The sequence below is a fragment of the Pipra filicauda genome, unplaced genomic scaffold, assembly GCF_003945595.2.
Source record: "Pipra filicauda isolate LSUMZ 115617 unplaced genomic scaffold, ASM394559v2 scaffold12_size5214236_pilon, whole genome shotgun sequence".
Classification (NCBI taxonomy): Eukaryota; Metazoa; Chordata; class Aves; order Passeriformes; family Pipridae; genus Pipra; species Pipra filicauda.
The window spans coordinates 1,228,718-1,720,182 of record NW_024103763.1 but is presented as its reverse complement, the minus strand read 5'-3'; the positions used below and the strand labels follow the sequence as shown (position 1 = coordinate 1,720,182).

The following is a 491,465-nucleotide window of genomic DNA, read 5'->3' as shown; positions in this document are numbered from 1 at the left end:
ATTTCTAACAATATTCATGAAAACACATTTTATTGAAGAGAAAAACTTTAACATATAACTGTTACTGGGGGCACACACACAAAACAACTCTTTCTTTTCTAACAGAAAGATACTTATTTAAGTGATATATATTTATACCTTGTGCATTAATTCATTTTTACATGGTGGAATTTCTTTAGATTTAATTACTGCAAATCCATATAGGTCTCTGTGTGTATGTACTTTTATATATATATACAAAAAATATAAATTCTTTTATATGCTTAAAGTTTATTTTATCAGTATAGAAATGTTAGTAAGATAAACTTTTTTTACAAGGAGTTGTCAAATATTGTTGGATAAAGAATTGATTGGATGGTCACATGCAGAGGGTAGTGATCAACGGCTCAGAGTCCTGATGGAAATCACTGAAAAGTGATGTCCCTCAGGGGTCCATATTTGGACCAGTGTTATTTAATAGCTTAATTAATGACATAGACAAAGGGATCAAATGCACCTGCAGCAAGTTTGCAGATGACACCAAACTGAGTGGTGTGGTTGCCACACTTGAAGGATGGGATGTCATCCAGAGGGACCTGGACAAACTCAAGAAGTGGGCCCATGGAGATCTCGTGAAGTTTAACAAGACCAAGTGCAAGGTGCTGCACCTGGATTGGGGCAACCCCCATTATCAATACAAGAGGATGAACAGATCAGAAGCAACCCTGTCGAGAAGGACTTGGTGCTGCTGGTGGGTGAGAGGCTGGACATGACCTGGCCATGTGCATTTGCAGCCCAGAAAGCCAGTTGTATCCTGGGCTGCATCCAAAGCAGTGTTGCCAGCAGGTTGAGGGAGGGGATTCTGTCCCTCTATTCTACTCTGGTGAGATCCCACCTGGAGAACTACATCCAGCTCTGGAGTCCCCAGCACAGGAAGGACATCGACCTGTCGGAGCAAGTCCAGAGGAGGCCACCAATATGACTGGAGGGCTGGAGCACCTCTGCTATGAGGAAAGGCTGAGGGAATAGGGATTGTTCAGCCTGGAGAAGAGAAAGGCTTGGGGTGACCTATTTGCAGCTTTCCAGTCCCTGAAGGGAGCCTACAAGAAGGATAGAGACATACTATTTACAATGACATTTAGTGACAGGAGAAGGGGGAATAGTCTCAAACTGAAAGAAAGCAATTTTGGATTAGATATTAGGAGGAAGTTCTTTGCTGTGGGGGTGGTAAGACACTGAAACAGGAAGTCCACAGAAGTTGTGGATGCTGCATCCCTGGAAATGTTCAAGGTCATGTTGGATGGGGCTCTGAGCAACCTGGTCTAGTGGAAGGTAGTGGGTTGGAATTAGATGAACTTTAAGGCCTTTTACAACACAAACCATTCTATGATTTTATGATTGTCCATCAGTCAAGGTGGAGGAAGGTTTACTGAAGCTAAGTAACTGAAGCAAATGGGATTATTTTCTTATGTTTCTTTAGAAAGAAGTGGGACATAATGGAAACATAATTTATGGAAAAAGACAGGATTTTGAACTACCTTCTAGTGCGAAAGAAGCAGACATTCCTAAACTCAAGGCTCTATTGACCCGTTTTGGAAACAAAATATTATGGTTTGGAACCAGAACATTCTTTTATCAATTTTCCCAGAAAAAGTCAAAGTTTTCTTAAGAGGAAAAGCATTTTTGTTTCCTTCATGCTAGCTCTGTTCCTGAGTTCCATGGATTACAATTTATCATTTGAATTGCCACTTTTTCTAGAGGTATTTTTCACATAAATTGTGATGGCAGTATTTTCATAGACCTTTTCCTCAAACAAGCAAGTATTGGTCTTCAGCAAAGGGATACTCTTTGCCTGGTAATGGGAAAGTTCTTTAGCAAATTGAGTGCTGTATTGACTTCATTTCTGTGCTCATATGAGCACTGACACAACTTGATGTTGATTGCTTTGGATCAACAGCACAAAGTTCAGGGTCGACATCCTGGCCCCATTAAAGGTAGTACCAATACGGTCGTTGTCCTCAGAAAAGTCAGGACATCAACTCAAACACTTATCTAAATTTGCTAAATTATTGGACTATGCAAAGACGGTTTCACAACAGTTGACTTTAAATTTTCTAATTTTATCTCTCAAATCAGAGATGCATTTGCAAGAACTCTTCTTTCATGGTTATTTTCCAGTGAGGCACATTCTGTCTTTTGTTGTTTATGGGGTTGTTTTTCTGTATTGATAGTGATTTCTTCTAAATGTCTGACATTTCTTACCTTAAATGTCACTCTTCCTGCTCCTTGCTAGGCTTAGGTCTTTCATGTTTAATACCAAGGATTTTTGAACTGTGGTATGTGTATTCCCAACAGCAAAGTAATCACTGCAAACTCTTTCATCCTTGCTAGGATATCTCCTGTAGGAGGCAGGGGGCAGGTTCTGGGCTGGGGGGATATAGGAAGCTGAAGGGTTTGAGGGAAATGCACTAGAAGAGAAGAAGAAAGCATATGACCAGATTTTGTACCCTGATTTTAGCAGTTGAGATGGCAGCTACACACTGCCAGGAAAGTCAGAAGTCCCTGCTGCTGACTGGCACATTCATTGGTAGTATCCTAGTTTGGGGAATCCTTGCTGTTGACTCAGGTTTTCAGTGCCTTGGGCTTAGGTCTTGCATATGTCCACACAAGGATCCTGGTCTGCCTCACCTGCCTGCTTTTTACCTCAAACCAAACAGCTGATTATGCAATTTACAGTTCACTTTGAAGTAAGATACTTTCATATCATTTGCCAAGCAAAGCGGAAGGTAATTAAACGTGATAAAACTTTTATCACCAAGGACAGCCAAGACATTAGTGATGGTTTGTGAGGGCTCTTCCCATTTTCTCTCTTTTATTGGACTACTTGGCTATGCTTTGTTTTCCTGTTGTGCCTCCTGGGTCTATGCTAGCAGTGCCTTGCTGTGTTGCACTCAGGTTCACTTATTATATCTATGCAAAAGGATCCTTCATCATACATATATTTTTTCTAGAGCTTTTAAATTGTTACTTTTTTCAATTGCCAGTAATATTGTGAAATGCTTCTTCCTGTTAGCTCAGTAATCTTCTATTTCAGTGACCAGGAGGGGAAGGATCACCTATGAACAAAACATTTTTATCTGTGTAAATTTGAAGAGATATTTTTCTACTGTGTAGACATAAAGAAACAACCTCCACTCCTGCCCCATGTCCCCTTCTTCAGGTCCTAGAAATATGGAAACATTCTATTCTATTCTAGTTTAGTCTAGTCTATTCCTTCTTTTTCTGCATTAATCCTGAAATGCAAAACCACCACGTTATACACTGTGAGTATTTCTGCTGATCCTATTGTGAAGGAATTAGCTTTACACGAGTAGCTCTCTGAAAAGGCAGCTGTGCTATTCACCCATGTAAACTGCTTAGGTACATAAACAATGTCCAAGCTGGGTCTGGATGCTGAAGGACCAAAAAATTCAGGTGCATTATAAAGCTCTGCCTCATGCCCTGTGCAGAGGGACTTCACCATTCTTTAGGTTGAAATGCTATTATGACTCTAATTGGTTGAATTATTTATAAAATAATCAGATAGGTTTGCGTATAAGTTTTTATTGTTATATGCATTGTTATGTCAACTTTTCATTGAGTATTATACGGAGAATTATACAAAGTTAAAAGGCCTTTTCTGTTTAATTCTTTTGAATCTGGATTTTTATTTGATAGTCAGCCTATTGTACATTTTAATTTTTCTTTTTGCATACTGTATTGATTGACCATTTTAAAGACAATTGTGTTAGCCAATAAAAGCTGAAGTGATGAAGAATTTTCCTATGCTCGCAGTATGGCAAGAGCTGTTTGGCTTGGCACTGTCCAACTCTACAATGTTACTTCTGTAATATATAGTCTTAATGAAATGTAATAAAGAGCATAATGATGTGGCCCCAGGTTCTCCAGGCTACTATTACTGCTTGACAGGCTGAGAAGGACCTCCTCTCTTAGAGAGTTGCATAGTCATCCTCAGCCAGTGTTTATTAAGCTCCACTTGCCCTCATTACCCTGCTGGAGGCAATTAAAATGAACATACGATGAGCTGCTGCGGACAGGACTGCATGCTGAAAAAATTGCAGAAGGCCAGAAAGCCTTCCCCAAGTCCATGCCTGTCTCAACCCGTTCTTTGCTTTTCAGTTGCTATTAAGCATTTTCTGGAAGAGTTTTTGATAGGATAGCCCTTGTGCCATGCCTGAGTTTGAACTTCAGCTCAGCGCACCGTGTACTTCATGAACCTGACCGGGCACTTGTCAAGGGCTGTTTGGGCACAGGGATTGGGCCAAGGCCTTATACATGACCAACTTGGCTTTTCTGGGCTAAGTGCCCCATTTCTTGAGCTCTGTCCAGTTTCCTGACACTACTTGGGTGGCCATAAGCAGTGGTACTGGCCCACTTCAAGACAGCATACAGCCTATGAGCATCAAGGAACATTTGTGCCTGGTGGGCACAGTGGCTGATGCTGGCCTTGCTGCATCTCTTGAATGATGCTCAGTGGTGACACAGCCTCTCTACCCAGCTCTTGGGTTTGGGGTGGCAGGGAGATTTTTTCTTCAAAAGCCTGCATCAGTTCTGTCACCTACTGTACCATGCAGCCTTACAACATTTCAATGGGCAAAACCAAAGGTTTCTGTGGAGGAGGATGAATGAACAAAGCAAAGGTTTGGGTCGGAGAATGAAACCAGCCTCAGCACAAGGAAAATGTCTTGCTTAACTCTCATGGGTTTATCAGCATCTTGGAAAGATACTTTAACAATGTCTATAGCTCGCCCTGAGGAATTCAGAGTTTAACTGCTGCAGCAAAAGCCTGCTTCACTAATCAGACAATTTAATCCCATTTAAAGTGTAATATATATTAATAAAAAAGAAAAGAAATTAAAGATACCCATGGGATTCCTCAGCACTGCATTATATTTTATTAAATATAACATCAAAGTTGGAAGTTACTGAGAATCAAGATAATGTGTTACGCTAAATTGTGATCAAAGAAAGAGATATAATGATATAATTTTAATCATCCATAAGCACCAAAGCTGAAACAGCTCTCTGTACCAGGTTAAACACATACACAGATGCATACAGTAACTGCAAACTTAAATGCACATTTTTCAAAATGTCTCTGAAAGTTTTATCACATCCATATTTACTGTCCAAACTGGTGAAAAAGTGACCTGCTTAACAAAGCTTGGGGAAAGCCTTCAAAAGGAATTTAAAACATTTTCTACCACAAAGTTTATTTAACATACCAGCGCTGCTGTAAATAATGATTGGTTTGGTTGTTTTATACGGATGATGCATAGTCCTCTTCTGAAATGTGAGCAGCAGATATTTCATTATAGGAATCTGAAAAAACCATGATGACACATCCTCTTCAACACTAGGAAAGTATTTGGGTAAAACTAGGAAAAAAAATTATGTTCTCAAATACAACAAAACACGAGCATATGCCATGATATGCAACAAGAACTAAAAAGTTCTTATAGAAAAGGCAGTTGCCAAACTAGGCTAGGGGAATGGTTTACAGACTTGACAGATAATTTCTGCTGGGAGGAAAGCCTGAGGGCAGGAGACCTGTTTGCCTTCGTAACTTGTTGGGGAGTGTGTCTGTGTTATAGCTCAGTCCTTTAGTGGGGCTCAGCGCTGTGCATCCTCAGAGGTCACCCAATGAGCCATGGGGCTTGAGGGGCTATTTACTTTCTCTTGGGCACTCAGGAAGGTTGTGTCTGCAATTCTGCCACTGATTTCTAGTTTTGTGCATCTTTTTTGTTCTTTTCACCAAAGCACACATATCATATGAATCAACTAATCTCCATACCATGGCATTTTAACTGACAAAAGTGGTGCTTTTATAGGTCCATGCTGCAAAACAATGCAGTGCTGCTGCATCACAAAAACACCTGTGTCTTTTGTGGAATAGGGCTGCTCTTTATCAGACAACACATATGCTTTCATGTCATTCTGCTAGAACGGGGCATCAGTGGTTTGCACCAGAGAGAAGAGAGTAAAATATGGAGTGACCTCTGAACAGAATGATAAATAGAAATTAGAAACTCTTTAGTGTTGTAAATCAGTAAAAGATTTTATAAAGCATTAGTACAAGTACTGCTATAAAAGATTTAATGTGTATATATATATATGTATACACACACATATATATGTGTATATATATGGGCACAGCACGGGAAGTCCATGCTATGTGCGTGTATGTAAAAATATCAGAAATATGAATTATTTTTAAACAAATAGAGTTTCAGGGTAAAATTCTGACCTCAGTGAGTTCATTGAGTGATAAATATCTGTGGGGCCAGCATTTTACTCCATCTGGATAACTGCACATAGAGTTTATTGACTTATAACTACTTGGAACACATATTTTCTTCTAGATAGAAAAAAATTTGTAGCCTCTGATATTTTCAAAATCTGCCCTGTTCTCAGTCATTTGCATAGGACTGACTCTGTTTGCTCTTGTTTAGCAGATATTGCATTTTCATATTTTTAAACATTTTAAGGGTTGCTTTATCACCGTTTCAGAATTGCAGAGCTGCTTTTTCAACTTGACTTCTCCAGATACGGTTCTATTAATCATTAAAGTAAACTCAGTGTGTCCTACTGAACTGAGTGTGGGCTTATTTATGACACTGAAGTGTTTTTGTTTGTTTTTGTCTCCATGATGAGACAGAAGAGTTTTGTGTTACTGGAGTTGGTGCCTGTGACAGGGACGGTGCTGCTGGGATGTGGGGTGGCTGGGGAGGAGATGGGTGGTTTACCACAAGCACATAAAGCTGCTTGCCAAGAAGACAGTGTGTGCTTGCCCTGTGCACCTTGCACTACATCCAAGACATTAAAATGGTACCACTTAGCAAAACAAAGAAATCTTCTGTCCCAACCAAGAAATTAAAGTTAATTTCTCAGGAAAATCAAGAAGGTGGGAAAACTCAAGCCATCCTGATGACTGAGGCCAGTAATGAAAGCACCTGCATCTTGCTTGTGCAAACTCGAGCAGCGTTATAGCTGTGGGCATCTGCAGAACTGCCTCTCCCTGCGAGTGTGTCTTTCCCTTTGTTTTGAGATGATTCTCAAAAAAAAATCTCAAAAAAGCATCTCAGCTGGATGGGCTGAGTGAGGAACAAAACCCCTCACTATGGGGAGTGCAGCACAGTAGGAGTGCTTGGTAGGAAACAGGGCACCCCCATGCTGCCCAGAGAGGAATCATAGAATCACTTAGGCTGGAAAAGATGGTTAATCTAATGCTGCCAAGTCCACCACTAAACCGTGTTTCTAAATGCTATCTCTACGTGTCTTTTAAATACCTTCGGTGATGGTGACTCAACTACTTTCCTGAGGAATCAGCAGCAGCTCCAGCGCCACTTCTCACTTTATCAATGGGTACAATGCTTCCTCCTCACTGTGTCAGGTATAACCCCATTTGTTAAACCTTCTGCTTCCTTAGGAAGCCTGCCTGTGCAAAAACTAATGAAATGGGGAAGAGGAAGGGGCTCGGCCCAGAAAGGTTTGCTTAAGCAGCTGGGCACACCTTGGCTTGCGTGAGCACTGACACAGGCAATGGCACGAGGACTGGTGTGCCACCTCCCCATCTGCCAGGGTTCATGCATTCCCTCTCCCTCTCTGTGCATGTATGTAAAATGCATATGTGCAGCACAAATGTGTGCAATGCCTGTGTGCGGTGTGTGTACACACAGTGTGCACGTGCAGTGCATGTGCACGGTGTGCTCTGCCCACCAGCTTCTCCTCATCACTTCTCCCTCACAAATCACAGCCAGGCAGCAGTGGGAAGCAAGCAGCATGGTCCATTCCCAAGCCACCCCAAACGGGCTAATTCCCTGGAAGGCACAGCTTGCAGCAGCAGCAGCACTACCTCAACCCAGCCTCAGAGAGGGGAAAGGTGTCAGGTCATGTTAGAGACAATATAAAAACATTTCTCCTCCCAGCCTGGGTTGAAATAAAGTGTCATGGTCTGACCTCAGCTTAATAATTACTATTTCAGGTCTTCGATGTAGGATAGAAGGGCAAAATATGGAACCTTTCTTTAGTGAACACTTTCATTCTTTCAGCTGGGTTTTCCTTTGTTCTGCCTCAGTTCAGTGACAGCCAGCAGCTCAGACCTGCTGGCACAGTAGTCCTTGCACAAACATGTGTTGAGACAATCACTGTGTCTGTATTCAGCCTGCTTATTCAGCTTTGTTTTAATAAATCCAGTAATAGACTTTCAGAGGCAATGAAGGGGAAAGAATAATTTGGAAACAAAGCTGTTGAAAAGAATACAATGCACACGCAGTAGAGAAGAGCGTGATTTTGGAGGTCTGTGCAGCTGTTTTATTTCTTTAGAGAATTTTGATCAACCTCATTACACGGGGAAGCAAAGGGATTTTAAAACCAGTGTTGTGCTAATCAGTCAGTAGAGAAAACAAAGAGACATTTTCCCTTTCTCCTATCCCTCACTTTTGTTTTCTCTCTTTCATGTGATTTTACAAGTGAAAGTGCTAGATTACCTAATTTTAATTAAAAAACTATTCATGCTGGGGTTTTGCTAGAGAAGCAATTTCAGTCTTTGTCCACTATATCATTTAATCAAAGATATCCTAAATGCTTTCAAGATTGCCATGGCTGCACCAATCCGATTGCCATCAGTGTAATGGCTTTCCCAGTGGATTGGAAAAAACCTGTAATTGGACATGAGCCCATCCTTTCAAGTGGGATTAGGAGCTCTGCTGCAGTCATCCCCTAAATTTCAGGGTCTGATGTTTTTGTCTTGCTCCTTGTGTATTTACTGCCACAAAGCAAACCTCCAGTGCCTTCTTTTGAGTTGAGCTATACAGGCACAGCCAGGAGAAGGAGCGTGGAGCTGCACTGCTGTGAGAGGTCACTTCTCTGTGTTATAGGGAGCAATTGGTGTCTGGTTAAACCTGGGGCTGACCCTACACCATTCCTTAAAAAAGAGAAGTGTATGTGTGTGGTGGGAATTTGCTACCTGTCACTTCTAAGGGCTTTTAAATGGATTTATCCAACATCCTGCTCCTACCTACACACTCTTCCCAATGGCATGCAAATCAGGAACCTTAATCAAAGCATGAGGACCATTTTCCCTGCCTCAGGAGCCACCTTCTGCAGATCCCGCCTGGAGGCCTGGGGCTTTGCTCCTCTCCTGTCCTCCAGCCCTGCATCGTGCATCACCACACCAGCACCGCCTACTCACACAGCACTTCCGGCAGACCATCCACAAGCAGTGAAAACCTGGCCTCCCTGTAGTGCACCAGAGGAGTGAGGAGCCTTCAGGAACACTCCTGTGAGCAACGGATCACAGAAACCTTGAGAGATCACAGAATCACAGAATCAGCCAGGTTGGAAAAGACCTCCAAGATCATCAAGTCCAACCCTTGATCTAACACCACCGTGGTTACTAGACCATGGCACTAAGTGCTACATCCAGTTTCCCCTCCAGGGATGGTGAATCCACCACCTCCCCAGGCAGCCCATTCCAATGTCTGATTACTCTCTCTGTAAAAATTTTTTCCTAATATTAAAAAAAAAAATTAAACTGGTAAGAACAGATACTACACTTGATCTTAGCTAAAAGGCTGAGAAGTGATGTGGCACTTTATGTGCTGCCTTGCTCTCTGCCTGCTTTTATAGATAAAAAAAGTATTTGGTGCCTTCTGTCCGGAATTCAGAGCTGCCCCTGTACACACCATTTTTACTCTGCTCTGTGATAGATGGAGAACTCTAGTTCAAAATTTAGTTTTGTCTTTCTGTCAATAATAATGGTTCCCTAACTATTTTTCCAGCCCTCCCATAGCATCAAAACTTTTCAGAGCCTAACTTGTAGTGGACTGGTGTAAAGTTATTCAAGTGTTTACATTGCCAAAAGCAATGGAAGTCCCAAAGAGGAATGTTTAACTTGGCTGGGAGAAGACCTGCATTGCATGGAGATCACAGGCACGGTGTTCACCTTCTGCCAATCCCTGTACCACGTCCAGGTCATGGGCAGAGGATATGGCAGTACCAAAGTACCTAACTCCTGACAAGCTGGCGGGACAGAGGAGTGCAAGAGGGATGTTTTAGCTGGAGAGAGATGATTTCACACAGGAAGATATGGGCTTAAAAAATGGCTGATCTGGATTTGATGCCTGCTGTGAAAAACTTTCATTTTAAGGTATTTCTAGATTGGTTTGTTGGATTAGTGTTATATTAGGTGGCAGCTCAGGAAACAAGGACATATCAGGTGGAATTGAACGTGACAGGTCCTTCTCTTAAGGTGATTGAGTGAAATGTCCTTGGTGTCAAGAGTACAGTGGGGGAGGCTGCAAATGAAAAAACAGAAACACTGAATGTCTCCTCATCAAAGTTAAATTTCTCAGGAGTTCAGAGGGCACATGAAGAGTGCCCAAGATGTGCTTGGTTTTGATGCTGCAGAGGGTGGATATCACCAACAAATACAACTCCTTATAAGCAACCTTTAATCCTGGAAAGATTTTACTTTGAAATATGTGATTTTAAAAATAATTTTCAGATAATTATGGCAGGAATTGGCTAACTATGTTATGTAGTACAGGAACTGAAAGAGCCCTGCTCTCTCTGTCAAGATGACACCTATGATTATAGGTGTGGTAAAACAGAGAAGTGAAACTGTGATAGAAATCCTGAGTGTTTAAAAGCAAGAGTTTAAAAGCTCTCACAAGCTGCACAAAAGGAGACAGGTACTGGGTGGAATTTGAGTCAAAATATGCAGCATGAATACATCTAAGAAGAGCTAAAGTGACCCTCTCATGAAAGCCTTTTCATTTTCCAGGCAAACCTTCTAGGCCTTGACTTAAGTGACTAGACACTCATTAAACAGGAGGGCATCAGCCAAAATACCATATGAAATGAGAAACAGAAGGCTGATTCTCAAGCTGATACGGGAAAAGGCTGCAGGAGCCAAAAAAAACACGTATGGGGAAAGAAATCAAGATGCTAACAGTTATATCATCCCAGAAGAGCATTTCATAGGGGCAATGTACAACAGTGCAAGAGGTGATGTGTAAATGAACTATTTCAAAGCAACGTACTATTTGCCATTTTAAGTTGGAATACAACTGGAAACCTGCTGCTTCAGATCCCTGCCATGGAAAGAGAAGTATGCCTGAAGGCAGGGACTAAAGGAGGAGTCAGGCTGGCTCTGGGCATTAATATACCAAGCAGCAGATGTTAATGTGTAACTAAGTGCGGGCTTTGTTTTAGTGGAAAATGAAGCGAAACTGGGACTCCTTCCTTACGGGTCACTGAAAAAAAGTTCAAAACAAAAAGAGATAAAACATTTGCCATCAAAGACAAGAGGAGATAATTTTGGCAAATAGCTGATATGATTTCTAGTCTTAGCTCTGCAGTGACAACCTCAGGCTGGAAAGTCACTTGAAAAAAAAGACAAGAGACCAGTCCTCTTTTTATAGTCACTGTTTTCTCTTCCTGCTATTTTCACACCTAATGTATTTAATGAAAAAATGTCACAAATTTCTCGTAGCAAAGACAGTGAATGTGTTGAACCCTCTATGAACTACAGTGTAGTTCACATGAAATAAGAAGGTTAATGCCTGGCAGCAAACTAAAATCTTTGAAGGAAAGATTGAGAACTCGTATTGTCTTCTCCTAGGGTTTTTATATTTATATATATAATATATAAGTATATATTATATTATATATATATGTTGAAAACATTTTAGTCTTTCATTGTGAAGACTGTAACCCTTTTTTGCCAAAATTTTGTTTGCACCAAGATTCTCCTAGGAAGTCCTTAGAAAGCAAGGATTTGAAGGACACAGTGCTTTGTCCCTCGAGTGTGTGCTAAACCGTGGATTTTTGATTTTTTTCTTTTCTTTTTTTTCCTCTTCTTTTTTTTTTCAGAGCTGTCTTTCATCTTTCCAAACAATGATGTGTCATACTTGACAGAAGTGGTAGCACTCCCAATCATCTGAATTCATTCTAGGCAGCTTAATTAATAAAGTGCTTATCTTGTGCCCCATGGGAAAAAAAAAAACAGTTTTCCAAGAGAAAATAGATATAATGTGCTGACAGAATACTAAAATACAATTGGTAATTAATGTGCATTGGGAATTAAAAATATAGAGCAAGAGTCAGAGTTTGGGAAAAGATTTGAGTTACACAGCAACAAAAGAGAACAATGAATTTTCTTTCTCTAATGTCTCTTATAAGATGAATTTTCTATGAGCTGTTTTCTTTCAGGATTTGAAATCTTCCATGGAGGGTTGACATCTGGAAATTGTCCCTTTCCATCTGGTTGCTGCTTCCAAGTCTTGAAAGATTTAGATGCATTTGGCTGGTTCCCTTGTGTGAATGGCTCCAGTGAGTTCTTCCTTAGAGTTTTTCTTCCTACCAGTGGGATGAATTTAACTAATTTACTGTAATATAAGAAAACATAGAGATACCAGAAGAGCAGCTGGAGTTTAAATTAGCAAGGGATGTGAAGGACAAGAAGAAGGGCTTCTATAACAGAATTTAAAAAGGAAAGCTAAAGAAATTGTGAGCATGCTGTTAAATGCAGTAGAGATTGAGGGGCAAAGGATGTGGGAAAGGCAGAGGGAGTTAGTGCCTTTTTGCCTTTTATGCTGCTGAAGACTTGCCTTCAGACCTCTCATGCTCTTGAACCTGATTGCAGAGTTTGTGAGTGCAGCAGCACCCAAAGGAGAGGAAGATGGAGTAAGGGAGTACTCGAACAAGTTGGACATATACAAGCCAGATGGAGCAGATGGGATGTCTCTAGGAGCAGCAGACAAGTGGGCCAATGTCACCATGTGGCTGCTCTATAGCAGCTTTGGAAGGACATGACAAAGTTTATGGAGCAAGTCCTCTTAGAGGTCCCATCCAGGTGCTGGAATGTCAAAAAGGTGACTGCAAACAACCAGCGTGGAGTTACCAGCAGCATATTGTGCCTGATGGAACTGATTGCCTTCTGTGACAAGATTGATGACACAATGAGGAGAGAGCAGTGGATGTTGAATATTTTGACATTGGCAAAGCATTTGGTGTGGTTTTCCATAGCCAGTTTCCATATCCTTATAGCCAAATTGGTGAGACATGTTTGGTTAAGTAGACAATAAGGAATGAAGTGAACGGATAATTGCCTGGACTATGGGTCTTAAAGAATTTTAATCAGTAGCACAATGTTGGTGGTCACTAGTGATGGTCTTCAGGGATTGATAATTGGAACACAACTGAAGTTAATCTTTAGCATTGTCACTTGAAGAGCAATGATTTTTAAAGTTACTTTGAGTAAGTAGTTTGTGTGACTATTTATTGTGAACTGACTGTAGTCAGTGGCTTGCTTACCAAAGCTTTATCTCAGATGTTTGCCTATCCAGTGTGACACCCAGCCTGTGCTCAGTAACCTAAATGTATGGTGCTGATTCTCTTCTTTGGTGGAAGGCTCTGATTTGTACTACAAAACACATTTTTTAATTGCAGAATAAAATTAATTCTGGGAATTAATTCTGGGAATTAATTTTCATTATAACAAGTAATATTCCAACATATTATTAGTTTTTATCTAGGAAATGGCTGGCAGCATCATGTCACAGGATAGTTTTTCCTAGTTGTGACTTGCAAATTTGTTTTTTTTGAGGGAGGGTGCTAATGCACTCTGGCCATTACCACATACCTCACAATTGGAAAGGACATAACTACCTGACTTCAGGATTTTCATTATTAAAATTGCTATTCTTAGCATTTTGAAAGGACTGTGTCAAATGGAATCCTAGAATCCTTCTCCACATACCCATTTTTATCATCAAGCTCACAATACTGTTTCTGTCTCTGCTGACATATATTGATCCTAAGTTTTCACGACAGAGATAATGGCTTTGCTAATGGCGCAGTAAGTATCACAATTTACATCAGCTATAAATCATCAAGCATCTCAAGAGCATATAATCTACCAGGAATGAGGTGAGTCATAAATTGTGTCCCTGTTACATTTGTGCCAGTCCAGCAAACCTATATCACTTATCTCTCCCCAGCCTCCACATTTCAAAGTGCTACAGGGAAGAAAAAAAAAGACAACAGATAGCTCTAGAAATTGATTTCCAGACATGTAACAACACATCTAAGAAAGGTCAGCTAGTAAACTCCTTTGTGGGGTTGTTGGCAAAATAAAGTAAAATTGACACAAACTGAAAAAAAAGTATGACAGCAAATTTGTCTATCTACCCCCTGGCTTTCAAATACACCTGAGGCCTTATCATTTAGGAGCAAAGAGATAAAGCTCAGAGAGCACCACACACATGGACAATGCATTAAACTGGACTTTTTGTCCTTCATCATGAGAAGGTGGTTTTGTCTTCAGAAGTGGTGTGGCACTTTCCCAGCCTGCTGTGGAGTAGTTCTTCATGGGCAACCAAGGAGTTAATTTAAAATATGTTCTCTCTGCTCCCTGCCAGAAAGATGAGCCTTCCTGGCCAGAGCAGAGGGCAGAATGACCTGCTGCTGCAAGGGACAAAACTGCAGCCTCAATTTTACATAACTGCTTTAAAAAATTTAAGCTGTCACGCTTCAAGACACAAGGACTTGACTGAATGTAGGGAGCAACCCTTGGCCAGTTTTCCACTAATCTCTGTCCTGACTGCCTTCCTTTTTGTCTGTGTCTGACATTGACAAATGCAGTGGTTGTAAAAGCCTTCAGTAAAAGGAAAAGATTGAGGTAGGGAAGCAAATTAACACAAAGTTTAGCCTCAAGCTGTTCTCTGCTAGATGTTTTCCTGGCATTCTTTCTGCTGGGGCAGTGCTGCCTGGGGACTCAGGACTCTCTGTGATGTGCTCTGCCATGTGGGCTTTTAAATTAGTTGATGTTTGGTCAGACTCTCCATTTTTCTCTACCATGAGCACTGGTGGTTGTGAACAGTGCACTTGTCAGGGTTTCAGTTCAGACTTTCCAAACCCGTGCCTAAACTGTGTAGTGTGTAGACCATATCTCATCAGTCCCACTGGGCTCTTGTATGTTTTAGCTTGGGGTGAAACAGATGGGTCTCCTGGATGGCTTATTAGGTTTGTAAAAATGAATTGCACTCTTTTTATGGGTTTATTTAGGGTCTTGGTGGAATTAGCAATGCAAGTCTAGTTTTGCTGATCGTAGAATGGTTTGGGTTGGAAGGGACCTTAAAGATCATCCAGTTCCAACCCCCCTCCCCAGGGATGCTACCCACTAGATCAGGTTGCCCGGAGCAACAAGAAGTGAGTCTACACAACAAGCAGTTGCAGTGTTGCCTTTTAGTATAGCTTGAATGGCAACCTAGGTCCATGCAGAGTATTTTTAAATGCTGTGATATCACACTTAGGCAAGGAAAACCCAACAGGTCACCACACTCATGCTAAAGAAAGGTTTTCAGCTAATTGTGGAGGATGCTAATTTCAATTAGCAGGCTATATTATGCAAACAGCTAGCACTAACCTTGACATGAACTGAACTAAGATATTTTGAGAGGTAGGTGTTCAGAAATAGCAGTTGCATCCCTTGATAATTGCAAGTATCTCATATTATTTAGAAATATTTCAAATGGAAGTTGGTGCTGTTAGCACAGACTGTGCATATGCTAAAATTTGCACATAATAACACTGAGTTAAATGAAATTGTTGAATAATGAAACATTTGGCTAATTTTCTGCGCTGTTGTTTGCTGAAGCCTAGCAAATCCATGAGAACCCCAAGTCACCCTGATTTTCTCAAAGTCATTGTAAGATCCTTTACTGTTCTGAGCAGAGAGGTGCAAGCTAGTGTATGGAATTTTCTTATTTTATGCAATGCAGAAAGTTAAGCAAAAATATTTTTCTGAAGACAACAGTAAGCACAAACCCTACTAAGTTCCCTTCACATTGGACCTGTGCAGTTGTTTCTCTGCTGTTGAAGACATTTCATAGGAGCTTTTTTTTTTTTTTTTTTAACTTATACTGTCCCTATATAAAGCCTGCTGTCAAGCACAGGTTTCTTGGAAACAGAACAATTACTGACAGAATTTTCTGCCCTGCTCTATGTGTTCCATTTTAGAGTAATAACTCATTTTCTTTGTAAGTGCATAATATATGAACTTTCATATTTGAATAGTCCCTCAAACTGTAAAATAAAGTACACTTTGAAATGTTTTATTCTTAAATAATACTATAATTAATATATGTTTCATGACAGAGTTTCTCAAGATTTTTTTCATTCCTTTGCCTAAGGAGTACTCAATCAAGTTCAGATGTTCTGGGTCTGGAACACGAGAACTACTCTAAGTCCATGAAGCAGTGTGCTTACAGTGCAATGGGAGAATTGTAACTCTATAGAAAGCCAGAGAACTGGTCTCTCCACAAAATGTTTTTCACCTATGAAACATTGTACAGAATTTTCTTCTTTCTTTTAAACGTCTGAGCATTTGGAAACAACTAAAGCTTTTTTTTTATTTTTATTTTTCTTCAGTAAGATTGGTTTAGGTGGAGGCTATATTTCAAGAAAATATTTTCAAAAAGAAAATACAAGAAGTTTTCATAGTAGTTGCCTCCTCTTTTTGTTTCATCTTCAAAGTCAAATAGTTTGCTTTGGGCCCTTATCCACACACTGCTGAGATAAATAATAGATGCTGTACTATTTGTTAAATGCTATTTTTAAGTTCTTTCTATTTCAGCAAATCCTGCCCTTTTCTAATAATAAGAAATCTCTATGGTTGGTATCTAAAAATATTTTTCAGCTTAAGAAAAATGATCTTCACTTTCCTTCATTCATTTGTTTTTGGCAAAAGTTTATGGGTGCATTTCAGCTAAAAAGAAATTAATACCAGGATTGGGATTCCCTTGGTATCACTGCAGAGAGTGGTGGGTGGGAGGAGGAAAGAAAAGAAAGAAGTGATTGCCTCTCTATTTATAGAGTATTATCTGCACAGATGTCTGTCAATGACATAGATGCTACTTCAGAAATTACTTCAACAGCTGCATTCCAGGCAGAGGAGACAATTAACAAATGGATTTGGGTTGCAGAAACATTTAGTTTGGTGACAGATGTTTGGATACAATCTTACTTTTTATTTATGGAATAAATGCTCTTAATCTGATTCCCTCTTATTATTTGCCAGAAGAACATAAGTAATTATCTTTTAGGTGAACGTGTTTATATCACAATCTAAGAGTCAAAAATTTATTATTTTACTAGGAGAAAAGAGATGCCTTTGAAGTACTATTTGACTAACCACAGACCTTGTCTCTGGGCAAAGGACAAGTACAATGTTTGATGAGGAAAGATACAAAATCTGAGACACAGGGGTTACTTTCCACAAAGAGGACAGACCTTCTCAGGGAGTGCTTTTGGAGAGCGGGTTGGTCCACCCCTTACAAATGTCCCTTAGAGGGATGTATACTCCATTTTTCATGTTTCCAACCCAAAGTAAATTTCTTTCTGGAAATTCACTGGTAGGTTAACGAGTCCTAGATTGTTATATAAACATTTGCCTAGAAAATAATTCTTTACATAATAATAAACCACTGGATTTCCAAGGGGAACCTGGGACAAATTCAATATCCAGGATTATGCCCAGAGTCAGATTAGGTAACCTATTGGTGCCTTCTAGTCTTAAAATCTACACATACTTAACAATTCCCTGGGTAACTTTCAGATTCTAATAATGAGTGTCACCATATACTGTTTAAATCAAGTTGTTTAGAAATACTCTGGATAAAGGTTTACATTGCTTGGTAGTTCCCTCTCATTCTATCATTGCATTACTTATTTTTGCAGTTATTCACTTGAAATATTTTTCCTTTTATTGACCAGCTCTGCTTAATATTCTATGTGGTTGTTACAGATCAACTGGCATTAACACAGGGGTGGGGTGAAGGAGACAAGGCAAGGGGAACTGGAAAGGCATTTCAGGGAGTGTGGGGAGCAAGGCAAGTGCAATGGGAAGGAACTGGCTGCTGTGATTTGAAGCATGTGGCATGTGTTAGCATGGAGAAAAATACATGCAGAGAGCTAATGGAGCTGGTGTAGTCTCTCAGAGGAGTTAATTTGAGTATGCTGGATATTTTAACTACCTTTTTTAAAGCCTGAAATAATTTGGTTCTAATTTCTGAGCAGGGACTTGCAGCCCACACAGCAGTAAGTCTTGATAATTATTAATTATATGTTTTTCCTCTGTTGTCTATGACCTTGTTTGTAAAAGCTGTGTAGTAAGGCTAGAATATTAAGAGGTTTATGGGCTCTGGCATACCACCTAGCTGGAAAAGAAGAAAATATTTAAAGAGCAAATAGATAATATGAAGTATAACCTTGAATTTGCACCCTTTCAGAAGGCACTGAAATCTGGAGTGCACTCATCCAGCACACATGATCACTGAAAGAGCAAGTAGGTAATTTTCTGGTTTAGCTACAATTAAAATTTACACACACTCCCATCTTACAGCCTAATCTAAAATGGCAGCAGTCGGCAGAGGTACATGGCAAACTGCCCATGGAGGGAATTCTAGCTTGAAAATCTGCCTTAGCTTTATCCTAGCAGAGACCCAGATACCACTGCTTTGGCTCAAGCATTAGAGTGTATTACAGAAGGAAAGACTAAAATACAATGGGGAACCCAAATTAAATCTGATGAGGAGAAGCTTTGGTATAAAGGTTTTATTTCTACTTCATCTCCATTACCTTGTAAGGAGCTGCATTACCCTCCTATTACAAGATCACTGTGTTCCTCTCCAAATGTACATATTAGTCTAACAATCCAGCCTTCTGTCAATGTGAACACTTTGGTTTTTATGTTGTACTTACTCAGAGAAATGCTGCTATCTGATCTTTCTCCAAGAAAGACTTCCTCCCAAAATAATTTTTTCCCATTAGAAATAATGAAGCAACTTGACTAGCAATAGGAGAAAATTGTCATGGAAATACTGAAAGCAGTTTGCTTCCCAAAGTTACAAGGAAAAGTACCACTGGACCTGGATTTCAAGATGCTGAAAAGATACATATTGCTTTTGACTGGTCTGAAAAATCAATTGGCCTTCAATCCTTGACATATGCAGAAGAAAACATTTCTTTATTAGCTCTGTCTTGCTTTTCTTCCACAGGTTTGGAACATGATGTCATTCTCTGCAGGGTAGCTCATACAGTAAGTGAATTATTGCACTGTTGTTGGGAAGAGGCCCCGAAGAAGTTCAGGCACTATAAAATCAGTGTCTGCCCACACTTTACTTTTAACATTATTGCACAACACGAGCACAGAATAGCTCAAATTAAGTTAGAAATCTCAAACCTTTTTTCTCCTGCCCTTTTGACTAACAATGTAATGTGCTTCTCAGCTCTTTAAGTTGCAGAAAGTGGTCTCACTAGAGTAGCAAACTTCTGTGATAAAGATTTATGTACAATTATGACTAGTAAGAGAGGAAAAAGAAAAGCAATTTCATGAAAGCAGAGATGTCTGTTGCAAAAGGCAGATTGGCCGAGAAAGTTAGGAGAAGAATAGGACACCCTTTCTTGTCTGAATAATATTTAAACACATCTCTGCTTGCAGTGTGATAACTTCTGTAAAGAGGTCACAGCTGACTCTCAGAGTTGCTTGAAAAATGGAAGAAATTACGAATTCTGCTGTCATCTTGTTTTGTCTTTGTTGTCTCCATATTTGCTTCATTTCTAACTTGTGCCTTTTTGGTGAATCCATAGATGTATTCTCTCTGAGATGACGATCTGCCTTTCTGTGTGACTGGGCTCTCTAGCTGCCAGTGAATATGGAAGCAATACATAACAAGACAACAGTGCTTTGGCTCCTCCTGGTGAGGACTAGAAACTGAAAACAGTTAGCAGGACCCCTGATATTCAGATTAAGGGCTGCCAAAAATTTCTGTCTGGGAAAGACTTGGAATAGATTGCACCTGGGATATTAATTCTATTTCACAAATAAAGTAGCTAGCTAGTGTGATAAAATAAAGGTTGAATAAAAATAGGAAGAGGAGAGAGACCGTTACTGTGCCCACCTGCTGCCAGTCAACTGTGAGGCATCAACACTAGATACAGCTCCTGCAGCTTGTGAGTACATTGAAGGCAAAAGCAGAAGCACAGGTGGAAAATCTGGCACCAAGGAAAAGCAACAGAGTCTTGAAACTAACTTTAGTGTCACCAGTGGTTTGGCCCTTAGTCCTCAGGGGAACAACAATTATCAGTGGAGTCTGCCTGGATGGGCTTGAGAGAGCTGGAAGTCTCAGGGGGAGCCATTTTCCTGGCAGAAAACTCAGTCTGCAACAAAAAATCAGGTCTCATTTTGTATATTTCTGGGTCAGTTCCAATGGGGACTGCAATGCAGTTCCTGTACCCTTTATGGAGGTTTATAGGAACATAAACCACCTGAGGCATCAGGTCTGCTCTTTCACCGCCTTATTCTTAAGGCCAGCCCACATTCCTTTTCTTGATAACTGTTCATGTCTCAAGTGATTCAAATTTTCTTGTCTTCCTCTCAATTTACTTAGATCATAATTTAGAAGCCCAGGTGTGACTTAGGAAAAAAAATTAATGCACTATTACTTTATTTGTACTCCCTGCACCCACTGTTATACTTCCAGTTAAATATTCTTATAAAATCCATAAGTGCTAGAAAAGTTAGCACAGGGTTACGTAAAGAAAGCAGCTGGCCTAGAGGAAGATTTATCCTGCTATAGTTTGTTATCATAGGGATTGTGCTCCACTAAATTGAGCATACAGTGAGAGAACTGTCCACATCAATGAATGAAAATTCCTCAGCAAAGGGAAAACACCATGGAACAAATCCAACATATAACAAGCTCTTTACACAGTGAGCACTTCTGACTGTAGTCACCCTGACTCAGATGTATTTTGAACACTGCCCCAGGTTATTACATTTCCAGTGCACATTAGGGATATTACTGATGCTTTAAATCTTGAACTTTTTATGACAATATTGTACAGAATCACATACCTGTCACTTCACAGTATAGGAGCATACAGAGTTAATGATGACAAGATCTTTTCCTAATGTTCTCTTCAGGTCATAAAACTTCAGTGATTTTTTTTTTTTACTAAAATTAACGTGTTTCTTATTTTGTAGTATTAGAGTGCCTATAACTACAGCTGCCCATAGCAGCCACCCGTGGCAGAAGAATAAGGGTTATTCACCTTTAATGTGTGATTCAGCCATGAGAAATTGGGTGTCTGTTAACAGAGTTGATGTCAATGAAAATCTACTTTTAAAATAAGCCATTTACATCAGTGAAGAAAGATGGCAGTGTAGTGAGAACATATTGTCTGGCACAACCAGACCCTATTAGGTCTGGCTATAGCCTTACTATGGTATTACGAGCAGGACAGCTAATCGCTCAGTGCTTCTGTTCCTCAGCTGTATAATAAAGGTGATAATTCTTTGCCAGGCTATTCCTTTTTTCTTGTCTCTTCAAGGCATAGTCTGCACTGTGTAGGACCATCTTACAGTGTATTATTTTTATAGCAGTAGTACCTTCAAACGTGAAATGTAGGCTAAAGCATCTGGTTTTGTTGTTATCACTATAATAAAATAAAGCCTATTTTAGATTTAACAGGGGCTTCAACATAGAATACAACTGCTAAGTGATCCATCTATTTAGAATTACTTTTGGATTAATATATATCAGGTTTTAAATAACTCCAATTTTTGAATGATCTGCGATGGCATTTTGCTAACGAAGGGTAAAATCTTCAAGTTTTACCTTTCTAAGGTTGCTTGCCTGTCTAGAATGTTTTAACATATTGTTCCTGCTGCATTAATTTTGGATATGCAAAGCGTGGAGGGTGCTGTTTTTTTCTTTGCCAAAAAGAAAAATTTCTAAGCATAGAAAGGAAATATAATGTTCAAAGCTATTGCCTTGAATTACACAGCAGCACTTAGAATCACTCATGTTTATCAGCCTTTGCCACCTTACTGTAACTGGGATTGTGAAGGGGATTTTTCCTCCACTAATGGTTAACAGTGGGACATGCTGGATGAAGGGAAGCTGTTCTGCAGTGTTAAAACATCCAAACAGGAAGTAAGGCAGAAAGTGGAGATGCATGAAAGTGTAAACTGAAGGCAATTAAGAGGGGGCAGCATTGCAGCCTGTCCCACTGCAGGCAGCAGCAGGCAGAAAATGGTGAGAGGCATTGGCAGGAAGGTGCATGGAAGTGCAGTAGTCCCGAGTGGGATATTGCTGTTACCACAGCAAGGGGACTGTGCAGGGCAGAGAGCTTATGGAAACACCTTAACCTGCTTATGTTACACAGGTAACATGTTTTGGAAGTGCCATATTGCCTGCAAGGTTTCAGAGCCTTTTGGACATATTCACAACCAGCTCTACTGTGTGTTTTCCTTGGCTGCTTTCCTTCCACACTTTCCTACTCCATTGCTCAGTGGGATACACTGAGAGATTTGTGCCACAGGAAAGGGTAGCCCGGTTGTATTTTCTGTTGGCTTATTGTATTAAAGTCCTCTATGGTCTGTGCTTCCCTGGATCAGGTAGACTCATATGGCACATCTTGCCAAAAGCAGTGGAGGAGACAGGAGAAGCTTTCACACCTGGAGGGGCCCTGGAGACATACATGAACATAGACAGGGCCTATGTGTTTCTTTCAGACAGAGGGATGGGTAGGATAGATATTCAGTTCCCAACTTTATTAATTAGCTTTTATTAAGCCAGAAATGGGGTTTAGCTTTGTAGATCTTTTTACTTCGGCCTGGCTGTTCGTGTATTAACTTGGAAGGTTCAATAAATTCCAATCTATGCTTGTAAGGTTTGAAGCACCACACTGTCCTCCACCTTAACCTTTTTTCTTGCAACTAATAAATGAAGACCTTTCTGTTCTCCACAGGACCACAAGCATAATTTTTTTAGGTAGCATATTGCTTCTTTTCCTTTCCTCCTCCTGCAGTTTCTTTGTAAAAGACAAGATGCCTTTGCAGTGAGCCACAGGGAGGCATATTTTCTTCCTAGATGCAGTTTTAACCTGCATGATCCAAGGTACAAATGCCATGTTTTGTATAATCGCAGGGAAGTGGCTGTAACGAATGATCAATACCAAGAGTTGAACCATCTCCCCATTTGCAAATTATCAATAAAAGGCCTTGGGTTTAATGATTTGTCTCTCATTCCAAAATAATCGGTCAGGGAAGAGACTGTAAATTAATCACAGCGGATTCACCAAGAAGGCATGGATGCTAATGCCTGGAAATGTTACAGACAAGGCGAGGGGAGTCAGTCAGCCTTCGGGAGGATCCAGTGAACAACCTTGGCAGGGTGCTACCAGGAGCTAGCCACTGGGGAAATGCCAGTTGGGTGAGTTTTAAATCCTGATTGTGAGGCAGTCTGTGGGGGGCAGTGGCAAGGCCTCACCACATGTTCAGTGACTGAGAACCTGCAAGTGCTTTCTGGAAGAGAGTAGAGCAGAGAAGAGCATCCCCGTTCTCCTGGTACTTGTCTGAGGACTTAATTACCACATTGCCATCAGACTACCTTTTACATGTGCCTTCAGACCTAATTACTCTGGATTTCCTTGCTGCATGGGGTTTGATAAGCCTGGTACATTAGGAAATCCCTCACATGGGATTTGCACTCTCCTAAAGAAACATTTTGTCTTTCCCTGGAAAATTCATGATCCAGCAGAGTATCTAAAATATATTCTTCTGCCTCCTCTTACTTTAAATGCAAGCAGAAGAGTGCCAGTGCACTTTACCACAAACACAGAAGTGTCCACTTGGTTAGATTTGCTCTAAAAATGCCTTACAGATCAATACTTACAGTGAACTCTGGTGGGAAGCCATCTTCTGCCTGCCTGTCCATCAGGGTTAGCCTCTCTTCGGATTCATTCAAGCCTCATAGAAATACCTAGGAATACTGCAAATCTTTATGTATATGACTGTTCACCAAAATGGTAGCTTTCCTTTTTGGGTCTGGCTCTTCCTCACCATATAGTAGTTTTAAGGTTCATGATAGTTCTTGGGCTTGGAAACACCCAAGAGTTTTATTTTGGGGGTTTGTGATATCCTGCCTGGCATGAGGCAGCCGTGGGCTGACTGCTAGTACCATGTTTCACAGCCTCAGCTGAGAGTGGGCACTTGGAACTGCTGGGGACTGCAAGGGCTGTGTAGCAGCAGTGAGATTTTTGGTGCAGAAACATTTCACAATGATAAGGATTGTCATTTCTGTGCAAGTTTCCTTTGAGCATTTCTTTAGCATTCCCCCAGGTTTTAAAAGGTTTTAAGGTTATTCATGTGACAAAGATCAAGCTGCTGGTACCCTATCTTTGCTGAATATAGCTGTGCAGTCCTGCAGATAAATACCTGACTCCTCCAGCCGCGTAGGTTATCCCTCCATGTCTAATCTGTCACAAAAGATTTGTGTTTGAAAGCAAAAGAACCGTTTTCTTATTTTATTTTTTATTACTGTAAATCTGTCAAAGGGAAGCAGCTGGAGCAGAGCTCTACACCCAGAGGGAAGAGAAGAAAAAATATTGTTGTGATGGGAAACTCAGCTAAATCGTTTAAATTAAGAATTACTGACACTGTGGCTGCTGGAGGTGCAAATAGAACACCTAACTGCTTGAAACAAGAGTCTGGGAAAAGTCAGAGAAGTTGAGCAAAAAAGAAGTTGTGGATAACACTGCCTCTCCTCTGCCACTTGCTAACCTAAGATTTTCCTCATCAAAATACCACAGGATATTGTATGGTAACAAAACAGCTCATTTACTGTTGAACCATAGGGCTGGAGTTTGAAGAAGCTGTGGACAGAATATATCAGAGAAGGAAGTCAAGGCTCAAGTTTCACATTGTGTCATTCAATGCTTCTGTGTGTGGCCTCACAGCTACGAAACCTCCCTCAGCCTCACGCAACAGCAACATCTGTTTCAGCAGCAAGCAAGAACTACCTCGGTTGTCCAAGGACACCAAGGTGTCCATGGAGTATGTCCATGTCAGGCTGCAGAGGTATTCCGAACCAGTGCATGAGCCAGACCTGATGTCTTTCCTGACATCAGATGTCAAGGGGCATGTCCATCTACCTTTTAACTCACAAGATGAAATCAAATGATGGTGTGAAGTACCACCAAGATTAATTCAGAGATGAGCGTGAAAGCAAAAGCACTGAACATCTCACAGCAAAGTTCACACTGGAGGCAGAGCAAAGCCAGGACCATGGTGTCTCTCCCCACGGGTGCAGAGAAGGGTCAGGCACTGCGGCTGCTGGCTGCGTGGGGAAGCCAAAGAGCTGGTGGCAGCGGGGTGCTGGGATGACTGAGCTGCTGAGGTAGGTACCTTTAGTTCACACCAGGACCTTCCTCAGCTGCCTTGAGGTACATATTTCCCAGTTGCTCCAACAGGTATCTCCTGGGGAGCCCTTCTCAGGGCTGCTTCATGCAATGGCTGAAACACCTGGGTGCCTGCTGTGTCAGTGGTCAGTATAGTTTTGCTTCTGGGTTATAGTGAGCTACATGAAAGCAAAACAGTGAACCTGGTAAATGACATCAGCCAGATGTTTTCAGAAATTAGTCTCCAGCTCCAGACACTGAGAAAGAGGGAGGGCAAAGGGGTGTCCCCAAGCCACATCTGAACTACGCAGGAGGGCGAGGTGGCTTTGGGATATGGTGGGGCACACACACAGAGCCACTGTTCCTGCTGCCAGGAGAAGCAGCTGTGCCAGGGAAGCATGAGGGGTCTTGTTGCAGCAACAGGAGCTGTCCAACAGAAAGAGGAGACCTTAGCTTAGCTCCTCTCACTGCCCTAGGAAATGCAAATGCTGGAGTGACTTCCATCTATTCCCCAAGCAATTTCTTTCTAGTAACAGATGTTACATCAATTCAGGACTTTTACTCCTGTTGAGAGCTGCTTTACTGCATAAGCAGGCTCCTGGAAGACCATCAAACTGTTCCTAAAGAAAGACATGAAAGTCTGGACAAATTGGTGAAGATCGTGGTGCAAAATGGTGTTGCACTTCACTGCAGAAGGCTCTTTCCCTCCTGAGCAAAGACCAATGTACTGAGCTATGAGACTCGACTGCAGCACTTTCCATCAAAGTTAAATTCACAATTTGAAGTTAGACATTCACCTTCCCTAAGTAATTAAATAAAGACATCAGTAAGGACTTCAGCAGAGATAGCACCTTACCTGGAAATATAAAAAGGTGGATGTAAAATTCTTGTGTGTGAAAAGGCAATATTGATTGCAGGCTGGATGTGAGGGAGCACACAGGCAGTATGACTGAACAATTGTGTACATGCCTCACTATTTATGATAATTAAAGTTTGAAGGTCAAAGTCTGGCTTAGATGTAATTTGCTGCATTGATCTCAAAGCTCTTTCCATAAAGAGTATTTATATGTCACAGAAAACTTTCCCTCACTCGTGCACGTGCCACCTGGTTGATAGTGGGAGCTCTGTACATTTGTCCTGAGTGAACATGACCCACCTTTGAACCCCCATTCCAAGCATGCCAGCTATGTTGAACTAGGAAATGTGAGATTATTACAAACCCCCAAATGAGTGAGCACTAATTACTCAAATGCAATAAACTATTTTTTATGAACAGAACACAAGACATTAAACATTTCAATAATGACAGCTTCACATTTCTTTGAAGTCATTATTGCCCTGCACTATGAATACACTTAGATTTCAGTTTCCCCTCCAGTGGTCACAAAACCAAATCTAATATGTCTTTTTTTTTTTTTTTTTGTCCTCCTATAAATATGTGTGTGGTACCTCCAAGGCACACATTTCATTTTTATTAGCTGGGCAGTGTGAGTCATGCTATTAATCGGTAGCAGTAGCAACACATCACCAGACTGTCCTTTGCTGCATAGCCTATATTTAGAAAGAGAATGAGACTGCTGCTGGGTTATATAATGATGCAGCTATTTATAGATCTCCATTATACCTAGAGAGCACTGTCCTGCCATCTGAACTGAGAGCAGCCAGGCTGACAGAGGTGTGATTATAGATTTGGCATGTTCCCTACCTTTCCCCCAGACACATTTGCAATTTTGTTTACATGCCATTATTTCTGTTTACTTCACCTGTGTTGTGAAGTACATGTGAAATCCTGTGTTCAGCAAAAAAAACCTCTAACATTTTAGAACCTGTTATTGCATGTGGAAAGGTAAAACAGACAGTCACAATGACAAAAAAAACCCCTATATTTTCATTTACCTTCCTTTCTAGTTGCATGAACTTAGCCAAATGGAGCTGCCTTAAAAATACACCCATATTTCTAGTAGCACTGCACTAAAATTCTCAGATTCTGAGCTTTTTCCACTTTTTCTTTTCTTTTTTTTTTTTTTATTTTTTAATACTGATTTTTGGTGGCTACCGGTAGAAAAAGCAATGAAAAACAGATGACTTATTGTTGGGGCTGAACAAACATACGGATGGGGGAGGCAAGCATTTGTGTTGGAGGTAGAAATGTGGTTTCTGCTGTACCTAGCATGTCTCACAACAAAATACTGGTTCAGTCCTCCACAGCAGTTGGTTCAGATGAAATACATTTTCAGACAAGTAGTTGCAAAGCAGATATTAACAGTTTAAGGTGAGCTACACAAAAGAGTTCAGGGCACAGTCTCCATGCTTGCACACCTGAGGCATTTCAGACCTTGGATGTTCATTTGTAAATTGTCTAAATCTGTAATTTTACTTGTAGAATAGTAAATAGACCAGATTCCTGCCCTGGCCTCTTGGTGCCCACAGCATCTCAAAGAGAAGGCTCAGCTCTGGCTGGAACTGCTGAAGCAATGCAGTCAGCTCACACTGAAGCACAGAGTCATCCCACAGTAGTGTGCTGGCTGTGGGAAAGCAAAATGTTTTGCAGCTGGTACAAAACTGGGAGGAGTGTCTGGTGCACCAGAGGGTCATGCTGAAATCCAGAGGGACCTCAACAGGTGGGAGAAATGGGCTGTCAGGAACCTCATGAAGTTTAACCAGGGAAAGTGTCGAGTCCTGCCTCTGGGGAGGAACAACCAGTACACGCCAGGGGCCATCTGGCTCAGAAGCATCTTTGCAGAGAAGGATGAGGGGGTCCTGGTGGATGCCAGGTTTGTCAGGAGCCAGCAATTTGCCCTACCTGCAAAAAATGCCAACAGCACCATGGGCTGCAATAGGCAGTGTCACCTGCAGGCCCAGGAAAGTGACTCTGCCCTGGTGAGACACATTTGGACTGATGGGGGTTGAACTTGACCATCTCTGGAAGCATCCTCACACCTCAGTCTGCCTGAAGGACTGGGAAGGCTGTTCCTCAACTGCAGAATCACTACCTTGATCTTTAAGGTCCCTTCCAACACAAGCCTTTCTATGGTTTTATACCTGTCCAGGAGGACAGCGTTAGCATGGAGCAGTGAATGCCAGGCACTGTTTGCTGGAGGAATCCACGTCATCAGAGTGGATCCTCTATGGATCCTCTATGCAGGGAACAAACAGGGTAAGGTTTACAATCCCAATGGATCTGTGGGACTTAAAGTGTCAAGAGCAGAGCTACCAAAGGCAGTCTGGTTTTCAGTTGCTGTCAAATGCCTGCCTCCAAGAGGGATACAACACATACTCTGGAGTTGTGCAGCTTCTCTATTAGTAAAGCAGGCAGATGCTTGTCCTGCTGTGTAATAACTCAGCAGTTAAAGCTCTCCATCAGGCTGCAGGAGATTTGGATTTGTCCCTTTCTCTGCTCCTAGGAATTTATAGCCTTGGGGCACAAGTAAGGGCTGCTCAGAGCCCTGCTGGTTGAAGCCCAATGGCACATAAATACTCAGGAGAGACCTGCGACAAGCTGTTGCAGTGGCTAAAAGTAATCAGCTCCTAGATGGAGAAGTTGAATGTGTTTTCTCCAGCTCCCTGATTTTCCATGCATTTGTTTCTCTCCCAGCCCGTGGAGGTTCACGCGCCAGAGTGGAACACAGGGAACCCCTGTGCAGTAAGTCCAGGTGTGTTTGTGCTGTTGAGTGTAACTGTGCTTGGCAGGGTATGAAGTCCAGCTGCTGCTGTTTAGCTGCTGTGTGCAGGCTGGGTTATGCGGTGCCAGGAGTCGTGACGAGGCAGGCAGTGAATACACCGAGGTCTGTGTCTGGCAGCAAGTGTGCTGATGTCTAATAAGATAAGAACATTTCTCTGTCTCCTTTTCTCTTTTTGGTCTCATCAGGGTGTTAAATGTGTCTCTTTTAACTCTATTCAGAGACCTAGTGTTCACAGAGCTGGCAAAAGTAGGATACTCTTAAAAGCTCTGTAAAAGTTGCTTGAAATTAGCTACTGACTGAACAGTTTTCAGGCAAATATGGACACAGGCACACTCAATGAAATCACATAAACATCAAGAAATCAGAATTAAAAATAATTCCTTTTAGTATCAAAACAGTTTATCTATGTACCTATAGTACTAGTTACCTAGTACAATAGTATTATGACTTAGTACCTATGCCTAGCAGTTGTGTTTTGCTAGATTTGTAACAGCCTGTGTCACCACAGGCCACTGTTTAGAGCAAGCACAATAGTTCCAGCTTATATCATCATGTGCTATTTAAAGTGCTTAAAATACTAACCATCAGATATCAGGCTCTTCATTGCAATTATAAGCAACTTGTTTCTTCAAATTGAGATAGGTACTGATACAAAAACTAATGAAATGGCACACATTTTGTTCCTGGCCAGGGTTGCATTTCTCTCAGGCCCCAGGATTTATTAAATTCTCTCCTCCCTTTTTGCTCGTACCTGCAATGCATGCATAAGTACCACAAGAGAATTACAATAATAAGAGGGGCACCGTCAATCTGATGGCCATTAAAATATGGTCACTGACCAAATCCCTTAATAGACTGAGTTACTGCTGTTGGCTTTAAACACACTTTGGAGAGGATTAACTGCAAAGCATGTTAAACCAAGGGCATATCTCTCATACTCAGCTGCCACAAATGGGATGTAAGTTTTGCATACAGAAGAAAGGAGAAGGATTTTGACAGCTGGAGATGCTTATCTTTCCTTACCACAGGGAAGGCTGGACAAGATGCTGCCTGCCACCTATCCAGGCTGACATTATCTACACATCAGCGAAGGTGCTGAATGTCAGTCTGTGATAACTGGGGAGCACTTGCTTCCATATGCAGAGGAGCTTGCCACTGCACAACAGCAGCAGATAATGGTTTTTGAAGCGGGGTAGGGGAAGTAAGGCACAAAGCATGCATTCAGAATACACATCATCCTCACAAATTATTTTGATGACTGTTCATTAAAACATGCAACAATATTAAAAATGCCTATGTTAGCTAGAAATCATCATCCATCATATTTTATTAATCCATTGATATTTAACTTACTCTAAGCCTCTTGTTAATATATGGAATTTGATTTACTGTGGCAGGTATTGAATAGTAAAAATAATACCTTTTCTCGTGCAATGACAATAGGTCAAAATGTTGTGGAAGACAAGAACTGTTGGTGAAACGTAACAGCTTTTTAATGTCCTGGAAGCAATTCAGGCCAACCTGATCTGACTGGAGGTGGCACAAGCCCTAGCTGTCAAGCCACTCTCGGTGGGTGCCATTTTGTCAACCCTTAATGCATCTTTGTGGTCCAGAATGCCTCTCTGTTTGGAGAGTAAGCTTTTCCAGATCCTACAGAGAGGTTCTCAGAATATAATAATTTAAAAACTATAATAACCTGTCAGGACATTATTTTGGTGTAATATTACTCCATGAACCATGTTTGCATGTTGTGCTGTATCTTAACAGTGGTGTCCTCCTGTGGTCTAAGGGCAGTGCTCATGCTCCTTGGCTGGGGAATCCCTTCACTAGCAAATAATATGTCTTCTCTATCCTGGTAGTCTCTTGAAACAAGGATGCTTATGTAGGAAAGAGTTCTCAGTTTTATTTCCTCACTGTGTAACTGTGAATGTCAGACTCAAGAGATCAGGCTTCAGTGAGGCCACGTAAGGAGTAATCTCCAAAACTTCTCTTTCTGCTGCAGCATAATGAAACTGGGGATAGTAATGACACAGGGTAAGGGCAGTTAAGTGGAAACCAAGCTTTCCAGCCCTGTGACTTAACTGTAAGTCAGTCACCTGGGGAGAAAAATAGCCAGACGTCACTTCCAGTTACAGGGACTGATGGTGTGTTTTTGCAGCTACTACTAACTATCCCCCTCCTCTGCCAAACAAACACAAAAAAACCCACCCCAAGCCCCACAATCCAGGGTGAGAAGTCAGATCATTTTTCCTGTGGGAGTTGTCACCACATACTGTAGAGGCCTTTCTGTGCCAGGATTGTTCCATTCATGACTGACTGTGCACAGCAATCACTTCGAAGAGTAAAAGCCCTTTTACCAGCCTCACTAAACATTTAAGGAGACTGGACCTCATTCAACTGTGTACCTCCCTTCTGCAGAGGACAATCACTCTGTTCCCATGTGAACGGAGGCATGTACACTCCAGAGGTGAGTAGGAATTCGGGTGTGTTACTATGTTTAAAGTGAAATTCATAGAATCATTTAGGTTGGAAAAGACCTCTAAGATCATTGAGTCCAACCATTAACCCAGCACTGCCAAGTCCACCACTAAACCATGTCTCTAAACACAACATTTACACATTTTCTGAACACTTCCAAGGACAGTGATTCCACCACATTGCTGGGCAGCCTGTTCCCGTGATTGACCACCCTTTCAGTGAAAAATTTTTCCTAATTTCAATACAACCATATTGTCAATGCAGTTAATTGACCCAGGAGATCTACTGACCAGGCCAAATGTTGGTATCTGTTGTAGGTGAATCCCCTTGACCCTGCTGACTGGACTGAGGAGGGTCAAAGTTCATGTACTCAAATGCAGCAAATAATTACTAGATTATTCTAGTGTTATGTTCTGTCTCCCTCCAGGAGGCTGAGGTCTTTCCTAAGCTCCACATCACATCAGTTAGCCCTGTGTGGGTGTCTTGGTTGTTCTTGAGTGTCTCAAGTGGCACCAGGACATGATGCTGGGGAGCTGAACCAGAACCTGACTTCCCACTATTTATAAGCAGGGTCTGGGCATGTTGTTCACACCTTGACACTTCACATACCATGCTTAGCTTTAGATATCACATCCTGCCAGCAAGATCTCACTGCTAACACTTCCCACTGGCAAACTCTTGGAAACTTCCCTCTTAGACTAGGTTTTTGGCTCCTGGGGTCCTCAGCTTGCTGACGTGGCACCTAGACCCTAGAAGTTTCTGAACTCCAGGTTTTAGCTTTGGCTCCCAGAGTTATGGAGTTACAGCAGAAAAAGGGAAAAAACAAGCTTCTACTCTTCATGAGAGCAGGGCTTGAAATGTGGGGCAGGCAGAAATGAATGGGGCAGTGCACAAGGTGTGGCAGCGAAGTCTCATTGCTTTACTAAGCAGACCTCTTGGCAGACCTGCTTTTCTTTAATCACTGTTGAGTGTATGCTCACTGAAATGTCTACAGATGATCCTTCAAATGTATAAGCAATTTTTTTTGTTTAATAGACACAGCTAGTAAAGTAGTGATTGCTCATTCTTGCTTAAATGCTGACAGGAGCTTGAATAGTTGGGAATAGCTGGTATAAAGGGTTTGAGGTCAGGATCCTTGGAGATTTTAAAATAGTTCACCAAGCTTTAAACTAGTTTTAGTATGCTGTCTCCTCCTTCCCCTAATTAGTGGGCTTTTTATTTCAGGATCCTGCTGTGCATAAAAGTTGAGCCTTACCTAAAGAAAAATAAAACTGCCCTTTAGCAGATACACTGCTTTTCAAAGCAAATTGGTTTCACTATATTTGGAAGCCCATATGTGCTGAAAAAAATCCTTTGACTGAAAAGAGTTACTCGAAGCCCATGAAATAAATGTACAGTAAATGTTCATGAGCTCAAACCAGGGAGCTGTTCAGTTGAACTGCAGGAGACATAACACAACTGTAGAACATTGTTTTCTCCTTTCCTTCACTTTTCACTCATTACTATGTAAAGCAGCTGTTATCTAATGGTAGAAACAAGTTGCCCAGCTATATCCCTTCTGAGGTATTTATAAAACTGATACAATGCAAATTAAGCAAATTCTGAGGCTTCTCTCAGCTTTTCAGGTAACTAGTTTTAAAGAGTCCTGTTATGCTGCAGAGCTGATTCATAAGTAGCATGTCCTTTTGTGGCACCTGGTTTGGGACACTCCTTGGGTGCATACCTATGCCTCACATTTTTCTTGAATCTTAGGACACCCAGGAGAGCACAAGGACAACCCTGGGCTACTGAGCTTCAGAGAACTGCCAGAGAGCTGGACCCTGATACCACTGATGAGCTCTTGGATCCCTCAATGCAAAAGCATTTCCCAGAGCTGTAGCTGTGTGGGTGTCTGTTCTTGACGTCTCAGGGATTAGAAGATGGGCAAAGGCTGAGTTACTCTGGGAGTAGGAGAGCTCCCTGAGAGCTGCCTGAATTGTCATGCATTGTGCATCACAGCCTGGGGAGAAACTGCCCTCCCCTCTCAGATACAGAAGGAGATGGAGAGCTTTTTATTTGGAAGACAGAGAAATGAGGGAGTGTGACTTCTCAAGGGAGATTTAATGATAAAATCTTTATAAGGCAGATCAGGGCTGCTCCTTTGCAGAGAGAAGGAGCTAGCTTGTGAGCCACACCATATGATGAGAAGGCAACATACCATCTTTCGCCCACATTTTTTCTCCTGCCTTCAGCAGCATTCTAGTACTTCTGTACAGTGCTCATTGACTGAGAAAGTGAGACACAACACCTTCCTCCCTGGCTTTTGGGATAATTTATTGCTGATACCAGGGAAAACTCCCTGCCCTTGCAAGTCCCTATGCCTCTGAATTATTGCCTCAGGTGCTGAGACAAGTTCTCCTCCCTTGCAGTCCAAAGAGGACTTTCTTACCAGCAAGCTACAGCTGAAGCTGTTCAGATTTCCTTTCTCAGTTTATCTGCAGCTGGTTAGGGACAAATATGGGTGAGCTGACAGCTCTGAGTAGCTCTTGGGAGAATGAAATCTGAACAAGCTGCAGGGGAGCAGTAATATTTCGTCTTTGCAGGACTGCAGTAGGCAGAGTAAATAAGAATACTGCCCTAGAGGTGTAAGTTAAACCTGGGGTAGCTGGGGAGGTTTAGCTGTCATGACCATCTGCCTTGCCTCTCTCCTGGAAGCTGCCTCCAGCTGAATGATTCATGAACCACCTCAATTTACAGTTTGGCATAGTCACAGGAATTAAAATGAATGTGCACTGGCTTTGATACATTAAGCTGTAAGTGCAGCATTGCAGGGACAGATACACATCCCAGTCAGGGAGTGCCTGATACAAGCAGAGGTACTTGCCTCTCCAAGAAGTAAGATGGGTCCTGAAAAGAAGAAACCTGTCAGCCTTCCTAGTGCCATCCATGCCAAATATGCACCAATAACTTTACCACCCACAAGCCATTTTTCCTGTGTCAAAGTGTAGCAGAAACCATGTTGTGACCAATTCTCAAGACAGTGTCCATAAACTGTTAAAAGAAAATCTCAGTTCAGGTGGTGAAGTCACTGTCCTTGGAGGTATTTAAGAAGAGATTGGATGTGCCACTTACTGCCATGGTCTAGTTGACAGGGTGGTGTCGGGTCATGGGTTGGACTCGATGATCTCAGAGGTCTTTTCCAACCTGGTTGATTCTGTGATTCTGTGGCCTTTCTCTAAGATTGAGTACGTTCATATTAACCCTGCACTTGAGTGCAAAACAGAAGAGGAATAAAACTACTCATCTGTATCCATTTACTGCATTTGTTCATTTTTTAAGGATATTCTTCCAGTTCTCCAAATATAATGTTTTCTCAAAAAGAAATGGGATTGTGGGAAATATTTTTAGATCATTTGATTCAAGTCTTGTTTCCTCAGCAAGACTTGAATATTTTTTCTGTTCCTTTCTGAAATGTTTTAAGATCCTGAGTTGCAAATGTATCCAAATATAATAACTCTAAAAGCTAGTTTTCACTAACTCAGCCTGTTTTGCATGTCTCTGGTTTCATACAAGACAGTGTCATGGCCTGTAATCATGATTACTGAGAGGAATGAACAACTATCCTCATAACTTCCCTGTTATCTGAGATGATCTTGGGATAAATTTTGGCTTTTCCTGACCTAAAGATCTGTACAACAGAATCAGGGATGGCATGAATGAGCTAAGTGTATCTATTCAAAATCTACACTGGGTTTGATCTGCCAGGTATGCCTTGGGATACCTTCATTGCTAAATGAATTCAGTTTGTTCCTTTCTCGTGTATCTAGTGAGTGACCTCAAAACTTCAAAAGGCATTGTGGGGGGGCAGCCTGTGGGATATCCTGGGACTTGGAAATGGCAACCTGTAGGGTTTCCTGGGATTTGGAGATAAACTAGACATTCTCTAACTACAGTGAACTGAAGAGAGGACAAAAGAGGACTTAAGAACTCTGAAAAAAACCCAAAAGTAATAAAAGCTTTCTTTGACAAGTTACGAAGATAAAATCAAACAAATATTAAAAAACAAAGAAAGTATTTCAAGTACATTGCATTTATATCCAGGTGTTGTGAATGATTGAGGGACAGGTTCACATCCCATTGCCCTGTTTTCCTTCCTCCTTCTCCTTCCCTCATTCCCACCTCTCCCTGCTCCCCAGACATACATACTGTGCCCTCTGCAAGCCAAGTGTGAAATAGCTGCCTTCATTCATGTGTGACCTGCATCAGCCCTCCAGGAATGTGAAGGGGAGGGAGTTTTTCCTTCTGATGGTTGAATGCACAGGGTCATAGGCAAGAGCCATAAAGACAGCTATATTGTCTCATCTTGTGTGTGAGACCCTCAAGTTCCCTCATACAAGTACTCAGAATTCCTCCATCAGGGCCTCTGAGTTGCATGGATCTACTGTGCTCTAGAGAGAGATGCATAATTTTACAGTGATGGTAAATACTTCAAGGCTGGGGGACCTGGAGCAGAAATTCCCCTGGGGATTACTGACAGCTAGCACTTTGCCTTCTGCAGCTCATATTCTCCCATATCTTGTTCAGGATAAAGTAGAAAAGAACAAACCCACATCTCCTCAGTATAAAATAACAGTCTCTGTTTAGTGCCATGTGCATGTCTGAACCATCTAAAATGCGCCACCTATTTTATTCTTTTCTATGCTTCTGGCGTACAATTGCTGTGATTGCAAGGGGAGAGTTATTTCTCGCTTAGGAGTGATTTTTCTGAAAAGAAAGTGGTGGTAGCTCTCCTGTTACCTAATGCTGCTCCCTGGAATGCGAGCTTTGCTCATATAAGCCAAATCTTGCAGTGACAGGGAGCTGAAGCAGTCCAACACCACATGTATGAAACTGAAAAATAAATGGAAATTGCCACTTTGCTTTTATCAGCTTGCAGACAGCTGGATCTTTTTTGCCTCGGATAGCAGAAGAACCCCACCTCTCTTCTCCCACAATAGATCTGGAGGCTAAGAATAGACAGGGTAAGTTCCTCTGATAGGCTTTAATGGTGTCTCTTGAGAAAGAACGGGCAATCACTGGTCCATCAAGTTAAGAATCTGAGGAGAGAAAGAGCCCAGGAAGCATAGGATGAGCATATCGACTAACTGCCTTGTTCATCATTTGTTTAGGTGCCATCTGTTGCTGGAGAGGTTTTGCTTTTCTCTCTCATGCTTGATCGCATCAGCTTGCTAGTTCCTTCCTCCTCTTCCTCGAAAAAGGAAAGAACAATTAAGTTTAAAGCCATGCTTATCAGGGAGGCAGGGTTGGATTAGTTTACAAAAATAAAATTTCACAGTGCCCTGGAGACAGACACTGGAAAAAGGGGGCACTTCAACAGTAGCGTTTGTGTAGTGCTCTGAGCATTTGGAGTGTGTTACTTCAACCTCAGTGATCAGCACAAGCCTCCTGCAACAGAGCTTGGAGACTACTGCCACCCCCATCTGGGGTTTGCTGACAGGGATGTTACAGCTAGTTTAAATAAGAAGACTAGTAATGGTTCATTCAGCTGTGGACCACCTAGCTGACAGGAGTTCCACAACTGGATGAAAAATGTGGAAAAATTTTTATTGTTAAAAATAATAGCTGATGCTAATTTTCATAGACTGATTATGAGCTTATGGAGCACTTTCACACCTGTGCTGTCAAGAGCAGTGTGTAAAGACCAGCTTGTGGCTCTTGTGAAATAGCAGAGGCTACTTTGTCTTCTTTTTCACCTGCATAGTGGTAAAAACATTTTTGAATAATAAATGAAATTATAGCTTGAGTCCACAAGAGCAAGGTGAGAATGGTCAGTAGTATGCTTTTCCATAGGAATGTTGCCTAGGAAACATCATCCTGTGGTAGCTGTATGTTAGTAAGGACAGATTAACTTTGTGAGGAAACATGACAAGAAAAAGCTTCTAACAGGAAGGGGGTGCAGGGAGACAAAGCCCCATCCTCCAGCCTGTCCTTGCTCTCCATCTCATGGACTATGAGATGGACCTACTTACACCATGGTGGGGACACAGTGACTGAGAATCTGAGGATGACACTGGCCCTGCTCCAAAACACCTCAATACTTATAGAAATAATCCTTAAAGAAACACTTTTCTGAGACAGACATCATTAAAGAATGAGAGGTGATAGTATCAGATAGCAATGAAGATCTTGTCGATACCAAGAAAGGAAGGGGACAAGAGTATAAAATCTTTCGGGGAAACAGGGCAGCTCTCAGGAGGGAGGGAAGCAAACCCCACTCTTCCAAAGGTACAAGAGCTGTAATTAAAAGCATACAGAAAACAAAGCACAGCAGCTTGGAAACATGCCGAAGATGAGGTGATATTATCAGTAAAGAAGGAGATAAGCCACCTTTTGTTCTTTTACAAAAGCTGTCAGAAAGCTACCAGGTGAATAAGGAAATAATTTTCAATATGAGAAAACTTAAAAAAAATTAGTTTCTACAAAACCCCAGGGCAAACTTGAACTAGTGAATGAAAGACTTCAATACAAGCTGAAAATAACTAGATGTCAAAGGTAGCTAAAATCTAGTGGCATACATAATGCCAGGTACAATATTGATTTCTTGGAAAGACAGAGTCAAGGACAGGTGACTTATAATTTCAGAATAAATATGTTTTTCCATCCAGCACTGCAATCACTGTAGCATCTCTGCATCTCCCATAAGTGCAAATAAAATAATTCTATAAAGCCCATTTCTCTTTGCTGCTCCTTTTTTTTCTGTATGTTATAGTTGTACATACATGTAATAGAAAATGAAAGACTGAGGTGCTGTTTAGAAAAACAGGGTCAGAAGTGAAGTTTTTAAATCCCAGAACCTGTTTTGTTTGTTTGTTTGTTTTGTTGTTGTTGTTGTTGTTGTTCAATCGTTTGCTGTAAATCCCAAAGACTTGGACATCGTCTAGCACTATGTCTGTATTTCGCAGTCATACCAAACAGTCTCTGCTGGTTGAGACTTTCACTGGAATTTTGCTTTGTGCCTTGCCAAGGAAGACATTATCAAGCAGCTAAAGCCACGCCAAAAGAAACACTCTCAAAATCTCCTAGAAATTTGAAAATAGATACAGAAGAGGCAACCTACTCTCTACCTTTTCTCCTGGGAGGATTTCATGTCTTTCATGATCGATTTGTCTAACCTACCCTTTACAGTCCTCCAGTGGTGGAACAGTTGGCTGTCCTTTCCATCCAGGAAACATTGCCTTATGTTTACCCTGAATTTCTCTTGCTGCTGTTTAATCTCACTGCTGCTTTTCCTAGCCCTATTAGGGATGGGGGGGAAATTTTTTTTGTTTTGCTTCTATATCTTGATCATATAGCCAAAAATAATTATCATCTATGTTTTCAGCCTTCTCTTTCTTGAAAAAAAATAACCATCTCATGTACAGTATCCAGTGCTCAGTGAATTCTCCCAAGAGATCCCACAGGTTTACTGATGCATGCTGGATATCAGTCACAATAACTCCAGCCAAGTTCTTCCCAGAGATTATGTTCCCAGCTACATGGGTTTGTTTATCTATTTTCTCCTGAGTCTGATCCTGTTTTTTCCCTGAAGGAGGGCAAAGATCTTTGATTGCAGCTAGTAGTCACTGGAAGTGTTTTAGTCCAAGGTGCAGTGTTGGGGTTATGCTCCTTGGGATCTCTGGGCTGGTATTAGAGACAAAATCTAGCCAGAGCTTTCTCTGCACTAAACAAGGTCCTCTTCCAAGGTCACTGATTGCTCCTCTCAAATGGTATCATTCACCTTGAATACAAATGCAAGTGACAGCATGATCTCATGAACTTGTCCTATAATTGCTCCTGTTAGTCCAAGATTCTCGACCTCTTGGATTTCAGAGGATGCTTGGATTTTTTTAAAAACTATTTTTGCCATCATTATAATTTCACACTGTGGTCCTGGTTATTTTAGGCAGTCAGAGATGATCTTCAGGCCGTGGACTCACTTAGCAATGAATGCAGTAGATGTTCTGAGAAAGTGAAGTTTCTAGAGGAGATTTTTTAAAGTGATTCTACTTTCCTACTTACACAACTTGCCCCTGAGCTCATCATGGGAAGCAGGGATCCAGCACCTGTTTAAGGCTAAAATGAAGACAGAACCTACAATATGAATAGTTCTTGTTATCCATATTGGCAGATATGTCCCCTTGCGGAGAACTCCCTTTCACTCCAGACTCGGTCCTTGCAATAAAGACCTGACTGTATATGTAAATTTCTGGATTATCTGGAAGGTTCTGAAAACACCACAGGAACAAATGGACTCTACTACATATGTGGACAAATGTCATGGGCATCAGTGCAGAGTCCTTTGTGCTTGTGAAGGTCATTTAACTTCCAGGAATTACTATCCAAATGCAGTGACAGTGGAAATTCCCTTTCTAGGAAAGAATGTAAAAAATGATCCCTCAAAGAGCTCCATGCAGGTTTTTTACTGGTATAAACCAGTACAAAGCACTCTAGCAACCATGTTATTGAGAGTGGTAATGAGGTTTCTTTTCTGTTTCATTCTGTAACTTTACCCAAGGTGTCACAGCACCTGACAGAAGTACAACCTTTTATCAGGCCATGTCTCCTTTCCTATAATATCTCTGACAGGCTAAGGCTGTCTGCAGCACTTTGACGAGCTCTTTTTGGCAGAATGTTCATCACCTGGCTCTCTCAATTGCAGAAGTTTCTCCATGTATTGCCTTGCATCTAGTGATGTTTCTAGTTGTACAAATTGGTACACCCTGTTTAATCTATCATTGCTGCTGAAGTGCTATCTTCATAGGTACTCCATTTGTTCACTTTTTATGTAAAACAAATGGATCATCCCAAATATCATTCATATATTCACTTTCCCAACACATGCAGGGTGTGCAGATTGGCTGAAAAATGTTCTTCTGACACCACCTTGCTATTTTTTCCCAAAGAAGAGTTACATATTACATGACTCATAGACACATGTCTAGTAACACCTCTGGAACAGGGAAAAAGGAACTGTTCCCTTGTTGCAAACCAAAAAGACCTTTCATGGGCTGCAGACTAACACATACTTCAGTGATGTGAGAATGGACATGCTGGTTAAGAAAAAAATGCCATTCAGCTCTTTTTGAATATATGCAAGAAAAGATTGGAAGAAATGAGAAATATACTGTGAGGATTTTACATGATGTATTTTCTCAGCTTTCAGGAACCTCTAATTTAGGGAAAATAGAAAGAAATAGTGAAGGTTCAGACGACAGTAATAAGGGTTGAACTGGAGGAGGGCCCACAAACCGAAAGTAACATGGTGCAGATCATTTGTAATGAAGACATAGGCTACATTCAGCCTTTGGGAAGATAGGTTTTCACACTTTTAATAGACAGTGAAATCGTATCTGAATAAAACATGGGAAATGTTAGCAGCTGAAAGGCAAAATACTTTGACTATTAAAGTCTCCTTTGACTGGTTACTACAGACCTGACAGAGGGAGAGGAGCTGCAGATTACTGGTAGCAAAGTTTCTTGAGAGGGCTGAGCTTTGTTGGGTTTGGTGCATAAGAACAGCTGTAATGAGCAGAACATCTGTCATCCTGTGCATATGAAGGAAAGGGGGAGAAAGAGAAAGGGAGAAAGTGTGGTTAGCAGTTGGCATGAATCAGCATGACTCTACTGGTTTTGATAGGTCTCTGGTGGAGCCCTCCCAAGTCACTCGTGTATAAGAAGAAGAGTTAATGACTGAGATTGTATAAAGACATAGAAGACCTTTATATGGATAATTGTACAGACTGATAGTTATAACTGTTATTTTCTGACAAAGAAGGAAGCCATGCATCTGTCAGTTTGTCCAGAGGGGTTACCATCAACTATATATGGAGTCTGACTTTAGGATGTGGAGGATATTGGGTTCAGTGGAGCTCTGCCAAGAGTATTAAATGGCAAACAAACAGAAGCAGCTATAAACTGAGACTGGAGATTTTGTTCAGAATAGAGTGAATGATCCAAGCTGCTTTTCTACAGTAGAAATCTCGATAGGCTTGCTTCTGAAATTCTCAGTACTTTGTGACCTGAGGGTGTTGAAACGTAACAACTGAAAGTGATGGGGCAGTTTATCATCTGAATTTGTCTGAATATGAGGAAAAGTTTCAAACCAGGGTAAAAATCATTGATTCACAGGAATGTGTGTTGAATTAACTGTTTTATTCTGCTTTTAATAGACAAAAGTGCCATTTATTGATTACAAAGGAGCATATCATCCTATTACTCCTTGACATTCCATAACTCCAGGACACTCAACCATTTCTGCATTAACAAGAACATATTGAAGAAATATTCCAAAACAAGACTTTTTGGATTATTTCCCAAAAGCTCCAAATATAATCATAATGTTCTTCAAATTATCATAAGAATTGATTTCCCCTTTAATTTTAAATGGGCACACTATGACAGTAAAACATTTTAACTTTACTTGTTCGATAGCAATATTTTTATAGAAAACTCTCTAATTATCTTGTGTGTTTTCCATTTGCTGCTTAATGATGATAAATTACATATAATTCAGGACAAAATTAACATCACTGGAGAATTATGCTGAAGAAACCACTCTTTTAAATTTGAACTTTACTAGTTTCTCCTCAATGAGTTGAAACATATTTCTGTCTGACATACTGGGTCATATCTCAGGTAAAGTCACATGCATTGAGTTTCAGGAAGGAAAATGCTAACAGCTTTAATGTTCCTATAGTCAATTTGACAGAGGCAAATAACTGAATTTTTATGGGAAAAGGTTGGATTTGGAGCAAATGTTTGTTTCTGAGTGATAATAAAGGAAAGACTGATGTGATGATCATACTTGATAGTGTTTAGGGAAAATGATGATGCATCTGTCTCTTTGATGGATTCCTATTCTAGCCAAAGCTGGCAATACAGAATCCTGGGAATACTATTGCAATTTTTTTTCCCCCCAAAATTCTTCAATTCTTCATTGTGAGACTGATATAACAAAATTACCCAGGCATGCATGGGAGTACATACGTGTTTATATGAAAGAGCGATTTTGGATTTAAAAAAAGGCAAATTACTGACAGACTATAAATCCATTAAAATGAAATGTTAGACCCTTTGCCTGTAAGATGGCTAAAAATTACTCAACCAACTATCTTGAGGTGCACCTTGAAGCCAGAATTTTTTGGGTCACATGGAGGGGACCATGTTCTACTGTGCTCTGATGTGTCAGACCAAAAAGCCAATGAATTCAGAAATTATCACAGTCACTCTAGGCCATTCATATTGATTTAAAATCTGAAATATTTTAATATTTCCTTTCAGATTTAAGCTGGTTGTGGGTTATGGAAGATGGAGATATTAGAATTTTTGAAATATTTTCAGACAAGCAAATCACTGTATGTTTTGATTAAAACTGTTCTCAGGGAAACCATTAATATTGCTAATCACATTGCTACTTTTTGATTTCAGAATTAATAGTTGCTGGAGATGAATGGGAAAAATCACACCTCAGGTCTTTTGCTCCAGGCTTTTCAAGATGTCTTTCATAACCACAAAAGTTATCACCTACTTCCATGAGCCATAGCAGTAATAAGGTCTGTGTTCCTTTGCATTTGCAGTCAAATGCTCTAATATTGAACAGGGTATGAGAGCAGAGCAAGGCTTTGCATGTCTGGGACATTGGAGCCCTCCAAGCATACCTCTCTACTTTGGCTCCTCTGCTACCTGGTCAGTGGGTGGTGCATGCTGTAGCCTTTTCATCCACGGGGTCATTTAGAGCTTCCCTCTCTCTGAGCCAGCCCCTGATTTTCAGTAAATTGGTAAAAACACATCATTTTTTTATATGATTGTCCTTATGTTAAATTTGGATACTGTCCCAAGCGTAAAATCTGTTAGAATCAAGTAAATAGATATTTAATGTACTTAAATGCACACAAGAAACTTCTCTCAGCAAGCAGGGTAGATAACAGACCATCTCTTCATGTAGCATCGGGATGTGCATACACCATTTTCTTCCAACTGAGAGTTAGGGCTGTATCTCTTCCCTATCAAAGGCTTTGACAGTAGATGATAAACCCATCAGTGCTAGACAGAGGCAGTCCTGCCTTGGGGACAGTGGAGTGCAGGCCAGCTTTGTAACCTTCGATAACACCTTTCTGAGCCTGTGGTGCTTTTTCGAGTTTTGCTTGGGATTCAGGGTTGTAAAACTCCTTCTGCCTTGGCACCTGCTGTTTAGTTCCTGTGTCTTGTCATTTCAGCTTGCTACTAATCTTTCCTTCCCTCCCCCCCTCTTTCTCTAAAACCTACGGAACCGAATCAGCTAATTGGGAAAGAACTGACTACTGTGCTGACTCATACCCATCAACAGCTCTCTTAACAAACTTGTGAATGAATGGAGGATGAGAATTACTGCTGATGGTCCACAAGGAGCAAAATAACTCTACTTGATATTCAGATTCACAGCTAAACAGAAGTGGCAGTGCGGACAAAACAAGATACTTCCATTTGCAAATTGACTCGATGCAGAGTACTCAAAAAAAGAATGCCATTTTAAAGGTACTTCTTAGGCACTAGCAGAATTTAAGCAAAAAATCTGCACACGCCTCACTGCAAAATGCTCTCATAAGCTAAAAGGGCACCACCGGATCAGTGTAAATATCCATTACTTGAGCTTTCTCCACCTATTCAGTCACAGTGAAAAGGAGGTGAAAATGACCCGGTGTCTTTCCCTCTACATGTGAAGTGAAATTTCCTCACTTTTAGACCCCTGTTCCCAAAGGAGAAATGAAGTAATGTGATATTCAGAGCACCAACACTTAACATTTAAGCCTCGTTGAATTCACAGCTGCTGCACTAGGTATCCGGTCTTACACACACCAGGCAACAGGGCTAAGCAGCACTGTGCATGTTCACAGCAGCTGGCAGGTTGTGGGGAACACTGCCTTTCTTGGTTAGCAGAAAAGACTGAAGAACAGAGTTTTCTATGTTTTTTCCCTCAGGGCTGGGTTTAGACTCACTTCAGGTCAACCAGAAAGTACCTGTTAGTCTCTGGGAGGCTGAATATTTTTATCTTCTTGCTCATGGTTTTCTTTTTTAAAGACTGAGGTGGTGGAAGTCCTTTCTAGCAGTGACTGGAGACCACCCTGAGCAGCGCTGAGATGCTCAGTGTTCAGCCCCATTGCTGGCTAAACACGCCTCCTGGATGGGAGAAGGAGAGGAAGCAAAGAGAGAGAAAATAACTCTACTGTCAGTAATTTAATGCCTGCCTGCCATTAGTGTGTTCTCAGAGCAGTGAGGACTTCTCTCACAGGGAGATTTTGGCAAGCATGCCTATTTTGTATTTATGGGTGCAATGTCAGGTTATGTCAGGGACCAGCTCAGTGTTTTTAGGACTTAATTAGATGTGTATATGCTGTGTAATTTAGGATCGGGGGGAATTTCTTAAGTAGCAAAATGTCAAATATAGAGATTAAAAAGTTCCTGAAAAGGATATTGTTTATTTCTTAACTTTGTTATTGTTAAATATATTGACTATGTCTGTCTTCTATTTTTTTTTATTAACTATTGTTCCAGGTGAATTAGTATAGCAGAAGAGTCCCATATTTGCATGTTTTCAGATAGGTTTAGATGTCATATGGAAAGTTACATTATTCCTATTAACTTAAAGGAAATGTAAAAACGAGAAACTCATCCTCACATGTGAGATGCTGTTAATTAGATCAGATATAATCTAATGCCTAATGAGATCCTTTGGACTTTGAACATAGCTTCTGTTTTATTCAGAGCTTTAGACACTTACTTCAGTGTACTAAATACAGATGATTACTGTGATGATATAGGACTAACAGTGTCCCTGTAACACCATCAATTCCAGAAGATGGTCTGGATTGCACCACACCATTATCATTTCCCCATTAAAAAAAAGAAACCCAAGTGCTGAAGAGTGTCATGAACAGATCTGTGACTGGTTGCAATCTGAATTTATGCTATTTTTTAAATAGGGAATTTTGTAATGAGAAATCAAGTGACAGAAGTTTTCAACATACCTCCCTTTCTTCTTTGGGGTTTTATCTAACATTTTTAATCACATTTGTGGGCTATATTAAGCAATAATTCATTACGGACTAGATCCAAAGACCATTTAGGTCAATGAAGGCAATCCCATGTAATTCAGCTACCATTCACTGCAAAGGGCTTTGGAACAGCCCCAACAACTATAAAGTCTATGCTGGAAAAGACATCCCCAGACTGTATAGCAGCTCTGTATAAGTGGGACCAGCAAATTAATACTGGAAATTTCAGTTTCTTTTCTCCGCTTTGATTAAGACTGTCATGTAAATTTTCCCATCTGTACTTTATTAGATATGTTAAGATGAGCAGCTGTGATCCCCAGGGTTGACTCTGGGGTATCATAATAACCACATTCAATGGTCTACTAAGTGGCAAAAGGAGTCAGTCCTTCTTTACTCCTTTCAGACTGCACTTGGAAAGCTGGCATGGCTATAGAAATTATTTTTTCCCCATTAAATAAGCGACATACATTCACAGAGACCATTAAAATGGTGCTATTGTGGATGTTTACAAGATGCAATATGATGCAGAGCTCCTTAAGGTCCTCCACAGGAATTTACAAGAAATAACAACAAAAAAAAAAGAAATATGAATGTTACCCATGTCTCCCTTCAGTGTGCATTCAGGTTCTTCACAATAAGAGCTAAATTTACAGAAAGGCTTCCCTATGATTTCTGCTTCTGCACACACAGCTTTTTCACTCTGAGTTTTATATAAAGGATGGATTCTAAATGCACAAATCTAGCTGTACTCCATTTTTATAAGGCATGTAAGAGTTTATGTCTACATAAATTATTAATACAAACCTTTGTGAAAAATCTTTACTGTCAACTGCATTGCACATACAAGTAAAAATCACATTTTGAATCCAAGAGTCCCTTAAAGAGTCAACTTTTAAAAATGGTTTCTTTTCCATTAATTTAAAATTGGTTCTTTTTCATTAACTTTAAGAGCTGGATTTTAATATCCAGCAACTGGATATTAAAAAAAAAAATCTGTAGAGTTAAATATCAAAAAAACTTTCATCCTGCCCTTTTTATCCCCAGCTTTCTAGCAGATAGTGGATTAGGTTTGTCTTGAAAACATCCTTTCTTCATTTCATTTCCTACTTACTGTAATCTTTCAAATTCTCTAAATGAAGTAGCACCATTTCCCAAAGGCTGAGGTAGGATGTTTAGGGCCAGATCATCCTGTCATTTCCACACAGTCTTGCACAGAGATTGGTGAGGCAGCAATGGGCAGCAGGGAAACTCTACCAGTCCAGAAAAGCACAGGTACGTTTTCTGCTTCAGTGATGAAGAATGATTCTTGGAAGCAACAAAAAGCTGATTTGAAAAAAAACAAACCAACAAATTCTCAACATACCATCTTGTATAGAACATTTCATCAACAAACCCTTTCTCTTTATCCTACTGAAGAAAACATTAATAATGTAAATTTCCATTTACATTAGGGAGAAATCAACATTTAAATACTGCGATTAAATTATTTCGTATATCATGTTTGTCAACCAAAAATTTGAAATCAGCCTGGTTCATTCCTCAGACTATTGATTGAGAAAAAAAGCCCCAAAAAATCCTGTAAAAATTACCATTATTGATCTAGATTCTGCTTTTTATAACCTCTGTAAAAATAAGCTAATTAAAGAAATAATTTTTATTTTAAAGAAACCATTAGTATTGAAATATGTTAAATCACAAGAATGTAGTTTAATTTTATTTGCCTTTTTAATTTTACATTTTTTTCCAGGCAGCATGGATATGCCAGAGATTTAACAGGAAAAGGGAAAAATGTTATTGTGAAAGATGTGATCCAGAACATTACTAACCCACGTACGATGGCCAATGCCTTAGTAATGTTTGGTTGAGGCAATGAGGAGACTTAATGGACAAAAAGCAGGATTGTTATAGGATAGCTGGCTAATTTTCTCACAATCTTAATTTTTATTACCCTGTCAATTATGTTGTAAGCAAAAAGCTTAAATAATCATGCTAATTGCATTGATTAGTGATTGCTACAGCACCTCCCAGGAATGATCAGATCTGTCCTAGGGTACTCACCACCTTTTTACAGCCAGCTCTGCTCATGAGAAGGTGTTTTACAGCACTGAAATGTTACTGGTCAGAACAGAGCTCTGCTGCCCTACTATCAATGACTTCCCCTATTCTACTGGGAGGCCTATGTGTGCTACATTTGCACCTAAGGCCAACCCTAGAGGTAAGTTTTGAAGGAATCAGGGATGGATTTAAAGCCACCGTCAGGCTCACACTGGAGGTTACATTTGCTTCCTGATTCATCCTTGAGTCTACAAAAATTGGATTCTATGTACAAAGATGTGGATTATACGCATTAAGGCCAGGGAGCGCCAGGTGATTTGAAATGCACCATTACATCCTGGATGAAGACACAGGATGAGCTCAGCTGACTGTAGGTGATCTCCCTGCCTTCAGGCTGCCAGTGGCTAACCTTTCCCTGTGGGGCACAGTAAAGCAATTGGTGACACTTTTTCTGAGTTCACCTGTCAGCCACAACAGCATCTCATGGCACAATTTATGCACTATGTAGGGTAGATTTAAAAAAAAAAACCATCATGATGGTACCTCTGGTACTAAACCTGAAGGCTATGAGGCATTTGAAGCCAGTCTAATGGCTGAGTCCACACTCATATCACATTTTCTTATTATGGTCTTTTTTGCATGAGTTATTCACTTGATTTGGAGGTGAATTAAGGTGATGCCTCTGAGCTGTGGGCCATATGAGGTAGTGTTTCACCACACACTCACACATGGTTTGTGCAAATCTCATCAGGATTCCTGAAGGGAAAGTGACTTCCTCCATCAGCTACAAAGGATTTAGAGGCTGGCTTCTCTAAATGCATAAAGGCTAGGTTTACTCAGCTCTTCTTTTTGTCCTTTCATTAAATAGCAAAAAAACCAAAACAAAGCAATAAATATTTAAATCAGTTCAAATGTCCAACAAGTAAAAATGAAAAGGCTAGCCTAGGCTGAAAATAAGCCCTCCGCTTTTTCCTCACCATATTGCACACTAGTCCTTGTTGAACTGCTTTTTTTGATAATTCCACATCTTTTATTCTTCACCACCTTCTCTACTGTATTCCCCTTCATCTGCACATCATGCCTAATTTATCATTGGCTGCATATGCATTCATCCAGCAAGAAGTCAAGCCCTCATTCTGCTCCTTGGGACAGAAAGGTTTATCTTTCTTTGGATAGGAGGTTCATGCACACGTTTTTTCTCCAAAGAATAAATAGACAACTGAACCTTTAAAAGAGTGGTGCATTTTAGAGAACAACTCATGACTAATTTGGGCTTTAAATTTTGAGGGGCTTCTCCTTTCATTGTAGTGGATCTAAACAGAGTTCATTTATGAGCCTTGATAGAAGAAATTGTCACCTGCTCTGTGGCTGTAAAGCCCAGAACAACCATTTAAATATCACTATAAGAGACCAGTTGGTTTCAGAGGAGAAAGGAACTGAGCTGAATAGCAAGCTGCAAAGACCAGATTATGGTCAAGCAGTAGAGGGCTCAGAGGGGCAAATGATATTTTTCATGCCTCTGTGCATGTTGATTGATGAGCTGTGTGGTACAAAAGAGGTGTTTTCCCTGTTTTAGTTTGTTCTTGGCAAGACAGTCTATGCAGGTCTTCATGTGCTTTTGCAACATAAATTTAAAAAAAATTTAAAATATTTTTTTTTGTTTATTGCAGAACTTTGGGGGTAGTTTTACATAGTATTGCTAAGCACTATAAATTTGACTGCAAACCTAACATTTTGGACTGCTTCCTACTTCAGTGCTAAAGGAAAGTGAAGTACTTAAGAAGTTTATATAAAAATATTACGCTTAGAAATCTATGCCCTTATGTGCTGGTTTAAAGATAAACCAGCAGGGGAAATGAACTCAACTCAAAAGAGAGATTATAAGTCAGAATAACAATTTAATAAAATAATACAGTAAGTATGATTATACAGACAAACAATTGGTTTTAACCCACAAAACCCAAATGTATAACCCAGTACCCTGGGGCATGAACAGAGTGGTGTTCTTTGGGCCCCCTGAGTCCAAAGGAAAAGTAGAGGGGAAAAACCTGTTGGTGAGAGTGCTGTTGCAGTCTGGTCAAGAGTGGTGATTGCAGTCTGGTCGAGAGTGGTGGTCTCAGTCTGGTTGAGAGTGGTTTGCAGTTTGGTTGAAACTGCAAAACTGCAGAGTGGTCTGCAGTTTGGTTGAAAGCGGTGATCTGCAGTCTTCCTCTGGATCCCATGAGTGGTTAAAGACTCCAAGATTATATATTCTCCAGTTCAGGCAGGAATGCCCAGCACTTCCCTCAGGGCGGGGAGCTCCACAAAGGGTGTGAGGACAAAAGCAACATCCTATCTCACAGGCCTCTCAACACCTAGTTTATAGCCTGAGGAGTCAGGCTCTATGGGCAGAGGGTGTAAATGGTTCATTGACAACAGTTTCTGGGAAATGGCATGGAAGGCTATAGAATACACAGTTTGGGGTTACACCCATCCAGTGATGAACTGGTCCCAGCTGTTCTAACTAGGACACCTTAGAAGAACTTCTTCAGTACTGGCAGAGGTTGTTTATTTCCTTCTAGGTATATACAGCCATGGATTCCCCCTGGAGACCTGGTACTAACTGAAGATAGCTCCTTTCTTGAACAAAACCCAGCAGCAAAGAGAAGATACTGATAGTTAGAGATTTAACCTAAGAAAATGAACTTTTGTCTCTCAGTGTAACATACAGAATTCAGTCTTAACTCCAAGGGCAATAGGCAGTCACTACGGATACTGCCCAAGCCGTAAACCCAGCTTTCTGAAACTCTTCAGACTGAACTGCAGATGTGCATGAAGGAGTCCATGATATCCAGCTGGAGTCATTATAGAGTAACTCTGCTTGCACTCACAAATTTCAGAAAAAAAAATTAAAAAATTATGCATGTAAGCAAAATCTGTGTTAGAGCCTGAGTACATCCCACATAATATCGTGTTACTCCACAGCAATTCAGCAGTTCTGAATGTACTTATGCAGCATCAGAAGTCTCACGAAGTCCTCCTATTACCTAAAATTACATTTTCTGTAATCTATCATGAAAGGAGAGACTTCCTCCAAATTATCTTCACTTTTGATAAAACACTTTGCAGCTTTCAGAAAGGTGCAGAATAATAGAAAGTTCACAGTCAGTTCAAAATCAGAGACCATTAATAAATACCTTTCCTGAGACTGATTTCCCAGAACAGCTAAGAGAGTGACTACTCCTCCTGGATTTTCATACACAAGGAAACTTTCATGGAGAAAAGGATTGTCAAATAATTGAAGAAGGAATGGATATGGGCAGATTAAATTTTAACTATGCATGTACAAGTTTGAAGCGATATCAATATGGGTCCTGGACATGGCTCATCCTAACGTAGGGATCCAGAAGCCAAGTTGACTTTTTTCTGAAGAGTGCAGTTTAATTTTTTTTTCCAGCTAAGTGTCACTGACTAATTAAAATATATTGGCACAATTCTTGCAGGTTATTGTTCCATGGGGCTGTACTTCTTAGATGGGAATTTGTAAGCAGGTCATGACTAAAAGTAATACAAATGCATTCAGCTATTCAAATATTCAAAATATATCATGCTATATTTATTGGAAACAAAGTCTGACAAGATTATGTGTATACTAGGAACTGATAATGAAACATTGCATTGCATTGGCAATGGCAATGTCAGCAACAGAGAAATTACAAACCTTAAATATTTATATAGTAAAATGAAATGCAGCCATTAATGCTTCCAAGAAGCATGCACTGCAGTGCTATAGATAGACATGAAGAATAGAGTTTTGGAATATCTCTAACAGGACAATTTATCATTTTTGTGGAATAGCTCCACATCTGTGGAAACCCAGTCTTAAAGAAATGAGAAAAAGAGTTGCAAAGGTCTGAACACGAAAAATGGATGTTCCTAAGGCTTAAACACACAATGGAAAATTAATATCATAAGTAACCCATTTTTCTGGATTGCTGATTTATTTATATTGATTTAAAAACAGTAAGTACACATATTTCTTTAAAATGCTTTGGAAGCCAGTGGTACTTATGGTCTGTCAGAAGATCATATACTTATTTTCTTTTTGTTACTTTAATTCTTTGAAAAACTACCACCTCAGTGGTTATTATTTTTTATTTGAGAAGACTAGGAATAAACAGAACAGCCTGTAAACATAGAATCAATGGTGCTTAATCTCAGTCTTTTTTTATTGTTGTTGCTGGAAGAAATCCTGAAGTCCTGTGTAGAGCATGAAGAGGAACCCTGCGAGGATACAGGATCTGGGCCCATAATACCATTTCCTTCATCAGCCTCACGGAGCAAAGCTTTCTGGTGCAGTCCCAACTTCATCAACTACTATAAACACAAGGATTACAGGAGGGCTGGGATTTCTGTTTATTTATTCCCAAAATGGGATTAAGATTAAACTATGGTGATTTCTGACCAGTGACAAGAAAAACCTGCCGTATTGCAACACAAAAGTTAGTAATTTCAAGTCTTGGAAAGCTATGCATATTGATTTGGATTGTTTTCAGTCATCTTGTTTGAGCTGCTGGTGTAAAATTATAGCATTTTTTAGAGACAAGAAGGACTAAGGATATGGTGTGGAGCACTGTGCTACTGTTTCTGCTCTCTGCATTTATTTTTTGGTTGTTGTCGTTTAGTGTAAACTCACGAACCAGCTGAAAGGTGAACTAGGAAAGGGTCTCCTCCCTTCTAAGTGAGGCTGTCAGTGATGGCCACAGTGTACATCAGACCAATTACCAACTGCGGCTGCCTTCCTCTTCTCTTGTCCTGCACGGGCTGGTACCAGGAGAGCATCCAGATGAGACCTAACCCAGCAAAATGAAGCAGTGCTCAGTCTGAGGCCAGAATAGATCCCCAAACATCCTACCACACAACCAGGTGAACTGCAGCACCAACTCAGACAAGGATGGAATTGAGTACCGCTGTGATACTCTCAGGTTACATCATCTTAAATTGCTGGGGAAGCACAAGCTTGGTGGTCATACAGCTATGACAGAGCCTTTAGTGATTGTTGCCTCCTTAGCTCAGCTTCAGCAGAAGCATCCATGTGGTAGCCAGGATGAATATCCGAGTCTAATTATTTGGTATGAACAATGTACGCAAAATGCTATTTTTTTCCCATTAGTGTATCTCTTTGACTCTGAAAAATCAATGACAAAGGAAGAGGATGTATTGCGCAAATTTTTTTGTGTCACTTATTTTCCTTGTCATGCGTTTGACAAAATGTATCTTTCGTATTGCATTTCATCAGGACAGACATCAGACCCTTTCTAAAGGCCATGGAAGAATGAATCCAGCATGCTGCAAACAGGCAACACACCCACACTTGTGTTACATGGTCCTGAGGCTGTCCACTCGCTGGGAACCCATGATGGCAGAAGGGGAGGACATGGTTTCATCTGTTGATTCTGAGACAAGCATGTTCTATGCTTAAAACCACAGTCGTGGTTTCTGCACTCTGACCTACTAGAAAATGGATTGATACCCTGCTGTATGTCTCACACGACACCAAATAGCTGCAGGGACCTATGTGTATGCAGTGATTCTCAGGTCTTCAAAGTTTAGCCAAGCCTACCACGTTATTTAAAAGCAAAGGGACTCGTATTGAGCTTCACAACCTCTGAGTAGAATTTAGCCTGTCATTAAATCCCTGTCCTTTTTTCAACTATAAGCTTCCAGACTTGAAAAAACCCCAGATTTTTTTCCTTATGCAGGTACAGAAATGCTATTGCTAAGCTTAGTGCCTGTGCCATCACATACAAAGAAACATGAGCTCAGGTTAGTACAACTTTAGAGTGCCTAAATTGCATATTTTGCTTCTTAATTTACAAATAATCTGGCATCTTTGTGGATGATGGCCATTTACAACTCCGAGTGTGGATGCTCCATACGAGATGAAATATTTGTTCTGCATTTCTTCCTCAAAGTTGCTTAAAAAAAACGAAATAGTATTAGAAATACACTTCTAGAAATTTTGGCTGATTCCAAATTTTAGGCTTAACCATCCCTTAGCTTTCACATTTGAACCCAACTATCAGATATTTTTTAGCCTGAATGTGTCTTTACTGTTTGCTCTTCTACAATCCAAGCAATCCACTTGATTAAAATAAGCAGAGAAATCCAGGGAATTCAGATGAGTTTACATTCAGAAAACACCACAGGACTCAAACCAAAAAGTTGCAGTAATGATTTCCTTTGCACAAAAGGTCATAAGTCTTGTCCTCTAACTTTAGTAAATAGGAAGGCCCAAGCAATAAAGAAAAATATACTTGCATAATGCATATTCTTCATGTGTAAAAGACTATCTGTGGGAAATACTGTGGTAGAACTAGTCATGAATACTTTAATGCCTTTTGGGAATTTGCGGTCAAATGTCTGTTCCATTTTAGGAAAAATCCTTCTTGGTTGAATGTGCCTCAGTAGGTTTGCCTGATCCTGGACTGGGACTTCCTTTTTGCCTTTAAAGTGAAATATCAAATTACAATTTGCAAGTAAATTAGCAGTCTATAGTGATATCAATATATCATCTGATACATACAAGCATTTGTAGAGCTCAAGGAAACAGCTCTCTGCATTCTCAAATGTCTCAGTATTTCAAATACTAACAAGAGTGTCAGCAACAGCATTTTAACCCTACTTCCCAATGGGCAGTGGCAGGAGGAAATGGAAGGATATTTCACATCCCGTATTTCACATCACAGCAAAATCCAATACAAGCAATGGAGTATTCATGCATATTTCAAGACTCGCCATAACTCTGTAGAGGGTTTAGTTTATTAAGTAATTGCAAGAAAAATTACAATATTTCATATCAGATATTGTTTTTCTCCAGAATTTTTCTATGTTTTATTGTTGTTGTTGCTGTTGTGAGTTTTTGTTTGGTTTATTTTGAGTAGGGACACACACACAAACACACCTTTGTTCAAAACGGGACAGAACATTTTCAAAGGAAAAAAAAATTAGGATAACTATAATCTTAAACTCTAGATAATATTTAATCTAATAGCTATTTCAAAATAGCACTGTGTATATGCATGTACAAAAGCAAATGATATATGCTTATACTTTGATGATTAAAATTAATAGATTAATAACATGTTCATCAATCAGAGAAACAACATAGTAATCAACAACATAGTAATCAATATAAAGGAATAAGGATAGTTTTATAGGTCATTTTATTATACAGTGTCATAACTTTGACAGGCATAATGAATGTTAGTTAATTTTACCACCCAATGCCATGGATGAACACTCAAAAAAGAAAAAAGGCAAAGAATTGAAAATTTGAGATGAATTCTCATTACCCTCATGATAGTTTATAAATATATAAGATACACTATCTTATGACACACTTCTGACATTTCTCTTACTGTTACAGAGCTGAGCTCTCACTCACTCTCTTTAGTTTTATAAGGATTAAGAGTATCCCCACTACCTGATGTTGGTAGCTTTATTGTGGTGTTACAATATTTGCAGCATCTGATATCTGTAATTTAATGTTGTACAGAGGGCAATAATTCCCTGTTCTGCTGAGCTTGTTTGGCAAAACATGATGCTTTAACCCAATTTTGATGCAATTAGAGGAGAGGAAGAAAACACAGATACAGCAATGCATGTCTAAGGAGCTGAACAGACCTGCATGGCAATGACACTGAACCACTTCCTTGCCATAATGTGTACTTGTGTTTTCATCTGGGAGTGATTTCATTCCATACAAACATTTTCTAAACCCTTTCTTACTAGGATGGTTGGCTAAGTTTGCTTCCAGGATATGATTGTAACAACACTCCACAAACACAAAAATCCCCCAGTCTAGATCTTAAGTGACTGTGGAACGTTTTAAAATGCCTTAGACATTTTGAGCTAAATTTGTAATGGCATTTATGGAGCTCTGTGATGGCTCCTAGTCAAACTATTTGACTGTGATCTTCTTGGGTTCACATTTCAGCTCCTATTGCTTCTCCTTCCAACACATACCTTTGCTTTCCCTAAGTAGCACCTGACAGGGGTGGTTTTCCCAGTCCTCATTCCCACCAAAATTTAACAAAGCTGACAGTGAGCAGTAAACATTACATAACATCAGATTTCAAGTCCATTATGAGCACAAGCTTTCTAACTGAGCCTAAGAGGTTTTCAGGGACATTGCCTGTGCATCTCTTGGAGATTTCCCATTCTGTCCCCGTTGGGCAGAGGCAGAGTCATTTGTGCCACAGTGAAACAAACCACACTCATGTACACTAGTTTTCTGTGGGTTTGGGTTTGTTTGGTTGGTTTGGGTTTTTTGTTGTTTTGGGTTTTGTTTGTTTCATTTGGGTTTTTGTTTGGTTTTGGTTGGCGTTTTTTTTTTTTCCCATTTGACACCCATAAGGAAAATATTCCCTTTATCTCCTTCTTTTTGGGACCTGGAGGAAGACAAGCATTCTTTTTTGTACAACACCTATCAGCAGTAGCAAGCCATGTGTCACAAGGAACCATGTTGGAATAGCGTGGTATTTTTTAAGTGTAGTATTAGATAGTATTAGAGGTACATGTTGCCTCAATTTTTTTTAATAATGTGAGGTTTCAAAGTAAACTGATGAATTCTATGTGGCTTGCTATAAATCCATGCCTCATCCTCCCTTGAGTATTATCTCTTAACTTTCTTCTGTGCTGCCTAGCATAAAAGCATCTTTGGTGTTGAACAAATGTAAGCAAATTTTTCTCTTAGTTGTTTTGTAAAGAACGGGGTAGAGATAGATAAAATATTAGCAGCCCAGATCATGCTATGAATGATACATTTCAAACATCTTACCAGATCAATCACCTCTCTTGTATACTTTGGACACACAAGACAACACAAAGAGTCTCTCAACTTAACTTCTTGGCATATTTCCATTTGTTTTCTTAAAATCTGTACCTGAAACTCATTAAAATTCAATAAGGGTCACTTCTTTCTGCTAGATAATGTTATTCCTCTTCTTTCTGACACTAGTAGTCTGTGAAGAAAGCTTTTAAAGATTCATCTAAAACCAAATATTAATCGAATCTTTCAGCATTAGAACCTTTATTTTGCTTCTGTTAAAGGGACTTAGGTAACTTTTGTTCTTTCTCCTTGAAACCTCAGCATAACATTCACTAGTACTTCCTTATGATTCATATAATTCAGAAATTGGTTATGATATGTTGTACTGTGTCAGTTAAAATAACCTCTCCCTACTGAAGAAGCAGGAGTCCCAGTGCAGAAAGAAATCTGCAGTTTTGCAGGTAAGATCTTTTATGAGATAATACTTTAATTTATAGAGTTTACATGTTCATTACAGTTGTTGGTTAATGAATCGTCTGGAAACTGGACTACATTTGCTTGAATCAATACCATTGTTGCAAATATCCACCTACTAATTCAGCCAGTAATTTTTAGTGGATGCAATGTTCATGACTGATTGCTTTGCATGCCAAGGCCAGTTATCTGTGTTAAATGCAGTGGTTTCCTTCTTATGAGCAAAAGATCGAAATGTTTTAAACAGAGCAGTAAAGAATAATGAACTTTAGGCATCAGATTTGGATCAATACCTCCAGTTTGGTAAAGCAGACAACTGAGACATACTAGCTCCTGACAGCAGTACAGATGCTTATGATTAATCAATATTTTAAACTTCGTTAGTCACAGAGAGCTGGGGTTCTATTCATAAGGATATGTGCACATTAATTCTTTCATAATTTACCATATATGATAGGTTTAAACCATAAAGTCATGGTAAAGGAACAAACTACTTTTTCACAGTATGTCTGTCTTGTTCAATGGATTAAAATAGACTGTGTTCACTTATTGACAGTTATTCAGCATTTTGCTTTCCCTTTATTGCTCAGCGTATATTTCAAACCATACTTATTGCACACAATACAGTCTCATTTCCAAGACAGACTTACTCAAGTCCTCACAGCACTTCTATGGCTTTGATACCTAGTTTTGCAGCCCTATAGATGTGTCCATAGGCCTTTAACTCTTTAGGGGAGATTTTCATCTATGTGGACCCAAAATAAAAAGACATTCAAATCATCCTGTAGAATTGACTTCTCCTTGTAATTATTCCCCAATCTGTTAATGTTTGTGCCATCTGAAAGCAGTACCAGCAATGACTCATATTTTCTTCCGTGTCATAGATGAGAATATTAAACTGCAGCAAGCTAAAAGTAGATCTTTGGGTGATTTGACTGTTGACAGTCCTTTTGGGTGGTGACTTTTTTTTCAGTTAGTCTTGTAATTTAAGAGGTATCATTCAGTCAGTATAACTATCCATTTACAAAAGGTTACATTTTATTTCATATCATGCTATTATTTTAAGCAAACACTATTAGATCAAATTATAAACTACAATTTTCATTGAGATTCTGGTCAAAGTGATGACATAAGTAGGATTGAAAAAAACTCAAAAGAAAATTTAAAGTGTAAAAGGTGCAAAAATCAAGTTCAAAACCTATTGAAGTTTTTTTTTTTCTCCAACCCCGCACAAAAGTTATTTTCTAGAGCTATTTTCCCAGAAAAGTGGAAATCAAAAAAAGCTAAAATCAAGGATTTATGATCAATTTTGAGAAATTTTATGAAAAAAACCCCAGAATATCCATGAAAAAATAAGCAATTTTGCCACAAAAGGTCTAACAAGAAATGGTAATTGGTCTACTCAATTATGCATTAACAGACTCGTTCAACAAAGTAATTTGCAAGTGTCCTCTGAGTATTATTGGCTGCTAAGGCTCATCTACTCTATCAAGAACTGCCTCAGATAAAGGAAAAAAGATTTTCAATCTCCTAAGCTATTCTGAGATGCCACTTGCTTAGTTTTTTTTGACAGGAGTTTACACAGTACGCCTTGAGCGATATCTGTCTGAAACCTTCAGATTCAAGGTCAACATCGATTGAATCTCAACTCTGGGTTGCTTAAGATCCCCAAGGGTGTGGTGCCTGACCTCAGCCCTGAGAAGGAGTGGAAAGTCTTCACCATTTTACAGACAGACAGAGTCTGTCTGCCTGCTCCTGAGACTTCAGCTCTTATCCGTACCTTCCTCTTTCCCAAGGTTTATGTACCTGCTATATCCTACTGGCACTTTTACTGCTTCAGTGGCATCGCCAGCTGTAACGGGAACACAGCAACAATGATGATATCCTTCTCAATCTGATTTGTAGGGACTAAATCCAATTCTATTTAATTTGAAGATTTTATCTGAGCTTTTACTTGCTATCCAGAGACTCAAGGAGCTGAAAATGGTTTACCATTAATTATGAATATCTGTGAGAAACAGAAATCCAATGACAAATTGTGCTGCCAAACCCCCTTGATGCCTAGTACACATTGGTCATGCTTATTTTGTTCTCACAGAGTGGTTTGTCTGTCATACTGCTATCAGCTTCTTTTATGATCACTTTTGAGCTTATATTATTTTTGATTAGTTCATGTTTTAGATCATTAGTTCAACAAATAACCTGTAGCCCAGTGACAGATAATCTGTGTTGAGTGAGCATCATTCAACCAAATCCTGACAATTCCCCCTAATATAGTTTTTAATACTAATTTTAAACACTTTCAAGAATAAGTTAAATGAACATGAAAATTGTTCTCGGTTTCATATTTTGTATATCCATCATCTATTAGACACCCACTCTGAGCTCCATCACACTAATCAATCATTTTGTGCAAGTTATTATATTTGCATTACATAAAGAGATAAACACACTTTCATTTTTCAAGTGCTATTGTACCTGTTATTCTTTCTTGTATGCGCAGCCAATGACCATAGCAATAAGTTAATACCAATTTCTGTTTAAAAAATGACCTTTGAATGCCATTAATTTATTGATTTTTAAGTTACCATACAGTTCAGTGTTGCACAAACAGATTTTAAATCACCTACGGACCTATGCTTCTCCTGTAAAATCCTCCAATTTTCTGGGAAAAAATTGGATTTGGGGCACGTAAGTCTTAACAGAAAGACATTGTTTGGGTATTGCTCAAAAGTGCTAATGCAAAGAACCATGTCCTCCGTCAGCACAGATGGCCTATGGAGGAAAATCAGCTAATTATAACCCTGGAGAAATGGTTATCTTACTACAGAAGTTAAAAAAAATCCTAGCAGGTATGTAGAGACTTATAATTTTATGCTCTATAGTTTTTTCTCAAAACCGAGAGGAAAGAACAAAACATTGAGGTAGGGGGAAATATTCAAAGGCTGCCTTCCACTAAGGTCCATGCCCTGATTATAAATTCATAGAACAATTTAGAATAGAAAACACCTATAAGATCATTGGGTACCACCATTAACCTAACAACGCCAAGTCCACCACTAAACCCTGTCCCCAAGTGCCACATCACCACATCCTCTAAATGGTGTCTCTAAATGCCAAATCACCACATCCTTCCCACTTTCCTGGGAAGCCTGATGGTTGACAACCCTTTAGGTGAAAACATTTTTCCTAATATTCAATGTGAGGCCCCCCCCAGCACAAAGTGAGACCGTTTCCTCTTGTTCTATCACTTGTAACTTGGAAGAAGAGACCAACACCGACCTCACTACAACCTCCTTTCATGTAGTTGCATAGAATGAGAAGTTCACCCCTGAGCCTCCTTTTCTCCCAGATCCTTCAGCTGCTTCTCATAAGACTTGTGCTGCAGACCCTTCACCTGCTCTGTTGCCCTTCCCTGGACACGCTCCAGCACCTCAAAGTCTGTCTTGTCATGAGGGGTCCAAAACTGAACACAGGATTTGAGGTGTGGCCTAACTGGTGCCAAGTACAGGGGAGCAATCACTGCCCTGGTCCTGCTGGCCACACTATTTCTGATACAGACCAGGATGTCATCGGCCTTCTTAGCCACCTGGGCACAAGCTGGCTCATGTTCATCCAGCTGTTGATCAGCACTCCCAGGTCCTTTTCCTTTGGGCACCTTTACATCCACTCTTCCCCAGGCCTGGGGCATTGTCTGGGGTTGTTATGACCCAAGTGCAGGACCTGGCACTTGACCTTGTTGAATCTTATACAGTTGGCCTCAGCCATCAATTCAGCCAGTTCAGATCCTTGTCTAATCTGTACATACAGGTACCGTTTCTCTGGAATAGTGTTGTTTTTCCCATTTGAATTGCTCTGTGGAGATGGACGGAGGGGCCAGGGTTGAAGAGAGAATGCCATCTTCAAGTTACACAGAGAGCATCAGTGTCTACACAGAATATATATATATATATACACCCCCAAACAAAACATACAGAATAGATATATTAGATGCATGAATGTATGTTCCCACTCCCTGTGCTAGATGCTAGCTAGGACTGTGACCACTTTGAAAGGGCAATCAAAAATCAAAGGCAGAGACAGGCCAATAACTTCAGCTTACTAGGGATGCTCATGCAGCAAGGTACAGCAGAGAGGAGGCATGAGAGCTACTAGTTCTCAGTCACTTACTCTCTTTCTTTAGTTCTCAATTACTTACTTTCTCTCTTCTTACTGTCTTTCATATGAGACATGGTTATCTATTTTGACTGTGTGGGCAGGTTTAGGGTGTGCTTGCAAATTAGCTAAGGGCACACTTAGCATGTGTTAGTAGGACTCCATGAACAAATCTAGTATTGAAACTTCATTCACTCAACTGTTCAATGAGCCCTCAGTTCATGTCAAGATATTGGTGGTAAAGATGCAACTGACAGTAAGAGATCACTACTTTTCCATGCTTGCTATCATGGTAGGCCATTTCCAGAGCTGTGCCATAGTCCAGAGGATAAAATAATGGTTTGCAGGTCTAAGGTTGAGGTAATGTAGCACATAAATGCCCCACAGATCTCAGACACCACTTTGAGACCACCATGCCCAACAGACATGCACCGGAGCAGAGGGTCTTGATGATCTCAGAGATCTTTTCCAACCTAAATGATTCTATCCTCACAGCTGTATAGTTGCCACACTGTGATGAATAGTTTGGTGAAATAGCCTTGTTTTAAACACTAGAGAGAAGTTTCTGTATACCAAACTGTAGGCCCCCTTCCACTGACCATAAACAATTCAAACGGATGGGTGGATGGCTGGATAGAGAGCAAGTGATTCAATTCAAAGTGTGGTATGACACTTACATATATTAAAATGGGATGAATGGGGACAGTGAAATACTCTGGTGCTATTACTAGTCAGCTCGCACCTTTCGGAAAAGAAGAAAAATTCTCAGAGGCAAAGCAAAACCTCACAAAATTGAAAAAAGATATTTTGAGTTCATGACAGTCATTGTCTCCACACAATTTTATTTCATTTTCTTTCACATCTTCCTAATGCTGTTCGCTCATGCAAGTTAACACTGTAATTTCAAGAAAGTGGCATAATACGGAATTGAAGATTTTGAAAGTTTCATCTTAAGAACAGTATACTCACTGAACTTTGCCTAATTTGAAAGCTTGGCTTCTTAACAGCAGTTATTTCTCAGTCTTTCCTGAAAATGTATGAATTGTGCATAATTAGTGGATTCGTTTACATTTTGCTTGAATAATCTTTTTTCTTAAATTCCTGTACAGTGAATTTACTGGCTTTTTAGTGCTAAAAGACCAAATATCTGCCTTTCTTCCCAATTTCTTTTCATTGTTTTTAACAATCACTGACAGTGGAAGACAAACCATTAGAGATGGTAAATCACCCTGTGAAGCATGTTTAGTTTAAGATGTATTTCTCTTGCAAGAAGAAGGAAGACACAGAGAAAAATATCTTCTGAGAGACCCTTGAAGAAGGAAACAAAAAATTCGGTTGTAAATCATCAAAGGCAAGTACATTTTTTTGAAAACGCCATGGGAGAAGTAATATGTACATGCAAAAATTTCTTGTTGAACCCCAAGCTCAACAGCATTCTCTGCTTCTGCTCAAAAAGATGACAAGGGCACGCCACAGATTCACACATCGTTACAAAGTGGATGTGCTCAGGCAAAACACTTTCTTTTTCAGAGTGGAGGAAATCTGTTGTGTGTGTCAGATATTGAATGCTCAAGGGATACCAGTCATGATATCCATTATTATCAGCCAATAAATCCTCTTGTTACTCCTCAGGGAATTTCAGCAAAAGGATGGATGGAGAACTATTTCTGACAGAGGGAATGCCTCAATGAAATGAATAAATGCTTGAATTACCAACCTCCTGGCCATTGCACCATATGGGAGAAAATAGTTGTCTAATTTAGCCATATGTTACATAAATTAAGTCAATGATCACAGGTTAAATATCAAATTATATATATATATATATATATGTAATATTTAGCAACACTCAGACTAAGACAAACTGGTAAAAAATAAATAGTCATAATGTCCAAGTATATGAAACAAAATGACTACATTTATATTTAGGCATCTAATGATAGAACTTTTGCAGAAATGGCGTAATGTGTTCTGCTCCCACTGCCAGAATCTGGCTGGAGAGCAGAGCACAGAGCAAATTCAACATATTATATCAACTAGAAATGTATTAGGTAATCTCTCAAACTGTTTTCTGCCTTGTGCTTTAATTCGATACCTAAACATCCCTGTCCATATTGAATATTTTCAAAGTTTCTATTGCATGTCAAGAAATTCAGCTTTTCCTTGAGAAGTCAAGGGCAGCGATAGTTTCTGCTTTAAAAAAAAAGAGACAAGTGATGCTTGGCGAATGCTAGGAACAAGACCCTTTCCAAAGAAAAACGAACTGATAACCTAGCAAGTATGACTCTTTATTTTGCAGAAAACACTAAAGCAACTTTTCTTTTTTATCAGGTCCTGATACAAGAGCTGCAAAATGCTGCACATCTGATCTTGCTTTAAGTCACATGTAGATTTAAAAATTACTTCATAATATTTTATGTTACCAAGTAGCATACAGTAAGGTAACTCAAATCCGTATCTTCAAACTGATTCTGATCTCACACTGACTTTGTATCAGTAGAGCATGGCTGGTATCAATTGTATTACTTTGCTGATTTATACTGATACCAATTCAATCAGGAAGACTCATGATAAGTAGATTGTGAATGATTGGATATCATGTGCTCTCCCTCTTGCTTTTGGCTAGAGGTACTAAATCAATTTTCTAAAGTGCCATATATCTTTATAACTGTGGATTTTTGTCTCCATTAGCTCCAATTATTCTTGTTTCCCTGCCTGTCATTTTTCATGAATGCTTCACAAACATTATTGCAGTGGCAAAATATCATTGCCCTTTCTTGACTTCAAAATTAGTGTAAATGTTTGTGGCATTGTTAGATGGTAATACTGGGATGAAATCTTAATGTTAACATAGGCAGGGAGATATTGCACCAGGCAGGTAATCGCAGGCTGAAGTTAGAGTTCAGAACATGTCTGAACAGAGCATGTCCAGAACACTTAGGGAAGTGTTTTCTCATCCCTGGGCCCATCAAAATTGAAAGCTGTTGGGAGGTTTACTGGATTCATGGACAAGAAATAAATTAATAAAAATACCAAGAGTTACTTGTTGTCTTCATATTTGACTGAAAAAAAAGTGACAGAAAGTAGGCCAAGGTGAAGAATAAGAGTCTTTGGATAAAATTATCGAAGAGACATACTTGCTGGCTGTCACTCAAGCAGAAGTGGTCTAGTCAGGCACATGGCACTGATACTGAGACCATGGCTTTGTGCTGAGCAGCAGAGCCAGGAGAGACTTGTTTGACCCCGGGGCAGTTGTTCAGTAGTGTTTAGCTGGTCTGGTTACTCCTGAAAGCTGCAGTGAGTGGTAACTCTCATGTGGGCCAGGAGCTACTGCTAGACAGACACCCATACTCTCAGGTGTAAGACAGACATTCTGGTTTGTTTGGAGAAAGCAGAATGGTGAGGCTAAACTGGCAGGAGAGCTAAATTTCTGCTGTTTGAAGACTCTAAAATTCATAAACTATGCAACAGAAATAAAACCAAATACTACATAGAAGTGCTTAAAAAATAGGGAGGAAAAACCACTTTACACTTATGACATTGAAGCAGACAGGGATCCCATTCTCTAATAAGGTGTTCACATCTATGAGCTGACCTTGAACTCAGTGCACCCCCTCACAAAAACACCCATTGACTTCAGTTCCCCATCTGGGTTGTAGCAATGAATAATTCCCCCTCTTTTCCTTGGTGCCATGTGCCAGCCAAAGGAGCATAAAGAGAATAAATACATGAACGTTCAGGTGTACAAAAGAGAATAGAAATTTTATTATCATAGAAGCAGCCATAGCTTCACAAAAGCATAGCAGCAAAAGTCCTCTGATGAATCCCTGAGAGTCTGCTGCCAAATTCTTGTGTATGTTCAATAGTTGCAGCAGGATTTCTAGACTCATACCAAGTGAGATCATCTGGCACAGGTACCATTTCTGCCCATGCCTGTTTAATGATGATACCCAGGCCCTTCAGCCTGTTATGCTTAAATATTTGTGTCTCATCACTACAAAGAGGAACAAGCACAAACAAATGAAAGATTCATGCAGGAACCCTGAACAGCTGCAGGGTATTGTCCCTGGTATAAATGACATTTCTGGTGATTCCACTTGCAGCAGTTTTTATTTTTGATATAAAGGATATACCTGACACCCAGAATCTATTTTAACAGAGGGAGGAGCATTATCACCATGTTTCCCTCAGGGGCATCACTTTATCACCACACAGAAAACAATGTTTCTTGTGTCAGGTCTGAGGCCATTGTATGAAATGCTTGGAGCAACAGAATTTGAGATATGAAAAAGGCTCCCCCAAGTGCAAGGAGCCTGCATGATGAATTGCAGAGATGGGGGGTGTTGGTTAAATCTACAATGTCTGGCAGACCTGCCTATGCCTGGTCAGCCCCTCGGGCCTACTACTCAGTGGGCTCTGCACAACCCATTGCCTTAACACGTGGGATGAGCAGATCTCTGCTGTGGGACAGGTATGCACCTGTCTCATACAGACCTGGCCAAGACCTTTGTGGGCATAACAAATTATAAGCCAAAACTTTTTTTTGGTAACATTGCCTCTGCAGATTTCCCATTCTAATGGAGATGGTGAGACTTGCTGCAGTTGGATAAAACCTCAGAAAATAGACCTCAGAGCTGCAGTTCCCTCAAGATCCATGTAACATAGCAGACTCTGGGAATATGTCCCCTTTCTCCACACGAAAGGAGCTAGTTAATACAGCTCCTGGCATTTGTCAGAATTTACGAGGGTGGTGTTTTCTTTTGCAGTTGAACCAAAACTGTACCTGTAATTTACTTATCTGTCTCAGAATGGGTCTTGATAGGCAGGAAAGAAGAAAGGCCTCTAGGTAGTTCAGATGGACAGCAATAAGGAAAGGATAATTCTAATAAACATCTTCTTTTGGTAAACAAGATATCATTTCCAGCTCTTTTGTAATTCAGAAAACCCCCATATTGGAGACTTTGAGCTCAGGTAAGTATCTTGCACTTACACATTTTCAGTATACAGATAAAGCACTTCAGCTGAAAAACAGGGCATTTGAGAAATCAGAAATGCAACAGAAATGCCAGAGGGTTTAATGTCAGACTCTTTAATGTCTCTGCAAAAGCAGGAAAAGAACTACTACCTAATTTCTATACTATTTGTTTTAATTCAAACACAAATAAAACCCATTGATTTGTGGTTCAGGTAGTCCACTTGTTCTTCCTTAAAGCAGCCACTTTAGTTAACAGATTTATAAAAAAGTCTAATCATTACAACTTTCTGAAACCTTGCAGCTTTTGATTTAGTAGTAATCTTAGCTGTGCAATAGGAAGTATATTCTATCTGTAGTTAATGACCTTAGGTTCCTGTTGTGATAAAAAACTACAGAAAAAATTCAATGCCACCCATTCACCCCTAATATTTACACAAATCGCCTTTGCCTAGAAAGGAAATGCTCTTTTATTTTGTTTTGTGCCTCTCTAACTTCTTCAGGAAATGAGGAGTACTGCCTTTTCTGGCAGCACCAATTAAATAAGCAGGTTTGTGGAAAATTACACAGCATCCTACATTTTTAATCCATTTGCATGAAACTATAGTCCTGTGGTGATCCCCAGCATGGGTCTGCTGTTTTGTAAGAGCAGAAAGTGGCAGAGCTGATCTGCTAGAGGCACTATATATGATAATTGCATACAGGTTAAGTGTTTTGCAAATTAGCAGTGCTTCATCATCCACTTTCTCTTTACTGCCTGTTCAGGTTGGCATACAGAGTGTGCTGAAGGTGACTTGTCTAATCTGCAGCAGCTGGAACATCCTGTCATCCCCACAAAATCATTTTCTCTCATTTTCAAATGAAGCTTATGGAGATGGCTATTCTGTCAGAAGTGACACACGGCACCATGGATTTTGTCAAGGAGCAACTTAATTTCTGCTGATGTGTTTCTTATGTAATAAGATGCCAAGGAAGTCATGTTTCCTGCCTGTCAGCAGTCAGTGCATAGCAATGAGTGGTCCTCTTTTTCACCCATGGAAAACAGAGCATGCAGGTGCAAGGACAAAATAGCAAGTTGTTATTCTGTCCCTCCCTGCCTCCTGTTTGGCTATGGATTCATGCAAGAATTTAAGTCTTTCGAGTGCTACCTCTGCCCCGAATGGCAGGGGTAATTGTAAGTGGATCCTAAATTCATGATGGCATTTAGGCATGAGGCTTCATGTAGGTGCCACAGACATTCCACTTTCCTCAAGGCTCCTCAATTGCTTTACCTTCAGGTAGCTAAAACTCTTGGTGCCATTTGTACTCCCAGTAACAACCTCTATTTCTCTGTATTTCTGATGTCGAGGTGGGTAGACCATGGGAGACCTGACCACACAGGGAGGTTCAGGCACCAAAATCAGGTTTAAAGCCCAAAAGCATTTCACGAGTGTTTCTCTGCATCTCCTGGGCCCAGACCCAGGCGTGGTGGCCATCCTCTGAATGAGCTCAGCCTAGCAAGAGAGGAGGGCATGGGAAAAACATGTCAGTACTTTGCACAGACTGACCCATCCTTTGAGGTGGAGCTAAGGATGAATTATCTTCCCAGTCAGCTGTGGATTGGGCCCAGAGAACTTGTGGATGCCTCATCCTTGGAATTGTTAAAGGGATGGAAGGGGCTTGGAGCAACCTGGTCTAGTGGAAGATGTCCCTTACCACGGCAGGAGGCTTGAAACTAGATGGTCTTTAAGGTTCCAACCCAAACCATTCTATGATATATGATCTCTGTGGAGAGCATCCAGCTACGAGGCCAATGTGTTCCTACAGAAGCAGCTAAATGCATCAGTGCAGGGCTACACATCCATCCCAACAAACACAATCACTTGGCATACTCAAGTTTCCCAGTGACCAGACTTATTTTTGTAAATTTATCTTACTCTTAGTAGATGCCTGCATGACAATTTCCTGGGAAATTCATTCATTGCTTGCTGGATGAAGTGTTTCTTCTTTTTTTTGTTTTTTTTTTTTTCCATTTCAAAATTAAAATAGCAAGTCTCTTTATACATGCTCAAAATTGAATACCAAAAGAATACAGAGTGTATAGGACTGAAAAATATTGGGCACATTCTAAGTATGCCATCACTAAACTGCAGGATAAAGGATCCTGATCAAGGAAGTGCTGCTTGTTGATGTCAGGAGGATATCCATCCACCAGCTCTGTACCCTGGTTTCTGTAATTGAAACATGGTCACCTGAGCCAAAGGGAAGTTCCAGCATGAGCAGGCCCTAGGCTGGACAAGCAAAACCTAGTATATGGCACTGTTTACTTCTGCCCTACAAATCAGATATCATCTAGAGAGTGTCTTCTTTTCCAATAGGTGATTTACTAGTTCTTTGCACTTCTAATATCTGGATATAATTTTATACTTTTCCTAATTTACTTTTTTTCTTTTAGAGTGAAAAAATGAAAGGACAATTGCCCAAGAATACCTAAGAAAACCTAGCATTAATTCCTAAAATAGAAATTAACAGCCAAGTGTTTGAGTTTTATTGATTACAGGTGAGGTATTTTAGAGTACTTTAATTTTAATTTTGCTCCTATTTATCTGGATACTATAACTAGAAATTTCAAAAGTCTTTGGCACTTCTACTTGAGGTCAAAATTTCAAAATCATGCAGTGTCAGGTTACAGGAAAGTGCAGATGATCCACTTCCCCACGGGTTACTAAGTGATCAAACAGCTGTCAGAACACTTGTTTCTTACAGCACTAGCTCTGTGATATTGAATAATTTGCATTTTTAGCTAATTGGTTGCTCCCCCTGGAAAGGAGTCATAGCAGAGATTTTGAAGGATGTTTCCTGTTGGTATGCTCTTTTTGCTAGTATTGCAACTTTCCAGCTCTGTTATACCTGTCTCCACCCCCAGGTCTTTTGTCCTTGCAGAATTATGTGAAGGTCAAGTAATAGTGAAGATACAGAGAGAAATTCAGGCTCTTATTCAAAGCAATTGATAAGTACAAACCTAAAGATGTAGACTCCAGGGGCTCCTAATGCTCAATGGCTTCAGAAAAATGAATGGCTTTCTTCTTCTACTTTTCCATGGTCTGGTAAGAATGATGTGCCCTCAATGAGCTGGAAAAGGTAATACACAAACACAGGCATTATAGGTTTGTCTGTCAAACCTTTTCCTTCTTCCTTCTGGGGAGCAACACTGACTTAGCAGAGGAAATTCTGTGCTAAAGAAGATCCCCTCCACCAGGTTGATTTTTGGCTATCCACAAGAAGGTATAGCCCACGTGGCAGGCTGGTGCTGATCAGCTGCACTTAAGTGAGTGCAGATTCATCTAATTTGGGTGCTATTAACAGGCACATATTTGCAACGAGAGCCCCGACTGCTGGGGCTGCCGAAAAAGCAGTGCACAACCTGTACCCAGCTGACAGATGCCAAGTTAGCACTGATGGTTGCACTGCACTGTATAACACATCTGCACAAATTCTTGCCCTTGGAGTGATCACTGATGAATAGACTTCAGACACAGTGATAGACTGACTCAAAGAATATTGCTGTCTCTGCTGGATTTGTTCTGTCATTGAAGGCAGAGGGATTGTATTTTTTTTCTCTGTGCTGTTAGTGCAGCACCTTTAATTAGAACAAAAAAAAAAAAAAATTTTGAGATACAAAATGAAAAGGGGAAAAAAAAAAGGTAATCTCTATTCCAGTAATGGGATCTCAGTTCTCTCTATAAGATTTGAGTCAGTCACTTTCTCTTAGAGGAACCCTGTATTCTTAGTTCCTTTTCCCTCCCCCCCCCCTTTTTTTTCTGTAAAGGTAGATTTTTGAATATGAGGCACATTATTTTAAAGTTTCCTCAGAAGACACAGGTTAATTCTACAATAGTTTCAGCTGATGTTTGGCAGCTCCCTTGTCTTTCCTCTTGCTGGCTTTGAGTCACCATTTCTTGCAGCTACTGTAACTGTTTACTGCTTTTAGTACAGCAGGATCCCACTCCCTTTTTCATCCTTCCACTTGCATTGTCATATATAGAAATCTGTGTGTAGACTGGAAATCTGAAATCTGTATGTCAATTGGCAGCAGTAACTATGACTTTCTTAAAATAAGGCTGTAATAACAAGCTGAGCTTGTTGCAAGAGCTACACCTCCTCATGATTCCACTGGATGCCCTTTTGGGTAACCAACTTAGCCTCTGCCCCAGTGTTGTGTTATGGTTACTTCCTCCACCCCTATGGACCCTATGGACTGGCTTCACCAACCACTCAATAGTTCTCTTCTAGGTGAAAAAAGAATTTGGCAATTGACTCTAAGGATTGTTGCCCTGTGCCCACAGGTGATGTTAAGTAGAGTCTGGCAGGTCTTTGGGGGGTGGCCTGCCTGGCTTTTGTCTGCCCTCTACATTATGTATGATGTTGTGTTGCGACGGGGTGTCCACAGGTACCATAGGCTGCAAAAGACTGGATAAAGAAATGGATTTTGCAGGAATGGACTTATAAACTGGCAATATGTTGGACTGAAACTATGTCATCCTTCCTCTGGGAGTGGTCGACTGCTTTACTCCCTGACTTACAGGGAGCAGTCTCCTTTCTCTTCACCCTCCACCAGAGGGTCCTCATTGCTGCTGGGTGGCAGAGTCATGCTCCAATTGGGAAGGTCCTGGACAGGAATCCAATGTCACCATGTTGCGGTGAGGGGACAGGAAGAATCCTGGGGCTGCTGGAATGTCCAAAGACCTGAGGGAAGAATGTGGATGGGCTCTTCTTGGAGAGCTCTATTCACGCCAGTAGACACTGGCCATGCAATTGCAAGATCCATGGACTACTGTATGACTTGCTTTGACTGTAAATAAACTATATTTGGGAAGGAGGCCCATGTGAAGGGGGCCCATGTAAAAACGATTGCACACAGGATGTAGAAAGGGAATCATATAGTCATCATTTCAACTTGCCAACATTCATCTAACCTGGAAAAGGACCCTGTCTGTAAACCAGATGTGTTCAATATCAAATAACTAGGATACTAAAAGTGACAGAGCTGCAACAAAAACTTAGTTGAGATACTCGAATAGACCTACAGAGGTGAGCAAAATCTTATTTATCTCACCAGCCTTCTCTGGGGCTTTATGTGAATCACTCACTGAAAGACCATTTGGGCTGAGGAGGTCTGGTTTGGGTACAGAACAGCACTTTGAGGTGACTCTCCTGACTTCTGAAATCCACCTCCATCCTTCCACAGGTCTCCACACCACAGCTGTGCTGAGAATTATCTCTGTGCACTGGTAGGAAAATCCATACAGTGGCCCTTTAATCTGACATTTTCCTGGACCTTTAGAGAGTACTTCAGTGAGATAATGCAAGATGTGTGTTCTCTCTAGGTGTCTGAGGTAATAGAAAGAGATTATGTTAAGTGCTTAGTAAGAGGCATTTTCCATTTGCAACATTCAACTTTATTTAGCTGTAATGCATGAAAAAATTGACCCACATGGGTCTTAATCTAGCAATTTAATTGTATCTCTGAAGTGTCAATGTGATGAGCATCATGTATTTTGGCACTGTTGACATTTCTTTTAAGCAGATGACAGTTTGAAAGGATGGTAGAATGTCCTTTTATCGCTGCAATAGATAAATATGTTACTGAGTGATGGAAACAGCTTTACACACTAGCAAGTGACAGAAAAGAAAGTTGTGGGAGAAAAGGCACGACAAATTTAAATAAACAATGAAGCACAAAACATACAACTGTTTTTCAAGCCTCTCTGATGAATTCATAATAATTGGTGAATAATTGGTGCAGTTGACCAAAAATTGTCAGTGAGAAAATTACAAGACTCTTAAAGCTTCCACAGAAACGTCTTTAAAACAGTAGATCTTGGATGTGTACAGTGGCGAAGCTGAAGGGAGAGAAGGACCTTTGGTATAGCACAAGAGTGGCTCTGACAGCGCAGACCCTGATGTTCCAAATCATGTCCCCTCCCACACCAATTTTTTAATAAAGCGTTTTGTTTGTTGGCCTGAGTGCCTCAGGCAACCAAGTATAGTGCTTTTTGAGAGAGCAAAACCTAGGAATTTTCTAGAAAAAGACTTTTTTTCATGGCCAGAAAAATATTTTCCAAAAGTGGGCTGTGGTAGAAGCAAACAGGAAAGAAAGGGTGAGGAAAAGCTCTGGATGAGGATCACCAGGACTGTAGAAAACATGAAACCTGTGATTTTAAGGGGCTTCGGTTGCTGTGGGAAATTGCCAAAGGAACATTTTTCTGAAAATCTTTAAGATTTTCAGCAACATATTGTGACATTGACAATATGTTTTCTCATGCCCCCAAATTATCTGAATAGCTAGCACCTAGTGAGAAATGCAGTTGAGACTGTAAAGCGTGGAAGACACAGGCAGCTATTGAGTCACCTGAAATCAGGCAGCTGAATTTCCATATTTATCAATCTAGACAAGCAAAATACTCTGTCAGCTCAGGAAGATCTTTGGACTGAGAATCCATTGTAACCTTTCATATCTCAGGTTCTGTAATTGGTGATTGTTTCCTCATTGTCTACTTTCAAGGTGTGAAAAATAGAGTTTGAATGCACATAATGCTAATTCAATCACATGCAAGCACCTGTCTAGCACATATGTATGTTAGCTTAACACTGGCTATCAACCTGCTGTCAGATGACTTGGCAGAGTGAGAAAATCCATTACCAATGGAGCAATAGGTTTCCAAAAAGCATTAAAATGGGACCCTAGAAACAGTAAATGTGAAAAAACTACTGTCTGCATCTGAGAGCTTTTGTGGTTTTTTATAGGAAATTTGATGGAGGAAGTGATAAATCTAAGGACACAATTATTGCAAATGTAGAATCATTTCCTCACCCATTTTACAAATATTTTTTCCCCCTACCCCCTACAAAAGAAAGCTGCTAATACTTCCTTTGGAGAGAGAAAGAGGAATGCAAACAGCATTAATCTATCAGATATGTAATGGGAGGGGATCTTTCTCCTCTCTTGCCACAAATAATGAATCATAGAAGTTTTATGGAACCTAATTATGTCACTGAGGAAACACTGAGATGATGATATGAATGTTTTCTTCAATCTAACATGATTTTTGTGAAACCATAATTTTATTTGAAAAGTACTGCAGAACTCAACTCTGGTCTATTTTTAAAATTATAGATTAAACAGAAAATTTGTAATTAAATATTATTCTGGTTGCTTTGCCATAAAAAGACAAAAGGCCAAATGTCAATTTGAAATGAAACTCATATGGAAGCTGAGCAAACAATAACGGGATGTATCACTAAGCAAATTATAGCAGTGTGAGATATCCTGATTATCTTTGATTTATTGTTGTTAAACCACTAGGCAAATACAACTCTCAGTCATACTGTGTTTCACAAAAACACTTTTGGAGAACTTGAGGCAATAAAAGCATGGAGGTTTATGCTCAGTATGTATCCATGAAGACTTAATGGCTGTTTAATAGAGATTTGAAGTAGCTGCAAAAAGGGCCTCAGCATTGTGATACTCAGACACTTGCAAAGCCTTAAACTTACTGTACTACAGACCGGGAGTGGGTGATGCTGTGCCAGCCTATATAAGTTTGTGCTTCCTACCTGCTAAGTGCTCAGAGTTAAGAAGCTTCTCATGACAACTACAAGACCCAGCTTACCAAGCGAGGAGATACTTAAACCAGTCCAAAGAGAAAACTGAGAGGAGGGTACTGCTGGAAATTTTGAGACCGACTTTCAAACGTGGGCATTGTCTTCAGAACCATCTCAAGCTAACATGTGCAGACAGGCTCAGGACCACCACTGCACCACAGGCTGGAGATACTCCTGACTCTGCTCAGCTGGGACTGAACGCAAGAAATTGTCTCTTTCACGCAGTTCCTAATCATGTAAGAACAGACCTGCTCTGTTTTCTTGATCCTCTGCAGCATAGCTTCCATCCTTAACTTTTTCACCTTAGGAGGAAGGAGTGGTCCTTTCTTTTCACCATCAGAGCATTTCTGTAGCAGTAGCAAATTAGATACCGCAAGCGTAGGTTTCAATTCTTTTCAGAGCCAGGATAAATAAGATTTTTTTTTAACACCTGCTTTCTAAGACAATGCACTTGCAGCAAACCTATCACACAAAAAAGTATATCCACTGCCTCTGCCTCCTCTCCTTCTTCTTCCTCTGAGTGAACGGAAGGCTACCAGTGCTGTTTAGGTGTTATCTGAGTATGCCAAGTAAGTAAGGCTCTTCAGGAGGCTGTGGTGGTGGCATCTGCCAAATAGGTAGGTGGGCTTTGTGTTCAGTGCACCTAAGATGGTGATGTTTGTCAGCATATGCAATAGTAAAATTACAGTTAAGTGAGCTTGCTATGGAAAATTAGGAGACTGCCCTCTCTTAAATGCCTTAAAGAGTGAGTAGGGTTTTCTTGGATCATGTTATTGGATTAAGGTGTGTTGCCTCTAAGTCACACTTGATGTGACAACAGTTATTTTAGATCTCACCCTAAAAGTTTTGCTGTAGCAGGGAGAAGACCTGTACTGGAGAGAACCTGAAGCTGCTGAGGTCTAAATCTTATTCCGAACTGGAACAAAATCCCTTTGTAAGTTACTGGACCTTCTTTTTATGTTAGGAGTTAAAACATAGGCAAAAAACATAGGGACATACACCTTTGTGTGGAGTTTAGGAGCAATACTGGAAAAGACTTAAAGTTTATGTTGAAACAAAGTCCTGTGCAGTTACGGATTTTAATTTTTTTTTTGTCCTGCTCTCTTTTTAATTTTTTTTTTTTTTGTGGTCTGTTAAAAACCTTAAAATGGAGGTACAAATCTCTGAACAGTATATTTAAGTCTATTCATGACATATGCAATTCTCTTTGTTTCCTTCCAGAGATATATAGTGCTCACTCTCCCAGGGCTCCATAGAACACCAGTTCCAATCCTTTCAAAGAACTCCCTGCAGCCTTCCTCCCCAATTTTTCCAGATTCTGTTAGCCAGAGGCACTTTTTTTTCCTGCATGCCTCTTGTTTTCATGACAGATATATTCAGATACATTTTTCATTTTCTCTTACACAGAGGTACAGTTTGAGACCCTAAGGGCTTCCAAGAAAAATGCAAAAATAGCATGAGAAGGAAGTTTCCAGACAGTTTTACTTCTATCTGGGTAGAAACAGCAAGGTTTTTAGCTCATTAGTCTACCTTTTCAAAGTCTTCATTTTTTTGGAAGTGTTTTTGAGACAGAATCTGGACTTTCAAATTAGTTTTTCATTCCTGTCTTTGAAAAAATCCTGTCCATCGGTGGATCCAAGTGAAAGTGGTGGGGTGGGAGGGGTGGTGGCGGGGGGGGTGGGGGGTGTGTGGGTGTGAAAAACAACAAGACTTTTGAAGCTTTGATGTAATTAATGCTTGTTCCACTGCCTGCTGGTAGAGCAGAGACCTGGACTTTTCTCATGGTCTCAGCACCTCCCCACTATTTGTGGGCATTGCTGTGACTGCCTCCATTCCTCCTCAGCTCCTCTCCAGCTTCCCTGCTCTTAGGGACAGGGTTCCCCTTTAACACCTCTCTAACAGATACTGCATTGTCCAGTTGAATCCCTACTTACTGTTTCATCTGGCATCTTTTCTACAGATCCTTAAAAAAAAATAACCTCAGTCTTTGTCTCCCTGGGTCTCCTATCCTTATCTGTGTTGAACACCTTCCCAGGGCACCTTCCCAGATTACAGAGACCTTTCAGGCTTGAATTAATCCTTTCCTCTGTCTGCGTTTGCAGTTGTACACTTTCCTCACAGGGTACCTTGGGAAGCTTTTCTTTTCTGCCTTGATGTAGTGCAGACAGATGCAATGTCTAAAGAGGAAGGAGATCTGTGTGGAAGTGCCATTAATTTAAATATGTTTTTAAGCATGGATCGGAGCATTTAATGATGGTAAATCATAAGTGACAGAAAGAGCAGGAACCATCAGTCAAACAAACTGAAAAAGCTAAAGGAAGTATTTTGTCAAATCATACATATCTGCCTTTCTCCTTAAGCCCTTCCTTCCTACGTAGAACAGATAGCCCGATCTCAAAAAGAAACCTCAAAAATAAAGTGAATTACTAGAGCTGTGAAGACAAATCCCCTTCTTTACAAATGTCTATAGAGCTGAGGGTCAGAAAGGGTGAGGCAGGAGGAGCTGTGGGGGCAGCACGGCAGCATGATAACAAATGAGGTGGTGCTTGCTGGGTGCCAAAATGATTCCCCTTGTCAGTGTTTCCCAGAGACTGGGAGGTAGATGTACCACAAACAGATCTTTTCTGGGGACAGAGAATGAAACAGAAACGAAAGCATTGGAGATACCTGAACATCAGACAAAAAAATGTGTGTCTGGGGGAGTCAAACAGAAATTCCTTCTGTGCTGAATTTCCTTCAACTTAAACTCTGACAGAGGCTGTGGTAACGGCATGATGTCTCTATGTCTTGCCAACACGGAGATAACGTGCAAGGGTTTGTGCTCTCAGTTAAACACAGGATGCTTTTCACTCTCATAATACTATTGCAGTTAGTACTACTGCTACTAAAATATAAAACAGGTCCATCCCAGTCTGATGATCACCAGATGAATTTTAAACCAGATCAGTCTCCTGCATATAAAAGGTAATAAAACCACTCAATAATGATGTGGGATAACTTCCCCTACTATCTGCTGCTGAGAAAAATGCAAATGTGATCACTGCTTTGAATTCAAACCCAGAAAACTGCTAAAATGCCAAAAAGAAATGGGCCTTTGCATGATGACTGAAAGTTTTAGTCCTTCATCCAAGTAATGAGTCTGGCAGTATTAGTGTAATGTGCTTCATAACCTTTGAAAAATAAACATTTCTAGTTTAGATACAATCTAAATGAGCTTGGAAATTGAAATAATTCTTCTTTGGTTTCAAATTAGATGGATTGGCCACGTCTGAGCATTACTGCTGCTTAATTTAAGATGACATATTGGCCTGGCATATTCATTTTTAATGTGGGAAGCTGTGTTTATAAATAAGACCTTTCATCTCAGGGATAGCAGTTTCAATTTTTTGGAAACTAGTAGAGATCTATTTAAATGGTGTCTTGCACACTGCTCAGGCTGGGTACCCTGAGAACATGTAAATTTGTCTTACTTACGATAAATGGACCCAGGAATAATAATACTTCCAGTTTTTGCCTCCTGTAGCTCATCATGCCATGAAGCATTCAAGATAAAGTATTTCTTGAATGCTTTGACAGAACTGAGGAAGGTGTGCATTTGATTGACATCTTTCAAAATATTTCTGGCCTGACATTTTCATCTCATATCCTCTAAAGGAGGTATGCATCATACGGACAACATCCAGGGAAATTTCTCCTCATCAGTTACAAAAACAAAAGCTATCCTGAACAGTGCTACAGGAAATGTATCCTGGAGGTATTTCTAGCCTCATCTCTTCCAGTTTTCTGATAGTTTCTATAAAACTGCTGCTACTTTGGCCACCAGGAACTGAAGCAAAGGAGTAGGTAGGCTCTATTTGCCGTCCTTGAGAGGTAAGCTCAAGGTAAGCATGTGATAGCTTGAGCCCAGTACAAATACAGCAACCAGGGCCACTTTCATTCCAAAAGTTATCCTACATTTTACACACTAATGTAGAAGTTGGAGCACTAACTGAGAAAACAAAGTACCTTGATCTCAAACCCTCCCCAGGCTAAGAGTATTTCCCAGAGAATGCTCTGCATCACCAAGATGTGCACCACAAGCTGTGGTGAGCAACTTTTGTTTGATCAAATAGTAGTTGAATCTGATGGAAAGAGACAGTCCTAGGCCCACGTGCTCCTGAACAAGGCTACTTACTGCTAGGACACAGCTGTATGGGGTGTGCCTCAGCAGCAAAAAGCCTGGTTGTGCTACAGGCTGGAAGGCATGGAAGACTTTGCTCATGAAGCAAAAGTGAACTCACATATTTTGGGAGACTCACAGACCTCAGTAACATACCAACAGTCAGCACCAACATCAGAAGCAAACAAATCACTCGTTCCTGTGTTCCTCAAATACCACCCCTCTGCTTGAAACAGGTGCAGTCTTGGTTGACCAACAAATCAAAAGTACATTCAAAAACCACCATTGAAATGTATATTCCTTAGGAGAGTAGGGTAGAAAGTAATCTTAGGCAGGTAGAATCCAGTTATTCTTTTAGTTTGATAAGCCCTTTCCTAGGAGTTGCTCAGAAGAGATAAGCAGGAATGGTATCCAACTCACAGTTGCAACGAAGCCATTCCTGCACACTGAACATTTTCAGCATTTGCTGGTGAGAGTTCTGCTATTTTGGGAGCCCCCTTCTAAAAGGAAGTAGCCCAATTATTCAATATGCTGGAAATGCAACTGAGAGGGAGCACATGGGATGGAAGAGCTGGGCTGTAAAACAGAAGACAACTAATCAGAGGATATAATTTTATCATGTCTACTGGAGCCCATGGCCATTGGAGCATGCTGAAGGGCTGCTTTAGATTTGGAGTGAGCACCTTGAAAATCTGAGAATCAGCAGGTAGCTCTGTGACTGGGAAAAGCTGACTGGCAGCTTTGAAGTACATTGTCTTCTAAGGCTGGGGAAAGCCTGTTGCAAAGAGACCGTGTCCAGGGTTATTCTTGCTTTAGTGAGGAGGGGAAGTCCCATTTTAATTCTGTGCTTATATTAGGCCCTTGCAAATAAAACATTGAAACTGCAGCTCCACTGGAAAGTAGCTGCAAAGTTGCTCTGGATTTTAGACAGCTGCTTTCAGCAGTCTCCCTAAGAAGACCATACAAAGCTCAGCTAAAGCCAAACTGCCATGAAACACAGTGAAACATCCAATAAAGACTTCTCTTTCTGTAATGTGCAGGCAGTAGCAATGAGATACTAGTCCAAGGGACTCTATATCAAGTTAGGGCTGTGCTGGGAAACAAAATTGCTGCTGTCAGTTATTTGCAGTTAAAGCACAAATACAGCAGGGGGAAATACCAAATCCTTTTATAGTGCCCTAATGACCATGAGTCAAGAGCATTATTCATGTTTGGGGAAAAACCACAGTGTGTATCTAGGCAGGTAAAGCACCATTGCTGCCACCAGTCACCAGTGTTTTCACCTGCTGACCTGCCTGCCTCTGGGGGGGCCTGAAAGCAAAGCTCAGGGGATAAGGGTCTTCACAACTGTGAGCAGCACTGAGCTGTTCTGTAGCTCTGTACTGGGCTGGCGCCTCTGCACGTTGGCTGTACCTGTATCCAGCCACCCTCCTCTCCTGCCTCCTTCCTTGGTGGCACCACTGTGCCCCTGCTGACAGGTAGAGTGTGAAGGGAAGGAAGCCTACGGGTGAGCTCACCTTCGAGTCTTGATTGATAGATGACGGGGTCCTTGGCAGGCACTCTTATGGAAATATTTGTACACATAAAACTGAAAATGGCATGGAAATCTCTAACAATGTGCCTAAGACCAATACTTTCAGAGTCCTGTGCATTGTAAGATCATACTATTGACAAGAAAGTATTGTAAGCCTTTAAAAGGAGTTAAACAAGCTTTTTCACCAAGATACAGAAATTTGCCCTTCTTTCAATGACTGACTTATTACAACCTCATCTATTTTACTGTCAGTAGCTGCAAGTGATCCAGCAAAAAACAGAAGATGGATGTAAAAAACTAGACCAAATAATTTTATATTATTTTTAATTTCCACAAACAGGAACTGAATTAATTAGACTGTTAGATTCTGCTTGTAGCACCTAAACAATCTCATAATCTAGTAGCTGGAGAGCTACTAAAATGTACTTCATTCACTAAACTTGTGAATGAAGTAATTTTCACAGAAAATTTCATTTTCCCATACATTCAAAAACTATATAATTATCAGGATTTCTTCTCAAAAAATGTTTGAAAGACTGTTGATACATTTAGAAGTGTCTATTCTTCTATTCTTCAATGGGTGTTTTTTTTCCTTTCTATTATGGATTAGGATTCTTTTCGACCTTCTAAATTTTAAATTTTTATGTCTATAGATCATATTAATTTGAATATAATAATTTAGAACTCCTTTGACATCTGTTGTCATTTCATTTATGAGCTGCATTCATGGTGTACAGAAAGCAAGTCTGTGGCAATTTTCTTTTAATTTTTTTCAGTATACTAAAATGCAGAATTATTGGAATTTACCAGACTTGGACTGGGGATAAGAATCCCTTCAGGCTTGAATTTCAGATTGCTTTCCTAATAATGTTATATCCATAAAGCAGAGTTTAATTATTATACTCAATGAGATATTCAGAAGATTTTCACTTTTATGGAGCTGCTAAAACTGTAGTTACAGTTAATTAATACTACAATAATTAACCAGTCTTTATGTCTGGGTCAGATTTCTCTTGCATAAATGTAGTCCTGTAAAATCCATACCTGAACTCTGTGTAGCTACTTGGGTTGTCTGCATAGCTGCTAGGAGAGAAGGTGAATGATCTGTCCTCAAGAAGACCCTGAAGCTAGTTCCTGCCTTATGGATGTCCATCTCCCTGGCTAGGCAGTGAGCACAACTCCCTGGTTTAGCCCAGGTGCCTCACTTTTAGGTAGCTGAAGTTAGGTAAAAAAAGTTATACCTCCATTTCTTGGGATTAATGGAGCTTTTTTTTTTTTTTTAGGAACCAGAGTGTTCTTTTTATTTTGGTCATTTCTATTCATGTTAAACCTTATGAGAATTATACACAAGTAAACCACCAGAAGGGAGCATCAATCCCACGACACAAATTTAATTAACGACATTTTGAAGTAAATAATACAATTCTGATTTATACGTCTTAGATTTCCTTGCCTGGTGCCTGTCTTCCTTGTGGAAGACTGCTTCAAGATATTGCTTTTTCAGTTCATATACCCATAAATATAGGAATATACATACTAGTAGTGGAATATACAGTTCCACTAGTAGTGGAATATAGGAATATACATACTAGTAGGGTTACCATTCCTATGAATAATATGTTCCATTTAAACTCTTCATGGAGAAAGGATATCCTAAACTGCTGCTAAATCTTTTTTCAAGGTTCATGTCATGCAGTTAGAGAAGTGTATTTGGAGAGATTTATGAATGACATGCATTCCCAATACGTGTGGTATATCACTGGATTGGATTCTTAGTTTATTTATTTTTATTAGAAGTCATATCTCAGTAATGTTAAAATCCAAATTTTTGATCCTCAAACAGTGATATCTTAAAAGTACCTAACACTTCTTGGAACTGGGTCCCTTGAGACTACAGTATAGTGATACACCAAAGAAAGAGTCAAGATCGAAAAACTTGTCCAAGTTTTGTTGTGGTTATATCAGGTTATATACAAAAAGTTAATTTAATCATAAGTATTTCAAATGGTTATTTTGAATATATGTTTCAGAGAGGTATTTTGAATGTAGGATCCCATGAGGCCTGTAGCAGTAAGACCATTAAGTATCTGTGTATAATATGTGAAAAGATTAAAGGGTAAGATGAAAAGAATAAAAATATGGCTGTGTTTGATGCTCATGCAGTCTGCCAAATATTGCAAACCGAAACTGAGGATTGATCTGAAATGTAATGTTTGAAGAGTATCAAGGATTACAGAGCCCTGTGAGCGGTGGTAAGGGCACCTGGACCGCAGACAGCTGTTTCATCTGTCCTCCCAAAGGTCAAATGGAAGGGGTTTGAAAGGCACAGTCAAATCTGGCAAAACAGCAAATGGTTACGGGACTGATGCCACAGCCAGGGGTTTGGCTACTTGGATAATGGGACTTGCTTTGAGAAGCCTGGTCTACAGAGGGCTGATGGGGCCCCCCCTGTCAGAGAAGGGAAAGAGCATCTTCAGTCACAGGTTTGCTGAGCTGGAGAAGAGGCTTTAAACTACAGTTTAAAGGTGAGACAGAATCTTGGTTCATCCCACTTCTACTAGTTCGATGCCAGGGCCAGCAAGAAATGATGAGAGCCTGGACAGGGTTTACAGAACTGCAGGAGCACCTGAAGAGCAGTAGCAAGGAATTCCAGCCATTCCAGCCCTTAAGTCAACTTCACTGAGAATCATAGAAGCATAAAATCACTAAGGTTGGAAAAGAGCTCCAAGTTCATTGGGTCCAGCCTTTGATTAAACACCACCATGTTAATAAAACCATACCACTAAGTGCTATGACTAAGTTTCTTGAACATTTTCACGGATGGTGATTCCACTACTTCCCTGGGCAGCCCATTCTGATTATTAACCACCTTTTCAGGGAAGACATTCTTCCTGATGTCCAATCTGAATTTCCCCTGCTGCAGCTTGAGGTGATTTCCTCTTGTCCTCTCACTAGTAGTCCGAGAGAAGAGGCTGACCCCTACCTGGCCACAACCTCCTCTGAGGTAGTTGTAGAGAGTGATAAGGTCTCCCCTGAGACTCCTTTTTTTTCCAGGCTAAACCCCAGCTCCCTCAGCTGCTCCTCATATGACTTGCTCTCTAGACCCTTCACCAGCTTCATTGCCCCCTTTAAGGGCCCATCTTAAATGTCTCTGGAAACGTGCAAAGCATGGGGGATAAACAAGAAGAATTACAGTTGTGTGCACACCTGCAAGACTGTGATCTTATCAGCATCACAGAGACATGGTGGGATGGCTCCTGCGACAGGAGTGTTGGAATGCAAGGATACAGGCATTTTAGGAAGGACAAGCAGGGAGACCGGGGTAATAAAAAATGTTAGGGAATATTTTTTACTTCAAATAAGCACCTACTTTTCCAGCTGCAGACATATCATTCAGTTCCTAAATTCTGTTCTGTAAAAGAATCATTGTACCTTATCTTTAAATACAGCTCTCTTCAGAGGATATAGCCTGGAAAAAATATGCCTTATTCGTGAAATTGTTGCTATAGTCTAATCAATTAAGATCTTAATGTCTAGCCTTTTTAGCTAGTTTTGACAGAGAAAAAAACATTTAGAATTCAGATTGTGTTTTTAGTAACTGTAGCATCGACTGTGAAATGAAAATCAGGGGTTTTGCCTTTTCTTTTTTAATAATTCAAGGGTTCTTTTTTTATGAATGAAAGAAATTGCAGTCCTAAAAAAGTCAAAGCATGTAATCAGAACTTGTAAAATATTCCATTCTGTTTTATGACATCTCAACTCCAATCAAATAAATGCAACCAGAGAGAACTGGAGACTTGATGGACTATTTAAAGAAAAAGCTGTCAGTTTGATTACAGGCAAGTGAACAGACACATTTCTAAATGTAAGCTGCATTTAATTTTATTATGCAAGCAGCTTTAATAACAAGCCACAAATAAATTATGCAAACTGAAATACTAGGTGCAATTGCATACAGATTTTTGATACTGAGTGGGGGCTGCAGGTCATAGCTGTTTTCAATTTAAGTTTTCTAAATTTATTAGGAAGCAAAAGGTAATTAAAAATGAGTGAGCATCAGAGGAAAAAAAACCCATATTACATTGTTTCAAACAAAAGTGGTAGAGATTTCAAGTAGGTTGGTAACAACAGATTCTTACAGTACTGCAAAGAAATACCCTCATGGTTCTTCTATTCAAAAATTTGCAGTATTTTTCTACCTTTTTGCTCTGGTTTCATTTCCCATGCGTAAATAATTTTGAAGTTCAAAATGACTCATGAAGTGCGGTGGATGTTTGACACTAAGCTTGTGCAGATCTTTTGGAGGTCCACCCACAGAAGGAAGCAAGACATGTACCATTTCTTAGAGTCATAGAACCATTTAGGACTGAAAAGACCTCTCAGACCACTAAGTCCAACCATAAACTCAGCACTGCCAAGTCCACCACTAAGCCCTGTCCCTAAATGCACATCTACATGTCTTTTAAATACCTCCAGGGATAGTGATTCCACCACAACCCTAGGCAGCCTGTTCCAGTGCTTGACAACCCCTTTGGTGAAGAAATTTTTCCTGATATCCAATCTATATCTCCTCTGGAGCAACTTGAGGCCATTTCCTATAATTCTCTCTGGTTAGGAGGAATCATCCTTTTACTCACCTTTCTGCCCAGAGGAGATAGTTCAAACCAGACTCAGCTGAGAAGCTCAGAAAATGCTGGTGTAACCCAAAAGTGGACTTTGCAGCACTGGCAACAGTTTTGTATTGCTGTGTGTTGAGGGGAGGTCAGGCTTGAGCTAGGTTCTCCCACACCTCATGGGACCCTGGCTGGACAAGCTCAAGAGCCCATCTCTCCCTGCTTATTTCTTCCTCCTCACCCATCCAGCAACACAGTTATAGACCTGGAGGTGCTCCAGTACTGTACAACTGAGAGAAATGGAGAATTACAGCATCTGATGCATGTCAGACAAAACCCAGGAGGGGTCACTGCCATGGGGGAGATGGGCAGGGATGGCTGCTACAGGACAAAATACGATTCTGAGCGAGAGAGCAGCATGGCTCCCTTTCTGAGCACTTATTTTTAATGCAGAGAAAGAGGAAAAAAATGTTGGAGCATTTGCAGGTTTCACCCAGGGAGCCTGTGGTAAAACAACGAGCCCAAGCAGTAGATGGTACATTCTCACAGCAAAGATGTCTCACAGCAATTCTGTTGCAGGCTTTGTTTTGTTGGCTTTGTTGTGCTGGCTTAAAGAAAAAAAACAAAATTTTTCGTCGCTGGAGGGGAAGCTGGCAAAGCCCAGAGATCAGCGATCACAATCCGATTACATTTAGTGTAGAAAAACAGAGAATAATCTGCCTGACAATCTTATTTTTCTGGCTTCTCAGAGGACTCTTCAGAAACTTATATTAGGTGATTAAAAAGCCATGGATGTACAGTTGAAAACACATAATGTTTTGCTAAAAGCTCCTTTTAGTTCAGTAGCAAAATGAAGATAAGTTGAGCAGAAAATGTTGCAAAGAGGAAGTGGAGGAGTAGACAGCAGTCAGTGTAAAGCCAGTGTAAAATCTGGAGCACAGAAAGTCAAAAGGGAAGAACTTTGGAAAAGATACAATTGAGTGGCAGTGTGAATGGTATTAGGGAATTAAAACAACTATATTAGGAGAAAAAGAAATCTGAGTGATACTAAATATACCTGTCATGAGGAAGAATAGTGACAGCACAGCTAGTAATGAAGGAAAATAGTACAGTTTTCAATAATAATTTTTTGTCTGGAAGGAAGCAGAATAGCTCACTTACTCATGAAGACAGAAGAAGATGTGCTTATTATTCAAAAGGTGCTAAAAAAAAGATGTGATTTTCATCTGCCACCTATTTTTAAAGTTAGCTGTCCTGAGTAAATATCAGCATAAAAGAGCTAGGCAAGGAGATCTGTGACTGATGTACACACCTTCAGTACTAACTCATAGTGCTTAATAAAATTCCACACAGTAAGTGTTCAGACCTGACCATCAGCCTGTTGTGGGAAATTGTAGAGTACAGTTATTCTGACTTCAACCCCAGGCAAATGTAAAAATTAATTAATAATGATCACAGCAATGAAAGTCAGTCAACACAATTTGACTGCAACAAGACTTGTCAAAACAAACCTGATCTCATTCTCCAGTGAGGTTACTTCCCGTCTGATTGCTGCACTATATATACAAAACAGAGGTAAGGGATGTATATTTATTTTTTATCACTACACACACACACACAGACACACACATGCCAGTTGAGAAATTGGCACTTTACAATATCAATAACCTTACACTGAACTGTTTTAAGATCTCAAAGGGCAATCCATGAGGACATCTCTTAAGTGGTTTTCACCAAAATTACTGCTAAGTGATACTCTTCATCATTTCTATTTGTGTTCTAGAAACAAATACAAAATCATTCCTAATACAATTTGGCTTAAGCCTACATACAGGAATTAATCTAATGATGTCTACAGCAATGAGGGCAGAGCACCAACAGAGAATGCGCTCAATAGACCGTAAGTTGAGTCCAAATCACTAAAACAGAGCCAAAAGAAAAGCTGTATGTGTAGGAACATGGGATGCAGGCCATACAAAGAGATTAAGACCCTCTCTTCCAGCACATGGAACTTTTAAAAAAATTTCAGTATCTTAAATGAGAAACTCAATATTACTCCAGAAGGTAACAGTTCTGGCCTGCGTTTTAAAGGAAACTAAAATTATTTGAGACCACATAAATTATTGAAATTATTGAAAATTATTAAATTAAATCAAATAAATTTTAGTTAAAAATTATTAAAATTTCTCACAGTGAAAAACTAAGGAATCTCTGTATCTTGTCAAAGAGAGGAGTGAGAAATGACATGAGAAATGATTGAGAAATTGCCTTGCTGAGGAAAAGATGCAAAGGGACTTAACTTTAGCAAAGATCAGGACATAGAGAATGGTTGAATATCGAGGCCAGCCACAGCCATCTGAGAAATAAAGCACAAACTTCTTCTAAACATGACAAACCTTGACCACAGGAGCAAGACATTAGAGTAATAAATTTGATAACTACAAGTCAGGATAAATTGGCTCTCTGGAACCTGTGCTTCAGTTAACCAGGAGTAACTGGTCTCCAGACAGGGATAATGGGGCCAATTTTAAGCCTTTGTGTGCAGACAGTCAGCCTGCTTGTTCAAAGGTTCCCCTCTAATCTTAAAGATTAAAACCTGGCAAGACAAAAGATAAAAGATAAGTGTCAGAAGAAAAAATGCTGAAAGTAAGTATTAGGGGATGTTTAAAGCGTGAGAGATGTTTAAAGAGTATAGAGAAGATAGTAAGAATCACTCCACCTCAGGTAAATACCAGTATAATTTTGATTTTGCAAAGATCTTAAGCATGGTTTTGACTTTATGTGGGTGTTTAAGTCTTCAATGTTTCAATAGAAATTAAGCATCTGTTTAGCTCAATCAAAGTTTTCCCTAAATATCTAAGCCTGTGAAATTTCCCTTTTGAATATTAAAGTGCATCTTCTGCCCAATTTATCATTTGTCACTGATTATCATTGATTTCCACTGCCTTTAAGTAAAGGGGAACTGGACTGAATCACATGTTTACAGTAATCTAAAAATCTCTGTAGCAAGAAAATCATTAAAACAGAGGTTTGTCTGAGCAGTCAAATAAGACTAATATAATGGCAAGGGATCAGACTTGGAAAGGAGGTTTTGTGAACTTGAATCTCTGTAGCATGAAAGATCATGAGAAAACCTGAAAAATCATACTTATTTTCCTGCTGGTTCAATATGCCCCACAGTATATTTGATGTGCATTGTGGTAGACCCAGAGATATTGTCTTTCTGTCTAAATCAGGCACATTGGTCTTTGATAAAATCATTCCTCCATCCTCATCCTTGGTTTCTATATATTGAAACTCATCCTTAGTGAGATATAACAGTTAATGGCAATGGAGAGCACTGGCTTACATTTGTTCCAGCTCTGCTCTTTTCTTGCAGACACACATGGCAAAAATTTCAAACGTTTCTCACTGTGGCCTCCAGAGGTCATCAAGACCTTTACCTTAGAGTCCAATGTGTGGAGAGCAAGGGTGGCTGGAAAAATCCTACTGCTGGCCTCAGTGAATCATCGGTCTTGTTATGGACCAGGATGAAAAGTGAGAAGATATATTCCAAAATTATACTATGTGAAAAAGAAAGATAAAAAGGTAAAAAAGAAGAGGAGGAAGAGAAGGAAAAGGATGAAGAGGAAGAAGAGGAGAAGGAGGAGGAGAAGGAGAAGAAGGAAGAGGACGAGGAGGAGGAAAAAGAGGAAGAGGAGGAGGGGAGGAAGAAGAAGAGGAAGAAGAAGAGAAAAGAAGAAGAAGAAGAAGGTAAAAGAAGAAGAGGGTGGGGGGAGAAAGAGAAAAGGAAAGAGAAGAAACTTGAATTAATTACAGTCTTTTAAATCTGTGATAAAGATTTTATTTCCAAAGTGTCTCCCAAATGTGGGGGGGGAGTGCTCATCTGTTGCCTGGTACAACATAGAGTAGTCTTTGACCACGTGGGAATCAAAGAGAGATCTCAAGCAGCCAGACAGAAAAGTTCAGATGTTTTGTAGAGCATTATTTCACCCATTTAGAGACAAAATGCCAGGCTGTACTAGTCAGATGATTTCTCTGCCCCAGTGCTCAGTGATGGAGGAGATGTGAGTGCACCTGGACCAGCAGAACCACGTGGGTGGCCACATAGCTCCTGCCACTCCTCCCTGTCCAAGCTGACACGGGAAGCTGGGTTGTGCTGGAGAGGCTGGGGGATGCTGGGACGCTCTAGCCCTTCTCCTGCAGTGGGGAGGACCGATTTTGGCAATGGGCTCAATAAAGTCCTTAACAGTTCTGTTTGTGAAGTTAATATGTGTGTAAAGTACCAATTTGCCTCTGAGATAGCCTCAATCTCTTTGGAAATTTGGCAGAATATACTCAGAAAGTACATTATGTTTATTCTTAATTAAGAAATTCCAAGAAAGTATTTAACCTGTGATCTCAAAATGAGATGTAAAGGTACTTAAAGGAAATGGAAATCTAGTCTGAATCTGCAGAGAAATAAGTAAAGCTTTTATGTAAAAGGATTCAGTAAAATGTATCCTTACGGTATGGAAATCTTTGAGGGACTATACAATGGCAAATGAAATCTAGGCTATTAGGCCACATATAAATGCAATATCTTTGTCTCAGTGTTCCTCACAATGTCTTTCATAGTTTTACTGCTTAAATTCTTTCTATATAATCCCTAGCTATCATTCACAAACTGCCTCACTCTTCAATCCTACTAATAATGTCATTCCAAAAGCATCACTAGTCCATGTTTCCTCTTCATCCAAACATGTTTCTCAGCATAACAAAATCAAAGGAATGCTGAAAAAAGCCCCCAAATGTGTGATATGATAATATATAGCAAGGTTGATTGCTGGAACTGGAGAGAGATTTGCAAAAAACTAAAGTGTCCTGGAGAAAGTACTTCCATTTTTTTAAAAGTTTTCAGCACTTCTACCATCCTATGGTTTCTACAGGTTAATAAGATGCCTAAGATATTTTAACAGGTTTTGAAAAATAATGGGCATGATTTCTAGAGTAACAGTATCTATTAAGGGGTTGCAGGATGTAAAATAGAGTGATATTACCTTGAGATGATTACATATCTCTTTTTCAATGTATTTGTCAGCTTCAATTTTTCATTTCATTTCAAATTTCTGCCATTTAATTATCGGGGATTCTGTCACAGAATGGAGAAAACTCCAGGTTTATGCTAGCCATTGGATTCCTTGTGCACAAGAGGTAAAAGTCGGGGCTGTTTAGATGGAAAGAAATCTCCATAACCTAGAGAAACAAGGAGTGTCTTATACTTCGATCATGGTGCATTTATTCTTGTCAAATCTACGAGAATACATTAGCATATCTTCAATTTAGATGACAGCTTTTTTTGGTTGATTTTACAGACAACTTAGTCTGTTCTCAAACTCAGAAGTGCTTTAAATGTCTTGTTTTGAGGTCTTGCGACCCACCTTTACATGGTTTAGTGGAAGACTTGACAGTGTTGGATTAGTAGATGGGCTTGCTGGTCTTAAAAGTCTTTTCCAACCTAAATGATTCTATTGTTTTTTGATTAGCAATATCAATAAGCAAATCCTGGCTAGTTATGCTTTGTTTGGCTTGTGTGATATTCAACAACACAAAGAAAAGTGAGAATATACACATGTTCTCGCTATAAAACCACAATATATGTTTTAGCTTGTTCCTTTCCTATTTTTCAGGCTTTGGCATATTTTACTTGTTTTCTCTTTAAAAAAAATGATGTGATTAACTACTTCCAGATCAGTGACTCAGAGTACTTACTCCTCTTTGGAAAAGCATAAAACAGAGATGGGAAAAAGCCTAGCAGGCTTGCAGTTCACCTTATTATCCACTTCAAGCACAGTAATGGCACTAAACCTGCATGTCCTGGGCAGCAGGGCACAGCAGCAGCCAGGGAAACCCACTGAAATATTTGAGAAGTGGAATTTGATTTTGTAGCATGTCAGTGATATGGTGGCATTCTCTCCTATAAATCAGCAACTAAATCAAAATTAATCACTCCAGGTATAGATGCAGCAATGATGCAATTTTTTAAAGTACTGTGTCTACCCAGTATGTGTTATCTGACACAAAACTGAAATTTCTCATTCGCGTGTTGTTAAGCTTTTGTGATTGGCCTGGGTGTTTGGTAGCCACAAAAGATGAAAACTATACCTCACCTTCTGCAGAGTTAATGCATATGGAATATATAATCACTTTAATAACATGAAATTTCGAGACCTATGGTATTCATTTATGCTGAAAGATGTGGTTCCACCAGAATTCAGATGAGTCACTTTCTTGGGGAAACACAAAGAAAATTTCTTTGTCTGAAGTTTTTTCTTCACATTCAGTTTAATCTGTGATATGTGTAATGTGTAATAAGCTGCCTTTCGTGTTCTACATCATGTTTACTGTACCTGCTTATTGGCTTTAGGAGATAAGCCAAAGCAGCTATCTGACTGCCTATCTTATTATGTCATCCCTAAAACACTCTTGTACAGCACACTCTTGTTCCTGAGAACTTCTGTAATGTTCAAGTTGTTGCAATTTATTCATTGAATATAATCTCTCAATGACTTAAGAAGGTGACCTGCACATAAAGCTTTGTGGAGTTCTATTGTTAAGAGTCTGTATTTTTCAAAAATACTTACAAATAAAAAAGTAACTGACACTGTTAAAGGAGGAACTATACATAAATGACATCCCTCTGGAACTGATAGATAAAATTTTAAAAATCCTGCGGAATTCTGCATTTCTCCATTTAAAATCTTTGTATTTTTTTTGGAGATCATAGTGACAAGCAAGAAAATACATGCACATTAGAACTGGAAAGGTGTATTTCATGAACAATAAACTCCATCAGCACAACTTACCACCGTATCCTGGGTTGATAGTTTAAGAACTCAGTAAAATACTCTGACAGGTTAAATAAGTGGTAATGGCATCATTATAGCTTTGATGGTCCAAGAATGCAAGTGAGGATAATGTGCAGGGAGCAGCACATGCATTATCACACCTGTTGGAAAAAGCAGTTTAATTTCTCACCTCAGAGGAATATTCTCCCTGGGCAGAAGTCCCTTTTCACCAGTAATGTGGGGGCCACAAGTGCTCTGCAAAGAGCACTCACAGAAGCACCTGAGGACCTGGCTCTGCACCCCTGACTTTTTGGTGACTTGTGATTGAGGGCTGGCTTGTGGAGGCTGTGCCAGCCCGTGGCAGCTGACAATTCCTAAGTTATTGCTGCTTATTTTCATTGTGGCATCCAGAAGGACGGTGCTGGTATAAGAGGAGAGAGTCGTGATTAATGGCTTTATGTTGAAGTCGATGAGTGAAACCAGACTTTCAGTCCTCACGATCAGGAGGTCACCTATATGCTCCAGGAATCCAGCAGTTACTAATTAATTGAACAATATAATTAAGTTAAACTTAGAACAAATGTTCTCCACCCCACTTAGTTGAAGGATTTGTGCTTCTATCTCAGACTGAAAGGAGATCATCTGTGTTAGAAAGCCTGACCAATACCACTTCTGTTTACAAAGCTTTTTAACCTGTTTTATAGCTATATTAAAATAATTCTGTTATGTTTGTGAATTTGGCTTTTTTTCTAGCACCAGTGTTTCTTCCTGACAATTTTTGCACTCACAGAATTACATACTCCAAAACACAGAGAAAATAACCAAATAAAAAGAGTTGGTTTAAACTACATCAAAGAAGTATGTAGCTAAGACCTCTTTAGGCAAAACATTGATAAAATCAATTCAGCAAGTGCAAAACAGTAACTCCATCACTGTGATCAAATGAATACAATATTGGGAAATAAGAACTCATTGCTTGGAAAAAGTCACTTTTAAAAGAAGAAAATTCATTGTGTGTGTGTGTAAATGAATTATGCCTGTCTTTTAAGGTGGTTACAGAGTCTTTAGCTTTAGAAGGGGTAATTAAAGTTAATCTGTAACCAAAAACTGAAAATGCACTTTTGGATGGAAAGATAAAACATTCATCTCCAATGTACAATATATTGAACTGGATAACAGCATTTGCTTCAAAGCTCAAGGACACCTCAGCATCTATAATTAGAAGGGCTCTCAAAGGGCACAGACAGATTCTTTCAATTGAGACAGGTGACACATTTTAAAACAGCCCCAACATGAAAGTCTGACTTCTTTTTAACCTTTTAAGGAAAGAAGTGAAAGACAAGTACAGTCAGCTCTGCTTTTGACTTTACCATCTCAAAGCAGATCTATATCAGTAAAAAGTCAAATGGTGCAGCCAATTGCTGTATTTGGCTTTTAAGCCGTAATTTTGAAGTTTAATGCTGACTGAAGGAGGTTTCCAACCTTAATTTATTGAGGTGTCTGAGCTTTTATAATGTTTCTGGAATTATTTCCTCTCCATTCTTGAGTGTGCCAATAAAGATTCCCTCTTTTTTTCCCCCCCTCAAGCTGAGATATAACCCCCTCATATCATAAAACTACAACAGAGGCTAATCCTGACATTGGAAGAGGCATCTCACAAAAAGAAACACCTATTTATTCAGAGGAGTGCCCAAAAGAGGCTTTGTCTCCCTTCTAAATATTAAAAGGTGAGTGATGGACATCAAGGTTTGAATGCTGTGCATAACAAGCAGTATTGAGATGTCATATATTTTTCTCCTTTCTTTAAGTAGTTTAAGCTTCTCCTGCATCTGGATAATTGAGATTCCCAAGCCAATACCTCCCTGTATGATTGAGATACTGGAAGCATCTGTGAGTTTGTAACGGGAACTGCATCTTCACACAATACAGTGAAATAGCATGGCTTCAAAAGTTCATTATTTTGATTATTGAAGTATTGTCCCAGTACTATCTGCAGTACAGCTAATACGGTACAAGAAATAAATTCATCAGCTCTAAAGGGCATATTAACAGGTTAATCTGAACCAAGTTCCTTCAAAAACACCGAGTGAAATCCTACCTCACTTTCTGGAGGCAAACTGCTTTTAAAGCACAGAATAGATAGAGGTGTTCTAATTTTAAACTGTTGCTATGCTTTTATTAATTAAATTGATGCTATGAACTTAATATAATGTAATAATTTCTGTTGACTTTGTATATTAGTCCTGTTTGAAGCTTGTACTTTGTGCTGCAGCATACTGATGGGACACAGGCAGCTTTGGCTACCATCCAGGAGAGTGCAATCTTCAAAAAATGTTTTTCTTAGTATGAATTAACATGAAATAGATTCTGCCTAGAATGGCAGAGACTCTGAAGTGGCAGTGTTGTACCTCCAATGGTCTGAGACTGTGTATAAAGCAAGACTCCCGGGGAAAAAGGAAAACCAGTCCTTGGGCAAAGGAGGCAGGCTTTTGGCACAACAGCCCTTCTTTTGGGAACACTGGATCCTCTTCAAGTCTGAAATAGAAGCCACAACCCAGCTGCTATTTAAAGGTTGAGTGCAATTGCTCTGAATTTAGTTTAATTCCATCAATCAATTAGACAAATCTGAAAGGAAATGCAATTGGTATCTGGGGAACAGAGCAAAATTTTAGCAAGGAAAGAAGTGATAAGGTCATTTTCTCCCATGGGACAGAGAAAGAGAGAGACCTGTGGAACATGCAGATACATATTGAAATAAATTAAATTCTAGCAATTATCAGAGCATGCTAATATTAAACTGTATCAAATAGAAATAATTTGAATTACCATATGATTAGCGAACAAACTATTATTTGTGTAATGCAAGAAGCTCGTAAAAAAATCATTTAAGGGAGATATTAAATACTGAAGACATGATTAAGGTAATTGTGAACTATTTTTTTTTTCCAGAAAGATTTAGAAACTCTGCACAATGGACACAACATGTGGATTCCCACACTCGAGGCTTCAAGTGGTGTCCCCCAGGGCTCAGTGTTGGGGCCAGTTCTGTTTAATATCTTTATCAACAATCTGGACAAGGGAATTGAATGCACCCTCAGTCAGTTTGCAGATGACACCAAATTCAGTGGACTGTTATCTGCTGGAGGGTAGGAAGACTCTGCAGAAGGATATGGACAGACTGGATCGATGGGCCAAGGCCAGCTGTATAAGATTCAACAAGGTCAAGTGCCAGGCCCTGCACTTGGGTCACAACAACCCCAGGTGATGCTCCAGGCTTGGGGAAGAATGGATGGAAAGGTGCTCAAAGGAAAAGGCCCTGGGGGTGCTCGTCAGCATCGGCGGAACATGAGGCAGCTTGTGCCCAGGTGGCCAAGAAGGCCAATGTCATACTGGCCTGTATCAGAAATAGTGTGGCCAGCAGGACCAGGGCAGAGACTGTGTCTCTGTACTTGGCACTGGTGAGGCTGCACCTTGAAACCTGTGTTCAGTTTTTGGCCCCTCACTACAAGAAAGTGAGGTGCTGGAGTGAGTGCAGAGAAGAGCAATGGAACTGGTGAAGGGTCTGGAGCACAAGTCTTATGAGGAGCTAAACAACTGGTGTTGTTAAGCCTGGAGAAAAGGAGGCTCAGGGGAAACCTTATCACTCTCTACAACTACCTGAAAGGAGGGTGCAGAGAGGTGGGGATCAGTCTCTTCTCCCAAGTAACAATTGACAGGATGAGAGCAAATGATCTCACTTTGCTTTGAAGATTTAGATTGGATATTAGAAAAAAATTCTTCACCTAAAGGGTTGTCAACCATTGGAACAGGCTGCTCAGGGAATTGGTTCAATCACCATCCCTGAAAGTATTTAAAAGGTGTGTTTACATGGCAAGGGGACAAGGTTTAGTGGTGGGCTTGGGGTTTAAGGTTGGACTTGATGATCTTAGAGTTCTTTTCCAAACTCAGTGATCCTATGATTCTAGAGGGGTTGCTAAATCTCTCTGTTCTTTTCCAACCAGTTGCAGATACAGTGTCCAAGATATTAAAAATAATTTTTTTTCACCTACCTCCATGCTATAAGGGCAACATATAGTTATCCCTATCAGCCAGAAATCCAACTGGATTTCAACTACATCAGTACAAATGTCTGCCCAGTGTTAGGATGATGCAAAGAGGTGCTGATTGGGGTTTGCTTTCTGCAGCTTGGTGCCAGACAGTGAGAAGAAAGCCCTCACACTCAGTCAAATCCCCCTAGACCCAGGGGATCTCATGTGGCACTTACAGCCATGCTCAAAGTTGCAAATGATGTTCAAAGTCTGCAGGTGAGATGCAGAAAGCATGGTCCCTCTGAAGACCCTAAAATAATCTCTGACAGGTCCTGTGACTCTCACAGAGTGGACATGCGTTGGTAACACACTATACAGCTGGAGAAAAATTTGTCAGACTTCAGCTTACACCAGCTTAAGGTACTTTTTGAACACAGACCTCCCGAATTAAGTTGAGATTCATCACAACAGCAATATAAAGGCTGGATCTCTTTACAAATAATTTTGAAATTATTTTACAGTAATGACAGGGGTAGAAAAAAGGTAAGAGTATGAAATCAGGTTATTTGTTGAAGAAAGCAAAAGTAAGGTAGTGATAAAATCACTGTTCAGTTTTGCACGCAGGTCTTTTTTTCTCTCACAGACAAGAAAATTCTTTAGAGTAGAAAATTATAATGAGAAAATGAAAAACACACTAGGCCACCTTTAAAAGTCAGTTTTAATTGCAGAAATATCATCTTTAATTGTAGAAATAGCCTGAATTCTGAGGACAAGTAGTATGATCTATCTTTTGCTCAAAGTAATTAGTTAAATTCAAAAAGAGAGGCACATGTGAATTAGTCATTAGACTCTCTAAGAACATTCCTTGTCTCTGCTGCAAAGGAACAAAGGATTTTTATGGAAGTGAAATAACACTAAGTTCCAAGATGTCACATGAAGAGAACTCTAACAGTGGGGATGACTCCTGGTCCAACAAGACAAACTGGCCAGGGTCATTACAGGTGTGGTGGACAAACTCCTAGACAGGAGAAATTGTTCATGCCTCGCCAGTGATTTACACAACTATTTGTTAGCAGACTCTGAATTCTGAATGAGAGGGGTTTTTTTCTTCATGCTGGAAAGGTTATAAACAACTCCAGCACAAGCACAACCTTGACAAATTTATTCTGAAAGGTAGTGGGCTTAACAGGGTAACAGTGGCATCAGGTCATATCGCTAACCATGTCAGAGTTGACTTTCTGTAGCCTCTTCCATTATCCATCTGTCAAAAAAGTAGGAGCCCTCAGTTGCTCAAGAGACAAATACAAAGCTGTTAACTTCACCAGCGATGGCAACAAGAACTTTTTCTGGACCCTTCCTGAGCACTTTCTACCTTACTTTGCCTCAACACTGTGTTAGGAAAGAGCCAAGACACAGAGGAACATGCTTGTTATAAGACGGTTAGAGAAGCCTTAAAAACTGGACTTGAGTGAGTCTTTTCAGACACTGATCATTTAGCCAGACCTTGTCCCACCATAGCTATGTTAAAAGGTCAGAGAAAAAGGAATAACAATGCCTCCACCATCATCATTCTGGGACCTCATTCAAGGAATGGTCCATGGGCAGGAACAGAGGCCAGGAGGCTCTGACCTCCAACCTCTGTGCCATCCAGGCAGGCTCTGTGTCAGGAGCAGAGGTCAATCAAAACCAACTTCTTGCTAATGAGGAGAGTCTTGCCAGGAATTTCAGCAGCAGCTTTCAGATGAACAAGTCTGAATCTCAATGACTTCCACAGCTAGTGAGTCACTCCAAGCGATGAGCATCCTGGTGTGAAGAGCTGTGGCACCAACCCCAGGAAACGAGTGACTGCCTGGGGGACTGAGCTCTTAGTTTGTATTTGTGCAGCAGCTGAAATCACTGTGCTAGGGATAACCATGCCAAGTCAGTTGACTTGTTAAAGCAATTTTCTGCTACTAACACTCTCGAGTGGTCATGGGAACCCAGTGCCACCGTGTGGCACGTGCCAGGAAGTCACACTGGTGACTCCCCTAGATATGGGGAGGGCAGACGGAGATCCCTGCTGCTCTGCCACTGTATATGGGGGAGGAAGGGAAGGTCTCCCTGGACTCTCTCCTCTTCTCCTGCCAGCCCCCTTTACCCAACTAAATGTGAATTTCCAGTGGCAGCTGTCCATTTGGTCCTGCCAATGTGCACCCCTATCCTCACCAGACCCTGTAGATCCTGATGTGGTCTCCAGAGAGATAGACGTGTTACCGTGTGTTCTCCTGGCAGAGGGTAATGAAGTGTTTCTCTACAGGTAGCACAGCATGAATTTTAGCCTTTTGCTAGTCTTTAGCACATTGCCCAAGAGAAGCAGAAACCACTAACATGTTACTTATTCTTCCTAAATTTGCTCTTGGAAAACAGCTGAGGAATTATGGTTGAAATATTTCAAAAAACCCTTCCTTAGGCAGAGGCACGCATAGCAAATTTCAGCTTGAGCAGTTCTGTGTAGCGATAAAGCAATGAAAATAGAGCTAATGGCAAATATTAAGCAGCCTTAGCCACAGGCAGTTTTACTAGCTCCAGCAGGAATGCGTGGTGTTTTTCCCATAAATACTGCATTCAAGTGCTGTCTCTCTCACTCTGCTTCTGTTCAGCTAGCAGCAAAACCCAAAGCAAACTTTTCTGTATGCACAACCCTAACTGAAAACAAAGTAAATTAAATGAACTCTAAGTAGTGCCAATAATAGCTACTGGTTATTTTGCAGTAAAAATACCAATATTTTATCAGTTTTTAATAACTGGTTTTTCCTGCTGTTTACAATGACAAGAAACTTCTTCCAGTAACAACACAGTTATTCTCATGAAATTATTCAGCGAGTCTCTCAAATGAGCAATATATAAAAAACATCCTAAACAAAATTACTGAAATGTAACTGTGCTGCAAAGAAACAGAGATAAAGGAGGGTTTATTTCAGTTTCCACTTGGTGACTTTGCCTTAATCTCACTCCTGGTGAAACTCTTTTGCAAGAGAATCCATTCAATAATTTTCACTGTCACTGACAAATGGAAAGGAAGACACAGCGCTAGGTAGTATGAAACAATTTCAGGGTTATATATCATATGCATTTACCCTCTTTTATGTTCATAATTTGGAAAAATAATCTGTAACTTTTTTTAGTCTCTTCATTACCTGAAATAAATATTTAAACCAGTTGCACAACTGCTCTGCATCTCTGGATGCAAGTATCCTGAGTTTGCAAATAGACTTTTCAGGCAAATTATGATCATATAATAAGTTTATTTAGAATAGCTCTATTCAAAGATTTTTGGAAAAGCTAAAGTTTTACATAAGAAAATGTAAGTTTGGTTCTTCAGCTGGCCTATACTGTCGCTCTGGTGTCTGGATTAGTGGTACTTTTCACATGTCCTTACCTTTTAAGAGATTTGTGAACTAAACAAGAGTCAACATGCAACCATCCAGGAACAAAATTCCTAGGTTTCATTTGCAGAGAAAGTGAAGAAAGCATTGCTGTTGTTGAGCCTTCACTGGTGCTCTCCCTTTGCAAAAGACCAGAAGGGCTTATAGCACAGGAGACACTTTCAGTATGTAGCCTGGATAGGGAAGGAGTCTTTTTTCTTCAGATTGTAAAATATTAGAATCACCACCCTAGGGGTTATTCAAATCTGACTCTTTCTTTAACACTGTAGTTAAGAGTTTCTTCGGTTGCTGCTAAATAGAAATACTGAGAAAAAAATAATCAAGAGTGTTGAAAGGCTTTGTGTTGACAGAGTATTTCCCAAGTTGAAAAAAAACAAACAGTTTATTGAATATTCCTCAAACATTAGTTAAATGTCAGTTCAACCCCAAACTGTCTTTCTCCTTCATGGTACCCTGCCCTATTCAGAAGCCAAATGATCTTATTGTTTCTCCTGGTGAGTCCACATCACACAAGAGAATGGAGGCTTATGCAACTCCCATGTGGTAACATGGTGACGGAAAAACAGCTTTTTATGCCAAAATCATTCTTACAGAACTTGCCCATCCAATTCTAATTAGAAGTTGGAAAATTTTAATGAAAGAAAATCATGAATATTTTAGAGACAATAGTCCACTGGTAAAGTATTTCAGTTCAGCTCTTCTGCTTCTCTTTTTTTGCCTACCCTCCAGCTTTTGCCAGTGCCTCTCATAGGGGACTCAGAGGTGCACAAATTGTAGTCTCTCCTCTAAGCATTGGCTCTGATTTCCTCTCAGCCAGCTGTGGTCAAAAGACTTGCTGGGGAGAAAAGCTTCTTGCAGAACAGTATTTGTGAGGTCTTGCCAGAACAGCTAGGTTTGTCCCTCACCACTCCATAGTCACTGGAATGGATTTTTAACAAATCATTGCTGCAGGAATAATCCGAAATGGTAGCTTACATCTAGAGTAATACAAGGTATTTTCATTTTAGTGACAATGCCCCTAATTTTATCAGTCATTTACATGGTAAATACTATGCAGTATGGCTAGATTTTGCAGTCATGATCAAATGTTGTTTGCACAGGTGATATTAATATGTAAGGCTGAAACTAAGTACACAGGCCTGTTGGACATCTCAAAGCACAGGTAGCAGCCAGGGAGATTTATTAACTTGGCTCAATATGGTAGGTACCTAACTTCCATAGATATTACAAAAGTTAGGTACGTAGGATGCTTAGCTGTTTTGATATACACTCATCAATGTGTACCTGCATTGGCAGGTCTCTAGACAGCTTTAAAACCTACTCCATTAAACCATAAATCTCCTTACAACCACTTGAACTTTGTTTGTGCTAGGACTACCTCCTGAAGGATATGTAGGCATCTGTCTGCTCCCTCACCCCTTGAAAGCCATGTGGAATTATATACATCTCATTCTGTAGCCTTGAGAGTCTGGGCTCTTGCACATGAATCAGATCAGAAATTGGAGCCTCTTTATTAAACTATTTCTGAATTTTTTTCAGTTAAAGAAAGCAGTCTACAAAAACTACTCTGGAATTCCGACATACCAGGAGCAAATTAGCTCAAATGCACAGAAATATATAGTTACAATTAAAAGTTAAAGAAGAAAGAAGATTGTATTAAACACCAAAGTGATCATAAGCAGTAACAGTTGCTTTAGGTTCTTTAATCACATTTTCCCATTGTAGTTTCCATATGTTAATTTAAAATGAGTGTGTATTTTCTCCACTTGTGTTTTTTTTAGCTGTAATAGTTGCCATGGTTATCACAAAGACAAATTTAAATTTAAGGAATGCACAAAATTGATTTTTAGTGGTTCATTCTGGAATATACCTGTGGATGACAGATCTGGTTAATGAAACCTCTCCGCTCAGTCATATTTATTTCACGGGTTTGTTCACCCAGATGGTTAAGACTCTAATGGTTAGGGTACATTCATAAGAGATGGAAACCTGCATCTGGCCCTTAAACTGCCTACATGTTTTACACCAAAGAATCATTGTCGGTTGCAAACAAACAAAAAAATAGGAGCTATAATCCTGGGAACAGACCTAGGACTTTCTCCTCCTTGGCTAGTACTTGTACCAGGCAGTTCCTGACAGAGGAGAGAATTTATTACTTCTGCCTTCTTCAGCTGCACCTAATGTCCACTCAGTAGCCTAAAGTTTGAAGATGAGAGAGTTATACATCCAGCTGGGGGGAAATCAGGCACTTGACTCAAGTTCCTAAAATATAGGCAGCCAGGATTTTTCTCCACTGGCTTCCAAAAAGCGCCCTGCTATCCCTCTGCTGAAACCTGAGAAACTGAACATTTGCTTTAGGAGAACTTCTTTACAAGACACTCATAATTAAGGTGCAGATTTACCAACCCCTTATCTCAGATTTGCCCTTAGCTGGTGGTCCTGGCTGCCCCTGTGCAGACCCTGCCAGCAGTGCTTTCCTCTCCTTCTCCTCCCCTGTCTGCCTCCAGCTCTGCCTCATTGCCATCCACACCTGCATTCTCGGGCAGCCTGGACAGCAGTGGGACTCCAGAGGTCTTATGTTGCCATGGGGAAACAAGCCAACTCAAATCATCCCCACCATGGGTATTCCCTGTTAGACTTCTTGCAGCTCTCCAAACTCATCCCTGATTGCTGTCTCTGCTTTTATTTTTTGTTAACAAAAACCATTAAACTGGGAACACTGAAATCCCCACTGAGCCTTTTCCTTTCCCAGAACTGCCATATACAGCCTGGTGCAGCTGTAATGAGAGTTTCAGAAACACAAAATCAAGCCAATGTAGTAAATTCCCATTGGAAATGATCACCGGCATCTATAAAGTTAAACATTATCCTCTGTCTAATATGAAATCCCTTGGCAGAAATGATGTAAACTTGTCTTCACTAAATGTATTAGCAGAAATGGGGGATAATTCTTGCTAATAAATACACTGTAAATACTCCGTATTCTTCCTGCACCTGAAAAGAACAAAGGAAATAGAGAGGTAAAGGAAAAAAGGAAAAGAAAAGAAAAAAAAAAGTGTTTTTCTGTTTTATTCAGGTTTTTGGTTTGTTTTTTTTTTACTCTCTCAAGACAAAGTAGAGACTGTACAACTGCAAAATCATTTTCCATGCACCTTGATGGAGGTGGCAAAAAATGAACTCCAACTTTTAGACCCATCTAAGGGTTCATGCAGGCAAGACCTTCAAGATGTGTGGGTTCAGTGGTTACCCTCATGGTTTTTATGTGATTGTGGCCAAGTCACTTAACTCCGTGTTTCAGTCTCACTTGTGCTCTGGAAGTGATAACTAAAGCCAATTTGGTTTTGCAACTGTGTTTATTTTTGCAAAACCTGAAGATTGCTCAATACTTATTATTTCCCTGTTTATTTTGTTTTTTGAGAAGATAGAGATAAGGGAGAATTTTCCACTGGGAAAAAATCCAACATACAGCCTCAGACCAAGATGACATTAACCAATCTGCTAGTAAAGCTTTGACTCAAATTATGGGAACAATAGGCCCTCAGGACTTCCATGAGTCCTGTTTCCCCAGGAGACAACACCTCTGCAGGCACAGCGTGTGGGCCACAGTGGGCAGTCTGAGGAGTCGTGTGATTCACAGCAGTGGCCCAAGAACAGGCAGAGGCTCCAGGGAACTGAGGCAAACAAACAGGGATTCATGTGAACATTTTCATTGTGGGTGTAAAGATGAAACTTTCTCAATTCAGCTAATTGAGAAAGGGTCTTTAGAACTGAGGGTCTTTAGAATTTTCCAGCCCAATCAAAAAGCAACATGGAAATATCTAATTTCCAAGAAAAAAAAAGACATTTTTTTTTCTTTTTCTCCTAATTTTCTCTCATATCATGTTTCTTCTCTCCTTGTCGTACATCAGCAAAACTAGGCTTTCTAAGGAATGTGCTAATCCTGCACGTTATAGCATAGCAATGCTTTCCTCTTGGCTGGAGCTTAGAGAAGTGATGCCAAAATAAAAGAAAAAAAATAAAGAAAAATTAAATTAGCCAAGTATTGAGCTTATCGCAAAAGGGAGAATGAGAGACATAAAACTTAAGAAAATCCAGGTGTATGGAACAGGCAAATACTGCCTTAATTGAGACCAAGAAACATTCTAATTGTTACAAAATGCTAATAAGCAAAACCACTGGTTCCTTAAATGAACATTTTACTAAATCACAGGCATTTAATTTCCTCTCATGCATTTCAATAGCATGCATTGCCTGAAAATAAAGCACCAAAAGAAATGCAAAGATTCTGTTTATCAAAAAAAGATTTGTTGAGACAATTAGAGTTTTTACAAAATGATATTTTAAAATATTATCCATCAGTTAAGCACAGAGAAAGTACATAATTTGGCACTAATTTGTCTCTAGTTCAAAATAGAAGGCACATTTCAGTAAAATGTCTTGAGTAACCTTAGCAAGGGAATGTAAAGGAACTCCTTGTATGACTAAGAGGACAGAAAAGCTTGTCACTTTAGAAAGTCCAGGGATGCAATATCCATATATTGCTAATCAGAGCAACTTCATAAGTGCACTTTTTAAAGAACTGCAACTGATTAACTGATAATTAACCAGTGGAATTGATTTTTATTTCAGCCCATCAGCCCACACATTGGTAGGACCTGAGGACAGATAATTTGTCTGCGATCTGGAAAAGCAGAATTGTGGAACAGAATTAAGACATTTTGCCTAGAATTACTCTGGAAGGTTTAGGTTAGTTATCTATGTTTGGTATGACCTTCATGAAATAGAAACCTTTTTGCTTCATTTTATTCCTCTGACTGGGCAATTGGAATATCCCTGGTCTTTCTGCTAAAACGTCAGAATGGCCCTTGAAGCAAACTCAATTCCAAGTCTGCCTACAGATTTTCTCAGGACAAATCATTCTCACTGAAGGACAACCTCATTTCTTACCTTTCTTTTCTACTGAAAAAGATGAGTGAGTAACCCTCCCCCATTTAGCCTTGGGAGCTATTCAGGAACTGCAGTGACAGACATCACCATTTCATTGAGGCTCAGCATTAAGTATTCAGACTTTTCAATGGTTCAGTACAGGCGTGTGAGTTGGCATTCACTGTTTGCTAACCAGTCTTCCATGTCCTCTGTCCACAAAACCTTAGCAACAGAACTGGCCCTGCTTTATTCAGAAAATTGAGTTATTAATGTATGGGGAAATGTATGCCCTGAGAATATTGGTACAGACAACATGGACACTGACAGCTTAAAGGGACAAGCTTTTGAGAAATTAAGTCTGTATTTAGGCTGAGACTGCAGATTCACAGAACTGAATGGCCAAAACCTCAAATAACTTCAAAAAAAGCATATTTTTCATTTCAGTGGTCAAATTCAGTGCTTCAATGAATTTAGAAAATTCATTGAAGATACATGAACCATTACACACACATTATTCCCTACAAGTTGAAGTTCAGCTCTTTATCTTTTTACAAACCTAATGCAAGTAACAATTTTAGTGAAGCTACACCAACAAATGGAAAACAAAACAGTGAGAGTAGGTCCTTTGCTTTAGCATAAAATGAGTGATAAATAAAGCCTTACAAACTGTTTAAGCCAACCCAATAAAAGTGTTGCTGTGCAGAAGACTGGTAAAAGTCTAGCATAAGCTTAGGAAAGATAAACATGAAACAGTACAGACATCTCAACTGTGCAAGGTTTATAGCAGTGTAACGCATATTTCATCAATATAAAAATATATTTAATCAAATCTACAGAAAACTGTTTTATGAAGGAATGTTGTATTGTGTTCTGACTCTACTCTTCCACTGAGTATTTTGCTTCCACAGGTCACTTCCACACACGAGAAACAATTGCTTTTTTTCAACCTTTACCCAAATTCTTTCCCATCCATGATAATATAAAAAAATTTAACTTCCCTCTTTTAGATTTTACAGAAGGTTTTTTGCATCTTCTGAATAGAGATTGATCTGATCAATGATGGCAGGCTGCTTCAAGGATACTGGCACATGTGTGACACCCACAGAGACCACCCCCATTTCCTGGGAAGGCTGGTGTAGTTTCCTCAGTCATCTTCATTTTCACTTTACCATTTCCCCATGCTTTCTCACAAATGTAGGTATCTCAAGTACCTTGCTAGAGGAAAAATCTTACAGATCTAGATTTATCTTAATTTTCTATAAACAGTCATTCTCACCAGCTGTGTTTGCTGCTCTGCTGGACTATGCCATCTCACAGCAGGCCCCGAAGTGCTTCAGCTCCATGAGAAGGAGTTTAGTCATGCATAGGATCTGGGGATGAAATACTTACCAAAATCTCTCCTACTCCTTCACAACAACAACAACAAAAACCAAACTAAACCAACTCACAAGAAAAAAAACACAGTACCTGAGCATCTGCTTGCACACCCCTATCAGCTATTTCAGGGCAGCGTCATTCACCAAAGGTAAGCCCAGATCCATCAGGCAAATTTGGCTGCCCAAACATTTCTCTTCACGATTCTGAGTATTTTATGCACTCTTTCTTTTAATATTGACCTTGGTGATTTGACTTCTGTTCACTGTAAGTTCAAAACTGCTCCTTGGTTCTGGTAGGGAATTGCTTTTTCACAGCAGCACCCTGAGGCACACCAAAGTAACAAGGAAATTCAACCAGGCATGCTCCTCTTTGCACTCCTTGCTTGCCAACAGGAGTCAACAAAGTGCTGCTACCAGGAGGCCAGCTGAGATGAACTACCTATAGTAGCAATGCCCAAATTTAGGGTAGTGCTGATGTTTTTCTGTATGTCCTTGAGCACACAGAGGACACATTTGTCCCATTCCTGGAAGTGTTCCAGGCCAGGTTGGATGAGGCTTTGAGCAACCCGGTCTAGTAGAAGATGTCTTTACCCATGGCAGAGAAGCTGGAACAACAGAGTCTTTAAGGTTCCTTCCACCCCAGACCAGTCTATGGTTCTATGTTTATTTGAAGGCTGTAGGTCCATCTGACATTCTCAGAGCATCATGGTTGCTCTTCTTTCCATGGATGACCCATTCCACCAAGAAGCCCACACTTTCAAAGCATCAAGGTAGTAGGCCCATGTACTAGGCAAAGCAGTAATAATTCTGATGAGCCTGACAGACAGTGACATGAACCTGCCTGGTGAATCCATTTGATGCCTGGTCCACAAAGATACACCAAGTGAGAATTTTTCTGAGAGATTAATTTCACAGAAAGAATATACACTGTGCATTTTTTTTGCCAACAAGTGATGAAAATTAAATCACGGAAATTTTCTTAATTCTCATTCTGCCTACAAAAAACACTCAAAACTAAACAGACAACAAAAAAAAAAACAGGAAAAAAAATTAAGGAAAGTAAAGTTCTCATGCAAATAATTTAGTAAATACAAAAGATTAGTTTTGTGCTTAGCAAACACCCAAACATTAAGGAGTAGATGTATCTTACATACTGAACGGGAATCCTATCTTGTTTAGGATCCAAAGAGGACCTTGAAACTGTGCACTGATGCTGAAAGGATGAAAGAATCTGAGAATAACATGAACATATACAAAGTGGGAAATGAGATTTATGTGTGAAAGTCAAAGCCAGCATCTTGCCCTTTCAAGCAAATTGCATTTGCAGGAAAAAATACATCCCACTACTTAGTTCACACAGAATTCAATAGGTTTCTACACATATACATGTGGACCTGTTTACATAAACTCCAGTGAGGAACACGAACATGAAATAATAAGAATAATAGATTTCTATTCTTAGTATTGAATGAAGGAAATCAGTGCAGTGAAATTTCTTTTTCAAATACAACAAACACCATTCCAAACTCATCATGAATTTTTCTGCCCAAGGCTGAGTGGGGAAACACAACATCTATTTTCATTCCATGTACAATTCTTAAAAACAACATTGTAACTGAATGATTCAGAAATATTGAGTCTTGGAGCAGTTATTTTTCCCATTGCTTCAGAATAATGTTTCAAAATCCCAACAGAAAGCCCCCATAAAAATGCAGGGATCCAACTGTATATAGCATCAGTAAAAGTCTATGGTCTATCAATCTCCATGCTCTCCAACTGAAGCTTTCTGGGTTTATTTGCCCTAGAAGTTGTCTCTACTTCCAGCCCTCCAGTGCAGGCATGTCAATAGGCAGGCTCCCCTCCTCTGGCACAAGGTTCCTAGGAAGCATTAAAGGAGAAGGCATCAGGAAGCTACTTCTGCTGCTTCCCCAGCCTCTGCTTAGCCTACCAACCCCATGCAAGCAGCCATTCAAGCTTCTTGCTGTTCCTCTGGTTCCTCCTGTCTCTCCTGCTAGCATGTGTCACAAAGATGTATGCCATGGAACTGCCACTTGGCAACTTCCAACTCTCATCATCGGGCTCTCACAAAGATCCTCACACTTTACCTCTTGTTAAAGGCCAGCTAGTACTTAAAAGAACCCCAGTAGATTGCTTCTTTCAACAGCTTTTGAAGGTGTCTGACTTTCTTACTGGTTTTCTTCCCCCTTCTCTCTTTATTAACTTCACCTTCTAATTAGGTCCCATGAAGATACATCTTCTCATTTAACTTAAAAGGTTCATTGACCCTCTGGCGTACTGTTATAACCCGTAACCTGTGAGTACAGTAATTAGGACATTATAAAACACTGAGCTGATCTGTACGCTTCACATTCAGAGGAAGAGACGTGTGCTGCGTTGCAAAGAGAGCTGGCTGAAGCAAGAGAAGCCCAAAGTGAAGCAAAAAATAATATTTTAAAAGAGAAAGTGGGGATTATTCATGGGAAGAAGAGATCGATTGGAGCAACAAACTTCAAGGAGAGATGCTAAGGGCAGATGCTCAATGTGCTTCAAGAAAGCTCCAGGAGCAGTAAGCAATAAAAGACAAGCAAAAGGCAGGAGAAGGAAGGGCAGCAATCACTCTCTGACTTTTGTAACACATTCCTACTGCAGCAGACTAGCTGTAACAGAGTACATGATAAGAAACTAGTTGAGAGTCAGCTTTTATCACATGCTGCTCCTAGTGTGACCCGTGACACAAAGATGGACCCAAACTGTCTTCACTACATTCATACAGTCATGTAACTCCACAAGGATATTCATGCAAATTCAATAGGTCAACTTAATCATCAAGGAAATAATAGCACCTTTCCTAAAATGTTTTTCTTGTGAAGACAACTGGTTCATTTTATTCTTATTTACTATTACATTGTTTTTCAGCCGATAAAAAAAGAATGTGTCAAAATGTCTGACAACACCGACCACCAAGAGACAGATGAAACTGCAGATACAAGCCAGTGTTATACATCACTGTGAGTATGAAGCAGGATTTCAAGCACTTTTTTCAGACATCCCTGAAAGTAATGGTTTATGAACCACATCCTTGGCTTTTTAATCAACACAGATATACTGCCTTCAACAGGAGTACACTGCTAAATATACGTGTGCTGATGTACAATATGATACACTAAAACAAGTATATCATGCTTAGATCTATGTCAAAGTAAAAAATGCATTAAGTGTGTACATGGAACTGTATTTGTACCAATGGAGAATGTAGCTCATTAAATTGCTAGATTTAATGACAAGATTGTTAACAGTACAGAGATATCTGCAAAATCCTTTGGATCATCCTGGATTATCTCTTCAGCTTTTCCTCTTACATAATTTTTAATTTCCTTGTCAGTTAATCCTGTTATGGAGGAGGTTTTGAACAAACACTTTAATTTTTGCATGTTCTAAGGGGTATATGATGCAAATTGATTTCCATGATATCCCTTTTCTATTGTGACCCTTCACCATTTAAGCTCTGCAATAATATTATATAATGGAGCCCACACATCACCCTTCTCTCTTTTATAACACAGTCACATCACAGCATGTACTTTTACGAGCACCTCAGAAAAATGCCTTGCTGGTTCTAAAACCCACACACAATTCTTTTTCCTTCTATTTTTTTTCCCCACAGAAATTCTGATTTGCTTCGTCAACATCAGTTATTTATCCCTGTAGCAGCCTGAAAAAACAGGCAATGTTAGTCTCTCTTGTAAATCCTGAATAAGTGATGTTAACGATTACAGTTTACAAAACCGTTGCTGCCGGAGACACCTCAAAGTTCATCAATGAAATAAAGTGCGCCTTAAAGTCTAGTGCTACTCCTATTAATCAAAGCTTTTCCACTCTATAGAAGCAGGCATGCTTTGAGAGCATGTGTGTCTGGGGAACTCAGCTTGCTGTAATTCCATAAACATTCGTCTTCCCTGCAGAATCAAGAGGCTGAAGGGAATCAATCAGGTATGATACAATCTGCAGCAAAAATGCTGAGATCCAGTCCAGTGACTTAGGGGCACACCTTCTACCTCGCCTGTAGGGTGTTTGTGAAGCTGGTCCTTTAATACAAAGACCCTCATTTCATGTTTGGCCAGTAGAAAGAGAAAAGACTGTGGTGATGCACAAACTTTAATACAAGTTCAAAAACCTTTCTTCTTTTTTTTTTTAATTCTCCATTATATTAGAATATATAACAACACTACATCCACAATGCACCTAATGGTTTTACAGGAAGGAGTTTCTGGAAGAAACAGCTATTCCAGTTTTTCTTTGACCATATTCTTTCTCTCAAATATCATGTTTATCAACCATGCTTTGTTTTCACATGTGGTAGAAAGCTTTTTCTATAGATGGCGCTCACGAGATCCAGGTAAGCGTGCAATGATAATTTTGGTATTTGCTTGTTTAAAACAGAGTTCATGTCAATGATAAACAAACCTCAAAAGACATATTCCAGGCAAAGGGAATGTTTGTGTGGATTCCAATACTCCATCTCTCTCCAACAGCCTGCTACCCAGTCTTTTCACAATCAGCATAAGAACTCACATATGTTTCCATTTTGTTTCCATATTTTCCCTTTTGTAAACCAAAGAGGTCCATAAGAGATTATGCAATGAAAGACATTTTCTCTGCTCATCCGATCCCCAAACATGATAAAATATCACAAATAATTGTAACTATAAGAGCCAACTCTCACCTAAGCTATCAGAAAAGATTGGGAAGCACCTGCAAAGGACTAAGGGCATTTGGAAGCATGTCAGAGGGATTAAATAAGGAACAAAAACTGCGTGGTCTTTGAAGGAGGTAGCACAGAGGAGAAAATAACGAAGAGAATAAGACAGCATAAATAATATTTCAGAGCTGGAAGTGTCATAATCAGGTCAAAAGGAAAAAAAAGATGGCTTTGGCGATCTGTGTGCTTATAGCTTGAAGGGAGATCAGAGAGCGAGTGTTATCATAGACAAGGAAGGATGTAAAGGGGTCTGGAGGAGGAGATTTAAAGTTGTTACTGTCTGAGTTTCCTCACTGTAGAGTTCAGAGCTTTGGTGTTCTAGCCTTATTGAGACCATCATCATAATAATATAAGCACCAATCATAACCATTTCTGCTCCTCCTTTTTTTCAATCTCACATTTCACAGTTTAAAAATTCATCATGGTGGATGAATAGACTGGCTATATTTATAATATTGAGTTGTTGGTCCATTTACACACAGGTGCAACAAAAAAAGCTACCCTTGAGTTTCTATTCTCCATTAACCTTGCCAGCAAATGAAATCCGTGCCAGTTTAGGAAAACATCACATTTTTTTCTGGCTGCCGGTAGAGAAGGAGGAGAGGAACAGGTAGCAACAACCTTGTCTCTCTTTTGGTTTGGGGTTTATGCCAGCTGCATTATTTGTATTTAGGCTTTGTTTTCTGGCATTTTCCCTTTAAGCATATATCTCTATTAACGCAAACACATTATGAGAAGACTACAAGGTTAGATTTACAAAGTCAGCTACTCAAATGCACTGGAACACCAAAATTTGGGTTGTCTTCAAAAATAAGTATCGGGAGGCATAGAACTGAAGCACCATCTTACAGAGCCACCTTGGTTTATAATCTCCGTAGTTAAAAGTAATCAAAGTCTATATCCTGTATGAACCAGCTACTACCAGAGACAAGAAATGTGGTTGGATAGTGAGCTTTGCAAGCATTTTCCAGCAGCAAAGAAACTTTGTCTTCTGCTCCTCTGGGTGTGGGGTGTTCAGTATCCGCAGGTTTCAGCCATTCTCCCTCTCATTGCTTTCCACTCATTTTCTCTTCTTTCCTGTACACTTACCCTGGCACCTCACCCCTCTCTGCTCTGCTTCAATACCCAGCCTGCTCTGGTTTGTGTTTTCACTGGTATACAACCCCACTAGGGTACTGCTACTTCACCTCCTGGGTCTCCCACTGTTTCTCCCATCCTGGTATTCCCATCCTGGTATGTGCCATTTCTTTTTTGCTTTCTGATCACTAAGACTTGCACACAAAATTCCCTCTGGGCCACAAAGGAAGCACCAGTCTCTGGGAGCTCCCCATTCCTGATCTACATTTCTGACCCTGTCTCCATTCTTCCCTACCTTGTTCCTGGCAAAGATGGACATTCTTTTGACACTACGCTTTCAGGGCAAACAAAATATTTTTTCCTTAATTTTATTCTTACAGCTCTCTTACTTCAGCTGAAATAGAGAAAAAGTCTTGAAAGGAAAAGGCTGCTTTTAGAGTCTTGAACTGTCCTTGCACTGATAGCCTGCCTAGGAGACACAATCCAGTACTGTGTTGTTCAGATAATTTTGATAATGTTTAAGTTAGATTATCAGAAAAAAAAAAATAATGGGAGCATACTAATTTAAATTCAGTCTGTAAATGCTCTTGAGTGAGTTCTTTCAAAGTCTCCTTGGTCAACAGTAAACCATGTTTATGAACTTTGATCACAAATGAATTTCATGACAGGTGATTTTTTTTTTTTTTTTAAAAAAGGAAACATGAGCGTCTGTTTGTTCAGCATGTCTACAGTCCCACTTCTGGGAGCCAACATAGTCATACTAATATATCACTGTCACTGTTTGAAAAACAGCCCCAAATTTATGGCAGGTGCCAAACCCTAAAATAAACATATAACAAACAGTTCTGGGAGCAGTAGAAACAGCAAAGCTTGATTTATTACAGATGAATTATGGCTGAATTGCTAACAAACTAAGCTCTGACCAACACTTTTGCCTTGGTTGAAACAGTCAAAACATCTATTTCACCTGTGGTCTGCCTAGTGCAATTGGGGGTGTGCTCATGTAAGTCTATCCCTTACTGGTCCCTTTATTTTACCTAGCCACTTATCATCTTCAAACCCACTGGAAAATGGTGTATCTAAGTCCTCTAAAATTCAGCAAACCAGCTCAAAAGTCATGGGAGGAATTATCCATAGATCTGTATTCTCTACACACAAAGAATAGTGGGAACAATAAATCTTAAACCTATGCAGTAAACTAGATATTTTTCCATAATTTTCCAAGCATTGGCATAACTTTCCTTTCTTAAATATGTCTATAATATCCATTGATTCTGTAGATCATACCTGAGCTATTTTTTGGTCATAGAAATATAAAATTCAAATTGTAATATGAGGGATCTGCAATACCTTAGTGAGAAATAACTGTTTATAGAGGAATGTGTCAAAGCCAGCCTTTGATGTCACTGACTGCTGTTACATGTTTATGCAGCAAAGGCACACACATTCTGCTGTGGGGTACCTGTATTGGAAGCCTTTGGGTCAAACAACTGAAAGTCTTTCAACTTGGTTTTCACTTTGTTTCTTAAATGTCTTAGTGAGAACATCCAATATAAAAAATTTAATGTGATTTCTCCAGACTGCAGGAGGTATATGAAAACTGATGGCACATTCCCACGAGTACAGTTTACACTACAGGGAACAAACGATTCCAAAAGTCAAAGACAGTGAAGACGAAGACCTCCTAATGTGAGGGACCAGAGGTGAAAATTAGTGGGGAAATAAGCAAGGGGAAAAATAAAGAACTGATAAATCAGATAGAATAACACCAAATCTCTGAATAATCTACAGTAATTTCCACACCCTCCAAAAATGCAAACAGTTCTTTGAATTAATGTGGTCATGTAGAATACATATTGCTACTCCATCAGCCCATGTGAACATAGATTTCAGGAAGAGTATGTTCTTTCAGGGCACTCACTGATAACTGTTTGAATACCTGTTCTGTTTATCCCATCCTATCCTATCCTATCCTATCCTATCCTATCCTATCCTATCCTATCCTATCCTATCCTATTCTTCTTACATCATACTTGTCATGGCATGTTGTCAAAATCTTTCAGCTGAATGTTACATAACATGACTCAAAACTGTTACATACAGTAATCACAAATTTGCAGCAATTATTTTATTCTCTGGAGAATGTTTTCCTGAAAATAATAAAAAAAATAAATTCATATTACACTGACTAATTTATATTTATTAAAAAATTATGATAGTTTCACAAAATGCAAAGTGAATCCTTGTGTTCCCGAAACTACAATTCAGTGAGACAGAAAGTAGCTCTCAGAGTTGGGGCTGGTCTCCAGAGATAACATCCCCACAGCCATCGCTATGGCCAGAAAATCCCAGCTAGTAGTTTTGGTGATTTTTGTAGATCAGACACCAAAAACTAATTTTGAACCTTTCAATTGCCTCTATGAAACTAACCACCACGTCTTATTTGAGTGTCCATTTTCTTCTTGATTTCAAGAGGAAGTTCTGGGTGGAAACTGGACATCTAAAAGTGTCTATGGCTCTGACCTCTACTGACTGTAGGTTATAGATTGGAATTGTGTTCTTTTTGTGAAAGGTATCTGAAAGCTGTCCCTCCAGAACCAAAATGGCATTGTGTGATTTCCCTCTGAAGTGACTGCCAGGGAGAAATGCCATCCATTTAAACTTCAATATTTGCTGTTGTTTCAGAGTTTCACAGCTGCGCAGTTCCTGACCCAAGTGCAGGACCTGCAAGTCCTAATGACGCATAGCCCAAAGTGATGTGACCTTTTTGACTAGACCTCAGGGTCCCAGTATAACAAAAATGACAAAAAAAGATAGCTATGAAACTAAATAAAGAGCTCAAAGTTAAAATTTCTCTTTTAAGATCAATGAAAAGGTTTTATTTGAAGAAGTTATTGCCCATTTCTGTGAATAATGAGGCTGCTGCCAGAAACCTAAGAGATATGTCCCCCCAGGCCATGGTATAGAACTAAAACCAAGTGAAAGAGACTACAACATATTAATTAGTCAGTGGACTTCCAGCTTCTCATTAACAGTCTCCACTGAAGTTTCAGTAATTCCTAAGCATTCCATAATAAAATAGAACCCACTTCAGGCATCGAAGCAACAACAGATTAATTCAGTGAACTTCTGACCCTAGTGTGAGGATTGAGTTCTAATCCAAAATCTAAGGAGGACTAAGGAGGAAAATTCCATAAACACACAAAGGTCAAGACAAAACCAACCAACCAACCAACCAAAAAACAAGGTAAGGTAAATTTTTATCATAGGTTGTTGCAAAAACTACAGGAGTTGGATTGCCTGATGCCATTAAGAGATTTTTCAAAGGAATATGACAACTACCATCTACAAATTAGTCTTTTCAGCTGACCTTCCCTGAAACATTTGTTTTGTTTTCTTTCCTCTTTTTCTTCCTTTTGACTTAATACATATAAAATAAAGGGTTTAGTTAGTGAAGAACCAAATACTTTAAATTTGCTGAGACATTCTGAAGACTCCATGTCTCTGGTCAGATGCCAGAAGCCTTGGGTTTCAATTACTTTGCATCATGTGGTGGACAAAGATTTCAATTGTGTTATGTCAAGGCTGAAGTGTGAACATATTAGACATATTACCACTCTTTAGACATAAGAAGATCTACAAGTCGAGAAGCAGAGAGGCAGAGGAGGAAGTAAAACGGAGGAGACATGCATCAGAGTGCCTGACCACTCTCTGCCCAAATTCTCCAACTTTAGTCTGAAGTTCTCTCCCTCAAAACAGGTCTCTCCCATGTGGATCTTCAGGAACTTTGCCAGAATTAAACTCTCTGAGTACTCCACTGCTGTCAGATGTCACTGAGTCACCGGAGGCCGCAAAGTTACTAAGGATGGGCAGGACACATGTGCATATGAACCACTGTGGCATAAATCTTTTCCTTCAGAAAACCAGGCTAGGACCAAATCCTTTGACGTGTGTTTTCTATGTCATACTGCCGCTTAGTCATGAGGAAGTGATGCAGGACAAGGAGTTCTCTTTGGGAGCCACATAAATACAGTTTTCTAAGAAATTTTACAGTACATTCAACTACTGCACATTTTTCTAAAAAGTCCCATTTCTTTGAAAGAATCAGAAAAATACTTTTCCCAAGAGTTCTGCTTTTCATCTTCAGCATGGTGTTAAAAGTTCATGAGGATAAAAAAAGACAGCAAAAGGCAAAGCAAAGCAGTAAGTCTGTGCTGCTTATTTTAATAAGCAATGCTACTGTTCCAGTATCCATCTGGCTAAACAGTCCCCTATTTTGAATTTTAGCATCACAAGTTTCCAAGAAAAAAAAGGTAATTCTAAAAACTTTAACATTAAAGGAGAAAAAGTCTACACACTATGAGACCCAGTAAGAATGCAATATTCTGGTAACTTTGAATTAGATTTGCCATAAATTAGAGGGTTATAGAAAAATGTATTTCAGGAAAGGCTGAGTTTCTCCTTAACAAAAGATACATCCATTTTTTTTTTTGCTAAATTAAGTCAGGATAATCCTATAAGGGCTCTTCATCAGTATTCTGCTGATAAAATGCTATTTATGCAAGCAGTGAAGAGCTAAGGAAATAACAAAGGTCTCAAAGAAATATAAAGAAAAACCCAGTGACTGTACTAGAGTTGTTCTCTCACCTGCACAATGCAAGTTTGCACATTACTTTTCTGTATCTCATCCTCAGTGCCAGGGATTTATTCAGTGCATGGAAGTATGAAGACAAACAATGGTTTTTTTCACCTCTACAGAAAGCAGCTCCACAACTGCAATGAGCAGATATCCTGCACGATGCAATGACAGTGAGGGAGGACTGAGTTTTAAGTTTAATTCTCCTGTGCCAAACAAAGAAGTCGCAAAACTTTCTACAGAAGGCGAAGAATTTCTCGGTATGGGAGAAACAGCAGTTTATATCAGTTTATACTCAGTATCTATTCTTATTTTTGCCCATATTTTAAAAGATTTTGTTAATGATCCTACTTTAAGTCTGAAAAAAAAATCAAGTTAGGAATAGAACAGTATAGAGATATCTAATAGATCATCTGGGGTGTCTACCTACAATTGAACATACTTCCATTATTGTGCAATATACTTCAAAGAGACAGTGTCTTACACAATAATCAATGTCTGAATTTGCAGAGGAAAAGGAAGAAATTATGCTTGATTAATAAATGTTCTTGATTGAGCCATTTACCAGAACAGGACATAGAAAGGGAAAAAGATCTTAGTATTCTGTTAACAAGTTCACAAAAATGCAGTGAGGATAACATCTGTGAGCCATATAAAGTAGGAGGCAGAGAAATAACAAATGAGACAGATGCAGTCAGACATGGCAAGACTCACCGGCAGGATAAATTATTCCATCTAACCATCTCTATCTCAGGGACTCACAGATCTCCCATGGTCTTTAACTTTTTTTTAAGTGGTTTGGAATCTTCCATTTTTATTGTGTGTTGCAGCACTGTGAACATACTATAACTCATATTGAGGATAATTTGATTAGGATTTTTTTTTTGTTAAGTTTGTTTTGTGTAAAATGAAACCCACAGGGATATTAGATGCATTAATGTAAACGATTACCAGTATTTTTTTACCAGTTGAATGCAATTTTGTCAATTTGGTAAAGATGAGTAAGACTACAATAAAAAGAAAGCACAATTTTCAGACACAACTGTTAACTCCTGGAGCTCTCCCACCTTCCTCAATACAGATGATGAACTACAAGCACATGTGGTTCATTGGTTGCTACCTGGTAATCCCATTGCACAAATTTACCTTACACCAGCTTTGGGATGAGAGACAATAAAATGCACAAGCAAATATTTCCATAGATTTGGCATTCCTTTGATGAGAAATGTTTAGAAGTTCAAGATAATTCAACATTGTAAACACAAAGAAGAATATGTAGTTAAATTTGGACCACTGATAGACTAGGTTTACCTGTATTCAGAACAGTAATTTATAGGTATTTTATATTAAGAACAGGTAATCCACATTTTTTTAGTTATCTCTTTCTCAGTGAAATCTCTGTGAAAAACCAGAAGACTCCTTCCACAGTGACTTTGAACCATAAGTATGCTGACCTTTAAAAATCAACAACACTTTGTGGTTTTGTTCTTATCTTTCCTCTCACTGACAACTATGACAAAATTGTTGGCAGACTTTCAATATCTCAGACCATGGACTTTTAGTGAGTCACCAACTGTTCAGATACCTTGTTATTCACAGCCCAGTTTCTTCCTCAAGCCTCGAGGGACCACTGGTGTGGGAAGTGCAAGATGTTAGTTGTGATTCTGGATCTGGCACCTTTATAGTAAAGCTATCCTGCCTTGAGCCCTAAGGCAAGAGCAGCTGTATATCAAAGTGGCATTGAGTTTCGCAGTTGCCGTAGTGGGTATTTGACATATAAAATGCCTATGCTGCTTTGGGGTCCCAAAATCAGGAAGGCTTTGAAGTCACAGAGAATATTATTATATTGGTTTCACCCAAAGAGCACAGGTTATTTGGAACAGAGCAACTCCCTACCTTGAAAACTTTTGTTTTTTAGAGATAAATGCTGCTCCACCTCCACCTCAGTGATTCTCAGTGTTTTTGTTATATTCTTGTAACATCAGAGATATTGGTGAATTCTGCTGTAGCAAATATGCCAACCCAAATCCATAAGCCTAGTGCTAGTTGAATTTACCTGTTGAAATCAGAGAAAAACAATTAAACTTAACTCCTTTTACTTGAGATAGGAGGTTCAGAAGGGGTCAACAAAAAAGAGACAAACATTTTGTGTTGCAATCCTCATGATGAAGCCGCATCCTTTCCCTGAGCTGTGGCAATGCTGCTGCAGGAGTCCTACAGGTAGAAGCATAAGGAACAGATCAAGTAAAGATTGCAGCAAAACAGTGCAGGGCTGCAGGATCCCGTGAGGTGCTGGACTGTATGAATTGGGGATGAGGGAATGAGACAGGCTTAGCAGGCTAAGTGTCTGATGAGTGAGGGGAAGAAGAAGGGAATATGGAGATTTGTTAGGTGATATGTTATTCAAGTAGTCACAGTTATGCCTCTGGTTTGGTTAGAGAAAAGAGGTGTCAAAATGAGATATTTTTTCACTATCAGCAAGGAACCAGGTCTTGAGGCAATATAAATCAGCATGTAGCTGCTGACCATGGTGACCTCATACAGGTTCATGCACATTCTAGACCTCTGTTGCTAGTATGATATCCCACTTCTGCTCCGGTTGTGCCATTTTGTTACAATGAACTTTCTTTGTTCAAGAAAGCTTCTTTGGCTTCCTATGCAGATCTAGTAATCTGGTTGGTTTGATTTGGTTTGGTTTTTTCCCCTCAATTATCAAATCAAGACGAGCAGCAGGTGCTTTTGTACAGCTGACTAAAAAGGCTCCTCATGTTTTTGCTTTTGACATGTATAAGCAAATGTAACCAGTTATCACCATTGAGAGGGACTACAGAGGGCATTCACTAGCAAAAAAGCAAGCAAAACACTTACTGAAAATCTACTCTTGTGATTTTTTTATTTCATATTTGTGTCCATACAGTATTTGAAGTAAATTTCATCTTGTGATATTTAATATAGCCATCCCTAGCTCAATCACATATAGTTAGCTTAGTAAAAGAAGAAACACTGACTTACTAAAGAAATACGCTGCTGTTTCTGATTCACGTGATTTGCGGGGGGGGTCTGAACTCAGAGCTCGGGAGGTGCTTCTTTGGTGGTGTGGGTCTCACCCACCCTTTGTGAACTGAAGTTTCAATACATCACCATTGCTGGCAAAGTCTCTGACCAGCTATTGTATCAATGGTAGCTGGTGATCAATCACAACCCTAGGGCAGTGTGGGAGAAAGAATGGATAGAAAAGCTTCAACTTAGCTGTCTTGAATTGACATAACTGCAGTTACCATTCTTTCAAGATTACTAGGCACATTTTTTTTTTTAAGTGTCTCATCTGAGGCTCTTTGCATTGTTTCTTTAACAAATTTGAGAATATGTATGTTTCTAGTAATCTATTAAGACTTTTTCATCTTTCATTTTATGATCTCACATTGCCTTTCTTTTGACAAAACATCTCTTCTGTTAAGGCACTTCTCTGTGATATTTGGATAGAACAGACTTTGAAACAAATTAGGCCTTGATTAGTCCCTGCCTGGTTCTCTTCCTCTTTCTGCCTTTCCTTAAACTTTTCCTGAAATTTCAGTGAAAGCACAGATTTCAACATAAAACTTAATTCTTGAGATTAGAGCATGCAGTGAGGCTCACTACTTTTTATCTGAAATGGGGTAGACAGCAGGTAGCATTTAGTGCATTGCCTTTTTCTTGAAATTACTGTCTTTATTTTTTTCTGCTCTTGTTCTGTACCTTTGCCATATCTGTATTGGAAAGCACATTAGAAAAGAGGAAAAAGGAGAATAAAATGGATTTTCTGCTTCTCTGAGGTAATTTCTTTCCCCCATTGGTTTCTGTGAAATGATCAAAGCCATTTACTGAAATAGCAGGAAAAGGTTTAAAATAGGTTTGTCCCCTGTTTTGCTGCTGCTCTGCCTGAGCCTCTTTTTCCCTTTACCATTTACAGTATTGGTAGCTTCATTAAGCAGGGGCTACAACAACCAAACCTGCCCTGATTCTCCAAGGAGTGTCCTCTCTCCCTGTCTTCCACTACCTATTTTGCTACTGCTGCACATTCAAACCAGGCCCTTTTCCAGCTAGTTTGACCTGGTCAAACAAGTAAGAGCAGCCCTAATCTGATGGTATATCCTGGTGGGAGGAATCCCTCCTGGGTGAATACACCCTCGCCTCGCATAGAGCCTCCCCAGGCATGTCTTGCTCACCCCTTACAGCTGCTGGAACATGGATAAAGGCCAGGATTAGGGAGACAACTGTGGTTCCTAATGCCTTGCCCATTTGTAGCTGGTTCTTGGTCATCTGTTGGACCTATGGGTCATGCACCTTAGCCAAAACTGGTCCCCATGTCAGTCAAATTTAAGCAGAAGAAACAGATAGTCCAGGTTTTGGAGTGTGTGCACCTTGCTCTTTGCTCCCCTCAATCATTTTTGTCTCACCACCCAGGGACTAAAAGTTTTGCTACTGCTAACAGCAGCATCATACTTACTTCATGGAGTTGTAAAATGTCTGGTTTTTCTGTGTAGGAAAATATGGATTTGAATGCACTCCCAAAACACTGAAGGGAAGGATGCAAAGATAAGTCAGCTCAACATAGAAACCATGAGAACAATCATTCTCAGCCAGTGAAGGAAGCTGACAAAGCATTCATCAGTAGTCTCTAGAAGTTCAGAAAATCAGTAGCAAAGTATGCTCTGCCACCACAACATGTACCTGTCCAGTGGATTTTCACGAAACCAAAGCCATGCTGAAAATAGAAGGATCTCCCAGCATCTTGTTTTGCACCAAGGAGGTACCCGTTCCTTTGGGATCTGAAGAAGAAATGCATAACTAGCTTATTGTATGAATAATAGAAGTACTGTAAGAAGTGATATCAATAATAGATACTGCGACAACACTTCTGATGCTAATAGATGCACTGGAAGAGGTAATAGCAATCTCACCTTCCTGCTGATGCTGGCAATGCTATCACAGTCCTGGATGAGCCCTTTCATGGATCATGGCACAGTGCACACATCCCAACAGCGGCCAGGTTCATTGTTGTTGTGGTCTGTACAGCTTTTTTAGGATTTTCGTAGAAGTAAACAATTCTATTGATGATTTCTGCTGCCAGGTAAAGAAATACTCATGTAAGCATTCTGCTCCATCTCAAGATAAGACAAGATACACAGATGGTGCTGTCCACATGTACTGCATGGGGCCCCCACTGAGGCATCTCTGTTACAGCTTATCAGTTGAGTTGGTCCAGCAGTCACCAAGTGGGCATTGAGTGGTACACTCCTACACGTCTCTGCTGGAACAAGCTAAGGAGAGTCATGGGATGGGCTCAGGTTATTTGTCAGTTACTCATGCTAATATATGGGTTTCTACAACCAAGGTCTGTGGTCATTCTCTGCCTAGATTTGGTTAGAAATCAGGATATCCTATTTACCAGGTCTTCTGCAGGGGCCCACTACACAGATCCAGTGAATCACAGGAAATCTGCTCTATCCTAAAAACCCACTGCCCCTGTGCACAGCAAAGAAAATATCATATTCTGTTAAAATCAGTTAGTTACCAGAATTTTTTTAGCTGAGACAAAAAAAGGACTGGAAAGAAAGCTACAATCTACAATCTCGGTACATTTAAATGTTTCTTTGATTTTGTAAACAAGGTTGAATTGACAGGTAAAATAGCAATGTCCATTCTGTGTGCCTTTGAAAACAGCTGTCAAGGAAGATTAAAACCAACATTATTTCCAGTCTAAAAATAAGCTCTGAAAAGCACTGTACTGCATGTATCTCTCAGTCATGCTTTGTTCCTTTTGCACTGCTCTGGCACAAATGGGCTCTCAAACCAGCTGATAACACTGATCACCTTGGAGGGAGAGATAAAAGGAGTCTCTTCCTGAGAAGACTGAGAACTCTTCTACCTACTAGATCTTGTCTGTCTGTTTTAGTTTTAGTTAAATGGGAAAGTTTTGGAGAACTTTTTCATACCATCACATGGTTCAGAGCGTGGGGGACCCCCCTCCCAGCAACTGAGCTGAGCCAGGGAGGGGCTGTTCCCAGCATCTCGGGACCTGCCGGAAAGGGAGTGGGGTTCCTGAAGTGAAGCATCACAAGAACTCAGGAAACAGGATAAAATCCCCAGTGCTTCCAGAACTTTTACTGCCTTTTTCCTGGGTGTCATTGCCAAGGGAAAGAACCACTGCAGTCCCCATGCTGGACACTTCAAAGAGCTCCCCTGGGTTATCCCGGTCCTACCATTGTCTCTTCACATGGTCTGCTACATCAGAACACACACAATGGTTCCCTTTTTCTAGTCACCTAGGACTTTACCTGACTGCCATGGAGAGTGGCTTGGCAACTACATCAGTCAATTCCCTCAGGACTCTGGGATGCATCTCGTCAGGTCCTATAGACTTATGTACAGGTTCCTCAGGTGGTCATGAACCTGACCTTTACTTACAGTGGGAGGGACTTTGCTCCCCCAGTCTCTGTCCTGCTGTCCATCCACTTATGGTGTGGGAAGGTAGGTTGCTATTGAAGACAGAGGCAAAAAAGTTGTTGAGTGTCTCAGCCTTCTTCTCATCCATTGTTAGCAGTTTACTAGTACTGTTTAACAGGGGGCTACACCTTCTTTGATCTTTCTTTTCTGATTAACATACCTGTAGAAGCCCTTCCTGCTACTCTTTGGGTCTTGCCAAGTTCAGTTTCAGCTTTGCCTCGGCCTTCTTCACCCCATCCCTACAGAACTGAACTTCACCTCTATACTCTTCCCAGGTCATCTGTCCTTGTTTCCACTGCCTGTGCATTTGCTTCTTTCCCTTTAGTTTGACCAGCAATTCCCTACTCAGCCATGCTGGTCTCTTGTCTTTCTTGCCTGACTTCTTGCTCTCATGGATTGTTAATTTTATTGCTATTTTCATAACTTTTTTGCGTAGGAAAAAAAATGCTATGAATTAAACATTATTTTACTCCAGAGACCACTACCAATTCCACCTACAAATGTCAGTACTCTCCACATTTGCATCTTCTGAAAGACTTTCTGAGCAGTGCTGGGTATTTGCAATATTTTATGGCCACTTACAAGACCATCAGCTACCAGATTCTTGTGGACACTACGGGTCGAAAGAGAAGTAAAACCTAAAACTCACTGAAGCTCAGGACTGCTGTACTGGTATAGCTGTGCTCACCCTTGAAACACACTCTGGTCAGACCCCTAGAGAGCAGCCTTGGTAGGGCTGACTCTGGACTGGGCAATGGAGGAGACTCCTGCTTCACTTTAGTCATCTGGACAAGCACTACAGCTTTCTTCCTGCATGGGCTTGGCAACAGCAGTACCATTCCTTTTCACACTCCCAGAAGGTCAATGTTAGTCTATTCAGACCTTCTCAGAGCTATTTTAATTTTACTTGTGACATTTCTACTGAGGCCACATTTGGACAACAGTTGCAGAGAGCAGTGAGTCAGTAATTCTGCAGTGGTGGCTGTCCCTCAGTGCTGGTACAAACCCTTCTGCACCACACTACTCAGAACATGTGGAAATTGTGTGCAGTCTTCCAGGAAGCTTTTAATTTGCTATTCACTTCCAGCAGCAGGAAAGGTTTTCTCAGATTTCCATTTTAAACACTGATTCAAATGAAGTCTGAAGATTATTGTTTTCTTATGCAAAATGAATGAATAATTAATTGTCATGGGATTTCTCTGTGTAGTTCCCATCCCTGAGGAATCTGAGCAACTGATGGAGTTCTTCAGATTGAAAATAATTCATAAACACAGGAAATGCAGCCTCTGCATGAATATTCATGATTATTCCACATCATATTCTGCCAATAATCCCACTGTTGCTACACATCCAAAGCTCATAAGTTATGGCACGTGATGATACATTTCAAATAATGTTCAAGATATTTGTAATTTCAATGGAATAGCTGGCAATGATACACACCCAATATGTATTATGGTAGCTGTAAGAGAGTCATTAGGATGGGATGCAAATATTTGAAATGAACAGTGTACAAAATTTGGCAAGTGCTAATAGAACGAGCTGAATAAAAAAAAAAGAAAAAGAAAAAAAAAGATGTGCACTGTTCCCACAATGGAACCGTCTGAAACTATTCAGACCCTGAATGTGTTGTTCAGGAAACACAGCAGTGTTACCACCCATGTATTGCAACCCAGCCTCTCTCCACAGCATTCTCACTGGTACTGCCTATATAGGTGTCCCAACAGCATGCTTGTTCATCTGCCCTATCAGTTTATAATGGGTACCTTGGGATAGACCCAGACTAAACCCAAGAAAAATAAAGACAGGATTAGTTTACAGTTATCTATGATCTCTCCACCCCCGCTTTTCTTTGCTGCAGCCTCCTCATTATTTTTTAGCACAGACTCCTGTACAAAAACCATCAGTATGGAAAGAGCTTGTTTAAATATGGAAAGTATTTTTGTGGCTTGTTGGTATCCTTGCTCTAATGTTAAAGGACAACCCCTTCTTATATGGAAAGTGCATAGTCATATTGTGTTTATTCCAGAACCTAAAGAATATATGTATTGATAACACCTACGTAGAAGTACAAATTTGTTTCAGTGGCTTTTGCAAGATGAATGAACTCAAATTCCCAGAACATCTTGGGTGTTTCATCCAAGCTGTAGATGCTATAAAGCAAATTGTAGGAAAGCCTTCAAAAAGGCTGGAAGTTGCTCTCAATGAAGACTCAAATATTTGACAAATTTTCTCAGCAATCAGTTCCCTGATGACGTAAAACCGATCTGGAAATCTTACAAGTGCTGTCATTGCAAAGTCAGCAATGCAAGCCTGTGATGCCACAAAGCCAGCTCATGATATTTTGAGGGCTGCACCTCACAGTAGAAAATGAAGACGGATATATATAAAAAAAGCATCTTTAGAATTGAACAGAAATAAAATTTGTCCATCTATTACAGAAACAGTGGACCAACAAAGCAGAGAGATCCAAGAAATGTCTCACCTGAAGGGAAAAACCTTCCATTTTCATTCACAGTTTTGTAGATACCAGAGAAATCAGGGAAGAAACTTTGTAGAAGTCTCAGAGATATGAAAAACTCCTAACAACTTTTTTCACAGTCACAAACATAATCAGTGAGAAGACAATAATTCACAAATTCTGATATTCCTGATGAACATGCTGAACCTGCTGGAATTTACTCAGCTCTGACTTTCAGAACACTGCCTTTTGACTTTGAGATTAAAGCTTGGATAGGTCATCAAGTAACCCAGACTGGTTCATCTGTTTTCCTCTACTCTCTTTCTTAACATATTTCTTGAAAGACTTTAAATGTACAGACTGTGAGGAATCAAAATACCAGGTACCACTACATACGTCTGTAAAAATATCTCAGTGAATCTTTTGGAAAAAAGGAAATGGATCCTGGCTGAATTTCTTACAAAGCAGAATTGCAAAATGTCCTATAGGAATTTCTCTCTGCTCAAGAGCCTGGTGTTCCAACTGCTGTTTTGGGGAGCCTAGGCGAGCTTAATCTGGGGACTAGGTCACCATCTTAAGTGGTTCCCTCCCTAAGGCAGGTATCCTAAATGCAGCTATTATTCTCTTGCGGAGATTATGCTTTTTGTGAACAGGAACTTGTTTTATATAGTTCACTTAAGCCTGGGAGGAGAAGCCTCACTGGTTTTGTGATCATTTCCAGAAGCAGTGTCCCTGAAGATGGCACATTTGGAGACGACATTATTTCATATTGCTGCACAGCAGCAATTGGCACTCCAGTCTATCAAAGATACTACTTGAGCAACATAAAATATTAGCCAACACCCACAAGGAGAAACAGATTTGTTTTCTATCCCAAAATATACCTCTGCAGAGTACCTGTTGTATTGCACTTAATCTAATTTACTGTAGGAGACATGAACCCCCTCGCTGCAATCAAGCTATTTTTTAAAAGAGATTGGTGATTCAGCTGAGTGGTGACTAAACCACTGACAAATTTTCCCTGTCAGCTCATGTGTATAAAAAGATGCTTTGCTGGAATGTATCATCTGCAGATACCACTATTTTGCTGGAATGAATGGGGGTTTGCCAGTCAAATTATATTACTTTATTTCTTATTTAAAATTATATGCATCTGAAGCTTTTAGCACATTTCAAGGACACATCAGGTCATACAATTGAACTGAATTGGGTTTGCATGGCCAGGTTTTGGTTGCAGTGGGGCTACAAGGGTGGCTTCTGTAAGCAGTTGCTAGAAGCTTTCCCCAAGTCTGACAGAGCCACGTCCAGGCTGCTACAAGATGGACCCACTGCAGGAGTGAGAATATGTGAGAGAAACAGCCCTGCAGACACCAAGGTCAGTGCAGAGGGAGGGGGAGGAGGTGCTCCAGGCGCTGGTGCAGAGATTCCCCTGCAGCTCATAGTGAAGGCCATGGTGAGGAAGGCTGGGCCCCTGCAGCCCATGGAGGTCCATGGTGGACCTGCAGCCCCTGGAAGGGACTTATGCTGGAGTAGGTGAATGCCCAAAGAGGCTGTGACCCTGAGGGAAGCCCAAAGAACTCATGCTGGAGGAGTTAATAGAGGACTGTCTTCCATGGAACCTACACTGGAGCAGGGGAAGAGTGAGGAGTCCTCCCCCTGAAGAGGAGAAGTGGCTGAGACAACGAGCAATGAACTGACCAAAGCCTACATTTCCATCCCCTTGAGGCACTGGATGGGAGGAAGGTAGAGAAAATCAGGACTGAAGTCTGGGAAGAGGGGAGGAGTGGGGGAAGGTGTTTCTAAGATTTTGTTTTAGTTCTCATTATTCTACTCTGATTTGATTGGCAATAAATTAAACTTATTTCCCCAAGGTGAGTCTGTTTTGCCCGTGATGGTAACTGGTTAGTGAGCTCTCCCTGTCCTTTTCTCAACCCATGAGCCTTTCACTATATTTTCTCTCCCCTGTTCAGCTGAGGAGGGGACTCACAGAGTGGCTTTGGTGGACACCTGATGTCCAGCCAGTGTCAACCCACTACATGAGGCACAAGAGAGAATGTAAAACAGGTATTGTACATGATCATTGGCAGAAACTGATGGTTTAATTTACTTTAACTGAATGTATCTTCTGAAAGAACAAACAGAGATACAATCCCATGAACAGAAAAGCAGAATCATCCCCCATTCTGAATGTTAGCCTGCAACTCAAAAGATGCAGGTTAAGTTGTTTGCTCTCTGCAAGCTGCTGCCTTTGGCAAGTACAGGACTATGTCTACAGACTAGAGATGACTCTGACACCTTCTACAGCTGTTCCTGCCTGCAAGCTGCCAGTTAATATAGCAGAATAAGGAGGGGAGAAGGTGAATTCTTAATTTACATCGGCAGACGGAAAGAAATTAAATCAGTGAAGTAAGCTAAACTGGAAATGAAGTTGAGGAACAACTATTACAGTCTCTTGAGTAGAGCACTTAATTACTCTATAGCTCCTTTGGAAACTGCCTTATAGGGAATATAGAAGACGCTCCTGCTCATGACATTTATCAGGATGTGAGTTTGGTAATATTATAATCCTGGCAGCTCACTAGTGGGTTTACTTGGTCCTGAAAAACTGATTTCCTGGTAAATTACTTTTTAAAATCTATCTGTAGTTCTGTCTAGTTTCTCTGATGATTTACAGGACTAGATATCCTATTTTCTTGCCATGGTGAGAACAAGTCTTAGAACAGACTAGCATTCGTCCTTCTCTTCACCTTGATTTTAAAATCGCCCAGTTTATGTCAGTGAAACTTGTTACACATTTAATTAGCTGTTTTGGTTGATGCAGAGTTAAAGACAGTTCAGTAAACTGTCTATTATTTCTATCCTCATAAGTCAATAATGAAAATTATGTCGCTCAGCAGACAGCATATGCAAATAAATGTTTATATGATAGACTGCAGTTGAATTCACTGGCATTTAATAGGTGTTTAATTGCTTTGGAGTGCTACTAAAAAAAGCAATATTATTAGGACTTTTTTCTTGCAAATGGGTTTTGGAAGCATACGGTCAGTGCTGTAGTCTTATAATTAAAACTAAATAGGTTAGAAATTACAAGGTGGAAGGAAATAAAAGCTCAGCAGCAAGTATATGTATGGCTAAACACAGATTAGTGCGTTGTGCAGGGTGCTTGTGGGTATGTCTAAATGTTGTGCTCAAGTACTGTGCCTGCTAGGAATTACCATTAAGACTTAGGAGGAACTGTGGTTGTCTAAGGAGGCCTCAGGGAAATGAATTCTTAGCTGGGGCTGGCACAAATATAAATTAACCAATTAAGGCACCTGTATCAATATAAGCATTCTGACTCATTGTTTAATGGGATAATTGGAATTCTGTAGAGGAAATAAAGTTGATTACAAGGATCAAACAGAGGGAAAGCTCTCTAAGCATTTGTCTCTTGCTTGTGACAAGCTGTAGCTTAGGGGCCAGTGAATCTGTTATGAGGCTGCTGACATGGAACAAATAGCAGTATGGAGGTTGAAAGATCATTGTTTTTTAATACAACAAAATTGTGTACATGCTTACTATGAAGAAATAGAGCTCTGCTTGTTTAAGAAGAAACATGAAGTCTATATTACAACTTTTTGTATGTATCTGAATTCCCAGAATGTCTTGGTTTTACCCAATGAATTATTCTTGATATAATGCAATTCAGCAGATGATTTTTCCTATCACTTTACATGCATCTATAGAGTAGTTTGCAATACAGCCACAATCCTAGGTGTCTACTCCTTGGCTTTGATGGGTGGATTTGTCCATCAAAGCGTATGAAGAACAGCTGGTGGAAGAGAAAAAGTCAAAGAGATGAGAGGTTAGTTGGGTTCTTCAGTCCAAGGAAATACGATGTGGCTGATTTACTCTCTATAAACATAAGACAAACTGATCTCCAGAGAGGGAAGAACAGAAGGGAAATTCACCATATTCTCAGGAAGCAATCTTTCACAAAAGGTCAGCAGGCCTTTCACCAGAGCATGTTTGAAGAAGAAAATGAAATGGCACCTGTGGCTTCTTGTGTCCAAATGTATGCTTTCCTTTGAAGGATTCAAAATATTTTTGGCCAACAGAAACTGAGGCCTACTTAGCTTCTCTTTCATGTTTCTGAAGAGTAAGACACTTATTTGGGAGAAAAGAAGAAAATCAAGTAAAATAAAATATCTGGCATTATCTTTTCTTTACGCGTCAGATGAAAGGTTTGGGTGCATGGGACGTGCCATTGTTTATTGGGGATATCCACAGAGAAACAATAAAGCACACCTAACTCTTTCTTCATTTTTATTCTTTTTTTTTCTTTTCCTTAAATCTGACAGCCACCCATTGGAGATGGAGTTAAACTGAAACTATTTCCTACAAAATTGGAAGGTATAGTACCCATTTTTAAATATGGTTATATGGTATCCAGAGTCCAAATACAGTTGAACTTGATGATCTTTAAGGTTTTTTCCAACCTACATGATTCTATGAATTTTGTACATGCTCTCTTGGGAAATACTGACTGAGCTCACAGAGGTGATTAGACCTAGTCCTCAAAAAAGGAGAGTCCTCAAAAAAGACTCAGGCTCAAGCCTGGGCCCCTTCTTATCTCTCACTTTGCATAGGATAGATTGTACCACTGCTTGATCTAGCCTGTCGAAAACCTGGACATCTACCCTGCCTGCTTGCCTTAAATCCAACTCTGCACTCAGGACAATTTGTCATTCAACAATTTCACTGTACTTGGTCAGCATGTTTTTCTGTAGAGGGCCACTGTGATGCAATGGGTTTCACCCTAAAATCTCTACTAAATTATTTGCTCTCTGTGCTCAGGAGGCATGTGGAATGAAAGAGTGTACACTCACTTTAACCCTCTCTAGTGTGGTGTTCTGTAAAACAAAGGGAAAAACTGTGATCCTTTGAAGTTTTTATCTATAATGGAGTAATTATTATTTATAATACAGCATTCCACATACCTGGAAATAGAGTAGAGTAGAGCACAGCAGAAACACTCCCCTGGAAAACATACTGGGAAATATACTGGATTTTCTGTGTTTTCCAGTATATTTCCCTGTATTTACATTGCATTGTTTACTTTTTAATTCCAGTCCTTACTCTTTGCAAGGCAGGGATCTCTAAAGGACTCCAGCTGTAATGAAGTGTATCTTTCAGGATGTATATCTTCCATGTGGTACAGTATGAGAATCCTATAGTTCAGTTTTGGAGCTTTAGTAGCAGCTGGGAACCATGAAATTGAATAACTTGCTTTAGGCTACAGGAATTTGCAAAGCAAAACTCTTCCATTTGAGGATTGTAAAAGAATTTTCTTTCAACTAGAAATGTCCAAAATTTCTGTTGTTCCAGCTTAATGGAATGTAGTATTTCAAAATTTTGCCTAATTTTACACCAAAACCAAAGATGAAAAGGGATGAAAATTCTCAATTTCATCATGACTGACACTGCCTAGAACATACAGCACACCATAGTGCTATTGAAATCAACAACAAAATAAATGAGTACTCTGTAAGCTCCAGAACACATAATGAAATGAAACATAATGAAACACAGAATACATTAAATTTACTATTATTTCCTGTAATGAGAATCTGTCCATCTTATCAAACTTCTGTGATAAACTTTGCCCCTTCTGGACCCGATGAGTTTTGCAAATTGCACAAACAAAACTAGCAATTCTTACCCAGAATTACAAACAGAGAAGTAAGGTGCATGCTGATGGAAAACAAGAACATGCAGAAATTCTTTAAATGAAACCGCATAGAATGTGCATCAGGATCCTTCCATAGAAGAAAATCAGAAGAACAATCACACTAAGAGAAAGAGATGATGAAAAAATATGCACTTTCTGTAGGCACATGATGAAGTTATTGTCTCAGCAGATACTGGATTCTGCTTTGAAATCTGTTTTATTGACCTGAAGCTTATGCAAGCAGGATGACTCCAGGGTAATTGACAAGAGAGAAAGAAGTGACATGTTGTTGTATGTGCTCTGACCTGTTTTCTCACCAAAAAACCCTCCGATACATGTATGTCTTATAATTAAATATTATATAAAATTCTTGTTGAATACAACTATTGTGGTCTTCAGATATGCCTGTTCTGGAACAGCTCTCAAAAAAAAAAAAATACATCACAATAAAATAATGTATTCTGCTCCTGGCATTTCATATAGTGTAAGGTAAAGTATACTTTATGTTGCCACTTGCAGCAACAAAGCCAACAACAGCAGCATGTGATTAGGACTCTGAAATCTCCTCTTTATCTGAGATTGCTTTCTGAAATCAAATTCAGGTAGAGAGAAAAGGAGGAACAAACAAGTTTGTTGCAGCTCTGCAATAGCAAATAATCAAGAGAACTACTTGAGGAACATTAAGTGAAGCACCAGATTCTTCAAATATTATGATAATTGAAACACAGGCGTTGAATATCTAATTATGTGCAAATCTCTCTCCTTAGCCTGAGATGAACTGCAATGGAGGGGGGAAAAAAGAGCCAGTTTGTGAACTAGAGGACAAATCTATCTCAGCCTAAAATTTTTCAACAGCTGTGTTGAACAGGCAGTGTGTTCAAAAGCATGACAAATGACACTGCTATTCATAGAGCAGGTGTAACCACAGTCTAAGTTTTTACCAATATTGCCCCATGCACCAAAAGATGTTGTGCACTCAGCTGTAGAGCACTATGGTGTGCTCAAGTGGAAGTTACAGCTAATACAGTAAAAATTATCCAACAGTTATGTACAACTAACCTTTATGGTTTGTTGTAAAAAAAATAACATTGAGACTTTTAGCACCTCTCTTTGCACTTGGACCACATTTTGTAAAATGAGAAACATTTAATCTCTGGCTCTAAGAAAGCAATATTTTGTTTTGACATCAGGTGTGGGAAGCAGATTCATCCGAATGCTCCACGTCAATCCTTGATTTGCATAGCTACAGAGAAAGGGTACAGCTTCAGCTCATCTATATCCTCATACTGTCTTTTTAAATATGTTTTAAGAAGGGCATAGATTCACTGGCCAATCAGTTGAATAATACTGTATGCATAAAAATCTGTGGATAACTCTGTTCTGTCTTCTTCATATAGCTTCATGGAGGATCTTGGCTTCAGGCCAAACAACTGCAAAAGCAAAGCTTTTTCCCCTCAGCGTTTTAGCAAAGTGCACATAATACATCTTTAAGTAAATTAGTGTTATAACAGGTTTCCACTGATCTATCTTGAGAAGTTAAATGAGAACCAAAAATAGATCCTGTTTTCAATTTCCCCTGAGCAGCAAAGTGATTTGAAATCCTCCCTTGCCATAGGAAACAAACAGATAAAAAACAAGTTTGGCAATGATTCAGTAAATATGTGTGCTTATTCAGTATTTAAATTCAGGAGCCAAGGAACTCTATTAGAGAAGAACAATCAACATATCCAATGGTAAAAAGCAAGACTGACTCTCCAAGAAAACCCCTTCCTCTGTAGGCAGATGCTCTGTGACATTTGCAAAGGAAAACTCAACTCGGAGTATGCAGTGGTTGTGAAAGATACCTCTGTGGAGAGGTGCAGAACACCTAAACAGCCATGTATCATAATTATACCTATGTTTTAAGGGACTGGCAAAGTATAGGTGAAGATATGAACAGATACTACTTACGGGAACAAATAGTACAGTACAGGCTAAACAATAGATTGTAACCTCAACCTGAATTATGAAAAAGGGGGAATCCCCCACTTGGAAAATTCCTGTGGAGTGGTATAGTCATTGAATCAGTAATAAATCCCAAGCATTTCAAAGCAGAAGAGCCCTTACCTTTAGGTCTGGTAGGATCATATGCAGTTTCTCAAGTAACTACTACTGGAGTTGTCTGAGATAAGTAATGGTATTTTTCAAAAATGAAAACCTTTGAAGGTTTAGTACTTCCTTAAAACCTTTATGTAATAAAGGTTGTCCCTGACAAGGAAATCTGAAGTGTTGAATGAGAAAACAAAAAGAAAAAAACAGTAACTAAGCATTTAGCTTACTTCAGAAAGAATAAAAACATACCGTATGATTTCACAGAAATAGTTGAGATCAAATCTCTGAAAGAAGATTGCACATACTTGACTAGTACAAACCAGACCGTCTCTAATTTTGCTAAGAACACATGCATGTTAAATTATATTTCTTAATGTCTGTTAGTAGGATTGGCATCAAATAACTGAAATTAATCACTTTTTGTATCATTGTTGCTAATGTGATGTTCTCCTGTTTGGTTTTCAGCAGATCACATCTATAAAACTCATCACTAGTGACAGTGGCAGTGTAAGAAGGTAGTCTGGTTATCATGACATCAAGCTTATGAAGATTAGCTTAAAGGATCCCTTCCTCTCCAACTCTGTAGTACAAAAGGAAGGCGGAGAATAAGGTAAATATTTATAACATTTTATATAAGAACTATTTGAGTTTGTTCAAGTGTTTATTTCGCCATACTCTTTTGTGGAGTTTTCCAAAAGCACTATATGCCTTTGCTAACCTGTTGTCTATCTCTCCGTCGATCTTACCATCTGAGGAGATGAGGCTACCAAGGTAATCAAACTGTTGGACTGATTTGAGCTCTGATTGGCCAATGGTGACGTGGGGATGATGGGGGACTTCCAGAGGTGCAGGTTGATGGAGGACCTCTGTCTTCTTTAAGCTGACTTCCAGCCCAAAGAGCTCAGCAGCATCTGCAAAGCAGGATGTTAAACGCTGCAGGGCAGCTTCTGTGTGGGCAACAAGGGCGGGGTCATCAGCATAAAGCAGCTCCCGGACAAGATGGTTTAAGGTCTTGGTGTGGGCCTTCAGTCGCCTTAGGTTGAATAGACTTCCATCAGTACGGTATCGAATGTAGATACCTGCTCTATGGTGAACTTGCCACTGGCTGCCGCAAGAGAGAAGCCCCGAAGAAAAGATACAAGGACTCCCTGAAACAACATCTCAGCCTTGGCCATATTGATCACCATAACTGGTCTACTCTGGCCTCAAATCGGGAGGCCTGGAGACACACCATCTATAACGCAGCTGTCTCCTTTGAGAACACACGCAGGATCACCCTCGAGGAAAAAAGGCAACGCAGAAAGAACCGTGTATTGCAGAATACACCATCTAAGGAGTCTTTCTGCTGTGCCTTTTGCAATCGGATTTGTCTGTCACGTATTGGCCTCATAAGCCACCAGCGTGCCTGCAGCAAATGTGGATAGAGCCTTCCCAAATCTTCGTTCGCGAAGCCTAGCCATGATGATTTGAGTTTGTTCTGCTTATGTGGAATCACATCTGAATAAAATGAAAGGAGAGAAAGGGAAAGTGTTTCCTGGTCCTTAGAAAAATAGCAAATGAGTTGTTAATTGGCAAGTGTTTAAAGGGCTGGTTCTAATCAGGGTAAATGGGCTTGTTTTTCCAACACTGGGTCTCACATCAAAACAACAAGAAACAATTAAAAAATCTCTGCTGAAGAAAGCAAGAGGAAGTGGGTTGTCACCAGCTGTTCAAAGACAAGATCCTGCAACAAATGTGTAGCAGCAGATGCCGTGTGAAGCACGGGGAATGTAAATGCATATGAGTCATCACATAAGCTTAGGGGGGACAAGCTGCAGGCCAGAAGCCCGGGGGTAAAGATTTTAATGATTTTAACCATTACTCCACCTGCTTCGTACTTTGTTCAAGTACACAGTATATTTTTTTTGGATGAGGATGTCTTTAAGCTCTGTTAAAGAGCCTCAAGCAGAAGGGAAGTATCTTACAGAAATATTATGCTTTGGGCTTATGACGTCAAAAAATGAGCATTATTGTCTGTCCAAAAGGGACAGGAGTTTAAACCATTTCCCCCTTTTCCCTCCCCTTTAAGGTTCATGATAATAATAAAAATTGTTAAATGGATAATTTTTATAGTTTGCAGCATTTCACTGATTTGTTTTTCCACTACAGCTTCATAAGAAGCTCAACTGGCATGCTGGGAAAGAATAGAAAATTGGCATAGTGGCAAAAATGGAAGAACTACCAGCTGTGTTTCACAGAGATAATCCTGAGGATCCCATCTCAGGTTGGTTGCCCCTGGGCAGTGGGATAAGCCCTTGCAACAGGAAGTATAATGAAATTTGAACTGAAGGTGACAGTAGGATACTCTCCAGGAGTTTACAGTAGAATCCTTTTTCTCTAAAAGAAATAGCAAGAAAGAGATAGAGGGAGGAGTCTCAGACTCAGCTCCTGCCTTGGCAGTCCCAGCTCTATGTCTTCAGGCACTCTCTTACTCTAATCATTATAAAAACCACACTGATTTACACAATTCCATAATCTTATAAGAAAATAGGTCACTGGGGATTATCAAATTATCATCCATTTAATTTCAAAATTCTCTTCTTGTTTTTCCCCAGGAACACCAAACTCTCCAGTGGAAATGAAAAAAAGGCATTAGAAAAAGACTTTGGATGGAGGTGGATCTACATTTTGAACCCATTTTTATATTTCATGCTGCCATGTTCTACTGTGATAGATCCTGAGAATTCCCTCCTGCCAGTTGCCCTCAAGGCAGCCCTCCCCACTTTCTCCACTGAATTCATACTGCTTAACACATCACAAATAAGGAGAGGCTTTTGTGTATTAAAGGAGAACTTCAGGGCTGACTGGAACCAGTGATTTTGTTTTGTGAAAATATGATGACCTGTTGACATTACAGTCTTTCCTGGTTTAAAGAAAACAAAAAACAACAACAAAAAAGAGAAAAGGGCTCTCACTAGCCAGTGGTATAGACATTTGGAGATTCACCTATGCCAGAAGGGACACTGCATGAGTACCAATCCAATGGGAAAACGATTACAGTCTGAGTTGTGCTGGGTTATGATTTTCAGGCTCCGTCAGGGCAATGCCATGAAGCTGGTGGCAGCAGGGTTCCTTTTGAACTTCTGCCACATAGATCTATCAGTGGTCGGGGAGGCATATAAGATTATATTTTCCCTTGGGATAATTTATCTGCAAAGCTACTCTTTAAGAAAGAAAAAAATCCAAACACATTTGTACCTGATCTTAGGAAGGAGGCTTGAGGACAGGATTTTGCTGCATCTCATCACAGAGCACAGGCAGGCACCCAGCATTAGCAAGTCCTTCTTCTGTACCTGGAAAAATGAAGTAGGAAAGGAATGAAATGAGTTCCTACTGCCCTTCATCCCTTACTTGTCTGACGTAGTTGAAAGAAACTGCTAGTGGCATTATACACAATCCGAGCCAGATTTTTCACCAGGCTCATGATGTGATCCCTTTTCTAATTGTATTTCCCATGGCCAGTGGTCAGGGTCCAACCATGGGAAGGGATGGGACAGCATGGGGGAGCCTGACAGCACCCACTCTTTTTCCTTACACCTGTAAGGTGACCAAACCTATAGTTTCGGTGATGAAAGCAGACCACAAAGCAGTTATTGTATTTCCAAGGGAGGGAAATCCAGCCTGACTTGGTTTTGTCATAAGTTATTAGATTTTATATTGTGCTTATGTACTTCTCCTAATCAAATTAGCATGTTGGCTCAAAATCAGCCTAGCAGAAAAACTCTCATTTTCTACTCATTCTGCTTCATTTATCACCTGGAATTACCAAAGTTTTGAGACTTTCTTTTCTCTCTGACTAGGCCCAGTTCTGCTTAGCTTATAAAATTTGAAACATTCATAGCCCAAGGTTGCAAGAGCAATGAATATTTATAATCCCATCTTCCCAGCACACTCAGAGGTGTCTCACAGTGTGACTTCACATTAGAAATGTCCCACCTGTGGGGATCACTCAGAAAAACACAGATTACAAGTCTGTACAACATAGAACAAGGTCAATACTCAAATTATGGGAATTATCACCTTAAAAAAGGTTGCATATCTGATGATGCACTGCACCAACACTGATTTATAGGTGCTGTACTAGTGACTCTCCCCTGTGAAGACAGAATTTCAGCTACTAAATTACAACATTATTCCCTGGTTCTTGTTCTGAGCCTTCTCATGAATCAGCTGCAAACTATGTAATATGCTCCTCTCTCCATTTACAAAGGCACACCCTATCTCCAACAGCAAGAAACATAAAAAAGGGTTTCTTACCTAGCTCCAGAGCACAGGGAAATAATATAATTTAAAGAACATAGTGACTAATGACAAAACACAGGCAGGACTCCAGTGATGAGAGCTCCTTAGAAAATACCACAAGTGAAACTGTGTGACGCTGCAGGTATCTTCTTATAATTCACTGCAAATATTTGTCTTTTTTAGGCTGAGGCCACATTTAAAAAAACAACCCCCATCCCATTCACCTCCAAAAATGCAATTAAAGCTTAACATTAATTCAGATTATTTTCCTATTCAAGACAGAGCTATGAGGATTACTGTCAGTTTTAACACTTGTCAGGAAAATATAGTTTCCTCCACTTTGCAGACAGGCAATTAACGTTCAGCAGCAACGAAATTAGAAACTATCTAGAGGCCATTTTAGGCCAAGAAAGTTTTGCCATTGATTTTAATGCATCAAGATATAATGTATCCTCCAGTATCCTGCCCTTTCCTATTTTCCCCAAACTTAGGGTGAACCATTAAATTGAAGCTTGCCCTGTAAATCCCATAAGCTATTAATGTAGTTCCCTTAGCTGGAAGATAGATTAATGACCTGAGACTTCTGTAGAATATTTGCTACTTCAGTGCAAATTAATATCATATTTTATTCTCATTTTATACTCACATCCAGTACTTCCTTCTGCAAAGGATACCAGAAGGAGCTGGTTATTTGAATGCCAAGATTCTAAATCTTATCTTCAAATTTTTAATCAAACTGTTTAACATGAGTCTTAAATTTCTGCATTTCCATTTTTCATACTTCTCTCACCTCATTTTTTATGTTAAGAACAAAGAAAAAATTAAAAACTCAGATATGTTTAGGAGGATTTAGTTTAAAAAACTAATAAAGTTTTTTAAATGCCTTATGTTTTTCAGAACTCTGTTCTCCTCCACACTCTACAGCTTGGGCTTGGACTAAATACAAATATCTTCCAGTTCACCCAGGTCTGAGTTCTCAGTTTTCAAATAGATAGTTTTAAATTTTCTAGGTATCATGTGCTATCCTGCAAATAATGTTTTTGTCCACAGTCTCCTATATTTTTTGTATTTTTAATTAAAATATCAATTCTTCTTCCACTGCATAAAAGAACATCGTTTACTAAACACATTTCTCTGATATTGGATTCAATTTCTGGAGAAAGCAAAATCATGAAAACATGAAAATGGCTTGAGACACATGTTTAGTTCTAGAAAACTCTGGTCAGGCCTCCTTTCTGTAGGAATTAAAAGTTATGGCAAGGTCTCCGGTTCCTCAGGTAAGCACTGCAGACTTTTAGAGGAAATAGAGAAAGGGGTAGTGGGGGAAAAGGCAAAGTTGTTTTCTCTCACTATTCTTTCTTGCCAGCACTTCAAAAAAGTTTGGTCTTTATTTGTAAAACTAGGTTGAAATTTCAAACTTGCAGCAAAATTTTTCTTTCCTTCTATGCTTCAAACCCTCAATAATAGTAATAATAATAATAATAACTGTAAAAGTGTTTTGAAGATCACAGAACACAAACAGCAGTTTGGAATGAAACTGGTCTATATTTGCTATTATTAAAATTTATGAAGAAAACACAGCCACTTCCTTATGATCTGTTTTGGCACCAGCATTAGGTATCAAATCACAGGCACATCACAAGATAAATTTAACACAGACTTGCAACCACATTCACTCACACTTGATGAAGCTACTTTGTAAGCTTCATTAATTTTTATTTGGGATTGTTCTGGTCAAAACACTTTTGGGGAGCACATTTCAGACACCCCCCTCTCTCTTGATTAGAAATATCCTTTATATCCAGTCTGAGCACATTTAGAATTGATTATTTCATTTGTAAGGAACAATGTTACCGTACAAGGAACATTTTCCTACAAGGAACATCTCATCCAACTGCCTTACCATTTCAGGGCTGACCAAATGTTAAAGCATGTTATTAAGGGCAGTGTCTAAATGCCTCCTAAATGATCACAGGCTTGGGGCATCCACCACCTCTCCAGGAAGCCTGTTCCAGTGTTTGACCACCCTCTTGGTAAAGTAATGCTTCCTAATGTCCAGTTACAGATGAAGAATGACTAAATTTCACAGATGGTTAAGAGGGAATGATGTAAGGATGGCCAAGATGGGAGATTCAGATTGGATATTAGGTAAACTTTCTTCACTGATAGGTTTATCAAGCATTGGGACAAGCGGCCCAGAGAAGGTATTACCCTGGAGGTATTTCAAATATTTAAAATTGTAGATGTGGCACTTAGGGACATGGGTTAATGATCGACTTGGCAGTGTTAAGGTAACAGTTGGACTTGATGACCTTAAAGGTCATTTTCAACCTAAATGATTCTATGATTCTATGAAATCTCACAGATAATGGAGCAGAGAACTAAGGACATTTTGAAGAGTAAAACTTGCTGGGTGACTGCTAAATGATTGGCTAGGTAACCCCCCCAGAAACACCAAGTTTGGATACAGAGGTAGCAAAAGCGAGACTTGTGAGGGAAAAGTAGTCAGAGTGGAAAGTTATTTGAGAGTAGACAGTGGGGGATAAAGAGAGGTCATCATGTTAAACCCGAGAACAGGCATGGGAAATTGAAGGGAGGGGAACAAAAGGGGACAGCTGAGTTGCTGGTCAGTATGCTTGAGCTCTGCACATGATCACCACAATCCAGTCTATCTTCTTATTCAATTCAACTCTTATTTTCTGTGTAAGGTGTCAGCTTTGCCTAACATGGGAATTATTGCACAGACCCTTTGTCTGAGAAATAGCTACAGTCAGGTGTCTGCTGTTGGATGATACATTGCCCACAGCTTCTGCATTCTGTCATCCTTCTTTGCTTCATTTTTTCCTTTGAAGTTAGAAAAAAAGAGATAAAAGATTACAGAAGCAAGAGAGGTAGCAATGTAGGGAATATGAAAAATTTCAGAATGACAAGCTCTCCTTGTTCTGGTTTCAGCTGGGATAATTTTATTCCTAGTAGCTGGTACAGTGTTGTGTTTTGAATTCAGTATAATAATATTGGTAGTACACTGACGTTTTGGTTGTTGCTAAGTAGTGTTTACCTTAAGGACTTCTCATGCTCTGCCAGGGAAGAGCTTCACAAAAGCTGGAAGGGAACATAGCTGGGACATCTGATCCAAACTGGCCAAAGGGGTATTCCATACCATAGAACAACATGCCCAGTCCATGAACGGGAGGAGTTACCCAGAAAGGGACTGGCTGCAGTGCAGGGATGGGCTGGGTACCAGTCAGTGGGTGGTGAGCAATTGTGTATCACTTTTTTCTCTAGGCTTTTCTGTCTCTCTTTCCCTCTTCTTTTTTATTCTTATTATATTTTACTTCATTTCTTATGTCAACCCATAAGTTTTACTTTCCCCCCACTAATTCTCATCCCCATCCCACTTGAGGTAGGGTGAGAAGTGAGTGAACAGCTTCCTGGTACTTAGTTGCCAGCTGGGCTTGAACCACGACATCCCCATAAATTCCTATCCAGACACTGCTATTTATTGTTATTCATTCATTGGTGCCCAAGTTGCTAAGCCTTTTGGCAGGGAAAATCAGAGCATACTTGACTTCATTCTGTGTAGCCAGAATGCTTCATGTACCCAAAATAATTAGTTTAATGCCAGCTGAAGTATCACTGCACTGCAGCACTGCCATACACTGTCTCAGCAAGGAAGATAGAGAGCAAAACAACTACACCTCTACTCAAAGCTTCCTCTTCTTTTGTCCTAGAGGTAACACTACAAGCATCACTGACAAAAAGAAATAAAAAGAAATAAATTGGCAGTAGTATTGCCTCTGAGATCCTAGTAACTGTAACTGTAATAATCCAAATAAATTAGATAATTTGAAGACCCAATAGAAGCTTTCAAAAAAAAAAAAACCACTGAGACTCAAGATATCCTATCTACAATACTGACAAGGGGGAAAAAACGGAAACTCACTAAACACAAATCCTGAGGAAAAAATACAATCCCTAAGTTTCAACCTTGATTTACTAATTGAAACATCATGTTCCCTAACATTACATGTGGCATGCTGTGGCATGACTTCTCTGATGTGCCAAACTCACGGACAACTCCCTGGTTTAGATGCTATTAGCGTGCTGACACTCTGTCTGTCTTAATTCTGCCATTTCCAAGTAGAAATAAAGGCACAGCTATAAAACACAGTGTAGATACCCACGCATTGCACTTGTCTTTCCAATGGAGCCTTCCCAAATGATCAGTTTACAAAGGCCAACAGCATTTGGCTGGTATCCTTCTCTTGAAATCCAAACTGTTTGAGAAGATAAATTATTGTTACTACATGCATAACACCTGTCATATTTTACCCACTGAAATGTGATATAAAATATATTTGCAGTGACTGTCAGGAAGGAAGAATTGGTGTTGGCTTCCACTAGTGACAAGTCCCCTCCCCCAGCCTTTTGCTTGAGTTGTGCAAAGCCCTCATGAAGATTTATCCACACCTTTGAAGCCAGACTTGAGGAAAACCTCGACCTGGGCTCTCGCGTACTTCTACAAATTCTTTCAACTTTAACCTGTGAAGTAGATGCTCTCTTTAGACTGTTAGCAATTAGCTCAGTGTGAGAGGATGACAAGGAGGAGAGACTGGGCTCTTGTTCAGTAATGATACTGCTGCTCTCAGTCTGTCAACCAGCCAGGGACAAACAGTTTGTTGTGCAAATGTTATCATTTTACTGAGCAGATCCCCAGTGTCACACTACAGCTGGCAAACAGCAGAAACAGAAGTAGCTCCATTAAAAGCATGTGCTGCACACCAGCCTTCGATGGGACACACTTCCCATGTTCATCATCTTCACTTTGGCTTCCCCACATTCCCCTTGACGCCACAACTTTAAGAATATCAAGTTCAAAGGTTTTCGTTTAGCATTCACACAGTGAGAAATCTGTCTTTTCCAAAATGTTACAATTAAGATTGATTCAGAGACATAATGGAAGGGGACCACAGCTGAGAAAAGGTAGAAAATGAAGTTAATTAAAGTGCTGTCCAGCTGGAACTTGAAAATTCTTCAATCAAGGAAATATATCATACCCTATCTCTTCTTATGTACATTGAAAAATAGCAACTGCTGCAGATTTAATTAAAACTTAGTTTTTAGTTAACACTCTTTCCTTGATTCAATATTATTCAGTCAAGATACAAAGTTATGACCCTCATCATGAAAGAGAATGTATTCCTACATTGTGATAACCTATGTGATTTTTTGCTGGTTTTGATTTTAGGCAGTTTCTTATAATACCTGGGGAAAGCAGGAGAACATAAATGTTACTAGCTCAGCTGGTTTAACTTGGCCTTTTCATTTGATTCAAAGGTGTAGATTTTTGGTTGCTATATTTTGCTCAAGAGATTTTAGTGGTTTCTTGACTACAGATTTCAAGTTAAAATGTCATATTTAGAGACAGATACTCAGAGATTGCACAAAACTCTTTCTCCATCAAAGCCCATAATCCAGGGTCCTTCAGCAGTGAGGAACTATGCTGCAGCTAAAGGAGCCCACGTAGAAGCACCAGTGTACTTCATCATAACCTCTGTGTGGTTTTCTCATCACCTAAGAATCCAAATCCCAGCTCACCAAATACACCTGAATAGAATTTTTAAAAAAATTCAAACACAGTTCTTTTTCCAGCTACAAGCACAACAACTCAGAGGACTTTTGGCATCAAGAGCAGTAACATTTATACCAGCATCCTTCAGGTGCAATGCCACATTACGAATAAAGCATGAATTCGAAACCACTGCAGGAGTGGATATTTCAACCTGCAGTTGCTCTGTCAGCACCAGAGTGCCCTAAGCTGGTCCCATGCTCCAGTGGCATAGGTCCAAGTCTGGTGAGCTTTGCACATTTGCATACAGTGTCCACACCAACAGGGCACTGCTGTCTTCAAAGGCCTTTCGGAGAGCTTGGATCAAGACAGGATGGCACATGGCCCAGGCTAATAAGATGCTCCAGACATTAGCTGATCTTGTTCTGGTATATGGGATAAATGAAAGAAAAACTTGTATCCAGTAGTTATCTGGGTTCCCACTGGGTGGTTGTGTAAGAACCATGTTTTCAATGTGTAATCTGTAACCTGGGCAACCTAGATCTTTTCAAAGGGGACAGGATTGGAAAATAAGGTCTCCATTATCTACAGCCTGAGATAACCATCACAAAATAGCATAGGCTTAGGCAGGGAAACATATCTGGTAGGAAGGAGACAAGGAGGCTGCAGAAGGGTTAGAGTTAGGCAGTTGTGGAAAGGAAAATGCTCTCTGATGCCTACACACCTGCTACCTGCCCCACTGCTCACTTACAGGGTCTGATTCATTTCAAATATTTATTGTAACTTGACCAAAGGGTTCAATAAATTAAAACGTATTTAGAAAAAGTAGAAATAAGAATAAAATAATTCTAAAAGAGGTTTCCTTCTGTCTGCAGTAATATATAGAAATGAAGAAAGATAACAGAGAGCTGCTGCTCCCTGTGGCTTTCTGTCCCACTCCCCACTCAGCACTTACAATTTTATGTCACATCAAAGATTCATAGAATATGGATTTAGATGCAAGAAAATGCTACCTAGATTTTATATTCTTCATATTAATAGTTTTTAGTATTTGTGGTTTTTCATTGTTTCATATCTTTTGCAAAAGGGAAGGAGAAAACCTCACAGTATTTCCCCTAATAAAAACCTTTCTTTTGATGTTTTCTGTCCTATGGACAAATTCATATAATGAAAGAATATGCAACACAAATTAATCCCCCAGTTTAACTTAAAATGTGGTGGATAAATCCACAGAAAGCCTTAAACAGTATTTATACACTGCAAGTTTTAGAAATGTGTTTCTGTGTGGCGAGGATAAATCAGAAAAAGATATAAAAGACTCAGTACAACTTTTAATGTTTTTGAAAAAATAAAATAAAAAAAGTCAAACACATCACATGTGGGAACTGAAATTAACAAATTAGTATTTCTGAAATCAATTTTTCGCATTCATAGTAGTAGCACAGGAAAACTAAATCCAAGGCAATGCGAGAGAGAGACATATTTACGTAACTCCTTCTAGAGCAGAGAGCAGCACTGACAAATACACATGGCATAAGAGAAAAGAAAATGTTATGACACCCATTCAGCAACCCCAGGAAGATCCACCCAGAAAAATGCTTCTCCCTTCAAATTGTCAACTGCAGTCTTTGAATTTTCAGTAGTCTTATTTCACGTTAGTCTGTTTAAATCAACAAAAATCAACTCAATGTCTGTTTTAGAGACACCAGACACACACTCTTATCTATGATGGTGAACTCCCCCAAGGCCTCACAGACCAGGCTGCAGAAAGCAGAGCTCCAGCAGCGGCACAGCATCTCCATCGAGGGCATGTACAGAACAGAGTTAATGCATCTACGACAACTCAGAAGAGTGGAGATTTAAATTAAGTGCCACCACATAAATGGTAGCCTGAACAATTTGTTCCACAACACACACACTCACCGCTCACACTCGTGCGAGTCTGAGTGCACACCACAAACATTTGCTGAGTGCCCAGACAAGCACCTGCAGTGGTATTAGCTGAGTAAATTTACAGCGAGTTCGCACAAGCCACAACGGAGCCTTGAACATCGGCCTAGAGAAGGCCAAAAAAGACACCAGCTTAATCTCATGGACTCAATTCCCATCTTTAAGGTAACCCAGTGGGTCAGGCACATCCACACAAGAAAATGCTTCAAAAAAAAAGAACAAGAAACCGAAAGGTGAGAAGATGTCTGTGCGTAATACCACACAAGTCAGTGCGTTAGGATAATGGCAAGCTCACGCTCTGCTTGCTTCAGTTTCCAATTCCCCATTGAATGCAGTAGTTAGAAAGGACAGATGATACCATATGGGAAAAATAGGTAAATTAAAAAGACAAAATGAGGAAAGTAAGAAGGAGAAGGGAGGCAATCAAGAGTAGGTGAAACAAATTTTGCGAATTCACTGACCTTGTATATTCTGTTGGATTTTTGAAAGATAATTTAGAAATACTCATCATTGGCCACATGCCTGGATGAGTCAAAAAGAAGACACATGGGCACTCAACAGACAAGGAGATTTAACATATTGCCATTGTTCTCTGGAATGTATTTCAGAAAATGAATGTTCCAGAATAAAATTTTTTCCTTTGTTCCAAGTATTACAGAAAGTATTTAGCTTAAACCAGCCTGCTAATGTATTTTCATTATAACCCTGTACCTTTGACAGTAACGATAGAAGCCAGAAATCCATGAAATAAACAATATAGGGAAAACTAGGTCATCAGTCATACTATGGAATGAAAAACATAATCAGAGCTACTTTTAATAAATGCTCACCCAGCATTTCTGCAGTTCTGTGTTTCTTATACAGAAGATCTGACTTTGCTAAGTATTCTATGTTGAATTTTTATTTCAAAAAGCAGTTATAAATTAAGCAGTCTATTGTGCTTAGAGTAAGGTTAGGATCACTGTACTATATGTCAAGTCATTCCTTCAGACTCTGCGCTAAAAATACAACTTTGTGAAAAATCCCTGCTACTGCTAACAACCCTGTGAAGTTCTTTGAAGTGCAGTGTGGCTGTCAAATATGTCAGTTGCTGAGGGAGCCTCTCATGGTGCTGAAGAATGAAATATTTGATTTGTGAGTCAGGAAAAGCAGAATAGAGACGTGCTGACACAGAACTGAGCAGGTTCAATAGTCCATTCACCAGTTCTTGAGTTGGATACGCAAATGTCAGATGCCAGAGGTAGATCAAAGCACCCCAGGTTGACCGTGAGCTCTGTGTGGCACATTCGAGCCATTAGAGAGTCTATCCATGCACTGTCCTGCAGCCACATTAAAGTCTTTGCAGAACAGAGACCAAAATGCAGAAGGAGGCATTAAGGGAGAAGCACAGTGAGACAGGTATTTGGAAAGACAACCTGAAGCAAATCAAATCAATTAGAGTGACCTCTGGCTTGAGGCACCCTGGAAGCCCTTGGGTTGAACACACCATCTCTGACACACCCAGCCACGTGTTCTGCTGTGGTTCTGCTGTTTGAGGATGACGTCTCACGGCCTCTACCTCACAGATATATTTTTTATAGGGTAAAAGAACATCCTGACAAATGCTGGTTCTCAAGACCACTTCCTAGTGTTATGCATTATATGCAACAACATCTGAAACCCTTTGATTATGACTCTCTTATGTTAGCCACTACCCAACATACTGTGAAACCCCCACTCCAAACCCCAAAATACTAACATCACTCACACAGCTTTGATTTTGCTAAGTATTTTTTTTCAATATATTAGAAAAAACCAAAAAGTTCATGAAGAACATTTAGTCTTTCTCCTTTTCCAATTATAACTATGCCTCCTAAGCAGGGTCTGCAAAATAAAATTATGTCAGAGGACTTTGAGTTTGCTTCTTCTTTTGCAACATAATGCAACACATTTTTAGTTTCTTCACCTCTAAAAGCATAAAAGAAGCTGCTGTCACTCTGCTGACAAAAACAGATTTCTCTTCTTATTCACATTCTCAAGATACTTCTAGTTTTTGTCAAGTTGAATCTGAGCTAGTTTAGAGATTGTTAATGTTTTAATGTAATGGTTTAGACCTTAAAAAGCTGACATATTTATTTAAAGGAAGTAAAAGAGAACAGTTTTACTACTATTTCTATTATCTGAATAATAGAAGTATTGCTACATGTTTTTATTCTCCAGGGTTCAAATCTCACTCAAACAGCTTCATTTATTTTTAATTTTTATATTTATATATAAATTTGAAGCCTTCTTACCAAATTCCTCCCAGCTCCTGATAGGAAGCAGCCATAAGTGAAGATTGGCATGTGCTATACTACCACTCAAAATCACCTTGACATGTTATGGCACCTGATGTACATGTGTTTGGCACACTTTTTTTGGTATTGTCACAAGAGACTGCTACCCTGGTGAGAAGCTCTGTGGTAGAAGAGATCATCACGTTTGCCAAAGGTAAAAGATGAAGCACTGAACTCCACGAAATTGTAAATCCTACCACAGTTAATCTGACAATGCATGCCAAACATGTGCCAAGACACAAAGCCATGTGATTAAAGGAGAAAGTATCAATCTTCTTTTAATGTTGCCTGGATTTTATATCACAGCCCTAATGTTGTTTAAACCAAATATTAATATCTGCGTCTCTTAGAACGCTTCCATCAACGCTGCCTCCGCACAATCCTAAACATCCACTGGTCAGACTATGTGACCAACACATCTGTTCTAGAGCAAGCAGCAGTCACAAGTATTGAGGCCATGTTGATGAGAACGCAGCTGCGATGGGCAGGGCACGTCTCCCAGATGAAGGACCACCGCCTCCCTAAGATCTTGCTTTACGGTGAACTTGCCACTGGTTGCCGCAAGAGAGGAGCCCCGAAGAAAAGATACAAGGACTCCCTGAAACAACATCTCAGCCTTGGCCATATTGATCACCATAACTGGTCTACTCTGGCCTCCAATCGGGAGGCCTGGAGACACACCATCTATAACGCAGCTGTCTCCTTCGAGAACACACGCAGGATCACTCTCGAGGAAAAAAGGCAACGCAGAAAGAATCGTGCCTTGCAGAATTTACCACCTAAGGAGTCTTTCTGCTGTGCCTTTTGCAATCCGATATGTCTGTCACGTATTGGCCTCATAAGCCACCAGCGTGCCTGTAGCAAATGTGGATAGAGCCTTCCCAAATCTTCGTTCGCGAAGCCCAGCCATGATGATGATGATGATGATGAATATTTGGCTATGAAAAGGGTGATTTTGCTTTATTTAAAAGCAGACATACAGCCAAGGACAGTCGAGGGAAATTACTGGCCTGTAGGGTTAGGCAGGAAGAGCATTGGTCACACCCTCAGTGATGCTTGGATATCTGTGAAAGACAAAAGAAATACTTAGAGGTTTTAGAAAGAAGAATCTTTGTATCACTTTGCAGATTAAATTTATAATCTTGTAATGAATTCCACAGATCTTTCAATTCTTACAAACAATTACTTTGAAAGAATCTGTTAGAAATAACGAAAATATGATTAAGTGCAAATAAGAAAAGTATGCCAACCTCAGGCTGAGGTGGTTGGCAAGCCATAAAAACATTTTTACATGCTTAAACTAGCAGAAGAGTGGAATAATTGATTGGAAATTTTCAGAGGAAATAAACTTTCATTGGAAAATATCATTTTGTGCCCAGGGGTTTTCACTCAGAAAGTTCATTTGGCGTTCAAGCACTTCACTAAAGACAATTCACGTCCAGGAGCAGGAGTACCACATTTGTGTCCTGTGCAAGTTAGAAGTCTTGTCAGCTCATTAACTTGAGCTCTGTATCACCTAAAAGCAGCTACTTGGCCCTCTGATCTGAGCAAGCCTTCCCAGACCCATGTGGCACAGCCTAGTGTTCCCAATCAGGGCATGCTTCCCTCCCCCCAGGTTGCCTCCACCTCAGTTGGATCTGCCTCAAAAAAAACCAAATAGAGCCTCACTGCTGAGTCTTTTAAAGGAATCTCACATTCCCATGTACTACAGATAGTAAGACACCTCTACTGGAGTTCATTTGGAGCATTTCCTCAAACAGGAATCTTACTGCTGCTTCAGCCCTGTTGCAATTCATCAATGTCGATTTTTTTTTTTTAAACTGGTATCCATTGTATTTATTTGTTGATTTTTTCAATATTTACACAGGACATAATGACCCACTAATAGTTCATTAAGTGGTTCATTTATCTTGTTACAAACCAAACCAAGAAATCTCTAGGAAGCGTGGCCAGCAGGTCAAGGGAGGTAATTCTCCCCCTTACTCCAATTCCCATGAGACTCCACCTGGAGTACTGTATCCAGCTCTTGGATCCCCAACATAAGGATGCAGATCCATTGGAATGAGTCCAGAGTAGGATCACAAAGATGATTAGAGGGCTGGAGGACCTCTCCTATGAAGACAGGTTGAGATGGTTGGGATTGTTCATCCTGAAGAAGGCTCCATGAGACCTTACAGCAGCCTTCCAGTACATAAAGGAACCTACAGGAAAGGTGGAGAGGAACTTTTCATAAGGACAAGTAGTGATAGGATAAGGGGGAATAGCTTTAAGATGAAAGAGGGTAGCTTTAGGTTAGATATTTAGAAGAAATTCTTTACAGTGGTGGATGCCCCATCCCTGGAAGTGTTCACAGCCAAGTTGGACCAGGCAACCTGGTCTACTGGAAGGTGTCCCCTGCCCACTGTAAAAGGGTTGGAACTAAATGATCTTTCAGGTCCCCTCCAACCCAAACCATTTTATGATTCTATGATCTCCAAACTGTTTTAAAGAGCTGATAGCCAGAGATTTACCAACTGCAAATCAGTATGCAGAATCAGTGTTTTCAAAATTCCTCCATTCCATATATATCCAAAAGATATTTTTTAAAACCACAAGAGGGATCTAGCCACTCTACCCAGAGCCTGCAGGGCAGGTGGCTATTTGGAGCACAGGTCCTGAACCGCCTCTGTACTAGATTGTCCCTGTGGTTCCCATTTGCCTGGTCCCTCTTCTTCCCACCCTCATTTCATAGCTGGAACACCCACGTCTCAGTCCTCTTAAGGGATACTGAATCATGTTTCAATACAAAAATATAATATTAACAGCAAGACTCTTGAAACCTTCTGAGAGGGAAACAAAAGAAGGTTGTTCATACCATTACACCTCTCTGTACTATCACACAGTTAACCTAAGTCCTTTTTTCTTTGCTTCTTCATCAGCCACCAGGTTATCTTGTATCAGCCTATGGCTAAGCAGGGAGAGTAACTACTCCTGGATATATTCTAACTAACCCCACTGGAATCAGTCAGATTTTTCCAGCTTTACCCAGATGTTACAGAAAAGGACTATGCAGAGTGTTGGTGCAAGGCAATGCAGACATTTTAAGATCATAGTAATAGATATCTCCTGTACTTCAGAGTAATCATGTTCTCATATTGCTGCAGGGAATAAGTACATTTTACTTTGACCAAAGTGGTGATAAGATTTTTTAGGGAAAAGCTGGAGATTATTAAAATGCTCTGAGATGAACTACTGCATTTATTTTATGAAGTTTTTTAACTGGTTTGAAAAGTTGAACATGATAAAATAGCTTCACAACACCATATTGAAATGGAAAAAGAAAATCTATTACCCTTTCCAGATTCCCCTTTATCCAATAATTATTTTTTTTGAATTCAGCAGAAGTTAAAAAGGAATTTCAGGATTTTTTTCTAGAAAAAAATGGATTTGTTTCAGGAAATTAAAACATTTGCTCTAATTTCAAAGTTGTTTAGAAAGGAAATTTCATACCTCCATTTCTTAATGATCAAAACATATATAACAATAGTAGTCACTCCTCTGTTAGTTGTTTGAGAAAAAAAATCAAAAAGAAGTCATATTAATATTTGATCTTTTAAAATTCTTAGATCAGGTATTTAAAACTATATGTCTGTGACATCTAGGTGCCACAGACATTTACATTTTACCCTGTATAAAGCAGAAATTCTTACCTAGACCAAATAAAGAATTGTTTCTGAGTGCACCAGGTAACACTGACTCCATACCACATCCAACCCCAGTTTATTTTTGAACATCCTGGGGGACACTGGGAGGCCAGCAGCAAACTGCAGAGTGGCAGGAGATGGGTGCCTTTGCTATTACTTCATCCCATATGCTTAGAGTGACACTTTTTTAAGAGTTGGAATTAACAAGACTTGGCATCAGAATATTGTTTTTTCTTCCTCTTCTTGCCCAAAATGATCTGCACTCTGGTCTTATATGCACAAACTTATGTTCTCATGCTGTGGAGTCAGTTTGTGGAATCCAGGGAACATTCACCCTAGCTTAAGGAAGAAAAGAAGAGTGAAGAGCTCAGTTTTGTCATTCTCTGTCACACTGGTGTATACTTTATTCTGTAAGTGCTTCAACTGGGGCCAACAAATCTCTCTCTGCATGCACAGAGTAGAGCACTAATCAGGTTAAATAAGGTTGGCAGATTCAGGTCACACCATAGGTAAATATATCCATTATTATTCAGAAATAAAAAAGTAGATACCAGAAAATAGATAAGAGATATTTGACAAAATTTTGGATGAAGAGACAAGCCTTGTGGACCATTAAGAGCTAGCAAAGGCTACTGGTCCCACTAGCTCCATGGCTAGAAGCTCTTCATCACATCTCTCCTCTCACTGGGAGCGCTGAGACGACCAGAAAAAACTGCCAGAAAATCACTACCTGAGGAAGTACCACCTACATTGATTTCTTTGATTTAGAAATTATTCCTGTGTTCTAGTCAGCCAGATAATTGTTTTACAAAAAGAATTACTAGTATCAGAACTTCAGCAGCTCTGAAATGTCCCTCGGCAAGCAAACAACTAACTCTTCCACCCACTCCAAACGCCCCCACTTGTGAATTGCAATTAGCATTGCAAATGTCTTTCCCTTTTCGGAACTATTGATTGTGCTGTTAAATAGCAGCAGAGAGTTAAAATGCTTGGAAATCTGCTTTAGCTTCCATTCTCTGTTATCCATCTACCTACCTATTTATCTATCAATCATCTATCTATCCATCACAAAAAATTTTCTAATTCTATACAGCTACTAACATTACACAACCTTCTAGTTATGGGCAATAGGCATTATACAATATTATTCCCACTCACCTTTCAAAAGTTTTATTTAATACAGTCTAAACATTCTTTCCAATATTTACGGGAAATATTCCAGTTGTACATCCCCCCTGAGCATACTCCATGTCAAAATTTCTTGCCTAGTTAAAAAGCCAGTATTTGGCCAGCTCATCTTCTATGAGTCTCTTTGGGTTTTGCACTGAATACCTTGCCTTACTTGAACCTGTTTATATAGATATCTGTGGATATGATGGTTAAAAGGAGGCAGAAATAGTGAGATATTAGATATATAGTTGCTCTTACATGCAGATGTTGCTCGTAAGGGTGGACAGAGGCCTGTATTATGATTGACAGGAGTTCCAAAAAATTTCAGTGGTTGGCAGTGAGCGAAACGCCACATTGGTACAAGTATTCTTAACAAGTCCAGTGCAACCCCAGTATAAACCCAGCAATTCACCCTACACTGCAAGACAACCACAAACATCCTATACATAACCCTATGTAGGCCTAGTGGCAGAGCTGAGAGATGAAGAAAAAGACTAAGAAGCATTAGGGACTCTGAGGAAGAGACTGACTGCACTATACCCTGCCTTAGACAAACACGCTCACCATCCACTTCACAAGAAACAATGGATCCCCTACCTCTTCACCATCAGGCAGAAGGAAGGCACCTTAGAGAAGGAGGGAAGTGGAAATGGTTTTCTGCTCAGAGTTGCAGGCGAGTCCCTCCTGACTTACTTCACCTCCCCAGCTACCCTTATACAACAGGTATGAGGCCCTGGAATCCGAGGACCAGGGAAATGAGAGTGCGGATAAAGGTCATTCCAGGTTGGAGGGGTAGCCTAGGGCAGGGCAGCCTACTCCCCACTTCATGACCTCCTCAATTAAGAAAAAAAGAAGGTAAACCAGTAAATACCTAAAAAAATACCATAAAAAAAATAGAAGGTGACTCCCTTTTGAGATGAATGGAGGGGCCGATATGCTGACCAGACCCAACCCATGAGGGGTGTGTTGTCTCCCCCAGGTAAGGGACATCAACCAGAAACTTTCCAGCATGGTATGGCCCACTGATTATTCACACTACTTGTTTCCCAGGTGGGTACCAAAAAGAAGGCTGTGAAAAATCAAGAGGGACCTCAGGGCCTTAGGACAACTAGTCAAAACGTCTGGAGCTGAGTAAAGATTTCCTCAAGAATCTCTGACCTAGGAGATGAGGGTAAAGGGATGTTGGAAGGAAGATTTCTCCTAGTCAAGGAGGTTTGTGTTAGAGAACACCTAGGCAAACTTGACATGCACAAGTCCATGAGTGCTGATGGGACACATCCACGAGTACTGAGGGAGCTGTGGACACCATAGTGAGGCCACTCGGGATCATCTTTGAAAGGATGTGGGGATCAGAAGAGGTGCCTGAGGACTGGAAGAAAGCAAATGCCACCCCAGTCTTCAAAAAGGGCAAAAAGGAGGATCCAGGGAACTATTGACCAGTCAGTCTCATCTCCATCCCTGGAAAGGTGATACAGCACCTTATTCTGGAGGCCATCTCTATCTACATGGGTGACAAGAAGTGGATCAGTAGTCTGTATGGATTCACTAAAGGTAAATCATGCTTCACCAACTGATTGTCCTCTACAATGAAACAACTACCTGGACGCATGAGAGGAGAGCAGTGGATGTTGTCTACCTCAATTTCATCAGGGCTTTCAACACTCTCTCACAACATCCTAACAAGCAAACTCAGGAAGTGTGGAATGGATGAATGGACAGTGAGGTGGATTGAGAATGGTAGATCCCAGAGGGTCATAATCAATGGCATAGGGTCTAGTTGGAGGCCTGTCACTAGTGGTGTCCCCCAAGATTCAATAAAGGGCCCAATATTGTTTAACTTATTCATCAATGACTTGGATGAAAAGGCAGATGCCTCCTCAACAATTTTACTGGTGACACAAAGCTGAGAGGAGTGGCCAATATCCCAGAGGGCTGTGCAGCCCTTCAGAAGGACCTCGAGAGGTTGGACAGATGGGCAGAGAGGAATTATTTGAAATTCAACAAGGGCAAATGCAGAGTGCTGCACCTGCGGAAGAATAACCCCAGGCACCAGTACAGGCTGGGAACTGATCTGCTGGAAAGCAGAATTCTCTGTGCAGAAGGACCTGGGGTCCTGGGGGACAACAAGCTGTCCATGAGCCAGCAATGCCCTTGTGCACCAGAAGGCCAAAGGTATCCTGGGCTGCATTAGGAAGAGTAGTGTCAGTAGGCCAAGGGAGATGATCCTGCCCCTCTGCTAAGCTCTAGCAAGGCTGCATTTGGAGTGCTGTCCAGTTCTGGGCTCCTCAGTACAAGAGGAGCTCCTGGAGTGGGTCCAGTGGGAGGTGATCAAAGATGCTTAAGGGACTGAAACATCTCTCTTAGGAGAAAAGGCTGAGGCAGCTGGGCCTGTTCAGCCTTGAGAAGAGGGGACCTCATCAATGTCTATAAGTACCTGAATGGAGGGTGCCAAGAGGACGGAGACAGGCTCATCTCGGTGGTGCCGAGCAATAGTACAAACCACAGTGGGCAGAAACAGATACACAGGAAGTTCCACCTGAATATGAGGAAGAACTTCTTTACTGTGTGGGTGCCCGAGCACTGGAACAGACTGCCCAGAGGGGGTGTGGAGTCTCCCTCACTGGAGATATCCAAGAACCATCTGGATGCAATCCTGTGCCATGTGCTCTGGATGGCCCTGCTTGAGCACGGAGGTTGGACCAGACGACCTTCCAAACTTACTCATTCTGTGATTCTGTGAAATTGCTGTGGCACCACAAAAAGATTCACAATGTCCGTGTCCAGGAAGGGGATAGTCAGAAAGAATGAAAATCAAACAACTTCTGACACAGGTGGATGATCAAGGTATGGAAAATCAACACATCGGAAGAGCTCTGTCTATCCCAGTCACAGACAAGCTCAAACAAGACTTCATTTGCAATTGCACAAACAACAAAGTGTGCTACAATAAGCTTCTCTAAATTGATTAGCCAGAAGGAGGGGAAAGCAGACCTTCCTAGCAAGTTGCTTTGAAGATTCATTTGCATGCAGAGGCATGCTTGCACTGCGCAGGTATCATAGGAATAAGGTGATCCAGAGCAGGGGCATCTGCTCTACTCCAAAGGACTCCACCTCCGGAGAGCCCACAAAGCTAATCTTCAGCTGCAGCCACCAAGGCAGTTTTCCTGAAGTACTCAGCTACAGTTTGAGGAACAGATCAGTTTTTGACACAAGTTTGCCATTCTTAATTTGATGCTTTCATAGCAGCAGCTCCATCTCCGTAATCAAGAGCTTTTCTCTTTGCCTTCCTAATTTGATTTTAAGCCTGTCTAGCCACAGTATTTTGACAAATTTAGAGTACATCAGCGTTAGGGATGTAACAAATTCAACTGATATTGCAGACAAGCCACGTGCAAACTGAGACAAGTCTGGGAATCCATGGGGTCATGGCAAAGTGCTAGGTACAAAGGGAAAAGTTTCATGGGGAGGGATTTTTCAGTGGTTTCTGACACAAGCTTCAAGCTGAGAGAATCTGTTGCTTCGAGAAAGTCTCACATCATCACACATGTCCCTTCTAATAAAAACATCAGGTAACCCTGCGTTCCAGACATAAAGTACTCAGATAGTTTGCTTATTGATTGCACAATGGTAAATTCTTCATTAAAGCTGGTTTCTAGCTGTATCTCAGAAACTGAATGTTCATTTAAGTGAAAAGTGACCCTGAAACCATTGCTGCTGAGAAGTCTGACCTTATGTGGGAAAGTCTGTGCAACTTGTCAGACAGATTGCAATAATGTATCTGAGAGGTGAAAGATAAAAGCCCAAGCACAGTTGGCTTGACAAAAAGTGTTCTCACAGGAATATATTGCTCCATCAACACTGCCATTGATAGAAATGTACCAGCTTTAGTCATGGTTTCTAAGATTCAGGGGTGTCTGGGGAGTAGAGAAAAATTCTCTCTTGAAAATGAGAATTTAAATTATTTCCTGGACTGGGCTGGACCAATTGACCCAGGTCAGAAGAGTGTAATCCCCCAAGAAAAATGCCATGCACGCAGGTGGTCTATTTGAGGAGATGGGGAGCTTGAACTTGTGGCTTCTGCATGCCAACAAACTTTTTAAAGTAATTAGCTCAAGACCATTAGTTTCCTACTTGGTTAGCTATTCCTTCCTTCTTATATCTGCAAATCAGAGGGTAAATTTTCCTGTAATAGGAAACTCAGCTACAATATTACATCCTAAGGAGAGTAGTCTCAGTGTTTGTTTTTCTCTTGAGACCTGATGAGATAGAATCTATTTGCTTCAATCTTTATGAGTTCAGCAACTCAATAACCTTTTTATATGAACTCAGGACCATTCACCAGGCAGGTGGTTCCACACTCACAGCTCTAATCCATAACTTTGCATTGGAACTACATTTGACTGCTCTAGTTCCAGCACGTCTAGGTGAGCTACATGTCTCAGAATTCATTCAAGGTAATTTCCAGCTAGTGATAATTTTTATCACTCTGCTTTTACACGGATTTATAGAAACTGATGAAAGATTGGGTAAGGGGAAATCTGTTAGCATTAAATGGTTTTGTTTTTTTTTTATAGCAAGCTAGTTACATTAAGTAAGAAAAACTTTAAACTACCACTGTCATTGAAGAGCAAGCTGTATTAGATTTGCTTATTTAAAAAAAGAACAGCTGAAATGTATTTGTATTTCCTTAAATGTTGCATACATGCAAATATTCTTAATGCTCAGTGAGCAGGCAGTTCAGCATCCTATAAAACCTCAGCAGCATCCGAATGGTAATACCACAGAAAAAGGAATTACAGACACAGAATAATATGCTTGGACTGAAATCACCATTTGCCTTTACAATTACATAGTTTATTACAGGTGATTTTTCAGGCAATCAGTAAATTAGATCAGGATGTTCCGAGTTTCTTTTTCAGCAATCTGCAAAATATTAAAAGCAATGAAATAATAAATCCAGGCATTTATACTGAAGTGCCTATGGGGAAAGTTGCCACTTTTCAGACTTACTTAAGGACTTCATAGCCAAATCCCAAAGTATGGGATTGTGACACAAAATGAATCCTTTTCGTGCAGCTGTGTTTATTTTCATACAGAGTATGAAAAGTTTGTGCTTTAGTTCAGATCATGAACGTGTTTTTGAAGGTGGATCTTGCACTTGTTGCCACTTAGCATGCTTTGATTCATATGATGGAAAGGCCTCAGAGGATTCTTTTACAATTAACCATACTCTTTTCAAATTAAATCGAAATGGAAGACAGGATTGAGGAACGTGTTTACTGTCCTCCAGCTGCTACAACTATTTTGTCCTTTGGACCAGAACAGAGCTGCTTTGAAGTAAAACTCACCTGAAATGGGAAAAAATTGCCCTCATTGAGTCCTCAGCACCAGCTGGATCTCTTCCTACAGCGCTGAACTTCTTGCACATGTAAGTATAGCCTTCAGAGACCTACAGTAAGCACCAAAAATTCCTTTCTACTCTTCACAAGGAAACAAAATTGCAGTCACAGTGAACTGTGGGTTTCCTGGACAAGGGCTTTTGAGCCTCTGTTGTACGAGTGAGATCATAAACTATCTAATACTAAACCATAAACAGAGAAGTTTAACCTGATCTTTCCCAAGTAACAATTAACATAAAATTATCCTACAAAAACAACAATGACATTTCAAATCAGGCTGGGGTACGTCAGTAGAACAACATTGCTTATGTCCCATACTATTGACTGGCTTACATGAAAACCCCCAGGAATTGATATCTCCCTTTTGTATTTATTTTAGACTGTAAGGTCACTGGCTTAGGGACCACAATATTATGATATGAGAAGAATGGAAATCCCCATCTTGTTTATGACTTGTATTTGCTGCTGTTTATCAGTTCAGCAACATCACCTCTCTGTGTATTTATTTCATGAAAGCTAAGCATGCTGGTCCAATTAGGGATTTCCATCTCTACTTAAGTTATGCACTGTTACTGAAATGCCTCACAAGGACAGTCAGTCTTAGTAACAGATAACGGCATTACTTCAGTGTCAAGTGTATAGAGTTGTTAAAATATTTTAAATTTAAATTTTAAATCAAACCATAAAAGTTCAACTGCATATTTTAAGTCAAGTATAAGCTCTGCTTCTGTGACCTTAGACTTATCTATATCATTTAGTGATTTTACTTATTTTGTTTGAGGATGATAAATAATAGGAGTTACAGCTAGTTTTCATGCAGTGCATGATTAGTGCTCCCAAGGACAGAGTTCAAGTGAATGTCACCCCTTAACCCCATATTCCCTCAGGGAAGTTAGTTGCTAATGCAGCTTCAAACAAGTGCGAGCAGTAAGTAGCATATACAAATTGAATAGTTATGTAATTATGCAAATGACACTTGCATGAAATATGTCATCTATATGAGAAAAATATCACTAAGCCTTGTGGAAAAGGGTTTCCTGCCTTTACAGAAACTAAATTTGGATGCCTAATCAAACACCAAAGCAGATATTATCTGATTCTTTTTATAATCTAAGAGGGGAATAATTGCACCTGTCTCTGACAAGGAACAATATAATTTTCAAAGTGATGGGTGGAATTGAGTAATGTGAGGGATTGGGAAATCCATGAACTGGATGGGAAAGTCTTTGATTCTGAGTGGAAACAGAATGAGATCCTGGCACATTAGGGTCAGCACTCTTCTACCAGCCGGGACTTTGAGGACATGTCACATAGACCATATTCGAGCCCTTGGCCATGCATAGTAGATCCACTTTTATACCTTGCCAACGGAAGGAGTTTCACTCCGTCTCCTGGATTTGATACAAGGATAACACCAATCCTGAGTTTCCTGTGTTCCCATTGCCTACATTTTTATAAGGCTCTGTGAGTGTGTTACTCAATCTTGATGTTGCAAATGTACAGTTCACTTTACTTTTATTGTGTCAGGCCATTCGTACTGGCATAGCCTTTAAGAGGATGCCACTGCAGTGCTCTAGCAAAGTCCACCACAGCAATACAATCCTCCAGGGTATCTGTAAACCAGCAGGGTGCACTCCATTTTAATGCAAGGGCCAGCCTGGAAGCTGGTAATGCAAGAACCTCTGTGTAAGAGGCATCTTTCACTGGTCAGCAGCATAGGATTAACTCTGGCAAGATGTAGGAAAGTGAGAATCAAATGGTAAAATGGTGTGCCAGAACACGGAAGGTCCTCCAGGACTTCTTAAGAACAGCAAAGCTGAGGCAGGACTTCTGCCTGCCTGTCATTTTATTTAAACCATAGCTGTTTCCTGACGACACAAGACCAATTTGCAATGCTTTGGAGATTCAGTGTATATTTGCTTTGCTTGCTTTCTGTGTATTTGGAGAATACAAACAAGTGTAGAAAAGAGACAAAATTTTCGGAGGAAATCTTGTTCCCAAGGCAGAGAGCAAGCAACAGGAATAGAAAAGCCTTTACTTGATAAAGGACAGGGCGGTATTACAGAGCCACGAACAAAGCAGCACTTTGTAAACTGAACCAAACAGAGCCTAATGAGCCAGTCAGGTGTATAAACATGTAGAGATCAGAAACCTGCTTACACAGAAGCAATGATGGTATTAGAAAACTTTTCAGAGGATGCATTATTGCTGAAAGGTAGGTACAGAGTTCAATCCAGACTGGGACAACTGACTGCACTCTTGGTTTTCCAGTGAAGAACCCTGCTGGTGGTAAAGCAGGAGTTTTGTTCAAGCCTAGAGGTGCAGATACAGGGAGCAGAAATTGTTGCTTATGAGAGGTGGGTGGAATTGCAAAAGACCATTAGGACTGGTGGGGAGTTAAAGCTGAAATAAGTAGCTGTGGGGCAGCTGAATGACCATCAACCATGAGGAGAATTGGTCATGCTCATCTTACAGAGAAGACTCATATACTAAGGAATGACTTATTTTTTTTGAAAGAGGGCAAAATGTTCACACATTTAACAGAAGATCCCAAGATCTACATCATCTACAGCAAGAGTGGAAAGATTAGACCACTTTAACACTTTACTACAAGAGAATGTGATATATTCTGTGTAAAGAAACTTCATGATGAATACTTGATATCTTTTGAAAGATGCAGTGCCAAAACCACTAGAACTTCTAGAGAAATGAGAGGTTCATGAAAATATCTGTTAAACTTGCTAATTCTGCTGAGTGGATAAACTGTAAGGAGCACCTTATTTACACAGAGAAAATATGAGAGGTGGAAAGCCAGCTTTCAGTAGCAGAGGGGGAAAACAGACATCTCAGTGGCGGGCTAGAAAAAAGGCAAGGTAAAATGTGCCTGCTGAGGTCAGGATTTAGGACTCATTCACAGAGCACAAGAAGAAACTAAACTATAAAGATCTGTGCAGCTAAACTCCAAAACTCAACACCTTTTGCTATTCTGAAGCTGCAACTTTCACAACAGATGCTGCAAATCCTGCCAATTTTTGTGGTGGGTTTGTGAGGTGGGCAGATGTGCCCATTATAAAATGCTTGTACACAGCATTTCAGTGCAGCTTAGTTATGACCAGTATGTCTATTCCCATGTTTCAATTCGCACTTATTTCCTTCTTTGGAGTGGATGGAGCACAAACACAGAGACACAGCAATTAAACTGTTATTCACAAAGGCTGGAATTGAAGCATATCTTTCCAAGAGGGGCATCTATGCCTGCATTCACATTATAGCTAGATCCTTCAATGTTCCTTATTCAGTGATTTTACAGCTGCCTCAGGGCTTATTTAATAGCCAAAATGCTCTTTAGATCCCTTTGAGCAACCTGTTCTGTGGAGAAATTTCCTCTGTCCTACAGTAAAACAAATCTCCACAGGACAGTCATATTAAGCACCCTTGCATGGTAAGCTCAAACTGAGAGGGTTGGACAGGGCTTTGAGCACCCTTGTCTAGTGGAGGTTAAACCTGACCACAGCAGGGGAAGTTGGACTAGATGATCTTTAAGATCTCTTCCAAGCCAAACCACTCACGATTCTGTGAAGAGATACAGGTCTTCAAATGCAGCACTTTGTAAACTGAACCAAACAGAGCCTAATGAGCCAGTCAGGTGTATAAACATGTAGAGATCAGAAACCTGCTTACACAGAAGCAATGATGGTATTAGAAAACTTTTCAGAGGATGCATTATTGCTGAAAGGTAGGTACAGAGATTGTCTGAAAGCCACACACTCGCATAGTAGTTAGAGCTGCAAGTCATTTTGAACGTTGGAGCTGAGCACATTGGTTTCCCATCAAGCAAATATGGTAATCTAGTCTCCTGGCCAGCCCTGCCTCATGTCCTGTCAGCCCTGGCCACACCTGAGGAGACTTGCCTAGTCTTGCTGTTGCCAGATGAAATTTATCCCTGTGTAGGAAACCCGCACAAATCATCAACTTGGTTTCTCAAGCTATAATTAGGTATTTCATTCCCCTTGCACTGCTTTTGAGTGAATTTTGCCTTTGTTACTAGATAGGTATAATCTTTCCCATATGTAACAGGTTTTCATTAATCCTTTTTACCACAGTGTCCTTTAAAATCACAGGCCCCAGCATATCTCCAGTTAACACCTGGTGACAATAGTTTTAAAATCTGCTTCTGCCATGCTAGAGTTGGTTGGCTAAAGAGGAGAAAGATATTGGCATTATAGCATAATAAAGGTGGTAGGTCAGGTCCAAGGTGAATAAGGACAGCATCCTTCAGGCTAGGCAGGAAAGGGAACAACAGCTGCGGCTACGTGGTCAAACGACCTGAACAATGCCCTGTTTTGCAAGCTATCAATGGTGGGCTGAGAGGGGCATCAGGTGATGCTAAAACCAGTCTGGCTCTTCAACCCCAAATCAGCATACTGGTAGTGAGGCAAAGATTTGGCAGATAAGCTGCTAAGCTGACCTGGAGACATGCAACTGATAATCAATCACTTTATGCTATAAAAGTCCAGTCCACTGTCATACGATCAGGTTCTCCTAAAGTACTCTTCTTGGAATGTGTGGAGATTCTCTGTTGAAGTGGGGATACCCATTCAAGGATACTTCTTGAGGTTAAGTGAAAGAGATCTGCCCACAAGCATTGGTATGGTGAGTTACATAAAATCTCTACTTCATAATTATTTCTTATTTTACTAGCTTTATTATAATTGCTTTACTGTAGTTGCTTTAATATAGTGTACTATACTATACACTACTAGTAGTTTCTTTTACATTGTGTAGTAAATAACTCTGATTAAGATCCTTTATCTGATCATTTGTCATAATAAAGAATTCATTTCATATAAATATACCTGGTTTGCCACCTATAAATCTGCAGCACAAAGTTGTACTTAAAACTGTGGACATAGTCTGAGGCTAAGATTGGATCCAGCTGCACCCAGGCTCCTCTCTGAGAAGGAGTTTAGGAAGCAAAGGGGTCCTTCCTGCAGCTTGTGACTCAGTGGGAGGGCTTCTCTAATAAACTGTGTCTAAAGTCCCACTCCCACTCATGACAAAGACACACAGGCACAGGGAAACTGAGGAGAAGATGGAGAATAAGTGATGGGAAGACATGGAGAAAAGCTGGATGATCCTGAAGTTTGTAAAACCATATATATTTCTTGAGGCTTAGCAGCATTTAGCCAGAAGCAGGAGCTCATTTTATTTAAAAAGGCGTTATCTTGGCATTACAGAAATAGACTGGTCTCTGATTGGCATTACATTAATCAGCCTCACTACCACCATTATAAGAAAACTCATCTCTATAGCTGTATAGATAATGGCTACAGATATATAGAATATGGGTCCAGCAGAGCGTGATCAGGGACTACTGAAACAGCTAATTTTCTGAGAGCAGTAGAACTATATCTGTATTTATTCATCCTACTTAGCTCTGTGCCCTGCTCCTCAGAAAAGTGGCCTTTGCCATATCCCGACATGACAGGTATATTGCAAGATCTGCTTGTTGGTGACACAGTGTTGCACATAACACCAGGTGCAGAACAAGAGATGATATCGGGCAGTTGCTTAGTTATCTTTGCTTGCTCAAAGTCTGTAAAGTAACAATGAGGAAGCTAATTAATTGGAGCAAATTAGTGCAGGTATCCGAACAAAGAAAAAAAAAAGGCACAAAATGAAACACAATGACTTTGGATGCGACCATATACTTTTCTACCTAGTCTTGATAATTCATATTGAGTTACACATTTGACAGCATGGGAGGAATTCAGTTTGGTGTGAAGGCATTTACATTTAGGCATTCACATGCAAATGCCTAAACTCTATTTTTAGTAAGTGAATGCTAAGGAGCTCCTTAGGAAGAGCTCATTTGGATGCCTTCCTGGTATTCAGATGTCTAAACATAGACACCTCATGTTGTTTGGGTGCTGTGGAGCCCCCAGCCCAGCTCCTTGCTCACGCTCCGGGGACGGTCCTGGACCCCTCTGGTACTGGCCAGTCTTGGGCAGACATCTGGGGGACCTACAGGCACCTCATAGGGCCCTGAGAACTATCTGTGGGCAGCTGATAACTGTCCTTAATGGCCTTTCTGAAATTATTTTGACTATCTTGTGTTCAAGAAATGATTGGATGTGGCACTTGGTGCCATGGTCTAGTTGGCAAGGTGATGTTCTGTCAAAGGTTGGACTTGATGATCTCAGAGGTCTTTTTCAACCTAATTGATTCTGTGATTCTGTGATCTAAAATAATTTTCTGTATCTGTTTCCATGAACACATGAATTGTTTCCATGATTTGTGCTTAAATGTGCATACAAATAATGCTTTTGAAGGTAGATGGTCTCTGTCAGCTGAAGTCCCAGTTATGTAGATAAGGTCATTTACAGTATCTTTATGACATCCATGAACATTTTCTTTGTTCCACAAAAAATTCCAAAAACAAAGTCCAAAGAAATCTGACTTGGCACACTTTTATTTTTTTATTTCTGAGTGCATATGTTTATAAATAAGCTTTCCGCATGTATCTCCATTAAGGTTTTAGTTCAGATCAGGAACACATTTCTGAAGCCAAATCTCCCAGTTTTTCCCAAATACCATGCCTTGCTTTTGCTCTTGATCTATGCTCATGAAAGTGTATGTTTCAGAATGAGTAGACTGAGACTGTAGACATGATGAGAGATTAAAAATTCAGCATTTGGAGAAACATTTAACTGTTGTTTTTCAAAAGCTATGGTGAAACAAGGAACTAAGAAAGTAGTAAGCAGGAAGACCTTCCACAGTAACAAGAATCTTCAGAACAAAATACAGGTTTAGCTAAGTGTTACTGTACAGGGAATTAGCAGCATGGACAATAGAGAATAAAGCAAACATCCAGACAAATATACTGTAGAAATCATGAAATATTAATGAATAAATAATGCATATCACTTGGTAGATTTTTGGCAGAATTATGAAATACATGGTTGATGGAATAGGATGTAAGCACAAAACTTTGATTATAATATGGCATTTGAAACATTTTAAGATGCTCTTACATCCATTGGTTTGGACATACTCAGGGTACCATAGTTCATCTACCTGTAATATCACACTGAGACAGCTGAGATGGTATTTCCACTACCCTGTCCTTTGACACTTGATTTCACATTTGGGAAAATGAGGGGGCGTGTGTTAGTTTTACCAAGAATAACAGTATTTTTCCTTGGGAATGGGACAACAACCTCTTATTTTAAAAACTGACTAAAGAGGTCTCACTTTCAAAGCTGCAGAACCCACTGTTTAAGCATCACGGAAGGTCAACAAGTGCTAGAAAGAATTATTAATTAATTTCAGTTCCAAATGAGGAGCATAGCAGGGAAACATTTTGAGAAACCACGTAGCCTGTCTTCTTGACTAAGTTTCTGGAGAGAGACTTGGGAAATTGAAAAAGAGCAGCAGATTGAGCCAAAATCTGTTGTTTGTTATGTGGGGATCGTTATGTGACTTGACCTCAAAAAATCCAGACAATAATCAATTTTGTAGTTCATGGGAGGAGCCCACAGAGGAGAAACACAAATACCTAAGGTAATGCACTAAGAAGCCTCATGATACTGTCTAGAAACACTGAAGGATAGACATATTGGAAAAATGCAGAAGAGCGCATCTGATGAATCATACACTGCAGCACAGATATTCTGTGGGAGAAAGGAAAGACAGCAATGCTGAAAAAGATCTAAGGAGTACACACAGCAAGAAGGATCAGAACTGGGATTGTGGTATTCAGTAACAACAAAAAATAAACCCAAACTAACAGCCAGTGCAATCTGCAGATCTTTTTTAGGTGCCCCACAGTGTGCAGTCTGTGATACAGAGGAGCAGGGAGGCTGCAGGGCCCCACTTGGATTAATCAAGTCAACCTGGGAGATGGCCAAGGGTTGGATGGCACTTTCTGACTGTATATTCTTGAAAACACACTCCAAACACCCCCATCTAGCTACCTTCATGCCAGGATGAATTGGAAGGAGTTCAGACAAAAGCAAGACAAATGACAAAAAGCTGGAGGGAATGACTTCAAAGGAAAGATTAAATGAGCTAAAATATGCATAGCATGGCTAAGGAACCACTGTAGGTCAGGAGACCGGTAATACAGTAACTACTAGCCATTCCTAGGTAGAGGTGGAAATGAAGAGGTCTATCATTGACAGTAGATAGGGAGGAGGAAGAATTTGTCATATTATTAATAATTTTTTCCTTCAATTTCTTCTTGGTACATGGTAGCTTTACCATGTCATCATAGACTGCCAGCAGCAGGAAAGACACAACCACTGAGAAAAAGCCCTCTCCCTTAGTAGTGCACTCTGGATTCTGTTTTATAATTCATTTGATTGCCTCCTCTCCTTTCTTACTGCTCTAGGCCACGCTCATCATTACACAGGGCTAAGGAACCAGTTCTCTCTGAAACCAAGAACATTTCAACAAGGCATGTTCAAAATAATTTATGAACATTTCCACTACTGCTACCAAATTGCTCCTTCCTCTATGCCTTATTATTGCAGGACCAAACAGCCATGAAATACCTCAGGCTCATATAACTTCAATGAAATATTAAATAATGTCACAATTTTTGAGCATGAGAATTCCTCCTCCCATCTGTTTTTTTGTTGTCGTTATTTTTGGTTTTCTTTGTTTGGGTTTTTTTTGTTCAGGGCACATGCAGAGCATCTGAAAACAGACATCTCCCAGTCTAACCTCTCAGAAGGAATACGCCTTATCCTGGCATCCACCTTGTTTAGATAGATCATAGCTAGTCAGGAAGGGCAGAGATTCCAACCGTGCCTGTGAGCAGCATAGAATTCGTGCCTAGGACAGTTCTTATTATATTATTCTCCCCTACTTCAAATGCTAATTTTTCAACAACCACCTTTGTCCTGCTTTCCTTCTGTTAGATTCTTCATTCATTACTAATGATGGTAAGCTTTTCCCAATAAGCATTTTTTTCTTGTAAATCTTTTGAGGGTATCACTCCTGCTTTACGTTTTCTTCCTTCTCATCCTTTACTCGCTGGTGTCGTTTATACCACTCATTTCATGTTAACATCAGAAGGTCAGTACCTAGACTGTCTATAATCATACAAGTGAATGTTTAGGACTGAGGAAACTTTTCTTGGATCATGGAAGCCTGATATTCTTTCAGGCAGTACCACTAACCCCTACTGACATTAAAGAGAAAGAGTAATTTTGCTATCAAGTCTTTTAAAAGTGTGAGTTAAGAGCATCTCATCCTTTACATTCAGCAGCCATTCCACCAAGAACTGGAAGAAATGAAAGAAATATCACTGAATTACAGCTGTGCAAAGCTTGCATACTGGAATTTACTTTGTCTGCTCTATGCTCCACTCTTTATATCATGGAATAGCTCCCGACTCTACCATTTGCTTTCTTTTTCAGGTCATAAACTCATTTCCATTCATAATGCAAAAAAGGAGTAACACAAACCAGGATGTGAAAAACTACATTTTAAACCAAAATAAGCCTGTGGAACTTATGACAGGTTGAAAATGTTTAAACCGAACAGCTTTCACTGGAGTTAACAGCTTGAGTGGTATGAGAAAAAATTCATGGGAATCTATGGATTTTGATGAATTTCCCTGTATAAAATTGGTTTTGAGTAAGCTCTTGTGAGAGTGGAATGTTGTATTTTGGCAGAATAAAGAACCTCTGTGTGATATGTACTTCTATGCAACAACATATATAATATAAACAAAATTATATTTCACATTGTGATATTTTATATTGTCAAAAATGGGAATTTCTGGGGGGGGTTATTGTATTTAGAAGTGAAAATAGACAGAATTCCTTTTCTTTTGTAGGATCTGCTAAAGCTTTTTTTTTTTTTTCCATTCTAGTTGCTTTCTTGGTAAGCAAGCAATCAAATTTTAAAAGGATAATCTTTTCCCAAACTTTGGCTATAGTTAACAATGCTACTTACAGACAGCAGTTTGAAAAGTTACAGTATAATTGATGCAGCATGAAGTGAATCAAGAGGGCAAAGCTGATTTGCAGATATTACCATAATCCACTCCTCATATTCCAGAGAAGTTCACATTTTTTCCCAGCATGCAACTTTCTTACAGAAAAATACTTCTACCTTCATAGCACAGTCCTTCCTTGGATGCACAAATGACAGCTTTTACATCCTGAAAGACGCTCCGTAGTCTTCCCTGCTGTCATACACTGGGCATCTGGAGGAGAAAAAGACAAATGCCCAAGTTTTGGGGTTTTTTTGCACAGAAAGCAGTCAGCCAAGAGCAGCCTCCTCATGCAGCTGTTTCTACGTACATACAGAGCCAAAGGAATGAATAAACCTTTTAGCTTCCTAATCACATGTAAACACGCTCAAATCAGTTCTGCATTAGATTACCGATTCTCATTTATTTTACTGCCTGGAAACATTTGAGAGTGGCTCAGAGTAGATTTTTTTTTTAAAGTTTATTTAATTGTTTGAATAAACAACATAAAAAGAAAAGAGCAAATGAGTTTGTTCTCTGAGGGGATAAATGCACTACTAGCTTTCCAGTGGGGCACTTTGTTTTCTCTCTGCAGCACATACACTTGCGCAATTACAAAATTGCAGAATAAAGCCAAAGGCTTAAAAACCACCTTATCTGGGCTCACAATTAGGCTTTCAGGTGCCCTTTATTAACACACTTGTTTTCCAAATCTGGCCATGCACTTGTGAGATGTGAACCAGTTTTGAAAAACCCCATTTGCCTGTGCACCACCCAGATGTAAGTCATCACATCTGTGATATCTCACACTCAAAACCAACACTGCAAGAGTTTATTCTTCTGGTTCAAATAGCCTCTGCCTTCAACATGGGCACTGGTGTGTGAAGAAGAAGGGACAGAGGGATATGAAAAAGAAGTCAAAGCAGAAAAATACTTAATCAGAGTGTGGCGGGGTTCCTCCCTCAGTATCTCTGCCAGATTCCTACCTGAAGATTACACATCCAGTCAGAAAGCTCGGCACCACTTCCTCATATCTCCAGTTGTACTCACATGGCATGTAGGTACTGCAGTCATATTTGGCTATTTACCAGCTAGACACATCAGAGGAGATCCTTTAGGATCTCCTTCCTGACAGCTGTTTTTCAGAAATAGAACCAATGTTAATAATAGAAACAAGTAGATGCAGCAGTTGCTCAGCACATCGGAAATGAGGCCACTTGCATTTAAGAGCTTATAAATGGATTTAGTTTCTAATTTCAGTACCTACTTTTGGGGGAAAAAGTCTAATTCATGATACGGTTTTAATTTTTAACCTCTGTGTAGATGTGCAGATCTTTAATTTTCGGTTCTGTGTATATACTCTATAATCTCTCTCTATATAAATCAGTCAAATGTCTTCCTGTATATAAATTTAGTATTCCCTGATCAACGTACATGAAAGACCTACCCCACATGCCAGTGCAGCCTCCTACATTTCCCTGTTCTTTTATTCAACAGTGTTGGGTTTTTACTTTTTTTATGCAGTCATACTCCTTTGACAGTACATAACTGTCATGGTTCTGTCTCACAGGTTTCTATACAGCAGAGACCAGCTTTAAAACTGTTTTGACAGGTTAAAAGCTGGGATTTTTCCAGGGACAGGATGGAGAGAAGCAGGAATGTGAGAAGTGAAAAAGAATATTCCTTGACACCTCCTAATCTCCTCAGCGCAGATGGCACTGTCGTTTTCAAGTAGCTTCTGCGCACAACAGCCACTGAAAGAGTGAAAGTTGGAATGCTGAAAATAGTCTTCCTGGGAGATAAATGCATATCTGCATGTACATCTATCCAATATGCACAACTGCGAACGCATGAGCAGACAAATGAGCAAAGTTTACCTTCCCTCTTCTTCCTCCCCCTGTCCATTCACTAAAATTAATTGTTCCCCAAGATGCTGTAGGCCACATTGTTAATTATTGTCTCTCTCTTTTGCACCTGAGGCATCACACTGGTTTAGGAAACAGCCTGCAAACAGATGGAGAGCTGCTGGAGATGAATCTGCAGGTATGTGAAAAAAAATGGATACAGACTTTATGATACTGCAGGCTCAGATGGTCTATTAATTTTCAATAATATTCTGGAAAGGAAGGAAGTCTTTACATGTTTTTAGGCTTAATTTGTTTTCAAAAAAGGAGTTACAAGAGCCAATTACTTTTATGATTTCATCACAATCATTTATGCTCAAGGCATATTTATGGGAAAATATTCCAATCATCCCTGCACCAGCTTTGTTGTTTCTTAGATAACCCTACCCACCGGCAGCCAGCTGTACGTGCACTACGCCTGACGGTACCAAAGCTGGGTGTCTTGCAGACCAGACACAAATGCCAGCTTGAACTGGATGCTGCATGCAGCCTCTTGCCTGCTGCTTTAATGCCACTGGCTCATCCCCAACATCTACCCCTGCAATCTACTTCTGCCATCATATTGTCACAGAAAGCCACAGCAGCCTGAGGGAAAGCCATCCCTTATGTACCCAGTCTGCCTCTATCCCACTTGCATGAAGCAATGTCGTGATGCAATCCCAACAAAAATGTCCCACTCTTTGATACAGCCTGGAAATTAACAAAAAGTCACTGCAGTTGTTGACACCAACTAGTTTTTCATCTTCAGAGGCTGAGGATCAAAGGTAGTACAGCCATAACAACGAGGCAGATATGTCTCTAATGGTGCTCAAAGCTGTCCTGTCCTACAGAGGAGGGCTCTGCAAAAACAAAGCACAGTTATCCAGACCTACCTAGTATGCCCCATGCCAGCTTCAAAAGAGGTAAAAGGGTTTGCCTTTCATAAGTACTTCAATGTGATCATTTTCTGTGTAAATGTACCCAAGAGACATATCTGAAAACCATAAGCTCTTCTAATAGAGCCATCTTACCCTCTTCTAAGGGAAAACTATTGCTTCACATAAGGAACAGTTGCAATTTCTAAATGGGGAAAAAAGCCTTTCAGACTTGGCTGGAAGTTCAGCTCTGCACATTAGCCAAATTACTTTAGAAAGGCAATGGAAAAGTTATTAATAGATTTATCAGATGACTATCCAAAGGAATCCAGATATTTTAGCCAAGAAGCAAGAAAAAGTGAGTTAATTATACCATGACCAGATTCCTTATCCATACAGGAGTGAGGAGCAGAAGGTGATATTTACAATACAATGGCACCCTTTCTTTTCTAGTGTTGGTATTGTGCATATTTTGTGGAGCAGAGTCTACTTGGTAAAGATTGGTACACAAGTTGTCATGTTATACACTATTTGTCATGCTGTTATATGAGTGTGTAAAGGAACTCTGGAACTTAAGCACAGTGTAATTTCCTCCAGTACCCAAATTCTGCATTTTGAATCCAGCAGAGATTTTCATACTGCTATCACTTTATTAAATGCTTGATACAGAAACAACTAAATGCATAATGCATTGTATATGCTACCATACATTTAGCTTAGATTACTGAATCTACTGTCTGTCACTCTTTTAAAAAGCTCATCAAATATAATAATTATGATACAAGAGTCAGCCTGTATCATTATCACCTGCACAGGTTAACAAACAGTATATTGTCGCATGACCTTGGGATTCCTAGTCAAGGATTTGAAATGAAGGATTCTTAATTTGCCTTTCCTCCTGTTCTGCAGATGGTGCAGAATGTGAAAATTTAAAGCCAATGGGGTTGGATACTTCTCCAGCTCTCTCTCTCTCTCTCTCTCACTACAATTGACTCTGCAGAAGCAGCATCAAGGCCTCAGGCACTCCATCTGCCCCATGGGTAGGAGGTGGAGATAAAGGTGGTTCATGGTGAACCAGCTTCCCCCTCGGTGCTGCAGAGGAGGAGGTGGGTAACTGGCCAGTAGTGGTGCTTAGCCAGAGCACTGCAGTGCTGCAAATAATATTAACATTTGATCCAAAAAGGGCGATCTATTTCAACAGTATTTTAGATTATTTTCTTTCTGCACTGAATCATTATTTTGGACAACAGTTCTTTGGAGAAATGCAACTGTCCTTAGTGAATTGTTTTTCCCAGTTGTCACTGTCATTGTACCAAAAATTTAGGGGGATTTATTTGACCTGTAGCAGAGGTGTAAGACTAAGACTTTAGCTCTTCTCCATTCCAACAGGAGTATTTCCTTTGGTAGAAGCAGTTCATTGGTAGGGGCTATTGACTACGGACAAGCAAAAAAGAAAGATGCCAGTGTTTGGATACCTATCAGATACTTTAAGGTTTATAGGCTGGGTTCAGAGCAAACTTGTCCAATGATGATGATATATCACAAACTGCTCCCTGGCTGTCATAGGCCCTAAGATGTTTTTTCCATTTCTGCTTTTTATGAGGGAAAGTGAGAGGAGCTCTATGAAATCAATTCACACTCTCAAAATGGTGCTTTAGTCATGGGTCACACAATTAGCCACATCTGCAAAGCAGTATATTTGCTGATTCCCAAATTCTCACCTCTAAGAACTTAGGCTAAACTTTAGTTTAAACACTTCGGTACATGGAAAAGGCATTGCCATTGCACACTGAAATGCCAGGTATTGCAATGAACATATGAGAAAAGGAAGGGTTTTTTCTCTGGAGACAAAAAGGTTGCAGGTGAAAGTTTTGGTCTGTTCTGTACTTCCTGTCTCACTCATATCCCCCCTTTCTATTCCAAGATCTTTCTATCCTTAAGAGGCACATGATATGTCTAGTGAGAAATACATTTCAGTCAGACTTTAATTTGTTAACTTTTAACTGACACTTGGTAGAAAAACCTTTTACATTCCCACAAAATAAGATTTTGCCTCTAGCATCAATTATCATTCATCTAGCTATTGAAGAAGCTGACAGATCTATATTCTCCTTGCTCTTCTTTTTCATGCATCTTGAAAGATATTTGCCTTTGTTTCACCTAGTGGCACCTCAACAATCTCCTCACTTCTCAAATATATTTGCTAACAAACCTTTCAGAATCATCGCCTTACTATTAAAAATCCATCAATGGCACCCATACAAGTGACCTGATTTAAAATTGTCTTACTGAGCTAGACAACCTCCCATAAGCTCCTTTTCAAACCTTAGTATTATGTTGCTAAGTAAGGTGACAATCTACCCAAGGACTACTTCTGTATGTATGGAAGGCCTGGTACAGTTACATGGATCATATAGGATAACCTTTTATACAAGCCTGCCAATGATTCCTGTGACCTTACTGACCTTGCTGTCCAGAGAATGATCAGCCCAATGCAAAAAGGATAAAATAGAAAGCAAAAACAAAATGAAAAAAAAAACCAAGTTCTCTGTCATAGGAATTAGCAAAGCAATCTTTTGAGGAGATGATGTCAGCACAGGCATCCGCTCCTAGGAGGGGGAAAGAACAAAGTGAATGGCAGAGGGCAGTGAAATATTTCAACAGAGAGGGAAGACTTGCTCTAAACTGGTCAAAACCCAAAACTGGTGCAGCTTTAGCAATGGCACTTTATTAACAGAGGAGAGAAATCCAACCCAACGGCAACTAGGAAAGGACCTAAAGGTACGTAAAGCCTTCGCTGAATGTATGCACCATGAGTAAAAATGTAAGGAAAAGAAGAAAATTTGCACTGATCTGTCATACGTTCTCTCATAAAAACTGAACTTTTCACAAATCAGCACAGCCTACATAGCTAAACTACTTACAATACTTGCATGTAGTGCCTGCACCTGTCAAGAAGAGTGATTATTAATTTTCTGTGCATAGGTCATGTAAAAAGTCACGTAGTTTCTCTGTGATTTAGTTTCCCATCTGTAAAGCTGCCACCTCTGCTTCATTAAAGGCAAAGAGGCAATAAATTGACAAGGAAGAATATAAATAAAGAAGAAGGACAAAGCAGATTTAATGGCAACATAAGGCTCAGGTCCAGATTAAAAAAAAAAGCATATATAACAGTGGAGTAGTTACCTGATGTATTTTATAACAAAAATATAAGCCTCTTCCAGAACAAATTGGAAATAGGAATGGGACAATTCAAAATATTAGTATGAAATTAATCTGCTCTCTTTGCTGTAGGCATTCACAGGCTCTGCTTCCCTGTTACCTCTCATCTAGCAAGACTCTTCCCCCTTCTTTACTCTTCCTAATTGTCAAGGTTTAAAGGACACTGAAGAGCACAGGATGGGTTCATTAGAATTGCAAAGTTATCACTGCTTACCATTTGCAGCAGGGTACCATTTATCTCTGTTGCCACACCATACTGTGTAGTGGCACCAAAAACCAGATGCAGCAATCCAGAGCTAGGGAATGCTAATCATCCTACATCAGACCCAAAACCATGCGAGATTCAAGGTTAACTGTGGTTGAGAACATCTGTTCATGGCAGTAAATGACTCCCAAAGGCAGTCTGGAGTGGGCTTTATGTTTTTGACATGGCCAGCCTCTTTCTGTTCGCCTAGAAGACCTGGGTCAAATTCTTGGCCATTTATTTTGATCCCTTGCAACTACATAACCACCTCTTCTGTCCCCTTCCTTCAGTGAAGGGCACAACCACCTCTCTACAGACTCTTTGAATGCCACCAGGATGCCACCCACAGTGAATAATGAACAGGACCATGACTTTCTCCACTTAGCTGCAGCAAAGTAACAATATAAATTACAACTCCTGTGCAGACCTCAGCACAGCAGTCTATGCATAAATACCGTCTCATAGCGTAGCTAAAGGAATCTGTCCAGTCAGTTGCACACACTTTCCTTAAAGTCATGTTCAGACTGATATTTCAGTTTAGTCTACCTGCGAAATTTCTAACTTTCCCTGAAGTTTACTTTAAAAGTGTTTCTATTTTACTGTCTTTCATATTAAATACCACACATTATGTCCTGTCCTATAGCAAAAAGTAAGCAGAACTGGAAAAGGTACTCAGTCAGCGCTCCACTGTGGTGCCAAAGCACAACTAAAGAAGTAACTATGAGGTTGCCAGATCAGAGACTGAGCATTAAGTTACTTTGCATTTGGTCTAAGTCTGTAGTCCTGCTCATATTGAAGTCAACAGCAAGCCTGCAGTTAATTGCAACAAAAGTAGGATGTATTTTAGGGAGCAACCATAAAGAGGTAGGCAGGATTATCTAATGACATATATGTATTTTACTAAATGTGTTACTTGTCAAGCTAATTAGTTACCCTGTAAATGAAAAGGTCAACCCTGCATAATATTTGCATCTCATATTTCTGAGTCAAATTTCCTGTGCATGGTAAGTGGAAAGAAATAAATTCTACTGAAGTTGCGAATGGCTGATAGGAACACTTTGGCAGGCAGAGAAAAATTAGAAAAAAGTTGTTCAAGGCTGATCTGAAGCTAAGAACATGGAACACGTCCATCAGGAAGACACCGATCCCATGGCCACCAGCTCCACATGGTACAATTTGTTTCGAATAGCTCTGCAGCCAAGCAATACACTGAAACTGTCAGTCACACTTTTTTCGCTGCTTCTGCTGCTCTTTACTAATCCACATATGCAAGGTGAGGAGAGACAAGGCTCTTGAAATCACTCCACTGCACCAAGACGGTACTTTTGACCCCAAACTGCCATTCTGTAAGATTTACCTGACATCCCGCACTATTGTGTGCACACTTCAGCTGTGTGCATATTTCCACCCATTTCCACAGCTGGAGGCCAAATCCATCACAGTACAACTATTCTACAATTGCAGCTCACTAATTTTTCAGCTCTCAGAGCCTTGCACCTTTACAGCAGCCCTTTTCCAACACCCTTGTTATTTACATATATCTGATGTATGCAAGCTTGACACAAAAACAAATGCTTGAAAGGTATTGGCAAAGCTATTAGAAAGAGGTTAAAGAAGAAGAAGAAGCAGCAGCTTTCTTGGGAAATATCAAACAGAAACAAACAGAACATTTCAGGGCAATCAGCAAATTAACAAGGAACTTCAAAATTTTTTTCTTTTTCGATGAAACAGCCAGCTTTGTGTTTCAGTCTGTAAACACCCTATGCCAGAAGAGGATCTTCAGAGACTCTTTGTCCTTGCTAAAGGGCTTTACTTAATGGGGTGTTACATGGAAAAGCATATCTGTCTTTCAGGAAAATGTGCCCTGCGGGCTCACTGAAACAGTGGCAATATCTAGAGGAAAAGAAAACCAGGATATGAAATACGTCCTCGCTAATGTAAGTTTAAATATATATTAAGTCACTCTGCCAGGACTGAAAACTCTGGCGTTATAAATTTCCCAACAACCTGTGTTCACTAAGTAGGTGTCAGGGGACCCCACTCCCCTTCAGTGAGGAGCCACATCTTCCAGGCAGCGAATTCCGCTGTCAAAGGCTTGAGTCTTGCTTGCAGAAGTTGCCCAAGCCAGCTCTGAACTCACTCTCCACTGCAGGGCAGCCACAGCATCACGGGGCCTGGAGTCCATCACCCTGCCCGTGGGCTGACCCTCTGCAGCAGCTCAACAGTGACCAATACATGAGCTGGGAATTTAAAGCCCTTACAGCTGTGTCGCAAAGGGTTGCATCATGCTTCAAATGACAGATGATTTGAAAGACCTGAATTATGTCAGACTATTTCCTTTGTAAGCCAGGATAAGAATTTTGCACCCCACTTAGTTGGCCTATATAAAAGAGAGCACACTGATTGCCTAAGATACAACATAAAGAAAGTTTAGCTGTTAGCTTGTATTTCAAAACCCTTTATTCCCCATATGTTTGAACTAAAGCTTTAAATTCAAATGTACTTAAAGTTGCATTCTCTTTTTCTGGTGCATGTACAAGCCTAGGGCCATGTAGTCCTAGGAATCAGCTAGTCCCTTATAAAGGAAGTGAACACATGCTCAGATATAGGCCTTAGAGAAGACCCCTCCTATATGTTTCATGAGGCAGCATTTTCCTGAATCCAAATAGCAACCCTCTACTCATGGTACATCTAAGAACTGCTTCCTTCTAGCACTGAGTTACCCATCTTACCTGTCAGAAGGGATAATTACTTCTCTGTGTTACGTCAACTCAATTATCTAGACAGAAAAAAACAAAATTTCCTGATTTTACTCATAACACTTGCACAAGAGAGATTCAGGAGGTAGCAGTAAGATTTTAAATCTCTCCCTTTCCCCTTTTGATTTTGACTTGGTTCAAGAGTATCTGTCTTGTATGTAACTGTTGAAATCTACAAGAACTATCAAAAACCCCACAGTATGTACAACTAATCTGAAATTAATCTGGAATTAACCTGAAAAGGTTTCAGTGTTTGGAAGGAATACGTTCTGTGTCAGTTTTAGCATTTTATGAGCAATATGGAAATTCTAAGTGTTTAGCTCAAGGGCCCAAGTACCTTCAAACACAAATTCCCTTTGAAGCCAGTAACTAACAGTTCATCTTGTACTTCTACTGGGAGGAAGACTGCTCAGCTCTGTGCTGTGCTATTTTCACCACATCATTCCCAGCTGCTCTATTCTTGTATTGCTTTTTGTCCTGCACTTTAACATACAACTTGATGTAGAAAATCTGAAGAGTGGTGCAGACTTCTTCTTAAAATAAATGCTCCCTTAATCAAAATTGGATGACTAACAGGCATAAAATTATGGATCTAATACCACATATAATCATTTATCTCATTGCAAAGAGGCATACATCATTTGCATTGTTTTCCAGTAGTGTTTTAAACCCACTTTACCATAATCTAAATGAGCATGCACAACACAGACAAATGGAGATTCTAGCCCATCTTATGCATTTGCCTGGAGAGCACGATGGTTTGTTATGGAAGCTTTTAAAAATTGTGTTCCTATAAATAAACACGTTAAAATCTAAAGACAGTGCAGTGGGCAAGCACACTGCCTGAGCAGTTTTAATTGTGAGATATGTTTTCCACAAAGAAGGGATTTTTTTAAATATTTTTTTTCTGGACAGGAATTTTAATAAAGTATATTTGAAACTTATATGAGCTATGGAAATAAGTTTGTTGAAGTGAATTTCACCTGTGGATAAAACAGCTCAGCATGTGGGTATTGCCAACCACATTTACAGCTCAAACTAGATTTTATTTTCTTCTGCCCACTCCTCATTATCTGGGATGTACTTAACAGTCCAAGCCAGAGACTCAGTTTTAAACAACTTATAAAAACTTATAAAAATGGCAACCACCAAAGTATGTATTTCTTTCCTTGAAATTACTTCTGTAAGAAGCTTTCACTTATCCATCTGCAGCATCCTTCCTATTCCCAAAACCACCAAAGCTGTGAAGTTCAATAATGTATAGTCCTTCGGGGAGAGCGAGTATGGCTTCATGCGACAATATCCACAAGAGTTGATTTCTCTCTCCCATGTACAACTTTACATCTTTTTCTGACCTTGCAGATCTGTGAGAAACTGGCACTTAAAACTGACATTTTTATGAGAGACAAGCTGGTCTTATACCTAATTTTAGAGAGCTTTGTGTCTTTTTCCCTCTTCATAAGGATAACTCACTCGGCACAGCTGATCTTAATGTAAAGAAGTATGAAGCTTTTTAGGAAGAAAGAAATGCATGCTAAAGTACATGGTAAAATTCTCTTCTGTATTCTTAAAATCATTTATCTGTGACATATGTGGCATGAAGATGAAAATATGATATGGTCTAAAGGCTTTATTGTTATTTCTGTACTGCACTGCTTACTGCTCAATTCACCATTTGTACAACATGCTTCTCTGATTCTGCCCACAACCCAAAGATACCATCCAAAAATCAAAGGAGCAGTACAAACTTGACACTGATTAACCTCAAAAATAAACTATAGCTATATTAAAGAACTGTGAAGTTCTATCTGGAGATTACTTGCTCAAAGAATGGGAACATTACAGAGATGCTAGGAGGATGAATTGAAGATGTCCCTGCTCATTGCACAGGGGTTGGTCTAGATGACCTTTAAAGGTCCCTTCCAACCCAAATTATTCTATGAATCTATGATCCTATGAATGATCCTCAACAAAATAAGACAGATAGATGGACAGTCTGCACAGCACATTGAAACCTTAGGAGTTCAGCAGAGCATCATTCATTTTTTCCATCAATCTGTCTTGTATGGATTAAGCACTTAAGAGAATAACTGTATTATATATTGTATATGGTATAAGTATCTTTATATGTGGAAATTAAGTATGTTATATATTTATCTCAGTAAGCATTGCACAGATAGTTTATTACATGTATGTCCAGCTCTTATTACTGATTGACATTCAGTGTTCTGCTGCTGGGGGTGGGTTTAATTGCATTCTTCTACTATTTTTAACTTTACTCCTGCTTTCCTACCAGCATCATATTAAAATCATTATTTTATCTTTACACAGATGTCTTTTTCCATTAATTCTTTTTTTTTTCTTTTGCAAAATCAGCTCTCTTACTAGTAACTGCCCTCCTGTATACCAGAGTGGTGTTCAGCTTTGACCACTAGTTCTGTCTCATTTGTTTCATCTCTTCTTATAAGGTATATTCCTCTAGCTTACATGCTTCACTTTTTCTCCCCTAAATTCATTTAAAATTCTTTCCAGCGGCCCTCCATGTTTATCTCAGCCTAGCTTTTCAGAGTAATCAATTTTGTCCATGTCTATATATGACATAGTTTCAAGAGGCTCTTATATCTAGCCAAAACGAGTCCTTTAGTTTGCTTTTCTCTGGCTATTCAGGACTGTCCACATGGAAATATTGCTCATTCATCAAGTTTCATTGCCTGGTCAAGAGTGATTGTTCTTTCTGTATTAGATATTCCATTGAATTCTCTCCAACTTTTCCCCAAAAATACAGAAACACCCCTTTCTGTCTTTTGATGTTTCCCTAGCTGTTAACAAGATGTGAAAAAAAAGATATTCTAAAGGCTTTTCTTACTTCACCTTAATGATTTCTCTAGAATTTGTGAATGTTATTCATCTAGATCAGGTGCCTTGTCGAAATTTAATGGTTTCATATACCTAACTGTGTGCTCTAGCAAAATCATAAAGCCTTTAGTACCTTCTGTGGGAAAATATATTCCCATCTTCCAGATGTGACCTTCAGCTTTTTTTCAGAAATGCCTATACTATGGAAGAGAAAACACAATGAGTTCTCTGACATACATTCTTTACGAACAGTAGCTCTTATTCATGTTGCTTTATGACCTTACAAGCTAGATTTGACAGATAACTCTACATATTCTATGCTTTTAAAACCATTTCTTTTTACCATATTAATGTCATTAATTAGCATTATTATTACAACATTAAAGTCTAAATTTTGCTTATCGTCAATTTATCATCAATATCTTCATCCTTCCTTGCAGCTACAAGAGCTCTCCCTTTTTCGTGTGATGCATTTTCTTCCTCCATAAGTAATTTTATTGAACTTGAAGTAAACTCTGGGTTCTCTTGTCCAACCAATCTAGCTTACACTTGACATTCACATCCTTTTCACATACGTAAGTGTGTACTTTCATAGCTTTTACCTTCTGCAACAGACCATTGTACAGAACAGAACCATCTGCAGCCATTCATAATAACACAGAGAGAAAGGGGGAAATTCTAAATTTGCTTCACACTACCAGACTTGTGCATGTGATGTTGGGAGTTATAAGATGGAGGCAAAAGTTAGCAGCGCTGCCAGCGGTGCAGAGCAGGGGAGAAAGAGGATGCATAACATACATGCCCTGCTCAGCCTGTTCATTCATGTAGTGCGCTGACAACTGTGACACTCTGTACTGCACAGTGCCAATGTACATATGCATGATACTGCACACATGAGAAAACTTGTACATTTCAGGTTTTTTCCACACTGCTCAGGTATGAAGCGCCTGTCTGGTGCTGTCTCCGATGTAGGCCTGTTGATAGGTCCTGTGTTATTAGTTTTATATCATTTCGCTAAATGTTCCCTGACAAATGTTTTGTGGATATGCAGAAAAAGAGAATCTGGTGTATATACAAATCTGTGTGGTGTACGGGGGTTGGAGAAACTAATCTCACTACCAACAATTGAAATCATCAAAACACACAAGGAGACTGGTTATTGTGAAAGTCCTGAAACAACACATCGCAGCACAAGGCAAGCATTTGACTAGTTTAACTAAAATACATAAATATACACTTTTATATATGCTAGATAACTATCTTTGCATGGCTTTCTCCACAATTAGATCATTACCTGAGCAGTAGCAAGTCCTTGTTTAAGACTGCTGCAATGCAAGATTGTTCTTTACAAGTACTGCCATTCAGTGACTCTACGTCCGTTTGCACCGATCCCACTTGCACCCCCATCAGTTCATGCTATCACCCTCCTTGAGTGACTTTTACTGCTATTGTGCCTTTCATCTGCAGATCACTTCCCTTTCATATGCTGTCATCATGTTTTTCCTTAGAAGAATATTTCACTTTATTGCTTCTATAGTTCAAGCTTGCAGCTCTCCCAACCTGCTTTGTGTGCTGGTGTTGGTTGAGGTAGAGTTAATTTTCAGCACGGGGGCTAGTATGGGACTATGTTTTGGATTTGTGTTGAACACAGGGTTGATAACATTGACATGTTCTTGTTATTGCTGAGCAGGGCTTACACAGAGGCAAGGCACTTTCTGCTTTTCATGCTGGCGCACTGGTGTATGGAAAGTGGGAAGGAGACACAGAAAGGACAAGCTACCCAAACTGACCAAAGGAATATTCCATATCATATGACATCATGCTCAGTATATAAAGCTGGGGAGAGGAAGGAGGAAGGGGGGGACATTTGGAGTGATGGTGTTTGTCTTCCCAAGTTACTGTTATGCTTCATGGGGCCTTGCTCTCCTGGAGGTGGCTGAACTCCTGCCTGCCCAAGGGAAGCAGAGAATTAATTCCCTGTCTTGCTTTTCTTGTATATGTGGCTTTTGCTTTCCCTATTTAACTGTCTTTATCTCAAACCCATAAGTTTTCTCACTTTTACCCTCATGATTCTCTGCCTGATCCAGCTGGTGGGTGAGTGAGAAAGTGGCTTTGTGGTGCTTGGTTGCTGGATGGGGTTTAAACCCTGACACTTTGTCTAACTGGCTCTTAAAACCTTTCTCACAATGAAGTAACTACTTAAATTATTTTGATCAGTTCTTAAAATTTTCCAGAGCAAATGCATAATGCATAGGTTTGCATTATAATTTGCTTAGGAGTTTCATTTAGGTCATTTTGGAGCATTTTTGCATTCATTGGGACAGGGCTAAAGAAGCAAGATTGGCTCTATGGGAACACTGACTGGGGAAACTGTTTCCAAAGAATCCCATGTATCAGTCTCTGACTAAGTAATAGAATATAACTAAATTGCCCGTGAAGTACAGACTAGAGCCTTCCAAACCCATGGAAGTAATCTAACTGCTATACTGCAAAATCAGGGTTACACTTACCCCTACTCCCTAGCTCATTGAATCTTTAAATCTTTTATACAATCTGCCATATCTTCCGGGGCAGAGTTTGAAAGTACTTGTCCTCCTCAGCAGCCTGTGTGCTGGGGAACTTTCCAGGTCAGACTGTGCTTGTACTAGCAGAAAAAAGGACTGAAACGAGATGTCCTCTTGAAAAAGAGCTGAGGAGGAGGTGAGAGGAATCACCACCTACTTCTCTGGTTCCCTTTTAAAAGAAAAGATTGATTCTTCTATGTGTTTTTCTGTGAAGAAGAGGATTAAGTTCCTACTTTCATGACTGTAAATCATGCGTGGAGAGAAACGCATGAAGAGAAACGCAGTTAAGCACTTAAGCCTCCGAGAGGGTGAGGATTTAAACCATGAGTAAGTCCTCAGGGCTTTGCTATTGCTACCTTAGTTGGCTCACTGCTGAGGGTTGGGCATAACACTATGAATCATACATTCTTTCCTTGCCATCGTATAGGAAATTCATGACTCTAACTCAAGGCTACAGATTCTGCCATGAGTCTCCAAATATTATGTAGTATCAGAGTCCTTGTTTGACCAAAACTTAAATGTCTATAACTTATCAATAACTTTATTACTTCTTTTACACATATAACACTCTATGTTTCTCATCATTTGGGCATGATACCTTTCAGCACCTGGAACAGACTATGATATCCATGCAAGTATATGCATATCAGCACTATCAGGAGACATACTGATGTATTGGATTTAATTCTTTAATGTACCAACGGGCAGCAAACTCAATAGGTGTTGACACCACTGATGTGTGCCTTCCCTTCCACTCCTGTGCCTTACCATCCCATATATGACATGTCACTGTTTATGCCTCAGCCTATTCTGGGTTTTCATGGCCTTGCTATAGCTCTGAATTTCTCTTCTTCTCATCCACTGCTCCCCTCACTGCAGCCAGTCTAGTGCTCCTTGTGTGACCCCACTGATGTAGCAGGAGGCAGGCGAAAGGAGCAGGGCAGAGTTGGCGGATGCACGGGAATAGTCGGAGTTGTCGGTCCTGCAAGAAGAGCCCATCGTACAGGGTCTGTATTTCAGAAGGAGTGGAAGGAAGAGGAAAGTTTTGAGGTTCCTGACATCCTTATGCTGCAACTTGCAACATGATTTTCAGGTCCCCTTCTTCTCTCCCTAGTCAGATGCACCATCAGCTCCATGGTCAGCAAGACAGAGTGAGATGTTAAATCCCCCCCTTCCACAGCCCCTCAAAACCTCAGAGAAGCTTTATCCCAAAGCCAAACAGAGGGTTTGGGATATCAGGGTCAGCTGGGGTGATTTCCTCATGCACTGAGGGAGTCAGTCATACTGTGGGCCAGAAACTGGTCCTGAACCACCTATGATGAAACCACCTAGATCTAAACTTTGACAACCTGTGCTAATAAAGGTACTGAGTGATCATGACCATCTTCTGTTAACTTTCGTTCACATTTCACTCATTAAAAAGCGAAATTTCAGCTCCTGAAGCAGGCATTCTAAGTGAAACTGTGACCCAAAAAGATCATATAAATGGGATTTTTCTCTGTCATCTCTTTATGCTTTTGATTATTCTTGACATTGTATAATGTTAAGTTATAAATAGAAAGCATTTTGAAAATGTCATAATATCCTGAGTCTAGTAAGAGAATACCAGAGCTGGAAAATATGCTTAAGAAATCAAGATTACATAGCAAACTTAAGATGAAGAATTAAACTAGGCTTTGCTGCAATGGAACTTAACTGTTACAAAAAATGTGAACTGTGAGCTCAAGCTGGAAGCTACAACTGAAATGTAAACATTTCTTACTGAAAGCAAGATGCCACATTAATAACAGCAACCACAAAAGCTGAAGACTTGTGGCATTACTGAATAGAGTAGTGATGCTTTTCACCCTTTCAAGTGGATCTAATTCAGATGATGTCCTCCAGCTAACCCAAATGTTCAAAGTCCTTGTACTTGATCCTCCAGCAAAACATGAATTTGTTTTGGAATATTCTAGCCAAATTGATTTCTTTTTCTCTTGCCTTTCTACCTCACATATAAATTATTTTCATCTGTTTTTCAAGTTTTCTGTGTCTTAGCTCTGCACAGGTAAAAGGACTGGTATTGCTGAATACACAAGTTTTCCTAATTCTCATAAATTATATAAGAATATTTACTACAAATCAAAACAAATTCTTTCTTTCCTGCTTGGACCTAAAGCAAAGAACAATTTCGGCTTTAATTTGTACAGAAAACTTTGCTAACTATATCAACAGCCACAAACTCACCCCACACTATGTGGAGCAGTGTTTGGCCTCTAGAATGTGCCTGAGAGTATTTCACAGGCTCAGCACCCCTCTGCATCACCCCTCCTGGAGGCCTTGGAGGCAGCAACCACTGACCCCTCTGGAGGCTGAGGATGGCCAAGAAGAGTTGCAAACCTTGCTCAAATTGTTTTTTACTAGTAATGAAGCATAACTGAAGCTATAATAATAAAACCATGCCAATAAGATGATATCTGCTGGTGTAACTCTGGTGAAAATTTCAATGAGTGAACTGCAAGATCAATAAAAATTAGAGCCTAGACATAGTAAATAAAATGGTTTGGAAGTATGTCAGAAATGAACACATGAAGCAGAAAAAAAAATACATCTAACTAAGTCAATTTCTGTGGACCTTTGCCCAAACTGACATTTCTTCCATGATACCATCCCATTCAAACAGTCCCTGGTTTAGACAAATAAGGTAGCCAATGAAGACCCAATGAAAAAATCTCTTTTCTCTCTAGAATCTTAGCTTCTTGTTTAACAATGAAGTGAAGCTAAGACTTTGGGTAATCAAAGGTGACTGGTCAGAAAGGAAAACACTAACCAACAGTTGGGATCAACGTAATGTGACTGCCCCACTGTGGAATCAACATCCACAGTAATAAGCAAGGTAATGGGGGTCTTAAAAACTCTACAGCTAAGAACACAGGTGTTGCAGTTTTTTCACCAGATCCAATAATTGCATGATGGAAACAAAACACTCTTTGAAGAGTGACCTGTCTACTTTAAAGCTGTCTTCTAAGATAGGTCGTTTTTCTTCCGAATGTGGCTGATCTGTCCCACATGCACACAAATTCTCCTCATTTCTGCTTTGCCATGGTGTAAAAATGGAAAATTGACACTCCCTTTGATCAAGAAAATTACAATCAATATTATTTTAATCCAGCTCTTATACATAGCATTGATTCTTTTATTTTGTCTCAATGAATAAAAAATATGAACGGAGACTGAGCTCAGTGCTGAGTTTCTGAAAAAGATGCTGCATGTTCCTTTTCACTTTTAAGCTGTGAATTATGGACCACCTAATTGCCTGGCAGCCAACTGAAGGTCTTAAATTATAAACAGTGAATTATCTTCTTGCTTTTGTTATACATATAAAGAAAAAAGTAGACAGCTTTTGGAGATAATAAATAACATAATCAGTAAGAAGTCTATATAAATTGACATTCATATTTCTTTTTTTTTTCTTCTGTCAGCTTTTAAATTAACGTTTCCTAGACTTGATTGCATTAATTCAATTTTAGAAAAGATTGTTGGATTTGCCTCCATACATATGTACAAAATATTACATTAACACTAACTGCAGTCATCAGAAGTTATGCGAAAGTTGTGTGTACCTACCTACAGAGAAGGTGAATTCCAACAACCCCTAAATCCTTAAATGCATATAAAAAATGTAAAATATTAAAAAAATTTTTAAAAAAATTTACTAAATTTTTAGAAAAAAAAAAATAAATGTCCTGTCATGATACGTATTTCTGCACCCAGTGACATTCCTCTTTTGAAGAGTCTTAGCATCTGTAACAAGTAATATTTATAACGAGTAAAAAGTAGGTCTTGAGAAAATCAAGCTGACATTTAGAGAGCTACATTTGGTGCAACTCAAATTTACTGCAGCTGCAGTATAAATAATCTGAGCACTGCCAAAGATGAGCTACTTATGTCTGTATACACACAGAACAATTTAAATTTCTCCACATTTAATTTCAAATAAAGGACAGTTTTACGGCTGATCAGTGCAGTACCCATGATTTCAAGCGTGACAAAGCCATGAAATCTGAAGGAGCTTCCATCACAAATAGCCTAAGAACACACTAATTTCTCCAAAACTACTCCACAGCCCTCTCTACTGAATGAGGCATAATGTGAGAATTTGGTATAATTCCTCCTTAATTATATTGAAAGCCGTTTGCAGATAAAAGTTTTAGAAAGTTAGAGATTCAATGCTCTCTACAGCGACTTATATTTTTGATAGTGCCAGATAGAGGGGGCTGGGGGAATACAGGCAAAGATATGACTGGAATGTTAGGACCAATTATTGCTACAGAAAATATCTCTGTGCTAACTTTTCTCCAGGTACTGAACAGCAAGGTACCTGTATTGAACACAATAGAAAAGATGGGGCACAAGAGCCCACAGATGCTCAGCTCCTCCGTGGGTTTGGAAGGGTTATGGCCAGCACTGTGACCATACCAGGGATGGTATGGGAGTTATTCTGGCTCAATGTGACATGGGGAGGAGGAAAATGAGACATTTAGGACTCTGTTGGGTCCTAAATAGCTATTACAAGTTAGGGCATAAAGGGTGCTGATTCTTTTAAAAATGGCATTGTGTACATCCGTGCTTGCCTTATCCACATTTCAGTTTTGTCTCACAAACAGTATGAGCTGTGGTAAACTGGTGGAAATGAAAACAGAGAACTCTGGTGACAATCCTTTATCAAGATGTGGTTTCTTATCATAAAAATGAAGTTCCTATTTCCAAGCTTTAAAATTATATCATTCAGATGGTATTTTCAGGTGTCTTTGTCCCTCTTCCATTTTTTTTTTTTGCACAATTTCTAAACTCTTAGAGTTCCCCTATCACTTTAATCACATATGAATAACATCCAGATTGCTGTAATGTATTGGGTTTCCTTGTCAATTATTTTGAATATTTAAAGAAATACTGGGTATGCTTGAAAGTGTTCCAGAACTTTTTTAAAAAATAGGCATGTGTTAATGTTTAATAGCATTTTTCCTGAAATCTGTAATTTTTAATTAATTAACTCCCCTTGAAATCTTTGAGTCATTTCATGAAGGAATAGACAGTCTATCTTAGATTTAGGAGACTAACCATGCAATCAAAGAACAATTTAATCCATACTCAGTGTGATCTCTACAGAAAGAGTCAGAATTTAAAGTATTCACTGCAACCTTTTCATGAACATTTTTACTTCTCAAGATAAATGACTCACTCACCCATCATTGGTTTTGCAGGAATGTCAGCATCTAAAACCAAGCCACTCCAAACCTTGTAAATTTATAGTTGAAGCTACAATTAAGAGTAATGTTTGACAGATTTAGGGAAAAATATGAAGTTATATTACACAAATGCCCTTAACCTTGTCCTGCAGAGATGATATTTAATAACTACATTTAAATATCTTATCCTATTAGGATCAATTGGATTTTTTAAAAAATGTGTTTCTTCTTTTCGACATCCTACAGAGAAGAGATACAGCTGCTGAAGTACCGTGCCTATACATTCCTTCTGCTGGCTCAGAACAACAGCTGCACATACCTGTGGGCATAATTTGGCAGCTAGGACATTAACCAATATATCTGTCAGTCAGGAAGACATATAAATGACTTAAGTTGCATCTGTAATTGAATGTGCCTAAAAAGTGGGAGCTAAAAACACCACAGAAAGCAATTTAAAAATCTGTTCCTTCTGGCAGGTCTGACATGACTCTGATCTCTTGTGTCATATGACAGTACTGTCACCGGCGCAATTGTTCTGAACTTGAAGGGGCTGTTCTTGTCTGACACCATTGGGGAAGTCAGGATCAGGCCCAGAGATGCTCAGATCACCAGATGGATTCCACAGGTGTGATGGTTTGGCCTGTCTCATTCCCAACAGCATTTGGGGCACCCACACCCAATGGCAGTGTCCTTGGAAAATGAGCTTCACTCGTCAGATTTTTCAAGTGCAACAAAGCAGCTGACACCAAGGCATGGCTGAGCTCCCATGGCCTGTCCCCTAGTTTTATGATTTCTCACAGTGAAGCCAAGGCATGAGGAGGAAATGTAATGCAGCTCCACTGTTCTGAGCACTGCCTGAACTGGAAGAAGGAGGGTATCACAGTCAACATAAACTTATTGTCACAAATGCAGTCTGTGTGAACTCACAGGGAACACTCTGTGATTCCTTGCTGGATATCAGCTGAGGATGGTTATGTGCCTATAGTGCAGGAAGCAGAACATCATCTCTTCCATCTGGAAATGAAGAAGAGTAATCAAGGGTCTGAACACGGTCTGTGGCCTCAGGGCTGATCCTGTACTGGGCTGGTCCATCAGATTTGCTCCTCTTCTAAGAGGGCTGCAGCTCCCAACATTAGTCTTGTTCAGAAGAACATGGAATGAAATACGAACAGTGGAGAGAGACCTTTTGTGTGCTTTGCTTGTTTGTTTGTCTGTTTATGGGATAGCTATCCTCTTATTCTGTTTATACACATTTGAAAAAAATAGAGAATCACAGAATAGTTTGTGTTGGAAGGGACCTGGTTTGAATTGCCTAGAGCTCTGTAACATCTTGAAACAATGCATTCAACTGCTACAACTTGAGCCAAAGGGAGACAAAAAAAGACAGATGCTATACAATGCTCATTCTATTTAAGACAGAGACTGCCAGATATACAGATGACTGAAGCAAAGGCTCCTGAGTTGCTCTGCCTTTCTGGCCTCAGAAAATGTCAAACTGGCTGATTTCTGCTGCATTATGCTAAGTAACATAATTAAAGGAGCCCTCTTCTGTCATATTGTAAATGTGTTAATATCTTCTCTGTTATTCAGTGTAAGATACATGTATCTCTGAGGCACAGGAGTATTTTAAAGGTGGGATAATTTTTAATATTGGGGGTAGAAAACTACTTGCTTAAGGTAGAAAACTGCATCTGCATCACAGTCACAGCTGCTTACTGACTTCCTTGTGCACATTGGCTACATGTAGCTAGGGTAGAAGAGGAACTTCTACACTCCTAACACTAGCAATACACTGTCCAAATAAGCACATCTTTTAATGCAGCACAGTTGGGCACATGTCAGCTCATCTTCTACATCCTTATCAGTCATTCCTAACCAACTTTCTCATCACAACTACTTCTTCATATCAGTTCTGGTTGCTGAAACATTATGGCCCACAGGCAAACAAATTTTTTAGCTCATAATTTCATGCATTTCTAATTTATTGTCTCACTTTAAATCTCCATTAAAATGAAAATAGAAGAGGGGAAAAAAACAAACCCTTTGCATGCTTATTCACCAAGCAACTTTCTTAGGTTCTTAGAGGTCTAATTATGATATGAAAACATGATTTCCAACTTTGCAGATGATACTAAATTGGAAGAGAATAAAAACAAATGAGGAATAATTAGGTAGTGCAGCCAGATATAAAAGAATTTAGATCATTTTATATTTCAGGAATAATAGATGGCAAATGCAGGGCTGTGCAAATAAATTGAGAATAATTAGCCTCACAGTGTGGCATAAAAAGTGCGACCCTTTTTAGAAAGACAAGAGGCTACAACATGCTGAGTGAAATAAATTCTGAACTCAGTATGCAAAATTCACGTCTAAGATTCCCTCACTTATGTGACTTGCTCATGGTCTCAGCGGTACTCCCCTAGAAATAAAATAGCACTCAGTGTCAGCAAGAAAATCACCACCTGGCCTCTGGGAAAGGAAATGCTATATGGTACAGTCTAAGAACAATTTCTTCCACAGTTATTACACAGGACTGTATTGCCCAAATATTGGACCACAGGCTGCATTCAGTCTGCAGGACACCTCTGCTCAAACCAATGTCTTTCTTCAGGGGCAAAAAGAAAAAGAGTGGGGAGAGTATACCAAGGACTCATTTTGCTTGCTCCGCTCGAATGCTCCTGCAGAAGTCACCTGACTCTGACTACAGCAGAAATGGACTGCTTGTTTGGAAAGAGTTCTAGGCTTATCAGGAACAGTCATTTTTTATATCCTTACATTCTTACATTCCTTAATGTATTCAGGCCTGAAGTTAGAAAGAGGCTTCCAACAGTTGAGCCAGGAGGTTCCAAGAGAACTGTCAGTGGGAACAAAGGTGGGAAGATACCTTGCTGGTTTTAGAATGTTGCTTCTTGAACCATGACAGATTAGACACTGAGATAGCAAGGACGGCAAGGGACATCACCCTAAGAGATCACCGTGGTTTCCTGAGCTGCTGCAAATGGCTTTCTGCTCTATATACTGCTGCCTATTTCTCTGCTCTTGACTGAAACACAGCCTGTCAAAAATGCACTCCCTCTTCTGCATATATCAGCACATCAATTTTCAGCTATGTCATACTGGAGGTTCTTCTGTATCAACCCAAGAAAAAATAGCCCTTTTTTTTTTCCTTGAAGAGATGAAGATTTGTTCAGGAAACTGATTTTTCATTTTATTGAGAGTTGTCTATTCATTTGGAGTGTAGGAGAAGAAGGAAAATGGACAAACACATGAGGGAATTATGGTTACTGCCGGTGAGTCAGTACTGCAAGAGATTAGACTACAGAATATTTTCACTGAAAACAGAATTAAATAGACCTCTCTAGAATAATGAGGTCTAAAATCCATCATTAGTCCGTGGAATTTGAAAAGTATTAAGCTGATCTGTTTGCTCATCTAGAGCTGTTTTTATGGGGGTGAAGATTTACCTGCACAGGTCTTCTTATGGTAAAATTTTAGCTTGTTTAACAACAGCAAAATAGGACAAAAGCTTCCTTGTTATGGCATTTGTACGTTTCTTTCTAGCTATGTTTTCTGTGGAATAGGTCTGAATTATTAGCCATCTTTCAAAGTATGCAAATTAAGGGATTTTCAAATCTTTCAAATGCAATGAAATGCATTTCAGCATTGAATGCCTGCGTAATTTATGGCAGGGTGCACACAATTTCTGTGTAAGGCTATACCTAATACGGGTGGCTCATTTCACATTTGAAATTCAATTCTGCCAGCTAACTAATTGATTCGTTTTCATAAACACTCTAAAATTGTAATAAGAACAATGCCTTGCTGTAAGATATTGTTTTGGGGCCGTACCAAAAATAACTATGAATATTTACTTTCAACAAAAGCCAGTGAGACCAACAGCAAATAATGAAAACATAGTGATTTATAATTTCTTTTTATAATCCCTATTGTTACATGAGACTCAGCAAAATTTTAAATCCTTTAAACCATCTCCTTAAAATACCCATTCTGTTATTCAATCTCAGTTTTCTGTTCAATGCCTCCTTCTCCTCCTCCCTCCTAACAGCCATCCCTGTGATGGGATTCCTTTGGTTCTGTCTCAGGATGTGAGGCACTAAACGAGCTGCAAACACAAGCTTTGATAGCCACCGTGTCCGTGATCCTTTACCAGAAGAGTTGAATTAGGATGCTTTTAGGGAAGGTGGGACATAGTTTGATTCCAGAAAGAAAGACAAATCATTCCAAAAACCTTGAACATATATTCTGAAGTCACTCTAGAGCAAAGATCTGGTTTAAAATATACAAGCTAAGACTGTGGCAGTGTGCTTGGGAAGTGCTGCTGAGGACTGCAGCAGTTCAGTTCCGCAAGTTTTGTTAGGTCAAGTGCAGCTGCTTAATCCGTTGTATCCCCAATCTCAGACAAAATTTCCTGGGAGCAAATATCCCTCCAGTGATCAAGTTATCTGACACAGAGAATATAGGAAAGTACGTTCCACAGGAAAATGCAGCTGAACAAATTCCAGGATGCATGACAGTGTTACAACCCTGTGGATGACAAGAAACCCCTCAGCAAAAGTGCCAGAGCCTTTCCACCTATCCTTCCCCATCCTTCCTTTCTTCATTCCCACACACGGACTGTGGTGAAAAAAAGGACCAGATCTATTATGAGAGAAGAAACTATATTAAGGGACAAATATAGCTGAGAGTTAGGGTGCTCTCAATAGGGGATTGACAGGTAAGTACTAGAGCATGACTTTCAGAATAAAGTTGACGGATCCAGGACAAAACAATTTTTAGAGCTCATATACTGACAGCAGTGTGCAAAGCATTTATTTCCAGAAACTGGAGCCCAGTTCATGAGTAAAAGGATGCACATGCCTTTGGCACATGTTTACATTTCAGAATAGCAACAGGAAGCATGGGCTTAGCATTAAGTATGGAGGTGATTCAGTAGTCCAGTGCAACTCTTGCATGGTCAGGCTTGGAGAGTGGCAGCTGGACTGGTGACGGTGATAGTTCTACCAGCTGGTCTAGACTTCTGGGAGCACAGCCCAGCCTTGCAACATCATCCTTCTCCCCAGCTGCAATACAGCAGCTCTCCCTACTGCTTGATCATTAGTCTGTGGCACTGACACTTGGCATTTGGGGAAACAGTCAAGATGGGCCTCAGGTAGGTTTAGGATCAAAGATATTAATTTATAAATAACATCAGTATTAGATTAGCATGTTTTTAAATGTATCAGAGGTAACCTAAAAGCTGTGACTATCATTGAGGTCTCTACGTCCCAGAGGTCTTCAGCACAGGAGACGAGCACACCTCATCCTCAAATCCATCAGCCTCCCACTCGTAGCTCTGTGCTATTGCCTTGAGCTTCTTTAGCCCCAGACAGGGCAGGAACAGGCAGCAGAGCCAGATCTGACCTCCAAGAGGGGTCTGCCATAGCCACAAGGAGAGCCCACCACAGGAAATCTCCCTTCAAATCCATCATATCTGCATAAAAAGAGCCCTGACTTTGCCTTAGGAACCCTGTCACTAGAAATCACAGCTATTGGAAGTTGCTCCACACATGCCAGGAAGCAAACACCCTGTGAACGTGCAGTGCACCCACTATGTAGCTCCCAGTGGGGCTGTGCCCCTCTGGCCACTGCTACCACTAAACACTTAGACTGCAGCAGCAGCCAGAGGCCAACAGCCCAGGGTCCTGCACTTGGCACCAGGGACCGGCAGCCTTGGCCCAGCATCAGCTGCCTCTCCAGCCAAATCCGGTCGTGCCCTCCTCCACAGCTCGGCTGTGCTCTTGCCCGTCTTTTTCTGCAGAAGATATGCAAAATTTGACCTTTTTTTTTTTTCTCCATGGGGTTTTGTTGGCCCAAGAATTAATCCTGACATTTAATTCAAGTATAATTTTGCAAGTGATAGATACATAAGTCCTTAATTTATTTCTTATTCTTGTTGTTGAGAAAAGCATCTGTGTATAAACAAAAATAAAAACTATTAAAAAGGTAAAAACAGCCTGACTTGCTCTGCAGAGTTTTCAATCCTACAGTATTTGGCAAAAATAGAATGAAGTACTTGCACCTTCAAAGAGCATTTAGCCAAGCACTTCATCAAAGGTTAAAGTGCAGAAATATGAAATAGCTGAAAAGTTGGCTCACTGGGCTGCAAATTGGCCAAGGAGAGGAAGTGAATTTGAAGAGGAAAAGAATTTATAAGCGGCTGCAATAGAGATCAGGAGATCTTCAGCCTCTCAATAGCATCAAAAGTTTCTGCTGTCTATTCCTGATAGTAAATTCTGGCTAATAGTAAGGAAAGAACAATACAATCAGAAACAGAAAAATGTAAAATATTCATGCAGTGCAGTACTGAAAAATAACACATCTGAAAGACAAAAACAGCCAAGAAAGGGATCGCTATCTAATGGAAAATTGTTGCAGAATTACAAAGAAAACACTTCTGTTTAAGAAAAAAAAGTCTATACCCAATTTAACTTAAAGTGCAGTTCCCAGGGTTAGGCTGGCCTTCCAGTTGTTGCCTCTCTGCCAATGCCCTAGTAAAGTCTGAAGTGAAGCATAATATTCCAAAGTACTTTCTCACTTCTTTAAGAAAGAAAAGAAAAACTAACAAAAGAAACCTTGTAATCTAAGTTCTTACATCGTGTTTGCTTTGCATGTGCCTTTCAAATACTCCCTATGGGCCTGTGCCTCTAACCAGACACTCTTTGCAATTTTATCATTCAGAGTTCCTGAGGAGCAAAAGCATGAATGCACGTATAAATGTAATAAACGTCCTATATCCTCGCACAGGATGCTTGTTCTTTCCTTGTAAAGGAATTTCTGCAGCTCTTTTTGTCTTTCTGAATTTCAAAACTTAGAGAAAAACATGTTAAAGAACAGTCTCTTTCAGGTGTGCAACTTTTCCACACTCTGATCTTGAACAAACTTGGCTAGGAACGCAGAAAAGCACTGAGCTGCCAAGTAGGAACTGACATATGAGGTTTCATGTTGGTATTGAACTTGTGGACTCAGAGAAATTATGGGTTGCTAAAACTTCAGTGTGACCACTGAGGACGTGACCAAAGGATGCAGAGAACCTCACAGAGAAGACATCTGATGATACCAGGCTAAGGACAATATTAAACAGCAGAGAAAATCTATACTGCTTCCTCAGAAGAAAAATGCCATCCTGTGTTCCTAAATGGTAAAATATGCAAATGGCACCACTGAGTCAACAAGTACTGTAGTGGCTAAATCTTTGCACAGAATCTGATGAATTTCTTCATTGCTAAAGGAATCTAATAAAAAACTCATGAAATTTCTTTCTGGGAATGGGTTTTAATAATGCAGGTTACAAAGGGGCAGTGTTGTTTTCAAAAGATTCTGTCATTCCCTGTTCTTTGCAGTCAAGTCATAGCTATTTTATCCCATAAAATATGATTTGTGTAAGAACAATGGCAAACTTTTTTGAAATCTATGCTGCAGTGCTTGTATTAAATGTCTAGGTATGAAAACAAAAAAGGAAGACAGAAAATATCATTTGCTAAAGACAGTAACTTTTTAACAAAATATACAATGGTATAATAACCATAAAGAACATCTGCACAATAAACGTTCAAAATTAAAGGCTTTTGATTGCTCTTGGTTCTGAAAATCATGTTTATCTGAGTAAACATAACTCTCTGAAAACCAGACTATCCTTCAGCAAGCACTATTTTCCTGTCAATCAACACTTTGCATAGCCATGCGATTGCAGTTTGGCCAGAGTTCTCTGGATACTTCATTACCAGTGGCTTCCACTTGCCCCAGTGTCACTCTGTTTTAAAAACCACACACTATCAGAATTAGTAGTTTTTATAACTGAAGGTATTGATGAGAAAAAATCAGTGGGGAGAAAGAATGCATCCACAGATCTCTTCACAAAGAGCACCATCACAGGATATAAGAGAGAGACAAAGCAAAAGCTGAAGATAAATATTTTTGTTTCAGTTTGTACATTCATTTTCCAGGCATCAGTCTAAGAACATTCATGCTAAAAGTAGTGGGAAATAGGCTGGAGTGACTTAATCTTAATAGATGGAGTTTTGTAAGGATGAACTTTAGCAAAATCTTTGATACCTCTATGCCTTAGAATCTTAAAATGAGGGGTTTCAATTTGCCTAGCTATGGTAAATTCCCAAACAACTAAAACTTGCATTCCATTGAACTGTGGATTCTGGTGGAAATGTGCAAGATGTTTTCAATAAAGCATGTGAAATGGGGGATTCATAATTGTACCAAGAGTGTGGAGGTGTGGAACCACAGGGTCTGCTGCAATGATTTGAATGGCAGCACCAGGTTCCCAATGTGTAAAACAGGAACAGTTTTGGTAAGTAGCAATGAAAACAAAAGCTATTACCTGTCTTTTAGTTCAGAGCTTCCCACATAGGACCGCTCTTTCAAAGGCAGTTTTCTTAATCCTTTCTCAAAGCTAGGTTTACACTTTTCCAGTGAAGGGCTTAAAATTTACTTTTATTAGATTCTTGGTCATCTTCATTCATTGCACTGACTGATATTTGACTTCCTAATATTACAAGTCAACTCCAAAAGCAGAGAAGAGAGAGAGTGGGTTTGATGTCAGTTTTTTTTTGTCCAGAACTAGATTCCTGCTTTCCACTGAAAGTCTTGAATCCTTTATTAAAAGCAAGACTTACATAAAAATGAAGATGTAAATTTCAAGTGGATATGTAAAACTGAAAAGCAGGAAACTGTGAAAACAAACATAAGGCAATACATTTATTTTTGATGTGTCATAACATCTCCCATAATGTCATGGCTGGATACTCCCTACTGAAATATCCAGGCTTATAAAAGTGGTTTCAATGGACCAGGCCTTTAATTACTATGAATGGAAGACACATTCACCTACTGGACTAAACAGAATCCCCTTTCTCTTCTATTTTCAGACCTTCCAAATACTGCAATTTTTAACTAGACCTCCAAAAACCAGTGTTCTTTGTCAAGCTGCACATTCCTATCTCTGGTTCTCATCCCATATCTCCTTCCATTGTTAATTTCTTTTTCACCAAGGCACTAATAGTCTCAATGGCAATTTGGTGCAATCACTTATAAATTGCTTCCCATTACAGAAAAATAACATAAAGCTGAATAAAGTCTTTCATGCATCTATGAAAAACTATGAAAATATAAATAAAAGAAGTAGTAGATTGAACGTTATGAGCAGAAAAAACAGACAAGAAACTTTCAATACACTTGAGGCACATGGGTAACCACATAGTCAGGAGGTACTAGTCCAGAAAAGACTGCAGCTATGGGCAAAATCTCTCCCTCTTTTCAAATGTTGACATATACATAAAAAAAACCCAAAAAACATTTTTATATTGAATCTACTCGACATAGCATGACAAATAAAATTAACCTACAATGCTAAGCAAATAAAGTCAGTGCATGCTGATCTGAACACAGACTTTCTTTTCTACTGGAAAACACCAGATTTGTTTTCATTATGAGAGGGACAAAGGGAAAAGCTGAATTTTATTTGTAAGGAAATTTAATAAAACAAAAATAATTGGATAAATATGTTCCACTTCAAAAAATGAATATTTTTGTTCAGATTTTAATTTATGTTCAGGATACAGGTTGCGAAAGTAAGAAGAATTTTAAGTGAGAAATTACAGCATTTCATTATGTATAAGACTGAAAATGAGATTTTCATCATTTTTCCTTAATTAGTTTTTATCAAAAGTGACATTTTACACAAAATTTTACTATTTATAAATACAAATGATTTTTTGAAATGATAAACTTTTCTTTCAGAAACCTCTCCATTTTTTACTTTCACAACTGACAAAATAATGCACCTGTGTTATCAGTCCATACTACAACTTTTGAATGGTTGAGAATTTCATCAGAACCAAATCAAACCAAAATCAACTTCAATGAAAAACAACTTATCAGAGCTGACAGCCTGTTAAAAGTAGATACTAGAGACAAGCCAGAAATTAAGTGCAAACTGTGTGTCCTGTACACTGTATGCCTTGAAAACCCAGTAACCAGATAACATTACAGAATGAAGAGCATTAAATGTCAAGGACATCAGATACAGAAAGAGGTAGGCAATGAATGCACTTAAGAAGTCAACAAGAAGTGGAAGCACTGAAGGAACATTCACACAAATATGCTATAAGGTGAACAAAAATGATGCTCTTAGAGGGTGTTGCAGCAATACATTATGGGATGGAAAAAGTAAGAGTATGCACCAAGACTTTAAGTGTAGTCATCACAAACCAGGCAAAATAGGAAGAAAAAGCAGTCGAGATATTTTATATCTTGCAGGCAGGTCTTTATTCAGAAATCAATTTAAGGAACTAAAAATCTGCAGAGTCCTTAGGTATGCTAAGTTTTGTATCAACCAGCAAAAAGAGTGGAAAAAAATCCCTTTTAGCAAGGGATTATAACAAGAAATGGCTCAAAAAATAGAGACCAGGCACTTAGCCTTTATTCATACATGTAGAATTAGTCCAAATGCTAAGTCCAAAAAATATGAGCAATGAAGCTGATTAATCTCAAAATTAGAATATTTATTATTTGCTGTTTTGTGCACACTTACACCCCCCCATATTAAAAATCACAATCCAGTGAAATGAAGGAAATAGTTGCACTGCAGACTGTCATAAAATGTTGCTTGGAGAAATGAAAGCTGAAAAACAGTATGTTTTTTAGTATCACGATAAAGGAGATCACAGGTGAGGAAGCTGAGAAGAATGGACTGGGGAGTTCTGCAGGAGCAGAGGGGGCAAAGGATTTGCTATGAGCAAGTTTTTCTTTACCGGCTGTGGGACAAACCCTGACAACCTCACTGCTTTGGAGGATAGATAAAAAACATGCTTCATGCCTACTGGTTAGTAGGATGCCTCCTTTAGGAGGCAAAAAATGTTAACCTGCCAGCCAAATTTTCCCAAGCCAAGTTCCAGCACAAGAAAACATAACTGGAGGCACTCAGCCCCAGAGCCCTGGAGCACTCAGGCAAAGAAACACTCTTACCTCAGGTTTTAATTTTTACTTGATTTATATCAGAAATAATATATAATAGCTCCCCTATTCACCTATGTGTCCTGTAATGCTCACACGCACAGAGTACGCAGATTATGAGATAGACTAATGTCTCTCTCCACTGAAATTACTGTAACAGCAAAGCCGTTTTGCAAATGACAGCGTAAGTATCAGCTCAGATAATTCTGGAAAATTAATGCCCCGAATTAAATGCAGGCTCAGAGCTGAGGGAATACATTTTATTATTTAGTCTTTTTACTCTTACTTTATATACATTGTTTATTACTCTGTCACTATTATACATATATTGTCCGATGTGCAAGACTTCCTGCACTATGAGGAGTAATAATTGCTTTGTTTTTCCCACCCTCCCCATTCTTCAGCACAAGGCTATTGCAATAATTTAGCAGGCTTTAAAAGCAAAAAGGCTTTGGATCTCAGAATCCAAAACATGAGTGCTGAGAGCTACTAAACAGTGAAAGGTGAACAGCTTGCAGGGTGAGGTGGAGATCAGAGGCATGCACTCAGTCTCTCCTAACCTGGAGAAGGGGATGGGAAAGCCAAACACACCTCTAAGGCAGCAATTCATTCACCTTATATGCCCTAAACTTGCTCTGCAGAGGTGCCACTCTCTCCACACTGATAGATGGAGGCCAAATCATTAGCATGGACTAAAGCACCTGATATTTTGAAGGTTCAGAATACATTAAAGAGATTCTACGCAAAAGACTATCTGACTCTGCAGGGCAGGGACAAGGAAGAAAAGCTTCACAGGACATTACCAGAAGAATAATAAGGGTGAAATAACAAGGTGTCTGTAACAGTAACACAAGTTTGCTGGTTGTTTGTTTTTCGATTTGTTGATATATTTCTATTTTTGAGACCTAGAGAACTGCCTCATCCAATTTACTACTAATAACAAAAAATTTTTTTAAACTTAGAGTCTGTATATGCCTCTCATTGTATCAGGCTGTTCAATTATCAAACAGAAAGGGCAAATTCTCTCCTTGGCCATATCCTTGGAGGTTCCTTAGTCCACAGGGCGTTAAACACAGGCTCTATCCATTAAGAGGAAAACATCCTTAATACATTAAACACACTCCAAGAATCCTCTAAAGGGTTGAATCTAAACCAAAATTCAGGAGGGTAATAGTATGGAGTATGAGAGTATACCTCAAAGATGCTCTGAACTACAGTACATTTTGGTCTGTGTCATACAATGCAAAAAAAGAACATTCATTCTTTCTTCATATACTACTTACTATACTCAGCTGTTCCATGATATCAATTTTAATTTTTTATCTGTTTTCTGAGCCATTTGATCTTTTCTATGCTTCAAGGCTGTGGTAGCTGCTTTTGATACTTTATGTTTGAGTTATCATAAGGTTTTAGTTGTCATACTAATTGTGGTAATTCATGTTGTCTTGTGTTATCTTTCTACTGAATTCAGACTCCAGGTCAATCTTATAATGAGCTCTGTTGTTGCATTCACCTGGTGGCAGAACATCAAAAAATACTTTGCAGAAACTCAAGTTCTCAATCTGCAAAAGCCCTCATGATCATGGACTACTCAGTGGATAACAGATTTGCTGAATGATGACGCTTAATTTTTTTGAGTTGCAATCAATGGCTCGATGTCCAAGTGGGGAATGGTGACAAGTGGTGTTCCTCAGTACTGGGATCAGCACTGTTCAACCTCTTTGTTGGTGACTTAGTCTGTGGGATTGAATGCGATCTTGGTAAGTGTGCCAACAGTCCCAAGCTGTGTGGTGTGGTCATATGCTGTAGGGAAGGGATGCCATCCAGAGGGACCCTGACAGGCTTTAGAGGTGGACCCATGTGAACCTCATGAAGTTCAGTGAGGCCAAGTGCAAGGTCCTGTATGTGGGTGACGACAATCCCAAGCACAAACACAGGCTGGGCAGAGAATGGACTGAGAGCAGCCCTGAGGAGAAGGACTTGTTGGTGGATGGAAGCTGGATATGAGGTGGTAATGTGCTCTCACAGCCCAGAAGAACAACCATGTCCTGGGCTGCATCAAAAGCAGCACAGCCAGCAGGTCAAGGGCAGGAATTCTGCCCCTCTACTCTCGTGAGACCCCACCTGCAGTGTTGTGTCCAGTTCTGGGGCCCCCAGCATAAGAAGAATGTGGACCTTCTGGAGTGAATCTAGAGGAAGGTGAAGAAGGTGATCAGAAGACAGGCTGAGGGAGTTTAACCTGTGCAGCCTGGAGAAGAAAAGACTCCAGAGCAGCCTTCCAGTACCTAAAGGGGCCACAAGAAAGCTGAAGAATTAACAAAGACATGCAGCAATAGGACAGGAGAGAATGGCTTCAAACTGAAAGAGGGCAGGTTAAGTGAGACATTAGAAAAAAATTGTTCACTGTGAGCATAGTGAGGCACTGAAACAGGTTGCCCAGAGAACCTGCGGATGTCTCATCCCTGGAAATGTTCAAGGCCAGGTTGGGTGGGGCCCTGAGCAACCCTGTCTAGGGGAAGGTATCATGGTAGGGGGTTGGAACCATTCTATGATTTGAAGATTTGAGGATCCTATTCAGGGCTTGTCAATCATTAGGTCAAAGTTAGAGTTAGGAAACAGATTTTGCTGGTTTAGGAATCTGTAAGTGTGTCAGTTCCTTCTGGCTGAACTGCCACATAGGAAACATACAACATTATAGTCAAAAGGAATTATAAGGACAAAATTAAAAGCAAATGAAGAAAAGACAGAGGGTAGTTACAAGATACTTAGCTGCTAAAACTACTGGAAAGCAAAACTGCATCTTACCTTAAACAATAATTTCCATTTTTTTCTTATCTCTTTCCCTTTATTAGAATTTTCCTTGCATGCAATTACATTATTGCTTTAGTTAGGATCAAAAGTGAATCTTCTCTCTCCACTTTGGTTCAAAAAGGTCAGCAAGTGAATTAGATTCCTAGTGGGGTTACTTACTGATCAGTAATAATGAGGCCTTCTACATTCAACATTTTCTTGATAACCCAAGCATAACAGAGGTCATGCTTTGTTAGATGACAAAAGGATGTGCAGGGCTGCAAATACTGGGAGACATTAAATGCAAGATGTTCTTGACAAACTGGAGAAATGGTCTGGAAAAATGTAATTCATTAAGTGTAAATTCTAGCTCTAGAACAGTGTATACAAATACAACATGGAAAACAACTAACTATGGCAGAAGCCATGCTGGAAAAGATCTGGAGGATGCAAACAGAAAATGGCTCAGCATTGAGCTACTGCTATGGAAATGAATGTTCCTTATATTGGGAGCTTATATTCCTTATACAAACAGGAATATAATCTCTAATAGGTACAAAATAATCCTCTTTTCTACTTTCTTCACCAGCCCTGGAGTCTCAGCAGGTCTGATGTGTCAGATGTTGGGTATCACCTTTCAAGAAAGATGTAGACAATCAAAAGAGAACCCAGAGGAGAATGCTGAACAAAGTGAAAGGGATTTGATCTCTGGGAAAAAAAATATTGAAACTATTGGAATTGTTTTATCTGGGGAAGAATGCTTGCAAGGCACAAAAAAAAAAAAAAAAAAAAAAAAAAAAAAAAAAAAAAAAAAAAAAAAAAAGAAAAAAACATGCTGTCTATGAATCAGGAGAAATACTGAAAGTTTAGATTGAGAAAAGGGCTTTGAGAAGCTTTTGGTATTGGTTAAGCCAGTAGAATAAATTTTTCTGGAGGATGCAAAAACCTCATCAGCACAGTTTTAAGCACTATTTGACTGAACCATTTGATTGAAACCATCAGAAATGTCATAGGTAGAGGGATCTTGGCTTGAAGCAAAGAATCCCCAGTCCAGATGGCAGACACAACTCAACTGAATACCCTGCAGACTGCCTGTTAACATCTCATATTTTTGCTCAGCAGATGAAAAAGAGATATACTAGGATTTAATACTTTGCAAATTCTACAAGATACACATAGGCTTGGTTAGTTCAAAATCTCCACAAGGCATCAGACTTACTGTGTATGCACAGGCAATCTTAGATGGAAGAGAGACTTTCTGTATAGTATGTGTGATCATCAGACAGCCCTGGTTGCACTACTGCTCAGACACATTGCTGCACTAACATCACGCCACATTTTGCTGCTAATGAGAGAGAGAGCAATGTTCTGCTGACCTCTGTCCTTTATTTGATGACCCTGCAGTATCCCTGCCACCTGATTTTCATCTTGCTTTTGAGGGATGGTCAATTAGATCATTGCTCTTTTCCTCTTTGTCACTGTTTCACCTGAACCCACTCTCTACTTCACTTTTCTTTTGTTTTTCTATCCCATGCACCTCCTCCATTTCTTCTATTTGTAGCATTTTTTCAGAGCCATGTCTCCTTTTTTTTCAACACAGTCTGCATCTCTCTAAAATGCATACATGGGCTATTAGCTTCTCTTCAGCTCTTGCAGCGGGGGTTTCTTCTGTCCCTGAGGCCTTGTCAGAGATCATCACTTTAAATGCCAAACATGGAAGGGGTTCACAATCAACACGGACATGCCAACAACTCTGACTATCTCGCTTGCAAAAACAATCCAGCACCACATCAGTCAGCCCACTTCGTTTTCTGTCGTCTGACTGTTGTAGGTTATGAGCAACAGAAGTGACAGGGATAAACCAAAAGCATATCAAACCTGCTATAATTCAGTACTGTTGGAAGAGGTGAGACTGGGTTCTTTGACTGCTAGTGGCTTATGAAAGAGCAATCCTTAAATATTATTGTATTTGAAAGACAACACTTAATTCTGTATAATATATACTATTAGCTATTGATACACTTGCTTTGTTTAGGGAAATCTGAATAATAAAACAGATTGCTGTTTCCAGCAAAACACTTCAAGCTGGATTTAATAGTGCTGAAATGCTAATTGTGAATTGTATTTCACATCATACTCTGCAGACTAATTTAAAAAGAGGAAAACATATTATGTTAAATACCACAATGCATGCACTCTGAGTCATCTAAGCATATGATGAACTGGAACAATACCAGCAACACAACATAAAGTGACTGAATTTAAGCTAGAGGGAGTACAATACCTTTTGACCAGGCCTAGTATATGCTGAGAATATATACAGCTGCACATACACCAATAGGTTTCTGGCAAAGAAAACAGTGTGAACACTTTTTCTCTCTTCGTTTCCCAGTGCAACCATTCAAATACATTTGCAGAAAGTTACTAAGAAGTAAAATAAGTAGTCTTGTTTGTATGAAGAACAGGCAGCTGCAACATCAGTTCCCCATGCTCCTCTGTGACACTGACCATACTCATATTACACAGATGCTTGCTTTTAGCATCCTAATGAGAACTTTCAAGAATTCAATTACTATTAAATTAGCTTTACTGAATGTTATCAGAGTGCTTCTGAGGGTTTTGTATTATCCTATCAGCACAGGAAGGAAGGAATACCACACTGTCAATCCAATTATTTTTTCATGTACTTTTTACAAACAGGGGAAGGGTCAAGCATATGATTAGTCTTTCTCGGGGGAAAAAGAAGTAGGGAGCTGATATCTGGGAATTCAGTACCAGTTCCTTGGAACTTGAAGAAAGCCATTTTTTGTCAAAGCTTCTCAGAGCTTTCGGTAACCACCAGCTTTTAGTAGTCACTGCAGCATTTCCAGAGACACTGGCTACCTCTGAAACGGCTACCAAGTGGACAGGATAGTGCTCATTATCCACAACACAGTGGAATTCAAACAGGTCAATTTAGCGTCTGCCTCATATAACTGCAGATCTTCTCTGAGGTGTAAGAAGTTCTGGAAAAGCCCACCTGGCTTCCTCCAGTTGGGTTCTGAAGCCCTCCCAGAAGCCCTATGACTATGACTGTATGACTCTGAGATACCTGGGTGTGGAGATGTGTGGTTGCTCACAGGGATACCTCTGCTTTCAGAAGAAAGGTCAGAACACTGGTCCTCAGTTCTTTCATCTAATAACTTTTTATGTTTTCCCCAATACCTTTCAGCATTATCCAAAGCAATATTACAAAGGGTAATGCACTTCAGTTATAGTTCCATGGTAACATTACGTGAATGCTAGATATTTGTAAACAGGCATTACTTGCACAGATTTCCCTTTTCTAGCTTTCCTCCTTCATATCCCTGGCCACACATATTTTCCTTTAAAATATGCCCTAGAAAGCTTTTTGGTACTTTACTCTCTTGATTTCCATTCTGGTAGTTGTGTTTCCACAAGTCTTTTCTGAGGATCAAGCATTAACTGGCCTCCATCGGTTCAAAATTGTATTCTGTTTCTGAGATATGTAACAGCCCTGTTAAGAACTGAGACAGAAAGTAGACTAGGGATTTTATATAGAAATCCTCAGATGCCCCACTGTGCCCATCATTCATCAATAGCTTAGTCAACTGCCCTACTATTAGAAATAGGTGATGCCAGCAGGGATCAAAGCACAAGAGATTCTGAGTGCATGTTAACTGAATTAAATTGTAACTGTATTAAACTTCCATGAATTCACAGGTTGATTTTAGCTCGTTTAGCAACTAAACTTCTACTCGGTGGATATAAAAATACACATATACAAATATACACCTACAAAAAGAAGGAATCAATACTCTCAATACATTGCAAATTTAAAAGACTCAAACACAATTAAAACCTGCTTAGCTTAGGAGTAACGCAGAAGAATATAATTATTTCTCCCGGTGCTTAGATTACCTTCTCTGTTAAAACCTTTCCTTCTGGAAAACCTTAGCTGTTTAGAGAGCATAAAACAGTAAATAAATATGTGCTGATAGTAATTTAGTTATTCATATTACTGGAAAAATGGTTGTATTTAATGCTTCGGCATACAGAGTGCCATACGGTTGCCTTTTCTTATTTATTGAACCAGTCCAGGGAAGAGTTACCACCCAAACATGCCAGATCTCTAGGTATGTGTACACTTAGCTAACTCATATTGTGACGGCAAGTTGGTATAATCCTGTGCCACACAGCAATAGGGGACCTCAGTGACACTGTAAGGTGACAAAACACAACACTGTGCTCGTGAAACACCAGCACTGCATGTTTCATGCAGAAGGTAGCATCCAGAAAGTGCTTACCTTCTTTCAGAGTCAGTCACTTTTGAGCTGGGCAGGTACCATCCCTGGGGGGACAGCAGCAGATGTGCTCCCACCTCCAAACCTCCAGTGTATCCTGCTCATTGCACTCCAAGAAAGATATTTCCATGAGCCACCAGCTGTGGAGCTTCTGCTGATGGAGTGCAACACATAAGAAAGGCCCAAGCAGCTTGTAAAAGTAGGGCAAGGTTTTCCATTCAGTGTTACACAGAGGTGGGAGGGAGTGAACATGCCTCCAGCCCAACTGGCCTTACACCTCCCCAAGGGGAGAGCATCTCCCTCTTGCACCCATGTCCTTGCTGCCCACCTGCCTCCTGGACAAGCACAGAGAAGATTCCTGTGAACAAGTGATTCAGATTGTAATTTTTTATTTCAAGTGAACCAAGTGGTGTTGACTAGTATGGACCATGCAACAGCAGGCTTTGTAATGCTGGAAAAGTAATCTGCTTCAGCTGAACCACTGCAGAGAAGTCTCCTCACTGCCAGTAAACTGGAGAATTAGATAGACACCATGTTTTCAAAGCTGTGCAAAACCAGGACAACTTCCCAGATACTTTCCTTCATACTTCCTGTACATTCATTCTTATACCTTGCAGCATGAGGTTTTAGACTAAACTTTGAAGGCTTTTTCAAAGTCAGCCCTATGACTTTTTTCCTGTGTTTATTTTTAGCCAGCTGAGCTTCCATTGACTTTGATTTTAACACAGTAAACTTGACTTAGAAAAGCTTTTGGGGGATCTTGATATATGTCTGAGAACTGGGGCTTCTAGCTTTCCCTCCTCCTCTGCTCCTCCAGGATAACTGGCAGCACCACCACACAGCTACTTTACCTCTTGTCACCCCACAGCAATAATCAATACAAACTAAAAAAGGCAAACACTGTAGCTACTATTTGAGAAAGAAACTGCAAAGACACCCATGGTCTATGGTCTGTGGAGATGACTCATTCCACAGCACAATCTAATTCCAAAACAATTACAGCAAAATCAAAATCCTCACACAAAGGAGAGACAAAGCACTAAGTCTGGACCTCTGTTGAGCACATACCTCTGTAAAGATGACATGACTGCAGAGATCACACTGCCAGTTAACTATAAAGCACAACTGTCCATTTGCTTTAAACTCCTCCATGGAAAATTAAAGGTAAAGAAAAAAGAAAACAGGGCAGCATGGTTCAAATGTGAGTGCTGGTGCACAAAATTTGCTACAGCAGTTTAATTCAAAAAGAGAATTAGCACTCTTTTCCTCCACTGCAATTTAAAATAAATTACTCACTGACCAAAACTAATAGATTACCATATTAATTGGTAACTTTTGTGATCATTATACAGTAAGAGAAAACCACAGTTTCTCTAAATATGTTAATTACTCAGATAATTATCCAAAACAATTATATAACACAATTATCCAAACAATTACTTAGGAGGAATATTATCTCCAGATGCATCACAAGTTATTCTACGAAGTACTCAATATTTATCATTTTAGCTGTATTGGCTATGATTGATCAAATGAGTCACACATTGTTCTACCAATTCTCCATTGGGAGCAAATACTTCTAGAGCAAATATCCACTAATTCTAACTTCAGGTGGTGTAAATATCACACACATGAGCTCACACTTTACATTCATACTCTGTGGTAGAAAAAGTCAGAACTAACCAAAAGCTAATCCAGTCAAAATGCCACTTGCCTATGTATTGCACTTCCTCTACTTGCTCTCGAAGCAACATTTTCTGCCTCTAAAGAGCAAACTAGACCAATTTCTGTGAAACATTTATATGAACAGTCAGACTCCTTCTCTTGGTCTGAAACTAGTCACTAACTTGGTAGCAAAACTATTTTAAAAAATCACAGTTTTCTATGTTACTGCAGAAAATTAAGTGGTAACTATCATGATCTAGTACAGTATCGCAAATTGTCAATCAATCATGCAAAAAATCCTTAAGCTCTTACTTCAGATCTGACTTGATGGGGTTCTTGTTTTGAACTTCAATTATATTATCACCTTTTCTTGAGGTTCATTCCATTTTCTTGGAATGAACCTAAGAATTCAAAGCACAACCACAGCCAAAGCAGGCAAATTTTGCCTGTGTTTGTGGGCAAAAAGAAGGGAAATGATAAACCAGGCTTCAGCTTCTATTAACACTGAGAAAAAAATTTAACAGATTAGCTGTTCTATAATTGAAGTTTCGGGACATGCTACAAAAGCCCTAAGAAAGCATATGTCCTGAATCACTAAGTTCTTGAGCAAGTTCATCACCAACTCATTAGCATTTCTGTATCATTGCATTTCTAACATTTTTTGGGGACGTTTCAATGGTCATTATGCCCAGGCTAACTGAGGTCCAGTATGGTCTCTGAATTACCTTAAGCAGCAAGGTTTAAAAAGCCCATGAAGGACATCTCATTTTACTGTTTTAAAACATTGCATATTAAGATATTCCAGTTTGATCATTACAAAGACTTGTCAAGGCTTACCCTAATAGCACATTCTTCAAAACATTCTTGGGCCTTATTTTCAGATGTTTTTCTCCTAGTTGGACAGATTTGACAGGCAACTAAGCCCCAGGGCTAGGCATGAGTTTCACTTCTTAACAATATTGTATCTACAAAGAACAGCATACAAAAAGACAAGTTGCTCCATGCTCTGCAGCTTCTATTGACTTTAAAAAGCAAACTCCTACTTCTTCCTCTGCTTTCACAGAAGAATTTAATTGGTGCCAAAGTGAAAGATCCCAGCATGACCTGTCTCCACTCTAAGCCACTCCAGCTGTGATTGTGAGAAAATTTGTACATTCAGACACTGCTGCAAGAGAGACCTTCCTAATAAGCTGAGGTTTTGCGCTGATGGAGAAAAAAAGAAGTGCTTGGATGGAAACAGAAAGCTGAGACTCAGCTTACCCCACCCTTAGAGGCAAAGAAAGATTTAAAGACCTCAATAAGCACCAAAGGAAAACAGAATAAGCACTCGACTGTTTACTCCACACAGAAGATGTAGTACAGGTAATAGCACTAACAACTTGCATAGGGTAAGTATTAACCTATAGTTTATTAACTTATGTTATATAGGCATTAGGATTGCAGTTCCTATACATTTTTTCCAGCTTTCTGACCAGAATCTCACTAGGGTACAGCTCCTTTGCAGTCACTAGGCATTTGACTGCATCCTGGGCAAATCTGAGTTAGCTTTAAACTACCTGTTGCTGCTTTTAATGAAAAGCGAGTCACTCAGCCTCAGCATATGTTCACTACCCACCAGTGTGAGGTGGGCACACTTTATCATAGAATCATTAAATGGTTTGGGTTGAAAGGAACCTTAAAGATAACCTACTTCCAACCTGGCAGGGACAGCTTTCACTAGACCAGATTGCTCAGGACCCAATCCAACCTGACCTTGAACACTGGAAGGATGGGGCATCCACCGTGGGAAACCATCTGGGCAAATCCATCTCTGGGCAATGCATTCCAGTGCCTCACCACCCTCACAGTAAAGGATTTGTTCTTAATATCTCATCTAAACCTACCCTCTCTCAGTTTAAAACCACTTCCCCTTGTCCCTAGAGCCTTCTCTACTCCAGACTGAACAACCCCAACACTCTCAACCTTTATGAACTGCAGTGCTGCTGGATGGGCATTCCTAGTTTTCAAACACTGGTCTCCTTCTGTTGCAATCCACAGCCTCCATCCACTGTCACAAAGTGGACGGTCTAATTCAAATGTACTATACATGCCCATCAGTGACATGACAATACCCACAGCCACCAGTTGTGTGGCAAGCTGTTTGTCTTTCTGATTTTGACTCTACAAAGCTTAAGCCTTGCACATTAAAAGAAGCTAATCACAAAAAAATTTAAGTGGTAGCTTCTCTGAGTGTGTCGAGCTAGATACTAGGAAAAGAGGTTGACTATTTTTCAGTACTGTCAGTGGAGAACCACAGCATGCAGGTAAAGAGCAAGAGCCAAGAAATTATTGGAAAGATAATGCCAGTCCTTTAAAACAGTACTTCAGATGGAGCTAAACTAAACATGAACACAGGCTAAACAGTCTGTGTCCCAATAGTCTTCTAAGGAAAAATTGAAGCCTACTGAAAACAGTCTTGTGCTAGAAGAATTTTGCCAACCTTGGATACTTCTCTATTTATCTTTAGAGTATCACAGACACATAAAATTATGTCACATGCACATCTGGACAGAGTAATGATTTCATCCAATTAAACGTATTATTTTAAAGGCAGGATAAGAATGGCCAAACAGAAATACATAGGTAATAGAAACGCCTTTAAAATTCTATGTCTTCATAATTGAAACATAAAACCACATGGTTTCCCATAACTTCAGCTTGAAACAATTGAGAATCACCTCTGCATGCTCAGGAGTGCTTTTTGCAATCAGTGAAACTAGAAAGGACAAAGTCAGAGGTGAAAGGCAGATCTGGCACAAGGGTATTATTCTCTTCTTTCTTGTGCAACGAAATTCCTCCTTATTCTGATTTTGTCACACTCACTCCTTTCCATCTCAAGTCATAAGCAGAGTACCTCAAAAAGCTCCTCTTCCAGTAATGATACTGCAAGGGTGAATAAATCAAAATTTTGACTTGCTAAGTTTCAGCTTGTCACACGGGGAAGTAGTTCATTACTAAGAACGAAACAAGGTCTTATCGACCTGCTATGCCATAAGAGAAGGCAAGGTAAAATAATCTGCAGGATGAGTGCAGGACAATATTACTCAAATACAAATAATGGACACAAGATTTAATGCCCTTTGGGACACCATTATGGCTGAAATTTGTGAACCAATGAAGCATTAATTTGCCACTGACTGCAGTGGGACTATGATTTAACTGTTTTTGTGTTCTCCCAAAGTGTGGAGGACTCAATTTTTGAAACTTCATATACGAATTTGGAATGAGTAAGACAAAGAAACTAGTCATAAATCTGAAAATGTAAACAGTAATTACAAAATGAACATTTTCTTTAACAGGATTTTTGAACAGAGAAATAGCCATGTAGACTAAAGTCAATCAGACTATTCTTTGGTAAGTCTAAAATATTATGCAGAGAAGCATTCATTTCAATGACATTTTAAAGGGGGTCCATGCCAATTCCAAAAGGAAAACAAGGAAGAGAAAAAGGAATCAAAACACTTCCTTTCTCAATTTGAAAACTGACATTTTGAGTCAAACATTTTCACATAACAGAATTATAAGGCTGTGACTTTGTGCCAGTATGGAACAAAAATAGATATATAACCTTCAAAAAATCATCATGAAATCAATCTCGTTCCTTTGACCTGATCTCTAATTGTCTGGAATTATAGCATATAGCTGAAGAAGCTGCCAAGAAATGTCGACAATTCAAAGACATTATGAAAGTAAGCAAAAGATCAGGTAATTTTTTTAAACATAACTTCACTGATTTTGTAAAAACCTTGGCTTGATGCCCATTTTAAATTGTTTTTTTTCCTCCATATGATTCCTTCTTGCTACTAGATGTTTGTGAATCACTAGTGATGCCAGATTCAACTTCCTTACTTTCAATTAGCAAAAAGAAAAAAAGAGTTACTGACCATACCATCAAAATACGAGAATATTTTCAGTTCTTATCTACTATTCTGTAGGTGTGAAGAGAGTTGTAACTGCTGTTGGACAGGCTTTAACTGGAAGCTCATTTTTGCTTTCAAAAATATGTATTAATGGCAGGATGGGCACAGAGGAGGCAAATCCCTTTCTTCCTGGCAGACTGAATGTGTGATGTTGGCAGGTAGGAAATCGACGTTTCTTTGGTCTGGAAACCAATAACGTGAAACTTATGATGGGCCTGAGTTTTTCTCAGTGGCTCTACACAACCAAACCTCAGCTTAGGGATTCCTGGAGTTCATTTTCAGAGCCACATCATTACTCTGCACTGCTGTGCTACCCCTGCCTGGATGTCAACAAATCTGATGGAGGTAACATCTGGCTCCACTTGGAAAGGTGAGGTGGAAACAAGCTAATTAGGCAGCCTGTCACTAGAGGGCAATGCAACACTACAGCTGTCCCATTCCCGCCACCCCCGTCCTCCTGCAGCCTGTCTAGCCCGTGTTTTCTGTGAGCTTCATGGTCCCTGGGGTGCTCTGGGTGCGCTGGGCACAGCCTGTGATAGGGAACAGCAGCACTGACCTTCGGACATGGTCACATCGTGTGCAAACCAGGTACAGCTCTACTTTGAGGTGTAAATGAGAACAACCTCATTCTCAGTCTAGAGCAAGACCCTGCTTAAGCATAATCCATTTGATTAAACCGAGGGATGTGGGATTTTGCAAAACACATGTAATGCTCGGTGTGTAACTGGCAAACGGTTAACTAGGTCAGGGACACCTGTGTGTAACTGGGCCTCCTGGCAAGGTGATACTGCAGAACAATAGGCAGTAGAAGAGAGGCAAGAGCTCGAGGAGAAATTGAGTCTTAATAGAAGCAAGCAAGAATTCCATTTAAGACCAAAAATCATAGCAGTTGTTAGGCATCTAAAACTGCATATAGTCACAATCAGTTTTGTCCAGAGAGAGGGAGAGCAAACAACCAAGTTTTGCATGGGCAGAGTCCAGAGGATATGTCAAATCTTGAACTTGGTGCTGCTGTAGAATACGTTTGGTGCCACTATGTCATGTTACAGGAGTTTGGTCTAAGACTCTCAGTATTTAAAGAAGATGCTTATTTTCACAGAAATTGAAAAATTTCTCTTTTTAATGCAAATTAAAATCCTCTACCCAGTTATAAATAAAAAATTAACAACTTTATCTAGGTCAGGGCAGTGAAGCTACATTAAAGTTTTATCCTCATTCACTAAATTTTAATTTTAATGTGGCACATCTGACAACTCTTGCGGGACTACTTAGAATCCATTGACATCCTTCTGTCACTGGTATCAAAGCCTCATCTTTGAGACTCTTGTTTCCAGATACCTAGCTGTCACTGGATTATTTTGTCTCTGCAGTGATGTCACAAGTGACCACTGTGTAGACATGCGCATGCATGTCCCCCATTTGTCAGCTAAAGCTCACACACCACAGAAATAAACGCCTTTAGCTACAGAAACACAGGTTTCCATGTAATCACTCAAAGGTGAAGCAATACTCACTTTTTTAACTCTTTCAGCCTTTTTAGAGTTACTGGAACTGCTTGCCTATAAATTAAAACTCCCAAACAACACTACAGTTTAATTTGCAAACAATGTTTTATTCAAGGAATGATTATGAGAAGAAAAACCATTTTGCATATATCTGCCATCACTTTTTTTACGACTATTTATGGCAGAAATGTTTATGCAATTTTTGATAGAACTGTCTGTGGATCTGGAAAGCATCTAATCCTGGGGTAGAAACAGTACCAGACAATTTATCTAGTCAATCAGTCCATAATTACAGAAGAAATTTAGCATTCGAGCTACTGTGGCCTTTAGTGCTTGAGCAATTACCAGGCTTAAATACAAGCCTCTTACTGAATAATAGTTATGACACATTCATGGAATGTCAAAGTATGCTCACAGATCATTCACTGGCAAAAACTCACTCTCAACATTCAAAAATACAAATGGTGAAATGCATATCTGTAAGGTAGGTGCAAATGGATTCACATCAACTTGTCAGAAATTATTTTAACCCAGAAAAAAATCAAAGTATTTCTCCTGTTAGTATTCCCAAGAAGCAGCCAAGATTTGTCCTCAGACCTCAGATCTCCTGCTAGCATGGCTGTAACTCAATAAAAGAAATACCCTGTCAGTCTGGGCAGCTGGCTAATCCTGGACTTCTACAGAGAAGGGAAATATGTAGGAGAGTGAGAGCCATTCATAATACATGCAAAATTACAACAAATGGCAGAATTACAAAGAGATATTCTTTTCACTTGCAGTTGTGTTTCACAGCATGTACCCACTGCTACTGTCTTGCCTACAGATTTGCCCTGACACACTCAGGGGACCAAAAAACTCTCCTAATGTTTCACAAGACCCCAGCTGGAAGATGTTGCACTAGGTCTGATCAAGCCTGCGCAATGGATTTTTAGGTGAGATGCAGTATGCGCAGAACTGAACCCACCCTTTAATCCTGAGGTTCATCTGCCAGGGCCGAGCGAGCTTGGACAGTGGCAGTGAGGTCCTCAGGACGTAGGTTTGTTTAGAGTGACCTTCTCTTAGATGGATGGCCTTACAGGGCTAAACGAGCTCCATCTGCCCAGGTTTGGGATTAGAGTTGTCCTTCTCCTAGGATGACTGCCAGAAGGCTAACGAGCTCATCCTGCCCAAGCATGTATTGTATCTGACCCTAAGGTTTTGACCTGTCTGGGACGGGCAACCCTACTGAAGGCATGTACCATCACCAGCATAGCTCGCGACCGCATAGGATTACACAGGCTACGCTCCTACTATTAAAACTAGGTCTGAACTCACCAAAGTATTACATCACCCTGAATTTCCCATCAAGGTCCAGAAACTTTTTGCTACTGGAGAGCTTTTAAATCTACATCTTCCTTCTGTGATTTTGCACATAGATCAACTTTCAGGCACCAAAGGCCTGTAACAAACATTGGGCTGGGACGAAGAAAAGGAAGGATAAAACACAACCAGTTAATATAGGTTATACCTGATTAACATAAGCTGGCAGTGGTCTCACTGCATCCTTGACTTTCAAACCAGCAGGTACTCTATTCTGTCCCAACCTGTTCACTATGCACCAATCTCTTAACCTGAATTTACAAAAAATGTTAAAAGCTTTGCCTGGTCACACAGTCACTTGAAGCTTCCTGCACTGTTTCCTCACTTCTCTCCTTCAGAATCATTACCTAGCATGGGGAAATTACATTTCACATACTTTCTTCTGTAAGGATTAAAAATGTAAAGATAAAACGCCAAGAGTTCCAAGAAATGTTTCTGCCAGTTAGAAGTAGTTGCCTGGTTCTACCTAAAATAAACAGGTGGGAAGATAAAATAATGCACCTCACAGCAATAGGGCACAGGGTAATTTTTCTTAAGAGAAAAATGTAATTTTATTTACATGTGCTTGCTATTGATAATTGGCTTTCTAGTTCAAAGTTTAGGTGCTACTTCTGAACCCAGCTACTACTAAGTCCAGAGTACTTGTTCTTCTTGACATGTTAGGATTACATTTATTGAATTTCAACTTTTTTTTTTAATTGAATGCTGATGCATAATCTTACCATTTATTAGCCTTATTTCTCTTTCTTGTTGCAGATGCTTAAGTGTCCCAAGTACCTTTCCTCCTTAAAAATAAAGCTCCTGCTTGTTTGCTTTTTCATTTCCTTAGCCAGACTTCAGATTGCATTTTCCTGAACACCACTGCTATTTATCCAGGGGAAGGACTAAAGGACAGATTCCTTCTGACATTCTCAGTATGCTGCTGTGAAGACTTCTGGCTTCAAGGACCCATAATAATGGAAGATGAAAGCTTTTTACCAGTTCACCTTCTTGAGAAAAATACCAACACACAAAGTTCAAAATAGGTTCAAAATTCATATTCCCCTCCTCAGGAATGAAAGCAATGAAAGCAAAGTAAATCTATCAGAACCACTGAACACATACACATTTACATATAGCAAAGAACAAAATTACTTCTTTTCCAAAGGAGAAAAAAAAAAGTAAATAAAAGACCTTTTTATAGAGTCTAATTTCAGGGATATTTCAGGATCCATTCTCCATTATTTGTGTTTGGAATAATATCTTCAGGCACACAAATCAGCCAATTCTGTAACTTGGCTTCATTTAATTACTTCCTACGTAATTCAAGATGGAAGCAAATTCTTTTCTCTTTATTTACACCTTATAGCAGAGCTAAATTGCTCCCTCCCTCTTTACACCTGCAGTCAGTCATACTATTACATTTTCATAGGTAGAGTAGAAAACTTTTTCTACACTTGCTCTTGCACCAGGGTGTTTGATTTTAAATAAAGTTATTTAGGTAGACAGCTACCTCAGGCACAGCACATGTTTGCGTGGCTACAGGACTTCAGAGGTTGTTCACACACCCATGCCTTGAGTTCTCTGCCATCTAGAAAGCCCCCTATACAACGACAGAAACCCAAATCATAAGCTGGTTCCTCAGACATCTTACTCTTGATCTGTCATGGGAATGCCACCCTCACTCAAAAGGCAGCAAGGCAAAATCTGGGTTTAATAAATGTATCTTCAGTTCCTCATTGAGCAGCTGCTGAAGTTGCTCAGTACACAGGTTCATCTTTGCAAGTGGGGGCTACATGGCAGCAGGGTGGCTTTTAAACCTCCTGATGGTAGCAAACTGGGAAATGTTTTTCAAGCATGGCCATTCCTGCAGCTATGGGCAGAGGGGAATTCCAAAGTAGTACTTCAGTAGTACTCCTTGTGGGCCACAAGGAGTGCACTGAGCATCAGTACCAGAGTAGTCCCTGAAGCCATGAAACCATTCAAAGCACACAGAACAGATCAGGCACTTTGTTACACTGACCCACATTCACCACCCAGCCCTGCCTATTCAAATATGATGCTTATACTCCCCTAAGTTCCTGTATCATTTGATGCTTGCCACTGGTTAGCATTCTAGTATCTCTAATACCAAGGATATTTCCTAATTACAAACGCATAAGGACCTCAGATGTTACAGCAAGGTGCACTTTGATAAATGTTGACCAATATAAGCAAAAAAAATATGGAAAAAAATATATGAGGAAAAATGTCACTACTTTCTTTTAGACACCAGATATGTCACTTTGCATCAGGGAAAATCCCTCACTGAGTTTGTAATTGCCTAGTAGAGGAGAATTCAAAAAGGAACTCAAATTGTTTAAAACTTTGCTGATTTGTCATATTATTAACAGTTTTCCAACTTTAAAAAGACCCTAAATACTACATAGTAGACCTAAAAGCAAAAATAAAATGAAAAGACTCCCCAAACTCCCTCATCTTCACATTAAGATGGATTTTTGCAATGAATGAGTAACCTCTTTCACTTTTAATTTAGGTCTACCCATCAACATGGCTGTTATTATTCACAGCAGCAAAGCCCTTGCCACACTACAGCAGAAATAATAGCTGCATCTCTGGGTCCTTTTTCCCCAAGAATTCGCAGTGTTATTTAAATAAGTCTAGTATGCCATAGGTACAGCAGACAAGGCTGCTATTAATGAAGGGCTATTTTTATTTCTGTCCCAACCTTATATAACATGACTGGAGGTTGCTTGTGGAAGAAAGGATCATTAATAGCATGCCATCTCTCCCCTGCACATAAGGACTCATGACACCCTTGGACATTTTCAGTATTCATGTTGACATCTATATTCTACCAAGAAGCACTAAGTCATTTACTAAACAGCACAGGCAAGACAGTATCCTTGATGTTTCCATAATACATGATGCAGTGTTTTCCCGAGAAAAGAAAAGCAAAGCAGGAAATAGATCTATTGCCAAGTAAGTCACGAACTGCGGGAAAGCCATCGGCTTCTTCATCTGTACCTGTCCAAGACCGAGCACAGTGAGATGGTGCTGCCTGGCTTGTGACTGGGACTCTGATCCTGCTGCCACACAGCTAATGCTGATTGAGATACACCATTGAGTCTTCTCTTCTGCATGGCAGGGAAGTGAATTACAGCATTGAGTAAAGCCTTTTCTGACCTAATTCCACAGTTCAGTCTTTCAAAGGGACATTGGTGAGACGCCCAGACCACGTGCTGTTACAATAAGAGCTGGGTGTTCATGTCCCTGAGGCCCACCTGACTGTTCCCTTCTTCAGAATCCAGATACGGTTCCTCTGCAAAACAAAGTTGTTTCCTACCTGAAACAAAGCTGTGTGCGTGCTTTTCAGGTTACTTTTTGGAAAACATGCAGAAGAAAACAAATGCAAATATTTGCAGTCATATTATTCACACCCACACATAGAACAGTATAGAAAAATTAATTACAAGTAATACAAGTGGATAAGTTACTATATTGTACTTAAAATCTTCACCTTTGTTGTAGACAGCCTCTAAGTGTATTTGACTTCTTTAGCTGAACCTCTGTAGCATATTCAGTATTTCTATGAAACAGATTATTTGAGATGTATCAATAATGCAAAAATTAACATACAGTCTACCTTTCAAGACAGCTGACAGACAGCTGTAATGGAAGATGTAGGTAGAGTAATCTCATTTTAATTCAGGTCTGCTGAAAACCAAACAGGAAATAAAGGAATTAGCTGGAAAAGGACCTTGATGTGAAGAACCTCTGTTTAACCACCTGGAAAATAACTGTCTGTATGGTTTCAGGCATATTATTGGCTTATTTTTTCCAGATCTGTGGGGTTTGCCTTAAAGCCACTATTTAGAGCTGTTGCATTCAGAGGTAAGTGATCATTAAATCAGAGAAGTGGGGAAATGTTACATAACTCAGGGAAAAGAAATTTACAGCAGGCTCTTACGCACCAACCAGAAGCAATTTTGGAACTAGTGAGGACGTGCAAGGAAAGGCTGAAAAACTAATAAGACCTAGATGGATAGGTTTTATTGGTACAGATGTTTTACCTTTTCACTATTTCTAGAGAGATACCTAATAGACCAGGTCCTGAAAAAAGGGCTGTCTTGAAGCATGTAATGAGCACTGCCAGGAGGCAAGAAGTTTCTTCTAGGACTTGTTTCCCAACGGTGGAGCAGATGTGCCTAAACCTTAAAGCTGCAACCCACTGAACCAGTGCAGGAGAGGCTCTGCCCCTGGAGTGCACTGTAGAGGTTAAAGAAATGAAATACATCACCTAACAGGGCTCTGAAGCTTTTTGCTCACAGCTTGCTAAGAGATAACCTTGCTGAGAAGGGGAAAGCCCCGTAGACTGCCATTCATATTGTATGTGCAGGTATTCTTCATGGCCAAAATGAAGAACCCATTTTGAAAACTTACCAACCTCAAAATAATGCTCAAAATAATAGACACAAACCTAAATTCTGCTGCACTTAAAACTGTACTGCTTTGCCAATAGAATTTTGAACTTTGTGAACTTTTTTTTACTGACCCAATTAGGTATTAGAAAAAATTTCAGCCTGCAGTGCTGTGAAGATGGGATCCCCTTTGAGCAATAATCTGTTCTAAAATAAAAATACATGCCCAAAAATCCATAATGTTAAAAGGAATCCAAATCTATAATTCTTTTTAAAATCAAGAATGTGTTTTTGAAATTGTGACACTTAGATTTAGGGCTTAAAAATAAAATACTCATTCAACAAAAAGTAAGTTTCTGACACAGCTGTGATATAATAACTGACTTTTATTCAGAGTAACCACAGGTGATTTTTTTGTCTGGGAATGTCTTATTTCTAGCAATATAATTATGTTATGCATCACTTACATGCATGTGTAACAGTTCCCAAACTCTGATCATTTTACTCATTTCTACCACAATGCACAGATAAGTCATTAGCTACTCATTTCTCTGATTAAAGTAGGTAGTAAGAAAAGAGGTGTGAGTGGTATGTTGCTAATGAAAAAATGTGGGTGCCAAGAATGAATTGCAATAATTGCAATATTTTATATTAATCAGATGAGATAAAGAAATTACTGACATGCTTTCCCAGTATGCTCACTTAGTCACCATACTGATAGCTAAGCTGTTCAAGACTTATGTATGAGAGACTTAATACAGCTAATAATAAATTATAATGAAGTCTGAACAAGGATATTTGAAAATGACTGTGTCCACATGACATTTCTTACCGCAGGAGGAAAGGCTGAGTCAGCAGGAGGTTAGAGAGCTATATAATGAAATGAAAATAAGCTTTTCAACCCAAGGAACATGAGAGAGATGGACTTTTAACTCCCAGTGAAAGCCAGCAAGCAGAGCACATAACCCACCTGGCCCTATACAAAGTCATACAGTAAAAAAATGCAAGTCCTCTCCCAGTACCATGCCTGGACTGGAACTGTGTGCAGAAAACATATTTATTGCAGTTTTGCACATCATTATCTCCAGGGCTTCATGCCTCTGCTGCAGGGTAGGATAGTTAGCTTTCCTACTAAAAATGGCAGGATAGGGCTGGAAGCTGAAGCAGAAGAGATTGTGTTTAAGGAAACTTCACTGGGTCTTACACTTCAGAGGTGTAAAATGATGCAGCAGTCTATCCTGTTGAGAAATACTTTTTTCCAAGTGTCTGAATACAACTCTTCAGGCAACTAATACTCTACCTCAGCCTGAAAATCCCAGCTTCGCTGGTATTTTAGCTGGGGTCAGGAGTGTGCTTTTGAAGAGAATCTTCTGAGCACCCCTTCACTTCATTTTGCTGTTACGGCAAGGCAATCTCAGAGCACACACACTGTGTTCATTTGGGATGAAACTAAGCTGGGGTGCACTGAATGTGCTCCATCTGCTCATGGGCAGCAGGATGGAAGTGTTTCTTTACGAAGATGTTAGTGTGGATGTTGGGTCTCCTGCATTCTCTTCTCACCTCTGCAGGATCATCCCCACCTGCTATTACAGGCACACAACAGTGTGCACCATACATACACTACTGCTGCCAACATTGGCATCCCAAACAGTAACTTAGGAAAACAAAATTTTGAGGTAGGAATTTCTTCAACTGAAATGAACATTTGAACAAATGCATATGTGCATATGTGCAAAATTTCAAATATTACCCCTCTGTACAACTTTATAGCTATGTAATAGGGATGAGGAATATGAAAGTAATTATGGGACGTGTAGACAGACTAAAAAAAGTGTATTGTACTTCTAAAATGCTTCTCATCATTACTGCAAGTACTAGTCCCTGCATACTAAGTATATAATTCTTGTCATATTTTTTGTAGAATCATAACAGAGTTTAGAATTTCAGGAGGGATGTGGGTTGAAGGTGAATTAGTTTCATATGCCCTCATATATTTTCATATTTTCATTTTTTCCCACACAGAAGAGACAAAAGGACAGGCAGTTTTGAACAAAAAACCTTTTAGTGTTAAAATTAAAAATTCTTTCCTAAAATTAAGTATTTTCTTTGGAACAGCATTTTAGTCTTTCTTAAGAGAAGGTTGGAATAATGATTAATAAATAAAAGTATTTATGTATTAAATTTAAATAATTAAATATTGGAGCACTGTATAAATGTCTTTCCTTTGTTGTTGTTGTTGTTGTTGCTGTTATTACTTGATTTTCCTTTTCAGTGACAAACTTGATACTTGTGACAAGTTTGATACTTGGAACCAACAAAGAGGTATACACTTGTTAAATAATGATGATTTGTAATCCAGCTGTGATACCTAATTACAATGCATTTTTCATGGTACCATCACAGATTACCATGGCTGATTCTTGGTCAGTCACGATTGCTTAATTAGTAGGAACTTAACTATTATACTTTTTGACTTTTCATGAATTGAATAGAGTATGCACTTCAGATCTTATGATCAAACATATTCCCTGCCCTAAGAATAGCATTAAAGCTGTTATATTGATCAAATCACAAGCAGGCATCTATTTGCAATGCTCCATAAATGTAAAAATGAAAGCAATATTCACAAACCCAATGTGTTACAGAGAACGACAAACTGACTTACTCCTTGAAAAGCAAAACACAATGTATCTGAGAAAATTCAACATAAAAAGCTTCATTCTTGAATAATTTTAAGAGTAATTTTAGATACTTGTGTAGGTGTGGGGGAAAAGCCCTCAATCCTTTAAAGTCTGCCTTTTGTTCAAGCCATCATTTCAAGAGATGATGTTATGCAACTAGAAAGAAAAAAGCAAAAGAGCCTAAACCCAAGTGATTCAACACAGTTATAGTAATGGAATTTCACACAGTCTGCACAACGTTCTGTCTTAGAAAGCTTTAAAAATATTTAGGCATATAGTTTAGTAGATCATTGAGATTCCTGTTCATATTAGATGAAAATATCGATATAAATATTTCTTTCCAAACACCTTTAGACTAAATTATTTACAAGTAAGTCTCAATGCATATGCCTATATGACATTGTCTTAAATACCAAGTCCTAAAATACAGGAATCTTGAACAGATGTTCTTTCTACCTGCTTTAGATTAACTGCAGCCCTTTGTGTCATACAGTGGGCACTATATCAAAGAAAATTTCCATCTGCATCTAAGAAAGAGTCTGAGCTGGTACCTGACAGGAAGGATACTCTCTACAAAAGAGGAATAATACAGTAAAGGTAAGCCAACTTTTTTTCCACAAACGTTAAAGACAGAGGCGGCTTCTGAGGGAGAAAAGACTATTTACTTTCAGTACTGCTTGCACTCCTTAGCCCTCTGCTTAGGACTGCCAAAAAACTTACACATACTGTGTCACATCAATAGGACTTTGCGAAACAATGTCTTATTTCTGAGAACAGTCATTAGCAGATACTGGGTAGGAATGGAAGGACAGAGAAGGCACACAATCGCCTCCTTCTCTTATGCCCTCCTCACTTCTGGGAGTCTAGGGGCCACCAAACTAGGAGGTTACATCCACATCATCGTGCTTTATAGGTTGTCAGCCACCTTCTTCCCATAAATCTCTTGGAGTTTTTTAACCCGGTTATATTTTGTGCACTGACAAACTCAGGCTTCAGTTTATGGATGAATACTTGGTGTGGTTTAAAAAGGTTTCAATGGGTATCCCCTAGCTCGAGGAATGTGAGAAGCAGTTAAGGGAGAAAGGGAGAAAGGGAGAAGAGGGAGGAGGGGATTGAAGGAGATCAAATCTCTGTCTCAATGGGCTTCAAATCACAGAGGCTTTCTGATTATGTTGGAAAACTTGTCCACTCTTATCTGTGTGTACTTACCTGGATACCAACATCTGTATCATTTAAAGTCTGTGTAAAACAAGACTGCGTAAATTGTTTGCCCTGGCTCCCAGTTGGAGCCTCTATTGCAACAGATCATCCCTAAAACAAGACCTTTATCTTTCAGGACTGCATGACTTTGCAAATCTGTAAAATAGGTATGGCAAGAAAAGAAAAATCCACAACTAAACTAGAGATCATTGGGAAAAGACACTCCACTGGGAGCCTGGGACTACTCACTAAACATGGCAAACAGGCTACAAGCTATGGATTTATTTCAGTGGAGCCTGCATAACCTGATGTCAGCAGCTGAGTGGAAGATTCAATGTCTTCTCATGTACCAAGCTAGAAATCTTCACAGGGACATCTAAGTACACCACAGATACTCGTATCAACCCCTAAGAAGGTGGTCTCTTAGGACTGCAGAACCTTAACAATGAGAAAAATAAAGCTTTTGAATTTTGTTATTTTTCTGTAAATCTGGCTGGGGAAGTTCAGTGCCTGTCTTTTTGTCCTGCTCCTCTGAATAACAGTAGCTCAGCAGAGAAGACAGAAACAACAGAGTGTTTGGTTGGTCACATTAGTTCACATTCTAAAGAAATACTAAAGGCATTTTCTTCCAGCAGTTTATGCACTGACAGGCCACTCCAGCGGCTGGCACATCTCTGCTGAAGTCCAGAGTGCCACCTCAAAAGAATCTTTCACTGTTAAGGGTACAAGAGATCCAAGGTTCAGAATTAAAGATTAAAATACTTTAGGTAATGACAACAACGTACATGTTTAAGCTTATGTTCCAAATGCAACAGGCTAATTATTTATTTCTGAAGTTTTAAGGTCAGATTTTTTTTTGCCAGGGATACTAGGAGTTGTGGGAAGATGCTCAAGTATTTTAATGTTATTTGCTCACCACCTCTATTCACCTGTGAGGTGCTACACCATATTTAGCAACTCCTGTCACCACCACAACAACATTTGTCATTGGCTTGCCATTTTCACCTATTCCTGAATACCCTGCAGCTGCTTCTCTGAAAGAGTGAGTCATCCAAAACTGTTAAATCTGAAAGCCAGTCTTAGTTTGACTCTCAGCAAAATCAACACTGTGACGAACCATCCACACTTCTGTGGAGGAGTTCAAGGAACTTGCAGTTAGACCCTAAAGGGCTGTGGGGAGGCAAAGATTCTGACATCTGCACACTTTGCATGGCGTGGTAGTTCAGTAACTCCACTGTAATCTCCTGGGGGCTAAGCGGGAAAGCCAGTCGGCACCACATCATGAGCTGCAATTCCTATCCCTTAAAATAGGCTTGAGGGGCAAGAAGAATCTCATCTCCCCACACACTAGCAAACTTGATGTGATCAGCACTCAAGCTATGCAGATGTCCCTATTCTGTATCCAGACATGCATTATTATTTACATTATACCAAAATCAAAACAAAATTTAAGACCAAATCTCACCAAACTAGGACAAAAAACAAAGTAGGTATGAATCCTACATACTTAAAATACTGCTGGACATAAATTGCTCACATTTGGGATCCTCTTAAACTCTAACAGAAAAAAAAATTGATATTTGACTGCAGAAATTCTTTCAAACAGCAATAGCAAATAAACAGTAGCAATGCATTAGTTATACACATATGAGAATGAAATAGCAAAGTTATATGCTGACATTTCCTCAATCATTTGCTGAAAATGATGCATTTTTAAAATTATCAGTGCTTATCACCTACTGCTTCCTGTTCAGTGGCTTCACCTACAATGATGTTCTCAGAGGCTGTTTGAATTTTGCATGGGGAGGTCCCATGAGGTAATTTTATTTGGTTGCAAACTTTTCTCTCCTGTTGAAAACATGATTTGCATAGCAGATATTATTTTGAGCAGTAAATGTCAATGTTCTATTATTACTTTACATATTTCAGGTTTATAACTGAACTACTGAGTGACATTAGACTATTTTGTATGTTTCCAGCTATTTCAATTCTTTGCTTCATAAACTTCTGAAAATAATAAAATCTTGTTTTGGTGGAGCAGCTTCTAAACATGACCACAAGGTAAAATACCAAAAGCAAACATTCAGGCTATTTGTGTAAGCAGTAGGAGAGTGATCACAAAGTAGAACCAAGAAGCCTCAGTTTATCAATCAGTGGCAACCCCTTTTTTTTTTTTAATATATTTAAAAAAAGATAAATAGAATGTACATTTCAGGCTACCCACTGGACACAACACCTTTCTTCCTTTCTTTCTTTCTCCCTTACACAGATTTCATCCCTTTCTCTCCTATGAGATTTTTGTTGCAGAATTGGGAAATATAATTCACCAAAGTCTTGAACATCTAGAATTGTTAAATTTGGGAAGCTGAGTGTTGATTCCATTACTTGGAGGCAAGACTGAAAGTTTCATTTTTATTGAATTTTCTTATCTATAGCGCTGTGGTTCTTAAGAGCTTGGAAAAGCTGTGCATTATCATTTATGCAGAGGCTGGTCTCTGCAGAATCTGAATTATTCAAGGTGATTTCAAGGCATGTGCACACACAGATTCTCACGCCCAAAGGAGGAAATAATGTAAGTGACCAAACAAGGACCTTAAACATACCAATGAAATGACGCTTCAGAGAAAATGTGAACTTTAATGTACATGTTTTATCAAGCAGTTCTTTCTAAAGCCAGAGCAACATTAAATCAGAAATCTAGTGTTTAAAATAATAATTCTGTATCAGGCATGAAGATGGTCCTACTTGAATGATGAAAAAACAATAATTTGGAGTTAAAGTATTAGAAAAAAATGTCAAAACTCATCACACTAACCATTCTGAATAGGGAATGAATGACCAATTATTGTTTCAAAGCAAGCAGTTCCTGTAAGTTTTACAAGAATATTGAATTATTTAAGTCACCAATTGTTGGCATACCTTTCACAATATATCATCAACTAAAATAAATGATCAGCTGCAGCATCCCTTTCACACGTTTTTACATCATGGACAAAACATTTCATGTTTATGTCTCCCACTGACGTAAAATAGGCAGGATTTACCTCTTGCCAAGCATACAGCTCGGTCAACACCTCTCCTCTGACACCTAGAAAATGTGCATTTCCCATTCTCACTACCTCAGGTCACACTGTGAGAAGTTGTAAATCACATCACAAACATCACTGATCATGAGGATCATAAACTGTAGTAACACAAAAGTTGAAAATACACTTTCTGCTGATACTGGGGCTGACTGTAGCATTTTCTTAACCTGAGAAACCTCATGCACTCTCAAGTTATCTGATGCTACACACACAGCAGCCCTAAAGACCCACTGTCATTGATCACCTCTGTGCAAGGCTGTGGGTGCTCACTTTCTAAGGGCACTCCTCCTGGAAGCATCTATGACCAGGTGTATGTGCTGCACTGCAGTGCTGTGTGGCCACATTCAGGCTACCTTGGAAGCTGAAATTGGCCTTGCACAGGGCCCCTCTCAGGTTAATTTATTCTGCTAATATTGCACTGCTCAGCAACTCCATTTCAATCCAGTTACCGCTAAGCACTGTCCAGTTGTGCCATCTCTCCGTGAAGACACAAACTGTGACAAACCCAACACAACCACAGAAACATCTTACTAGGGAAATGCAGTGCACAGCAAATATCATGTCACAGACTACTAAGAAAACCCACGAAGGAGGGTAAGTCCCTGTTTTGGCATTTCTCAGTGGCTGGATCTCCAGAAATGCAAGGCAGAGCCTGACAGAAAGAGAGCAAAATCTCTGGAATCTCTACTGACCACCCAAGAAAAAGAGAAGTCCTGCCTTGGAGATGTCCTGGAGGTTGGATTTGTTCAAGCAAAATAATGATAAACTGATACTGAGATCCCTGGAAAACATAGCAGTTTAAAGGGAGAAACAAAAGGCTGAAACCAAAACCCAGCGGAGGTGAATAGGTATGAGAGAAAAAGCAGCCACTGGACATATGGAGGAAAAGCACTCACATTAATTTCTATATTGCTTGCATTTGCACTGGAAAACCACTCCCAATATTTTGAAGAAAGACTGCATGGGCACAGTCCAGGCCCAGCAGCTGGAGCCTGGCAGGTCAGGAGCACCACAAGCTTTCTGAGCCCACATCAGCTGGAAAAGCTGCACAACATTCCTTCCCCTTGTTCAGAGACATTCCTCACCATCTCTCCCCTAAGCTTCCCAAGTATTGGAGGATGATCTTTAGGTGGTAGGGAGAGAGGCTTTGCCTTTTGTTGTTGTTGTTGTTGCTCTCGTTTTAATTTTTTAAGCAAGCCCTTGGCCAATCTTCGAGTTCATCTCACTAGAAGAATTTACACAAGCAGACCCAGGGTATTTACCTGTGTTTCTTTTAGAAAGATTACAAAGATGATAATGAGGAGAGACCAAGGGCCTTCTTAGTCTACAGAAGAGAAGACCAAGAGAGGATTTCATTAATCCATATAAATATCTGAAAAGCAGGTGCCATGACCAAAAGGACAGGCAAGTCCTTGCCATGGGCAAGGACGCCTTCCACTAGATGAAGTTGCTCAAAGCCTTATCCAGCCTGGACTTAAGCACTTCCAGTGATGGGTCTCTCTAAGTAGTGCCTGGCACATATTCAGTTCTGACTCTTGCTTGGTCTCTTCAGGACTGCAAAGTTTACTTTTTAACTCAGCTTCCTAGTGAGGGGTGAAGATGTTGGAATTGCTGCAGACTTATGTTCTCCTACAAAATATTAAAATGCCCACCTTAGTAAATAGTATGATGCAACAACAGTGGATCTACAGAGACAAACAGATTGGCTCCACCACAAGACAGAAAATTATCCAACTGTATAGATCATGAATAAACTACTGAGTTTGGACTTTCACAGAAGGAGCAAGAAGAAAATGGACAGGAAAATCGAAGAGTCCTTGATGTCTCAAGGAACTCTAATGCATTCATTTTTTCAGCAAGACTCCTACTGGGTCTTGAACATATCCTCTATCCTCAACTCCTTTGTAATGGTGTTTGCAAGCATGAAATCTAATATAAGTAATGGTGTCAAGTAAAAGCAGTGTCTCCTTATGCAGTAAGGTAGTTTACATGCAGCTCCACAGGGAAGATATTCTCCCATTGCTCAATGAAATTTTTATTCTGGTGTTAAAAGTTCAAGTAATCTAGCCAACTTTTAAAAACAGCTGAATTCCCTTCAATTCACTCTCCCTCCTAACCTTCTAGTAACTAACATGTTTTCCTTTAAACCCTGATGGAATTTCAGAGCATTCAGAGTTGGGGGTTTTTCCCTAAAATAAGTGAAACTGTAAAGCTGTGGGCACATTTTGTCAGATAGGTGTGTCATCTTGTGATTCTGCCAGACACCAGAGCTGTGGAATAATGTAGATCAATACCACTGCAGAAATCAGAAGCAAAGGAGGACAGCACTTTTTCAGTTTGGTTTGGTTTATACCCAGTTATTTTATGCTAAAGCTACTGAACTAGAAAAGAAGCAAGTGGCTATTTTAAGAACCTTTTCCAATTGCTAAAGATCTGGCTGAATTTTACAAAACCAAAAAATTTTTCCAGAGATAAGCAACTTTTTACATACTTTCCCTGAACTAGGACATGGCAGTGCACCTTCATAATCTTTCACAGACCTCTCTCCTTCTGAGGTTCCCAGGAAGGTTCCCAGGCACAGTTTCATAACAATGTGCAGCTGTTAATTAATGTGGGATTGCCTTTATCCCAGAAGGTTATCAGGAATTTCCTAACAAGATAAACTCAAGGCGAAGCAGCACAAAAAAGGAAGTCAGATTAACTGAGGATATCAAGAAACAAATCTGCTGACTGAGACTGCTCGTGCTGCAACAAACTTACTTTGTTTTCTGCAGAAACATAAAATTACCATAATTCAGACAGAAAATCTGTGTTGACAATCTACCTTATTTTTCCTCAATATAACCTACTGCATATTATCATTTTTGACTCAAAATTACCTGAACCAGGTAATTGAGGATGCCCCAAATGCAGGCATCATCATAAATACATTTATCAGAGAAGACAGAAGATTAGAATTTGAGATAGTTCCAGCAATGTTAGTTTTCCCTCAAATAATCAGAGTAAATTTTTCATCCACTCCCACTTTTCCTATAGAGAAACAGGTTATAAAATGTAAGAACTTTTTCCCCAATTTTCACGCACATTAAGTAAAAGCCAATGTTCCCCATTCAAAATTCTGCAAAGCAGTGCACAAACTCCAAAGACTTTACAGTCTAATCGAAAAGACACAGCAGCATATTTTCAGAGGAGTACCTCAAAAGGATGTTAAGAACTAACCAGAACTCAAGGCTTTTCAAAGTCCTTGACCGAAAGAGATAGTTTGTATATTTTATACAGATATGAAAAGGAAAGGAGTTCTAGTGTAAGAAGAGAGTCTGCTGAGAGGAATGGACAGGTTGTTTTCAGCAGGCTTGAATATGAACAAACTCACAGGCAAGCTTTGAACTTTACCTTGCAATTGGTGCTGATATACGAGTGACTGTGTGCAAGAAAGAAAGATGATGCACCCATCCCTGAGGCATGCACTTCAAACCTGACTGAGAGAAATTCTCCCCTTGGTACAATCATTTCTACTCCAATGAAACTCCAGCATAACGAGCATTTTATATGCAGTGCAGAGGGACCAGAATACTAATTTCTAAATGGAAAATGATAAACATCTTCCTCTATTTAGGCTCGTGGCTATGAAAGGAAGGCAGGCATGGATGGAACTCCAAATAGAAATGCCTCTGCGGAGATGAAGGCATTCAATATCCAGTAAAGACGCAAGTTCTTCACAACAAATAAATTCCAAACAACAATTTTTTCTCATATCAGAATATTCATTCATAGAAAGATGTATTAAAAGTCATCACATTTGATTTTTCTTTTGGATATTTCAAAAGTTATTATATCCCAAAAGGTAGAACATATTTGAATAATAAACTCCTTAATATAACAAGATGATTATGTATAAATATTTGCCTACCACAACAGTGTGCTTGAACTATTGCATTTTTAAACTTATATTAGCTTTCACATATGTCAAACTGGAAGTGAGATTAATATAAGCAAAACTCTCATTAACTTCCCTTCCTGCATTGGGAAAATGAGCCATGAACAAATTTCAGAAAGTATGAGGGTTAATTTGGATAAGCAGCCAAAGTGTTGGTGTTTGCCTGACTTATCTCTTGAGTCTAAACCATAAGTCTCATAAGCCTGAAACTTTACTTAATTTAGTAAGGTTTTCCTGATTTCTTAGCTTGAACAGAAATGAATGAGAGCTCATGACATCCTCATGTAGGGAATGTACAGGTCTTGTAAGTCTGGATTTTTTGTCTAAGGTGTTTTTATCAGCAGAAGTCACTTTTCTACCTTGGCAGTGTTCAGGACAGAAAATCACATTTTCAGTGAGCCTTTTTCATTTTTTGGAATGGTGGTATCATGAATGATATCTCTTTTGTCTGCATATTTTGAAAGATACAATCAAGAGATAGACAAGGAAGATGAATTTTTAACCTCCTCTTTTGAATGTTATGTAACAGTTCCATAGTCTCAAAAAGTTGATCTTGCACTCTTCAGGTTATTGACAGATATAAGTTTCTCTTCCTTCTTTCAACCAACATAGGCATGTTATCCATGCGAGATATTGCTGATTTTAGCATGAGTATGCCATCCTTGCCATCATCTAGTTTGGGGGGTCGCAAGAGGGTTGAGCGAGCCACAGCAGGAGCCAATCCCTTCAGTCTGGGGAGGGAAATCATGACTTTTAGCTCTGATCCTGAGAGAAGGAAGAAGGAAGACCCTCCTTTTGAGACGTGCTAGAAGGAGGGATGATGGCAACAGCAGGGAGCAAAATGATGAATGCAAAATTCACAAGAGACAGGATGGCAGCAGAGCTGCAGCACACTGGGTGCAAGGGACAATACATATTTCAGGAGCTGGTTGTAGTTTCAGACTGTGAAAACAGACTCATCTGAACCACCCTCAGTGCTGCAGCAAAAATGGCAACTTATCTCCATGTTTGTTCCCAGAGACATTCAAGACTGTTTCAATTACAATATGTGAGTATGATACTTGCAGACAGTGGACAGTTCTCAACTGAAATACACTAATAAAGTTACCACCGACAATTTAAAGACATCCAAGTTTTATCAGCTGCAATAAAAAGAAATCTGTCCAGCTAAGTCTGTAAGGTTATGTTAGTGCTAAAATAGATTGAAAATTTACAGACTATTAAAGAAAACAGCATTGTTTCCAAGATATTGCTTTTTCCTCAGAAGGAGCTCTTCACCATACAGCCATATCTACTGGCAAAGGACAACCGGGAAGCAGTTACTTCTCATTGATTTACCTGAACTTTATATAAATAACAGTTTCTCACTGAAAGAGCTTTGCATCTGTCATTCACTTCTACACTGGTAGCACTCTGTACCCTCATCTCTGTTCTAGGCTCAGTAACTTTTCTGAAGATGATGCAAAATGTATTTGACAGAAATCATTACTTTTATTCAAAGCCAATAGCAGTCAATCCACTTCATGCACATAAATGCGGGGATTGCTAGCGCATAAGTGACAGAGCAAATAAAATTATCCTATAAAATTCAGTCTTAAATGGATGGTAATTACTTAAGATGTCCCAAGGCACTTTCTGGGCAATAAGCAAAATATGAAAATATCCTTGCTTCTTAAGGCATATATTTAAATTCCAGTATCTTGTCTTCAAACAAATAAACTAACCAACCAACCAGAGAGCAAGTTAGCTGAAAGGCAAATACAAATTCCTCTGCTTTCCTATCAGGATGACAGTTTTAAATAAAGAAGGTTTGTCTTTTTTTGAGAGGAATTTAGTGTTTTCCTACCAGGTTATACATATAAGTTTGCACATGAATGAACACTTTTCATCTTCACGATGAATTATGCAGAAAGCAAAGACAGATTGTGCATATGTCTTTCCTTAAAAAAATTTTATATTTCCATGAATTAGTTCATGGCTTAAGCCATTTCTTTCAGATGCCTTTAATTAGACAGTCCTGTTGTCTCTTCATTCCTTTTGCAAATTAGGCTGTCACTAGGTCATGCCTCGCTGTTCAGTTATTTTTAACCTTCTCATTACACCTGGAAATGTTTGCAGTTAAAGTGCTGCCATCTGGAGTTGTTAATGGCATGCCGGTGGAAGTGTAATCACTGCATTACTTTGTCCTGCACTTCCCCAGGGCACAGAAAAATGTGATACACATTTCATTTATGTTAGTTTGGGCTTACAGCTGCTCATCATCAAACGTGATAATATACACAATTTGGTGCTCTCCTTCAATATCTCATCATCAAAAATTACGTTTGACATATCAACAGTTCTTACCACCACCAAAATACACCTGTAGACACTGAAAATACCTTTAGGTGAAACCTGTTGTTTAATTTTTCTAGGAATTACAAATCTAGGAGCCTTTGAAATCAAGATGCAATTATATTCGTCTTAGTAGGAGGTTCCTGTCTAGTTTGTATTGCCACTGATTTGGAGATCGCAATTTATCTCTGCTTTTCACTCACTTTAATCTGCAGAAAGGAGATTTTATCTGCATTATCTAATTTGTCTCTGCTATGTGATAGCTGAGAATGATGTATTATTGTCTTAGCTATAGCAATTTATAAACCAAGACCCTAAATTCTGCCTTCCAGCCACAGACTGTTTAGGCTTTGGAAAGGACATTGTCTCGTCAGTGCTTTGCTGTTTGTGTATAATTTGGTGTTGTTGTTTTGTTGGTTTTTTTTTTTTTAACTAGAGCATTTTACCAGGGAACAATCAAAATCATGCTCATAATTAAAACAAATGGAGTCTTTTTACCATATAAACAAGTTATTATGACTCAAAGGAGACTTGGGCTTCTAACTGGAAAAAAAAAGAATTCTGAATTAAAGAAGAGGAAACAAGAAGAGCGTCAACAGGCATGTAACTGCATAATACATAGAAGAAGAAACAACACATGCAGCATGTAACCTTTTGTACAGAAGACCTATACTTTAAGGTTCTGAGCAACATTATCAGTCACAGCTCTCATCATTGCTCAGATGTATTCTGTCTAAGCTTCTCACTCTGGAAAAAAACAAATCTCGATTTTCATACAGAGGCTTTATTTAATCCCACAGACTGTACCCCTAGCTTGCACTCCATTATCACAAGCTCTCTTCTTGGTCACTAAGATGCCAGTCATCTCAAGATGCTAGTCAAGCCACAGACAAGACTCACTCACTCCTATGGGGGTCTGGAGTGACTCTTCTTTCCTGACAGACACTTGCAAAGAGCCCACAGACCACAGGATTTGCTTGAGTGCAACTAAATATCAGGTATGGGGAAAGATGATGTTTTACAGAACAGAAGGAGTCTTCTCATCCCAGATGGGGAGCAGGAGGTTTTCTGAGTCACAGCACTCATACAGATCCTCCTAATCCTCTCCCACATTAGTGCTGCCCAAGGAGGGGGCACTCTCCAGCCCTCCTGGCACAATAGTATCCCCTGATGAGTCTGGAGCCTCCCTTTCAATGCCACAGAGGCATCCAGCTCTCACTTAGGAGGCAATGACATCCATAGATTTATGCATCCTCTTTTTCTCCCCCTCACAGAAGGTATATTCATTTGAAAAGCACTGTGGTGTAAAGGTAGCAGTGAAGAGAAATCCCAATGCTTCAGTCTCAGGGCAAAACATAGAAAACTAGGCTGAAAGTAGACAGTTTTGAAAAGCAGCATATGTTGTTATGCAGCCAAGATGGAAAATTTTGACTCCTGCCTTTTATACTAAATATACACGTTTGACAAACAACAATTTGAGAATTCTGCTTCATACATAACCAATATATTTGAGTCACACCTTCTTCCAAAAATTCAGACCTCACATAAAACTCTAAATATCAACCAATACGAGGAACTGACTGTGGACATGTGTGGATGAAGGGGTATGTAGATTTTTCTAGATACTATGTTGATGCAGTTGCAAATTTCTGTATTGTACTACAGTAAAAAGCCTATAATTTGTCACAGTAACACAAAAAGAATTTGAAAGCTGTCTTTGCAGTGTTTTTCCTAAATGAATTTCTATCATCTCTCAAATCCACCCTGTTAAAAAGCATGTTGATAGCTCAAAAGGAGTACCCCTGAGCTATATTTTCCATATTTGCCCAAATACTTAAGGTTTTGTTTCTAGCTCTGTGCTCCTTACATAATTTTTTTGTTTGATTTTTCCAATCACATCCTATATACAAGCAAAAGGAGAAAACACTTGATGAAAAAATTACTTTTTCAGATCAGAGATTGCTTCATTCAGATTAGTGGGAGGAAAAAGGCTACTCTGAAGATCTGATTGGCCATTGAGATGAAGGTGTTGGAAATGCAAGTGAAAATGCAAGTGTTAATTTCAATATTCTGCCAGAACATAAGCAAGGGAACTGACATTTATATTAGAGGATCTTACATCAGGAGAATGCTGGACGTGTGAAGGGAGGCTCTATATTTGGTTCGGTATTTACATACCCTAGTTTAAAAAAAAAAAATACAGAAGAGAAATTTGGAAGCTGTTCCTGTTACTAGAGTAGCAAGTTCTAAAATAATGGAAAGAAACATCTCTGGCTGATTTTTTTTTTTCCACATTTGCAAAACACACACCTGTAGGTCTACTATCTTTGGACAGCAGCTGCTGTGCTTTGCACTCCAGGTTTAGCCAAAAGAAAAGGAATGAAATGCTTCTTTCTGGGGAAAAAAGCAGGTACAGCATCTTAACAGGATACAGCTGTGTAAGAAGGTTGTGTTATAAGACTGGTAACAAACTTTGGTTTTACAAGTTCAAGATCATAGAATCATAGAATCAGTCGGGTTGGAAGGGACCTCCGAGATCATCAAGTCCAACCCTTGATCCAACACTGCCATGGTTACCAGACCATGGCACTAAGTGCCACATCCAGTCTCATCTTAAAAACCTTCAGGGACGGAGAATCCACCACTTCCCTGGGCAGCCCATTCCAGTGCCTGATTACCCTCTCTGTAAAGAATTTCTTCCTAATATCCAACCTAAACCTCCCCTGGCAGAGCTTAAGCCCATGCCCTCTTGTCTTACTGATAGTTGCCTGGGAAAAGAGACCAATGCCCACCTGGCTACAACCTCCTTTCTGGCAGTTGCAGAGAATGATGAGGTCTCCTCTGAGCCTCCTCTTCTCCAGGATGAACAACCCCAGCTCCCTCAGCCTCTCCTCATAGGACTTGTGCTTGAATATGAAAAAAAAAACTTGTAGTTTGTTTTTACTGTATTCTGAGGTTTTTATTCTTGAAGGAGGGGAACATATAGATTCCCTTCTGGGCACAATTTTGGACCAGCTCTAAAATTTGTCTTAAGTGAATCATCAGCGGGAATTATTCTCCACTGTGATCATATTGTTCACATGATCATGTGGGCAGTGTGACCACTACGGTTTTATTCAAGTTACTTAAATAGATTTATTTTTTTTTAATCCAAGTGCAAGAAGGCAGTGTAATATTCTGATTTCCTTACTTCAAAAACAGGGAAAAGTTTCTATAAGCTGGGTGGAAATAACGACCTTGTGAGAACTATTTACTAATATAAGAAGCCATCTGAGGATAGAATATTCACAATAATTGGGAATTTAATTAGATATCTGGAAGTGCTTAAGCAACTAATTTAAAAAATAATAATAAAAAAAAGGCTAAATCAACTGGGGTGACCTCTTCAATGAAATGAGAAAAGTGGTAACAATCTTTTCTTTAATATCTATTCAAAACTACAGTCTTTAAGTATCATTTCACTTTAAAAGAATGTTTTGACAGAGAAAAGGATTTCCTTTTGGGTTAATTTACAACAAGATTTCAACTATGGTTGAATTCTAAAGAAACTAAAGGAATGTCTCAGAAAGTAGACTGCATAAAAGAAAAAGCTAAAATAGTCAAAAATACTTTTTAAGCTTTCTTAAAAAAAAAAAAAAAGACTAATACATCTCAGGGTATTGGGTGCAAGTACCCAGGCACTGTCAGGAGCAGCCTCCCTGAGGAGTGTCCAGGGCTTCACCATGCCAGACACAGAGGGTTCCAGCTGGGAATGAGGGAATGAATTTGAGCCTGGAAAATTTTGTAGGTTTTTTTCTCCAAATCTGGTCTAATTGTCAATAAATCAAACTAATTTTCCTCAAGTCAAGTCTGTTTTGGCTGTGATGGTGACTGGCAAGCAATCTCCCTTTCTTAATATCCACCCATGAGCTTTTCCATCTGATTTCCTGCCCCTGTCCTGTTGAGCCGAGGGAGTCAGTGGCTGGGTGGGCATCCAGCTACTGGCCAAGGCATTAAAACCCACCACACTCCAAGTACAGGAACCAAAAAAAATCCTATTGCTGCCACCTCCCATCTTCCATCCTATCACACCACAGGTATGTCTTATCCTGCTAATGCAGGTCAAGGCAACAGCAAGCAGCATAAGCCATTCCTACGGGTGGACACCTCCAAGATAAGCAAATTCCACTTTATTATCAAGAAGCAGCTCCTTTTTACTTCTGCACCATGAGTACAACTGATAAGATGAATTTTTTAACACAGAGATCAGTGCAGCAGGAGGTTATGAGTCAATGCTGTTTTAACAAAGTTAGTGGGATACAGAAAAAAATCATTATTGTAATACAATATAAGCAGCTTTTTCTACAAATAACTATAATTTGAAATTCTGTAAAGCACTAAATAGGGAACAGGAAGTCTTCTACTTGCAAGTATGTGAACTATTCTTAGTAAATTTACAAAAGTGTACAGTTTAATTTGTGTCTGAGATACGTGTACATGCTACTACTATGTAGTAGTAAATTAAAAATAAAAGTACTTCAAAAACCTTTGCAACCTCCAATCCTTTTGAGTTACTTTACATACCTTGGGGGAGCCCTAAGCTTTAATAGAAAGCACATCCAAACTGATTGAAACATAAGCAGAAACTGTACAAGGTTAGTAAGGCAAGGTGGAAGGTAGATGGGGGGAAAAATGTATTTTCTTAAAGAAAGCTTCTGTTTATATCTAGATTATTTTATCCCAGTCCTTTCACTCTTCTTCACCTGAAACCATGTTTTTATTTCTCTTTTTCAGGTTGTTTAATCCATTTTCCTCTTGAAACAATTTCTATTTATTACTGATGTGTACAGTTCACTACAGTCTTCCCTTATTGGAACACGAATGCTTCACTTCAGTGGCCTGTCTACAAGTTGCCAAGTCTACTTGTCAACTTCATGGTATGTGACCTCACGCTTTTGAAGCAACTAGTCTTAAACCACTAAGAGGCATCAATCTATAGCATTCCTTCAGTATATTTCATCCCACTGTGAAATGCCCTCTTAGCCTCAATTTATCTATGCTGTCTAATATACTACAGCCCGTAGCTAGGTCCGTCTAATCTGTCTTCATAACTCATATCCTCACAGTCCTAAGCACTCATACAGTTCTTCATTGCAGCCTCTTCAATCTTGACAGCAGGTTTTTCAATATGGGAAAGAAATTGCTCACAGCATTTAGAAGCTGGGTAAAACTCAAATTACATGATTATAGATTTTATCATAAACCAGAGATTCACCGGAAATAGTTTGAATGACTCCTCTTTTTCCACATTGTTACAAAATTTAATAGAGATAAAACTATTAGAGTTCAGTTGATAGTATCTTTCAAACATTAAAGGAAAGTAAGGAATTTAAAATTACCACAAATGACAATTTCTTCATACAAACCATCAACTTTTCAAGTGGATTTTACTCTACGTGGTATAAACTTCAGCATTTGCTCCAAAAAGACTTGCAAAATATACACATATTCAGTGCAGCACAAAACTCTTAGAAAATGGATTAATTTACATTTCCAAGGACAGTAATGTCAGTTTTCCCCCATAATTATAACCATTGCAGTATTTCATACAAGTGCATACTTAAGAACAGAGCCAGAAAAGTTCAAGGATCGAACAGCACTGAAAGTTACACTTTGCATCTGAAAAGGCAGCAAAGCATTGAACTGGTATTGAAATGACATTCACCATGTGGGGGGAACTAGTGAGGCAGAATCCCAGATCCAGGCTGTGATTACTCTAAAGGAATCCAATACACTTGCTTTGAAGTCCTTAAAAGAAACACCTGTTCCACCTGATTCATCTTGGAATATTTCTGGAGACTGGGAAGTCTGAGTTGTGGGTAAGGTAAAGTTATTTTATCTTGTGTTCTTCAACAAGTAGCTCACTTGCATTGAGAGAGAATGACAATAAAACCAGATCCCTTCATCCTCCCATCACCAAATAAATGCTTCTACTCAAGTGGAAGAAAGCTCCAGCACCATCCCCCTGTGATACCTATTTCCAGCATCACTTTCAGCCATTTTTGCACATACCATTATTATACACACGCATACACACACACAAAGATGCACAATCACTATTCGAAGATTCATGTTCAAGAAAATAATGCAGAATGCTGAAGTAAATCAGAAGACCCAAGCCTGCATTTTATAGGTCACAAAGTTGTCATGCTCCTTGGGCACTTTGGGCCCTGTTACACTGAGACAGAAAAAAGACTAGCAATTACTGCAAAATGCAGTAAATGCAAAGTAAGTTCATAAAAGTGTATAATTAAATTAAAATATTTTTAATATTTCATCATATTTCATTACTACTGTAGTTAATCTTTTATAGAAACTCACAGAAGAATGTGATCTGAACTGATTCCTTGACTAGATTCTCAACAAAGATGAAAACATAACCAGAAAGAGATTAGTTAATGGAGGAAAATCACAAATGGAAAGAAATGAAGCAAGCAAGATTTTGAACCTTGGTTAAATGCACAAAACTGATGTTCCCTGAGGCACCACTGGACAGCCCAATATATCACAGAAATCTTACATCTATTTCACACAGTAGGCTATTATTCCTACAGAACAGAATGCTGTCTTGTCTGTGCTTCTCAGCCCTGTGGATGTTAGTTTCAGTGACAATGAAATTGCATGTAATCTCTTCTGATTACACCAAAATTGCTAGGATTTGCGAAGACCATATTTGAACTCATACATCCAAAAAGTAAATCAAGCTTATAATTTAGGCACCATAGCTTTTGTAGATCTGACATCAGACCGTTCTGACTGAAAAGTTTTCGTCTGACTGAAAGGCTTAAGAAGGCTATTTTCAGATCTATTAATAAAAGATGGTTCCCAAAGAACCATGGTATTTTTGTGGAGGAAGAAAATCAGTTCTGCCTGCACAGATAGGAATGTTCCCCCTTTATCTGCAAATGTGACATTTTATACTATACATTTTAAAATAAAGATTGTTCAGCAATGTCAATTCTACAGCCATGATGTGTTGCATGAATGTAACTAAGCAAGGGACCCTATGCATTCAGTCACAGCTTCGCTGAACTACAGCACCACAGCACAGCCATAATTACCAAACAGTTCAGAAAGAGGCCTAATAGAGATCTACCATAATCATGGAAAGGGAAGTAGATACTGAAGAGATTAGAGTGACAAATCTACTCCTTGTATTATTAACATACTGCAATTTTTCAATGCTGAATTGTCACCCAAGAAAATGGAAAACTGCCTTACTTCCTTTCTGCATAGAGTCTGCTTAAAGGTGATTCAGTTTCCAGACCTGAATGGCTGAACAATCCAAACAATCTCTTGGGGTTTGGCTTTTTTTTCATTAAATATAATTTAATAAAGCATTAATGTAATTAATTTTCCTGGGATAAATAAAATCAAATAGCAATCAGAATACCTTTCATTCTCTCTTCTCTGATCCACAGTGTCAAATGCAATGAGAGTGACTTTTGTTTCCAATATTACTACAGCACAACAGCAGTTCCTTTGCCTGATTTTACACAGGTTTTAAACACCTTGTTAGGCAGCTTTCTTTAAACAAAAATTCAGCCTTGCAGTGATAGGAGGAGAAGGGGTTTTTAGAATTCACATAGAAATAAAAATTCTCATGGAAGACAAGGAGATTTGTATTCCTAGCTCCCCATGAGAGCGTTGAATTTATGTCTTCTCATCATCAGAACACCCTTTTAAATTCCTACCCTTTAACCAAAAGGTGAGGTCAGTGGCTGTAAGTAAAAACAACTAATATCCATTTAGAGAGAATCAAACAAACAGAGCCAGAAATCAATTTGCAGAATCTTGGCTGACAGCAAAATAACTGTACATCTCTCTCGAGGTTTCCAGTTTAAACATTATGTCAATGTATCACACAGAAAGTCGTGCAATAGCTGACTTCACTGGTCCCCCTGTCGTCCCCAGAGCACTAGGGACCAAACCCCACAAACAATAACATGGTTGTCTTCACATTCAAAAGGCCTCACATGTTAGTCTATACTCATTGCAGTCTATCCTCTACCCAGAGGAGAGGAACAGTTCCCTTCCTTCCTCTCTGGCCATGAAATGGGCTTTAGCTGAGGGCTGAACTGTGGTTGTAGGAGTAGGGGAGATGAGGGACATGCACTTGGGCTCTGTCTCTCTGTTTCCCACAATACTCATTTAGAGGGAAGTGAGGGCTAGAGGGGAAGCAAGGCATGAGAGTCAGGTATTGTCACAGATTTGAGTCACTCCTCAGCTCAGCAAGACAGCAGAGCTGTAGTTTGGAAAAGTATTTCCCTTATGTTTGCTCTCCTGTACTTCCCCATTCGGAGAAGGAAGTTCAGTCCAATCCTTTCTGGCTATGGAGAATTTTGCTTTATCAGAGTGGATTTGTTATTTCAGTCACATCAATGACCTTTAAAAGAGAAGGACTCCATTCTCTAATATCTTCTGCACCATCCTTTTCATTGCCATGCTCAAACTTGAAGCCCTAAATTTTCTACATAATCAATACACCTATTAGCAAGATCTTAATCACTGGACAAGGCTAAGGTCTGGACCTAGGTTTCACCCTAAAACTATAACAGCAGCAGAAGAAAGTCTCCTGATACCAATGCTCCACTTATATTCCATGGCCTGGATCATCTTTTTATCCTAGGATAACATAGATTTAGTGCTCTACGTCACAAAAGAAAGAAGCAAAGAAATGAACGAAACAATTCTACTAGCTTCTTAACCTTCAGTGCAATTTAAGCATAGACTATTTTGCAAGTTACTGTATGGTCTGTTTGATCTTTAACATATAAACCTTAAAACCTTACATATTGTTATTTTAAATTCTTTATTCTTTCAGACTTTTTTGCTGTCTTTTTTTCTGCCATCCCTTTTCGCCATTCCAACATAATCCCTTAAACAGTCTTGCAAGTTTTATTTCTGATTCTTACTGTGTATTTGTGTTATCCACAACCAAGACCCACAAATGTATTTCCCATGGAAATCAATGGGCAAAGCCATGTAAATCCCTTCACGACTGTGTCCTCCAAGGCTTAGAGGCTCCACCTGCAAACTGGGTTCTAAACACACTTATTAAGTGACAGTCTTGTCCCCAGAGCTTACCATTATCATCCGATTAGTTAAAACAGCAGGAGGATAAAGTAGGGTTTATTCCCACTATCAGATGAGAATACAGACGTCGTTTCATTGCCTAAGGTCCTAAAAGATTCTCCTAGCATGACAGTTTCAAGCTGAAACAGGGGTTATTCCTGGAAGCTCTTACCACTTCTTTGGCTCCTCTTTACTGGCTTTCTTTGCACAGAAGACTTTGTAAGTGCCACTATTCCACAGCTGGACAAAGAGATTCAATGGGAAGGAGCTGAGATCCAGAAAGTTCTTTATTAGGCATAATGAGTACTGTGTCTACTACGACCTACAACTTCCATTTCTTTGTAAGCCAGGCTGAGAAAAGATGTGTCACCTGGTCAGTATTGTGGCAGTAGAAATACCTGGAATATAGTTACATATAACAACACTTTTATCAACATAAAATATCTTTGCTCTGAGAGAAGGATATATTATACTTGTAGTTTTTATACAAGTATAATATATATATTATATATATATATAATATATATATTATACAGTGTAGTTTTGCCACTGAATCTGAATGGGGAGCATTGCAGTTACAGTATATTAGTATTCTTACAGTAGTGTAGGCATGAGAAACAATTCTGGAAGCATTAATTACTTCTAAACAATCAGCTAGGAGTCACACTTCTTCAGCACACAAGCAAACTCCCAATGAACAGCACAACCAGCATATTTACATAAGGATTACTTCCTCCCAGAAGATGTAAAATGTGTTTTTGACCAGACAAGAGTGTTATTGTTCAGAAGTGTGCACAGAATCTTATTAACCTGGCTGAGAAGATAAAAGGAAAAGCAATACCACAGTTAGTGAATTTTAATAGAAAGTCTATATATACTTATTCTTGTTAAAATGAAGGGAAAGGGAGAGATTTTTTTTCCCACAACGAGTGAAAAAACAATTAGAGGAGTCATTCCAAAACAAAACACAATTTTATCAAGTGAGTGTCACATTTTTGGCTGTTGATAGGTCTTTACTTCCTTTCTGATTTTGCCCTATATGCAATGAATGAACTTATGACTGATTCAAATGAGACAACAAACACCAGAAACCTCACCACTGCACCATCATTTTGTCCTTCTTTCTCCTCTCTTTTCTCTGCTCTTCCTTAAACAGTATTTGTCTGATCTTGGTTGAACAAGACTACTGAAGGTAAGAGAAGTCAAAGCCCGCATACATTGACACGGCTCAGTCTAAGAGTATATACTGAAAACAAAGAGGGAAAACAGTTTTTATTACTAAGAGATATCATTAAAAAAAAAAAAAAGTCACACAGGGACCTCAGTATCAGTGGATTATTTGGGAAGAGAGGACAAGAAACACCATCTTTCAGGTCATACTTGTAAGAAAAGAAGATCCTGTTCTCCACTCATCAATAAGATATGGCTCCAAAACACACTGCATATTGCTTCATTTTCAGTCTCAGTTCATATTTTATCAGTTTCTGTTAATGTCGTCATTATGTTTTTAAGATGAGACTGGATGTGGCTCCTGCTTTCTGGTGAACTTGCCACCGGCTGCTGCAAGAGAGGAGCCCCGAAGTAAAGATACAAGGACTCCCTGAAACAACATCTCAGCCTTGGCCATATTGACCACCTTAACTGGTCTACTCTGGCCTCCAATCAGGAGACCTGGAGACACACCATCTATAACGCTGCTGATGCTTTTGAGAAAGCACGCAGGATCACCCTTGAGGAGAAAAGGCAACACAGAAAGAATCGTGCCTCGCAGAATATACCACCTAAGGAGTCTTTCTGCTGTGCCTTTTGCAACCGGACATTCCTGTCTCATATTGGCCTTTTTAGCCACCAACGTGCTTGCAACAAACATGGGTAGAGCCCTTCCCAAATCTTCGTTCGCGAAGCCCAGCCACGATGATGGATGTGGCACTTACTGCCATGGTCTAGTAACCATGGCGGTGTTGGATCGAGGGTTGGACTTGATCTCGCAGGTCTTTTCCAACCCAGCTGATTCTGTGATTCTGTGATTCACTTTAGTCCTTTTGCATTTATCTGTAGTTCAATGTGTAGTGCTGACGCAAACCTCTCACCTTCTTCTGCCCCTTCAGATTGCACTCAGGTCCTTTTGTTCTTATTATGCCAATCTTTAAGAGCTCACAGCACAGCTCATTCATAGATACTTCTACAACCTTCTAGGCAACTCTTTTCCTATGAAATACATACACAAACTGACTGAACACGGGAATAATCATGGCAGCATGTTCCCCAGTTTCTCTGATTCATTAGTGCAGATAATCATCTTATTTTACTTCCATTAAAAAACAAATATCACCTATAAGCAACTGATTTCAAAAGCCAAAAAAATAATAGATTTGAGTTCACTTACAGAGAAAAGTATGTACCTGTAACACAACAGTTAATCAAATGAGGATTTACAGTAATTTAAGTGATGTTTTACAGCAGAAATTTCATTTGCAGTTGGTATAATTCTTAATCAGTTCTCAGAAACACAAACTTCATCCCACCCTTCTGAATCTTCAGGTTGATGAGCTCCAACCTGAAATAAGTAGAACTTGTTGATCAGAAAAAGACAGCCTAACAATAGAAAATCCTGGCCTTGAAAACTATTCATGCCTTGCCAGGACGTGCTACATCCTCTGTATTTAAAACAAACATTACATCAAGTTGCTAAAGCAGTTAGAGAGTAGAAGTGTTTCAATTGTAGTGAAAGGTCAGGCATGCCAAGGTGACCAATACCAAAAACGTCACTCTCAAAAAGGGGTTCAAGCACTTCTCAGGTTTATTTTTTATTTAACAAGAGTATTAAATGAAGTTTCCTGGAGAGCAAACAAAAGTTTCAAGCCTTGAGAACTAAATCAAGAGGCTTCCTGTTTATAACTAGAGCTCTGGAACTGAAGCAAGCACTCTTAGATCTGCAGTGCACTGGCTGTGCTATAGTTTCAAGGCAGAGCAGGTTTTGAACCTGCTAGCAGAAAGGAGGGTTGGACAGGGGGGCTGGTGATCTATTTCTGGGAGATCATAAAAAAATGCCACCTGTGTGGCTGTATTACTCCTGCTCTGCTGTCACATAACAATCATGAAATAATTAAATGAACAACATGTGCCAAACAGATTAAATCAGGACTTCCTGTTTTCTTATAATGAAGTGATCATTTGTTACTTCTTGTCACAAACAGAAAGAAAATGCAAAAAGGTAACACCACATTAGATGCCTTCTCTCAAAATCTCTTGAGGAGACACATAGAGAGAAAACTGTCATGTGAAGTAGGTGAGACCTAAACCAAGAGAGGCCCTTGGAGAGGGGTATATAACCACCCACCAATGATGCTGAGTGTTTCTTCAGAGATGAAAAATGAAAAGCCACCCACTTTTTCCTTAGCTCCATGATTACCAGGAGCAACCTTATAATACAAAGCAGTGACAGAAAATGACAACTGAGAAAAGAATGAACAAGGACAACTACAGCTCTATTGAGGCCTGAGACTGCAGGATAGGAGAGATCGTTGTTGCAGTCTCTGCTAGGAAATGGCCTTTCATGACCAGGCACTTTTCTCAGCAAGGTGCAAATAGCCTTCAAACATAAAAAAGGAACAGCTTTTTGGGAAACCTGAGTTTTCATCAGAGTCAGGAGATATTAATATCAGCAAGCAGCAAAAAAAAGATGGAACTGCAAACCTTCTCCTTGAGCAGGGGTGAAGAGATGGTCTAGGAACCCCCTCAGGAGCACCCTGGGACCACTATCAAAGCAACTTCCCAGAGAGAAGGGAATATGCTGGGTAATGTACCCCAAATCATCACTGGGAAGTAGCAGCTAGGTAATCCTCCCTACAGTTACAACACACGCTAATGTCCGTAGGGACACAGTGTCAGGTCTGGCTCGCGGTCGTGAGGAAATTCAATGTCATTCTGCAGCTGTAATCTGCTGATGTGTGTGTCAAAGGATTCATGGCATCTGCAACATCCATTCTTCTCAGCTAGTCTTTTGGCTAAAGAACACAGAGAACAAGGCCAAAGGACAATTTATGAACTACACAGATATACCTGCAAACAAAGGAGACTGATGTCTTGTGCAGTCTGGTGACTGCTACATTGTAAAATTTCCTTTTATACTACACTCCAATGGTAGCAAAGGCTCTGAGTGTTTTTCTGTTGATATTTCTTATTTGCTTGTTTTGGGGGATGGTAAATTGCAATTTCATAGATCAGTAAGAAGTCATTTTGCTGTGTATCACTACATTTAAAGGTCTGTACAAAAATGAAACCGACAACAACAACCACAAAAAAGAAATATGCTACTTAAGGATACCTTCTTAAAGTAATGAAATTGAGAAGCTACTGCAGTTACCAGTTGACAGATGTGCAGCTCTGAAGAATAGTTAATTAATGCAGTCAAATAGCAGTAGCTTCTGTTCCTTATTATATCTAGTTGTGGACAACACTTCTAGGAATATCTCATTTCCTTTGTCATCCTAGCTGAAGGGGGAAAATGAGCTCTGATTTAAGATCCTATTTCCCAACAGCTACTTCACAAGCTAGCTACTATACTTAATCAACAATGAGGCTATAAATACGCACACCTTGTTATTTCAATGTTTCACTTGATGAAACATGAGAGGCCACTAGTGGACAGCTGGAATAAGAATGAAGGATTACTGCAGCAGCTCCTAGATGACCTGATATAATGCAAACTTGATGATAGAGGCAAAACTGGGGGGAGGGCAATATTTCACTCTGCCAGGTTTCAGTGACATAGACCACATCAGGGCCATTATCCATGATGGAAATGTAGATATGTTGCAAGTTATTAGGAAAAGACAGGTTGTTTAATAAGGAAACAAAAGAAAAGATAGATTGAAACAGCAGGATCCACCGCTTCCGACTAGGTGGACTATCCTAGGAAAGAATAGCTGACAGACTTTCTTATGAAAGATGTAGCACCACTTTTCCTCAGTCAGGTGTGATGTATTCCAACCTGAAGGGACCTTTTGCACCTGAAATATTAATGAGAGGCATCTGAAAACAAAGATGGCACCTGGCTGCACATAAATGAAAATATTATGATAAATATGCCACCTATAGGTAAGGTATATAGAGAAGGATATATATCGAGGAGGAGGGAGCATATACAGGGAGGAGGTTACAAAAGTATTCACAGGTAACAACCCATTTTCTACAGGAAATGAAGATGGATTGAACTAAAGATAATGTCCAGATCATCTGCAACATGTTATGGCATCAACACTCAGCATTGTTGCTATAGCAAAAGAAAGGGTGAAAACAAAACAAAAAGAGACAAAAAGATCAGTGAAAATTATCTGCTTCCTCCCACATATGCCTTTATTACAGAATTTTGCTTCCAAATGTGGCTGCCCCTCTGTATATATTCATATGAATTGAGTAGACAGGGTTTCAAGGGACAGAGCAAATAACGAGGCTCTATGAAAACAACTTGCAGAGCCTTAAATGTCTGGAATTCTTTCAATAAAAAATGTCAACTGCTTAGAAAGCTCCACCTTTAACAGGGAAACGTCAGCTTCAATGAAGTGTTTTCTCCCCAAATAATACATGTTTCTTGTGAGCCTAAAGGAAGAGAGAAAAAGACTTCACAGGAGCCAGTTGTGCAGGGACGTGATTCAGAATAGGGACAGGAACACAGATCTCTCCAAACACTCCCAAATGTGCTAACCAGTGAGCTTCTGGCAGTTCACTTCTGATCCGTGCTGGGAAGAAAATACATTCTGAACTATTCCAAAAATTTAGGCTATTTCAAATAACAGGAGTGCTATCATCTAGCAAATCCTAATCTCCAGTCCCAGAGATACAGCAAAAGGACCAAAGCTGTTCCAAAATCCACTGTTGGCTGTGTAGCATCACATCATATATTTGCAATACTTGCATGGACATTCTCTAGAAAATCAGCAGTAATCCCTCTGGAAATTAATACTTTTCTCTTTGTACCACAAAACAGCACAAAACATTTTAATCCCTTTTCAGAGTATGAAAATCTTTCCCTGTTGGGATTTAAAAGAGAAATTAATCCCAAAATAGTGATTCCAGTACGATTCACAACCCTCCCATAAACTCCTCAGCACTATTTCAGGAGTAATTGACAATGCGGCTACATTGTTGGTGATATAAAAAGGACCCAACTGCAGTATTTCTTCAGTGTCTTATGACTTAAGTGCAGCAGGTATTTGCTGAAGCAAATAAAACTATCCAGTAAATCCTCTGTAACATCCTGGGGTGGGGAAAAGAGATAATATTTTCAAATGGCTGCTACTGTAGAGCTCTTTTCATGACCCACCTGGGAAAAAAGGCCATAGCTAAACTGGATAAGACGACTTCACTTAGTTTCCCTGCAATAAAGATGAAATCATCACTGGGCAGCAACACACTGAATTTTAAGCTTAGTGAGTGGAAAGGATATTTTGAGGGGCATACATCTTTTTCCTTTCATGTTGATCAATAAGTGAAGCACTCCATCATCAGAGTTCATGATCATAAATGTAAAGTGATTTAAACTCCAGAACTCACAAGAAGTCACAGGAAATTTTGCTTCCTTACAATTACATTTTTAATAAGTTGGCAGTGTGGCAGAGCCTCAATGCTGAATTGCAAACATCAGATTTAAAAATTCCTGCCTGTGCAGCACAGCAGCATGATGCAAAGAGGCTGGGCAGGGGCTGCTATGCAGTGCTCTGGTATCTGGGCCAATACCAAGTTCATCTGCAAATTTTTGCGTCTTTTAAGAATAATGAATATTTAAAAGCTCCACCGCCCCCCCCAATGGGAAAGAAGACAGAGATCTGATGTTCTGATCTGACTGCATATATAGACAGTCTTGAATAACACCATGGCAGTTGTGGCCAACTGCACTGATATTACCAGTCACTGAATTAGCAGATAATGTTCTCATTACCAGAAGATGCATAACACTGCATGGGTACTCCAATTGAGCATAAGGCTAAAACACTGGCTTTAATGGGATCAGGATATTCTTTAATAATTATTTTTTTCAACTTAGATCCAAAGAGTCCTGCCAATATGTGTTGTAGTGAACCTGTCCTTAACACATTCAATATAAAAAACCTTCATATTTGTTGCGCTTCTTTTGATGTCTAAAACAGAAGCAAAAAAGGGTCCCTTTATCCAAGCTTGGCCATGCCTAATCCAGTTTTGTTTGCATCCTGCTGAGACAATCCCACACCTTTGCAGACAGGATGCAGTTAACTATTAGCATCTGCCAGAGTGAATCAGCAGGATCTATACAAGTTCTCACTGCAGATGTCCATGCGCTGCAAATTAAGGAAGGCAAGAGAAAAATGCCTGGTTATATCCCTGATTTAGACAAAGCCTAAGTTCCTAAAAATAAACTGGGCTGGTTTTTTCAGAGGAAAAAAAAACCAACAAACCAAGAACCAAACAAAAACCCAAACAAAACAAACAAATAAAACTAAACAACAGAGTAATTAGCATATGCCAGAGATTGCAAAAGTATATTACTTCCTTCCAGTAAATCACAGGGACACCAGCAAAGCCCAGTAACAACAAACATTTCAAAACTGTTAGGTTATATGGTTACTTTTTCCTCTCAAGTACACAATTAGCATTATTAATAATTTAATTAAATGTCTGTTATACATAAAGGAATTGATTTTTAGTTAGGAATAAACATCTTTTCTACAAAGCCTTTGGAAGGCTGGGGTTTTCATTTTGTTGGCTTGTGATGTGTTTTTCCAGTGAAATTTTTATAAGCACAGAACTAGAGATGACTCAGAACTTTTATTAAGAGAATTGGGATAAATATTTGCGATAAGACAGAAGGGATAAGTTTATTGCAGAGTCCCACTGTTTTATAAAAAAATGCTAAAGCTGGAGCTTGTTGAACTCTGGACATTGTATTAGCAGGCAGAGGCTGGGAATACTAATCACAGAAAACTCACAGTAAATCTAAGAAATAAACAACAGGGTCAGAGACTGAAAATTTCTGGCAGATAAGCTTTGTGCCAGAAATGTTTTAAAGATGGTAAAAAATACTGCAAAACTGCCATGAAATAATGGAAGAGGGCATCACTTTCTTCCCTGAGAAATCTGTTCTCATTTGGGCATGAATCATCACATACTTGAATGTGAGACCCTCTTCTCCTGAGCTGTAAATTACTCAAGTACAGTATCACTCACGCAAAGCACGTGGGTACAACCAGCAGCAACAGCTGCCAACAAGTCCTTCATGGAATTGCTTCCTATCCTGTTCATACAGCAAAAGGTGCCAACAAGCTGAAACTACATACACCCTTAATCGGTAAAATGAGAAGCTGTTGCACATACATGAGCTTTTCTCCATTATTTACATTTGAAAGAGTATCCTCATCACCTTGTTGGAAAACCATAGCAGAACACAAAGAGGCAAGGAACTAACATGAAGGTTTTAGTGCATGCAAGCAGTTTGAAAGTAGAAATGTGACATCAATTTCACTTACAGTGAAAACCATGGCAATTAAATCACTTTGGTGAACACAATTATTAAAATTATCTGCACATTGACTACATTGAAAATAAATGAGAAGAGTTTAGACTTGTAATCAACAGAGAAAAGGTAAGGATATAACTGTATTAGCTTTAAATTATTGTTGTTGTTGGACAGATGAGATATGTATGAGATACATGAAAAAATTATTTGCATAATTCCCAAAAAAGAATATTAATGTATCATAAATCAAGAAGAGTGTACGACTTTTTACATAATTTCAAGGTAATGGGCAGGAAAATAGGAACTGTAGGCGTTCCTCTTACAGACTTGGGGGGAAAAAAACAAACAAAGTCAGGATGAGAACTGTTGGATGATTTCATAATTAAAGCTGGAGTCCTGAAGTCTTTACTGTGAAAATGCATGATTTTTTTAAAGGACTGATAAGTTATTGTTCTCACTGTTAGAGACTTGCACTTCAGTCTGCAATTCCCAAGCTTCAGCTTCCAGCTGACCGTTCCCAGTGTATCTCCTTGTCATGGTTTAACCCCAGCCAGCAGCCAAGCACCACACAGCTACTCACTCACTTCTCTACCGGCAGGATCGGGGAAAAAATTGGAAGGGTAAAAGCTGGAAAACTCATGGGTTCATATAAAGACAGTTTAATAGGAAAAGCAAAAGCCACACACACAAGCAAAGAAAAACAAGGAATTCATTCACTGCTACCCATGGCGAGGCAGGTGTTCAGCCAGCTCCAGGAGAGCAGGGCCCCATCAAGCATAACAGTGACTTGGGAAGACAAACACCATCACTCCAAACGTGTCCCATCCCCTTCCTCCTTCTTATCCCCACTTTATATACTGAGCATGATGTCATATGGAATGGAGTATCCCTTCGGTCAGTTGGAGTCACCTGTCCTTTCTGTGTCTCCTCCCAACCTCCCGTGCACCCCCAGTCTCCTCACCAGCGTGGTCATATGAAAAGCAGAAAAGGTTCTGTGTAAGCTCTGCTCAGCAATAACAAAAATAACAAAAACATCAACCTTATGTTCAGCACAAATTCAAAACACAGCCCCATACCAGCCACTGGGAAAAAAATTAACTCTACCCCAGCCAAAACCAGCACACTCCTAAATTCATCAGACTTTTGCTGTGAGACAGTATCTTGCTACAGAGGCACTATGTCACTTTTAAATGTCCTCTGCAGTGAACTAATTTTTTTTTTTTTGCTCTCTTGCAAGAAATACTATGACAAAGTGTCAGAAAAGAGCCTTGTAGTTGTCTTCTGAACCTCTCCCAGCTAGTCAACATATTTGTACGTAAGTATGTGGACAACACAATTGCACTGAGTATTCTGGTAGTACTTTCATTAATGCCAAAGCACCAAAACAGTAATAGCATGGCTATGTTTTCATTCAATATACAGCCCACTGAAATTTGCTAATACCTCACTTGTCATTTCTGGCACCGGCCTGTAATGGGAGCTCAGTTCAAGTTCACAGTCACTCACCTCCTGGGACCCTGAGCGATTGCCCCATATCTGCCCAGCCATGCAGGCAAGCAAGTGCTGCTCACTGGTGGTTGCCCCCCTGCTCTGGCTGTGGCACTCATATCATTTTGGGAAGACCATCTTCTCCCATGATAACCCCGGTACTTCTAAATAGCTCTTCTGTCTTCGCTTAACGGTTTACACAGAATCACAGAATATGCCGAGTTGGAAGGGACCCACAAGGATCATCGAGTCCAATTCTTAGCCCTGCACAGGACCATCCCCACTTCATTAACTTCTTGTTCTCTGAAACTCTGTCAGCAATTACTTTGTTCAACACTAGTAAAACTAAAAAAAAAATTTGTAGACAAGAATATGGGCTTCCTCACCCTACCTTCTCCATCTCCCACCCTTGCTAAGGACAAGCATAGCCATTTCAAACACAGCATCTGAACTTGCTTGTTGAAACATCTTAATTATTACATTTTAATTAACTTAATATATGATATAAATATATGTTATATTGATTTCATTTGGCAGTAATTATTTTTCTAATCATAATGTTAGAATGAAGGGATTACAGCTTACATTGATTATTATCATTCTTTTCATGATTTGTTAAGGACTGATAAAACACGAGCCAATTTAAAGCTACCTAGCACAGCCTGTCAATTTATAAACATACAGACACAACATTAGCTTTTATTGTGTCCCCCATATCTTCTGTAACACCCCCAGAGATGCTGAACTCAAGTACTTTGGAGAACTCCTCAGCCAGTTGTTTCAGCGCTACTGGCTGCATTGCAACATTGCAGTGTTCAACTGGAGCAGCGGCTGCTTACCAACAATGGGGCTCACACACACACTGCCACATTGCCACTTGCTCTTCCCTCTGGGTACTGACATTTGAATGTGTGCACTTGCTGACTAGGTGAAGGAATGAGAGAATGATACAATACTTCTATTCTTGTGAAGGAAACAAAAAGTAACGCATTTCAAATTTTTCCAGTGGAACTCAATTCCCAAAATTCAAATCAGTAAACATTGTCTTTCCTTCCTTGAAAATACTTGAAGAGCAGTGAGTAGCTTTGAAAAGAAAAAAAAGAAGAAAGCTAAAAAAAAAACCAACCCAAAACCAAACAAAAAAAAAAAAAAAAAAAAAAAAAAAAAAAAAAAAAAAAAAAAAAAAACCAAAAAAAAACCACAACAAAGAAACCCAAACCCAAGACAACAGCACAAGAGGAGAGAGCAAGTAGCACAGGAGGAGACAGGTTGGTAACAAACAGCAGCTGTGCAGGCCCCTGGGAAATCCCCGTGATTGAATCACGGCTGTTGACCTCCCAGCCGGGGCTGAAGCACGCGGCAAGGCAGGGCATCCTCTGGGAAACAGAAGCCTTTGCTGTGCTGGCAGCCTCAAACCTTTCTGATTGCTCTCTGTTAGTCCTCTCCAGCAGCTCTGTACAGTTCCGTATTTCATCCTCACAGAGGAATGTGACACTTGTCTAAAAACTTTCCAAGGATGACAACATGCACATGCTCACTCCTATGAGTACAAAATTCACACTGAAGAGTAAATGCAGTAAATATGCCTTCTCTGATTTTGGGATTATGGAACCCAGCCAAGAACTGGCATTCCCATCAGCAGTGATGAAGGATACAAATTTTACAGTATGAGCAGGACATGAGGTGAGTGGAAGTCAAATAAATTACAATATTCACCAGCAAAAGTCAAAGAACCAGAAGTCTAGTAAGAAGCAAGCAAATAAATGACCAGAGTATCTTTCTTGAATCAATAGAAACTTAGGCTCTCAGCATGTTGTTACAGAGTACCATTTTAAGGACCTTGACTGATTACTATCTCTCTGACTGAGAGAGAATAGTAATGCCTGAGAAGGTTTTTAGAAGGTTTCAAAATACCCTAAACAAAAAATATAGAGATAATACTCCAAATCTAAAGCCTAAAACTGAATCATAATAGACAGGTGTTACAAAGTACCCATCACTGTGATCTAGATGTATATCTTTTCTAAAATTCATGTCAAAGTAATACATGCATAGACAGAGAGAGCTAACCATAGCTTTTAATGTGCAAACTGAAACACATAGCCTCTTTTGCCTCAAGGATGTTGCTAGTCTACGATGTTCTAGAGCAGAAACCAGCAGCCTATGCAGTACAGGTATTGCACACTTTCATCTCATTGTTACCTTGAAAATGACAGGACCATGCAGCTTCAATACTCAGAATATTATCAGACCTTTAGCCAGATTAAAGCAGGGTACTACATTTGCTAAACCTCAAGGTAGCATGAAAATAGCTATCCATACCCAAAACGTTTAGATGCTGGTACAGTCTCTCAGTCAGGTGAGAGTTATTACTGATCACCCCATTTCTTCCACGGTCCAGGGACCAAAATGTGTTCCTTGTGTACCCAGGGTTTTGAATCACTTTCAAAATCACATGGCAAACGAGTGTTCTTAGCTGAGGGGCCAGTCCCAATTCCTACCAAGTAATGACCCGGGCTGCTGTGGCAACACAAGAGAAAGAGAGCTCTCTCTCTCGAGTCCAGAGGAGGGTCACCAAGATGATGAAAAGGATGGTGCACCTCTCCTGTGAGGAAAGGATGAGGGAACTGGGTTTGTTCAGCCTGGAAAAGTGAAGGCTTCAGGGTGACCTACCTATGGCCTTCCAGTACCTGAAGGGAGCCTACAAGAAAGATGAAGAGGGACTTTTTACAAGAGCAGGACAAAGGGGAATGGCAATATTGCAAGAAGGTGACAGAGAAGGTGGAAACATAAATCTGCACTCAAAACCAGCAGGGATAGGGGGGATTCCACTTAGTTATTCTAACTTGTGGGTGACTGCATCTGCAAATGAAAGAGATGATGAAAAGTCTAGTGATTCTCAGTGAAGGTACCATTATAAGAGAGGAATAACAGAAAAACAGTCTTATCTGTCCTTTGTATTCCCCAAAATCATCCTTATAGCTTTCATGCTCGGCAAAGGTGTTTCCTTCTCTTTACTCCCAACACCTAAACACTGGACTGAATCAACTTTCAGCTATATATAGACTACTGCATGTATGATTAATCTAGATTTGAACCTGCAATTATCAGCATTAGAGCTTGTTTTGAGTAGTGTGGAGGTTTTTCTCACAAAATGTTCCCTTTGCATCTTCCAAGCTAGCTCTCAATATTTAAAACACATTTCTCTCTTCTCTGAACATATTACTTTTAAAAACAAACAAACAAACAAGCAATCAAGAGCTATAAAAACAGTTTGGAAAAACTACAGTAGTTTTCACTTTTTTCTTCCAATAAATACTCCCGACGATATTGATTAATACTGAATAGTTAATAGCACATCATTTTGAAAGCTATTGTGGAAATTACTGAGCATAGGGAAAACCTGAAAACTTGAGCATCCCACTGTTTCTGATTGCAGATGTTATTGGTTGCTGTTGTCTCATGGGGAGGACTTCAAAAACAACCTATAGTTGCATGTATTTCTCTGACTATTCAGAGAAACCCTTGAGTAGATTATCCACTGTATTAAACTAAAGTGGATATTGTCTCCAGAATATTCATATGGAGCTTCCCTGTTGTATGGATGTTACTATGTTAAAACCTTTGTGAATTAATTTCATGGTAAAATACAAAAACAGGAGGAAAAGGGTATGATTTATCTATCTGGAAGGTATCTATATGCAGACAGACAGGTAGTTTTAGCAGACTATATTTTTCCTTTGAATCCATAAGTCAGATACCAGGCCCAGTATCCTGCTTCCTTTTAAAAAACACAACAGATTATCAAGGGTGTAGTGCATATTCAAGGGCTCTGCAGAAGTGCATTCAGTGTAATATCGCTGGACCAGGGAGGAAACCAGGAGGGAAGCATAAGCAAGCAAAACCCAGTCTTCCTCCTAAAGCTTTATGCAATTCAGCACAAAGTCTTTGCTGTGATTTTCTTTCAGTTCCATGTACAGTGCAGTGAAAAGGAGTTATCCCCTTGTGTGGGAAACCATGCAAGAGGAAGTAATCTTGTTCATACTCTATTTTCATATTTCCATGTTTACTATGGCAATTCATTGTGTTTTGTAAGCCTACCACCATCTGATGAATTTTTATTGTATTTAAGCTTCATGATAAGTATAGCACCTAGCATACCTAATTATTACAGCCTGTGATCATCACCATAGGAAGCTACATTCCAAAATTCTTCAGGGTAGACAACTCACCCAGTCTCGGGTCCTTCCTCATTAGAACACAATTAGTATGATAAATGGGGATGGTTATTTGGTTACAGGCAATAATAGCACTGCTTGCTCATCACAAAATGGGGAGAAATAATTAAATATTACAAGAAATGGTTTAATAATTGATAATATTACCTCAGTCACCTGCAAATAAAGCAGAAGTCCATCCAGGTGTTCATTACCAGCTGCAGTTCAAAGCCAATATGGCCTTAACCTCAAAATAGCTACCTGAATTAATGTAGTAGGCAGAAGGATGAAATCGTGCTTGTCCTTGGCAGGAGTGCTGCAAGGTGCTTGAGCCTCAGTATGTACAGTCAAGCTGAAGCTGGAGTTGGTAATCATTCTGGCTAAAGCAGCTGCAGCCTGAGGTGCTGTGAGTGCATCCTCAGTGGCTCCCTAATTCTTACGTACCATCCTTGCTAGTACCTCCCTGCCCACAGAGTGACCTAAACAGCACCTGAGGATCCAATTTTTTAATATACGTTGAATTAAGGAAGACTATTCTGAGACGCGTGGTCAGTACTAGGTTAAATGAAAAAGGATTCACTTTTCTGTCAACTTAATTACAAATACAGCATTATGTAATCTCATTTAATTGTGCCCTTCACCTCTTTAACATCCTCAGCCTTCTGTCTCAAGCCATCTCTCCTCAGGAAACACCTCCTGCTGACTGAAACTGCCTTCTGATAATTAAGCTCAGTATCCTTTTTTCTCCCAGGGGTACACAAGACCATGTCAGTGTCATAGAAATCAAATGCAACAGGGCTCAGCAGCACCTCAAGAGGGTCACCTAATTCGCCTCTTTGTCCCAAAGGCAGGATCAACTTCTTCTAAATTGTTCTTGACAGAAGTTCATTTAATCTGCTCTTAAATCCTCCAGCGACTCCATGGACTCCCTCAGCAATCCAGTCTGTGATCAGCCTCCTTTATCATTAGAAAACTTCTCCAAATGCTCCGGCTACATTTCCTCGACTGTAATTTAGCCCATCATTTCTTATACCAGTCTGCTGAAGGTAAACCTGCATCAAGTCAGAGAATTTTACTTGACTTAATTTACTGCCAACCCACACAAACCTACAATCACTGGTTCACAGTGAGGGGAAAAAAAAAACAAAAACCCAAAACAAAACAGAAATCACTGTGCAAAAACCTACTTAACTCCTGTCCTTCCCTTTCCTGCTCTCAAGTACCCTTATTTTTGCCTTTTTTTTTTAATCTCAGTGCACTAAAATTCCTCCAGTGAGGCATGACTGTATGGGAGGCTGAAGTAGTGTAATTCATTCTAGCACCCTATGGTCAATGACTTCCTGCCATCCTGCTCTTCAGTTTCTCTTTCCCACAGTGGGTTGCCCATGAGTCCTGGTCCCTCAGGGGTGTCCCTGTGCCATCATGGGTCAACCATAGCCACAGTACCTCTGTTGTGTCCTTTCCCCTAGCATGTTCAAGCATGCAGGTTTGTTGATTTCTCCAAACAAACTGTTGTCCATGGGTAGACATGACATTCCCTCTGTAGACAGGCAATTTTGGGAGGAGAGGTTGGCAACAGTGCAATGCAACATAGTCAGCTTCCCCTCAGGCTGAGGGCCCTCACCTCTAGGCTTTTAAGACGGTTGCACTGGAGCTGGTGGTCAACACCTGCAAAACAGATCCTTGCCTCCCTCAGTGTTTTTGGCCTCTTTGTCTTTCTCCCCTCTGTTTCCAGTGCTGCTCCTTAGAACAAGTAAGTGGTGCTGGTCTTGGGCTGCATAGGCAGGGTGTGACCTGCCCAGGTATCTCTGGAGGTAGCTACATACAGCTCATCTCCATCTCTGTCAGAGCCCTAAACTGCTCAGGTGCTCAGAACTGCTCTTCTTACCAGCCCTGTTACTTTTAAAATCAGGCTTTCTCCTTTCATATTTCGGTTTCACTGCTCCACTGCTGAAAGGTACTTACACATGCGCTTAAATACTTTCCTTTGCTTAATCAAAGGCTGTGTACTTGTGTGCAAACACACTAATTGCAGGCAAAATGGCTCTTATGTAAGCCACTACCCGATGTTTTTCATGGAGTTGGAAATGCACAACAAAGACCTCTGCGCCCGTTAAACATTTTAGGAAAAGCTTTTAACTTTGGGTGAGGAAATGTGTCATGGGGAATTTGAGTGCATTATCATCAATATCATCAAAAGAGAAGAATAATTTATTCCTGACAGTTGTCTTTTACAGCATGTCATTAGAATGATCCCTTTATAGCACCCATTCATATACATGACATCTTAAGTCATACCCATCCATCTTCCTCAGCAGATAAAAGACTATCATGCTTCTAATATCTCATTTTTTCATTTGAAAGCCTGAGTCAAAAATCATTTCACAAGCCTTAACAAGTCCAGCCTACCAATTTCCTGGAATCTTCAGGCACTTTCTAGGGCCATCTCTTCTTCCTTCCTTTCTGCCCCCATCCCACTTCCCACCTCCCATCCTTGTTAAAAAAATAAGTACTAGAATGCAAGACACTTCCTGAATGAAGGACTAAGTGAAACAGACCATTGTTACCAACCCAGATCACTGATAATCACATGATTTTGTCATCAAGAAGCCTGTCTGACCAGATGGAATACACACCTCATCTGTTTGGTTTTCAAAGCCACCCCCACCCCACCCACCCCCTGGCAAAATAATCTCTGAGTTAGAGAAAACTACCAGCACATATGAGGACAGCTGTCCCTCTGAGATGTTCAGAACAGAAAACAAACCAGCCATGATCTGGTGACCAGCCTAGTAGAGGCTCTTTGCTCTGGTGCTATATAAAATTCTCATAATAGTTGATATCTGATCTCAAGTTCTCCTCGGTCCTATCTTAGATCACTACAGTTCATTTTCTGCTCATAACTCTCACTAGAGATAAATATCTCTCACCAGAGAGATAAATATGCACATCCCACATTGTGCTTTCCTCACTTTAAACAGTCAGGGAAACCAAGGGTACTTCCACACATATTTACGTCTTTATAACCTGGCACCATCTTCCTGCCGCTGACCAGCTTGTTCTAAATTCAACTCCTTTTGCATTTTTGTGGCAATTCTCAGTAAATAGATGTGCTTCCTCTCATTTGCAAGTAAGTATTTTTTCATACTTGGGTTCTTGACACAACTCTCACTGGCCCATCAACTTTACACCTGCCTTCTTCAAGAACTGTAACAGTGAGACTTGCCATTCCATACACTGCATTTAGATAGTTAAGGTCCAATCAGGGCAACTGAAAATAATTGGTGTGGTATTAAATCAGACTTGCAGGATGTGTTCTCTTCATATGAAGACTATTTCACAGAGTAACTGTGTTCAGTCTATGGAAAAAACTCCATGTACTGATAAACAAAGTGCTTCTTTACATACCGTAAGGCTTAGTAGCCCAGTCTGATGTTAATTGTTTGCTTTGCTGGCACTGGATGTCAGCATGCTGTCACCAAAGGAACACATCATTATGAGAGGGCTTTTAGTACAAAGATTACTTATCAATGGAAGACAAAAAAAAGTAAGACAACCCATTCAAGATCTTGTAATATAATTAGCACAGTGTAATAGATAAGAGCTTTAACGCAGAAATAACCTCTTGATGGTGGAGGGAAACATTAACATTTTTCTCTTCTGCTGCAGTATTAAAGAACTGAACCTTATTCTTCATGCAGCTGAAGGAATGTCTTCATAGCCAAGTCAGTACCACTCAGACAAGAGACAAAAAATAAAACCTGTACACTTCAGTAAAGGCAAACCATCAGACTGGTAGCTTGTTCAGTGACGGATAATGAAATGCACATTTATTTCTCGCTACCTCCTGCTCCAACAGGAAAACAGCAGTGCAAGCCACAATCCCCTCAGTCAGAACATACAATATCTCCAATAAAACAAATATCTCCAGAACTCACCTCACTGTGTCTAGCACACGGCATTGAATCTGAACTTTCAGTCATTCCAAAAGCAATCCTCTCCCTGAATTCACAGGGAAGCCTTCTCCCTGTATTTTGTGCATACACAAGTCAGATTTTATAGTAGGCTATCATATATATTTCAAGTCCATGATTTAGTGGTGAGTTGGATTTTAAATATTTAAGATTAGGAAGAACTCTTTGGAGTTGCATGGTATGGGGGAGTTTTTCTCCTTGCTTTTAATGTTCACACATAATAGTGTTGCACAGTTGGGTATGTCCATTTTTCATGCTGGATACATGTAAGGGAGTGAGGTTGATAAATAAATAGAACCAGGAGGTACAGCATTCTGGATAACTGGAAGTTACCCAACACATGTGATAATTATGGATTTTTATCAAAAAACACAGTGAAAGATTGAGAGCTCAACCCAAGCAGGGACATTTTCACTTTTTACTTACATCAGTAGCAAGTAAATCCATCTGTTAGACCAAATCTTTGTCCAAGTGATGCACTGAGTACAATTTGCTGCTAAAGCTGCACTATCTCTGAAAAGGTGAAAATAGTGTTCTTTGAGTAATCAAAGACCCTGGGTCATCATATATATATATAATATATATATATATGTTTTAATTCTAATATGTGCTAAGAAGATAGAAGACCAGTAATTTAAACAACCACCACCACCCCAAAAAAAAACCCAAACAAATCCCTGCCAAATGCACAAGGAAACTACCCAAATTAGGGAAGGTTCAAAAGTTTATGAAGATGATGATGAAAGGACACTGAGTTCATGATGAAGTAGGACAGGAACAACCACAGAAGTGCTCCCCAAATTAAAGACCACGCCTCTAACTCCGCCTCAACTCCGCCTGTTATGAATATTAAAAGTATATGTTGCAATGTAATGAATATTCATAATATCTGATGCAATTGCTTGGCAAAAAGTGTATAAAAAGATCAATTGTAAGTTTCTCGATGGAGCAGTTTGTCCAGGGCGACCTGGTTGCTCCCCGGCCGTAAAAATAAATACCTCCTGCTTATAGACTGAAAATTCTGTCTCTGAGCAGTTTCTCCGCGCCTTCTTTGGGGCACAAATTGGCATCACTGTGATAAAACCTTCCAAATGCAGTTTTGAAAAGTCACTGACAGACCAGCCACTAATGGAAGCCAGCAAGAAAAACCCAAGGAATGCCTGAGCAAGCCAGAAGTAATGTTTTTCTTTGATCTTTGCAATGTTTTTCAAAGGACAGGGTCTCTAATTTTCCTCCTCTACTTTTCAGACTTGAAAACAGCAGTATCAATGAGCTGCCCTCAGAGGATGCAAATTCTGGTATTTGTCAGCCTCACACACAGGGATTTGGAGGGAAGTGCTTCCATAATTGCATCCTATCTGGATATGCTATGATGCTCTCTGGTTCTACTATTTCAGGAAGCAGCATGAGTGAGCTGTCCGTGAGGAAAAGGAAGCTGGTGACAAAGCTGGCAAAGGCAACAGTATTAACGCAAGAACTCAGTCTTACCATACTGTGTGACGTGAGATCCCCGAACAGGCAAATCCATAATCAAAGAGTCATTGAATAGTTTGAGGCAGAATCATCTAGTCCAACTCCCCTGCAACTAGATCAGGTTTTTCACAGCCCCATACAACCTGATCTTGAATATTGCCATGGATGGAGCATCTCTGGGTAACCTGTTTTAGTGTTTCCAACTCTCATTTTAAAAAAACTTCTTCCTTATGTCTAATCTAAATCGACTCTTCTTCAGTTTAAAACCATTGCCCCTTGTCCCCACATAAAGAGTTTCTCTCCTTCTTTTTTTATAAGCTCCCTTCAGGTACGGGGAGGCTGCTATAACATCTCCCCAGACCCTCCAGACCAGGCTGAACAATCCCAAATAAGTAATAAGCCATCAGGCCTGAGGTCAAGAAATCAGTCCACAAGTCAGGGCTAGGATCTAGTGTGGGTACCGGCACAAGCAACAAGCTGCAACACCTACTGCAGTGTCCCAAGCAGGAACCAATGTCATTGCCAAGCAGCTGTGGGAAGCCTCTGACATGAGAAGTCTTCTTCCAGCCTTCGCTCAAAAAGCCGCATGACAGAAAAGGCTTCTCAAATTCCTCTTTCGGACCAAAGACATGGCCTTGAGTGCAGAGGGTCGAACTTCTGGAAGGGTTGTAGAATCATGCTCCAGGCTCTGACATTGCCATCCCAGAGGAAAGGGAGGCTTTCCCTGCTGTCTGGATTGTTCCATACATTGGAGTTGCTTCTGTGGAAAATGCTTTACAGGCTGGATGACTGACATGACTTCCTTGTTTAAGTCTCTCCTCTCTGACTTGGCCCTCTATTTACTCTTTAAAAAAGCTATTGAGTGAATTCCAATTTAGATTATTTGAAATAACAAGATTTTAAAAGCAGTCCAAATACAGGAAATCATTGTTGGAAGGCCATAGCTGATCCACCAATTTCATCTTTAAAATGGATTTATATTCCATCCTCTCAAAACTCCTATCACAAAAATGCCTCAATCTACAAGAGCTGACACCAGGTCAACAGTATAACGTCGTCTTAACCATCATGTTGATGGTACAAGTATGTTTTCAATGACAGTTTAGCCAATGAAAAATTCCCCTGTTCAAGTGTTGCTATAATTCAAAACCTAACTGAAAGTTACACAAATACCTCAATACCTCTCATCACTTAGAATAAGACTTTGTGAGTAAAGTGTATGTAATTTCAAGACAAAATATGTGCATCAAATCTAACTAAAGGGACTCATACAGGCAATACAAACTCAAAATGACTACTCTTAGGATTAAATATTGTATGCAGGAATCAGCAATTTTAACCTCATTAATTGTAATCTCAGTTCACTCAGTTACTTAAATAATTTGCCCAATCACTATTCCTTAATTACTAGCGCAGCTTTAATAAAAAAGGTGTAAAAGTGTGGAGATACCATAAGTAAAAAGTTGCTACAGAATATTTACTAGGTTCTCCTCCAGTAATTTAAATTCATTCTGCCTGAAAATGGAACTTGGAAGAACACCGACTATTAAAACTATGGTCCTTCCAAATTTGTCTGTTGCTTTGGAAGAATTTAAGATGCAATCTGTGAAAATGTAAAGAGATGTAACAAACTCTAGATCCAATATAGGGAGGTCAGCTTAATGATTTTTTTTGTTGGCAGCCTTGCATACAAGTTTAAGAGGTATGGAAATGAGCTCTGGATCAGTGTTCCACTTCGATTAATGTGAGTGGTATGGTGGTGGTGTTCACAACAATCATTTAAGAAAGCAGTACACAAATAAGTGAACTGTCTTGAACTTGACATCCATTGATGAGAACTGAAGATGAGGAAAATGTTATCTTGGACAGCAACACGAACATTTACAAGTTCTCTGGGTAAGGATCATTGTTAAACTACCACCTTAGTAATTAGTTCATTGTGAACGGAAAAACAAAGGGATAGAGGAAAAAGTCCCAGGACATCTCTTGGAAAATTAGCAGGAAATGGAAGGGGAGAAGGAAGGAAAAAGGACTTATCTGAAGGTCATGCTGAAGAAGCAATCAATCACAGAGAGAAGCAAAGTATCACAGTCACAGTTGAAAGCAGCACAGGAGTCAGGCAGATCCTTTCTTTCCCCATAGTGCTGAAGGAAACTGCCTTCTCAAGAAATCAGAAATCAAATGCTGACTTTGAGTTTAGGTGCATAAGGTGGCTTTGGGAATGTTTTTGGTAGAGTTGACTGGGACACAGAAGTCGCTTCAGTTTTAGTGCAAAAACAAAATTCGCATGAGTTGGTTCATTATAATTCTTTCATATGTTGCTTTTCCCCCTGCTTTCTACAGCTGTGTTAATGCATGATAGTAAGAAAACCGTCCCCACTAGAACTACAATAATACATACCATACAATAATAGAATACAAATGAGCCACAAAATAATGAACTTGTAAAATCTACAGAGGCAAGAAGTCCATTTTTTTAATTTGCTGAGAAATAGATTACAGAAGCATTTAACCAATTATCTATGGATTCTGCCCTTTTCTCAGCATATCTGGAAGCACAGGCTCTTCCCTGACACCTCGTGAGAGAAGCTGCCAAGCATGATTCTGACTCCACTGCTGCAGCTACGCCCACTCCTGTACTCTGGCAGCATCAGGGAGCAGCAGTCTCCTTCTTCTTCTTCCTGTGAATGTGTGTGAATGTCCATCAGTCCTAGGACTGAGCCATCTCAGACATGCTGCTGCCAGTGGCTAAACTAGCCTCCATCACCCTGAAATCTGGAGGGAACACAATGAATTCCTCCTTAAGGCAGTCCACCTCTGTGGATTGCCCCAGTTGTGGGGTCTTCTCTTAACATTATCCACTTAAGAAGCTGTCATTGTTGTTTCACACCAGATATGTGCCCATGGATGTAATTTTTAAAAACTACCTTCCTTTCTAGAGATGGAAAGTTATCTGTTTCTTTGTCTTTCTCTCTTGGGGTTTGGATCCTTAGTGATGTTCCCATAGAGGAGCTCTGTTCATCTCCGTGTAAGTGCCAGTCTGGATTGATTTCCTTTCCTCAGCAAATTCCAGTCACTCCCACTAGAATCATTTCCAAATCTTCCTGGGATCTCTCTCTGGCAGTTGACTGCAGTCCAGGTCCTTCTGGAACCTGATATCTCATTGAGGACATTTTATTAAGCGTAGGTTTGGGACTAAGTTGTGACAAAAGGGGAAATCATTTTACTTTCTGCTTTCACCCTTAACAACGTGCTGTATATACAGATTTCTGTCTCTAAACCAGCTCCTGAAATGTTTTAGTGCTCCTTCTCACTTAGCAGTGATATAAAATAGCAGCAGCTCAGCTCAGTGTTTTAGCAGTATTTTTATTACTTCCAGTGTCTGATCCAGATATTCTAAAGTTAGTTTGTGGATCTCAACATTCTGTCTCTGCCTGCCTTTATGCTACAGGCTTCTTAGTTCCTGCTGCGTTTGTACAGTCCCTGGCCAAAGATCCCCCCTCACCCACCGCAACTGTTCTTAGACACACCAGTGACGTCTGCAATAAAACTAAATGTGGGGTTTTTCCTGTGTCACACAGAGGGTTGTCAGGCTTAGAAATGTTTATTATACTGTCCTAGGAGAGAAATTTAATACGTCTAGCTGCTCCTGAGTTTTGCAGGGTCATTTTCTCAATCCAGGGAGGCATATGCACAACACAGCAACTCAAATAGACGCAGCAACCAGTGCTCCAAATTTTGGCTTCACTTCATCTCATTACAAAAAGCAGCTCATGTCCTGCTGTGGAGGAGGTGCAGGATTATGCAGGAGGTCAGACTCCATCATTCTGCTGATCCCTACTGTCCTTTACTGTCTAAAAATAAATTTTCAAAGCCCTTCTTAGGTCTAATGGAGGCTTCATAAGAAATCCTTGAACCCGGATCCATTGCTGGATTCATGCAAAGAGCTGAATGGACCCATTTGCAAGTCCAGGCTCTGATCCAGCAGAGAGATATATTATTATTCACTTTACTAGCAGTTTTTAAAATTGTAAATGTTGATGCTTGATTCTGTACTTCCTGCAATTTCTTTTAAGTAACTTTCACAAAGGACAGTTGACTAATATTCAGTACTCAGCTTTGTACAGGAGCTGGTGGTCACAAAAAGTGCAAAGTAATATTCCATCAAATTTCCTTGTCCTTCTGCTCTTCAGTGGGTTATTGGCTGTTGCTCTTGAACGTTCGATTTACAGCAACAGCACAGGTGATATTACCAGTTTCTTCTTATATCCTCAAGCTAATAATTCTTTATACAATTGGAAGCTAATATAAGAAGACTGAAAATAGTGAAAAAAAAAGTTTTGGGAAACATCTAATTCCTGAGATGACAGAGGTTGGATCAATTTTTTTTTTCCTAACCAAAAATCACATTATTTTCATAGCTATGTTCACATTATTTTCATAGCATCTGCTGAACATTCTTATGGCAATTTCCACTTTAAGAATAACCATGATTTTTGGAAATCTGTCCTGTATTAAAATTTTTGGGCCTGGTAATATCTGATATCTGAGCAATACAATATTACATAAAATTCTTGGATTTTAATAACATTTCTGGATATGGATCAGTTAATAAACTTTGTTTCACCAACCACCTAATAGATATCCAGCTATGACTGCTTAATGAGTGTTTCCCTGAAACAAAACTTGTAACATTCCAGACTACCAGACTGAAGGAAAAAATAATTCTCTGAAAGAAAAATCCCCTGTTGCAGATTCAGCTCTACATAGCTGAAGTTCTCTTTATTTCCATCGGCAGCATTTTCACCTTTGGAAATCTTCTCATATAGCATTGTGGTAGCCTTTTACGCTCACAGTGATTATTTACTGAACAATCTGCAAAAAATGGTTGCTGGAAGTGGAAGGCCAACTGTTTCCACACAGTCCAACTTCCATAAGTGCTGTGTCCTTCTGGAGGTTGAGCAGGGAGAGGTAGGCACGCAGCCTTTCCCAGGGGCAGGCTTGAAATGTTTGAACGTTATGTTAGGACTAAAAGCTGCACACTTTGAACTTTTGTTATGCCAAGACAAGTGGGCCCAACTGCAAATGTTAAGCCCTGTCCCTGCTCTAGGGTGCAAAGTACAGAGCTTCACCTTGCAAAGAAAGCTGTACAGTCCATGACAGGCAGCTGCCACTTGCTGGCCTCAGTTGCAGGTGTCAGGTGCATGAGGTCACCAACCAGGTATCACCTATGCATTGGCTGGAAGGCGTGCAACATGCCCTGGAGAAGACTGTGACACCGTGGGCTGCACACTTTCATCTTTCTTTTTATAGGAAGGGAAGAACGGAGATTGGGAACAAGCCCCAGTGCTTGAGCTTACATTACAAACCTGACAGAGGGAGATGCCAGCCCTAATATGAATCCAAGCTGGACGAGCACAGGCTTGTTTTGTAGTCCTGTTGTACAGTCCCAAGCTCAACCAATAAATCATCTTCCTTTTTCCCATCTTAACACTTTTATAGCCCCTGCTATAGATGCTGCCTCATAATATTATCACAAAAAAAAAAATATTTGTGATAACAGTGGAGTTCAATCAGCAGTTAAACTCCACCCCAGTGAGTGCAACTCTGGGGTGGAGCTGATGATGAACAGTGCATGACTGACTGCGGAGGGGCAGCCACAGCTACAGTAACGAAACGATGGGGACTGTGGTTCCTATGATAAACAACAAGGGTGTCCTTGCTGCTTCCACCAAAGCATTGTATAACAGCACTACTGATCAACTGCATGTAGGTGCCATAGCAGTTGCCAATCTGCTAATTTATTGGGGTTTATCAAGCACATAGCAGCAGTGGCTGTGGAAGAATTATTAGCAAGTGTGAAAATGGATTTTGTTTCGTAATTGTCAGGACAGTGTAATACATTGTTAATGGGACAGTGGCAGACAGCCCCACTGTTTTGCCAAAATGAGAAATTAGAACAGTTCAGCCAAGCCAGTTGTGTACATTTCTCTGGAGTTCATGAACTGGCTTTTGACAGAAAAACACACAGACAGGAAAAGGGGGAAAAAAACCCCAAAGACATACACAAAGCTGAAGCTAAGACATCCTAGTTAGAGATTGGATTTATTTTTATGGCATAAGTGAAAAGATACCAAAAATGACCTTTTCAATAAGCAGATACCTTTCAATCTTGTCAGTTCAACATGAGTGTGGGTATTGCAGCTGCTGGACTGAACTACAAAATGTCACAAACATCAACTACAGGTGAACCCTCATGGGTATATACACTTGGGTTGCAGTATCATTTTTGCAAAAGAAAAAAAACAGAACAGAGCTTCCTATACCAGCTGAGGCAGGAGGGCAGCACAGGAGAACATCTGGTCCAAGGAGGGAGATTTCACAACCCCTCTGGGCAACTTGATCAGCCTTTGAGTAAATCTTTAAGTGGAACTTCCTATATTTCAAACTGTGCCCATTACCTCTTGTCCTGTCACTGGCGCTAGAGTCTGGCTCTGTCATCTCTATTCTGGTCCATCTCAACCCAGTCAGTATTTATGCAAATAAATAAGAAACAAATAAATATACATATAAATAAGATCCCCTGACTCTTCTCTTCCTCAGGTTGCACAGTCCCAACTTTCTCCATCTCTCCTCATATAACAAAGGTTCCAGTCCCTTAACGTTCTTATAACCTTTCACTGGACTTGCTCCAGTCCATTCATGTCTCTCTTGTGCTGGGGAGCCCAGTACTGGACCCAGAACTCCAGATATGTCTCACCAGTGCTGAGTGGACAGGGAAGGTTCATCTCCCTCAGTTTGGTGACACCCTGCCTGTGACCAGCACATGGGCACAACCCATCAGGTCCCGTGTGCCAAAAGAGAACACAAAACTTGTAATAGAATCATAGAATAATTTAGGTAGAAAAAGACCTCTAAAATCATTGAGTCCAACTGTTAACTTTGCACTGCCAAGTCCACCACTAAACCCTGTCCCTAAGTGACACATTTACACATCTTTTAAATACCTCCAGGGATGGGGACTCCAACACTTCTCTGGGAAGCTTACCTGAATGTCTGACAAACTCTTCTGTGAAGAAATCTTTTCTCATATCAAATCTAAACCTCCCTTGGTACAACTTGAAGTCGTTTCCTCTTGTCCTGCTGCTTTTTACTTGGCAGAAGAGACCAACACTTCCTCCCTACAACCTTTCAGGTAGATTTAGAGAGCAATAAGGTCTTCCCTGAGCCTCCTTTTCTTCAGGCTAAACAACCTCAGCTCTCTCAGCCGCTCTTCACAGGATTTGTGCTCCAGACCTTTCACCAGATCTGTTGCCCTTCTCTGGTCATGTTTCAGCACCTCAATGTTCTTGTAGGGAGGGGCCCAACACTGAACACAGGATTCACTGCCCTAGTCCTGCTGCCCACACTATTTCTGACACAAGCCAGGATGCCACTGTCCTTCTTGGCCACCTGGGTACACGCTGGCTCATGTTCAGCTGGTGTTGACCAACACCCCAAGGTCCTTTCCTGCTGAGCAGCTCTTGAGCCACTCTACCCCCAGCCTGTTGCACTGCTTGGGTATGTTGTGACCCAAGTGCAGGACGCAGCACTTCACCTTGTTGAACGTAATACAACTGATCCATCCTGTCCACATCCCTCTGCAGAGCCTTCCTACCCTCCAGCAGATCAACACTCCTGCTCAACTTTGGGTCATCAGCAAACTGATTGAGGGTGCACTCAGCACCTCCATATCATCAATAAAGATGTTAAACAGGACTTGCCCCAAGGCTGAGCCCTAGGGAACACCACTTGTGACTGGATGCGAGCTGGATGTAACTCCATTCTCCTTCACTCTCTGGGTCCAGCCATTCAGCCAGTTTTTCAGCCAGAGTAGACTCATCCAAGCCATGAACAGTCAGTTTCTCCAGGAGAATGTTATGAGAAATGTATTAAACTGCATGCAGACAATATCCACAGCCTTTCCCTCATCCACTAAGAGGGTCACCCTGTCATAGGAGAAGATCAGGTTGGTCAAGCAGGACATACCTTTCCTAAACCCATACTGACTGGGCCTGATCCTCCAGTTGCCCTGTATGTGCCATGTGATAGCACTTAAGATGAGCTGCTCCATGACCTTCCCTGCACAGAGCTCAGGATGACAGGCTCATAGTTCCCCAAATTCTCCTCACAGCCCTACATGTAGATGGGGGTCACGTTTGCTGACATCCAGTCAACTGGGATCTCTCCAGTTAGCCAGGACTGCTGGTAAACGGTGGAAGGTGGCTTGATGAGCACTTCCACCAGCTCCCTCAGTACCCTTGGGACCCATTCACATCCAATCCCATAGACTTGTGTGAGTCTAAGTTGTGTAGGAGGTCCCTGTCTTCCAGCTCAGGGTGCTGGGCACCTGTAAAGCAACTGGTCTTACTGACAAATACTGAGGCAAAGAAGGCACTAAGTATCCTAGTTTTTTCCTCATCCTTTGTCACTATGCTTCCCCCCCCATCCAGTAAAGGATGGAGATTCTCCTTAGCCCTCCTTTTGTTGATAATGTATTTATAAAAACATTTTAATTCTCATTCCTTGGTTAAAACCTGATTAAGTTCAGGAAGGCATTTAGTAGGAAAAATTGTTCGTAAATGGGAATCAACACATGAAAACCCAGACTGAAGGAGAAACTTTCTACTAGGCTGCATAAGGTTTTCTTAAGTTCAGGATGAGGTTTATTTCATCACTTTTGGTCACTACTCACCACAACAATATTCATGTACAAAAACACAGTGTGTAGGAGAGGAAGGAAGTTTTTGCTCCTTAATGTCCAGCATTTGTAGAAGTTGGAAACTACTCACCCATCCATCTAGGAGTGTGAAGGCAGCATCAGAAAGCTGGCTGGGGGAGGAGAACTTTTCCAAATATTCTGGAACATTATGCTGAGGGATTTCTTTTATTCCTGTACCTAATCTACCTAATATTTTGTCATTTTCAGATAACACTAGCAAACTATTCAGATGGAAGCCATGTGTGGAAGCCATTCTCTAGCCCTTCTCACTGTGCAGAGACTATAGCTGTTAAATGTTCATTTTTTTTTTTTGCGTGTTTAAGAGACAATCGATTTATAAAACAATTTCACAAGTCTATTTAGTTTATCTTTACAAGTCTTTTTAGTTTAGCTTTGGGATCGAAACACTTCAAGCACTTCAAAGAAGTATCACACGGCTTTCTGAAGCCTTCTACAGAAATCAGAATAAAAGGGCTATTGTAGAAGCAGCATTACTAAACACACAAGGAAGACGTGATTCTTTGAGACTGGGACAATTCAACATCTTCTGTAAACAAGTATTTACTTCTTCCTGATTCACCACTACCTGAGGTATTTCTCTAAGCAGCAGCAAAGTGTCAAAGGCAAGACAAATTTTAACAGCTCAGCACATGAATATCAGACTTACTCTAAGAGACAACTAACTGAAGCTTTCAGAAGCAAGATGAGACAGGCAGGTTTGCTCAGGGATTGAATGCTACAAGCAACTCAGTGGAGCTGGCTGCAGATGTGCCCTGTGCACACACACATGGGAGAGAAGCAAGGAAAGCCCATAAAAATGGATCTGACAAAAACTTAATCAGTGTGATCTCAAGCATAATATGAGAGAAACTTTTACACATTTAGTGCAGGCTGGAAAGAGGTGTGGAACTAGGACCAAAACTAGACTCCTACTCTGTTCAGAGAAATGGGACTTTGTAGGTGTTTGAAATAACAGATTTGTAGTGGAGAAAAAGCAGACTCCGTATCAATCCCTTTTCCTAATGAAACAGCTGTAAGACCCTGAATAATGATTAAACCCTCAGGTCAAAGGTCCACCTATCTGGACAGGAGAGAAATTGAGATGCTATTCTTGCTGAGACAAAGTGGAAGGAAGATATTCATTGAACTTAATCAAAAAGTTAACTAAAAGTATTTAAACAAAACCTGGCAAAAGAGCTAGAGGCTTTACTGGAGGAGTCTGGGAAACCTGAGAGTATCTCCAAAGGGCTCAACACCCACAGCTGCAATTTCTGCTGGGGAAAAACATCTGAGGTAAGGTTGAAACCTGGTCTCTGAATTGCTTTTGGTGGTTTTAGGAGGTTTGATGTATCTGCTATTTATAAGAAAGAAAACTGAGTAAACACTTACATTTTATGGACAATCTCAGTAACTATAAAAAAGCCAAGAAAAACATTTCTAAATATCCATTTTAAGTATCAAATAGGTGCCCACAAAAAAAAAAAAGGAGTTCAACTATTGATTTACGCAACAAATTTTTGTTCTGTTGACAAAATCCTTGTTGTTTTGCACAAAATGACCCTCAGAGGCTATGACCTAGTTTCATTTTTCTTTGGAAGCCTCCCAATGCCTCAGATTTATTGGGTGATGGATAGCTGAGAGGGTGTTTGGCCCAAGAGATCTTACATCTCCTCAGCATGGAGGAGCCATGGTTTTGGTGCACTAGGAGCTGTAATCACTACTGCAAGATGGAGTTTGGCTGTAGGCAGAGATAAACAAAGGCAGACCAGCACTCCAGGTGTGTCCTGACTGGGCTGTCCTGTTCCTCCCAGCCTGCATAAGAGAGCTGTCCTTTCTTCCCCCCAGTTCTCTTTTATTGTCAGCAGGGTCCAGATTTAAAAGAATCAGAGCAACACGAACAGCGCGTATGTAGTCTCTTCAGAACCAAAAGATAATCTTTATAAATAAGACAGAAACAGAACTGAATTCCCAGGATAATCAGGCAAGAACTCTGTGTCATAAATCAGGCAAAGATCTGCCCAGCAGTGTAAACCACTTGCCAGCAGAATTATCTGCAACATTCAAGTTTCTGGCTGCAATTTTAACTAATGAATCCACCGTAATTAACTCATTAGCAGTTGTTCCAATGACTTTAGCACTGTAAGCCTCTGAGGCTCCAAAAAGCTAGCAATTTTAGAGGCTGTAAATTTTGCTAAAATGTGGGAGATATTTGCACAAGGCTTTCCTCAATAAACAGAAATGTGTTCAACCATCTTCCACTTCTTTGTGACAACCCCTCCTGGCAGAACACATCCTACGGTGCATTTCTGTGGCTACTCAGACTACATAAGAAGGCCAGCAATAAACACACTTCCTTTTATGCTTAACAGTCAGGTCTTTCTTTACTTTTGGGGCTGAAACAAAACCTCCTACAGCTACAGCTCCATTAGGGACTATAGCAGCTGGCAGTACTGACTTTGTGCAGCAAAGAACAATAGATGTATAACACACAAAGGTCATTCTGTGACAGAGTGGGACCTGCTCTAACAAGTTATGAATATGTAATAAAAAATGGAGTTTGACAGGTGTTTTCTGTTCTCCAGGCTGTAGTCCTGCATGATGTGGAAAACTCTTCTCTTAACTTGGTCTTGCAAAAGCTACTGAAACCCACCACTGCACCACACCAAGCCCCATATCAGTCGATGCTGCTCCTTGACCAGGAGTGCATGACCCAAAGGCTTCCCTACAAAGGGTTGCAGGCAGGAGCACCTTATCCAAGTTCACAATGCACTACTTCATGCAATGAGTCAGGACAGGCCACTGTGTGGCCCACTATAAAGCACCCATTGCACCCTCACTTAGATCTCACCCAAATTCTCTGTATGTGCCATGTCCCAGACCAGAATGCTGGCTAGACAACACTAATCCCAATGCATTGGTGGGACCAGAGGGTCTCTCCATCCTAGGCAGCCCTCAACATTCCCTGTCCCTTTTCATCAGGGGATAACCTTCCAGTAAAAACATATTGTGGGAAATGAGGGAGAAAAGCCACTCCACATCAGGACAGCTATGCTTTCCGTACTTATCTGTTCAGAAAACATTCTTGCCAGTATGCCCCGAGGACAACACATGAAACTCTTAGCTCTCACTAGGCTGCGTTCCCTGAAGATCCCCATTCCATGGAGGGTGCTCTGTTCCAAGCCTTTCTAGTGCACACGTGTGTTAAACATACCACCAACCCTGATGACTCTGCTTCTACTGGTTGTCCCACAGTCCTCAGCATGGAGAAGCAGGGAGTCACAGAGACACTGTGCCATGTTTTCCTATTGGATTGGTTCTGACCTGTAAAACAGAGCTAGAAAAGCCTAGCCTTCCCTCACTTCATATGCCTAGTACAGTCCTTTATACTTTAAGGCAGATGATCTGGACAGACTTGTTGCTTTGAGAATAACAACACATGTTTCATCACTTAAGTTGTTTCTTGTATCAGATGCTCAATGCAGAATAATCTGCATTTTATTTTTAAATATTGAGAGAAACAGAATACATTTTATGAATTATCTGTCATCATCATCTAGTTTGGCAGACAACACATGTAGCTGGGTCACAGTTTCAAGAGTTTCATCACAGTTTGGTACTAGTTAAGTATTTTCTAATGAAAGCTAGGGATTTGTAGACACTGACAACACACCAGACATCAGAACTGCAGGGGGTAGAAAAGCACAAAGTCAAATCATTCTAAAAGACTTCAGTGAAGACCATGAGAACTTTCAGCCCAGTCAATGCCAGCCCAAGTCTAGGTACAGATAAAAACAAGTACCCTGGGATGTTGCTCTATTTCTTTTAAATCTGGACCCTGCTGACATTACAAGAGAACCAGGAGAAGAAAGGACAGCCCAGTCAGGATGCACCTGGAGTGCTGGTCTGCCTTTGTTTAGCTCTGCCTACAGCCAAACTCCAGCTTGCAGTAGTGATTACAGCTCCTAATGCACCAAAAACATGGCCCCTTAATGCTGAGGAGATGTTAGATCTGTTGAGCCAAACACCCTTCCAGACAGTGTCCAGGACAGCAGGCAGCTCAGCCGCTGTGCAAGTGCACTTGGAAGAGGCACCAAATCTTCCATGATCTCCTGGCAGAGCAGCAGCTCTATGTTGGCTGGTTTGAGCCCTTCAGGAAGATAACCTTTCACCACTCATGGTGTTGGCACTATCCGACTGTTTGCATCATGGGGGACAGGACAGATGACCCCATAACAAAGTCAAAATCAGCAGTGACAAGCAAGACAGGACCTCACTGCGGCTCAGTCATTTCCTCACCAGACAGGTGAAGATATGGTTCCTGAAGCAGTGATCTCGAACCTCTGGTGTAGCTCACAGCTGAGGTGGCTGTCCCCACATCTTCAGCTAATTTTCAATGCAAATCTGGTCTCATCTTGCATGTTTGATGAACAATCTTTACTACTGCTACTGATGTCCTCTTCAGCACATATGGACTATGCATTTGCCATTTGCCACTGGTACAACCTAGTCTTTCGTGGTCTGCTGCATTCCAGTTTTTGGAGGAAGAAAAGGCTAAATTTGAAGCTTAATTATTTAAAATAAATTAGTTTCCTCACTTAAGAGTTAGAGATGTGATTTAACAAGTTGAGAGCTGACATTTAAAAGTGTAGTGGTGAGTCAGACTGTGCCAAAAGGGTGCAGTTGAGAAAAGAGTGAAAAGTGAATGTAAACTCTCTGGAGCTTTAATCTTGATTGCAATATTACTGACAAAACTCAGCCCAGAACTGACCCAGATTCATCTTGCCTAACTTTTTAAACATAGATGTGACATCCCATTTAGAAACTGTTGTCCTACACACCATCTGTAGTTTATGGAGAAAAATCAAGACCTCTGGGGGAAATCAGCCCAATCTGAATCTCAGATCTTTCAACAGCCTGATAGCAATATTCTTTTACCTTTTAAAAGAAGTCTCCTGACTACATCACCCCTTGCATCTGTGAGCTGTAGGAGTCAGGCTGTTCACAAAAATCTGCTTTAGGCACCAAAACAACTAGAACTTACCCTCTTTACTTAACTTTTATAGCTTGCTGTCTTGCCTGCTCTGTTACTCTCCTATAATGACCACTGAGGATTCCTGTGGCTTATGAGCATCCCAACAGGTGCCATTCTGCACACACAGAAGCTATCACTCACATCCATGGTGCTGCGTTAAAGCACAGAGTTTATACAGTTCTCTGGGACATACTTCCAGTTGGTTTTGAGCACCCACAGGTACAGGACTCCAAATGAAGCCTCAGGACCCTTGTTTAACAGCTTTGTGGTTCCTTCCATGGCCACCAGGGACGCTGCTGTGCTGTCCAAGACCCACACACCTCTTTTGGAAAGCTGCCCCAGCCTATACTGGCATTTGGGGTTATCCTGCCCCAGGTGCTGGACTTTGCCATTTTGGCCAGCCTGCCAGGGTGCCTCTGAGCAGTAGTCTGTCCTTCAGCCTATCAACCACTCCTCCAGCCTGGTGTCATACAGGGCTCTGATTCCTTTATCATCCTCCAATACAAACCTGCCAGGCATTTCAAAAGGTAAAAAAGTCCCACCTTTGCTTCTTTTTTTCTCTTTCTGATACCAGAGGGATAATTACGAACTGAAATAAGAAACTATGTGTGACAGAGACAGATTACCAGGAGACTGCACTAATGAAGCTCAGAAAAAGGAACTGAATAGGAAAACTTTCACTGTTCTTGTGTTTTAAGTGCACGCAGACAATGCAAGATTCCTATTTGCCTTTAAGGTACATAAATTTTTACTGGCTTTATTTGCTGGAAACAAAGCGTAATGTTCAGTATCGCAGCACAATGATAGGGGTCTGCAAGTTGTATAGTCACTGAATAGATCAATAAAATAAAAATGCAGTTTAAAATCAACCAAATATAAAATAACTTCTCTGAAGGCAAAGAACCAGAACAGTCTACAAGGTTGATGGACTGTTGAAGAAAAAGATGCAAGAGTTCTTTCAGTTCTCCAATTCTTCAAGCATTGGTATTTAAAAATATACACTGTACTATGCTTAGCCTGGAAATCAAGAGAGACCATAGCACTAATATAACAAAATAAACAAATAAATTTATTCTACTAGCAAAAAGCTGTGCTCATTCTGCAATCTTTTCAACAAGAAAAAAATATAATTTCCTGTAGTGAACTCAAGGTTAAGAGGGATTAAAGTGATAACATTCAAAAGAAGTGCATTTGCTTATATCATCTAAAATAGGTGAGGATTAATGAGACAGAAGAAAATATCAAGATGACTCGGTATCAAGATGACCAAGCTATGGAAGATTTTAAGATGCTCTTTCATGCTGAAGAGCCATGCTAAACTAGCACTTTCCAGTTCCATGTATCTCTCTTTTCCCTAATTTCTCCCCAAGATTCTCCATGTTTATAAGTAGTTACTGTTTCAAAATGACCTGACTTGCAAAGCAGCTTATTTTGTAAAAGGCGTACTGTCTAGTTCCGGCATCCCAACAGGAAATAAGGATTCTGAAATCACAGTTTGTATTTAGAGATCAGAAAACATTAGCTGTCTCCATCCTATAAACCCACTTCCCAGTTAGGGAAAACTGGGACCCTGAGAAGATATTTTTATTTCTGACTTTTCCTCAGAAAAGACAATAGGCTGATCATTAAAGCATAACCACCTTACACATGAAAAAATCTAATTTCAGGTGCCTCATTGGTATTGATCAAACACACTGTCACAGAGCAGTGTCCTAAGTGGAACAATTCAGCAAAATTAGGAGCATTTTGCAAATGGTCCATGAGCCAGGAACAGCAGGAGCATACCCCCATATTGCACAGATGCCTCAGGAGTTCACGGGGTGAGAAGCACAGCAGGGTTGGGAAGAGGAGACCAGGATCAGGCTCCAGATTCTGAGGGTGTAACTGCACAGGAAGAGATTGGTTTCCTTAGAGTAAAGAGAAGAAGTCTTACAGACACTGGTTGGGAGACACCTCCGGTGCTCACCCAGAGCAGCCTCCCACCCAAAGCACGAGCGCTGCCAGCCCCAGATCAGCTCTGCCATGGCTTTGTCTAGCTCAGTCCTGAACACTCCAACAGGTAAAGAGGGCACCTCCCACCCAGAGACATGGCTTTTCCTCACATCTACTCTGAGCCCTCCAACCTTCAGTGCAGCCATTTATCCCTGAAATATTTTTTGACTATGCCGAGAAGACTTTGGCTCTGTCATCTCTATCCCTGCTCTTTAATTAGTTATATACTACTCTATGCTATACTGTCCTTTAATTTCTTCACTGATTCCCTCAGCCTCTCACTGTAGTTCAGGAGCTTTCAGCTCCTGAGCATCTTGATGACCCCTGGACCCTCTTCGGTATTTACAGGGCTGTTACTGTGAGTGATATCCAAAAAAACCAGGAAACTATATCAGGTCACTTCAAGGTTTTCTCCTTTTCTTTCCCTTCCCTGAACTTCTTTTGCAAAACAAGCATATTGCTACAAATAGCTGCAATGACACAAATTAACCTTATCTTATAAAAATTAACATGACCCAAAAGCTGTTCCATTGATCCATGACAAAATATGGGTTTATCTTCTTTCCTTGAGGTGCCTAACAAAGATAAATAAAGAAACAAAGAAAGACTTAAGCCCAGGCTATTCCTTTTTTTTGCAGCTGATAATTGAAAAAAAGCACCTGAAAAGAGCAATTAATCTCCTTTATCTGAGCTAACTTATCATGAGAGCATCACCTTCTACAGTTGTCTGTTCACTTCAGTGCCTACAAATGGAGGGCAATAGACTTAGGCTCAGACATCAAACTTAGTGTAGATGACTCCCATGTTACTAGCAAAGTTTGCTAATAATATGCAAGCTAAACAGACAAGTTAAGTTCCTCTCCTAAATTCAAACTGGTTTGATAAAGCAAGCAGGAGTGAAAATGCAGCTATGTTTTGATAGAACAATAAGTAGTTACAAATCGAAATGCAAAGATGGCATTAATAGTGCAATTTGCATCACTTTCCAAAGCTGATGTGCAGCCATTACACTTTTTTTAGTATGGTGTAAAATGTACAGTATATGTTTAATTCAAGAGTTTACAGACTCTGGGAAGTTTCACTGCTTTCTTACCACATTGGACAATTTAACTCTATCCTCTTACTTCATTCGTATCCCCTATGAAATTTCTATTTATTATTATAAAAGGAACACATGACATCTCCTAATTTTATTCTTAATTGTACATTGTTATTTGATATGATTTGTCAGTATCACACTCGTGAAATGTACATATGTAAGCCCTTCTCTACCAGAAACCCACTCCAAAGCCTAAGCTCTAGCGTTATTCATACCCCAGCAACATCACAGCAGATATCATTTATCAGCATCACTGTCTTTTTCAAAGCTGACAGCAAGGAGTAAGAACATTGTGAGGGGTCATCACATGTCACAAATGCTTTGGCTGGCAGAGGCAGATCAAAAGGCATTCTGGAAAGGTAAAAGAGGAACCCTAGGAACAGAAATATAGGAAAAGGACCTTAGTTAAGAATTTCTCCACCTCCTCACTCCTGAGTAGAGGCAGTCAGGAAGTGAACTGAAACCTTGCCTTGCCCTGAATCAGCCAGGGAATGCGATAGACTGGACTAGACCAAGACAGGTGGGAACACAGAGAGAGTGGGCCTGGAAGGGAGGAGGAAGAGCAGTATCTTCACTCCATGCAGAAGCAATCCTCACTGAAGACACAGTCACAAGATGCAGTGTCATCTGAAAGCCTTTATGCAAAAGGTCTGATTTCTAGATGAGATGTTTTTCAAAACCTTTCAATTGTGCAGATCAGAGCTGTTACAATGTTAGATGACTGATATTGCCATTCTGTCAAAGAAAAGTAGTTGGAATCAGTGAAAAAAAAATTAAATCTTAACTACTATAGGTTTTTTCTTCTATAAAATGCATCATTTCTTTAAGATGCTACAGCTTTCTATGAAGCTGCTTTTATTTAATTACAGAGTAGAAAATCCGATTGTGCAAAAACAAAATATGTTTCCACTCAACAATAAATTTCTATTTCAGAAACTTGTTGATACAATCAGTGCTTCCATGTCTCTCAAGGGGTTGTGTACTCTTACTGCAATGCATCTTCCAAGATGCATTCCATTTTTTAGCCTCTTGGTAAAGGTAGGGGAACATAGTATAGGAATCCTTCACAGCTCATCTCAGATGTGTGCCCTGCATGCTTTGAACAGGGAAGAGAAGGGAATATACCCCAAATGGGAACACTTACAAAACAAAGCAGACAGTATAGAATTGCAATTCTATGCTTTAACAGGAATGCTCTAGTTCTGCGTAAGCCAAAGTTATTCAAAAAAGAAACATATTTTACCGATGGGACGAGAAATATACATGTGGTCAAGCTTATTCAGCCTCTAATAAAGTCTGAGCAAGAAAGATATTGAAGTGGGGGGGGTAGGGTGAGGGAGAGATGTACATTTAATAACATAGTTTTGGCAAAGACTCATATCCTATAATTTTAGCTATCAACAGAGCATCCTCCAGAGAGAGGTGCAAAGCACAAATTCAAATTTCTTGCACTCTGAGAAGCAAAGATGGACTAGATTCCTAACACAGGGACCTGTATTTGTTGCCTGGAGTTGAAGAGAAGCATTCATTTTCTTCTGTCAAAATTAAATGGGAGATTTATATTTGGCTTACTACAGGTGTTCTGGTATATAATGGTGAAAAAGAAAATCCAGCAGAGAATTGGTAGTAAAACCAAAATACCTCAAACTTAAGCCCTGTGACATACCTTACAGTCATGACCTTCAGCTCCAGCACCCTCTGCTTCTATGTCTCCCTTATCTATGTTTCTATAAAACGAGTCAGCTCACAGAGAGCTAGTTTACCGAGCACATTTTCAGATCAAAAACCTTATTAAAGGAACATAATGTGAGGAAGATAGGTGATTGACAGTGATTGTATTGGAAATGGGAAAGGCTGCATAGCCCTTTTTGAAATGCAGATTTCCCAGGACTGTGAGACATGCAGATCCAGTGCTGCACTGGGTCCATTAAACAGCTTTTTAGGCCAAAGGGGATATCTTCAGAGTCTCACTTCACGGGCCACAACATTTCACTATTTAATTCCTTCATTAAAGCAGTAAGAGCTCATTGTGCTGTATCATATCTAGATTAAAAAGGATTTTCAAGGAAAAGAATAATCTATAAAACTCCAGATAAAGTTATTCCAGCAGTTATTTAGCCTTGCTGTAAAAAGTACTCTTTTTTATAACCTGAAATAATCTGGTTTTAGAGATTGAGTAGCATCCTGCTTTCATTCACTAGATTAAATTGTCATCCTGTATCAAAAAATGTCGCTGTGTAGCAACTCTGAAACCACGATAAAATAACATGCTAACCTTTTCTTTGTCAAAATAAAAAGACTGAGCTTCTTCACTTCTCCTGACAGGCAGCATGTCCAGACCTCTGACTGTGCTGGAAGGATTTCAGAGGTGTTTAAAACATCAGCACCACAACTGGACTCAGACCTCAGCAGTAGTTTCACCAGTACAGAAGTCAAATAATACTTTAACTCCTACAGGATATTTCTTCACCAAACCCTGGTTTCCTTAGTCCCACACTGCACATGGGGTGGTTTCCAGAGTTCCCTGGCTATGTGTGCCACCAGTGAGAGGTGGCAGCTGTGGAAAACAAGAGCCTGAAACACCTGAGTTATAAGTACCATGAGGTACCCTGGTATCTTAGGTGAACATTGTCATATGGAAGACTGCATTGTGGAGTCAGAAATACCTAAGTTAGCTTTTAAAAACCTCACTGTGACAGCACTGAGCTCTATACAGCTAAATTTATCATGTTTCTTGGCAGGCTACAGCATAGACATACTGGGTAAGGTTCATCTGGCCAAGTGTAGACATACGCATCTGAGCCAGACACCCTTGGCTCTTATATGGACATCTTCTCTGAGAGTAGGTGTTTGAAATAGATTACATGAGTCACCCCTTAAAAGAGCCTACTTCTCTCCATGGATCACACAGGGAACCTAGAATAGCTCAGAGACAGGCACCTCCAGGCTGTAGTAAAGTTTGACTAATTGAATCCCACCTATTCTGAGGAGAAAGGACAGACTCTTGAAAAAACATGTCAGAAATTCTCAGAAGTCCTGTTTTTGCCTTTTTCTTCTGCCCCTTTCCATCATGTTTGGTATGAAAACACTGTGAGTTTGAGGAAAAATTGAAGAGTTTGGGCAATTTTTTTCACTCAAAATGAACCTTTCCAAGTACTGTATGAGACTATTAGTACTGCTTCACTTCAAACTTGCATGTATTAAGAACTTCAGATGAATTTGTTTCATTTAAAGAATCTTTAATGGAAAGTTACATTTTTGCAAATAAATTTCCATCTTTTTTAAAACTAGTAGCCTTTTGTTGTTTCAATATTTTAGTAGTTTCTTCCCTTCTATCTGTATAAACTCAGATAGGTGTGGAAAAAGGTGAATTAACACTTCAGTGTTTGCATTGTGACACTAATGTATGTCGGGGTACTGCACCAATTTCACCTTCGTTATTTTGGGGACTTTTCTGTTTCTCATTTGATTTTGGCAAGCAATAACAGTTATGTGCAACGTGTTCCTTAGGAACTACGTACTAGATACTGCGTGAACTCAATAGCTCTTACTGCAGTTGATCTTCATTTCTCTCTAGACATTAATAATGAGTACACATTTTCATTAGTATTTGGGGGAAAAAAAACAAACTTAAAATCACGCAAATCTGGGTAACAAAATACTTCTTTCTGCTTACAACCTGTCTAGTTTCAATACTGATGAGAAGGGCACAGTGGGCAAATGGTGCTCACAACCTGAGATCCCAAGGGGTCCATGCGCCTTCTTCATTTCACTGATTTATATTGTGAGAACAAAGTGATTGGGCAGGTAGAGCCCATGGTGCCTGGAAACAAGGTATTTCAAGATTTAGTTCAAGAGTTTTAAGATTAGGTCCTCTGCTCCAGGTTGCTTCAATTAAAAAAAAAAAAAAAGAAATTAAGTCCTCATTTTTATTTTTTCTTCCTTTTAGATAGCAAAAATTAGTATGCTATATAAAAACATGGTTATTTTAATCCCTTTCCTGTGCTTTTCTCTAGCCCTCCTGTGATGCAATAGTTTGAGAAAATCAAGAAGATGTAGGCACAGAAATGCCATTCATTTGCCAATATCAATTACTCAACGTGCTGCTGATCTTACAAGTTGTGCTAAATGAATGAGTCGAAAGGGACTCACAGATACAATGTTGCTGTTGTCCTCTTTTTGGTTATTCCAATCCATTCACTTTCCATGTGCAAAGCTTTCTCTAATGGCCTACAAAGCATGTACATTTGAAAGAAGTAATATTTTATCCTGTACTACAACATATTTCTCTTTTTCCCTTTTTGATGAAGACAACCAAAGATGCTACTGTTTTAAACGGTGACTGAAAATACAAGAAATTCTCAATATTTCTCTACAGCAAGTTAAATTTCAGTTTTGCCTTTGAACTCGGATGGAACATTATTGGCCAAATTTTCATTAACTTTGGAGTATATTTAATCAGAAGCTTTGGTTTTTTGGTCTTTCCCAGCAGCTTTTTTAAGTTTCAGCAATGGAAAAGGTTAGCATGCAAAAGCTGAAATGTGTAGTATTTCTGAGTACACTAAATGAAATGCATCTTTAACATCTTACCATAAAATTAATTATGCCAGAGAGAAAAGAAACTTGTGTTATACAAGCTCTCTAAGATTTTTCCATGAAAAAAATTCATCTCCCCACAATCAATACACACATGATATGAAATTGCAGTATTACAGAGGTTTTCTCCTCAGAATTTACGACGAATGTAAATTTGAATTCCACACTGCAAGATAATGCTGAATGCGTAAAACATAAATTATGGTAAGGTAGACTTGAAATGGAAGCAACTATGATGTATTTAAGAAACAAGATTCCATAAACAGTGCCACATTATAAGCGTCCAACTTGTGTGATAGAGTGCATTTTTATTTAATAATAGCATGATGCACTATCATCTACAGATTAAAGAGTAAGAATATCATTTTTAGACACAAACCAAACAGATCTAGAAATGAGACATATATCCTCATGTATTTACACAAGTTAAAAAGGACATAAAATCTTACCTAAAGAAACTATTGTTTGACTATGAAGTATCACTCATATCTTTTACTTGTCAAGTTGTCAAACTTTTTATGAGTGATACCCAAGCTTCCTCAGTCATTCTGTGATTCTGTCATTAGTATATAAGCAGGGAGCAATATTTAACTTTTTGACCATACAAATGCACTTGTTGGCTGACATGGTTATTTCTGCTGTGGATAAGTAAAATTCTAATGCCCTGAGCTTTGTTGTAGTACGAGGATTGCGTAACACCTTTTCTTTTTTTAAAGACTCATGCTCTTGCTATGTTAATTATAATGAAAATTACTAATTATAGTAATAGTACTCATTTTTTCGTGCATATATTAACAGCACAAGCATCTCTTGTGTCCTGGTGTACAGCACACTGGAAATTCAGCTTGATTTTTAAGCATCTTACTGCATCACAACACTTCTCTTGCCCCCCGACAGACAACCAGCATTACAGCACAAGTTTGTTTCAGAATCAGCACTAACATGTTGTAGTGGGTTGACCCTGGCTAGATGCCAGGAACCCATTGGAGCCACTCTCTCACTTCCCTTTGCAACTGGACAGAGGAGAGAGAAAAAAAACAGCTAAGGATTCATGAGTTAAGAGCTGGGAGAGGTCAGTTACCGATTACCTTCATGGGCAAAAAAGATTCACAGTGGGGATAGCACTTATATTTATCATTAACAGGATAAGAGCAAAAGAGTGAGAAGTAAAATAATCTTAAAAAAACACCCTCCCCCCACCCCTCCTTCCTTCCATGTTCTCCCTCCTCCCCCCCAGCAGTGCAGGGGGATGAGGAATGGGAGTTATGGTCAGTTGTCATTTCTGCCACTGTTCAGAGAGAGGAGTCGTTCCCCTGCTCCTGTGGGGTCCCTCCCACAGGAGACAGTCCTTGATGGACTTCTCCAGTGTGAGTCCATCCCTTGGGCAGCAGCTTTTCCCAAACTGCTGTCCCATGGGGTGCAGTCCTTCACGGGTGAGCTGTATCAACATGGGTCACCCACAGGGGCCACAAGTCCTACCCAGGGAAAACCTGCTCCAGCGCGGGCTCCCTTCTCCACGGGCTGCAGGTTTCCAGCAGGAACCTGCTCCATCTTGGGCCTCCCACGGGGTCACGGCCTCCTTCGTGCATCCACCTGCTCCAGCATGGGCTCCTCCATGGGCTGCAGGGGCACAGCTGCTCCACCATGGTCTGCACCACGGGTCACAGGGGCCACAGCTCCAGTGCCTGGAGTTCCTCAGCTCCTTCCCCTCCTTCTGCACTGCCCTTGCCGTCTACTTTGTTGTTCCTGTGTCCTCACTCCGCTCTTCCCTGGATGGAATTCTTTCTGTGCAATACCTTTCTGTTCTTAAATATGTTGTCATAGAGGCATTACCATTACTCCTGATCAGCTTGGCCTTGGTCAGTGGCAGGAAGTCCGTCCTGGAGCCGGCTGGCATTGGCTCCTGGAGCCGGCTGGCATTGGCTCCACCAGACAGGGGAAGCTTCTAGCAGCTTCTAACAGAAGCCACCCCTGTAACCCCCTCTGCTACCAAAACCCAGCCACAGAAACTCACTATACTTGTACAATGGTTTTATAGATTACAAAGCTTCTGCATTTTCTCTTCACTTCCATATTTTCTCTCCCCTTGACACTGCTTGACTCCTCAAAGTACTGCCTGACAAGGAGGTAGAACAACAAGCTGCAGAGAGGCATCCTGCTCAGAAACAGCAGCACCCCTCCCAGCATACATGTGCCACAAGCTTCTTCTAGCAATCATTATGGAACGATGGTCATATCATATGACCAGTAGTCATAGACCAAGATTGTTGTGAAAAATCTCATTTGATTTTACATAACAATCTTCTAGCTATTGCGTTCATTCAACAGGCCTAGTCTGGTCTAGGAATGTGCTCTTATGATGCACACAGAAAACATTTTCCAAGTGTGTAAATTCTTTTTCGGTTCAACATACAGAAGTCCAGAAAACATTTCAGGATTTTCCCGCCTTTTTCAGGATTCATTTCTCACCTTGGAAAAATTTTGTGTTTCCATCCTAGAAAAAAAGAAAAAAGTTGAATATTTGCATCTTCTGCAAAGACTTCCTCCACAAGATCAAGTTTGAGAGTTTGTTCTGGTGATACTGAATAGTCTATAGCCCTGTGTACTGTCACACATACTCTGTCCCTCATCAGGCATCGTTCTGCAGCTCAGAGTCTGTGGATAGGGCAGGCAGGCAAGTGGAGAACAGAGTTTGCTACGAATATTGAAAGAAAGACAAACCAGCAGAATAAGGCATCAAGCTGAGCAGAAGAGACCTCACGTAATAGACTCCTCTACCAATCAAAAATGCTTCTTTGTAAAGTCATAGCTTCCCCAAACTACCAACAGCTCTCTAAGTAAAAAATAAACAAGCAAACAAACATAAAAATACCAAACCCCCCTAAAAAGGTAAGGCAAAATATATGCATATAATTCTGAATATTCAGTAGCAGTTTTAAATGGACTGATTAAACCCCCTAAATAATGAATCAATGACTAAGGAAATTCATAAGGATTCACTTCTGTCTCAACAGGCACAAGGCGAAGGAAGGGATGAGGTTCTACTGCAAGAAGCTAAGGCTGACTGTTTAGAGCAGTCCTGCCATTTACTTTGCTCTCAACCACACCTGGAGCACACAGCTGTTGTACACACCAGGTAGAGTGAGCTATGCAGGGTTCTTACTGCTGTAGAGCTGTCGAAGACCTTCACTAAGCTGCAGCATTTGGCATAGCTGTTGCAGCAATCCTGCACAATGCCTGTGTGTTTCTCAAAGCCTTTTTCCAAGTCTCTGTGTGACTTAACTGAGAGCCAATATTCTATTTCCACAATATTTTAAGTTAACGACAAAAAATTCTGGACATATCTTATTACTCTGCTCGTCTTTTCCCCCAGGGCTTCTCTGTTGCTTCTGACAGCTTTCTGATTGCAGCCTCTCCTCGCCCAGCAATGCCTCAAGTTTCATCATCCAAATTACTGTACTTTAAGTCCCCTGCAGTAACTGTGTTTATTTCCAATATCCCGACAGGAAGACCCCCATCAAGATGAGTCATTCTTATTTCCAAGGGTGTTGTGCTGAGGCCACTCAGAGGAAGATGCAGCAACAGCTGCTTTGTATTATCTTAGTGGGGGGAAAAAGCACAAGGCCCTGCTTTCAGCTGAATTTCTTCCCAGCAATAGACTTCTTTTTCCAGAAGTGATGAAAATTACAAACATTTACTCTAACAAAAACCCTGTTGGAAGCACCAAAGTCCTGAAAACCTCTGGCATTGTGCCATGATGTAGGGAAGTGGGAACCGGCTATTTTGAACTTGCTACCGTCTGGACAGAAAGCGATGCTTTGCTGTGAACTGCTGGGCCTCTGAACTGTTCATTCATGCATTATTTTTTGGCAGCCTTCACCATTTCCACAGAATCACTCGCAGCAGCCTCACTAGAGAGCACGTAAACCTGACCCTGCAACTTATCTACTACTACTGATCACAAACAGGCTTTTAACTGCCCCATAGTAGTGATTATTCAGAGCCAGTTTAGGATGGTGCAACTGCCATGAAACTCACACATACAGATTCTTTGAAAATTTAGGGGAATCCTTGTCTTCAAGTCAAAGGAGCACAAGAAAAGCCTTTCACCTTGTTACTGCTGCAGCATAGATAGAGCCAGCTCATGCAGACTCTCAAACAACAGAGCTAGAATTGGGTCAAGATGTAGTAAGAGCCTTGGTTTTAAACTGAAGATGGATTTCCAGCTCTAATTCTGCTATCTTTAAACAAAATCCTTGCATATTATACACAAATAACACAGACTAGTCACTGAACTATAGTATCACTCACTCTTTGGCTTCAGAGAGGTAGATAAAAATAAAGACCTCTGTGTATCACTGTACAAACTCCACATTCCCAAAACTTTGAACATCCATGAAAAATCTGTCAGTATATGCATGCATGCTTAGGTATGATATGATGTAGCTTTCTGGAGCTACTGCAATTTGTCATTGATATACGAAATGAGGAATCGCAACCAGTGCACAGAAAAACACAAGCAACACCATCCAACAAGTAGGGTGAATTTTTGAAGTCCTGCTTAAAACTCTTGTACAGGTGGTTCTATGAACAGTGGGACACCCAAGGTCAGAGAGCACAGGATACAATTTCAGAGACGTGGAGGGGAAACATCTTCTGTTAGAGTCCATCACACATATATAATTTTGAAAGCTGTCATTTTAATTGCAGACATTTGTTCCTCCTAGCTACTTTTCTTTTCCCAATTGGAATGAAAGTAGTGCCTGACAGGCTGTTTGGAAGATTATGAATTTCTTTGTTTTTCGCTCTTAATGTTCTTACTGAATTTATTTATATCTTGGCTGGTTATTAGAACTTGTTCCATATGGTAATCTGGCAATGCCAAACCAAGGATTTAAAATTAAAAAATAGATTATTTCAGCAAGAATATATACTTTTGTGACTTGGAAATTCACTCAAAAGTACTGGGACACAATTTAACCCAGCTTTTCAGGGGAGAAGTGGGGAGGAAAGTAGCCAGAGGGTAAATAGGAGACTACATGAAAGTAGAACTTTTTTTCATGTTGCTGGAAAGTGGCCCAAAAGCTCATTGTGTTGAAGCCTACTTCAACAAGAGAAAAGAAGACAGCTTTTCTGGATTAGAGGGTTTTCCAGTCTTCTGCTTCTGTAGGAAATGCAGCTATGAGCCCCTGGGAGGAGAGTAAAAGGCAAACAGTCCAGGAAGCAAACAACTTGGACCCAAATTAGAAGACAACCTAGATATGTGCCTGTAAAACTGGAACAGAACATACTAATTAATTACATGTTTTGGTTTTTAAGCAGATATAGAGAAAAGGCTGTTCTGCAATGCCAAGGGGACAGTAAGAAACAAGAAATTATGTACATCTAGGCTACCTTGAAAACCATACTTTAATATTCCGAAGGAGGTAGTAATATCACAAGGCAGATTTTTGACCCCTGCTTCAAAGATGTCTGGATTAGAATTGACAAAAAATCTCAGATTCACACTGAATGAGAGGGCTTTGACTAGAAAGGAGAATTTCCTGCTCTGTAACTGGTTTGTAGAGAGTTTGGTTTGCAATCCACCTTCAGCATAAATTTAAAAAGGGGAAACCCACAAACAAAACATAATGAAACAGAAAACAGATTTGCAAGTCCCACATGCTTTTGAACAAATGTGTCACAATTTCCCCAGAGTACTCGGAACAGGATGGCAGCAACACTGTAAAAGTATATTGCACAGACAGCATCAGCAAGGGAAAATTACATTTTTATTATCAATAAAGTAAAAAGTCTGAATTCACAGAAAAAGTACTTTTTCTGGAGACAAATTATTAAAAAACTCATTTAAAGTGAAGACAACGTTCTCTGTTCCTCCAATTCCAACAATGAAGACATATATGTAGAACACAAAAGACTGAGCAGTACAATCTTTGCCAAATTCTGACCAAAATTGTGCTGTATGGTGTCAATATTATCAGAAACAGTAAGGTCAATGCAACATTCAAGTAAGACTGATTTTAGCCATTAGGTTTGCTTTTTTGATTTCATGGTCTTTTGTAAATCCAAGTAAAAATCCACAGAAATCAGGTGTGCTGCTGATTTTGTTTCTGTCTTGGCCACTGTGCAAAATACAGCCAGTACCATCAGCCAAAAAATACAGGTATTAGTATACTGATAAGTAAATCAAACTTTGGTTTTCTTTTCCTGTCCTTACACTTAACGAACAAAGGAGTTTGTTACAAGACACGTCCTAAGAGGACTGCTGACGCATATTGCTCTCAGTTTCAAGACTTCTAAAAGACATTCAGCTATTGTGTTAGGCTGAGTTTTGAACAAAGGCCAAGATTTGTCATCTTTTACAGAAGTCTGTGAGAGCTGGTTGGCTTTTGAAGGCCAGGAAGCAACCAGAACTGCTTCAGGGAAGGGGGCCTGACACACAGAGATGGGACATCATCTGGCTTGACTATTGGGTTGCTGCTATCAATAAGACCCAGCCAAGGGTCCCCAGGTCTTCCAGAGAGGTGGAGATCTGTCCCATCTTTGTCCCACCTCTGGAGGGTCAAATCACCATGTCCCACTCCTTGTCTGCACCTACACAGTGACAGAGCCCTGAAGTGGATATCCTCAGCAGCCAGTCCACCAGGAGCATGTCTATCACTCTCCAGTGAATCGAAGAGATGAGTGCAGGGATGTACAGAATGTTATGCTGTTCTTGGACAGTGAGAAGACCTGCTGTAGGAAATGGCACAATCTCAAGTGGTGGTTTAAAACCAGCTCAATACACCTGAAGAGAAAGCAGACAGTACATCAGTAAACCCACACTGGACATTACCAGTGCTCAGGCAAATTTGATACTCCATATGTGAGGAGAGAAGAAGTCCTCTGCTCTTCCCCTAATCCAGCAAAACCCCTGTGATTTTCATACCATACTAACTCAATCAATAGTTTGTTCTTCAATCCATCTCAACTGTCATTAATGTTACACCAATTACGAGGAAAATCCCTTGCTTGTATGAAAACTTATGTTTCTATTTACAATAGTTTCCACTTTAAGACTGCACTGCAAACCAAAGCACAATGAGTTTAACAATTACAAGTTTGTTTCTTGCAGCAATTGAATGATCCTTTCCTGTTCTAGTCTCTCATGCTGAGGACAAACTGGGAAGTGTTTTAGGCAGGTGAGACCACAAACTCTCAGACTGGATTCCTCTTTTCTCTGCCCTAATCAGTGGGAATGTCAGGGCCAAGGGCTATTGCAGCACAGAAGGGACAGCAAACTAAATTTTAATATTTCCTTTTTTTCCCCCCATGAAGTTTCTTTCTGATACATACTTTCACACGCATGTTTTATAAAAATGTAAAGGTAAAAGACATTGTAATGTCATGACAGGGAATGACCACATTCCCTGTGGTCATCTGTGAAAATTCAATTTTTGTATAAATATATGCTGCATTTTCTAGTTTCTTTCCTGATCCTGCTGAAGTCAGTATCTAGTGCTTGCCACCTCATGTATGCATCAGTTTTCCATTTGCAGATCCTTTTACAGTGAAGGCAATGCTAATAGTGTCCTTATCCCTTCCAATAGAGCGCATTGCAGCAGTAAGAATACTTCAGGCAAAATAGGATTATCATAGCCTACATCCACAGCACAGGGCATGTAAGGTCAAAAGTTTTCCTTGATTATGGATATCCCAGTTGAGATACCACCCACCTCATTTTTTGAGACTACTTAGCATTCTCTCTGCTATTTCGCTGACAGCAAAAATTTTATGCACTGTAGTTATGCCCATAAGCACTCTGTATTTTCTAAAATCAGATCCCAAGAACATGTAGTTTAACAAAAAATTAATGGTAAGCTTGAGTTGATGAGAATGTGGTTAGTGGGTGTACTGACATTATAAGAGAACTCAGAAGCACCAGCAAAGAGATTGCTAAGATTTCCTTAAGGCTGCTCACCTCTCTGCAGAAGGAAACCACTCCTCCCCTCCTCCTCTAGTCCCCTGTATCATTCACACTACCCAGATCTCAAAAAAGATACACTTTGGTGTCAGGACCACCCTTCCAACTAACCATTCCTTGATACAATTCACAAGTAAGCACAGTTTACCTACAGAGTGCTGCGATGATGCTTTGCCGTGCATTGCTGAAGTTGGATTTACATTATTTCCAGTTCACACCACTGGACAGGGAGGTCTCCCTCCAGCAACAGACACAGTGACAGGATAAGGCCTATAGTGTGTATTGTGGACCCTGCTCAAGTGCCTACATGATTCTTCCAAGTACGAGCACAGAGCTTTTTCCCACCAGCTGACAAAGGATGATAAACTGGGAATAGGAGCAGCTCCTTCCAATTCCTCTGCACACAGCCCAGCAAAGCTGTGCCCAAGTATGTTTGTGGGACAGAAGTGCTTTCCTTCCTACCACAGAAAAGCAGGCAGGACCTTTAAACTTCATGGAGGATCAGCGAAGAAAAAGGGAAGAGGCTGAAGTATAATCCACTCCATGAAATGAAAAGTATTCAGGATGAGAGATGTGGGACACAAAACAACCACTGCCCATGGCTGTGTGCTGTCTGGGGAAAAGAACCAATGGGAATTTGTTATATTACCCCATGACTTATCTGAGCCCAGGGAAATACAGAGACCCTTCTGACATGGAGTTCATTACCAGTGAAAATGAATAGCTCCTGCTGTGTCTACAGCACACCCTGGACAGACACAACTCAACTCCGGACATGAGGAAAGCAGACTTCAGGCTGCTCAGGGAATTAATAAGTAAGGTCTCCTGAGAAAATGTTTTTGCAGGTGCTGGGGTCCATCCGTGCTGATCACTTTTCAAATATCACATCCTAAGGGCGCGGGAGCAGACAATTCCCAAATGTTAGAAGTCAAACAGGTGAGGCAGAAAGCCAGTTTGGATGAACAGGAATCTTCTCTTGGAGATAAGGCAAAAAAGGAAGGTGTATGCCTTAAGTGACGTGGGAAGAATTCAGAGATGCTGCTTGTCACTGTAGGAAAAAAATTTGTGCAGTCAAAGCTCAGCTGGAACTGAAGCTGCCAGAAATGGGGGGGACAATAAAAAGAGTTTTTTTCAAACATATTAATGGCAATAGGCAGTATAGAAATATCATTGGCCCATTACAGTATGAGGATGGTCATCTCACAAACAGAGACAGAGACAAGGCAGAGGTGTTTAATGCTTTCTTTGCCTCTGTCCTCAACACAGATGATGGAGCAAGGGGCTCTCAGTGCTCTGAGCTGGAGTACCATGACTGAACGAATGAAGACCATGTCGAATGATGACCCAGTCAATGATGAAATTGTGCAGGATCTCCTGCTCCAGCTGGATCCCTATTAGTCTATGGGGCCTGATGGGATTCATTCCAGAATGCTTAAAGAGTTGTTGATGTCAACAAAAAACCTCTCTTGATTTTTGAGTGGTCTTGCGAATCTGGAGAGGTCCCAGCTGACTGGAAGCTGGCAAACACTGTCCCTATTTTCAAGAAGGGCAAGAAGCCCTTCTGGAACTACAGACTGGAAACTACAGACCTGTCAGTCCCACTTCAGTGCCTGGTAAAGTTATGGAGTAGATTATTTTAGGGAGTATTGAAAAACACCTGAAAGACAATGCTGTCATTGGTCACAGCCAGCACAGCTTCATGAGAGGAAAGTCCTGCTTATCAAACCTGACTTCCTTTCATGACAAGGTAAACCACCTTCTTGCTCAAGGGAAGTCAGTTGATATAATCTTTTTGGATTTCAGTACAGGATCCTTCTGGACAAAATGTCCAGGATACAGCTGGATAAACATATCATGTGGTAGGTGAACAACTGGCTCACAGGTCAAGCACAGAGGGTAAAAGTGAATGGGGTGACATCAGACTGGTGACCTGTCACTAATGGGGTTCCACAGGGCTCCATCTTGGGCCCTGTGCTCTTCAAAATCTTCATAAAGGACTTGGAGGCAGGGCTGGAAGGGATCCTAAGCAAGTTTGCAGATGACTCAAAACTGGGAGGAGCTGCTGACTCCCTCAAAGGCAGGGAAGCCCTGCAGAAAGACCTCGATAAATTAGAGGGCTGGGCAATCACCAACCATATGAAGTTAAACAAGGGAAAGTGCCAGATTCTGCACCTGAGATGGGGCAACCCCCGATGTACATACAGACTGGGGAAGGAGATGCTGGAAAGCAGTGCTGTGGAAAGGGATCTGGGGATCCTGGTGATAGCAAGTTGAGTATGAGTCAGCAGTGCCCTGGCAGCCAGGAGGGTCAACCGTGTCCTGGGGAGCATCAGGCAAAGCATCACCAGCCAGTCGAGGGAGGGGATTGTCCCACTCTGCTCTGCACTGGTGAGGCCTCACCTTGGATATTGTGTGCAGTTTTGGGCATCACAATATAAGATATTAAGCTGTTAGAGAGTTCCAAAGGAGGGTAACAAAGGTTGTGAAGGGCCTTGAGGGGAAGATGATCAAGGAGCAACTGAGGCCACTTGGTCTGTTCTGCCTGGAGAAAAGGAGACTGAGGGGAGACCTCATCACAGTCTACAACTTCCTTGTGAGGGGAAGAGGAGGGGCAGGCACTGATCTCTTCTCTGTGGTGACCAGTGACAGAACCCAAGAAATGGCATGAAGTTGTGTCAGAGGAGGTTTAGGTTGGATATTAGAAAAAGGTTCTTCACCCAGAGGGTGGTTGGGCAGTGAAACAGGCTCCCCAGGGAAGTGGTCACAGCACCAAGCCTGACAGAGTTCAAAAAGTTTTTGGATGATACTCTCATGCACATGGTGTGACTCTTGGGGAGGGTCCTGTGCAGGGTTAGGGGTTGGACTGGATGATCCTTGTGGGTCCCTTCCAACTCAGAGTATTCTGTGATTTTGTGAACTCTGCCTCTCCATGGCCTGCATATGAATAAATTACAAGAAAAATTATAGACTGCTCAGTCTTGTTCACTGCTCACAGGTACTAAAACCTCTCTGCCTGGTTTGGAAAAAGAGGTGCAGTGTAGCACTCCTCTGTGCCTGCCCCACCTCCCCTCACTCCTCTCTGGGAAAAACCTTGCCAGTGAGGCATCCAGCATTCCCAGAAGTCCAGAGGAAACACCAGCCGAAAGCATCTAGATGCCAGTTACAACCTGCTGCCTGATATTTTTGTCATGACTCCTCTGCTCTGGGAGGGCTTAGCCTTCCCACACAGCAGAAACTGGTTGATGAGGGAGGAGGATATAAAGTGGTAAATGAGTGGACAAGATGGGCCACATCAACTGCTCAAATCTGTAGCTTCCATATGCTAACACAGGGAAACAAAAAAAAAAAGAGAAAGCTATCTAGGCAGTATCAGCTTGTAATCTTGATGACAGAGCACTACATTGGATGCTGCACACAATTCCTCCCAAGAAGAGAAATAAAGGTTACAGGAGTAGCAATTCCCTGCTGCCAGACTGCAGAAAAACCTCAAAGTGTATTTCATTATTCATGCAAGGATTTTAAAGACAGTGCCTATAGGCTCTGGCACAGCTAGTATATGCACACACACACAAGCACATGCGGCAGACTCAGCCCTTCTGTGCTGTGGTATCAAAACAATGTCTGCGTAAGCCTAGAAACCCCTTGGATCGTGTCCCACAGGGGACACTCAGACAAACCATAAAAGTGTGTCTGAACATATTCCTGGCTTCCCACAATTTCTGTGCCGCTCAGCATTCTTCTTGAGTCTACCCCAGATCTGCAAGTCCGTACATACATTCTCTGGAGGCATGCAAAACACTCTCTGAGAAAGCATTAAGACACATGATTTTAATGTTCTGAAATTATTACAACTTAAAATGTTGGAGCAAAAAAATTGAAAAGGAGCCACTGTCTGGATAGCCTGTCAGCCATGCAAAGGTCCCAGCAATGGAAGGGAGGTCTCCAATGCAAAATGAAACTCAGTCCTCACTTCATCTTTAACTTCATCCAAAACCTTCACTGCTTGTTGGTCAGTGAAGTTTCAAAAAGCCACTCTGTGAGCCACAGTGGCTGTTTCAGATGCAGATACACATGTGTGGGAGAACACGTTGCAGCACAGGAGGCTCCAATCACACTGATAACAAGTAACAAGTGAAGAAAATACATGGTTACCGTGCACTGCACACTTTTTGGTCAGTCTAGAGAGATCGCGTGAATGATAGATAACTTGCAACCACTGCCTGTGACTCAGATCAATACCAAGAGCCCAGCCAGAGAACAGATAACAGATAATGCTTTGTAGGTGTCCTGGGGCAGGTCTCAAGTCTCCATTTTCTATTCAGCAAGGCTCAACCCAGAGCTCTTCCAGCACTGTTGTCACACTTTCTCTCTCAGCACAGATGAACCTGCTACTCCCCTGATCAGTCCGTACTAGTGTTCTTTACCAAAATATAGACTAACACACCACCACCATCCCCCACTTAACTACTATCAGTGGGAAGAACTGCAAGTATAGATAGTTGCTTTAGGACAAAAAAGAAGAAAGAGGTGTGGGAACTATCAGCTATTTAAAGATTAACTACCTATCTCTCAGGCTGGAAGAATCAGGAGATGAAGCACTTGCCATAACAGCATCAGAACAGTCCCCAGGAAGAAAAGTTGAGTTTCATGCCAAGCCCTGTGTGACTGATCCTTTGCTGTAGATGATCCCACAGGATCCCTGCCATTTCCTATGACGCCTTGGGGCATTCCTGTACTCTGCTTTGCAATGGGAAGTGGCAGCTGCTCCTCCCCAGGACAGCCTGGTGTTGAATCCTCTTAGATGAAACTTCATGTTCTTACAATCAGGCACTGTGTCAAAACAATGTCTTTTGGCTTATTTTGTTGTTTTATTTATAAAATATAAACACCTCATGGGAAAGACAGGCAGGCAAAACACAAATCTACATCCTTTCTCCATTTATTAAGAATAATAAAAAGCAAATAAATGTTTTGCTGGGAAAAGTAAATGTTCCAGCAGTGATCTTATTCTGGCACTGTGTTCGTATGCTAGTTAAGTTTCACAATCCAGTCACAACCCACATGCTGTATCTGTATTTCTCTCTTCTTCCATATTTATGCATAATATATTTAAGATAGGGACAACATGGTCAGAGGAGAAAGCAGAAACTGCTCTTGTAAACACATCAGTAGTCATGGAATTTCCGAACCTAAAGAGAGAGTTCATCATTTCAACGCTGCAAACCAGTACATTCCCCAGTGGCAATATATTTCTAGCATCATTAAAACACTACATGTTCTTTCCACAGTTATTTTCTTCTGCATCTGTACACCTTCTTTTCTGTAGCCATTTCAATTCGAATGGAAATATAGTCAGGAGCCAGCTGTACATTGAGAGGGAAACAATCCTTGAAAACCTTCTGTCACTTTCTGATCTTACTACTGCAATTTTAGGAAAGGAGGTGGCCTGTTTGTTTGCTTTATAACATTCAGGAAAAGACTACAACTATGAGCTACAGCCTGCTAGATTTTCTACAGCATCCCAAGACCAGAAGGAAATTAATACTACAAAGAAATACATATAATATCTTTTTCATTATAGATGGGAAGTGTGCTGAGGAATATTAGCTGGTCAGTAATCAATAACCTGAAGAACTGATTGACTAAGACATTTATTTGAAATTTTCACAGAAGTGCCAGGACTTGTTAGAGAGCACTGCAATGTAGAGTTTTATCAAGTCCGGTGTTAGAGGAACATGCCCCCCCACGTTTGTAATGTATGACCAGAAAGCCTATTCAAGTTGCTGTAATATCTCGTGCTGTTATGAACTGTACTCTAGGTATCTGATAATCACATTGTTTCAAAAGTGGTTACCAGGATTTAACTGTACAGCTAGAGAGGGAAAAATTCTGTTGTGTGTCTTCAGAGAACAGTTACAACAACCTGATGCAAATACGTGTGCATGAGGGGCAAACAAGAGGAGCTCGAAGCTTTAGCCCAGTCCCAGAGATTTTACATCACTGGCATAAGTAAAACTTGGTGGGATGAGTCCTGTCGGTCACAGGATTGACAGACCACTCTGTTGGATGGTCACAGGTTGTTCAGGACGGATAGGCAGGGTAGAAGAGGTGGAGGGGTGGCACTGCATGTAATGGAAGGGTTAGAATGTACAGAGCTCACAGCTGGCAAAGGTACAGTTGAGAGCCTCTGGTTAAGAATCAAGGGGCAAACAAATAATGTGGATGTCATCGTGGGAGTCTGCTATAGACCTCTCAGCCAAGACGATGACGCTGACCAATTATTCTTTGAGGAGCTAAGGGACACTTGCAAATTAACTGCCCTTGTCTTCATGGGGGACTTCAACTCGCCAGAAATTAACTGGGAGCATCACACAGCTGGTACAACCCAGGCCAGAAAATTCCTAAAAAACCTGAATGACAACTTAATGAAACAAGTCCTAAAAGACTGAGGGGAGACCTCATCACAGTTTACAACTTCCTCGTGAGGGGAAGAGGAGGGGCAGGCACTGATCTCTTCTCTGTAGTGACCAGTGACAGGACCCAACGGAATGGCATGAATTTTGTGTCAGGGGAGGTTTAGACTGGATATTAGAAAGAGGTTCTTCACCCAGAGTGTGGTTGGGTATTGGAACACGCTCCCCAGGGTCACAGCACCAAGCCTGACAGAGTTCAAGAAGCATTTGGATTATACTCTCAGGCACATGGTGTGACTCTTGGGGATGGTCCTATGCAGGAGGTGGACTGAGCGATCCTTGTGGGTCCCTTCCAACTCAGCATATTCTGTGATTCTATGATTCTTTCCTTCTCCCTAGAAAACCACCTTCTGTAACGTTCTTTCTTTTTCCTTATCATTTTCCAGTGAAAGACAGCCCTAAAGCCTCTTTTGTTTGTTCCAATAATCGCAGAAACGTTCTTTGCTTGATCTAAGGGCTGCCTTTCTTTGTGAACTGTTCTAATTGAACATCCCACTAAACTAGTCCACCAGTCCTTCTTGAAGCACATACTCCCTGTACACACAATTTCATCACAGCTGTGCAGAGTCTACAGCCTTAGCCCAGCAGCTGAGGGACTCTGGTTGACTTTCTCACCAGAGGCATGTGTTGGCAACATCACTAAATTGTTCACACCATTCATAATATACAAGGTATTAAGGGGTTCTCAGCATAATTTTTCAGTGCAATTTCTTACAGTAACAGCCTGTCTCTTGAAAATGACTATTTACTTTCTGGATAGGAAACAAAACTGCTTGAATCATAAGGAAAAAGAATTTTACTACACCTAAGAAAGTTATATTTGTTTAAATAAGTAACACCAAGTGTGTGAGTTCCTTTGCATGTATACAAGTCTAATATACACACACAGTTTGAAGCTTTAGAAAGTTGAAGAAAATAATGTCATTGCTCCAGAAACTGCAGTAAAGTCCTAAAAAGTACAGAATTTGACTGGGTTTTTTTCTCTCCTGTTTTCAGTCACAGGTGCTATAATACTGATTTTGTCCCTACTTCCAGTTGCTATAGATGGTGGGTGACTAAGATTTAATTCACAACTATTTCTGCTAGCATGTGTTGAAACGATCTGTAAAGGTAAACTGAGTGCACTCATTTAAGTCTCAGACATCAAAGAAACTAAGATTGAACCCTTAAGCATATTGCTTTTCAAAAACTAATTTTAAAGCCAGTCTCATATTTTCGATCATTCTGAGCTGGAGGTAACTCAAATCATTCTCCCTTCATCCAACCTTCAGCCTTGCTCACTGTTCTTCCGATGTGCTGAATGAGAAAGGAGATCAGCCGATCAATTTCTTAAAGTCTGTTGTAAAATGGCTGCATGCATTTCGTAAGATTCATATTTGCTATGGAGGGTGATCAGTACAGATATTATCTGTAGGGAGGACACAACAGAGAGATTAATTTTTGGAAGTAATTCAGCCTGATGGGTAAGGTGTGTATGCAGATACTGTCAGTATATCAAACCATATCCTGCCAAGTAATATAGACAAGGTAGTTTACACACATGAGCAATACTCAGTCCTGACTTGGCTGAAGAAGTGAAGACACTACATCCAAATAATGCTGTAATTCCTGCCTCCAGTCCCACCTTTCTTCAAAGAGATAAGCAAAGTACAGATCAAAGACTGTCTCAGGTCTGAACAGGGTTTTGACCCCTTCCAGCAAAATTGTTGACAGTTTCACTTCGCGAAGATCTCTCTTCAAAATGTGCTCTTCTGCACTGATATAGTCCAGTTCCTGTGCTGCCTATAAACAAGGCAAGTTTGAAAATCTTTTTAAATTTAGAAATCCCACAATAAAAATGTCACTGTAACCTATTTTTTAAGACCTTTTCTTTTTTAATTTAGGATTCTTAGCGCCTTTGCACTGCCATGCATTTCATGCTGTCCCAACAAATAGGTAGTTAAAACGAAGGCAAAGTGTTTAAAAAGAAAAAAAGGGATGTGTGAAAACCACACAACAAAGTAACTACAAATGGGGCACTGCTGTAGAATTCTGTTTTTGAGACACGAGAGCAAGGGAATAAATCAAATAACTCAGACTGTCCAAGGCAATATGACGGAGTGTGGAATTTTTGGCACGTAACAGTCTCATGATGAATGAAAACACAAATAAAAATCAATGGCTGAGTTGTTCAAAGAACAAATTTTCCCTAGCAGTAAAAAGACTTGAATACTGGCTGCCAGCCTAATTTCATTAGGAAATGCATTCCAATTAATGGAAGCTCTGCAAACAAGAGATAATTACTAAGGCAAGACAGAGGAAAGGCCTTACAGCCTTTCAGATTCTCTTTTTTGGTTGCAGCTTGCCCTTCTCTCCATCCAATTCATTTAAGATGCGGTTTATTGGAATTCTGTAAGTGTATTTTCCAACTGCCCCACCATTCCTGCTGCACAGGACTCTCCTTGCCTGCTCCTGTCATTGGCCTCATCCCCCATACACACTACGTACTGTGAGGTTTCCCATGATGGGGAGGGATGTATTTGTTCTCACATCCCCCTGTCTGAATGCCAGTAGCGCCATTATTTCTGTGCTACTTGCTTCATATTCGTTTTGATGCTATGTTTCCCGTGCCAAATTAAATACTGGCACAGACAGGTGCCTGAAATCAAAGTTGTGCCTGCTTATGCTCTGGTGAATTTAGTCTTTTATTTCCATGATTTCATTTCCCAGGAAAACAGCAATTATGTAACCTTGGTAGAAACAGATGCCAACAATATTAAGCTCACAACTGCACTCCTTTCACCCCAAGGGTTTCTTTCAATGGGAGGATGCAAAGTTTCTTAAAACCAAACAAGCAACCCAGACCTTTTGTTTTAACAGGCATGTTTCCTTATTCTATCTGCACGTAGGCAGACGAGGTATTTTGCCTCCCTCACATTGTCCCCTTGAATGCTGTGCACTTACAAAGTGTCTTCGCCACATCTCTCTCACAATCAATACTGGCTTTGACCCGGGGAACATTGGACAGCCCATCATGGAGGTGTGCAAAGCAGTGCCTTCTGCAGAGCCCATCAGCAAGGAGATGTCATCCCTGAAGTCCCCCCACTGCACACCAGAAGCTGCTGCTGCCAGGGACAAGGATGCCTTGCAGGAGCTGCATCCCACTTGGGCTTTTTCACCCTGCAGCTCTGTGCAAAACGTTCAGCTATACCCAACTATACAGCAAATAAATCCCAAGTGACTGCAACTCCATTCTCTTGCTCCCTCTTTGACGTTCAACACAAGAGAAGTGTCCACAGTCCCAGTGACTGCGATTCCAGCTCCCATGGGTCAGCAGGTGGGTCACCACTACCGTGGCACTGGAGAGCTCAGCACTAACAGTCCTATCCAGGGAGGGTGCTGCCAGCACTAGGTTCCCTGCTGTCTCCTGGGCTGCTGCTAGCTAGCTTGGGTATGGAAACATATGGGCCAAGTCTATATAAACCACATGAACAGCAACATAAGCATAGAGGCAACCCTAATGCTTCTGGAGACCTAAATCTCAGTGGGTCACCCACTTCACTGTCTGTTTACATTTAACCTACTTTTTTGAAAAGTCAAGTGACTGTCTGCAGCCAGCACATGGCATTACATACTTACAGTACCTTCACTAACAGGCAAAAAAGAAAGAGTAAGCAGAGAAAAAGCACTGGGTTTCATAGAATCATAGAATTATTATGGTTCAAAAAGAACTTTAAGGTCAAGTCCAACTGTCAACTCAGCAGCACCACAATTTTCACCATTAAACCATGTCCTCAAGTGCCATATCCACATTACTTGAACACTTCCAAGGATGGTGACTCCACCACTTCCCTGGGCTGCATTTTGCAATGTTTTACAACCCTGTCCATGAAAAAGCTATTCCTAATATCTAATCTAAACCTCCCCTGATACAACTTGAAGCCACTTCCTCTCATTCTGTCACCTGTTACCTGGGAGAAGACTCCAACCCCAACCTGGCTACAACCTCCTTTAAGGTAGTTGTAGAGAGCGAGGAGGTCCTCCCTCAGCCTCCTTTTCTGAAAGCGAAACAACCCCAGCTCCCTCAGCTGCTCCTCAGAGGACATGGGCTCCAGCCCCTTCACCAGCTTCATTGCCCTTCTCTGGACTTGCTCCAGCACTTGTGGCAAGGGATAAAGGCCTAATTCACCAGTGCTAATAACTTGAGTGACTGATTAAAAAAAAATCAGACTATATCACAGACAGCAGTAGTACTATGTTAACTATTGTGATGCCACACAATGCCTGTTTCCAGAGGCTGATCAGCTCACTACATGCATTTTAGACATGGCTCTGCAGTTCTAAAGTGTTGGGTCAGACATGTAATGTATCTTTCTCTCCCACCGTGGCGATACGAGATTGTCATTTTAACGGTCTTCCCTGGCATGGCTGCCAAGCTGTTTGTCTGAGCTGCAGTGGTATTTTTGGAGACAAAGACTTGGCCGTGGTGCGGGACAGGTGGCCTGGCAGCAGTGGTAGGAAGCTATCAAACCGCGCAGCGTACATTTCAAAACACAAACCAGAGGGAGAGGAGATAAATCATTTACTGTATTTAACTTAGCATATTGCTACTTTTTGTGACTCATATAGTCTTGCGGAAGACTCCCCAGCCAGGTTAAGCCAACTTTGAAGGAAAGACGATGTAAAGTTTACAGACTGCCAGGCATTTGTGAAGTTAGCATGCACAAATGCTCAGAGGCAGCAGTTGAAACAACAAAATTAAAGATAGGAAGGAATCTGTATCAGCCCATCTCCCTTCACTCTCCCTAGGTTTCAAGGACCTTCCTATGCTTCATCGGTCGAAAATAAACCTCAACCATCCTCTGAAGACCAGCTCAAAGTGGCAATAGCCAGAAAAAAGCATCTGTACCTTGCACTCCACCTGAAGGGTCTGTTTACAGCACTGGTGCTGGTTGACCCAGGCCAAGCAAGCTCCCACCTCCTTCCAGTGGCAGGGTTGGACACCTGCCATCATGTCACCAGGTAGCGTGGCCAGAGTTTGTGTGCGCCCACATTGCAGTCAAGCTACAGGTGGCCCCAGTCAGCAGGCCAGGCACACACAGGAACCACCACCTTCGGCAGGATCAGGAGCGTGGGAAAGCTGAGGCTCAGTGGAAAATATCTCACACAGCACCTCTGAACATTTCTTGCACAGGCCCTGAGCACAGCTACCACAGACACTTGTGCATCCCACACCTTGTCATCCTCTTACTGAAGGTCTCCTCAGCAGCAGACAGCAAAAAGGTTTCTGACCGGACTAAAAATGGGGGCACGGCTGCCCCAGAAAAGGGATCTTTCTGTTTCTGGAATACTTACAGTCTCCAACTCAGCGTGTCAATAGAGATGTACCTGTGGTGTGCAGGGGGCTGTCAGGCACATCTAGCTGGATCGTGCAGGATGTGAGATTTGCAAACGTAGGCACAAGGCACATGGTTTTTGTTCCCACCTCAATTCAGGTAAAAAAATTCCAAAATAAGATCCTTCCTGGGAAGACTGCACTGCATAGCAATTCCTTTGAAGGTAGTTAGCTTTAATCCAGTTACCAAGAGCTACACTAATTTAGTGTTCTTCATTTTAGGTTGGATTCCTTGAAAAACAGGATTGTCAGAACACTGCACTTTTATCCCCATGCTTTTAAACGGGCAGGCTGCCCTCAGCTAAACTCGACAAAGATGCAGGCATCACCAGCCTACTGAAATCCAACAAGCTGGACAGATGCTGCCAGACAAGGGAGGCCCAATTTGGAGTCCCTGTACAAGAAAAAATAATCCCATTAAAACAAGCACAATGTCAGATACTGGAGTGCTCAAGGGGCGGAGAGATTTTATTGCAGCTCAGCAGTGCGTAAAGCTTCAGGCAGACCTCACCGCTAGTTAGTCACAGGGTAATGCAAATACAAGACACAACACTATGAAAACAATCTCATGCAGAACTGCCCCACCTCAGAGAACAATTTATGAAAAAATTAGGATGTCACACAATATTGCATACCCTACAGCACATGAAATTATCTTTACCAGACAAACTTATAGGAAAAGTCATCAGCTATACTTGGCTAGACATTTTCCCTACATCCTTCAATAATCTATATTGTATTCATAAATTTACTGACTGTGCTCTCTCTCCCTGACCCATCACAACCTGGCCCAGAATGGCCACCAGAATAACCTGCTATCATTTCCAGGGTCATCATAACAAGTGTGACCCTGTAATTTCTCATTCTTTTATTGCAAAGATACACTGTTCCCATGCCTAGTTCTCTCTGCCATCTGAGTCAGGAGAATGAATCATCAAAAATGCTATTGTCAAATGCTTTCTATGAATTATGTTCTGCACTGCAGCGGTTTGCTCTGCTCAGAATTCTCTAGTTTATTGGTAATTCTCCTTGTGATTGCTTTTTGAAACAACTGAAACAAAGTCTGATTGTCCCCAAAAGGGGGCAGCCCATTTTAAGGCTTGTTTTTAATGGACATGAAATTGAAAGCACAAGCCAGCTTGTTATAGGCCAATGTCAAACAGTAACATCACCATAGGTGTCCAGAAAATGTTATAAGAATAGGAGATTATATATGGACATTATATAACTCAGCAACATCCAATTAATGGATACCAGTAAGCTCCAGGAGCACACATGTACCAACATACAACACCCACTGCTGTATTTCTCAGTCTAACTTTGTTTCAAGGGCATTTGCCGTCATCGGGTACCTGACGTACAGAAGAGACAGAAGTGTTGCTGATCTTTGGTGTACAGCTTCATCCAATTAATATTCTTTAGCAACTACAGGCAATTTAGAATTCTGTGTGGGTTTTAATCCCTCTGACCCTGACTGGGGTGGGAACTGAAGGTGCTGAATGACCTAACTCAAACAAATCTGTGCCTCCTACAAACCATGCATACATGGGATAGGCATCCCTGCTCATTATTTTGAAGTTGAATAAATAATATAAAAGACAAAAAGATTGTAAAAAATGCAGAATCTAGAAATTAAAACTAGATAGTTCCAGTCTAGAAATAAGGCATATGTTTGGACAATGAGAGTTTATGAAATGAGAAATCCAGTGCAGCAGAAACCAAAGGACATCTATTAATTCTTCTTCAAACCTACTATTCCTTTCTAAAGATTTTAAACTTTTAAGTTTTTTTTAAGGTTGCATGCCTGTTACAGACAATTCATGCCATAAATAGAAAGTTATTCCAGTTCTTTTGAATTTCATTGGGTTTCACCCAGTTAAGTAGTCATTGGATTGCTCTCCAAAAGCTTGTATTAGATCCTCTGTCATTTGCCACTGGCAGATCAAAGCTAGATGACTTTCTAGCAATACAGAGAGTCAGATGCAAGAATCCCTGGATCTCTTTCATGCTCAAAGTCAGACTAGAGAAATACAGCTCCTTCCCTTCTCAGTGTCTATGGAAAGTACTGATCACTACTTTTTCTTACATTTAACCAGCTCCTAAAAATAGGTCTTAATGGAAATGGTATCCTAAGATAATTATTTCTTTAAACAATACCATCTTTAGCTTGTCAGGAAAGAATATGATTTCTCACCAAACTCCACCAATGTTCATTTCTTTATAAAGACACTGAAACAGAGAATTTATTATGAGAAAATAATTATATCAGGCCTTAGGAATGTAAAAATTGGAAAAATTAAAAGTGATAACACTCCCAGTGTAATGACTGTAAGAAGACCAGAAAATGGCATAAAGTATATGTTTTCATGACAAAGACTGTAATGAGAAAAAGTGAAAAACTACTCTGTTCCAGAAGTCTACAGGATCTGATCTTCCATCAATTATCTATTCCAATCATGTAGAAAAGAGTTTCTGTCTACCGAGCGAATCCACTCTGACAGTTAATCCCGTTGTCTTGTAGTTCCCTCTGGAGACTTGGGGATACAAAGTCTTATGTCCCTGTGTAGCACTGCTCAGATATAGTTTAACAATTCCACTCATCAAATCCTTGCCATGCATGTATCTCCTTGAAGAACAGGGACAACGACAACCCCGTCTTATCCACCTATTGATTTCATTCCAAGCTGATGTAGCAGGAGCCCAACTTCCAGATCTGTCTTACTCTTCAGCAGCTGCTTCTACCAACACACTGCCTGCACAGCAGGAGGCTGAACCCACAGCTTTAACTCTTCCTCACACTATCAGCTGCTTAGTGAAATGTTCTAGCTCATGAACATTCGCAAATTAAACATCAAAATGGGATGTCTGTATTACCAAATAATCAGCTTACACCTCTTTTCCTGAAAATTACATACCTTGACTGATACAGAAATTAAAATGCAATAAAAAGGATACAATCTTTCCCACCTTTCCGGTAGCGTTGGACTATGAAATTCCCTTCACTGTTTAAAGTACCTAATTTCTAAAGGCCAGTAAACTCTTCACCACATTTGGATTTTACTTGTAGTCTGGTAAGAGTCGTTTTTTTCTTGCAAAAGTACCTCTTTTGTGATCTCATCTTTTCTTTCACCTGTCTTTTTTCACATAGATATTTTGAGTGTGACAGTGGTTGTAATTTCTTTTCATTTTTTGTAGTTTCTTCTTTGAAATTAGCATTCCAGTTTGTAGAAATGAAAAACACCTCATATACTATTTTCAGCATGTCTATTTACTTATAGTTTGTGCATTTTATTCCTTCCCTACTAGGCATCTTCTTCATTTGGGCTTTCAATTACACAGAATTTCATCTCGGCAGAACTTTTTATTACATGGTGTTCAGATCAAACAGTAAGCCACAAGAGATCTTTATAGACAGAGTACACTGCATTTAATATATGTGGGATATGAAAGATTTTGTATATAAACAGCTTTTTAGCCCTAACTAATAAATTTCCAGAAATGAGGTCTTTTTACATAGTATTCCCTTAAAAATTATACGTATGTAATTTAATAACAAAATAAACTTTAAATTTAAAGCCTTTTCAATGTAACTATTTAGTTTCTCATATCTTATAAAGAAATTTGTCAGACAACATGATTCCAGAACACAGATTCCAGACTACAGTATTCCTTTGTGCAGAATACATCTTCATATACTCACAGAAACACCACTTAAAGAATTTAGGAGACATCAGGAAACATTTTCTACCCACAGGCAATTGCATTTAAAAGAAGTAAAATGTTTTACTGATTTTGATTCAGTTACTTGGAATCACAAAACAGCAGTAGATTTTTGGTTAGTTACAGACAGAAGTGTCTTTGTCATATCAGAGCATGCAGGATTGCTATTTCTTTCCCTCTGCAATTTGTAAGTGGGTAGTAAATTATTTCTTTCCTTCATCAGTCTATCCTCAAATACCACTGTCAACAATCTCACCACTTCGGGTTTTTATATCCTGCTTCTCCAATTCTGTATCTTCTCTTCATATTTTATGAAATAAGGTCTTGGCATCAAGAAAATTCATCCTTTTGTAAGGTTTTCTGCTCTAGGCCATGGAAGACCTTTAGTCCTAGACAACTTCTCCAGGAATTATCTTTTCCTCAGTTAATTATATTCATTTTAATACAACACTGAGCTATAAACATACATATATGAATGCATATACACATAAAGCCATCTGTATTTACACCTCTGTGAGCCACCCCTGAGCTGGCAACATGTGCTTCCCTGAACTAAGAGAATGGGTTGAGGTTAAAGCTACGACAGCCAGAATGTTCTTAGATGTGAATTGGCATCATGAGAAGACACAGTTCAGCCTCTTCAAAAAAACCACACACAATGCACTTTATTTAATACATTTCTTCAGATAAAGCATTTGAGCAGCTGAGGAGCAGCTGGAACTGAAGCTCAAACACGCTGCAGTGTGATTGCCCCAGCTCTCTGACATATTCTACCTGCCACACAAGACTTCATCAGCACAGATACACCGACGGTGGGGCCCACCCATGTCCCATGGCCAGCGCAGCCCTATTGTTTTCCTTCAGCTGTTTACAATCACTCATAAGTCTGTCAAGATTCATGAGTACTTCTCAAATACAATTGTGGGAACAGAAGTTCAACTTCCATGCCATTTTGCTCCATGACAAATACTGCTGATCTTTAAAGCTTGGAAAAAAAAGAATATTTTTATGACCTCATTGCAGTTCTTTAGGGCTGTGACCCTGGTGTTTGTGGAAAGGGCAAAGTATCACATACCGTACATCTTGCTAATCCTTTCAGAGCTTGTGTTTAGGAATCATCCATAAATAGCTACTGGTCATACAAAATACTCATGCACCTAAGGCTGGCTGCTAGACTGCAACCAGAAATCTCCTAATCGGTATCTCTCTCTTGGCATGTATGCCTATGACAATGGTATGTATTCCTTCTCCATCAAGGTGGTCATTCAGCATCTTTCATACAGGTGCTTTAATAATCAAAATGTTCTGAACAGAGATACCAGAGAGGTGAACAGAAGTTCTCTCAGGTGCTTTTGCAGTGTTTGCTGGAAAACAGACACGAACACAGCAGGAGCACTCTCATCTTCTCAGGGAGGAAACCGATAGTCCCGGCTACACACGAGACAGCCACAGCCATGTTTATTTTTTTGGCAAGACAGAGCAACACCAAAAGAGATGAGGGTGGTAATTTGTAGACTGTAACACTAAAAGACCTAGAGAGAGGACTGAGAGAACATTACACTAAGTCCCAGAGGAGACAGAGAGGTCTTTATCAGAGGCACCTTTAATCCAGCTGTAAATCAGGAGGGCACAGCTCAGCACAAACTGGGGAGTGAGGGGCAAAAGAAAGCAACTGGATGTTCTTTTTAAGCTTGCTGGGAAATTGCCAGCTCTTATAAAAAATTGAATTTGTGGCAAAAATTGGGAAGAAAGGATCATTTTAAGGCATAACTTCAAAAAGGAGGAAGAGATAGTTCCACTGATGTTACAAACAGCTCCAACATGTAAGTGTTGCTGCAACTGCTGGAGAATATAGACTGTGCATGTTGTAAGCTGTAAATTGAAGATAGGAATTGAACTTAAACAAAGGGTGGGCTTTCAATGCAGTAACTGGAATGGGGAGGAAAGAAGTATTTTCATGGTCACAGGAAAAAAATGTAAATTTCTTCTTGAGAAAAGCAGGGAGGGTCAAATTTTCTGTTTATGTTCTTATAAATAATAATAAAAAAATCTATTTGAAAAATAATTTATCATCACAGTTTTTAAAAACATTCTTAGTACATTCCTACAGCAAGACCTGAAATTTGGTTATGCATTTGCACTTGGGTACTTATCAAATTTTGTATTTAATGGTGTCATCAGCACGGTCCAGTGGATAAAAGAGCAGTTTGAGACGCACAGATACTATCCCTGGCTCTGTTTCTAGGTGATCCGGGCATGTAATTTCAAAGTCCTCCTCAAAGCAAGGCAGCTCCATTATTTTCAATTTTAGTAGGATGGAAGGATAAATTGTTCCAGCGGGCGAAAGTGATAGAGAAATGGTATGTATAATTACTAACTTTACTAATTTTATATGAAATACCTGGATTCAACTGAATAGCATTTTTCATTACTTTAGCATAAAGGTTAAAAACATGCAGATGAACATTAACTGTTCCAGATACAGAACTTTTTCATGCATTACTTTCGGAGCCCTGTCAATAGTAAATAGCATAAGCAAAGACTGGACAGATACTCAGGGCTGTACTTCAATGTAATGGACTTTCTAAAGATCAAACTTCTAAATTTTTTTGATTCCCGAGAGTGTGGAGCAGAACCTGTTTCTGTACATCTGAGATCTCTTGGGCAGACCATGATGTCTAAGCTGTAATACTGTAGATACTGTAATACTGTAAAACAACTAAAGTTGCTTTTGCTTTCTGTCACACACCATTTCAACATTAAGAAATTCCAGTATAATCTTAACAAATCACAGGTCTGCAGAGAGACATAAAATTCTTTCAAATGGAAGTAATATAAACATAGTCATGTGAAAACTCTACACCAGAGTTTTGGTACAACCTCTGTCAAGAGCAGTGCAAAAATTTCACCTAGCCCAATATAAAAATTTCATCTTAGCCCTTCACTGCGTTTAGCCAATTCAGAAACCTTGCCTGAGCTGAGCACTACATTCAACTGCTCTACTCATAGATCAAAACCAGCTCTATCAAAGAACAGAAGGAACAGGTACATTAAATTCCTGGTCTCTTTGTCCTGGCAAGTTAGGAAGTCTCAAGTAACAAGGTAAGAGAGCAACAGGAGAAAGGAATGCAGGTATCTCTTAAGTTCTGAAGTATACACGTGACTTTCCCTGCTTTCATTCCTGACAGTAAAAACTTTAACATAAAGCCAATTCTTTAATATAAAATCTGAGTAGAGTAAAAGACTACATTAAGTTTCATCCACATTCAGAGGCCTGAACAAAGCTTCAAAGTTCTCTAAACAAATAAATGCATGGAGAGAGCGAGCCATGGTCCTCTTGGAAATGGTCATAAGTTGCACAAAACCCCCTGAATTTAGGATAATATTTCCTTACATGGTAGATGTTCTCTAAGATTTCAGATCTGAAAAACACAAGTCTTCCCATAATCACATCCCTTTTTAACTAGCATTTATTTTTACAAAATGTTGGTACTGTTATTATTATTGTAATGGTAAGTTTATCTCACTTTTCCAAAGTTGCTTTCCAGACAGTGCATTTTGTTATGCCCATGTTGGCTACACTGAACAATGCCTTCCCATACCAAGAACCACAACTGGTACTCAAACAGAGCACACGATACTGGGCCACCTCTCTCTGGTAAATCCAGCAGATAGTGACCTTGGCATTCCATGCTCCCAAGTCCTTTATTGCTATGACATTATCTAACCCCTTTTCTCCTTAAAATCAATACAAAGTACGTGTACAAAATATTTCTCTACCTTTACTCACTACTGCCATTACTCGTGCAAGAACCACAGTAGTTCACTAAAACCTCACTCGTGCTACACTACAGCTTGCACCCACTTTACTAACACTGACAGATCACTCTGCACCAGATAGCTATCCTCTTAAATGCACCACAGTCCTGTGGAAAACTGATATTTCACCATCTAGGTCATCAATAAATTGCTAAATAGTCACTGCTAATAACCTGTTCTTATAGGATCCAACAGAAAGGCACACACTCAGTGAGGATTCCCCATTTACAATCATGTTTCATAGCCTGTCTGCCAGCTTTTAGTCCATTTAAGAAGCATCAAATTGATTTCATTTCGGTCTAGTCTCTTGATCAAAAAAATCATGCCTCACAGAAGTGTATTATATATTACTTCAACACAATGGCATTGATCAAACTGTATTTGTTATCTCTCAAAAAAGAGAATAAAGAAAGGAATAAAGAGTCAGGTTGATAAAATCTATTTTCCAAAAATCATGGCTGACTAGTTTTAAAGAATGATAGGAAGCTTAAATGTAATAGGAGAATTTCTTTCACATTTTCCAGGACCAGAGCCAAATTGATAGGTTTCCAATTATCCAGAAGATTCCTTTTGAAAGCATTGGTGACAAATTCCCAAGTTTGCTATAATTTCTTAGTGTTTCAAAGTATATTGAAAATTTCAAGTTTCATAACCCACAGAACTCTCCAGTGAATTCTGTAAAAACTTCTGGGTATCAGTTGTCAGGTCCAGCTGTTTAAATAAGCCTAATAGTAAGAGTTGACACAGCAGCACAACAGCAGCTCACAGAGCAGCACAGCAAAGGTGGAGGAGGGTGTTACACACTTCATCATCACCATCAGCCCAGGTACAGTCTCGGTACTTTACTGTCCTTTACTGACACGTGAAGAAGAGAAGTAATTCAACTAATACTTTAATTCTAATGGACATTTTTCACCCAACAACAGCCCACTCTTTTGTTCAGACTCGTTTTGTTCTTACTATGCTTATTTAAAATTAAAAAAAAAAAAGAAAAGAATAAGCTATTTCATCCATAATTCTATTTACCACTGAGACTTTTGTGTGCCTTTATCAATTTCCCGAAGTACTTAACTTTTATTTTGTAGAACATTCACACCCCTACCTTCTCACTTGGGGATTTCCATAGCAATAATTTTCTTTGTTGGGTTTTCTTTGTCTTTTTGTTTATCAAGTTTAAAATTCTTGGACAGGAAAAAAAAATGTTTTACCATTTTTTTTTTGTCTTGAAACTTGTTTTCAGCACTATGAAATTGGTCATTTTCATAAAACAGTGAGAATAAGGACTTGAATATATTTATTAGAGGAAAACAGAATAAAATCATGATCACTTATGCCTAATTAGCTCCTCATTAGTGATCTTCACGCCACAGAGAGATGTGCCATAGGAGAGGAAAAGCTGCAGTATTGCTGACTACAGTTACCAGGGCACTCAGTACACAACTACACTGCCAAGGAAAATCCCTACATCCATCCCCCAGAGTTCCATTCTCTGCTGTGGGGGAAAAAAAAAAAAAAAAATCGCCTGTGAGAAGCTGCTCAAAGGCTCATGGCACAGATGGGGGCTTCTTACAGGCCACACCACTCAGCTCCTCAAGCAGTAGCAGCACAGACCAGAGGCACTCCTGGTTCACCCTGCAGCACCCCCACAGGGCGGGTTTCCACAGAACATGTTTATAATGGTCCCCTGTTACACAGAAGAGCAATTCTACCTGCAGCCCCCGGTCCAGGGAAAGTTAAGTACATCCCAACTAAATCTAGGGATAGTCTCTCAGCTCTGGCCAACTGAGATACACACTGGATGGTAACTTGAGTGGCATTTTCAAGACAAGATCTCAAAACATAAATTCAAGATCAGGATCCAAAATTCAATGAATATCATATGCAGACCAAGTGAGGAAAAGAGATTCTTAACCAGTATGTGTAAGACTCTACAGTGGAAGAGCCATATTTATTAGTGGTAGTTTATTATTTATACTATGTCCCAGGACTATTCTTTCTGCTGTGCAAAGATCCAAAAAAGCCTTTTTACTTTACCAAAGAAAAAGATTCATTTGCTAGATGTCAGTGGACTGTGTTTTCTGTTCTTCTGCAATAGCTATTCTCTGAAGGCCTAAACAGATTGTTCTTTAACCATAATGTTGTTAAAGAAATGCCAGGAAGTTTATTCATTGTTTATTAATACTGCAGAGGCCCCAAAGCAGCAAGATAATGTCCAGGTTTCCAAAAAACAGGACTGCCAACCATCCCCTTGGCCAGTTTCCAATTAAAGGAAGAACATGACAGCCAAGCTGCAGCTACAATGACTTCAGAAACTGCTGAAAAAAAAGTAGAATGATCTAAGCCACAGAGCTCTACTCCAATTTTATACAACCCCCCCAAAATAATCCTAAAATGCCACCTGCATTTCATTTGCACCAGCACATGAAGTCCAGACTGGGTCTCTAAGAATATTTCTTCCACAAACGCTTTTTCAGAGTTAAGGTCAGTGCTCTAAAATGAAAAGGCAAAGCCACTAACCAACTGCAGTACAGTTCTTCATCCTACCATATTTTTTTTTCCCTGCAAAATATTGATAATTCTGTCATCTGGGTTCCTCTTATCTTTTTGATAAATGAGGCTACTGCCTTCCTAACTTATTAAGGCATTTAGCCTCTCCTTTACATTTGGAACACATATCTGATATACAAAGTAATTCTGAAACACTTCACCAGAAAACTATCTTGGTGAAGACCAACTGAACTCAGGTTTTTGGTTTCTGAGATCTCCTAAGATTGCTCTCTAACAGAAGATCACTTGCATTTCCTCCTTCAGGGCCAAACATGTTTCCTTTTCAAGGTTAACACTTGCAGATTTTTGTTGATCTCTGGAATGTTATGGGATAAAAAAGGGGGGTTAAAGTGTTACTTTTCCCCTGAAAAGTAGCTCAGTTTCTTCTGGAGGAACATTCTATTATTAAGCAGTCACTTCAGTTTCTATGAAAATGAATGACCATCCGATACACAAAAGTGCACTACTGTACTCCTAAATAGATGGAGGCTCCCAACACAAAGCCCAGGCACAGACTCCAAGGGCATTGCCAGGCTGTTTCTCACCATGGTTTGGAGAGGCAGGGAACAGGGCATAGCACCTTCAACAGGACATATTCCACTATGTGCACTTACAAGCATTCAGGACCACAGCTCTCTGGCTGCTCTTGTCACCAGGCAATGCTTCCTCCCTGCTCACTCCTCTGTATTCCAGAGACGAAAGTAGAGACATTTGAGATGTGATTGTCCCAGTTGTCTCAACATTTCATAAAGGACAGAAAGTCCTTTAATATAAAAGTTGCTTATAAAGGGGCAGCTGCTCAGTATTTCTGTTGGATGAACACGTTAGTCAGTATTTGATATTCAGGTAGCCTTTTTTCTTTTTCACAATATATGCAATGTTAGGAATAATGAGTTCACCATGGCTCCAAGTGCTGCAAACACAAAGTGTTGGGGTTTTACGGAGCATTCTAAAATGTAGAACTGCTTCACTAATGTCATACAATTTAAATCCAAGAATTAGGTATCAGTGTTTCATTTGTAATCTTTTTTCTTCAAAGAAACAAAAATTTACTTTATCAAACTGCAGAATCACAAGCAAAAATCTCGGAGCCTGAAAGGCAGAAGCCACTCACTTTTCATGGTGCTCTGTCCCTCACCATCTCAGCATCAGAACATCTCCATAGAGGTGTCACAAGGGGACCTGAGGTAAAATCCCTAAGATTTATATTATGCAAGAGTTTGGATATCAGGATACTATTATTCTTAAGTCCTCCTACTGAGAACTTTGTTTTCAAACACAATATTCCTGATTCCAAAATTATAACTGTGAAGAAATCTGATGATTTTTGGAGTGCACTTTAACACATATTTCTAAATGTTGTTAAGGTTCATTTAAGGTGGCAACTACCTTTGAATAAATATCCAGTTCTACTGACATCTAAGATGAAACAATTGTTCAGTAAATTTTGTCATTTAGTTCACTGGAATTGGAATTTCACTTCAAGTTTTGGCTTAACAAAACAAGGGATAACATCCTAAAATTGGATCTAGCACTTCTAAAGAGGACAACAATCTGGAGAATTAAGATTAAAAGAAAAGTAGGCAGCAGGTCAAGGGAGGTGATTCTCCCTCTCTACTTCGCTCTCATGAGACCTCACCTCAAGTGCTGCTCTGGGGTCCCCAACATAAGAAGGATGAGGACCTGTTGGAGCAAGTCCAGAGGAGGGCCACCAAGATGATCACAGGACAGGAACAACTCTCCTACGAAGAGAGGCAGAGAGAGATGAGGTTCCAGTACCTAAAGGGGCTACAAGAAAGCTGGAGAGGAACTTTTTACAAGGCCATGTAGTGATAGGACAAGGGGAAATGGCTTTAAGCTCCAAAAGTGAAGGCTAGATATTAGGAAGGAAGTCTTTACTGTGAGGGTGGTCAGGTACTGGAACAGGTTGCCCAGGGAAGCTGTAGATGCCCTGTCTCCAGTAGTGTTCAAGGCCAGGTTGGATGGGGATCTGAAGAAACCTGTTCCAGTGAAAGGTGTCCCTGACTATGGCAAGGGGTCAGAACTGGGTGACCTTTAAAGTCCCTTCCAACCAAAACCATTCTATGGTTCTATGATTTTACCGTATGGTTTATTTATTCCATGATGACAAGGAGACAGCCAGAGCAGTCTTTCCATATTCCTCCTCTAATGCACAGGGATTTTTTTTTTTTTAATTAAAGCAGTAGAAAATAGCAGTCCTAAACAATGCCATATTACTTCATAGTTTTAAACATCATTTCATGTACTATGCATTGTTTCCTCCATTGCACTCTAGGTTGTTATGAAAACAAACTTAAAACATTTGTTGCTGTGCTATGTATAGCCGTGCTCAGAGTCCTTTTCTCTTTTTCATTATTTCTATCTGGAAGCTTTTCTTGCAGCAGTATTGTTTCTCATTTGGAAAAAAAAAATGGCAAGAGAAGATGAAGTATTTAAAAGCCTCACATCTTACAGAGTACCCCAGTTATAAATATGCTACAATCAGCACACTACACGTTTTATGTAGAAAGAACCAGATGATGGTAGAATTCAGTTCGTGCTAAGAAAGCAGGAACAGGGCTTATAAGAATGCTTACATCTGTCCCTAATTTGCTTGCACATAAACCCACAGTAATCTGCTTTATTGCCAAAGTCATATAAAAGAATTGAGCACCAAGCAGCACAGGTAATCTTGAACTGGAGGCCCTCCAGCCTAATTAGACACAAACGCCCAGAAGGCCCGAGACTGAAATATGGCATGTAGATTTTGAAATGTATGAAGAGACAGAACAGTCTCATTAGCAGCCATCCGAGTGGATGCTTAAGCCTCTGAAGTTCCTTGTTTTGACCGAGGGAAGGAGTAAGCCATGTCTATGCCTGAGGCTAAGTACAAGGAAAAGCATCCTGTTACTTCTGGAATGGCCCTGATCTCCCAACCCCCATCGCAGCACATTCCTCCTGGGCTTTGTGCAATTCCTGGCTACTCTCTTCGTAAAGACATGCCCACAGTCAGCAAGCTGATTTAATGTCAATAATGCTAGAAAGCCAAAACATTATAACTCATTGAAAAATAAGACAAAGAAGCAATTCAGTGCAGAGTTTATAGAGGTATTGGTTCATTATTCACTATTTAGTAGATACATTTCTTAAGAAAGTTAGTTATGGAGTTTTGCCAGGAGCCATTAAAAAGTGATAATTTCCCTTATTTCAAACTGCTGAACATTTTTTATTTTTATGGCATCAAACGACTATTGTTGGCTACTTTCTGATTACAGGCTTGTCCCTCTCTGATTACAAGCATGTGTCTACTTTATAGAACAATAGAAAATTATGAGTGAATTAAAGAGATAGGCAGAGGAGAAGACAATGACAATTTTAAGGCAGAGTAGCTGTGGCAGAAAAGGCTATGTATGACACAGAACTGACCTCCATATTGCAGACTTCAGGCACACTCAGGGACCGTCTATTTTTGGAAACATAACAGCTACACTTAACTAACCAGAGGGTGTGATAGAAATGTTTTTATCAAGTTATCTCCCTCTAAGTCATTTGGAGGAACAATGCAAGGCAACATATTATTTCCTTTTTCAATTGAGTTTTTACATTATCAGAAAATATCACACAGGTCACAGAATTATAAACAACTTTTTGTTCTCATAACATTAGGGGAGCTTTGTATTTCTTTTCTTTTTCTGCAAACACAACACAAAGGAGACACAGAGAAGAGTCCAGAGATCTTGTGTGCAATAAAAAATTATGGATAGAGTCTTCTCTTAATTGACATCAAGGTCACTTTGTATTGTTATCTGTGATGCTGTTGTTGTATTAGTGCCTGAAGTCACCAATCAGCCCCATTTTCTTGATAAATTTTATGGGAAGACTATTCGACATTTAACTTCACTAGCAAGCACCACTGAAGCATTACTGTTACAAAACAAATAGGCAAATTTTAAGTGAGGATAATTTTTTTAAGAACTTTTCTTCAAGATTTTTTTAATGCTTCTTGGATTTGTAAAGGATTTGGGCTTTTTTTTTTTTTTAAAGAATATGTACCAGGACATTCATTGTTCTTTTTGCCCTTCCCTATGCTTTAGCTTTGGGATTCAAGGAAAGAAGAAAATAAAGCAGTAGAAAAGGAGGTACTTGGCCACAACATGGCAAGACTTATAGTACTGTCCATCTCTGTCTGATGTCACCCAGCAACGAATATCGGGGGATGCCCCTCTGGTAGGGGACCCGCAACCCGCCAAGGGAACAGAGCTTTGGACCGCGGGCACGTCTGACTACGAGGGCGCACACAGACAGACATGAGCTCACCGCCCACGCAGGAGCCAGCTCTGGTCCAGGAGCCACAAAGCCTCATTAGAGCAAACCCGTGCCCAACCTGATGCGTCCGTGCCCTGCAGAAGAAGCCGGGATTAACCGGCAGGCATCCACTCCTACAGCGCTGGACAGCAGCAGAAAGCCTGGCGGGCGCTACGATGGAGCACATGGACCAGGCACCGCCGCTGCTGTGTTGGTGACCTGCCAACCTTCGCTCAGGACAAATGTAAACAAGGACAAATAAAGAGGGAAGTGGGCAAGCCTTGCCTGGCTGAAGCAGATGAGAGAGGAGATGCCACCTCAGTGGGCCCAGGCCCACGCAAGAGCAAACCAGCTCCGAGGGCACATGCAGGGGCGGGTGTCTGGGGCGCGGTGGGAAGCAGTGGGGATGGGAAAAGTGCCTGGGGCGCGATGGGAAGCAGCGGGGATGGGAGAAGGCACCCAGGCACGAGGAGGCCGTCGGCGAAGCCAAGCGGGATGGCAGAGGCTGGGAGATACCCCAGGTGGGCAGAGCAGGGTGGCCGAGGCGGGGGCCAGTGAGGAGGAAGCTGCGAGCCCCGGCCCCAGGGGAACAGGGCTCACCTCTGGGCTGAGCTGCACCCTCCCCGCGAGCCCTCTAACCACGGGAGGTGATCAGGGAGGAGCCCCTGTGCCTGACCCCGAGGGGTGCCTCAGCTCCCCTCCATCTCCCCGACCCCGCCACCGGCAGGACGCCCTTACCTTCCCGCCGCGGGCGGGGCCGCTCTCGCCCGGACCCCCGGCTGGTCCCGCCGGGGGCCGCAGGGCCGGGCCGGCCCTGCCGCCCCTTTCCCGAGGGGCAGCCCCGGCCCGGCCCGCGAGGCGCTCCCGGGGCCGCCGGCGGCGCGGAGCCGAGCGGGGAAACCCCGGCTCTCCCGGCTCTCCCGGCCGCCGCGGCACCTGTTGCCAGGGAAACCCAGGTGTCTCCTCATCCGCGGCCATCCCCGGCGGAGCGGGAGGAGGCGGGCGAGGGGTGCGCGGGGGCGGCGGCGCTGCCAGCGCGGCGGGGGAGGCGGAAAAATTAACAAGTAGCTTTTTCTGCGGGGGATTGGCGGGGGGAAGGGTGTCTTTGGGCAGGTTTCTCCCAGTTTTGGGCACAACAAACCCCTCTCATCTATGAAGCTGGGGCCTGTTTCAAAAAGAGTAATTGTGATTTGGGCAGGAACTGCCAGTCCCGGCGAGCCCAGAGAGACTGCTGTGTCCTGGCCTTGTTATGCCGGACTCTGGGAAGCAGGTGGAGAAATCATGGGCGGATTTCCTCTGGTTATAAAGGCTTTCTGAGGGGAGAGAGCGATGTCATTGTGTTGACTAGTTCAGCAGCAGTTCTATCCGTAACACGAGGGAAGATCACAGGAGAGATAACACCACTCAAAAATTGTCTCTATTCCCTTTTGCTGCACAACTGTTTTCCTTGGAGTTAACAACTAATCAATTCCAGGAATTTGATGGAGGCTCTGTATTAAAGTAACTGCAGCTCGCCAGGCTTGCCAGCACCCGCTCACCTCGGGGCTGATCCCTGTGTCCTAGTCCTGGCTCTCTTTGACTGAAGTCTTCTCCTTTGCAGCTTTTTTTGCAGCAGAAAGGGTGCATCTCTCCGTTTGGATCCTCGTGGTACTGCTTTATTTCCAAAATCCCATAGGACTCAGCCTGTAAACTAAAATAGTGTCTTATAATGGAAGTAAAAACTGATTTGACAATTTCTGATCATATATTCATTGCTATTAATTTTCTTTTAAACACTTGAAATTAACATTTTTTACCCAAGGAAAAGTTTGAATATTTCCTGTTTCAAAAAGCAAAAATGAGGCATGATTGTATATTTTGAAGGTGTTAATAAGCAAGAAATGTGTATTATTTTATTCAAGTTAATGTACTGAGTCCTGACAGTAATGATTTACAAACCATCATATGCAGCACTTACAACTAAAGCAGTTGGGAAACGTCAGAGCAGATATTCTTCTCCCTCAGAAAGGCCATATCTGCTAAACTGAAAGTCTCCACGGAAATATACCAGTTTCCAAGAGAATGGTCATCAGAAAAACCTCTAAGACCTGGCTCCAACTTTTTTTTAGACAGACAAACCAGTGTAGTCCCTGCATAGGCCACGGTCCTGGCTCTGGTGGCCCAGAATTAGGCATCACAATCTCATATCCTTCTGCCAACAGTACTGGGGAGCACCCAGCAGAGTCTTGGCAATAGTGGTTTCTGCCCCACAAATCTTTTAATCCAATAAAAAATCACCAGACACTGGGCAGCACTCCTTTATCCCAGCAAAATCACATCAGCTTTCAGCATGTGTGCCCTCTCTTCCACATTGCTAGACTGGAGTCTCTTCCGAAATTCCAATCCTATCCCATAAAAAAAACCCTGCTCGTAAGAGAGACTGCTGTCGTTGTCTTGGAAGGGAAGAAATGCAGTAAAATTAGAAGAGATAAGGGTATTTTATCTCCAGATATAATCTGCAGCAGTTGCTATGGTTTTGCACATTCTGAGGTTGTTTTGCCGCATCAGCATTAAAAATTGTCATAAAACATCAAAGGCTGAAGAAGAGGCACCTCAATACATGTGCTGCATACTCGTTCCAGAGTTTCTGTGTCAAGATATGCCACAGATAGTAGTTTTCAGAGCCTATCAGATCTTCAGACCCCCTGCACACTGACCTGCAAGGCAAATTCCTATATCTTTCCCTTGTTTCAGCAGGACTAAAAGCTCTCTTGTGAATGAGAAAGACTCATGCTGTGTGTCACATGTGCACCGATAACTTAGCAGTAATTCCTTTTCCCTCACTTTTTTGCATAATTATTTCACCTTTCTCACATACAGCGTGAGATGAATCTTCAGTTTAATAAGTACCCCCGAGAAAGTGAAGTGTCTTTCGATGAGCTTGGGGGCAGTTACAACCCATCCTCTTCAAGCATTCAAGTTATGAGCTAAAGAAAAGGAGTTTTATATACTGTTGTGGCAATTATCTCTCCGAATATAAGGTTGCCTCTCTTCTCTCACTTATTTCTTCAGGGGCTTTAAAAAAATGCACAGGGGAAAAAAAAAACCTCAGTTTTTTCTTTCAGTTCAGTGAAATTGCAATGGGTGCTGTACATTTGTAGAAATACCTGCCATAGCTTTATTCTGAAGAATACAAAGAACAAGAGGAACTTCGAGGATTTTTCCCTAACACTTTTTGACCATCACTATTGTAAAGTTCATGAAACTTGTGTATGTGAAATGCCAGAGAAATGGTGCATTTTTAAGGTCCCCGTTTGTAACCTTGCATGAACTCTTGGTATAAATCAGGAGTCAAATGAAGATTAAAAGGTGTATGAAATGAATTAATGGTAGTTTTTTAATATGCTAATTTTTTGTGGCTGGTGTTCAGATGACAGGTGACCTTATAAAATCTACCAGTGATAAAGATTTTTACCTGCCCTGTGGCTCACATACAGCAACAGCACCAATTTGAAGTATTTTTAATCAAGGTACTTGCAGAACATCACAAGGTGTAGATATGTTAGTCATTTGTCTCCTGAACTCTTTCGTCTTTCTCATACAAGAAGGATTCAACTTACTGAGTCACAGCAAAGAAACCATGTAGAATTTTATCGAAGGGTTATATGCAAAAACTATGCGCCACCAATGGCACTGATCCAGTAACTAACATATGCTATGGCGACGGTAACACCACATGGGAGTGATGGGCTGGGCTGCGGGGTGAAAGGAAGTGCTAAGCAGAGTACGCGGTAGACGGAGGGAGCTATTCCAGGTTTATCTTCCCAGTGCTATTTTTAAGTTTTATATTAAATTTGATCTCGATACAGCCCTTCTTCCCATAGCTTTGGAAGTCAGTGCAGCACAAGCACACAGAAAATACTTTCCAGTTACAGCATGAACAAGCTGAGCAGGAGGGACTCACTGCAAGATTATCATCCAAATCGCCATCTGCCCAAGGGAAAGGACAGCATGTAGTTGCACTATTCCTGGAGCAAAGAAAGGACCAGGTAGTTACCAAGTACTTCTTGCTCTCTGCAGAAAGTTATTACAGCCCACCTCAGGAGGTTTGCTCCTGCACTAGCTTGTTCATGCTGCCAGTGGCTCTAGCAAAGACAGGCAAATTTCTGCTTGTGTCCCTGCCTCAAAATTTCATTGTTGCAACTCCACCGATTTTGGGGTGGGGAGGTGAGAAACAACAACAAAAAACGTGATCAAAAACGTGGCCCCCTGAAACAGGAGAAAGAGAAGGTAGGATGAGAATATGTTTCCTTCCCCTTGTACACTTTATGACATTGTCTTAACCTGCATCATCTGAAGAAAGAAGTCACAGGCCAACCCTGAGCTGCTTTTATTCCAGAAGTGGTCAGGGCCTAGAAGCTGTTCAGTTTCTTATCATGTTAAGAAGCTGGCCTAGAAGGCATGGACAGCTAATTTATTCCAGTGAAGCCCCTTCCTCTCCAACATGATTGTCACACTACCTAGCTTTCATGAGGGGATAGAGAATGGCTCCTGCAGACCCATGTCAGCAGGATTCCACTTTACCATGGTGCAGAAACTGGGAGTCAACCAGCTACACCAGCAATACTCTCATTCCTTACTGTCAGAGAAGCATGAAGAGCTTGTGGGGAAGCTGAGGGTTGGAGCTGACATTTACAAACTAAGAGCAAGGATAGTTGCAATGTCTACAAGCATGAAACTTTCATTCACAGTTTCCAAATGTTCTGCTTCACAGAAGTCAAAAGCTCCCACTAGTCCCTCAGGAGCTTACCTGGGATCAGAAAATTATTTTATCTAGTGCAGAAGACAGCTGGACATTACCGTGACCAGGTTTGGCAAGTTCCCAGAGGTTGATAGTCCATTTGACAATATTACCATTATGTGGGTTTGCTTCTGTGCTATATGGATGCATAATTTAAGATAGTGAGATGAAACTTACCACACAGCATTCTACTTACTTTATTCCTAGCTGAACAATTACAGTCAGTCAGTCAGACATTTTATATCTGTATATAGCATTTAATCCATATTGCAATAATTCATGTACCATGTTATATTACTGCACTGAGCCTCTGCCAGTTTCAGATCAGTCACCTCTGTCAAGTCCCATAGGATAAAAGGGCCTGTAAGACCTATTCAAAATAATTTTCTACCCTGGATGGCCACACATGATGTAACTTCCATCACCAGCCAGGTGCCAGGGGAAGAGCAACTGATGTGGAAAAAAGTTGGAAATGGTATTCCTGCCTATGTCATACCAGCTGCTGAACTTATGCTCTATTGTTATCTGAATTTGCACTTGCAGTGACTGCCTGGACAGCCTCTTATTTTAATTGCTGTTACTTTCAATGACATTAATCTAGGGGAGGGAACTTAGAGTTAAAGCAGCATATTTTATGTTTATAGAAATGATAATCATGTTCAGAGAGCAGATTAAAAGGGCTCTCATAATGATGGCAGTGAAGGCAGAAGATAGAGCTTTCATTTCCATAAAGCATCAAGCAAACTCTTTTTTACTGCCAACACAATCTGCTGCTGGCTGTAACTATTTATGTTTATTTTTATGTATTTATTATGAGTTTGTCCCCTGCTGTCAAGGAGACAGGCTTCTGCTCCTTACCTTTCAGGAATGCATTAATCCTGGTGATTGGTTAACGTATGGTGAGGGAACAGAGCAAGGCGAATGAATACAAGCTGCAGCAACCTAGTGCAGTGTAAATCCGGGGAACAAACTGAACTAGATAAAAGAGATGGAATACGGGAACCGTTCTTAATCCTGACAATTACAAGCAATGAGAAAGCACAGAACCCAAAATAACACTCCTAGGTAATAGCAGGAGACTTTTTTTTCTCTCCAAGTGGAAATTTAATTAATGCGCAAGAAGTTGGCATTTTGAAGCAACAAAATCCAAGTTGTTGCAGAGTTAATTCTCATTTCTGCTGCTGGCCCCAAAAAAGCAGGTGTCGTCATGGGCTGTTGGCTGCCTCCTCTTGTGCACAGGGGACAGTGATTAGAACAGCATGAAAAGCCCTGTGAAGCCACCAGTGCTGGCACGGGGCAGTCTGCCTAACAGAAAAGCAGTGGGGGGAGCAGTCTCTTGATGGGTGATGTCGCCGTAAATAAGCTTTAGGTTAGCACAGAAAAATTCAGTTAAAACCTTACTTTTTTTTCCCTGATTTTTTGGTTGCCAAATTTCCTGAAACTCCACTGGCTGTATGACGAATCATACCTGTTAACATTTCCCCCCCACACGGTGATGAACCTAAGTAAAGTTACATTCAGAACACCCAATACAAACCCAAAAGCACTGAAGGAAAAGACAAAGGGAATCCTAAATTCTGAAATCTCCTATTCCTGCCTGATCAAACATTTCATCTTCTAAACCCTAAGAATGTCTTAACTTTATAATGATTTTTAATTATGTGATAGTTTAATCCTTGCCTTGCTGGTTCATCACAGGGACATCAGTGATCAAATCAGCTTTTTGGGAAGTGAATGGATCGGGTACAAAAATGAGCTCTAGTAACAGCAATTTAAATGTCTCCCCCGTTCCATACCTCCTCTCCACAGCCTCCATAGCAACCATGGTTTTGAGAATCTTTGCAAAGATTCTCAAAAATTCAGTGTTCAGGGAAAAGTAAACCCCTGAAATCACATTAAAAATTTGAAAAAAGATAACCAGAGAATTCTTGCACAAGGCACAAGAGGGAAACATCACAAAATGTGAACCTCCAAGTTACACATCAATTCCAATTTTACAGTTTTCAATTCCATCAATTCCAGTTTTCAGCATCATTATAGTCTTGTGATGCCTTTAAAAACTAGGAAGGAGGGAGGGCTTTTCCGTGCAGCACCAATGAAACCCATGTCTAATGATAATTTAAAGTAATTTATAACCCATAAAGCACTCACAGCAAGGCCAGTATCACAACATCTACTGATATTTATGAGTTTGCAGGTCCCAGTTCTGTTAATATGAATAATAAGTAGATCATTAATGAGATAAAAGAGTGTTTAGTGTTCATCTTTCATTAAAAATACTAAGCAAGTGATCTGCAACCTACTGACATCTGGAATTACAGTTTGTGTTATCTGCAGATTTTGCTTCGTTTGCACAGAATGGGTCAAATTATAAGTGGTTTATGGTGCTCTTTAACATACAGCTATGGCATAAATAGGCTGAAAAGACAAATGCTAGGCAAGTCAGCAGTTTACCAATTTGACATTCACTGCATTTGCAAGGTTAACACAACTTCTGTCCTGAACAAAAAGAAACCAAGGGCTTCTGCATTCCCACTGAATGCAGAAGGAAAGGAGAAGGGACACTGCTGTCAAAGAACCTGCATTATAGCAGAGAAAAAGCCCAAAGGGTAAATATAAAATTCTCTGCTTTCTGAGGCAACATTTATACAAAATGTATGTATGCATAAATACTTCCTGAACACTGTTTTATTGCCCTTCATTTAAGGAAAAATGTGGTGGTTACAAGAAAGCAAGCTTCAAACTTTTTTTAAAAATACATCATAGTATCAAGGCTAAATTAGCAAATCTGCAAGTGCTCTATAATGTCCTTCTGAACATAAATGTGCCTTATAAGAGGTCTTTTATATAGAAGGCATGACATGAATTAACACAAGAAGCGAGGAACCTGATATGGAATAAGATACTTAAGCCATGCAAAGAGGAGATTTAAAACCAGGTCTATGTATACCAGGTATATAATAACAAATACATCACTAGAGCATCAGGCAAAGCCAACGTGAATTGCTTCCTGTATTTATTTTCTCTCCTTTAAGAAGTGCACCAGCAACACTTTGACTCTATTTTACTAGAATGTCATTTCTGGCATTGTATATGGACCAGTTGCTCTGCTGGCATTTTGTTTTGGATCTCTCTAGATCCACACCTCAGTAGCAGCAGCATTACCCTCATGATATAGTGCTGCAATCCCTACAACTGTGTATCATTAGTGGGAAATCATTTTAATGCTCTTGTAAACAGCATCAGAGAGCCAGGAGACTGTTTGTATTTGTTTTACTGTCACAGACTAAACTGCCTTATTCCAACCCTGTCCATCAAATTAGTGTTGGACCAGGTTCAAAGTACTTTAAACCTGCCAACTCCAGTCTGGCTTGAACTTTAATAGAACCAGGCAACCACTTTCTGGTGCAGACACTGCAAGCATATCTGTTGCAAATACATTTATTGATAAGGTTCCCTTTCTCCATCATACAGAAGACTGCAATCTTCATGTTGGAGGCACAGCACTTTGCTCCAAAGGTTTTATCACAGGTTTTATACTTCACATTGGCAGAACTTTTCATTTTCCCCACATAGAGAAAATGTAGGTGTATAAAATATTGGATAACCTTCTTACATAAAACATCTTGCATTTTTATGTAAGAATACAGACTATATTTAGTCCAAAGTCTTCCCCTCTGAGATAGCTTTTGGTTTTGACCCAAGAAGAAGGAGAAATCTTGGCAGAGTGTTCAAAGAGAGATTTTTTGACCCAGTCACTAGAAGAAATTGTATGATTTTTAGGAACAAGTTATATTTTCTTTCAAAAAGACTAAATATTCTTCCTAGTCCGCCACAGGTAGCTATCGAACACAAAACTGTCAACCAAAACATGGTTGCTGAGAGGGCTTTTCAAGCATTATCTGGGTGGGGGGAACATGAGAACTCTAACCTGGGAACGCAGCCAGGAGGTGGGAAACACCAGCCTAAAGAGCCACCAGGCTGAAGTTTCTTCAGCAAAGCGGGATGGCAGTAGTAGCATCCGTGAAGGTGTGCTGCAGTGAAGGTGTATCCCAATCTATACTTCTAGTTCTTCCTTTATCCACTGCTGCTGGAAATTGAGAAGGAAGCCTCATCTGCCCAGTTGACGGCCAGGTCTATATTAACAATACTTGCCCAAAGGGACTGTAGTCACAGGTAACAGGAAGGCACAGAGGTGATTAATGCATTTTTTTTTCAGTGCTGAAAAAGTGCCTATGGGCAGTTTCCAGAAGCAACACTGGTAACAAGAGATATTCTGAATGACTGCCCACTTGAGCATGTTTCTTTTAGCCTTCACTCTTGATCTTTTTTGTTCACTTGCTGTAAACAGCAAAGTATTCAAAGTTAAGCTCCACTGCTCATGGAAAGCAAGATGTTAGCTTGTCTCTCAGCTGCAATCAAAATTGGAATTGCATGTTTAATAAGTTGGGGTTGCGATGGTTAGTTACAAGAGCTAACAAAAGTATCCCCTAGGATTTGCATAGCAATCCCATACAGGAGGAGCTTCAAAGTACAACTATCAAATATTCACAAGTGCTTGTAACCTTTCACTTGCGTCCAGATGCTCTCCCCTGTACCATGCTGTGCAGGAACTGCCATTAAAATCAGTGTGATTCCCCACAGAAAATGCTACTCGACTTGAGTAAAAGTGACAGAATCAAACCCTTGATTGGGGGGGGATGAGAAAACTCAGTATTAGTTTGAATAATGAATGTATCTGAGAATATCCTAATCTCCTTATGAAGAGAGAGGCAAAATCCAAATACATTATTCATGATGAATTATTCAGTCAGCTGCGTGTGAATTATCCTGGGAATATTTCACTGGCTTTTAAAACTTCTTTCATAGAACAAATAAATCTAGCTTGGGAAAAACATCCCCTTCAGAGGCCAACCCCATTTTCAAAATAGTCTGTTAGCCAAAGATAAATTTAAAACATGTTTTAGCATTCATATCTATTGTAGCATCATCTAGGAACCCAAATAATACATTTGTATCATTGTAGCATCATGTAGGAATCCCAATAATAGCTTCTTATTATCTCAGTGCAGTACAGACAAAGATGTGTATAACGCTGTTAGACTCAGAGTGTCAAGGTATCCCAACACCAGGAGATTTCATAAGCCTAAATCTAAAATTCTGGAAAGAAGGACTAATTGTTGACTAAGCATACAATTATATACACATACCTTCAAGACCATCTCCATGAAATGTAGTGTGTTTTCAATGTCACATCTGCCACATGAAGTTAGACAAATCTTTCCTAGGACTCCTTCAGTAAGCCCTACCACCAAAACCTGAGAAGCTCAAGTGAAGGATGCATCTGTGAATAAACAAGATAGCTGGATTTCACTTTCTAAGCTCTGAAATCCCTTGAGTGCAAGATACTTATTAAAATACTTTTTTTTCAGAGATTTGTACACTTAAACTTATCATGGTGGGAGAGATTTAGTACATGAATGCATAAAGAAACAAGCACACTCCAAAGTTATCAGAGAAGACAGGTATTATCAGATCGGGCCACTTAAGTTTCTCTATTCTTTACATGCCACTTCATCCTGGAGACGTGCCCTGCCCATCGCAGCTGTGTTCTCAGTAACATGGCCTCAATACTTGTGACTGCTGCTTGCTCTAGAACAGATGTATTGGTCACAAAATCTGACCAGTGGATGTTTAGGATTGTATGGAGACAGTGTTGATGGAACCGTTCTAGGAGACGCAGGTGGTGGTGGTGGATGACCCATGATTTGCAACCATACAAGAGAGTAGACAACACTATGGCTCTGTAAACACTGATCTAAGATCCTGCTCTATGGTGAACTTGCCACTGGCTGCTGCAAGAGAGGAGCCCCAAAGAAAAGATACAAGGACTCCCTGAAACAACATCTCAGCCTTGGCCATATTGATCACCATAACTGGTCTACTCTGGCCTCCAATCGGGAGGCCTGGAGACACACCATCTATAACGCAGCTGTCTCCTTCGAGAACACACGCAGGATCACCCTCGAGGAGAAAAGGCAACGCAGAAAGAACCGTGTCTTGCAGAATACACCATCTAAGGAGTCTTTCTGCTGTGCCTTTTGCAATCGGATATGTCTGTCACGTATTGGCCTCATAAGCCACCAGCGTGCCTGTAGCAAATGTGGATAGAGCCTTCCCAAATCTTCGTTCGCGAAGCCCAGCCATGAATGAATGAGTGAATGAAACATGCCACTACTTTCTACTTTGATAGGACAGTATGAAAAAAACATTGTGTCCCTAGCAGAACACAGAAGGGTAACTGCAGGTGTAGCAGCTTCTCCTTCACTTACTCTTATGCAGTGAAAGGCCTATGAGATGGATTAGTGGGAATGTCAGGTGTTTAAAACTCCTGCAGAAAAATACCCAACAGCAAAACCTTAGTCCCACAACACTGTGAGAGAAGGGGCACCAAGTTCAAAAAAGAAAGAAGCTGGAAAAAAATTCTTCTTAGCTTTGTAAGCCAAGACAGAGGAAGGGAAAAGGGAGGATAAGAATTGGCATCACAGATGGAAAATGGAAAACAGCTATGACAGATCTTATCTCAAGCTTCAGTGAGAATCTCTGCTCTGTCTCGGCAGGGGGACCTTTTGAATCACATTTGTGATTCTTACTTCACTTATATGAGGTCTATTTCGCTGTAAATCCTGTGTTCATTCCTAGTTATTTTCTCTCTCTTAATTAAACCTTCATATCAGACTTTTATTAAGAGAGAGGCAAAGCCTATACCTTCCTCATTCTCTCAAGGTTATCTTCTGAAATAGGATTGAATTCTTTTAATGGAGAGAGAGGGTGGAGAGTATTGCTAAACCTATGGGAAAGTTATAATTCCACAGTTATTTCTAAGAATACAAAAGATTGTTGTATCTTGTATCTGGACAATCCAATTAGCTTAATGTCTGGGAATTAGGCAGGCTGCTGATCATGTTGGAGAACTGACCTATTTCAATGGAAAAATGTTGTATTTGCATAGCAGTCTCACTGCAGCTCGGTAGCCAAGTCTTCAGAATCATCCTGAAATTAATCATGGGCCATCACTTCTCCAAGAAGGAATTGTAACTGATTCTTGAAAATCACAGGCTATACGATGCCTGTTCACTGGTGTGCAACACAAAAAACAGTATGGCCGTACTTTCATATGGGTATCCCCAGTGGCTGAGTTCACAGATTTGTTTTCTAAACAAGTAATTAGCTAAACAGAGACTCGGATCCATGAAATATTTACAAAGTTTTTCCATTTCAGAGTTTGCAAAGAAGTCTTGCTGGTTTGAAAATTTTCAATAAATATATATCTCAAAAGCAAATTTCCCTCCCCTTTCTCCCTCTTTTTTCATCTTTGAATAACACAGAGTAACACAGAATGACTGTTATCACAGCTTAGGAACTTGGGGGGGGGGAGGGGGGACAGTACAACTTTTTGTTCTGTAATTGGTTTGCTTAACTAGTTCTCTTTGCATTTCAGAGTGTTTCCAGCTGCAGCAAAGAGCAGAACTGTGCAGAGCTGATTCCCCTCTACCACCCACTGTGATTGCCTTTCTGGCTAGCAACAGTGCCAGGGTTCTGGGCCCCCCAGTGCCCCACATGCCTCAGCCATCAGAACTTCAAGAAGGAGTAACAAACCAAAGTTATTGGCTATTCTGGGACAGCACCATACACAGCATACGGGGTCTCTCACAGAGAACAACTGCTCTCTTCATCCTTTCTTAGATGTAGTTTATGACACTTAAAAAATTAGCATTTACCTCCACATGCTCTCCTGATACTATTTTAACCTGTAACAACAGAGTGGAAATTACAGAGAAGTAAATCATTAGTCGACAAGGATTAGCTTAATGTTCGGTAAAGGAAGAGTCAAAGTTTCAGAGGTGGGAATTTTTGTGTGGCCTTCACATTTTATTTTCCTTGAATTTTCATTCTCAAACTCTGTGTTGATCTCCTTCTAGGCAAGATAATTATTCTACAGAAGACGTCTTTAAATCTCAGAGCTCTGCATGCTTTAAAAGAAAAATAAAGTAAAAAAAAGGGGAGAAAATAAAAAAAAACACACAAGAGATAAAATTAAGAGATGTTTGAAAAACAAGTCCTATAGCAACATGTTGTGCAAAGTATTTGAAATTGTCCAAAAAAACATCCTTTTTTCTAAACTGGAGAGATATGTATTTCACAGATTGACCACTTGGTGAATAAGGAATTGACTGAATGGTCACACTCACATAGTGCAGGCCCGTGACAACTGGTGTTCCTCAGAAGCTGTTACTGGGATCAGCACTGTTTAACATCTTTGTTGGCAACATGGACAGTGGGATTGAGTGCATCCTCGGCAAGTTTTATGACAATGTCAAGGTGTGTGTTATAGCTGACATACTGTAGGAAAGGGATACCATCCAGAGGAACCGTGACAGGCTTTAGAGTTGATCCCATGCAAACTTCATGAAGGTCAACAAGACCAAGTGCAAGGTCCTTCACGTGGGTGGGGACAATCCCAAACACAAGCACAGGCTGGGCAGAGAACGAATTGAGAGCACCCCTGGGGAGAAGCACTTGGGGTTGCTGGTTGATGAGAAGCTGAACAAGACCTGGAAATGTGCTCTTGCAGCCCAGATAGCCAACTGTGTCCTGGGCTGCATCAAAAGCGGTGTGGCCAGCAGGTCACGGGAGGGATTCTCCCCCTCAACTCTACTCTCCAGAGACCCCACCTGGAGTGCTGCATCCAGCTTTGGGGTCACCGACATAAGAAGGACATGGACCAGCTGGAGCGAGTTCAGAGGAGGCCATGAAGATGATCAGAGGGCTGGAGCACCTCTACCATGAGGACAGGCTGAGAGAGCTGGGGCTGTTCATCCTGGAGAAGAGAAGGCTCTGGGGAGACCTTATAGCTGCCTTCCAGTGTGTAAAGAGGGCCTACAAGAAAGCTGGAGAGGAACTTTTTACAAGGATTTTTAGTGACAAGGGGGAATGGCTGAGGAAAGATGAAAGAAGGCAGGTTTATGTTAGATATTAGGAAGAAATTCTTTTGCGAGGATCATGAGACACTGGAACAGGCTGCCCAGAGAAGCTGTGGGATGCCCTATCCCTGGGATTGTTCAAGGCCAGGTTGGATGGGGCTCTGAGCAACCTGGTCTAGGGGAAGATGTCCCTGCCCATGGCAGGGAGATTGGAACTAGGTGATAAGGTCCCTTCCAACCCAAACCATTTTCTGATTCCATGATATTAAGAGGCCTAATCATTCAATCTAAAGGGACTAAAATATGTAACTGCCAGAAATACACAAAGTTAATAAATAAGAATCAATATCACTTTCTTATTGGCAATCTTAAATAGATCTCAAAGAGCTTTGTATAGGAGGTCACTCTCATTAGATGAGGACAAAGACCATTTATTTTCAATGGTATAAAAAATACCATTTAGAAGTTCAATCCAGAAGGTGACATATATCCCCTAAAAGGATTTATAATCTGAAATTTCCTCTACAGCTTGAACACATACATGGACATATATACATTGAGTATATATATAAGCTGGATGAAGAACAGTTAGGCAAGGAAACAAATTGGCTACTGGTTTCATATGAAGCAGCAGAACTATTTCTCTTCCTTGACCATTTTAGCAGTTCTGAACAGAAGGCAGTTTAATTACTTGTGTTTTGTGATGTTAAATATCTTAAGGCGTGGAAGGTGATATTTCCTCCATAATATAGGATACTCTTAACACAGAGTTTTTGCAAGAAGGATATACCAGAGGATTACTGGCTATTTGGATTCCTCATCAGGGCCTGCTAATACAGGATGTTTAAAAGAACTATGAGGAATTAAAAAATAAAGTCCACAAGAAAAAAGTTGGGACTGCAAAATGTGATGTTGCCTGCTAAAAGATTCTCAGACTCTTTCATTCATCCAGTGGAAACTGCTCAGTTCCTGAACCCCCTCGTGCAGCAGTAGGCAATAAAACTCTCACTGGTGGAGAATTACCCCTGCCAGTCAGAGCTTCTTACTTCTGTCAGATGGCCCTATCTCTGCTTTGAACTGTTCACTTGATAGATAATTCAGCAAATCAGCGTGTTACCTTTTCAGTGATTTTATTCACACTCAGTCAGAACTATAGTGCAGGATGAAAACAAACCCTAGGGAAGCCGTCTGATCCAGCCAGGCATGGTCAGCTCCCGTGTTGTTCTTCTGCTGCCAGCCATCATAGTAGAGCTTGATGTGATCAATACCACATCCCACAAAATGCCAGCATTTGTCATCTTAATGAAAAGTGACATAGTTTAGAAATTATGACTTTAAAAGGAAATAGGAAATCTGTACAGCAACTGAATCCATGAATACTGGTCACTGAATACGAAATCATATCACGACCAGTGGGTAACTACCCAGTGCTCACACACTCTGGGTTTGAAGGAAGCGTTAAAATTAGGAGAACAGCATTTATTGAGGTGGGTAGTGGCTGTAATGGGCTTCAGTCCTGACGGTAGCCATGTCCTCTTAGATGTTGTATGACTATCTAGGAAGGTTTGAGATCCTTGTAAGCTTTTGATCATTTTGGAGTTTGTTGTAGGCTGAACTTACTGTCTCTGCCTTTTGTTTTGCTTTTTTCCTCGAGTTCTTTGATTAAACTGAGCCACTTTTGCTCCAGCTGAAGTCAATGGGAGTTTCACCTTTGATTTCATGGAGCTTTGGCCTTCCCAATATAAAGGAATTAGCCTTTTATGATGAGGGTAGTTAGCTGTTAATGGGTATAAAACAAGGGAAAGGCAAAGGTCATGAGTAGGAGGACCTGTATATCCTGTACACAGATTAGATAAAGCAGAACAGAAGGGCAGAACAAGTAGACACTGATAAATGCCAACACTACTAAAGCCATCAGGTAAGGCTAGATGAGAGGTGGGAAAAAGATAGGCTCCAGGATCAAGCGAAAACATTTCAGACCAGCACCATCACAAGAGACAATACACTGCTACCTGTCAAAAGGCTCTGGTAGGGATGGGGTTGCTGCTGCCCCAGCTTGGATCCTCTCTATTTCCTGGGAGGAGAGAGACTGCCTACATCTTTAAATCTATTGCTTTTGTGCCTTGATATCAACAGACCCTATGTGCTTTTAATACTGCCCTACATACAGTATTTCTCACAACCACAAGCAGCTCTGTTTTGAACTATTCACAGGTCCAACCCAGCTGCATAAAACATAAAACTTCAGCAAGGCCTTTGACACTGTCTCTCATAGTATACTCCTGGAAAAGCTGGTAGCCCATGGCTTGGACAAGTGTACCCTCTCCTGGATTAGGAGCTGGCTGGAGGGTCGGGCCCAGAGAGTGCTGGTGAATGGAGCTGCATCCAGCTGGCGGCCGGTCACCAGTGGTGTCCCCAGGGGTCTGTGTTGGGTCCAGTCCTGTTTAATATCTTTATTGATGATTTAGATGAGGGGATTGAGTCCATCATCAGCAAATTTGCTGATGACACGAAACTGGGAGGGAGTGTCGACCTGCTGGAAGGCAGGAGGGCTCTGCAGAGGGATCTGGATAGACTTGAGAGATGGGCTGATTCCAATGGGATGAAGTTCAATAAAGCCAAGTGCCAGGTCCTGCACTTTGGCCACAACAACCCCCTGCAGCGCTACAGGCTGGGGACAGAGTGGCTGGAAAGCAGCCAGGCAGAAAGGGACCTGGGGGTACTAATTGACAGGAAGCTCAACATGAGCCAACAGTGTGCCCAGGTGGCCAAGAAGGCCAATGGGATCTTGTCCTGTATCAAAATAGCGTGGCCAGCAGGAGCAGGGAAGTGATCCTTCCCCTGTACTCTGCGTTGGTGAGGCCACACCTTGAGTATTGTGTTCAGTTCTGGGCCCCTCAGTTCAGAAAGGATATTGAGGTGCTGGAGCGGGTCCAGAGAAGAGCAACAAGGCGGTGAAGGGACTGGAGCATAAGTCCTATGGGGAGAGGCTGAGGGAGCTGGGGTTGTTTAGCCTGGAGAAGAGGAGGCTCAGAGGTGACCTCATCACCGTCTATAACTACCTGAAGGGAAGTTCTAGCCAGGTGGGGGTTGGTCTCTTCTCTCAGGCACTCAGCAATAGGACAAGGGGGCACGGGCTTAAGCTCCGCCAGGGGAAATTTAAGTTGGATATCAGGAGAAAATTCTTTACAGAGAGAGTAATCAGGCATTGGAATGGGCTGCCCAGAGAGGTGGTGGATTCACCATCCCTGGAGATTTTTAAACGCAGATTGGACGTGGCACTGAGTGCCATGATCTAGTAAATGGACTGGATTTGGACCAAGGGTTGGACTCGATGATCTCGGAGGTCTTTTCCAACCCAATCGATTCTATGATTCTATGATTCTATGATACAGTTTCCATCCTAGACATTGTGTTTGCCACTGGGATCCACTCTGTTCATCTGACCATTTTGCAGATGTGTCCAAGAACTGAAAGCAGCTTTGTCACGTTAGCAGCCTGTCTGCATCCCCATTCTCTCACCACAGCACCTGCCACATTTGCTGGGAAGAATGTCCAAAAAGAGAGACATGATATACAGAATGGAAAAGGATTTTTTTATAGATAAACAATGAGTCATTCATATTCCCTCTGAGACAGAAGCAAATCTCAGCAGCAGTGGAAAGGAACATAAATGCCAATGGAGAGGGGTTGGAGGGAACGATAATGTGCATGTTTGAGTCTCCAAACATGACCCTTTGGGGCAGTTACCTGGGTATCAAGGATTTCAGGTCCCAAACTTTAAGCTCATTCTCAGACAAAACTAGGAAATGAGCAAGAACAGTCATAAAAGCTAAAACAGTGCAGCACAGAATGCATTTTGTTTGTAGAAATGAAGCTCAGTTTAATATTATATTGAGACCTATTATTTTCTGATGTTTTCAGATATACTTAGTAAGAATATTATGATACTGTTGAAAATAGATACTCGAGTTCTTGCCTTGCATTTGGACATTTACTGGGGAGTGAAGTCCCTGTTGGGGGGTATTAGTTGTCACAGGTGGATACAAATCAGTGAGGTATAAGACCATTTGTTTGTTTGATAGTCTGTAAAAATGTCAAGTAAATTTATCCTGGTATTTTAATGTTGAGAGATACAAAATGCAGAAGACACAAAGAAAAGGGAGAGGGAGCAGTACAGGAAGAGTTTGAAACAGGGAATATAGAGCCTATCTTCCCATCCTTAAACTGACTCAAGTCAGTGAGGACTAGATATGGGTGGTTTGGTCCAGACACTATCTCTGTTTGGAATACAAAACAAATGTGTGCATGCCTGCAATTTAATCTGTAGCAAATACAAACTACCAAACCACTACTAAGTGGCAGAAGCATTTACTTAGCAGTTTCTCAGACAAATCTTCGCTTTGCATGATGACAGATTCCCTTGTAACAACAGTCTAGAGACTTGCTTGGTTGACTTATTGATTATTGAAAGCAGTGCTTTACTGCTGGCTTCCCCAGAAGACCGTACAACATGTTTGATTTTAACTCTCCCTTGCCATTAGTAAGTGTAAATATTCATTTTCAAAATTTAAGCTTATTAGGCACATATCTACAAAAGAATAATGGTTCGTGTGAGATGAAAGTAACTGGGGATTTTGTCAGATGAGATCCAATAAGAAAATTAATGTTATAAGCTGTTTTTCTCCATCTGCCATCAAGTAAAATGAGCTTAAAATATTGACATAGATTAGCCTGGGACCATTTAGGCAGTATATTCTCCAAGGAACAAGATCCACTTCCAGCAAAGATAAGTATATATGTATATATATGCACATACACACACATATTCTTACATCCATGCAGTTGGATTACTTGCATTATAGGCAGATGTGTAAGCATTTACAGAATCAAGCCTTAAAAGAACCAGGGACCCAGAGTGCTGCTGCCATGCCAGTGGCTAAACTAATGGTTACAAATGTGATTTTTCTCTTGCTCTCTGACTGACAATTATTTTTACAGTGTAAAAGGGAATAAAATCAATTTTGAGCTTTTTTTAATACAGCTGTTGTGTCTGCCTTTTCATGCTAGCAGTGCCTTAGTTATAGGGAGAAAGAGTCTGGACACAGTGCTGCAGAGGTGGGTGGCTGGGGGGCAACAGGACAAGTCAGAGCAGAGACCTCTCCCCATGGCCCCATCCCATTGCTCCAGAGGTGGCAACCAAACCTGGACTGGGGACTGTGATCACAGACATGGGGATGGAACAGTTCCAAGGACAAGCTGGGGGTCAAGATCAGTGAAAGGTGTGGACAGGAGTGGGCAGAGCTGCAGAAAAGTTTGGACAGGGACTGGGGGCAAGGACTGAAGCTGAAATGAAGCTCGTGGAGGCATCCCTGCCCCAACAAAGTTTCCTGCAGCTCTTTCTCACAAAATTCCGCCCCTGAGCTCAGCCAGGGTTACTCCACTGCACCCTGCAGCACCAGCCTTGGGCACACATCTCAATACCCTCTGGGGTTGTGCAATTTATTCAGGACCCTGTCAGAGAAACACAACATTTTATATCTTTTAGAAGGCACTTTTTCTTCAGTGTGTAAAAAGAAAACAACAGTCATCATGAACAATAGCCCATGTTTTTGGTGATCTTGAATTATATTTTTCTTTCTGGTTTTTATGGGTTCTACTTTTTTTCTGAACTGATTTCTGGTGTGCTTTTTGCCTAGGTTTTTTAGAAAAAGCTTTTAAAATCTTCAACTCTTGTATTTCTTTTAACTCCAAAAAGTGAACAGTATTGAATTGCTGCCATAAAATACAAGTCCCCCAAGGAGACAGACATGATTACCATATTAATATTCCATGTAGCAACAAATATATGAAGTGGTAACTCATTGCTCTGGGAAGAAACACACTCTGATGATTAAAGAAACACATCTGGGAGAAGGCTGCTGTTAACACCAGTGTGAGTAACTGGACAGAGGCATGCAACAAATCGCTTAAGAGTGGGACTTGCAAAATTTTTCCGAATGGGTGGAGACCACGAATGTGAAATTAGGCAAACCCCATCCTCCTAGAGTATTCAGTAATAAGGATGACCATAAATGTCCTTCAAATGGTATTTGTATTCACACTAGCTATGAAAAGCATAATGTAATGCCTCAAGCAGAAATAAATTTTTAAACACCTTTCTCCTTGAGAAGAGGCTTCATGAACAACTGTATATCCCACTTCATGAATGATGGAATTTTGTGGAAAGATGTCTTACATTTTGTCCTTCTTGGCTCTTAACCCACAGATTTGCATCTGTTTCTGCCATTCTTGGTACTCCTTTACTCATCCTATATAAGCATCCAGCAATCCCTTATTGCAGCCTTAGAACTATTTATTAACAGGGATTTTGATCCCGCTCTGCCAGGTTGCTGTTGTGCAGCTAATGAAAGTATGTCTGCCCTCTCTCACCCAACAGCAGTATTGCCTAAGCCCACCTTTCCATCCTGGCATCAATCTTTACCACTCCTGTCAGGCTTCTACAACCCACCCTGAGATCAGACAAACCCCAGTGCATCCCCTCTCACACCACACTGTTCTAAACCAAGCCTCCAAACTGCTGACAGTGCCATCTGTAAGCAGTGCACTTGCACACTAGGCACAAAGAAAGCACCACTGAGGCACCTCTTATCTTTCTGAAATTTTCTAATGAGCGTGTTTCAAAAAGCTTTAGATTCAAAAATCCAAGGCGCTAAACACCCTTAGCAGACCTCAATGGAGCGAGGTTTGTGTGTGAAAACCCTCCCTCTCCTATCTCAGTTATTAGTCTAAACATAGCCAGGAATATCTCACATTAGGCATCTAAACTTGGTGCCCACAAAGGGAATTGCTAAACTGAAATCGCTGGAGGCTATTACAATGAAGGAACAATCCTTCTCTCTGTCTATACCTTGACACAAGTATATGAAGTATATATGAAATGTTTTTCAAAATTACTATAAGCCAGCATCTAGGAAGGTTCTGATAAGGCTTGGAGTTCTGTAGTCATGTGCTTTGCAGAAAGAAGGTCTATCTATGTTTTTGCCTGCTACATTTCTAGAGTGACAATTTTAAACTCTGAAAGATTAAAGATGCTTGAAAAGGGCCGCCATCTCCTGACAAAGCAGCATCTGAGCTAACAATACTTACAGTTTTCTTCTAAAGTTGGGAGTGTTATTCTGTTGACTCCAGATCTTCCCACCACTATCGTCACACTAACTAGCAGTTTGCTTTGTTGCAAAGAGGGCGGATCTACCTGTTCCATATGATCATAGTGCCTAGGGAAAGTCACCTAGGCCCAAATTAGTGCAAGATTTGGACTGGATAATAGTGGAAAAACTGTTCTAACAGTAGAGCTCCTAAGTCACTGCAATGGTAATTCAGGAGGCTACAGACACTCTCATACTGGAGATTTTGAAGAACTGGGTAAATATTTGCCAAGAGTTGTGTAAATATATCTGGGAGGGGACAGACTAATGGTGGTTTCTCAAGATTCTGGTTGTCTGTGAATCTCTAAGATAGAATATGTCTTGAAGTATGAGACTGAAACAGAAGAGCAGTTTTCCTTTTTGTCCAATCCCAGAAGAAAAGCAATATTCTTGTGCTGCACAGTACTGCCATAAACTCAGCTGTGAAAGCTGTCATAACAACGTTCATCCAACTGTGCATACAAAATGCACACTCAGTTACCATAACCATTGTATGACTAAATGTGTGTTTACCCACAGCCATTACTCGCCCAGCCTTGCATTTTTCTGCAGGCATTGATTGATAGGTGCAATTACAGTGGCTCCATGCATAATTCAATGCACAAAGACTGGGTTAGGTTCATAATTTTTTTTTCCAAAGAAGCATCAATCTTCTCCTTAGGAAGAGGAAAAACAGGGAAAGACTGGTTAATAAAAATAGCAAGCAAGCTAGCTAGCACCACTAGCCCAAGTGTGTCGTTATAATTCATTCCATTTCAGCTGCAACATTCAAACCATATCATGAGCGTGACACAGCGATGAGCATACTCCTACACCATCTGAAAGTGGATCATACATCAATATACCATACACTACAGTCTACCTGTATTTTGAGTCTCCATTCCTTCATAAAGACTTAACAACTTCACCAAATTCTGTGCAGTTAATCTAGATTTACTTTGGCAGAAATGTAAAGAAATGTACTGCAGAGATGTCTGTTTCACTCAGAAGTCATTTAGGGAGAAGTTCTTAGAGAGAAAGGTTGGGATGAAAACAGCATAGAAATCCAAATATTAAAAGTGCATTGGAAAGAAACAGAGAAACCCATCATAACCAAGCAAGAGATTTTCAGTGATTAATGCCATAACTTGATGGTAGTCATGATTCTACTGCAGATCTTGGGAGTGCATCAGAACAAGAGGCTTGACTCACAAATAAACCTCTTAAAGTGATGTTGTATTCACAGGCAAAGATGCATAGCCTGAATTTGTTCATGCTAAATGCCAGGTAGGTAGTGAGTAAAAAAATAGGCATTTCCTATTTAGCCGTTAAAAACAGTCCTGCTTAGTGCAGATTCACACATCCACTATTAAAACTTGAATTATGACTTTTTCCTTTTTTTTTTTTCATTAGGCATCTGAAATGGCCAGTCATGCCATTTTGTGGAGTCTTGAATGGCTGTTTCACTGTCTTTTCCTTCCCATGATGCTTCTGAAAAAGTTATCTTTCTATCTTTATTTAAACATATGGCTCTTTAGAAAGTGGGGAGCCTACCATGTAACAATTGTTCCTGGATAGTTTTATTGACATTACAGAATCTTAGCTGAAAGTTTTCATCAGTCTCCTCAGATAAAAAGAACGAGCACACAGACAAGACTAAATCACCCTTCCCAGTCCCAGTGGGCTCAGCCCCACACATGAACACCTCATGAGGTTGTTCCTTCCCAAAGAAGCTGCAAGCATCAGGTTACTCTGATGGCAACAGACTGGCAATGCACAGAATGAGGCAGAAGGTTTCTGCTCACATGCTCTGGATTTAGTGTTGAGTTCCTCAATGTGCAGAATCATGTCTTGACCCTTGACAGTGAACAATGATGATCCTACAGAGTGTACTATTGATAATCTCCTTGTTGCTGCAAATGCCAATGGAATCCCTGCTGCTTGTACAGTTTGTCCATGCTCTTGAATTTGTCTTTAAAGGCTGTACTTACAGAAGAGCTTGGCTGAATGGCTTGGGGTCTGTTACGCACGCTCATGACCCCTGCAGAACATCTTCATCAGCAGGCATTACTTTCATCCTTCTTCTAGCTGAACCTGTTGATTGATTATTGGATGAATGCAGACTTGGGAGATGGGTAATGCAATGTGAGGCCTTTGATTCTACATATGAACTGGAAATTTTATTTTTCCCAAAGTAATGAGATTAATTAGGCGAGGCTTACTTCAACAATATGCATGCATTTTCCAGAGTTAGCAAAAATTAAGTTTCTGTGTAAATATGCCAGAATGGGAACTATATATGTGCCCTCCTGAGGCAAACAGTGAGAACATGTGCATGTGTGTGTGTCTAAATTCCTGATGTATTATATTTATCAGCCATGTTACCCATATATTATTGATGTACATCAGAATTCCCAGCCATACTCCAAACGTTTTTCACAGTTGATACTTGTAGAGCTAAATTTTCTTCTCCATAAAGACTTTCTGGAAGGACTCATGGGTTGCCGAGTCTTTAGCACTGTGTTCACCTCTCATTGTCATGTTGTGACATGAACACAAAATGTAATTGCAGATTTTTGTTCTGTCAGCTTTGAAAAGAGAATACAGTTATTTTAAGGCATATTGGGGTTTTTAACATCCAGTGATGACTGCATAACAAATACCTGTCTGAAAGTAATATCCAGTGGCTGTTGTCCATCCATTCATCCTACCCTTTATCCCAGCCAAATTCAAGTATACATTTTTTTACCTCCAGAGGTGAGAAAAGGCAGACCAGATCCCCACAGCAGCTGGCTGAGGGATATTGAGGACTGAGGATGCTAGTGGCAGGAGCCCAGCACACCCACACTAGGTACTTTATCACATCAGGGTTGGAAACTGGAAGCTGCCAACATGATAGTGAAGGGGAAGGTGATTTTGCATATGAACAGTATCAGAGTTACTACACGATTCTCAGGGGCAAATCAAACCCAAGGACCATTCTTTCTTACTGTACATCATGGCATTACAACTCTTGCACAAACATTCATGCACATATACATGCTTGCAAATGCACCCACACACAGCTAATCTCAAGATCCATAATGAATTGCTAGTAGGGGACAAGGAGCAAAAAGAAAAAACTTAGGTATGACTAAAACTGTTTAAACTGAAACTTTCATTAGCATACAGTTCTCCTCATATTTTACATAGCTCTTGAATACTTTGATTCAAAAATTACCCTCATAATTTATTTCATACATCCCCCACAGGCTGAGCCTGGGCCCACCACACAAGGCACTTCCCTGAAGCTTGAAAGCTGTTTAATCTTCTTTTCTGGTCCCTCTGAGATAACTTCTGAATGGACTCTCTAAGCTCCTTATACTAAAAGGTGATCATAGTGAAAGGCCAGAAGTTGCCAAGTTCCCTTCAGAGGCTGGACACGTGCTGGGCTTGACCAGTTATCAGTAAACACAGATAGATGTCAACCTGTTGTACAAAAGGGTCTGTGTATGCTGGAGCGAATATATATATATATATATTAGAAATTTCCTCATGACAATAAGAAATCACTAGGAAATTACCAGGAGGGAGAAAAAGACAAATATTTTTAAATGAGTCTGAATGTTTCCCTTTGTGACTGATTGAAATAAGAGTTATGAGGTCTGGATTCAGCCTTTTATTATGAGACACTGAGGTTCTGCAGTATATTTTTTCCTTTCTTTAATTTAGGTCTGTGCAAAAAATTGGCATGAAATACAAATAAATGACAAAGCACTGAGAATTAGGCCATTTGTCTGTAAAACCAGACATTATCCCCAAAATAGAAAAACACAGGAAAATGCATCAAAATGTGTTAGAGATGACAGGCCATACATTACTCAGGCTGTTAATGCAATTGTAGGTCACTTTTCGGTACCAGTGAGTCATAGAAGCCTAACATTAAATGTAAGAGGCATCATACAGACTAATATTAATTAAAATAACAATTACTGCTGCGTGCAGCATTTGCTGGATACAGTGACAGATAAAATACCAGTGAGGTGTTCACAATAATGAGCAAAGTAAACATTTCTACCTTAGAGAATGTACATATATACGCATATATATATATTGCTAGTAGGAAAGAGCTGTGGAAATATGTAAATCTCCATGAATACGTCATTTTAAACGCTACAATAATATTCCCCATTTTGAAATCTCTCTAAGGAGAGAATTAAAAGCCCCATAGCTGTTGCCTTACACAGACACTATAGGTCTTAAGAGCCAGTGGATTTACCCAGTTCATGTGGGTTTTCTTTCATTATATTTCAACCTAACCTTGTCTGGCTTCACTTACCCCTCAATACCTGTTGTCAGGGCATGGTGAGGCTGGGGTGGGCACCAGCGGGGCAGTGGGGCAGCCTGCAGCGGGACCTCCCCCAGCAGCCCTGTCCCCCACACCCAGAGGTGACCAGCAGAGCCAGGCTGGGGACAGGGCACCTCTGGGACCAAGTCAAGGAGGCAAGGCTGGGATCAGCAGGGGAGGTTCATTGGGTTGAGTGCAGCTGTACCACAGCTCATGGAGGACCTAGCTTGAGGGCTGGAGCTGAAATGTGGCCCCAAAGCCCAGGGATGATTCTTCCCACTGCTCCTTCTAGCCCTATTGCTGCTTTCCCAGCAGCAAGAACCCAGATGGTGGCACAATATCAGAGCAGCCAAACTACTAGAGTCAGAGCATGTGGCAGAGCCTGTCCAAAACACCTAATATTTTTTTCTGGAAGTCTCCAGATCTACAATTTTACTTGGACAATAAAAACCACAGAAGATTGATATCAGGGTGGGTTCCCCAGCTTCAGTCTCAGAGTGCCATTGAAGTCAGACCCACTCTTCTGGCCACTTTCACCTGTAAAATTTTGGGTGTGTTTCTGTGCAGGCCAAAACCTCCAGTCTTAGTGGCATAACTCTGCCACAATGACTGGAAGCCTGTGGGAAAGCTACATAGGTAGGAAATGAAGAGGTGTTGAGTGTGCTGCTTTCATCAGTAAGGATGTGAAATAAGGTATTTCCTAATGAAGGTTTGAGGGCATTTTTATATCACTTGAGTTTTGTGATTAGATCACCATGATGCATGATCACAATGACACGTAGGCAGGGCCGCAGATCAGAGCACAGAGCTGGTGAGGGATACCATGCAGGCCCTGGTGCCACAAGGCATGTCAGGAAGGTCTGTGGAGACACCTAGACTGAGTCAAGAAGGAGCTTGCAAAAAAGCATCACCATCCCATATCTCTCAAAGACAGGCCATCCACTTGACCTATGAAATTTGAAATCAATATAGTAATTGTTTAAGTAATTATGGCACTGTTTGCTGAGGTGGTAGTAATTTCCCATTACAAGATTTCAACTCTGATAGATTAGAGGTACTCTGGTCTATCATGGAGCTGAAAGGGTTGTACCCTTTCTGGATAACATTTGTAGCTAGAAGAGAAAAAGGTCATTCATAATTATTTTTCTGGTATACTGGCTTAGCTACTCATTTGATTTATCACGTGTCCTTTCTGACACAACATGAAACAATAAGAGAGTTAGAATGTCTTTAGAGAAAACAGGCATCCAGCTCACAGAATACATCAGTTTCAGTAACACAGTTCAAATTATTCCAGCTCCTTTCAATATATTTGGGCATTTGTTCACAAGTTAGAGTTGAGTTGCTTGCAAAATAGATAGAAGAAACCTCTTTCCGTGATGTAACCAGATGCCATTTGCAGAGCCTGTGACATATGGTCCTTCAGACGTGGAGATAATCACAGAGGATAATTCTTGAGAGCCCGTTAGGATTCCAGAGTAGCTGTCTCTGCCATGTGGTGCTTGCTGATGTCTAAATATGATAAATTCACTCACTTTATTTTCAAAAACACAGCTGAAAGAGTTTTAAAAGGAGTAGCATGAAAGCAAAAAAGTATCAACCCTAATTACTCAATCAAAGTGAGAAATATATTCCTGATTCCATCCAACTTCAAGGCAAATTAATGAACTAAATAGAAATCTGCAGCTGAAACTCACTGATATGAGAATAATCTAATTTTCCACAATGAATGCAATGAGGATTTCAAGGGAGCTTTTGTTCAATACATGGCTTGGGCAGGCAGTGGATACACTTTGGTCTTTAAACCCTTTCCTCCTCTAAAAATAAAAAAAAAAAGAACCCTTGCATTCAGGGTAAGAAGCAAAAAAGCCCTAAAGTTTATGCTGTTATCACAAAAAGCATTTTAAAAATGGACCTTAACATGGGGTCTGTAAAGTACTGGCTTTTCCAGCTATGCAAAGGGGGTCGAGGCTGGTATTTGATCATATACCTTTCCCAGTTTGGTGTTGGTCCACGAGCGTTGACAAAAATAATTCGCTGGAAGAAAAAAATCAGAGTAGGTGGTTGTGAGCATCTAGAACAGCAGCAGTGCCTACACTGCGCACCTTTACCCTACACAGAAGAGGATCAAACATTAAACCCTTCTCCCAGTTCACCCCTACCACCATGCCTGGGAAAGGTGGGGATGCTCATGCCAAGGACTGGTCCAAAAGAGATTGTGGACAAGAGTACACCAGCATTAGCTTGACACACCATCAGTAGACTTTGCATCTACAGGGACCACGTCATTGGACATGTACAGCCACACTTTGTGCCATGAAACTACTGCTCAGCTGGCCTATGGCACAAACCTTACAGAGTACATCGGATCTCGGGCACTTTGGTATAAAACACATGGAATGACAGCCATAGTCCAAGGCTGAAGGTTCATCTGAAGGCCAGAGGTTGTGCAGTGCAAATGCAACCAGTCTGCTCTGGAGACAACTTGCCTTAAATAGCATGGTGCAAGGCACTTTGTGACCCTTAATCCTGAGTTTGATTCCTTAGCCTGTTAGACATATCCTGTAAATCCCTCCACCAGTCTGAGATATCTAATGAAAAAAGCAGCTTCACAGATCAGGACTGATGGGCGCTAGAAGTTTCTTTGGACAGCAGACTACTCTCAAAACAATCTAAAAAGTATAAAAAGACATGGTTCCATCACTTGAAACACTGAAATGAAGAGTTTAGTGGTTGTCACCACAGTAGCTGAAGGACATAAAAGAAAGTCCTACAGATTTCCCATGAAGTCTGTAGGAACACATAGCACATAGGAAGACGTAGCTGACTTAATATCAGCTGATGAATCTCTATCTCCCATAATATATTGGCTGTTCTATTATTTGGTCTTTCTGGTGACACAAGGAATCCTTCTTGTGGTTTTTTTTTTTCCACTGCACTGGATGAAGTAGCATCTTTTACCATGCAGAAGGTGAAAGTCTTTCTGGCCTTATACACCCATGAAAGCAATATGTGCAAAGTCTCCCATAGGTATTTTTAAACTGATACTGTTTGAAAACTGCTGAGTACCCACCTTACCTGGATAGAGGAGACTAAAATACCCTTGCTGAAACTAGAATGGGGTCAGCTGTTGACAAACAGTCTTACCTCTAGGGCACATTCTATTTGTAGAGTATTCAAACATTCTGTTTGTAGAGTAGCAAGTGGCTACTCTCTTGCTATGGGGTGTCATTGCCCAGCCCAGCTGTGTGGAGAGTGTTCAGGAGACCTCTTCATGTCTTTTAGATCCAGCATATCCCATTCAAACTGAAGAGTCCAAGAAAATTACTTGAGTCTTCAACCTTGTGCAAGTTTGGAGTTGGCTTCCTGCCAAGTCTCCGAAACTCGACAACAGGGTCTCCTTCCCAGAGAGGGAAGGAAAAAAAAAACGAAAAACCAGGCAGCCAAAGTTCTAGCAAAAATATATATATATTATGTATAAAACAGAGATATACAATGAGAATTATATGTATATAAATCTATGACCCCAAATAGCTTCCCGAAGTCAAAGGGAAGAGGGGGGAAGGGAGAAGGGAAAAGAATAAAATAGGGTGAAAAGGGACAAATAATAAAGCAGATCTACACAATCTAAAAACCCAGCAAAGCTGAAGAATTGGCAAGAGCTCACCACTTCCCTTGAAAGAAAGCAGTACGTCTGGACACAGCCCAGCACTCCCCCCTCACGCGTGGCCGATAACAGCAGTTACTGTAGGCCTCAGCTCCAGATAAGCCAGGCCCAGACAGGGACCACCGTTCTCCAACCTCGCCGGAAGAGAAGAGAGCGAACTATCTTATCAATGCCTTATTTATACCCTAGGTTACGTAAAGGAATAGCATGGAATACTTCCTTGGTCACCTTCCTAGTTCCTTCCTGGTTACAAGCTGGTTTCCAGGAAGGCCTAGACTGAAACCATCACAAACCTCTACATTCATTTGAAGCAATGGAATGGGCTGCCCAGGGAGGTGGTGGAGCCACCAGTCAACAACTGGACATGGCACTTAGTGCTATGATCTAGCTGACAAGGTGGAGATCAGTCAAAGGTTGGACTCGATGATCTGGAAGGTCTTTTCCAACCTAAATGGTTCTGTGTTTCTGTATTGTCTGAGAGGACAATCAGTTATTCTGTGTGAACTGTATAAAGCAGGTTCTGGAAACCTGTGCTTCAAGACATCAGTAGGTAAATGAGGAACAAGAGACTGTTTCTGATTCACTTGTAAAGTTTTAACTGCTCCATAGCTCATCTATGACACAAGGCAGCAGCAAATTGGCATTATCAGCCTTGGGAAGGTGAATTTTGTGCATCCCAGAGTAACAGAATATCCTCTGTCTTGAGGAATAAAATAGTATGATCAGTTAACTTTTCATATTTGTCATTTCTTCCATTTTAAAAAATGAAAATGCTTCAATTGCTTTTATTAAACTCATTTAACAACAGAGGAACTAGAATAAAGACACAGGATTTTCATGTTGCAGGCGATGTTTATCGCCTTGGATTTGTTTCCTACAAAAATGACACGGAAAAATAAAATGTGTGAATGGAAGGAACAGAAATTTTGGACACCCATGATTAGGGCATTTTGGAACTCTTGGGTTAAAATTAAGCAATTTTTGGCATTCCAAAGCTAAAGCTTTCCTTTTTTATTCACTGGCCTGAAGTTAAACTTTTTGTTTTGATCTGAGTCAACATTAATCTCTGTGTCCAATCCAGCTACCAAAAAGCCTTTTGGGAGTTTACTCCCCTCATCTTCCTGTCCTCCCAGATGGGCACTCTTCCCCAGGCAAACTGTATTTCCCATGGCCTCTCCACACAGCAGAGGTCTAGGAGCATCCTGTGATGTATTGCACTGACTCAGTCACAAGGAGAAACAGCCCTTGTTTCTCATTTTTCATGGGTACAATTTCATTGAAGTCTTTCTTCCTGTGGCAAATTTCTATTTTGATGAAACACACTGTTTCTCATAGAAAAATATGTGATTTTTTTCCTATAGGCTATTAAACACCCCTCAGAAAACAGATCTGAAGAAAGAATGAATGAAGGTCTATACCACTGAAGGCAGATTTTTCCCCTGTGAAGAAAACAAAAATAATACTTGAATTAATTTGGTAGGTAGTTCTTCTAAAATTATCAAGCATTTATTTCTATATGTTACACTGAAAGACAGAATAATACCATCTGAATTCAATGAATCTGTATGTTTACATAGCACCAATGACTTCTCCAATTTTGTGTGCCATGGCTTGTATTTTTTAGAATCAGTATATATTTATTAAGCTAGCAGTTTAGGAAAAATGTACAGTCTGAATGTCAAACTTTGTAATCAGTTTTGTTGTGCTTTTTGTTTATAGGGGGCAGGTTCAATACAATTCATGTATTTTCCAATGTAGACATATGGGAAGAAAATCACTTCTAATACCCATGGCAAAGTAAATTATTTAAATCTTCACATTCCTCACAAATTCCAGTCCTCTTTTTGCCTAGTAATTACACAGTCATGAATCTCAATTATTGTGAAATACTGTGTTATTGATAACTTGCTGTCCAAAAAGTCAACAATAATATTTAGAGCTTCTCTAAATCTGCTCATTTCCGCTACTCAGTGATAATCTTGATGGATCATAACTGGCCATCTGAGTCAGATGGGGTTGATTTTGTTACCTTTTTGGATGACATCCAATTTGAATGAGAGGAAGAAAAGATAAGAAATTATAGAGAATTACAAATGCCAAGGGTATTTATTTTTGTTTTCAGTTACTCCCTCCGGCCATTCTGGTATGAGAGCAGATCCAGTAATGTGACCTCAGAATCACAGCTGAATGTGTCAGTTCCATACACAAGCATGCCAGGGTATTTCTGCCTTTTGTAAGCTGCCATGCTTAGGCACTGTGTTCAAGGCTGGAAAGTGGAGCTCCTATTTCCCCTCACAGACTGTAGAAAGAAACCCTAGAGACAAAATAGACTTTGGTATCAGTATAGGTATAAGTGTAGGTAGAGGTATAGGTGTAGGTGTAGATGTAGATATAGGTGTAGGAACAGGTTAGGTATATACTCTCCCAGAAAAATAAAATTATTTTAGAAATGGAGATTTCCTTGGTGCCCTCTCAGAGGTATCTGATAAAAAAGAAAGACAAGGAAGACAAGTGTCCTCATTAGCCACAGTGATTCTCCAGCACTGCACTGACAAGGTGGGGGGAATGAGAAGTTTCTTACAGTTTTTGGAGACACAAAGCTGTAAAGCAAAACAGGAAAGAGCTGTTTATACAAAGAAAAAAACGTCCTTTAGGCTCCCCTAACCTGTCAGGGTGGGTAGCTAAAGATTCTGACCACATGGCTACGGGGTCTCCTTGGGACAGAGACCCAGCGAACACATCTTCCTAGCTGGGATGAACTGCTCTGGGGAGCGGGAGCACATAGCAGGGAGCAGCGGGCTGCAGCCAGCGCCAGCACCCTCTCCGCTCCTCGGCACGACGGGGGAGCATCCAAAAGGAGGAAGGAATCTCCTCCCTCCAGCTCTAGCAGCTGAATTCCCTCGCCACCACGCTGGGAGTTGGCGAGGAGGACGGCCTGTCGTTACCGATGTAAATTAAACAGTTACCACCGCAGGGTGACTCTCTGCTCTTTTCCCTGAGCAGACAGCTGCTCCAGAAAACACACGCTCGGGCTGCTCAGGCTGAAAGGAGGAACCGCTGAGATTTTATTTATAGATGCAATAGGCAGGTGTTCTGCACTTAATGTCTGCTCAGTAAGAGCTGGAATTGTCTCTTTGCCCACGACAACTACGTACGTGATTACCTTCTGTGTACATAATGCATTATATATACTCTGTATCTCTCCCTTCCCATTTGGATTCAGTGCATAACCTCCGTACAGCTGCGTTGCCCTCTCTCCTGCAGCAAAACATTTACTGATCTTATCAAGACAGAAAGATAAAGTACCGTAGACTGTGGAAAACTAAACTTTAATGGAGGAGTTCGCGCCAAGGTGTGCCTGGTGTGTTTCTGGATGCGGGAGAGTGTCGTGCAAGGAACATCAGTCCATCATTCAGAAGGAAACGCTCCATCAAGGTTTGGAAAGCCATGTATGAAATATTAATTAATTACCACTAAATCTCACTATACCATTGTGAAACTGGCACAGTGCAGTTTTATGCAGGTTTTTTTCAGAAACTGTTGCCTTTTATTTCAGCTACGTGATCATAGTACACTGCATAATTTATACGTCTTTGAGCCTTTTGTAGGGCATGTTGGTAGAAAAGCTCATCAGTACCACAGAAGCTGGGATCTTGTCAATATTAGCAAGGATTTTTTGGGGTTGGCAAACAAACACAACAAAAGCAGTTTCTGTGCTTGTGCCATCCATGATTTTGGTAACTGCAGGTTTGCTACAATGACTTGTGACAAAGCAGTAAGCAAGCACCACTAAGCTGTCCAAAATCCAAAATGAAACAAAAAGGACACCTTGCTGTTAATTCAGGATGCCTGCCATACCGTGGCACACATGTATTTTGAAAATATATGAAAATGAATTTTAAAATGGTTTCATTTGAGCTGAGGGAGAAGGTAGATCCTTTTGGGATTGCAGTGCTGTGCACCAGTCACCAGCAATGCAGAGCATAGGAGCGCAGGCAACTCCAGACTGCCACTGACAAAACCAGGAAATATTTTTTCCACATTTTTTGGTCAGAATAAATATTCTGACATACCATTTTTACGTTGGAGGAAGGCACGTTCAGGTTGTGGATAATTTCAAAACTCTTCCTCTCTTTGGAAATACCTTTTTTTGCATTTTGGAAAAATATCCGCAAGAAAGAGTGGAGAGTGCTGGGTGGTGGGGGGAGTGTCCTCAGGGGCTACTTAAGATGCCATTAGTGTCAATGAGACCACCTGGTGAGCAGACCTCAGCTGGGATACAACAGGAAGTGTATGCACAAGCAGGTAAGAAATTATGCACAGGTCAGGTACAACAGCATTGCTCCAGACCTGTGGGTGCAAGGGGCATTAATCCCACCAGAGCTGCCTACCTAAAAGCTCAGTGCCTATCCCAAGCTAAGTATCCAGACCCCCTTAACCTGCAGTGCAGAGGTACTTTGCCTCTCCTCCTAGGTTGCTGAGGGAGCCTCAGTGACGAGCTTGGGTGGGACCCCCCAACTTTACACAGCTACAGCTGGGTGAGGGGGATGTGAGGGATGTGCCAGGACTAAGAATAAAGCTCACAACTCTTTGCTTTCCAGCTCTACAATTAAACTGCTAAAACATGTTGACAATATGTCTGAATCTTGTTGGAACATCTATGGCAGAAAAACAGCTCATGCCTGTGCCTGTAATTACTTATAATTAGAACATGTAATTAGGATGTGGACAAACAGCCAGGCTCAAATGCATACAGAGGCCTGCCCCTGCCACAGCAAAATTTTTAGAATGATCAAACAACAATAATCGCATTTTGTAGCTGCTAATTTTCATAGCATGGTAAAGAAACATACACAATAACCAGCTAAACAATTCTGGTCTGTTTACAGCTCTGCCCCTCAAAAGGCAGACTGTAATCAAGATATTTGGAGAAAGCTGATGTGTTCTTTCACTTTCTTGATAAGGTCTATGCAGCATAAAGCATCACCCTGGTCTGCACTGTGCACAGGGCTATGCCACACTGATCCCCCATCCTTTAAATAATGATGGCAACCTGAGTCAACAATGACCTCCAGAGCCATAGCACAGATAGCAAAAGGAGAGCTGGCCCTGGATATCTTGTTGGACATGGGTGCAAAGAGGTGTACTTGATGTGGTTTCCACTGCAGTGGCTGCCCAGGGAAAGCGATGCAGCAGCAGAGGTCAGTGGCAGCCCCGGGGACATGGCAGAGGACAGCCCATCAGTCAACACAGCACTCTCCTTGCCTCTTACTGCCATCCCTTGATATTCCAGGCCCATGTGCTTTCTCCTTGGCACCTATGGGCAGAAAGGTAGCTGTATTTAGGACCAGAGGCAGAGGACAAGCTGGGAAAGAAGATGACTTGGATGACCAAGCCATCTGGGGGACACGCACCAGAGACCATGCTGAGACAGCCCATCCAGGCTCTGATGGAGTGCTCCACCTCACTGCCATCTGTGCTCTGCCCCATCCCCCCAAGCACAGACCATGAATCCAAACACACAGTACTACTGATACCTCTCAGAGAGGGGATTTAAATGGAAGTGAGATGCATTGCCACTTCTGCTCCACCATTTTACTGGCAAGGGAACAATTCTTCAGAAAATGTAAAGTGTCCAAGGAGTATTCATGGCACTGGCACAACATCACCTGTGCCCCACCAAAGGCACGATGCTGGGGGAACAAAACAGAGTATGTGACACAAGAGACAGCACTTTTGTCCTAACCCTCATGGCACAGTTGAAGGGCTGAAAAAAATGGGAAGGGTTTTAAAAAAAAAAGTAGTCACAATAGCCCTGAGGAAGGAATTCAGTGGATATTTCTATCTGGTACATTCATACTCAGTAATATCTCCATTTTCACTTGAAACAGTCACAGAGTATTCTGAGTTGGAAGGGACCCACATGGATCATCAAGTCCAACTCTTAATTAATGCCCCATACAGGGATCAAACCTTGGCATTATTAGCACCATGCTTTAACCAACTGAGCGAATCTCTGGGTCAGCCATAATGAAGCTGCTTCTCTGTTATTGTTGGGTTTTGCTCTCTACAGGTTCCCTACAGAAATGTAGGCAGATACCATGCCTGCTAAACCTACAGGAAAAAGCAAGTGGTGACTAGCAAGTAGAGCCAAAGCCTCAGTCAAAAATTGGCTGGATTTCAGGATTCACTCAAATGGGAAGAGGAGGCACAGGTCTGGAACTTACAGGTTCCTAGAGAATTGGAAATGCATCTGACAAAGCACAGCTTACCTGACAGGCAGCATTCTCCATGATTCTCCATGATTTTCTCCCTGCAGTCTGCATTGAAAGCTTTGCAGGGAGTCTACAGCAATGGGAGAGGAGGAGGCAAATTTTGGCCAGCAACATCCCTTGCTGCGCAGGAGACCCGAGGATGTGCAAATATTTCCAGTCATAAACCTCAACTGCAGCCCAAAATCCAAATATTTGCTCAGAGACACCTATTTCCCCCTGATCTTTACTTTTCAGAAGTATTTTATCAGATGGAGAGTAAAAATTATTTCAAATCCCTGAGGGCACATAGGCACCTTCATGCTGTCAAGAACACAGTGCACGAGTTAATTGTTCTCCAGTTTTCAATGGTGGCAGGCTATTAAATCAGCTTGGAGCTGACTCGGTACGATGCCCTCCAGTTGCAGAGTTGAGGATTTGTTCCTGTTCTCCCTAATTACTTTGGCATAATTAGTTTCTACATTGCAAGTGACTTAGCCTCTCACCTGCCAGCACGGCATTTTGTCAGTGGCTACACCAAAGTTCACCTTACCTACCACACCATCTATTCCCCTAAGTAATTTGGAAAAAGACAGGTTTTGTCTGTGGTGATCATTTAAGCATTGTACATGTCCCTAATTATTTTCCTTACTAATTTAACTAGTAATGAGGTAAAGTAAAATTTCTTTGTAATAAGGGAACTATAACTCTGGAAAAATTCCAGTCCTTCTTTATGGTAGCTGGCTTTAATGATAGTTCATGTACTTTTGCTTACAGATGAACCACTCTTAAATTCTTTCCAAACTCATGGATGAATACCATCTGGTCCTAGTGATTAATTTAATTTTTAAATTGTTCCTCATTCTTGTTACCTGCAAAAAAAGAAGCTCTAGAGCAGGCATTTCCCCCTTGTCCACTGGGATGAAGATAAATACAAGGAATTCATTTAATTTTGCTGCAATTTCCTTATTATCCCCAACTATTCCTTTTCAAAATGACAGACAATTGGATGGAATGCATTTGCTTCTCTCACTGTATAGTGTATGCAGTAAACAATTTCTTTTGCTGTTCCAACAAGCTCTGTGGTTGGCCAGCTATCTTTTGCCTGTGTAAGCAGCAGAGTACTACTGAACAAATAATTTGATTTTTCCCACCAATGATATTGGTACTGCTAGCCTGTTGAAACTGCCCCCCTCCTTCATAGACTCCTGATTCCAAGGTTCTTGGGAAGATTTTCACTTTCTTTCCCATCCCTACTAGTTACAGTCATCTATACAGTGCATGTTCCTTCCCACTGAATTCATACAATCTTAGATTTTACTCTTTCTATCTTTTTCTTCCTTTGCTTGCTTAAGAATATGAATCACTCTTAAAACAAAAAACCAAACCAAAAAAATGTACAGCACCTTACAAGTGTTTTAGCACACCTTTATAGCACACAGTTTTAAAAAATTACGCTTCCAGAGAGTTTGTGCACTGAAAACCCTTTTTGCATCTCTTAACTAAGCCTGTGGGTCCCAGGCCATCACACAGACACAGACAAGACAGAGAGCCCCAGCCCCAGCCAGCAATGTAAATGCAAGTATACACTATTCAGCAACTTTTCAAAAATTAAACACTTAACCAGACTCTTACCCACTTCACGTAGCACAAGATAATCTAATCTATAATAATACTGTGACAAACTGAACCAATAAGTATATCTTCAATCTCTGCACAGCCACATTTGAAGAAATGTCATTGTGGGCACAGTAGGAGCAACGTGTAATAAATGTTTCATTGGCTCCCACAGGTAATATTTTTGCCAAGGCAGCTGGAGAAACTGTGCAAGTTTACTGGCCCACATATTCAAGCTCAGCATCTATTTGGGGAAAACAGATGAGGACTGTATACAAATTTATATCATAAAGTAATAAAAAGCCTTAATCACAGTGACATATTTAGCTCAGACAGTATTAGTCTATTATTGTTGTTATTACTAATAGTAACACTAATATTACAACAGCCAAAGCATGGGAAGTTTCAAAGTTTTATATATAGGAAAAAAAACTCTTGCCTAGAAGCATGATTGGGGGTAAGAATTTACCAGGGATGGGAATCCCTGTCATTGCATTCATTCAGAATTAATTCCAAAGCTTTCTTTTATGACAGACATTTTTCCAAGTGCAGTAGATCAGGATGTGCATACCACTGCGATGAAAGAAGATAGTAAAAGACAGTATATCCTCTTAGAGTCAGCATCTAACTTTAATGTTGGCCTCAGGATGAGTTGAGCTGGCTTTTCTTTGCCCAAAGTACTGAAGATCATTACTTCCAATTACTCCAAAAGTTGAAGCAATCTCCAGAAAGCACAAGACTTCTGAAAAATCAGGCTACTTAATTGCCACCCATTGTTCTCATGCATCTCTTTCACCATCCTCACCTACAAGGGATATTTGATGGAGGGATAAGCATCCATGACACCATCCTGCCATCAGCCTTGTGTTTCCTAAGGTGCCCCCCTTAGAAATGGGATCTCCCTTCAGGAGAGAAGGGATCAGGCTTTTTCCTGGCCCGAGTTAGATCAACTGAACGTGTACTTGTGAATCACTCATTGTCAGTGCCAGTGTAGGAAGGAAAAAGTGCAGATACCAACTCCTCCAGGAGGCCAGCAGCATATGATTTTGTTGATGTCTTTCATCTTCACCAAGAAATGGAAACCAGAGCTGGAGCTGAAACCCTACTGTTTCTGCTGTGGACCTTTCATAGAACCCAGTGCCGTGTTCATTCCCAGAGCATCACACAGTCTGTGAGAGCACACACTGTGAAGATGCTTGAGGAGCCAGAAGACCGTGGAATATTCTCCCACTTGCTCTTCTACATGGATGAAAGACCATATACTCAAAATGATGTTTCAGCCCTTCGTTGTAGACACCTAACTCTAGCATTTATCTTAAAAAATGTATCCATGGATCCCAGTAGCCAAAGAAAGAAAACATGTATTGAACAACATTCACCCTTTCATCTTCAATGCACATATAAATAAGAATGATCTGTAACAAGATTGGACTATTTCTGTTTGTCTTGTTGTTGTATGAAAAATATTAATAAGGTAGGTATTGAGTTATAGTGTTCCCTTTTCCTACATTAGTAATTCTGATTGAAAGCAATATGGACAGCTTATACTGTCCCTGGGCAAATATTAAATAAACAAAAGGCTCAAATACAATAAGCATTAATATTTCATGAAGTTGGGAAGAGCATCAAGAAAGCTTTTCTTGGTCACTTTACCTAGCACTCTCCCTGTGGGATTGAAAAGAGCATTAATGAGAAGCAGAAAGAAATATCTCAAGCAGCAAAAGTACACACCGAGTATGAAAATGAACTCCTTTTTGGATTTCTCTGAGGAGCAGGGCTGTGCAAGAGACAATATTTCAGATGTCTTAGCAGGATATTTTGAAAATTCAGGCAGCCAAGTTCTGTTTTGTTTGTTATTTTATTTACTGTTGCCCACAGAACTTTCCAAAATCCTGCTCCATCAAAATACTTTACAAATGCTGTTTCAGGATGGTGACAGCTACTCAATATGGGATAATTTGGGCCAGTGGATAGCTCTGAAAATTGTGGCAACCCCAAAGCACTGTGAAGTACCCGCAACAGTTTAACCATCACCTGAAGAGGTGCGGGAAGTCCCTTCTGCTTTCACTGTAGGCTGGAAGGGATCCAGCCTCAGGATCCCTGGAAGGAAACACCTCAGGAGTGGGCTGGACCTTCTCAAGCCAGTGGACTTATGGTCACTGGTGCCCATGTAGTTCTGTATTTGAAACCCACAATGGGAAGTGAGGAAACTTTGCCACCAGTGCCAGGGGAAGCACAGACCCAGCTGACTATGCAAGCATGGGTGTTAGGGCTGCAGAGCAAGAGGCTTTGGGATGTGCAACATGGCTGGGGTGCACACGGTCTTAATGTGTGTCACCTCACACAGGATTCGTTTTTCTTGGTCTTAGGCTATTACAGCACCGACATCTTCATCTGAGCTGGTTGTCTAACTCCACAGTCAAGGAGAAATAGGTGCTCCTGGGGCATAATTCATCTCCTCCTCAAATAGGTGTCTGAAATAGAACAGATGAATCATTCTCTAGAAGCACCTCCAGACTTTTCGCTATCTCCACAGTCATAAAGGAGGCCAGACAACCAGATCAGATGTAGACTTCTGCTTTGTGGGCTTATAAAATTAAGTGAGACAAGTGTCACCTTTTGTGACTGAATTGCATTAGGCTTGTATATGATTCAATGCACCAAAGAATACAATCACCTTCATGTAAAATGAAGGACACCATAAACTATAATTTTCATCAGCCTACATTTTATTGAGCTGAGCCACAAATAGTTCCAAGTCTATTTACAAGGAAAATGCCAAATACTCTTCCTGAAAACATCACAGGATAATGTATGATTTCTTGGAGCACTACTTTATGCCTCCTCTGGCATTTGTAGTTTCACAAAGCATGCATTGGTCTCTAATTGCAGTTTCTAATGCCCCAGCTTAGACCTCTACTATTCAGAGTTCATGTGCTCTGTAGCCAGTTTATTTCTTTTTCTTTCTGAAAATCAGTCCTTTAACAGATGTGGAGGGTTTATTCTGGCCATGGCCATTTATGATTATAATAAAATCAGAGTTTTATGGTGACCCTATCTTCTTTAACTATGTGTACTCTCTACACATCTTCCTGACTTCTAGAACACAAAATGTGCTTCATGCTCTAAACAGTAGTTGATGACTACTGCTCTATTCCAGTAGTGTGCCATGCCATAAAAATATCTTCAGTCTGCAGCAGCAATGATATTCTGTAGTGCTCTTTTATTTTAATTCAGTTCAGCATTGCACAGTGATTCTGTTCCAGGAAAAGGAGGAGTTGGCAATCAATATGTTTAGACTATCTGTAGACTTTACCCTGAATTAATTACCAATTAACTCAATGTACTTAGCACACTTGTAAAACCCACAATGGACATGCTACATATTTATTTATGGTTACAGACTTCTGTTTCTTACCCAAAGCTGATCTTCTAATCTTTAAGTAAAAAACCATTTTTTTATAGTTTTGAGGAAATGCAAAATGGTGGCCATAGTAGCCCTTATTAAATGTGTTAAATAGTGTCTGCTAATTGGTTATTAATAATGCAGAGCACTAAAAATCTACAGTAGATGTATCTGCTCTGACTTCTCTGCCAAAATCACTTTTTCATTAATCATCAAACAGCATTGTGATTAGCTCCAGACACTGCTCTTCAACCAAGACCACAGCATGGAATTATAGAGCTCTTGTTCTTGTGCATCAGGGAATTTAAGTGGCAGAGACGAGAAGTTCACAGTGCTCCAGTGGCTGGAGGTACCTGCAGTAAGTCCTATAAACTCCATACACATCCCAGATTTCCTGTATTTTCTGGGGCTTCCTTGAGCACATAAAAACAAAGAGCATTCAAAGACTACTGTGAAGCAAAATGGACAGACTTCCAAAAATAAAATTAAGATGCTCTGACATAACATAGCAATTCACAGAACTTACAGATAATTCAAAAAGTGATTTCAAGAACATGTTTCCCACTTGCTACTCACATATATCAGCATCCAGTGAAGACTTTGTGTTCACCTTTCACCACAGAAACACTTTCAAATGAATTCAATTTCCTCTGCATTTTGTACTAGAAATAGAGTTTCACTTAGAACAGAGTAGCAGGTAAGCTTTAATATACTCATTATGCCGTAACTTGTCCTTTCCTTGATTTTAGTATTTTAAATTCACGGTGTCTTGTAAGAACACCTTACCCAAGGAAAGAAAGAAATTTTAGAGAAAGTATCTGAAAAGAAAATAAATGAGTTTAATTAAATAGCCATTTGCAGGTCTTTGTGGTTTATATTTGAGGAGCTGATTCTTTCCTAAGCAGTAAAAGTGCACGTTGTTACATTAATTTAACTAATAGGCATTAGTTATGACAGCCTGCCTGGTAAAGGTTCTGAGCCAGTGTCGTTTCTATAGATTTATACACTTGGAAACGTGCACTTTAAATGAGAATCTTGCCGGTGTCAAAATTAAATTCAACTGAATTAAATCATGTGCCTGATCACAAAGACCTAAGATTCTTTTCAGAATCAGGTCCAAATTATAATCGTAACTCTAGCCCCACTACTGAAGAAAATTAAAAGGCAGTTCCAACTTCATTAAACTCTACTGAAGTTGCCGACTGTATAAACACAGGCCTCAATCCTTAGCTGAGCAAAGTGGCTGGTACTGGAGCACTTCCAGGACAATTAATGCTGCAGTCACAACCTGAAAAGCTCCCACAGCCATGATGTCCTGTGGAGAATGGCTCCTCCAGGGACCCCTCATCGTGAGGTCAAATGCTCATGAGATGAGCATCCAAGACTAAACTTAGGTCCACCTAGTCCTCACTCCCAGAGGACCTGCTAGTTTGAGACCCAAAAGGATCTAATAGTGAAGTGCTCTTGGGATTTGTCTTTCAATGTTGACACACAGATGCCTTGACGGGTTGGTGTCTACCTCGTCTGAAGTACTATAGTCAATCATAGTCAGTCACGTCTTGCCTCAGAGCACACCAGTCAGAGCAGCTTTCACAGAAAGCAAAGTGGTGGCTCTGCCAGCTTTAATCCAGTAGTCTGGTGGTTTACAGCATTTAAGTGTGGCACAGTCATGGTGAATATACAATGGGAGCTAGGAAGGGCTTTTCCTCAAAGAGGCAACATGCTACTACTAACTCATTGATGGAGTAAGGTTTGGAGAAAGACAGGATCCATCCTGCTGAATTGGACTCCTGTAGGAATTAGGAGCTGAAAAATGGTGTCTCTCAAAGATATTTCCTTTTGTATTTATGTAGCTCCCACTTGTGCTGGCTGAGAGCAGCCCACCTGCTATTTTCATATCCATGCCAAAGCCTCTTACCCTACCTAAACCTATTAGAAGCATCATTGCATGAGCAAGCAAAGGCAACATCTATAAGACAATGTATACTGGGAGCTTTCCCAGCAAGCAGCCTCTCTCAGCTATACCACACAGAATCTCAGACCCTCCTATAGACAAGCAAATGCCCCAAGAACTGTAAACAGAATTGTAGAATCACAGAATCACAGAATCGTCCAGCTTGGAAGAGACCTTCCAGATCATCTAGTCCAACCTGTCCCAATCATAATCAACCCTAAACCATATCCCCTAGTGCCACATCCAGACACCTCTTGAACACTTCCAGAGATGGTGACTCCACCACCTCCCTGGGCAACTTATTCCAATGCTTGACCACTCTTTCAGGGAAAAAAAATTTTACGATATCTAATCTGAACCTCTCCTAGCACAACATAAGACTATTTCCTCTCATCCTTTCACCTGAGACATGGCTGAAGAGATCAACCCCCACCTTGCCACAATCTCCTTTCAGGTAGGTGTAGAGAACAGTGAGGTCCTCCCTGAGTCTCCTTTTCTCCAGACTAAAGAACCCCAGCTCCCTCAGCCACCCCTCACAGGACATGTTTTCCAGACCCTTCATCAGCTTCGTTGCCCTTCTCTGGGCACACTTCAGCACCTCCACATCCTTTTTGAAGTGAGGGGCCCAGAACTGAGCACAGTACTTGAGATGCAGCCTCACCGGTGCTGAGTACAGCAGGACAACCACTGCCCTGGCCCTGCTGGCCAAACTACTTTTGATACAGGCCAGGATGCCATTGGCCTTCTTACACTCCTGGTCACACTGCTGCCTCATATCCAGCTGGCTGTCAACCAACATCCCCAGGTCCCTTTCTGCTGGGCAGCTCTAAAGCCTCCCTTCCCCAAGCCTGGAATGTTGCATGGTGTTGTTGCGATCCAAATGCAGGACCCAGCACTTTATTTAACCTCATGCAGTTCTTCTCAGTCCATCAATCCAATGTCAAGATCCCTCTGCAGACCCCTTCTACCCTCCAATACATCCATACTCCCACCTAACTTGGTGTCACCTGTGAACTTACTGAGGGTGCACTCAATCCCCTCATCCAAATCATTAATAAAGAAGTTAAGCAGAACCAGCCCCAACACTGAGCCCTGGAGAACTCCACTTGTGACTGGCCACCAGCTGGATGTAACTCCATTCCCCACCACTCTTGGGCCCAGCCTTACAGTCAGTTTTTTACTCAGCAAAGAGTACACCTGTCCAAGTCACGATCAGCCAGTTTCTCCAGGAGAATGCTGTAGGAAACAATTTACTAAAGTCTAGATAGAAAATATCCACAGCTTTTCCCTCATCCACCAAGTGGGTCACCTTGTCATAGAAGAGATCAGGTTGGTCATGCAGGAGCTGCCTTTCATAAACCCATGTTGGCTGAGCCTGATCCCCTGGTTGTCCTTCATGTGTGATGGCACTGAGGATGATCTGCTCCTTGAGAATGTCTGGCAGAAGTCATAACACAAACCTACTAGACTCACAAAATCAAAAAGCAAGCACCATTTTGTTATACACATTGCAAATGTAGGCTTAGGCAGGCTCCATATCTGTCAAACTCTTGTCAGTCAGAAATGGGACGATGGTAAGAAAATTTGGGGTGTCATTATTGATCATAATTGACCTCAAGCCTTCAATCAATATGGCATCTGTTAAGTGGGGAATGGAAGGTCCTAAGCACATGAATGCCAAAGTTACACCACATAGCATCAATTCATTTGTGCTTATCTTTGCTGGCCAGACCGAACACAGTCCTGCAGCAACCATGGACTTGTAAGAAATGGTGTCAGAAACTAACATGAGTGAGATGAGGGTTTACACTTGGGTGAAAAGAAATTGTATCACATGCATCTCTGCCTTAAAGATATGTGGCTCGTGTCAGGGTGAGATTTAGGGAATCTCTCGTCATACAGCTGGACCACAGACATCATAGCCAATCTACAAACCTGTCAAGTATCTGTCATTAATAGTGATCAAGGAAACAGCCCTGACCTTCCCCTTTGATGTCACAACACTGAAAAAAAGTGGACACAAACAAAGGAAAATACAATGCAAAAATCCCCAGACATCACTGATCTAGAAGGGCCCCTCTCCTTCCACCCACAAGGGCTGTTGGGACTGGTGGCAGTAGATTTGCTGTGTTGGTGATAGACCACCCTCTACCAACACACAGCTACCCTGGGAGAGGGAACGTGCAGCTATTGCAGATATAATTCTGAGAGATATTCAAAATGTGCCAGAGACCAAACTTTCACCCAGCTTTCTCCAACTTCCCAAACCCTGCATAACTCATCACTCCCAAGGATCATCTCACTGTTTTTTCACTCGTCTTCCTTCCCTGCACAGAAAGCAAAATATCCAACAGATATCTGCTACAATCAGGAGCCAGCTTTGTGCAGCGACCTTTTGTCAGTCAGTCTCAGAAGTCTCCTTGAAGGCTGGTTTATTGGCTGCCTATGAGAAGGCTGAGGTGGAGTGAGTTTTTCCCTCTTCTTTGTATTTTCTTTTAAAGAGTTTTTCTGTCAAAGTGATGCTCAAAGGAATGCCTACTGCTCCATGCAATGTTCTCTATGGGAAGGGGAGAATATTACAGTTTAACATTCTGTAGAAAAATGTCAATTATTTTAACAGAAAAACATCAATTATTTTAACAGGATGCAACTTGTACTACTGTGCTTCCCAAACACATGCAACAAATACATATAGCACACCTTTATTTGGAAATTAAGTCTGATATTCCAGTTTTCCCAGATGTTGAGGGTTTCCTCATCCATTTTAGTGCAACCAAGGCATGTCAAGGTATCCTGTCTCACTTTTAGTTTTTCTGGATAACACTGTTTTCCCTGGCAACACTTCCGCACACATCTGCATTCAAAACAAGATCATCTGTGCCCTTCTTTGGGGAAGGGATGGGGTGGAGGGAATGAGGGGTGATACAATAGCTGTCCTGCCATCACTCAGCAGGGTAACACAAACAAAATCAGCAACCCACTTAATTCTCTGAAAAGAAAAAGCATATTCCTCTGGCAGAGCACCTTATAAGTACTATCCAGCAGGGATCTCTCCCATCTGTGCACACTAAAGGGCCACAGTTTGAATACCAGAAGTATTACAATGGTGATTGAGTGACTTAAAAGCTCTCTACGTGTGTGGTACAAGTCAGGATCAAGCCACAGAAGTACCTGCAGTGACTTGCTAAACTGATATGGGCTTCTTAGGCAACCCTTGACAACAAGCTGCATTGTCCATGGAGGAAGTAGGAGCAGCCACAAAGGGTAGCCACAGGCTTCACACCTTTGCCCAAAAATTCCTTACCTGAGGTAACTCCCACAGCATCCAAAACAGTCTTGTCATTTCCACCAGGACACTCGTAAAAAGGTAAAACCTCTGTTACTCCTGCCAAAAGTAACTGAGCCATCCTTCAAGCTTCCTTGTTCACTAATGAGTGATCATTAATCAGTGGGTATTTTCTAAGCACAGTTTAGGATTTTAATAAATTCCAGATAAATAATTAAAAAGGCCATAATCAAGCAAATGTGTTCCTTGATTTGAGATCACTGCAGCAGGAAGGCTCAGAGCCAGATAAACAGAGTGCTGTAGTTCCCAGCCTTTCCCGTGTTCCTGCACATTTCCCCACTGGTTGCTCATAGGGAGGAAGGCAGACTCACGTTTTCACATCTCTGTTGCCATAGAAGAAATCTGACTTTTTATTGCTCCTCCAGAGGGAGAATGAAAATGAGGGTGGAGGAGTTCCTCATCCACTTTAGGACAGTGCAAGAGATCCCCTTAGAGGAAGGAAGCCACAGGAGGGACATGATTAGATTAAATACACTAAGTACATATATTTTTTGAAACTCAAATAAAACAGTCCCTTCCTTTTCTACCTCAACTTTCAGTTACTTTTTTCTCTCCCGGTTACCTCCTGCCTGCTCCAGCTTGACCCAGAAGTCCCTACTCTTCAAGGAGGGGGCAGTACAGCAAACCCAGTACTAATTTGCTCCCTGTCCTGTCTCTCCCACCATGGCTTACTTTATGGACAAACAGGCTGTAGGCAGAAACGGAGCATAATTTCAATGACCCACTACAAGTGCACAGGGAAAAACCCTAAGAAATGTGCAATCCAACTTGAGACAAAACATAACCATCATGCTGCCAAGCCTAGGAAGGTAATGGCAGTAACATTGCCCAATCACAACAGTTGGCTGCTGCATGGGCTGATGGCATTATAAATGCACACTAGGAAAAAACATCAAGCTGAGATGAAACCATCTGGACCCAGTTAGGCAACAGCAGCTGGCTGGGGAGCGTGGAGGATGGTTTGAAGGGGAATAATGCAATCACGGGTTCCTTTCTGGATGGCAAGTCTCTAAACCACTCTACCCACTCTTCCCAGCAGGAGTCAGTGCCAGTCTATCATACCCAGGGCAAAGTGCAGTTGAAGAAGCAATCTTGTCCTGTGCAAGCTACACCTTGTCTAGGAAATAAGATGATAATGACTGGATCTATCAAATCAATGGGAGAAGGGAAGCACAGGCAAGAGGGTGACAAAAAATGCTGTAGCAGAGGCAGTCACCACTCAGCCAGTGCCCTAGAAACACCGCCGGCATAATGATGGGGCTTCACAGCTTTGAGTACTTACAATCTGCTGGGTCTTTAGTGTTCCCAAAATCTAAAATGAGCTTTCTCCTTGTTGTGGAACTCACTGCCCTCAACATAGTTGAGTGCATACAAGCCTGTCCAGAGAAGAACTGGATTTGTCAGTGTCCACTTCTACTGGAGTTTTGACACAGTATCAGCCAAGTCACTTAAACTGAGTTGCATTCTCCCTTAATAGTGTTTTTTTCACCCCTTGCTGGTGTGACATGATATGCCCTGGCCTGACATATGCAAGTGTCACAGTTGAAACCAGAGGCAGTGATTCACAGAGTAGGTGTTCATAACAGTCATGCATTTGCCACACTGAATTCATGGAGATCTGTGATTTCACAGAATCACAGAATCAGCTAGGTTGGAAAAGACCTCTGAGACCACTGAGTTCAACCTTTGACCTTCCACCTCATCTATTGGACCATGGCACTAAGTGCCACATCCAGTCTCTTCTGCCGCCAGACTCTGACTCTCTCCTTACACTTAAGCCTGTCTGATCATCAGGCCCAGTCTTACTAGGTGTCATGGTCCCACTGAATTTCAACCCTCCTTTCAGCCTTCTATCCCCTGCCCTATCCCATCCCTCCTTTCCCATCTGCCATACCCCCATGCAGCCCAGGCCCTGATGGGAGCCCTCCTCAAACCCCTTTCCCAAATTCTGTGCCCTCCTGAGCCCCACCAAAGCCCCATGCCCACCCAAAGCCTCACTGAAGTCCCTCTCCTTGCCTGGTGAGTCTGTGTCTTCTCTTCCTCAATGGACATTCCCAGTACCTGACACAGCTCAAGCTACAGTTTTTCAGCCTCTGAATGTTGGGGTTCTTTTAACCTTTTCTTTTTGCTGAGTTGCTCAGGGCCTTTTTCCCTTCCCTTTTCTTCCTCCTTCTTCTGCTCCCATTCTCTTTCCCTTTCCCCTTGCTAGCTTTAATTGTCTTCAGACTCAAAACAAAGACAGCTCCTTTTGCGCTCCCTGGACAAAGCACTGGGAGATGCCCCCTGTCCCTGTCATGCCCCGGGATCCTTTCTACACCCTCCTTTAGGGGAGCTGTGGCTTCAAAGCAGCCTTTCATACCAGACTATGTATTCAGTTGCACAAACTTCCTTTGTTTACTGTAAGAAATCTTATCTATCAACTGATGTGCATGTCCATTTACAAATTACTCAGTCCAACACCACAATTAGTTGCAGTAGAAAATGAAGAAAAACTTAAGAAGTGTAAAATTGCATTCCTATTTTTTAAACAAAACTGATTGGTTCACAAAATTTCATGGTCAGCCTGAAAGAGTTTCCTTTAATGCATGTTGCCAAAAGGAAAAGTAAATATATTTTGGGTTAGACCACAAAAACTTCTCCATGTTTTGGGGGTTGGTTACAAAAGCAAAAATGTCATTAGCATTGTTCCAATGAAATGCATCTTTTCAAAGTCATACAAGTTAACATTTGCTTCAGATACGTGGGTGGAGAACTTGTTTTTAAGTATTATCTAGTGTGCAAAAAGCTACATCTACATTTTATTCCATGTAGTAGTTACAATGAAATCAGTCCAAAATATATCACTTGTATAGTATGTCTTTATGTATGACTCTCCCCTTACTATATATCCCATCAAGCCTGCAAAATCTTTGAAATGGATTTTGAAAATGCATAAGTCTCAGAAAAGAACCGCAAAAATTATTCCAGTGCTGGAGATAACACTGTGCCACAAGGCATTTCAAAAATTGCCAGGAAGAAGACTCAGACATCACTGGATTACAGTATCTAAGGACCTCTGGGGGAAGCTTTTCCAGGTGGGAGGGGACTGTTTAATCCACCAGAGAAAAGCATGTCAAGAAACAATGGCTGGAAGCTGAGGCTGATCGGGAATTAGGGACATGGTTTTAATAGTAAAAATATTAACCAGTGGAATAAGTGGTGGGAGATGTTATTGGATTCTAGAGGTCTTAAAATCAAAACTGGATGCTTTTCTGGAGACATGATTTATCAACCACACATTACTGGGATCACTACAGCGGTATCAAGGTGAGATACATAGACCTGTAAATCCCAGTCATTTTAGCAGATTATGTCAAGATCCCTCCTAAATACATAACATTAATGTATTTCTTCTGCCTCAGAATTGAAAACACTGTGGATAGACTTAGTTTCCCAGGACGTGCGTACCTATGTTGAGACATGTCAAGGATTACAAGATATCCCACACTTTATAAAACAAGCCTTGGGATGTCTAATACCTACAGGTGGTCTGAGCAGCAGCTTTACACCTTGAGCAGCAGAACCGTATCCTGATATCATACTGAGAGACAAGTATTTCACTCTCTCTGATCAGGATATCATTGACTGAATTCCTTGTGTAATTTACTGCAGCACCAGAGGTATTCATGGAACAGTTTGATCCAGTAGCACACCAATTATATCAGGTATCTGACTACCTCGTTAGATCTTGGTGGAATCATGGACAAGGTGCAATGGAATTTGCTTTATCCTTTTTATCATTCCATCCATATTTCAGGAAATAGAGATATTCCCTTCCTTAGTAGAGAATAGAAAGAAAAGAAATACTGGGAGGAAAATCCTGGGATTTTTCATCATCATTCATAGTTTTGTAACTCCTTTGCACTCCATCAGGACTGTCAGCTGCACACCTCACCAAACCCATGGATTTGGCACTTCCACATCAACTCTGTCATTAGGTAAGGCCACCCATCCAGCATAACTCCACATCAGCTGGCAGACCCTTTTCCATTTGGCCTTCCAGCCCAAAGTTCAGGGGAAGAGAGCTGGCTGACATCTCTGAAGTGGATACGAGGAGAGAACTCCACCTCCAAGGACTTTCTGCCCCAAACAGCCTCTGTTCTAAGGAGTTAATAAAGGGGTTCGTGAAGTTAAAAAATATTGTTTGTATGTTTTATGCTGCCAGCTCTCCCTGATTGCTCCTGATGTGCAGTTCATAAATATTTACTCTCTTTTTTATTGGACAGATGAGTTACCACGCAAGTTGGTGTTACCATTTTTGTCAGTAATTCTATTTAAGAAAAAAAATGCTCATTGTTTTATTAAAGGATCATTAATTTAGCTGAAAATACGGTTTTCTACATGAGATATTCCCTTCTGTGATTCAGTAACACAGAAATAAACACTCTATAATTGTCCAGAGACAAACTGCCTTCTAGAAATGATCTTCCCCACAACATTTCATTCAGGCAGTCGGTAGTTTAATACTAAACCAATTAAAAGCAATATAGAGCTACATGAATAGGATATTAATTTCCTCACCAGAAGTGGAAATGAGTGGGTGCTTTGATTCCCACAGGGAAGGCAACTCCACCAACCAGCAGCATAATCTACAAAGGCTGCAGCACCAAATGAGGGATTCACTGTGCACAACTGGATCATTATACTGTGTGGATACTAATGCTACTGCCAAAACCTCATCCACTCTGCAGTAGCCCCAGGTTATATGGAGAAAATAAAGCAAGGTGATCTCCTTAAAAAAAAAAAAAAAAAAAAAAAAAAACAAACCAAACCAAAAATCAAACAAAATTAAAACAAACAAACAAAAAACCAAAACACACTTTCCCCTTGTAGGTTATGAGATTGGTATGAATGTGAACATTACTGTGCCAAAATCTCTCTTGCTTAAATTGTCTTTCCAAGTCAATTCTAAGTACAAAAGAAGCGCTTACATTGATCTGATCTGTTCAAACCCTTATTTCCAATTGCAAACAGTAGTGAAAAAGAACATTTCATACACTTTGAGCAACTTTTTTGATTGAGGATTAGCCACAGGAAACAATATTAGTTATCATTCTATGCACTAGGGCAGCATGTGATGCTGTCCATGTAGGGGTAGAAGCAAATTCAGCTGAAGTCAGCTGACAAAGTTCCTGCAGTCTCAAGTGGGACTGGACCATTTATGGATAAAAGCCAGCAGTACAGAAGCCATTTCCTATTTCCCACTTGTACCCCCAGTGTGGTGGTCCAGCCAAGAAGAGAAGTATATAGCAGCCTCATTGGCCCATCAGCCCTCCAGCAAATACACTGCTAAATACACATTGAATCATAGAATCATAGAATCATAGAATAGATTGGGTTGGAAAAGACCTCCAAGATCATCAAGTCCAACCCCTGATCCAACTCCAATTACTATATCATGGCACTAAGGCACTGAGAACTAAACTGACTTTAATTGACATGCAAAACAGATCTATAACAGATAAAGTATGAGGAAAGATACAAAATACAAGGTAAAAAAGTGAAGAAGCAACAATGATAATGGGAAACTTTGCCAGAGTTGTATAATGATAATTGGTTCTTTAAATGTTGCACATCCCAGGCAGCCAAGATTCCTATTTAGAGTTCTATATCAAAATTGAGCAGGACACCCAGAGAGAGGCTTTAATTTATTTTTAAGGTGCAATCAACTAGTCCTCATAGAACAATTTGTCTTATGTCACCAAATAAATAACACTTCAGGGCATTTAAGTTTCTTAAAACCACAGGAACAGCTCTCCCAAGTGTTCCTAGATGTCTGCACATTGCTACACTCATCTTCAGTATGTTCAATGGTTCCCAGTGAGGTTTTATGTAATTTTTATATTAATATTGTATGAAAGATGGTCAACACACATCGTCAACTTCAATATGACAACAATTTATTCTAGCATTAGACATTCCACCCAAGCAAGGTCAGATCAGATCAGGAGTTCAGGAGATTTGTCAAGGAAAAAGGAGAGATAAATACCACCTAGCCAAGGATCCTCAAGCTTCCCCAGCCCCATCATGTCCTGCTTTCCCTCAGAATTCACCACAAAAATCAGTTTTGCCATTGGCAGCAGTACATTACTTTGTTCCTCATGGATTAAACACTAATCTCAACTTTTGCCCTCAAACATCTAGAACTACCTCCCTCCTCCTGGTCAAAGTTCAGCACTTCAGCGTGAAAGGATGGTCAAAATGGCTTTCATTTCATCTGTCAATCTAAAACATCTTTCCTTTGGCTTATGGAAGATTCCTTGTCTTCATAGGTCCACCAATTGTTTCTTTCAATACCCAGAAAAGCAAAAAGGATCTTTATATCCCTCATAAGGCCAGCAAAACAGTTCAACACAAACATACAGTTCAACAATCAAACATACAAACCCATATTTTTTTCTGTCTTCAAATTGTCCAGTAGCATACCACAATATCTGCAGTGTGAGGTAGTCTCAATATCCCCTCTGGAGGATTTTTATCCCTTAGCTGATCAGCAAAATATATCTTGCCAGTTTTGAGCATGTTCAGCTAAAAGCATTTTGGTTTACAGAATAATAAAACTATATGTTTTTGTTCTGTGACTCTGAATGTAATACATGACTTTCCTTGCAAGCCTTGCTGTGGATCTGAAAAAAGAAATCTGTCATCATTTGCAGTATTTGCTATGATTTTCAATTTCCATGAACACTGTTGCCAGCAAACTACTTTACAAAAACATTTGAGTAAACAAGAAAGGGAGTAAGTGTTAGTACAGTCAAAGATTAGTTCCTTAAAATTGTGAATGAATATTCACACTGTTCCCTCATAGTTTCGAGGCTTCTATCAGTTGGAAGTATTATCCCGAAAGCAGCTTGCTGGCTAGAGCTGGATATCATTTCAAACTAGTGCACTTTCACATGGTTATCTTATTAAATCAGCTGGTGGAATCTCACTCGTTGCAATGGGGGTAGGGAAGCAGAGAAAATGCAAAGCAGAAACGAGCATCCATAAATTGTTCGTCTGTAGGGCTTTAACCTAACCCCTTTCCCCAACACACACACACATTTCCTAGCTTCGTTTTCCCTGTAAGTTTCTACTCCATAGAGCAAATCTGGTTCCACCAAAAGCCAACATCTAACCATCTCAGTATAAAGGCCTCTGGAAGTGCCAAGTGCTTTTTATCTCCCTCTTCCATCTTTCAATAGTTCCCGTTGTCACCCGTCTGCCTGCCACTGAAAAAACACCCAGCATCATTTTTCACAACAAATCTGTGAAGAGAGGGTCTTGCTCAACTATCTTACTTAATGAAAAGCTATTAGTTAGATTGCAAGTTGGTAATTGTTCTAGCACTGCAGAAGATGCCATTAAAATAATTTTTACAGAACTCTTTTAATAACTAGCTATTCTTGTAGCACAATTGCTTTTAAATCTCATGAGGCTAATGTGTAATACATGACTGTTCCAGTTCGCAGCTCTCAGCACTCAGAGGACATATATCAGGTTTCAAGTTGTTAATTTGTTATGGTAATCAATACCTTATTCTTTTTAACCACAGAGACAAACTCATTTGCTCTTTTCAGTTTGATACTGGATTATGAATTATTTACATCCATAACTCCTGCAAATGCCACATGACACTTAACAAGCATCAGCTGGGGATTTATAACTTGCCTTTCACTGGATTTTCCACAGAATTTGTCTGAAAGTTGCTTGATGACAGAAGTGGAGCACCATCAGAATTTGATGGTTTGGGACCATTGTTCGCAGATGATCCCATAAGTAATGATATATTAAAAAATATTCGCATTAAAAAAAAAAAAAGAAAATCTGATAATGAATCAGTCAACCATTCCCATTTTACCAGCCAGATCCATGCATGCTACAGTAGCAACAAGCAAGCAGTTGGATCTTAGCAGCTGCATTACATCTATCAACACCTTTGAGTTGTGCAGGAACATAAGTAAATCTGATAAACATGCTCGCTAAATAGATTTGTGTCAGCTATAAAGAGGCTTTTCAGAGTATAATTTCTTGAAGCATTTCCCTGGTGTTATCCTACATTATAAATTACATGTAATCCAAAGTGTAATCCAGAAGGAAAAAAGGATATGGAAATTTTAGCATTCTTTTCCCTGTGGTTGTAACTTAATCTCAATCATCTCTTAGGTCCTCCTTAGGCCACCAGATTGATGCTTTGGATGTTTAAAGAGCACTGTGAAGACAGACATGAAGGTCCATGAATATAGATTTGTTTATAGGTTTGGGGTTTGATGATATTTCAGGTATATTATTTTTAAAATATTTTTAAAGGTTAGAATCGCATTTCTTCCTTCAATTATTTCTGTGGGTTTCTCTGTCATTCATGTGAAGTCTCATTCCATCTTGTGATTCCTCTTGTATATATAGGTTTTAATTGCTTTTTATTTCCTCAGCACCACAGATTTCCCCACCTATTCTTTTAAAATGATAGTTTATTACCAAGTGCCATGGTCACACTCCAGTATTTCTTCGGGCTGACACTAAACTGAAGCAGCTTAGTTTATAGGCCATGTAATTTTGATGAGTCTTAGTTAATTTTGCATGAAGATCAAGATGCCAGGGCAGCAAAAGTCATTCATGGAAAGTGCTTTCTCTGTGGAAGAACACTTGTATGATGAACTTGTTCCTTGATTGAAACTTTTTCTAATTACATTAACCATATTCTCCTTCTAAGCTCCCACCATTACTAAGCTGGTTATTTTGTTTCCTGAAGCCCATGTGCTTTCTGAAGGATCCCATATGAAAATACTATGGCTATATCTAACTCCAGCATATTTCAGCCCAATGTCTTTAACAAGATGATAGATATTGAAACATATGAACCTTTTATTTTGCTAATAGTCCAAAAGAGAGTGCTTTGGCATAAGATCAGTCACTACTTGTCTAATGTAAATGGCCCTCATAAAGCACCGATTCAGCCATTTATTTTAAAAATTCTCATTGCTGTTTTGTTTGTGATAAGTATGTACTCGGAGCATTTCCAGAACAACCTGACATACAGCAAAATATGGAAAGCATTTGCGAGAGTTCAATCAGCCTACACTCAGTACATGAAAAACCTCAGGGGAGCAGACTTTGCCTTATGACTTAAGAGTGAGATCTGCGCTCTGCCAGAGCACAGCAGGAAGAACTTTCTACAATAAGAGCTATATGCCACTGACACTTCAAACACTGAATCCCAGCCTTCAAATCTCAGCTGAAATGTCCCTTACTTCAACCATTAAATTGGGAAAAGGGTGCTTTACAAGTACCAACACATTAATCATATTCAGCATCAAATCACTACACTGAATTATGTCTTAAAGTTATCTGGAAGGTAGGTCTCTCTAAGCAGAATCAATGCAAAAAGTTCCTACCTCACTCTTAGCACTGAACAGAGCTAGCTGGATTTAAAAAATTATGATTCATATATGCATTTGCACACTTAGCCCTTGAGTTCAGTCAGCCACTATTTCAAGGTCTTGCTAAACATCAGTTTTCTCAAATCCAACAGAAATTCAAAGCCCTTTCCAGGGTGCTCCTTCGCTACAATCTCTGCATCAATAGCTATACTTTACTACCAGTTTTATTTTCCACTCTATTTTCATCCAAGCACTTTCCATACTTTCTGCTGCTGCTAGGAAAGAAAGCCAACAGAAGATATGTCTTATATGCCTTCTTGAAGCACTCTCTTGCCTGATGTCTGTAAAACATGTCAACAATTGAGCTCTTGGTGTACTGAGGTCGCTGTATCGTGCTGAGCTACTTTGCCTGCCTGCCTGTTTCCCTGGGCTCCTCAGCATCAGTTGTCTCCCATCTTAGCCTTGTATCGTAAACTCCTTCCTTACAAGTTTGTACAATACTTTCTAGGGTGGGTCTTCGTCTATGACTCAGTGTTAGTAGCAGCATCAGTAACTAAAACTCTTGGGTTTTCACAGGCTTTGCTACAAATTAATATTTAACTAAAAATTGTTACAGACAATTCAGTGTTCAAACAGTGAAACTATGCTTTGGAAGAGAAGCAAACACACTATGCCAATCTTATTCTGAAGGGCAGATCTTCAGATTACATAGAATCACACAGAATAGCATAACACTGGTGTCAGTAGAATTATGACAATTGATACCAAGGACGGATCTGTCAGTCTTCAAGTAAAACTTACACAATGCATAAGGATTTATTGAGCTCAATATGTTGTTAACAGTTGCCACAGGGCTTTCATTTCACAGCTTTTAACCCAGCAACATCTCGGTAATCTCATGCCATAAGGGAAACAAAATGTCATATGACCTAAGCACTGTTCCTAAACAACCTCACAAGTCAAAGTTATTCACCCAACTAATCCCTGAGAAAATGCAGATGCCAAATCTGCTCTGAACAAATTTGAGCAGTACTCACATAAGTTTACCACCCACATGCTGCTTAGTCAAATCTTCTATGCTTTCTTCAGCACTTTCTATCATGGTGTCCAATTTTTTTGAAGATTACTGATGCATGGCTAAATATGGAAAAGACAGTCTAGAAAAAAAAGAACAGTTGTGAGTCCATGTAACAACAGGGAGACAAGCAACAGCCTCTGACTGCAGCAAACAGTCCCGCAGAGAGAGGAGGGTTTCAAACTACATCAACAGAAAGACCAGAAATCTTCTGTCCTTTCTAGGTCCCTTACTGGGAAGCTACCAGCATCCCTAATGAGTCGATGAACTTCTACCCATCACAGGGTGTCATACAGAACCATTCCAAGGTCAGGAAATGTGATAAATACACCTCCCAGAGAGAAAATAGAGAATTTGTCCTTTCCTAATAAATTTCAAGTTAAGAAAGGCAAATAAAAAATTCAGGTGAAAACCCCCACACTTCAGGTTATTTTTTTTTGTGAGGTTTCAAGGAAGCAGTGGACTAATCAAAGAACAGAAATATCCATCCCTAGCAGAGCCACCAGGAACCCAACATGGATTTGTGGTCTATCATATTCAATGTCGCTGAGTGATCCAAATAAATTAGCATTGATTTTTCTATATATTTATCCCTCTCCAAGATGTAATCACTTATTAATAATACCAGAACGGCTACTCTAAGAGATATTTTGTCTTCAAAATATTGAGTTTTTTCTAGTTTTCATATTTGTGTCTTTTTTAATATGTTATTAGGAGAGTCAAGGTTCCAACAGCATGTATGTACTAAAACTGATTTAGTAATTTCTCCTGTAAGGGATTATACCCTAATCAGACAACCTGTCTCTCCACCTTTTCCCAAATCATGGCTTCATTTGCCAATGTGCAGGATTATTCCTGACAGATGAGTAACAGCTGATTTGTACAGAACAGTCTACATGGCACATCAGACCATGTTTCTACTAACTTTCTTTTTTTTTGACCTCTCAGGAACATACTATTTTTTTCAAGAGTCTTCCCTCATACAACACTAATTTATTTTTTTTGATTAGTTATTTTTTGAGGAAAATACTATTGCAGAGATCTTGCAAACTCTCATAAAAGCAAAGAAAAATGCAAAGCTTGTGCATTGACACCAGCTGTCAGCTCAGCATTTAGTGAAAATGTTAAGAGACAGAGCCAAGGATAAATTTGAAAGCATAATCTCATATATATCATGATGAATCATATCTTGAAATGTCTTACCTTAACTAGCCTGGAAGGGTGATTGTAAGTGAGTTGTAAGCGAGATGTCTCTCCCATTTTGGAAAGCAACTACATAGAGTGTGGCAGATTTATGTGCTGGAGGAATCAAAATTTACTAGCAGATCTTAAAGATGGTGTGAATATGTATTAATTAGCAAAGTTATAGTGACATCATTGGTAAATTTCTTTTTACAGAACTAGAGATATAGTAGAGATATAGTACTGTAGGAAGCCATGTAGACATAGGCAAGAAAATCAAATAAAAGCTCTACTGGTGATCAGGATTTCTGGTTGAAGTTCAGAACAATACTTTTACTTCCTAGAAGGTCCAGAGTGAAATGCAAAAGGTAAATTTTTGGCCATAAGTGTCAGTAATGCTAGGATAATGTCACAAAGGTACTAAGATTCAGCATTGTCATAAAGCATAAGACTTCCCTGCAAGCTCCAAAGGTAATCAAGGCATGCATATATATGATTAAACCGCTTTAGATTTGAATAAAGAATATTCCTTAAAATTAACATCACTGGAGAGGGGTACTGGTTCCATGCCCCATGCCTCTTGCATCTGTGTTATACCTAGTATAAAAGGAAAGCAAAGAAAAAAAAGCAATCTAAACTTTTTTCAGAAATCCCCCCAACCCTGTCTGACAAGCCTTATGACAAATGTCACATTATAAACGCACAGCTGCATTGCAATTGAGGAGGGAGTAAGTGTGAAAAATAAGCACTGCAAAGTCTCTCTTAAACAAACACTGCAAAGTCTCACTTAAATACAGAACAGTTTAAGCTAAAAGATCAGAAGGAAAAAAAAAAAAACCAGAGGGTGGAGGAGGGCTACAAGTTTTTGGACATTATTTGCCCCCTCATCTGCATTCAGCAGCAGAGACAACAAACAATTTTTCCAGCAGTGAAGGGGGAAGGGACACAGAGAAGCCCCATCTGAGGAGCAGTTCTGAAACAGGGCTCAGGCTCAGAAACGTCTCTTCAGCTTCCACAAAGAAATCCTGTGTGACAGATGGAGCAATTTGTAGCTGTGAAGTACATCTGAAGTTTGCATTTATTTATTTTTTCATTTTCCTGTACTATAACTTTGTTGCCAGTAAATAATCAAGAACTTAGCCCTTTGCTTTACTAATTTTTCTCTGAACACATGTCTAGAGCTCAAAGTGACTCAGATGATTCTAAAAAAAATGGTGTGATGGAGACAACACACCTAAGCAAAGCAGTCTTCCAGAGAGCTAGGAGCCAAGACAACTTCAGGACTTCCAGGAATTGGTCTGTTCCCAACCACCTTCTTTTTGTGATTTGAGGTTGTGAAATAGTGGAATGGAAGGAGAGATTGCCCTTGAGTGTATTATCCTGACCCCTGTTTGCAAAGTGACAGGTGGTAAAAATGACAAGGCATGCTTTCAAGAAATTCCATATCATCACTGAGTGTTATAACTATCTCTGAGTATTTCTGTGAGTGAGAGGCATCCTGTCCTTGTTATATCTTAGTCCATATGTCGCCTTTTCAAATCTTTTCAACTTTATGTCAACAAGATCATTAACAATTCAGTACCAAGCCTAAGTAATTTCAGGACTGTATTGTTTAGGTAAGAATGAAATGGCCAGCAAGCAATGAGTCTACACATCTCAGGTTAGTGATGCCAGATGCTCCTTTCCTTCAGTCTCCCTTGCTTTGGATAGAACTGCATCTCATGCAGCCTATACTCCCACCTCTGCTTTCTTATTCCATTGTGAGGAGGTGAACAATGCCACAGGATTGGATGGCTCCAGGCCTTCAGCTCTATGCAACAGCAATAAATCAGTATGTTGTGTTCTCCACAGCAATTCAAGAGAATTCATTGTGAAGACTGCACCTTACTTATTAATAATGTATCTATGAAATACTGAGATAGAAAGCCTTGAAATCTACTTGGGTAAGAAAAAAAGCCAACCACACAGGTGATCTAAAGGCAGTAGGAATTCACCAGTTAAACACTGAGCATCTACAACTTTGCTCTCTTCCCTACAAGTTCAGGACAACTGGTTTTTGGACAATCAGGTTCCTAAAGACTTAGTTGCTCCTTTTAGGTGGGAAAATTCAGCTCCTAGGCACAGCAGAACTTTGTTGCACAAGGACAAGTGCTGACTTACGTGGAAACAAAGGTTTCTTTCAGTTTGGTTTGATGTGTGAGTTGGAGCTCCCAGACCTTCAACCCTTGCAGACCTCAACAAAGTAGGCTTCTACTCCAAGGTGTAATTCTGCAATCACGATTTTTCCTTTCCCTAAGCACCAAGTGACAGAATCATAGAATCAAACAGGTTGGAAAAGACCTCCGAGATCATCAAGTCCAACCCTTGATCCAACCCCGCTGTGGTTACCAGACCATGGCACTAAGTGCCACAGCCAGTCTCATCTTAAGAACCTCCAGGGACAGAGAATCCACTACCTCCCTGGGCAGCCCATTCCAATGTCTGATCACTCTCTCTGTAAAAAATTTCTTCCTAATATCCACCCTAAACTTCCCCTGGCAGAGCTTAAGATTGTGCCCTCTTCTCCTACTGCTGGTTGCCTGGGAGAAGAGACTGATGCCCACCTGGCTACAACCTCCTTTCAGGGAGTTGTAGAGAGCAATGACATACATAAAGAATACAAGGGGAAAAAACCTACTGTAATTTAGAAAGTAGAGAGCTCAAACAATCCTCCCTGTGGGGAGAGGGGATAAGAGCAAGAACAAACTTTCAATAACAAGTGTTGGTTCAGTGTTAGTAAACAGAGTACAGTCAACATACTTCTGGTATTACATCCTGACTCCAGGAAATAAGGTAGGGTAGGGTAGGATAATTTCCTGTTGAGAAAGCAGATAATTATGTTCTCTTCTAAAGTTTTAACATGAATCAAAACTTGTGAAAGTCTATTAGAAAGCTCATTCAAGTTCAAAAAATATAGGATGAGTAATTTGTCTCAACTACACATATCTGAAAGATCTTCTTCAGGTTCACAGATAAATCTAAGGTCATGTCCATTTAGGAATATTAATTATACAGCACATCTAACAGCCATATTATAAAACAATTTTCAAAATGGTGAGGATCTTAGTTCAATAATAAAGGTTAAATTTACAGTTTCAGAACTGAAAGACAGCCATGAGGTTTAAATAAGAGTACCAATATAATATTAAGTGTTGTTAATTAGAGAGAAGAATTATTTTTTTAAACTGATTAGCAGTTGTTAAATGAACTGTTAAATTAACTAATAAAAATAAAAACTTAGCATAACTTTGATTTTTTTATTTCAATGCTTTTTTCCATAACTAAAACGATTCTTTCTACTTTGCCTCATCCATCTGTCCCCTGCTGGGAAATGTCATTTAATGTTGCAGACCCCACTGAGTGGCAATAGTGCTACTTGCTGAACAGAGATAATTGAAACAGGGACAGGTATTTCTAAAATTGTTTCCAGGATTCCTTAGAGACAGACATACGAATCTGGTAAATATTATTTAGCTTCCTACAGAAACTTGCTGCAGTAGGAGAGCAGATACAACTGCTGCTGCTTTGTTTCTTGAGTACAACACAATACTTTGATCTGGTTTCTACCGGGTTTGCAGGACTTAGACAAAGGCCAAAGCTTCTCTGGTTTGCACCCTGAAATACACTCAACCACCCGGAGAAGGAAGGCAATTTTATATAAAAGAAATATATATTATTTATTCAGCTGCTTTCTGTATATCTCTCTGTATATCTTTCTGTATATCTCTGGCATAACAATCTCCTGGCCAGCATTTCTGGAAGCAGCAACTCCATGACTGGTGTCTGAAAGACAGTGATTTGGGAGAACACTGACACACAGTCAACAGAGCGGCTGGCTCTGTTGGCATGGCTGGGCTTACCATCCATTTGCCACTGCAAGGGCATCAAAGAGCCTCACCTCACCATGCCAAGTAAACACCAACCGCGTCCTGGTGGGCTACGGTGTGACTTTAGAGTATTTGGGGTGCTTTAGGGTAACTGGCAGGCACACAGTCTTCCCCTGTGGCAAAGGTGGGATGAGCCTCCATGTCCAAAAGAGGTAATTTAGTTCACAAGGGTAAGAGCATGCATACTGCTTACCACACAGGGTCCTGCTCACCTGTCCATGCCACGAAGGTAATGGGAAGTCTATTGAAAAGCAGAGTGCAAACTGGAGAGACATCTACGGAGAGGAGATTTTCTATCACGTGTCTGTTTAGATAGTCACCACTTGTCATTTTCACAATGCTCTGAACGATCAGGAAAAGCAAGTGGAAGAGCCATGGAACTTTCCAGAGCCTGAAGCCCGTGTACACACTGCAGTGTATATAATTCTTCTTGGGAACAGCCAGCATGCCCAGCTGAGGCCACTAGGCCTTTGTGGCAGACCCTCTTGAGCAGGAGACCACTTCTGAGAGACATAGGTGCACCAGGAGGTGCAAACAAACTTTCATCTGCAAAGCCCTAGGTCCATCTCCCTTGTTTATCAGGGACTATATTCCCATTTTGCAGATATACAGCAGCATCCTCAGTCTGTGAGTCATTATAAACTGCAAATGACTTGCAAAGCATGGGCACATATGCACTCCAGCCATGTAGTACAGTAAAGCACAAATAATTTTTAACCAAGTAGATATTGGCTAAAGGGGTGAGAAAGTCTGTACTAGCACACTCAGGGGGCTAGGGAATGGTGCTGCCTGCTTGTCTCGTGACAGCACTGGTGAGAGGTTTGCAGAGAAAGCCCCAGCAGAAAAGATGTTATTTTACACTGCAGGTGGTTTCCAAATGACTAACTCCAACACTGGAAACAGCTTAAGCATGGCAGTACAGAGTTGTGAAGCCTGGTTTGTCCTGTTTCACAGCAACTTCCTGCATAAACAAGCTCTTTCTTTCACACATCTTTTTACTCTTTCCAAATCCCATCGCACTGCAATGCAAAGGAGGCTGAGTTCTGGATATTTATTTTTTACCAAAACTGTTCTCATTTCTCCTTAGGTATTTCCACTGAAAATATCCCAGCCGGGTGTAGTGACAGCATCTGAAATGTGATAAGACATCAGAGACATGAAAGAGATCAGCACTTAGCCTACTTGGAGGGGGTGGAGGAGGTGGTGGTTTATCTCTTCCCTGACATCGTGTTGTCGAGTGAAGTGAGATTTCTGCATCTGGGAGGGTCCTGGCTTTCAGAAGCCAGAACCTGGACTGTTTGAGGCTGGGACACCTCATCAAGGGCTCTGGCTGTGGCTGTGCACCTCTGGGCACCAGCTGAGGCACCTTCAGCCCTCTGAAAGCCGTGGCCACCCCCAGCACCTGGCAGGGAGGCACAGATTGACAATCAGTCCCCAGATTTCCAGCTCCTCTCCTCCTGCCAGGGCCCTGAAAAGCCACCGCTCCTCCCAGGCAAGTGACTTCGTCTGTAATCCTGGTGCAGAGTCAAGCAGCTAGAAGGGCATCAGGGAGGGAAATGTCTTCAGCAGTGGAGATGAATGGATGTTGGATCCTTTACATTTAATGCTGGTCTTGGGAAATGTCGTAGAATTACAGTACTTAACTTATCCAAAGAGGAAACGTATGGCCTTTGGAAAACATGAAGCTACAGAAATGCTTCACTGAATTTCCCTTTGATTTAACCCAAAGCTGACATTACTCTGACTAATTCCACTTCTTCCCCCCCTCTCCCCTTCACACTCTCAAATACAGCTAATTTTAGCAAGAAAGTAATGCTCCTTAGTCTCAGCAAGGCACTGTGAAGTTTTTTTAACAATTATTCCTTTTTCGCACTGTGTCAGTCCTAAAGTCCCACCACCTTGGCAGCCTGAAGTTCACTTACAAACTGTGAGTTAAGTTCACTTAACAGACACAGAAGTCAGGATAAATCTCTTGGCTATAAATAGGATGGCTGCATTTCCACAGTGAATTATTTTGAAATTATTTTCCCATCACGGTAACCACATTTTAAAAGAATCACCTTGCTATCATAGTAGCTTTCGTAATTGTACAGGGCTAGGTAAAAAGCACAGTCATCTGTTTTGTGTGGGCTGGCTGGAAAGGGCCACTCCAATTTTTGCTCAGAATAGATGTGCACTATCTCCACTTATCTGCCCCTTCCTGGGCTGCATCAGTGAAAAGCAAAACTGAAACATGTCCTGAATAAAACCAAACCAAACCAAAAAACCCCCACCAAACTTCAGATTGCAGTTTTTCCTGTTAAAAGATGCATTGTTTTAAAATTCGTATTACTTAAAATATGTTCATTTTTATTTGTGTTCCCATGCAGTATTTTAAAATTACACACTCCAATTACAAATCCTAGTTGAAAGTTTACTATATATTTTCAGCCCCACACAGCTACCCTTGTGATGTTATCCCTAGGCAAAAAGTAAAAATGGTTATAATATTTCTACCATGACATTACAATAAATTGACATATTACTTCACTTATTATGTTGGCAGGTCACAAAATAATGAAAATTATCAAAACACAATACAAGTGAAAGCACAAAATAGAGGGAAAAGTGAAAAAAAAACCAAATAACATATTTCTGGGCTTTGAAATTAAAAATTTAGAAACTTTGTTCCACCTCAAACTTTTTGAAAGGTAACATTTTGAAAAACCTCAATTTTGTTCTAAGGTCAAACCAAAAATTAATTTCAAAATGTGCAAATTTTGAAAGTTGATAACAAGCCGCTTTCCCTGAAAGTAGGAGGTTTTCCTACAACACCAGCATGAACTAAAGTGAGATTCTCAGAGCAGAAGGTTTTATAGACCAATAGGAGAAAGGTAAGTTTTAATCAAGATGACTTCTCCAAGTTAAAGAGAAATTCTGAATCTTTTTGGCAGACTTCAGACACAGATGACAAAGGCGAAGGAATCCATATTCTTTCTCAGTGACATAATTTGCACTTGTCTTGCAAAACTACGCTGAAATTACTTCACGTGTTATGAGAGGCATTGCCCACACAGAGAAGCCAAAAAACTTATTATGTACAGGCAAAAGAATCCCAGAAAGCAGAAATAAAGGGAATAGGCTAGAGATTTCTGTAGTGTCCCTAGAGGAAGTAGATCCAAGGGCATCAAAGAGCATGAAGAACTTTGTGAAATACATTTGAATAATGCCTTTGAAATAGGAAGAATGAGAAGACATGAAAAGTGATACAGGAACTGCTAATTTACATCGCTCTACTCACTGCAATGGTGTGCAGGCAGCACACCATTGCCCCAAAATTTTCAAGCCTTACTGCCTGTCACCCGACTCCGGGAAGGCACCAGAATAACTGGCCATGGTTGTCATGGCTCATGACAGGGAGTGGGAGCTCAGTCACTCCCCAAATTGGGCCAGTTACTTCCAGATTTCCCCTCCTACTCTTCTTCAGCTATAATTGTTTCAGGTCAAGTGGAGTTCCTGTCTTCAGATCTCGTCAAGGAGCACTAGAGAGTCAAAGTTGGCCAATCTGAATGAAAAGAGGAGAAAGTAAAAACATTGGATTCTTCTATTTACCAGCCTTGGTGTCCAGTGAATGCATTCCCTTGAATGAATTACAGTCTTAACCATTTCAATCTTTCATCTTTTGTTTTTGGTGATGAGATTTTCTCAGAACTGTTCCTCCAGACTTGACTTGCAAATTTGAAGAATATATGATGCAACCTGATCAGAGTAAACCTTGCTGAGCTCTAAGGCTCATGGTGAGATTTCACAAGATGACTCTTCCCTCACATATGAAACCATCAGAAAACATCATTTTCTTTTCCTTTTTTTTGTGGTTTTTTTGTTTGTTTTTGTTTGTTTGTTTGTTTGTTTGTTTGTTTTAATAAGCCAATATAGGAAGGCAAAGCAATTCACCAACAGGCCAGATGGGAGTCAGGGCCATGGCAAGTGAAGCAGGAAAGCTGCTTGTTTGAGAAACATTTGCCACCTCCAAATCTTTTCTTATGCTCAGGTATCTGATCAAACCTCACCCCTAAGGAGAGCAACACCCAAATAAAGACTACAGGCATTCCTGCCATCCTTGCTTTTGTTTAGATACCACCACAAAAAAAAAGGTCTCATGCACCTTTGTCATCTGGGCTCAGCTTCATCAGGGACAGGGTGGAAGCAAGAAGTTACCTGTGAAGGAGACACCCTGTGACCCCTGAAAGCCTCGATCCAGGAGGCTTTTCCAGCTCCACTTGTTCTCACCAGCCTTTGGAATTAAGCTGACCTTAGTACAAGGTTAATGATAGAATCGTGCCTGTTTACATACAAGCAAGGGCCAGCCATAATATGATCTGCATGGGTAAGTGGTTTATAGGAAGAAAAAAACCCTCTAAACCACAGAAAACAAGAAACTGAAACCAAGCATGGTATAAAATTGTTTTGGTTTAGATCAAATGACACATACACAGTTTTTGAACCACAGAATTTATGTGCTTTCTTAGTGATTAATATTTAAAAAGATTGTTTGGCACTGGACATTCAGTACATGTCTTGCAAGGACTTGGCACAGAGAAGAGGTAAGTATTCAGAAATGTGCCAAAAACTTGTCAAGGAAAAACTTACGCTCAATACTAATCAAGCTCAACTCTGTGCCAGTCCTCCCACTCATCCTTTCTTAGGAGAGCTAAGTCTTTCAGCATGAACCTGCCCCTGCTGCTTCAGAGACAACCAACACCTTTCACAGTCAGTTGATAAAAATGAAAGTTTGGGAGGCTGAAAACAGAAAAAAAGTACAACGCACTTTCTGCTCTGCAGCAAGGATCACTGCTGGGCGCAGAGTCCTGCCTGTTCTGCTCAGGGGACTTCCAAGAGTAAAAGACTTAATTTGCAAATCTGCGGCACTGAGAGATGAATTTTGGCATGCCCCGCACCCGGCGTGTTTCGGTCCCCAGTGCCATTGCCATGGCAGCTTGACAGCAGCCACCATATTTTTCTGCTATGAACAAATTCACACTAGAGGCTGTAGCAGAGACACCAAACTCATTAGAGATGTCCCTGTCTGGATGAGAGATGCAGTTGTAGAGCAAAGTCATCTCTTCCCTTGGCACCTCTGGCACGCAGCATGCTAAAGGGCTCCCCCAGGATACAGCCCGTGCCCAAGAGCAGTGTGGGGCTGGGACTCATGGGTGGGGTTTGTCTGGCATGCTGAGGTAAAGTGGTGTGCTCAAACTGCATTTTCCTACTCTTTTCAGAGGAAAGCCTCACACAGGACAGCCACAGACACCACCTCCCTACCTGCTTGCAGGGAGGTGAGCACTGGCTGAGCTGACGCACATCCCTCCTCCTGCCCAGCGCTCATGAATGGTGCTCCTCACCTCCAGTAACAGGGAACATTTACTCTTCTCTCCCACCTTCCCTCCCACGGTCTCAGGGTGCAATGCCAATATTAACGAGCACGGCTCATGAAAGCTCTGCAACGCCCAGCATGCTCATGCTGCAGGATGGAGACAGAGAGGTTAATTAGCATGCCGAGGGGGTGGGAAGTCCTTGTTGAAACCACCAGTGCTGTTAGTCCTCCCATCATTAATTTACTCAGCAACGACCTTTTTCTGGGTGACTTGCATCCAGGAGTTAAAACAGGGAGGGCTATTCATACCACCTAATTTTTTGCACCTAAATTGGAAGACGTGTCGCCCAAAGTGCCTAAATTAAGTAAGTGCTTTGAAACATCTCTTGATTAATATCTCTATCTCCAATGACTATAGAGAGATCCCAGAGACACAAGTCTCTGTTTGAATTTAGGTGGTTATAGTTAGATGGTGTGTGCCCCTGTTTCCTGTACAGTTTATGTACCCTACTTTTATAGGCTTAAAAATAGGATGCATCAAAAATCTTCAGAATATCTAAACCAATTTACCCATTTTGCCACTGCATATGCACAGATGGCTTCACTAAGTTCAAGAGCGTGGTCTGAAATATTTTTAAACATATCAAAATGTTTGTTAATATCACTATACATAGACAGGTACATGTGTTTAAACTGCAGGGGCAGGACCACATTTGGCTGGGAATCTGAACCAAATCTACTTTTAAATTTTTGCCATTTAAAAAAATAAATATATTTGACACTACACAGAGATAAGAGCTTTTCCAAAAAAAAAAAAATCCCGAACCCAAAAGAACAAAGCAGCATCGAGTTGCCCCAGAAGATGTAGTCTCCTACCTGCCACAGTTAAATAGTATTCCAGAATTATACACATCACTCTTAATATTATCAAAGATGCTGCATGCGAAGTGAATGCTCAGGAATGCTCGGAAGTTTCTGCTCACTGAAACACAGGAGGAAAGACAGGAACAATTTGCGTCACCCTGGCAAACAACATTAGAAAAAGGCAATTAATCTCCCAGCTTCCAAAGCACATTGCAAACATTACAAGGGAAAATATATATATTGTGAGTGACAGTAGTAATTTTTTTCTTTTTCCCTCTTTTTTTTTTAATCCCTCTTCTTTCTAGCCTACATTTTGAAATGCTAAAAAAATAACACTTACACATCTTTTCTATAGTGTTCATTTCCTGCCAGGGAAAGTTGATCAGCAAACATGATCGCCACAGTGCCAATCATGAGCCCAAAGTCAATTATTTTTCCGAACTGACTGAAGCAGGTCCCTTGTCCCAGTCAGTGGGAGATAACACACAGCTGTACAACCAGTAGGCACCAAAGGGGATGGGGGGGGTTGGGGGAAAGTGGGGTAGGAATAGGCCGGAGAAGCAGCAGCAGCAGAGGCACACGCCCTAACTATTTTCTTTAAAAAATAGCTCCGAAGCAGCTCAGAAACAATAGAAATCTTCTGGCTCTAATTCTGGCTTGAAAAATATTAAGGTTGGGGAAAAAAAGCCCTGAAGGAGCAGCTCATATTTAAATACTGCAGTTGTTCAGGGACATTTGCAGGAAAAGGAAATGTAGCCACTGTTGCTGGCATATCTGATTTTCTCTCTCTCCCATCTTTCAGCAGTGGTTCACACACATCCTCAGAAGTCCTGCACATCAGAGGGACCCATGCTGCTTCTCTTTCCTGAAGTTGGCAGTAGGGAAACACCAATGTACTCCAGAAAACATCTCGGGATCCCTCGATCCCAGAACTGGCAGGGATGAGACCAGATTGCTAAGGTCCGGTGATGCTGTTTTGCTTTGTCTGCCCATTGGATGAAGAAAGCATGGTCAGGCTACTACAAAAAGAAAAAGGAGCACTGGACCTCAGCTTGTAGTGCTGTAGTACTTTGTCCTTCCTTCTGCTCCAGCAAGGAAATTCTGCAGGATGCAACATCATATTGGAAATTGTTCCCTACCCAGAACTAAATAAATAGGCCAGTGGATGGCTGTGAGAAAAACAGTCCTTTCATAGCAGTGGCTACAGGTGTAAGCTGTGACCTCAGAAAAAGCAAAGATGGAGCAATACAGTATTAAAAAACTTTTCATCACATCTTTAATTTCAGTGTAACTTTCAGCCCTATGATCTGAACAATAACTTTTAGCAGTTTTAGATTCTCACTACTTTTTTCCCCCAGAATAAAAATCTTTGCAAATTATTATTGTTGTTACTATTAATCACACTTTTCTACAGTGAGACCTACAGCATCAAGGATTAATGAGCAGGTAGCCAAGCAATAATATAGATAAATTGTATCTACCTATCTCTACTTCAAACACTTACTTCCACACGCTCCGCACTGGAACAAACAGATCAGATAATGCATATTTCTGTGCATCCCTACGGCACTAACCTAAAAACCCATCCTCCATAATACCCACAAAGGAGCAGGACCCTAGGGAATCTACAGTCCAGATAGGCAAGACAGGAACAGGAGAAGGGAAGTGGTAAGGCACATGAGTAGTGGAGTGTGATAGGTGGGGGAAGGGAAGGGCATATCATTTGGGAAAATGGGATGATTTAGGAGAGAACTGAAAACACTGAGAAAACAAAAAGGCACTGACGGGGACAGCATGAAGCAGAGGCAGTAGGAAGACCAATGAAGATAAGTGACACAACTTCTCAGTCAGGGAGAAAGCCAACACTCCACCTGCTGCAGAAGAAGCCCAGTCACAGCTGCAAAACATCCTTTGACTCACCTCCCTTCCCTGGCCCAAGAGCCTCCAGGGCTGTTCCCAACAACTGGGCTTCCAGACACTTTGGTAGTCCCCTCAAATGACTACCAGACATTAGTGGCACTATGCCAGCGAAGTGACACTCCAGAAATGGAACAATATATACCTCCCTAGGGAGCCTTGTCCTTAGCTCCTGGATATTAGGGCCAAAAGAAGCTCTTGGAGCAGCTGTGCTCAGCCCCTTCGTTACAGACACCACTGAGGGTCACCAGTTATCCCTGCACAGATCCAGCCAACCCATCTCTGATTACCATTCAGAGAGCCACTCAGGCTGGCTATGAAGATATCAAGGGACAGCAAATCCATCATTCTCTTCCTTCATTGATTCCTCTAGCTAATCCTCTTTACTGAAAAAAAGAAAAAAAACAATTTGGCTTCACATCTGAGTTCCTTATAATTTTTCACCCTGAGAAATATGAAACTGCACTCCTGAAAGCTAGATGTTCAGGATAGTACTCTGTAAAAAATCTCTCAAAAAGATACATTCTCTTAGACAAGCAGCAAGTGTTTTGAGATCTGACCAACCAGCCACATCTGCATGGGACCATTAATTTGAATTATATGGGCATATTCTTTTGGATCAACTCTTCTGCCAACATTGTGCATCTGTATTATGTACCTCACAGTCAAAAGGAGACAGTGCTGTTTTATCATAGAACTCTGCAGAGGGAGCCAGAACTGCCCAAAGATGTGTCTTCACACTCAAAAAGGCAAGGGATTTCATTGAAGTATTTGCTTTGTAGGAATTTTGGGAGAAAAAGGAAGGGTTTTTTCCCATGTAGAGTCAAAAATGCCATTTACTGCCCAGTTGCCTTGTTTCATGGAATGTCTAGTTAATCTGCCCACCTAGTAGACATACTTAAGCAATAACAACCAGCATGTGAACAGAAAAGGATTCCTTATTTTGCTTTAAAGTATCATAAATCAAATTTTTTCTTATACACAAATTTGTGCAACAAAGCTTGTAAGAGTGTGGGCTAGCAGGAATTTCAAAGAAATAACTGTATTTTAAAAACTCAACCACAACACTTGAACATGACAACAATGAGAAGTTATGCAAAAATGACTACCCTAACAGAGAAAAATATTTTTAAAGTTAACTGTCTAGTAAAGATACCTTAGAGTGCCAAAAGTTAATGGAGTTTTTTAAAAACATTAATGCTTTAATTTTAATTTTTATAATAATAACCATATATTTAATGTTTTGCTAAGACTCTGTGGGTTTTGTGTTTCAATAGCCTTGATATCCCAGCAAGGGTAGTTCACACTTGGTATAAGGAGATAGTAGTTTAGCAAGAGCGTAGGACAGCTATTTTTTTCCATAGTTATCTGATGAATTTTCATCCACTTCCTATCAAAACATTCCTCCCACTGAAACATTTAATTTGCTTAACTTGAACTTTAGAATTCCCTTGCAGCCGTCAGGCTTGGGGTCTTTCTTAATATCACTAACAGTAACAAAAAAAGAATCATTCTATGGCAACACTTTAACCTTTTAGAAGAGTTTCCTTCCCCTCCCAGTACTGAAAGGAGGATTGGAATTAAGTGATCAGCAAAACACCACCATTCCATAAGGGAGATGAGAGACGAGACATGAACTGCAGACCAGAGCGTGCAGAATATATATGGGGCTAGGAAAAATAAGTGCAATGTGTGTGTTTTCCAAATGTATTCCATTGGAGGGAGTTTATAAGAAGAATTAATGATAGTCAGAACACAAATCTTATCTCTAAAGGGCAACAACTCTTTTACAGAGAAGAAGAGATGCTTTCAGCTTAATCGTGGAGTTAAGAAAATAACTATATTTTTGACCAGGCAGAAGACCAAAGATTTGCAAGAATTTGAATTATATTTGACATTATCTTTGACTGTAAATTAAGATGTCTCTAGAAATATTGTTGTGTATTATCTTCCACATAGAAGTGAAAGCGAAATTGGTTTCTCGACACAGAAGGTCCTCTCCACAGCACAATAAATTGTATTAATCCATTAGCAGAAATGTCAAGCTCAACTGATAATTATCAACAGGTTTTGTAAAACCACCAGCCATTCCTCATTAAATTTATGTAAGAGATCTAACTAGCAAAGTCTATTCTGAGGTGTCTGGTGATCTTTCACTTAATGTAACAACATTCTCGCAGCAAAGACTGACTTTGCTGCAAAGTGGACTGTGACTTCCAGGCTCCTTGGTTTAATATCAGGCAGAGCGGGCTCAGGGCCTCCCTGAGCTGCATTACACCATGTCAGGGAAGAAGGATGCGCCACAAGTTACTCCTACTAAGGAAAGTCTAGGAGGGAGATGTGTCTATAAAACAGGCAGAGGGCCATCAAAGCTGGGGCTTGTCCATCACAGGGGAGTAAGTGGTGTTTGGTGTTACCATCCATATGGATGATAACAAGAATAACAGCTTCCCTGGAACACCCACTGGCCCTGTCCACAGCAGCAACATCAAGAGCAGCCCAGCTGACCAGCAGGAAATCCAAAGGGCTTCCTGGCATGCAGAATGGCCAGCTGAAGTCACCAACTTTCTAGCCCTACGGCTGGGTTTGGTAATAAAGCTGGAAAAGAGGAAGATGGGTCAGACTCTTGTCACTCTTGTCTCACTTCTGCCATGGCAGAAGGTCTGCATCTGCAGGATTGGGTTCAAAGCACTCGAGGGAAGTTCCTGGCTCTGTTGAACACAGCAGTGGATTTCCCAACTGTTCCAGCAGTGCTGGTGGTTAGAAAAACAATGGGTTGTACAAAACAACATTGGCTTGCTGGTGAAAGAGGGACGAGCAAGGAGGATTGTTTTGGTTTACTCCAACCCACTCTGCTTTATTCTTAATAGCTAAATTTATGCAAACAACACAGAGAAATATGTAGCAAACAACTCAGTTGAAGGGATATTTTTGAAATGAAATGGCATCAAGATAAAATTTTGCCAGTTCTGTTAAAGGAAAAAAAAATCTGTTCTAATTTTGCACAATCCTAACTGTTAATTTACCATAAAGACTATAGAGATACCCAGATGAATTTTGAGGATTTGTACATCGGGGTGATGCTATTTATGGCACAGTCTGGGTGAACACAAGGAGGGAGATGCATAAAGACTAAATCTGTTCCCCCTGGAAACCAGAGCGGTGCCCTGATGAGGCAGGACTAGGCTGCCTGTTCTGTAGCAGTATGTATAATGGATGAGACTTTCAGGGAGTGGGTGTTCAAGGTGCCAAAAACTGATGCACACAGAACCATTAGTCACTTCTGAAAAGTCTTTGGCAGGATCCCTAACTTTATGGAACCAATCCATAGCTATACAGCTCACAAGTGGGATGCTACAGACTTAATGGTCTGTTCTCAAGCAGATATATGGTTTGTTTTTGTTGAGTTATTGAGTTTGTTGATGGCTTCTTGGAGCAGAATGGGATTGAATGAAAAGGGGAAGGTGATTCACAGAAAAATGGCTTAGTTGACCAAAATACACCTCCTCTGCTCTATGTTGCTGGCTGTCACTATCAGCTCCCACTACAGACAGCTTGGAAAGATATTTTCTTCCTTTCTTTTTACCTCTTGTCTCACAACAGCATGCCTGAGTGTCCTTCTTCACAATGACCAATGCCTGAAAGCATTTTAGAAGCAATAGGGTAGGAACAGAGCATGAGGAATAAGCCTGGTCCTAGTACTGCCAGAACAGTTCAGGGTGAGAATTACTGCAGATACATCACACCAGAAGGGAAGAGGTGGCAGCACCAAGCCTTTAACCAATGTGTTCTCTGTCAGCAGCAGACACTGGTCACCAGGATGAAATGGGTATGAAATGAACAGAGTTTGAAATAGGCATGGCTAACATTTCCTCCTCAAACATTGGCAGTCTATTTACTCTCAAGTCAGCAACTTTCCAGCTGCAATCAATACCACCTCCTTTCTTTTACATGGTTACCTAAAAAGATTAAAAAATGAAGTGTCCGTTGTTTCAAAACAAAATTTAAAAAAAGTGTCCAAACTTAACAGGCAGCACAGAGCAAAGACAAGAACAGCTTCTCAACCACTCAGCATTTTGGCTCCATTAAACAAGACACCCTTCTGGCATTCAGGCCAGAGGAAGTGTGGTAATAACTGTGCCTCAAAAGTGAGACACCTCCATACATCATGGCAGACACCTCACTGAGCCAAGAGGAGACACTGGAGACACACTGATAGGAATATGTACAGCAGAATGGCAAGAACTGCACTGTGGATTTTCCCGCTGTGTGGAGCTAGCAAGAGGGTGCATCAGGTGAGCAGAAAGCTGCCCATGACAGCAGTAAGGTGCCTCACCTGAGCTGACAGCAGTGCCCTGATGCAGGCTGCAGAGCAAGGAGGAGTAAGTACTTTGAAAGACTCAAGCCACATCTGATCCACATACACCACTACTTTCACCATCAGCCTTTTCAGTGTAAACACATTTTCCCTTGAGATGACACTGCAGTGCCTTCATCCACCTCTGAGATGTCCAGCAGCAAACTTCAGTAGCCCACATACTGTGCAGTAGGGTCTCAACCCCATACAACCTCTCTGGCATACACTGATCTTCAAATTGTTTGGTGGATCTGAGCAAAATGGAAAGTTTGACGTTGTAGAGAGCAGAGGCAAAGGCAAGCTGTGAAAATATCCACGAGGAGGGATATAACAGGGAATGGCTTTAAACTGAAAGTTTAGGCTTAGATTAGATATAGCAAGAAATTCTTTATTGTGAGGCTGGAGAGACACTGAAACAGGTTGCCCAGAGAAGCTGTGGATGCCCCATCCCTGGCAGTGTTCGAGGTCTGGTTGGATAGGGGTTTGAGCAACCTGGTCTAGTGGAAAGTGTCCCTGCCCACTGCAGGAGAGTTGGAACTAGATGATCATTAAGGTCCCTTCCAACCCAAGACATTGTACGAGTCTAGGATATCCTAAATCCTTGATTTTTGTTCATCATGGACTTCACAGTGCCATTTAGGAACTTGTTTATCCAGGTACAAACATTTTTTCTACATGAGTAATCCAAAACTAAGTTTAGCAATTCTCTACATGCACCTGAACACATATAGATAAAGCAACTCCATCACAGTACACCAAATGTGCTGTGTTAGCAGTCAACATAAAAATCAATTCAGCCAATCTCTGACAAAAACACCAGCCTGTTCATTTGGTTCCCATTTACCACATGTAAAGGAGATCCAAGGGGATTTTCAGAAAACAGCCATGATACTAAGGTATGATGTTAAAAAACTACAGAAGGGCTCTGGTCAAAGTCCCCACAAGTCCCTCCTCCCTTATCCCAGGGTGAATTCAGCTCTGGGTCCTCTGTCAGTGCAGGCCTGTTAGACTTCACAAACGTTTCTTGATTTGTGCATTTGACAGGCGTGTCACCTCTCTGCAGGGCTTAGATACAATCTCAGGCACTGACAAGGGAATGAAAACCATTTGGCTTAGGTACCAAATTGCCAGTCAGGAGAACAGGATGTTAGTATTTGCCTCTTCCCCAGGCAGCTTTTGACATTTTGCAATTTGCAAGCATTACCAGAGGGCTTTTCACACCTGTCTGGGAACAGAAGTCAGGGCTTCATCATGGCAGGTCGAATCTAACGCTCTCTGTCACAATGACTTTCAGAGTAGAAGTACCCAGCTCTTCTATATAAAGTCAACGCTTCACAGACGGTCTGCTTGGCAAATCAAGAGAAATCAGGCCAATATCTAATGCTCTTTTAAAATTCCTCTGGAATTCACTTGTACGGGAAGTAACAGGTCAACCTGTCTACAGGTTGCTTGTTCCTGGTCTGCAAAATAGGGATAATCCACTTTTAAGCAACAGTTGCTGGAAGGCTGGATACCTCAGCTTAAAAAACCAAATCAAAACAGAAACCTTAAAACCAAATATTAACAAGCAGAGTAAGAACCTCTTACATCACACCACCAAGTCAACCAGCTTAACAATTACAAATCACTGATTTAAATCCCACTGCTATCTAAACAGCATACGTTTAGACCCCTAACATGAAATTAATTTTATCAGCCTAAATCCATGCATCTTGTTCCTATTTTCATCAAGACACTTGGCACTGACCAATACACTGGAAGGACCAAGATGCAAGGAGGGAAGGGATGGATAAGCACTACCTGGCTTACTCAAAGACTGGGGTGCACCAAGGAGCTGAATCTGGGAGCAACTCAGCTGTGTAAAGACATTCAATGAGGCTGACAGCTTTCTACCTAGAGCACACGGGTTTATCACCTGAAGTTCATTAATCTGTGCAAATTACTTGCCAAATGTGAGTTAACTCAGGCATAATTTGCATAATCAGTGACGTGAAACAGGGTAACATAGCACTTGTGTATCTATGACTCCCAGGAATCAAAGTGCATATCAGTGCATAGCCTTGTCCACTACAGAGCCTCACCCAGGAGACAGCTCCAAAATTGCACAGCAGTGCCAGTCAGCAGAGTGAATTTTTTGCATGAGACACGTTTGTGCTCACCACAGATGCCAGGGGAGCCTGCAGCCGTGCCCTCCCCACCTTGGAACTACCAAGCTCAGGTCAAAACAGCAGTAAAAATGTAGCCTGACATGGCCACTCACAGTCCAGGATAAGCATGTGGTGGCTGAAACCTGCATAGCATCTTCCTTCTTCCAAGCCGCTGCTGGAAAGTCCAAGTGAAGAACAGTGTAAATCCATGTACAGTGCCAGCATCCAGACCTGCACAGCCCTATAACATGATTCTAGTTTGCTTTAGTCAAAATGTATTAGATAAAATAATCATTTTTCTCTTTTCAGCTAAATTCACAGTCATCAAACCCTGGGGGAGGCTATCACCCCACCTAAATATCTGACAGTCAAAAACAAAGGTAACTTGCATCTTTTTGTTGATGGTGTCTGTTTGAGGGCATTCAATTACTTCATAAACCAGAGTGTGAAAAGGATTGATGTTCCCATTTTCCCCAATTACTCATAAATCTGTCTGTCTACATCACACACGTTTTTGAAGAACATGTTAAGGATCTTAACAATATTTTTCCGCTGTCCTGAAAACCTTTAAGGTTTCTCCCACACATAAGCAGAGACCACGATGGAGAAAATGTCTGCATGAACCCATTAAAGCCAGCTTTGTGGAAGATGTTTTCTGTTCTGAAATGGAACCAAATCATTATATAAACTGTCCATGAGAAGCTATTCTGGAGGAAAAAAGGAAAACATTCTTCGTTCCCACATAGCAAAGGGAAAAACTATTAGTCTCGATGTCCATGGGATTGCCCAGGTCTAAGCCATTGTTCTGAGGAGTCACAGGCCCTGTTCTCTGGAGCAGGGCTCCTCAGTCCCAAAGGGATCATGCAGGCACCTGGTCCCCATCCCGTGAGGGAGTCATTCTGAAAACACCAAGGATCCAGGAATAGTGTGCAGGGCTACTGCATATGTCCAGCTCACCTTGCTGGAGATAATAACCCAGGAAAGAACCTCAAAAATTACTGGAGCTATGAAAATAAATTAAAAAATAAAGAAAAAAAAAATTTAAAAAGGGAAGAAAAAGAAAAGCATTCCTTACAGTGAAAGGCATCTTTATACGTGCAGTTCATCTAAGAGAAGGGTTAAAAGGTGGCTCGATCACAATTTACAAGGGGCTGCACCAAGACACAGATGGATGTCATGTCTCTTTTTCTCCCAGCTATTAAAGAGACAACACTGGGAAGTCGAAGCTAGACAGATTCAGATTAGAAATGATGTGTGAATTTTTAACTGAGCAGGTAATTAATCATTGAAACAGCTTACTCAGGGATGTGGAGTATTGCAGTCTGCATCACTTGCAGTCTTTAAATAGATGCTGGAATTTTTTAAAAGAAGATATGCCAGGTTCCAAACAAGAGTCGGAGGCCAATGCAGGATTATTGGCCAAGCCCTTTTGCTCTGCCCCTACTTCATGACACAGGTGTACTAACCATAACACGCTATCCAGGCTTAAAAATCTCTGGAGCGTGTTAATACCACCTAACCTTAGATATGCCTAACCTCCCTCTACAGCAGAAGAAGGCAGAGGATAAGGTGCAGAAGGACAGACTTGATTGCTCTGAACAGCCACTTCGCACAGGTAAGGTCATTTGTAACTGAGTTCAACTCCAGAAAACTGAAGATAAGTTCGTAATCAGAAAAATAACAATCCATCCATACATCGCAGCCCTCCTCTCCTGTCCCACTCCCTCCTTGGAGGTGCAGAAAGGCACCAGGGGAAGGAGGCGGTGAGTCAGTGCATAGGCAGCACCTGCTCTCCTTCCAGGCTCATGCTGGCTCACATAGCACTGGAGAGTCACCAAACAAGTCCCACTGAAGCTGCACTCTGCTCCTCACCCAGCTTTGGGGCAGGTTCCCCTCACCAGCTTGGAAGCACATCCATTTCAGTGGTCTCTCACGTATAGTTCAACACATTCCTAGTTGCTTCTGCTGCAGGAGGGAGAAGTTTATTTCATACAAAGACAAGGCTTACCAGGAATATTTGATGGAATAGAAAGAACCAATTGGATGCCAAATAAGCTTAGAAGGAGGGACAGACTACCTCTTTCAGGTACCACTGTGAGAAGAAGCCTCACGTGTCTTCAGTGGCAAGTCTTCCTACAAATCCTTCACATTTTTCAAAGAACTGTAATTCTTTCCACATCTTTACAAATATTTGGCTTTTTCTGTGCTGTTAACAGTTGCTGTTGCCAACAGATGTTCCCGATTTCTGTTTGAAATACAAGAAATGAATTACCATAATTTTGGATGCATTTGGAAAAAAATAAAAACAAACAAAACAAAAATAAACAAACAAACAAAAAACCAAAAACACCCAACATACAAGTCTTCTCCAGAAAAAAAAGACTTGAAAACTTTACCAAGCCAGAAAGCAATTCATAGCCTATGAAATCCGATTTAGCAAGTTACAGCCTGAAGTAAGAGACAGTATTTCTTAGCAGAAACACAAAGCATTTTAGCTATTGAATATGTTATATGTAGTGCTATAACAAAGACCACTGTAATTGGCAGCAGACTGATCACCTCACTTATATGCAAAGATTATAGCAGACTAATTTTTATCATTATATGTGAAGTGTTGAAAAATTAGACGCCTGGAAATTACAAGATGGAAAAAACTACACCTTGTTCTACAGGAGCTAAACCCTAGAAGTATACATGTTCATTTGATTATATAATCCTTCACTGTTTCCTCTACACAGTTTTGGAAAGTTGCATCACAGGTTTATAGGCTATTTGCATCATCAGATTTTCCAAAATATTTATGATTTCAGCTTGGTAGCTACAACATCCATCCTTGCCTTGAACGTTCAGGATTGATGCACCCAGGAAAAACATATATATATACACACATATAAAAGTGTATGTGTGTATAGTCACATATATCTTTTATACACAGGTATATATTTCTAGATATAAATGTTTCCACTAACAATTTGACAGAGATGTGACCTTTCCCATTACTGAATGTTATTATATTTTGACTACTAATGAGCGGCAGAGCTTAGATGCTAACACATGGAATAGGCAAGCATTACTTATGTGTGATGTCTGTTTGTGGATCTTGACATTTCTCTGAAGTCAGTCACTCAAGAAGGCAGCTATGGCCACTTGGAGGACTTAGAAAAATGAAGCCTAACCAAACAAAATCAAATAAATTTGTGATGACTCACTGTCTGACACATCAGTGGTACCCATTGCAAGATCCGCTGGGAAGGAGGACTTGCCCAGAGTTTCATCAACCCCATATAGGAACTGAAATCACAGAGTAATGTTAATTAATATAGGAAGCTAGAGTAGTTTTAGAAGGATACTCAGAAAAATAATTACATATGATGCAACAGTTCCTGACACCTTCCAATCCACTTGGCAGCATGATGCCCAAGGAGCACAGAAACAGCCAACGTTCAACCATGCCCTTTAAACAGTTTGCCTGTAGAGACAACGCATGACTCACAAAGCAGGGTATTCTCAGCTGAGACAGCAGCTTCTGACTCAGCAGCCAGCAGCCAAATGTCTGCTGGTAAAGGTGATGGAAAGGTCAATCTGATAACTTCAAGTGAAGGAGGAACTGGTAATGACTTCCCTACCTTGGGCAGCACATTTTGGGTGGAGAAGCTTCAAGATGTCCTCCTGGTGCTGCAACTAATTGGTGAAGTAGTAGGTGCATTTTGAGCTGATTTACTTGTTCTTGTGACTACACTTTCCAAAAACAAGCTGTTCCCTGGAAGTAGAGAATGAATGACACATGGGGGACTGCTACACTTGCAGAAACTATTCTGCAAGTTCTTAAAGAACAGAAATTAAAGAACAAAACCATTCTTGCTGTTTATGGACTTTAAGCAAAACATGTCCCAGGCTAACATTCATCCATCCCGTCTCAATAAATAATACTTGAAAGTCAAAATATGTCTCAGCATAAAACGAAATTAATGAGTCAGATGTTGAATCAGTCCTTTGGATCCAGCAGGGAGGGGGCCACACTGAGCCCTAGTGCCTGCTGCTGTCCACAGAAGGACAGATACCTTGCAGAGACAGCCAGTAGGGCACAGCAGCAGTTCTCAGAAAAGGTCATGGGGTACCACATACGGCACTGCCAGTCAGAGTGAACAAAAGTTTCACAAGCAAACACAATGGCTGACTATTAAGAAAGGTCCCTCTTTTCCTGCATTGCCTTGTTAGCTAGGAATGATGATAATTGGAAATGAAGATGGTAAAAATGAAACTAAATGCTAAGAAACAGCACTCAAGAACATGCCTTGTGGTTCTGAGTTCCTCTATATTTGATGAGGAGTTCAGAGCATAACAAGAGCACCTCTAAAACAAGCAGCTACAAAAACTTATCATCACTTTACGAGCTGTGCTTATGCTCTGCAATGGCATTTTACTTACCCATTACCTGTAATAGCACCAGAAATAACATGCCAAGAAAATCGTCAGTGTAAATTTGAGAAAAGTATTACATACACGGAGCAAGAAGAAGTACTGCAAGGATGCCATGGATTGTCCAACAGCTAAAGTTTCCTTTCTTTGCCCAGGTTATTGATTTACTAAGAGGTACTATGCTTACTTGACACTAGCAGTGGAGATAGTAAATGTTTCGTTTGCTCCAGTAAAGGCGGAGTGAAAGCCGTCCAGAATGAAAAGGCTCAAGCTTAAGAGGATCCCATCCATCAGCTCAAATCTGCTCCACTTCCTCCAGTCTTTAAATATAGGTCTGTAAACAGCAAACAACTGAATTGGACCATCATGATTATGGAAACAGAGAAGATTCAGAGTTACTGGGATAAGAATTAAAACCAGATAAGTACACTGGGAACACAGAGAGGCTGGTGCATAACCTGTGAGCGTGAAGTTTGGCAGAAAATCAGAGTTCCTCTCCTATGCCTTGAAGATAAAAGAACTCACTGCATTCTCTGGGGATGGTGTGAGGGCATAGTGGGGTTTCTGAAGGTGCAAAGCCTGCCAGAATAGCTGCAGACAGCTGCTTAAAGGGCAGAGAGACAAAGTCAGTGCAATCACAGCCCTGCCGCCTTTTGGACATGGCCACTGCCACCAGCCGTTTCACAAACTGATTGTGCAGCATCTGAGAGAGCACTAACTGGCACAGGCCAAACCAGTCAGGGAGTGTGCTGGTATTTAGGCAGCATGGGCAATCAGGGAGCCAGCACATGTGTTATTCTGCAGCATATTTTCAGCTGATATAGACAGGTTTGCACCATCGCTGAGTTGAGGGATCACATCCCATCTCTGAAACATGGCCTGCCTAGGGAGGAAAATGAGGTATCAGCTCACCCCTCCTCCTAACTCTTCGCATTTGGTTTGTATCTGTCCTCGCAGAATGATACTGCTACTGCTAAGGTTGTTTTCTCTCCTCCAGGTCTCTTTCCATGCTTACCTGCAGAGATCAAGGGTGCTACAGAAAATCAGAGCAGATGCTACAGAGCTATCAGATGGCAGTGATCCCTGGCTGATTGCAATACAGCTTTTTTTGTTCCTTGAGTCATTTCACAGAGATTTAGGAAGAAGGGAGTTCCCTGCAGCATAGGATATGCCATTATGCAGCACAATCAGGCACTGTGATAAAATGCTCTTTTCTCAGCAACAGGGTTCCCATGAAGCTCTGACAAGACACAGAGGTTTGCAGCCTTGTGAGAGACTAACCGAGATCTGGGCTTGGATTCCTCTCAGCCAGGTATCCTGAGCTCTGTGAATAAATGCCTCAGTGCAGACGACAAATGGGCATTTTTCACTACCTCAGTGAGGTGTCTTCCCCTGGTCTGCAGGGAAGAGTCTTCTCCCAGGCATTGAGGAGGTCTGCGATGGAACCTCCCCATCAGGGCAGGGCAGGCACAGAGCTTGAACTGAGGGGCACCCACAACCCACCCTGTTACACATCACACGACCAGAGCAAAAGGGGGAGAGGGGAGGAAACATTTTGCTGCTTAGAGACCTGGTCGACTTCTGAACACTGCAGGGGGTAGGCATGGTTGAAATGAGAAGTCTGACTGCAAGCCTGAACACCCTGGTTTCCACTGTTTTTTCTAGTTCTTAACAGTATTTGATCATACAGACAGTTGTTTCATAGTTTACCCATGCCATTAGTCTGGGCTGTGTAACTTGCAACCATTGGAAGTAATATAACCCACTTGCCCACACAGCAGGATCACTCAAGAAAGCAAAGTGAATTTGATTTTCAAGCAGTTGGTCTGGATGCTGTGGCTGACACTGGCTCTCACTCCCCCTTCCGACACAGGCCACAACAGAGCACTTCTTTCTGCAAAGCAACATCAGCATGTCAAGAAAAATCAAAGAAAGCAAGGGGAAAAAATGCCTCCGGCTCTGTAGGGCTTTTAAAGCATAGCTGCACTTCAGAGCTTGGAAAAAGTACAATGCTGAGGAAAGCCCCAGGAGAGCAGAGGAACTTAAGAGTCACCTTTGGAGAAGTCTCAGGTCTCCCTCTCTCTCTTGACATTTTTGCTGACTTTGGCTAAGGTAGGTCAAGTCACATGTTTTGGTGGCTTTGCTGCAGTTTATCAGCTGTTTCATTGGAATGAGGATCCACCAAGCAGTAGTGCAAACCACACTGCAAGGCATGCTTTGAACCTGTGCCTCATGTATGAGAAATGCAGCAGAAACACAGCACTAGAAATCATAATTTGTATTTTCTTGTTTGCACACTTAAGTGTTTTTTCATGACCAAGCTATAGAAATAAGAAGTTTCTGTCTCATACTGATCTCTTATGTGGCCATTTAGCACTGAATGCCCTTCAGAGACTGGTAACATGGCACTTAGAAGGACTATGCTCTATAGGGCATTAAAAATGTAAATGCCTTCCTGCTGAGCCTAAGTCTTGCAGCTGCAATATTTTAGGATGATGAAATTCTGGCAAACCCAAGTCCGGGTTCTCACTGAAGGACTTGAGACAAACCGCAGAGGTGGGCAGCCTCAGGAGAGGAGATGTGATGCTTTCCAGGCTCTCCAGCTCTGGAGTAATGAGCCAGGTCAGCATTTCAAGCTTCCTGCTATGGACTCAGGTGACCCAGAGCCCAGGAAGTTAACCTGTAACTAGAGTCCCAGACAGCTGTCGGGTGACAGTGATACACCCAACAGGGACGTCGTCTGCTCTGAGCAGCTGGCACCATGACTGAATTTCACTCATTTTAGAAGCACCTGGTTTCTGAAACATAAATTTCTCAGAACTGCTGTAGTACAGGGCGTTTTGAAGCTGTCCCAGTACAGCCTAGTCCCTACCACAACTGTTCTTCAGAAACATGATCCTGAAATCCCAATCTTCACTCAGACTAATTCCATACTCCTCATCCAACAGTTTCCTACTAGAAATCCCAAAAGGACTCCTTCTTGTCAATACAGCTTTCAAAACCCAGGCCCAACTATGCTTCATGAACGTGTCTTTCAGATATAAATAAAGCTTACAGAACTATCTGTCCCCAAATAATTTTTCTTTTTCTCCATATTCTCTCCCATATACTTTCCTGAACTCCATCCCACAAATTTCATCTGTGCTTGAGCTTGGCAAAATTATGCAATATCATTTAATGAAAAGTCAATTCATTTAATGGTTCAACAAGCAAAACACTCAAATCATAGATATTAAAATAAAAAAACACATATTCAAAATTATGTTTATGTTTTACTATGGACATTTGAAAACTGTAATAATGGAATAGAGTATTTAATTTAAACTGAAGGATGTTTGGACTTTGAACTTTTTTTGATTAAGTCCTTTGCTCACCCACACAGACTAAGTGATTACACTTGGCCACAAATCCATTTCAGAGGACATACAAGCCCCTGCAAACGTAGATGGCCACATGCTTCATGTAGTTGACTGCCATCTTACACCACTACACACCTCTGTTTATCATTTTCTGCTCATTTTCCTCCAGTGTATGCCCTCTGAGTTTGCTTTCTCTGACTAACTGAATCTTTTGTTCAGCCCAAAAGTTTACACAATGTCTATTTCACATGAGAAAGGGTGAAAAAATTCTGTTGTTCAATACATCACACCAATAGAAAAAACAATTATTCCCACTCCTCTTCTTCAAATACCTTTCTTTACTCCTTCCCACAGTGAGGCAAACTCAAAGACTCAAAGGAATCCTTCTGTCAATATCTTTGTTGCAGGGAATGAGTATAGGAGGAGAATACTCAATGGCACTAATGCAATAAGGAAGCTACCGTGCAAGCCCTGGGCCACAGAGACAGTACACAGTATTTGTATTACCATTTCAAGAAGATTTTTTAAATCATAGACCTTGAAATCTACTATTTGCAAATGAAATTGTTTTTCACCATCCTGGGAATAGGGGTCAAGAAAAAAGCTAATGACGGCCTTACAAATTGTACACACAAAATAAGCATCCCTTACGTGCGAAGCTGCTCTCAAGAGATCATTTCATTAACAGCTGCAGAGTCTGAATTTTTTTGGTCCTGATATTTGGACAGGAACCCAAACAGCCACTGTGAGTCACACAGACATCTCAGGCTTATTTTTCCTCTGCGAATCCCAGCTGCCCTCAGGGGCTACTCCGCTTATTGTCCCTGATGTTTCCAATCCCATGCTTCACCTTCAAAGGCCAGGTGAACTGGGAGGTCATTCAGTCCTACAGAGTAGTGGCTTCAGATTCAGCCAGCAGAAGGATAAATGGGGTTCTGAGAAGAAACCCCCAGTGCAATTCACTGGGAGTTATGCTCAGCTATGGGGTCCTGGCCCGAAATAGCCTTCACCACTGCTTTGTATAAGCTGTAATGTTTCAGACCCACTGCTCAGGCACGACATGGGTATTTGTGGGTCTGTGTTGACAGCTTGGCAAGACAAGCACTACTGAATGCAGAAACTATGACTGGAGTACCAAGATCAGAGCCTCAGGAAGGCTTAAAACGGCTCTGCTGTGGAAATGGATCACCAACAGCACTCTAAAAAAGATGTTCAGTAGAAGAGAGGCTTTCTCAATTAAAATCAAAACCCACTTGCCCACTGAAACAACTCCTTCACCCCAAACATGCCTTGCTGCTTTAACACCTTCCTCACTGGCCCTACTGGCATCCTTTCTTTCAATTGGAGTTAGCTCTACTAGAGTTAGCTTGCTAACCCTAAAACGTTAAACTATTGTAATGAGGGACTAGAAAAGAGTAATTTTATTATGTCACAAGTGTTAATGGCCCATTTTGTAGAAAAAGGTATACTGCTCCGTGGAGCAGTAAGCTCTGCAGCTTTCTAGTCATTATCAGAACTTGGCTCTTCAGCAAAACAGCAGTGATCCATACACACATCCTCCACATTGGCACAAAAAATTAGGCCAGGGGGCCTTTTGTCCCCCTTTTTCACTCTCCAGTTCCCAGAAGCCCCACAAGCAAAGCATGCAGATACCTGTTTCCTCCTTCAAACCGCTTTAAACCATTCACCTCGACCAAAGCAGGCCTAAATTACCCCTCTGAGAGGGAAGCTATCAAACCTACAATTTTACTACCGTACAGCCCAGTTTGCTGACCTTTTTGGATTATCTCCTCCATGGTTCATTCAAACAATGCAGGGAAAAATTTAGCCAGGAAAAGGCTTTGCATTCACAGCCACATGCCACCCACACAGTGGCAAAGCCTGGGCTCAACGGGTCAGGCTGGGAAGGAGGAACACAGTGGGGATCATCCTGTCATGTACTGCCTTGCCGTGCCCTCTGTCCATCCAGCCACCAGGTGCGCTGATGCACACTCAGGGTGAGCAATGTCACGGACACAAACACCACAACTGACAAAAACTGAGATTTCCTTTCCTCCCCTACAGGCTGGCAGAGGTGAGGAGAGGGTTTTATATCTGGCTACTCAGATTCTGCCAGTCACTGCTTGAATTTATCTCAGGAGTGACCATCCAACAGATGACCAGTGCTGTTTATACCCAAACCAGTAATGTATCAATCTTGAAAACATCCACATTCAAGAACAAACCCCAGTGAAGCATTTATAACTCAACCAGACACTACAAGGTCACTCTTTCCTGAACCTGACATTCAGGAAATTTCACACCAGCTGTCCAGAGGCAGGCCAGTCCCACCACTCTTGGCTTGTCATTGCAGGCAATAACTAACAGGAAATGCACAAAAGAGTAAGAGCTGAAGGAGGAAAAGACAGAGAATGTGGTATGGAGGGGTAAATCTTCCAGGTCATTGCATTAAGAGGTGCCTGTTGCCTTCTCCGTGGGAGTTTTCCCAGTAGAGTCCTGCAGCCTTTGCTAGTGTGGATTATCTCCGGGACTCCCCATCATTTCCTGGAAGACAGAAACAGGCCCACAGGCTGCACCTGTCAGTGCTCAAGCTTCATTACACAGAGTAGGATCCAAACAGGCATCTCAATTAATCACTCTCATGTATTAGTAAGTAATTCATTAATTCAATAAATTGCTGTAGGCCATAGCATAATCAGTCATGTCAGAGATTATAACAAAAATCACAAACCAAAGTGTTAAACATGGGCCCATCCTTGCTGATTCGTCATCTGTAGTAATCACTCACGGCAGAACAGGTATACTTTATATACTTTAAGACAGGTGGCATGAAAAATTTATCATCTTAATTGTGCAGATTTCCTCTGTCAGATCTGCTGATTTAGTAACACAAAATCTAAGATGCAGAAAATTCAGAAGTGGGCCAACTAAGAAAAAATAAACATTTTTGTGATCTGCTCACTGATAGCGAGTAAACGCTCTGCTTGATAAATGGGGACTTAACTGTACAGGAGCATGTAATTCCTCATCCCCTAACCCTCAGGCACAGGGCTGAGAAGGTGCTGTAGAGACCAAGAGAAGCCACAGCCACAGCTGGAGCTCTGAGAGCACACACACTGAGCAAGCTCCTGCTGCAAAGCTGTATCTCCACCATCCTGGTTTCTACTGTCTGTTCCCAAATAGGCCACTGTACCACAAAGGAAATGTCAATCAACAGGTTTCACTCATTTGGCTTATCTACCTAGTAATGATTTTATGGCAAGGAAGAAGCTCTACATCACAGAACTCAAAGAACTGAGCTGGAAGAGACCTCAGACCCCAATGTTGTTAACCACATCTATCTTATCATTAGCAAGTACCCATGTAATTTCTTCTTACAGATCTCAAATAATATAATCCTCAGGCAATGTATCCCAGTCTTTAACTTTTTCCCTGTTTAGAAATGTTTTCTTACCATCTTCCTACAAGCTAAGCTCATTATTTCTCGTTATGTCTATCACGCACTTGGAAAAGAGACTGCTCCCTTGCTTTCTGCAGTAGCCTTTTGTGCCTCTGAAGTTTTCTGCCCTCTTCTCCATCCAGTCTCTCTTCTGTACTCGTGATTCAAACTGATATTTTGGGCTGAATTTCCCTTACCTATGCAAGAAAAAAAACACAGACTCAGATAGAACAAGACTGCCTGTAGATTAATACTTGTGTCATCAAGTTGGTTAAGATAGGCAAAATTAAGTTAAAGCTAGAAGAGAGAGAGCTTTTTAAAAAATTGCCCTAAATACAACATTCCTATTGACAGACAACTTCTACATCTTTTTAAGTCCAGAAGAGAGAGGACAAACTACAATGCAAGGAACAAAATAAGCTGATTTCTCCTCTTTCCGCAAATGAATTAAGCTATAAGATTTATAGTTATAAAAGGACAGAAGAAGTTGCCTTCGTGATCAGAAATTGAAAAAGCTTACTGAAAAATGAAAAGTTCACCTGTTCACATAAAAAAGGGGCTCATTTTTACCATAAAAAATTCCCATTATTTGGCAAGTTGTAATTAACTGAATAGGCTTTTGTTATTGTTGCCCCAACTTGTTGATGGCATCTAGAGGTCATGTTATAAAGCTGCATAGAGGTGTGTTACTGTTTTACTCTGCCTGACTTTAAGAACACATGCATCATCTAGTAGGGACAACACATGATGTACTTATGAACATCTAGTCCATTGCAGTGGGACTCAGACATTACACAGGCTACATTCACAGCATAATTCATAACTGTAGTTTGCATGACCTGTCTATAATCAAATCTGCAGTTCTTCACATATCCAAAGCCGTTACTTTTACATATTAAATAATCAGACCTCTGGTGAGCCAGGTCTCCCATGGTTAGGATTAACATTACCGCTATAACAACAGGCCTTGCTCTTGGAATTGTGCTTGTGTTCTCTGCCTGCTTATACACAAATGCCAAACTTTTCTGGCTGTTCATTATAAGAGGTGCTTTGAGCTGTCAGAAGCAGCATGAGATCACCAAAGGCCTAATCCTGGGGAGAGCTGTGTACTCCTTGTCACTGCACAGAAACCCCAACCGCTGTTGAAAGCATTCAGCAACTGCAGAGTGTCAGCTCTCTGTGAGTCCTCCTCAAAAAGGAAAAGGTCGATAATTATTTTTATGTTGTGTGTTAGGCTGTGGATAAGCTCAGTAGATATTAGATGTTTTCCAGCCCCTGCCTGCTGTACCACCATTTTCTTCCAAGAGCCAGTACAGTAAGAGTAAGCTTCATCACATGAAGCTGTCTAAGAGTCTACTCTATACTCAGTGAGTTTTGTCCCTGTGTAGTCAATGGAGACAGGGGAATGCATTTTGTCCTGAAACAGATGATGGAAATACATGAAACAGCTCCCCAAATGCATAGTTTAGATTACACATCTAGCTTTGCAATGGTTTAGATTTAGCAATAAAAATCACATGAAAGGGAAAAAAATAATTATTTTCCAAGGAAAGACCTGGCTTTATTTGAAATTTGACATTCAATGCTTTGAGCAGGGGTTAAAATAGCTGAGCAGCAGCATGCACCACACAGGTTAGGGTGATTCTAATGTCTAGGATGTAAGGTGGTCACATACTGATGCAGCCCATGAGATGTCACTACTTGGACATGGATATGTCTGGATCATCCTCTTGTTATGGTACAATGTTTCACTGAAGATCAGGAAGCCATGAGCTCCCTGACCTAGGAAAGAAGGTGCATTTCAGGCTCTCTTTGCCTAACACAAGTATGAGTCAGAAATTTTTCTTCACACTTCAAAAACTAAGCAATGCAGGCTTTCTCCTGTGGGGAGCAAGTCAAACCAACCTGTCGCTGAGATGCAACATGCCAGTTTTCTGTCTGTCTCCTGACTTGACCATCAGGTAGGAAGGAAAGCCAACTCCCATCTTTTCCGTCTGTGATATGTCCATGACATGAGTTTCCCTGATACACATGAAAACATTGTAAGGGCAAATTTACTGATAAACTGCTGCCTACCTTTCACATCCTTTGTGACTACTAAGCTCTAGGGTTGTCCCTGTAGTAAAAGTGGAGATCCTCTGGTATTCTCCCTTGTTCTTGCTCCTGCACAGCCAGTGTCATCAGCCACAGCTGACTGTCCAGACACATGGAACCCAGTAAAATACAGAACTATTTCAGACATTCATTCTGGAGTTGGCAGAGCAGAACTATCCTTTTGTGTGATTGTTCTGTTCATCAGAAAAGCTGATGACTCTTCAGTCCCCTGAGAACAACACACAAACATCCCTCTTAAATCACTGCAGTCCAGTTCCAAGCTAGAAAGACTTATCTCCACTCATGCACCATCACAAAGGTCAGAAGACAAGGAGAACAGACCAAGAACAGGACTTATGAAAAGCTGCCCTGGGTATAGTGAGAAGCATGTTTGACTTTCCTTTTCCAAGCCCCAGCGTTTTCTACCACTGGTGTGGTAGAAAACCACAGTGACTTTGCAGTGCCTGTGGGTGCAGACTGCACTGCTGCCACCAGTCCGATAAGCAGAGGCTGCTTGTATTTGCTGTCAAAGTTTTTTTTCTTCTTCTTCGTAATACTGCTTATTTAACATTTTGTCCAGATGATATCTGCCTGACAACTGTACATTGAAAAAGCACAGAATGAACTGCTTTTGCAAAATTCATTATCACTGAAATGGTGACAAATGACTCAGGACTTGCAGGAAATTCTAGTGTCAGGAAAAGCCATTCTACAGTGAGGTTAATGACTTCTAAAAGAAACCTGTAATTTTAAGACTCAGAACTTTTAATAAATAGTATTCAAGAGAAATGCATGCTAAACAGTCTCAGTATAATTATCTACTGGAAACCTTATTGACAATATTTACAGCTACTGAGCATATTAAAAGGTTTCTACAAGTGATTCTAGAGCATCAATTTTATATATATATATATTTTATTATATATATTATAGCTTAAGAAACTAGTAATTCTAAATTCAAATAAGGAAGAACGGTTTGGAAGAAGCAGATAAGTTTCAAACATCAATATTACAATGTAGAGTTTGAAAAAAAGTCTGAATTGGTTTTGGTGTCTTCAGAATGAGCCTCCCTGGATCTAAAGCTATTTGATGTCAATGGGAAGGCTCCTCTAAGTAGTCTTTTGGAGGCTTAGAAACTCTTTACAGCCATCATAATCAAAGCAAAAGTCTGGCCTTTGGACAGAAACAGCTTGGAAGAATATAAAAAAACCACCACATAATAAAAATTGAAAGCAAGATGGTCTTTCCTGAACAGCAGGAATTTCCTTTAACTTGTGTAGCCCTGAATTGGTGAGGAGAGGTGGACTCTGTGGCCAGGAATACATTTTTGGGCATGATGTCTGCGGGCAAGAGCAAGAAGCTTCAGGTACATAAAACTGGGCCACAGGAATCCTTGACTTTGTGGGTGTGTCTGCCTGTATTTTGAGGCGAATATGGGTATTTTGTGGTAACTGAAAATAAAAAAAAAAAAAGAAAAAACAGTAACAGAAAAACATTAAGAGTTGCATGAAATGGTGGAAATTCTCACAAATGGTCCACTGACACAAAACTGATGGATTTTGCCCAGCTCTAGGTAAAAGCTACAGTTGTGTTGCTGAAATACTGGGTTTACAAAAGAGCAAATTTCCCAACCAAACAGATAATTTCCTCTCAAATAAACTTCTTCTAGGTAATTAAAAGGACAGAATACTAAAAAAAAAAAACAACTTTCCTACTGTAATTAGGGTTGCTCAAACTAATGGTCCAAGGAATTCCCAAATACTCAGATGCCCTCTTAATTGCAGCTGAGCAGCTATAATGGTAAAAAGCAGCTCCAGATAACTAAAGGCTGGAGGGTAGACAAGCTGTAAAATTCATTCTTGCTGGAAAACCTGCCAAGGCCAAGCACTGAAGGTGACAGCTGCATTCAGCACCATTTCCCCATCCTGCAATAAAGTTGACAAATTAAGTGACATTTAAAACAAGAAATCTTGCTTGTGGAAAAGTATGCCACACTTTACTCCTGGAATGGAATATTCTGCTAAGACTCAGGAAATGGCTATATCCAGGGACAAAAAGCCCAAATATTTTAAAAGCAAAGGGCTATCTTTTCTGCAAATGTTCCTATTCTCATTAAATATGAAGGATGAAGACCAGTTCTTCCCACAGCACAAACACATTCCCAACTCAAGGTAAATTTAACTAGATGGCTTTAGTAGGATACCTTCTCAATTAGGCATATGTTTAAGCACCTTGAGTAAGCCCATGGCTGATTTTTCAAACAATTTTATCACACAAGTAAACAGCAATAAAAGGAATTTGAGAAATAAATATTCTGAGAAAACTCTCATTAGTTTATAGATTTTGGGTTTAAAATCAGATTGTTTCCCAACATAGGGTGGAAAAGAGGACCTGGTTTTCAAAGGGGCTGAGAAGCAACTCCTTATTGCAACTCTAAAACACCACAGCCCATTCTTGAAAGGCAGCCACATGGATACTGCACTGATTTGAAAATATGGCACTTTCGTGCATACTTTTTTGCTATTACCTTTAGCTGACCAGATGATCTTTCCATAATATTCACATGTTATTATGTTTAAACTATATTCACAAATATGATCTGTGACCATCTTTCAACTAGTAGTTAGTGCTAAAAATTGCACGTCAAGGCAGACAGGTCAAATGTTTCAGGGCTTGCTACTGTACGTTGGGACTCAGTAAATTTTACATGAAACTCCTGTTTCAGCTTATCCTGAGATTTTCATGTCAGTGTGTTTATAGACGGGGCAGTGGGAAGGGGTGTGGTTTAGAGTGGAAGAAACAGCCTGACATGGTGAATCAAGTCCAGTGGATGGTCAGAGGGCCACACCACAGGCATTTGAGGGGAGGCTGGGGGTGCTGGGGCTGTTCAGGCTGGGAAGGGAGGCCTCAGAGGCAATGCACTCATTGCCCACAGCTGATGGTTACAGAGCAGACAGAACCAAGATTTTCTCAGGGGTTGGCAGTGAAACAACAAGAGACAATTGGCTAAAGATAAAGCACTTAGACATATGGAGAACAATTCTCCATGAGAGTGGTCAGACACTGGAACCAGTGCCCAGAAAGTTCAAGGGATCAGCAGCCTTGGAAACGTTCAAAACTCATCTGGACAAGGCCATGGGCAACCTAGTCTTAATTTTTAATTTCACCCTTTTTTAGCAGGGAGGGTGACATCAGACCATCTCCAAAAGTCCCTTGCAGCCTGTATAATTCTATGATTGTATTATCCTCTCTATACAAGGATTTAAATGCACATACATTTTTTGCAAATATTGTCAAAGTGCTTTCTGGTGATATTTGCATATGGATTTTCTAATTTGCATATCCAGAAATTCCTGGGTGTTAAGCAGTATGCAGGTTTTTAAATTTCCTTTTTTCTATTTTAACTGTGTTGTCTGTCATCAAAATGAGAAATAATAGCAGGCAAACTCCATTTTCTCCTATTGAATCTGAGGTACAGAATGGTATTTTCCCTTAAAATATCTTTTCCTCCAAAACCAGTAAGACTGAATATATGTTCTTATATGACTATATTCTAAAATAAAAATGTAAGCAAGCATTATGCTGGACAATTCAAGAAAGTAATTATAAATAAATCTTTCAGATGCAAAAGCTGGACTAAATAAACCCATAAGTCAGTTTCATGGATCTTGACCTAAAAATGCATGAACTTGTTCTGAACAGGGGTACTTTTCTAAGTATCATGGGTTCAGTACCTCTCATTTCTCTTTTTCTCCAGACACACACAAACAAACCATTAAATGTTTTGGATTTAGCCAATATATTTGAATGTAATTTTTTTCTGTTTCCTCTGAATTCTGTCTGAAGTGAGAAGTATTTCTCAGTGGCTCAGACAGTAAACACAATAAAGAGGGAGATTTTTGAAAGCATAAGAAAGTAAGAATAACAGCAGTCCTGTCTCTGACTGATGGTCCAGAGATGCTAGAATTTTGCCTTCAACAGCAGCCAGAACCAGACACCTAAAGTGGAGTGTAGCAAGGAGTCATATAAACTACTTACCCTGGATATTCCAGCCTCCACTGATTTGCAAGTCAGACACTTTCTGAGCCTGAGGTGATTTCCATGTAGTCAGCAACCTGCATAGATTGGTGAGTGCTAATGGCCAGCTTAGTCCATCATTCTTATGTATGAAGTCAGGATTGTTGATTTCCAGTATGTAACATATTTGATTAAATTTTCTTTTTTTCCTACTTTACTGACCAGTCCCTTAGCCATGCAATATTTTTTTGCAGTTCTGCACCATCAGCTCTCATCTCTACTATTCTGAAGGATTTAGTATCATCAGTACAAGTTTGTCAAAAGTTTATATTCACCCACTTTTACAGAACATTATACATAAATGAATTCACAAATATATATTTTCAATTCCACAGGTCTTGGCACAAAGCATTCTGGACCTCTCTCCCCTGAGAGAACTTATTATTTTAACCCCCTGTTACCTATCTTTTAAACAACTATTTGCTTTTGCAAAGGCCTTCCCTCTTATCCTTGGATGCCTAGTTTTGTAAAGAGATCTTGAGGGAATTCAACAAAGGGAGCAACCTATTTAATTCCTAACAAATGGCAGAAACCAAGGAGTTCTGCAAGAGAGGCTCTACACCACAGCTAGTAGCATAGCTGCTTTATCCCCACATTCCCCTGGAATGCTGAGGTAAATACCATGACTCGCTGTTGTTCATTTGGTGTCTTTGTTCTAAAACCAGTCACACACTTTTGGTGACTCAAAAGCGCAAAGCTGAGCTAAGTGCAAAGCATACTATATTCTAAAGCTGTATAAGTGCCTCACTCTTATTTGTAAGAAAGAACAGTTATAAACATGACATCTTTAGATGAGCTACACTCTTTCCATAGACATAAATATTTTCTAAATTAAAGTATCCATTAAAGTAATTCAAGTAGACCTGTTGCTATACACACACTCCATACTTAAACAGTGATGAAGTCCCAGCTATGTAGTCCTGCCCTGGTCTTGAGGCACCCAATTACCTTCAGTCCTACATATTTTTAGGATTATTTAGTCACTGAAATATAATCAAATATCCAAACACAGCAGAAATGCCACTGGTGTGGGTGAACACCAGTGAATTGCATTTCATACAGTACTGTTACCCTCTGTAAGTATTTAACACAAAAGCACATTTAAGAAGGGGGAAAAAAGCTGGGAAAAAAGAATGTTTCCTGCCTTGGGGCAATCTTCTCTCTGAGTTAGCACATTTCAGCTTGCACACAGTAACGCACTATATCATGGTACGATGTTCGTGGACTCACTTTTCTTTAGCAAGAACTCAGCTGCAGACAATGGTTACCAATAGACCACTAGAATCCTGATCTATATTTTTCCACAGTGGGAAAAAATATGAGTTCGTTGTTTCAGAGACTGAAAGTTTTTGTGCAGCAATATGAAAATTTAAGTACATCCATTATATACCCCCATGGATTTAGAGAGAATGCACTTCCTTGCCTCTGGAATAATTACTGGACTCAAAAAATGTCTCTCCCTCTAATCTGTCTTTCTGGCAACAAGGCCAGCCCTTTATCATTGCCCTAATGTTGTCAATTACTTTCAGTTAGTGCCAGATCCTTCTCATTAACGTCAAGAAAACATAAGCTCCTCTTTTTTCCCTGAATTCCCCTTACAGAGGCAAGTTTCGCCTGTAGTGGAGTGTGTGTCCAAATGCAGTCAGTGGGAATTGCTATATGAGGCTGTAAACATGCTGGCTGCCTAATGCTCGTGGTGCTTAAGACCTGAGTGGATGAATAAAAGAAGTTTCATCACTGTATGCCTCTCTTCTAACTCAAAGTAAGGATTAGGAATTGTGACCTTTTTTTCCATTGTAAACTAACAGGCATAATAATCCTATCATCATTTGTGGGTTTGCACTGCTGACTTAGTTGAGCAGTCTATATCTACCTTAGACAATACACCAAAGGAAAAAAAAAACAACCAACCAACCAAACACAAAAAAACCCCCAAGCACTTAGCCAGTGCAGCATGTGTGTCTGTGCAGGGACCTGCCTGTGCCTCCACCCAGCTGTTGCAGTCCTTGCAAATCCACCGTGGCATCCCATCACTTCACCCAAACCCACTCCCTCACCTCACACCACCTCCGGCATCTCCCAGCTGCAAATCCTTCCCACTACTCATCAGCACCAGATTTGGCAGAAGCTTTGCTACATAAATCTGTAACAGAACCCATGTTGTTGGGAGAGGGGGACAGTATATTTATTGCTTTTGCAGGGCAAAGGGGAAACTCAGATTACTAAAGCTCAGTTTTCACTGTTGATCGGGAGGTGGAAAAAATAGGACTAAAAGAAATGGTTTTACAAAGCATTTAAGCTGCCCACCCACAGCATGTACTCAGCATGTGTATTCAGGTCAGCATACTATTTCCTATGAGTCAGGTTCAGCTGTGCCTTAGCTGCATATTTAGTCAGAGTGATCTTAGCTGAAGCCTGTGCCATGAGGAGGCTGGCAGTGTCCAAATTTGTTCTAGTATCCTGGAATTTGCTCCTTTGAGTGTTGTGAGTCATTATAATCCTACAGAATTAAACTGTTTCTGTGTACCATTCCCACTGAGCTAATGAAATGGTTAAAAAACCCATCTGTGGCACAGAATAGCAACACAATTGTTATAGAATTAATAATACAATATTGAGGTGGGAGACACAGCTCAGGTGCACCTACACCAGTATTAAGTAGCTGAGTCTTTTGCTGAGGGAAAAAGCCAAGGCTTCTTTTCATAATGCAGTTCTCTTGCCTACTTCAAGTTCTTATTGCGCTTGTCTCAGCGAGTAGTATGACTGTCAAATGTGGGAAATAGTCACAGAGCTGCTCACAGGAAACCACTCTGCCCTCAGAGGGGTGGTTGCTCACCCATGCTTGCTCTGATGCCATTAGCATCTTTCAACCTCTGGTCACTGTGGGCCATGGTTTGGGTGACATATGGACCCCTCTCCAGTTTCCCCAAGCTGAGTAATTATCAACCATACTGTTATGTCTTCAAGAGAAACAGAAGCTCCAATTCCAAATCCACCCAGTGAAATACCCATCTTCCTCTAACCTAGCTTGTCCTGGTCCCATGAACACTACAGAGTATACTTTGCTGAAAATTAGCTGCTTACATGAGTTCTCTGGATCTTTAAGGCTTGCTCAGACCGTTGAAAACTCAAGCCCAAGGATTGCAGTACTCTCAGTGTTGCAGCAGCATGTTGCATAGTTAAGAGATGCTTTTTTGTCTTACAATTCATAAGTACAACCTGTAATGCCTGTGATGGGTGATGGGTAACATAACCCCAAGGAATGGGGAAGCTCCAAAGTTTCTTACACACTAAGTAGAGAAGGGGAAGAGCCAGGAACAGCAGAGCAGAGGGGAAGACCAAGAAGTTTACAAGACGATTTTTCTTTCCCTGTGACTAGTGAGCTCATTGCTGTCACTGCAGGACTGAGTCCCTCTACCCAGCCTTGACTGCATACACAGAGAGGAGCAGTAGAATGACTCCCCACACCCAGCAACCATTTCACCAGAGGCAGAACAATTTACTGACTTTGTGTTAAATGGGTAGACTCATCACTTGGGATTACAATTAACATTGGAAGGAGATCCAAGAAGTTGTAAAAGTTTAAAGGGAAGCCTGTCATGTAATATTCTCTTCAAGTTAAATTATATCAAAAATCTGGAGCATGTGCTTAATAAGTAAGAGTAGAATTAATCCCCTAGCTGTCAGCACAACTGCTCTGAAATGGTGACTTACATCTAATTACATTTCTTTTTAAAGCCTAGTTGCAATCAGTTAGCTTCTGCCCTGGCTCACACAGAGAGGAACCATGGCTGTGATGTGAGATTACGTATCAGCACTACCAGGGCATTTACACTTGTGTTAAAATAGTTAAAGCTGAATGGAGTCAACACCTCCAAACTCATGGACAGTAGTGCAAAATGATAGCACGCAACCAACATCCACCAGCCCTTTTTTCCTGAGAAAGGGCATAGGAAAGTTTCTGTCTAATGTTCTCCTCTTCCCAGTAGCACTGTTCAGATCCATTTCCTTTTGTTCCTGTCTCCAGCATCTCAGCTGCCACCACTAACTGGCCAGGCGATACCACACCACAGAAATGAAAGCCAGGTGAGAGACTTCACAGCCTTGTTTTGGGATTTTTCAGGGGACCTGAATACCTCCTAATAAGGGAGGTTATGATAGGAGGAGCTACTAGAGAGCATAAGCTCATATGTTTGTAGGGTCTTCTTAATAGTGTTATGTTTCCTAAGACATTATAATAGTGAAGCAATCTAACCGTCTTAGAAAAGCCTTTCTGATTTTTCTTGCCTTTTTCTCCTAGATGAAAGGGATTTATTTTCCTGGCTTAATGTCTATTTCCGTACCGAGGCCTGTGGGATATAAGTGCATGAGTTTTATTAGCTCTGTTTCCTCAAACGCAAGTCAGTAGCAAAGGATCATATCCCACATGCTACTTGCTTGATTTAATATTGCAGTAAAATAAGAGACTTTTAACGCAGGAAATACTTCGTACAGCAAGCTAGTGTAACATTTTAGGCCTACAATTTCAGACTCGTTTGTACCACTTCTCAAAATGAGGATTGTTACTAACGAGGAATTGATAAAAAAAAAAAAAAGGAACCATGTCTGACGAAACAGGAGTGGTTCTGTGCAGGGCCAGGAGTTGGACTCGATGATCCTTGTGGGTCCCTTCTAATTCGGCATATTCTGTGATAATGTGATTCTCTGAATTATAAGTCACAATTGGTCTTTGTATTAAGATGTATCAACTCAGATATGTGTTCATTCCTAGTGTTCTGAAAGCACATCTCATGGCTGACTTGTCCCACTCTGTTCTTCTGCACACTTAGAAATGCATTTTTTCCAATAGGGCCAACTGAGGTCCACAGTAACTTTTCCTAGTGCATGAAATAAAGGTGGTGAGAGCACCCTCTCCTCCCAGGTCACACCAGACTACATTAGACATAAAGCTTATATTCCTATTGAAAAACATATCTCATTACTTTTTTCAAAAATTTTTTTTATTAAACACCCTCTAGATACAACTGATCGGTGCTTTTAATAATGTATTCAGGTTTTCTCCATCAATCATCAATAAAATTGCTCTTTCTTTTTTTTTCATTATTATTGAAAGATTAGCTCCACCATGCAGCACTAATTAGGGAGGAGGATTGATTGAAAAGGCAGCATTTCATTGAACAATCGTTATTTCCCTTTTTTTGCCAGGTTAAGGCAGGCTTCTGACATTATTTTTACATAACCTAGCCTGTAGAGATAGAAGCAACATCCTGCAGAGAGCAGAAACTACTTGCTTAGGAATACATCTATAAACCTGACAAGAATCAGCATCCAGAGACTGCTCCAGCTCCTGTCCGCAGTCTTTAAAGTTTTCAGCTGAAGTATAGTGAAAATGAGTTTCTGCAGTGCTGGATCCTAACCAGAGAGAAAAGTGGGTACTGCGGGTTTTCTGAAGTCAGGAATCTTCAACAAAAAGCAACAACAAAAAAACCCTTCCTTGCTTTTATTTGATAAAAGAGTCTGTAGGAACTGTCTGTGTGAGGAGGGTAAGAAATACGTTATTTTCTCTGGCACTGGGAGTGCAAATGAAAGCTTCCAGCAGGCAGTTTTGCTAATAGGAATTGATTTAATGTTATAAGTGGTCTCTGTGCCATCCTGGGAATGCAAGCTGGGGAGGGCTCGCCCACTACAGCTGAACCTGCGCTTAATCCAAGTGAGGACAAAAAAGGATAAGCTAAAGGTCTCAGACTAGACACAGACACCCAGCACCTCTCCTCTCCCTCAAAAGTGAGAAAGTTGAAATCTGGATATCTGGCCAGAAATCACACAGCAGCAATATCTTTGTAGCAGATGGAAGTAACCCCAGAAGAGACATGTCCACTCCTTGGTATGTGCCATTCTGCCTTTACATTATGGGTTAGAAAGGGGCCCAAAATACAAAATATGGATATCAATTTGGCCTAGACGTACCACTAGCTTGAGAAGATGAAGTTAGACAACATAAATTCCTGGGCAGGATTTGTGTTCGCTTCAAGTTACCTGAACTTGGAGCTGGTTGGGAGGAGGGCTGAGGTATAAAGGAATGATTTCCCTAAGAAATAGCTCCTGACAAACAAAGGTGGCCAGAGGAGTTGCTCCAGCTACAGCATCCAATAGCCTCTTTTTAAGTGGAGGTAGATTGAAGGAGATGAAAAAATAGATCTTTCTGGGAAATTAGGTAAGTTCATAAGGACATCTTGCATTATTTCATAAGGACCAGGGAGCTGAAGGGGTATCCAGCTTAGACCAGTAGCTCCCACAAACTGTGCTCAGTCCCAACAGCATTCTGAAAAATCCCTCACAGGTCTCTTCCCTTGAGTCAGTGGGTCTTTACAAGGAAAGAGAAAAGCCTGGACACTTCTAGTAGCTTTATTTCAGGACTCAGCCCAGGCATGACTGCACTGCAGTTTATTGTTTGTTCAACCACACAGGAGGAAATTCTCTCTCTGTCTCAGACAGAGAGGAGGTAGCTGGGATCCAGGAGAGGACCAGAGATGTTCTAAATACATAGGAAAAGGGTAAAGAGAAAGACCGGCAAGTTTTGTCTGAAAATAGGAGCTAAAAGGAAAAGGTATGCAGTCCCCTGTGTGTGTCCACTGCTAAAGACCACAGAAGCCCAATTTCCGACAGGGTTTTCATAACACTACCACAGTACTTAACTATTAATAGGAATTTCTCTCTGTATTGATGGGAAAATACCACAACACAGATGATTTCATTGATCTTGAGAAAAAGTGTGAAAATTAATTTCATCAGGGTCAAGGAAGAGCAGCTTTTCAAGCCTCTCCTCATTTCTCCACTTCCTAAAAGTAGGTGCCCTCCCTTGGCCTCACCTCCTGTATGAATCTTCTTCCCTTTCAAACCAAACCAAACCAAACCACCCTCATCTTCTGCTGCCTCAGGTCACCAGAGGAGAGCAGAGGAATGGAGGCACATGTTCCCCAGGATGAGCTCTGAGTCTGTCTGTAGATGGTAAGTAGGCCAAGAATGTTTAATTCAATTTTCCACCTTCAGAAGAATTTAAAAACTTGCTGAGATCACAATTTGCCATCATTTGACATTGCTCCCCCTGTCTTCAATGCACCCTGGTTCAGGGCTCCAGTGATTCACAGACTCTGCCATTTCTCTCCAAACCTCAGCATCTTCCCACGAGGCAGCTTCCCAGAGCTGTTTCTTTCTCTTTCTCAAGGAATCCCAGCACATTAGCTCCACCTCTCTGCACGGCTCCTCAAGAAAGTTCTTTTGTATAAAGCATTGGCACTGATAACTGCAAATGAAAGACAAATTCAGCAGATAAATGAGCTGGATATTATTTTATTGTAATTTAAACAATCATTTTTGAAGTGTGTAAGATTATATAGAACCTGTAATCAGAGCCAAGAGATGTCACTGAATAATACATGACATGCTATAAATTAAGGAAAGAATGATTATACGTAATAAAAAGAATAAGAAATTTCTTCTTGCAGGAAGGATAGGAACCACATTATTACTGAGGAGAGAGTGATGAAAATCACCTCCTTATGAATAAAGCAAGGGAAAAAGGAAATGCAAGAGAGAGTGGAAACGACCAAGAAAGGCTTGGCCAGGACTTAGTAAGCAAAGCCAGGGGCTTATAACTCTTCCAAACGCAGCAGTGCAGTGATGCTCGCAAGTAATTTATTCCACAACCAATGTATAAACTATTGATGAATATTTTTTGTTTTTCAAAGGGTTTGGCTTCCTACAACTTCTTGGCTGATAATAAAACTGGCATAATGACGAGCTGAGTCCTATACAGAAGTTGGAGTGTGAGGCAGCAGTAGAGCAACTTCACCTGTGCTAGTGTTACCAACCCTGTGTAAGGGACCCTGGAACAGGGTGCCTCACCAGGCCTGACACTGTGGTCACAGACACCACTGCTCTACCCACAAAGTGATCTCATTCCAAGTCAGCTAATGGGGCAAAAGTGCATTCATTCCATGGCAATTCAGGCCTCCATTATTTTCTATATTGAACAGCTGTATAATAAAAGAAATTGCCCGTGTTCAAGCACCCACAGTGGCTAATCACTGCAGATATGATCGTCAGCCACCCAAGTATGATGATACCTCTAAGGAGGTGAATGTGCCAGCCTGGTAACACCAACACTCAGAAGCTTCTTACTTGTAAGGACAGTCTTTATTAGTGCCTTGTATCCCAAAGGAAAACATGAGAGACTTTACCTTGTACCCTTTAAACCAGACTTAGTCATGGTTGAACAGAAGTTCACATAGTGTTGAACCACTTTTCACGCAGTTTAGAGGAAAAAGAAAAGAAACATAAAGATATGCCATACTGAGGACAGAGCAGCAACCTAACGGTGACTCCTGTCCTGTGGTCTGAGCCTCCTTTGCCTTGCAGAACGAAAAATAAGGTGGTGCCCATACTCCAGCCAGAAATTCTGCCACAAGGGTGAATGGCAGGGTCAGATTTGATAACACAAAGGGGCGTTTTCTGCAAACTTTAGTGACTACCCAGAGAACAACACAGTAGAGAATCAGACATTCATCTGCTGGGCTTCAAAACGTTCTCTGGAAATCAGACAAAATTAAACTCCCACTAAAGTCAAACCATGGTGTCGCCAGAATAGATGTATAGATAAAGATGTACTTTCAGCATAAGAATGAGCAAACTGCAAAAATCACTCTCACAACAGTTTAATTATCTTCTGATACCTATGCATTTCTTATATCTATGTACTGATACTCCTATCCCATAATATGCCAGCCCTTCACTAGTATTTCAGCATAGGTACGACAGCCTTTCAATTGCTTTCTTTCTTTACAGCCAGCAGAAGGAAAAAACCTTATTAGTTTGCAGCTTGGGATGGGAGTAGGAGGCAAAAGGGCTGCAGTGCTCACTGAAGAACAGCTGGGTCAGCAACCTGAGCCTGGCATCAGGCTGGGCTTCTGTCTATTCTGACTGGGTGGAGAAGCAAGTTCCCCAAATCCTAGAATAGAGGATTTTGCAATAAGCAAAATAAGTGTTTGTTGTCTGGGGTTTTGTTGTTTGGGTTTTTTTCAGTGGTGTCAATTCTGAAGAGAGAAATGCCCCATTAATCAGGAAAGAAATTATGTTACCACAGCAATTTAGCATGCAGGACCGATTTCTAAATGGAACAATATGCAGTCTTAACATCATGTCCTGAGTAATATTATGTACAATACATACTTCTCCATATCTCCTTCATTGTAAAATATTAGCTCTTTCAACTTCTACAGCTACAGTCCCTGATGGCTACATATCCATTTTTCCTTCGCTATCTGTTTACAGTGTCCAGCAGGCTGTCTGCAAAGTGCTCTGCTCTCTTCCTCACCCAAAATGCTGGGGTACTTTCCAATAAGCAAAAAAAAAAAAAAATCTACATTAAGACCTGCACCTTGCTCCATACATGCATCACGTCTATAGATTCTGTTGTGCTCTCCCTTGGCACCTCTGTGTTCAGGGTTAGTTTTCCAGCTGCTCTCACTTTCTTTGGTGTAAACTTCAAAGAAGCCATTGCAAAACCCTCCCAGTCTGGGCTGGTGTAAGGAGAGTAATGGACAGTCTTCAGTGGATGAAACATCAGAGTTTATTGTTTATTATTATGGACAGAATTGATAATTATTTGTTTACAGGGTCGTCTAGATAAAAATTTTTCTGACCAAAAATAACCACCTTCATAATTTGATTCTATTTAGAAAATTAAATTCTATGAAGATGATGTCCTAAATCCAAGAGAGAATTTCTAGGAAAAAAAAAGCTTTTTTGCCTAATTCAAGTGAGACTTGCAGTCTTATACCTTACAGTCACAGAAATGCATGAGCTCAGACAAGTACCTTGTGAATTCTGCTTCTCTCCAAGGCAACTGAAATTTTCATTTTAAAGATAAGAAGAAAAGCTGGAAATTGTCTTTTCTGACAAGTCGTATTTACAGATTTTTTTTTTAAATCTACATGCTTTTTCATAGTTGGCTTGCAAGTTAAAAACGTTGATAATACCTTGCTGAGTATTAAATATTAATGCAAATATAATTTATTTAAGCTTTTTTGAAGGACTCAATGTCATATCATGCCTAAAGAGACCCATTAACCACTCCTTGAAATTTTTAATGTTTTGAAATACACATGATCTTGATAACCCTCTCCTGGTTTTCTCCATCTCTACTTGCTAAATGTTTTAATCAAATTCAGTTGGTAAGGACCAGTAAATCAAAGAGGCTACAAACCAAGTTTAATAGGTGAGTTATCTTTCTAAATATTATTCTGCACTTACCTGGTCTCTTTCAGCAGAGATTTCAAAATATTTTATAAAAGCATATTGAGTGATTGATGAATTACACCTAATAACACCCCAGGAGGTAGTACAGTTAGATAAACAGAAACATAGAAAATTTAATTGTCCAAGGTCACATGGCAAATGATTTGTAAAACCAGGCCAAGCACCTAAGGAGTCCTAACTCTGGTTCCTGCAATTTTCTCTATGAAATGTGTCAAGCCTGATTTGCAATTGTCTTCATCTTTGTGTAATTATTTACTGCAGTGCAAGACAAGTGTAAAACAGGAGTAAAATCGATGCCAAATCAAAATAGCACAGGTATATGAAAGGATGAATAAGGGAGAAGGCAGCGCAGAATCCCTAAATTCTTGCCCATCATGACCAACTTGCCTCTCGTTCATTAACTGTCTTGTTTACCTACCAACTTAACTGATAAATTTAATAGTGCTCTGTTGACAAAAGGGTTGGCTAGTTATCATTTTGCTGATATATGACACTGCAGCAAATTAAATCATTAAAAGTGTACTGTAGGTGTCATACGACTTTTTCCTTATAGTTTTTCAGCAATGACATGTAGGTGGAATTAGAATGCAGATTTTTTAGTGTGTTGTATATCAGATGGCTAAAATCTGGGTTTTAAATTCAAAAGAATTCTCTTAAATATAGTATTATATCACATACATACATATCTGAACTCTCATATCTTGTTGCATAGGCTGTACTTGAGACTTGTATCATGCCAGACAATATTAAATCCAACTTAATTTGAACAAATTATAGAAATAGTAAGGTAACATACTAATATACTCACTGAAATACAAAGTTACTAATTTAGCAAACTCCTTCTCATAAAATTATCCCTTCCTGTTACCAGATAGCTAACACTTCAGAAAACACTCATTCTCAGTAGCAACTAACAAACATGTTAAAGTATGGGAGGGGTTAAGAGATAGTCACTAGACCCCTTATATTTTGGATTCATCCTACGTAGAAATTAACTGGAAATTTTATATTGCAAATATTTTTCAGTGCATAATGCATATCCCACATAATAAAATACTGCTGGGGAGGACAATATCTGATGATACTTTTTGTTTTCACTAACAACAAAAACTTTTAACAGTACTCCCATTCAGATGTAAATATTTTATTTTGACACAAAATGCTTATGTTTTGAAGCAGTTTGGCTGGATTTCACTGTAATGGCACGTTTCCCTATTGTGAGCTATAGGTCCGTGTCCGCCTTTGGCTGGATCAGTTTTCTTGAGCAGCCTCGCCTTTCCTGTTAAAAAACAGCCTTCTGCCACCACTTGCAAGACCTACATTTGGCTCCAGTTGGGGTAAATTAGAAAAAATGTAATTCAGAAACTGCATTATATGCCCATTTCATTGTTTCCTTATCAGAATTTACTTTTTTAATTTTTTATAATTCAGCCTTTTTTTCTTGATGGGATAAAAGTTAATGTTAGGAAAAACCCTCTAATTTTCATCCAGGTCTAACACTACATCTCCCAAACATGAAATCAAAAAAAGAAAGACAAATTATTCTTTTTTTTAAAAAAATGGAACTAGCACACAAAACAAAGCCAGCATTTTTAAAATCACAAAACCAGAAAAGACACTACAAGTCACTTTTAAATGAACTACTAGCTCATTTTGCTGAACATGGTATAAAAAAACCTGTTTTAAATCATAAATGGTAAGATACCAGATTAAGTGTTTTGACGATGATCCTTTGACTGAAGTGCTTTTTGTGGTACTGTCCATCCAAAGACCTCACAGCAATTTTCCAGCACTGATGCGCTAACTCCCATGACATTGACAAATACACTGCTGTTCTGTTTAGCACTTATGGGAGCTGAGTCACAGAATATAAAGTGTCTCACAGGAAGCCTTACAAGAAGCCAAAGTTTTCTAGATGTGTTGGTTCTGCAACTCAACAAGCAGGCAATTTCCTCCACCCTGCGGGTGTTCAGTTCAAAATCCCCAGCTATACCCTCAGCAATGTAGGTCGCTCCTTGCCCCCTCTGCAGCCCACATCACCCCTAAATATCCTCAATAAAGTATGCCTGGCCACAATTCTAGAAGGGTCTAGATGGAGGATTTTACGTGCTCTCCTTGAAAGTCACTCTCAGCTGCAGACCTACCCTAAGACACCTGACTTTTTCATCCCTACAGCTGGTGCCTCTTCCCAAGCTCTTGTGTTTTGCTCCACGTTTACATTCAGTTAACTCCCAAAGCACCCCCCTCACCTCACTCCCAATTCCCACACAAGTTGTTTGGAGAGGGGGTGGGAGGGTAATGACAGAGGAGGAGGAAAGTCTATGATTAAATGGACCCAAGATACATTCATGCTACAGCAAGAAATGGTTTTATCCTTGCTTTCCCCACCTCCCTTCCTCTCCTCCCTCACATCTATTTGCCTGCTTATGATCTTTATTTCTCTCACAAAGATTTGATAATACTTTCTCAGGGCAAGAAGAGGGATCATATTTGGCAGGAGTGAGTGGTGCAGTGGCTCGCAGTCCTCTCCCCAGCCACAGGCCATGGTTGCTCCCCCTATGCCCTGCCCAGGATCCTCCCCAGGAAGGGGCTGCACCTTTGCTCCTGTACATCAGGTGTCTTGCATGTTTGGGAGCATATGGAAAAATGCAAAATAAAGAGGAAGCAAGTCCTTCAACTTGGCAAAGACAGGACTGCTATGACAGAACCTTGGAAACCTCAAATGCAGTTTTCAATGTTTAACATTTTAAAATGACATCAGCATTGCACCACAAATATATCACCACAAATATATTTTAATATATCACTGCTTAAATCCATGCATTTTTGTCCCAGGTATTATATTTGCTGTAGAAAATGTACAAAAATTGCCTGCTACTACAGCATTACACATCTGAAATACGTTCCAGGATGTACCTATCTAACATCATAAAATATCAACACGTCAAGCAATTTTCATCTTGCCATCAACCACGTGTGTACATAAGCTAGGGAGTACTTACACCTTGTCTGAGGTAACACTGGTTTGCATAAACCGCCATTAGGCAATAATCACAGTGAATAATAGCCAGAATTCCCAGTACAGCACATTAATCTTAGGGAAGATGAGAGTGACCAGGATTAAAAAAAAAGACACCAAGATCAAAAGATCCTTGCTTATGCTGGCAGCAAAGGCTGGCAGACAAGGAATACGATGAACCCAAAAAGTACAAGCAACTAAACTTGCTGTTGATTCTTGTAAGCAATGTATGGACAGTAAAATCTCATTGGAGGTGTGTTTGGAGCATGTAAGGAAATGGAGAGAGAAAAAGTCTCACAGTAGGTGAATCTTCCTGGATCATGCCTTGTTTTCCACAAAGGCAACTAGAAGTGTTGGAAGTGAACTGCGGAACAGCCCTTCATACCAGAAAAACATACAGCAAAACAATGTTTCTTCCCTCCTTATTGAAAAGTAATATCAAGCCAAAGCACAAACCAGGGTTCTTCCTCAAGGCTTCCTATCAGGGCAGTGGGAGCCCCTCTTCTACTGCTCAGTTCAGCAAAACTGTGCAGGAAAGGGAGGTGATAATCCCCTGGCGACATTTCACTTAGCACTTCTCTGGGAGGCAATAATTCCTGTGTGCCACAGGAACCAGAGTAATGGAAGCAGGCTCTGTCTCAGAGAAGTGTGTTAATGTATTTGCAGCACATAAAGGCCATTATTATGAGCTTAGTCCAAGTTTTTATGAAAGCACTGTAAAGCTCTTATAAGGCCTTTGTGACATTCAGCACTTTCACTTCAGAGCTAGTGTTGTTTGGCAATCTTAAACACTGAGAGACTCCAAACAAAAGGAAATCCAGGCCTGACCCAGGGACCAGATATGCAGGTGGATTTCCACAAACTGAGGGTAAGTAAGCCACATCCTCCATCCCTTCCCTTCAAGGTGAGAACAGCAGTTGCGGCTGTAAATAAGCAAACATAAGCACATAGACACAAAACCAAAAGTAACAAAGGCTCACACTGGAGCTTTTCTAAATGAGGGCTATATGATGAGTTTCTCTTTTCACAACAGAAGGCTGGGAGCATAAAAACTGGAAAACTGACCCCCATCCCTTCCTTTTTTTGGACAACTTATTCCCTCCCCAGACATCCCTTGGCTCATTCACCTTGTAGGCACAGGTTCTCTTCAGCTTCTTTGTACACTTAACATCAGGTTTTCTTTCAAGCTGGTTTCTCTTCACCATCAATAACAGCAGTGTTTACTGCAGCCCACATGCTAACATATTCCTACACAATTTTAAGGGCTGCTGTGGACTGACATGTTTTGTGAAGAGATAGAAAAAATAAGAAAAAGCGAGAAAATGGGTCTAACCAGGGCTGAAAGTGTTGGGATATCAGTATGAAATTGTATCTGTAAATGATGGCCTTTGCTATTTTCAGCTATCGTTTCAGAAACAGCCGTAATGATGGATACCACCTTTGCACCTCAACTCCTTACTGGCAGCTGCACCCCTTGTCCTTGTGGCTTTGCCACTGATGCAGGAGTAGGAGATTCTCCCCAAGCAGACAAGGAAAGCAGAGCAGCTCTGCATGGGACTGTGTCCAGTGATTTAGTTGCAGAGCTGCCACTCATTTTGCTGTGTTGCTGTAGAGAAGCTAATTAGCCCCACTGAGAGTCAAGCTTTATTAGCCTCAGTGCATGTTTGTTAACCTTCTCTTACCATCAGGGACAACATTTGGCCAGCACAGGACAAGGGTCTTTGCACCAGGCACCTGCATATAGACATGCCACGTGTTCTGAGTCTGTCCCTGGCGCAGTGTGCTGCTCCAGTTTCCCCACTGCAGTGGCCAGGTGGGGAAAGTGGGGGCATGATTCACCCTGCTCCCCATTTCTTTCCCACTACTACTTCTCCCACATGCAAGCATGGAAAAGGGCATGCACCAGTTCAGCAGAAACAACATTCTGCCCTATAGCTGCTGCCCACCATAAGAGTAACCATACACACTTCTATTACAACAGTGGCGTTACTCCAAGTTTGGAACTAAGCAGAGGTTTACACTCATTCAACGCTGTCAGCTAGTATTTTGCACCTACATTCCTGTTACTCCAACTGCAGTTTAGACCCAAAGTGCCAGGGTTACTTGCTACTAGCAGGACTGAGGATATCTGGTGATGGACCATGCTTTGAGGCACCTTGCCTCCAACCTGCCTCTCCACACTGGATGCAGAAGACTGCATGCCCATGGCAAGGCACCAAAGGTGCTCAAGTTTACAGAATTCCTCAGGGGCTGCAACCGCTCTGTTGTGGAGCAAGTGTGGAAGGGACTGAACAGCGTGTATGTGCATGGAGATTAGGTTGGATGGTGTCTGTAGGCTTCTGCTTAACCTACAAAGGGGTGAAAGAAAGTAATACCCTTATTCTGAAGAGAAGAAAATAAGGGAGACAGTTTGATCAGGACCACACAGAATTACTGTGCCAGAGGTGGAAATCAAGGCTGCCTCAAGTCCTTGCCTTCCTCTTGTATTACAAGCCCAGCCTTCCTGCTCTAAGCAAAATTTCAGTTATTACTGAGAATATGAATAAAGGTTGTGCATCATCTTTAACAGAAATGGTGTTAGACCACAGCTCAGATGACCCAGGGCATTGGGAATGAGTTCCTTAAGCCTTTTGGCTGCACCCCATGAGCCGATTTCACTTGCAGAGGATTTCTGGAACCTGTTGCCCTTCTGTACTGAAACAGTTATGCAGATGAAGACCTGGCTTTCCACAGCATCTTAAGCCTACAGGTCTGCCCGTGATCTGCCTCCTCCAGCCATCCCTGGGCTCCAACGAGCACATCTCTGCGGTGTCTCTAACAGGCACAAGCTGTCTCTATGGCAATGACAGACAGGAAACGCCTGAGAAAGATGCTGCAGAAAGGACTGTCTGGCACCAGGAGGAGACAGCAGAATGTGCAGAAGACCAGAGGGAAACATTCCCTACAGGCTTAGGAAAGTGATGTGGCCATGGGATGACAATAAGTGACCCACAAGAGGAACAGCAATCAGTGTCAGTTTTCTTCAAGTCAGGTTTTCCTTACCACTAATGTTTTCATTACTTTTTATTTATAAGAGATTAAATTTTAACTACAGAGTACTATAAAAAGTGCTTACTGCACACCACCCGGCTCAATCCTCATCCGGCTCCGGTAAACTATGAAATGTAACCTTTCCAGCTTTCTAGTGCAGAGCTGCACTGCATGTTTTGTACGTTGTTGCAGCGCAGTAAGGTGTGTTACGAAATAACAAGTACTGCATAAGAGTGCTTTCAGGTGCTCTCCGTATTTGTGTCAGGCTTTTCCCTCTTCAGAACTGCAGTTAAAAGGCATTAAATTAGCATAAAAACCACATTTGACTAAAAACATACCTACTATTATAACTGATGATTCAGAACAGGAAAGGAAAGAAAGTAAAACCTTCTAATTCACTCTTCCTTATTTATTGTTTGTTTCCCTTTTAACACTTCATTCAGACAAGAACAATGAAATGGCCTTGTCAGGCTCCGCCTCTGTTTATAGCTACCTTTCAGTTCTCAGATACTAGTGTCTTCTTGCCTCATATACAGGAACAAAGAAAGTACGTTTAAAAATGTACATCATCTAATTTTGTCAGATTTTGATGTGTCACTAGAGAGAATGCAATAAAATTCTCCAAGCTTCTGCTTCTGCTACAGACTGAACTACTGATCATGATCAAGACAATATGATAGGGATTATTAGTCATATTAATTGTTGCAATTTGTATTCACAAATTGGTTTTAATCCTGCATGTACCTATTTGCTTTCAAAATCCAACAAAACCAGAAAGGCCACTTCTATATTTAAATCCCTAACAAGAAGTTATCTACAAAAGCTGCTGCAGTTCACCTCTATAATTTCAGGGGGCAGATTAAGGAACAGTGTAAATTTTTACTTACACCAAATAAAGTAAGAAACAATGCAGCATGTATTTGCAGGCTTATTCACCTGTGCTGTATCCCTATTCCGTGCTCTTTCATAGCCACTTATTCTCTACAAGTGGGTAGAAGTGAGGGAGAACGTGGGAAGGATGAAATACTGGGATAAGAAGTATATAATCCTGAAGTCAATGAGGAAATCAATATATAAGTAATATATTCAAGTTACATATGTGTGTATAAACAAAAGATCAGTACTTATATATAAATCTGCATATGGTATATGGAACTTTTTCTGAAACTACTCCCTGAGAACATATATTGCTGCCCTACTGCTGTGGTTTTCAAAACCCACATCTTTTCTAAAAGGGAAAATGTCTGCACCTAGCAGATTCTAACTTTGTGTGGGTGTGTAACCGACTTGGTTACCAAAGAAACTAGTTCATGTTCTACACCACTTAAAACTAATATTACTATTAGAATAAATAATTTGAAGCAGAGGAAAGGAAGGGAAAAGAAAAAAAAATTACTGCACTGCAGATTTGTAACAACCAATTAATGGCCAGGGAGAGAAATGCCATAGCCTCTGTCACAAAATTTTCAGTCTCCCTACACCGACCAAACAAGCCTTTGCTTTCAATGCAAATATTTCAAACCCAAGCCTACACTGCTGTGTTCACGCACCACTGCACTGCCTACACGACGTGTTTTCTGCATAAGTGAAGGAAAGTTGCAGACATCTTGTACTGCTGCCAAGACACTCTGACACTTGCTCACAGACACTCTGCTGCTCCTGCTGCCGCTGCTGCTGAGGAATCCTCTGACTCCCTACACTCCAGTGCCGTACCTGGGCACTCCCCGGCTGCTTACACATTCCGCCTTGGAACTGGAATTGCCTTTCTTCTTTGCAGCAGCACTCTATACCTGGGAGGTGAACAAAACCCCAAAGAACGGAACGTGACCGTTTCTTTGGGGCAGAAATATTGTATTACTTCACATTCGATACGCTGGTAGGGTAACACCCCTATGCTTTATACAGCCTCACGCCAGCACCGCCAGCTGCTTTTTTCAGAGATTTTGGCCGGTTTTCCCAAAATGTCACAGCAGTCCTATGGGTCCCTGCCCATCCCCGCGGAGCCGCCCCCGCGGGGCGAGGCGGGCACGGCGGGCACCCCCGACCCCCGCCCGGGCAGCGCTGCCCGACACAACAGCGCTGCCCGACCCAACACCGCCGCCCCGCGGCCCCGCTGCCCTCCGCGGGCTCCTCGCCCGCGCCTTCCCTCCTCCCACCGCCCCTTCCTCGCCTTTTCATCTCCCCCTGGAGCGGAGTGCGCGGGAATGCCCGCGATCGGGGGGGAAGGCGGCGGCGGAGGCGGTGGGAGCTCACAGGGGGCCTGAAGGGAGGGGAAAAGGGAAATCGAGGACATAACAGGGAAAAGCAGGAAACTCAGGATCTGATACGGACGTAGGGCACGACTATGCCTCATGCAGCAGCCGGGCAGAAGAGAGGATGTGGCCCTGCCACAGGGCTAGGATTTGGCAGAGAGCAGCCCTAGAGAGCCAGCGAGCCCCGTGGTAGGCTCTTTCCAAGAACTGGAAGCAAGGGGAACACACACCATCGCAGTCAGTGTAAATGGAAGGCGCTGTTTTCCTCACAAGAACTAATCGACTTTTTTTTTTTTCTCCAGGTAATCCTCTGTTTATAGTCTGTGGCTGGTGGCATCCCCAGTGAACGCTGAAAGCAGCAGAGCCTCAGCAATGGCAAATGGGAAGAAATTACAAAGCTTTACCGAGAGACAGGGGAGCTTAGCAGTCACTCTCGACCCCGAACTCCACCTTACTGAAGGTTTCCCTTTTTCATTATCTTTCTTCTCACACTATGAGCTTGATTGTGCCAAAGCCGGGTCATTCTTCATATCCTGCTCCCTTTCCTCTATCAAGCTGCAGACAGTTTCACCTCTGCCCAGGCCATTCCACGCCACCTGGACCTCTGGCTACAGATCAGTGACCCAGGGATTAGTGTCACTTATCTTGATTTTCTCTTTCACTCAGAGGATCTCCTATCAAGAAGACAGATAACTTTCAGAAGCCAAAGCTGAGTTCACCCACCTTACTGCACCTCTTCTCCACTCAAGCCCTTTCCTCCCATACTTTTATCCAGACAAAATTGTGCTTCCCAGCTCTCAAGTATCAGAGTCCTCAGGCAGGCAGACGTAGTAGTGAGAGACAAGAACAAAGTTTGATTTGCAAGAGGGTATACAGCTACATAACTCACGAGTCTTTTCTTTAAATCTTCTTTCCTCTTCATTCCAGTCACAGCTACATTCCAGCACCTACAGCAAATGACAGAGGGTTTGGCCTCCAGGAAACAGACTCATTCCATACACAACTCTGACTCCTTAATTGATCCTGGACAGCTTAAAAGGAATGGCTTAATCTCAAAAAAATCTAATGTGTTACCATGTAAGTGAAATGTATGTTCACACTGAGGCCAAATTAAGGTCGTATCGGCATCTCAAAGTAGGTATTTCTGAACATTTCAGTGCCTGACTCTGCAACATGAACGCTCTTTAATATGTATCTGTATATAAATTCTGGAATGGGGCCGGGGGACAGAGTGGGGCTGTTTTTAAAGCAAATGGCTTCCCATCCCCCACATGAATTCCTGAATGCAGTATCATCTCAGAGGACCCATTGGCAGATCTGAAGTCTTGGTATAGAGACTTTGATCTCACAAGCCAAGAAGGAAACTTTTCAAGGGAGAATAAAACACTTCCTTTACTATGATTGCCACTACTCTTCTCTGGCAACAGGAGAGACACAGAAACACAAAGAGAGGTGATGTGTAATGGTGGTGAAAAACGCAACTCCCTGTTCATTTTCCGATATGTTCCTCGAAACTGGGATTCATTCTCTTTTTGTTATATTTGACCCACTAGTCCCAGTTCCCCTCTGCACCATTATTCTCCATCAGCTTCCTAAGATTTCTGTATCTTCATGGACCTCTGTTCCTCTCCATTCCAGTCAGACTAATTCACCTTCCATGAAATCAGAGGAGGACGCATTAAAAAAAAAAACACAAAAAAAAACCCAAAACAAGAAAACAATCTCTCTGAACTTAGTAGAATTGCCAGGGACCAGAGCAGCCCCTGGCTTCCAAAAAAAGCAATTGCAAAGCCCCAAACAGCATATAGTGTGGTTTAAGGAACCATCTCTCAGGAACCATCTGCTAAGCATGTGCAAATAGTGACTTTTGAGATTATTATGATTTACTGAATTTGGGAAGAATTTTACAGGAACAGCAAGAGGAGGCTCTAAGTACTACGGTGACATCAACATTACAGAATAATGAAATACTGAGTTTTAGGAATAGCATTCATCTTCCATGAACTAAAAATGTATGCTTGCAGCAGCATTGAGGAAAAAAATTACTCTTAATGATTTCCTCAAATGTACAGTAAATTTCACTGAAATATAAAAGTCTTTCCTTGTATGATATTCCCATGCAGTCAAAATAAAGTGTGTGCTTTCAGGTGCTAAGCCAAACTCAATTAGTATTATACACAAACCAGAATATACCCTGAATTCTGATCAGAGGCAAGCTGATGATTCATACTGCCATGGTCTGCACATTTGGATTTGCTAGGAAAGCCAGTGTACAGCTTGATAAGGGGTTTTGATCCAAAAATAGGCACACATGCGATTTTAAACATTTACCTTTGAAAATTAGGTTTTGACACTGTGCTTTAATTGTGTGTCATCTAATGCTGATGGGCACTTACCCAGGTAGAACATCAGCTCCTCAATTAAAATGTAAAGCAACGTGTAACATTTACAGTAATGTAATTCTATATTCATGAGCAGAAACCACTGTTTGGAATGCAGCTTTCATAGAAAGCAAACCCCAAAACCCTATAAAGATTAAGTGTACATCACACAGTAGGTTAATTCCACGCTTCTCTTTTTGTCTCAGGAACATCAGAAACAACCAGAAAATCAAGCCACTCCTATGACAAGCATGTAACAGAAAAAGGAATATGATGGTTTTTCATTTTGAATACACACCTGCCTAATTATCTGATGGTTCTGAACTGAAAATGTTTGCCTTAAGAATAAGTGCCCTCTCTCAAATGCTGTATGCATTTCACCTGCTTGTAAAAGGTACACCTGTGACTTACTGCAGTGGGTTTCTTCCAGCACTGTACATTCTGTGCTTTGTCATGAGAGACTTTTAGTGCTTAAAAACAAAACCAGGCAGACTATTGTCTTACCTCAAACACAGTACTCAAAGAAACCTTCAGCTACTGTCCTGCATATTCTTTACATGGCAACATGGGGTAAGCAAGTAACAGAACATATTTAAGGGCTATTCAAATATGGCTGCGCTACCTTTTTAGTGATCATATGTTAGCATAAGGGATGTACGAATAGCAAATCCCCTGCTTTATAATAATGTGGCTAGGTTTTGTTTGTTTTGCTTCTTAAAGGTCCTAATTGCTCCTCTTCTCTTTTCTCCTGATTATATAGCCAGTCCCTGGCTTCATTCATGGGTATTTACAGCAATGCAGAGGAAAGATATGTTTGTGACAGACAGAAAGGACAGCAGCAGCTCAAGGCATAGGAGCACGGAGGTACATCCAAACTCTTGACAAGCACGTGCCTGGTACAATTTTCTGGTGTATGCTGAGAAAGCACTGGTGCAGGGCTGTGACAACGGCCATCTGGGATCCATTTGTGGGAAGCTGAAAATGGGCTGGTTAAAGAGTAGTTAAAACTCACTTCCCCTTTACTATTCACTATATTACTTGGCTTATGTTGACATCTAATAACAGTTGATAAAACATAACAAAGCATAATATTAATGATCTTACAATAAGGGTTCTCTGGTCTGAATACAACTCTGCATTGGCATATCATACTGTATTTCCTAAATGCTGTTAAATTGCTGATTCCAATCCCTATGAGAGGCAGACAACCTTTATCATCCCAGTTTTAAAGATGGGGAAACTGAGGCAAGGGGAGACTAACAGTGAATTGCCCATGGAAACACAGCAGTTGTAGAACCTGATTCCTGCAGCTTTCAGTCCTTGGTCCATCATTGTGCTGCATCCTGTAAGTGATGCAAAAACCTCTGTGATATTTTCTAAAATCTACTCAATCTGATACCGGTTCATACACACATTCCAAAAGACTGGAGAAAAATTACAATTTCTTTTTTAAATGTCCTTTACTGAAGGTCTCTTACTTTATAGCCAACAACACTGTCAATACGACTCAATATGCAATCTAGATGCAGGTGGAAGAATGTGACAGAGCAGTATGAAGACAACTCTGAGTCAGAGTGTGCTGTCCCAAAGCTGTACATCTGTAATTTATATTCAGATAATTGTCTTTACTAACAGCTTTAGAGACACAAAGCCTAGCCAAAGGCTGTAAAGGGGATGTAAGTCAGAATGTGAGGAAATAAAGCAGGGGAGAAATAGGTGGAACAGCCCTGTCTATACAGCTTGGCAGCTCTACCAGGGACTTCCACCAAACCCACATTTTCTTTTCTTGTAGGTGAGCTCACTAGGAGCTGTTCACTATGCTCAGTAATAAGGCTCTTTGTGTCTGCAAATCACAAGCTGTTTTTCTTATACTTCAACAGTTGTGGATACGTAACCCCTAATCTATCCTTTGGCCATATCCTGGAGTCACAGGAAATAGTGCTGGCTGACAGAGTCCTCAAAGATGCCTAGTCCATTCTTCTACACCAAAGCGGGATTAGCAATATTTACGTCACACCTAGTACATTTATCCAGCTTGCTTTTAAAATCCGCCACTATTGGAAAGCCTGCACCCTTCCCAGGTGACCCGAGTTCTCCACATTACTATTAGGAAGGTGTTACTGTTTAAAAGCTCCTTTATTATCTGACTTAAACATCCCCTGCTTTTATTTAAGCCTATGTAAATACATATAAAATATTGTCCTAGTTAGGACAGCTGAGACCAGTTCATCATGGTATGGGTGTAACCCAAAACTGTGTATTCTATAGCCTTCCATGCCATTTCCCAGAAATTGTTAGCAGTAGAGGCCTGCGAGATAGGAAGATGTTCCTGTCCTCATACCTATGGGTTTCCCTTTCCCCATCCACGACGTGGGGGAGCCCAGCTCTAGTTCCTTCTCCGTCTGATGAACCATTTCCGACGTCTGGTGGGACGGGGAAGGGGGACTCCAGAAACAGGGTTTTTCAGGCCCCGAGCCTGGAGGGGAGAGGTGCCCTCCCCTCCCCCCACCACCCACGTGGCTCCATGGCAGGCACAGAGGCAGCACACCGGGCGTGGAGAGGAGGCAAGAGAGAGTTTATTGTTGGGAAGGGGTTTATAAGGCTTTTAGGAGGGTCAAAGGGGAACCAATCACGAGTTCAGGGTCACACAGAAAAAACCATCAGGTAAAGGGTCAACAGCCAATAGGAAGGGGTTAAACAAAGGACCAATGGGACACCTCGGGACACCTTTCCCAGGACATTGCTGCATGGGAGATAACAGTTGCTGTGGGGGGTGTTGGGAAGAAGAAACACGTGTTTGCAAAGGGACCACAAAGAGCCATTTTAAGACATGTTTAAACAAGTTTCTCATCAGGTATAGTGCTACACATACCCTTTTATGGAATTCCCTGCTCTGAGGGAAGAACTGAGCATCCTCATACCCTTTTATGGAATTCCCCGCTCTGAGGGAAGGACTGAGCATTCCTGCCTGAACTGGAGAATATACAAACTTGGAGTTTTGGAACCTTTTTACCACTCGTGGGATCCAGAGGAAGACTGCAGCTCACTGCTCTCAACCAGCCTGAGACCACCACCCTCAACTGGACTGCAATCACCACTCTTGACCAGACTGCAACAGCAGTCTCACCACCAGGTTTTCCCCTCACTTTTTCCTTTGGACTCAGGGGGCCCAAAGAACACCACTCTGTTCATGCCCCAAGGTGCTGGGTTATATATTTGGGGTTTGTGGGTTAAAACCAATTGTTTGTCTGTATAATTGTACTTATTGTATTATTTTATTAAATTGTTATTCTGATTTATAATCTCTCTTTTGAGTTGAGTTCATTTCCCCTGCTGGTTTACCTTTAAACCAGCACAAATATATATAAATAAGCACATATATATGCCATATGTATGGTGTACATGTGTGTGCATTAACATACACATCTGCATATATATGTGTGCATATGTATGTATTTATTCCTAAATCTGAAATCAGATTCTAACCTATTTCAATAGCTCCATGTGTTTTCTTCTGCTTTCACTTGCAACCTACTTGTTTTGCCTATTTTTGTGTGAAGACACATAAACAAAAGAGAAACATTCACACTATTCTAGGAGTTACCCTCTGACAAAATCCCTGTATCTCCAGGCATATTTACTAAACTCCAAGTTAATGTTTTGTTTTACACTAAAACTTCTTTGCATTAAAGGTAAAGCACTGCTTTAAGAGATAAATAAGTCATACATTTTATACACTTTATAACTGTGATAGTTAAATTGCAAATTCCTATTTTCCTAAAATAATTTATCCACAAATGATACCTCTTTTCTATTTTGGTCCCTTGAATCCTGAATACTATAATAGTTTTTCTAGTAGTATTCTAATATTAGAATATTCAAGGTTATTCTAATAAGAATTCTAATATTGTGTACCAGGGGTAGCATATATATGGCTATGCTTCTTTATTGGCTCATAGACCTTTTTCCCAAAGAATATATTGTTTAAGTCTGTCCTCTTCTTCTTTGGACAAATCCATGTTCTTGACAAAATTTGTACATTTCCTGTGCGTTTTATTAGGAAGCTGTATCATCCAGTTATCCAATACAACTGCATTCAATTAACATCAACCAAACTGGGACACCAAGCAGATTTATTGTGTTGTCCTGTCTGCTTGTTTTGTTTCTTAAAATGTAGTATGAAAGCTGTAAATTGACTCGTCTGATTATATTAGCTGTAACATTTCAGTACATCAGGACCACTCAGACTGCATTTCAAAATAAGAACTTAATCCATCTTTCTGCAAGGAAGGACTTTTTTTTCAGGCCATTACTATTTATGGCAAAGGAAAGACCTTTCCTAAGGCTGACAGAAGCATCACCAGTCACTGTTTTAAAACAAACAGGTGAGAGGCCGTGATTAGTAATCTGGTCAATCACAAATATCAAATGGCATAGCCAAAAAATATAGCCAGAGAGGGATCCAAATGTTTCAGCTTCAAAAGCAAATCTAGATCTAACATAATATGGGAGAACCCAAACAAAAGTGGAACTGTGTTTTCGTGCAGCCTATGCCAATATGCAAGGGAACAGATCCATCCTTCCCCTCTACTGAGTTTTCATACAAGCGGAGAGAAAAAAAAAAAAAAAAGCACAGGCTCCCTGTTACATTCCAGGGGGGGTTTTTTCAATCTGTTCATGTTAATGGTACAGTTGGGGATCTCCGGTTTTTGTGTCATCACTGCCAGCAGCAGGCTAATGGAGCATCTCAGAGACAGACCACAGAGCTGCAGTTCCAGTCACACAGGGCACTTTCCTCTTTTCATTATACTCTGTAAAAGATGTCACACATGCTTTCTCTTAGCAGTCCTCATGAATCAGCAAAGAGCTGCCCAAGAGTGACCACCAGGGCACTTGGGAAAGAATCAGGTGCCAGCTGTCAGAGTATTTCTTGGTGATTTACATTCTTTTTGTATATCTCTGTATCCAGTAGAAGGAACAAGCCAGCAAGGAGCATTTACATATTTGCATTTTACAGGACACACTGCAAAAAAGAGATGTGGTCATGCCGGAGCAGGAGGGAAGATTTCTTTCCTTTTAGCAGATGCAAAAAGATATTCCAGTTCCCATGACTTCTCCCAAGATCTGCATTAGCACGTTCAATTAGAACATGTGTGTCCTGTCACGGGTGGCAGCACGTCAGGGTACTGGGGAGTGCAGAGCCAAGGTGCGCAGCCATAGCTTTTCTCCATCTTTGCCTCTCTCTTCCCTTCCATTTGATGAACACTAGGGGCTTATACACACCAAAGAAAATATTACAACACAATTGATTTTGTCAGTCGCCTGTTTCAGGAGGCAAGAAATCAGCCATCTTGAATTCTGGCAATGAAATCTGCGGATGCAGATTGCAAAATGTGTGGCCATCCCTTGGCAGGGTATTGCTTTATGGTCTGTACATCGGGTTAAGAAGGCAGCTGTTGTTCACACAGCCCCATCCTTCATGACCCAAAGGACTGATGTAGAGAGATGCTTTGTGATGCTGCTTTGTTCCTCTATTTCATTTCTGCTTTCTCTGTTTAAATAATCACCTTAGTTTTCGGGTTCTTAAACTCTGATCATGCTGTTTGTGCCTATGGTGCACCACTCCTTGGTGCCATCCAAAAGAAGGTGGGACTGAGGAAAGAAAAAGAGGAAAGTGAAGTTTCATTGATTAAATATGAACAACTAACTGCAGCGAGACCGGCTTTCAATTTCCCAAGGTTGCTTCTAGAAAGCCCTTTTCAGTACAAGCAAATTGCCATCCTTGTGGGAGAAGTGCAGCACATATGAGTGAAAGGAGTGATACTTTTGTGTAATATTCCTACTGTGATGAGACCCAGGCTGGAAATAAGAAGGAGGCTTCCTTCTGCTTTGCTTTTCTGTTAACTGCAAATGGACAAAAGCTGCAAGTTGTGAGGATCCCTCACCAATCAGCAATGGGAGATTAACTTTATCGTTAACCTTGTCTGTGTCCTCACCAATTTAATTGGCATTGGCCCAGGTCCCAGACCTAGGGCCAAGAAATACAGAGCAGAGCTTGATCGGGTGATCCAATGAGAGCTACTGCTCTCCCTTGCCATCCTGGACTGGCTACATGTCATTTTGATCCCTTGGCACAAAGCACAATGTCTTTGCATGTCACCAGCAAGACTTTCAGCAGGTATAAATGAGCATAACACAGAGAATGTCAATAAAAAAGCTTTTGCAACCCTTTAAAAGTCTAACCATAATTATTAAACTCTCCTTGAAAATTTTTCTTTTAGTTCCCTTAAAAAAAAAAAAAAAGTCTTTGTTACGCATCTCCTCGCTGTGGGTAACCTCATTCTCTCCAGGCTCCAGCTGGAACCTGCATCACACATTGCTCAGTGCCCTGTTGCAAAAAACATTCCCCATTCGCAGCACTAAATCCCCTGCACACACTCCTAAAATATCTTCTCTGGTTCCTCATGCCTAACTAAACAATGCAAAACCCTGATTTTCTGCATACCTCCCACAGCCATCCCAGCTGCTCCTGACACCTTTCTTTTCTCCTAGGCCCTCTTCACTCATCTGAAGTTACTCATCAGGAATCCACTCCTCCATCACTTCTCTGAGCTTTTTCTTTCATTGGACCACTTTGGGGGGTAGGTAGGAGAAGGAGGTTATTTTAAATAAAACCTTGTCAACTTCTTCCTCTCACATTAGTTTTAAAACTTGCCATTGTAACAAGATTTGAGCAAACGCATAGAGATATGCTCATTTCTAGATGCTCAAGTCATCCCAAAGCCGTCTGACCTGGGCTGTGGAGTGCTTAACCCACCAAGGCTTTGTAGGCCCTGGGAATGACAGCACATCATTCGTGCTAATCCATCTGACCTGTTTGTCCTTGAGAGCTCCTGAGCATGGGTCAAGGCAGTCTCTTTGTACAGAGAGTCAACAAATGCTTCACAGCAGACAGGTCTGCTCTTGAGAGCAGACTTAAACCCTATGCAGATGCCATCTTTTAGTCACATCTTTCCCATCTCCCTTTTACACTCTGTCCCCAACATTAGCTACCCTGAGGCATTCGCTTTGAAAGGACATAATCATATTGTTCTCCCCCTCATTATCCCTATTTCCAGCATCTGCACCTCATTGTATGGTCATCTCTTCCCATCATTCTCTTCTTAATTTAGTTTGGAATCTCTCTAGAGCAATGAGACATCATTATCTATTTTGTAAAGCGCCATTCAAGAGCTGTAGCAGAGTAGCACATACACATGATAGAAATCCTACCCTTCCAGTTCCTCCAAAAGACAGGTAGAGCTGGTTAATGCCCAGCACTCACTGCATGGCATGTGCTACAGGCTTTCCCCTACAACAGAGGCAAGAGCTCAGCCATGCTTTGGTCTTCACAAAGTGCTGTGAGAGGCCTCTAGCTATTCTGACAACCACATCACCACAGAATGTATTTTGATGGCAATTTTTGGAGTGACAGAGCAATGATGATCAGTAACAAGGTGATTTCAGTATCTGCAGAGTTAGGAGTATGCAGGTTTCCCCTCTGGTTTGGTAACGTTCACAGGATGCTTGTGGCATTGTAATGTACTCAGGGCAGTTCCAGCACACACAGCATGTGTCAAGCTACCTCACTTCCCACCCCTGTATGTCCATCCCTCCCCCACGGGCAACCCCACAGTCAAAGGCAGGGCGATTCCTTGGGCAAAGGGGAGGCAGAATTTTGCGGAGTAAAAAGCCATGCCTACCTTTGGAAAGATATTTCCATCACAGCCAACAGTGCAGCTTGATGTTGGTTACAACAGGCAATAAAACTGACACTGCTCTGGGAAGACAGAGGAACATTCCACAGAACTGCTGATACATCAGTTTTTTCCTCTATGCATCAGCAAAATGGATATATATATTGTTAATGGTTGGATACAATGATCTCAACTGTCTTTTCCAACCCTAATGAGTCTACGAGTCTTCCTGGTACCACCTATAGTTTACCCAAAGTTAAGGTGCTGAGAACTGAGCTGGATGTCAGGTCCTCAAACTAGTGTTCCTGAGGTACCCTAGAAAACTGCAAATCAGCCACTGAATGGTTACGGAAATAATTAATTAATCTCTCTTCAGTGTTAATGATGATAAAATATGTTTAATGGAGGCCAAAAACAATCAGCACAGATGATACTATCAGCAGCAATGACAAAAGGTCTTCATTTGTTGCTAATGACATAAAGCACTAGGCACATCCCGATGTTCCCCTGATATACAATGATGTGAGTAAGCCTGTGCTCAGATTTGTGTGCAGAAGTGAGCCGTGAGGGGGGAGTGCTGGACTGGGAGACAGAGAGCTAGGCTCTGAGGCCTGACCTAATATTGAATTTCACCCAAACTTAGGTCCAATCCTCTCCCATGTGTGTGCTTCTGCTTCTATTTCCACTTTTGACGTCTTCTTTAAATTATATTTAATTTTCTTTCTTAAACTTACGTAGGACTGATACAAGCAGTGAGGAGCCACCTCTGTGGGAGTGGAACTGAGCAGAGGCATGAGCGTATTACAAACCCCAGCAGCCCTGGCGCACTCTACAGGCAGCTGCACTGACCCCATAGGCAGACCACTCTCAGGAAGGATTCCTAGTCTTGGGCACGAAACCCAGAGGAACCAGGGGATGTTGGGACTTTACCTGCCGTACCTTGGCCGTGCTCAATTAAGCCATTCACTCACCACATTGGAGTGAAACATGGAAAGAGTTTAGCATTCAAGCTGTGTGACCTAGCTGTGAGAAGACAGCAATTATGTCAAGGAGATTTTGTGCATGAAGAGTCCGTGACAAAACGTTAGGTCAGGTCAGACACCACAGAAATGTAAAAGGGAGGATGACTGTCAGCCTTCAATAACCAAAACAGGGAGCCGCTGCCGTTTCATGCAGCAACACGTGCAACAGTTGTCAAACAAAAACTTCCTCTTCTCCGGTTTGTAAAACCACTGGCCTGGGGAGTAACTGGACTACCAACACGAGCACCTTTGGTTTGGGAAGTAGCAGCTTGGGCCAGGCGACAGCGCTAGGAATCAGCGTGCCCAAATATGCCAACAGCCACAGCGCTTCTGCTCGATTCTGCTACTTAAATGCAACTTGCGTTTAAAAACGAGGCCGTACCCCTGGATCGCATCCGGCGGGGACGGGCTGTACCTACACACAGGTGGGCAGCGCCGGGGATGCCGGTTCAGGGTGAGGGGAGCGACAGCGCTCCCCCGGCACGGCGCGGTGCCGGCAGGTGCGGGGCTCCCCGCGCGGGGCAGAACCGGGGCAGTGCCGGGGCGGCTCCGGGGGCGATGCCGGGCGGGCACGGACCGCGATCCGGGCAGGGACAGCCCCGCCGGCGGCACCGGCCTCCCTAATGGGCATGTGCGAGCGCCGCACATGCCCACTCGGGCGCGCGGGCAGTGCCGGGCTGCGCTGGCCCCGCCGCCGCGGCACCTGTGCGGCCGCACCGCGGGGCGCTGCCGTCGGGCACCCCGGGGCGCAGCCCGGCCCCGCCGCCGCGGGAAGTGCCTGGACGTTTGTGGCGGCGGGTCCCCGCGCGAAAGCCCCCCCAAGAAACACACCCAACTCCCCCTGCACGGGGGGCGGTCGTTCCGCGCCCCAGCGCCCTCCCGCCCGTCCGTGCCGCGGCCGGGCTGCGCTACCCCGCGGTCCCGGGGCCGGCGACTGCCGCCGGCGGCGGCGGGCGGGGCCGGGCGGGGCGGGGCGCGCCGCGGCGTCCCGAGCGCGGCCGGCGGGGCGGCCCCGGCGGGAGGCGCCGCGCTGCGCCCGCCGCCCCGTGCGAGGCGCCGCCCGGCGTGGCCCCGCGCCCCTGGGCGGAGGGCGGCGGCGGCAGGGGCGCCGCCGAGGGCTTTCCGCGCCCGCCCCGCCTCGCTTCGCCTGCCGCGGCCGGGGGATTAGTCAGCAGTCTGCGGGCAGCCCCGCTCCCGCGCGAACTCCGCGGCGGGGGCGGGGAGCGGCGCTTGCCCCTTCCCCTTCCCGCGGCGGGGCGGCGGCGGGGCTGCCCCCCTGCCCCCCCCGCGGGCGGTCCGCGCCGCCGCTCCGCGGCGAGGGGCGGCGGGTTGGGAAGTGAGGCATCGAGGGGCTGGGAAACTCCTCTCGGGCACGGCGGCGTTGCGGGAGGACGGGCGCCCGAGCCGCCCCGCGCACGCAGCCGGGCGGGCGCGCACACACCGCACACACACGCACACGCGCGGCGGCGGCCCCCGGCCCCCCGCAGCCGCGGCCGGCGGGGAGGCGGCGCCCGGTGGGGCTGCCCCATGGTCTTGCGGGGGCCGTGGGGGAGCTGCGGGGGCCCCGGCGCGGCGCTCGCCCTCCTGCGCGCCCTCCGCACTAGGATGTTGCGGCAGGTCTTGCACAGGGGGCTGGGGACGTCCTTCTCCCGGCTCGGCCACTTCGTCGCCAGCCACCCGGTGTTCTTCGCCTCGGCGCCTGTGCTTATCTCCATCCTTCTGGGCGCCAGCTTCAGCCGCTACCAGGTGGAGGAGAACGTGGAGCACCTCCTGGCTCCCACGCACAGCCTGGCCAAGATCGAGAGGAACCTGGTGGACAGCCTCTTCCCGGTGAACCGCTCCAAGCACCGGCTCTACTCCGACCTGCAGACGCCGGGGAGGTACGGCCGGGTGATCATCACCTCCTTTCGCAAGGCCAACATGCTGGACCAGCACCACACCGATCTCATCCTCAAGGTAACCGCGGCGGGTCCCCCGGCCATCACCGCCCCGCGTCCCGCCCCGCTCCCCGCACCTGCCCGCCGGCACGGACCCACCCGCGCACGCCGGGCTCTGCCGCCGCTGCCACCGCAGCTCCCCGGTCACCTCCCTGCAACAGTTGGGACGCCAGCCCGGCGCGGGGAGCCGGCATCGCACTCACTGCCAGCGCCGCGGGATCCGCTCTCTTCCCCTTTTTTTTTCCTTTCCTTTCCTGTTTTCCCTGTTTTGCTTTTACTTGCTTTGGGTGAGCGAGAAGGGCAGTCTGCTTGCTTAAGTAATTTTTCTGTGTCTCTATACTCGCGCGGCAGTCGTGCTCCCGAGTTACGGCGTCTCGGGTTTTGATAGACTCAAACTTCAAAAGCAGTTAGGTACCAATCTGCCAGGCTGCCGAGAATGGTTTTGGGGGCTGCTGCTGTGTCTGGGCTGCACTTCTCCACAGAGAGGGGTAGCATAAAACCTTCTTCTTACTGCTCATGAAGGCAAATGACATAACTCAACAGATTATTTTTAGCGGGTAGTGGTTTTTCCCCCTTCATTCCCACCCCACCATCACAGAAAATGCTGGTTTCATAGACGAAGAGAAAATCTAGCCCTGCCGTAGATTGCAGGCATGGTGCAGCCTGTGCTGCCGGTTCAAGTTAGAGCGGGCAGCATCTTTCCCTGTCACTTGAGCAGCACGGAGCGTGCGAGTTACAATCTAACAGGACATCTCACCCGACTATGTGTCATAACATGTCGGAAACCTGGGAGGATAGATGCAAAAACTGTGTGCTGAGAGAGTCAAGTTCACCCAGGAAAAAAGAAAGGAACATTTGGAAATAACCAGAGGTGTGGCTAGTTCTATCCTGCACGTTTTTGCTGTTGCCTTGAGGAAACCCAAGAGACTCAGCATTGCTTTTTTTTTTCTTTTTCTTCTGTTCTGAACGTCAAACTGTCAGCCCATATAAAAGCCAATGTTAATTCTTTTTAATTGCTTCAGGGAGTCTCTCTTCTAAAATGAGAAAACAGATGCAAACACCTATTGTAAAAGACTTCGGTCAGACCTCCCTCTTTACTAAACAAGGAAATAACTGTTACAGTGGATTTATTTATATTTTATTTCGACTGTAGGCACATACAGAACTATAGTACAAAGCCACTCAGTGTTTTATGTTTTCCTTTTGACATATTACCCAACAGTAACGAGCAAACAGATTTAATGTGTCAACTCACTAAGTACAGTAACAAGAATGTTACTGGCCAATGAGAAAACTCCAGAGAGACAATTTTCATTCCTTCATTTTCTTGTACCATGAATTGCAGTCGCATCCAGTATGTGCACATTTACTCAGTCATAGGATAATAATGATAATGGATTTTTTTCTCTGTACTGCCTTCTCTAGGGATCTGTAGTTTTGTCAATAGCACAGTGACACACAAATAAATGGTACTCAGAATCTTTCCGCAAGCAAACTTCTGCATAAGATTTATCACGTCAGCGAAAGAGGTATAACTTAGAAAGTTCTGTCAGTATTTAATACAACCTCATTTTTAATGGACAGAATTGGCCAACAGAATGATTATTTTTCATTTATTGAGATAATGAACTCCATTACCATTTGACTGTTTAGACATTGTCAGGCATATTTGATGCATTATTTCCAACTCTTTACTTATCTAGTTAATTCCAATATGCCTTGTGTAGAATAGATTATATTCTTTGTCCTGATTATTTTTCTGTTTGTGGGCAGAGACACACTCAGGCAGCTGCCTATCCAACCTTGTGGATAGCTCTGTGGGTCAAAGAACAGCAAAACACAAGGGAGGGCTTCTAGCTCCCAATATTGTAACATCTGTTGTGATACAGGGCTAAATCATTTTGTGTTAACAGGGCCCACGAAGAGAAGGAGAAAGGAAAAGGTGGCCATCAAAGTTTTCTTATATTATGCAATTGCATGAATGGGAGAAGGGAGCAAAGGCAGCCCCAGCCCCGGTCCAGAGCCAACCAACTCAAAATACATTGCTTGGAAATAAGTGTCCTGGATGAAACCGTAGGTAACCCCACTCACATTTCTGAAAATTGTGCCTTGTGGGCACAATCAGGACAGAGAACCTAAACGGCACCATTTGCTTATGTTTCTTTTTCTGGAGGACGATCTCCCCAAGGGAGAGGTTTTGTTTTAGAATAACTGTCAGGTTGGATGCTAGCTCCTCCTGCATGGCTGTTGGTGCATCTCCACCCACAAGCAGGAGGATGGGATGGGAGACACAGGAGAACGGTTGCCCCAGGCAGATGCTGGCTGCTCTTGCCGCACCTCTTCTTGGTTTCCTTACCTGCCATATCCCACTTCATCTGCCAAGGAGGGAAGAGAATGAGCCCTGAGCAGCTACAGCTGCCCTAGTCATGTGGCAAGGGAAGGAGACTTCCCCTGATTCAGGCAGAGGAAGAAGTCGGCTTTCATTTTTGTCCCCTTAAGTAAAGAGATACAAAGTTTGGGGGTCTGAGCAGTTGAAATTGAAACATAGCTGGTTAATTATTCTAATATCCTAATCAATTAATTAGTCAATGAAATAAGTTCTGTGGTGACATCTCTAAAACACTCTGGTTAGCTTAGTGCAATTCCTCATGGGCACATTTATCAGAACTGAGAAACTCGCCGTTACTGCAACTGCACAATGCCTTGTTGGCTGGCTGGAAAGAGATTCTGGAAATGGCTCAGCCTCACCACTGTCTCAATCCCAGGTCTCAAGCAGTGCTCCCGGAGTAGGAGCTACCACAGGACTCCCCCCTGACAGCACACATCTGCCAGGGCCACACTGGCTGCTCACATGACAGCGGCGGGTCTTGCTGAACGTACAAGCTACTTCACACAAGGTGTCTACTGCTCGTTAGCAGGGAGGCGTGTGGCTGCCTTATATAATAGTTTTGATTTGGAGATGAGGCCAAGTCCTCTTTTATTTAATATTTTTGTGTAAATCTCTATCCATAGTTCTGATAGCTCTCATAAATGCTTGAACCATTCTAAGCGTACCATCCCAATGTAGCGTTTCCAGCTGGCACAGTCATTTGCAGAAGAGAGGGAGAAATCTAAACATATCCTCAGTCTCTGGTCTTGAATACGTGATCCAATAAAAAGCCTTGGTAGAATCTCAGATATGGAAGAGATGCATCCTGAGACTGATATACTGTGGGAGGACAATAATGAAATTTTACTCGCTGCAGTACCTGCTCTATAGCTGAGCACAGGGAACTGGCCTCTTGTGCTGTCGGTGCGCAGGACCTTTCCTCCTCAAGATTTCACTCTTTTGAGAGAGAGAGAGAGAGATAGGAAGTAAAAACACTGAACTGAAGAAAGTGTGCTTTTACCCCTGTATTTCCAATAACAGCTTGGAGAACCAAAAATAATTGGGATATTTGGTGTGGACAATCATGCAGAAGTTCAGATGATTATGTAAAGTCTGTAGAGATCGACTAAGCCTAGAATCCCACCTAAGAATGGTGTTAAAACAGCCCCCTACCATTTCATAGTGGTATTTCCACTTGCAGCTAGAAACTTTTTAGGTTGAAGTCATACAGACTCACTGGAAATACAGACCTAGACAGATATTTGAACCTCAGAAAATATGGTCTAATTTAGCCAGGATTCGAGAGCCATCCTTTTGAACCTGTTTGTTCCTCTATGCTTACAGTGAGTTAACTACATTATACTACTGAAGACTTTTTAAAAAAAAAATAAGGTTTCCTTTTTTCCCCCAGAAAAATATCTTCTTTTCCACTTACATTACTGTGTTTATAACAATAACACAGTACTAATGTTTTTTTGGCAAAAAGTCCACTTAAGATGTCAAGACATAAAGATGAAAAGGATTGAAATGTGACATGCCTTACTCCTTACTGAAGGCGATCGTGTTTGCAGTTTGCCTCTATGAAAATCTGTAGATAAGAGGTTTTCTTCTTTAAAGAAATCTCTACTAACTACAGTTTTTTAGAAGTGCTTATACATCGCTCTCCTCATATGAACTGGCCGTTAATTGACATAGATAACTGATTAAATATCTATTTGAACATGCAAACAAAGTAAAATTAGGTATTTCCATCTAAAGGCACGTTTATTTAAGAGCTTCAGAACTTCTGATTACTGCAGAACAAAACAGTTTAACTTCAAAATCTTGCAGACCTCATACTTTTTGGGGTTTTATTTCCTCTCTCTGCTCCTTAATTATTCTGTTCCTGTTCATGTGTGCACCAGCACGCTCTGTCTGCGGTCTTCACAGATTTCCTCACTTACTTTGTATGTGTGAGGAAACTCCTGGAGGAAACAACCACCTTTAGAAATAACATGTTTATGTTTTATGTCTGTGGTATTTCCAAATACTTTGCTGTACAGACATGGCATGCTTAAACCATTATTTTCAAAGTCGGTGGAAGTTGATTGTGGTGGTTTAGTGGAACCAAAATCTGGGTCTGTTTTGACCCTGACTAGCACGAGGTACCCTTTATTTTAAAACTTTGACTACTTCTGAATGCCTGGACACAAGCACTCAGCTGTGGATCTGGCAATGGATGTAGTAGGTCTTCACCTTCTCTCAGGCACTAAAAACACTTCCAGGGAAACAGTCTGTAGAACAAATAGTGCATTCTGCTGACAAATATAAAGGATGAAGTCATGTCTTTAGAGCAAGGCTGTGAGATGAGGGGAAGAGTCCTAATACAAGAAAAACAAGGGTGTGAAAGCAGTAGAAGTGCAAGCCTGTTGTCATAGCAGCACAATGCTGCAGGGCTAAAATGTATCTTATGCGAAAACAGATGAGAATTAAGATATGCAGGTAAGATCTGGGCACAGCTGAGGAAGAGGGAAGATAAATAGCATATTGCAAGTGTGCAAGTGTGTACAGAAACCCCCCTGAGCTCCAGATGTCAGCAGCAGGAACTCCTCCGTGTGATTCCTGCAGGCAAGAGGGTTTGGTCTCTCCTGCAGGTGCTGGTCCATGGCTAGAGCAGAAGTCCTAAAGTTGCCTGTGCCTGGGAGGACGGCCACATCCCACTGGTCCCCACTACCCCCATGCCCTGCTCCAGTAGCACCGGCCAGGATAGGGGCCCTCTGCCCTCCCTCCTGCTTCAGTCTGTGCTGTGATGTGCCCTACAACCCTGTGCTGCGGCCAGCCAGGCAGCCTGTGCTAGGAATGCCCCAGCAGTCCATGTTGCCTCACCTTTCCTGCCTTTGGAAGGTCAAACCTCGTCTCCCCTGTGACAAACAGATCACATGGGGGACAGGATTTTTCACTGCATGGCCAGACGTGTGTATGTGATGGGGCATCACCCCTCTGGGAGAGCACAGCAGGTGGGCAGGGCAGGTGTGAGAGGCCAGGAATGTCTGTGCATCACAGCCTTTGAGGCCAGGCCACCAGCACCCCGGGCAGTGCCACAAGGCTCCAGGAGAGCTGCCAGCAATCCCCACTGACACATCTGGGCTTCCCAAAAGCAGTGACAAGGCCTTGCCTTTAAGTTGGAGTTTACAGCAGGAAAACCCCTGCTCTCCTGTTGGAAGAGAGAAGGAGGAGCCAAGTTGTTAATTAATGCGACGAGCTGTGAACTTGCAGATATTGAGGTTTCCCTGCAGCGCAGAAGGGACTATTCCTCAGGCTTCTGCTGGAGGAGCCCTTGGCAAGAGCCTGCACCGTGTCTCCAGCCCTCTGAGAAGTAGTATAAAGGTGGAAGGGTGTTTATGGAGAGATCACAGGTGAATAGAGAAAGCCACTGGTGGTTGAACTGATGCAAGATCAGACATAGGAGCAAAGTTTTATTCTTTTTTTCCCCATCATGAAAAAGCAATCTCACAGCTGCACACCAGGCTATGCAGAGGAGTTTCTGCTGCCCAGGCATCCTGTCCTCCAGCAGCAGTAAGCCCAAAAACCAGAGTGGACTTCTCTCGGTGGAACAAATTCAGGCAGATTTACAAGGGTGATTGTCAGAATTAGGATGGTATTGATTAGAAAAGCTTCTCCACTTCAGATTAGAAAAGAAAAATGATATCTAGCGATTTTCTGTAGCTACCAAGAAGACAGATGGAAATGTAAATGCACGCACATCTGCCACTTTGAGCACTAATAGTTGTCCCTCAGTTGATGACTTGTAGTTTGAACAATTTTTAGATTTTATTTTTATGAAAATTGTTTGGAGAAAGTATAATTCACTGTGTTTTGGACAGCTGAAAAAAATTAGTTACAAAAATAAATACCGTACATAATTAGTATCTTAGCATCTCTTCAGGAAACCTGATTGTAGAACTGATAGAAAAAGAGCCCAGCTACTCATAACCATCCTCACTGCATGCTCTCCAGCTGTGACTTCTAATGTTTATCCTGAGCCATTAGGATCCATTGGCTTCTTCTGTCGGCTGTGTGCACGCTCTTCGTCCCTTGGCTAGACTGGCATGGTCCAGGAGGCCACTGCCCACCAGCCTCCTTTGAATCCCTGCCCTGGACCCATGGTCAGCAGGGCACAGCCCTCATCTGGGGCTCTCTTGCCTTCCCTTCCTGCACCTTCTGATGAAAATGTGCTCCTGAAAGTTTCATTTTGCCCATGTCTGCAGATCCCAGAGTGTTTTCTGTCGTGAATTAAGCTGGAAGCTGTGCAAGTCTTTTCCCCTCTCATAACCTTTTTATGTTTTATCTGAGGCCATCTCTTAACGTGAATAAAAAAAGTACACTGCAAAGATATGACATGCCAGAGATTACTGAGATCATAGAAAAAGTGGAGAAATTTATAGCTATCCATTAAAGGCTTTTTCTTCTCTTCATTTTCCTTGGCACAAGTTACCTGTAAAAATAACTAAAAGAGTAAACCAGCTTCACATAAAAATGAAGCATATATTTAAAATTACTGTCTTCATCCTGCTTTCTAGTTTTTCAGTCTTGAACCCAAAACAGTGATGAGATTTTAAGCAGTAATAGATAATGAGTTCAAAGCCTTCTCAGGCTTTCCTCCATAACCATGAGATCAAACATTCTTTAAATTTCTTTTTTTTAATGAAAGCTGAGATAAAAAAAAATCACAATACTTCAGACTCCAAGAGTCAGAGAAAAAAATAGACTTGGTGAAAATGACAGTAAAAAAATTTAAAGAGTAGCAACACTGATGAGCAAAGCTAATATTTAATTTGAACCATCAGATACCGACTGAAAGACTGAACAGAGTCATATAATAACAGTAACAGCAAAGTAATAGGGCATTGCAAAGATCATACTCCTGTGAGTAAAACATGTTTATGTGCCAGATCATTGGCAGTACAGGAGGACATCCATATATCTAGCTAGTTTTGTCTTTTTGATTATTCATCAACTGTATGTCAAGTAGCAAAGTATAATCGAGTCCTTACAGTGAGTGGTGTCCCCTATAAACATCACATGTTGCTCAGCAGCAAAACCAAATATGTTTTCGAGGTATATATGATAAGCAGGAGGTAGTTGTACACATCCCTAATAATAAAAATGATGGCAGCTTCCAAGACAGTCAGAATGTCTTTTCATGAGCTGGGTGTAGGACCTTGGCAAATATTGAAGGGTCCCGTTGCATGCTGCTGTCACTGTCACCACGGAGTTTCCCTGGGAGCAAAGCTGTGCCACCAGTGAGGTGAGACCCCTGTGGGACACCAGTGGCTATCGCTGGGTCCTTGTCCTTCATCCCCTTTGCCCGCAACTTTGATTGGGGCAGGAGATTATGTAATGTGAGCTTAAAGGATTTCTGGGATTGGATCATTTTGCAGGTGAATCAGCAGTTTCTAACCTCTCCCTGCTGGGATGGGATCTGTTTCCTTCACAGGGAGGCTGCAGACTTTTTTGTTACCTGATTAAATTGACAAAATTCTGGTAATAGCTGCTCACTTTTGAATTAAAGAAAGGATTTCTCAATAAAGCAAGGAGATTACAGGTTTTTCTTACCCCTTCTTGTATCTCCCTGCATCTTTTGCATGGAACTAAGAATAAAAACAAGCTTTTCTTTCTGTCCTGACCATACATCTCCAAGTACAATCCCTTTGCCTTCAGGTTCAGCTTTGATGCCAGTGCTGGAAGTTGTGCAAAGCTCTGTACAGTGGAGAGCTGTCTCACAGAGCCCAGTGCGGGACTTGGCCATCCCAAGGCACCCAAACTGAGCCTACAGAGGGGCTCTGGTTCCTGGCACCTGTCTTCCTGTGCTGGTGGCAGAGGTTGGAGGACCAGCAGACAAAAACAACTTGAAGAATTTTTAGCCGTTGCTCTCTGAGGCCCTGGTGCAAAATGTTTTAGCCCAGGATAAGTGAAAGGATTTTAGCTTTCGCTTCGTGGCATCTTCTATGCCCACAGGCAGAGCCAGCTGGTGGGGCAGTGCGATTTCACCACCTCTCATCTCTCAGCTGTGCCACAGGCTTAAATGTGGCTCGGTGTGGAGGTGAGACCAACACAGCCCTCACCTGGAGGGATTTACCAAAAGGGATTTGTCTCCCAATTGAAGCCATCTTTCCTCGCTTTCTAAAATAAATAGCTGAGTGAGCTTGGGGCTTAAAGTAAACAGAGACCAAGATGTTACCAAGTGCAAATGACTAAAGGCTAGAAGAAGAGAAAACGTTGTTCTAGAAATCTCTGGCATGGTGCGGGACACACGGCACCATTTTCAGAAGAGAGGGGAAGTGCAAGTGATGGTCACTGTTTAAACGACAATGAAAGGAAAAGGTGGAAGTTACTATTTTGTGCCTGAGCACTTTCAGGGACCGTGTGCCACCATGGCAAGGGAACTGTGCAGTTCTCATACTGCAGTGCTCTGGCATCTCAGCAGTAAACTGCTTTTTGGTTCCTTGCACTGCTAGCTAGCTGAAAAAGTTGTGAGTGATGAGCACGCAGTGTATGTCTCCCTTCAAGAAAAAACGTTCATTCAGCTTTTATTATTCCTTTAAATTTCCCTTTCTCCTAATAGGATCAGTAAGGATAAGAAAACAGCTGAATAAATGAGAGTCTCTTAGTCAGTCGTTTGTCCCAGAACTAGTTTGTTCAGAGTATGGTTACTTGCTATTAAAATCCTCTGCACTGAGGAGTGCAATATGCATTATGCATTATCATATTGTCCCCATCACACAACAGCGTTTAGCATGCCCTGTTAACAGACTGAAGTTTCCTGGGGGACCTCCTGGTGTACCATAGGCAAGCCAAATTGCAGACTGTGTAATCCCTTGAATTCGCAGGATGTGTGTACCCTTGTAAGCTTTTGGACCTTCTGTTTTCTGTGGAAGCCAGTCACCCAGGGTTATGAGAGTGGGCTCTGGATGCAAGTGGAAAAATCTATGTGGCCACAGCTGAGTTTCCAGCATGGCAGCAGAAAGGAGAGTGCCGTGGGACTGCAGTTCTCGGCAGGGAAGAGGCAGCAGCCCTGTGGTGCACAGGCAGTCACAGGCAAGTAAAGGGGGAGAAGAGAGAGCCTGCAGCCATGCTGCAGCATGCCCTGCCCTGCCCTGCCCTGCACTGAGGTGGCTGAGGGTTTTTGCTAGGATCTGATCTGAAAAAGCAAAGTGCAGATATAGTGATGTATTTGTCTTGAGGATGAAAGTCTAAGTCAGGCTTCCCAGAGCAGAATCCTTGGTTGTTCTGGGGCAGTTCTCAGTATACTTTGTTGGGATGGAGGGAAAGGCAAGTTTTTCTCCTCTTTGGCTGTTTTCTGCCAATTGGAGACCAAATGTTGTGACCACTGGCAAAGCTCAGGATATATCTCATAGCTGCTCTAAACTGCACAAGTTGGCAGCCAGCTCTGGGGGCTGCTCAGCTGCCAGGGTGTGCCAGGACACAGAGCTGTCTGCCTGCTTTCCTCTCCTCCCTGAAGCCCCATAGCTGGGAGGTTCCATGGGCAGGTTCCCCCCAAGCAGTGCCCGGTCCAGCCCGGCACAGTCTCGCAGAAAGCACAGGCCACTGCTGCAGAACGGGCACTTGAGTCAGAAAGGATCATTGCCAAGAGGAAAGGAGTATGTTAAGTATGACATTTAGCTTCTAGCCTTTCACTAAAGGTGATGTAACAGCTGTGACAGATAAGGTTATTTTATAACCTAAATATTAAAAAGAAAGTGCTTCAGATGTAGAAGGAAACAAATGCAGCAGAGAGACAGAATGGGTAAATAGCAACACACACTGATAAAAGTTGCATGTCAGTTTAGTTTTTTCTGCACTGTGTCACTCCATGGATCCTCTCTGAAGGAGTTGTATTGTGAATTAATAAAGGCAGGAAATTCCTTCTATTCCTCCTCATTGCCCTCAGCTGTGCTTCTTTATATGACGTCTGATTTTATAACTGTTGTCAATGAAAACCATACAGTAGCTCCCATTGTAAAAAAATTAAAATCAGATATCTGTCTTTGACTCAGTAAATCAGGGCATTCTCCTCACGCTGTAATGATGTACATTTGAATTTGTATCCCATAACAGCTCTTTCAAAGTGGAGCTTTGCAACCCCAAGCTCAAAAGATGGGAAGAATTATCCATACAGGTTCATTTCTTTGGCACGTTCCTTCAAATATTCTAATTTGTTTGGGGTTTTTTTTATAAGAAAGTTGTGCAGAAGACCCTAATCTGTTGCACGGACAGTTATTTGTTCTCCCACCACAATGGAAAATTTTGCTCCTCACCATGGGCAGGTATCATTTTCTCACAGTACTGCAAAAAGATTTGTTAGTTTAGTTCATTTCTCAAACTTATCTTCCTAATGTCAGTATTGAACTGTTATTTTTCTGTCAAAAAAATAAAAACTACTCAAATGTGGAAAAATACACCCCCAAGCTGCTAGACAAAAAGGTTGAGAGTATAGGAATGTTGTAATCTTTGCCTCTATGATGTCACATTATCCTGAGGAACAGAGGCAACATAATTCAATTTATACCCATCACAGATTGTGCAATGTAATCACAAAACAATCAGATTGATGGTACCATATAAATGATGGTTTGGGTTTTTTTCTACAAATAGGTCTCAAATACCACACAAAAGTCACTATGACTATTTAGTTTCAACAGATGCAACAGTTTAGCCATGATTATTAGCCATTTTGTCCATTGCCACCAGAGGAGTGTATAAGCTCTACTGCTCTCATGTACGCAATCTTCTATATTTTTTAAACAATGTTTGTCATCAGAAAGGAGCCAATTCCATTAAATATCACCTGTTTCCAGCCTCTTTACTGGGCAGAAGAGTCTCCTCTTTGGATTACAGTGGAAAACAGCACATGCAAGTAGATAAAAAAAAAATCCCTGTAGCCAGGTCTCTTGCTCAAAATCTGAAGGCACGAAATAACTATTTCCCCCTTTAGGGAAAAGAGAGTCCTTCTGATTTGGCTGTTCAGCTCCCTGGAAGAGCTGTGGTCTCCCCACTTTGCAGGTGAAGGAGGGCTTCTCCTTCTCTTTTGCCACCACACATTTGCAATGCACCTCTGCATCAATTCCCCCGGTGTAACAGGGACCAGAGGATAAATCCATGCAGTTCCTCAGAGCAGATCCCGTGATTTGCTTCCCCCAGGGCATCAGATGTGGCATCCAAGTGACCAGCTGTGCAGCCAGGTCCATGGGATCATTGCACCCAGGCAGCACAAGGGGTGTGTGCCCCTCTGCATTGTCCCTGCTCACACCTTGAGAGGTCACATCTCCCACCAAACCATGCACAAAGCAGATGCACAGGAGTGTGCAGGGGGCCCTGACATTTGGGTTGTTGGTTACCCCCTGTGCCACCTAGAAAAGAGTGGAGGGACATCCTTCCTGGATCTCCTTCTCTGGGGCTACCCACCGTGAAGGACATCACAGCCACAGGGAAAGTCTGCTCAGACTTGTGGTGGGTATTCTAGTATTGGCCTCAGCAGCATCCTTATGGAAGGTCTTGGAACTCTCTGCACAGCTGGGGTGGCACAGAAGGAGCTAAGTGGTAATCGTGGTGAGTGAGGCCTTATCATTTTGCAAGAAAAGTTTGCAAAAAACCAGCTTGTACTTTGCTAAGGCTCCAAACATTAGTGAACTCAATATTTTGTTTTTTAAAAACGTTGCTAACCCAGCCTGTTAGGGCTATTCCCTTGCCGTTGTTTAGATTTCTTGTATCTTCTATGTTGACTAAAATGGATTCAGAAAAGGTTGCAAGAGTTTTCTATATTTTTTCAAGAAGAAATGGTGATTTTTCTGTCTTTCTCATGCTCAAAAATAACTGAATGCTTTTGGGGTCAGAGCTCAGGCATGGCAAATTTCAGAAGCATGCAAAACAACTTACAAAGGAGGCTGCAGTAAAAGCTGCTAGACCTAACAATAACCTGTAGACCCTGAGGTTAGGAGACCCTCGCTAATTTACAGAACCTCTCAGAAAGAGAAAGGGAAAACCAGCGTCCATCTCTGTCACTGCTTCCTGCTCTCAGACTTACCGAGGATTTGATGGGGGAAAGAGGGAGGGGAAAAGAGGGCAAGTTAGTTATTGACAGCTATCTTTTTCCTGCTGTGCCAACAGTCTCTATATGTAGGGCATGCAGCTGTAGCCCATGCTTTAAGTGAGTGCTAGTGCCCTGACACTGCCAGGCTGCTGGCGCATCCTGCACAGGTGGCACACCTGGTCATGTTGCCCTTCTGCCTTCTGTACCTCAAGTTCATTTTTGAGAGAATCATTGGGCAATCCTGAGCACAACAGTGTCCCTGGACACGGTTGGTCTGTAGATTTCCCTTTTGTTCTGGCCTAGATCACTTGAAAGTGGAGGTCTGGACCTTTTGAGTTTGCTTATTTAGAGAGGCCACACAGCAGATGCACATGGCACAGATGCAACTCACAATACAGCAAGACAATACAGTTATCAGCAAAGGACATGGGGGAATAATACTTCTGTTTTGATGCATGTTTCCTTTTTTTTGCAATGAGTGTGCTGTTAATACCGCCATCACCAGAACTTTTGTTGTTGTTGTTGCTTAGATCAAATAGGACAGGGACGGCGGCGAGGAGCTGCTGTTGTTCTGGCTGCTGCTGTGTGAGATGAACTGATGAATAACGTGTGTGATTTCTCTTTCCCTTGTAGTTGCACTCTGCAGTGACCAGGATCCAAGTTCAAAGACCTGGTTTCAATTACACGTTTGCCCATATATGTATCCTGAACAATGACAAGACATGCATAGTGGACGACATAGTGCATGTACTGGAGGAATTAAAGGCTGCTCGTTCTTCTAATCGAACTAATTTTGCAATCACTTATCCGATTACTCACTTAAAGGATGGCAGGGAAGTGTATAACGGGCATCAGCTCGGTGGGGTTACTGTGCACAGCAAGGACCGGGTGAAGTCTGCAGAAGCCATTCAGCTCACCTACTACTTGCAGGCAATCAACTCCTTGAATGACATGGTGGCAGAGAAGTGGGAATCCATTTTTTGTGACACTGTTGAACTTTTCCAGAAATCCAACAGGAAAGTCAAAATGTATCCTTTCACTTCTTCTTCGCTGAAGGAGGATTTCCAGAAGACGAGCAGGGTGTCAGAACGCTACCTGATCACAAGCTTGGTCCTTGTGGTCACCTTGGCCATTCTCTGCTGCTCCATGCAGGATTGTGTCCGCAGCAAACCCTGGCTTGGCCTGCTGGGATTGCTGACTGTGACCCTTGCCACCCTGACTGCAGCTGGGATCATCAATCTCACTGGTGGGAAATACAATTCCACCTTCCTTGGAATTCCCTTCGTCATGTTAGGTAACTATCTCCTATCTCCTCTCTCTCTTTTGTGTGTTTGTGCCTACCTGACATTTCCCAGCAAGCAGAGAAGCATCACTGCATGGTTCCCGTTGCCTCATCCCTGCAGCGCTGCCCCATGCCAAATCCACACTGCCTCTGTTCCTAAACTGTTTTTACAGTGTCGGGATGTTAAAATCACGCCAGAGGCTCCGGTATGGCATAGCACCCTGCCGTAGGATGTGAAGCCTGTGCAGTAGCAAGGAACAAGGATATGTGAATGCCATGCTTTGTGCAGAGCGGGAGCACAGCTGCTGTTCTCTGTGGATGTTTGATTCTGGTTTCAGAGGCAGACCTTTGCAGGGGTCCCCGTGCAACACTGACAGTGTCAGCTGTGCTGGCAAACCAGAGGGACTGCCCACATTGGGCCTTTAGAGAGTGCTGGCTCCTTCAGAGAGCAGAGCGGTGCTGTCCTGGCTTCACAGGCACCTGTCTGTGGGAAAAGGGTGGTGGTTGGTTCTGGGTTGCTTTTCTCCGGAAGTCCCTGTGTTGGCTGAGCAAGCGTAGGGAGGGTTTCACAGCCCTGAGGGAGAGAGCTTTGACACCCCTGGTCAGGAACGGGTGTCAGTGCCAGCACATCCCATGACCGAGGGTTATGGAGGGAAGCAGTGTTGGCTACTCCCTGGCTCTTGTGTCAGCAGAGGCATCCTCACCACCCTGGCTTTGGTATTACCTTCACTCACTGTGGAGTACGGAGTGGTTTCAGTTTGTTTTGTTTTCTTCAAGGGTAGGAAAAGGAGGAGAGAAGGGTGATCTTGCTCCCGACTTGAAGTCAGTGCCCTCTCCTGTTGGGACCAGGGCATTTGTGGGGATGCTGCATATTGCACCCAAACAGGCAGGACTTCACGGGAGACAAAATGAGAGCTCTGGAGAGTTCACAGCCTCTTTGTTTGTGTTTGGTTCATAACCAGTGTGAAAAGCTCTGTGCGCTGTAGGTGTTTAATATGTCCTTGTTCATGCCATTATTCATTTGTGGAGAATAATGCATGCATTGATTTCATCACAGCTTCCCCAGCTGAAAATCAGTGCTCAGTAATACTTCAGATTTCAAGTGTGAGAGTGTCTCCACTGACTTAGTTACGTTGTGTAGTGATATGACACAGTTATTTTTATATCCAGCACCAGGTTCCTATGCCGTGGAGGTATTGTAGTACTGTTGCACCGTGGTATTGTTGCACTTTAATTAAAGACTATGCTTCAGTGCATCACACTACCAGTTAATGTAGAGAATATATTCAGTGACAGAGAGAATTCAGCTACATTACATGAACTCTCATTTTCAGATGACATCCATGAAAGTTAAGTTATATTGCAATCTAGAGAAAATGCAGCATGAGAAAATCAGAGTCAAAAGAAGGGTATTTCTCTGACATGAGTCTTTGGTTTCTTATGCCTGTGCATGTATTATAAAATTCAGTTCTTCAAACCAAGCAGTGTATCTTACGTGTAACATTAGATGGGAGGGGATTTCCAGATATGTTACAAGAGTAGCAGAAAAGCAGTCTAAAGTCCAGCCATATGAAATGAAAGTACATGGGGAAAATTACTCAAAAATATGAAATATTACCTTTGTTTAGGGATCAAAGCATCTGCTCACTGGGACAGCTTTTCAGATCTTTAATTTACTAACAATGACGGTGCTGAGACTTGAAATCCTCAGAGACTTATAGATAACTGTGAAAAGTTTCTCATTTCTATTTTAGTACTCCTTTAAGTGCTGAGCTGTATAGCCAGCTCTGCTTTTCTTTTCCTTTTTTTTTTTCTCTTTTTTTTTTTTTTGGTCTTGCTTCGTTGAAGTATTCCACTCTTAAAAGGGCATCTCAGCTCTCACTGTGAAACAAGTCAAGATAGAGCAGCCAAGTTCAGGTGAATCTTGTTTGCTTCCCCAGCTGCATAAAATCTCCCAAGGGATGGGAATATCAACAGGTGAACAGAAGGCACTGAAGGCATTTTGGAGTTTTTAATGAGAACTGTTTTAAACTGGCAGATAGCTAGAAAGGCGGGGTTGCCTTCTTTTTGTTGCTGCAGTACAGCAGAAAGATTCGTCATGCGTTTCAAAATGTATTTCATACCTATATGTTGTTTCGCTTATAAAAGATATTTTAACTCAAGGTAACTGAAGGCTAGAGACACTAACCACACTCCATTATAGCCTGCTCAACTGCTTCCATTTAGTTTCAGTGACCATCAGATTAGATCATAGATTAACTGACCTTTAGAAAGCTAAAGGATTTCTGGCTAACGATGTAGCCCTCTATCTATTACTCATAATCTCAGGGCTAAAAACAAAAATTAGATAGAAAAAATGATTACACTGGACACATTTCAGGCAAGGCCCCTTTACTGGCATACATCATTAATGAAGTTTTCCCAGTTTATAGCAGCTGAGGATTTTTAACTTTTCATCAGCATTGCGGAGGTGGAGGGACACTCTCCAGACACCATCTGCCCTCTGACACAGGACAAGATTACATCTTTCATAACAGATACTTTTCTCCATGCACTTTGTCTTCTCCTGTGACTGCTTCCTCCTGTGTTTCACTGCACTACCGCTACAGCATTTGCATCATGTCTAACCTGAATTCCCCTTTTGCAACTCAGCTGTCCTCCTTATTTATCCACTGCGTCTGGAGAATAATTTCTTTTCTTTTTCTTTGCAAATTTGGGACCACTCTCACTTGCCCAGTCCTCTTCCATTTCATCCCAGGTTTCCTCAGACTGTGCTAACCAGACTTCCAGCAATCTTCTTGCTTTTGGCCATTCCACATCTTCCATGTGGAGTGTGGGGCCTAAATCTAGGCACAGGATTCAGGCTGAGGCTTTCAGCAGCAAGTAGAGTAGGAGGATGATTTTGCACATCTTGCATGTGGCACCGCTGTTCATACATCGCCATATGACGTTCATTTTTTTTCTCAGCAGTATGAAATGGTTGGCATTTGGTTGGTGGCACATGGTAATTCACAGATCCTTCATGTCATTTTCTACCCTGTTTTCACAGTCATTTATTCCAAACAACATGTAGAAGTTTGCCCTTGTCCTTGCTGAATTATAGCTTGTTTATCTCACACCGTTTCTCCTCCTCACCGAGTTTATCTGGAGACTATCATTGCCCTTCCAAGATGTATTAACTGAAGTTGGTCAGCAATGTTTTGCAATTATCGACTTTTTCATATTTTCAGTAATTACTTTCTGAATAGTTCGTCCAGTCACAAGCCCATTCTAATAATATAGGCATTATGTCTGCAAAAACGTCCAGTCAAGGTGCTTTCCTTCATCCTGTTTTCTGTGACATCCCTTCTACATCAGCCATTTCCAAGAACAAAAAAGCTGTAGTGAAAGGTACCAGCCTCTGTAGATGTTGAATTCTTAACTTTTGCATCAACAGGACAATTTAAAATTATTGAATAGCCATGACTTACCAAATTGCAGTCTTAAGCTCAGGCTGTGTAAGTGTAGTCAGGAATATGTTTTGCCTACCCTGCCTGTTAAATATGACATAACAGTTTACACACTTCATGCTTTGGTTTTAATCACCTTCATGGTAGTTTATTCTAATTTACTTTACTTTTTAATTAAGGCAGGTAACCCAGCTCACAAAAGGTGTCTCTACATAGTCTGAGTATGTCACTACTGTGATGATTTTTATGTTGTGGCAGGTTTCTTTGTCCCCCTCACTGGTTGCTAACTGAGTGGAAAAAATTAGAAGCCAGGAAAGATGTTGCCAGAGACCTCCTTCCCCAGTAGGCACCAAAAGAGTAAAGGTCCCCTTTGGTGACTGGAGGTTGAGCTGTGAGAGCCAGGCAGGAGGCAATACCTGGGACTGACCTGAGCCCCCACCAAGGGGCTGTGCCGGGAGCGAGGTAGCAGAGGAGGGCAGGCTGGCTGCAGCCACTGTTTTCTCTGGGGATATTTTGTCAAGTCAAACTAGGAACTGTTAGTCCTCAGCTCTGGATTTATACAGGTATTTCTAACATGAAAGTGAAGCCTAAAACCTGGAAAATTGGCAGGCTCCCACCATTTTTCTGGACTTACTTTGAATTAGTATATGCCTCCGTGGTTTTTTAAAACTACCATCTACATTTATCAGTGTGTAAACAAGTAATTTAAGGACAAGTTTACTCACATGTCTAGTTCATGAATAGGAATACTTTGTTGACCTAGGGCTATTCATTTTTGACCCTATGGACCAAAAAAATAAATTCTACAACTTGGTTGAATTTAAAATAGCAGATTATTAATGTCAGCTGAAAAACAGAATTAAAATTCTGATTTCCTGTTGCCTGCTTCATTAAAAACTACAGATGTTTGGTCTGGCACAGATGCTAACATATTCATCATAAGTTTCCCTTACGCATTAAACACTGTTTAATAACTGCCAGTTTTTTAAAAATACCAGTTTCCTGAAAAAAAACCACAGTGTTACCAAACAAACCATTGAACAACAAGCAGCACTGTCTGAACAAGTTTTTGGCGTGACTTTTTTTTTCCCTGGAGGTGGAGTGGAACATAGGCACTCAAAAGAAAATTGCAGCATAGCCTTTTGCACTGAAGAGAAAACTAGCAATGTGTTTCCTATTCCTTCAGAAACAAATACAGCTTATTCAGGGAGAAGTGGCTCTCTTCAGCTGCCAAGTTCGTGAAAAGCATCGGCTCTCTGAAATCGCAGTGGAATGCCAGGCGCTGCCTGATATGGGCAGGGACACAGGGCCAGCTCCATGAGCTTATATTTAGCCTCCGATGCTGGCAGGGGAAAACCAGGTAGAAGTTATGAGAGTGGCTTGAGCTTGTAGCATGCTGTAAAAGGAAATGATAGCCAGCCCTGTGTGAAACTCAGCAAAACTTCTTGCCACCTCCTTGCGTCCTCCCATCACGTCCCACCCTGGCAGCATGCCCTCTCTGGGAAGAGAGGAAGCGAAGGCAGTCAACAGAGAGGTCCAGGGAGGGATGACTGGGAAGGAGCAGGTGGAAATGTCAGGCAGGACCCAGGCAGGGTCCTCCTGAGGTTCAGTCACAGGTAGAGGAACGTCAAGGGGGAGAAGGAGACTGTTACAGGGCTGTTGTCAGGAGGAAGCACAGGAGCAGGTGAGGTGCAGAACACTTTGTGAAGTACCTGGAGGTACCAGCGCTCCTAGTAGCACTTCACAGATGCAGAGAAGTTCTGATAGTTTCTGAGAAACACAAATTTATTGGACGCACACCTGCTACGTGGCTTGCCTGGGGGAGAGCAGTGCTGGTGGAGGAGTGAGCTGGGATACCTGTACAGGGGCTTTACGGATGCAAAAAGTTGGAGTAGCGGTGATGGGATGTGAGGTCAGAGACAGCTGGGAAAGAAGGTCAGAAGGAAAAATTTAGGAAGCAGAAAAAGAGGGGAGGTCAGTGTGTTTGATGATGGAGTGAAAAGCACAGGAGGGCAAGTGAGAGGATTGCTGAAGGTTAGAGACCATGAAAGGAACAGGCAGTTAAACCAAGCAGGCAGCTAACAACTGGCACAAAAACCCTGAGAGGAGGAGGGTGCTCAGGCCAGCACACGCCAACACAGGCGACCCATTGGAGCTGCACTTCAGTGCCAGCAAGGCACATGTCTTGGATTCTTCTTTAGTTTTCTGGAAGAACATGCTGGTAGGGAATTGCAACATAATGCCAAATATATACACTGAAAAGCATTCATTATCCTCCCTATCAAGCATCCAAATGTTTGCTATATTCAGTAAAGCTGAAGAGTCAACATTGGTTACATACAGTTAGTCTCAAAGAGAGAAAACTAGCCCCTCCCCAGGTCTCCCCAGTGCCCTTCAGTCCACACACAGAGGTAGCACACATCCCCGAGTGTTTGACTTTGAATAGTATTTTTCCTGCTGTCGGTTAATAAAAATGTGAAGCTTACTGAGTCTCCCTGTTTTTTTATTCCCTAAGCTAAGCTTTCTCACTCTTCCTCTCCAACTGCCCCTCTGCTGTCTTTTCATGCTGGGAAGAAGGACATCCTCCCTCAGCTGGTTCCCTCAGCTTGCTGCCCCCATGTCCCTTTCTCCCATCTCATCCATCTCTTTTGCAATCTCTGGCAGCCTCCTCTAGCAGGTCTCACCCATCTCCAGGCCACAGCATCTCCTTCCTGATGCCAGCACAACTCTCAGCATCTTTTGGTCTCCTTAAGCTTCCTTCATCTTTTCTCCTGTGTTCTCCTCTCAGTGGGTCCCCTCTGCCATCTTGTTTTGATTTCCTTTAAATTCCTCTCTGATTCTCTTCTCAGCCACAGTGAGGCCCATTGCTCCTACCATTTCCCCTGTATTCTTCAGTAACTTCCTTGGCTCTCAAATAGGTCCCAACTATACCCTGCAGTTGTATGTCAGCTGTTTCAGATTTCCCAGTGATTTCCACCACTCATCCTTTTCTTTTTTCACACTGCCAAAGCACTCCGAGAGTGCCCTGGAAGTACACTTGGTTTTTTGTCACTCCATCTGCTCAGCTTTCCCGGTTCAACCCTGTGAGCTCAGTTACAGTCCTAAAACATTTTGTGGTTTGTTCCTTTCATCCCTCTTCTAAGAAATGCATAAAATTATCTGGGTTTATGTACCCCGAGCAGAATCCTAGGCATGTCACTGTCCTCATCACGCCTTTTTCCTCTCCTTTTTCTGTCCTCAGTCCCTCAGTCTCTTCCTGATGTCTGTAAGCAGCTATGCATCTTCTGCAGTCCTTCAAGCATCACCCAGCATTTCTGTGCCTCACACGGAAGAGCAGAAGGAAGCCCCTGGGCCACCCTTCACTCAATGTGCCAGTGAGTCCTCTCACCAAAGTTAGTGTTTTCCGCCCAAAGGGGAGGTGATTAATCACCTCCTTCACGTGCTGGTCTCCCTCATTCCAGTTCTCCTGAAGAATGATTTCCCAAGCCCCTTGAGGAGCCCAAACACTATGAAACCACTATTGCATAGGAAGGAAATAAGCTTGAAATACAAGTGGTGGCAGAGTACTTTAGACACTTGTACTAGCCCTTTCCTGAGCAGTGCAAATGCATTGACCACATGTGACACACAGCCAACATGTGTCCATGTTCCCCCCTCACCACCACAAAGCCCAGTGAAATCCTTGCACACATATGCTTCTTGGCTTCATAAGACTGACAATGACTCAGATAATTTGCAATGCTTTTTGGAAAAGAGGAGTTCTATCTGTAGAAAGTCAGTCCAGAGAACAGCTAAATACTGAAACCAAGTGCTGTGCAGGCATTGAATAAGAATGACCATTTCCCCTTAACTGATGGTGCTCCAAAATACACTTGTTTCATATGAAAACAGGTGATACAGCAATTTTAAATCATTTATGCAAAAAGTAACAGAGAGCTGTTACACTTTTACTGTCTGCATTCTTTTAACTGCAGAGAAGTCAGTGCATGCAATGGTTTAATGGAGAGCTTTGTCAGAGATGTCCCAAACAGTCACAGGTACTGAGAGTTTGGCGCTGGCATCCTGATTTTCTTCAAGTAGTGAAGTCCCTCAAAAGAAACTTTCACATATATAAGAATATACTGGAAGTTCAGAGGTTAGAGAAAAAAATCCTTTTGCTATCTCTCCCTTTGTATGTATATGTTTGTGGTATACTTTGTGTACAGGACCTGTCAATGAAGACCTGGGACAGGAACTGATGATACTTTTCATTTTAGGTTTATCTGTGAGAGAGATGGTACATGTTTTGGGTTTCAACTAAATGGCATTCCCCAAATAGCCAGTAGCCCAGAGGCATGTGTGACAGAGAGGGGGCCAGCCATTTTCAGGTCATGAAATCTCTGGCAGAGGACTATTTAATCCAGAAGTGGATTAAATGAAATTAGAATATGTCTAGATATTTTGTGGAAAGCCTGAGTTCCAAATTTGTAATTTTTTTTTTTTAATAGTAGGTTGAATGTGCTTTAACTGAATTTTTGCAACTTTCTGAACATTGTGTTTCACATATGGCTTATCTATATATTGTGAGTAAGAGCAGTGACAAACATCACTTAAACAGGAGAATTTAAGGGTATGCCTGAGATGTTTTTGTTGCAGCTTTCTCACAAGAAAAAGGGAATTTGAAGTGTGGTAAACAAATCCACATTCCACTGGCCCATATTCCACTAGGACAACACTCCTAGAAGCAAATGATATTTTCGCTTGTGGGCTTAGAAATTTAAAGCAGATTTAAAACATGATTTTGTCCCGGATGTACTTCACTGCGTCTTACTCCATGTTCTGGAGCTGTCGCTTTCTGTATGTCACTTGGCTGGTCTGTAACTTGGTAAACATTAACCTTTCACAGGTGATTGCAGGAGGCTTTCACTTTTAAATACTTCTTTTACACAGCATGCATAAAATCTGTCAAAAAACTCAAATGAAGAAAATCAGTTTGCAGTTTTGTCTGCTGATATGAGTCATAGCACGTCATATGTGAGATGAACCCATTGGTACTTAACATACTAACTCCAGATCTAACCACGTCCTTGGCTAGAGAGGCTGGAGGTACATCACGGAGGAATTCATCTTGCAAGCCATATCTGTCATTCCTTTACTATCCTGGCATCAGACTCTTCCTTCCTGTACAGCATCCCTGGTGCATCCCACTACCCCCACACACCCCAGGGTCTGCACCCCATGCCAGCAGTGGTGGTGAGCGTCTGCAGATCCCTGCCCTCCTCTTCTTGTCATCCTCCGTGCGCCTTTCTCCCTGTCTCTTCAAATAACAGCTTAGACACAGCACACTGTGCTTCCTGGAGAATTTTCTGATGGTTCTGAGTTAAAGAGGATGGAGGAGTGTGGGACTTTGGGGCAAGGAGACCTTTGAAGGCCAGCCAGAGTCAGACACTCCCCTGCTGTTTGCCCCAGAAGCATGGGGTTGCACATGCAGCGCAGGTTTGGCTCAAATGCTTTCGGTTCAGACCTGCACAAGGTCTGGGTAGTCAGCAGATTAGTGTCCTATGCAGACATAACTATGCCAGCAGCTAAAACCAAATTATACTAACGCTCAGCTCCTTCTGTTGCACTGAATGAAATATGACTTTTAACTTTTGCCATATCTTTTGTGAAAACAGAGGAAAGCAAGTCACACACTTAAACAGAGCTGACAGCCTGCTATTTAAACGCCAAAACAAGCCTTTGCTGATTCTTAAGTGGAATTAAATATTCGCTTTATATATAAAAGTAGATTTTGAACCAAAACTTAGTTTGCTTATCTGTCTTTCTGAAAATATAAGAACCACTCAGGTTTTCTCTCAAATACATTTCTGGTTTTGAAATGTGTTTATCTGACATTCTTGCTATCACTGTAACAAGAAAATTGCAAATATTACATTGGTTCAATAGTAAATAAGGGTGATACAAGAAAAAAATCCAGCATTTTCCCAAAGCCTAAATCAGTACTTTTTATTCTATTGAAATCAATGGGACTGTCCAGGATTAACCACATAACTGCTGAATTACACATATAATCATTATTATAAGCAGCTGTTAATTTAAACAGTTTGGTATGCTTTAAAAAATATTAAGTAGTCAGATTTTTTTCATAACGAATAGCTTAAAAATGCATATACTCAAAAAACAAAAAGTGGTGAACTATGTTACCACCAATGCTGATTAGGGATTTTGGTGAAGTCTAGGACTATAAGTAATGAGGCTTAATTCTACTTAATTAAAAAACTTCTCATTGGTTTTGTTTCTTTTCCCCTTATATAGGTAGAAATTACAGGAACATATGTGTGTATGTATTTCTTCAAAGCTAGGGATTTATATATAGAATGATTTTCATTTCAATAGTAATATGTAGATCATGCTTTTAAAATTAGCTTGTGACTTGTACCATTTTCTAAACATTGGCTCATTGTTGCTTGTTTGCCACGTAAAAAAATAGTGTTGGGGAGCTTATAGGTGGGGTGCATCATGTACCTCATGCATCACTGACTGTGTCCCGACCATTTAGGGCGAGACCTAGAATGTGAGGGTGGTTTCTTTTCGTCAGTGCCTTCTTTGTGCAAATGTGTACTTTGTAGTATAACGCAGAAAGGGCTATGCCTGACCAAAACAGACTTTCACAGGAGAACAGAGAGTTGATCCTGTGCTGCATTTTCAAAAGTTAAGTTTAGAAATGTAGAAAATGTAGGCTATTATAGCAGACATTCATTGCTAGAAGACTGGGATCAAAATCACTGTGGTGTAGCAGATCCATACACGTCTTAGGAGGAACTTAGCCCCCTTTTGAGCTGTGCTTGGGAGTGCTACACAAGACCTAAATGAGGCATTAACCTTGTGCTGGATTTCCAGACACACCCCATTTTCCTGACTGTGCATTAAGCAATTTGAGCATGGGCTTAATGGCCCAGAGAGTCTTTCTACAGGATCTATGACTGAAAATATCATTGTGGTCTCGCAGCGTGAAGCACTGAGCACCAGTTGAAGATTTCTTCTCTGCGTGCACCAGCCAATACACTGTGTTGCACGGGGACACTTTCTCTTCAACGGTGCGCTTCTGTGGGCACAGCCACCCACAGCTGTGAAACACAGCAGATACTGAGTGCATATTAATAAACATTTTGGTTTCTCTTATTTTGTTGCCAAGTGAATACAGCACAAAACACAACTCCCTCCAGAGACTGAGGCAGATTTTTATCTGGTGTGACTGTGCCAATTCACTGTGTGTTTGATGCTGGTAGTAAGTTGAAGAATACATGGGCGTGCCTGGGGCTTTCTGACTGGAATGGCCAGTGCTGTTGTAAACAGGTTGAAGAGATCAGCCTGATGCTTGAGGGTGAATGGCTAATACTCAAATGTAGAGCAAAACCAGAGATTGTTCTAATGGTATCACGTCTAGATGCATAACAGACTGACATACTTAATTTCAGTATGTTTCTCTTTTGGGAAGATCCCAAGTCAGATGTTAATACTTGCAGCTGTAGTACACCTTAGTACCTATGTGTAAAATTTATTCGTCTTTCAAACAATAATTGGAAATACTGAACCTAATCAATAGTATTGTCATATTTTTGAGGTATGTTGTCCTACCTGTAATTCAGTTACAATACAGACATGTAGGGTCTGTGTGATAGGAGGTAAATAAAACATTGCAATATGTACAGCCAATGCTTATACCACTACATCCCATCCCATATTGCTCTTCATGTGTTCTTCTTAATCCATGTACCATGCCTGCACATAACATTCAGGCTTACTTGGCCTTTGAACCTGTGCTTGGAAGGATGAAATGAAGTCAGGCTGTGCTTGGGTGGCTGGGACTTCAATCACTTTGCAAATGATGATGCATTTAAGACTACTCAACTGTCTACAGCCTGCAGTCCCCTTGCTGCAATTCTCCTGAGATGAACACTGCTGCCTGGAAACACAACTGATCAGATGAGTACCTTAGAGGATGTTAGTGTCCTGTAGGACTCTCTAAGTGTCCTATAGACTCTACACTGTGAACTGGGCTCCCAGAAACACTTAAGCAAGTGTAGAAAAAGCAAGTAGGATTCACAGTGCATTTTCTCAGCTTGGCAGAACTGTCTGGGACAGACAAGTCTGCACACTGTGGGATGTCTAATGATAGGCACCCTCTTTGAGGTCTGACATTCACACAGCAAAACTGTAGTGTTGCAGCACCACTTATGGACCACAAAGGTGGACATTACTTAGAGTAACACCCAGTTTGCTGCACCAGCATGGTAATGACGGTTTAACTGGTCGGCTCAACCCGTGCCAGTAAATTGTTACCCACTCGGTGAAAAGTGTTATCTAAATTAGGCTTGGTGCTGATTCTGTATGCATGCTGAAGGATCATTATTTTATTTTAGTGAGAACAGGGTATGAAGCCAGATGTTTGCTTCAGCTGGATGCAAATATTCTTGCTCTGCCTGTCATATTCAGTAGCACTTTGAACCTGCTATATGTTCCAAGTTGAAATTGTGCCTGCTGGGAGAGGCCACATGAGGCAGGTTGGGTATTCAGTCAACAACTGGTTGATTGCAACTCCTGTGACAAAGGGAGTCTGGATTAGTAGTTTCACTTGGCTTGTCAGAAGATGGGAGCTGATGAGCTCACTGATCTAGCTGGAAAAAATAAGTCAGCAGGGGGAAATTATCTCAGCTTCTTTGTTGACATTACTGTGGAAAGCAGTCCTAGAGTTGAGCAGTGTACATTGTTATTTTTAATACTGTCAGCTAGGAAAATTCATTGCACCTTCATTATATCATATGTTATTGCAGGTACCATTTTGGAAAGGGCATTCCTGCGATATGATATATTCTGATCTCCCATGTACTATTTTTGAACAAGTGGAGTTCTTGAGACCTTGCCTGCATTGGCAGCAAGCTGGGATATGAATTTACAGCATCCTAGCTATTTCATGTTAATTCATCCAGTGTTTGTCTCTGCAGATGATATTTCACTGCACTTTGAATGTGAATCAGGCTGTGCTTCACAGATACCCACGAAGAAAGCTGGTGCAACATAGTTTGCCCTCTGTACCTTCACACCCTTTTTCACAGCACACTAAATTCCTCTTGCAGACAAGTACTCCTATTCAGTGGGGTGATTTCAGGCTTAAATCAACCTAAGTAGGACAACATTTGTCCAGATGAACTGATAGCTTACAAGGATGCATCCATTACAATACAAGCAAAAACCTTAAATCAAAATCCATACCTAACCTCCATAATTCCATTAGAGCATGCTTCCACTTCAAATTTTTGCCTACCCAGTTTACAAGGCTCCCATATATCCTACCATGACTCATTCCCCATTTCAGCCAGTCTTTTGTGCCATCAGCATCAGGAAAAGATTTCAGTTTTAAAAGTAACCCTCAAAAAAAAAAAGAAATCACACAAAAAAAACCCAAAACAAAACAAAAAAACCACAACAACAACAAAATCAAAACACAAAACAACAACAACAAAACAAACAAAAAAACCCAAACAAAAAAACCACACACAAAACAAAGGCTGCTTTCTAATCCCAACCATTCCTTTAGTTAGTAGCCACGTGGGAGCAGCAAACTTTAGTAAGAGAGGGGAACTAATGCCTGAGAAGGGAGAAACACCCCCTAACTCAGCTCTGCCACTAGAGAAGTCTGCCCCCTTAGGAAGACAGTTTGATGCTTTATTGGCCTTAATTCTGGCAGTTAATGGGCAACATATGTACTGGTGCAGCCTTCAGCCTCACTGAGGTGGAGATCAATCTTTATTAGCATTTTGTGCACCTCTGCGTTAAAATGGGATTAATAAAATTGATTACCCCTGAAATGCTACCTTCCACACAGAAGGCTGGAACTTCACAACCTGTAAGTGGTGCTTTATTCAGAGAGATTTTACTCAAGTATCAAGCACATACAGAGACATACAACCTTCAAAACAGTAAGGAAAAAAAAAGCAAGACCTAGAGTGTACTATTACTGTCTAGTTTCACAGGTAGGTAAAACTGCAAAAAGAGGAACCAAAACATTATTCTCAGCCATTCACCTTAATTTCTCTTCCAGAAGTCTATTTGAATATGCAAACCTAATCTTCACGAGATCAAAACTTAACATGATGTTAGTGCAAAATCAAACATATCCCATAATCTTTAAACAAAAAAGCAGGCAACAGCCCTTATTTCAGGGAAGCAGTTAAGCCAAATGAATAGAGAACTGGTCTTTGACTGCAGTGACCAGGAGGTCACTTTACTGCCCTCTCACAAGCTCTGGGGCTGCTTAAATCCCTTTACCCCTCTCTGCTTTGGTCTTGCAGTTTGCCAGTCAGGAGCAGAGCCAACATTAAGCCTGGGCTGCCGATGCCCATTCGTAAAGACCCCTTGAGCAACCACTTAACCGGAAAGGATGCATTTCTTTTTTGAGGTTTTAAAATGGTACTGAAAAGAATAGTTTCAGTGCCTGCACCTAAGTAGTATTTTAAAATTAGGTAAATAATTTGATAATTTTAAAGAAGAGGAAATGTTGCTTTAGTTTTCACAACTTTCTGCAAGGGCTTTTTTTTCCTCATGCATGCTCTGCATTGATTTTGCAGAGCATGTGTAATTGCAAGGCTTGATTCTGAAGGAGGAAAATGAAACTTTTTATAGCATTTTCAGGCTACTCATAAAAGTGCTGTGTTTAAGCTAGGTCCAAGTGATTGGTTTAGTTGGTGGTATTATTATTAAGTTCTAAAGTTAAAGGTAGTCCACCTCAGCATGTAAAAACTATAAGCTCCTCGGAATTAACAGTAACTATCTTCTTTATTTTCTTTGACTACAAAAGCCAGAACGTCTGTTCCCAGTCATCCAAGACATGGTAGGAGTATCTCCTAAATGCTAGGTAGCAGAAAAAGAGAATAAGGAAAAACGTTTGATCCCCATTTTATCCAATACCTTTCTCCTATCCCTTTAACGTTTTCCTTTGCCCCTTCTGAACCCCTTTTTCTTAAAAATACCCTGTCTTTCTGTGTACTCCTTGTTAGCTCATGGTTGTGCAGCCTGACTGTAGGGCATGACCAGTGAATCATAAAAGTAAATGTCAACAGGAAAAGATCTCCAGTAGCCCATTAGCTGTTTGAGATCATATTTATTATTTACTGAATGACCGTGAATAATGAACAAATTGCTCTAAATGATTGCAGATTTGTGGCTAAATCTCTATTAAAAAGAGAAAATCAGTTAAAGCAATTGCAGAATTTATTTACAAGGAAAAAATTGCCTTCTTCTCATTAATATTATGTAGAGCAGACATATTACCAGTTAGAGAAATAGAGGTAATTACTGCAAATTGGTTATGAATGAAAAAAAATGGAAACTTTGAAATAGCAGAAAAGTGAAAAAAATTCTCACAAAATGCTTCCATGGAGGTATCTGCTCTAATCTCAGTGGGTTAGACTTACATGAGCATCAGTGAGTTAGACAGTGTTGGAGATTGCTACTCCAAGTTGTGTTTACGTTCAGTATTTAGAGGAGTAAATTAAGTAAATCCCATCCTAGCTAAATACAGCTAATCGTTTGACTGCCATGCCTGGTTTGTGCATGAATTGCGGCCTAATTTTCTTCTCAGAGGATACTGGTCAGGTCAGTAGTGCCGCTGATGCAAAAAGTGTGCAACTTTCATTTAGGCATATCCTCCTCAAGGTAAATGATAATTCTGTAGCTATTATACAAGTGGACAGAGAAATCACAAACTGTACAATTGAAGGAAAATACCCATTCCTAGCACACAGATTGTGTAGCAAACAACAAAAGGAACCTATCCTAAAATAGAAGAGTATCCAAATATTTTTCTCTTGGCTTTGTGGAGCACATGCGGTGACGCCTCTTCATGCATTTACTTGAGCAGTTCTCTAAATCAGATTCCATTTTAGGGTAGTCTTGAAAACTATATATCAGCAAAGTGTGGTTTTATGTTTCCTACTTAAAGAAAGTGTGTGGTATTGGAAATCATGTTATCAGACATTATCCAAAATCTTATACCTGTTAGAAAGTCATGTTTAGCATCATATTTAACTAGCTCTAATTTCTTTCTCTCATTGCAGAATCAAAGGCTTTCCAAATTAATATGACTATTTGAGTATTTTTAGGCAAGAGCCTATTAACGTTGAAATGGGTTTTTTTACAAAAGCATGCTATAGCTAAAGCTCATGATGGAAGTAATTTGTAATATTCAATGACCTCATTTTATTCTGTTTTGCTCACTCAAAGCTAATGCATATGATGCCATGTGAAATTCTCAGAGAAGCCTGTCTGCAGGACTTATGGGAGCCATAAATGGATTAAACCTCTCACTCTCTGCTTTGGCAAGTGATCAGTTACATTTAAATAAAGGTCAGTCTGTCTTTACAAAGAACACACTGAAAGCAAGCTTAATAGCTTTCCCTACTGAGCCTAGAACATAACTATTTGAAGCATAATTAGCAACGGGGTGCCAGTCACTGATTGTGCTTTTTGCTTGATTTTATGTCTGGGGAGTTCCAGTATTCCCCATTAGCTTTAAGAGGGGGCACAGTGCTAGTTATCAAATTGACAGTCTCGACCTGGCCTCTGAAAGCAGCTGTAAAACATTGTTTGGGAAAATTAAGATGAATGCCAAAACCAGGACCGTAATATTGCTACAAATTGGACATTCAAGGTCCATGCCGTGACTCTAAATAACAAAATAGGTAAAATATCTGATATACATGAGAGTGCAGGCTTTGTTACCCGGTGATAAGGAGATACATCAGCTGTCCTATTATCTCGTGAGCTCTGTATTGTGAATTCTTTATAAAATACCTATTCTTTTCAGCATTAACAGAGTGCCAGCTCTGTCATCTGTTAAAATCTGGATTTCAGGAAGGATGGAGTGAATCAGCTACAACTGCCTCTCCAGTAAAAGGTGCTGACCACAAAAGGGTTATTTTGTGAAGTTAAGTAAATATTTAGCCTATATGATGCATTTAAGAATAAACATGATCATAGAACCCTAGAATGTCTTGGGTTGGAAGGCACATTCGAGATCAACTAGTTCCAACCCCCTAACATATCCCATGGTCTTCCAGTTTCCAGAATACCTGATTCATCTGAGGTTTCTTGACGGCTATTTATAGCCCTTGTAGCAGAAGTGATAATTGTCTACAGGTGGAGAGAACAGAGCTGATACAGCACTTTTGGTACTCTGCAGACAGCCTGAAATTCTGAGAGAGATCTATGAATTACCTTGACCTGCTTGACTGGAGCATCAGTTTCAAAAGTCCAGTGATTACACTTCAGTGTTATCAGCAACTAATTTAGCACTGATTATGAGGGAAGATGGGTAAGAGCAAAACACAGCTGTTGGGAATTTCTGAAGATAATCTAAGAGCAGACCAGAGAGGTAGACAGGTGACAGCAAAACATGCAAAAGAACGAGGAGGAGGAATTAAAAGGCAGCAAAGAGGGTTGGATTAGATGGAAGGAGTCTGTTAAGTAAAGATGAACTTCATACGAATTATTATGAGAAAATAGTCTTACATTTTAGGCGTGCTACGAAGACTATATTCTGTTCATCTCTGTAAATCATCAGCCTACTTTTACCTCAGCCCCTCTCACCTGGTAGCTGGTCAATGGCTGAGTTCCCAGCTCAGGTCTACTATGAAAGAGCAGATGTCTATGTCCTCCAAATGCGTCTTGACTATCAGTCACAAAATAGAAACTCTAAGAGGAAGACAACTAACCAAGGATTAAGATAAAACCATATACTTTTCCTGATTTACCTGCACTTGGGGGTTAAACACAGGATTTTAGGTCAGCAGATCTTAATTTCCTTTCGTGAATGGTATATCCATTTTAAGAGTCAATTAAATACATTATCAAATGTAGGCATTGCCAAGGAAAATATGGCTGTATTTGTTTTTACAAGCCCTTAGATAAATAAAGAAGACCAATGCCTTAAGCAGCTCTGTATCAGCTCTACCACTCTGCATCTCTAAAATTTATTTGTGCTTTCTTTGTCCTGCTTCTAGGATTTCTTTTTCCTGACAGAAGATTTGTACAGGACGTGGACAAATCAGTGACTAATTTAATTGACAGTTTTCAGCTTATATGGAATTTCCATTTTTTACAGATTTTCTACAAAGCAGCCAACTACTGCTCTGCTTCCTGCATAGGCACTTCAGATTGTAGTTGTTTGTTTTCATCACAGGTCAGATACCATCACCAGGAAAAACTAATTTGAAAGCATCTTCCATCACAGGCACTCCGAAATAATGAAATGAAACAGCCAACCAGAAAAAAGAATTGTTTTTCTTTAACCCATGAATCTCAGTGATGTAGAACTCTCAAGCTCTGGCAGTAAGGCTTGCTAGTCAGGTAGCGAATGCATTCGTGTGGCTCACACCTCCATAATCATTTCTCTCTTCTGCAGGACGTTTCCTTCAAGCACGGGTAATGGCTGTGTCATCTTTGAGTTTTCAGCATGTCCACATTACATTTTTCCACGTGTTGATTCAAGTACTTTAAACGCTCACTTTGTTCTCTATTGTAGGTCATGGGTTATATGGGACTTTTGAAATGTTGTCCTCCTGGAGAAAAACTAGAGAAGACCAACACGTTAAAGAGAGGACTGCAGCCGTATTTGCAGACTCCATGCTCTCGTTTTCTCTCACCACTGCCATGTACCTGGTCACTTTTGGAATAGGTGCCAGTCCCTTCACTAACATTGAAGCAGCCAGGATTTTCTGCTGCAATTCCTGTATTGCAATTTTCTTCAACTACCTCTATGTACTCTCCTTTTACGGTTCCAGCCTGGTGTTTACTGGCTACATAGAAAACAACTACCAGCATAGTATCTTCTGCAGAAAGGTACCAAAGCCAGAGGTATTGCAAGAGAAGCCTGCATGGTATAGGTTTCTTCTGACAGCCAAATTCAGTGAGGACACAGATGATTCAGAGGAAACGAACACTTACGAGAGTCATCTTTTGGTGTGGTTCCTGAAACGCTATTATTGTGACTGGATAACAAACACTTATGTCAAACCTTTTGTAGTTCTCTTTTACCTTGTTTATATTTCCTTTGCCTTAATGGGCTACCTGCAGGTCAGTGAAGGGTCAGAGCTGAGCAACATCGTAGCGACTGCGACACGAACCATTGAGTATACAACTGCCCAGCAGAAGTATTTCAGTAACTACAGCCCAGTGATTGGGTTCTACATCTACGAGTCAATCGAGTACTGGAACACCAGTGTCCAGGAGGACGTGCTGGAGTATACCAAGGGCTTTGTGAGGATATCTTGGTTCGAAAGCTACTTAAATTACCTTAGGAAACTCAACGTATCTACCGGATTGCCCAAGAAGAATTTCACTGATATGTTGAGGAACTCCTTCCTGAAGACCCCTGAGTTTGCCCATTTTTCAGAGGATATCATCTTCTCCAAGAAATACAACAATGAAGTTGATGTTGTGGCCTCCAGGATGTTCTTGGTGGCAAAGACAATGGAAACCAAGAGGGAAGAACTTTATGACCTCCTGGAGACCCTGAGGAAGCTCTCTCTCACCTCCAAGGTGAAATTCATCGTTTTCAATCCATCATTTGTGTACATGGATCGTTATGCCTCTTCAGTAGGAGCCCCCTTACAAAACTCCTGCATTAGTGCTTTATTTCTGCTCTTCTTCTCTGCATTCCTGGTCGCAGACTCTCTGATCAATGTCTGGCTCACTCTAACTGTTGCCTCGGTTGAATTTGGAGTTATAGGTTTTATGACCTTGTGGAAAGTGGAACTAGATTGTATTTCTGTGTTGTGCTTAATTTACGGAATTAATTATACAATTGACAACTGTGCTCCACTGTTATCAACCTTTGTCCTGGGCAAAGAGCTCACAAGAACTAAATGGGTGAAAAATGCCCTGGAAGTGCATGGGGTAGCTATTTTGCAGAGCTACCTCTGCTATATTGTTGGTCTGATTCCTCTTGCAGCTGTGCCTTCAAATCTGACCCGTACACTGTTCAGGTGCTTGTTTTTAATAGCATTAGTCACCTTCTTTCACTGCTTTGCCATTTTACCTGTGATACTGACTTTCCTGCCACCCTCCAAGAAGAAGAGGAAAGAAAAGAAGAATCCTGAAAACCGTGAGGAAATAGAGTGTGTTGAAATGGTGGATATGGATAGCACCCGAGTGGTTGACCAAATTACAACAGTCTAACTTGATTTGTTGGTTGCTTTTTTACACGAGGTCTTACTGAAAAAAAAAAAAAAAAAAAAAAAAAAAAAGAAAAGAAACCAGTACTGACTAAATATCTGGGGAGAGGAAGGAGTTTGGAAGTTTTCCCTCCCTCCTCTAAACTAAATCCAGGAATATTCAAAATTATGGGAGAAATCAAAAATAAATTAAAAAAAAAAAAGAAAAGAGCCAGGGGATTGTACCTTGCTCAATTTTCACACACATGCAAAGGGGAGTTGAATTTTAGATGCATGAAGTAAGATCTAATGAGAGCAATTGGGTTCCTAAGCAGTCATCTGCATCGCCTGTACTGCAGATGCTGCAATTATTGTGGCTAAACCAAATCATATTGAAAGGTCAACTGTCAAGGCTGAAGTAGCACTAAATGTTCGCTGGATGTAAAGGCTTTACAAACTTTCTGCACAGCAATAACTCAAGTCAGTGAGTCAGCTCTTATAAGTCTTAGCCATCACATTTAATTTTTCTTTTCTCCCCTAATCTAAACATTTATGCAAGACTATATAAAAGATAGCAAACTGTACTGGGAAAGAAGGCAGTACACAGCAACCAAATGCTTTCCAAACACTTTTATGTTATAAATCACTTCTTTTTTTTCTAAAAATATCATTATTTTAAAATGGAAATCACCCCTTGTAACATTTTTAATCATGGTTTTATAGCTGTTTCTTTTTCTTATAAAAACAAAAAAGAAAAAAAAAAAAAAAAAAAAAAGAACAAAAAAAAAAAAAAAAGGAACAAAAAATCCAGGTGACTCTGTCACTCTAGAAAATATATAATTCTATTTTATACATGTCTCGCTACTAGTTAAACATGTAATCTGCTTTACCAACTGCAATTTTTTTAGCACTCTACGAGGACATGTGAGTGGATCTAGCAGCAGATAGAAGATGGTGTACTGAATATTTCAGCACCAAAATCCATGATACAAACCTCAAATACTAAAATGTCATCAAGAAAGTGAATGTTAGGGCTCTTTTAGTGAGAGCCTATTTCAGGCCATTCACTGGTAATGCACACTAAGAGGATTAGTGGGTAGTTTTACATAATGTATAACTTAATCCCTCAATCTTCCTAGAGTACCTGTAAAGCAATAGACCTTAACAGCTATGGGCTCTTCCAAGAGACAGTAGACCGTGAGAGTTGTGTGGAACAAACCGAAGGCTGGGACTGTGGTTTAGCAGCAACAAGTTTAACAATGTCCCCAAAGAGCCCATATCTAAGGGGCCTATTGAAAACATCACTTCTGAGAGAAAAAAGAAAAAAAAAAAACTTAAAAAGATTACATTACTGAGTCTTTTTGGAGCTGTGAGTTCTAAATCAATAATTCTGTCAGCATCTGTGATGTGGAGTAATACAGATAAAGCAGCATCTCTTTCCTCCTCTGCCCCCTCCACCCTTAAGAGCGACAGGCTCATTACTGTAAGGTTTTATCATGTGGTTGAACCCCAGTGGGGATATGTAAGCCAATTCTGTAGGTTTTGCTGAGAGTATTCCGACTATACATTGCCTGTGAAAACCTGGTATCAGGAAGCTGACTGGTGTGTTGGGTGGTCTCATGAATATATGGACTGTTGCTTTGTGGTGCAAGTTGAATGTATTACAGCCAGATTCCTTTTTGCAGCTCATCCGGAAAGTAAGAGTACTTGAAAAGTTTTCAGCACTTGGCATAAGGTTTGCTTCAGTGACAGTATGTGGAGGGGAAAGGATATTGCAGGAGCCATGAGGCTTGGACCACTGGGAGCACTGTGGCTTGGGAAGCTGCCTGTGGTACTTGCACGGTCATTAGCACGTCTGTGGTCACAAACCCAGGGTATGCTTCATTGCATGAAACATCTCTTTAGCATCCAGTCCCAGTGACCCCCTAATACCCTGTGCGAAACCCGCAAATGCCACTGAGTGAATGTTAATTTTCAAGCAAAGAGATAGTTCTGAAGCATTCTTCCTAGCAGAAAAGAAGATAATCAGATATTTTGCCCTGAAGCAAAACGCTACATGCTCACTAGCAAAAAAAGTCAGCAGCGCAGCTGGCAACATTTACTTTCCCCTGGATACATCCCTCCTCTGACCAGAAGAAAGGAAGCTGTGTCCAGGAATGCACAGGATCTTTGCTTAAATAAACAACAGTTGCTGCGGTAGCAGCTGGGAAGCTGTAACAACAACTTCAGCCTTGGCAGAACCCAGGTGGACACCTTGAAGACAGCCAAATGAATGTAAGACTAGGAAAAAGATCTGTTTCCCCTGTTTTCTTTAGAGTCAGGCTTGGGGCTATGTTTTCCAGCCAAAAATTATTCATTAAATATACTTCACTATAGATTTTCTGTGATTATCACAATTTCATTTAAAGAAGAGTCACCCTATCTCCTGCCTGTTCAACAAGAAGCTGCAGTGGCTTTTAAACTTCTGAGGGCATTAGCAAATTAGTTGAGAGTTACAGAGGAATTGCAATTCCTCTGCAGCAATGTACTGACTTGTGGAATACTTGGAAATGGGATATGTGTGAAAGAGGTTGCTTTTACACTGCAGAGAGAAATACATGGCAAACACTAATTTTACACCTCTGCTATCCGTCACGTTATCTACTTGCAAACACCAGACACAAAGGTGGTTACCATAAACATCTTAACATCTAATTGCTGTGCGTAGACAGGAGTGTCTTTAAAGAGATGTCCAAAGACAAGCTTTTAATTTCAGAGGCCTCTCCTTAAATTTCAGCATGTATGGCCTTCAGAGATCTCCAAGAAAGTTGATAAAACCAGGGATAAAATTACTCCTATATCTCCAAACCTGTCAGAAAAAGGATGTGGAGGCAGTCCTATGACTGCAGAACAGGCTTGGGTGTCCAAGAAGGCAGGGTGAGAAGTCAGGCAGTCCACCCCCTTGCCCCAAGGCAGAGTCAACAGCATTTAAATCATTTCTGAAGGATGTTTGTCCAGCTCCTTCCTAAAAAATCTTTTTAAGGGCATATTCCTTTCCTAGCAGTTCCCCCCAGTGCCATGTTACCCTGTCCAATAACTAGTAACTCCTGCTAGCTGCCCTGAACTGGGTCAGAGAAGAGGAGCCATGCCCCTCTCTACACAGGGACAGGACAGGCAGGAGACTGAAACATCCCCAAAAGAGAGAAAACCCAGATCAGAGCCAAAACCAACTTACCTATATTTTTCACTGTGTTTCACCTCAGGCTGCCATTTCATTCCCCCCTTCCAGGGTTGGCAAGGTAAAGCCATGAAAGTATCCAAGGTGCACTCATCCTGGGTCGGTGAGGTTTCTGCCTGAATCCTGATGTGTCTGAGGGATGCACCAAATATTCCTTCTCTACAGGTAGCTTGAATACCTCAACATGAACCAGAAACAGCGTGTTCTCAAGGTTTCAGACTATGCTAAGCCACTTTGGCCTTTATCCCCTTCGACTTTTTCCTCTGAAGCAACTATCTTCACCAAAATCAGTTGGTCCTCCCTGCGCCGATTGATCAGTAGGTGCAGATGCTGTGCTCTGTTTCCGTCCAAAGCGCTTCCAGTGGCTAACTGTGCATAAGAGTTTGCCTTTACTGGTGAACCTCCATTTTGGAAGACTACCTAGGCTTAAGCAGATTTTTGTCATACTCTTAAGTGGCTTTTTAGCCCAGGTATCACTGTGGTTTTGTTTGCAGTATAGATTGCCCAATTTTTTTATAAATTCAGTATAGAACAGGGTATTGTACACTGTCAGGCACTGATTAAAATCTAACAGTGAAAGTTTTAGCTAAGGCTGACAAGACTATCTAGGACTGTGGCCCACTGAGCACATGTATCTTCTACAAACATAAAATTCCATACAGTAAGGTATGGTGTACAATTTATTTTTAATTACAGGGTAAGCATGGGGAAAAAGAGCCAACCAACGTGCAAATGGCCCTCAAGATCAGTCCAGTTTTCTTGTAACATAATTTCTAATGTCTTAGTAGAAGTCCACTTTCAATTTACAAGTATTCTAACAGGAGGGAAAAAAAGAAGAGACAAAATTTGGTAGAGTTGGAATAACTACACTATAAAAATTAACTGATGAAGGCAGAATTTGCTGCCCAAAGCAGAAATATGAAAGTGTTCTAGTTAGATTAAAATTAGAGTTTGGAAGGTTGAGAAAAACCTGTCTGTCAAAGAAAAAGAGGTTCTTTTCGAAAGACAAGCAAATACACTTACCATGGTCAACTGTGTGAATCTGGAGGGAAAACAGTATCAAAGTGGCTTGAGGTTATGTTGAACCACGAGAGGATTTGCATCTGCTCTCAAAAGCTTTCTGAGCCAGCACTGAATACAGGTAAAACATGTACTGTAAATTGAAAGGTGTACTTTTAAATGCTTTTCTCTAGGCTGACTATCCTCCTGTGAGCCATGAAATCCCCCTTCAGCCAACACCTTCTTTATTTTTATTCAAAGGGAAAACAAAACAAAGCGATGGCATGACTGGGCAGAGATCAGGGGAATCAGAAGAAAGACTGTGACTTCTCTGAAAAACTGAGAGCCAGCAAAGCAAGTGGGTTTTGTGATAGAAGAACCAGTTACTTCAAGACTTAGCAAAATGGTGGTTTTTCCTATTTGTTTACTTCGGAAGCAGGTAGCATGTTAAGGGAGATGCAGGGAAGGGAAGCTGAGTTAATAGGAGTTCGCTGCGGATTTGCTGTGGGCCCCAGTAGCACCTCTGGCATGGCTGGGAGCTGGCAACTGGATGGGAGTGCAGGAGGGGCTGGAACAACACTGCTGTGTGGGCACTGGGGATGCCAGACCAGGGGCTGTGGTGGTGCCATTGCCCTTGTCCCCATCCCACGGCCGTGCCTGGTGTTTCCCGGAGATGCACAGCCTGCAGAGTGCGCTAGCTCCTATGTGGGCATGGCTCACTCCTCCCATGCCTCATGTTGGGACAGCACTCCTGGGTTTTGATGAACCAGGACTTGCATGGTAAGGCACAAGCCCTCTGGGAACACTTTCTGGAAGATCTTGGTTGGAAAGAATTACCCAGAGATTTTTTCTCCCCTGCCTTTGCACATGTTAAAACACAGATCCGTACAAGTCAAATTGTACAATTAGCTATGTAGGGACAAAGTATTTCTTCCATGGCTTTTTCCTTACATTTATCACTAAAAGTACTTGTCATTTATTTTCTTATAAATATTGTGAAATAAGTAAGCCTTCCTGGGGTACACACAGTTCTGATGAGAAGGAGGCAGGGAGGGGAGAGAGCCCCTTCCCCTCCCCAAAGGTAGGAAGCATCTTCCACCCATGGCCAGGCACTACACCATTGTGGCAGGGCACCCCCAGTGACCCCAACACAGTGCAGGGGTGGGGGCAACTTTATCCCTCCTCCCCAGTCTTACTAGAGAACAGGGAGGAGCTTTAGCTCTAAATTGTGGTGGGGATGGGCCCCCAGGGAGCCCTTGTGAAACCCATCCGCTGCCAGGAAAGTGCAATGGTGAATTTCTTGTTTGGTTGGTTTGTTTGGGTTTTTTTGAGAAAGATGTGGCAGAAGTATCCCAAGAGTGGATTTGAACATATATTCCTGTCCATGGTGCATGGGTTGGAGCAGAGTGAGTGCCCTGACAGGCCACCGTTTGCCCTGTGGTTGTCCTGGCACAGCTTCCTGCCTGGAGAGAGGGCACCTCAGCATCATGAGCGCCTGCCTGGGGCAGCCGCTTCTCAGGCACAAATTGTTCTGATGGTGTTGGCGTTCTGCAAGTCATTACCTTTTTATAATTTTGGAAAAAGGGAAAAGAATAGATCAATATAAACAATTCTAGGTTATTTAAGCTCCAAGAAGTCTTAACCTGCGCGTCAAATAAATGGCTTGCAAGATGTCAAGGGGTTTCTTTTGGGCTTTTTTTTAACCAATTTTTACTATTTTTGTATTAATTTAGGGGGAAAATTGTATAATGAATCTCAATGTATAGCATAAGCCTGAAATAAAATGGCTGTCTCTCTCTTTGCTTCCTGTGCTCCCAAACTGTTACAGAAATCCCTTGCCATCACCAGCGTAACAAACTGATTTTCCTGACCTAACCCAAATAATCAGAATGTGCGTCCTCTCCAACTCCCCTCAGAGAGGGATGGCAGAGTAGTTCAGGGGCACCTGCTGCAGCATAGAGCCAGCAACACCCAAAAGATAATGGGCACACTGCTTCTCCAGTAGCCCCTCTTGTTCCAGGGTGCACACTGCTTGGCAGCAAGCACAGGGAAAATGCATTCCCCATCTATTAATTTCCATGTTTCTGGGACCTAAGTCCTTTTTTGGGGGGTTCCTAGACAATCCAGCATCAAAACCCCAATCTGAGCAGGCAAAGCAGCAGCTAAGGTAAAAATCTCCAACTGATTTGATCAAAAACTTAGAGTTATCTCCTCAGACAACAACTAGACCTACTGAAATCTGGTAGGTACGTAGATCTGAAGTATTACTGTTGAACAGAAATACTATTATTAAAAATGTTCTTATCAGGACCTTAGCATCCACAAACTTAGGAAGCCCCATCATCACTGAGAGACCTACCTCTCCCACCAGCAGAACCACGGCTGCTGGCCCAGGATCTTCTGATGACTATGTTCCACCATCTTCCCATACCCAGAGAGATCACCCATTTACAGTTTTTCCCTAATGTTTTGGAGAAGAGGAGCAGCACCCCTATAGGCCCACCTGGACCAATTGCTTTGATGCAGAACCAAACCAATGCACCAAGGGACATGGGTGACCATCACAGATGCTCTGTCACATCTGGCTGTAGCAATGAGATATTATTTACTTTATTGTAAAAAGCAGGTGAGCCAGATCCAAGCCCAAGTCACTGAAAACAATAGCAGGCCTGAGAGCGGGTGGGTTTGGGCTGCCAAGGGCTTTTGACCACTTTATTTTAAGGGGAAGTTTGGGTCTGCAATTTAAAGGTGACTCCTGTCACCTGTTACAGCTCCTGGCCTTGTCCCTTTCAGTTGTTCTTTCTCACATTGCCTTAAATTCAGAATCCACAAGCACTGTTGACAAAAATTCTGTCTGAAATTGAAACTCAAATTATATCAATTTTTCTTATTGCTAATGTAATGTAAGAGAGGCTACGTCTAAGCATGGCACAGGAACCCAAAGAGCAAAACTGCCGTACCAGGCTGGTGTGCCTCGTTGGTGTTAGCAAGAGCTCCTTCATGCAATTCTCCATAGATCTAATTTACAAAATTCAGGCTTTCCAAATGTGTAATCAGCACTTTTTATTCTGAAAATTCATCTGTATGTATACCTTCAAAGTAGAGGCATGTTAAATCTGATTTTTAGGTTATCAGGGAATACAGTTCAGCCCAACAAACATTCGTGAGCAGCATCTCTGAATTCCACATGCAATTCTTACACTGCTACATACAAATCAGAATATTTTCATCCCAAAATACCACATTTCCTTATTTGTACAGCTAATTTGCACGCAGAAACTAGGCAGAATTGCAGACCCAAAACAGTGAAGTGTGCTAATGTTTACATTCATCCTGTAAATATCACTTAAATATGTAAAGGTTGATGGTAATACTGTTGAGAAGAACAAGATTTTTTTTTTCTGACTTCAGTTTGCTGGCAGAGAATAACTGAAATGTATGCCGAGCACCTAGCTAAAAAGAACCAGGGAATAAGAAATCTAACAGTGCATCAGCAGAAAAAAAAAAGTCCACTTGAAAATTTATACATATGAGAAATCTAAGAACAGCGTTCAAGGCTTTAGCTGGGTGTCCAGACTATGTAGAATAGCTTATGTTAGAAATGAATGTAGAATATTCCATTCTGATTCTTTCTGACCCCATTCAATCCTCTGAAATATGCTCTGTTCTGTGAGGAGGCATACTTTTGAGCAAGACTGACATTTATCTTTCTAGAAATTACTGAGTTGCACAGGTGAAGTTTGCTGGAAACAAAATTTTAAATGTATACAAACAAACTGATGCCAGAAAACACAAGTTGTAAAAAACATGCCTTCACATACTGATTATATTTCATAATAAGCAATCTGTTCCTTGATGCTACAAGTGAAAAATGATTTTATATTTGTCAGCTATAATCAGAGAAATGAGATGCCCCACTAATGTATATATAGTGCATACACCCCCATACCAATTATGTATTTCTTATACGCCCAACTCAAGTTGGCTCTGTATAAAGAGAAGGAAAAGCCAACCTAGAAACATACTTGAAAGCTGGTAGGAAGAATAGTTTAGCTGTCCTGAAATTAGTAATGAATCAGCAGGGGAGGAGCAACAGAGAAGTTGGTAAGGGGTTTAGGAACAAAGAAGCTTCCTGCAGAAATGCTGTTGAGAAAGGAGACTACTCAGGTTTTATTGTGTCAGGAGGATGGGAAAGATCATGTAAAAAACTTCTGTGTTGCAAAAGGAAGGAAGGTCTAAGGCAAAATGAAGAGTGAGAGAAATTATATAAGTGTTTGTAAGATTGGCAGCTGTAAGGTATATTAAGGCTGTCTAATAAAAGGCAGGGTCTGTCCATATAAGGAAAATAAAAATTCACAGCTGCCTAATTATGTGATTTTAAATGTAGATTGAGTACTTCATTGCTTTGGAATAAAAGGAGGATATCATCTGTAATCTAATCTGGAGCCCAGAGCTGGAGACTTTAACATGATATATAAACAATATCATACAGAAAAAGAGATCGGTCAGATGAATTCTGGCTCATAACTTACTGAGAAATGGCAAATTGAGCCTCACTCTTCATTTTACTGCAACTATTACTTAGAAAAGAGCAGCTGACTTTACTGGTTCTGAAATAACCATACCTTCCTGATAAAATACTCATGTGTTGGAAGGATTTCTTTTCTTTTCTTTTGAAAATGCAATCAATTTTCTTTCTGGACAAAGTGAGCCCTCAGGCAGATTACCTGCAGCGAGAAGTGGGAAATGCCAGCTCTCTTAAGGTGATTCCTGAGTCAAGAACATCCCTCTTCAATTGAATTTCTCTCTTTTCTTTCCTCTCAGCATGCTATTGCAAGCTGTTCCAGACTTGTATATTGACAGTTTTACCAATTGGTGTATCATACCCCTCTTTGCAAGAGAAGTGGATTTCTGCCAAGCCTCTCCTGGTGTTGGCTCCGGGGGCAGTGTCCACGTTATAATTTTTTAATTATTCCTGCTCTTAGCCCCTCTCATGAGAGCCATTTCTTTCAGTTTCTTGGATCTTACTGGAAGAGTGGCTACAACAACTTTTACAGGAATGCCAACAGCATTTTGCTGATCTGACGTACCTCTGATATATATGAGTGACATAACTTTATTAGATGTAGCAGGAAGAAGCATTCAAAGCTCAGTGTCAGGACATCATATTCTATTTAATATCACCATCTCTGTAGATGTTACACACAGCAAATTTATAATATGGAAATTGCAGAAATGGGGAGAGTAAAGAGAGAGAGAGAGAATACCATTTAAGCTGCTCATTCAGCACTTTCCAAACCTCTCCATCAAAGGAAGAGTTCCTGCCTCACAGTCAGTGGTGACACCAAGCCTGGAGAATCTAATTTGCAGGAAAAGGTTAAAAGAATTTGGCTTAGAAAGGGGAAATGTGGAGCTGAGAGATGTGACTTCAGAATTATGGAAAGGATTGCTAACTTTAGTGAGTTGTTGTGGGGGTTTTTTTTGCCCAGCATGTGCTTCAAAAGCCAAAATCTCAGAATACAAAATGTTTGAAGTGAGAAGCAAATAATAAATTCATGGAGAACATTTCACAGGTAGAAATGACAAATACATATTGAAAACTGTAAAGTCAAGGCAGACAAAAAATCAACTCAGGTGAGAAATGCCTAAGTTTATTGTAGAGAACTCCATAAAAACCTACACAGAAAAGCTCTCAAATGTACTCACAGCCCTAGAGAGCTCTTCAGGTGGTCTGTTCCAGCACCAGGCCAGAAATAAGGTAAGAGTTTTAAATTATTGACAGCTACAACCAACAGAGCTTTAAACTGTGGAACCTGGGTGAGGGAGAAATGGGAAAAAAATGATGGGAAAAATACTTTAATGACATACTTACTCTTTGTGTGCATCAACACCTCTCCACCAGCTTCTTGGGAGTTATAGCTAATAAAACTTGTTTAAAGCATGGGCCAGCACATTCCACATTCCAGGCAACTGTTTTCCTCTTCCCCTTGAAGGCAAAGGCTGAGTTTCATTTTGTCAGTCTGCTTTCAAGGCACATCATCCCTCTGACACCGCCTGACTGACAAAGGACCTGATACACAGGGGTGAGCACAGACCAGCACAGGAAACAGCCCATACATGAGCCATGGCAGGGCAAAGCTTTATTACTCCTTCATCGGAGAGCTGTGCAAAAGAGGGCATTCAAATTTTTAGTGTACTTTAAAAACTTTTAGGAAAAATTTGCCTCTGTAGTACACTGTGGATGCATTAAGATGTAGATGTGCTATGGATGCTATCCAGGCATGCTTATGCTTTTCCAAAGCTAGGTAGCCCTCAGCCTTTGGCTTCGTGCCACGCAGTTCCTCTGAGATTCATATTGTAAGTTTTATTGAGATACTTGTTTGGTGAAAGAGATTTTGTTTAGATCAAACTGATCTTAAATATGAGCTCTTTTATTCACCCCAGAAGGCTTCCACACCTGACATCTCTATCCTCTGTTAGTACACTTGGAAATGAAGATGGCAACAGCGGAGAGAATTGGAAAGCAAGTAAAAGTCCCATTATTTCAGTTAAGTGGCAGCTAATTTTGTGAGGCTCAATTACCGGTGATTTTGTGAGCTTCATTTTTTCCACTACAAAATTTTGAAAAGGTGCTCAATATTCCACTCCTAAGCCAGGAATAACTATGGGTTTTCAGTATACTCCAAGCAGAGTATAGCAGCTGGATTGAAATCATGTTGCCCAGTGGAAATAAAGCATTGGGAAGGGGAGAAGAGGTGGATGGAGTTGGTCATTTGAAATTTTCAACAGAAAAGATAGGGTTTTCTTTAAAAAAAAAAAAATCACATTTTTACCTTTGTTCTGATAGGAAAGTCTTATTGAGTCTGATAAACTTGAAGCATATAAAATCATTTACAAAAACTGCATGAGGGGAGAGGTGGAAAGTGAGCTGAGAAAAGTTATATCTCTTCTGACTTTCTTCTATAATGTCTGCTTTATCACAGATCCAGGGAACAGCAGTATGGCCACTATCAGAGCAGTGGGGTAACTGTGTTTGGATAAAATTGTGTTATGGAAAAATAAAGTGATAAATAGTTAGCTGGTAAGACATGTACCCACCAGGCTTCTTTCAAAATGCTGATGAAGGGAAGGAAGGTATTGAGCTCTAATTCCAGTGACTGGAGAAGATAGGGCTTCCCAGCAAGGCAGTAGCAAATACAAACAATAGCAAACATTGCACTTGTTTAGAAACACAGTTTTGAATGCAGAATTGACTGATCCAGGGAAAATAAAGTCAGGAAAGATTGTGAAAGTCCAAAACCTCTCTACATTTTTTAACTTCTTGTTGTGGCTTATGTGTAATGTCACCAGATCCCTGGTGCTCACACACCATTCAAATCTGTAATTGTTTTAGACATAGTTCCCATTAATATAAATTCAACCAGTGAGCAAATATAAACCATACTCAGGTGGCCATTCGTAGATCTCAAGTAGTCAAGGGTCATCCTTTACAGCTACCCCATTCCTAAAATACATATAAAATATATGTATTTCACAGAATAATGAGAAAAATCTATACAAAATTCTGATCTACCTGAAAACAATTTGCTTTAAACAGGTCAAACAGAATTGAAAAATTGTTTCCGGCAAATAAGCTCTAAATGTGAAGGGAAAGTAGTTCTATTCAAGCTTTTTGAAGAGAATGAATGAGAGAATGAATGTGAAAAAGCACATGGAGTGCAATTTAAAGAAGCAAGCAAGCGAATCATGACCAGAGAATGTCTATAAAACCTTGGCAGTTGACCTTCACTGGGTGAGGATGGTAAGTGGGTCTGGAGAATCAGCATTTCATCAAGTGGTTGAGTATATTTTTACCCTTTTCAAAATATGAACCAGCTCATCAGGTAAAAACCGATCATGCAAGGTTTGTCCATTTGCCTGCTCTCAGTGAGCATGAAAAAAAAATCGTTTTAAATGAACCTGTGGTCTCTGCTGACTTTTGTTAATTCCAATATATTTCTGTTAACTGTTAAGGGGAAGAAAATCAGAAATAAAAATGCTCCAAACCTTTATTACTTTTTCTTTTCTCAAGAATCCTGCACCTCTCATTACCTTCTCCTTTTGCTATGCCAGGTTTCTCTTATGAAATTCCCCGATTTTGGCCAATTGACTCAAGGCTCCCCTAATACACTCTTACAATTGTAAGCACTCAGGGGTTCCACTAAAAGGGTGGCTGGATGCAGCTTCAGGACTAATTGTATCCTATGAGTTATAGAATTATGCACCAACAACTAAAAGGACACAATTACAAGGTGAACTATTGTGACACACACTGTGTAATGTCATACAATCAAATGCAATGTTTAGTAAACATGAACCTCTTTGCCATTTTGTATTTATTTATACAAGTTTAAAATAAAAAAAAAAAAAATAAAGCACACATTTAAAAATATCCCTTTCTCCTTTGTGTCTCTGCAGCATTATGCAACTTCCTGAGGAGGCCGACGGGTAGGCAATGACTCGGTCAGTGCCTGGGGAACGAGCAATGACTAGCGAGGAATATGCAGTTCTTCTTTGAATTACACCTGCAAAAAGAGAGATACAACCTTCCAGAGAGTGTGGGAGAGAAAAGGAACAGCTTACTGGGGATTTGCTAGGAGCTGCCTAGGTGGGAACACCAAATTTCTGCAGAAGTAGGAGCCTTAACTAGGTCACTGCTAAAGGACTGCGTTTTTCCAGCAATGTGCCAGTAAAGAAACACCAGAGGGTTTCTAATGTCTGGGATCTCCCCTTGGCCATAAAGCCGAGGAAAGGGGAAGCAGGTCTTCCACTTATGGTTGGGGAATGGATAAATCTCTGGCATGTCCTCAAAGCAGGGAGATGATGCACAGCTCTGCAGAGAGTCGGGCTCCTTCCAGTTTGCCCAAGGAATCATGGGTTATTCCACCAAGTCTCCATAACATGCAAAAGCTCTGCTTTGCAGACCTCCAGCAGGACTGTCCCCCTCTCCTCTAGGAGTGACAACGCACATTTCTGGACATTTTGGTCTTTCTTGAGAGAAAGATTTTCCTGGCACCCTGCCCTCCTGCAACGCCACCCCCCTTCTCTTCTCCTTGCTTGTTCTCATCCTCATTTATCTCACACATACGCACATAAAAGATTCCAATGCAAAAGGGTGATCTCAGTCCATTCCCCTACAGCCTAAGCCAACACAACTTCCATTGGCAGAGGAAAGCAAACCATAATTCTGGCAAAATGATAATTTTTCTCCTTTCCTCAATACACCACAGGAAACAGAGAAAGATGATCTAATGACTTATGTCCAAAATACTGCTGAGGGAGCAAAAGCCAAGCATGCTACTAATTTTTACAAAAGATGTACTGTGAGTTTAATGAAAGTACAATGGGTGGAGAGGCCATATCATTAGTTTTTCCAGTGGTTACAGAATCACAGTGTTTTTTGTGGTGGCAGTTTTGGTCTGTGCTTTGAATACAAAGCAATTACAGTGTCAAATGGCACTATTTTGCAAAAGAGAAGTGACTATGAAATTTATTTGTGTTCAAATCCCAGAGCAATTGTGGTACAATAGGAATTATCATGTCAAATTTCAACTCCATCTCTACATCTGCAGTGTAGGTGTGTGTACGCTCACATTTTGTGCACTCACTGGTACCCTTAGCAGACATATCCCACGTGGACTGTTCAGGGCCAGCTCTATTCAATGCTTTCACTACTACCAGCATGGATAGTGGACAGGAGAGTATATTAATAAAGCATTGTCTGTCTAAGTTTGGAAGGACTGCAGAATTTTGAAGCCTGACAACAGAGTCAAAACGTACTCAGACCCTTGAAAGAATGATGTGAAATCAACTGTAAGAAATTCAAAAAAGACAAGTCCACAAGGGAAAGAGAAATCAGTGGTGCAAACATAAAATATGGAAAAAGTGATTAAACAGCACTTTTGCAGAAGAGTATCAGAGGTTGCACTTGGTCACTGCTTCACAGTGAATAAAAAGAATGGCAAAGCTACAAAGCCAACACATCTAATCCTTACCCAGTTTATTAAAAGAATCACATACAGAAGACATGGAAGACATTTTTTTTTCTGTTCTCCTTGGAGGTGATGAATCTTCAACTGAACGCTGTGGGCATGACCCTTGGAAAGAGTACGGAATCGAATGAGAATGAGGAGTCAGGAAAATGCACTTTCTGCAGGAAAACCTGCTTAGTTTAGGAGAGACGAATTTGAGAAGAACCACAGTAACACTTTTTCTGTATGAAAAGGATATATAAGAAGAACAGGTATAAAATGTTTCTTTTGTCCCCTGAAGGGACAAGACACAATCAGCTTAATTTACAGCAAATATAATTCAATTTGAATATCCTAATTCCAAGAATAGGCATGCACTGGGAATATGCTGCCTAGGCTGGCTGTGGAATCATCTTTATCAGGGTTTAAAGAACAGGTTACACAAAAAATTGCTTGAAACAACCTAGATACTGATTCAGCCCTTTTTCTCCAAGAATCCAATGTTTTCCAACTTGAGTATGATATAGCAGTTTAAGTTGCCACAAGCTATGTCCTTTTAAATTGGCTCAGATTGTATATTCAGAAACAGAGGCATCTGAATTTCTTGTTGTGTTATTTAATGTAAAAGCTGGATTCTTGGCCAGTAGAGTCTGGGATGTGTTCAAAAAAACCAGGAGATTTATGTATCTGTTGCTAATACTTTTAAGTATGGTAATTTAAAAATTTGTAGCAATTGAGCCACAAGTAAGTGGAGAAAATGTGATGTCTTCTACTGTTTTCTGATGCACTTTAATATATAGCTGTGAAATTCAAGCTCTTTGGCTCACAGAAAATCTCTACAATAAAACATTGAATAAGGAGGGTCCATGAAGTACAGAATAACAGCAGAAGAAAGACAAATTAATTTGCTGGATAGACAGTTATTGGAAGCTTAGGAGACAAGAAATGCCAGATTAAATACTTTCTCCATTTCTTTCTTGCAAATCAGTCTTTCGGTGTTCAATGAGTTCCTATCAGCCTATGCAAATAATTCACAATGAATAATTTATCTGATATTTTTTTCTTTTTGTGGGATATCTAAAAGTAAAATGCTTTCCTCTCACATATTCATTATTCAAAATTATATTAGCACAGCCTTAGGTGAGTGTGTTTTCGCTGCAGTTGCTTTTCTCCACAATTCAGTTTTCGTATCCCTACATGCAGCAAGTGTCCCACTGAATTCCTTTTATCCTTGGGGCAAAGATTCCTTCAAGCTGAATTAAGGTCCCACTTTCAACAAGCTCGGCAGGATCTCTCTCTCCACTGTTGCCATGGAAGGGGCTAACCTCCTGATTTGAGCATCTGAATCCGATATGGGCATCTGGATTAGGCTGGCCAGTGGGAATTACCACCAGAGCTTAACTAAGGACCCTCTCGAGTTCCCACTTTCCAAATTAACTGGCTGAAGTGAAGCAAGATCAACCAGGGAAACAGAAGAAGCACTCCTCCAGGCATCCCATTTCTGCCACTGATGTCCTCTTTATCTTCCATTGGCTGAGTTGTTCTTAGTCAACATTGTCATGGAATCATGACAATGTTGACTAAGATGATTTCCAACCTAAATGATTCCATTTAGGTTGGAAAATACCTTTAAGACCATTAAATCCAACTGTGTATTATGTAAATGCTTACACTTGGTTTGTACACAAGTGGTAGGAAAAGGATTATGACCTTAGTTTCAAATCTTGTTTTAACAGTTCCTACCTGAAGGACATTACCACCATACTGGAAGTCTCCCCCATTTCAGGTACAGTACATGGATCAACAGGAGGAACCCTCCTTCTGCTCCTTGAAACCAAGAATTAAATGCTTGTGTGGAGAACTTTCAATTCACCTCTGTCCTGAAGTTTAGGAATGCCAGACAGACCAGCTAATACAACAGGCATTGTTTCTGTCATGTAACACACTGAGAATGCCAAATGATGACAGAGAACTGGCAAGATCCTTCAGCAAGCAAATTTGGAATAGAAAGGAAAGCTTGAACAGGACTACAATTGTTTTTCCAGTCAAATCTTTTGATAATCACATTATACAGAGTCAATGGAGACAATTAAGGGGTTCAGTAATGGAACACAATGGAATATTTGTGTTGCTATCAGCACTTGATAGCAAGACACACTGTATTAGATGTTTAGTGTGTCCAGCTCCATCAAATGTCTTTTTTAACATTTTCAGAAAGTAGAATGTAATATCCACCACAGCATTTGCCTTTGCAGAATCATCTACCTCAGACTTGGTGGATGAGGGGAAGGCTGTGGATGTGGTCTATCTAGACTTCAGCAAGGCCTTTGACACTGTCTCCCATAATATACTCCTGGAAAAGCTGGTAGCCCATGGCTTGGACAAGTGTACCCTCTCCTGGATTAGGAGCTGGCTGGAGGGTCGGGCCCAGAGAGTGCTGGTGACTGGAGCTGCATCCAGCTGGCAGCCGGTCACCAGTGGTGTTCCCCAGGGGTCTGTGTTGGGTCCAGTCCTGTTTAATATCTTTATTGATGATTTAGATGAGGGGATTGAGTCCATCATCAGCAAATTTGCTGATGACACCAAACTGGAAGGGAGTGTCGACCTGCTGGAAGGCAGGAGGGCTCTGCAGAGGGATCTGGATAGACTTGAGAGATGGGCTGATTCCAATGGGATGAAGTTCAATAAAGCCAAGTGCCGGGTCCTGCACTTTGGCCACAACAACCCCAGGCAGAGCTACAGGCTGGGCACAGAGTGGCTGGAAAGCAGCCAGGCAGAAAGGGACCTGGGGGTACTAATTGACAGGAAGCTCAACATGAGCCAACAGTGTGCACAGGTGGCCAAGAAGGCCAATGGGATCTTGTCCTGTATCAAAAATAGCGTGGCCAGCAGGAGCAGGGAAGTGATCCTTCCCCTGTACTCTGCGTTGGTGAGGCCACACCTTGAGTATTGTGTTCAGTTCTGGGCCCCTCAGTTCAGGAAGGATATTGAGGTGCTGGAGCGGGTCCAGAGAAGAGCAACAAGGCTGGTGAAGGGACTGGAGCATAAGTCCTATGGGGAGAGGCTGAGGGAGCTGGGGTTGTTTAGCCTGGAGAAGAGGCGGCTCAGAGGTGACCTCATCACCGTCTATAACTACCTGAAGGGAAGTTCTAGCCAGGTGGGGGTTGGTCTCTTCTCTCAGGCACTCAGCAATAGGACAAGGGGGCACGGGCTCAAGCTCCGCCAGGGGAAATTTAAGTTGGATATCAGGAGAAAATTCTTTACAGAGAGAGTGATCGGGCATTGGAATGGGCTGCCCAGAGAGGCGGTGGATTCACCATCCCTGGAGATTTTTAAACGCAGATTGGACGTGGCACTGAGTGCCATGATCTAGTAAATGGACTGGATTTGGACCAAGGGTTGGACTCGATGATCTCGGAGGTCTTTTCCAACCCAATCGATTCTATGATTCTATGATTCTATGATTCTATGACTTCCTCTTTCACCATTTCAAACTGCTAGAAAGAGTCATTCAAAGTTATCAAGAATATTTTTATTCACAAATGGAAAGGCTCATTTTCTTTACTGCTATAAAAAGCCAGCTTAAACTGCTGACTGCTTTTGGCTGGCCTATTAAAGTAAAAGTGAGGGAGCTTGCATGGGGGAGATAAAAAGGGGCAAATGAAAGAACAGAAAGTATGCAGGGAGAGAAAAGAGATTAACATAAGACGGGAAGAGTCAAAGAAATAAGTGGAATGGGGGGGGAAAAGCAGAAAAATAAGGCAAAACAGAGTGATGCCCTCAAAAGAAAGGAAGAAACAGTGAAAAAACCCAAGAATATTGGGAAAGCGCAAGGATGATACCAGATCTTAAAATAATTCTGAGAAAATAGATAGTGATGTCAAAATCCCAGTAATTGAATTTTTGCCTTGAAAAGCCAGTGACAGCTTTGCTTAAATGTTTAGCCACATAGAATCAAACTCCACTTCTCTGACAGCATGTATCTCTCAATGAAGTCAACAAGAATCAATAGCAACAGCAGCATTCAAATCCATGCTGTTTTCATCGCAGAAAAGGTAAAAACAACACTCTTTCCACACCTGCACCATTTTCCATTATTTTGTAGCCTCTAACACACTTTCTAATATATGTCTATCCCAAAACCACTGTTGTTAGCCTTCCTCTATTGATGGCATCCAGCTAAAGAGAAGCCAGAGAGAAAGAGCTCACATATTGAGAGCTCACTGTTCTTAATAAATAATCATTAAAGGATAGATTTGCAGCACCACAGCATTGTCCAACACTCAGTCTGTATGTCTTGAGTCAGCTGCTCTGTACTGTCTCCCTATTCTTGCATAATTGAATACTACATCTTACCTTTCTTTTTTTATTGTGCAAGGACTGCTCTTATCTGAAAAATATTGTAAACTCATTCAAATTTCATGAATCCACATCAGGCCTAATGCAAACTAGTGGTACAGGAAAACCAAATAAATGAGTAAAACGACACATCTCCACTACCCATCAATAGGGTTTTTCTGATGTTCCTTTTAATTGCAACCCAGGCCTGCCTAGCCTTTCCCACCTCCTTTGCAAAGGATGCTAAAAAATTTATGAGCAGCCAAAACTTACTGTCATTTCATTATCTCAGACTTACAACACATTGCATAAAGTGAGTACTCAAATGCTTGAAATCA

The 491,465-nt window shown here is 40.8% G+C and overlaps 1 protein-coding gene, 3 long non-coding RNA genes and 1 other non-coding gene across 15 annotated transcripts; 3 read left to right on the top strand and 2 right to left on the bottom strand.

The window, feature by feature from the left end:
* Positions 1 to 9,428: 9,428 nt before the first annotated feature.
* On the bottom strand, positions 9,429 to 9,626 carry LOC113993194. Its single transcript, XR_003542527.1, has one exon. It is a non-coding gene; the product is annotated as a U2 spliceosomal RNA (small nuclear RNA).
* A 40,375-nt stretch (positions 9,627 to 50,001) lies between these two features.
* On the bottom strand, positions 50,002 to 315,194 carry LOC113993181. 10 transcript variants are annotated; one of them, XR_005567310.1, is made up of 10 exons: positions 315,124 to 315,194; positions 166,212 to 166,305; positions 147,840 to 148,035; positions 146,815 to 146,898; positions 134,957 to 135,051; positions 119,912 to 120,074; positions 119,682 to 119,779; positions 117,115 to 117,185; positions 116,868 to 117,027; positions 105,981 to 106,377 (listed from the first exon to the last, which is right to left on the bottom strand). It is a non-coding gene; the product is annotated as an uncharacterized LOC113993181 (long non-coding RNA). The 10 variants fall into 10 exon arrangements; XR_005567313.1 differs by lacking the exon at positions 147,840 to 148,035 and adding an exon at positions 117,984 to 118,174; XR_005567312.1 differs by lacking the exons at positions 105,981 to 106,377; positions 147,840 to 148,035 and adding an exon at positions 50,002 to 52,386.
* On the top strand, positions 106,587 to 114,271 carry LOC113993182. Its single transcript, XR_005567319.1, has 4 exons — positions 106,587 to 106,672; positions 107,416 to 107,507; positions 108,383 to 108,489; positions 114,095 to 114,271. It is a non-coding gene; the product is annotated as an uncharacterized LOC113993182 (long non-coding RNA).
* A 28,095-nt stretch (positions 315,195 to 343,289) lies between the features above and the next one.
* On the top strand, positions 343,290 to 346,957 carry LOC120322551. Of its 2 annotated transcripts, none has more exons than XR_005562324.1 (3): positions 343,290 to 343,743; positions 344,692 to 344,806; positions 346,595 to 346,957. It is a non-coding gene; the product is annotated as an uncharacterized LOC120322551 (long non-coding RNA). The 2 variants fall into 2 exon arrangements; XR_005562325.1 differs by having other exon boundaries at positions 343,685 to 343,726.
* Positions 346,958 to 438,495: 91,538 nt separating this feature from the next.
* Positions 438,496 to 484,828, top strand: PTCHD1 (patched domain containing 1). Its single transcript, XM_027731122.2, has 3 exons — positions 438,496 to 439,224; positions 452,276 to 452,936; positions 470,934 to 484,828. The coding sequence occupies exons 1-3, from the start codon at positions 438,796 to 438,798 to the stop codon at positions 472,586 to 472,588; spliced, it is 2,745 nt and encodes a 914-aa protein (XP_027586923.1). The 5' UTR covers positions 438,496 to 438,795; the 3' UTR covers positions 472,589 to 484,828.
* The last annotated feature ends 6,637 nt before the right edge of the window (positions 484,829 to 491,465 follow it).

Bases quoted from the DNA above. Each gene is read 5' to 3' on its own strand.
- PTCHD1 (XM_027731122.2), top strand. From the start codon at position 438,796: ATGGTCTTGCGGGGGCCGTGGGGGAGCTGCGGGGGCCCCGGCGCGGCG. The intron at 439,225-452,275 runs GTAACCGCGGCG...TTTCCCTTGTAG, and splicing joins ACACCGATCTCATCCTCAAG to TTGCACTCTGCAGTGACCAG. The intron at 452,937-470,933 runs GTAACTATCTCC...TCTCTATTGTAG, and splicing joins AATTCCCTTCGTCATGTTAG to GTCATGGGTTATATGGGACT.